At 38.9% G+C, this 576,716-nt stretch overlaps 2 protein-coding genes and 1 long non-coding RNA gene across 3 annotated transcripts; 2 read left to right on the forward strand and 1 right to left on the reverse strand.

The window, feature by feature from the left end:
- Positions 1 to 28,217: 28,217 nt before the first annotated feature.
- Positions 28,218 to 295,269, forward strand: LOC136877616 (myosin-VIIa). Its single transcript, XM_068228687.1, has 39 exons — positions 28,218 to 28,357; positions 28,578 to 28,691; positions 40,527 to 40,673; positions 40,779 to 40,963; positions 48,796 to 48,917; positions 59,567 to 59,823; positions 59,974 to 60,139; positions 76,927 to 77,057; positions 77,216 to 77,400; positions 77,793 to 78,003; positions 78,997 to 79,132; positions 93,849 to 94,093; positions 99,094 to 99,249; positions 101,474 to 101,664; positions 102,923 to 103,097; positions 103,231 to 103,281; positions 112,822 to 112,932; positions 123,676 to 123,828; positions 124,060 to 124,245; positions 149,002 to 149,172; positions 157,958 to 158,175; positions 165,856 to 166,102; positions 169,683 to 169,856; positions 180,334 to 180,561; positions 197,082 to 197,258; positions 213,491 to 213,608; positions 220,482 to 220,608; positions 226,339 to 226,508; positions 234,784 to 234,968; positions 239,026 to 239,138; positions 240,680 to 240,938; positions 249,164 to 249,301; positions 254,301 to 254,483; positions 269,362 to 269,563; positions 271,643 to 271,771; positions 281,757 to 281,853; positions 285,612 to 285,709; positions 288,389 to 288,558; positions 294,843 to 295,269. Exons 1-39 carry the CDS (start codon positions 28,343 to 28,345, stop codon positions 295,041 to 295,043), a joined length of 6,342 nt encoding a protein of 2,113 aa, XP_068084788.1. The 5' UTR covers positions 28,218 to 28,342; the 3' UTR covers positions 295,044 to 295,269.
- Positions 295,270 to 343,047: 47,778 nt separating this feature from the next.
- Positions 343,048 to 478,726, forward strand: LOC136877617 (ubiquitin-protein ligase E3C). Its single transcript, XM_067151792.2, has 16 exons — positions 343,048 to 343,182; positions 348,161 to 348,305; positions 356,779 to 356,988; positions 362,080 to 362,501; positions 375,364 to 375,587; positions 377,938 to 378,113; positions 379,602 to 379,759; positions 400,541 to 400,788; positions 423,636 to 423,844; positions 426,557 to 426,746; positions 426,835 to 427,068; positions 439,309 to 439,553; positions 448,963 to 449,175; positions 463,943 to 464,071; positions 464,156 to 464,413; positions 475,254 to 478,726. The coding sequence occupies exons 2-16, from the start codon at positions 348,186 to 348,188 to the stop codon at positions 475,419 to 475,421; spliced, it is 3,204 nt and encodes a 1,067-aa protein (XP_067007893.2). The 5' UTR covers positions 343,048 to 343,182; positions 348,161 to 348,185; the 3' UTR covers positions 475,422 to 478,726.
- Positions 478,727 to 508,906: 30,180 nt separating this feature from the next.
- Positions 508,907 to 511,051, reverse strand: LOC136877146 (uncharacterized). The gene is made up of 3 exons (XR_010860726.2): positions 510,964 to 511,051; positions 510,594 to 510,733; positions 508,907 to 510,502 (listed from the first exon to the last, which is right to left on the reverse strand). It is a non-coding gene; the product is annotated as an uncharacterized lncRNA (long non-coding RNA).
- Between the last annotated feature and the right edge of the window lie 65,665 nt (positions 511,052 to 576,716).

A 576,716-nucleotide genomic window follows, 5' to 3' on the forward strand; every position in this document is an offset into this window, starting at 1 on the left:
TTTCGTGTGGGTGAAGCTTTAGACGCAGTGTGCTTGCAAGATTGGAAGTTTCCCGTATGACAAAAGGCTACTATAGCAAAATGGGGTTGTTATGTGATATAGTGAAGTGCAGTGTTTTGTGTTTTTCTACTTGCCAGAGCAAGCATCAATTATTGAACTGACATTTTTCATTTATACTAGTGTGTTTTACATGAGTAAGCGAGTATTGACTGGGTGAAATGTCGTAGACACAGCCCATAAGCATCAGCAAGCAAGCAAGTTTTTTCGCTACATACATGGAAATGACACTCCTACATGGTTTTTCAAAGTGCTTAGCCTAGCATATTTTCTGGTGTTAATAGCAGTGAAGTGATTCCTAGTATGTAAACATTACCCACATGGTTATTCGTGTGCAAATAGTTTTTTTAATAATGATGCGTGTGCATAGCAAATTGTATAATACAGGCTACTTATGTGAAATAATACGTATGACTTGAGACTGGGAGAAAGGACGCCTCAATCCCAAACAAACTCCTCAAGAAAGAAAGAAATTGTGTGAGTTATCCAACATAACTTTTTGAAGCAGGTCCATCTTTTTTTTTTTTTTTTCAAAGTAAGCTTTTAGAGTATCACTATTTACTTCATTTTGTCAAATATTTTACTTTGTTCCATAAGTGAATGTAGACATTCCATTGCTTCACAATCAGTATGACATGACTAATAGGACAAGGAAGAATTATTATTCTAGGTTAGTTTTCTTCATGTATAATATTCAGTGTGTGTTATGGGGAGGTTTTATACACAACATTTGGGGAGCTTTGATACATGTATCATGTCTACCTAAATAAGTCAAATTATAGAGGAATAACAACCCACTTTATAATTTTATGATAGCTTACATGTTTTTGCACCATTCTTTGATTTTCAAGGATGCCGATGTTCTATAAGGTGAAGGAAGGTACCAAACAAAGGAAATGTGTGTCACCTACACGAATGAAGGCTGCAGTATCAGAAGTGGTGCAGGGTGGATGTGGACTTCGTGCTACCGCTGCAAAGTTCTAAGTTTAAAGATGTGATGAAGCCTACAATATTTGAACTAGGATATAATGTTAGTCAGGTATTCAGCAAAGCCAAAGAAACTATGCTTTCCACATATTTGAAGAAGGCCGCAAAGCTCCATTGTGGTCTAGTAACTGTTGGTTGTCGCCAGCTTGCATACCAGTTTGGCAAAGCAAGAGGTAAAAAATTTCCAGGTTCTTGGGATACTAATCTAATTGCAGGGTATGACTGGTTCTGCGGTTTTATGAAACGAAACTCTGACTTATCAATTAGGCTTCCAGAAGCGACTAGTATTGCTCGCTCATCTGCTTTTAATGCAACTGCTGTTCGAGAATTTCATGACAATTTAGAACAGGTATATGTAAAACATAAATTTGGTCCTGAAAACATTTGGAATATCGATGAGACAGGTGTGACAACTGTCCATAGGCCTAGCAAAGTTATAGCTCAAAAAGGTGATAAACAAGTAGGCCATGTAACCTCACAAGAACAAGGTACCTTGGTAACTATTTGCAATGCCATTAATGCTTTAGGGAACAAAATTCCACCATTTATGGTGTTTCCATGAGTTAACTTGAAGGATTACATGGTTAAAGGTGCACCTCCAGGGACAACTGCTGTAGGACATCCAAAACATAGTGGTTGGATGACTGCAGATAATTTTGTTCAGGTTCTGCATCATTTTATAAACTATGCTAGATACTCAAAGGAAAACAAAACTTTGATGATAATGGACAACCATAAGAGTCACATTTCTCCCCACTCCCTTCAAATCGCAAAAGATAATGGAATCATATTGTTAACAATACCTCCCCATACCAGCCACCGCCTTCAATTCCTTCCAACATGCTTACAATGTTGCTGGCCGGCAGTAGATGATAAACCATCCATCTCCCATGACAATTTATGAAATAGCCGAGTTGGTTGGAATTGCATTTCCAGAAGCTTTCATGCCAAAAAACATTACCTCTGGATTTGCTAAAGCTGGAATCTGGCCATTTAATCGAGATTGTTTCTCAGATCAAGATTTTTTGTGCTCCTCTTGGACTCACTCTTCAGATGGTTCCGAGCAACCATCCACATCTCAGGCTTCACAAATAAACCTAGATTTGAATGGAGCTGACTCATCCTCGAAAACTCGTAGGGGAAATTCACCAACTCGACCAAGTTCATCACAGCAAGTTGATATTATTACCAGTGATTGTACCGTGAACGTTCCCAGAATTTACCATCTCAACCAAGCTCATCAAAGCAAGTGGATTGCATTGCCAATAATAGCTTGTCTCCTGAACATGTCCGTCCTTTAGTGAAAGTCTGCCCCAAAAAGAAGGGAAAATCTTGAAGAAAGCCAATTAAGTCATAGATTTTAACTGACACACCAATTAAAAACCAAGTGGATCAAACATTTCATAAAAGAGCTTTAAAACAAAAGAGGAAATTAGTAACCTGCACTGCTCTGTTTACCAGTGATATAAAGAAAACCAAAAAGGAAGCATGAACAGAACCTGAAATTGAAACTTCAAGTGAGGATGAAGTTGATCTGTCTTTAGAATCAGACTCTGAATGGGTTGAGGAAATTTCTTCAGAAGAGGACATCAACCGTCCAGTTACTGTAAGAGACTGGGTGCTGGTTTCATTTTGCGAGGAAAAGTGTGTTCAGCATTATGTTGGACGTATTGAGGAAGATGTTCAACAAGATGAGGATGAGGGGTTGAAAGTTAAGTTTGTAAGGTGTGTGAGTGGAAGTAAATTCTGATGGCCTGATACAGAAGATGAATGTGTTATTGATAAAAATCAAGTGGAAAAGGTGTTAAGTGAGCCAAAGATTATTCAGAAACATAAGAGAACTGTAGCAATGATTTTTAAAGAAGGGTTCACTGGAATAAATAACCTGTAGTAATGCTGTATGATGTAACCTATGCATATATTTTAAATATTTTTGACTATTGCTTGCTTTAATTAACAATAATGTACAGTGTATCATACCTCCCTGAATGGTGTATCAAATCTCCCTAGCATAAGGAGGTTTGATACACTTTGCAGGTGTTAACATGTTTGTATTTTGTAAAGAACTTGTAAATGTTAATGTTCTGAAATTGTTAACATTTTGTGCCCTAAACATAAGGCGAAATTATAATGCAGAAAGTGAGCATCTGAAGCCAGTAAAGTAGCAGTTATACTAAATTTTCAAAAAAAGTGTATCAATCCTCCCCTACTTCCTTTACAAGTTGGTATGAGTGCAAAATGATGCAAAGTTTTTAAATGTAATGTGCACAAATAAAACAACTGCAGTTTTTATGACATTTTAACACAAAAACGTGAAATTCCCAGTCTTACATTAGGACCAAAACAGTAATAGGCAATCCCAAAACCTACCATGGTTTATGTAGACTTATGTAAGATGCAGCATCTGTTCTGGTCCTGATAACATAATTGTATATGAAAATATTAAAATACTAAATTTGTGTTACTTAAGAAGGAGCAGTTTCAATTCCTGCCTGGAAGCTCAGTGACTATACAGTGGCCTGAGGGAAATGCTGAAAACCTTTTCGGCAATACACTCGAAAAAAGTAATAAAATAAACATCTAGCCCTGGACATAACTTAGAATTTTTTTCAGGTACAAACATTTGACGAAACTCGTTCCATCTTCAAGTAGAGCTGTCGAAATGCGCTCTGTCTCCTTCCAAATGTTGTGGACACTCTCTGCTTTATGATTTTGATTCTCTAAACAATACCACCCGAATGCCATGCTAAGATAGTCCCTTAAGCGAGTTCACCTCCGATCGCTTTTCCGGTATAGTACTTACTTCCTCAAATTACCGCAATGATGAGATGTTAACACCAAATTCCGTAAGTATGCTGTAGCCGTCCCTTCGTGAGATACAGTTTCTTGAAAAATGCGTGATCGAGGATTTAGCATTGATGGGACTGAAATTTCTGTACGGTTGATACAGGAAATCATTTCTTCGAGGAATGGATAATGCAGGATTTTTACAACGTGATTTAATTAGTATGCTCGCGGGACCACATAATTCGAACGAACGGATAATACGGGAAAACTTAGTTTCTGGGAATGTATAATCGAGGTTCTACTGTAATAGCTTAGTGCACTCTTCAGTTATCCCTGATCTTAAATACCAAGTTTCAAGAAATTCTGTCTAAATATTTTCCCTTTATATCACACACAGGCAGACAGATGAGAATTGACCGAATCCACTTTAGACTTTTCTATAACCAATATCTATTAACTTGACCACAAATGACTTAATTCAAGAATTCAAATGAATTGCATTGACAAAGCGGAACCTGGATACAATTAACTGTAATTTTCTATAACTAATCGAAGATAAAAACAAACTATGAGGCAAAAATTTGAAGTGTAACTTGCAGACAAACTTGTAATTTTAAATATATATACACAGGGTGATTCAAAATGATTGTGATTACACTTAGTGTGTTATACGGGGAGGCCAACTAATAATTTTTCAAGAAGGGACCCATGTCTGAAAAGCACGGCTTGGGCACTGTGGGGAATCAAAGTTTGACATCCCTTCAGATATGGTAATTGGTGTGCATTCCACGTTTTGTCAAGAAATCTACACCAACCTAATGAGAGCATCACATCTTGCATTAAATTACAGGAGTTCAAATTATTGATCTCCAAGTTGATTACAGAGCTTCTATCGTCGTACAGAGAGTGATGAACATGGTCAAAGATGTGTGGCTGTGCACTTCGTATTTCAACCACTGCGTAGATTCTTGCAATAAGGTCGTCCTTTGATGATGCAGAAGATTTGTACACTTTGCTCATGATAATACCTCAAACAATAACATTTTTGACCATGTAAGAGCGAGAGAAGAACTATTATAATACTGAAAAAAAAAAAACATGGTGCAACAGCTTTGAAGGACCATGGCCTACTAAGCGACCACCTCTCAACCTGAAGACTTGCAGATTATTAGGCATTGTGTGATTGGCACGACAAACCTCTGCCATTATTCTTGGCTTTCTAGACCAGAGCCATTATCTCATTGTCATATAGCTTCTCAATTGCAGTCACATAGGCTGGGTGGACCTCAGACCAATTATAATACTCTTTTATTGGCATGTGGCCTCTGGAGAGGTGTGGTGCAGGTCTTTTGAGTTGACGCCTGGTAGGTGACCTGCTCATCTGTGAGAATGGAACCCTACCTATGATGAATTCTAATGCTGAAGGTGCCACACACGCCCAGCCTTCATACCAATGAAGATGAAAATCCCCAATCTGGCCAGGAATTGAACCTGGGACCCTTGGATTGAAGGCCAGCACACTAATCATTTAGCCATAGAGCTGGACATTATAATACTGAGCCTGCATCAAACATTTTGTCTCTTTATAATTTGATTCTTATAAAAATGAATAATACTGTATTATTGATTTACATTCTACTAAATGCTTCTACAGTTTTTGGAGGTGCAGAGGTGCTGTAATTGTGCTCCATAGAAGTTCTTTTATGTGGCAGTAAAACTATTGGCACAAGGCTGCCATATTTGAGGACATTCAAATTCCACTGAACTGAGTCAAGGTCAAACCCGCCAACTTGGAGTCAGAAGGCCAGTGCTCCAGTGTTTGAGCCACAAGTTTGCATGTTTAAACCCAGCAGAGTGTCAAAATTTTAAAAATGCAGAAAAGATTCCTTCTGCACTCTGTTATACAGTGTTGGTTTGTGAAGGATCTCTGGAGACCCATTTGGTGTTTACCCAGCAAAATTAATTAAAACTCCAGACCATCAGCAGACATTTGGTTTACCTATTCTGTCGTCTGGTAGAGGCAACCTAAATGACATCATATTAAAATGCTTGCACATGCTAGTTACTATAATATTAGCCTGGCCCTCTTGTTTGATATCTTGACTGGATTTATTACTTATCAAGTCATATATATATATATATATATATATATATATATAAGGAGCAGTCAAATGAAAATCGAACACCTGCTTCAACGTGACCATGGAATGGGGTTATTCAAAAGTAATTACCAAAAGTGTTAATACATTTATCCCACTGGGAGACCAGACGATGGTTTCCAGTTTTATAGAAAGAAGTAGGTTGCTGACGGATCCAAAACCGCACCCACTCTTGCACTTCCTCGTTCAAATGAAACCGAAGTTCATGAATGTCTTTCTTTAGGTCGCCAAAAGTATGAAAACCACAAGGTGCAAGATCCAGGCTGTACATAGGATGTTGAAGTGTTTCCCAACCAAAGTGCTTTGCCAGATTGGAAGTATGGGGGCAGTGGTGTGCACACTTCTCGTAATCTCCTCTGTCACTCGTCCACACTCCTCATGGACATGCAGCGTTCACCATACACAGCAGGCAAGTGACAATGAGTTTCGCGTATTGCATCATCCTCAGCCACCAGAAAACGAGCCACACTTCTCTGCTCTTCTTTGCTTGCCTCCATTTCTACAGCTGCATGACTAGACCAGTCCGCACACCAACAAATACATAACCCAACAAGTGCGTGTACCTGTGAGTTGTCACTGTGTAGTTCTCCTACCACAACAATGGCAGTACCATTACGTAACAGCAGTGTTGCCACCTTTTGCGCAGAGTGTGCGTTATGTCTCAAATATTATTACAATATTGCGTTATTGCGGGTGTTCGGTTTTCATTTGACTGTCCCTTATAGAGCCGGCCCCATGGTGTAGGGGTAGCATACCTGCTTCTTACCCGGACATCCCGGGTTTGATTCCCGGCCAGATAAGGGATTTTTACCTGCATCTGAAGTCTGATTCGAGCGTGATTAGAATTGAAGAGCTATCTAACGGTGAGATAGCAGCTCCGGTCTACAAAGCCAAGAATAACGGCCGAGAGGTTTCATCGTGCTGACTACACGACACCTCGTAATCTTCAGACCTTTGGGCTGAGCAGCGTTCGCTTGGTAGGCTAAAGCCCTTCAGGGCTGTAGTGCCATGGCGTTATGCGTTAGGCATCCCTTATAGAAAGAATATGAATAGGAGCATATAATATAATAAACACAATGACAAAGAGGGAGCAACAGAAGGAGGAGAAGAGGACAAACATCGAAACACAAAAAGACAACAGTAGTCTCCACATCTTCAGACAGTTACGTTCTCTCCTCGTCAATCCCAGTTTATCTACATTTATATCTTCTCAGTCACAGACAAGTCTCCATGGCTAAATGGCCTTAGGTCCAAGGGGTCCTGGGCTTGATTCTTGGCCGCATCGGTGATTTTAACCTTCATTGGTTAATTCCAATGGCTCGGAGGCTGGCTGTTTGTGTCGTCTTCATCATTAAAATTCATCATAGATAGGGCCCCATGCTCAGAGACATGCACGTCGCCTGTATGGCGTCATATCAAAAGACCTGCATCAGGCCTCTTTGGAGGCCACACACCATTATTATTATTTCTCATTTCTGCTTCCCAGCTTCTTCAGGAGTGTGGGCTTCAACACTCATGGACGGGCCATGTCTGGATGAAGAAAGTGTGAGATGAGCTTAGGAAAAGAGTAGATAAAAAGATAAATGCAGGAGATAAAAGGCTAAGAACATGGGTCCATTTTGTCTGTCTCTTTTTCTGTTGCTCTCTCTTCCAGTGCTGACCTATCAATTTGTTTATCGTATTACTGTATCTCTTATTCATGTTTCTGTCTTCCTATATTACTTAATTTGTCACTTGTTTGTCCCTTTCTATTTCTTATTTTGACCCATTGGGTTCCTTTTCTCCTTTTGTGTTTTCACAATTACTTATACATCAAATTAGTGTTTAGCTACTAGCTTTAGTCAAGTATACAGTACATGCCGAAGGGATGTTAACTACTGTGCAAAGATGATCAACTGGATACTGGGAGGAACCAAATCCACAACTTTTACCTATCACAACCAATGGTTTATTGACAGCTATAGAGTGTGCAGGGACTATTGTAATCAAATGTCTATACTTGGGGACAAAGCATGACGACCTCGCCTCACACCACTACTCTCCAGTGGCAGCCCGGTGTCTGTTAGTGGCTAATAGGATTTACTGCATCCACTGTAGCTGGGGTTGCCACGTTCTCCACCACATTCGACACGAAGAAAGGGTAAGACTGAAGAAAGTGTGGAAGAAAGTGGTTTGACAACCTCTCCATACCAAACAAGGATCACTTAGAACTCGTTAACTCAGCAGGGTGCAGGGTAAGAATGGCTACTGGTTTCCAGTTCGCTTCCTGGAACTGAGACCGTCATGTTCTATACAGATGTGTTGATGTAGGGTGACCAGATGCCCTGTTTTATCTAGACATGTCCTCCTTTTTAGACCTTTGTCCAGGGTCCAGGTGATTATTTAAAAAACCTGAAATGTCCTCCCCTTTTGGTGAATCTGCTTATTTTTGGATAGTCTGTTTTACTACTTTGTTTTTAGAAGTATTCTTCATTACGCAACAGCATCATCGATATCGTATCAATATATAGAAATGCGGTTATGGATATACAGAACATACAATTATTCTATGCATGCCTTGTATTGTGATAATAGACACTATTTTCCATTCTGTATATTAGATGCTTCTGTCTCAGCATTGCCATGTCGCAAACAATGTCGAGCTCTTATTGCAACAGTGGCATTGAGAGATGTTGGAACATCCTCCGTACTCACCAGGCATGAGACGTTGTGACTTAGACTTGTTTCCGAAGTTGAAGGAACCTGCCTGAGGCCAACGATTTCATGACAATGCATTTGTACTCCGCATAGAAGAGCGCTCCGTCACTGTCATCAACAGAGAATGCCTCGCAAACAGTTCCCAAAATCTTCCCGACTTTTGGTGAAAGGTAATAGACTTTGTGCATGACTACATTGAAGGAATGTACTTGTTAGTTCATTAAATATTGCTACTACTTTATTTACAGCCCTCGTATAACAAGTTACCTTTTAGTCAGAAATGGGCAGAGATAATCTAGTTCACAGTTATTAAAACTTGCAGAATACGTTTTTCACTACCAGGGCACAATGCAAATGTAGAAAGTGTATTTTCATTTATCTCAGCACAATGGAATGATAATAGGGACCATTTTAAAGTAGAATCTTCAAAAATTCTCTTAATGGTTCATAATAATCTAAAGGAATTTACATTTTATATGTCAAATCCACCAAATAACTGAATCTTCAGAAAAGTACCACGAGGTGTGTGAATTAGTTTCATTGTTTAAATGTTGTAAGAATTTACTGTATACGGCTGTTGCAGATTTTTTGTTGGCAGCTCACCTGCTGCATTTCATTTTGTCCTTTCACAGTTTCCAGTGCACTTCCGCATCTTTTATTATCTTTGCGAGACAGAACATGGCATTCGGCAGCAGTGGACGCATATTGCTGTACCTCTAAAGTTATTGTACATATGTATAAATATTTGGTATTTATTCATGTGTAATAAGTATTTTAAATCATCTTCTGAGTGATGTATTGTGTCTGCTCATGTAGGTCAGTCTGGTCCTCCATCTGACTTGTATCAAAATTGTATTTGTACGCCTATGGAAATAAACTTTGTTGTGTGCGTCTGATATGTTGATTCATCAGTTGCAACAACAGCCTAATGTGGAAATGATAAATTTTGTTTATGTATGTGAAAATTAGAATATATAAGTAAGACTAAATTCAGACTCTCAGTGGAGGACTTTTGTGTCCTCTTTTTTCAGCATTGTCCTCCTCTTTAAATAGTTTTGTCCTCGTTTTAATCTATTTGCATCTGGTCACCCAATGCTGATGATGGTGTTAGACCTGCTTCCCATATCGCAGTCATGCTGTTAATAATGTCATCTACTGCTCAAGAAGTAGTAAATAGAGTAGTAAAGATGGTATAAGTTCTATATAATTCTCTTTCATCTCCGAAGAAGCCAGTTTATTCAGCGTTGATTTTCAGAATGGTTTTCAAAGTTGCTACCAATTAAGGCATCAAACCACAGCTAAGCTTGTCCTATCAGGTACACTCATCATTAGGATCGGACCAGCCCTACATGTGACTTAATGTATTCTCCTCCAAGACCTGCTCTTCCTTGCCCTTTGGCATGTTCTAACATGGGGTCAGAATTAGGTTTATTATCAAATCTATGATATCATTAATTTGTTGGTTGTTTTTTTTTCTCGCCAGGCGACTTGGCTGTGCGGTTAGGGGTGCGGAGCTGTGGGCTTGCATCCAAGAGATAGTGGGTTCGAACTCCACTGTCGGCAGCCCTGAAGAGAGTTTTCTGTGATTTCCCATTTTCACACCAGGCAAATGGTGGGGCTGTACCTTAATTAAGGCCACGGCTGCTTCCTTCCCAGTCCTAGTCCTTTCCTATCCCATCGTCGCCATAAGACCTATCTGTGTCGGTGCGACGTAAAGCAAAATAGCAACAAAAAAAAGTTTTCTATTTCCATGCCATACCAATTTTTAAATTTTTGACCGAGCAAGTGGCTATGTGGGTCTCGTGTAGCTGTGAGCTTGCATTCGGGCAACCCTGAAGATGGTTTCCTATGTTCACACCAGACTGTACCTTAATTAAGGTCATGGCCTCTTCCTTCCCCCTCCTGGACCTTTCCTATTCTGTCATCATCATAAGACCTATCTATGTCTGTGTAATTTAAAGCAGATTGTAACCCCCCCCCCAAGGCACTTAACGCCCTTGAAAGGGCCTTGGCCTACTCAGTGACCACTGCTCAGCCCGAAGGCCTGCAGATTACGAGGAGTCGTGTGGTCAGCATGATGTATCCTCTCAGCCGTTATTCTGGGCTTTCGAGACCGGTGTAAAAAAAAAATTCTGACAATGCCTGTCAAAATAGCAGACAATAATTACCATATGTTACTCTATAGAGATATAAAATGAAATCTTCTTCATACTGAACCTAATTTCTTAGTCATCTCTCCCCTAGTTTATACTGATAATATCCTAAAAGTAACAGTAACATCCTGTGTTGCAGAACCTCCATAACTCTGGTGATGACTAACTTGAAACTTGTCATTATTAATTCTTCATTCAGTGATATGCTTTCAGTCAGTCTAGATTAACTTTTATCTCTGTTGATAAAGTAATATCAGCTTTAAGATCAGCTTTCTGATTGAGATAAAGCTGATTCAATTCAAGGAAATCCTCTCATTTCCCCCTCTCATCACAAGTTTAAAGTGGCTTGCCGCGAGCATTTGCTGAGTAGATTCCGCTGACTTGCTGGATAATTTTTGAGTGAATGAAGGAATGAATGGGTTGAATGAATGGATTACTGTTATTACATCATTTGAATATACTTCATTAGTGTATTTTAAAATTAAGGATCCTATTATTAATATTATTACTGTTGTTATTGCTATTAATATTATTGACTGAGCTTAATAGCTGCAGTCACTTAATTGCAGCCAGTATCCAGTATTCAGGAGATAGTAGGTTCCAACCCCACTGTCGACAACCCTGAAGATGGTTTTCTGTGGTTTCCAATTTTCACACCAGGCAAATGCTGGGGCTGTACCTTAAATAAGGCCACAGCCGCTTTTCCCATTCCCAGCCCCTTCCTGTCCCATAAGACCTATCTGTGTCGGTGTGACATAAAGCAACTTATTGGACATTATAAATTTTCCAGCTAACTCATTCCTGCCGGCTGCCAGCGTTTCACCCCGGTGTGCTAAGTTGGACTCATCAGTTGGTAAATAGTACACCCACCAACATGCATGGGTAATGCATACCGTGGAGGCCACTGCGTAGGCTACTTGGAGCCACCGGCAGTGCCAATGCCATTCAAACAAATATTTCAGGTTCCCTATGGGAATCGGAATCTATATCATCTGATGGCCAGGCAGGCATCAATTTTTGGTATTGGGACAAAGTCTCTCATAGTGCATTGGCACTGCTGGTGGCTCCAAGTAGCCTCCGCAGTGGCTTCCACAGTATGCACTAGACATGCGTCTTGGTAGGTGTGCTGTTTTCCAGCTGATGAGTCAACTTACCACACTGGGACGAAATGCTGGCAACCAAGAATGAGTTAAATGGAAAGTTTATAATGTCCAATAACGGACCAACTATATTGGTATTATAAATGTACTCATTCAGAACAAATATTTCAGGTTCCCTATGGGAATCAACATCTTTATCATAAAGCAACTAGTAAAAATTGCAAATATAAGTTATGTAGATGTATACTCTTCTAGTGGTTAAGTGTAAGAGAGGGCCTTGAGCCCTAACTTCACCACCAACAAAGGCATTATCTATCTATTATTGAAATTTTTACAATTAATTTTTTGAGAACCACCTATTGAATACTTTGAAGTCTTTATGACTATGATACAATCATTATATTAAGGTTTAAGTATATAATGACACATGTTTCACCTGTCATTGCGGGCATCATCAGCCATAAATTCTATAATGTAGGTCAGAGCTCTGAATTTATAGAATTTATGGCTGAAGATGCCTGCAATGACAGGTGAAACATGTACCATTATATGCTTAAACCTTAATATAATGATTGTATCATAGTCGTAAAGACTTAAAAGTATTGAATAGGTGGTTCTTAATAAATTAATGGTAACAATTGTAATATATTGAATTTCAATACAGTCAAAATGAAAATAGTCACTTGTATCTATCTGTTATCAGAGTCAGAAAGTAATTGAGTAATAAAATTACTTGCAATGATTACATTCTTACTAATTTTTACTTGTAATGATTACTTTTTGTGAAATATAATTTTTAATTGCAATTTACTTAGCCTGCCTGGTGGCCATGATCGTTAAGGCATTTATGCTTGCCATACTCTTATCCTTAGCTGATTTATTTCCTAAATTCAATTTCCTAGTAAGTTCCTTCAATTTCTCCTTACTGTATTTTCTGACAGAGGCATTTAAGTTCAATAGACACAGCAGCATAAATGCCACACTTAAAAAACAAAACAAAAAAAAACATAGAAGTCAAATGAATAAAGGTATAAATATGATTTCCTTTGCATTTCATTTATTATTTATTATTATTATTTTATTTACGTCGCACCGACACAATAGGTCTAATGGCGACAATGGGATGGGAAAGGGTTAGGAGTGGGAAGGAAGCGGCCATGGCCTTAATTAAGGTACAGCCCCAGCATTTGCCTGGTGTGAAAATTGGAAACCATCGAAAACCATCTCCATGGCTACTAACAGTGGGGTTCAAACCCACTATCTCCCGGATGCAAGCTCACAGCTGTGCTCCCCTAACCGCACGGCCTACTTGCCCAGTCACTTCATTTCTAAATGACAATGTGTATATATTTCTACTCACCTTACTTGCCCAAGTTTCCTATGTAGGAGTAGATATCCCTTTCAGACCTGAAAGAAAACTGGAGGTGTGAATTTTTGTTTGTACGTCAAGAACTGACTAAAATGATCCTCAATACACATATTAATAGTTTATTTTACAAAATAAAAACTAACATCCGAAAAACAGGACCCACACAATTGTGCGTATCAAAATTCAAAACCTCGTTGTATCACGTACGATGGTGTAGCTTCAAAATTTACGTTCACTAACCAATGTACACACTTCATTGAATATATTCCGGTATTCAGTAAAGCTTCTAGATTAATATAAACGCAGTAAATAAATACTTACTTTCGGCACTACTGCTTCCTGCCATCTCGCCGATCAACTGTGCTTTTTAAACTCTTCTTCCTTCGCCCTGGCGGTCAAGCACATACTAAAATCAATTGAAATACACGCCACGTGTCCTGCACAATCACTGCAGTGCGGTGTAGCGCCGAAAAAACATCAAATACGGTCAGGGATAACTAAAATACGAACCCGCACAATTGTGCGTACTCCGTCTGAAAGGGGTATACTATTAAGGCTTAAAAATTTTCTGTCTTTATTTATAGCTATTAGGCTATTAGTTTCATTAACTTAAAGCCTTAAAGCATGAAATAGATAACAGATCTAAAAGGTAGACCTAATGTTGAAATTCCAGTAAAGAATATGATGAAAGGAGTTAGTTAATTTTAATTCAGTCTAAGAGAAGAGGAATGTGAGAAATGTTAATCGGAGATAGTAGAACAATGTTACAAGGGTTATAATTACCATGATGATTACAATAAATTGATAATTTAAATCAGTTAAGGTTTTAATAATCAATCATTTAGGTAAGAATCTTAGAAAGGGAGGCAATCCACCAAGAGATAGTAAAAGAAGAAATAAACAAGATTTTGTAATTCGGTTATTGGTTATTGTTAGGAAGTTACTAACAAGCACACGCAAATGTCTCCTAGGAAGTAAACTTCAGTTTCTGGTTAAACAACCAAACCTATATAAATTTGAACACCTATATATGCCCAAAGTAGTATCAACAGTGCCAGTTTCTTTTTGTAATAAATATTCGGCATTAATATTGGTCTGCTTTGCTACAAGCTCATGAAATGAAATGGCGTATGGCTTTTAGTGCCGGGAGTGTCCAAGGAAAAGTTTGGCTCGCCAGGTGCAGGTCTTTTGGTTTGACGTCTGTAGGTGACTTGCGCATCTTAATGAGGATGAAATGATGAAGACAACACATACACCCAGTCACCATGCCAGTGGAATTAACCAATGATGGTTAAAATTCCCGACCCTGCCAGAAATCGAACCTAGGACCCCTGTGACCAAAGTCCAGCACACTAAATATTTAGCGATGGAGCCAGACTACAAGCTATAAAATTCCTATGACACTAATAACTCAAAAAATAAATTCTGAACTCTCAGAAGGTAAATCGTGATTTGGACCAGCATTGTTTTCCCATATTTCCAGTTCATCAAAACAATTATTGTGACTCCAGATATCGCTAGTAACATTCCTCTGTAGCCCTACCCTGTGGTCTTCATGCAATATTTGTTCACGATAGAAAGTTCATATACCCAGTAATTTCTAACATATCTCCAATTTGTCATTCTTTCAACCCTTTTGACGCTACTTCACGATAAGTAGACGACATGGTGTGAACTCTAACATCTCTACCTGGAAGATGATGTTTATAAACTAGGTCTGGTTGTGAAATACACACAGGAAGGTGTAACAGGTTGTAAGTCATGGGAATGCAGTGTGGTTTCAGAAGACCCTTTAATATTTTTGTCATACTTGTAACAACCAAGTGTGTGACAAGGGCTTTTGAATGTTCAGTATGGCAGGCAAGTCCTAAAATTCGAATGCTCTGTAGCGTTATTTTCATTGCATTTATTCAGGTTCGATCAGACCATCACTTTTCCCAACCTACTAACTTAATTGTATTACTGGTACTTGTATTATGGCACACAAGTTATTGTATGCTTGTGGAATGGTCATTTCATCTTGGGCAGAATTCGCACATAGTTGTTTTTCCTGTGCAAGATAGGTTCATTTAATGCTGACATGTAAGTAGCAAACAGCGTAATATTTACCGTGGGGACTAGCAGTGTTAAATGTGTTGCATATCTCTATTCTAGTTTGATGATGCCTTAGCTGAATCATTTATCAGTCAGCAGCACAAGATAGATTTTAATATATATATTATAACCTTTCAATGGTCTCGAGGTCAAGTACAAAGGAGCCATTGAAAGTTATAAATAAAATAGATCAACAGAAGCCGTGCATAAGTACACATCCAGCCGAAATACGTCCAATCTATACATCCAACTACGTACGTAAACCGGGACAACTCGCTCATTAAAAGGAAATTTAATGGAGTGAAATCAAGACATTCACAAGCTCAGAACCCCGTGGTATTTGGATGATTGAATTAAGAACATGAGTTGGGATACAAATAGAGACCAGCAGATAAAAGATCTCATCAACAGCTGTGAAGGAGAAATCTCATATGTAACATTCAGGTCCAGAAACGTCACACGGCGGAGGCCATGGAACAGTATGGAGTAGTGCAAGTTCAATCATCAAGAAGGTGTATGCGGAGTGACGGATCGTATGCATTGAGAAAATAAATGAATGGCAGAATATGTTCCTTTGTGCATTTCCGTGAATGAAGAGAGTGACTGTGTTAGGCAAAATGTTCCTCAAATGTCAAAAACATATGTAACGGAGATTACCGCATAGTAATTTTAGTATGAATCATAAAATGCGAACCAAAGTATTATTGTAATGTTATTAAAATGGGATTTTGTTTTATGACAATGTATGAAGAAAAATCATCGTAGAAGGTTGATATGAGAATAGCTCTGATGCATATTGGAAGGAATTGATGAGATTATAAGAGTTTTAAGATATCGCAAGATGTTAAAAAGCTCAATAACCAATTAAACAACGTCAATATACGAAGGCGAGTTTAGTAAACGAAACAGAGAATTTAAACTCTGTTTGGCACTACACTAATCTGATTTGTACAAGTTTCAGGGTGGAAGAACGATGAAACTGGTTATTATTATTATGATGAAGGATCCAACTAAGATGGAGATGTGTGCCTAAGTCAAGGCTGGGATCTTGATGTGTCCGAGTTCCGATGGAATGGCCACAGTGATATGAAAATAGATGTCCATAGCTACCACAACCTAAAGGATAGGATGAACAACAGAGTCGTCGGATGATAAGTACCCTAATGCAGGTGACTTTTAAGAATACGGCTTGAGTAACCTAACGTGTCTGTCATTATGTATCTATGTGAGATGTTGATCTGATCATTGGTAAGAGTGAAATTCGGTCTATCGTCAATGTCGAGTAGTAAAAGTATACAGGCGCGATCATATTTCATCTAATTTCCTGATACTGTCTGAATAATCATGAGAATCTATTTGCAATGAGATAATATTGAGTGCTGAGTATGTAAGTTCAGTGAGTGATTATATGTAATTAATGTCAGTGCCGAGATCTTCTTTAGAATAACTTGTGCCGCAGAATAATTTAATGAAGTGCGAGTATGCTGTAAATGATATGATGGTTTTATACGCGTATAGTTGAGGTTCTTTGATACTTGCACTTGTATATTTGAATGATGATGTAGACATGGTGCACATTTTTTTATGAGATATATGGTAAATATCAGGGTCGTCGAATATATTATGATATGATAATGTGATTATTATAATAATGTGGTTTGTTGAGATTGATACTATGGTAATGTGGTAAATCTTCGAGAATGTCAATGAACCTAGGGTAGTAATGTTAAGTGAGATGTTCATCATGTGATTTTAAAGATTTTGAATAGGCAAGCGGAATAATGTGATGCTAGTATTTTCAAAGGCATCCCGGAGGGATTAAATGTTAAGCGTGTGGAAATCGTCAAAATATGAAATTATGGCATGGCATAAAGGTAAAACAATTGTATTAGCAGATGAATTGTTAGGATCTTTGGTAAATGACATATCTAAACAGTAAAATAAGTTGTTTTAAGAGGTTGATGTCACCTGTTGAAGTGCGTTAGCGTTCAATGTAATTGCTTGCTGTAGTTATTTGGCAGTAGTGTTATTTTCAGGAAGTACTGGAGGAGAGCAGATGCAGTACAGACATTCCGATATTACCGTGTCATTGAACATGCCAGTAGTTAGATGTCGCTGATTTCAGGTACGGCGAAGTTGAATGTTCCTGATGAGTGTTGACATCACTATGATTGTTTGTTTATTGAATTTATTTGGGTTCTTCTGGATGTATGAGAGATGATTATATTTTCTCATGCAACGTTAAGGAGACTAACCGTCGGGATATTTAAGTTGTATGTTAAATAGTTAGACAGTTAAATGATCAAACAGATAGAACACGGGAAGGCAAACTATGGGTAGATATTGACTCAGATGAATGAACAAAGTGAATGACTTTATGATTGGCAGATTTTAGGAAAACTGTTAACAATTTCATTATTTGTGGAAAATATTTCAGATATTGTGATGAATTATTTAAGAGTTTAAAAGTTAACATCAGATAATGTTTATAATGTGTTTGTGGAACCAGCAAAGATTGATCAATGTGTTACTTGTAATTCTCCGTCATGTTGTCTAGTCAGATGGTTATTATATTCCTTTCATGAGTAATTAATTAAATGGAATATCCTTCCAAAATTTCATTGCGATCTTTCATTTTAAAATCAGAATTTGAGAGCCTTTACACAGTTAGGTAGACGTGGAAATTACTCTGAGCTGATGTTGGAAGAGATCTGACTGGTACTCGCCGAATGGCCATGCCCCTGAGTGGAGTTTCTTGCGAACTGTTGATACTAGCAGAGGTTTAATTGAAGAAAATCATGTCATTTCGAACCACGCACATCCATGAACGGTCAAAATATATATATATAGAGAGAGAGAGAGATAAAGAGAGAGAGGAAGAGTGTTTTTCTTTCAATTTGAATTAAGTTCCTCTGCATTTTAAGGAAGATAGTTATGGTCTGTGCATTTCTGTTGTAAAACAGTTCCATTTTTATGCATATTTCATTATCTTGGATGAAAGAATTATGATTTTGAAATCTTATAGCTTTTTCTGCTGTTTGCTCAAAGATTCTGTGAAATATTTAATAGGCTGATGATGCCTTAGTGAATTATACTGTAGTTCTGTTCCAAGCAATGATTCTCATTCTGATATTTAATTTTTATTAATTTTTATGTGAAGTATAATTTAACATAAAAAACAAAACTCATCACTTTTATTAGCTGCCTTGGTTGATCAGTAGTAGAGTGTCTAACTCATGATGCTAAGCTCATGCGTTTGATCCTGACTGAGGTATTGTAGTCTATTTTTGATGGGCAGTCAGAAATATTGGCACAACATGGTATTGTTCTTGGCATTGTTAAAGATATCAGTTACCAAACAAATTAACTCAGCCATAGGAGCTGTCCAGTAGATTTTTGCTTTCATTGACAGACAGCATAACCACTACAGTATCAAAATTGGTATGCAGGCCACCTAAATGGCACCACTTTATGGAGTCTTCTAACCATGACATTTAGTATTTAAAAGGTAAACAATAGATAGGGAACCTGCCACCTCCCACCTGGGCGACAGCCTTAAATGAAGATCAGTGATGAGGATAATATTATTATTATTGTTATTGTTGTTGTTGTTATTATTATTGTTACGGACTTTTCCGTGGTAGGTAGAGGTGAAAGAAGGTGCGGGTGTGAATGGGTTTCAAGCTACGAAATTATAGTGCAATGTAAAATTAATTTAAAAGTTAACAAGGTTATATTTTCTTTTCGAAAACAAAGAAATAACAAGCATGGCAGGTACAAGGTAGCAATTCAAAAGGGGTTAGTTACAATATTTACAGAATTTGGGCTTCGCGCCCTGACTTCACAATGCTTGAGCAATCAGATCAGTTTTACCTCAAACACAAGTTTTAACCGAGGGGGAGAAAACCCCATTTATACCTAGGAGCCCTTGCTCCAAATTACACTGAAAAACCTCCATGAGGCATACAACCCAGAATTTTCAAAAGAGCCACTCGCTCTTTAAAATTTAAGCCTCTCCCAGGCCACACCAAACTCCACCTTCAAGTTGTCCTCAACGGACATAAACACAGGGGTAAAATACCCAATCTACTGAGGTCTATTAAAAGAAAAGCAGGTTAATTAAATGACCTCTAAAATAACAATTTGAGAGGAGGCGAACTTGCACTCCTAATACACTTTGATTAAGACCTACTTGGCACTAGGCCGTTAATACCAGGGCTAATCCCATGCTAAAGAGGTGACTTAGGAAAAGAACAATTTGTTTTACATTAACGAAGAATAGGTTGAGAAAATAAGTTCACCTCAAGACAATGTGAGTGGGAGCTCGAGAGGGTTAGCACTCTCTATCCCAATATGTCGTTTTACAAGAGAATAGATGAAAATAGAAGTTACATTTTAGGAAAAGGTTACATGGTTGAACGCTTAGAACCCGCCCCGAAAGTTAAACTGCTGAGCTAGCAAAGAAAGAAGTTATTAATCGGCCATTACCTTGTGTTGAACGGCTGGAGAAGAAAGAGGCGCTTCCCGCCCCCTGCTATGTACTTAACACACTGAAAGATGGAACAGAAGTGGCCGAGAGACCCAAAAATCAGCAGTTTAAATACTCTCGCGGAAGTTTCTAGGCGTTAGGGGAAAGAAAACACCCTCCCACAAACTTTTTATTGGATAGGACCCCGCAACAGATTCAAGTTGGGGGAAGATACATCTAATTGGATAGAAATTAATTGAAGAAATTCGGGATTGGATACATTCATAACAAGGGGAAGAAAGGGGTAAATATTGCCAACTTAAACAATGATAGAAAGAAATTTAACAAAGAACAAACTCTTGAAATTAAATTTTCTCCAAAAAAAATAGTTCTTTGACTCCGCACTAGGTTGCACTATTGTAGCTCTTCAGTAGTGTCCTCTAGAAGAGAAAGTTCACACTTCTTACTTCAAGCGAAACAAAAACACATCAAAAATGACACAGTTCAAAAACTCAAAATTTTCCACGTGGTGACATCTTCTGAGAAGGTAGAAAATTAATACTGTCAATAAAGTTCAGACTTCCTCCAGCAGAGGAGTTTCAACAGGCGCACATTTTAAATTAGCGGAGTGGAGGTGTACCGCCTGGTACAGACCTCCCCCCCCAAAAGTTCCTCCAGGGATGACACATGAAATCAGTTTGAAACAAGGTCCAAGTTATGCTGTGAGTATGAAGATTGATTGCCAAAAAATTTATAAGATTTTCTTAATTTGGGGTTGATTTGGTTTCAAAATTTGTTGTTGCAGATGAAGTAAAGTCTTTATATTTGTAGAAGTTGAATTTCTGAAGATAACTTTTTATACTTGAAAGTGAAGAAAAAAAAATTTCAAAGTCCACCAAATATTGCAGTTGAATTCCCAAGTGTAGTCATTACTTATAGTATCTGTTCATGTAGTAGATGGAGATGAAGTGGGATGGCCAGACCGGCCGTTGCTGCTTGCGTCCAAAGGAGGCCGCTCGGACCCCTCAAGTACCCTGAAATACCGCTCGCCCGCACTATGAGGGGAGCAGAGGTGTTGAAGCACGCCGCGCCCGCGGTGAACATAAACAGGCTGCGGGCAAGTAGCAGGTTGTGCGCCGCACATCAGCCTTGGCCGGGAGGAGAGCTCCGGCTCGCCGTGCACACGTCTTCCTCGCTGGGGCCGAGGGGGCCCGTCCTCAGCTCCAGTTGCTGCACGGCGCCGCGCGGCTGCGGGGGCACTGAAACATTAAAGCTTGGCGGCAGAAATGTGTTGGACCATCATCTTTTTTGAGGGTACAGGCTTGTGGAGAGGTTGAGGGGCCAGCGGCGTGCAAATATCCATGGCATAAGTTATGCCACTGTGTGTATTGAAGCAGGAGACGGGAGCGTGGTAATGGCCGAGGTAAGGACAGGATGGCAGTTTAACAATCGGGGAGGTTTACAAGAAATGCTTACATATAAAATAAAATAGAAGGAGCAGAATGCCTTAAGAGTGGAACTCAAAAAAAAAAATATAACCTACATATTCCTATCAAATTATATGAAGCAAGTTGACACCAAATTTACACCGGTTTCACCTGGGACAGGTGAACCCTAAATATCCTCTCGGTGGCTGGATTGCTTACTAACAATGTAACCGGTGTGAGAAAATCGAGAATGATGCATGGCCCATGAAATCTGGGGGCAAGCTTGCCCACGGGAACAAAATTTTTGACCATAACCTGGTCACCTACCTTCAAAGGGGTGGGTCTCCGTCCACGATCATACCTTTCCCTAACCTTTTCATGAGACACTTTAAGATTGGCTTTAGCCTTCTTCCAAAGATCTTTAATGTTATCCGGATCTATTGTCTCGGGAAGAATGTCATTCAGAGACCAGAGGTTAGAGAGCGGCGAGTTGGGAACAAACTTGAACATCAAAGAAACTGGAGTAAACTTGTGAGATTCATGAACCGCCGAATTCAAAGCAAAAGCTATCCAATGCAGGGACGTGTCCCACCTGGAATGATCTTCATGATGATAGGCAATAAGTGCGGACCTGAGATTACGGTTAACCCGTTCAGCCAGAGATGGTTGAGGGTAATAAGCAGAAGTAGTTACATGAGAGATTGATAAGTCAAAACAGAATTTACGAAATAAATTAGATGTAAAAGCCTTAGCATTATCAGATACAATATATTGACACGGACCAAAAGAAGCAAAAATAGAATTTAAGCAGGTAATAGTAGACTGAGCGGTAGCCAGCTTAGTCGGAAATAACCAAGAAAATCTGGTAAAACCATCTACGCACACAAAGATGAACTTGTTAGCATTACCCTTTGACTGGGGGAAGGGTCCTACATAATCGATATACAGACGTTCCATGGGGCGCGACGCTTGATGCGAAGACAAAAGGCCTACCTTGGTGGACATGGTGGGTTTACTGAGCAAACAAGATTTACAAGCTTTTACAAGTTCACGAATTTCACCGTCCATACCTTTCCAGATGAACATTTCACGAATCTTCTCACGAGTTTTAAAGATTCCAAGATGCCCTCCTAATGGGGTCTCATGATAATACTTGAAGATCATAGGTACAAGAACAGCTGGAACGACAACTTTCATCATCCTATCATGCCTCGATGGGCAACATAGAACACCATTCCTCAGAACATAAGGGACAACATGTTCCCCAGAAGAAAGGGTTTCCATTATCGGAGCCAGCGTCGGATCTTCACGTTGGTATTTCTCAATATCCCTAAAAAGCATGGGAGCATCTGTTAAGTTAGCATTAACACCAGATAGTATGGACTCGGTAGGTGATGAACTGTCGACCGGTTCGTGGGTCTCGACGTCGTTATGAAACATACGGCTGAGTCCATCAGCAACAACATTTTCGGTACCTCTGATATGTCTAACATCAAACTGGAAGGCGGAAATACGAATAGCCCAGCGGGCTATACGACCAGTACGACGCGGCCTACCTAAGACCCAGCTTAATGCTTGATTATCTGTCTCCAGGTCGAATTTGACGTGTTCCAGATAGAGACGGAACTTTTCTAAGGCGAATAAGACTGCCAAACCTTCGAGCTCATAGATGGAATACTTGGCTTCTTGAGCCGACAATGTCCTAGACGCATAGGCGATGGGTCGCCTCCCTAGTTCAGTCTCTTGAAGAAGAACTGCAGCTACTGCTGACGACGATGCGTCGGTTTGGACAATGAATTTCTTCGAGAAATCAGGCATAGCAAGGACAGGGGCATTACAAAGCGCTAATTTAAGATCTTCAAAAGCAGCTTGTTGAGAAGGTCCCCACTCGAATTTGATACCTTTCCTACGAAGGAGGTTTAAGGGCGCCGCTCTATTAGCAAAGTTAGGAATGAACTTTCTGAAGAAATTCACCATACCAATAAACCTGGCGATGCCTTTAATGTCCTTGGGAGGTTTAAAATCACGGATGGCCTGTGTTCTAGAATGATCGACTGCTACACCATCCGGTGACACAATATGCCCTAGGAATGACATAGAGGGCTTAGCAAAGGCAACCTTGGACAACTTAACAGTTAACCCAGCCTTACGAAGGCGATCGAGAACTTCTCGCAAATGATCTAGATGTTCTTCAAAAGTCTCTGAAAATACGACGACATCATCTAAATAGTGATATAAGTACTCGAATTTGATGTCGGAGAAGACCCTATCTAGTAGCCTAGTGAGCACAGCTGCCCCCGTGGGGAGCCCGAAAGGCACGCGGTTGTATTCGTATAAATTCCAGTCCGTGGCAAACGCTGTAAGGTGTTTAGACTCTTCGGCAAGGGGAATTTGATTATAGGCCTGATTCAAGTCCAAGATAGTGAAGAACTTGGCCTTACGAAACCATGAAAAGCAAGAATGAAGGTCAGGAAGGGGCACAGATTGCAACACCACCTTCCGATTGAGAGCCCTGTAATCAATGACAGGCCTGAAGCCTCCTTGGGGTTTCGGGACTAGAAAAATAGGCGATGAATACGCCGACTTAGAGGGCCTAATAATACCATCCTTCAACATCTGATCGATAATTTCTTTCAGAGCCTTCATTTTAGGTGGAGATAGCCTATAAGGTGGAAAACGGACAGGAATCGAATCCGTGACCTCAATTTTGTATTCAATAAGGTCAGTAACACCAAGAGTATCAGAGAGCACCTCTGGAAATGACTGACATAATTTACGAATACTATCAGCCTGCTCCTCAGGTAGATGTCTAAGGTCTAACAACATCTCATCCTGGGTAGGCGAAATAGATGAACATGACACAGAATTACACTTTAACAAGGGAATTTTACAATTGGACACAAATTTGAATGTGCACGACTTACTCTGAAGATCGAGCACAAGACCAGTGTGAGAAATAAAGTCCGCTCCCAGTATAATGGGGCAAGACAGGTGCTTAGCCACAAACAATTTAATTTTCCAAGTAAACTTAAAAATACGAATTTTGACCAGTACGGAACCTAGAATTTCTAATGGAGATGAATTAGCCGAAACATATTGAATAGAAGATGAGACATAGTCAGGAAGTTTACAAACCGATTTCAATTTAGAATACCATTCAGCCGAAATAATCGAACAAACACTGCCTGAATCTAAGAGAGCTGTTATAGGCTCGTTATTTAACTCAATCTTAAGAAAAGGAACAGGTGCGGGGGTATCCGCCGCAATCCTAAGACACTCTTTGGGGCATTCAAAAGATGTATTCGAAGACTTATCGTTCCCTGAATTCTCGACCTTTTTGCCAGGGGCTGAGCCTTGGGAAGCAGAATTAGTTGACTCAGCCGCAGCCACTAGTCACTTTTGATTGTTGTTGGAAGTTACACCAGAAGTTGAGCAGGAGGGGGTGCTATTCGAATTTGGACAATTCTTTGCGATATGTGAGAAAGCCCCACATTTAAAACAGCCTTGTGATGAACCAGCTCCATTATTTGCCCTACTAGTTTTGATCAGAGGACACTTATTGCGCAGATGGTCAGGCGACCCGCAAGCATAACATTTACGGGGGGTGACTGATCGGCGAGGTGGAGGCCGAGTATTACTAAAAGAAGGCGGGGGTTCTTTCGCGACACGCAAAGAATCGGCGTATCTAACTCCTTCCGCTGAGACGGCCAATGCTTCAAGTTCCGAGAAAGTTTGCGGGCACGCCGCGAAACACAAATATGACCTATAGGGAGGTGAAATTCCCTCTACAATAGCCTGTACAATCTGATCTTCAGGAAAATGAAGGGCAAACACCCTAGTATAAAACTTAACGTCCTGTATGAAATCAGCCAAGTTTTCATCCAAGCGCTGTACACGATAATAGTACTTCTGAATAAGGGAGGACCTGGCCCTAGCAGGGATGAAGTTAGCTAGCAAATGGGCATGGAAATCCTCAATAGATGATTGCTCGGCAATGGCTCTTACGATTTTATCAGAGAGAATACCAATAGCATACGGATAGATAATTTGCAAGATTTGACATGGAGAAAGAGAAAAAACAAGGGCATGATCCTGAAATTCCACTAGAAATCTTAAAAATGAAATTACGTCACTGGTGGTATTAACGGAAAACTTAGATATACCTCTGAGCAACATTGCCAATGGATGAGGCAAGCTACTAAACCCGGGTGACATAGTAGGTAAAGGTTTCAATGGCAAGGAAGTTAATTCAGAACGGATGTTACTCAGCGATGCACGGCGTTCAGACTCGTTGTCCAATGGGGCAGGGATAGTTTGAGCAGCAACGGTTATTCTATTAACTTCTCCCTTGGGAGGCGCTTCCTCACTACCTGCATTTACTATGGTGGGTTGATCAGATTTGGGAGGAACTTCCCCAGTTAACAATTGAGTGACCTTATTAGATAATTCGGAAATATTTTCCAGGAGCGTACTAGCTTCCTTCCTCTGAACATCATTCAGTTTTAGAGACAACAGATCGTTAACCCTATTCGAAAAATGATATAGCCTGCCTTGCACACGCTTAATTTGATTAGGAGACGGATCATTTTCATCAAAAAAACTAACTACAGAAGCTAGCCCAGTAATATTCTCCGTGATCGTGGAAAGAGAGTCGTCAATTTCTTTCTCTCCCAAATTGGGGATGGAAATGGGCAAATCAAGGGACTCTCTAAGCTTGTTAGTGTCTATTGCAACCGTGCCTCCAGATTGCTCATTTCTGATAGTTAATTCATAGATCATCTCCTCCTTACGCAAATAGTTAAGAAGGAGAACATCGCGAGGGCCGGGCATGATGACAGACCAATTTTGAAAAACTCAAAAAATTCCAGCAACTGGGAAAATAGTTAGAGTTCGGAACAAACAATATTTAGCCGTCAAAAGGGGCTAAATTGAGACCCATTCAACCACGCTCTGCTACCAACTGTTACGGACTTTTCCGTGGTAGGTAGAGGTGAAAGAAGGTGCGGGTGTGAATGGGTTTCAAGCTACGAAATTATAGTGCAATGTAAAATTAATTTAAAAGTTAACAAGGTTATATTTTCTTTTCGAAAACAAAGAAATAACAAGCATGGCAGGTACAAGGTAGCAATTCAAAAGGGGTTAGTTACAATATTTACAGAATTTGGGCTTCGCGCCCTGACTTCACAATGCTTGAGCAATCAGATCAGTTTTACCTCAAACACAAGTTTTAACCGAGGGGGAGAAAACCCCATTTATACCTAGGAGCCCTTGCTCCAAATTACACTGAAAAACCTCCATGAGGCATACAACCCAGAATTTTCAAAAGAGCCACTCGCTCTTTAAAATTTAAGCCTCTCCCAGGCCACACCAAACTCCACCTTCAAGTTGTCCTCAACGGACATAAACACAGGGGTAAAATACCCAATCTACTGAGGTCTATTAAAAGAAAAGCAGGTTAATTAAATGACCTCTAAAATAACAATTTGAGAGGAGGCGAACTTGCACTCCTAATACACTTTGATTAAGACCTACTTGGCACTAGGCCGTTAATACCAGGGTTGATCCCATGCTAAAGAGGTGACTTAGGAAAAGAACAATTTGTTTTACATTAACGAAGAATAGGTTGAGAAAATAAGTTCACCTCAAGACAATGTGAGTGGGAGCTCGAGAGGGTTAGCACTCTCTATCCCAATATGTCGTTTTACAAGAGAATAGATGAAAATAGAAGTTACATTTTAGGAAAAGGTTACATGGTTGAACGCTTAGAACCCGCCCCGAAAGTTAAACTGCTGAGCTAGCAAAGAAAGAAGTTATTAATCGGCCATTACCTTGTGTTGAACGGCTGGAGAAGAAAGAGGCGCTTCCCGCCCCCTGCTATGTACTTAACACACTGAAAGATGGAACAGAAGTGGCCGAGAGACCCAAAAATCAGCAGTTTAAATACTCTCGCGGAAGTTTCTAGGCGTTAGGGGAAAGAAAACACCCTCCCACAAACTTTTTATTGGATAGGACCCCGCAACAGATTCAAGTTGGGGGAAGATACATCTAATTGGATAGAAATTAATTGAAGAAATTCGGGATTGGATACATTCATAACAAGGGGAAGAAAGGGGTAAATATTGCCAACTTAAACAATGATAGAAAGAAATTTAACAAAGAACAAACTCTTGAAATTAAATTTTCTCCAAAAAAAATAGTTCTTTGACTCCGCACTAGGTTGCACTATTGTAGCTCTTCAGTAGTGTCCTCTAGAAGAGAAAGTTCACACTTCTTACTTCAAGCGAAACAAAAACACATCAAAAATGACACAGTTCAAAAACTCAAAATTTTCCACGTGGTGACATCTTCTGAGAAGGTAGAAAATTAATACTGTCAATAAAGTTCAGACTTCCTCCAGCAGAGGAGTTTCAACAGGCGCACATTTTAAATTAGCGGAGTGGAGGTGTACTGCCTGGTACAATTATTATTATTATTATTATTATTATTATTATTATTATTATTATTATTATTATTATTATTATTATTATTATTATTATTATTATTATTATTATTATTATTATTATTATTATTTCCTCATGGTTATGAATGAGTTTTTCTGTAAAATATTAAAATTACACTTTTTGTACACATTTAAAATCACTGTGTAACAGACCTGATAGATTATAAAAAGAGATGTCCTCATTTCAGCAGATTATATTTTGAACAATTTACTGTATATCAGATTGATAAAGTTTTAACATGCAAAGCATCCTAGCAACTGTGTTTCTTTTTTGCAGGTGCAGCTCATATAAAGATAATGGATCTGAGTAGAGGTAGGTGACAGCACCTTCATCATATCAGGAAGCAGGCAAATCATTTATTTGCAGGAGATAAGCTGAGAACAAGGGCAGATAAGAAAGATAATTCAGTGTTTGAAGACCTGGGATATGAGATAATCTATAGTGAGGCAGGGCTGTCAATCTTAAGTTGTATTAGTTTTTAAGTCATCTGTTTTGTATCAGCTTTTTTTTTTTGACAGCACTTAAGACTGTCAAATTCTGGGACATGGCACATACTTCTGTAAGTGTGATCTATCAATCTTGTTTATTAAAAGGTAGATATCAACTTCTGATATCAGCAAATAACTTCTTGTCCTTGCCAGTTTGTCTTAGAAGTATGCAAGAAAACACATTAATCAAAAAAGAACAGGTGCTTAAGGGCAATATTTTGAATTTAGTAGTGCAAAACGTAGGTTAAGTGTTGTGAGTTATAGTGTTTCATTATAGTTGTGTGTTTTTAGAGCAGTCATGTCTGGATTAAACCATCCTCAAAAGATGAGTTTGACGTTCCTATTGGAGTTAAAATCGTGACATCAGATGGCAAGAAGACAATTGTCAAAGATGATGATGGAAAGGTAAGTAATGAAATTACGTTTATACTTTTGTTTTATGGCTTGTAAATTTTGGTTGTCTCACCAATTATTATGTCTTTGCTGGCAATATATAGTCTTCTGGTACGGGCTAGAATCAATTTTTACTTTCATTGACCTGTCTCAGTCTCATCCTTGGCTTTGACAATATGAAAGTGACTGAGGTATGAGCGATGCTAATAATACAATTCCTTATGCAGCGAGTCCCTGCTATGAATGGTGTGAAAATGTCTCTCATATGGTCAGTTGTTGCGTGCATTTCAGTGGGCTTGGCATACAGATTATATAATAGCAACTTCTGGCTTGGTGAGGAAAGCAATGGGAAACTACCTTGCTCCTCATTTCCCTAGTACACCTCTTCAGTGATGCCTAGGCCATCTGTGACAGCTGTTGGCAGAGCTGTGGAGGATCACATCAGCCTTCAGACTGAATACCCAACATACATACACCAATTATGCAATTATCTTCATATTGGTCTGTATTGATACAATTACAATAGGTAGGTATAAGGATTGAACCTAATCAATACATATTTATATGTAACTATTTATGTATATCACATTGTGGGACTGACTAGTTTCAATCATAAATGATAATCCTCAGCCACTTACACTATAACTAAAAATTGACAAAGCATTAGACTCTGTAGGGGCTGCCTGGCTGAGATGGGTAAAGGCGTGCTCGGTTCACCCGGAAGGACGTGGGTTCGAATCCCCGTCAGGAAGTCATAAAATTTAAGAAACGAGATTTCCACTTCCGGAGGTGCACATGGACCTAAGGTTCACTCAGCCTATGCCAAAAATGAGTACCAGGTTAATTCCTGGGGCAAAGGCGGCCGGGCGTAGACCTTACCACTCTACCCCACCAAGTGTCGTGGTTACGGATAAAGCCTTTACCTTCCACCCCTCCAAGGGCCTTCATGGCCTGTACGTAGATTACTTTGCTTTGCTTTTTATTAGACTCTGTATGTATACATAAGACAATGACAAAACTTATACATTAAAAATTTGTGATATGTAGAGTCCTGCACGGATGCAGATATCTGCGCATTTCAATTAAGTTAGTGTCTTGGCGGATGAAAACTGTATAAAAGTGCAGATAATTTTGTTGCTAATTTCTAAATAATGAAGTTTATTCATTTTCACTCAGGTATACTCTTATTTTTGCTTGTGGTTAGGTGACGCCTGACAGTGGCATGGGAGAATGGTGATATATAAAGAGCCTTGAGACCATAAAGCTGTATATCTGACCGTAACCTAACTGGCTCCTGCCCACAATTAATGGAGGTGCCAGGTATCATACATACATACATACATACATACATACATACATACATACATACATTATCATTATAGACTGTTATGCCTTTCAGCGTTCAGTCTGCAAGCCTCTGAGAATTTACTAAACGTCGCCACAATCCTCGATTTGCAACCAGTGTTGTGGCCTCATTTAGTTCTATATCTCTTATCTTTAAATCGTTAGAAACAGAGTCTAACCATCGTCGTCTTGGTCTCCCTCTACTTCTCTTACCCTCCATAACAGAGTCCATTATTCTCCTAGGTAACCTATCCTCCTCCATTCGCCTCACATGACCCCACCACCGAAGCCGGTTTATGCGTACAGCTTCATCCATCGAGTTCATTCCTAAATTAGCCTTTATCTCCTCATTCCGAGTTCCCTCCTGTCATTGTTCCCACCTGTTTGTACCAGCAATCATTCTTGCTACTTTCATGTCTGTTACTTCTATCTTATGAATAAGATATCCAGAGTCCACCCAGCTTTCGCTCCCATAAAGCAAAGTTGGTCTGAAAACAGACCGATGTAAAGATAGTTTCGTCTGGGAGCTGACTTCCTTCTTACAGAATACTGCTGATCGCAACTGTGAGCTCACTGCATTAGCTTTACTACACCTTGATTCAATCTCACTTACTATATTACCATCCTGGGAAAACACACAACCTAAATACTTGAAATTATCGACCTGTTCTAGCTTTGTATCACCAATCTCACATTCAATTCTATTGGATTTCTTACCTACTGACATCAATTTAGTCTTCGAGAGGCTAATTTTCATACCATACTCATTGCACCTATTTTCAAGTTCCAAGATGTTAGACTGCAGGCTTTCGGCACAGTCTGCCATTAAGACCAAGTCGTCAGCATAGGCCAGGCTGCTTACTACATTTTCACCTAACTGAATCCCTCCCTGCCATTTTATACCTTTCAGCATATGATCCATGTAAACTACAAACAGCAAAGGTGAAAGATTACAGCCTTGTCTAACTCCTGTAAGTACCCTGAACCAAGAACTCATTCTACCATCAATTCTCACTGAAGCCGAATTGTCAACATAAATGCCTTTGATTGATTTTTACAATCTACCTTTAATTCCGTAGTCCCCCAGTATAGCGAACATCTTTTCCCTCAGTACCCTGTCATATGCTTTCTCTAGATCTACGAAACATAAACACAACTGCCTATTCCTCTCGTAGCATTTTTCAATTACCTGGCGCATACTGAAAATCTGATCCTGACAGCCTCTCTGTGGTCTGAAACCACACTGGTTTTCATCCAAATTCCTCTCAACGACTGATCGCACCCTCCCTTCCAAGATGCCTGTGAATACTTTGCCTGGTATTCTAATCAATGAGATACCTCGATAGTTGTTGCAATCCTTCCTGTTCCCTTGCTTATAGATAGGTGCAATTACTGCTTTTGTCCAATCTGAAGGTACCTTACCAACACTCCACGCTAATTTGACTACTCTATGAAGCCATTTCATCTTTGCCTTCCCACTATACTTCACCATTTCAGGTCTAATTTCATCTATTCCTGCTGCCTTATGACAATGGAGTTTATTTACTATCCTTTCCACTTCCTCAAGCATAATTTCACCAACATCATTTTCCTCCTCCCCATGAGCTTGACTGTTTGCAACACCACCATGATTTCCTTTTACATTGAGAAGATGTTCAAAATATTCCCTCCACCTCTCCAGTGATTCCCTGGGATCTGTTATGAGTTCACCTGAATTACTCAAAACACTGTTCATTTCCTTTTTCCCTCCCTTCCTAAGATTCTTTATTACTGTCCAGAAAGGTTTCCCTGCTGCTTGACCTAGCCTTTCCAGGTTATTACCAAAATCTTCCCAAGACTTCTTTTTGGATTCAACAACTATTTGTTTCGCTCTGTTTCTTTCATCTACGTACCAATCCCTGTCTGCCTCGGCCCTTGTTTGGAGCCATTTCTGATAAGCCTTCTTTTTACGTTTACAGGCTGCTCTCATTTCATCATTCCACCAAGATGTTCACCTTTTCCCATCTTTACACACAGTTGTTCCTAGGCATTCCCTTGCTGTTTCTACTACAGCATCCCTGTATGCCACCCATTCACTTTCTATATTCTGAACCTGCTTACTGTCTACTGTTCGAAACTTCTCACTAATCATATCCATGTACTTCTGTCTAATTTCCTCGTCCTGGAGATTTTCTACCCTTATTCGTTTGCAGACAGATTTCACTTTCTCTACCCTAGGTCTAGAGATAATGGTCTGTATCATCGAAAAATCCCCGAAAAACTCGTACATTCCTAAAGGATTTCCTGAATTCAAAGTCTGTTAAGATATAGTCTATTATGGATCTGGTGCCCCTAGCCTCCCATGTGTAGCGGTGAATAGCCTTATGCTTGAAGAATGTATTCGTAACAGCTAAACCCATACTAGCACAGAAGTCCAGCAAATGCTTCCCATTCCCATTAGCTTCCATATCTTCCCCACATTTACCAATCACCCTTTCGTATCCTTTAGGTCTATTCCCAACTCTCGCATTGAAATCGCCCATTAGCACTATTCTATCCTTGCTGTTGACCCTGACCACGATGTCACTCAATGCTTCATAAAACTTGTCAACTTCATCCTCATCTGCACCCTCACATGGTGAATACACGGACACAATTCTTGTCCTAATTCCTCCCACTGACAAATCTACCCACATCATTCGCTCACTTACATGCCTAACAAAAACTATGTTGCGTGCAATGGTATTCCTGATAAAGAGCCCTACCCCAGACTCTGCCCTTCCCTTTCTAACACCCGTCAAGTACAATTTATAGTCTCCTATCTCTTCCTCCTTATCTCCCCTTACCCGAATATCACTTACTCCTAGCACATCCAGATGCATCCTCTTTGTTGACTCAGCAAGTTCTACCTTCTTTCTTCCATAAGCCCCATTAATATTGATAGCTCCCCATCGAATTCCATTTCATTCGCCAAGTTGTTTCCAAGGAGTCCCTCGCCTGTCAAATGGGAGTGGGACTCCATTACTCCCATAGATCCGAGGCTTGCTTAAAGTGTTCTGAGCTCGGTAAATTCATGAAGCAGGATGCTGCCCTACTTGCACATAGTCCAAGTGAGGATCTCTCCTCTAATGGGTTATGGACCACCGGTGAATTGTGTAGTCCTAGCCGCCTGAGCACAAGGAGGGCCACGACTCAGAATATGTCCGAGATGCCCACTCCCATTCCATAGCAACTGGTATCCCGACTCTCAGGACCACTTACTAGGCCACTCAGCCGTTGCCCATGGTTCACGAACTAGGACGTGACTACAGTAACCCACAAACATGAACCATGCCAGGTATCAGGCCGACTGTATTATGTTAACAGATCTACCCATTTCAATATCTTGGGTGTAATATACTGTAGTTAAATATATGCAGTATCGGCGGATAACCATTCGCGGATGAGGGTGCGGATGAAGGAAGTGCGGATGCGGATAATGTTTTGTATATCCATGCAGGGCTCTAGTGATATGCTCATGAGTTGTGTTAGTTGTGTTGTGTTGTTTGATGTATCTTAAAAAAGTAAAATTTGTGCACTTTCCAGAGACTCAACTAATTAAATGGGATGAATTTGACATTCATCAAAATACTTTTTTATCCAATGTGAATGTCAGTAGAAGTAATTTTAATTTAAAGTATTTATGCCTGTAGTGTCATCACCGATGCAAATTTTACTCTTTTTTTTTTTTTTTTTTTTTACTTTTTTTTTTTTAAGGCACAACACAACTCATGATCATAGCACCCAGTTTGTAATGTATAAATTCTGTCATTGTTTTATGTATACATAGAGAGTGTAATGCTTTGTTAATTTTTAGTTATAAGTGGCTGAGGATTATCATTATATGATTGAAACTAGTCCCACAATTATGATATATATATAAAACTAGTCTCATATAAATGAATATGTATTGATTAGGTGGAATCCTTATGTCTATCTGCTATAACTGTAATAACCTCCAAGTCAATTAATACAAATTCATCATATGACTTTATGTTTTTCTGAATGTAGATTTTGAATTTATGTGAGAAATCAAGTTCAGTAGAACTTGGTTAATTTAAAGATTTTAAATCTGAATTTGCAAATAATTCAAACTTTTCTCACAGTCCAGTACGGCACAGCATTAACAAATTATGTTTAATTTGAACATGTAATTCAAAGTAAAAATACCATTTTAGAAATCCTAGACTTTGAAAAACTGATGTTTAAGGATGAAGGAACGCTGCCTGAGTGGAGGTGTAGAATCCTGCTAGGGCTGGGAACAGAATTTCATTTGTTGCAATTGTAAGAACAGTTTCAAGCTCTTGGCCACCTGAGAGTATGTTTTTGAATAGTCTTCTCGGTAGTGAATTTTGAGTTTTGGTAACCAGGAAAATCTGTTCCACATGGAGTTGATTGATAGCTCTCAGCAGATGGAATGAGACATTCCACTGGCTACTAAAATTTTGGCAGGTGTACTACGGGGATACTTGTTAAAATACCCATTATTAATTATGAAAATTGGCTTTTTATGATAAAGTGCCATGTACACTTTTATGATCTGTTGTTGTTTTGCAATCTTCCACTTTAATTGCAACTCAAGGAACCACTGAAAAAGTAGGGACCATTTTGAAATCGGGATTTGGTCAGTGGCGGCTCATACAAAATTTTCAGGAGGTTCATAACATTTTTGTTCACGTTTTAAATGTATCAAAGCATGCAAATTAGTAAAAAAAATCATGCTTAAATAATTTCACTAAAAGTTCTTTGTACAGTTCCTTCTCCACCCATAATATGGTAGAACCCTTAAAACTGAGGATACATTTTAAATGAGACTAATCTGTGAGTGTGTAATAGAACTAAATTTACTACTACTGCTACTAAAATATTTTCATTCCATACGCTGGTGGGGAAAAGCGAGCCTCCCAGAGGGTAACATCTTCTGTCAGGCCAGGAGATGTGTTGTGGTGATGGTGAGAGGGGATCGGCTGTAGCCTATAAAAGGAAATGTCCCAACATTCGTCTTAGTGAAAAGAATGGATAGCCATGGGAAATCATTCATAGGACAGCCGACGGTGGAACCAGGCCACGGCCTCTCAAATGCAGGGCTGAAAAGCCGAGGCCACTGTTAACCAAAGCTACTCTGCTCGGTGAAAGTAAAATTCACAACAACTTTGCTACAATGCTGTATTGCAGTGAATATTAAAGAATGCAAGCACTATTCTTGTTTTTTACCTAGCACGAAATTCACTTAAGTGTACTGTTGTATACAAGAAGCACAATATACATAACACAACTTAAAAGTTTTATTTTCTTGCAATCTTTCGCACAATACACAAAATAAATGAACTTGAGGCTTGCTTCTTATTTGGAGCACACACTAAATAATACAGTGAGTAAGTTTGCTGTTTGAATAAGACGTATTTACATTTATACAATTTTGTCCCATTATGTACAATTATGACGATGTAGAATGTCACTAACATATGACTTGTCTCTGATAGCTGATAGCTATCTGATGTCTGGAAGTCTGGTTTCTCGATCAGAGTTCAGTCTGCCTATTCAGTCCACATTTTCAAGAGGGGTACCTCCATGTCTGGCTTACGGCGTAGAGCTGATCGTTGGACAGAGCTGACTGCCTGCAGCGGCAGAATCGGGGTTCCAATTTATACCGACTGGCTGACATCATAAGTCATGAGTCAGTGCGCTAGCTGGACACACACGCACATTCCGGGAGCTTCGATGCGAGAGCGGGTTGCATAGCTGCAAGGCGGAGGACACTACAACATATACCAACAAGCATAAAAAGTTATGCATTACTTACCACGTTTACCGATACTCAAATTAATTTAACTTGAAACTATTCCCTAACCACAACATAAAGCAAACTTCTATACATACATGAAAATGTTGTAGATCCACCTATTCAAACTTCATTTATTCAGTTAGTAGTACATGTTTCATCCAAATGTTGGACATCTTCAGCTACCATATATTGTAAAATACTAAAACATTTCCAATTAAAACATTACAGGGTTAAATTAGGGAAATCCTAACTTCCCCATTGGGCATTAGATACACTGTAGATTAACCAAACAAAACAAAATGAAAATGTCTAGTCATAATGCTCCATTATTATACTAGACGTAAAGCAGCTTCAAACGTTCCCCCTCCAGGGTCACGGTAGAATTGGAGTCTAACAACATTAAGAAATTAAGACGAAGCTCCCTTCTCAAAAAGTGACTGGCAATCAGCTTCAAAGTTCCGCATTAAACTCAATTTAGGGCACATTAAGCAAGTTCGAAATAAATAACAGCCTACCTGAAAGGAGTGAATGAAATGAGTATTCAGCAGTAATAAGAACAGTGTCAAGAAGCCATTTATTTTTCAAAAAACCTTTTAACTGGAAGACAAATAGATATTTTTAGTGTAACAGAGTTGAAATTTTTAACAGCTATTCTAATGAATAAATATATTTTTTAAGCAGGCTAACTATGTATCATCCTATCTCATTTCATTAACCCATTAACCCTCACATTGTTTTAACATCATTTTAATTTAATTTTATATTCAAATTAGTCTTTAATAGGAACAATGTACCTGAAAATAATGTATTCAGAAACTTAGCGATTCACCTAAGCTTAACAACAGCTGAAGATGTTCTCAAGTGAGAACGAAACATGTACTGTTTATAATTAATAATTTGCTAAAAAGCAAATAAAAAGTATTTAAAAGGTGGAAGATTTTCAATTATTATAACTCTCTGTGATTAGAATTTGATACAGAAAATGAAGCTGATTACTTGCAATCTGAGTGGCTCAGCCGGTTGAGGCGCTGGCCTTCTGACCCCAACTTGGCAGGTTCGATCCTGGCTCAGTCCGGTGGTATTTGAAGGTGCTCAAATACGTCAGCCTCATGTCGGTAGATTTCTTGACACGTAAAAGAACTCCTGTGGGACTAAATTCCAGCACCTCAGCGTCTCCAGAAACCATCAAAGAAGTTAGTGGGACGTAAAACAAATAACATTATTATTAACTTAACATTTAATAGCTTATACACATTTTGAATGCCCCTTTCCTCTAGTAAACCAACATCTGAACACCCAAACAACAGAAGCACACCATCAACATAGAATATTGTTCAACAGAAGGAGATAAACAATGACATTTCAGCAGTCCTCATTAAATTTTTAATTAACAATTCAACACAAGTTCTTGAGTAGAATTACGACATGAAGTTAATGTCTTTCTGTGCTAGGCACACTATCAACACGGAATATTGCTCAACAGATGAAGATGGTCTAATGACATTTCAATAGCCTCATTTAGTTGGTCTCTAATAAACTGTTCAACATAGGTGCTCAAGTAGAACTACGACATAAATACGTCTTTCTGGGCTAGTTAAAAAAAAAACTTTATTCACTACTTTTGAATAAGACTATGTCAAGTACACATACCGAGGTCCAACATTACGAAAATTGGCACAGTGTTGGAATGCATTTCCTGATTATTTTGTATATAATCATTTGCATGTTCTATACCCATTTTCATCATTTTGTAACAGTATCTTTAAACTTTCATTTCATATTCAACATTGGCTCTAGGTCATCAATATTGTTAATTCTCTCTTGTACCTAAATCAAGCTACTCATATAATGATGGCTTTTTTAAGTGAAGGTTTTTAATGTATTCAATTTTGTAGTAGATTTTATATCAATTTTAACCAGGAACCTGATATGGTTTGAGGTAATGATACGACTGATGATGCCCCATAGGAAAGGGCAAAACATGTTCCAGCTCTCATTTTAATGAGGATTTAACTCTAACATTAACCTTTTGAGTTGTATTGAATAGGTGAAAGAGAAATACATTTCTTACATTTATTATGTTAGCAATGCTCAGCATTAATATGGACTAAGTAACAAAAATCTCAATTCATGATCTCTGTTATCAAAGTCTGTTATCAAAGACATAAATGATCAGAAATTGTATTCTCTTTAACTTTTCTTATGTAGTACTTTTTGATAGGACCAATGACATAGGTATTTAAAAATTAAATTTAGGCCTCTTCCCCTAAACTACCATTTTGTGCAGCTTTTATAAAATTAATTATTGCCTAGACTGTAGCGCCTTATTCCCTGACTTAACATACCGATTTTTATTAAATTCTGTTCACCCATTTTCCCGTGATTCGGTGGTGATGTGGACTTAGCAACAAAAATCAAAATTCATGAATTGCTCAGTTATCATAGCCAGTACTGTAAAAATGCATAAAGCATAAATGATCAGAAATTTAATTCTATATAAATTTCGTTATGTAATATTTATCGACAGGACCATTAATAACACAGATATTTGAGAATTACATTTTAGGCCTTCCCCTAAACTACCACTTCACTCAGCGTGAATAAATTATTTATACCTTAGTTTGTAGTGGCTCATTCCCTGACTTTGCAGACCAATTTTCATTAAATTCTGTTGTGCCATTTTCTTGTGATGCCTTTACTTACATACAGACAAACAGACAGACAGAGATGATAGAAAATTAAAAAGTGCATTTCCTTGTTACTGTGGACACAGCCAATACAAAAATACAATTCCTTTTAAATTCTAAGCAATGTACAGAAAACTCTTATTTTATATATACAAGGGTTGGAACTTAAATAGTGGCAACACTGCTGTGAAGACGCTATGCAACGGAATCTAATATTGTCACTAATAGCACACGTTGGTTACATACCTACAGTACCTTACCTCAGAGCAAATGGACTCGCCCTTCCCACATCACCTGCATGTGCACAAGTGAGAGAAACACAGTCACATGTGAGCTAGCGATCTAACGTAACGTTGTCACTATGTTTTCCAAACAGGAACAACGGAGTTGGATCAAAATTGAATGTGCCAGAGGTCGTACAGCACAACAGTGTCATCAGGTCTTCAAGAGGCTTGCAAGGAATCTACATCACCTTACAGAGCAGTGGCATGTTGGGTAAAAGCCTCAACAATGGTCAGCAAACTGTGGCGGACATTCATCGCGCAGGTGGTTCTACCAGTGAAGAAGAAGTGCATGCTCTTGCCACGTTAATGGACAGTGATTGAAACCAGACAATTCGTGAGCATTCACTTCAGAACTGTTGCAGAGATTTGACAGGCAGTAGACTGCTCCATTTGTACCATCAAAAAAAAACAGGCTCTGCTAAAGGTATACTACGACTTCCACATCGCTGGCAATGGGTTATACACAATGTTGATGACTACATTGATGGACAGTAAAGGTTGCTAACATGTAACTCTTTTGTGTCTGTTGTAAATAAATAGTTGCCACTATTTAAGTTCCAACCTTCGTATATATGAGGAGGGATCAAGTATAAGCGGGATTTATTTTTTATTTAAATTAATTTATTGAAAAACACAAGGCAATTACAATTTATTTTTCCACATAGTTTTCTGCTTTGGAAATGCATTTGTCCCAGCGTATGGGCAGCTTTTTGATGCCGACATCATAAAAAGAACAGGCTCATGCCAGCCAGTTGCACACGAAGTCTTCCACACTCTCATCATCTTTAAATCATTGCCCTTCTATAGCTTCTTTAAGCAGTCCAAACAAATGGAAGTTGCAGGGCGATGTCGGGGCTGTTAGGAGGATGATCAAGTGTAGTACACTGCATTTCCTGTAGCTTGGAGACAGTTAGAGCTCCAATATGGGGCCACGCATTGTCGTGGAGGGGGATGACCTGTTGAATCGGTTGGTCTCGTCTTTTGCACCTTCTTCAAGAGCTCGCAGTAGTAAGCAGCATTGATTTTGCGTTGCTCATTCAAGTCGATCGTCGTTAATAATGTTTTTGTCTGTAATGCTGGTCCGAGGACCGCGATTGTGTTGCTGATTTTCCACATGTTCTTGTCCTTCCTTGAACTTTTTATGCCAGGCAAACACACGCATCCTTGACAATGTTTGATCACCGAACTGTGCAGTCAATCTATGGCAAATTTCCGCTTCTGCAACTCCTTCACAAGCAAGAAATTTTATAATTATGCATTGCGCAGTGGAGGGGTGCACCTGTTGCTCCGAATTATGAGCATTACTGATGAAATGGTGGGAAATATCTAACAGCACACACTCCCCAACCCTAACGGTCCCACCTAAGCATAGCAGAAGCGCGAGGCCAGTTCTACCAACTGTTGATGTTCAGGAACAAAACTCTCGATTATATTTGATTGACCTTCGTAGATGTTGCACCTCATGATATTTGCTTTAATTACTTCTTTAAAATATTTTATTGGAGCTCCAATAACACATTTACCCAGTAATAGGTCAGAATATTTTGTTTGGGAAGGCAGTTGTTATGTAATCTACATCTAAGTTCAAAAAATAGAGTAACTTAGTGGTAGTGCAATCTATTGATATCAGAACACAGATTCACATGTTAGCTGAGATTATTTCTGAGTTGTGGAAGATAAACTTGGCTGAACTTTGACAAATACTTGACATTGACACATTTTGTTTCAGGAATTTGTGGTCTCATCAGGCCAGATCATCCGGGCGATGCATGAATCCTCCATAACAGGAGTCGAGGATATGATAACCTTAGTTGACTTGGAAGAATACACTATTTTGAGGAACCTGCATATGCGCTTCAATAAGGACTTAGTTTATGTAAGGAAGAGAAAAGTTTTAGTCTAAGGAATAATTCTTACCTCAGCAATGAACTCGGATGTTTTTTGTTATAACACTTGTATATTTCTTCAATGAATTTTCCAGACATACACTGGTTCTATACTGGTTGCTGTAAATCCTTACCAAGTATTGCCTATATATACTGGTAAAGAGCTGGAAGCATATCGTAATCACAAGATGGGAGAACTTCCACCACACATCTTTGCTATTGGAGATAATAGTTTCACTGACATGAAACGTTTCAAGCATAACCAGTGTATTGTTATCAGGTATGAACTGAATAAATTCAATATTATATTTATTGAAAATAAGAGAATAATTGGAAAACTTTATTGATGGTATAAACATCCAGCAAGCACAATAATTAAACATATCTATTAAATAGAAGAATATGAATTTTCTTAAGAAAGAAAAGTATATTGTAAAATATAAGTGTATTCCACTTACTACTGTACAATTGGATTTTTTATGTATAGTATATCCCCAATTATCCATCACCCATGGGACTGGACAGCATCGGACCCTAGATAAGGTCAGATAATAAGAGAATGAAAGAAAACTTTATACAAACATCAAAACATGTACCGTAAATATATATAGATTGGTTTTCTAAACACTGGACACAGAAGCACATATACTCTTGTAATGATCTTTGCCTCTAAGGCAAGGGGTAACTCACTCCTTGATAAAATAAATGAAAATCGCAAACTGCCAGTCACCATGCCAATGGACTTGTATTCAAGATGCTGGCCCCTTATTTTACAGGTAGCAAGCCTGCCTCTCATGCAGAGGCCCTGGCTTTGATTCCCAGCCAGGTCAGGGATTTTTACCAGGCTCTGTCGAGGTCAGCTCAGCCTATGGCAGAAGAATTGTGAAGCTATTGGACAGCAAAATGGCAGCCCGGGTCTAGAAAGTCAAGAATAATAGCTGAGAGGATCTGTCACACTTAGCACATGTCTAAACTTCATAAAATACTTGAAATAATTAATTGAAATGTCCGTAGTATGGGCGCCAGAGTTCACCAAAATGGATCCTTCGAATTTAGATAGCGCATGATAAACTTTATATCCCAGGGAGTGTACATAATGCTGTGTACTGGTACATCTACTTCAGGCCTTACCTAACCTTCTGAAAATGGCTAAATAGGTAGGAAATGCACCTAGGTTCATCAATAACTCCACTGATTCTAAAATATCTAACTATATTCTTAATAAAATCCGTGCATGAGCACCTCGTCAACGCACCAAAATACACTTATAATACACAAGCAAAAGATTGCTAGAAGACTCCATATTTACAACAACAACAATGAAAACAGTGGGAAAACGAAAGCGAGAACTAAGCTACTATTTGTAGTTAGTTCGTTGAACAGTGTACATATATGTATATAAGAACCCTTCATTGTCTCTGTATCAACACGACTTGCCAATTCTCAAAATCGGCATTTATAACATCACACAGATACTGTACCTCGTACTACTGTGTTCACAGACTTTAACACTTGTTGTAAAGATATATACATTTGAGCAACACACGCTTGTCAAACCTGAACATAAATTATGGAAAGTCTGAGATAGCTTTTACCAACATATAATGCCAGGCCGCCATAAGTGCTACAATATTTAATTTGTCGATCAGCCACTTTCCACGAACATTTGAAGTCCAGTCCAGTCCAGTATAGTGCAGCAGTCTCACTCCAGTACCGTGTATCAGCACTACTTCATTCCCGTACAGTGTCAGTTGTCTTTTTCTTCCGCTGTGGTGTTGCCGTATATAAAGACCTCAGGTCTCACGTGATTCGCCGAGATTGATCCTTGCCAGCCAGTCGTGAGTGATCCTCTTGTCAAGACCATGCCCTGAACTACTTCTTGCTCCCAAGACATAAACAAACTCTCGGGTGTTTTACATGAGTCATAGAACTTTCCTAGTACAACAACAAGCTCAACTCATCAGACTGGGGTGTCCGCATGCGTCATACAAATTACCAGAGTCCAATATAGCAATGTTTTCCCAGTACAAAACAAATTACTCGTACTACATATGTAGATATCTCCCAGCTTACAAATATAAATGACAAAATATACAAATGAAATACTGATGATGATGATGATGATGATGATGATAATAATAATAATAATAATAATAATAATAATAATAATAATAATAATAATAATAATAATAATAATAAATCAAATACTGACAATAATATCTCTCACTTCTACATATAGTGCAAGGGTGTGATATATGTACTATCACACACTTCATAGTCTAAGGCCAATCAGGGCTTTAACACCTGAGTTCTTTGTTTTTTACATTTAAGCCATTATATTGTACTTATAATTTAACTAAGGTAGCACATAACAAACCACAGTGCAGTATGTATTTGATTGAAGAACATAGATTTATTTGAAATAAACTGTCAATGTATTACATCGTGTACATATTGAAGAGATGTTAAGTACAGAAAAAAAATGGCCAACCAGACACCAGTGGGATCCAAACCCACAACCTCCCAATTTTGTGCCAGTTGATCTATCCAATTGAGTTATGATGGCCTAGGTCATATTTGTTCTGTTGGAAAGGATCTAAGCTACATGTCTGGCACTACCGTCATCACACTGTAAAGTGTGTGCAAATCGCCCGTTGTAGCCAGTGGTGTGGAATGACATTAGTAGATGAATAAGCTTAAGTGGAGCTGTTAAAAGTAGAAAAGATGATAATATGAAGATAAAGTTAGAATTCAAGAGGACAAATTGAGGAAAATATTTATTTATAGGATGAGGAGTAAGAGATAGGAAGAAATTAGCAAGGAAAATTTTCAGCGTTTCCAAGTTCTTTGAAAATGTTTCAGGAAAGGCGAGGTAAACAAATTATCAGGAATCTGCAACCTGAATGATAACCCTAAATGCAAATCATTGATTGATTGAAGGATATGTAAAAAAAACCTACTACAAATCATTAGTGTCATAGGTAATTATGAAGTGTTACATTGAATGTGTTTTAGCTTGTGAACAGTACCAATATTTCTTCAAAACTTACTACAGCATTACAGACCTATGTATGACTACTCATACACTGTTTCCTCATTGATAAATTCAGTAGTTTCACCTTCAGTTATGTCATTTCCATTCTTAAGGTTCTTGTAAAATTCATGGTAAACAGGAGGAGTCGGTTGGAAAAGTTTCTGTAGGACATTGTACATAGTTGATACAGTGGCTGCTGGGGTACCTGGGATTGTATGCAATCACAGGGCTTGCTTATTGACCCCTTCATCTTTTATTACTTTTATCTGCTCACCTTGGTAACCATACTTTTCAATAATATCAGGTTCACTTTTACTTACAAAGATGGAAGTAGTACCCCTTGACAATTACCACAGTACCTATGACTGACTTTTTTGGTGCACAAGGCTTTTTTTGCAACAGGGATAGATCTTTCACATTCTCCTTTTCCCTACAAACCATCTGAAATGTCTTCTTCTTTCTCGCCTTTGCAATTAGGTCGCATCATTGGTCAGGAATATACAGATATTGGGTGTGACATTTTTCCTTTTCATTGACACCAAAGTCACAATTGAAAGCCATGTGCATGTGCCAATATAAAGAACCAATATTATTGGTAATACTATCAAGAATACCTGACTTCAGCAAGTAAACCCCGGAGACACAATAAGGAATTTCTTATTTGTCCTGCACAAAAATATGACCAGTCAATGAGATTATATCTTGTATCAATAAGCTCAGGAATGGCCTAAAGAAAATCAATTTCACTTGCACCTCTGGAGGTACAGTCTTCTGACCAGACACACAAAGCTGCTGTTAACAGAAGACAGTCTCTGGTTGACACCGAGGTGTCACATTTAATCGTCTTCTCCCCCCCCCCCCCCTAACGTTTTTGGACTTGGGGCTAATCCCTGTGGAAATTAGTGTCTTTCTACCTCAATTTTCTGTGTATTCAGTTCGCTGAATTTGTTATCTCCTTCTTGTTTTATGATTCACTACCACTTTATGGTAGGGCTCTGGTCTGAGTAACGACCTGATCTAAAGGACTCCTTGTACGTACTGACATCTGTGCAGAGAACTGGTACTACGATGCTCAGCTTCTTGACCAATGAGAGCTCGTCTCGGACAGCTTGTTGAAGCTCGCTCGAAGCGAGAGACTCATTCTTGTGCTGGCGTCTGGTTGGTAATGGACGTGTGTAGTAGGTGCCTCGTGAAGGTGAAGATTTTACTTGGAACAATGGAGAACGGCTGAATACTACATGTGCGAGGGCTCTCCTCCTAGCCCTCAACATGAGGTGATACCTCATTCATTGTGAAAACGTCCACAGACTGTATGTATTTTATTTAAGTCTATCCATCTGCGTTTGGGAACCAGAGTATTAAATGGCGACGCGGCGTGGCTTCAAGCTTCTGTTCTATTTTCGATATTGATAAAACCAAAAAAAAGTAAACTGTACGGACGTGTGAGACGTGTCTTAGACTCTAATGGTTAAAATTTGTTCACTCTCGGCTAAATTTTAATGATATGTTTTCAAAAAACTTGGGTAGTATGTCATTCAAGGGCATATTCATTTAATCACGTGCTATTATGGTCATGTAAACTTGTAACGTTGTTCTGGGCGTATGGTTAATTTCATTCTAAATTGTTCAAGAGGAAAAAGGAATACGATAGAATTCTAATTTTTACTCTACTGTTAAGCTCATCACAATTTGGTCTAACTTGAACTACTTAGCCCTAACCAAGAGCCGGTTTGTTTATTTAATTTTTGCGGTCCGGTTTTATATTTTCTTCCGTCTTGGTCCGTACTACCTAAATAGTTGCCGTTTTTTGCCTCGTTCCTGGTTTCCTTTCGGTGTGTATCTTTGATTTTGCGTTGTTTTGAGCGTGGGCCTGTTACCATGACAACGTATGTTGTACGGTGTTTGTTAATGAAAACATTTCCGTTGATGAAGGATTTTGGTTCCTTGTTTGCCTTCCTGGGCTTGATTACCTGCGTTTCCTTTCTATTTTATTGAATGTTTTGTGCTTCCCCTTTTTGGGTACCTTTGTTTTGTATTTTCCTAATTCAATTTATATTTTTAACTTCTCCCTGCGCGTAGTGTTTAAGCGTATTTTCTTTCTGGGCTCCTGGTAAGACCTGTCCTTGAGTAGGACTAGGTGGTTCATGTGATTTTTGGTAGTTTATAGACTGATTCTTTATTTTGAGCAGATACTATTTTCATTATTACATTACTTCTAGTATAGTGGGGCCCCCTAATATCTTTTAAATATGATTAATTTATTTTCTTGGTAATAATTCTATTTCATGTTAATTACTAGTCTTTCTATTTTACTACGTGGGCGTTTTCTTATTACTAATTGGAAGGTTTAACTTTTCTCTAATAAATTCTTCTTACCTTGCATGAAAACACTGGTGTTGTTCTTTCAAATGAATTACTCATCTGATACTGGATTTTTATTTTACTTGGTTTGATGTGTCACCCACTTCTTCTTGTGGTAAGTAATTTACTGATTTTATGGTTACGTTTTGTGGGTGCCTAGTTACGCTTCCTGACCTACTTTTGTGTACTCTGACTCTTGGTGTGTTCTATTTTATTTCTTGTTGTTTTATACCTTGCTGGCCTTACCGTAGTGTTCTGAGTTTGACTACGTTCGGGTCATGGTTTTTTTTTTTTTTTTTTTCAGCATCCTCATTGGAAAGATGTTCCGTCTTGACAGGATTACTTTCATAATTTTGTGCAGTAAATGCAACACAAACTTTACTGGAATTTTAAACTCAATGTTAAACTCAGAGTGAAAATATCTCAGTACACATTTACTGTCAAAGGCAGTCAGTTTCAACATACTTACATTTATACAGACGATAGATACATTTCCTTCATAGAATGCACACTTGGGATGTGCACGTGCTCTGCTGTAATGTGGAAATTATTGTAATGTAAGTGTTTCCTAATCTCTTCTTTTTTCCTCATTTCTGATTTTGTGTGGCTGGTTTGTATGCCTATCTCACCAATTTTGTAGTGGTGTGAAGGTTGCTGTGTTTGGAGAACTTGGCAAGATATTCATGTTCTTACTTGCACAGCGAAATAATAACCAATGTATAAATATCCCACAGGAAACAGTTGTAAGAAGCAAAGGAATACTACTAATGAGCCTGATTATAAACCAATAATAATTGTAACTGTAACATTATATGGCCATTTAAGGTACAGTACCAGCATTTGCCTGGTGTGAAATTGGAAAACCATGGAAAACAATCTTCAGGACTGCCGACAGTAGGGTTCGAACACACTATCTCTCGGATGCAAGCTCAGCTAAGCATCTCAAACTGCACGGTCAACTCACCTGGTCAATTATACAAAATTCAGCTTTTCTATGCTTTCAATATTTCTTCATCCTCTCAGATGCTGATATCCTTTCTTCAGTTGAGAACACTCTACCTTTTGCCCTTTCATTAATTTTGGTTTATAGTCTCACATGTGAGTCAGTGAGAATCTATTTGGTCTGTTTTGTTCTTGAGACCATTTAGTGTTATTTGTGGTTCATTAATATCATTCTTAATTTCTGTGATCCATTTAATCCTGGTATTGCTATTTATGAATAGTCTGGATGCACTTTGCTTTTTTTTTATAAGTCTTTGTACATTTTCAGGTTTACCCAAAAAGGTAAGTATTTTGTCTGTTGTAGTCCCCCATAGCATAGTACTCCATACATAGAGCGTGTCTTTCTGTTCATTAAGGTTGCTGTGTTTGGCATACTGACTTGGGCATCCCATTCACTCTATTCTTTTTTTAACATGTGCTTGTGTCATCCACTTCCATATTGCTGCCCTTTAGTTCTACAACTTGTTCATTATTCTTCACCAACTCTTGGAGCTTTCTTAATCATGATTATAGCAACTTAATTTTGTTCAACATCAACAGCATTTGACTCTCATTATGGACTTCATACTCAGGCTGGCTGGGATATGCCGCTCTTTCACTGGGGTGGAGCATGACAAGCAGTTGTGCAGAACAAAACAGGTTACTCAGTTTGTTACTAAATTGCAGCTAGTATATTTCTCGTAAAAAAAGAAGAGAAAGAAAAGAAGAAAAGATGCTGACAGAAATTGGGATCTGCCATTTTTCCACTCCTGTACTCATTAATCATTCTCCTCCAAATTCTTAAGCAATATTTGCAGGGTTTCTAGCTTTCTGAGCCCAATTTGGCAGGTTCAGTCCCAAATCAGTTCAGTGATGTACTCTTTCCGTATATTACCTTACCAGAATTTAATGGTCAAGAACAGTAAACAAGGGCATATCAACTTCAAATATGAACATATATTCATCTGAATTGTGGAACACTCATCCACTAGTGAAATTCTCATCAGTTTCAAAACAGGTTATAATAAGAAATATAAATAATATTGAAAATTAGCTTCTCATTTTGCTCCATCAGTGATACATGTGACATCTATAAGTTGAAAATATACACTTCTCTCACATTCTCCCCCTGTGGCTGGGGGTGGTAGAATAACACCCACAGTATCCCCTGCCTGCTGTAAGAATTGACTAAAAGGGGCCTCAGGGGCTCTCAAATTTGGAGCATGGTTTGGTGACCATGAGGCCCTTAGCTGAGTCCTGGCATTGCTTCCACTTACTTGTGTCAGGCTTCTCACTTTCATCTATCCTATCTGGCCTCCCTTGGTCAACTCTTGTTCTTTCCTGGCCCCGGCGGTATTAGAGCACTCAAGGTCTAGGGAGTCTTTCCTTTTCATGCCCTTTGTGGCCCTTGTCTTTCTTTGACTGATACCTTCATTTTTCAAAGTGTCGGATCCCTTCCATTTTTTTCCTGTGATTAGTGTTATGTAGAGAATGGTTGCCTAGTTGTACTTCCTCTTAAAACAATAATCACTACCACTCTCACACATTCTGGAAAAATGGCAATCACACCAATCTGAAACCAGGAGAACTAGGAGGCAAATCCAATATTTATGGCTCACTGTAATGTTTATTATTAATATAGGAAGATATGTATTTACTTTCAAGACAAATGACACAATGGTAACAATTAGATGTACTGAAATTTTAAATGTTCAAATTACTATTTTTTGTGGCAGTGGAGAGAGTGGAGCTGGAAAGACAGAAAGCACCAAGTTAATTCTTCAGTACCTAGCTGCCATTAGTGGGAAGCATTCATGGATTGAGCAACAGATTCTTGAAGCTAATCCTGTTTTGGAAGGTGAGTACAAATGTTGATTCCATAATAATATTTATTTCTGAAATATGAATCATATTGTCTTCAATAAACTGACTTCATTTGAGATTCTGCTTGATTTTATATGTTTATCCAACCCTTGTCCCATTTATTTATGGGGTCGGGTATGAGGTGAGATGAATCTCTCGTGGCGGGTTTTTATGACCAGATGCCCTTCCTGACATCAACCTCATCAGAGGAGTTAATGAGATGAAATGAATGACGTGATATATGATAGTAGGGAGAGGGTGAAACCTGGTGCCGGCACATAGCCTACTCCTGTCGAATACCACCAAGGGATCTGCTCAAGGCTTAACGTCGCCATCCGACGACGAATCACTATCAACAGCATCATATGCTCTCACTCCATATGAACACTATGGAAAGGTTTGGAATTTAATCCAGGCTTTTGGCATGCAATCTAGTGATTAGAAATTGTATACCACCACCTTCCCTACCCTGCCAGCCAACATTCTGATGGCGAAAATTTTTTCGACCAACAGGACTCAAACCGGCTAACCTCGGTGTCAGACCATTTGGACTTCAGCACGTTAACAATCACGGCTACCAGGTGGCCTTTGATTTTATATAAACCTACAAAATAAAGTAAAGAGATTCAGAAATTACAGATTGTCTAAACTGTCATGAAAAAGAAGATAGAGTTTTGCAGGGTTTCTAGCTTTCAGAACCCAGTTTGATAGGTTCAGTCCCAGGTCAGTTCAACATATTGTTGTCTGTTAGAATAATCAGCTAGGATTAACATATGTGCTTTTTGGATATGAAATGCATACTTTTCATACCCTTGTGGAAATTGTACTTTCCTACCCGTGTTAGGCAACAGCTAGCCATAAAATCCCCGGCTCTTGAAAATATCCGAGAACAGAAACTTTATCTACAGCAAACTCCCAATTATTCAGGTGTGAATTGTCCAGTTTGTGGATTATCCATATGTAGTTTGGCGATTTAAAAATATAAAAATCTGTAGCATGATGTATTGTATTCTGTTATAATTAGGATGAATGTTTTAGTTTAGAATTCACTGTTATGCATGTAACTCACATTTTAATGCCGAAAGACGATATGGGCATCATTCCTACCATCAGTTGTCCTTGACATATTTTCCGTTTTTTTTCCCATTTTAACTTCAGGCGAATGCCACGACTCTAACTTCGTAACATGTCTGTAGCCGATTTCCTTTCTGTATCTTTTCTGGTTGTGAAAATGATGAGAAATGATGAGAACATTTGCAAGTAGTTAAATAGCGATCCTAGGAAACAGGACTTGAGCAGCTATGTCGTGCAGATATAGTGAACAAAGTGTCTTTGGTAGAGGAGGGGAGCAAAGATGAGACGATTGAGTAACGTGTTATCACTCACACCAAAGCAGTGAAATGCGTTGATCTGTTACTAGAGTATGCAGGACAAAATTCATTTAACTATACTGATGTTTTGACTCCCCAGAAAATGAGGATGGTTGTCAGGAAAAATATGTATGAAAAACAAAAATGGAAAAATTGGACGATTATATCCCAAAAGTGAACTGAAAGCAAGTCACACAAAATTCAGGGTGCTTTTAAATTTAATTTTATAAAAATAAGTTGTCAGTTTCTGGTGAAAACATGGAAGTAATCCAGTGGACTTTCAAATGTGATACTTAGCATGTTCTGTAAATAAGTAAATTTGCAGCTTCCGATAAGAATACTGTATGTTTATTTTGGTTATCCATGTTTTTCTTTTATCCATACAGTCTTGGGTCCAAGAGTTTGCTGTATTCTGTTCTCCAGCATATACCTTCAAAACTTAAAGTATAACCTGGTGTTTTCACAATAAATACATATATGCAGGTGATTCATCCTTAGGAATGTTTCTGGATGTAACTTAACCAGTCAGATCGAACAACAATACTTCATCCAACAGCAAAGAGCCTTTAAAAAACCTCAATCTGAAATTCACTGTAAAATGGCACCATAAGTTAATTCCCAATTGTCTTCATATCTTGCTTTTAGGAATCCATTTTGGAATATGTCACAATTTCTTTTCCACATGTTATCAGTCAGAACACCTTAGTTTGTGAAAATGAGGAAAATTCAGTTCTATTAACATGTCATTATTATCACGATATCCACAAATACCCGCCTCTGCTAATATATTTTTTAAATTCACAGTTATGATACAGTCCAGTAACTTTGCCTACCTTTTACAACATGCTTCCTTCTAGAACATAAAATTTCTTATGCCCTCTTTATCCTTCCTTCCTTCCTTCCTTCCTTCCTTCCTTCCTTCCTTCCTTCCTTCCTTCCTTCCTTCCTTCCTTCTCACTATCCATACTTTGCACGAAAATTGGCTCACGAGATCTTCTGTTTAGGCCCATGTATGTTGTTGTTGTTGTTGTTGTTGTTATTATTATTATTATTATTATTATTATTATTATTATTATTATTATTATTATTATTATTGAATAAAGATGATTGAAAAACAAGAAAGAAAAATCCTCAGGAAAATCTTAGGACTAAAGTGCAAAAATGATTGAGCCATTGTCCTTTACGTAACATGAAGAACATCTCTGATTTTTTTTTTTCAGTATAATTAAGATACGGTAGGAAGTGACTGCACAATTTATGTCATCCAGGAGATAGTGGGTTCAACTCCACTGTGCAACCCTGAAGATGATTTTCCATAGTTTTGCATTTTCACACCAGCCATTGTCACCATAAGACCTGTCTGTTTCAGTGCGATGTAAAGCAAATAGTAATGCAAAAAAAAAAATAATAAAGGTATCTTTTGTAAAACCTCATTAGAACGTTCCTCATTAACATATTTTCCCACTTAGCATGTCATAAATTTGAAGGCCCGACTCTCATCTATTAAATCAATATAAAAATACCTCGCTTATCGCGTCACGAATTTTCGCTATTACCGCTTACTACGATCACATTTTTCCTAGCCGTGAAAATGTTGTTTGTCTTCCCTTGTGAAAGAAACATGATTTCCAACTTGGGTAAGAGCGGTCGTCACAGTTGTGTGATTATGGAAAAAGGCCTTAAATTTCCGAACTTCACAGGATAAGTTGCATTTTCGAGGAGCAAGCCATTAGCCTTAGGAATGTCCAGTTTTGCTTGCTGGTTAGTAGCGAGATTGCTCAATAACACAGTGAGCATATTTGTGCTTGTATATCACATTCCTTTCAGAAGTTAAAAATTTATTTTGTGTTGAGTGGCACAGTGAAGTATAGCGAATATTTGTTGCGTGATACGGTAGCCAATATCTGGAATAGAAACATATAAACATACCTATCCCATCATGAATTTTTTCTATTACTGCTTAGCATGAGTACAATCACGTTTTTCCTAATTGGCAATGTTATTTGTCATACCTTATGAAAGAAACTTTATATCCAACTCGGTAAGAACCATCGCCACAGTTGCATGACTACAGGAAAAGGCCTTGAATTCCCGAACTTCACAGGATAAGTTGCACCTTCATGGAGCAAGCTGTTAGCTTCAGTAATGTTCAGGTTTGCTTGCCGGTTAGCAGCAAAATTGTTGAATAACACAGTGAGCCCATTTGTGCTTGTATTTTGCATTCCTTTCTGAAGTGAGAAATTTATTTTGTGTTGAGTGGTACAGTGAAGTATAGTGAAAATTTATTGTGCGGTACGGTAGCCTGTAACATAATCATGTGAAATTGTCTAGCGTGGTGTATATTTGTCTTGTGATAGCCTAGTTATGGATACGGAAAAAATTGTGAAATTCCTTACTAATGAAGACAAAATTAAAATCTCTCAGAAATTGAGCTGGTGTCCGCAGATTAAAGCATACAGAGGTCACAAATGTTGAACCAAGACCACCACCGTCTCAATCCTATATACTGCCTGCTCTATGCTATGCGGTTAACATGCTTCTCAGCGTGAGCTCTTAGTGTCACGAACCTCCGCTAGGGGCGCCAGCTAACACACCCAACTTATCTCCGTACCCATGTTATTGTGTTCTAGTGCATTTGCATCGAGCATTTGTGTGTGTGTCTCTGGTTGTAAAATGATTAAGTGTTGTGTTCCTCTCTGTATATCAAAGCAGGAAATCCAAATTCTTCAAGTGTGAGGATTCCTGTTATCCCCCCAAGTAAAGAAATTTGGGAAAATTGGCTTAACGCTATATCAAGGCAAGGATCAACCAAGGGTAGACAATGGATTTCATCCAATTATTCTCGTGTTTGTAGCCTGAATTTTAGAGATGGAGATAAAATATAAGACTAAAAGAAAAATATATTGAAGCCAGAGAGCGTGTCTAGTCGGTCTTCGAATTATCCTCATTACCTTCAAACCAGAAAAAATAGCTCCACGAAAGACCAGACAGTGACAAGATATTTCTTCGGAAGAAATCTGCGATGAAACAAGCTTTTCAACTGCAGGAAATACACTGGATGACGAGTACGAAATTCATTCGAACAACGATGTATCAATCCAAGTCAATATTCCAACGAGTAAGAATGACAGCAGTGATCAGAAAATCAGATATTAGAAGCTCCGATCAAGAATTCTGAGTCTGCGATAACAGCTTATGACTAACCATAATGAAGTTAAAGACTACAGAGGCAGTTCAAAGACAACCCAGAAATTGATCGTCTGAATAAAGTAAAGGAAGCAGCCAGATATAAAGGAAAAACAACCGTTTAAAAAAAAATCAAATTCATAATATTCACAAGACAAAATCTGGTCAGTCAGAACAAAATAACGCGGTAATATGTGGGGTGAGGAATATTAACCCAAACGGTTATGTATATGGCAGGACTCCTGGTCTAGTGTCAGCTCCATCACAACGTACTCTGGACAGATAGCCTAAATAGAAAATGTTGATAGTGTTTGTCGGGATTTCTCAATTAGTGAAGGAAAGATCTAATGTAAAACACTCAGACCAACAGAGAGGAATGTAACATTGATTGCCGATTAAATGGCTAATTAGGTACAGCTCCTCTACGACCGAACCAGTGACAAGTTTGTTTGCGTGGTCAATGTTGAAGGTATATGCGACACAGATATTGTAAAATCTCCTGCTCTCGCGAATAAACTGTTGTGTTTTCTTGTAATCCGACTTTAAGTTCTCTAGTCCTGCTGCCCACTTCCTCGTTAAAGGCTAGAAGTCCCCGATGTATCCTTTTTAGTTCAGAAATTATTATTGTAATGCCTTTTGGCAGAACAATCCAGATTGTGTGCATTTCTATTCACCAGCAGATGATGATTGATGATTTCATCGAGTATGTTGAAATAATTCAGTTGGAATTAAAACGTGAAAAACTGAAGTGTCTGACTAATGAGACAGCAGATGCAGTCTCGCTAACTGTGAAATCTATAGTGGAATGTGTGTCTTACCTGTTACTAAATTGGTTATTTTATTATCTCACTGGATGATTTTCTGGAGACGCAATAGAAGCTCTATTTAGTCAGTGAGATTGGGTGGTGGATTTAATGACATCTCACGCATTGCATTATGTGCTATAAAACGTATCCTGAAAACTGATCATGAACAAAGAGTCAGCGAAATAGTGATATAATATTTTTTGCCTCCGCTACTTATAAATAACTGCAAGGAAAGGACTGAAAAGATGCTCTGTTACTCGTGTCGAGAAAATTCTGAAATTTGTATGTACCATGCTGCAGTGGGATGATCCAAATATATCTAGTGTAACTGGTAAGATTTTATATATTTTACGTTTCTGTATCTTAAGCCAATCTCAAATTAGATTCTGTATGGGCATTATCTTCTCAATTAGTAACATGGTAAGGATTATCTTTCATTTTATATTGGTGTTACGGACCAACTCTCATTTAACCAACATGTGCTCTGGGTGCAGTAAGTGCTGCCATCGGCAATGTCGCTGTAAACGCAATTCTCGCGGCACAGAGCAGGCAGTATATAGATATTGAGACGGCGTTGGCCAAGACCCAGTACAATTGAACTCGCACCTTCGAGTTTCAACTCAGTCACACGGGTTGGTCGAAGTTTATTCAAAATGGCGGCCAAAGTCATTCCTCCCGGTCGCACATGGCCAAGTGTAACCTCCAATTCATTATGTAAGAGTGTGACCAAAAAGTAATGTTTTATAACCCACTGCTCTGAAATAAAAGGCTTCTACTAACATTTGTTTTAGAAAGGTTGTGATCTGCAGTAATACTCTGATATTTTTAGTGGACCCCGTGCACATGTTTTCATATTTGTTGTTTGTTGTTTTTCACACCTTTCAGTGTACTTGTTATTTTATAAGCTCCAGCAGAAAAGGTTTTCATATTTGTTCTCTCATGTTTTTCACACCTTTTAATACTTTCCTCTCATCTTTAGAAATGGTAGATATAATTTTCGCTGTTCTCACAGATACATGACATAAAATGCTTTCATGATATCGATGTCAGTTCCCATAGGGAACCTGAAATATTTGTCCCGAAAGAGTAAATTTATATAATACCAATATAGTTGGTCCCTTTATTGGATGTTATAAATTATCCAGCTAACTCATTCCTGGTTGCCAGCATTTCACCCCAGTGTACTAAGTTGGGCTCATCATTTGGTAAATAGCACACCTACAAAGAGGCATGGCTACTGCATACCGTTGAGGCCACTGCATAGGTTACTTTGAGCCACCAATAGTGCCAATGCCTTTGAGAGACTTCATCTCATTTTCGAAAATTGATGCCATCAGATGAGGAATGAGTTAGCTGGAAAATTTTTAATGTCCAATAACGGACCAGCTATATTGGTATTATAAATGCCCTCATGTCGGAAAAAATTGTATCTAGTGTTTCCATATCCTTGGATAGTTTTTAATCACAAATTCAGTAGTACGTTTTCTTGCTTAACACGTTCCCTTTTTGTTGTCTCCTGCAGAACTGTCTTAACGACGTTTTACTGCATATATATTTGTATTTCTTGCAGTGAATTGTAATGCATAAGAAATGTATCTTGATGCAAATGGCTGTTTGTTCTGTCACGGATCTAAAGTCAAATAATGTTATTTATTTTTTAACTCAAGATCTTACGTTAAAAGACCTTCCTGTGTGATAAACAGTTGACGAACTCCAGCTCTAAGAGACAGATAAAGATTTTCTTTTGTACAAGTTGGTTTACGTTGAACCAGCACAGGTACAGTGAAACTTCGGAATGCGAGTAACTTGGTCTATGAGTGTTTTGCAAGATGAGCAAACATTTTAAATAAATTGTAACTTGATAAGCGAGTGAGGATCCGCAATACGAGCATTACGTGTGCGTACAATTTCCCCTCCCCTGTTCGCCTCATCCTCCAGGCCTTCAGGATGACACTGGAGGAATTCAAGTTCGTTAAGGTTAAGTTCCTTCCTCCCAACACTACTCCAGCCTATGGATCAGCAAGTCATTTCGAACTTCAAGAAGCTATGCTATACAGCAAAGCACTATTTTAGCGATGCTTCGAAGTGACCGAAGGAACAAACCTTACCCTCCGAGAGTTGGGAAGAAATCATTTCCCCATCGTGAACTGCCTGAAGATCATTAATAAAGGCTAGGATAGAGTCACCAAGAGAGCTCTCACTTCCGCTTGGGGAAAGCTGTGGCCTGACTGTGTTCTTGGGCGTGACTTTGAGGGGATTGTTGGTGACAATAAGCCGCCGATTGTCCATGAAATTGTGTCCTTAGGGAAGACTATGGGGCTGGAGGTAAATGACGTGCACATTCAAGAGCTGGTGGAAGAACATAGCCAAGAACTGACCACCAATTAACAGATGGACTTGCATCGCGAAAAATAGGAGGAGGTTATGGAGATCTCGTCTGGAGAAGAGAAGGAGGAAAAGTCAATGAAATCTCTCACTTCAACTGAGATTTGGGAGAAGTGCAAAATTTTGTAGAAAAACACCACCCGAATAAGGCTGTAGCAGTGCGAGCGATGAATCAGTTCAGTGACAATGCATTGTCACATTTTCGTGAAATCATCAAAAGAGACAAAACCAACAGTCATTGGACAGATTCCTAGTTAAAGTTGCATGAAAAGGAAACTATTCCAGTGAGCCAGCACAAAGCAGTGATTCCGTTAGTGAAATTCGTGCTACAGAGTAACTCTTCTCATGTCATCTCTAGTCTCCCTCACACCAACAATGATTCTTTTATAAGGAAAATTGCACTTTAATTTGTTTTACGTTATATTTTGTTTTAGAAATGGTATATGAATAAATATTTTTGAGTTGTGGACGAATCATCCGCGTTTCAATTGTTTCTTATGGGAAAACTTGCTTTGATGTACGAGCGCTTTGGATTACAAGCATGTAGCCGGAACGAATTATGCTCGCAATCCAAGGTTCCACTATAAGTCTTATGGTGATGATGGGACACGAGAGAGCTAGGAGTGGGAAGGAAGTGTCCGTGGCCGTAATTAAGGTACAGCCCAAGCATTTGCCTGGTGTGAAATGGCAAACCATGGAAAACCATCTTCAGAGCTGCTGACAGTGGGATTCGAACCCACTATCTCCTGAATACTGGATACTATTGCAAGTAATCAGCTTCATTTTCCGTAGCAAATTCTTATCGCAAAGAGTTACAATAATTGAAAATCTTCCACCTTTTTGATACTTTTTATTTGCTTTTTAGCAAATTATTAATTATTAACAGTACATGTTTCGTTATCACTTGAGAACATCTTCAGCTGTTGTTAAGCTTAGATGAATCGCTAAGTTTCTGAATACATTATTTTCAGGTACATTGTTCCTATTAAAGACTAATTTGAATATAAAATTAAATAAAAATGATGTTGAAACAATGTGAGGGTTAATGGGTTGATGAAATGAGATAGGATGATACATAGTTAGCCTGCTTAAAAACTATATCTATTCATCAACTCTGTTACACTAAAAATGTCTATTTGTCTTCCAATTAAAAGGCTTTTTGAAAAATGGCTTCTTGAAACTGTTCTTATTACTGCTGAATGCTCATTTCATTCACTCCTTCCAGGTAGGCTGTTATTTATTTTGAGCTTGCTTAATGTGCCCTAAATTGAGTCTAATGCGGAACTTTGAAGCTGATTGCTGGTCACTGTTTGAGAAGGGAGCTTCGTCTTAATTTCTGTAATGAAATGAGGAAAATAGGAATTTGTTTTCTTTGTAATGAAAGCATGTGTATTTACATAATAACTTAATGTATAAAATCATGTGTATTTACATAATAACTTAATGTATAAAATGGTTCCAATTCTACCGTGACCCTGGAGGGGGAACGTTTGAAGCTGCTTTACGTCTAGTATAACAATGGTGTGTGTATTCCGCTGTTTGCTCCTCCTTTCGAGGAGCCAAGGCTGCGGAGAGGGGAGGAGGCGTGTCGCTTACTGCCACGGCTTCGGCTTTGGAAGGGGTGGGGAGAGTGGATGTACAAAATGGCGGAGGCTCGTTCTTACTTATCATTTTATGGTCTGTGTTGTTTCTATTGTCAATCGTATCTTTCAGGATATTGTCCTGATTACATTTTTGTTCTAAATAAATATATAAATTTTCTAATGTATTTAGAAGAGCTCCTTTATTTATTTTTCGTAATATAGTTAAATCCTGCTCTATAGTTGTGAACTGATGACCGGTTGTACTCATGTGTTGGCCCATCGCGGAAATTTTTTTTATGTCTTTTAGCATTGACATGTTCTAGGTATCTTACAGTAAACCTGCGCCCTGTTTGCCCGACATAAGTTTTTTCACATTGATGACACTTCAATTTGTAAACTCCTGATTCTAAATGTTTGTTTTTTTCCTTTTTTTGTTTTAACTGGAAGACAAATAGACATTTTTAGTGTAACAGAGTTGATGAATAGATATAGTTTTTAAGCAGGCTAACTATGTATCATCCTATCTCATTTCATCAACCCATTAACCCTCACATTGTTTTAACATCATTTTAATTTAATTTTATATTCAAAATAGTCTTTAATAGGAACAATGTACCTGAAAATAATGTATTCAGAAACTTAGCGATTCACCTAAGCTTAACAACAGCTGAAGATGTTCTCAAGTGACAACGAAACATGTACTGTTTATAATTAATAATTTTCTAAAAAGCAAATAAAAAGTATCAAAAAGGTGGAAGATTTTCAATTATTGTAACTCTCTGTTACTGGATACTAGCCGCACTTAAGTGACTGCAGCTATTAAACTCGGTAGACAGACACAGCCCCAAGGCACTTCTGTTGCAGTTAGTGATTTATTTTGTGCTGATTTTAATGTTTAAATATTCTGAATATGTACAATATGATGTCTGGTACTGAAGAGAGTAGGCCTGATTTTAAAAATGTAACAGTACTCATTTGTAATTGGTTTATATGTATGCTGACTTGGCGAACATGTGAGGCAGACAAAATGACTGCAGTTGTTTCAAAATTACTAGGCTGAGTGAGTTGGATTGGATTTCTGAGCCCATTATGGCAGGTTCGAACCAGACTCAGTCTGGTGCTATTTGAAGGTGCTCACATTTACTAAATCCTGTAGAACAAAATTTCAGGCCCTCAGAGTCGTCAAACAATGTAAAATTAGTTAGTGCAACATAAAAATTATTATTATTATTATTATTATTATTATTATTATTATTATTATTATTATTATTATTATTATTATAAATTAAAAGTATATTATTCTTTTGTTTACAGCATTTGGAAACGCAAAAACCGTACGAAATGACAACTCCTCTAGATTTGGCAAATACATCAATATAAACTTTGATGAGGAAAATGTTATTGAAGGAGCACAAATAGAACAATATCTGTTAGAGAAGTCTCGTATTGTATATCAGAATGAGGGAGAGCGCAACTATCATATATTTTATTGCATGTTGTCTGGTCTTTCTGCTGATGAAAGGCATGCATTGCAGCTAGGACAGGCAGCGAATTATGTTTATCTCACAAAGGTAGTATAAATCAGGTAGTCTGTAACATAACATTTAAAAAGACTTAATTGAAGTAATGCTTTATTTCTAATATAGGACTTTATATAACTCGAACAATAACAGTACTATGTTTCCTCCTTTTTGAGACCTATTAATGTCATGTTTGATCAGGGAGGAACTCTGACATGCGATGGACGGAATGATGCCAAAGAGTTTGCAGTTGTCCGAGCTGCAATGAAAGTTCTCAACTTTTCTGAAGAAGAAATCTGGGAAATTTTTAAGTTACTTGCTGCTGTGTTACATCTTGGAAACATCAAATACAAATCAACAGTTATCTGTAAGTACAACAATATTTCTTAAAAATATACTTTGAATGATTAAATCTACAGAACAGTCCTCTCTGCTCCGAGTAATGACAAATTTAAGTATTTTGCCAGCAAAGTAAAAGTAGGTTCATGATATGAAGGATTATTACATACGGTACCAATATTTCCTACAGATTAGTGTTTAAATTTACTGAACTGTGTGGTGTGATATGATTTTGAAACTCAATCAGTCAATAAATCAAGCAATCAACCAATCAATCAGTGATCTGTTTACCCCATCTTTTCTTAAATTATTTCAAATAACTTGAAAATTATACCATTCCCTAATTCCACTAATTACATTTCTTCTTCTTTGTGACAAATTTCCCGGGATCCGTCGTTCTGCATCATGCCCTCCGTTTTGTCCTGTCTGCTGCACCATCTGCACCTGCACCAGCAACTTGCATGTCTTTCTGCAAGCAGTCCATCCCTATTTAGGTTTCCTGGAGGTCATTGTCCATCTGGGTTGAGCTCAATGATTGTTCTTGCAACTAACACTGCATCTCTTCTGATTACGTGCTCATATCACTACAGTCTAGCTCCTCTCATTAGTGTTGGAATGGGTGACACTCCAAAGGTGTTCCAGTTGTACGTGTTTCTGATTTGGTCTAACTGTGTGACTCCCAGAGACCAGCGTATCTCCATTTCTGGAAGTGCTTGCTCATGTTGCTTCATGACAGGTGTCAAGCAGTATTCACTTGAGTCTGGGCATCTAAGATGTGTCTCTGTCAGGTATTATGTGTGGTCCAAGGTATCAGAACTCATTGGTCTTAGTGAGTGGAGTACCATCTACAACAGACCTCGGCATTCAGCGATGTCTGGGTAGCCATTCGCTGTTCCGAGCTCAAGCTGGGCGGGCAGTATGTCATAGAGCAGTGGCTGCGAGTAGTGAGCATTGAAGTTACATATCATTGTAGCAGTGTAGCTAAGTCGTATAGTCAACCAGCTTCTCTAGAAGGAAAAGATATACTTATTACATTCATGTTCAGTCAAATTGTTTCCTTCAAAATGAAGCTAAAATTGTGGAGTTGTAATCTTCAGTCCTGAAATCTAACACATTTCAAAAACATGCAGGCTGTAGCTTTGGTTATCGAGGATGGAAATTTCACATAATATATTGAAAGTCTCTCCTGTCTCTACAGTGAATTTCATCAACAATTCACAGACCTAAATGGTTTAGAAACAGACTTTCTCTTATTCTTGACACCATTTTCCTTAAATATTGATGATGTCCATGGTGATGTACAACTAGAAGTCATTGATCTGATGTGTGATCCAACACTGAATGATATTTTTAGAACTTCAATTCTAAAATTAGAATTCTATAAACATTTACCGCAAAACCACTTCTCTCGTCTCCATCAAAGGGCTGCAATGATTATTTCTATGTTTGGAATGATGTATTCATGTGAAGAACTTTTTTTTTCAATAATGAAAATAACAAAGTCACTGATGCCATCCACACTCAGTGACGAACACTTGAAGTGCACACTGCATTTAAATGTAACCAGAAGTTTATCACTGGATATACGACGACTAGCAACATTGAAAAAATAGTACCGCATTTAGCACTGATAGTGATTCACTTGTGTAAAAATAAGAGCACACTTGTATTGTACCTTTCATGACAGAAAACATCTATTTTTACATGAAGTTGTTTTGAACTTGCTAGCATTATAGTACAAAAAAGGTATACAAGTTGTGTTGTGTGTGGTATATACCAGAAGTTAAACTTTATTTTTTTTAAACTGAAGCATTTGTTATGGTTTTCCATTGTACAATTATTATGTTTTGATTATGTTTATAAACTTAATTCATGTACCGGTAGTAAATATTTCAGTTCTTATCAATAAAAAATGCTTTCTCTAGTCTTTGCATTTATTCCACATTCTGCTTTATGTTCTGTAAACTCAGCATAAACCCATAGCATATTGATGCACGCGCCACAGGTTTAGCTGTTGAGTCACTCACCAGTTGTCGGAAAACAGAGCCCACTGCTGCTCAGCTGGATACACTTTTGTTTCCCGCGTGCCAACCGCTGATCTACAACAATTTGTGCCAAATTCTGCATTCCACACTCCATGCATTCAGTCTTCAACATGTTGAGCTGCAGTCCATATTCCTCAAGTTTGGTTTTCCACAAGTTCAACAGTTGTTCAAATTCATTTCATGTTGAAACCACGATTCTGAAAACAGTTGTTTGTAGTTTCCTCACTTTAACTGCTAGCTCCAAGCAAGTTGACTATATGGTTTGGGTCATGTAGCTTTGAGATGGAGTGTTCATATCCTACTGCCGCTGGGAGTCCTGAAGATGGTTTTCCATGGTTTCCCATTTTCACACCAGGCAAATGCTGGGGCTCTATCTGAATTAAGGCCATAGTCACTCCGTTCCCAATACTAGCCCTGTCCTATTCCATGATTGCCATAAGACCTGTCTGTGTCGGTGTAACGTAAAACAAATAGCAATACTAAGCAATCAACTGATAGCAAATTCTAAGATAGTAGACTTCTCATCGGTCAGTGGTTCCCAAACTATGTCTTGCAGATTCCCAGAGTTCTGTAGAGTTGGGTTTGGAGTTCTGTGAAATGTTTTCGCCAATGACGGGCAGCTTGGCCTGTCTATATTTGAGTAAGAGAAAATGTACACAGCATCCATAAAGTTCATCTTCGGAATACGGAAATTCATGTATAAAGAAAGTTGCATCAACAAGTTCTAAAATTATTTGTTTGGGATCATAGGTCTGAATAAGTTGGCTACTCTTCCTAATGTTCAGTGTGTTTTGTATTAAAAAATACTGAGTAATAGCTTGTCAGCTCCAGCAAAGTTACAAAGCTATTTGGAATCGCATCTTAGTGACGGTAAAAAGAACCTACTTGATATTTCTTAGGCATATATGTGAAGAATTAAATTAAAACTTTGCATCATTTCTCAAACCACTGCTAATAACAATGAAAATATGTGTGAGGCTTCTTATGACACTTTGACTCAATTATTATGGAATATTTAAAACTTAATTTCATTAAAAATCAGAACATCAACAATATCATTGCAAACCATGAGAAAACTTCTTACAGACAGAAGTGAATGTTCAGAATATCTCACTGTCATCCCTTTTCATGTTCTGTCTGTAGGCTCAAACCCTATAAACGATATTTCATGTCTCAAACTCATTTATGTCAAGAAGATGCATTAATGGGCATTTATGCCTGTGTACTTTCATATTCATAATGCCTTGTACATAAGCTTAATGAGATTTTAGGCAAAGGTACAAAGCCTTCCTGACCACACAATGCAGAAGCTCACTTTATTTATAAGGAAGTTAGGTGAAAAATATCTCCACCATCAGTAGAGTGTCTCTGTCAAAATTCTATGTTTTGAAGATACATTCAGGTCATAAGTTCGTATGTAGAACTAGAGACAGTTAAACTGGGGCTCTCACAAAAGTATTTCAAAAGTATTTCAAGTTCTTAATATTTATATTTTGCTTTTTAAAATGAATGAACACTTCACACCATTGGTCACTGACACCTTGACCTTTCACTTCACTCCACACTTCAACTTTGCTTTCCTTACATGAAAATTTGTCAAACAAGTGCTCTTCATTTACAGCAAAATTTGGTAACACAGTCTTCATGGATAAGTCACTTCCTTGTCTGTCCCTCCTTTCTCTTCAAAGTGGTCCAGAGTGCAGTCTGGAGAGGCCTGAATACATTCACTGCAAGTGAAATAGAAGTCTACTGCATAGTTTTGAAGCTTTTCACCTGTTATAAACCCTTCATTTTCCAGTGTTTGCAATGGAATAGATTTTTTTAAATCCACATGTCTTTTAGAAAAGACGCTTAAAAAGTGGTACATTTGGAGCAAAATGAGTACACTTGAGACTTTTTTTTTTTTTTTCAAAGAAATGGAACTGTCCTGGGAAAAACAAGATGAATGAGAACTCTATATTAGGGGAATAAAAGCTAGTGGTTCTTTCAGTTTACACACAGATGAGAGATCTGATGTAGCCCAGCTTGCAGTTCTTCTGGGTTATGTGTACTGTAATATACAGGGTGTCCCAGAAGGAATGGTCAGTATTCAGGGATATGACAAGAACGATCATTAGAAACAAAAAAACTTCATATGGGCATATGCTTTGTTTCAAATGGTTTCCGTGATAGAACACATTTAATGTACATTTGTTTCTGGGCTAGGGGTACGCACGTATGTCTTACCCACCCAACCTCTTTGATGTTTTATTCTAGCCCAACCTACCTCGTTGTTTTTAACCTCTTTGATCAGGATGTCTTTCTGCCATTAAACTAGTCCATTGATTGCGCAGTTGCCCATGGTGTATTGTGAGCGTATCAGAAAGAAGCATTGGTTAAATGTGTTTGTATACACGCTGGATAAAATGCCACACATCTACACTAATGAAAAATATGCAGATATGGTGTATGTTTACGACTTCTGCGATGGTAGTGCCCCTGCTGCTGAACGATGAATACCTTCGGTGCTTTCCGACACATCGAATTCCTGATTGACGTTTTTAGCACATTGCATGAAACGGGTATTCTTCCAAGTTCCCATTTTTCTTCTCAACATGTAGTTCAACAACCTGTGCAGAAACAGCAGCACATTGTTGAAATGGTGCAGTGTAGTCCTGCTACCAGTACACGCCAACTTTCTGCACGATCATCGTCCCACAAACATGTGTATGGCGAACACATGCAGAAAACTTGTACCCATTTGAAAACATCAAAGACATTGAGTGGGTAAGACACACACATGGGCACCTCTAGCCCAAAAACAAATGTACATTAAATGTGTTCTATCCGGAACCCATTCGAAATACGGCACATGTCCATATGAAGTTTTTTTACTTCAAATGTTCCTTCCTGTCATATCCCTGCATATTCACCATTCTTTCTGGGACACTCTGTATACCAATTACAGAAAATATAATGAAAAATATTGCTCTTATCCAAAAATCGATCTCCAGTGTTTTTTATTTCTTCCAAGCAAAAAATAATTGACGAAGAAATAGAAGTTCAATCCTGACAACTTCTGTGTCAGCCATTGTAGCATGTTGCTGGCCAAGCTGTCTTGATTGATAATCTTAAGCAATGTGCTACTATAGCATCACTCACTCACATGCAACTTTGCTAGCAATAACAGCGTCTGATCATCATTCCTGGATAATGTGTCTGTTCATGCACTGAAGAGTCATGAACCAACTGGCATGGAAAAATTACATCCTTGTAATAACATTCCTCCCAATTTTGGGTGAACACAATGCAGTTGTTTTATGAAGAAATGAAAATCCACAGCCTGTTTCCAGTCACTTGACTGGGTCAGGAATGGAATGAATGAACCCCTCATCTAGCGGTGAGGATGGGAATTGTGCCGACTGCCGAAGCCTGTCACACTCCTCTGGAGCAGTGATTAATGACTAACGGATGAAATTAAATTATATTGGAGAGTGTTGCTGGAATGAAAGATGACAGGGAAAACTGGAGTACCTGGAGAGAAGCCTATCCCATCTCTGCTTTATCCAGCACAAATCTCACATGGAGTGACCAGGATTTGAACCACAGAATCCAGCAGTGAGAGGCCGGTGCACTGCCAATTGAGCCATGGAGGCTTTCATTTTATGAAACATTTCAGTAAAATACAGTACATTTCATGCATGTCAAAGTTCATAACTTTGAAACATCTGCAAAAAGATGACTGAAATGACATACCCATGTAACATAACTCATGTAACAAAAGTTAACATTGGTATTGGCAAGCATTAAAGGCTGAGTTTAGTACAGAGTATTCTTGGATGTAGGCTAATAAAATGGTGTACAGCATAGATCCATATCTCTGCTCGAATAAATCCACTGTTATATTTGAAATCAGCCTTGTCAATGCTTAAAGTTACTTAATTAATTATTTATTATCACAGAATACACCGTACATATTTTTAGGACCTTAGTGTCCTCTTCCTCAGTGGTTTACTCAGACTACCAAATATCTCTTGGACCTATTTACTTTTTATTATTATTAAACACTAATCACATTCTTAACAGTTCCTCTTATAACCTTTACAACGTATTTAATTCTAAACATCTCTTAACTGATATATAATGCAAGTCGTCATTAAACTCAAAACCACGCTCTTCTGTTTATAATCTTCAAAACGTCTGCCTTGTTTGTTACCTACAAATAATAATCAATTTATTAAAATCAGCACCTCTTAAAAATGACTGAAATCTTCCAAACCAGAGTTTATATGTGCTAAATGATGTGACTACTTCGGTATATAAGCATCTGTCCTTGAACACTCCCTAGAATGGTAGCTTCTCATTCCACAATAAATGAATATTCTGTTGTACACACATAAACATAGTTGGCACACACGATAAAAATATAAGTCTACAAGTCTGTCATTCTCTGTTATATTGTGACTGAGGCCAACAGTATAGGGGGTTGGCAAGGCTACAGTGCTGGCAGGAAGTGACATTGCCAGTGCAGTGTGGAGCCAGCAAAACAATAACACCAGCGAAGTGTTGAGGTTCGCGACAAGAAAGCTTCTTAGAAGAAATTGGAAGCTGATTAACAATGGACAAGGCACCCAGAATGATATGGAAATGGAATCAGCAAGAATCTCCTGCTGGCCTACATAAAGAAGGGAGCCAGCAAACACCAGTCAGTCTTGAGTCTGTCACAAGTAAACACAAGAGTTATGAGTTGTTCATAAGCCCACAATGAGTATTGCAGTGAGGAGTGAGTCCATCAAATAGCTGCACGGAGTTCAGTGAGGCTGGTTAGTTGTGAATTGAACTGTTCTGGAATGACACTATGTTGTGAGAAACCATGATTGGAAAGCAGGAGTTCGTTGCACACAGAGCTGCATTTGATTATGTCTGTGAGTAAAAACTGTGCCGAATGGAAAGCTCATATGCGAGTGAACTTGAAAATAACTCTAAATAGTTGTTCAATGAATAGTGTGTAGTGAAATGAAATGGTGTATGGCTTTTAGTGCTGGAAGTGTCCGAGGACATGTTTGGCTCGCCAGGTGCAGGTCTTTTGATTTGACACCCGTAGGCGACCTGTGCATCGCGATGAGGATGAAATGATGATGAAGATGACACAAACACCCAGCCCCCGTGCCAGTGAAATTAACCAATGCTGGTTAAAATTCCCGACCCTGCCAGGAAGCAAACCCGGGTCCCCTGTGACCAAAAGCCAGAACGCTAACCATTTAGCCATGGAGCCAGACATAGTGTGTAGTAATTTCAGTTTTAAGGACCCTGATAACCCACCGCAACATTTTCATTTTGAATTTAATTCTGTATGTTATTTAAAATGATTATAGAGTAAGTAAGTAACCTTTATTTTTCTCCAGATCTTACAGTTTTCCAAACTAATCAATCTCAACAGAAAAAATAGAAAAAAACAATTTAAAAAAACAAGCAAAACTAGGAAAAATTACAAGCAAAAACAAGCAAACTAAGACAACATATCAGACAGTACATTATGAAGATAAAATAATACTCAACACTAGTGAACAAAACAAAACTGAAATGCAAAAGGAAAAGGAAAAACAATGGCAATACAGCAAAACAAAACAAAACTGCACACAAAACGAAAATACAAAATAATAGCAACATGGAAACACAAAGTTAACTACCTCCCTACTTCCTGGGTATGTGATGGCGTGTGTAACTCAATCTCTCCTGACCTAGCATAATACCTGTATGCTAGGATTGCCCCCTCTGGTGACACATGCCATCAACTTCCCCCTTTCCCCACTGTTAGCCAGTAGTGGGGAAGGCCGCCTTTCTACTGCACTGAGACTAGTGCAATTTAACGCTCTACCTGTGTCATGATAATCCACTGCCTGGATCATTCTCCTCTTTACCACAACTGAGATTTAGCTTTTAAGGCGGCTGTACTTCTGCTTCTAATTCTGATCAAAAACCTACATGAATTACCAGCACACTTCCACTCAGACACTAACTACCTTAAAAATTTATCTCCATTACACGGATGAGCAATAACTTAAACTGCTGCTCGTTCATAAACACCCGCCTCTCTTCAATCGTTTCTTTACATACTGGCAGTGAATGAAAGTCCTCTCTCTCATCACCATATAGTACACAACACATCCACTTATGACTTCATCCATCCTCTTTTCATATATACCAGGTGGCTCACGGACGCCGTACTTTCTACTTATAAATGTCCCGCATGCATAAGTGATGTGTGGGGTGTCTACCAACTGATTTTAACAGGGGAACCACTGCCAGCAGGCAGGTTACGTCAGAATATGAAGAGATAAGAAACAGAGTCACACTCGCAGCATGTTACTCAGCGCGGCCGGTCGAATGCATCCGTTGCATTCGTAAACATAGTTTTCAACCGCATAGTTCTAGGCTGGTGTATGGTACAGCCGCACTATATTTACTGTCTGCTTATCGCCAATGGCTAGTGTGTTCAGCAGCGACGAATACATAGACAGTATTTTAATCTGGACAACCCGGTCGGAATGCAACCGAAGCTCCAAACAGACGTACGTCTTCTACACAAGTATTTCACCAAACAGTATCGTTTTTGTTTCATACAAGCAACTCTTTTATCGAGTGGAATGTCTACCCATGTATAAATTAACAAGTGATTAAATTTCCTTTTCTGCATCTTTGGCGTGTTAACAAACAGTAGCGGCGATTAGGAGGTAGGGCGTGAAGGGAAAGTCGCCCCTGCCCCTCGCCACTTTGTGGAGTAAACATTACATATTCACTTTAGCCACCTGGAACTAGGAATTATTATTATTTGTTTTACTAATTGCTTTACGTTGCACCGACACAGATAGGTCTTATGGCGACGATGGGATAGGAAAGGCCTAGGAGTTGGAAGTAAGCGGACGTGGCCTTAATTAAGGTACAGCAACAGCATTTGTGTGGTGTGAAAATGGGAAACTATGGAAAACCATCTTCAGGGCTGCCCACAGTAGGATTCGAACCCACGATCTCCCGGATGCAAACTCACAGTGAATTATTTGTAAAAGAAACATTATCTGTACAAGCCTTTGTGTCTTATCTGCTAATTCTTTCCTTTATTTTCCTTAATTATTAACATAATTTTTGGCGGAAATAAGCACCAAATGCCGTTCGTCACGGCTAACCGATTTGTATAGCGCTACGACAAGTGGTGGAGACTTTGCATGTGCTGTAGGGAAGGGTAGGAGGGGTGTAATGTTTTTGCCAAGGTCATGGACACTGAGTTATAATTCACCGGTATGCCGCACGCATTCGTCAGTCTGGCAGCCTCTTCAGTGTCTGTTAGTCCCTTAGTGTGTATTAAAATACTAAATAACTTTTAATTGCATGATCAAGCCGTACTTCTATTTAATTGTACCGGCTGAGCTAGCCGTGGAGTTAGGGCCGCGCAGATGCGAGCTCGCACCCGGGAGATAGTGGTTTCGAATCCCACTGTCGGCAGCCCTGAAGACGATGCTGGGGCTGTACCTTAATTAAGGCCACGGCCGCTTCCATCTCATTCCTAGGCCTTTCCCGTCCCATCGTCACCATAAGACCTATCTATGTCGGTGCGACGTAAGGCAAAATAGTATAATATTTTTTTTACAATTGGTTTTACGTCACACCAACACAGATAGGAATTATGGCTACGATGAGACAGGGAAGGGCTATGCATGGAAAGGAAGCGGCCATGGCCTTAAATACGGTACAGCCCCAGCACTTGCCTGGTGTGAAAATGGGAAACCACGGATAACCATCTTCAGGGCTTCCAACAGTGGGATTCGAAACCACTATCTCCCGGGTGCGAGCTCGCATCTGCGCGGCCCTAACTCCACGGCTAGCTCAGCCGGTACAATTAAATAAAAGTACGGCTTGATCATGCAATTAAAAGTTATTTAGTATTTTATTACACACTAAGGGACTAACAGACACTGAAGAGGCTGCCAGACTGATGAATGCGTGCGGCATACCGGTGAATTATAACTCAGTGTCCATGACCTTGGCAAAAACATTACACCTCTACTACCCTTCCCCACAGCACATGCAAAGTCTCCACTACTTGTCGTAGCGCTATACAAATCGGTTAGCCGCGACGAACAGCATTTGGTGCTTATTTCTGCCAAAAATTATGTTAATAATTAAGGAAAATAAAGGAAAGAATTAGCAGATAAGACACAAAGGCTTGTACAGATAACGTTTCTTTTACAAATAATTCGCTGTGAGTTTGCATCCGGGAGATCGTGGGTTCGAATCCTACTGTGGGCAGCCCTGAAGATGGTTTTCCATAGTTTCCCATTTTCACACCACACAAATACTGTTGCTGTACCTTAATTAAGGCCACGTCCGCTTACTTCCAACTCCTAGGCCTTTCCTATCCCATCGTCGCCATAAGACCTATCTGTGTCGGTGCAACGTAAAGCAATTAGTAAAACAAATAATAATAATTCCTAGTTCCAGGTGGCTAAAGTGAATATGTAATGTTTACTCCACAAAGTGGTGAGGGGCGGGGGCGACTTTCCCTTCACGCCCCACCTCCTAATAGCCGCTACTGTTTGTTAACACGCCAAAGATGCAGAAAAGGAAATTTAATCACTTGTTAATTTATACATGGGTAGACATTCCACTCGATAAAAGAGTTGCTTGTATGAAACAAAAACGATACTGTTTGGTGAAATACTTGTGTAGAAGACGTACGTCTGTTTGGAGCTTCGGTTGCATTCCGACCGGGTTGTCCAGATTAAAATACTGTCTATGTATTCGTCGCTGCTGAACACACTAGCCATTGGCGATAAGCAGACAGTAAATATAGTGCGGCTGTACCATACACCAGCCTAGAACTATGCGGTCGAAAACGATGTTTACTAATGCAAGGGGTGCATTCGACCGCCAGTGCTGAGTAACATGCTGCGAGTGTGACTCTGTTTCTTATCTCTTCATATTCTGATGTAACCTGCCCGCTGGCAGTAGTTCCCCTGTTAAAATCAATTGTTAGACACCCCACACATCACTTATGCATGCGGGACATTTATAAGTAGAAAGTACGGTGTCCGTGAGCCACCTGGTATATATATATATATATACACCTAAAAACCAACAAATTAAACCTCTTCTCACCATCCTATTTACATTTACCACTCTCAAATTCACCAACTGATTAACCCTCAGAAACATCACTTATTCCTTGTCTGAATATCCTGCTACCTAGCCAATTTTATTTTATTTTTCTTATGCTGAAGAGCACACACGTACATGTGCCAAACTAACTTACTTACTTACTTACTTACTTACTTACTTACTTACTTACTTACTTACTTACTTACTTACTTACTTACTTACTTACTTACTTACTTACTTACTTACTTACTTACATAATTCCTGTTGTTCCTTGTGGAACATAGGGCATCAACAAACCATCTCCATCTGGTCCTGTTGACAGCCAACCTCTTTACCCCACTCCAGGTCTTGCCTTCTTCCATCGCTTCCATGTGAACAGATCTTCACTACATTTGCTTGGGTCTCCCTCTCTACCTTTTACCCTGCGGGTTCCAGTCCAGCACCTCTCTCTCAATTGCTTCGTTCCCCTTCCTCAGTATGTTCCCAATCCATCTCCATTACTGATGCTTTATCTGTATGGCCATCTCATTCTCTCCTGTCTTACTCCAGAGTTCATGGTTGGAGATTATTTCCGGCCAGTAGATGTTAAGAATCCTTTGCAAACAGTGGTTAACAAAGGTCTGCAACTTGAATGTAATTTCTCCAGTCACTTTCCAAGTCTTGGACCCATATAATAGAACAGACTTGACATTACTTTCGAAGATGCAGTGTTTTGTCCTGATAGATATTCTCTTGTTCTTCCACACCGGGTAGAGCCGAACAAAGGCAACATTTACTTTTTGAATGTGCTGAGAGACATCTTGTGCAGCTCCTCCGTCTTCGGCAACTACACTGCCCAAGTAAGTGAAGCTATCCACCCTCGATAGATTCACCATTGAAGACAAATGTGTCTGATTTGTTGGTGTTAATCCTTAGGGCCTTGGTCTTCTTTGAGTTGATCATTAGTCCGTCCTTTTTCCCTCCTTTTTCCCTTCCTCTACCAAATCTTTGAGTTTTGCTTGCCTTTCTCAATGTGCCTCAGACTGGAGACACAAATCATCAGCAAATTCCAGATCTTCAAGCCTATTGACTAATCCCCATTGGATACCATGTTTCACATTTTGAGTCACGTTCCGCATTACCGTGTCAATCACAACCAAGAACATAGTTAGCGATAGGATACAACCTTGATGAACTCCTAAACATACAGATATAGGCTCAGATATACAGCCCTCATGAATGACTCTACTTGTGTAATCACGGTACATTTCCTGAATGAGATCGACAATTTGTGCTGGCCCTCCATAACGCTTCACTTCCTTCCACATGGCTTCTCTGTTGATCGAATCGAAAGCTTTTTCAAAGTCAACAAACACTGCGTAGTTGCGAGATGACCATTCGGCACACTGCTCCAGAATTATCCTCAAGTTGTTTATGCATGAGCAATTCAGACAAAAGCCTGCCTGTTCTCTTCGGAGCCTTAAGTTGACATACTCTTTAATTCTGTTCAGCAGAATCCTGGTGAAGACTTTGCTAGGGATTGAGAGAAGCGTAATGCCCCTCTAGTTGTTACAATAAGACGTATCCCCCTTTTTTTGGTAACTTCACCAACAACCCACATTTCCAGTCTGCCGGCATTTCTCCAGTAACCCATACCTTCTCTAATAGAGGCTGCAATATATTGGCAGTGGTGTCCATATTAGTTTTCATAACTTCTGATGGAATGTTGTCAACTCCTGCTGCCTTACCAATATGCAACTCTCTAAATGCCTTTTTGATTTTTTCTGCTTTTGGAATGCAGGTTTTAATTCTTGGGTCAGACTGGATCTCTTCTTCTTCTGCTTTTTCTTCCCCACATCTGACTGATCTTCTATGGAGCGGTTTAGAACTGCAGTAAAATGTTCCTGCCATTGTTTCAATTGTTTCAGTTGATCCTCAGGGTTAGTTAAGAGGGTTCCATCTTTGTTCCCGACTGAACAGTTTTTCTGCATCTGCTTCCTTGCCAGAATTCTGGTGATGGTATAGAGTTCTTCGAGATTTCTCTTGTTGGCTGCCTTTTCTGCCTGTTGAGACAGGTCATCTGCCCAGTTCCTTTGATCCATCCTCACACTTCTTTTTACTTCCCTATCCTTTGCAGCATATTTTGATTGCAGTTCTGCCTTTTTTTTTTGCTCGTGTCTTACACGCTTTCATTGCCTCTTTTATCTCTCTCCTCTCTCTAATGATTTCCCATGTCTGTTCGGTCATCCAGTCTTTTTTTTCCTCCTATCCTTAAAACCCAGGATATTTTCACTTACTTCCATAAAGGCAGATTTAATCTTCACCCACTTTTCCTCAACAGTTTCATCCTCCACCTCAGTGAGTGCTTGACATTGATTCTTTAGTTATATCCTGAAGACCTTCACCTTACTGTCATCCTTTAGCTTTCCAACATCATACAACTTCTTTATCTGTTCTGTCCTTCTTTTCTGTGCTTGAATCTTCATCCTAAAGGTAGCCACAACAAGATGATGATCACGAATAATGTCTGCGCCTCTCTTATTCCTCACATTCAACAGTGAATGCCTCCACCTTCGTCCAATCGCCACATGATCTATCTGATTCTCTGTCCTATGATCCAGTGATACCCAGGTCACTTTATGGCATCCTTTATGTGGAAATACCATACCACCAATAACCAGACCATGGTGGCACAGAAGTCCACAAAGAGCTGTCCATTCTTATTTCCTTCTCCTAGGCCATGCCTTCCCATGATGTCCTCAAGTCCTTCATTATTCTGGCCCACTTTTGCATTCAAATCTCCTCCAACTACCATATAAAAATATCCTATCTCTTCTGTTTCTTGATTGTGCTATTTAGATGCATATAAAATGCCTCTTTGTCTTCCTCGTTTGCTGTCTCAGTGGGTGCATAGCACACTATCATCACAACATTTCTGATATTGGTCTTGAAATGTGCCACAATTATCCTTGCTGACACTGGATACCACTCCATAAGGCTCCTCTTAGCCTCCTTGTCCATAAATGTACCCACCTCACTCCATAGCCCTCAGGTCTTCCAGAATATATCACTGTAGCTCCATCATGGTTGGTCAATTCCCCAAACTCGCTCCATCTCACCTTACTTAATCCTAAGTTGTTCAGGCCATAACTCTTCATACACACCACTGCCTGTCATAGTCTTCCACTTTCCTGCAGAGTTCTCACATTCCATAATCCAATTTTATTACCTTTTTCAAGCCAAAATTCGTCATCTTTGGATCAGTGGAGTTTCTCTTTGTTGATGTTTCTGTAATGGTTTAATTTAAGGTTGTGCGAGTTTTTGGCCCACAGCACCCAAGCCTGGTGGTGGGGCTGCCACCTGAAGCCTCCAGGCATGCTGTTTTCTGTTGGGGTTGTCTCCCTTAGCCTTTGAAGATCCGTCTTCACCACAAGGCAGTGGTTTCCATCTTCTTTTAACCCGAAGAGGGAGGGTTGCCTCCTCCGCCAACTTTGCCGTACCAAAGGTCTCCTTCTTCGCCTCAGCTGCCTTTAAGGATTTCACCAGAGCCCCGTTAGCCGTTACTTTTCAGGGTTCCTGTAAGACCTTCACAGCTACCGTAGCGGTCCTGGGGCACACAAGGTCCCCCACTGTACTTCCCCCTCCCCCTTGGGTGGGGGATGCAGGTGAAGAATACCCCCATGGTAACCCCTGCCTGTCATAAGAGGCGACTAAAGGGGGCGACCAAAGGATGATCGTATTAGAACCATGAGACTACTTGTAATTAGTAGCACCACACGGGGAACACCATGGGTCACCTTACTTGCGCCTTGTACCACTATGTTAGGTACAAAATAGGTTTGTGATTTTTGCTATTTTGCTTTACATCGCACCGACACACATAGGTCTTACAGTGACGATGGGATGGGAAAGGCCTAGGAATGGGAAGGAAGCAGCTGTGGCCTTAATTACGGTACAGCCCCAGCATTTGCCTGGTGTGAAAATGGGAAACCACAGAAAACCATTTTCAGGGCAGGTTTGTGATTAGTAGCAATAGTGTGTGAATCAGGGTGAGTTTTACAGTACCTGTGATTAGTACCACTATATAAGCGACACCACGGGAAGTGACACCATGGGCCTGCCTAGCCTATGAATAGTACCCACTGTGTGAGGAACAACACGGGATAGTACAAGTCCATGTGATTACTACACCTATGTGAGGAACACCATAGGTATGCATTGCCTGTAAATGGTGCCACAATGTGAGAAACACCATAAGTCTGTGTTACATGTGCGCATTACATTACTTGTGAGTAGTACCATAATATGTGGAATATCGTGAGTCTACGCTACTTTTGATTAGTACCGCAACATGACAAACACCATGGTTCTACTTTCCTAGCGATATGTACCATTATGAGGGGCCGATGACCTGTATTTTGGACCCCTTTAGACTACAAGCATTATTGATTCAGGATTGTGCTTTGGAAGCAGTCCCCTGGTCAGTACTACTATTGTTTAATGCTAGTTTCTGGGAATGTTGGGCATTGCGGATCAGATCCACCGATTGTTTTAAATTCATTTCCGTACATCAATTCTTCATCATTACATTTTGAAGTCTGGTCAGTGGATGATTTTGGACTTTTAAATTGTCATTAAATTTTGTCTCATTTCGTACCATTAATGGCCGATGTTCGATGTTAGGCCTCTTTAAACAACAAACATCATCATCATCATCATCATCATCAGTTCTCTTCCCTTACAGGCTATCCCCTACTTCATACCGTTGCCCATCCCCCACAACGCAGACAGTTCATACTAAGGATCGACTTAATAATTTCCGCAGTAGGAAAAGTCCGTTGGCTCAGAATATTATTCATAATGAAACCTCCATTGAATTATGCAGGGGGGCCGATGAACTTCGATGTTAGGCCCCTTAAAACAACAAGCATCATCGAATTATGCAGGGAAGGATTATTAAATGAAATCTGTATGCATTGCTAAGCATGACATTTTACTGCGGAAATGGTTAAGTGGACATTTTAATTTGTGTTGCCACAATGGTTTGGTTTATTTTACACAACCTCACGTAAGTGACGAACCTAAGGGTATGATGCTGCACGATAATGATTTCATGAACCATATAAGGCTACTGCATTTCCTCATGGAGAATGTGTGGGAAGATATAATAGTACAATGTCCTCCGTAGCCACATTCCAGGATTAGGTCCTTACTGTTTTAAGATACATTTCGTATTTACTGCCTGCTGAAAATTGCCTAGCATTATGAGGCCAGCTTTATGCGATAGCCTTCGAACAGACTTTCTTATGAAAATTCTAGAAATTCGTCACTTAATCCAGACACTTAAGACTCTCCAACAGTTTGCTAAATAACCCATATGATACATCATAGCATAATGCTGGCAAAGCAGTGAGACAAGAAATACGTTTGCAGCTATTGCCACTAGTGTATAATACTTTGCAGATGTTATCTCTACTATGTAATGGATGTCAGCATTAGTGAATTTATTCTTAGGTCAAATTGCGGCAGCACTTCTATTCAGTTTCACGTATTATTTACAATTCTGTTGATAGTGTATTTCAATAAAAATTTATTGAATAATTTATTAGTTATTTGATAATGTAAGCATTGCTCCTACATCTGTGCTGTCTTTCTTCAGCCAACATGGATGCATCAGAGATTGCCGACCGAAGTCTGCTAGGAAAAATTGCTGAAATTCTGGGTGCATCCAAAGAATCTTTGGCATCTGCGCTTACTCATAAAACAATATTTGCTCATGGAGAATCTGTGGTAAGACATAAGAGATATCTCTCTTATTTTAAAACAGTATTATTTAATTAATCTTATTGTGTTAAATAAAAAATTACTGTAAATAGGTAGACTACATATTCTGTTAAAAGTTATTTTCTGGAAATATTTTACTAAAACCAACATTTGTTTTCTTGTAGATAACACCATTATCTAAACAACAAGCAGGTGATTCCAGAGATGCATTTGTGAAAGGTATCTATGGGCAAACCTTTATCTACATTGTGGACAAGATCAATCAAACAATCAACAAATCAAAGATTTCAACTAACACTTCAATAGGTGTATTGGATATATTTGGCTTTGAGAATTTCAAAAACAACAGGTAAGAATAAATTTCTTTTGTTATACACATCCTATAAATAAATTGTTTTAAACATATTATATTAGCATAATGATTTCAAATAACATCCATCTTAATAGAACGAAGTTGAAAATAATGGTTTTAGAAGGCCTACAATTCTTCTTTATAATAGCCTACATCTGATAGTCAATACTTTGTAAGTTTTATTTCAATATACTGTACAACATTCATGTTTCACCTTCTTTAAGCCTTCATCAAAGTAATTCTTTAGATCTTCACATCCACAATGAAAGAAAAAAATCTGTGTTTGAGATAGAAAAAATGAAGGAATAAAATGATATTAAAATTTTAATCTTTTACCATATTCATATGTAGTTTATTTAAAATATATTTCATAAACATTTGTTCTGTAGTTTTGAACAGTTATGCATCAACTATGCCAACGAGAACCTACAGCAGTTCTTTGTACAGCATATCTTTAAATTGGAGCAACAAGAATACTCACAAGAAGGCATCAGTTGGCAGCATATGCATTTTGTGGATAATCAAGACATTTTGGATCTCATTGGTGTCAGACAGCTTAATATCATGGCTCTTATTGATGAGGAATCAAAATTCCCAAAGGTAATTTCATACTGTATGTTCAGCTATATTGGTAAACTATCTTATTATTTTCAGATTTCTTCTATTTATCAATTTTTCTGATTTCTTAGCTTTCTTAATATATATCCTTTGCAAAATAAAAGCAGTTTTTTCTTTTCCTTAATTTTTGACTTTATTCATGAAACATATACTAAGTGAATGCCCATGTAATGAGTCCATTTTTTGCCTCATCCCTTAGATACCCTTTTGATAATATGTGCAGTATGGAAATAAAATTCTATGAAATTCTTCTCACATAAATTAGTCCAAAGCACTTTTTCTTATTTTTTTTTAAATTGAATATTTATTGAGATAGACTTCCAGCTTTTAGGTTGTATTGAGTACATCTAGTACATACCAGAGAGATATTAAATACTAAGTAAAAATGTGCAACAGGACACCACTGGGAACCAAACACACAACCCTCTGATTTTTTTGTCAGATGCCCTACTGATGTTTCTATGGCCGCATTGATTCTTATTGGTTCCAATGACAGGGATATGAGCTACAGGTTTGGCACTACTGAAAAGTACATACTTGTTGCTCACCAAGAGCCAGTTTGAAGTAAATATTCAGTTCTCACAACCACACAACCTTCCAGTTTCATATGAGATGCTCTACCAGTTGAACTACAATGGCCTCAATTCCCATCATTGTTTTTTATTTGCTGTATTTCTTCTGTACTTAACATCTCTTTAGCGTGTACTATGTGCACTCGAAATGAACCAAAAGCTTAAAGTTTATTTCAAGTAAGTCCTTTGTTACTGCCAACTTGTTGAATTCATCTCTTTGCAACATTATTTTCATCTTGAAGACTCCCACCAGTATGACAGAATTATTAATTCTTTGCTTCAACTGCATTTTTGTATTTCTCATGTACTGTCCTTCCATTTTTGTTTTGTTTTTAAAAATAGCATCAATCTTATTATCACTATTTGTAATAATAAGTTAACTGTACTTTTTATTTCTTTCCAGGGTACTGACAAAACTATGTTGACAAAAGTTCATCAAACACATTCTACATCCAAAAATTATCTGAAGCCCAAATCAGACACTACAGCAACTTTTGGACTCAATCATTTTGCTGGAGTGGTCTTCTATAATGTTGATGGTAATAGAGTTTATGTAATAAATGTATACATGACATTAGACAAAGAAAAACTTTAAAAATCTCAATCCTTGGCACTACAGCCCTGACAGACCTTGGCCTGCCAAGCGACTGTTTCTTAGCTCGGAGACCTGCTGTTTACGAGGAAATCAAATTGAGAGAGAGTTTTCACCTATTCAATACTTTACTTGCCCTGCATTTACATAGGGCTAACACATTATATTACAATTTAGAACATATTTTGTCTTATATATATGACATCTTCAGCTAATAATTCATCTAAAAATTGACATAGACATTAGATCCTATAAATAACACTCCTTAAAATTCATTTTAAAACATTTAAGTCACTGGTGTTTGCTCATTTGTAATTACTACTACTACTACTACTACTACTACTACTACTACTACTACTACTACTGAAAGTGCTGCCCTTCAGAACGCGGTATTATCTCTCTTTGATGAGCTAAAGAGGCATCCCTTTTCTGACAAGGTAAATAGACCATTTATATTGCTTTAAATGATTTAAGGTTATGTTTTCAAAGAGAAAAGAGAGTAGAGGTACTGAGAATAGACATGTCAAATCCAAAGTGGTTGAAATAGACGTAGAAAACCAAAGAGATACTATGTCGGATGAGGAGCTGGACGTAACCATGGAACTACAGAGTACGAAGACTATAAACCAAAGAGTAGGATTAGAAGAGATGCGACTAGAAATTGATAAGTTAGTCAAGCATAGTGAAGACTTATTAGCATTAGTTAAGATGACTCCCAATACGAAAGCGGAGATAAAGAAAGGTATTAAAGAAATGGGACAAATGGCAGAAATAATCCGTAGTCGTTCGTGGGAATGGGAACAATTTGATGTGAATGAAGATCCAAAGGCTAGGAGTGATTTGGAACAGGGCACTACCTCCAGTAAGAAAATAACCCGTGATGTTGGGACACAGGCGCAATTCAGTGACAGAGTGCTAGATATAGAGCAGACCCTTTTGGAAGCTACGTGCTTTGACGAGTTTGCGAAGCTATTGGATAAGGAATGGCCTGACTGTGTTTACAGTAACACGCACGTCATCTCCGGAAATATAGGGAAATTGACTGATTGGGATATATCAATGGTTGTAAATCCCAAACATCTTACAGAGGAGGATGGAATTATGAGAAGCATGAAGAATATGCATACAGAAATCTCTGACTTGCTGAACTCTAATCTGGAGGAAGGTAAGACGGAATTCCTGCGCACTGTTACGCAAACCTACACGAGTCGAGGAGGAGAGCGGGAGAAGCTGCGATATGTATATGTAATACCATATTCATTTAATCAAGATGGAGTAAATGACCTGCAGAGCCTGTATTCATGTCTCACCCACTGGAGAGAGATAATTGAGACTCATGCAAGAAAGAAGGTGCTGATAACTATCCCGGATACCCTTGATCGGAATTATATAAGGAAAATCTTGGAATGGATGTTTCGTAAGAGTGATATTGAAATAGGGTGCTTGGAATCGGGTAAAACGCAGGTAAAACAGGCTGTTTCTGTGGGATTAACATCGAAAAAGAAATCCTTAAATGACAATACTCAGGAAACAGTTACGTGCAAAGCTGCGGGAAAAACGTACGCCGAATTGCTTAAAACAGTAAAGGAAGGAGTAAACATCGAAAAAATTGGTGTTAAAATAAAACGAATAAGGAAAACAGCAAAGGATGACCTTATACTTACTGTAGAAGGCAAAGGAAAGGCTGACGTATTACAACGTGAGATAACTAAAAACGTCAAGGAAATAGAGGTTTCAACAAAAAGGAAGGAGACAACAATTCTAGTGTACGGTATGGATCCGGATTTAAATGAAAACTATCTCAGAGCAGCACTCTCCTTAGAAGCTGCTGTCGAAGAATCTCAGATCAATATTACGTCCGTAAGACCGGGGAGGTTCGGAAATCTGAATGCTACCGTAATATTGCCAACGGAACCATCGAAAATACTGTTAAAGAAAAAGAAAATAAATGTGGGATGGGCAACCTGTATGGTGAAGGAAAAAGTTACAGTTGCAAGGTGTTTTAAATGTCTTGGATTTGGACATAAAGCGCCACACTGCGACGTTAAGGATGACCGGTCACGGAGCTGTCTAAATTGTGGACAAGAAGGCCATTTGGCGAAGGATTGTGGGAACATTTCGTTTTGCACCATGTGCCAAGTGGAGGGCCACCGCTCAGATCAAATGAAATGCCCTACTTACAGGAAGCTAATATTAGAGGCAAGGAAGTTGAATTTAAACGACCAATAATGGACATACTGCAGGCGAATCTCATGAGGAAATCCGACAGTCATGACATCATGTATGCGACAGCCTTGGAAAAGAAAGTAGACTTAGTGCTTGTTAGCGAGCCAAACAGAAGGCGAGTAGCCGAAGGTGGTTGGTTCACGGACAAAAGATGTGATGTAGCTGCATATTTTTTAAATGATAAGTTGGAGGTGCTAAGCATAAGGGCAGAAGAAGGATATTTGTGTATTCAACTTCAGCAATATCAGATTTATTGTTGCTATATCTCTCCTAACATCCCTTTTGATATTTTCAAAGCTGAAGTAGATGCAATAGTTCAGGACTGCATGGCGTCAGGTATTGAATCTATCATTCTCGGAGACCTAAATGTCAAGTCGCCTCTGTGGGGGGCACCAACTTCAGATCGTAGGGGAGAATATTGGGCAGAATGGATAGCGACCCTAGACTTGGTGGTTCATAACACTGGAATCTTACCAACTTTTTCCAGAGGGAACTCAGAGTCTTTCATAGACGTCACCTGCTCAACGCAGGGTATAGCATCATTCATTGTTGACTGGGAAGTTATGGAAGATGAATCTCTCAGCGACCATCGTTTTATTTACTTTCAAGTTAAGGGATCGAAGAAGCTTAATGATATCACGAAAACGGTGTGGAACTATAATTGGGAAACCTTTAAAATTGCAATCGAGTGGATGTCACAAACTGTAGATACAGTGCAACATACTCTAAAAGATGTAACTACTGCTCTTAAAGATGCTTGTAGGACCAGCCGATTGAGGGGATCAACAAAATATAAAACACGAGTCCCTTACTGGTGGAACAATGAAATAGACATGCAAAGGAAAGACTGCAATCGCAAGAGACGAATTCTTACAAGATCTAGGAAAAAAATCAGCCAGGTCAACTTAATACCATTAGAAGCTGACTATAAGGCATCAAAGAGGCAACTAATGAAGCTAATAAAGGATTCTAAGAGAAATCTCTGGCAAAAGCTATGCGAAGATCTAGACAGTGATATCTGGGGAGCGGGATATAAGATAGTGACCGGTCGAATAATCAACAGGGTACCAGTTCAGCTCCCAGCTGATAGAAGGAAAGCCATAGCAATGGAGTTGTTCCCTTGTACTAATGACAGACTTGAAACGGAATCAGATTTTTGTGTTGCAGAACCGTTCACTGTGGTTGAGTTACAAGAGGTAGCACGCAATATGAAGACTGGTAAGGCACCAGGTGTAGATGGAATCCCACCAGAAGCCATCAAGTATGCAGTTGAGGTGGCACCTGGTTGGATCTTATCAGTCTTCAATGATTTATTAAAAAAGCGTGAATTCCCCGATGAGTGGAAAGTAGCCAAGCTAGTGCTGTTATTGAAGGCAGGGAAACTATCATTAGATCCATCAGCATACAGGCCACTGTGTTTATTAAACACCTTGAGCAAACTTTACGAAGGATTGATTAAAACTAGACTGGAGAAAGAACTTGAACAACAGGGAGGACTTTCTTCGAACCAGTTTGGATTTAGAAAGGGTAGAACCACAACCCAAGCTATTGAGAGAGTGATTCAAATACAGGCAGAAAGCAGTGAGAAATGGGCTGCCTTGATAACGCTAGATGTCAAAAATGCTTTTAACACTGCTTCTTGGAGCATTATTTTGAGAGAACTTCGTAGGATGAACATTTCTCAGTATCTACAACAAATAATCGTTAAGTACTTCAAAGGACGAAGAATACGATTTCATGATTTAGAAGATCTTGAAATGAGTGCTGGCGTTCCACAGGGATCTGTCCTAGGACCCACCTTGTGGAACATTCTATATGATGGTGTCTTACGCCTGCAGCTGACAAAAGGGACAACATCTATTGGTTATGCAGATGACCTTGCAATAGTGGTAATACCAGAGAATGTAGAAGAACTGACCTTCCGAGTAAATGAATCACTGAGACGAGTTAACCTTTGGATGGTAAATAATAAGTTGAGATTGGCTCCACATAAGACTGAGGCTGTAATTTTGAAAGGTTCCAGGAATTGGAAAAATGTCCGTTTCTTATTAAATGATACAGTGATTATCCCAGGAAAGTCTGTACGATACCTTGGGGTTCTTATTGACAGGAATTGCACATTTGGTGCACATGTGAAGGCAGTAACCCAAAAGGCAGAGAAGAAGGCATCGGCATTAGCCAGACTTATGCCTAACATTGGGGGACCAAGAACAGTTAAGAGACAGATTATGTGCTCTGCAGTATATTCCATTTTACTTTATGCTGCACCTATCTGGCACAATGCACTCAGGAGGAAGATTTACCGAAGAGCTATGGAAAGAGTACAGAGGAAAATGCTGCTCAGAGTTACCTGTGCATATCGAACTGTTTCGACAGCAGCTTTACAAGTTGTAGCTGCCAGTATTCCCATTGACCTCCTCGTTGCAGAGAGAAAACTTTGGCATGAAAGGGGTGCAACTATATCTGCTGAGGAAAAGAAAGCCTCGAGGAACCAACTCTTACTAGAGTGGCAAGACCGATGGGATGGCACAACCGATGTTGGCCAATGGACAAAAAAGCTAATACCCAACATAGGAGACTGGCTTAAATGTAGACATCGGCAGGTAGATTACTATCTGTCGCAGATCCTGACAGGACATGGAAGATTCGGCGTATACGCCATGAAGATGGGAAAGACGCAGGGAGATGGTTGTTGGTACTGTTCTGAAAGGGATACAGTAGAACACACCTTTTTCTACTGTGTTCGATGGGAAGAAGAACGAAGAAAAGCCTGCCAACAACTTGGCCGACAACTCACGCCAGGGAATCTGGTTCAGATTATGTTAGAGAGCCCGTTTGCCTGGAACACAGTAAAGGCAATAGCGACAAGCATTATGGGGATGAAGGAGAAAGAAGAGAAAGGAAGAACTTAATAACATACATCACTCCATTCTGATGTCATGCCGACAAGCAGTTCCAGAATGGTTTGAGTGAAGAGGGCAGGGGTTTTTAGTTGGTGGAAATCCAACTCCCACACAGAGTGGTGTCTTTAAAAGATTTTCCCCTGCCATAACAAAAAAAAAAAAACTACTACTACTACTACTACTACTACTACTACTACTACTACTACTACTACTACTACTACTACTACTGAAGCTAATAAAGGATTCTAAGAGAAATCTCTGGCAAAAGCTATGCGAAGATCTAGACAGTGATATCTGGGGAGCAGGATATAAGATAGTGACCGGTCGAATAATCAACAGGGTACCAGTTCAGCTCCCAGCTGATAGAAGGAAAGCCATAGCAATGGAGTTGTTCCCTTGTACTAATGACAGACTTGAAACGGAATCAGATTTTTGTGTTGCAGAACCGTTCACTGTGGTTGAGTTACAAGAGGTAGCACGCAATATGAAGACTGGCAAGGCACCAGGTGTAGATGGAATCCCACCAGAAGCCATCAAGTATGCAGTTGAGGTGGCACCTGGTTGGATCTTATCAGTCTTCAATGATTTATTAAAAAAGCGTGAATTCCCCGATGAGTGGAAAGTAGCCAAGCTAGTGCTGTTATTGAAGGCAGGGAAACTATCATTAGATCCATCAGCATACAGGCCACTGTGCTTATTAAACACCTTGAGCAAACTTTACGAAGGATTGATTAAAACTAGACTGGAGAAAGAACTTGAACAACAGGGAGGACTTTCTTCGAACCAGTTTGGATTTAGAAAGGGTAGAACCACAACCCAAGCTATTGAGAGGGTGATTCAAATACAGGCAGAAAGCAGTGAGAAATGGCTGCCTTGATAACGCTAGATGTCAAAAATGCTTTTAACACTGCTTCTTGGAGCATTATTTTGAGAGAACTTCGTAGGATGAACATTTCTCAGTATCTACAACAAATAATCGTTAAGTACTTCAAAGGACGAAGAATACGATTTCATGATTTAGAAGATCTTGAAATGAGTGCTGGCGTTCCACAGGGATCTGTCCTAGGACCCACCTTGTGGAACATTCTATATGATGGTGTCTTACGCCTGCAGCTGACAAAAGGGACAACATCTATTGGTTATGCAGATGACCTTGCAATAGTGGTAATACCAGAGAATGTAGAAGAACTGGCCTTCCGAGTAAATGAATCACTGAGACGAGTTAACCTTTGGATGGTAAATAATAAGTTGAGACTGGCTCCACATAAGACTGAGGCTGTAATTTTGAAAGGTTCCAGGAATTGGAAAAATGTCCGTTTCTTATTAAATGATACAGTGATTATCCCAGGAAAGTCTGTACGATACCTTGGGGTTCTTATTGACAGGAATTGCACATTTGGTGCACATGTGAAGGCAGTAACCCAAAAGGCAGAGAAGAAGGCATCGGCATTAGCCAGACTTATGCCTAACATCGGGGGACCAAGAACAGTTAAGAGACAGATTATGTGCTCTGCAGTATATTCCATTTTACTTTATGCTGCACCTATCTGGCACAATGCACTCAGGAGGAAGATTCACCGAAGAGCTATGGAAAGAGTACAGAGGAAAATGCTGCTCAGAGTTACCTGTGCATATCGAACTGTTTCGACAGCAGCTTTACAAGTTGTAGCTGCCAGTATTCCCATTGACCTCCTCGTTATAGAGAGAAAACTTTGGCATGAAAGGGGTGCAACTATATGTGCTGAGGAAAAGAAAGCCTCGAGGAACCAACTCTTACTAGACTGGCAAGACCGATGGGATGGCACAACCGATGTTGGCCAATGGACAAAAAAGCTAATACCCAACATAGGAGACTGGCTTAAATGTAGACATCGGCAGGTAGATTACTATCTGTCGCAGATCCTGACAGGACATGGAAGATTCGGCGTATACGCCATGAAGATGGGAAAGACGCAGGGAGATGGTTGTCAGTACTGTTCTGAAAGGGATACAGTAGAACACACCTTTTTCTACTGTGTTCGATGGGAAGAAGAACGAAGAAAAGCCTGCCAACAACTTGGCCGACAACTCACGCCAGGGAATCTGGTTCAGATTATGTTAGAGAGCCCGTTTGCCTGGAACACAGTAAAGGCAATGGCGACAAGCATTATGGGGACGAAGGAGAAAGAAGAGAAAGGAAGAACTTAATAACATACATCATTCCATTCTGATGTCATGCCGACAAGCAGTTCCAGAATGGTCTGAGTGAAGAGGGCAGGGGTTTTTAGTTGGTGGAAATCCAACTCCCACACAGAGTGGTGTCTTTAAAAGATTTTCCCCTGCCATAACAAAAAAAAAAAAACTACTACTACTACTACTACTACTACTACTACTACTACTACCATGCGGAGACTGCCACAAGGACAAAGTATGTCGACTACACAGTATTTTGTCTTCTAAGTTACTGTTGACTTTGCTAGTGTGCCAGGTAGAAGATTCACCAAAAGGCTCAGGAATAGATTTGCAATACGGTTCTTCAAATGGTATATAGATGATTGCAGAGTATGGTCACTGAACCTCGTATTGTGGCAATAGCGATGTCGTGAAGTCGTGTCCGGCTGAGACCGAGAGAATCCCATAGCTGTACAAGGAATTTACGGATTGGGCCTCGAGCTCCGATCATGAGTCCATGGACGGAAATTTTGTCTAGGTGATATTTATCTTTATAGTAGTTTACAGATGGCTGGTAAATTGACTTCTTTTCGGCGTCCACCTCTTCGGCCTGGCCAACGTGCGACTCGAAGCGTATTGTGGGATCTAAGATTAGTCCTTGCTTGCTAACTGGTTGAAAGGCTATCATGTCAATACGTCTGTTACTCCCGTCGGTAGCTAGGCCAGAGGTATATTATTATTATTATTATTATTATTATTATTGTTGTTGTTGTTGTTGTTGTTGCTTTAAAGTTCTTATAGTTATCACATCATCGTCATCATCATCATCAATGTCCCACTCCAGTCGCCCGGGTATGGTTAACAAGCCTCCTCCACTCCCTTCTGTCCTTCCACTTTTCCTGCTCCATTACTTCCGCCAGATTCAATCCAGCTTTTCTAATGTCCTTCCAAATCTGATCCATTTACCTTCTTCTCGGTCTTCCAACTGGTCTCTTTCCCTTAACTTCTCTTTCCAATTCCCTTCTTGCTACGTGTTCCTTTCCCATTCTTTTTACTTGTCCAAACCATCTCAGTCTTGCTTTCTGTATGTTCTGTACTAATGGTATATTTAGCTGTTCTCTGATTTTAATATTTTGGATTCTATCTCTTCCTGTATTTGTAACCAATGTTCTTAGAAATTTCATTTCTACTGCTTGGATCTTACTATCCTGTCTCTTATTTGTTACCGGTGTTTCTAGTCTGTATGTTACAACTGGTATGAAATACTGTTTGTATAATGATAATTTCATTCTCATGGGTACTTTGTCATCCCATAAAAGCACTCCTACTTGATGATAAAATGTTGTACCTTTACTTGGTCTGTTATTAATTTCAGGGTTGATTTCCTTACTTCCATTAATAATGCTACCCAGATATGTAAACTGTTCTACATTCTCTAACCGTTCTCCGTCTGTGATCACTTGGCTTCTAACAAGTAATTTTAATGTAAGGAAATCCATCTTTTCAATACGTACAAATACGTATAAAACATTTTTATTATTATGAAGGTACCAGTTTCAACATGTTTTCAATGTCATCAGCCTTTCGTAAAACCAAGCAAGAGAATAAATTCACATATAACAGCAATACACACACTAGATTAAAATTTGTATAACGACACTCATTAAAAATAGTTTATATAAAATATATGAGGACTACTATGCATTGGCAGCGTAATAGTCTTATGTTGTCTTGGTTCATAAGTTGAGGCACTTTCGTTAAAGTTAGGCTTTGTATGATAAAGCATAATGAACATGTTAAAATCTTGGTAAGTGTCTTATTCATAGTAAAATGTGGCACTGAGGGATAATCTAAGCACTGTTGGTGGCATAGTCTTCTTATCTTATCCTCAGCTCAAGTGGAATGTGAAACCAGAGAAAAAAGGGGAGCTGATTTGAATATGGGCGTTCTATAAAGGGCAAGTCATATGAAGCAAAGGTATAGAAAGTTATAGTGTGAGAATCACCTTGCTGCAGCGTGCCAAGAAGCTTACTCTATGGAGAGGAGTTGACAGCTGGAGCTGGTTTTAGTGGGTAGAGTAGAGGAAGATAGGAGAGGGGAGGAAAGGAAGGCAGGGGCTTGGAGAGGAACCGCTTATGGGGGACATGTTGGGGGCAGGTCTGGAGGGCAATGCGGTGGGGACACATGGCAAGGGAGGGTGCTATGTAACACGTGGATGATCAAATGCTTTCTCAAAAACTTAATATCTTTAAGAACTATAATAAGAAAGTCATAATTAACGTTGGGTTTCTCAGAAATTTCATTTAGATTTAAATTGGGGTTGAAAACTGATCGAGGTGTATGAATCAATTTTTGATGACGTCTAGAAGAGGGCCTTTCCTTAAGGTCCTGGGAATCCCTAAGTCTTGCTCTATAGTGGTAAAATTATGTTTCACATCATGCATATGTTGGCCCACTGCTGAAAACCTATTTATTGTGTTTAATAGCATTGACGTGTTCCATGAACCTAATTTTGAAGTTTCTTCCAGTCTGCTTCTAAGTGAGAATCATTTTTTTCCTATATTGTGTGGAAGTTATCTGTCTTTCAATTGTCTATATTCATTAGTAGATCTTTTATTTACCATTCTGCATCCACTCCTGAAATATCATCCCGTTCAGGGTCTTTTATTATAGAGTTATACAACTCAAGCTGGTTATATAAGTATGTAAGAAATAACAGTGAATGTTCAACTTCAAAGAACTTTTCAGAATTGTGGGGCATTTTTCTATTGAAAAGAAATACAATTTTAGACCTGTATGCCAGTTATTATCTTTACAGCAGTTAGTGTATCCCATTATGTTTCTGTATTTCACTTCAATGAAATTGCAAAACTCCTCAAGTATTTGAACACACATGGTGTAAATGTGCAAATGTTGAAAAATGTTGTCTGCAAAGCATTAAATGATGTACATTGCTAAACAGTCATTAGTTATCTGTATGATATTATATAGTATTTGCACTACACAATGCATACCCTTTTCATTTTTTAGTTTGTGGTATATATTTTTAGTCCCTTTCCTTTTTGCTCCCCCAAAGTTATTGTTTGCACTACCAGCCATAAACAACACAATTTTATGAGTTAGTTGTCCATCATCAAACACTTGCATTATGTGAATCATTAACACGTCTGATATTTCACCTGTCAGTTCTGAGAAAGTGATTATTTTAATTTAAATCCCCTTAAACAAACAAAAAAAAAAACCAACTGACCAATACAGGAATAACGTTTATATGCTTGTAATAAGATGAGTCCACCAATCCTGATATACAGGGTCTCTGTTATAAACCCCAGACCGCCCAGCAGCGCTTTTGCTTTCTGAGACCTAAGCACCCGTACAGGAGGCTCGTGCATTGTTCTTGACCTTGCAAGGAACGTGCACGTGTTCGACGTAGCATCAATAACCACTCTAAATCTCAGCTGTTAACTTGGTGAAACAGTTATCATTGGAACACTGTATTTTTGTATGTAAAAGCTACTTAAAGTACAAGTTGGCTCGACAAGTACACGATGCATTTGTTCAGCAATTTCCTGGTGAAGTGCCATCTTCATGAGCACAGATTCACATAATTGTAAATAAACTTGAAACCACTGGTTCAGTGCTCAATAAAAAACATGCACGCGAACAAACAGTCTTAACAGAGGAAAAGCTAGATGACACTGGTGTGAATCTTGAACGGTCACTCAATAAATCACTCACAAAATCAGCACAACAAGCAGGGGTTTTGGTTTCTTCTGCACACAGAGCTACAAAGCTGTTACACATCAAACTGTACAAGTGTATATGGGCCCAATATTTAACCCTTTCACTCCGGTCGAGTGGTAGCTGTGCTGCATACCCAATGGAATGCTGTAGCAGTCATGCTGGAGCCATGCTTCATAGCCGGATGACTGCTGTAGAAGTCGCGTGTCTTTCGGCTGTTTTCTGTTTCACTACGATAGACGGCTGGAGAAGTTCAGCCTTGGAGGTCTCTCATGACTGTCTTTGGAGTCTATAGTTAGGGCTATGATCACCAGATGACAGGAGTAACTAGTTCAAAGACGAAAGCAATGTGTCCGGTATGCTACTCACTTTGCACCTAGTTGCTTCCCAGTGCTGACGTGCCTGTGCTTCTTGACTTAGCTTTCTATCGCTTTGAAATTGCAAAAGTCCTGATGATGGAGGAAATATATACAGCAGAGGAAGCTCTTGCCCTCATATTGGATAGTGACTTTGAAGAAGATGATGATGAGTTATTTGTCATCTGATTCTGCTGATGGAACGACTTTAATCACACCTTCTATTTCAGGCACATTTTCTCCTCAAGTTACCTCTTCGTCATCTAAAAGCTTGGCCTACTTTGACATTTCAAATGAAGATGAAGATAGTGAGGATGAAGACCAGGTGACTAAACCATCGAGCAGAAAACCAAATTGGAAAAAAGGAGAACTTGAATCTGAAGAAACATAAGTTTGACGCAGCTAATTCCGGATTGAAAAGTTTAGTAGACAGTGCTAACAGAGGGAAAAGTTTTAAAAATATAATCATAAGAATTTCACCGAATGTGCATTTCAAATAAATAAAATACTTTTAAACTCTTCCTGTCCTCTCCTTACTTCACGGGACGATTGCGGAAGGGAGAGTGGAGCGAGACAAGTATTCTGTACAGCGGGCTCGGTGAGCCACTCGCTGCTCGCGTCCAGAGGGTCAAGCCACCATACTCGCTCTGTTGGAGTAAAGGGTTAAAATCTGCTGATCCAGCCACAACAGTGAGATATTGTGAGTGGTATCTTTCATTATTGAATGGTTGTTTATTCGACCCACAGCTTGTGTTCTTTTGAATGAGGCCTGGTTTCATCTTAATGGCCGTGTGAACAGTCATAACTCTCACTGTTTGGGTGCAGAAAATCCTAATCGAGGTTATGAAGTCCCTCATTATGAAGGATGACACTTCCAGCAACTTTTATAAGGTAAGATTTCATATAAGACTGTATACATGCCTAAAGCAGGGTGGCTGCTCTGATTGTGAACTACTGTGTGAAAAGTGAATGTCCCCTCTCTGGCTGCCAGAGCCATTTTGCTGTCACCAATTCACTTGTTGGAGAATACGAATTACCATAATTGTTTTGCTTGACATTCTCATAGAATGTGCTTCTTTGCATTTCTTGGTTTTAACACGTTTTTGAAAATCATTTCTACTGCCATGGTCGACAGGAAAAGAAATAGACTTGTAAATAACAAAATACTTTAACCATGTCATTTTCAGCACCAGTAACAGAAGAAATTTGCATTTCAAAACATCCAAAAAACACACACTTCTGCTAAGGGGGCCATTTCACATTCACTACCAACAAACAATGAACCTGAATTCCAACAGCATGCATTATTATGCCTTCCTTCAATCACATACTGCTGAACATTTACAAAGTGCAGGTGACTGTTGGTATGATGATCATTGTTGCTCATAACGCTAAACTAAACAGACACAGTATAATACAACAATAATAAAAATATGAAAATTATCTGAGTTTCAAGTCAGGTCATGAAATCTTAAAGTGGCAGTGCAGTTGGGAGATAGTGGGCTCGAACCCTACTGTCGACAGCCCTGAAGGTGGTTTTCTATGGTTTTCCATTTTCACATCAGTCAAATGCTGGGGCCATACCTTAATTAAGGCCACGGCCACTTCCCACTCCTAGGCCTTTCCTATTCCATTGTCACCGTAAGATCTATCTGTGTCGGTGTGACATAAAGCAACTTGTAAAAAAAAAATTTAAAAAAATCGTAAAGTAAAAGAAGATATAGAAAAGCTACATTAAAAAGTGGTATAAATATTGGTTCTGGAAGACTGCTAGGAGGACACAAGATAGAGGTTTCCAAATTAGTACACTGTCCTGCTAAAATCAGGACATCTGGGATCCCTGTTGTAGTGTGATGGTAAATAATGGGATGTATTAAAAGATGAGTATATAGAAATCAGATGTGACAGGAAGGAAGCACATCCAGTCAGAAATAAACCTTGTATAAATCATTATCAGTATTGAACAAGCCCATTCCTCTTCTGACTAACTATGCATGTTACCTGAGAGATGGTAATCTAAATGTTGTATGTTCCATCACTTTTGGTAGTGCAGTATAACCCATATCTTTTATTAAGTGAAGTTGCAAATGCAAAATGCAAACCTACAACCTGTTTTCCAGTCATTGACCGGGTCAGGGATGTAATGAATGAAGCATATATAGGCTGTTAGTACGATGGGGTCGCCACTCAAAGTTATTTATTAATGAATGATAGATGCAATGAAATGAGAATGGAGAGTGTTGCTGGAATGAAAGATGACAGGGAAAACCGGAGTACCCGCAGAAAAACCTGTCCCGCCTCCGCTTTGTCCAGCACAAATCTCACATGGAGGGACCGGGATTTGAACCACGGTATCCAGCGGTGAGAGGCCGACGCGCTGCCGTCTGAGCCACAGAGGCTCTAAGTGGAGTTAAACCATAAAAATAGAAAACTTTGGTTTTGTTGTTTTCATCCCAAAGAGAAATGTACAATTTTGTTATTAAACTGGTGTATCATTTATTCAGGCACTCATTTCAGAAACAAGTGTTTGATGCTTACCAAGGTATATAGTTAAAATTACACTTTTTTTCATATGTTTCTGTCAAAACCTCCTCATTTCCAAAACCATGACAGAGGGTTTTATTTTCAGCTATATTTTAGAAACAGCTTATTTATTTAAGGTGTTGTATTACTATAAAATATGACTGCCTAGAGTGAGTGTATGGTTTTTAATTTAGTGTTTCAATATGTAAGTATGCAGGATGTAGTACTTTGGTGGCAGTTGGCATTTGGCATTTTTAATATAATATGCACCTTTTTTTCTTCACGTTACTTTTGAAAAAGTCATGGAAGTTAATATTTATCCTTCAGTACATTTATCAAAATGTGCAGTGCCTCATTATTTCTTTTCCCTTGCACAACCAAGACTATAATGAGTATCATGGCAAGAAAGATAACTAATAGTCTAAAAATGTCTCAACGCCGAGGAGAGAAGTTCTTTAGATGGTTCATTCTCGCCATAAAGAAAATACAATTGAAGTTACTTGCTAATTGGTTGGAGCATGACTTTTAAAAATAAATTCCTTGGTTATGTTTCCAATTGGAAGTTGAATTAACAAATGACTTGTATTTCAAATTTTAAGAGTGGACCTGCAAATACCAATTAACTATATTTTTAAATCATTATTTCTCTTAATTTGGATGTACTGTATAAGGTAAAGCATTCAATGAATATATACTAGTTTTTCTGGCATATTATATTCTTCATCTTTATCCATATCATGGATAAACATTTATTTTGTTGCAGGTTTCTTGGAAAAGAATAGAGATTCTTTCAGTTGGGACTTGAAACAATTAATTCAGGTATCCCAAAACAATTTCTTACGTCGTCTGTTTGGAGCAGAGATCCTTGGTGGAAGTGACACTAAAAAACGGTATCTTACCCTCTCTTCCCAGTTTAGAAAGTCATTGGAAGCACTCATGAAAACTCTAAACAGTTGCCATCCTTTCTTTGTTCGTTGCATCAAGCCTAATGAAGTGAAGAAACCAAAAGTAAGTTAAATTGTTGATGTATTACCAGAAGTCATAAGTGATAGATACTAAAATGTCTTGTATAGTTGTGGTCAGACTGGAAAATGATATGCCCATATATGCTTGCTTTTATAATTTACAAGACCTGTTCAAGCAATAACAGAACTATAAAAATAACTCTTTAGCAGGCTTACCTCCAGCGTATTTAGCTTTGTCTTCTTTGAAGTAGGTACTCTCCTCCCTTATTAACCCACAAGGACTGGCGTATGGGTTATTTTGATTTGAACTGTTAAATTGACTTCATATCTCCTCAAAGAACAACACTTATTTACTGCAGCTTTCAGTACCTTGAACTACACACTACATATTACACACTATAGATTTCATATTTGATTCCATATTGACATCAACTATTCAAATTATTAAGAGATGTAATAGTCCACCTTTACAATACACACAGACAGTGAAAGTAAATCACTAAGAGATAAATGAGTAGTACATGTTTCATCCCATAATTTGGGACATCTTCAGCTAATTAATGAGGTATAATTTATACATATCAGCTGAAGAAGGGAGCGTTTTTTTAAACCGTCTAGTTTTGACATGTGGAAAACACATTGAATTAATATTATTAAGTGAAGTGTTATTACAACACAGCATTCCCTAAAGAAATTAACGTACCCAACTTTTAATACCTGAAGGTGGCAGCCCTGTCTCTGAGTTCAAGCTTGGAAAGCTGATAACATACTAGCTATAAATACTGTGATCAAAGAAAAAGGACCAGAGGAAATACTAGACTGATCAAATTGTTGATGACAAAAGGTTGATTAGGGGAGTTATTGGACTGTGGTTTGAACACACAAAATAAATCATGATCAGGAGAATGAAACAGATGGAAGAAGTTCTCAACAACTACAAGTGCCTCATGGCATCCATCCCAGAAACAAGATTCGCTTAGAAAATTATGAAGTTAGGTGATAAGTAGACTCTATTCAACAACAAAGAGTTGCATCCAGACTGGACTTAGGAAGTTAGATTCACCATCCATAACAAGGTCTTCCCAGCTGTTACCAAATGGATTCTGATAAATGATCACATTTTTGTGATGTTACTGGAAGCATTCCATATAAAATTCGTATCATCAACTGCCATGCACCATCAGAGAATGCAGACAAAGAGGTGAAAAATGCCTTCTATGCTGAATTTGGGGGTATTGTAGATAGATTACCACAACATTCAGTCTGCCTGGTGTTGGGTGATCTTAATGCATAAATTCATCAAGGAGACAAATATCATACTACCATCAGCCTATGTAGCTTGCATGAAGTAAGCGATGAGAATGGTGTGAGAATGATGAATTTTTGTTGCTGCTAGAAGGATGGTCATTAGCAGCACGTATCTCCCACATCAAGCAATACATCAAATCACATAGATATCACCATATGATGAGACACAGAATCAGACTGACTGGCTGAAGGAGTGAAAGTCACATGTGTTACGATAACAGTCTTCTTTAAGTAGTTGTGGGAGCCGGTTAAATAAGACCATAGGCAGCTGAACAGTCACTTAAGAAGATTCAAGGAAACACATTTCTGTTTCATTATAAAGATTGAGCTGTTTATTGCTCTACCCCCAACAGGTTTTTGGGCGCATTGACTCAACCCTCCGGAAAGTATAATCGTGTGAACTTATGACATGCAGCTTGATACTATCATTTTAACCAAGGACATTCTAATAATTTTTATGTTTAGACAAACACGTACATTGATATCCTCTTTTTATGATTTGTAAGAACAATCAGGGTCCTGATTTTTCACCATACAGGTTTGAGTTTGAGGCTGATGATGCCCTTAATATGGGCGAAACATGTCCCTTAACATTTTATAATAATATTTAATTTCTAAAAATGATCTCTTTGTATTGAATAGGTGGATATTTAAAAAAAAAAAGCACTTGTAACATACTTTGCATTTACATACCACTTAGTTGAGCAGCCCGTCTTCTTTCTCCCAGTTCTTCCCAGCCCAAACTTTGCAACATTTTTATAACGCTACTCTTTGTTCGGAAATCACCCAGAACAAATCGAGCTGCATTTCTTTGGATTTTTTCCAGTTCTTGAATCAGGTAATCCTGGTGAGGGTCCCATACACTGGAACCATTCTCTAGTTGGGGTCTTACCAGAGATTTACATGCCCTCTCCTTTACATCCTTACTATAACCCCTAAATCCCCTCATAACCATGTGCAGAGATCTGTACCCTGTATCTTTCTAATTCCTATATCAGTGTTCGAGGTGAACAAATTTCTTTTCTTAAGAAAGTCCTTGCTTGCTTGTGCTAGTCTGCATTTTACGTCCTCCTTACTTCTGCCATCATTAGTTATTTTACTACCCAAATAACACTATTCATCTACTTCCTTTAAGACTTCATTTCCTAATTTAATATTTCCTGCATCACCTGACTTCATTTGACTGCACTCCATTTTGCACCAATATTCATTGTATAAGGAATGTTGTAGTTGCGTGCAAACACAAGTTGGCAGGACAAGTTGGTTCAAAATAACTAGTGGGCTGAGACAGGGAAGTGTTCTATCACCAATCCTGTTTACAATAGTAATGGATGACATCATGAGAACAGCAAAAGCAGCATATGGAGGAAGAGAAATGAACATGATGTTATTTGCAGATGATAATGTGATTTGGGGAGAAGACGACAGGAAGGTTCAAGAACAGTTGAATGTGGTGAATGGGAAGATCGAAGAATGTGGATTGAAAATAAATGTAGAAAAGAGTAAAACTCTTGTTATGACTAGAGGGGAGAAAGAAGGGAAAGGTCAAATTAGACTTGCAGACAAGCCCCTGGAAGTTGTGGAAACGTTTAAATACCTGGGAAGTGAATTAATGGAGAATGTTCGACTGGATGCTGAGATTAGTAAAAGGATTCAAGCTGGAAGTTGTTTCTATCATAGAGTAAGAAACATGTTATGGGACAAAGATGTGCCAACGGAAGCAAATGATACTATGTACAAGATGTATTATGTACCTATAACAACTTACGGAGCAGAAACTTGGACAATGACAAAGAAGGATGAGAGTCGAATGCAGGCAGCCGAAATGAAGTTCTTGAGGAGTATGATACAGAAGAGTAGAAGAGACAAAATAAGGAATGAGAAAATCCGGGAAGAAATTGGAGTGGAAAAAATGAATGATAGAATAGAGAAGAGCCCGACTAAGATGGTTTGGGCACATAAAGCGAATGAGCGACGAAAGAATGCCAAAAAAGGTGATGGAAATGCAAATCCAAGGAAGGAGAGGTCGTGGACGACCACGATTGAGATGGAAGGATACCATCCAATGCAGCTTTATAGAAAGAAACCTGGACTGGGACACAGTGTTGGAGGAGGAGTGGTGGAAAGACCAAAGAAAGTGGAGAGGAACCATATTTGCCCCTACCCAGCTACAGCTGGATAAAGGGAAATGATGATGATGATGATGATGATGATTCATTTTTAGTAGTTTTAATTAAAATTTACAAGAATTAAAATGTTGTTTACAGTAACTAAATAATTGAATCTAAATACAAGGCATGTCTTTTAAGTAAGTATCGTTTTGATATTCCGCCGATGCAGCGCTGCGGTCGGCTTTCTGTGCATGCACACTGTGTACCTGCATCTATTGGCAAGGCTGAGATGCCATTACGGCAATAGTCGCCCTTGTGTACGTTTGTTGGCAAGCATTTGAAATGGCCTCGCCAATCGAGAGTCCTGCCGACTGTGAAGTCTGGTCTGTTATTCGTTTGCTGAGTGCAAAAGGTTCGAAAGCTACGATATTCATCATGAGATTTGTGCAGTTTACTGACCAAACATTATGAGCCATGGAATGGTTAGGAAATGGGTTTGAGCATTTAAAGGTGGCCGCAAATATGTGCATGATGAAGAACGGAATGGGCGACCTTCAGTCATTAGTGAAGATTGACCGAGCAGTGAGAGAAAACAGACACTTGATGATTACGTCATTATCTGACATGTTTCCTCAAGTTTCTCAAAGTGTTCTTTATGAAATTGTGTGTGAACGATTAAATTACCGAAAGGTGTGCTCACGCTGGGTACCGAAAATGTTGACGGAGGAGCACAAAAGCAAACGTTTGGGCAGTGCCTTAACTTTCCTGGGGTGTTACTGCGAGGAAGGTGATGATTTTTTGAGTCAAATTGTAACAGGGAATGAAATCTGGGTGGCCTACGTTACACCTGAATCAAACAGCAGTCTACGGAATGGCGACATTCAACTTAAGAAAGTGAAGTTTAAGCAAACCAATGTCAGCCCGGAAAATCACGTGTATCATGTTTTGGGACAGAAAGGGGGTGTTACTGGTGGACTTTTTTCCCCGTGGTGAGACAATCAATTCAGCAACGTATTGTGAGACCTTAAAGAAATTGCGCTGCTCAATTCAGAACAAAAGACGTGGCATGCTCATTAAGGGCATCCTTTAGCTTCATGACAATGCCTGCCCACATGCAGCTCATCGAACCCAAGACCCCATCACATCATTTCGCTGGGAATAACTCAATCACCCTCCATACAGTCCCAATCTTGTGCCCAGTGATTACCACTTGTTCCTGCATTTGAAGAAACATATGGCCGGCAAACGTCATGATGACGATGATGGTGTCAAGATGGCTGTGTTGCAGTGGCTGACAAATCAGGTGGTCAACTTCTATGAGGATGGTATGCAAAAGCTCATTGTACAATATGACAGGTGCCTCAATATTGGTGAGAATTATGTTGAAAAGTAGAGTAATGTACAGGCTTTCATATAAAAATAAAATTGTTAAAAAGCTCTGTTTGTTTTTCATTTATTTCAAAAGTTACTTACTTAAAAAACATGCCTCGTAAATTGAGGTGTATTAACTTAGTCATTTTTCTTGGAGCAAGGGTAAGTTTTTTTGATATCTGAAGCCATCTCTTTTGAGTTTCAACTCAATTTCATTGATTGATCTTAATAAAAGTGTTAATGTCTGATGTAGATTTTTGATCGGAACCTCTGCTGCCGACAACTCCGATATTCAGGCATGATGGAAACAGCTAAAATCAGAAAGGCAGGATATCCCATCAGACACACCTACATGGCCTTTGTTCTAAGATACAGGTTTCTTATACCTGGAATACCATCAATCAAAAAGGTAAGTATTTAAAAACTTTTATCAAAACTTCAACCTGCCTTAATAGTAACTATATGCCTGGCCATTAAAATTGCAACACCAAGAAGGATGCAAGTCATCACAACCAGGTTGAATGCTCATCATACACTAGTGACAGGATTACTCTTGCAGCTCAGTATGACATACAGAACTTGGGGAAATCAATATTATGTGGCCCTGCCATGAGCAGCATTAATCACTTCTACATGACATGTCATTGAGAGAAAGAGACTTTGGATGTCCCGTGCAGGTTCAGTGCATACCCAAAGTTCATGCATTGTGGCCACTGGTGTCCTATAGCAGGCCAGTTGTTGCCAGACTACGGACCACATGTTTCTGATGGGTGAGAGATCCTATGAACGCATAGGCTAAGGAATTAGTGTGACATGGTGATCATCCAGGAACCATCAGCAGTGTGTGCCACACACGGTCACACATTGTCCTGTTGATACAGGGCCCCAGACTGCCCTTAAAGGTAGGAGACAACAGGCTCCAGCACCTGGTCAGTATACCGAGCATGAGCAGGGTTGGAATTGAGTGCCACCCCATACCAGAGCTCCAGGTGCTACGCCAGTGTGATGGTAGATAATGCAGGACTTGGCCAGGCATGCACCACTGTGTTACCAGACATGGATGCAACCATTGCAACCGCAGGCACCTGTGATGAACAGTTAGTGGCAACCATAGTAATGGACACCTGGACAAGGTGCTGTGATGCTGCAGACAGCAACAAACCATGCATGCCACATGCCTAAAATCCTGGCCAAGGGTATTTGATGTAGCTGTACGGTCCATATTCACCCTGTGCTCCAGATGTCTGTTCTTATGCTCGTTGATGCACCAGTGGGGCATTGGCTTCCTGTATTATGATCAGTCCATCTCTCCTTGACCCACTGATTCCATATCCACTTCTCTGTGGTTGCATTTCTGCCAACACAATGTCATAACTATGAAGATGCACACAGGAGATGCTGTCAATTCTGTACACTGTTCTGTTTACAAATTATATACACATTATACACACACACTAATGAACTGCTGTCTTGAACAAAACACTGCTGCAAATAAGAAGACTGCCACATTAGAATGTCAACCAACCACCAACACAACAAAATCACAACATGAGTTCACACACTGAGTTTGACTAAGGAATCCTCACTAACATCTCTCACTAACAAACATTACACCATCTCTTTATATACCTTGCCTGGACAGGCTTCTAAAAACGTATGACACAACATGTTTTCTTGAATTTTCTCGAGTCTCTAATAACCTATTTACAAATGAATAGAATGTTCTATACAACTCTAGTGACAAAGATGTGTTGCTCTGGACTATTACCATATGTTGCACAACATTACATTAGATTTATACATCATATTTACAGGTAATAATAAATTATATACTACCGGTATTAATTATGTGATCTTAGATTAAATAAACTCTTATTAATATACATACAGCAGATGTATTGTGACATAACCTCACATATTTTGTTACACAAGGAACACACAAATAATAAATGATACAACCATGATTTATAGCAAATAAAGTCCGTACATAACTATGTAAATAATAATACTAATAGACGTAAACAACTTCTTAGCCACACCTCACAAGTAACAATAATAATAATAATAATAATAATAATAATAATAATAATAATAATAATAATAATAATAATAATAATAATAATAATAATAATAATACATACGAATCAAGCTCAATATTTCTATTTACCTATGGGTTTAGAGAATTGTTTCCAAATTATACTAGTCCATTACACTTGCATCAACAACAACACATTTTGCAGTTGGACAATCCACAATCCCGATTGACCAGCATTTCCCTGTGTGGTCGAAGGCAGAAACCTGTTTCTTTGGTTGTACTGTTCTTGGATGAGGCATGCTAACTCTGCCTGTGCTCATGAGTGGTGGGGAAACACAATGCCACTACCTCTCAGGAGCTCTCCAACTTCCACTATACACTACTTCTCCGTGTCACCATTGGTGCACGTTCTGCGCAACTAAAAATCTCTTTGTCCTGTCCTGCTCTATGCATTCCCCTAGTGTGGTATCCATCAGGCGCATTCTCCTTGGTGTTACAGTTTTAATGCTCAACAGTAAATATACCATCGACAGTAATCAGTTCATGAAGTAACCTAATGCACTATTTTATAAAAATTCATGGCAATCTTTGTCCCCAGACAGATCTGAAAGTAGCTTCAGAACAGATTTGTAAGCGAGTGCTCCCAGCAGGAGAGTACCAGTTAGGACTTACAAAAGTGTTTCTCAAGGATGCTCATGATGGGATATTAGAACAAGCACGAGAGAAGATTATTTATCGTAGTGTGCTGATGCTACAGAGTTTTGTACGTGGATGGGTTATTCGTCGCAGGTATGTTCATGTGATGGAAATTTTTATGGATAATATAAAATGCTTTTATTGATGTGAAACTGTGGTCAGAATAACATCAAAATTGAGACTACACTTCATATTTCAACACTAAATTACATCTATATATATAAAATAACAGTTTTATTTAGTTTATTTTATGGGTTGAATCGTGTTGTTGTTTTCTGTACATTACGTACAGTTTGCCGATGTTTTGCATACGTTGCGGTATTCTTTGTCAAGGCGACTGAAATACCCCTACTCAGTCTGAGCTAATCAGCCTCCCAGGCAGCAATCACACTACAGAGTGGTTCCTGACCTTGTCTTATATATCCTAGCCTTTCTGGCTGACGTAAGCCCCGTGGCTGTCTTGTCAGAATTCTGGAAACTCTGTGTCACAGCCAGGTAGTCGGGTTTGCCCATGCTGTTATGTAATTGGAGGTTTCGACCTGTGTGTTTATGTTGCGGTCTGTATATCTTAATCTATGTATGAGTTAGCTGGAAAATTATAATGTCCAATAACGGACCATTTATATTGGTAATATAAATTTACTCATTCGGGACAAATATTTCAGGTTCCCTATGGGAATCAACATCTATATCATCTGATGGTCAAGCAGGCATCAATTTTTGATAATGAGACAAAGCCTCTCATAGTGCATTGGCACTGCTGGTGGCTCCAAGTAGCCTATGCAGTGGCCTCCACAGTATGCACTAGCCATGCATCTTGGTGGGTGTGCTAAGTACCAACTGATGAGCCCAGCTTAGCACATGGGGGTGGAACGCTGGCAACCAGGAATGAGTTAGCTGGAAAATTTATAATGTCCAATAATGGACCATTAATATTGGTATCTCACTTCATACCTGACCCCACAGAGAAATGGGATGAGGGCTGGACATACCTTGTGAGCACTCTAGTATTATGAAAATATAATAAATCTTTAGAGAATGTATCAAATCTTTCAAAATGACAGGAGTCCATGAGAGGGGCATACCACTACCTGTTCATGGCAATATTGTTTGATGATGTTTTGTTTATTTTATATAGTTAAGTGCTTTGCTGCCCAACTTTCAGACTCCAAGTCTTGGAAGAATGGGTTTAAAATTTTTGTTCAGACCACTTTCTAATGAGACCCTAACTGTTTCTCTTATTCAAAAAACGTTGGTATGATAACAGGTTGTATCCAACTTAGGTCTACTCAGATATTGTGCATTATTTTTCATACATCCTTCACAACCAAGTACATTTTCATTTTTACAGGTTTTTGCAACTGCGTGCTGCTGCAATTGTTATACAAAAGCACTGGCGGGGTCGTGGTCCACGACTTGCATATGCACGCAGAAGGCATGGAATTCTGCGTCTTCAAGCTGTCATCCGCAGCAGAGTTCTTAAAGAACGCTACGCGTACATTCGAGGACACATCACTCATCTTCAGGTCAGCAGATAATTGGCAATATTGACAAGAAATATAAAATTAAATGATTGTAAATTATTTATTTTGAATCTATGTTCTTTAAACAAAATAATCAACAAAAATTCTGCTAATATGTTATATTTATATGTTGTAGGCACATTGCCGTGGCTATCTAGTTCGTAAGACAGCCAAGGAAAAGTTGCAGGTGGGTAAAAGAGGAAACATAATTATACAATTTTACTATGAATAAAGGTATTTCTTACTCTTTAAAAGTTCAATTTCAGTTTGATTTCAGATTTTATTCATATTATGCCTAGTGTAATATTTTTAGAAAGTACAAACATTTCAGTGAATCCTACATAAGCAAGCTTGTGTGTGGGTTTGTATGATAAAATAGTAATTCATATAGGATCTCTCTTATAAACCCAGACCGAACACACGGTGTTTTTTCTTTGTGCTATGGCAGCTGCCTCAGCCCAACATGCTTCGCACGCAGCCCCCCTGTTTTAAGCGTGTATACAATCTTGTATGAAATCTAACCTTATAAAAGATTCTGGAAGTGTCATCCTGCATAATATGGGACTTCATAAACACCATTAGGATTTTCTGCACACCAATAGCCACAGTTATGACTGTTCACATGAACATTAAGATGAATTCAGGCCTCATCTGAAAAGAATACAAGGTGTGGGTCGAATAAGTGATCATTCAATGATGCAAGATACCACTCATAATATCTCTAGTGGCTGGATCAGCATGTTTTAAACAATGGGCCTGTGTAAACCTGTGTGGTTTGATATGTAGCAGCTTTGTAGCTCTGTGTGCAGAAGAAACCAAAACTCCTACTTGTACTAATTTTGTGAGTGATTTATTTGGTGACCATTCAAGATTCGCACCAACGCCATCAACAAAATGGCTCACCGATCGATAAAAACAGTTGCAAGAACCTTGCCAGCAGACAGTCGAGTCTTGGCTTTCACTGGTGCTGCCTCCCCTTTCCTCCACCACTCCTTACACACACATGTCCTTGACAATATTTGATCAGATCATCAAAATGTGCAGTCAATCTCTGGCAAATTTCCGCTGCTGTAACTCCTTCATGAGCAATTTTATAATTATGTGTCACGCAGTAGATGGGTGCACCTGTTGCTCCGACAATATGAACGTTACTGACGAAACAGCGGAAAATATCTAACAGCACACTCTCCCCAGTTCTAACAGTTCCGCCTAAGCATAGCAGAAGCGTGGGGCCAGTCCTACCAACTGTTGATGTTCAGGAACAAGAATCCTGTTTATATTTGATTGATCATTGTAGTTGTTGATTTTAGCTATTGATTTACAAATTACTTAAGACTGTAGGACTATTATGAACACTTGATTTACAGATGACTGTTGTGCAACAAAATGGTGCACAACGAGAGTGATAGAGGCTATCTCTTGTCTTCATTGGCGGATCTGTACAGAATAATAAAAAGTTACAAGATTGTGAGCAACGGAAAAAATGCTTGTTGCTTGTTGTTTTAAGGGGCCTAACATTGAAGGTCATCGGCCCCCATAAAAAATGACCTTGATAACGTTGTGAGATGGGCAGTAGGCAATGGTATGATGATAAAGAGGGTTAAAAGTGAGGTTGTGAGTTTCATCAATAGGAAAGGTCCCCTCAGGTGTAATTACTGCATTGATGCAGTGCAAGTTCCTTATGGGGATATTTGTAATTTTGTTAACAAACATACTTAAAAAAATCAATAACATTATAAATAAAGTAATGGGTTTGTAACTTATTGATAGATGTTCGTTAGTTTAATACTGAAATTCTTATTGTTTAACAGGGAATGTCCCGTCAATTTTATAGAAATCCTTAAAAGTAGTTATTTCTTGATCCTATTATTATGTTGTCAAATCCAGTGTCACTTCTGAAATTTTAACTTTGCAAGTGTATTATTTTGATGTTGTCGAGTTATTAAGTTGCTTGTTGTTGTTTAGCTGTTGGGGTAGCGTAGCGCTTGTTGTTAACGAGGATCGAATAGGGGACTACTCAATTTGTTATGTTAAAGATGGAATTCTGCAGCTTTGATTTGAAGAATGAAGTTGATTGAGTGCCTGGAATGAGAAGAAATGTATTTCTTAACATTGAAGTGTGTATTATTAATTTAATGGGGAATCACGCTCGATCTATTACTTACCCCCTCGTCTCTCTTGCTGCTGGCTTGTCTGGTGACACTACGGGATTGACTGGTTGTAGCTGAACTTGTGCACCTAGTGTTGTATCTGTGTGCGGCCTGCAGACGGGGGTTGGTAGGGGAGGGGTGGGTGGACAATGTATTGGTTGGTATTGGAGGAGTTTTACTGAGGGTGGAGCTTTTATGAGGGGATATTTGTTGACGTTTTTAGTGAAACTCTCTTTTATTTTTAATATTTGTAATAATTGTGGGATTAGCTCATATAGAGGGTTTTTGGTGTCTATTGTTTAAATGGAGGTTTTATTGAATAGTTGATCTTAAAAAAAATGTAGATATTTTCGTGCTCATTCATTAGTTTGCCCTTTCTTAAATTCTTGAGAATTGTTAAATCTTGTTCTATTGTTGTGTAGGTATGTCCAGTTTCCCTCGTGTATGCTCATGGCTAAAATATTATGTTTATTGCATTAAAATGTTACAAATATCTTGTTGAAAAACTACATCCTGTCTGTCCAATGTATGTGGCGAAACATTGAGAACACACGAGCTTATAAATCCCTGAACCTGAATATTGATCGTTATTGAAATTGATGTGATAGATAAGAAAAATGTTCCACCGATCAATACATTTATTGTGGATGAATTATTACACTAGTACCGGTTTCGACCTATCTTGGCCATCATCAGCTAGCACACATTTACAGTCATGGGATAAATTACAAAGAAGTTACTTAAGAGCATCCTGATGTCTGATAAAAAATGGAAGTAAAATATATTGCAGTATGTTGCGTTAAAATAGCTCTGATTAAAAGTAGTGATGGTTAGAATAAACTAAAACCTATTGATTGGGCATGGACATGAGTACATAAACACATTAAAATATATATGCCACATCATAAGACACTAAAAATATATAGCACATTAAACACATTAAAATATGGTATATTTTAAAAACGTCTATTAAAATTTGAGTTCATGTTGCGTTGCATTCATTCTTCAATCCTCTTGTAGTTCTTGTGTTGATTAAGTTGAATATCGAGAATGTTCTATGGTTGATATACTTTGTATTGGTATAAGAACTCTTGTCAGTAAAATTTGAAAATTAAGTTGATGTAGCAAGATAGGTTTTAATATCAGAGTAGTTGGTGGTGACACTTCTCTCGTCTATGCACGTTATATGGTCGTTATTGTTGTTGCTGTGGAGGTTGTGTACCGATATGTTTGGATATTTGTTGTGCTCAATCAATAGGTTTTAGTTTATTCTAACCATCACTACTTTAGCTGCCTCTGTGGATCCGTGGTAGAGTGTCGGCCTCTGGATCCCAAGATAGTGGGTTCAAACCCGGCAGAGGTAGTCGGATTTTTGAAGGGCGGAAAAAAGTCCATTCGACACTCCATGTCGTACGATGTCGGCATGTAAAAGAACTCTGATGATACATTTGGTATTTACCCGACAAAATTAATTAAATCTCAGCCATAGACGCCCAAGAGAGATCCGGTTTACTCTAGGTCCGCTAGATGGCAGACGGAGTAAACCGGAACGTCGAAATTGACGAGCAGACAGCCAGATGGCGTCAAATCGAAATGTCTGCAAACGGTAGCTGAGGCCATACGATTATTATTATTTTATCACTACTTTTAATCAGAGCTATTTTAACGCAACATACTGCAATATATTTTACTTCCATTTTTTATCAGACATCCGGATGCTCTTAAGTAACTTCTTTGTAATTTATCCCATGACTGTAAATGTGTGCTAGCTGATGATGGCCAAGATAGGTCGAAACTGATACTAGTGTAATAATTCATCCACAATAAATGTATTGATCGGTGGAACATTTTTCTTATCTATTACATTGAATCCAATCAATACGGAATATGAAACTTATAAATAATAATTGAAATTGATAACGTTATGGTTTAGAAATATACTTTGGTTGGTGTTCTGTGTTTTAAATGCAATTTTGACATCTTGTTTTTTTTATTGGGTTTGAGACCTGATAAATGTTAGGATTATTATACAGTGTGTGAATGTAGCAAACGTAGACTTTTTTCTTTATCTGGAATAAGATTTGATGTTAGTTTATTCTTGACTTTTCTGATTATACGGTTAACCATTTCTATATTGAATCCATTAAACTCAGCTATGTTCTTTATATAATTTCTTTCTTTCTTGCTGTCCTTGGGTGTGAGGGGAATTTTGAAAGCTGTATAAACTAAGCTATAATATGCTGCTTGTTTTTGAGAATTGGGATGTAACAAACTGTTTTTAATTGTAATTGGGGGAAAAGTTGGATTTCTGTAGATTTGGTACTCAAATCCATTATTCTTACGCGTAGCAGTAATGTCCAAAAATTTAGAGGTTTATTGACTTCGTCTTCTTTAGTAAATTTTATATTCCGATCTAGGGTATTCAGGTATTCTAAAGTATTGTCACTGTTGTTGAGTTCTTGGCCTATTATGGTAAATGTGTCATCCATGTAGCATAGCCATAGGCTTAGTCCCTTTATTTTAGTTAATATTTTGGTGTGTTCTAAGTGACCCACATAAATATCTGTCAAGATACCTGAAACAGGATCTCCCATTGATGAACACTTTTGATGATATATTTTCCCATTGAAGGTGAAAAAGTTATTTTCTAATATGAAATTAGTTTACTTATAGTTTTATTAGTTTATTTATAATGTTATTAAAGTTTTTTGTTGACAAAATTTACTAGACGTTCAACTAGTATAATAACTTTGCTAGAGAATTTTCCAATGGTAACTAAAATTGTATTTTCAAGAGTACGTGTTCAAAACTGAATTAATACACCAGTAGACAATAAGACTGAGTGCTAAAACATTCCAAAGTTGATCAACAAATTTAAATTATAGTTTTTTAGTGTTATTCCAACACTTTTATATTAGGTTTGGTATTTACTCAATGTATATGCATAATCACACTGGCCATCGTTATCTAGTCAAATGTGGACACTTATATAATGCAAAAAGCATATTTTAACTAACATTCTTAATGTAGCATTTTAAAGAATACCGGTACTATAAGATTAATATAAACAGGATCCGGAATATATTTTTATGATTTTGAGTTAAGAAACATGGCTGATGATACCCGAAAAGTAAGGGTGAAACATGTCCCATTAATAGAATTAACAATAATGTACAGGTTTTCCAATTTCTTTGCAATCATTTTAAGAAAAGGCTAGAAAAGCAACAGATTGGGAGTCTGCCACCTGGGTGACTGTCCTAAATGCAGATCAGTAGTGATTGGTACTTGCTTTATGGTTCTTAAAGTAGGAGGTCCAGGTATATTTCTAACAAAGTTATATCTTCCTAAGTTGCACTGGCTGCAGATTAAGTCCCAACATACATGTCTCTCAGAAGAGACAGTCTTCACAGCTTTTAATCAAGAAGAATGTTTGTATGTATTCCGTTCATCTCATCAGACTAGATCTTTCAGTTTAAAAGACTCCACTTCTTCTTCAAACTTTACACTCCTATAAGAAAGACTCAAGGAAACTTTCCAGGGTTGGTTGGCATGGACTTGAGGAACAACTGCTCCGAGCAGAAAATACATTTTATGTGCAAGTTCTGTAAAATTATGTGGTAGTGGTGGTGGATGTTATTTAAGAAGAAAATGTGGTCATTAGCCTGTACTGTACATCCAGGAACTAAATGGAATGCACCCACCAGTTTTGTACTATTTGGTCTGAGAACAGATTGTTTGAAAAAAAGGGCAGTGTAAATCAAGTTTTAAGATTGTGGAAAATAATAAAAGCCAACACCTGTATAACTAACAGACGAATTCCATTTTATTGGGTAGATTTTCGGGTTCGACATAACATTAGTGGCGTCTGTGACTGGACGTGAACAAAGCAGTAATTTGAAACAGATAAGCTGACTAAATTGAGAAAACCAATAAGTGCTATGTTCATGAAAATGAAATGTCGTATGGCTTTTAGTGCCGGGATATCCCAGGACGGGTTCAGCTAGCCAGGTGCAGGTCTTTCTATTTGACGCCCGTGGGCGACCTGCATGTTGTGATGAGGATGAAATGATGATGAAGACAACACATACACCCAGTCCCGTGCCGTAGGAATTAATTAAGGTTAAAATCCCCAACCCGGCCGGGAATCGAACCCAGGGCCCTCTGAACCGAAGGCCAATACACTGACCGTTCAGCCAACGGACGCTATGTTCATGAAAACATATGATGTGGTGATGACGGAAACAGATTCCAACCAGGTAAGATTACATTTTACTAAACTAGAACAACTAAAAAATGAACTGAAGAATGCTGATGAGAAATATTAGAAGTGCTTCTTGATGACAGGGACGGAGGACGATACACAAATGAAAATGATAAAGTGAATGAATATCGTAATAAAGTAGTGTGATGTATTAACACACCGTACAGATGAAGGAAATCAAATATCAAGTAGTGTGATGTATTAACACACCGTACAGATGAAGGAAATCAAATATCAAGTGATGGCTTCATAGGTTACTCACAGAAAAAACTCAAACTACCAAAAATCGAACTACAAACATTTTCTGGAGAGGTTAGGGACTGGTTAGGGTTTTGGAGCCAGTTCAGTCGAATTCATGATGACTCAGACATAGAAGAGAAAAATAAATTTCAGTATTTGATCCAATGTACAGTTGAAGGAAGTGGAGTTAGGGAGGTGGTAACTAGTTTCCCTCCAACAGCTAAAAATTATGATAGTGCAGTTCAGTGTCTTAAAAGTAGATTCAGAAAAGAAGAATTACTCGTAGAATTTTATGTTCGTGAACTATACAACACAAAGACTGACTCTCCTACAGATCTACGATTGCTTAGAATCCCACCTTCGATCCCTTGAATCTCTATGCATGACTATTGACAAGTATGCAGCATTTTTGTTTCCATTAGTTGAGTCATCTCTACCTGAAGACTGGCTTAGAAATTCTGTCCATCACTCTCTTACTGACTCGACTGAGGATTTATTGTTTTTAGTGCTTGAGGCCTGGTCATGTTGCCAAGATCTGTAAGGATAACGTACTGTGACACTTCTGTGGAAAGAAACATGCTATTCTAATGTGCCCAACTTTGCCTTCAAAGATTTCCAAGAAAAATGTGGAAGAAACACAAGATGAAAAGGAAGGTTCCAGTGCTACCTTGGGTAAGCAAAACTGTAGCCAGGATGTTCTTCTGCAGACCTTGTTGGTGAAGATCACAGGAAGGAAAGGGGATCAGGTATTAAGAGCACTCATAGATAGTGGATCACAGGGAATCATATATATCAAAGAAACTGGTAGATACCATTGGACTGGAGCCGTCAGGATCTGAAAACATGATTCATGCTCTGTTTGGGGGAACTGAATCAAAAGGGCATAAGACAGAAGACAGAAGAGGAAACATTTTCAAGGATCCACTGGAAATTCATTCCACTCACGACTGCTTGGTGGGTGGATGGTGGGAGAGGATCATTCAAATGTTCAAGAAGTTGTTGAAGAGGACCTTGGGAAGAGCCTCTCACCTTTGAGGCTTTGACTGTCCTATGCAAGGTGGAGTCTGTGGTAAATTTTAGGCCTGTCTGACATTCCAAGTGACTTAGTGCCATTGACTCCAGCAATGTTCCTGCAGGACAACCGGTTTGGAGTCCCTGATCTCGATTGCCTTGGCAAGACCAACTTCATAAAACAGGCCGAGTACCTGCAGCATTTACGGAAAGAATTGAGGAAAAGATTCCGTGATGATTACCTGAGCCTTTTAGTACAGCCGCAAGTTAAAGAAAAGTGTCGAAGGATGCTAGATTGGTGACATTGTGTTAGAAGGCTCTGATCAGAAGAAAAGACTCGATTGGCCTTTGGGTAAAGTGATTGAGATGTTTCCTGGAGTGCAGACTGGTGGACAGGACATGATCAGGCCCATTCAACGTTTTTACCCACTAGAGATGACTTCATCACAGGTTACCTCACCAGTGGAAAATGCTGTAAAGAACAAAGTGAAAATGAAAAGTGGTCATTTGTTAAAACTCCCTGCACAATATAGGATTTAAGTTTTGTGATAAGTTCTTGTCTTGTTAAACTGTGTAGACAAAATGACTCAGACTTTTTTTAAATTGGTTCATCATGGTTTTCTGTTAACAGGGGAATAAAGAAAACCAAAGGGTGGGAGGTATGATACATACCTGTTGTGAAATGAGAGGAAGCTAAAGGGCCATGAAAGCCAGTAGACTCTCTTAGGCACAAAATTCTAATACCATCAGGATTAGAAGAATGTTTAGTCTAAAACTGTAGCAGAGTGTGGATATCTTGCTAGTGTAGTAACCTCTGAAACTCTTCTGCAGTTGTATTCCTAAAGCTTCCCTATGATAAGAACTGCTGGTCCTGTACTTTCAAATCCAATAATCTCTTATCTCCTGTGGCATTCTTCCATATTCCAATATCACACTTCCAAAATACTGAAATGTTCTTACTACATCAGTGGTTCTTGAACGTCCTCTTGATTTTCAATCAACACCACAGTGTCATCACAAAATAACTATACTTTTAATGTTCTTGTCTCTGTCCTCTTTTTGATTTTTTAAAAATATTTCATCCATGATAATGAATAGGAGAGGTGATAGCACACTGCTTTCTCTTACTCCCGTTCAGTCTTCAAATTCCTCTGTCTCTCCTACTTGGTCCAAAATTTGTAGTGCATTTGCTGTATATATATATATCTTATCATCTGGACCCATTTATGTTGGATCTTTTCTTCTCCAGGGCAAACCAAATCCTATCTCTGGAAATGCAAGCATGTGCTCTCTTCAAATCAGTGAGGGTCAGAATTTGATTTTTGTTGGATTCCCAGTATTTTTCCACAATCTGTTTGCATTGCAAATGTCAGGTCCGCTGTTGATCTTTCACTCTTAAACTCATGTTGTTCATCTTCCAGTTGGCCTTCCACCAGTGGTCTCAATCCTTTTGTCTTTCTTTCAAACACTTTAATTGCATGTGGAGTCAGGGTAATTCCTCTGTAGTTCCCACAGTCTCTCTGGTGTCCTTTCTTAAATATAGGGACTATCATTCCTTTTATCCAATCTTCTCTGATTTTCTTCCATCCCCAGGATACTTTTAACATCCTCCTTAACCATATTCCCAGCAGCTCTAATTATTTCTATAATTATTTCATCTACTCCTGGGGTTTTCCCATTTCTCATCTTATTTAGTGCTTTTTCTACTTCTGACAGGGTTATGTCATTTCCATCATGTGGATCATCCATCATTATCACAGATTCCTCATTTTCCATCTTCTCTTAATGGCAGAACCTTCAGTGATCACATTACCTTGTTCATCCATTACACTTGTATTTTCATAGGGCAGTGTTCATATCTGCTTCTGACTTCAAAGCAGATGTAGCCATGGGTACTGCTATTCATGTATAAAGTGTCTCATAATTAGTATGTTCAAATGAAATACTGTAGATATTTTCCTGAGCACTCATTTTCTAGTGATTAATGTTGATATCTCTAAAATGTTTTGACTATGCTGTTCACTAACAGTTGAAGAATAATTCCAATATTTATTTTGTGTTTTAGTTCAAGAAGAAACGCCTTGTAGAACTAGAAATCTTAAGGAAGAAGGAAGAACAAGATTTAAAGAAATCTGGTGAAAAGAACTATAAGCAGATTGCAGAAACCAATCATAAGGTATGCCATTGATGCTTTCACGGCCCATAGTTATAGACATGATGCTGTATAGGCTTTTGGGCTTATGCCATGTCAAGAAAAACTGTGCTCTGTGTTATCAGAAGAAAATCTTGACTGTCCACGAGAAAGGCTTCTTAAAGGCCTATACAGTATCAATCATAAGGTACTCGAACTATGTTGGTGCAACTGACTACTGTATAAATAAAAGATTCGATCTTCTTTGAGTTAATGAAGGGCATCCCGATGTTTTTAAAAGCAAGTCGTATCCGTCCATAAGGATATTAATGGGGGATATCTAAAAGAAAGAAAAAAATGTTAATATGAATCGATATGAGTTATGGGAATGCAAGCAGAAAAAGAAGAAGAAACTTACCCTTCGAGATTTCACCCGTATCAATACTGTAATAATTTTATTTCAAAAACGATTCAGTCTTTTAACATTTTTCTTTTATCTCTTGCGGAATTATTAGACAATGACATGTTATGTCACTTTCATTTGATTAACTGTTGATTTTGAATGCAGCTATATTGAATTATCTTTAAATTTCAAGTTACATGAATTCTGTGACCAACTATAGTATCATTTTGGAAATCAAATCCACAAGACTGTTACTCCAAGTATTAAATATTTGAACTTTTTAAATGTCTATATATGTGTTGTTGTTGTTGTTTTTTTTAATGTTTTAACTTTAATTTATGGGATTGAACCCCATTTGATTTTAACAATACTATGTCCTTCTAATTTATTTATTTATATCGTGTCAGAAGCATACATAAGTTTAAAATTAAAGATAAGGAAAAACATAAAACATAATATAAATACTCCAATGGCGAAGAGCCACATTAAACTATGTGAGCCCAAAACCTTGCAACATCAAGTGCATTTGGCTTTGCTTTAACCAGGTCTTCTGTTGTGCAGCTGAATGGGCATGAACTGCATTGCAGCAAATGGGCTGTGGTCTGCTCTTCTCCACATACACACAAGGTACTGTCCACTTCGAAACCCCATTTCTTCTGGTTTACCCTGCACTGCGTAACAATAATTTATGGTGAAGAGCAGAGGATGGCTGCAGTGAACATCCAAAACTAGTACTCATCATCATCGGTTTGCCCTTCCAGCGAGCCGGGTAGGGTGTTTGAAAACGAGCGTCTTCCAAAGTTGCCTATTCAGAAACATTTCGTTGTCCAAGACAGATTCCCAGTTCCATCCTCTTCTCTCCACGTCTTCCCTCAGTTGGTCCATCCATCTTCTTCTTGGTCTTCCAGCTGGTCTTCTACCTGTTATTCTCTTTTCCAAATAAGCACATGGTAACCTTGTGCTATTCATTCGTTTAACATGCCCAAACCATTTAAGTCTAGATGACCTAAGTCTTTCCTCCATTGATTCATTTAGACCTAGATTAGATCGGATCTCATCATTTTTCACATGATCAAGTCGGGTCTTTTGGAGGGCAGTTCTAAGAAATTTCATTTCACAGGCTTGAATCCTACTATAATCCTTTGATGTTAGTGTGCAGGTTTCCAGAGAATATGTAAGGATAGGAATGAAATATGACTTGTATAGGGTCATTTTTGTTCTTTGTGGGACTTTCTGATCCCATAGTAGGTGTCTAACGATGCTGTAAAAGTTAGAGCCTTTGGTTACTCTGTTTGTTATTTCTCTCTCAGCTCTGTTATTACTAGCGATTACGCTTCCTAAATAACTGAATTGGTGTACTACTTCAACTTGGTGGTCCTGTATTTTTATGTTGCATTCTGTATAATGTCTGCTGATTTTTAATGCTACTGTTTTTGATGGGTTCAATTTCATTCCATAGTCATCAAACTTCTTACACCATGCATTCAGATTATTTTGCACTCCCTCCTCTGTTTCATCCCATATTGCCACATCGTCTGCAAACACCAGAGCCTGAAGATCTTTATTACCTTTTCCTTTTAGTTCCTTTAAAATGGTATCCATAACTGCTATGAATAGAAGTGGTGACAAGGCACTTCCCTGTTGTACTCCTTTGGTTGTATTGAACCATTCAGAGTGACCATCTCCAATTCTGACACAGCTTTTACAATTACTATATAGCATTTGGATCTTCCTAATAAGGTACTCCGGTACACCAAGTTTTCTAAGACTTTTCCAAATAGTTGATCTAGGAACATTATCATACGCCTTTTCAAGGTCCATAAACACAATAATTAGGTCTTTTCCTCTTTCCCAGTGTTTCTCTGCCAACATCCTCAAAGCAAATATCAGATCTGTTGTGCTTCTTCCAGTCCTAAAACCATGTTGTTCCTCTTCTAAGATAGGCTCTAGTGTATCCCTTACTCTGGCTTCAATGATCTTCTCCATAATTTTAAGGCCGTGTGATAGGAGGGTAATGCCTCTGTAATTTTCACTTTTCCTTCTACTCCCTTTCTTAAAGATAGGAACTATCACCCCTTTTGTCCAATCTTCAGGTATTTCATTATCCTTCCATATTGCTCTGAGAACTCTATACAGCCACTGTATTCCGGGTGGACCAGCAGCTTTAATCATGTCAGCTGTAATTTCATCAGCTCCTGCTGACTTACCACTTCTCATCCTGTGGAGAGCTTGCTCTACTTCTGTCCAAAACTAGTACTATTCGATGATAACTAGGTATTGATTAGGTGGAAGCCTAAATTAAAATTTGTAAAAAAGTAAGTCATATCCATAGCCTAGCAATGAAATTTATTGCATACACAATGTAGTGAGAGTGGTTTGTGCACCTAGTAAACTTAGACTCTGGATGCTGAATATTGTTTACAAAAGTTATTTGAACGGTCGCCCATCACATTCAATGCAGGTATTGATTTCACTGATTTAGAAAGATAGGACATGAATAGGATAAACACTGTGACTGGCCAACTTCAGAAGAATATTAAAGCACAAAAGTACAAGGACATTCTCCCCATTTTCATATACTTCAAATAGATAGGCTTATCTATTAATACAAAAATCAAACATTACAATACAGTCATGAAGCCAGAAGCCACATGTGCCGCAGAAACATCATTCCATATAAACGAACAATCTAAAACTAACAGATTACAGAAGATTGAAACATGAACTGGAAGAACTTGTATCAATAAAAGCTATAAAAAAGATGGGCAATGGTGAATAGCACCTAACAATGTTGTATATCAGAAATTAGAACCCATTACTGATACCATGTGCAGGAAAAGACTAGGGTACTTTGGCCACATCCTGAGAATGCCAGATTTGCAACTTCTGAAACAGCTAGTGCAGTATCGTCGTCATAAAAGTTTTCATTTCCCACCCAGAAGGGGTGGGGCGGGCCACCTAGAGGGTAACGCCCTCTCTCTGGCCAGGAGAGGTGACAGGGTTGAGGAGAAGTGTTTAGAAGAAGGAGATGGGAATTGGCAGTGTGAAAAGGAGAGGAGATAGAGATTATGGGGCCTCTTAGCTAAGAGGGGTGTAATGCTAAGGTGATTTATTGAGTATAATAAATACAATGACGTGATTACAAGTATTGTAAAGATAGATGTGAGACAATAAATAAGTGAGTTAAGAGGTGAAATGCAAGCGGGGGAGTTGTTTAAAAGGAAGTACCGGGGTAGATGTTCAAGGTAAGGGGATGAAGAGAAGCAGTTACATGGTTAAGAGAAGCGATGAGAAGATGAAGGAGTTCAAATGTTGGAAGGGGAGAAGGGGTGAAACTGGTTGGAGGAAGGGTTGGACCAACTGGTGGAGGTGGAAAAACTGGAGGAGGAGCTGGCTGGGGGTGACGAGATGGACGATCGGAGGATTGGCGTCCAGGTGAAGGTGGGGAGCGAGAGGGCTCCATGCAATAATAATGTCCGTGGACCGCTTCAGAAGTTGTCAGCTGGAGTCGCACCATAAAAGTTGGGCCGTGGGTTCCGGATCCGAATGGCACGATGGACGGGAAAGCCCGCTGCACGAAGTTCTTGGAGAGTATCCCTGTCGGAGAAGTCAGGAGTGATTCCATGGAGCACACAGCTATACACGGCAGAAGGGGACGATGAAGGCGGCTGGGTCAATGATGACGGCTGGGCGATGTTAACTGGAGGAGATGGCAATGGCGAAACATCCACAGTCGAAGCCGGCAGGCTAGCAGGTAATTCCTGAATGGCAGGGGGTGTAGAAATTGGGAGAGAGGATGACATAACTGGGGATGGATGACAAGTAGTAATGGTGGTGACAGGAAGGGAAGAAGGGGTAAGAGCAGATGGCGTGGTGGTAGTAGTGGTGATGGTTGTTGGGAAGGTGGGTGTTAAGGGCAGGAACATCGTCCGGGATGGAGGTTCATGGACAGCTGGGACAAGGGCTGGGTTGGCAGAAAGCTGGGCTTGAATGTACGGAGGGGGAGGCACCACTGCGTAGTGCTTGCAGTGAATCGTCGCGCCCGAAGTGCAGAGACGCCGAAGGGCGTCCTCGTCGCTGAGATGTACCAAGATGTATGAAGAAGATGTAGAGGTGAGGCCATCAGTCATTCTATAGACATTACGGACCGGAAATTCAGTGGTGCGAAGGTCGTCGAAGACGTCATCTTCGGGGATGGCAGGATCCACTCCGGGTATGATGCAAAATGCCGTGGTAGTGGGGAAGTCGACGGCCAACGAGGTGTCAACCGATATGCTAATTGAGATTGGCTGAGTAGAAGATAGAGGTGAAGACCACCCGGCCGAGCCAAAATAATGCTGAAGTGTAGTGCAGTACAATCTTGTTTCAAAAAATGCTACAACTGGATGCAGATGGATAAAAGTAATTAGGGAGGATTTGAAAGAAATTGGCCTTAAACCAGATGACACTATGGATAAGAAAAAAGTAAACACGACACTTAAAAATATGACTCTCCACTTTACACACACAAAGAAGAAAATCCCAACTAGAATAGAGGGCAAGAATATCAACACGTATGAAGAAGTACTGGGAGGACTGCGAGGTTCGGACAATTCCTGCCAAGAAATTGACAAACCAAAGGCTTGATTAAAGTGATCCAATGTGGTCTCAAAAGAAGAAGAAGAAGAAGAAGAAGAAGAAGAAGAAGAAGAAGAAGAAGAAGAAGAAGAAGAAGAAGAAGAAGAAGAAGAAGAAGAAGAAGAAGAAGAAGAAGAAGAAGAAGAAGAAGAAGAAGAAGAAGAAGAAATGCTCTCTCTCCTCATCACTCCTAGTTCTTCTACATTCATTTCTTGTCAGCCCTCGACAAGTTCTTTTCTTACAATAAATAAACTTTCAATGTCCATCCATTTAATACAATAATAATGTTGTTTATAGATGTATACATATTTCATAGTGGTTATATCACGCACAATCAGCATCTATCATGAGTTTTTATATAATTTACCTATTTTCCAATTTATTTTTACAGCTGAAGATGATGCAAAAATGCGTCAAAACTAGTACTGTATATAATTAGAATATTGGAATTACATCTATAAACATTATTATTGTATTGAATAGGTGGACATTAAAAGGTTTATTTATTGTAATTCTCAGTTCAATACGGACAAAAAATGAAATTTCTTACGTTAACTGAGTTCTTTTTTGCTTCCCAGCTTCATCAGAAGGATGGGCATCGACACTATTGGGGGTTATCTTGACGGATCTTAAGTCTGGATGTAGGATAAGTCTAGGATAAGAAGAAAGCCAGATAGCCACAGGAATATGAAAGAAACCTACGACAAAGACGTGTTCCTTTGTTATTCCTCTCTCTTTTTCCCTGATTTGATTTGACACTTGTTTATTCCTTTCCTATACTTGTACTCTGTTGTCTGTAGACTTACTGATAGGTTCTCTACTACAATACAAGTAAATCATTTCTCTAAGAGCTTTTGCCAGAGTCTTGATCCTGAATATTGGTCTTCCATTACATTTACAGTAAGATATTATATTTGGAAACTTAACATAATAGCCTGTTTTTGATACATTCTCTGTAGAATTAAAAAAACTACAGGAAAACTTTACATTTCATGAAGACCATGTTCCACTACAAATGCTGTAATAATGTAGAAATACAGTAGGACTGTGTTAATCCAGCATGTTCAGGGATCTGCCAGTGCCAGATTATCAAATATGCCGGAATATCAAAGACATTTTTAAAAACATGATTTAAACAAGTGGATACAGATGAACACTATAGTTTTAACATACAAAAATGAATAATTGCTCTTTATTAAACACAATAGAAGATCTTCTTCTTCTCTTCTTCTCTTCTTCTCTTCTTCTTCATCCATTCCCTTTTCCAGATTCTGTCTGGATAGGGTAGTGTACCAAAGCCCTCCACCTTACTCGATCTTTCCACCATTCCTCTTCTAGTACTTTATTGCTATTGACTCCTGTATTTGCTATACAGTTCACAACAGAGCTCCTCCATCTCGTTCCCCTAGGCATCTATGCAGTCTCGGTGTTCATGAATGTTCTCTTTGGTATTCACACTCCTGGCATTCTCATCAGTGTCCAAATAATTTTAGCTTTGCTATATCAGTCCCTTCTTGAAGTTTACACACCCCCACGTTTCTCCCTATTTCCTCATTTCGTATTCTATCTCGTCTTGTCTTTCCCTGTATGTTCTTCAAGAACCTCATTTCAGATGCTCGCATCTTACTTTGGTTCTGCTTAGTCAACGTCTAGGCTGCTGAAGCATAGGTCAGTATAGGTTTATAATAGGATGAGTATAAAACCTTCTTGCACTTCATTGGCATATCTTTGTTCCATACAATGTCTCTCACACAGGTAGAAACTTGCAGTATTCTTAAATCAATTTCTCGATCCAAATTTCCATCTTGTGACATCATGCTGCCCAAATATTAAAAAATTTTCACTACATTAAGAGGTTCATTTCCTATTTTTATCACTCCCCTGGATTTTCTGTTACCTCTCGTCATGATCAAAGTCTTACTTTTCACAGTACTAATCTTCATTCCAAAATATCTTATCTCCTCATTCCATAAATCAACTTGTGTCTGTACTTCCTCTTTATTATCTTCCCAAACTACAATGTCATCAGCAAAGAGCATAGCCTTTACTTGCTCACCTATCATCTTTTTCTTGATATGTAGAATTCTATCTATGATGATAATGAAGAGTAAGGAAGACAATACACTTCCCTGTCTTAAGCCTGTCTCAACTCTGAACCATTCAGTTTGACCCACTTTGGTTCTAACACAGCTTTTGCAATTTTGACACAATGCTATCACCATCTGCATTGTTTTATTCCCAATCTGTGCCTCTGTCAGTGTTTTTCATACCAAATTTATTGAGACACTGTTATGCCTTTCCCATATCTAGAAACTTTACTACCATGTTCTTTCCATATTCCCAATACCTTTCCATCATTTGATGCAATGTAAATACTGGGTCAAATGTGGACCTGCCTCTTCTGAATCCATACTGGTGTTCTGCCAATTTTCCCTCTTACTCTATCTCTTATTTGTTTGTCCAAGATTCTTTCAAGAATCGTAGTTGTATGAGGTATCAGTGTCACTCCTCTGTAATTTTCACATTGCTTCCTGTCTTCTTTCTTGAAAGTTGGTATAATGACCCATTTCGTCCACTCTTTTGGAACAGTCTTTTCTCTCCATATCACTCTGAAGAGTCTATACGACCACTGTAGACCAACTGCTCCTGCTGCTATTATAATTTCTGTGTTGACCTAGTCAATTCCAGCTGCCTTGCCTCGTTTCATTCTTTTAGTGGCCCACTCAATCTCTGCCACAGACACCTCATTTTCCTTATCTTCCATCTGCACTAAATCTGGTTCTTCGATTTCTCCTTGTACCGAGGTATTTTGCACGTTGTAAAGTATTTTCCCCACCTCTGCAATACTGTATATCCTGCTTTTGTTCATCACTTCCTCCTGTTCATTTTTAATGAAGTTAGCATCTTCACCTGGGTTTTTTTTCTTTTCTACCCACTGGAATAAGATCTTTTTGCTTCCAGTTGTACCTTCTTGCAGAGATTCAGTGAATTTTTGCCAGCATTTCTTTATCTCTTCTTGAACCACCTTGGAGCACTCTTTCTTGCAGTGCCTGTATTCTGTTGTGCATTCTGTTGTTTTGTTTCTCAGCCATCTTTTCCAAGCTTGTTTCTTTTGTTTAACTATATCCTTTACCCTGTCATTCCACCAGGGCGTTTCTTGACCTTTCTTCCTTCCTGATACTTTTCCACAGGTCTTTTCTGAAGGCTCCACCATGACTGTTTTAAAGTACGCCCATTCTTCTTCAATCCTTCCGATGTCTTCCTTAGGTATACTTGTTTTAATGTGTATCTGGATCTTTTCATTTATTTCCTTCTCCTGCAATTTCCACACCCTTAGCTTTCTCTGCAAAATCTCAGTCACCTTTTGTATCTTCCCCACCTTTAACTTAGCTATCACAACTCTGTGATCTCCTTCAAAAGATTTACATCTACCAACATTTTCCTGTTACCTTTCTCAACCAAAATGTAATCTATCAGAGTTTTTATTTTGTTATCACAGCTATATCTTGTTATCTTCTGACTGTTTTTCTTTCAGAACCATGTGTTACCAATGATCAGCACATTTCTTCCACAAAAGACTACCAAAATATCTCCAGGCTTGTTTCTCTTCCCATATCCAAATGGTCCTATAATCTATTCATCTCCTTTTCTTTCCTGACCTAGTTGGGCATTCATATCTCCTATGATCACAACTTGTTTGTCCTGGATATGGCCTTCCAGATATTCAAGGTATTCCTGCAGATCCATATCTGTATTTCCTGTTTGTGCAGCATACCCTTGAATTATATCTGTAACACCAGTTTTAAGTCTCAAGTCTGACCTTAATCAACCTGTCATTTATGTTTTCCACCAATTCTAGTATTCCTTTAGGTCCTTTATAATTATGATACCTACACCATTTTTGGCTTCTCTTCCTCCACTATAATATAAGGTGTGTCCTTTCTTTAGTTTCACCTTTTCCTTTACATTTGATCTCACTGATTCCCAGCAATGCTATATCTTTGTCAACCATAAAATCTACAATTTCTTCCACTTTCCCTGCTAGTGTCACTACATTGATGGTCACTATCTTGATGTGTTTGGTGCTGGTCGCCCATTTCTCACATTTCTCCCAGCATCACAAGAACTGCGCGTTGCTTGTGGAGAAGCCCTAGCATTTTCCAAGGCTTCAGTACACTTGTCATCATATAGGCTTTTATTATGATGGGTTCACCACTCCCAAAGTTATTTTGGAGCTACTGCCAGCCAAAACTTGTAGGCCGCTCCTAACAGGGAGAAAAGACGCCTTTTGTAGCCGCTTCTCTGGAATACAGACGCTACAGTTGATATGGGGTTTCAGTGGCATTTCCTCCACTGAGAGCCCATTTCCCTTCTATAAGGACGCTTCCGCCCTTAGCCGTTGGTCCTTATAGTGGGTGAGGCTATTTACCACCGCCCAACACTTGGGGTGGAGACTCTGGCTGTATGGTTTACTCCATTACCTTAGCAGATTTAACTGGCCAACAGAGGATATTAGTATTAAACAATTAAAAGTGTATAGTACTGTACTATTAAAACCAAACAATTAAAAATCAAATACTCTACTGCACAGTTAAGTCATATTAAGACTCAAAGTTTTAGCAAAGTTAAATATAAATAATTTTTAGGCCTACTATAAAATAAAAAAGGACCATGGCTTTGAAAAACTAAGAACAAGTTAAATTTAATCAAATAAAAATTGTTAAATACCAAGAATGTGGTAAGTTCAATCTGAATCACTGTCTCTCCGTCTAGCATAGGCATCTGGTGATGTTGAGGGCATGGAACATGTCAGACTGATATCTACCACTGATGGGATAGCTTGAATTTTCTTCCAAGCCCTCTGAAACATTGTAGGGATGTATAATTGTTCCTTGAATTGAGCTTTTTGTTGAACAAAATATATTTTGTATAATGTGGAAATTTATAACTTCAGCAATGTCGTATTGTTGGCTCCTCTCTGCGAATTTCACAAAGATTTTTAAGGATTAAGGGACTCAGCCCATGAGATATTTGGTTTAGAAAACATATTCACTGTACATACAAACTCTTCACACTGCTGTAGTCTATTTGACAGTCATACAAATAGCTAAACTTTGATACAGCACAATGAATTTATTAAATAACTGTAAATGGAAATCGCACCGCACTGATGCAAATGCAAATACTATATCTGTAGTCCATGTGAATGAAGAAACATAGTGATATTAGCATGAAACCAAGATGGCGATTGATTCCAGCCAGAGTATAGTCAGGCAGACAATAGTGACTGACGAAATGCCAAGCAGTTTAGATATCTCCTGAAGGCTAAATCCCTCAAAATAGGGAAAAAATCTATTTCTGATCCATGCTGGACTATCGGGTCTGTCAGACTATCGAGTGCTGGATTATCGCGGTCCTGTTGTATTTGAATTAAATTTCAGTGTTGATCTATTGAATGAAATGATACCCTTCATAATCACCAGATGGCTGATCATATGCCATTATATACAAAGAACTACCGGTAGTACTTTTGTACAAAAGTTTGATGCTTCCTTAGCAGTAAGTTAGGTAAATAAAAAATAAGAAAGTGATGATCATGATGATTATGATTGTTGTTTAAAGGGGCCTTACATGTAGGTCATCAGCCCACTTAAATAACAAAGAAATCAGACTGATGAAAGAAAGGGAATATCTCATGAAAGATTAAAGTATTGATAAGCTTTACATAGTTTGACTGATAATTTAATATAAATTCCTTCTTTGAATAGAAACGACTGGGTGAACTGGGTGCAGAAGTGAATGAAATAGTGCATCATGAAGCTGATGAGAAACTCTTTGATGATGATCCTGCTGACTATGGAAGCTTTGTCGACCAGTTGTTCGATTTTGATGCCGATACTGGTATGGATACAAAAGTTAAGGTGAGAAGTTAGTCAGTCTTACAAATTTTGAGTAAATATTATAATTCACTTGTTGTTACTCAGAATTACAAAATATGTACTTGTATATGATGATGATTTTTAAAAGATTTCTTAGATTTTTGAAGTTCATATTGATTATCACTATGATTCATAAATTGTTATATTTCAAACACAAAATTTCTCAGAAATGACTGTGATTTTAGTTATCCTATTTTCTCTGCTTTCTTCTAGGAACCAGCAAAAGAAGCAGATGAAATCATTGACCTTCCAAAGAGTCCTGTTGAGAAGGAAGACCTCTCTCAGTATAATTTCCGTAAATATGCTGCTACTTACTTCCGTGGAAACATAAATGGCCAGTACTCCAAACGTCACATTAGACATTCATTACTTGAGCTTCCATTGCCTGTTGATCAGCTGGTAAGTCATTGATCTCACACTTCAAATCTCTTTTAGTTTTATATACCCAGCATTGCTGTATCATAGTACCATCTCTGCCTTTTAATCCAGGATCAATTGCTTTGGTGATTGCAGTAACCAGGATATTTGATGGAAAATGTAAATTCATGGCCTTGTCCTGAGGTGGTGCAGCTCTTTTCAGGCACATCCCCAGTGGAGGTCAGCTGTTTGTACATATTTAACCACATACCAGTACTCCTGCCATTCTTAAATTGCTGACAACCGGGCGTGTGGTTAGAGTCGCGCCGCTGTGAGCTTGCATCTGGGAAATAGTGGGTTCGAACTCCACTGTCGGCAGCCCTGAAGATGGTTTTCTGTGGTTTCCCATTTTCACACCAGGAAAATGCTGGGGCTGTACTTTGATTAAGGCCATGGCCGCTCCCTTCCCACTCCTAGGCCCTTCCTGTCCCATCGTCGCCATAAGACCTATCTGTGTCGAAGCGACGTAAAGCAAATAGCAAAAAAAAAAGTTGCTGACAGTACTGGGAATAAAACCCAGCCCCCCAAGGACAACAGCTAATAATGTTAACAGTTACTCTGTGGAGGATGGAGGTAGACAGGATATTTGACGAGCATCTTGGAGAGTGCATTGAGTTGTACAAGCAAGCATTGTCCTGTTGGAATAATACATTTCCCAGTGTTTGCACGGATTGCAGCAGAACAAGTTGGATGATGTTGTGTATAAAGTACGATTAGGGTTGTCGTATATCGTCATTTTTGCAAACGAATTTTGAGCAAAATATTATGGTCCACAAACTACAGTAGAAGTCCGTTATAGCGAGAATTCACAACAGCAGAAAATTTACTCACTATAGCGGATTGTTGCAATATCCAATTTTTGTATAAAAGTCGGAAAAACCTCATACACATTAAAATCGGTATGAAACGGCAATCAGTTTGTTCAAAACTTACGTTTCCATGGATGATATCCACACTACGGCTTACTTGTTTGTTATTTTTTGAAATCTGACATTACGTGAAAGTGTATGTTTAATTTCATTCTGAAAAATTACAGTACCGTATTTCTCCAAATCCAAAATGAACCCCACTTTTTCCTTCAAAAAATTTTAATAAGGCTCAAGAAGTACTTTGTAAAATCATATGAATGCCTTTGTTGTACAGTATTCATTTTTAGACTACTTTTAGACGCTGAACATTGGCTTTTGTTATGCTGCATTTTTTTGCGGCTGCACAATTATTCTTTATTTACGCAGGTTTAATGACTATTAACTTAAAATTGGCATCATAATACCGAAGAGAAACCGTTGAAAATTTGCCGGCAATACCTATTACATGCATTTCTACAATATGGCGTTCCATCAGGAAAATATTCTTGCTGTCTATAAAACTGTTACGGTACTTTTACTCAGCATCAGATATAATCAGCTACCGCTACATGCACGTCTCGCTTGCCGTGTTCGGCCAACTTGGTGACTAGTGATGTATAGGCCTAATCGCGGACGTTGAAGATAACCGAACTAGTTTATTGCGCCACGGTATAGCCCTTCCATCCTTGCGTTTTTTGTGCACATACCTCACAATTTCATCTTCGACTTCTTTAAAGCGTCCTTGTTGTGGATCACTGAATGCATTTTTTGTACAGTACACATTTTTTTAACCTATCTTTGTCTTCACGCTGACGCCAAATATTTGCTTTAGTTAGGCCTATGCCATATTTTCTTGTGGCTGCACAATTATTTTACATTTCCAAGTGTTTAATAACCATTAACTTAAAATTGGCATCATAATATCGACGAGAACCCATTGAAAATTTGCCGGCAATACCTGTTTCAGGTATCTTTACGACTATCCATCACGATAATATTCTTGCTGTCTATAAAACTAAATTTTATTAAGAGTCAGGTACAGTAGATGTGTTATAACTCTGCCACTGAATAGCCGTGGCCTTTCTAAGAATTCGAAGGCTCGCATGTTTTGCTGCCATTCTGCAGATTTGATAAACATTTTTGTAGAGGCTAACAGAATGTCATTCTGTCTTCGCTATTTCCCGAGATCCAGTGACATTACACACAGGCACTGTACAACCGTTTGTCACGGCTAGCGATGTATAATAAAGATGCGGTCATTTATTATCAACAAATTTTGTGTGTGCATGCGCGTGCGGGGGTGAAAAGAAGCAGCGTAATTACTGCGGTAGTAGCCAGTGGTATTCATTACTGTTAGGCCGCGAATGCACGACGACTCGTGATTTTTCGCATGAGATTCGGAGGAAAAAAAGTCTTGGATTTGGAAAAATACGCTCCAGAGTTTATGTATGTGTATATGTATATGTGTCATGAAAACATATTTGAAACGCACGTAGAGAAATGAGTTATCCTCGCTAAAAATTTACATGTGAATAGCGTTTCCGAAATTTAACTAGACACAAGAATATATGAACTATCGTCTGAAATCAATTATGTACTCTGCCATATCTTGAAGTGTATCACATTCTTACTTAATTTCAGTATATAATATTAAAATTAAGAGATCATTTACTTCAGCTGTTATTTTTAACAAGTTAACAACTGCTAGGCATAAAATCTCAAGGATAATTTAATAAAACCACCTATTCAATACTTTCCACGTTTAATGTGGTTTGAATCTACTTGCATTTATGTAGACTTACCAGGTACATGTTTCACCCATTATTTGGGCTTCATTAGCCTGTAGACAACATTTAGGTCAAGGTCCAGGACCTTATTTAACCATATATAGTGTAAAATATGAATGTTAATAATCTCTTAAGACTAACATGCCAGGTTAATAATTTAAAAAATGTGAACAATACATAAATGTGAGTAACATAAATTAACGGTGTTTTAGCACATTAAAAGTTACAAGTAACTAATCTCATTTTGTTCCGTATTGAAGATACAATAATAACTCTTTCAAGATTAAAATTATTGTGTCAACCTTTTCAATACAAATATATATATATATATATTTTTTTTTTTTTTGTGGTTAAATTCTACATGAATGAAACACACCAGTTAGGGACATGTTTTGCCCTAGTTATGGGCATCTTCAGCCTATATTAATCCTAAGGTCAAGAATTAAAAATATAAACATTGAAACTTATAGTAAACTAACTTAATACTAAATACAATTGTCTTATGCTATTTACACAGTTTATAATATGAACAGTATGTACAATAAGTGCATTAACCTTGCCAGAATTTATGAACAATGAATTACATTTTTTACAATGACCAGACCTCCAATTGCAGATTGGATTGATCACAACTTGAATGTTGTCTTCGTTTGAATGGATTTCATTTCCAACTACATGTGGACTATAAATTGAATATTAACGATTTTATCCAAGATTCCGGTGTTGTAAAAATTCTTACGACTCAGGCGACTATAACAGTTGAAAAAACCCCAACTCATGCAGTGATAAATTCTAGTCAATACTATTGAGAAGCCCCAATTCAAGTTGTGATCAATCCAATTTGCAATTGGAGGTCTGGACATTGTAAAAAATGTAATTCATTGTTCTTAAATTCTGGCAAGGTTAATGCACTTATTGTACATACTGTACATATTGTAAACTGTGTAAATAGCATAAGACAATTGTATTTAGTGTGGTTTGAGGTAGCAACTGATCCCACCTTCAGGGCGTCCTCTGCTTCCTTGTTTTGCGATGATATGGGTGCCGTAGAATCCCTGGATGTCAATTCCCTCTGTGGCGAGGGTCTCTGTAAGCATTACGATGTCATATGTGTCCCAATTCGTGATTGCATCTCTGGAGAGTAGCGTTCTGAGTCCTTCAACGAAATCCCCAAGCTCCAGAATCTATCAGTGAAAACGGCCGTGGCATTGTTCAATCTTAAAGTTGCCCCGGTAGCCACGTACGGTATACAATTAGTCTGGAACAAACTAACCACAGCGAATCTAAAAAGGATTGAAAATATCAAAGCCAGATACCTCAAGCGAATCCTCCAACTATCAAAATATACAAAGAACAGACTGGTGTACACCCTGGTGGATGAGCCGTTCTTCCTAGAGGACATAAAAACCTCCTTCAACCTTCCCGAGACCGAAGCATCCGCCGCAGTCCTGGAAGAAAGACGACGAAAAGCACAGCAAATCCCGGAAGAATTCTATGAAACTGAGGCAGTGAGGAACGACGAATGGAAAGGGCCAGGCTTCAACCTACGCCACACCTTCACCCGATTCGCCGTCCACGGGTTCCACGGAAAGGTATGCCAAACCGCTGGATACCACGAACCAGACGAAGAATGTACCTGCCGGCTCTGTGGTGGAAAATGCCCCAGGTACCACCTCATCAACTGCACCGCAAGAACAATATCCATTACCGCACTCGCTAAAGACTGGTAAAGAGGAACCATGTGCACCTACAAGCGGACGAGGCATGTTCAACAGAGTGTTGCAAATTAGACAAACAGAAGACTTTTCATCACTGTGCCCTGCAAAATGCAATCTCAATTCAGTGTCGCAAATTAGACAGGCAAACGGCGTCTCATTACTGTGCGCTATAATATGTGTGAGGCAGTTCAGCTCTAAATGTCCTCTCACAGATGGAACACATGGACACACGAACACCACTGTACGGACCTGCCTACAAGCAGAACGGAAGTCGATCCCCACTATGACTACTCGTAAAGACCTGACATTGTACCTTTTACTCTATAGATTACAGAGGTAATTAAATTCCAATCATTGTGAATTATTGTGTGTATGGCCATTGGCTGCAATAAATTATTATTAACAATTGTATTTAGTATTAAGTTAGTTTACTATAAGTTCCAATATTTATATTTTTAATTCTTGACCTTAGGATTAATATAGGCTGAAGATGCCCATAACTAGGGCAAAACATGTCCCTAACTGGTGTGTTTCATTCATGTAGAATTTAACCACTAAAATATATATATTTGTATTGAAAAGGTGGACACAATAATTTTAATCTTGAAAGAGTTTACATTAAAAGTTGTCAGTCCTATTCTATCTTTTAAAATGTGTCCAAAACTGAAATAGACCTCCTTCCGCTAACATAAGTCTTGGGTAAAGAGGATATTCATTTGACTCACATATATCATTTTCATATTCTTGATGTAACTAATATTGAAATGTGTTGTCAACCACAAATGGAGATTTAAAACCGATTGTTATATGTAGACTGGTCAAGATTGTTGTTTGAATGAAAATATAAGCGTCTTAGTTTCGGGTCTTATGTGATGACAAGGAATTGTGAAGAATACAATCTTAGACCGTTTCTTAGTTTTAGGCTGATGCTTAATTGGGTAGGAACATCCTAGACACTTAATACAGTCGTGTATGAATTTCATTCCCGTCGATGTGGAGGGATCTGAAGATTATATGTAATTAAGTAAAAAAGAAATTTTAATTGACAATTTAGAGCACGCGTTGTGACAGAACCTATTAAAATAACACCTCATAACTGCAAAGTGACTTACGTGTTCAGTTCATACTAGGTGGACCTGTCTGTTCCAGCAGTGCCTGCCTTATTAACATTTCTACTCCTGGTGTTATATCGGTGCGGTAATGGAGGGGCGGGGCATGGAGGGAGAGTGGGGGTAGGCTGGTCTTTGGGAGTATGTGCTATTGCTGGATGGGAGTTTCTAGAAGCGGGTGGACGGGCTTAACGTTTGGCATGGTGGATGAAGCATTTAAGTATGGAGATTTGAATAAATGAGGGATTTTGTTCTGATTCGAATTCATGATATTAATTAATTTAGGTGTCCACATATACGGTTAGGTTAGGTGGCACCATTTGAAGAAGAAAACTCTGGAGTGATACTGTATTTTTCCAAATCCAAGACGTTTTTCTCCTCAGAATCTCATGTCATCACATAAGCCCCGAAACTTTTTTTTTTTGCTAGGGGCTTTACGTCGCACTGACACAGATAGGTCTTATGGCGACGATGGGATAGGAAAGGCCTAGGAATTGGAAGGAAGCGGCCGTGGCCTTAATTAAGGTACAGCCCCAGCATTTGCCTGGTGTGAAAATGGGAAACCACGGAAAACCATCTTCAGGGCTGCCCCGAAACTAACACGCTTATGTTTTCATTCACAACAATCTTGACCAGTCTACATATAACAATCGGTTTTAAATCTCCACTTGTGGTTGACAACAGATTTCAACATTATTATGTCAAGAATATGAAAATTATATATGTGGGTCAAATGAATATCCTCTTTACCCAAGACTTATGTTAGAGGAAGAAGATCCATTTCAGTTTTGGACATATTTTAAACTTAGATAGAATAGAACTGACAACTTTTAATTGTGCTAAAACACCATTAATTTATGTTACTCACATTTATGTATTGTTCACATTCTTTAAATTATTAACCTGGCATGTTAGTCTTAAGAGATTATTTATGTTCATATTTTGCACTATATATGGTTAAATAAGGTCCCGGACCTTGACCTAAATATTGTCTACAGGCTGGAGATGCCCAAATAATGGGTGAAATATGTACAGTAGAATTCCATTAGTTCGGCATCCAACAGTCCGGAACGCCTGATGGTCCGGTACCATTCCAGGATTTTTAATGTTAAATTTTTTATGTTTGTGACAGTTAAAGCACACGGCGCAGTTTGAAACCACCTGGAAGTGTCCACTATGTGTCTGCTATTGTTAGACACAATCGGCATTGTTGGCTGTCACAACGCACAGGTTCAGTTCATTGTTTTGATTGCGAGCACTTTTAGCTGCAGTATTTTATCTTGCGATCTAGGATCTGTATTACAGTAGTGCAGTAGTGTAGTTCCCTGTGGAAGTTTTCTTGGTATTTAAGCAGTGACAATGTTCTCTCGAATCCCCGTCAGGAAGTCGTAAAAAATTTAAGAAACGAGATATCCACTTCCGGAGGTGCATATGGCCCTGAGGTTCACTCAGCCTACACCAAAAATAAGTACCAGGTTAATTCCTGGGGGCAAAGGCGGCCGGGCATAGAGCTAACCACTCTACTCCATCTTGTGCCGAGGTTAACAATGGTGGAAGCCTTTACCTTCCACTCTTCCACTCTTCCAAGGGCCTTCATGACCTGTACGGAGGTGACTTTGCTTTGCTTTGACAATGTTCTCGAAACCAAAACCTTCAAGTTCCAAATCAGGAGAGAAATGTAAGCACGTAACTCTGACCATCAACCAGAAACTCTAAATCATCAAATGCCTGGAGAAAGGTGAGAATAGAAATCTTTTGTTGAATGAATTTAATATTGGCTTGTCAAATATTTACGACATTTAAAAAAATAAAATTTAATGCTAAACGCTGTGTTACAGCTGTTTTTGCTGTACACCTTAACCTATATCGTAGTAAGAGGTCCCGCCCAATAGTCCGGCATTGGCGGTAATCCGGCACCGGGCCGGTCCCGAACGTGCCGGGCTATCAGACTTCTACTGTACCTGATAACTCTACATAAATTAATGTAGATTCTAACCACATTAAACGTGGAAAGACCAAGCTCAATAGCTGCAGTCACTTAAGTGTGGCCAGTATCCAGTATTAGGGAGATAGTGGGTTAGAGCCCCACTGTTGGCAGCCCTGAAGATGGTTTTCCGTGGCTTTCCATTTTCACACCAGGTAAATGCTGGGGCTGTACCTTAATCAAGGCCACGGCTGCTTCCTTCCCACTCCTAGGCCCTTCCTGTCCCATCATCGCCATAAGACCTATCTGTGTTGAAGCGACGTAAAGCAAATAGCAAAAAAAAAAAAAAAAAAAAAAAAGGTGGAAAGTATTGAATATGTGGTTTTATTAAATTATCCTTGAGATTTTATGCCTAACTTCATCTTCAATACGGAACAACAATGAGAGTTGTTACTTGTAATTAAAAACTCCTATCGGCCATGTTATTTACTCATTTATTACAAAAAAAATTATCCTCTTTCATTTTGAATTTTCTTTAGAGAACAGCAGTCGTTGGGTATTACTAATTGACTCCAACATCGCCTTCGAATGTTGACGAGAGAGCTTGCAAATGCACATAGTGAGAAAGCTATACCATACCACATAACTTCAAGAAAGGTGGCGCCAACTGCTTCTGTTGTGTGAAACGCCTCTCCAGTAAATCTCGTTAATTAGCAAGATTAACAGCCAACAAGTGCCATTTGTGACGTTCTCAGTGTAACTAAACTGTCATTGACCTGAAGCATCTTTCAGTATGTCCGCTAAAGAAGCTATTCGTTGTGTAGCGTCTATTGAAGGTGTTATGAAGGACTTCCAAGGCCGCTTGGAACACATCGCAAGCTGCACCTGCCGCGCGGATGAGCTGCAGCGGCTAAAGGCTGAGTTCTCTCAGTTCCAAGAAAAGGTGTCTAGTGAGCTGAAAGACATAACAAAAAAACTGGAATTTACTGAACAGCGCCTCGAACAACAGGCCGAGCTGCTTAATGAAGCTGAACAGTACAGCCAGCGGAACTGCTTAGTGCTGCATGGTATTCCAGAGGAGCCGGCAGAGAACGTTTACGATAAAGTTATCAACACGATGAAGGGCAAGTTAAATGTAGATATAACTATGTCTGACATAGATCGTTGCCATCGTTTAGGGGTGCTAAAACGAACCACAGCTCAGGTTGTTGCTTTGGGTAAGCGCCCTATAATTATAAAATTCGTGCGTTATCATGACCGGGACAGAGTTTGGAGGGCCAAGCGGCTGTTAAAAGGAACTGGCCTTCTACTGACTGAATCCCTGACAGGTATCAATTAATAAGCCTTATGTGAGCGACGAGATTGACTAGGAAAAACAATGAGTGATATAATAGCGTATAATGTTTGTGTATTTGAATGTGATTGTGTGTGCGAGAGTGATTGTGTAAATATTTCTGGAGGTGCTTATGAAACAACTAGGGTGAGTAGTTTGAATTTTTCTGTTGACAATGGCTAACATAAATGAGTCAATTGTTTATACCGAACAGCATGTCCGTGATGTCATTGACCCTATCCCTCTTCATTGTCGTTCGCCTTCTCCCTTACCTTCCCCTTCACCAGCCGTGGCAGGAGACATTCTTAAGGAAAGGTTAGCTCCCCACCAACAATATTTCCAGTGTTGTCATATCAATGCACAATCGCTTCTTTGTCACTTCGACGAAATACAGGCTCTATTTAGTAACAGTAACTTGCATTGTATTTGTGTAACAGAGACATGGTTACAGCAGTCACTCAAATCTGATCTCGTAAAGCTGAATAACATGATGTTACATCGCCTAGATCATTTCAATCGTGTAGGGGGCGGTTGCGCTATATATTGCCGTTGCGACTTAAAAAGTAAAATAATTATGACCTCAGATCCTAAAACTCCATTTCGACCTGAATTCATGTTTGTTGAACTCTTGATTAATAATCAAAAACTACTGATCGGAGTGGTATACAAGGCGCCGGACATACGACATATATCTGACCTAGAAGTGGCATTATCGAAGTTAACTCCGCTGTACGAAAACATAATCATTCTTGGTGACTTCAATACTAATCTCCTAGTTACAAGTAACGAATCAACATACTTACAAAACTTATTCCATGGCATGGATTACAATATACTGACACTAGATGCGACTAACCATGTTCACAGAATAAACCACACGTCTCACACGCTGATTGACCTTATTATAACAAACAATCCGCAGAAAGTGGTAAAACATGGACAGCTTGCTGTACCAGGTATTTCGACCCACGATCTCATATACTTATGTTACTCTCTCAAGGCACCAAAGTAGGCCTACAAAACCAGGTACATAACGCGAAGGGACTTCAAGCATTTTAATACTGAGATAATACGAAATGAAGCATATCAATTGCCGTGGAATGACATTCTACTGACTAATGACGTTGATGATAAGGTTGACAGACTGAACTCTTTAATATTAGGACTGTATGACAAACACGCTCCGAAGAAGCAAATTCGAGTTTCTCACCCTTCGTCTCCTTGGCTAACAAATGAAATTAAGTTGGTCATGGCAAATTGTGATGCTTGGTATAGGCGATTTAGGCAAACTGAAAGCACTAGTGATTTTGAAAATTACCGTATTGTTCGAAATCAAGTTAAGAAATTAATTCGTAACAGCAAGTATAAATATATTCAAGAGATAACAAACAGACGAAATTCAGCACTAATATGGAAACATTTGCATCAGCTGAGTATAGGTCGCAGCCAGTATACCACTTGATGATCTAAATTCTCATTTTATGAAAGCAGCATACACTAATAATGATATTACTGACAATAATGACTATGATGCTAACTATACTAATAATGATAATAATAATAATAGTAATCATCATCATCGACCAGTTGGTGACCTAACTGATGATGATATTAATGCCATAAATGTTCATTCCCGAGTAAATCAAGTAAAATTCACTTTCAAAAAAGTTGGTGCGAACGATGTGAAGCGTGTAATTTACTCCCTCAAGTCAGATGCTCCGGGTAATGACGACATACCATTATCTTTCATAAAAAAATATTATTGGTGCCATATTACCTATTCTGACGCATATATTTAATCATTGCCTCGTACAGGGAGTATTCCCAACTGTGTTGAAGCAGGGTATCGTCATTCCTACTCCTAAGAAGAATTCTCCTAGTTTACCATCAGATTATCGCCCTATATCCATTCTCCCACCCCTTTCCAAAGTACTAGAACGCTTGGTACACGAAGAAGTCCTCACTTACTTGACTAACTTCTCACTGCTTGATCCTTACCAATCTGGTTTCAACAAAGGACACAGCACAACGACTGCCCTACTGAAAGTAACTGATGATATCCGACAGGCAACGGACACTCGACAAGTGACTGTACTGGTTCTACTTGATTTTTCTAGTGCTTTTGATACTGTTGTTCCTCAACTGCTACTTTCAAAATTGGATTCATTAAATTTCAGCAAGACGGCAATAAACATTTTCAGTTCGTACCTCAAAAATCGCCGTCAGTGTGTCAAAGTAAATAATAGCAGATCTGAGTGGCTTAACAAACCCCTCGGTGTCCCCCAAGGGTCTGTACTTGGACCATTACTGTTTGCAATTTACTTACATGATGTTGCCAAATCGATTACACATTGCAAGTATCATCTTTATGCTGATGATCTGCAGATCTACTACCACTCAAGAACTGATAAAATTCAGAGTGCTGTAGAAAAAGTTAATGCTGATTTAAGTCTCATAAGTAATTTTGCATTGATTAACAATCTCAAAATTAATCCTCTTAAAACGCAAGCAATAATCATTGGTACTTTGAAAAACTTACACGTCTTAAAACAATACGAAATTCCTCCTGTAGCACTAAACAATACCATTATTCCATTTCGTGAAACAGTTATGAATCTTGGTGTGGCTATAAGCGAAACATTGAACTGGTCGCAACATGTGACGAAAGTGTGCCAAAAGGTATATCAAAGCCTGCATCCTCTGAAGCGGTTTAAAAATATATTTCCTTGGTCCTTGAAAATAAAGCTCATTCAGTCACTCTTGTTTCCAATTCTTGAATACTGTGATACAGTTTTTATTGATATCAATAACGAGCAAAGCATGAGACTGCAACGTGCCCAAAATGCATGCATCAGGTATGCATTCGACATACAACCATACGCCCATGTATCCCCATTCTATACACAGTTATCTTGGTTACGACTGAATTGCAGACGTAGACTCCTTGCAACTACTTTGGTGTATCAAGTGCTTTCTGAAAACACTCCTCCTTACCTATCCACCAGATTTTGCTACCTTAGTTCCCTACACCTGTTCAATACCCGGTCAGGCTGTACGCTAGAAATTCCTGTGCATCGAACCGCAACCTACAACAGATCGTTCACGATCACCGCCACGAGCTGGTGGAATGAACTCCCCAATGACATCAGAGAAGCTAAATCTAAGACAAAATTTAAAATCCTTTGCCAGCGTCATCTTTTAAGCACTTCCAGTCTTTCTTGAATGTGAATGGGATGCATGAATGAGAGTGAATATGGTTGTTTATTGCAATGTGTTCCTGTATATAATTTAGTTATACTTTACTCACTTAGATTAGTTAGTGATACTTTAGTTGCTTTAGTTATACTTTAGGTTGTAAAAATTTCATATGTTTAAATTTTATGTAAAAATATTACATTGTATGTACATGAAGTGGTTAAGTGTAAGAAAGGGCCGGGAGCCCTAACTTCGCCACAATAAAGACGCTTTAATAATAATAATAATAATAATAATAATAATAATAATAATAATAATAATAATAATAATAATAATAATAATAATAATAATAATAATAATAATAATAATAATAATAATAATCAATAGCATTTTGTGGCGAACGTTTCCGTTTCCTTATTCAAACTGCCTCATCTATCCTAACTTAACCATACTATACATATGATGAAAAGATCCTTCAAGCCCCAGTAGAGAAATGATAACCTTCTTGCTATAAATTTACATGATAATAACCTTTCCGTAATTTAATCAGATGCGAGAAAATGTAAATTATCCTATGAAATCATTTATGCACTCTGCTGTATCTCGGTGTATCCCATTTTTACTTAATTGCGGTATTTAGCATTGAAATTAAGCGATCGTTTAGTCAGTCTTTATTTTCAACGAGTTAAGAACTGTTATCGGACACGTTATTTACGCATTTATTACAAAAATATGTTCTCTTTCATGTATAATTTTCTTAATGGAACTGCAGTTGATGGGTATTGCTAATAGACTCCGACGTCGCATTCGAATGTCGACGAGAGAACTCACTAGTGGACATAGCGAGGAAAAAATACCAAAGATAATCGAATGCAACATAATCGCTGGGGTGCATAAATGTCGGTAACGGAAAGAATTGTGTGCGCTTAATCGCTCGTAATAACGGATGCATCAGTGATAGGGCTCTTGCTGTAACTGAAGGATAATACACAGTTTAATATAGGAATTTTGAAGGGACAGTACAACATTGTCAGTATAACGGGGTTCTCGTTATATGCCATTCTCGCTATATCGGACTTCTACTGTAGTTTTAAAAATCATTAGTATGTCTACAGTTTTTTTTTTTTAAAGCAAATTTACCACTTTCAAGCCTGGAGACATACAAGTTGCCTTCTTTTATGTGGACGTCAGCGAGCCAGCAGCATTTAAAATCTTTGTTCTTACAGTCATATTCTAATAACCAGGGAATGGATTTATATGTACTAATAATTATTGAAATGTGTACATATAATATATTATATTTAGTTATTTTTATTGAAATATGGAATTATATATGGACTTAAAATTACACATATAACATTAATTTCTATTTAATATCAAAGTTCAAAGAAACTAAACAAAGTAGATCTACATGCAACATAATGTTGCACTTCTCACTTTAATATATTTGAAGAACACACAATCTTTTATTCTCTGTTACCAAAACAATGGATTACAAAACGTTCTTTTAAGTGCTGGAAAGTGAATCTTCTCCTATTATCTCTAAGGACAGATTTATATTGACTGAAACTGCGTTCAACATTGGAAGAGGTAATGGGGACATAATTCAACTTCACAATATCTGCTGGGGTTAAATCCAATGTTAATTTTACACATAAATCTCCACACAGCATTGCATCAACCTTCGTCATTTCTTCATATCCAGGGTTCTTTGAAAGTACAGTGGCCGTCTTCATGTTTGCTACATCTGCAACTTTACCTGTACCACGATTTAGTTGTTCCACAGTTTTATTCACAATTTCACAACTTTCAGAAAGTGAGAGATGCGCGTTTTGAAGCCTTTTCAGTGTTTTTTTGATGCATGAAAAATTATGCTGAATGTAACATAAGTCATTTCTCACATTTGTATCGCAGACAACTGTTTTCGCGGCTTCAATTGAGGCTGCATCTTCAGAGTCCATGGCATGCAGAACGTTCTTAATACAGTCTATATATTCAACATAATATTCAACCGCTTGCAGCCTTGTACCCCACCTAGTTAGAATCGGCTTAGGCGGTAATGGAATCTCTCGGTACATTTCTTTCAAAAGGTGAACTCTTCTGTGGGCTTTGAGAAAAACTTTTTTCACTGAGGAAATCAATAAATCTACTTTGGGGTAACTGCCTCTTACCACTGCTGTCACACAATGAAAGGCATGTGCTACACATGTTAAATGAATTATCTTAGGATATACAACACACAATACTTCTCTGGCTTTTATCATATAAGGTGCGGCATCACTAATAAAAAGTAACACTTTATAATACTTAACACCCTGTGGCCAGAGGATACCCATAGCCTCACTGAATAGTTTTGCTATAGTTTTGTTATCACACTTTTCTAGAACATCACAGTGTAAGAGAATCAGTTTACAATAATCTTCGCTTAACAAACCAATGATTACATTGCCAATTAGCCTGCCTTCTTTGTCTCTTGTCTCATCAATGGAAACCCAAATTGGACCGTCTTTAATTTCTTGCCTTATCTTCCAAAAAGTTTCATCGTATATGGCTGAATAATATGTTTTTCTGAACGTTGACTCATCCGGGATGGATCGTTTAGTATATTTCTCGAGGAATTCCCTGAAGCACTGATTATTCATTTTGAAGAGAGGTATGTCAGCAGAGATGAGAGCACGGCAGAGATCGGTGCTGAACTCGGACATTACACTGGAAGTTGCTGGTTGTGTCAGAAATAACTATCTCTGCTTGGAATCTCGTTGTTTGTTACTGGTTGAAATGTGCTGTTGCACAAGGAACCTTTGAGTAGATGTCACTGTACAATGACACAAAGTACAAAATAATATCTTACTGTCAGCTGATAAACCATCTTTAAATTCTGATATATAACTTTTCAGTTTTAAACTGGTTGACTGAGCTTCTTTAGGCATATTGTAACAACGTTAATGTCTTCAATGAATATCAGCATACAACTGCACACACTGAACGTACAAGAACACTATGATCCGTCTCACTGCTAATTCAAACTGTGAATGACTGGTAGTGAACTAGATGGAGTTATGAAGCAATCAAAGGGAATGCCCGAATTACGAACTAATTCGGAAACCACTAGCACATCATCGATGAATGAGATTTCCCTAGTTACGAAATTATGGTACAGATACAGTTGACGTTATGTAATGCAGCTTATCAGTGCTGTAAGTGTGATTCAGATAGTCACGGTACTGACCGGCTGATCTCCACCACTTCCAGGCTCAACCTCTCTCTTTCTTCGCACTGCTTATCAGCTTATTTTATCAGCCTAGATGTGGACAGGCATGATAATGACCTGCACACCAGTTAAAATATTAATTTTGGGCCGATGACCTTCGCTGTTAGGCCCCTTTAAACAACAAGCATCATCATCAAAATATTAATTTTTTGAATATAGATTTTAAATTTATTTTTCCATTATTGAGAGGACTGCTAATTTAATATAATTTAATACTTTTTAGCCAAAATATGGACTATATTGATTTTAATGACGAAGTATATGGAACATATGTACTAAACTCAAAAACTGGAAAAATATGGAGAATGAATACTCCATTTTTCAACTCCACACATCATGATTCTTAAAGATAATGCAAAATATAATTAATTTTAGCTTCCTAAAGAGATATGTATTTACATATAAATCCGTTCCCTGCTAGTAACACACTCCTAAGGTACTTAGGTTATCTCACTACCTCTTTTGGTTCCCCCTGGACTTTTATGCTAACCATCTCTTTCATTCTGTGTTCCTCTTGTAAGAATGACAGTTTTGCTCTTTTCTTTATTAATTTTAGTTTCCTATTCCTCAGTCACTTCATTCCACATGTTTGCTTGTTCTTGAACTTCTCTTCACTTACACACAACAGCATAACGATATCACCAAGCAAGTAGTTGTGCGGTTTGGGTCACGCAGTTATCAGCTTGCATTCAGCAGACAATGGTTTTTCCATGGTTTGCCATTTTCATACCAGGTAAATGCTGGAACTGAACCTTAACTCTCTTGGTGCCAGGCAGTAGTGCGAGCATCCGCCCTTTAAATTGCCAGAGCCAATCTGGTCGGCCGTTAACAATCCAGTCGGAAGTTGCCAGAGCCGATTACATTGGCCGGCTTAAAATTCTGTGATATACATAATTTTGAGGCAACCTATAGTGACGTGCATACTTTTGTTACAACCTGTACTAAAGGGGCTACACGTTATTGTATGCCTGGCCTTGCTTTGGCAGTTCTAAGCGCATGTTATACCTTTCACAAGAGTCGTTTCCTGTGTTTACAAATACAGTACCGCTAACCGGTCAGTAAGAGATTGCTCCTTGCAGTGAGTGGATTTGTGACAGGAAAATGTCATGTTGTTCACGTGATAATTTTTCAGCAGGTATTGATGACAATAAATTAATGCAGTATTTGGAACAGTGCGAAGTTAATGCGGATGATTTATTGGATAGCGATAGGGAATTTAGTTCACAGAGTAGCGACGAATTTGTACCGGACACGTCCGCGCAATCACCGCAGCTAAAGAAGAGACGTTTAATTGTGTCTAACAGCACTAAAGCTACTCTGAATATGGTGGTAGATGAAACTAATGATAACGAATATGATGATGATGTCTCTGGAGAACACTTTGTAGAAATTTGTCCCAATGAACCCGACAACATTCCTCAACCTCCTGTCTCCTTCAAGGAAGTTCTTGGACCTAAACATGCCCTGCCGTCTGATTCTCCGCCCATATCACACTTCAATTTACTTTTTACTTACTCTCTTCTAAACCTTATAGTCACATATAGTCCTCTATCATTACCTAAATGCCAGTCTCCGCGGGCCAACTGTAGCGTGCCTGCCTCTCACCCGGAGGTCATGGGTTCGATTCCCGCCCAGGTCAAGAATTTTTGCCTGGTCCTGAGGGTTGGTTCGAGGTTCACTCAATCTAAGTGATTGCAATTGAGGAGATATCTGAGGGTGAGAGGGCGATCCCAGTCTGGAAAACCAAGAATAATTACTGAGAGGATCCGTCTCACTGACCATGATTCACCTCGTAAACTGCAGGTACCGAACTGAGCAGCGGTCGCTTAGTAGGTCAAAACAAATCATGGAGTTAGTGCCATACATTTCTTAATTTTGTAAATTCTGTTGTATTATAAAATTATTTTTCTAATATATACTACAACCAAAAACGAGAAACTATTTTTTCTGAAAACAAAAAACTATAATATCAACTACTATTTTTTACTTATTTAATAATTCAGAATTATTTTAATACTGTGTTGTCCGCACGTAGAAAATTTGTTGTCAGTATTTGCCAAACACCGATACATACACGCAAATTTTATCCGTGAGTAAAATTTTCTGTTTTTTATTAGTGACAAATGTTTGAATTTTTATTTTTTACGTTTTTATTTTTCTCGTTCAAATTAGTTATTCTATAGAATTGTACTTAGAAATACATTATACATAATTACTTATATTCTTTTGTATCGTAAATTATTTTTTCAAAGTTGATATTGAGAGAGAAAGTGCGAAAATATTTTTCTCTTCCTAAAAATAAACGTTATCGACAACTATAAATCAACAATAAAACGTCTTTGACTCTTTATATCATTCCAAACCAGTTTCTTATTCTACGTAGTCGATATGTAGAAACTTTCGTGCCCGTATAAGCTATACACCGGTAGATATACGCGAATTTTAAAATACATGTATTTCCACTGAAAACGGCTTGGCACTTTACAGTAGTAGAGTGGAGGCGGAGCTCTGGCCTCTTCCAGCTGATGGGGAGCGGCCGACCAGATTGGCTCTTGGCTCCAAGAGGGTTAATTAAGGTCATGGTCGCTTCCTTCCCACTTTTAGCTCTTTCCTATTCCATCATTACCATGAGACCCAGCTTTGTCAGTGAAGCAAATTATGAAAGCAAAACATTTTATTGAATTAAACAACACTGTCTGTAGAATCTTCTTCTGGTCTGTTCCGCTAGTGGCAAGTAATATGATACTTGCCTGCATTCGTGCATAATATTTGTTTTCTGTATAATATTTATATAAAGTATGAAATATAATTCATATCATCGCACTTTGAGAATTTACAAATCAGTTGAAAGATAATAATATAATTATGAATTAATATTTAAAACTATTCATACTGTGATAACTCATTCATAGAGTTTGTGGTTTTTAGCATTTGCGATAAATGCAAAATATGTTGAAACTTCGTCAGTGTATGTGCCTTCATCTTATATGACCCCTACAAGTGGTTTTTGGGGCTTTTGAATTAGCGATAAAATGTGAAATTGGTTCAAAATACGAACTTATACAATTTATGCAAAATAGATGTAAAATTCTTGATTTTTTGCAAATTCAACATACCTTTTTTTTAAACAATGCATTTTTCTTAAAGATAGCATATATGTTGTTACTGGTAGAATTATGTAGCTCTGTTGATGAGAATTCCCTAAATAGCAGTAGCCATTCAGTGTTGGATATGTTTAGAGATCAGGATATGCTTCCTTTGCTGAAAGTTCAGATAAAGTTTGTTTCAAAGGTATCTGTGAAAATTAATGCAACACTGACAGTACTGGAGGGATCATCCTACCCATATGCTCACAAGTTATGGGATGGTCTTTCCACTATTTATGGAGAATTGAAGCGGTGTGCTGATGAATGGTTTCCATGGGAAACAAGTGACCTGCTGGAGAGTTGCAGAAACAATATGAAGAAAGAGGAAATTAAGGTGGAATTTAAGCAGTGTATGTTTAAATGCATAACTAAGCTCTCAAAGCACACGAGTGTCAGTGATACCAACAGGGTTTTCAACTAAGTGTACAGTTTATTTTATCCTGCAGTTGTAGGCAAAACAGTGCTCTGGAACCCAAATCACTTGTGTCTTTGAAGCATAAGTTCCCATATTTTAGAAGTGTCACTATTGATCAGTCTGTCGAGGGCTGCGAGGCATATCACCAACAGATGCCGCAGAACATTAAAATGGAAAAGAACACTGACACTCTTCAAATATTGATGGCACTTAGATTAAAGTTTCCTTCCTTTGCCTCAGCAGCATTGCAGTGCATTTGGGCCCCTATGAACAGTGTCAATGTAGAGAGGTTTTTTAGCAAGTAAAACATGATTGTAACTGATAGGCGGTCTCGAATGAAGGAGGACACCATTCATACAATTGCCATGTTGTACTTCAACATAATTGAAATTCCTCTTCCTTGAAGGTCTGTTGTATTGTGATAGATGAATGCGTTCAGAATAGTATTATTCACTTTGAAATTGTGTTTGTAAATTTGTAAATATGCATGTGTGTGTGTGTATGTTAATACTTCTTGCAGTCTTATGTTGATGTTTTTCTTATTTTCCATAGTGTATTGAAAACTGCATGACGAGCAATGTGTGATTAAACAGTATGATTTCACTCCCAACTCTTGAGTGTGCAGTTTCACATATTGTGCATATTTTTAACCAATTTGCTATAAAGCGCTAAATTTGAGAAGTATACATGCTACAAAATGCTAAATTTGAAAATCAAAATGTCTGATTTTTAAATGCTATAAACCATGAACTCTACTCAATCATTGTCAGGAGATGTGTTCTCATTTCAGCACTTCAGAATATGGTGACCCTAAGAATTCACTGTTCAAGTTCAATGACATGAACCAGGTATGTGAATGTATGGTCATATTGAAAAATAATTTGAAAGAAATAATTTGATATCTCGCACTATTGTCATTTTATCTTCTGCTAAACTTAGCCAATCAGATAACTTTGTGGGCGAATTCAAATGGGTTTGTGCAGTAGTGTTTCTAGTGGCTTAAGACCGGCATGAGAGCACCAGTTGTAGAATAAAACTTTGCCAGGGGAGGGGTTTGAATACAGACCCCCTAGCTGGCAGGATCATGCCAAAGCAACAACGCATGCATATTTAGCAACACTGCCATGCAAAGCCCGTTGGAATTCTCGCGTGAAGTGATCTCATTGGGTAACTTCAACACCTGATAAAATGTCAATGGTGCAAGATATTGAATTATTTTTTACAAACTGTTTATCAGCATGACCAACACTCATATACCCGGTTCGTGTTCAATCAATTAATCATCAATCAATCATCAATGATCTGCATTTAGGGAGGTCACCCAGGTGGCAGATTCCCTGTCAATTGTTTACCCAGCTTTATCTTAAATATTTTCAACGAATTTGGAAATTCACCGAACATTTCCCCTGATAAGTTATTCCAATCCTTACTCCTTGTCCTATAAATGAATATTCAACCGAATCTGTCCTCTTGAATTCTAACTTTATCTTCATATTATGATCTTTCCTACTTTTAAAAGTTCCACTCAAGCTTATTCTCCTACTTATGTCATTCCATACCAACTCACCACTGACAGCTCGAAACATAGTCGAGCATCTCGTCTCCTTACTCCCAAGTCTTTCCAGCACAAAGTTTGCAACATTGTTTCCAATGTTGTTTCTGACCACAGAAAGGAACCATAATAGGAGAAACATAATGGCAGGTCAGTGTGCGGAGAGGGAGCACCAGAAAGATGAGACAGGGACGAACCTGAGAACACTATCTCCACATCTTCACACACTGCCATCTTTGAATAGATAGGCTGTCTCCTCATCAGTCCCAGTTTTTCTACATCCATCTTTTTGCAAGTTGCTTTATGTTGCACCGACACAGATAGGTCTTGCGGCGATGATGGACAGGAAAGGGCTAGGAGTGGATTAAGGTACAGCCCCAGCATTTGCCTGGTGTGAAAATGGGAAACCACAGAAAACCATCTTCAGGGCTGCTGACAGTAGGATTTGAACCCACTATCTCCCGATTACTGGATACTGGCTGCACTTAAGCGACTGCAGCTATCGAGCTCGGTCCATCTCTTTTCAGCCTCCGATGAACTTGTCTCGGCTTCCAAGCTTCATCAGGGAGGCGGGCATCAACACTTATTGAGGGGCCGTCTTGACAGATCTTCAGTCTTGATGAGGGTAGTGTAAGATAAGAAAGCTGGATAAATACAGGAAATGAGAAGAAACAAAGATAAATATAGATGGTTGCCCCAGTTAATACAGGACACAACTTTGAGTGCATCTGCTCCTCCTGGAAGCAGTTGCATGTCGGTTCTTTTGTTCTGTCTGGTCAGTGTGATTTGAAGAAGTGCCGCATACAGTCATATCATACCACTGTTGCCTCATGGCCTGCTGAATTCCAGATATATGGCAAGGCTACATTGTTGGCTTTTCCAATGCTAATTTCCCATTTTTGAGGATTGTACAACGGTGTAAAATGAAAGTTCTCAACACTAGTAAGTCCTCTGTAGGCAATGTGATAAAATTACATCAGAATGGTTTTCCCACCAGAAACAACTTTGGGAAAACTGCCGCAGAAGAGAATTTGACTCTCCAGGACTCCGGATATCATTAAGAAGGTAAAGGCTGCTGTCGTGAAGGAAAATCCACCAACTCAAAGACACCTTGCCACTCATACAAGCACACCTGAAGGTATAGTCTACTGTATATTTAAAGAAGATCTGAACCTGGTAAAGCACCGTAAGGCACACGGACATGCTTTGTAAACAAGGCACGTTAAAGAACGGTTCACTAATGCCAGAAATTATACTAAAACTACCTAGCTAGGGATGAATGGCAGTCGGTTGTTACCCTGGATGAACCTTTGGTTTATTTGGATAACACCAACAAGCCGCTGGAAATTTACTGTTGTCCAAAAGGGGCACTGAAACTTTGTCAAGGAAAACGAAGAAAAGTTTGCTAGGTGTTTGATGCTATTGTGCCCGGAGTAAACTCAGAATCCTCAGAGTGCCTTAAAATGTGAAGATCAATGCTACCTACTTCCAGAATAATGCCATGGACCCCTATTTCAACAAAGATATCCCTCGGCTGTACGGCAAGGATGTTTCAAATGTCTGGATCCACATGGATAAAACATCCAAGCATACTACCAGATCATCAGTCACCTACTACAAGAGAAAAGAAGCAGAGATGAGTGTCCATGTCAGACCATTTAATGACATCTCTGTCAAATTTCTGGATGTCTCGCCGATGGATTTCTTTACCTTTATTCTCCTGAAAAGAGGGCTTTCTTCTAGACATCTCACCTCTATTGAGTGTCTTTGGAAAGTGTGCAAGGAGGTGAATGAAAACCTACAACCTGTTTTCCAGTCAGTGACCACGTCAGGAATGTAATGAATGAAGCCCCCATCTTGTGGCAAGAATAGGAATTGTGCCACCTGCCGAGGCCTGTCGCACTCCTCTGGGGCAATGATTAATGACTGACAGATGAAATGAAATGAAATGAAATGAAATGAAATGAAATGAAATGAAATGAAATGATAGTGGAGAGTGTTGTTGGAATGAAAGATGACAGGGAAAACCGGAGTACCCAGAGAAAAACCTGTCCCACCTCTGCTTTGTCGAGCACAAATCTCACATGGAGTGACTGGGATTTGAACCACAGAACCCAGCGGTGAGAGGCCGACGCCGCCTGAGCCAGGGAGAAACTGTGCAAGGAGGTATGGAATGATATTCCTCTTCCTGTACTCCATTGAAGTCTTCTACAGTGGAAATTGAAATTTAGGGCAATAGTCCGTGCCTGTGGCTATCACATCGAGCACAACCGAATCTGAAGAAAAGGAATCACTTAGGACAAAAGGTACGTCAAAATCATCCAAACTTAACTGCGGCAACCCTCCATATAGGTGATAAAAGATTAGGAACACAGGACAAACACAGAAGGAGAAAAGGTTCCCAACAGGATGTTACAAGTTTTGGAAAGGAATGGAAAATGGTCAAATGAAGTGATATATAGAGAGATAGGAACAAGAAAAGGAACCATAATAGGATGAATATAATGGCATGTCACTGTAAGAAAATGAGACGACAACATGAGAACACAAAAGGGCAAGGACAGTACCAGCTGGCCTTCTGACCCCAACTTGGCAGGCTCGATCCTGACTCAGTCCGGTGGTATTTGAAGGTGCTTAAACACATCAGTCTCATGTCGGTAGATTTACTGGCATGTAAAAGAACTTGTGCAAGACTAAATTCTGGCACCTCAGCATTTCCGAAAACCGTAAAAGTAGTTAGTGGGATGTAAAGCCAATAGCATCGTAATTCATTGGCAAGGACAATCTCCACATCATCACACATTGTCGTCTTTGAATAGGTAGGCTCTTACCTCATCAACCCCAGTTCTTCATCCATCTCTTCTCAGCCTGCGATGAGCTCATTCCTGCTTTTCACCTTCATCAGGAGGATGGGCATCAATACTTGCTGACAGATCTTCAGTCGATCCAGGTAGTGTAGGATAAGAAGAACGCTGGATAAATAAATGTTTGTCCTGTTATGGTTCCTATTTCTTTATATCTTGATTTGACACTTGTTTGTTCCTTTCGAGTACTTATAATCCACTGTTCAGTGTACCCTATCAGAGGTGAACAGATGTAGTAGGCAATGACTCACCATACCATGGTTTGACATAATGGTCCTCTCTGATTTACGCCATCCTCCACCTGATCTCTCCATCTTGTTCGTGATCTTCCAGATTCTGTCCATTCCAGAGCTCTCCTTGATAATCTTTCTTGTCCCATTCTTTTGATATGGCTGAACCATTTCAGCCTATTTCTCTCCATAGTTTCTTTTAAAGAGTTGATCTGTAGTATGTTTCATATTGTTTCATTTCTTATCTTGTCCCTCCTCGTTTTACCCAAGATCCCTTGCAGAAAGCGCATCTCTGTCGTTTGTAATCTGCTCGGATATTTTTATGTCCAAGTCCAACATTCTGATCCATAGGTCAATACCGGCAAATAATATGATGTATATATCATGATTTTTGCTTTGGTAGGTAATTTCCAATTTCTAATTATGTCTGATACACAGTACTGTAATAAAATTTTGAGCAATTTCCTATCCTCTCCAAAATTTATTCCTTGATTTTCCTATCCCATTATCTTACTTCCTACGTATTCAAAAGCATCTACTTCTTTAAGAATTTTTCCATTACACCTAACATCCTTCATTTTTCTGTTTTCTCTACAGATTTTCATTACCTCACCTTTCGTTAAACTTTATTTCCATTGCTCTCTGCCAGGTATTTAGTTGTTCTTCTAATTTTTGTTCATTTTCTTCCCATATCATCACATTATCTGCATATGCTATGACTTTCATATCATTTGCTGTTGAAACTTGGCAAAATTTCCTCATAGTGTTGTCCAGCACTGGTAAAAGTACTTTCCTTGTCAAAGTCCTCTGTCTGTTCTAAACCATTCTGGTTTTTTGCCATCTATTATAACACAGTTCAGACATTTGTTATACATGTTTCTAATTCTGAATTGCATTTCTCTTGACAATTCTATTCTATACAAACCTTGCCATATCTCGTCTCTGCTATGAATCCAACTCCTATGTCTTTCCTGAATTCCCATTTCTTTTCTACTACTTGTCTAGCTGTAAATGCGTCATCAGTACTTGATCTTCCAGATCTAAATCCTTGTTGTTCTTCTCATAATTGTGAATCTATCTTGTTTTTGATTTTTTGTAAAATTATCTTTTCATAAACTAAATGACCAATTCAAAGCTTTAGGTATTTCTGTCTCAGGACTTGTGACTGGCTATGTTAGTCATATTCGTGAATATGCTGCACCAAATTACCACGTTTTCCTGAATAAGGGAAGTAGGTGTAAATAATTGCATTAAAAAATATTGTTTTGTGTTCAAGGAATATTTATCTCACATATTTCATATTGCTTTGTTGGAGAAGTCATATAAATTTGAATTGCATTTTACAGGCAGCACAGGCCTTATGGGTAACAATTCTGCGATTCATGGGTGATCTACCAGAACCTCGCTATGATAACCCGCCGAGTGATAATCTACCTGTTATGACAAGAATAAATAAGACACTGAGCCGTAACTTCGTCAACTCCAGAGAGTACAAGATGGCACAGGCAGACTATGAGGTAAGATGAAAAATAGCTAACACCGTATGTACTCGCATAATTCCCTTCCCCCCCCTTTTTACTTTTTTGCAACGTCAAAAACGTGGAGGGAAGTTGTCTGCAGTGAATCACTCCCATTCTCTTCCATCTCCCAGATGCAGTCATCTTCAGTTGCATCTGGTTCTTTGGAAATGCCAGTTTTCTTGAAACTTTTCACAATAATGTCTTGTGAAATCAGTCCCCATGTACAAACAATCCACTCACATATTAATTCTGTTGAAGGGCTCTTGATCTTCCAGGTAGGCATACACCATAATTCTTCTTTCTGCTTCTGCCAGCAATGGACGTGTGATGGTGCTGCGGAAAATTCAGAGATGGAGCATTATTGCCGTTATTTTTTGCAAATTCTATTACAGACAATTTAAATTGTGCATCGTAACTACTTTCTTTCCCATCGTGTCACTAACAAACGCTTCACACAACAATTCACATGCAAGAACACTGTTGAAAGCAATTGCTGTACGCGTACGAGTCACAGCTGTTAACAAAGGCGAGTTATGGCTAGCAGTCACAGGTGTGTTCAGGCCCCAGGCACTAGAATGTTGACTAATCAGCATGTTAAACATGAACTGGAATTTCCAAACTAGGTCCCAATTTCCGTACATCCGCATGAATCGCAAAGATGAGATATGTCTGTGGTTCACAACTGGTGGAAACTGTAGATAAAACAGGGGGCGGGGGGAAGAATATGTGAAGTTTTTTCCTCCAAATTTTTGTTCTAAAAATCAGGGAGGGAGAATTACACAAGTAAACACAGTAATCTCAAAAGGTTTTATTTGCAAAATAAATTTTCTCATTACCTTTATATCCAGAATGAAATTACTTATATAATGAAATCCAATGTGTTCTTTTAACATATTCCATTTGTTTAAATATTTGTGTTCTTTTGTCTCTTCCTTTCTGTTTGGTCAGCTTTCTCCCTATCCTACATCAAAACTGATGATCTCCCCAGAAATTTTTTTTTTCATTGAATATGGATGTCTACTTCCCTAATGAAACTAGAAAACAGAAGAAGAAAAAAAATCTTGTTAAAGGCTATGAAAAAAAAAGACCTAGGAGCATTGAGATTGATGTGAAGAATGCTTGTCTAAGAAGATGACAGTGAGAGATAATATGGAGTGGTGTTGAGCTTTTGTATTTTCATGTTTATCCTTCCCCCACAATTTTGTTATCTCCCTCTGTGGATCCCAAGATCATGGTTTTAAACCCATCACATGTAGTGAGATTTTTGAAAGATGGAATAAAAGTTTGTTCAGCACTTGAGGCATTAAGTGCCAGGTATGTAAATGATCTCTGGTAATAGATTCTGTGTCTACCCAACATAATTAAAAAGAAATTCAGCAATAGGGTGTCAATTTCTCTGCGATGTAGTAGAATAAAACAGAACATAACAAATAGAACATCAAAATTGACATGCAGCCAGCCTAAAATTTGTCACATCAAAATTCCCAAGCATGGTAGCTGAGACCATACACTAAGTTTTTACTTTTTGCTTTCTGTTGATCTGTAACCATCTGGGTGACAGCGCTAAATACAAATAAGTGATTATTGAGATGAGGCGCTTTAAAGGATTGTGGAAGGAGCACTTCAGGAATTTATTAAACCTGAATAGGCCTGCAGAGGAGGAAGAGGGAGAAGGAAGGATTGATAACAACTCAGCAAAGATAGAAAAGGATCTGAAATGGAGGAAGTGGAGACTGCGCTAAACAGTGTGAAAGGAGGAAAAGCACCAAGATTAGATAAGTTGACAGTGAATAACTTGAGAACAGCACAGGCAGTATGATTTAGGGTTTTTAAATCATAATTTGTTTTATAACTTTGAAAGTATAATTAAAAATTCAAGGAAAAATATCTCAGACATTTACCATAATAGCTTCAAGTAAAATGCTATATTTTATGACACTTCATGAGATCAAAAATTACTGCTGTAATTTTTTTAATTCTTAATTTTATGTGGCTATTCCAGCTGGGTGCAACCCTTGTAAGACCCTCCGACAAGGGTGGGTGGCATCTGCCGTATTTAGGTAACTGTGTATTATTGTGGTGAAGGATAATGTTGTGTGTGGTGTGTGAGTTTCAGGGATGTTTGGGAGCTAATCAAGTGCTGTAATAAATGACAGTCATGTAATGAAATGTATAAATATAGTTTTGTGAAATCTGTGGATAATATTTTTTCTTACAAACAATGAGAAATGCAGGACATATATATGTACTATTGTGGTTAGCATATTAAATAGTAAAATTGTTTGGTTGTTAAAAATTTAGAAAGTAAAAGTACATATAAAATGCTTTTTATGCTCGACAATGCCGAAATATAAATATTATATGCCAAAATACTGAATCTTAATGAGGCTCATTATAGTTCAAGTTTCATCATGATACAGGTTCTCCACCAATCAGAGTTCAGCTTTTCATTATGATACAGGTTCTCCACCAATCAGAGTTCAGATTTTCATTATGATACAACTGTTTGACCAATTAGGTAACCATAGCACCTGCACTCACGCACTAGCTTCGCACTTGTTTCCAAAATCAAACACGTCGGACACACATATTAACATCAATGCACCTTCTACTTCCAATATTCCTCAACCACACGGCACATTCCCGCAAATTCACTTCACCAACTGTACAATAAACAATTTGTATTGGAAATAAAGCTAGGTTATGATAACCGTCTATCAAAGCTTTGAAAACATATGACATTGTCAAGGTCTCTAATCCACTCACAGAAAATCAATAACTCAGCGCATGTGCTCTGTGCTCTGTTCAGTAAACTCAACTGTTGTTGCATAATGTACTATTAACACCTTCAGTTAATTTAAAATGAATACTTCATCACATAAGAAGGAGGTGTTTAAAACATGACCATAAATCATACTAAAAGGAATATACAACCATTTTTTCTTAATTCAGTGCATTAACACTCTTACATATTTTATGAATATTATATATTTAATTACATATTTCAATATTTACTACATGTTTATGTACATATTTTGCACTTACATAAAAATCTGGACCTGCAGTATGTCATACAATGTGAATTGTCAAAGAAAAACATCGGTTTGGCTATCACTTACTGCACCAGCTGGTACGAGCACAAGACAAAGTCAATTAATACACAAAGATGAAACTAATCACTGGTCACATACCCCACACCAAAATAATTACCAAAGTAAAGAAAACTTACCTTTAGAAAACAAGAAGTTCCTGTAGATACTTAGAATTAAACTGATACAGTATTAACCAGTATGACTAATTGAAAGAAAGACCAACCAGATATGGAGTTTTTAAAAAATTTAATTTTAAAATATTGAATAGTGTTTAACAACTGGGGAAAAACAATACAATTAAATTAGGCTCAATGAGCTGCAACGTAATGAAGTCAATTAATAAAGTAAGATTACTCGGAAAAATGAAACAAATTAACACTTAACTCAGAAATTCAGAAGACAGCCGTCATTTAAGTAAAATTAAAAGAAAACAATCTGGTATCTTAAGTAGACCTACGGCAGGAGTTAAATTACCGATTCAGGTTTAATGACATGAGTTTTCACAAGCATCAAAGTTTTAAAAGTTTTCAATCAAGAGCCAGAAGAAGGCAAAGAAAACCACTTCGGAAGAAGGACGAAAAATAAACCGAGATTACCGGAAAAGGTAATTAAAACATTAGTAAAGAAACTCAGTACAGCCAAATAATAGCGCAGAATACCGAATTCATGCTCCAAAAGAAAAATCCACCCACAACATCAAGTCAATCATCAACAATCATTAAATTTTTTAAACATTGCCATAGTAACAGTGCAGGCAAATATTACAAGGCACCAAAAGAACAAAAGAGAATCAAGAATAGTGAATTTCCAATAAATAGATAAAATAAAGAGAAATGATAACCAGCCCAAGGAAATAGAATCCATTGGGGAGCGAAAATTAAAATTAAACGCTTGTGGAAACTCATTCAGGCATTACACTAATCATAAAACTTTTCATTAACATCATAACCAAACACCACATTACTCCTGAGAACATTACATTACACATTAAGTAATAACACAAAACTGAAATATGGGAGTAAGCATTTTTAAATTACACAAGTAATTCAGTAGGAAAATTTTCAATAAAACGTTCTATTCTTTAAAAAAAAAAAAGTTTACACACTAATTTGAAGAATCGGATGATTTCCAAGGGACCACATATTTAAAAAACTTCTGGAGAAGGTTATTTACATGAAGTCGCAGAGTCTTTGATGATGAAAATTTGGTGAGGAAGATAACTTAGAGTTGCAATGTAGAATCCATGTTGTAGTGACGCGTTGTTACATACAATAATTTATCTGCCACAGTCTCAAACACAGGACATAAGTAAAAAAAGTATTAAAAAGAAATTGAGTTCTTGAGGATGAACAACATCGTCGCACAATATTGCTTTTAACCGTAATCCATGGTTATACAGATTGCTAGTCTAGAGCCACCAAGAAACATGATCCTGTTCACCATGATAGCTTCCAAGAGACAACGGCTACTATAAGTCAGACTGAGAGGTCTGTTACATAACAATCCTCGCTAGCACTGATTGGCCAGCGACAAAGGCGCGGCTAGCAGTCCCGCATGCCTGCGCAGAAGGCAGATACCAGTCCAGTGCTGTTTGGCACAGAATACCGGAAACACAACCAGTTCCTGAATTAAAATAAACAGAGTGTCTTAGGCAAGTAGAAATAATAAGCTAGGAGTATGGCCTCCAAAAACTTAGAAGTAGTGGTAGAAAACTAGTTTGAAAGATAAGCATGATGTGACACTAATTTCTACAGTGATAGCCAGTCCAAAACATAAATGGGGAAGGCTAAAAACGTTACCTCGGTAACAAAATGAAATGTTTAAAGCGTAATTTTATGTGCCCAATTGATAGAGTGACTTCATATTAGACTAGTGCAATATTATGTCCAGGAATATTATTGTTTATTGTTTTTTTGAGGCTTAGATTATAAGTGTCTTGTTTAGTCACTCATTAAATATCGTAAATGAGTTCAGGTAAAGGTACCTGATCCATTTTCTCCTAGGATTGTTTCCTTCGCCCATTCCTGTCTCACATTAACTGTCCAAAGCAAATATGTTAGTTATTATTGTGTTCCTATAATAATTATAATAATTTTGTGTGGCTATTTCTAGCCGGGAGCAGCCCTTGTAAGGCATACCCTCCGATGTGTGTGGGCAGCATCTGCCATGTGTAGGTAACTGCGTGTTATTGTGGTGGAGGATAGTGTTATGTGTGGTGTGTGAGTTGCAGGGATGTTGGGGACAGCACAAACACCCAGTCCCCGAGCCAAGGGAATTAACCATTTAAGGTTAAAATCTCCGAACCTACCGGGAATCGAACCCGAGACCCTCTGGACCAAAGGCCAGCACGCTAACCCTTTAGCCATGAAGTCGGACATTGTGTTACTGATAAGGCAACTGAAATATCGAGCCATTCTTGACTGCTATTCCATACTGAGCTGCATAAAGGGTTAGTCTATGAGGTTTCCTTGCAACCATTAGTGGATGCAGTCAAAAATGAATGATCCTTACCAACTTGCCTTCCCCCTCTCCCACAATTCCACACATCGGTATACTTCCTTGCTATGCCACCCTCGCACAGTGCAAAATTTCAGGAATCTAGCCGGTCAAAAATTGTATCTCGGAAACTAATGGACTGATTTACATAAAACTTAGTATGTAACTGCTATTATTGGAGATAATTAAGCGTGTGGTCAATCAAGTACAAAGAACAAATTACTACACCAGGAATAGAATTAGTAACCTTTCTTTCTTTCTTTCTTTCTTTCTTTCTTTCTTTCTTTCTTTCTTTCTTTCTTAATCTGTTTAGCCTCCAGGGTTGGTTTTCCCCTCAAAATCAGCGAGGCATCCCACCTCTTCCGCATCAAGGGTAGTGTCGTGGAGCTTCAGACTCTGGGTTGGGGATACAACTGGGGAGGATGACCAGTACCTCTCCCAGGCGTCCTCACCTGCTATGCTGAACAGAGGCCTTGCGGGGGTATGGGAAGATTGGAAGGGATAGACAAGGAAGAGGGAAGGAAGCATTAGTAATCTTTGTAATTTCAATCATTTTTCGTTATAGCTTTAAGAAATTAAATAGATGTTAATGGTGGGACAAGCTGTGTAGAATGTTTAAAAAGAGATACAGGAATACATGTAATTGCCAAACAATGTATTCATTAGATGCAGTTACATCAGAATCGCTATCGTCACTGTCATTATCTCCTTCGGTAGATCCAGATACAGGAGGCTCAGACAGTAAGTTGAGCACTTCTCGTGAAAGCAGAATCAACTTCCTCCTCCTTGATTTCGCTAAGCTGGTAATATAAGGGTCCGATGATATAAGCAGCGTATGGAAAAGCTCAGTATTTGTGTCTTTCTGGAAGGTTTCGTATTATCTTTATTCCTGGTCTTGTGGGCTTCCTCGTAGAGTTGTCCAATAGGTATAATACAGTTCAGATGTAAGGCTTTTCAGGCGTTTGCTGTTTTTTGACATGCTCTATTGGTGGAAAAATATCTAATTCCCTCCTTGGGAATTTAGAATTTCCATTCGGTATAATACAGTGCCTAATGACCTCCTCTCCATGAACCAGGAGTTTGTGCAAATTTACAGGCATGTAATACGATTTGTATTTTTGTAAGTATAATTGTATATTTTCCTTTGTGTACATGCCAAATGTCACTTTATCAATGGCATACCCACACGAAAAAGGTTCTACGATGGCAAGTAGATGGTTTATTAAATTTATATCTACTCCAGTAATATCTTCAGAAGTGGAAGCCTCTCTGAAGAATCTTCTAGCCTTTCCATCATTGGTATTGCCAGCACTTTGCTTCGGATATCAACCAATAGACGCGTTTCCTCCCTGAACTTCTGTAGTGAAGTCATCTACAGTATTTATTTATTGCGTGTTTATTTTAGGCTTTAAATCAGTGCGTACATGTATTGTGTTGAGTGAGAGTTGTGCGATAAGCCTACGTGTGTTATTTATTTCTTTGACATAAATATGTGAACTTTTGTAGTCATCTGCAGTATTTATTTATTGCATCTGTTTTCTAGCTTTTATTGTCTGGATAAATTTATTAAATGTAATTAAATACATCCCCCGCCCCTCGAGGCCATAACATTATTTGTCTATTTTCTCTCCCAATTTGCCTTATATTTCAGTGCTGAGGTTTCTTATGTGCCGTAGTTTACCTCTGATTCTGTACAAACCAAAAGTGGCCCCTGTAAACCCCATGTCCCCTTTAATTCATAAAAGTAATTTGTAGCTTAGTTTCTTCAGCCTTTTGTCTTGAACTTACATACTGAATTTCACAAATTTATGTGCCGCCGTTTTCCCATGATGGCGTTGAGCGGAGCCGTTCGATATTGCAACCCTGTTGTCATAAGAATAATACTGTTTTCTTAACATGGAATGAGCTATAGTACTGGCAGGTTCATTCTGACATTGTTGTGATGCACGTCCTTCTGCAAGGCTCATTCTCTGCTCGAACAAACTTTTATTGTACTTCAGCAATTTGTCCCTTTTCCTACTATATTTTGTCCAGCATGATTGAATTTTAGCATACAAACTACTGACAGATTTCCTTATTGACTTGTATATATCTTCAGAACAATCCTCAAAGCCTGAATGTTCAATTACAATATTCTCAATATCATCGTTCCGCTTATATTCCCTGCTGTTCCTCAACTGCTCGAAAACTGACCAGGTTACAGAGTACATGGCTTCTAAAAAAAATTAATTACTCTCATGGTCGCGCCTGGTCGCAGCAAAACATCACAGTTTTATATTCATTGAAGTATAGACAAAAGACTTTCATTGCGGAAATCAAAGGCAGTCCATTTTGAAAGTCAGCTCAAATTTGTATAATTATATAGCGCTTGGACACCGTGTACCTGAATTTTAAGTTCATATTGCAGACAACAATATAGTAATTTTCAGAAAATGCTACATACTATATAAAATACATACCTTCATTTAATATAATCGCATTGCAAGCTAAAGAAATATTTAGTTCTGACGTCTTTACTGAGCCCTCACATAATAATAACTGCGTGCTCGCCTCGCCAGAATATGATGCCCTAACGGAGGAGAGCCACTTTAGGCCTTTGGTGAGATTAGGTAATTAGACAGTGTGACTTTTCAATACTTAATTACTGTACCCAAGAGTCATATAAACACGACTCACAGAAAAGCGAACCAAAGACAAGGGTTGAAAATATTATTTTTGGCCGGCTGGATGCTAGAAATTACCCACTGTGCCTCGCCTGACTTGCCTGCTCATGCTGCCTCCATCCTACCATCACACAGCAGCTTCACTCAGCCCTTACTAAAAATTCTAACTATTTCTCTTGTTGTACTGTCAACATCAATAAATATCCTTGAACAGAATATTGCACAAGACTAATTTGAGATCACTGTATTGACTGGGCACATAAAATTACACTTTAGACATAATTTTTTTTTTTTAAGTGAGAACCAAAACTATGTTTTTCTTTGACACTGGATGTTGCATTACATACCTGATGAGCATTCCTTATTTTGGCTGACTCCACTTCCACATTACAAAAGTGAAATTGGAAATATCTTCTGAAATACTAGACAACTCGTAGGTGAGACGCCCAGTATATTAAACTTGTTTTTCTACTTCTCTCACTATAAAGTTTAATGTATTTTGTAACATAGATGTGAATCTAATATTTTCAGCAAGAAGAATTCGACAGTTTATCTGAGCCAGCCAGGAAGAAAATGATATCCATGACTTTGAAACACCAGCACAAATTGCATGAGCATGTTCGTCGTGGGTTGATGGAAGATGAGTTTACTAAGAGTACATATGATGACTGGCTTGAGTCACGACGCACTTCCAATCTGGAGAAATTACACTTCATCATCGGTCATGGTATTCTACGTCCAGAACTCAGGTGTGTTTTACATTATTTTTGCTATTTATGTTACGTTGCACCAACACAGAGCGGTCTTACAACAATGATGAAATAGGAAAGGGCTGCTGACAATGGGGTTTGAACCTGCTATCTCCCAAATGCAAGCATTAATACCGAGAGGTCCAGAAAAATGTAGACACTCTTTGATAATCAATATTAATGGAACAAAATGACATGCCGTTACAATTCTTGCATGAGGGAAAGGTTATTTTATGTGTTCAAAGTGACCCCCATTAGCAGCCAAACAACGTCGATGCCGCTGAACTTCTGACCGAACTACGGCTGTCAGTGCTGCCATGGTGATAGTCGCACAGGATGCCTTGATGGTTTCTTGTAGCTTGTTCAATGTAGCTGGCTTCTGTCCATAACATTTTTCAAGGTCCCCTTAGGTAGATGTCAAGAAGTGTAAGGTCTGAATACTGTGGTGGATACTTAACAGCTCCTCTTCGAACTATCCATTGTCCAGGTAGTTTTTCATCCAAGTAGACTCTGATATCTCTGTGGTAGTGAGGTAGAGCACCATATTGTTGTAGGTAAAATCTTCCATTTCTAAACACCTCCCGGATGGCAGCTAAAATCGATGTTTGCAGCATATGAATATACACCTCACCAATTATGGTACCTTCAAAGAAGAATGGGCCAATCAAACTGTGCGATGACAGATCACAGCACACATTAACACCGGGTAGATTAACATGTTTGTCCACATGAACATGAGGATTTTCAGGAGGCCAGTACATGCAGTTGTGGTGGTTTACAGTACCGTTCAGTTTGAATTGTGCCTCGTCACACCAGATACCATCTCTGCAAATCGTTCATCCTCGCAAAGCATGGCTTCAAACCACTCGCAGTACTCCATCCTTCGATCCGGGTCATCCTCGTTCATAATGTGCAGTGTTCTTGGGATGTACACTTCCCACTTTGCAGCCTTCAGAATTTGTTATACAGTTGATCGGCTTACCCCGCTTTCACGTGCACCCTGATCCACAGATTTTTTTAGGTGACCTAGTAAAATGGTGCAACACAGCAGCACTGGAAGCTGAACCTGTTGATGTTTTTGGTTGACCAGACCTTTTCTTATGCACATTCTGAACAGTACTGTCGGCTTCAAATTTATCTTGAATACGATAAATTGCTGTACATGTTGGTGGCTGAGTTCTGTACACATTACGCCATCACTTCAATACTAATTTTAACCATAATTGGTTAATTTCGCTGGCATGGGGACTGGGTGTATGTGTCGTCTTCATCATCATTTCATCCTCATCACGACATGCAGGTCGCCTACGGGAGTCAAATTGAAAGACCTGCATCTGGTGAGCCAAACTTGTCCTCAAACACTCCCGGCATTAAAAGTCATACGCCATTTTTTATTTACTTCAATACAGTCTTGCATTGCTCAAACAACAATCTTACTTCATTCATAGCTGCACTGTCGTCTGCTGGAAAATGCATGTCAAGATTGTCGCACCATTTATGAGACCTTCATCATCGGTTGAGAAAACAATGGACTACATTACCATGCAAGAAATGCAATGATATGTCATTTTGTTCCAAGGATATTAACTATCAAAGAATGTCTAAATTTTTCTGGACCCCTCTGTAGTTACATGCCTTGATCCATTGAACCAAGGGGCTGGACAAGCTGTTGTTTTTGTTATGACAAGGATTTTTTGTATATTTCACTCAATCAGTCATCAAACATTGCAAGACAGCTCTCACTAACTAGCTTGGTTCCAGCAGCCATACTCATGCATTGATTATTGTACCTTCCAGGGGTCACATGTAGAATACTTGAAGGTTTATAAACCTTCAAGTATCCACAAAGATGCACACAAAATGCTGTCACTTGCATACACAGATTTTATTTGCAATTATTTACAAGTTAAACGCACATAACCTAATCAACTACTGTTGCAAACAAAACACTACTACAAAAACAACACAAGACTATGACTGCCATCTTCAACAATTGACTGCTGACTGGCACATTAGCATATCAGCACAACACAACACAAGCTCACAAGAAACAACCCCAACTAACAATAACTCAACTCCACCATCGAGACTGTCTCTTTATGTAGGTTGCCTGACCAGGCTTCTAGAAGGATGTTACCGAACAACTTTTCTCGTAAATTCTAGAGTGCCTAATACATAGTTACAATTGTAAGGAAGGTTCTACATAGTTCTTGTCATACGTAGTGTTATTCTGGATATTACAGTGTGTTGCACAATGTTACTGTGGATTATGCATCATATATACGGGTAATGATAAATTATATACTATTAATTACAGGATCCCAAGATAGCGGGTTCAAACCCGGCAGAGGTAGTCAGATTTTTGGAGGGCAGAAAAAAGTCCATTCGACACTCCATATCGTATGATGTCGGCATGTAAAAAATCTCTGGTGACACATTTGGTGTTTACCTGACAAAATTCATTAAATCTCAGCCATAGACGCCCAAGAGAGTTTCGGTTTACTTGGTCTGCCATCTAGTGGGCCTAGAGTGAAACGGAACGTCGAAATTGACGAGCAGACAGCCAGATGGCGTCAAATTGAAATGTCTGCACACAGTAGCTGAGGCCATACGATTATTATTATTATTATTATTATTTAAACTCTGTAAATAAATAAATAAATTATTATATATATACAGCACATGTTTCATGACATAACCTCACAAGTGATTAATAATAATAATAATAATAATAATAATAATAATAATAATAATAATTCAAGCTCAGTACTTGCATTATTTACTCATAGGTTAAATAATATTGTTTCCAAGTTATATCAGTCTATTACACTTGTGTCAAGCTAAGGATGTGAGCAACTTCAACTGAATAGGATAGGCACAAGGATCCTGAAAAACATCCCAATGAAACAAGCTGATTTCAGACCTAACAGGAGCGGTACAGAGTCTTAACTACACACATCAAAGCAGGGTTTTAAGACAAGTAAAGACGTGTAGTTTTTGTCAACCTGACCTCTGCTTATGTCATGGTGGGGAAGAAGAACTTAAATAGTCCAGAGTTATCCTCTGCCGAGACTGATCAGTCACATGCTCTCAGACAGACGCTTTTGAGTACCCACCATAAGCAAACAAAGAAAACTAAATAATGTCCTAACCCTATAGTTTTCAACATTTATATTCCTGACTTACCTGAAACCAGCGCAAAGAAGTTCGGATAAGCTGTCGACTTGGTCCCAGCTCTTCAACGTAAGGAGTTCAAAATTGCTGAGAACACTCGAACTATTACACAACTCAGCATTTTCAAACTTTTTTTTTTTGCGGCAAGAGGTGTGATAGGTGATCTTAACTAATTTTGGGTCGCTGGACACGAATCCATTGTCCGTTTCTACGTATCACGTCACGTTTTCTCGCAATAGATATAACGAAATAAGAGATAGATCTGAATATTGCATATAAAAAGTACTTAAAATGTTGATAATTTTGGAAATATTTACAATTTTTTGTATTATTATAAATATTTTGAAATAGTTGAATATTGTCTTGAATTACTATATACAACGAATAATTACTGAGTATAAAATTACAAAGAAATATTTAGCATTTATTGTAATATAATACTGATTTACACGCACCCCAACTCTTTCATATCATCCAACATAGTTTTCACTATTGTTCATCCTTTACATTTCCTAGAAACTTCGTTATGACGTCTCTTATTGAATTCCATGCAGCAGTTTCCACAGCATTCATCGTCTGTTCAAAGTTTCTGTCTTTCAGAAGCTTTCTAATTTGTCGTCCATTAAAAGTGCCCTCATTGACTTTTGCATCATATAAATGTGGAAATTTGCTTGCAATGTACCTGAAACAGGGGCTACTTTTGTCCAAGGCCTCAGCTAACTTCTTCATGATTCCCAGTTTGATGTGTAGCGGTGGCAGAATAATTTTTTGTGTGTCAACTAAGGCAGCAGTTGTAACATTTTTCACACCAGGTCTCAAAACTTGTCTCTTGGAACAGGAAGGTGTAGACCAATGTTTATCCCTAGCCTGCTGTCCCATTCACATAAATAACAAGGGAATTTAGTGTAGCCTGCTTGTTGTCTTAATAGAATACCACACACCTTCAAGTCACTACACACATCCCACCGGTAATCATGATATTTGATTTTATCTAAAACAGTTTGCATTGTGATGTAATTTTCTTTTAGTGTAACAGAATGTGCCACAGGAATTGAAGCTAGAATGTTTCAGTTATGAAGTAGCCTTTAAGCAAACCACGGCCACTCTAACAACAGCTGATTCGCTGTTATCACAAAGCAGCACTGTGCCGCAATGACACATTTTCAGACAGTAAATGGCAAATAACACGAAAACTAGATGTGTTACAATAGAACCAATGACATTTCTGAAATCAGAAGACCTTATTTAGTTAAAATCACGTATCAGATGCTTTGCCGCAAAATCATGCTGGGTAGTGTTATTTATTGTATGGCTATACATTACAATTAGGTAAAATTAACAATACTTTCTTTATATTATAAATACAGAACACTCTAACTGATGACCTTAACAAATTACAAAAATATTTCACCGAGTGGAGACTCATACTTTTTTTCATAACGGAGGTCAGTAGCTTTCACTTCAACACTAGAGAAGCAGATTATGAACTGAAGGGACTTCCCCTCTTGGTGAAACAACCTGACTTCTCAAGCCATTTATCAGCATACTATTGCCTACTGTCCATCTCCAAACATTGTCAAGATCTTTTTACAGTTGCTCACAATCTTGTAACTTATTTATTACTATATACAGTGTAACATCATCCAAAAAAAAATCCTTATCTCTGATTCCAGTTCTTTACTGATAACATTTATATATATATATATAAGAAAACATAAAGATTCAATAATACTTCCTTGAGGAAATCCCCTCTTGATGATTACAGGATGATATAATGCTTCACCTACTCTAATCCTCTGAGTTCTATTTTTGAAATTTAGCCACCCATTTAGCCACTCTTTATCTATTCCAATAGCCCTCATTTTTTGTTAGTCTTCCATGATCTTGGATAAGTCAGAGGCGATATATATACATTTGGCCTCCTGAATCTAAAACACCTGCTGTCTTGCTGAAATTCTGTTAGTTGAACTTTACTGGAATAAGCTTTCCTAAATCTGAACTACTCCTATCAAACCAGCTAGTAATTTCACAAACATTTTTAATACCGTATACAGTAATGAGAGAGAATGCTTTCCCAGAACTTATATGCAACCATATGTCCATCTGACTGGCCTGTAACTACCTACCTTATGTTTATCAGCCTTTCCTTTGTACACTGGGGCTACTATAGCAACTCAAACAGTAAATTAAATAATACTTCAGATAAGGTACTATATTGCAATATATTGTCTTCAGTATATCCCTAGCAATCTTACCAATTCCAACTGCTTCTCTAGCTATCAGATTTTTGTATCTTCGGTAATGTTCAAAAGGAATTGAGGTCTTCTAAATTGTCAGCAAGTGTCACAGATTTATAATATTCTTATCAGTGTGGGTTCTTTAAGCCATGATGGTCAAATACTCTGCAGTTTCATGAGAAGAGCATGCACATTAAATGCTCTCTGTTGGACTGTGATCTGTGATCTATTTACAGCACTGCATAGTGGCCAGCAGATGTTATAAGAGATAAGATCTGGGAGTGCCTGAAGAACTTGTAAGGAAAATTCAGATGTTGTACAAAGACTGTTCTAGCTGTGTACAACTTGGGGAAGGTCGATCATCATGGTTTGAGACCAAGAGTGTAGTTCAGCAAGGAAATGTACTGTCTCCACTACTGTTCGTCACTGTTATGGACAATATAATGAAGAACGTCAAGAAAAAGTTAGGTGAACTGAATGCACTGGCCTTTGCTGATGATATCATGATTTGGGATGAAACAGAAGAGAAAGTATAGACCAGAATCAACGTATGGAAATTCCAGTTCCAGGAATATAACCTCAACATCAGTGAGACCAAGACAGTGGTGATGGCAGTCAACAGAGAAAGGCATCCAGCAAGTATAAAACTAGGAGACCACCAGCTCAGAGTGTGTGGATAGTTTTCCTTACCTTGGAAGTGTAATCTCCAGTGATAATTTGGTTAGAAAGGAAATTACAAACAGAGTGCAAAAGGGATCAGAATTCTACCAACAAGTAAGAACACTTTTATGTGATGACATGATTCCAAAACCAGCCAAATTGATGATGTTTAACAGCTATTTCATACCAATATGTATGGTATTGAAGCATACACCCTCACAAAAAAGAGATTCATCAAGGCTGAAAGCATCATAGATGAAATTTCTTAGATCCACCATCTAGAAGACCAAGATGGACAAGTTAAGAAATGAGGAGGTGCGGAAAGAAGCCAGAATAAAGACATCCCTATTAGACCTAATTGGCACATCCAGACTATGGTGGTATGGACATCTGATGAGGATGGAGCCTATAAGAACAGCCAGAATAAATTTGGAAAAATTTGAAAAGACAGATGGAGGGGAAAAGACCTACAGGAAGACCTAAAACCTGATGGATGGACATGATGAAGGTTGATCTAGTTACCAGAGGATGGACAGTGGGTGATGTTCTCCATGAAAAAATGAAATGGCGTACGGCTTTTAGTGCCGGGAGTGTCCAAGGACAAGTTCGGCTTGCCAGTTGCAGGACTTTTGATGTGACGCCCGTAGGTGACTTGCGTGTCGTGATGAAGATGAACTGATGATGAAGACGACACATACACCCAGCTCCCATGCCAGTGAAATTAACCAATTATGGTTAAAATTCCCAACCCTGCCGGGATTCGAACCTGGGACCCCTGTGACCAAAGGCCAGCACGCTAACCACTTAGCCATAGAACTGCACGATGTTCTCCATGACAAGGTGTATACGGACAGGAAGAAGTGGAAGAGGCTCATTAACAGTACCCGGGAAACTGGAACTGTACAATGATAATGATTGTGGCCAGCAGAGATACCACATGTACAGAAAGGTTGGCAGCATAAAATAATCCTGTTTTAATGCCAGAACAACATTGCATCACATTTTGCTATAATCCTTAATTTTTCTGGATGTGCTTATAATGTTAAAGTGTGTTACTGCTACTCAGATGGATAATAATAGTTTCTGTGAGTTAAAGGATCAATCACCGAGCTCGATAGCTGCAGTCGCTTAAGTGCGGGCAGTATCCAGTATTCGGGAGATAGTAGGTTCGAATCCCACTGTCCGCAGCCCTGAAAATGGTTTTCCGTGGTTTCCCATTTTCACACCAGGCAAATGCTGGAGCTGTACCTTAATTAAGGCCACGGCCGCTTCCTTCCCACTCCTAGCCCTTTCCTGCCCCATCGTCGCCATAAAACCTGTCTGTGTCGGTGCGACGTAAAGCAACTAGCAAAAAAAGGATCAATCGTAGGACATATGTTCATCAGGACTTTTTGTATATTTTGGGGTGTAAAATCCACCCCTGATTATTATTTTCCACATGTTTGGGAACACCCTGTATATTTTTTGTCTTCCAAAAGATGAGATATCATCTTTGATGAACTTCTCAGAACTCTTGTAAAATGCAGAAATTTAAGGTCTGTCTGCCTAGCCAGTAGTAGTAGTAGTAGTAGTAGTAGTAGTAGTACCATTAAAGCACTCTTCTTTACAGGGATGAGATCTACTGCCAGCTCTGTAAACAGCTGACCAACAATCCCAGTAAGGCATCTCATGCCCGTGGATGGGTTCTTCTTTCCCTCTGTGTTGGCTGCTTCCCACCATCAGAAAAATTTGTGCGCTACCTGAGGGCTTTCATTCGAGAAGGTCCACCAGGGTATGCCCCATATTGTGAAGGACGACTAAACCGAACTTTCAACAATGGATGCCGCCAGCAACCACCAAGCTGGCTTGAGTTACAGGTTAGTACCTTAAGGAGATGCATGATCAGTCTGAGTTAAAATAAATATTATCTTCTCTTACTTTCAGAAAAATAATTTGATAGCCCTTAAAGTTTTTTGTCATTTAGAAACTGTTGGAAACAAGAGAGGACCACCTCATGGTATTGAATAGGTGGACCTCTCTTGTTTCCATTAGATTCTTGGTTCAGTACGGAATAAACATGAAGTTTTTAAACGTGAATTTAGAAACTGAACTATTTAAGATCATTTCAATTTTATATACAGTGAAACCTTGTTGTTGCATTCTCATGAACACATTCGCCCACTTAGCACGTCATAAATTCAAAGTCCTGATTCTCATTGTATTAAATCTGTATAAAAATACTTCACTTATTGCATCATGAATTTTTGCTGTTACTGCTTAGTTTACAAGTAATTAACTTCATTCCGGTTCCGTATTGACTTTCATCTTAGTTACTGCTTAGTACGATCACATTTTTCCTAGCCCTGAAAATGTTGTGAAAGAAATATGATTTCCAACTTGGGTAAGAGCCGTTGCCATAGTTGTGTGATTATGGGAAAAGACCTTGAATTCCTGAACTTCACAGGATAAGTTGCACCTTCAGGGAACAAGCCGTTAGCCGCAGGAATGTTCGGTTTTGCTTTTGCTTTCCGCTTAGCAGCAAGATTGCTGAATAACACAGTGAGCCTATTTGTGCTTGTATTTCAGATTCCGTTCAGAAGGTAGAAATTTATTTTGTTTTGAGTGGTACAGTGAAGGACAGCAAATATTTGTTGCATGATACGGTAGCCTACATCTGGATTAGGAACATAATCATGTGAAATTGACTAGCACGATGCATATTTGTCTTGAGATAGCCTAGTTATGGATATGGAAAATGTCATTAAATTCCTTACTAATGAAGACAAAATTAAAATCTGTCAGAAAGTGTACTGGCATCCGCATCTTAAAATGCACAGAGGTCACGAATGTTGAACTTTCACCTTCAAGTTTTGACTCGATCACCCAAGTTTGTCGAAGTTTATTCAAAATGGCCACCAAAGGTATTCCTCCCGATCGCACATGGTCGAGTGTAACCTCCAGTTCATTGTCTAAGAGTGTGATCTGCAATAATAATTTGATATTTTTATTGGCCACTGTGCACATGTTTTTTTATATTTGTTGGTGTTTTTCACACTTTCCAGTGCTCTTGTTATTTTATAAAACCCAGTGGAAAAGGTTTCCTTATTTGTTCTTTCATGTTTTTCACACTTTTTAATAATTTTCTCTCATCTTTACAAATGGTAGATATAGTTTTCACACAATGTAAAATTCCCTCTTGTTGGAAAAAATCATATCTAGTGTTTCTATATCCCTGTTTGATAGTTTTTATTCATATTTTCAGTATTACATATTCTTGCTCAACACGCTCTGTTTTGATGTCCCCTGCAAAAACGTCTTGACGAGGTTTTACTGTATCTGAAAATAGCATCACTCAGTGTCCTCAGACTAAATATTTGGGAAAGTCTATTGCAGAGGACTGCCTGTTGCCATTTCTTGATGCATGCAGCAGTGGCGGCTCATGACATTTTACTCTGGCAGGGAAATCACTGATCCTATACACCAGGCAGTAACTCAAAAATTTTGGAAGACAAAACCAGGGAAACAGTTCATTGATAAGCAGACTTGGTGGTGGAACAAGAATGTTCATCTGGCCACCAAAACAAAGAAGGAAACTTGTAAGACTTGGCAACAAACAAACAAGACTTAGCAAGGGATCTTCAACAGTATAATACTCTCAGATCAGCTGCCAAATGTGCAGTTGCTACTGCATGGGACTATTATTACTAAGACATTTATGATCAGTTGGATACATCAGATGAAGCAAACAAGATTCTTTGCCTTGCCAAATTCTGTCATAGAGTGACCCAAGATGTTGGTCATGTCATGCAGATCAAAGACAACAATCATCAAACTCTACATGACCAAATCCCCATCTTCCACAGGTGGAGGGATTATTTCAAGGTTCTGAGTAACGAGGAATTTTCCCATCCACTGATAGTATGTGGACACCCAGTTTATGGACCTATCCCATCCATTACCATTCAAGAAGTCTTAGGAGGATGCAAAATAGAAAAAATAATGAATCACCAGGACAAGGCGATATACCAACCAAGGTCTGGAAGATCCTTGGACAGTGTGGAACTGAGTTTCTTATGAGGCTGTTTTACAGAATTCTCCATGATGGTAGCATACCTGCAATTTGGTTGCCCAGCACTAGAGTCCCTATCTGGAAAGGCAAAGGTGATATTGGTGAATGTGTCAATTACTGGCCAATCCATTTATTATGTCAGACACTGAAGATTTTTGAATGAATTCTTGACCATCGCCTATGCAACATCGTACAAATTTCTACAAACTAATGCGGCTTTGTCAAAGGAATCAGTGCTGACATTATTCGTACAGCCCGTCTACTTGTGGAGAAACATAGAGAAAACAAACCTGCATACCTAACTCTTCTGGACTTAGAGAAGGCTTTTGACCGGCTACCACATGAGCTTGTTGGGAAAGCCCTTCAATCCCATACTGTTCCAGAAGCTCATGTCCGATGGATCCAACTTCTCTACCATAACACCACCAGTATAGTTTGTTGTCCAACAGGGATCTCGCCCTCATTTCCTATCAATGTTGGGATTAATCAAGTTTCAGCACTGTCACCTATCTTTCTCATCCTATGTATGGATACAATTATAGCTGACACCCAGGTCCCATACCCACGGACCATCTTATATGCTGAGAATGTGTTCTTGGTGGATCAATCCCGAAGGAATCTGGAAAATCTCCTGAAAATTTGTAAAGACCATTTAGGAGAATATGGCTTGCACCTTAACATCACAAAAACGAAGTATTTTCAGCGTGGTTTGCAGGCTTCTGGAACTATTCTTATTGACAGGCAAGGCCTAGTTAAAGCTAATCGATTTAAATATCTTGGATCACTTATCATATCAAATGGGGAGGCATTACCAGACACCTGAACATAAGTAAATGCTACATAGCTGAAGTGGTGCTAAAGGTACTTGAAGTGACAAAAAAAGTCCCACCCGCCTGAAAGGAAAAGTCTACAATTCCATGGTCTGAACAGATACACTCCATGGGTCGGAATGCTGGCCTACAACAAAAAAGCACGAACAAGTTCTACATGCTATGGAGATGAAAATGTTACGTTGATCACTGGGTCATACAAGGCATCTCCAGAAGTCACACATATCAATAAAAAATGACAGGCTTGGAGACTTAACGCTGAAAGGCATAAAAATGTATGTATGTTTTATAATTAATTTAACAGTACACATACTTCATAGCTCTGTATAAGCAATACCATAAAATATGGCTAAAATCATGCCAGGTCATTTATCATTTCATGACATGCTAGAAGGTATGCTTGCATGTTACTTCTGATCACACAGTAAATATTGCACTGTTCCTTTCTTTTTACCATCCTGTCTGGCATACTTTTATGTGTATGGGATGTTATTTATCTCCAGCATTTTTGGTTGGAAATGAAAATATCTGAAGTATGATTTCATTTCTATCTTTTAGGCTACTCGCTCTAAGAACCCTATAATTTTGGCTGTGACATTGATGGATGGTACCACTCGTCGAGTTCAGGCTGACTCAGCCAGCACGGCAGAGGAGTTATGTGCACAACTGTGTGATAGTATGGGACTGAAAGATCGTTTTGGCTTTTCACTTTTCATTGCCCTGTTCGATAAGGTAAGTTTTACTAGTGGTCTTAGTACAAATGTAATTGAATGTTATAAACTTGAAGTTTTTATCACATTACATGAATAAGAAGTATATATCAGGAGAAGACTTACAAACTTGTTTTTAATTGATCTCTCTGCCTTCAATGTTGTTTTTCATTGGTAGACCTTGTTGTGTTTAGCCTCTAACAGGTAACACCAAATAGTACTTCATTTATGTTATCACTAATTTCTCAGAAAAATAGGTATTTCACAATTTAAATCTTTGACAATTTGAATTAACACTCCAATATGGAAAGTTGCAGTACTATGGTTTGATTTCCATATTAAACAGTATGTTTGCAGCTTATGATCTCTAAATTTTAAACCACTGAAAACTAAAATTCTCTCTCTCTCTCTCTTTTTTTTGCAATTATGCTGCAGTTTTGTAGTTTCCTGAATTCAGACTAAATTCCACCAAGGTGTCCTCTAAACTTATGTCTTTTGCAGTCCCAGTGAATACAACCTACATTATTTCTAGGCTATATCAAATGTAGTTAAGAATTATTTGAAAAAAATATGTCACCTTCCACACTCTTCTTCTCATTTTACGTCTTTTGACCACCCTTATGTTCTACAATGTATATGTTTCTGTAGTGGCTAGAGGTGTGATGTTTTGTGTGTAAATGAACAGATGTGTTCAAAGACACATGCTAGAGCTAGAGAAATTAATCAGACATGGCAAAATCCCTGTTCCAGCCAGGAATCTACAGCGACCAATCAGCCAAGGAACTTAACTACAGTAATCAAATGTGTACTTCAAATAACATACTATATTGCACCCATTACTTGTAGTATATCCCCAATAATATTACCAATTCCAGCTGCTTTTCTAGCTTTCAACATTTTTATCTTTTTTGTAAATCTCTTTATCATCATAGATACATTTCAGTTCTTTGTTAGTATTAGTCACCTGCTCTCCTTAAATACAACTACCTTTATATACTGCTGACTAAATACTTCTGCCTGTTGTACATCCTCCTCATGTATACACCCCTCTTGTTCACTAAAGATTCCTGGAATGTCCTTCCTGGAACCTGTTTCTGCCTTAAAGTGACTAGATTTGGAAGTGATAAACTGGGACAGGACACTCTTGTACATTTGCAAAAAAATAACCTTAAACCATCTATAAAATAGGACAAAATAACAATGGAAGAGCCAAAATGTATTTACTTACATTATAGCTTTCAATCAACTTCAATATTTTCTATTACTTGGAATCATGTATGTATACTATATCTGACAACAGATTAGATTATTTTTGAATCCAGTCATGAAAATCTACACAAGTAAGATCAAAGTGACTTTTAACAATTAAAACTGATTTAACTAAACTGCACCAAGCCCTGTGTTTCTCAACATTCCATTAAGCGTTCATACAACTAAGGACTCAATCCATACGTGCATTACTGTCTTGAAGACACAATATAAATTTAACAAAAACTAATAGTGTGTCCATTAATATAAATTTTCTTTACATTTCTCCACAACAAATATCCACCTGTCAGGTACACTTAATTTTTTACTGTTCCAGTTCTTTCCATACAAATTGATTAAACTCATCAAAAAGAATCTTCACACTTTCTTCAACTTCATTCCATAGAAGCTTCTTGTTCAGAGTAATCTAGTCAAAGACTTTGAACTTGTTGAGTCCATCTCTTAAGATACTTAGAACAGTCATTCAAGAATTAATCAGTGTCATATAAAAACTGAGACAGTGCAATGACACCCTCTTCCTTCAATGTTCTAAATAAGTCTTTTGCATCATTTGCATAAAATTTATAAGATCTTCAGTTTTCCAATTTAGTAGTGAGTTTCTTAATTTCAAACACAGACTCTACAATCAAAGTGTTTTCAGACTGAAGAGATTTTATGGATTTCTGATAAATCTCCAGTTGACTTCTTAAGAAGCTCAACCAAAGAAGAGAAGTAGGGTTCACAAAAAATGTTTTAAGAACATTTGGACAACAGTCTATAGTCAAGAAATAGTCAGAATTCTTTCAGTGTTTCTGTTCTGACAGCAAAAATATCCAAGTATTGGAAGATTTTATACACAATGCCTTCAAAATCAACTGGAAGTAAATCTGGTGATGTCTGAATGTTGTTGTGAAGTGATCCTACATGTGCACTGCACCCTACTCCAGTTAATTGTTCATCAATTTTATTTCCTAATTTGTAGTAAATATTGTTCCTTCCCTTCCTTTCTGCATCACCAAAGTTTGTGTTATTGTTATCAGCTCATATGGAAACAACTTTGACCAATAAACCATATTTGGTCAAAATTTCAGTCAGGTTTCATCAGCTTCATTAACAAAATTGCTAAATTCAGTAATCTTGACTTTGATTCCCAAAGTAGGAATTCAATATTTCACAAGAACAGGCACAACTTTTAAATGTTTATGATTGGAGGAATTAATCAACACGGAAAAAATCCTCAGCTCTTTTACAACTGCTTTGAAAGCAAAAAGGGCCAACACATTCACTAAAATCTTTTTGCACTAGGTATGTTTGTAAGTACTGGTAAAATACCTTCAGTTAAAAACCTTTCTTGCAATTGAAGTGCAGAAGCTATGGTTATGTCCGACAGTGTGATAACTCACTGTACTTTCCTCTTCTGCAGCTTGTAGTTTTTCTTTCCCTGAAACAATGGGCTTGCAAAAATCTGTCATATTTTCAACAATGATGGTAACTTAGCAACTTTATGTTTCTTCATGGTGATGTGGTCATTGATGTCCGCTCTCCTACTGTGGAGTTACACCATGTACACTCAAATACATCTTCAAATTTTGACTTTCAGAAATATGGAAAGCCTTGTCTGAGTTTATCACTGATACATTTTATTTTAGGCATGTCGAAAATACTTTACTTTCCTGAATATTTCACAGCTGTTTATTTAATTTTCAGGTGAAAAATATAGAGCACGGGTTACACCACTTTTTAACAAATCATAAACTCAGTCTATGTATGCTCTACGCTTTGCATTTAATACTTTTTTCTATGAACACTGGAACCAGAAATGCCAACATCAAAAATCCAACATGTCAACGCTTGAGATATTACCTTCATGATGATAATTCTAGGCGGACGATAATCGCGATGGTCGAGATGGTGCTAGTGACTTTCTAATTTGATTAGAACATTGCGACTGAAACTGAATTTGCATTGATATTTTAAAAATAAAAAACATTTATATGTGCCAAGAAACTTTTTCTAGATGCCAGGACAATTTGTGAAGAAAAAAAAAAAAAGACTGACTGTCCTGGTAAAACCAGGACGTCTGGTCACCCTGATCTGTACGTAGCCAACAATTTTTCACTAATGACTGCCAGTTATGTTTGCAGCCACGTTATCTTTCGCTGACTTTTTTTTTTTTTAAATTCAATTTTCTAGTAAGTTCCTTCAATCCCGCCTTGCTTCCACAACCATTCCTAGTTCTTTCTAACATGTACCCTCTTCTTAAACCCTTTCTTTCACTGTTATAATATAGGGGATTTTTAACATTCCTTATCATCCTTAAAGGTACATATCTATTTTCTCACTCTTCAACAACTGCTTTAAACCCATCCCATTGGCTGTTTAGTGTTTTACCTATTTATCATTTTCCACCAGTCATAATTACTTTTCAAAAACTCCCTCATGTCTGTCTTATCAAACATTTGGCACTGCTTAATAGTCCTACTTTTACAACCTTCCTTTCTATCACATTTATTTTTAACTATGACTAATCACTGATCATTTTTACCATCCATCCCTTCAGTTTCTAAAGGGAACTAATGTGATTCTATCAGCACCACATCTAGAATATTGTCCTCTTTAGTTGATTTTATCACTTTCTGATTCAGCTGTCCCTCCCAGATTAATATATTTACCTTTTGTTGCTTTCTGTCATTTACATTACATTCCCAGTTAACATTTGGTAAATTGAGATCACTTGCTAAGATCACTTTCCTTTCTGCGTCATTCCTCATGTAACTGATTATCTTTTCAAGTAATTCCATATCAGCATCACCCCTTCTAGGTCTGTACACCTGAAAAACATCAAGTTGCCTATTGTCTTTAGAGATAGTCAGCCTTACATGCTATGGGATAGAGTATACCATACAATCCAGTTCCAAGAGAACATTTTTCCATCCATAATATTACTTTCCAGTTATGTTTCAGTCCCTGTTATAATGTCTGGTAAATATATATCTGTCAAATTACTTAATTTTATTCCTTACAATACTTCTACATTTAACACTAACAATTTGATGTCATCCTTATGTGACTTCCAGCTCCCTGCATCACAAATCCCTAGTCCAATCCATTTCACTGAGTACATTACCTTACCTTACCTATGGCGCGACGGCCCGTTTTCGGGTCATGGCCTCCCCAGTTGCTCTCCGCCAAACTTGTCGATGATGTAGATGTTGATTCCCATAGGGAACCTAAAATATTTGTCCTGAATGAGTAAATTTATAATACCAATAATACCATTAACTACATCATTCGATGGCCAGGCAGGCATCAATTTTCGGAAATGAGACATAGCTCTCATAGTGCATTGGCACTGCTGGTGGCTTCAAGTAGTTTATGCAGTGGCCTCCACGGTATGCACTAGCCTTGCATCTTGGGTGGTGTGCTAAGTCCCAACTGACGAGCCTAACTTAGCACACAAGGGCGAAACGCAGGCAACCAAGAATGAGTTAGCTGGAAAAATTTATAATGTCCAATAACGGACCATTAAATTGGTATTATAAACTTGTCGATCTCGTGCAGCTACTCTTCAATTCCGGATCTTGAGGATATGTGCTGCGTCCTGATGTACACCATCTTCCCATCTGTTACGTGGCCTTCCCACAGGCCTTCCTCCTCCAAAGTCTCCTAAGAATATCTTCTTTGGGATTCGGTGTTCTTCCATCCTAATTAGATGACCTGTCCATTTAAGTCTCTTCATTCGAATGGCATGTGACAGGGGTGCCTCCCCATACAGGGAATATAGTTCATTGTTATATCTAATTCTCCACTCCCCTTGTATGCATATGGGTCCATAAATTCTCCTCAGGATTTTCCTTTCGAAGGAATCTATCTTCTCCACGGCTTTCTTTGGGAGGGTCCACGTATCACTTCCATACATCACTATACTGCGAATGAGGGTTTTGTATAGCATAACTTTTAAGCTCTGATTTATATCTCTACTTCTGAAAAGTGGTAATACTGCAAAGTATGCTCTGTTGGCAGCTTGAATTCTTGCCTGTATTTCCACCATTTCCTCATTCTTGTTGCTCAGATGTACACCAAGATATTTAAATTCATCCACCACCTCCACTTTGAATCCTTCAGGGACAAGTTGGTCATTTGTATACTTCCTTCTCCGAGCCTGCACCATTACCTTCGTCTTCTGTTCATTGATCTTAAGTCCAATCTCTTTGCCTTCTCTACTCAAGTCTTCAAATGCTTCTTTAACTGTCCTTGTTGTTCTTCCCATCAAATTTATGTCATCAGCATATCCAACTAGTTGAGCTGCTTTGTACAGAAGTGTTCCACTGGTGTCCATCCTTAACTTTCTAATCACTGACTCTAGTGCCAGGTTAAATAGAATTGGTGCTAAGCCATCTCCTTGCTTCAATCCCTGATTCACTTCGAAGAAGCTGCCTACTTCAGTCTGAATTTTCACTCCCACCATCGTATTTCTCATAGTCAATTCCACCAGTCGCACCAGCTTTTCTGGTATCTTGAACTCTCTTAATATCTCCATTATCCCTGTCAATAGAGTCATATGCTTGTTGAAAGTCGATAAACATCTGTACCACATCTATGCCCCGTTCCCAACACTTCTCCAACACTTGTTTCACAGTAAATATCTGATCAATAGTGGATCTTCCCTTCCGGAACCCTGCCTGGTATTCTCCTAGAATTTCTTCCACCAGGGGTTCTAGTCTCTTCTTCAGAATGGAAGTGAACAGCTTATATACTGTACACAGCAGTGTGATCCCTCTAGAATTGCTACATACCAACTTATCCCCTTTCTTGTATATTAGGCATATGATGCCTTTGCGCCAGTCTTCAAGCATTTCTTCTGTATTCCACACACTCACAATTAGATCATATATAGCTTCTTGTAGTGTGGTTCCTCCGTATTTCCACAACTCTGTAGGGATTCCATCGATACCTGGTGCTTTATTGTTTTTCAGTTGCTGTATGGCTTCTATCACTTCTTGCATAGATGGTGCTGTGACTTCTGATTCATTTGTCTCAGTATTATTCCTTGAGGTAGTTGGTGTTTTCCCTTTCATTTCTACTGGGTTCAGGAGGTGTTGGAAATATTCCTTCCATCTATCTTGGATCCCTTTTTTATCTCCCAAAAGCTGTCCATTTCTGTCCTTACACATGTTTGTTCTTGCCTTGAATCCTTCTTTCACTTCCTTAACTTCTCTGTAAGCCATGTAGCTATTATCTTTAAATTCCTCCACTATTCTAGCCATTTTCTCATTTAATTTTCTTCTCTTCTTTCTTCGACATACATTCCTTACTTCTTTATTCTGGTTTTCAACCTCTTGTTTCTTCACCCTTGTTGGTCTCTCTAGGTATGCTTTATATGCTTTATCTCTTTCTTCTATGGCTTTTTGGCATTCCTCATCAAACCATTCCTTTATGTTCCTTTTGGGTACAATGTCTAGTGTGTCCTTTGCCACGGCCTTAACGCTTTCCTTCAGAGCAGTCTATTTGGTCTCGACCATTGCTGTTTGGTCCTTATTATATTTCTCTACCAGCACTTCTGCCATTCTTTTCCCGTATCTTTCTGATACTTCCTTATTCTTCAGTTCACAAGTATTGTACTTTTCTATCCTACTCATTCCTTCCTTTCTTGTTTTCATAATGCGGCACCTTAAGATTGCCTTAACTAGAAAGTGGTCGGAGCCACAACTTGTTCCTCTGAATGATCTGACATCCATGATATTGGATGCCCATCTTTTCTCCATTATTACATGGTCTATTTGATTACAGATCTTTCCATCCAGCGATATCCATGTTTGCTTGTGTACCTCTTTATGAGGGAAACAAGTTGACATCACTTTCATGTTTCTGCTGGTAGCAAGGTCAAGCAATCTCTGTCCATTATCATTAGTAGTGTTGTATAAACTATGGATCCCTATTATTCCTTGATATATCTCCTCCTTCCCAATATGTGCATTTAGGTCTCCTATTATCATCTTAGCATCGTTCGATGGGATTGAATCTAGCACTCGTTCCAGTTCAGCATAGAACTGATCCTTGACTATCTGTTCCTTGTCTTCCGTTGGTGCATATACATTTACGATTGTTAAGTTGTAGAATCGCATTTTAACACGCAATGTTGCCAATCTTTCATTTACTGCCAAAAACTGTAGTACATCATCTTTAGCTTGTTTTCGTACTATAAATGCTACTCCTCCTTCTTGTGCATTCCTTGACTTCCCACTACTGAATATTGTGTGGGTTTTGGTGTCCCATATCTCATCCCTTCCTGACCATCTAGTTTCTTGTATGGCTGCTATGTCCACTTTGTTGACTTCTAGTTTCTGCATCAGTACTTTCAGTGCTCCGGCTCGTAGAAGTGTGCGTACATTCCATGTACCAATTGCGTAGTCCATTGCCTTTAGCTTAGCTCGTCGTCTATTAAATCTACCATTCCAAGGCATATTCTGGGGCTTCGCAACAGTTGGTTTTCCGGAGCGAGGTTGTTAGCCTTGCTCCAACCCCCAGCAATCCTGGAGGACCAATGTTTTCTGTTAGGGTTGTCTCCCTTAGCTGATTGGTCCCCATTTAAGCGTCGGGAACTCGCTTTCTGCCCTTACATGACTTAGCCGTGTACCTTAAAGAATGTACCCGTTGCCCAGAGGCCACGGCATGGACGTGCATGTATCAGACTTGGTAGGAATAGATGGCATTTCCTGTGTTTTGCTAGTACACTCCCATCAGCAAGAAGTGCACCCACAGGACCACATACTACCCCTTTGACCCCCCACTGAGTACATCCCCACTCTAAATCTTCTTAACCAACCCCTAACTTATGCATATCCCTTCAGTTCAAATGAAGGCCACCTCAGCATCCCTATCCACTACCCACCTGTTAGGATCTGCAAATCTCACTCCCAGTTTCCCGTTTACCTCTCCACAGTCGCATTTGAGTCAAATCCCCTATCACCCTCCAGTCAGTATCCCTCCTACACACTATCTGACTGACAATAATCTCCACTCGTTTAAACTTTTCTCGTGCTGCCATGATCAGATCCCACACATCCCAAACTATGTTCACACCCATCTCTGTTGCCTTACATTGTTGGTACCATTATAAAAAACACCTACCTTCTTCTTAACCTCTTCCTTCCTCTCTATATTCCTCAAGACCTGCCTTAACCTAATTCCTGGATAACATTGTACCCTGATTCCCTTTTCTCCACACACTTTCTCCACATCCCTAACTACCTAACTACTGGGTCCCCCATGACCAGAGCCTCAAGTGCTTCAAACTCATTAGATCCCCTCCCCTCGTGGTCTCCCTTATCTTCTCTGATGCTTGCAGAATCTACATCCTCCTCCTTCTTCTCCCTCTCATGACCCTGTTCAACCTCCCTCTTCCTATCCTCTGCCCTACATTTCCCTTTCTTAACTTTCCTCTTTGTGTAGGTGCGACGTAAAGCCCCTAGCAAAAAAGAAAATTTCCTCTTATCTTCCCCTCCTCTAACATTTTCTTGTTCTCCATCATAATAATAGCTGTTCTTCCACCAGTGACTCATATTGATCATCACTGGTACCTCTCCTGAACTGTATGCCTGACTAGACCCCCTAGTCCCCAATTTCTTTCACTTAGAACATTATCCCACCTGTCTTCCACAACTTCTCCCTTCTTCCCCTCTCTCTTATCTACCTATTGTACCCTGTACATTGTTTGAGGGGAAGTTACCTTATTTCCTGCCCTCCGTTAGAAACCTAATTATCTCCCTCAAACTCACTCACATGCACAGTCTCTAGACCTGCATTCTTCACTCATTCTTTAACCCTAGAATACTCACGTTACCTAGGAGTAACATCAATACTAATCACTCGTAAAAATTACGATTGTTTTTATTTAAACTTTATGATGCTACAAATTAAAAGCTTTTATAACTTGAAGTAATGTAAGAAATCTGAAGAAGTTGGGAGATAAAATTTAACAACAATAGGTCTGATTTATTGGTCATTTGTCACACAAAACACAGAACACTGCACAACGTTGGGCACACACAGTGCGGTGGACATAGTTGGGAAGCACTTGGTTATGATTTAGCACTGTTTTCAAGAAAATTCTATTCTATTCATGACGCTACACAGAGAAGTGAAGGAAACTTCATTTAAATAACAAACACAAAAACTTGCAGTAATTTTATTACTATGCTGATAAAATACTACTTTCAAAACAACCACGATCATGAATAAACACATCCAACAATGCAGCTTGCTTCCACCTGAAGGTAGCAAGGCATTCAGTACACAGGAAGTTCCGGTTTTGAAGCAGCAGGCTATGTTGCCAAACTTCCTCATTAAAATTACGTGTCAGTATTCTAGGGTTATTTTTCTTCATGGAAATATGAAATATTATGAAAATATCAACAAAAATAATGTATTCTGTGAATAAAAAAACAATCAACAGAAAGAAATACTGTATACTCCATGAAAATTACATGACAGTAAAGCAAGCAAGATATTAACTTCTTTTCCTACTACGTACTAACAGAAATTAAAACTTCAAATGCTGAAATATCAAAAGTACAAAGGAAGATGTCTAAATAACTCAGCAACTTCTCTTGAAACTATGCAGGAAACTTGAACTACAAGTATCAAAATATAGGAATATTTTACTCAACCATTAACTAACAGCAGAATGTTTGAATATGAAGAGCACCAATAATCACCAACAATGCAAACACTGCTATCTTGCTGCTGAAATAGAAGTAAAATATAAAGTAACAATAATTACATTTTAGTTCTATGTTATTTCATGAGCATTTGTTTCTTAAAATAACAGAATTATGTTGATTTATATAAATATTCTAAGGATACTTCATTTCTGCTTGTTCTTAAATCATGTAATTGATCATCTGTTGATTAATTGTCTCTTACAAACTTATATTAGTTAATGTGATACCTTTGATGAAATCTAATGTGAAATTTTTTGTGCCTTTGTTCTCATACAGTTAAAGACAAACTGGTTACTTCATAAAGCAGTATACTTCAAGGGTTACCTACATTTTGAGATTGGAGAAAACTTGTATATCATGGAATGATTCAATAATTATTGTGATTGTAAACTTATAACTGACAGCAAAACCAGAATAATTCCTCTCTACAATAAAGAGAATAAAATCCTGTTTATGCCTTTCTGTATGTCATTAAGCAAAGGAGCAATAGTCCATTGAGAAATTAATAAACTGGTCTTAATATTGCAGGTATCATCATTGGGTAGTGGAAGTGACCATGTTATGGATGCAGTATCCCAATGCGAGCAGTATGCCAAGGAACAAGGTGGACAGGAGAGAAGTGCCCCTTGGAGAATGTTTTTCCGGAAGGAGATGTTTGCACCATGGCATGATCCTGTACTTGATCCTGTTGCTACTAATCTTATCTACCAACAAGTTGTGAGAGGAATCAAGTTTGGTGAATTCCGTTGTGACCGGGTAAGCCCTCACTGAACTTTATCAAATGTAATAGTGTCATCATAAAGAAATCTTAATTTAACCCAAGAACTGCGGACCGCCTATCTGACAGACAGTGTGACTGTTCCTCAACTGCGATCATCTGTCTGACAGTCGGAAAAATTGTCATAGTTCGTAAGAATCTCAAGAGATAGCAGGAGTAGTATATTTACCTGCTAGTTGGAAGGTTTATCTTTCTTTTGAAACTATTTGTGAGTCGCAAATATCATTTGTTTGGAAGGCAGACACTATTTTATCTTTACACTTGAAGTTATCGTTTAGGCAACATGGTGTCTGTTTATGTTGACGATAATGAAATTGAAAGACTTATTTATGATGATACGGATAGTGATGATGATTATTGTGTGGAGGATAATGTGGAGAGTTCATCAGATGATGAAATTAAAAATGAAATTGTGAGTGCAGCGGGTAGATCTTCACAGTGTGTCGCAAAATCTAGTAACATGTATACAATGTAGTTCAGTGTTTATTCACCTGTCAAGTCTGGAGGTTCTGCACCAAGTGGTAAAGGATTGGGGTATGATGAGTTTTCAGTTTACTGAACAGTATTGGAAATGTATTTGGGAAGGTGTACCGTATTGTTGTAGACAACTGGTATACTTCTGTTGACCTGGCATTAGCTCTTTGGAAAAGAACACTCTTTTTACTGGTACTGTTCGCAGTAATAGAAAAAAATCTTCCTCCAGGAATAAACTCTTTAAAATTAGAGCCTGAATAAACTGTATACAAAAGAAGTGGCCCTTTACTGTTCACTGCATGAAGAGAGAGAAAATCTCAGAAAAAATTGTTATCAGTTCTCTCTACTGCATGCCCAGCTATCAACCACAAGGTGAAACGTAGATCTTCGTAGGGGAGGGAAATTGTTATGCCAGTTGTAGTGACGGAATATATGAAGGGAATGAGGAGCATTGATGTGTCTGATCAGAAAATTGATCATGTGTCAGCTGAACGAGCTAGCCATAGGAATTGGTACAAACTTTATTTTCGTGTTGTTGACATGACCATCTTCAATGCCTATATTCTATACACACAGAATACAGATGAAGATAAACTAATATCAAGGTATGAATTTATTGTGAACATTGTGGAATCTCTCTGTGGGGCTGAAGAAGTTGAAAACATGCCAGCTTCCGGCAGCACCTCTCACACTATAGGAAACTTCCCAACGCAGGTGTGTTGTATGCAATTCTCCTGGAAATAAAAAAGTGAAAAGGTCCAACTATGGCTGCTTTGGATGTGATGTTGGTGTATGTGTGAACTGTTACAAGGACTTGGATCACAACACCAAAAAGAAGAGGGTGTGAAGACTTTAGTCCACCATGTTGGTATTTCTGAAAAATGTTGAGGTAAATCTTTTAATTTTTCAAAAGGGAACTAATGGCTTAAAATTAATGTTATGGATCTCCATCATAAGCTTATAGTGGACAAATTACATAAATGATATTTTCATTCACATCAACCAATAATTTCAGCCACTTCTAGGCCAGGATTTTTAAACATTGTTTAATTGTTAAAACTTTGTTATATATTTTCCACAGTATTACCCATTATTATTAATTTAATCTTTTTGTCTCTTGCATCAATATTTAGTGCTACTTCTAAGCTTTAAAATGGTATATATACCGAGCTCGATAGCTGCAGTCGCTTAAGTGCGGCCAATATCCAGTATTCGGGAGACAGTAGGTTTGAACCCCACTGTCGGCAGCCCTGAAGATGGTTTTCCGTGGTTTCCCATTTTCACACCAGGCAAATGCTGGGGCTGTACCTTAATTAAGGCCATGGCCGCTTCCTTCCCACTCCTAGCCCTTTCCTGTCCCATCGTCGCCATAAGACCAATCTGTGTCGGTGCGACGTAAAGCAACTATCAAAAAAAAAAAAAAAAAAAAAAAAAAGAGTATACAATACATGTATGTTATGACTTATTTGTGGCTTCGAATATTTTTTTTTTTTAATGTCTGTAATGCAGTAACTTTACCCTTGGCATTTGAGGTAAAATCCTGCAGCAGTACTAGGGTTAAGCAATTGTACCTAATTCCAAAATGTCCCTCTTCTCACAGAAATCTGAATTTCATTCCCATAACTGGAAATTGGTTTTAATGATTATTATAAAGAAAAAAAGTTTTGAAGATCATTGTTTCATTTTGAACTTATGCATGTGTGTTTGTTAAATAAAACTAAACAGTATCTTATTTCAGAAACACATTATATTGCAGACATGATACTGTACAGGCTTTTGGGCTTATGCCGTGTCAAGAAAATAAGGTGAAATTCTTTATGTTTCGCAGAGAACTGTGCTCTGCATCATCAGAAGAAAATCTTGACTGTCCATGAGAAAGGCTTCTTAAACAATGACTTTTTGAAATTTAGACATTATAATAGAAGTGGAAATGGTACGTTCATTCACCACCAGATGGCTCCCCGGACGTGGCACAGTGCTAGCGTTCGAAGCGAAAGCTGACCGAACCATCAGAATTAGTCTAAGAGGGTCACATAACATGTGTACATAACATATGACATTGACAGGTGTATGACATTGACACAGGTTTGGAATGAAACCCCTGTCGATGAGGAACGTACGAATTTGGAAAAACACCGAGACAAAATAACAATAGTGAAGGGACAAATCCTTAATGGCTGGCAACCAGGTATTAGTTAATTGATAGCCAGTGTCCCTGTTGAAATTGTTAGGATTTCTACGTATTTTTACAGCTTCCCGTATAATCATGGACCTGTAGTGTCTAGTGTGGGTAAGAGCTCGAGCATCTAGGAACATGACATCATGACCCGACGATAGTGTGTGCTCAGCTATTGCCGATTTGTCTGGCTGGTTGAGACGAATATTACGTTCATGTTCCTTGATACGGGTACCAATGGACCAGCATATTTGGCCGATGTATACCTATCATATCATACCTATAAATATTATTATGGATCCGTATTGAAGATACTATATGTAGGATGCTACGATGTATACCTTACTGCAAGTACAGGGAATTTTGTATACCCCAGGGTGTAAAAGTGGGGACAATTTGTCCTGGGTTTTACTCAGACTGTGAGCAATTTTAGTGGCGGTGCCAAAGACAAAGATCGAATTGCCAAGCTCCTCCACAAACACAATATAAAATCCATGTAAAGTAATGTGTATTGATTGGGTGGACCAAAACGTAACATTGTTTCTTTGTTTTAACTCGTTCAATATGGATTACACGATGAAGTTCGTAAATTGTACTAAGTTCAGCGATACCATACGCAGGAGATGAATGAATTTCAATGGCCATATCTGTAGAATGTTCGACACTAGATATGCAAAAAAAAAAAAAACTACTTGGTATAATTAATTCAAAGAAAGTCAAAATCAGCTGGTTAGAGGAAATATAGCAGGACTTAATAGAAATGAACATCACAGAAGATACCATCAGGGATTGCAGGGATTTTGGAGCTCTGGTTGCAAAGCACACATTCACGGAAAAGGCTAAAAGAACCACAGGGAAACAATGGATGGAAGAATGCAAGAAACAGGATAGAGAGTTCATGAAGATATTTGGAAGGAGAAGAAGAAAGGAAAACCATCATCAAGCTAACAAGTTCCAACGTGCTCTGTAAACGGGCATAACGAAGAAATAATAATAATAATAATAATAATAATAATAATAATAATAATAATAATATTGGGTGAGTTGGCCATGCGGTTAGGGGCGTGCAGCTGTGAGCTTGCATCCAGGAGATAGTGGGTTCGAATCCCACTGTCGCCAGCTCTAAAGATGGTTTTCCGTGGTTTCCCATTTTCACACCAGCCAAATGCTGGGGCTGTACCTTAATTAAGGTCACAGCCACTTCCTTCCAACTCCTAGGCCTACCCCATTGTCACCATAAGACCTATCTGTGTCGGCGTGACATAAACCCACTAGCAAAATAATAATAATAATAATAATAATAATAATAATAATAATAATAATAATAATAATAATACCTGGACAGTGACAAGTAGGGACGAGAATAGAATTCAAGCCAGTGAAATGAAATACCTAAGAAGTATGATAGAAAAGATGAGGAAAGACAGGTTGAGAAAGGAGGTCAGAATGGAAGACCTAAATGAGAGAATTGATAGGAGTAAACTAAGATGGTGTGGACATGTAAAGAGGATAGGGGGAGGAAATAATACCAAAACGGATGATGGAGATGAGGTTCGAGAGAAAGAGAGCAAGAGGTAGATATACGTAGTAAAGGGGAGTGCAAGAAGAACTGGGACAGAATGATGGAAGAGGATTGGTGGAAGGAGAGAGGAGGGTGGAGAAGTGCCGTAAATGCTCCAACCTGGCAGAAAATGGATAAGGGGAAAGGACTATAAAAATAAAGCAAACAATTTTAAATCTGTATACGTCATTTTTGTTCTACAGTCCAAATCTTGCTTAACACTGACGTGCACTGGAAGATAAAACTAGTAGAACTTAGGGTATCTAAGAGGGAGCATTGTATGAAGTTACATCAATTGGTCAACCAAAAAATGCTTAGTACCTGTTGTCAGTTGATCATATCCAGAACCTTTGTCTTATTCCACATTTGAAAACATTAGTCTTTTTGACTGTAGTAAGTTTTCATAAACTGATATTATTTCTTTATTATATACATATAGATCCATCGTGGATCGGCTGATAAGAACGAGCAGAGAGTATGGCCTTGGGATCAACAAGAGCAAGACAAACGTCATAATTATGGACCTGCCATGTGAGATCGTGGGGAGATTCATCTACCTGGGAACTCTAGTCTCAAGCAAGGGAGGCTGCCCTGGCCTGCACGACGACTGCCGAAGTCGGTAAGATATGGAGGGACAGGTCCATCATCAAGAATACGAAACTGAAGCTGACAAATGCACTGACATTTCAAATCGCCATGTACGCCGCTGAGAGAGGGACGTTCAGACAGCTGATAGGAAGAAATTAGAAGCACTGGAAATGTGGGTGTACCGCAAAGTCCTGCGCATATCTCGGATGGAACACTGAACCAGTGCTTCAGATCTTGAGGAGATCAGAGCCAAGGCGAGGCTCAAGAAAAAAATCAACCGAGTGTTCTTGAGATACTTTGGCCATATTTCATGAGGGAAGGAAGGTGGTGGTAGAAGGGTAGCTACCAGAAGGGAGACCTTAGGGGCGGGCACCTACGAGATGGGTCAATTGGATAAGGACTCTTGTTGGAAAGTCTTTATTTGAGGCTTTGCCGCTAGCCAAAGAATGCTATTTGCTTTACGTTGCACCAACACAGATAGGTCTTATGGCGACGATGGGATAGGAAAGGCCTAGGAAGTGGAAGGAAGTGGCAGTTGCCTTAATTAAGGTACAGCCTCGGCATTTGCCTGGTGTGAAAATGGGAAACCACGGAAAACCATCTTCAGGGCTGCCGACAGTGGGGCTCGAACCCACTATCTCCTGATTACTGGATACTGACCGCACTTAAGCGACTGCAGCTATCGAGCTCGGTAGCCAAAGAATGATCAGCAATGGCAAAAACTCTCCAACTGCCAGTGACATGTCACAACGTCTTGTTAAGGGTAAAAAGGGAAAGAGAGAGAGCCATCAAAGAAAATCTGGGATCTTACAGATAATTGAATTTAATGTACATCAATTCAGCAATAAACTACTAAAGAATCACCTATCAAATAATTCATAACAGATGGTTAGTACAATTTACGAACTTCATCATATAGATACAGTTGAAATTAAGAAACAATGTTAAGTTTGTGGTCCACCTAATCAATACACATCACTTCAGAAGTGAAAACTGTTGAACTGTTGAGAAAACACTGAAGACAAAATATACACATTTAATAAAGTATTTTAACACTTTTTGCAAACAATCTTTCTTCAATGTTAAATTGGAACAACCTTACTTGAAAATGTTACAGGCAGTGTTGGTATCTGGTAGTTTCAGTGTGATGACTGGGGAGATTAAAAATCTGGCCTGGGAATAGGATTGTGACCAAATCCACATCAGAACATGTATGGAAATTTCCTTCAAAATTAAGCTATTCTGGTAGAAGAAATCAGAAGTCTTTTGAGATAGCCAGTTGTATGACAAAGATCAGTGCTGCATGACCACCATATTCATGGCTTAAATCTTATGATTGTTCCTTAAAAAAATAAAAAAGATAAGATCTGGACAGAAAGAGATATAAAAATTAATGGGTTTAAAACCCTTGGAAATGTAAGAAAAGAGTTTCAGTCATGAATGCGTGATGTAAAAGGTTACCATCGGATTTGGTGAAACTCCCTATAGCTGTTTCACGACTGAGCCTCGCTCCAACTTGCCTCTCACCACGCTACTGCACGTGTTACGATTATGTTTTCTTTCACCCAGCAGAACTTGGCTAGGGGCGGTAGTGGGGGGGAACAGTACTGTTAGTGGGGGAAGGGGAAATAGCTCAGCCTGTAGTTGGAGCGGGAGGGTGGGATGTTTGTTTTAGAGGAGGAGACTTCAAATTATTAAATTTTTGTGATGATAAAAGTGATGGCATCTGTTCATATAACAGATTTTTGTTCTCTTGTGCGTTATTCAAATTTTTATTTGCGTTAATACTCTGGTCTAAACCTATATAAATATTTTCATAATTGCTCATCAGGTTCCCTTTGCTCACTTTTTTTCAAATGGTCAAGTCTTTATTTATTGTCAGTATATTGGTGACCCGTATCTCCCAAATGGACATTCATTGCAGAATACTTCTTGTGTCTGTTGGCATTGACGTGTTCAAGATATCTAGTTTGAAAACTCCTACCTGTTTGTCCCACGTATGTGACAAAGCATTGATCACACTTAAGTTTATAGATTCCTGAATCTAAGAAATCCTCTTTATTGTAATTTACACTATTATGGTTATAAAATATATGAACATTATTGTTATTAGTAGAAAATGAGACTTGACAGTCATGTTTCTTAAATAATTTTGTGATCTGAAAAATCCCTGGCTTTGTAAAAGTAAAATTTGCGTATTTTGAACTCTTGCGATTCTCTGGCATTAATCTTATGTTGTTCTTTCTTTTTACTTTACTTATAATACCATTAATAGAGTTATCCAGTGTGTATGACAGATTGTCAGTGGACTGTTTCTTTGGAAATAAAATGTATGGATTGTGTATTGATATATTCAAGAAAAGCAGAATCAGTTTTATATACCACTTTTGTTATCTTTTCCTTTCCACGGGATATGGCTGTGCCATTTGGTCCTTTTTGTCTACTCATCCCATACAGGAAATGTATTCAAAAAAGCGTATAGGTTTCTCAATTTCCTTTCCCCTGATTGTTTTGCGAACCATTTCATTGCTATGACATGTTCAAATGAAGAAGACATCCCTCTTATTTTTCCATATCAATACCATTACTCCATTGCTTTTCACCCTTCCTTAGTTTTTACGTCTGACTGAATCCGAAACATCCTTTCTATTCAGTCTGAGGGTGCCAGTTACATTTATGCCCTTTTCTTACAGAAGAATAGAAAGTGATGGAGAATTATAATAATTGTCCACCCACAGTGTGTACCCCTTTTGCATTAGTGGCTCACATGGCGTGACCACAATTTTAGAGCTCTTCAAATTATCAGGTACCTCAGTTGAAGGTGTGATATCTGTGTCAGCCCCACTGTAAACAATAAATGACCACAGATATCCTGAAGACGGTTTGCCGGTCTCATAAGGTTTGATTCCAAACTTTGCAGCCTTTAGGGGAATATAAATTTTTATTTCAAGTCTGCCTTTCGAGAGTGTAAGGGAGTCCTCCACAGAAATATTTTTGTCTGAAAATATCCGTTTATAATTTCCAGGAAAGGCTGAATTTTTAAAAGCATTTTAGGTCCTGTGTATGTATCCCATGTAGAATTATCAATAAAATGGAAATATCACAAGATGAGTTCGAACCTGTCCCTTGCCATTGTTTGAAGGAATATAGGGGTTTCTAAAAATCCATGCCTGTGGGTGGGTTTCTGTCCCCATGAACGTTACTGGCCCAAGAATACATAAATTTCCTCCCCCTGTCACTGGCTTCCACTTCCGGGCGCGCGAACTTGGTTTCAAGGGCGCGCCAAGTAAACCCTCTGCTGCGTACCTATTTGTTTCTTGAACAAGTAGATCAATCACTTTGTCATCGAAAAATAGCAAAAAAGCATCTAAAACAGACACAAAATGCTTTCTTGTACCTGGCACACCCATGAAGGGCACCTTTTGTGTGCTTGTGACGACATGTACCTCTCACCAAAACCACCAAACAGCAGACAAAGTTATTACGGTTGAAGCTATTTCTTCTTCATCTGCGCTGTCTGCCACTTCTCCAGCAACCTCTTGCTGTTCATAGTCACTCTCTGTATCACAACCAAAGATATCACTTCACGATACATCATTTCCACTACTGTCAACTATCAAACCAGTACTCTCTGCGCCCGTAAGAGAATGAGACGGCCCAGCCATTCCTCTGTGACTGAGTAGCCGCTAGCCTGCGAAGCAAAAACATACTTGCGCAGTATTTGCTTTCGGTGCTTGCCCTTCATGAGTGGCAAGAATTTTCAAGTTAGATATAGTTCACCAAATATTCTTGAGATGGCAGGAAAGGACGTGATACCTTTTAAAGCAAATACCTTGAAACTAAATAGAGCTTGTCTCATGTTCTATCCCTTATTGATATGATTCAAAAGCAACAGATATCAATCCATTTTGTATTAGTTCTAATTATGAAACAGAGATGGCGTGAAAGTATGTAACTTCTCGATTCATAAGGTGAACACAAATCCCGCGAAGCAGCAGTGTTGCATGAGTATGTTACTGCTTATAACTCTTGGTCACTAATCAATATTTAATGCATTTATTTACACTGCTGTATGTACAACAATAAGATTTTACAAGCAAGAAAAAACATCATCTTAATGAATTCGCGATATCGGGTTCCTACTTTCTTTTTTTCTGTTATTTCTTTTGTCTCTTGTCTTTCACTGCCTTCTAAAATCTGCTACATCACTCTCCTGCCAGTAACTAAGTTACGTTAACAGAAGATGAAAACTTTTATGAACTGTACATGACAAAAGGCTAACCTAACCTAAGAAGTCATTAATGTCCCGATATCTGGTAGGAAATCTTATCACTGTACCACTACGTGTAGTCTTGACTCGTTCACTGTCCTGGAAGGTATTTTCCTGTTTCTGGTTGGCACGGTATTTTTCGGAAACAGGGGGTGTTATAGGAGGTAGATTAGGATTCCTCACTGTATCTCGTTCTGTTTCTTCATCTGCTAGTATATAAGCAGGTTTGAGTCTATCAATGGAAACGTTTACATCTTTGCCCTTGATACTGATGGTGAAATATTTGTCCTGCCTCTTTACCACTCGGAACAGTCCTTTGTAAGGTGGCTCGAGGGATTTTTTAACTTTGTCTGTCCTCAAGAACACATGTGAACTACAAGAGAGGTCTTTGTGAATAAATGTAGATCTGGGTGTCACTGTTCTAGGTTTAGCAGGCTTAAGATGCTTTATGTGATCCCGGAGTTGGGTCACAAAGGTATCTGGATTGCACTGTAACTGCACTGAATGTTCGAAAAACACCCCAGGAAGTCTGATGGTGGTTCCATACATCATTTCTGCAAGTGAGTAGTTGGAGTCTTCTCGAATGGCTGCTCGTAGACCAAGTAGAACTGTCGGTAGGCTCTGAGTCCATCTGGGGTCCTTGTGTGCTCTAATTGCTGCTTTAAGAGTACGATGTAGCCATTCTATTTTTCCATTTGCCTGGGGATGGTACGAAGTTGTATGTTGCACCTTCGCTCCGCAGAGCTTTGTTAAGTCTCTAAATAATTCTGATTCAAATTGTTTCCCTTGGTCCGTAACAATTACTTCTGGAACTCCAAATCTACCTATCCAATTGTTGTAGAATGAACTTGCTACTGACTGGGAGTTGATATTGGCCATTGGAATGCTTTCCATCCAACTGCTGAATCGATCAATGCAAGTAAGGCAGTAAATGTTTCCCTCTGATGGTGGCAAGGGTCCAATTATATCTATATGAACCACTTTGAATCTATCATCTGGTTGCTCGAAATTTCCAACTGGAGACTTAGTGTGCCTTGTCACTTTGTTTTGTTGACAACTAATGCAAGATTGAGCCCATTTACGCACATCATTTCTTATTCCTGGCCATATAAACTTGGCAACAACGTTTTTGACTGTTGCTTTCACGCCAGGATGTGCCATATCGTGAATCTGTCTGAAAATTTTTGTGCGAAATGACTTTGGAACAAAAGGGTGAATGTTATTAGTAGTGACATCACACCACAACATGTACTGAGAACCTAACTGACACTGTTTGAATTTCAGTGATGTATTGTCTTGTCGTAACTGCTTCAGCTCTTCATCATTTTCTTGATGCTTTGCTATGACTTCATAATCAATTACTGAAATTTCATGAAGTCTTGACAGAGTATCGGCTACCACATTATCTCTGCCACTGACATGTCGTATGTCAGTCGTGAACTGCGAGATGTACTGCAGATGCCGTAGTTGCCGAGGGGATGCCTTCTCATTCTTTTGTTGGAATGCGTAGGTGATTGGTTTGTGATCCGTAAAAATGGTAAGTTCTCTACCTTCAATGAGGTGCCTGAATTGTTTCACGGCTAGGTATATCGCAAGCAATTCTTTATCATATGCACTGTAATTCTTCTGCGCACTGCTAAGCTTTTTGGAGTAGAAAGCTATAGGTTTCCAACCAGCATCTTCATATTGCTGTAATGCTGCTCCAACAGCCTGATCAGAAGCATCTGTGAAAAGGGCTATAGGCAGATCTGGAACTGGAAATGTCAGGAATGTAGCATTAATCAGGTCTTCTTTACATTTCTCAAACTGTTTCTTGGCTTCGTCGGTCCAGTCAATTTTTCTGCTGTCGTTCTTCTTAGCTCCTTTCAAATATTCGTGTAGAATAGCTTGAGTTTCTGCTGCATTTGGCAGATAACGACGATAAAAGTTGATCAAACCTAGGAATGTGCATAAGTCACGCACGGTCTCAGGTAACTTATAGTCCTTGATTGCTTGTACCTTCTCAGGAAGTGGTCTCGAACCATCTAGTGTAATCAGGTACCCTAGAAATTCAAGTTCTTTTGCAGCTATTACAGATTTAGTCATCTTGATACGGAGGCCATACTTCGACAACCGTTCTAAAACTAGCTGTAGGTGATGCTTGTGTTCTGCAACTGATTTGGAGGCAATCAATATATCATCCAGGTATGGAAATACGAAATTTAACCCATTCAAAACACCATGGATGAACCGCATGAATGTCGATGGGGCATTCCTAAGTCCAAAACTCATGACATTAAATTCAAAAAGTCCGAATGGTGTGATAATGGCAGTTTTGTGCTTGTCTTCTTCTGCTATTGGGATCTGAAAATAAGCCCTGAATAAATCAATTTTGGAAAAAATCGTTGCACCATCCAAGATGTGATGAAAGTCTTCAAGTCTCGGAATAGGATACCTGTCTGGAACTGTTCGTTCATTCAGTCTCCTATAGTCTCCACATGGACGAAGAGATACATCCTTCTTGTTTACCAAGTGACGAGGACTAGCCCATTCTGACTTTGATGGCCTGATGATTCCATGATCCAGCATAAATTGAAATTCTTGTTTCGCTTGCTGTAACCAATGAGGTGCTAATGGTCTTGCTCTAGAATAAACTGGAGTTCCTTGGGTATTGATATAATGTTTAATATTATGTGGAATCTTTTCTGGTACCAAATTTAGAGATGTTATTTCAGGATAGGACCTGAACAAGTCGGCAAATTGCATACTTTTGTTCACTGTACTTATAGTTTCATTTTCCGAAATGGACATAACCTCACCCTTGCTTTTAAGTTTGGTTACACCATCTGTTAATTGTTTGTTACGAATATCGACACATAAATGAAATTCGTTTAAAAAATCTGCTCCTAATATACCCTTGTTGACCTTAGCAATTACAAATGGCCACTGAAATTGTCTGCGTAAACCTAAATCCAAAGTTAGGGTTTTGATACCATACGTTGGAATTACAGTACCATTGGCAGCATAAAGTTTAAACGAATCATCGATTCGATCACAGTTCCTTGGTGGAATTATTGACACATCTGCCCCACTGTCAACTAGAAACCGCAGGCCTGTTTTATTATCTGTTACGAATAACCGGTGTTTGCGGCTTCTATCATGGTTCTCGGCAGGTGAACTAGACGCTAATTCTACTGCCAGTTGGAGTTTTCCGACGACTTCCATGAGCAAGGCTGTTTACATTTCTCTGGAATGCATTGTTGACCAAATCGGAAGTGATAATAGCAGTACTTGCCTTTTGGGTCGTATCTTCTTCTACTTCGGCTTCGGTCACGACTAGAGCTTCACCGGCGATGACTACGATTTCGACTGCTGGGTTGTCCTACAGACATCGTAGCGATTTGGTGTTCCAAATGAGCAATCCTAGTAATTAACTCATTAATAATAGTACCTTTTGGGTCTTGGGTATCAACCTTGAATACGTCATTGCGGGGGTTCATCTCCAACATCTTATCAGCCATCACTGCAACACGCTCCAGGCACTCTTCGCTCACGACTAGGATATTTTTTATCGAATCTGGAAGCTTATCTAGCCAAAGGGTTCTAATAACCTTATCAGTCACATCCTTTCCAGCTAACGACTGCATTTTTCTAAGAAGCTGACTAGGTTTGTAATCTCCTAACTCTACACCAGTAAACAATCTTTTGATTTTCACATCTTCACTCTCTTTGAAAATATCCAGGAGCCGTGATTTGGCGGCCGTATATTTAGCAGTTCCTGGTCCTGTTATTATATCCCAAATATTCTCGATATATTTTGGTTCGAGTTGGGCAATTATGTAATTAAATTTGGTTTCTTCGGATGTGATTCTATTAATGTTGAACTGGGCTTCTACTTGGAAAAACCAAATTTCGGGCTTCTCAGACCAAAACGGAGGAATTTTTATGCTAACCTTGTTAGCTTCGCAGCCTACGGTTGGAATATCTTTGTTTTCCTGGGTTGCCATTTCGGAGTTAGTTCCTATTGTATATGTTTCTGAATACACAATTTACAACACAGTCTACGGCCTAAGATTGATATTCATCACAGGATGATGAAATGAATGCGACTGAGAACTTCTACTCACGTAACAGTGTGCTGTTGTTTAATTGGTGGCTTCTTTATGTTTCACTTCACTACACTTCGAAAACTTGCCGTTATTTGTATCACGTCGGGGTCACCAATGTTACTGCTTATAACTCTTGGTCACTAATCAATATTTAATGCATTTATTTACACTGCTGTATGTACAACAATAAGATTTTACAAGCCAAAAAAAACATCATCTTAATGAATTCGCGATATCGGGTTCCTACTTTCTTTCTTTCTGTTATTTCTTTTGTCTCTTGTCTTTCACTGCCTTTTAAAATCTGCTACAAGTAATAAACATTCTAACTTCCATTGGCACCTCCCATTTATGGTATGTTGAACTGGGTTGAGTGGTTAATAGGCTACAAGGAAAGATCTTCATTGGTGTAATCACATAAAAGAGATTGTAAATAAAGGGTACAAATCTCTGCACATGCTTATGAGCGTGTTCAGGGGTTGTAGTAAGGATGTAAAAGAGAGGGCATGTCAGTCCCTGGTAAGACCTCAAATAGAGTACAGTTCCAGTGTATGGGACCCCCACCAGGATTACTTGATTCAAGAAGTGGAAAAAATAGAAAGAAAAGAAGCTCAGTTTGTTCTGGGTGATTTCCAACAAAAGAGTAGTATTACAAAAATGTTGCGAAGTTTGGGCTGGGAAGAACTGGGAGAAGGAATATGAGCTGCTCGACTAAGTGGTACGTAATACCATTATAAATGGTCCGTTATTGGACATTATAAATTTTCCAGCTAACTCATTCCTGGTTGCCAGCATTTCACCCCAGTGTGCTAAGTTGGGCTCATCAGTTGGTAAACAGCACACCCATATCATACGTGGCATGTTCCGAGCATAAGTTTGAGTGGTGTCTTTAAAAGTAGGAAAGATCACAATATGAAGATAAAGTTGGAATTCAAGAGGACAAATTGGGCCAAACATTCATTTGTAGGAAGAGAAGTTAGGGATTGGAATAACTTACCAAGGGAGATGTTCAGTAAATTTCCAGTTTCTTTGCAATCATTTAAGAAAAGGCTAGAAAAACAACAGATAGGGAATCTGCCACCTGGGTGATCAGTAGTGATTGATTGATGGATTGATTGAAGTTGAGGTCCTCCACTGTAGAACAGCCTGTATCCATTTCTAAGTACCATGTCTTCTTTACCTTTTTTTTTTCACTTATTCTCACATATGGTAACAGAAGTAAAATAAAATACCAAAGCATGTGAAGCAAAAGCGAGGAAACAACAAGGTAACCTGAACAGAACAGACTTATATAATAACCTCAAAAGGAAATAATTCTGGTTCCACTTTATTCGATACTAATCAAATTCTTAAAAGCTACAGAACTGCAGAATAAAATCAAATGCAGAAGCAGAAAATTAAGCATAATTTTTGAGTTAACATACAAATCAACAATACATCCCTATTTTGAAACTAAATTTGGCTGAAGAAAAAGTGTGCAATAGAGTGAATATGCATTGCTATCACGTTCCAGGAAATCGGTTTATAGATAAATGCCAACAAATGTGCTGGCAAATGTATTGAGAAGGGGAATCTCGTAGATGGAGTCCTTGATATTCACGAAAATTTTAATATTAGTACTATTAAAGAAAGAGAAGAAATTCAATATCTTGGTGTCACTTTTAACAAAACACTCACCTTTGATGCAAACTCTTCTTTAAAAATCTTGCACAAGAAGTTAGATGCACTTACAGCCTCAACTTTGTTAAAGGCAGATCAAAAGTACATTCTTTTGAAGAAAGCAGTCAGCCCTACTCTTGTGTATGCTTTTCAGCACACTTTTCAGACTGCTGAAATAAGACAGTTACTGGTTAGCTTACTGAAAACCGCTGACAAAATGTTAAAGAGCTCCCTAAAGGAAGTTTTGCACTTACCCACGGATACATCCAATAGTGCTCTGTATTCTGATTTAAGATTCAAAGGCCTTGAACTTAAAGCAACCTGGGAAGTACATCTGCAACAAATAAGCGCATGCAACCCTCTTCGCCAAGCCAGCAATAGCTATGTTTTAAGGATGTGTGATCTGTCATCCGAAACAACGCATTGTTTACAGGATCTCAACATCACAGATGTTAACGGATTCTCCAATAAAGGCAGCGACCTTCCAAATCCAAGATAAATCCACCAAGAACTAAGAAGTCGTGAAATGGCAATTTGGTGCCCTTTGCCTCAGAAGGGGATCGGTGTAGAACTGTATAAAGAGTACACTCCGGCCAACAATTGGATTAGGCACCGCATCCGGGAGATAGTGGGTTCAAATCCCATGGTCGGCAACCCTGAAGATGGTTTTCCGTGGTTTCCCATTTTCACACCAGGCAAATGATGGGGCTGTACCTTAATTAAAGCACGGCCACTTCCTTCCAACTCCTAGGCCTTTCCTATCCCATCATCGCCATAAGACCTACAGTATCTGTGTCGGAGCGACGTAAAGCCACTAGGATTAGGCATCCCCAGGGACTTCCTTGCAGCGAATGGTGAGAGACAATCAAGACGGCATCAAATGTTTCTGCAGTACAAACAATTCTGAGCAGGACTCAGGATGGAAACTTCTGTCACAGATGCGTCTGAGAGAAAGAAACACTGTCTTACGTTCTGGGTTCTTGCCCCTACGGCGAGCTACTGAGAAACTCACATCACCACAAGATAAAATCACTGACTGCAGAAGAATTCTGCAGTAAAAACTTCCATGTATGTGAAGACGACCATTGTTTTTCTATGAGGCGAGTACAAGACGAATTGACATAATTGCCTTTAAAGATAACGACAAAAAAATGCTTCATTATTGATCCCACCATCCGATTTGAGCACCATGTCGGCCAGCCTGCTGAAGTCCACCTTGAAAAGCAGAACATATAAATAAATAAATAAATAAATAAATAAATAAATACCAGCTTAATGGTGGGTGCTCATGGCATAATACCTGCCTTGTTAATAGAATCCTGGAAGAAGTTCGAGCTGCCTATGAACAGCTTTGAAAAATAGGTACCACCACCATATATGGATCTGTAAACATCCTGAGATCTCATTTGTTCGGACCTCCATAATTTTAAAAATCCATATTACTGCCAACTTATATTTCTGTATGATAAAACATTCTATATCCTGAAACGCTTTACTTCATCCATTATGGCAACCCGTAATTGTGGGAAGTAATTTATTCGTTCAATAAATATATAGCTACTACTTTCATTTACATTTCTGTAAGAACTTACTGAGTCTTAATACTTTTCTCTATATAGTTACTTACCCAAATCTACTAATATCCATGTATGTATGTACATGTTAACTCATTTATCTGTTTCCAGGAAGGAGATCTGGCTATGCTGGCAGCTCAGCAATATTACATAGAATGTGGAAATCGACTTGATTCTGTTCTCATGTCGAAGCTTCTTCCTGGTTACATTCCTACCCATCTGCTCCAGAGAGGCACAGATCAGGTTCTGGCACATTGGCAAACCTTAGTTGTAGATGCCTTCCAGAGGGTAAGTCTTGATCTTCTTGTAATAAGATTCATACTTTTCTGTTTCACTTAATATTAACTTTCAGTACATATCCAGAGACGTGAGAGGGCACAAGTCCCTTCAGTTTTTTATAATCTCATTGAGTTTGGTCGCTTGTATTACCATATTCACTTGCGTAATCCCCCCCCCCCTTTCCGTTTTAAACTTTCTTCAACCTCAAAAGAGTGAGGGAAAATTATGCAAATCTAAATTAAAAATGGAAATGAAAAACTCGAACATAATTACCTTACTCAAGTTACGAAATTTATTTAGGCCTAAAATGGTACAAAAAAAGTTGAAAATATGTCCAACCCAATTAATTTTAATAAAAGATCAAAGGCAATAATACATTTCCTAGCAATAATTGTACGGAAAATGTTGTCTTTAAATGTCATGCTGAATATAGGAGCCAGATACCTAAAATAAATTAGAATACTATATTAGGGTAAAATCTGTCAAATTGCTTGCGCTAATACATATTTCACTTCAAAGAAATAGACTTACCATGCCATTCATCGTCGCTTTCTTCCGAAGTTGCCTGTGATGAATCACTCCCATTCTCTTACATCTCCCAGATGCAAGCATCTTCAGGTCCATCTAGTTCATTGGAAATGCCAGTTTTCTTGAAATTTTTTAGAATAATGTAAAATAATTCTAGTGAAGGCCTCTTGATCTTCCCGGTAGGTGTCAGAGTACGAGAACCTCCTGCCATCCTTTCAGAATATTCCTGCCACACGTTGTTTTTGAATGGCTTGTTGATGCTTACATCAAGAAGCTGCAAGGCTGACGTCAAGCCCCCAGAAATTATTGCAGCATCAGTTTTCTGGCTGACCATTTCTTCGTGAACATCATCAGCAAGATGGCCACAGGAACTTTCCAAAACCAGGAGAGACCTGTGATTTAAGAGATGGCCAGGCCATCTTCCCCACACAACACACAACCAATCCTTCATTAGATCTGCCACCATCCATCCTTTCTCTTGGACACGAATGTGCAAACCGGAAGAAAATTTTCCTTTAGGGATTGTTTTTCACTTGAAAATTACATAGGGAGGAAGTTTTCACCCATCTGCAGTAACAGCCAGCATAACTGTGCAGCGAAGTTTCTCTGCCCCAGTAATCCTCATGACTATGCTGGATGATCCTTTTTCGGTAATTGTAGTGTTTCTCAGCATATCAAAGAAGATTGGAGTTTGATCTGCATTTCCAATTTGCGATAGCAGGTAATTGTACTTGCATCACTTCCTTATTACAAATCTATGAAATTTAATGATTATTTCACTGTGGTCCTTTGGAAGTCACTGGCATAGAGATGTTCTTCTTTGAAGAGAAAGATTGTTCCTTTTCATGAACCGACAAAGCCACCCTCTGTTTGTTTTGAAATCAGGAATTTTCATGGTTTTTCCTAATTCTACAGCCTTTAATTGGAGCATCTTGTGGGAAACTGAAAAGCCATCATTTCTCTATTGATTTCCGTAAGAAACTGCTTCCTTTTCAATTTCTGGATGCTTCCCGGTTTTTGGTCCCCAAAATGATAATGTTGTTTCCTTGGTACACTGTAATTCTTCTTTCTGCTTCTGTCGAACCCAGGGCCCTCTAGACAGTATGCTAACCATTCAGCTATGAAACAGGATTTAATGTGCCATTACTGAATGTAATAGATTACAAGGAACATTTCTGGCAAATTAGTGCCAACTTGAAAGCCATTATTATTTTTTTTTTTTTTTTTTTTTACCTTTTTAACGATTTGCTTAACGCCGCACCGACACAAATAGGTTTTGTGGTGACAATGAGATAGGAAAAGGCTAGGAGTGGGAAGGAAGTCGCCATGGCCTTAATTAAGGTGCAGCCTCAGCATTTGCCTGGCGTGAAAATGGGAAACCATGGAAAACCATCTTCAGGGTTGCCGAAAGTGGGGTTCGAACCCACTGTCTCCTGGATGCAAGCTCACAGTTGCGTACCGTTAATCGCACGGCCAACTCACCTGGTCCTGAAAGCAATGGCTGTAATTGATATGCAGAGGGAGCAAATTCATAAAGATATCACTACAATGGAGCAGTGATATCAAGGAAGATGTATCCACTGATGATAGGATGATAACCACTGGTTTTTGAACAGTATGATTTCAGTTCTGTAAGGGAAAATATAAATATATTCTTAATTTTTCTTTTTGTTATATATCAGGAATTCTTGCATCTATCTAACACTTAATCTGAATGTTCATAATATTTTATATTTTGCTTAATAATAATTTAAGAATCTTTTTATCTTAGGATAGCTGCCTTTGATGATTTATGTTCTGCAAATGTTGAACCCAACTGTTGGCAGGCCTGAAGATGGTTTTCCGTAATTAACGCCACAGCCACTTCCTTCTCACTCCTAGTCCTTTCCCGTCCTATTGTCGCCATAAGACCTACCTGTGTTGGTGCAATGTAAAGCAAATTGTAAAAAAAAAAAAAGAAGTCAAGGGCTTTGGTTCATTGGATCCTGGGTTTGTTCTGGGTTCTATTCCTAGCATGATCGGGAATTTTAGTTGCATATCATTAATTTCCCTGACTCGTGGACTAGATGTTTGTCCCACCAGTCTCCTTGTCACATACATACAACACATTAAGCTTCCAACCACCACAGAAACACACAATAGTGGATACATTCCTCCACATAGGGTTGATGTTAGGAAGGGCCTTCAGTAATAAAAACAGGGCCAAGTTCACATGTGCTACACAGTGCACATAAGCAACCCCACGAGGGTATGAGAAAAATATTAGAAGAAAACAGAAAAGAGCATTAGGGTAGTAACTAGTATAATGAAAGTCCTATTAAGAAATCAATTTACAGGATAGACTTGATATAAGCTTTTGGGTTCATGCCGTGTCAAGGAAATAAGGTAAAGTTCTTTACGTTTTGCAGAGAACTTTGCTCCGCGTCTTCAGAAGAACATATCGACTGTTCACGTGGAAGACTTCTCCAAGAATGGAGTTTGAATTTAGACGTTACTAATAGGAGTGGAAATGGTATGTTCATTCATCACCAGATGGCTCACCGGAGGTGGTACAGTGCTAGTATTCAAAGCAGAAGCTGACTAAACCATCAGAATCAGTCCGAGATGAAATCACATAACAGGTGTATACACATATGAAAGTATGACATTGACACAAGCCTGGAATGAAACATTGGTGATGACGAATGTACGAATTTAGAAAACACCAAAATGGAATAATAATGATAGTGAAGGTACAGGGAAGGGTACTACCTACATAAATCCATGAACGGTCAAAATTTTCTTCTGAAGATGCAGGGCAAAGTTCTCTGCAAAACATAAAGAATTTCACCTTATTTTCTTGATACGGCATAAGACAGGCCATGAAAGCATCAGTGGTAACTGTATATAGGATATCTACGTATGGATAAGCTTTGATTTGAATGGATCTCTGTGGCCTCATAGATCATCAATGATCTGCATTTAGGGCGGTTGCCCAGGTGGCAGATTCACTATCAATTGCTTACCTCTTATTTACATTTATTTATAACTAGCAAATGTACCTGTGCTTCACCACAGTATTCTACATTTTATACGGATATCGAAGTAAATACTGTACATGCAGTAAATAAGATTGTTTTAAAATTGCATGTCTGTTAGCGTTATCCAAGAAATAGCATGGAGAGGTCCCCATACGTTGTTTCCAATGTAAAGTGTGGGTTGCGGAGTTGTAATGATAGGCTCACTTGCCTACTGCCATTCACAATCGAGTTGGGAAGATTACATTTTAATTGCAGGCCCCGTTGCCTACTGCGCGTCACAATCGATTTGGGGAGTTTTCATTACAATTGCAAGCCCCCTTTCCTACTTTCAGGCAGAAAACAGTTTAGAAGCTTTTATTATAATGGTAGGCAACTTCCCTACTACCAGTCAAAATTGGGTTGTGCAGTTATCATTATAATGACAGGCCCTTTTTTCTTCTGCCAGCCAGCTTACTGCCGGTCACACAGAGTTGGTGAGTTTCCATTACAATAGCAGGCCTCTATGCCTAATGCTAGTCACATTTTAGATGGGTACATTTGTTTATAATGGCAGGCACACTGACCTACCGCCAAACACAATCAGGTAGGGGAGTATTGAACAAAATTGCATGCTCCCTTGCCTTCTGCAAGTCAAATTCAGAAGTGAATTATTCATTACAATGGTAGGTCCTCCTTACTAATGCCAGTTACACAGGAGTTGGAGAAGGACCCCATTCCTACTGCCAGTCAAAGTCGGTGTGGGGAGCACTGATTACAATAGCAGACACAACCTTTCTCTATCGCTACAAATCGACATCAATGAATATATATAGATCGACATACCAGTACAAAAGTATAAGCATGTTTACAATATTGCAGACCTTCATTTACAGATTAACTTCTACTAAACGGTACATCATATCGACAAAGGATTGTACCATTTACCATAAGACGCAGTATTTAGCGGCCTAAATGGCTGGTCCTATGATATTTTCTCGCATCTCATCTATTCATGGGTCAGATTGAGTTAGAAACTTTGAATAGGGTGAAATTTGTGTAAGATTATCTTACATTGTATTACTTTGCGGATAATTATGTGACATAGCATTTGGCTCACGTATGGGCCAATGTTCGTGTATAGTTTGATGATTCTAACTTTCCTGTAAGTGATTGACAGTATAAATTATGCATGTAAAAAGTTCAAATTTACTTAAAATCGAGAAATAGAGATGAATCTAACATATAAGAGATACAGATACGACAAAATGTCATAAGAGCAAGGTTGAAGATCACTCCAAACTGAACGGAGATTGTGCCATCTGTTATGTGAAAGGGCTTCCCATTTATCCCACGAAATACCTCGAAATGAAAGTCTGCACCATGACGAAAATTGCCTCTATATTTCAATATTCTTCAGGGATAAAAAGTGAAAAATTTAAAGATCTTGGAATTTTTCCGTCCATACAGGCTAAAACGTATAATTTTGACAAATTTCAATTTTCTTGCTTGTCTGGCAGGTTATGTTGCAATCTGGATTTTGGGTCAGGGGGGTAAAAATTAGGACTTTCAGGAAACTACACCAAAAATATGCAGATGGTCATTATTACCCCTCAAACGGGTAGCTGTATGAAAATTTCACCAAAATAGTCAATGTACAGGCACACACAGTCGTTACGATTTTATTTATATAGATAAGGAAAATGCTCCACGTACAACACCGTTTGGGCTATGTCTGCTGGACCTAACCTGCAAAACCGACTGTTCATGATATCTCGCTTATTAATCCTCCTGTCGAAAAATGCATATGAGAAAAAAAGTTTTAGAAATGGATTTCCATTAAGGATTGTAGATTTCCATTAATTTCGGATGTGCATATTTTGAGGGAGTGCAAAATCATGGTTTCGGTTTTGGATAAACCCCCACTAAATTTAGATATTCAGAAATAATATTGGCCCTAAAACCTACTCAAGGACAGGTGGATTCTAAATATCAACTTTGTAGAAATATATTCAGTAGTTTTCAAGTAATAAGCACTCATACAATCAGACAAACAGACAGACACCAAGTAATAAGCACTCATACAATCAAACAGACAAACAGACACCAAAGCTAAGAAATATGCAGGTGGTCATTATTACATCTGAAATGGATAACTGTACGGAAATTCCACCAAAATAGTCAATGTACAGACACATGGTCGTTACGATTAGATTTATATAGTTGACAGATAAGCATGGGCACGTTTGTAAGTTCAGACCTTCATTTTGAGATTTACTGCACCTAAACAGTAGATCATGCCATCAAACGGTTTGCATCCACAGACGTCCCTTTTATAGCTCTTCAAGTTTGATCGTAACATTTACTCATATCTCCCATATTTATGGGTTTGATTGAGTTACAATATTTGAATGGGATGAAATTTTGGTACATTTTTAACATTTTACGTTATTTTCCACATACTTCTGTGGAAGATAGAATCATGAAATTTGGTTTGCATATAGCCATTGATCGTGTCAATGTGCATGCCAAATTCGATGACTCTATCTTTCCTATAAGTGTGTCAAACTAAGTAACACACGTGTAAAAGCACAAAATTTACGAACAATCGAAATATACAGCCAAATCTACCCTATACGGGGGGGGGAGAGAGAGAGAGACAACAAAATGTCACAGGACCAAAGTTATAGATCACTCCAAATTGAACGGAGATTGTGCCATCCGTTTTGTGATAGGACTTACCGTTTTGGCCGCGAAATACCTCGAAACGAAGGTCTGCACCATCATTAAATTGCCTCCATATTTCAGTATTCTTCGGCATAAAAAGTGAAAAATTTAAAGATCTCGGATGTTTTCCGTAGGTTACCGGCTAAAATGTATAATTTTGTTTAATTTAAATTTTCCAGCTCGTATGGCAGATTGTGAGGCAATCCTGATTTTGGGCGAGGGAGGTAAGTTTTAGGACTTTCAGGAAACTACAGCTAAAATATATGCAGATGGTCATTATTACCCCTTAAATGGAAAGCTGTACGAAAATTTCGCCAAAATAGTCAATGCACAGACACACGGTCTTTAAAATTTGATTTATATAGATGGATAAGGCATCTGCTCCACGTATAACACCTTTTGGTCTATGTCCGCTGGACTTAGCCTGAGAAACCGACCTTTCATGATATCTCCCTTATTAATCCTCCTGTTGAAAAAATGTACATGAGAAAATATTTAGAATTGGATTTCCATCAAGTTTGATCGATTTCCAGTCAGGTTGGTCCTGTAGTTTATATATTGTGGGAGAGTAAATTCACCATTTCAGTTCCCTATACAACCCCAGTCCATTCAAGGAATTTAAAATGGTATTGATCTTAAAACCTATCCTTGGATAGGTAGATGCTAAATATACAGTTTGGTTCAAATATCTTCAGTAGTTTTCAAGTTATAAGAAATAAGCTTTACACGCACCCGCTCTTGCGTTAAGTCAGGTGGAACTTGTACCGAAAAAAGGTCCTTTAATGATATCTCCCTTATTAATTCTGGTATAGAAATGATGCACATGAGAAGAAAGGTTTAGAAATTAATTTCCATTATGGCAGGTAGATTTCCGATAAGTTTGGTTGTGTACATTTTGAGTGAGTGCAAAATCACGGTTTCTGTTTCATATAAATCCCCAGTCATTTCAGGGATTTAGAAACAATATTTGCCCTTAAACCTACCCGAGGACAGGTGTATTCTAAATATGAAGTTTGGTGGAAATATATCCAGTAGTTTTCAAGTTATAAAGACAGACAAACAGACCATCAGACAAACAAATGAACAGACACCAGAAAAACCTACCCTTGGACAGGTGGATGCTAAATATAAAGTTTGGTTCAAATATCTTCAGTAGTTTTCAAGATGTAACAAATACGCTTTACACGCACCCGCTCTTGCATTAAGTCAGGTGGGACTTGAACCGAAAAACGGTCCGTTAATGATATCTCCCTTATTAATTCTGGTATAGAAATGATGCACATGAGAAGAAAGGTTTAGAAATTAATTTCCATTAAGGCAGGTAGATTTCCATTAATCACAGCAATAGAACCAGCTTTTGGGTGGTTAGGCCGTGTGCAAAATGCAGAGTTTCGTCCAGACGTGCCATTTGGACTCATCAGCTGGAATGGCACGCCCCTCCAGGACTCTGCATAGCAGAGGCAGGCCATTCCAGCTGATGAGTCCAAATGGCACGTCTGGACGAAACTCTGCATTTTGCACACGGCCTAACCACCCAAAAGCTGGTTCTATTGCTGTGATTATAAGATCTGCGGCCGTGAAAGCCTTTTTTGAGATTTCCATTAAGTTTGGTTGTGTATATTTTGAGGGAGTGCAAAATCACAGTTTCAGTTTCGTATAAACCCCCAGTCAGTTCAGGGATTTGGAAACAATATTTGCCCTAACACCTACCCAAGGACAGGTGGATTCTAAATATGAAGTTTGGTGGAAATATATCCAGTAGTTTCTAAGTTATAGAAAGACAGACCAACAGACAAACAGACACCAAAAAACCTACCCTTGGACAGGTGGATACTAAATATAACGTTTGGTTCAAATATCTTCAGTAGTTTTCAAGTTGTAAGAAATACACTTTATATGCACCCGCTCTTGCATTAAGTCCGGTGGACTTGTACCGAAAGACGGTCCGTTAATGATATCTCCCTTGTTAATCCTGTTATCAAAATGATGCACATGAGAAAAAAAGTTTATAAATTAATTTTCATTAAGGCAGGTAGATTTCCATTAAGTTTGGTTGTGTATATTTTGAGGGAGTGAAAAATCATGGTTTTGTATAAATCCCCAGTCAGTTCAGGGATTTAGAAAGAATATTTGCCCTAAAACCTACCCAAGGACAGGTGGATTCTAAATATGAAGTTTGGTGGAAATATATCCAGTAGTTTTCAAGTTATAGAAGGAGAGACAAACAAACAGACACCAAAGCTAAAAATTATGCAGGTGGTCTTTACTACACCTGAAACGGATAACTGTACGGAAATTTCGCCAAAATAGTCAATGTACAGACACATAGTCATTACGATTATATTTATATAGATTGTTTACCTAACTTTTTCTTAAATATTTTCAACAAACTTCGAAATTTATCGAACATTTCCCTTGATAATTTATTCCAGTCCCTTACTCCTCATCCTATAAATGAATATTTGTCCCAGTCTGTCCTTTTGAATTCCAACTTCATCTTTATATTATGATCTTTCTTACTTTTAAAAGCTCCACCCAAGCTTATTCTTCTACTTATGTCATTCCATGCCAACTCACCACTGACAGCTCGAAACATACCATATAATACCAGTATAGTTGGTCCGTTATTGGACATTATAAATTTTCCAGCTAACGCATTCCTGGTTGCCAGCGTTTCGCCCCAGTGTGCTAAGTGGGCTCATCAATTGGTAAATAGCACACCTACCAAGGCGTATGGCTAGTGCATACCGTGGAGGCCACTGCGTAGGGTACATGGAGCCACCGGCAGTGCCAATGCTTTATGAGAGACTTTGTCTCATTTTCAAAAATTGATGCCTGCCTGACCATCAGATGATACAGATGTTGATTCCCATAGAGAACCTGAAATATTTGTTAGAATGAGTGAAATTTACTCGTGTCCAAGGAATGTCCAGTAATTGACCAACTATATTGGTATTATAAATTTACTCATTCGGAACAAATATTTCAGGTTCCCTATGGGAATCAACATCTGTATCACATACCACATAGTCAAGGATTTCATTTCCTTACTCTCAAGTCTTCTCAGCCCAAAGTTTGCAACATTTTAGTAACATTACTCCTTTGTCGGAAATCACGCACAACAATTCGGGCTGCTTCCCTTGATTTTTTTCCAGTTCTCGTACTAAGTAGTCCTGGTGAGGGTCCCATACACTGGAGCTATACTTTAACTGTGGTCTTACCAGAGACTTATATGCCCTCTCCTTTACATCCTTACTACAACCCCTAAGTACTCTCATAACCATGTGAAGAGATCTGTAACCTTTCTTAACTACTTGGTTAATATAATTACCCCATTGAAGATCATTCGTTATATTAACACTTAAGCACTTACATTGTTCCCCATCAACACAGTAATTAAAACTGAGAACTTACAACTTGACTTTTCTTCCCATTTACATTCACACCATCGTTTACTGTCCATCTCACTACAATGTTTAAGTCCCCCTGCAGTCGCTCACAATCCTGTAACTCGTTTACTACTCTATGCAGTATAACATCATCCACAAATATCCTTATCTGTGATTCCAGATTTTTACTCATATCATTTATATTATTTATCTATTTTAATTTTTTTCTCCAGCATAGGACTACTGTACTTTAGTCAGGTTTATGGATGTTTTTCTTCTTTTTGCCAACCCAGTACTGTTTCATCCTCTCTGAACTTAGTTTTCTTTCTGCTTCTGGAATCACTCTTCCTATTCTCTGCTTGTTGATTTTCATCTGTAGTCTAGTGTGCTTATCTTTCAATATCTTGAGTGTATTTGTTTTGTATTTTAAATCTTCTATTGTAATATGTAACTCTCTCATGCCTTCTTTAAGTTCTGTGATCCATCTCATATTATTCTTACTCTTCCATAATTTTTCTATAATTTTTCCATAATTTTCTACTGATGGTATTTTCTGGTGACCATATTAGATGCCCTAAGAATGATATTCATTTCTTTTTCATTGTGCTAGTCACAGGTTCTATTTCTTTATAAACTGTTTCATTGGAAGCTAGTCTCCAGACTCCATTTACTTGATTATTTTTATTTAAACAGGTTCTCACTATTCTCCTTTCTAACTTGAGTACTCTGTCTATTGCAATTGTGTTTGTTGTTTTGAATAATGTTTCACATGCATATGTAATTTGTGGCTAGGTGACTGTTTTGTAGTGTTTCAATTTGGTTGCTGTTGAGAGACACTTTTTATTATGTGTATTCTTGGTAACATGCTGCACTGTAACCAGTTTATATATTCTATTCTGCCATGCCAGTTACTTGTTCAGATTATATGTGATTATTTCACCAAAATATTTACATTTTTCTACAATTTTTTTATATCTTGGTCTCCCAGCTTAATTTCTTTTGCAAATGGAGGTTGAGTTAGCATAATTTTTTTTTTTTTAATGAAATTTTTAAACCAATATTTTGAGCTATTTCCTGTAAATATTTTATTTGTTGTTTTGTTTCCTGAATATCATTGGCCAGAAGAGCTAGATCATCAGCAAATCCAAAACAGTTCAAATGTATATTATCCTTCTGGGTTCTAGTCAATACAATTCTGAATTGTGATTATATGTGAATTGTGAATTCTGAATTGTATTGACTAGGCAGAACCTGGACACAATTAACTGTTTTAATTAAGTCAATAGAGACCATTAGTGGCCATCATGGTCAAGTTAATAGATATCCATTCCCTCATAACTTACTCTAACGTACAGTTTAAAAGGAAGAGGTGACAATCCGTTACACTGTCTTAAACCAGTTGTTACCAAGAATGATTCAGAGTGTTCTCCTCTAAACTTAATTTTTTTACCAAGCTCGATAGCTGCAGTCGCTTAAGTGCGGCCAGTATCCAGTATTCGGGAGATAGTAGGTTCGAACCCCACTGTCGGCAGCCCTGAAAATGGTTTTCCGTGGTTTCCCATTTTCACACCAGGCAAATCCTGGGGCTGTACCTTAATTAAGGCCACGGCCCCTTTCTTCCCACTCCCAGTCCTTCCCTGTCCCATCGTCGCCATAAGACCTATCTGTGTCAGCGCGACGTAAAGCAACTAGCAAACTTAATTTTAGAAATTGTATTAGTTAGAGTAAGTTCAATCAGTTTGATTAGCTTTGGGTGAAGTCTGAAATGTCTTAAAATTTTTGATAATGATGGTCTGCGAATGGAGTCTTAAGCTTTCTTGAAATCTATAAACATTATTGAAAGGGGCTTGTTTCGTTTTCTGTAATATACCATGACTAGCTTCAAAGTTATTATTTGTTCAGAGCAGCTCCTCTATCAAAACATTATACCCAACTACGATGGTTACCAGTATTTATTTAGGGATACATTCAGTATGTTAACACTTTTATTTTATTTACTAACATACTACATGTTACAAGAGAACATCTCTTAACCAGGTGAGTTGGCCGTACGGTTAGGGGCGCGCAGCTGTGAGCTTGCATTCGGGAGATAGTGAGTTCAAACCCCACTGTCGGCATCCCTGAAGATGTTTCCCATTATCACACCTTAATTAAGGCCATGGCTGCTTTCTTCCCACTCCTAGGCATTTCCTATCCCATCATCACCATAAGACCTATCTGTGTCATTGGAATGTAAAGTCAATTCTAAAATAAAAATAAAAATAACCTCTTTAAACCGGCCCTGTGATATAGGGGTAGCTTGCCTGCCTCTTACCCAGAGGCCCCAGGTTCAATTCCTGGCCAGGGATTTTTACCTTGACCTGAAGGCTGGTTTGAGGTCCACTCAGCCTACGGGATTACAATTGATCTATCTAATGGTGAGATAGCGGCCCCAGTCTAGGAAGCCAAGAATAATGACCGAGGGGATTTGTCATGCTGAATGTGTGACACCTCATAATCTGCAAGACTTCGGGCTCAGCAGCTATCGCTTAGTAGGCCATGGCCTTTTAGGACTGTTGTGCCATGAGAACCTCTTTGTTGACAATAATTTATGTAAAGAATCCTTCTTGACTTTCTAATTCTCTTTGTGAAATAATTATGACTTTCACATCTTCTGATGAAGGGGCACGACTGAATGCAGCATGAACACATGATGCCAAGTTTTTAAAATGTCTGTCCTTGTGAACAAATGTCAACCTAATCGAACTGCTTTCTTAATATGAATGGAAAGATAACACCTTTTGAAACCACTTCAGTTCTGAAGAGGAGTATGTTTTGTCATCAAGAACTTGCAGCTTTAGTGAATTTTTGATGCATTTGTTCCTCTGCTGCAAAATTGTATGCTGGGCAACACTTTTAAAACATCCATTAAACATGAGTAATTATTAATTACAGTGTCTTCCACCACACCAATAGATCTGTAAGGGTAATCGCTCAAAGCTACGCTCGCTGTTTGTAATCTTGCTATGAGACTTTCAGGGCTCTATTTCTTACAAGCGGGGCTGAGTAGCTCAGACGGTTGTGCTGGCCTTCTGGCCCCTGCTTGACAGGTTCGATCCTGGCTCAGTCCAGTGGTCTTTGAAGGTGCTCAAATATGTCAGCCCCATGTCGATAGGTTTACTGGCATGTAAAATAACTCCTGCAGGACTAAATTCTGGCACCTTGGAGTCTCCAAAAACCGTTAGAAAGTAGTTAGTGTGATGTAAAGCCAATGGATGTGAGAGCTGGGTGCTGAAACAGGCAGACAAAAAGGAAGATCAACGCTTTTGAGCTCTGGTGTTGGTGAAGAATCTTACGAATACCATGGACTGCAAAAATCACCAATAAGGCAGTTTTAGAGCGCATCAAGCCCCGTATGTCATTGGCTGGTAAGATTATGAAGCTGAGACTAGCTTATTTTGGCCACATTATGGGTTCAGATGCATTGGAAAAAGCAATCATGCTAGGAATGATCAGCGGTACAAGAAGGCCAGGTCACCAGAGGACTCGTTGGTTAGACACCATTGAAACAGACACAACCCTCACCCTGGAACAACTAAAGAAGGCAGTGAGGAACAGGACAACTTCGAGCGAGCTAATTCATAGAATCGCCGATGGTCAGATTCGACTAAATGGATGACATCATCATCAAAGCCAATAACATTATTTATTATTATTTCTTACAAATGTGTATCTATAGGATGAAATGTAGGGACAACCCATAGCAGACATGGTAATATATTATTTTTAAATAGCAAAGATACAGTAATAACTTTGTAATAAACAAAGCTTGTCTCCATACTATTGCACACTTACCCCATACTATAACATATCTGTACCTAGGGGAGGAGCTTACAAGTACAATGAGCCATGTGACCAAGCAGAGGACCCTCAAACTGCATAGTCCGTTGACCTTACTTCAGTATCCACATGATACCTAGTGCCGGATCTTAAAACTATGCTGAACCCTCTGTTCTGGCAGAAGACCTTAGAAGTATGAAAGCCACCATTTTTCCGAGACTCTGTGTTTTAATGTGATTGGTTTTTCTTAGAAATTTGACCATTTTCTCACAGTATTCATGACCATGTAATAGTGTAAAGAGTGCAAAAAATAAGGTATTACAGGTTTTTTTTTTTTTACTGTCATTCTTATACTCAGCAACTGGGCTGAGGTACTTGGATAACAGAGTGCTGTTCTTCTGAGTTGAAGTAGGCAGATTCATTCCCAGCTCAATCTTGCAGTATTTGAAGGTGTTCAGATACATCAACCTCATGTTAGTAGATATACTGGCATGTAAAAGAACTCCTATGGAACAAAATTCTGGCACCTTAGCATCTCCAGAAACCAGTAGTAGTTAGTGGGTCATAAAAAGAATAACATTATTATTATCACACTGAAAAACATCCAAACCCTGTGGCACAACACCCCAAATGGGTCATGGCCTACCAAGTGAGCACTGTTCACCCCTAAGGCCTGTGGATTACAAGGTACCGTGTGTTCAGCATGATGAATTTTCTCGGCCGTAATTCCTGGCTTTCTAGACTCAGGCCACTATCTTACCGTCAGATAGCTCCTCAATTGCAATCACGTGGGCTGAGTGGACCTCAAACCAGCACTCAGATCCAAATAAAAATCCCTGACCTAGCCAGGAATTAAACCCATGGCCTATGGGCAGGCATGTTATCCATACAGCATGTGGCCATCTTATCATACTCAGCACATGCAAATTATGGGAGTTTGATTAACACAGGAATTAAACAGTGCCGAGCAAGTTGGCCATGTGTTTGGGGGCGCACAACTGTGAGCTTCATTTGGGAGATAGTGGGTTCGAACCTCACAGTTGGCAGCCCTGGAGATGGTTTCCCATTTTCACACCTGGAAAACGCTAGGGCTTTACCTTAATTAAGGCCACAGATGCTTCCTTACCACTCCTAGCCCTTTCCTATCCCATCATCACCATAAGACCTGTATGTGTCAGTGCAACGTAAAGCCAGTTGTAAAAAAAATTATTAAACAGTGTCAAAAATTCAGTATATATTTTGGGTATGGTATATCATCATTTGATAGGTAAATACAGAAAATAAAACTGCATTACATTAAATTAATATGTAATTTCTATTAGAACTGAATTTTTTACTTTTCTTTTTCAAAAATTATGCAAGTGATTCAAAGAGAGTGTAAAACAAAGATAATAATATATGATTTTTTTTTAATTTTCGGTTAGTCAGATAGTCAAATAAATATGAAAGAGTATTTGTTCCACCTTTTCAATACATAAAAAGGATTTGAAAAAAGAATTAAAACTGTAGGGACATGTTTCGCTCTTCAATCAAGAGCATCATCAGCCTATATCTCGAACTGTAAGTAATCAGGTACCTGATTGTAATTAAATTAAATATAAATGTAAAGGTGATGTTACAAACGGTGAGAGAAATGGTTGACAATAGTTTAAAGATTAAAATATGGATAGTCATAAAATTTATACACCCTCCTGAAAGTCCTTGTTTAAATATAGCTAATAGGTGTCCAGTGGAGGTTGAGGGCGTAATAGAAAACTAATAGATCCTAAACATATTGAATAACACATTAATGAATAAAATGTAGCTGACAATTCCAAATGGTGCATTAATACATTGCTCACTTCAAGTGAGGTCTAGAGTAAATTGCTATGTTGAAACAAGAAGAGTAGTAGAGAAAATTTATCAGTGTTAAATATTTCGAACGTCGGGAATAACCGTAAGGAACTTTATCTTTTGAACTGAGATCACAATTAAATTAGAATCTAGCGGGTTCCACCTTTTCAATACAAAATACAATGTTGTTGGATGGTATTTAATAATGTTGTAAATTGCGTCGGGAAGAAATCAGAGTGGAGTTTAGATCCAATTCTTAAAATTTTTTTAGTGTAGAGTCGCTTCTGTGGTCCATTTTAAGTGAGGTTTATAATATTATGTGAAGAAATAAAATTGTAGTCCTCCAGAAGTCTGAGAGAAGAAGGGTGCTTGAAGGTAAGTGGCTTGTTAAATACTGTAGACCTCACTTGAAGTGAGCAATGTATTAATGCACCATTTGGAATTGTCAGCTACATTTTATTCATTAATGTGTTAATCAACATGTTTAGGATCTATTAGTTTTCTATTATGCCCTCAACCTCCACTGGATACCTATTTGCTATATTTAAAGAAGGACTTTCAGGAGGGTGTATAAATTTTACTACTATCCATATTTTAATCTTTAAACTATTGTCAACCATTTTGCTCACCATTTGTAACATCATCTTCACATTTATATTTAATTTAATTACAATCAGGTACCTGATTATTTACAGTTTGAGATATAGGCTGATGATGCTCTTGATTGAAGAGCGAAACATGTCCCTACAGTTTTAATTCTTTTTTCAAATTCTTTTTATGTATTGAAAAGGTGGAACAAATAAACTTTCATATTTATTTGACTTTATTGTACATTCCAATATGGACCAAAATATGAGAATCATAACATGTAGTCAGATAGTGGTTACATAATATTGAGTGTCACATCCTGAAACAATAAAACTTAGAACATACAATTGTTACATTGCAGAGTTACTATGTTAGGGAGCAGGTGCCACCTCTAAAAGCCAAAGAAGACATAGTCACTTTTGCAAGAATCAAGTGGCCACTGCTGTTCTCAAAGTTCTTCGAAGCAATGAGGATATCAGGTAAGTCTTAGAACTAGAGCCATATATAATAATTATATTAATCCTTTTGTGAATTCACAAGTTCCCACAGTTAACTGATGAGTGTTACCTAAATGAGCCCTAAAAGTAATGGAAGGGAATATGCAAGTGCAAATAAAGTCATATATAGATAGGAACATCAAAAGGAGCTCTTTCTTTCTACACTGACTCACTGTGTTGAATCAATCAATTAATGATTACTGATCTGCATTTAGGGCAGTCGCCCAGGTGGCAGATTCCCTATCTGTTATTTTCCTAGCCTTTCCTTAAGTGATTTCAAAGAAATTGGAAATTTATTGAACATCTCCATTGGTAAGTTATTCCAAACCCTAACTCCCCTACCTATAAATGAATATTTTCCCCAATTTGTCCTCTTAAATTCCAACTTTATCTTCATATTGTGATCTTTCCTACTTTTATAAATACCGCTCAAACATATCCGTCTACTAATGTCATTCCAGGCCATCTCTCCACTGACAGCTCGGAACATAGGCTTAGTCGAGCAGCTCGTCTCTTTTCTCCCAAGTCTTCCCAGCCAAACTTTACAACATTTTTGTAACACTACTCTTTTGTCGGAAATCCCCCAGAACAAATCGAGCTGCTTTTCTTTGGATTTTTTCCAGTTCTTGAATCAACTGGTGAGGCTCCCATACACTGGAACCATACACTATTTGGGGTCTTACCAGAGACTTATATGCCCTCTCCTTTTTATCCTTACCACAACCCCTAAATACCCTCAGTAGCGGCGATTGGGAATTAAAACATAAAATAGTACCTGGGCTTGTGGGATATAGTGGGCGAGGTGGGGGGGTATAGACATCAAAACTGTAGCGGGGTGAGTGTCTCAGACGATTGAGGCACTGGCCTTCTGACCCCAACTTGACAGGTTTGATCCTGGCTCAGTCCGGTGGTATTTCAAGGTGCTTAAGTACGTCAGCCTATTGTCGGTAGATTTATTGGCACATAAAAGAACTCCTGTGGGACTAAAATTATGGCACCTTGGCATCTCCAAAAACTGTAAGAGTAGTTAGTGGGACGTAAAGCCAATAAGATTATTATAATTGGAAACTGAAGAAAAAAGCTTCAAAATGGTAAATTTCTTATGCTCTCTGTACGAATTTTGACAGAGAGGAAAAGGTTGACAGTTTACTAATTTAAGTGCAGTAATAATAGTATTTTGAGATTTTGATTCAGTACTATACAATAAAACTTTCCCGAAAGGAACAATATTACGCATTTATTACTTTAAAAAGAAGTACGGCGAGATTATACATTTAAAAATAATTTAGTATTTGACTACACACTAAGAAACTAACAGAAACTACAGAGACTGCCAGACTGACGAATGCGCATGGTAAGCGGGTGAACTAGACCTCAATGTCCATGACCGTAGCAAAAAAAGTGTACCCCTGCTGCCCTTCCTCACAGCACATGCAAAGTCTCCACTACTTGCTGTGGCGCTATACAAATGGGTTAGGCACATCAAACAATATTTTGTGCGTATTTCCTCTAGTAATTTTGTTAATAATTAAAGAAAATAAAGGAAAGAAATAGCTGATAAGACATATAGGGCTTGCTGGGTGAGTTGGCTGTATCGTTAGGAGCATGCAGCTGTGAACTTGCATCCGGGAGATAGTGGGTTTGAATCCCGCTCTCGACAGCCCTGAAGATGCTGGTCCGTGGTTTCCCATTTTCACACCAGGCAAATGCTGGGGCTGTACCTTAATTAAGGCCATGGCCGCTTCCTACCAACTCCTAGGCCTTTCTTATCCTATCGTTGCCATAAAACCTATCTATGCCGGTGCGACGTAAAGCCACTAGCAAAAAAAAAAAAAAAAAAAGGCTTGCACAAATTGCTTTGTTTAATAATTCCTATAATTCCTAGTTTCAGTCGGTTAAAATGGACTAAGAATGTAACATTTTCTCCAAACGGGGGGGGGGGGGGGGGGGGGGGCGGCGTCTGTCTGCTACTGAATACCCTCATAACCATGTGCAGGGATCTTTACCCTTTATTTACAATCCCATTTATATGATTACCCCAATGAAGATCTTTCCTTATATTATTTATATTCATCCTAGTATGTGTTCCTTTTCATGTTCCTATCTTTATACAACTTTATTTGATGCATGTTTGCTCCTTCCCAATACTTATATTATTGAATTGAGATACTTATCTCCTTTTGTGTCTGTCCTATGTACCTAATCTTTTACTCCCTGTATTCATTGTTTCTTATGTTTCTTCCCATTTTCTGTATTTATCCAGCTTGTTTCTTATCCTACACTTCCTGTGACTGAAGATCCATCAAGTGATGAAGTTGGGAAGCAGAAGTGATGGATGTAGAAGCACAGTAAAGCCTTGGATTGCAAGCATAATTCATTATGTAATCATGCTTGTAATCCAAAGTATTCACTTATCAAAATACATTTTTCTATAACAAATAATTGCAGCACAGATGATTCATTCCACAGCCAAAAAATATGTATTGATATAAAATGATCCAAAGAGACTCTGTGGCTAAGGCGGCAGTGTTCTGGCCTCTCACAGCTGGGTACCGCAATCAAATCCCAATGGAAAATTCTAAATTCCCATGGAGGGAATTAGATATTTTCCACCAATTTCTTCCTTGGGAATTTAGAATTTTCCATTCGGAATTGCTAGGCGGGCAGTAATTCCATTGTGGAGAATTATCTCCCGTATGCAGTTATCAGACTGTGCCTCTTCTAAAGGCTTCTGATAAGTTCACCTGCATACACCCCAGCATCAGTGGGTAGGGTCTGACACATCCCACTCTGATGAGTCTAGTGTCAGACCTAAGATGAAACGTTGCTCGCAGTCCAAGGTTTTTACTGTACAGAGATTGATAAGGAGAGAGCCTGTCTATTCGAAGATGGCAACGTTTGAAGGTGTGGAGATTGTACTCCTCCTTTTGTGTTTTCATATTTGTCCTCGTCTTCATTTTTTATTGCTCCCTCTTCCTACAATGATCTATCAAGTGTTTATCCTATTGTTTCTTTTCATATTCCTTCTTATATGCCTTCATAATAGCAAGCCAGTATGGGAAGCAGGAAGAATAGAAACACAACACAAAAGGGTTTGTGTTCTTCATACACTACCATCTTCAACTACCCCATCAATTCCAGTTCTCCTACATGTATTTCTTCTCAGCCCTCAAAGATGAATAATTATTACTTTAACACAACTGAAATTTACCCTACTAAATAAAATGCAATGAATGCTTAAACATAATGAAAATCAGCAACAAATAGGTAAAAATAATAATTAAAAGAGGAACTAAAGTACAGCAATCCAGTAGAAGTCCGCTATACCGAGTACGGCATATAACGAGAACCCCGTTATAACAACAGTCTTTGTCTGTCCCTTCAAAAATCCTATATTAATGTATTATCCTTCAGTTACAGCGAGAGCCCTATCACTGACACATCCGTTATTACAAGCGATTAACCCGTTCGGTGGGAGATGTGGCGAGATCCGCGGCTGCAAGTCGCTTGCTCGGCGGGGAACGCGGATATATCCGCCTATTCAAATTACACTTTTTTTCTCAGTTGCCTGCGTGCAGAGGTTTATTTCCTTTTCAGCAGCGTATTCTGGATGAGTCTGTCCTCTGATGGGAATCTTTTCAGCTATGTTCTCCCAATACCAATGTGTCATCCACGAGTTGCAACATAAAGAATGCAGCTTACGTCCGAGCAAGAACGACTTAAGGCCTAATAGCTGTGTGCTGAAGCTTTAGCTCATCGCCAAATCATCCCTTGGATGTAATAATATTGCTGTAGAAGGGATTTCTAGAGATTATGATACTGAGCAGATCTCTGATGACATTTTAGAACTGTGACCTGATTTATTATCCCCAGTCTTGAGTCCTTCCTTCACGACTGGAGTGTGTGTTTACCACGAGGTACACAATATTTATTATCGTACGCATCCATAATACAGGCTCATTTCATGATTTCCGTCCAAATTCCAGAGACCAGGCTTCTGTTCGATCCTTTTTCTTACAATTGTCCACTAAAATGTCTAAAAGGAATTACCGGCCCCCACCGTTAGAGGAAGACGATTTACGGGTCATGATAAACTAAATGTTGGAATTTAGTGGGGAGAATAGTGATATTAGTGAAGTAAGTTCTGCTGAAGGGGAATTTGTAAGTGACAGGAGCATACCTGGAATGAGTACTGCAGGCTCGAATGTACAGGGTTCGGGCCCTGCTGATGCGAATGTTCAGCAGTCGCAAAAGAGACAGCACATGTTCAATTTCAGTTCAGGTAGCGATTATGACAGTGACAATGGTGACGCTAATACTGATTACAATTCAATTCAACCAGTGCAAGTTCTTCGTCAACTTATACTGAAAATATACAAATAAGGTCCCGCTTTGATCCAAAATTCCATCATGATGTAAAGGGAGAGTTTTTACAGAGAACAAAACTGAGCAAAGTATTGTAATTACTTTTTTATGATGATATATGCCAGAACAAAGCTGAACAGACAAAAGATTCCCAGCAGAAAATCACACATAAAACCCAGTTTGGTAAGATGAAACGAAGGAGTCGAGATCAAGACCGGGTCTGAACAAATAAAGACAAAAAAATTGTCTTCTTAAATTAGGACACTATATTTCTCACATTTGCTTATTCACTACACCTATTTTCTGTGAGCTGAAGACACAGAAGATATTTTTTCTTGCTGGACTGAGTGACCTAGACGGTTGAGGTGCTGGCCGGCCTTCTGACCCCAACTTGGCAGGTTCGATTCTGGCTCAGACTGGTGGTATTTGAAGGTGCTCAAATACATCGGCCTCTTGTCAGTAGATTTACTGGTATGCAAAAGAACTCCTGTGGGACTAAATTCTGGCACCTCAGCATCTTCGAAAACTCTAAAAGTAGTTAGTGGGACATAAAGCCAAAGGCTTATACCCCTGATGGCAAAGTCAATTGATGAGAACCTGTTTGTATGGAAAGGGTGGCTGGGGTGGAAGTTTACATACCAAGAAAATGATCGCGTTTTGTAATGGAACCATATAAATTATGCGACGCCGAGACAGGTTATATAACATGATCTGCTTCCGTGTGTATCATAATGAACAGCTGTAAAAGACAAAACACTGTGAAGACTGTAAATACTGTAAATATTACCTGTAATATAGTCCGTGTGAGTCACTTATGAATTGTAGGTAGGCTATATAAACTTGATCCCTCGAAAGTGCTAACCAACATAACAGAAAATTTCGTGAGTATTATAATTTATTCCATTGTAAATCTTTTAAGTACGGTACATGTGAACTTTGGAAATCTGCAATATACATATACAGAGACATTTATTTCCAGGCAGGGATTGTTCGTAAACTGCCTAAAATATTCAGGTAAAAGTTACTGTATAAACAAAAACCAGAGCTTTGCTATTAGGAAGAAGTAACCTCGATATCACAGTGTGAAAGCACTTAGTACGTTCTTGCACAAAGTATTGAAATATTAAAATAATATAATTTTCCAACAATTAAATACTTTATATTCAAGTAAATATTTCTCTTAGGGCCCTTCAATAGTTTATTATAGTCTATGATTGTTTTTAATCAAGTAATTAAATATTTTCTTCAATCAGGGAAATCATTCCCCACCTGGGAGTGAGCCAGTATGTAGCGAGGCGATGTGGAACGTATGAATTTGGAAAACTCCAAAACGAAATAACAATAGTGAAGGGACAGGGAAGGGATCTAGCTACATAAATCCTTAATGGCTGGCAACCAGGTATTACTTAATTGATAGCCATCGCCAGATGTTTCTTTCCAGGTTTGTGTCAATGTCATACCTTCATATGTGCGTACACTTGTTATGTTATGTGACCCTCTCAGACTGTACTGTATCCAGGGAGCCATCTGGTGACGAATGTGCCATTTTCACTTCTATTATAATGTATAAATTCAAACCTCATTGTTTTAGAAGCCTTTCTCGTGGACAGTCAAGATTTTCTTCTTATGACGCAAAATTTCACCTTATTTTCTTGACACGGCATGAGCACAAAAGCTTATATCATGTCTAAAAGTTTATGAGTGTTGAAGTTATGCGACAAGTAGAAAAGGACACCTAATGATATTTTAGATGTAGTTTTTAAGTTACATTTGATGAATGCCATGTTGGTTCTGTATTGACTTTGAATAATAAAATAATTATTCTCTGGCAGACTGTAGTGTACGACTCAAATATGGCTACACCAGCTGGGTTACACATAAACTCACATTCTTTGGACTTTCCTTTTTGCTGTTGTATGTTCTTTGTTTCATCTTTGTTAAATAATAATCATCTTCTTAGCATTTTTGAAAAGCTACTCACACAAACACTTCTCTGTATTTATGGGTTATAACATTTAACATTACCCATAATTCCTTTAAATGGAATTTTACATATTTTCCACTTTTAAATTCATTAAGTGAAGGAGCTCACATAGACCGAATATGTGTATTTATATCTTCTGTAAGTATTAAATGGTGGAAAATATCGCCTTTGCGCCAGTACTAATCAGCAGCACATATGTTATGAAGAGCAAGAATTCCTTGACAATATTCGTACAATATTAAATCTTAGATGACAGAACTTTAAAGACCTAAGTTCTAAGCTAAAACAGTTCACATAGTGGATTTTGCAGGCATAATGACTATATTGTGTAACATTCCATTTAAAGAAATAATTATTTCATTAATTTTTAAGTGTCTGAGATTTCATAGTGTACAGTACTGTAGTTCATTACTCCAGAGTAGGGATATCTGACCAGTCATCATAAAGTGATAAAATTTAGCTGTTTTTCAGTATTCAAAACTTTCAATTTCATATTACTTCAACAGGAACTACATTACCTAAAGATAATGTGATAATTGCTGTGAACTGGACTGGACTCTACTTAGTGGATGACCAAGAGCAGGTCCTTCTCGAACTCTCTTTCCCAGAAGTATCATCAATCACCATCAACAAGTAAGTATTTTCTATTAGCTATTTTCTAACCCACTTTTACAGCCGGATGCCCTTTCTAACACCAACCCTTTGTGGAGGGATGTATTCACTATTGTGTGTTTCTGTGGTGGTTGGTAGTGTGGTACATTATGTGTCGATGAAGACAAGTGTAATAAGACAAGCATAAATGCCTAGTCCCCAAGTCAGAGGAATTAACCATAACAACCCTCTAAGCAGAAGACTAGTATGCTGTCCATTCAGCCAAGAAACCAGATAATGATAATTATTATTATTATTATTATTATTATTATTATTATTATTATTATTATTATTATTATTATTATTATTATTATTTTATATATATATATATATTGCGAATGAGCCCATTAGGACTACGCAAAGTACTTAGAGACAGGCATTTGCCTTTCTTTGTGCCCACACTTCCTTCATTCGTTTGCTGTGTGCTTCTTTTCTCTCTTGAGACCATGTTGTTCCGGTCTTCTTCTTTGGTTTTTCCTCTTGGTCAACTTGCCACTTATGAACTTTGGTTCTGAAGATAACCCGGCTTTGGATGTCTTCAGGTGTAATTCCTGCCAGTTTGAGATCTGTTTTAATTTCGCCAATCCATTTTATTGTGTCCGTTTTAGCTTTACTTCGGTTTTCATAAAATTCAACTATTTGCTTGGTAAGTCTATCTGGGTTCATCCTTTTTATATGCCCAAAGAATCTTAATCTGCGTTTTCTGATGTCGCTGTGAATGTTAGAAAATTGTTTGATTTCCTGTTTCCCTCTAAGGCGGTACTGTTCATCTACGAGTTTTGGGCCTAAAATTTTTCTAATGATCTTGCGTTCCTTTTTCTGAATATTTTCTAGATCAGTTTTCCTGTTCAAAATTAGTGTCTCTGATCCATAGAGGCATTCTGGTTTAATAACTGTATTATAGTGTCTTAGTTTAGCATGCTTGGAGAGACACTTTTTGTTATAGATATTTTGGGTGAGTCTATACGCAGTTTCCATTTTTTGGCATCTAACTTCATTGGCTTTTGTTTCCATTCCATTCTCCTGAATTATTTCACCGAGATATTTGAATTGCTGGACCCGTTTTATTTTGCCATATTTTGTCTCCATGAATTTAGGGGCTTCTTTGCTGCAGGTCATGTATTATTATTATTATTATTATTCCTGGTCTAGAAAACCAAAAATAATGGCCGAGAGGATTCATCGCAGTGACTATGCGTCACCTCATAATCTGCAGGCTTTTGGGCTGAACAATGGTCGCTTGGAAGGCCAAGGCCCACCAGAGCTATAGTACCATGGGATTGGTTGGTTGGTTGGTCTGTCGGTCGGTCGATTGGTCGGTCGGTCATTTCAGAAAAGACCTCTGTTAAAGGCGTCTTCTCGTTTGATCTGTAACACTTGAAGGTCTTCCGTGATATTTCTAAACCAAGGCATCATGGTTTTAGGTTTGGAACGAAATAAGTGAATGATCTGGTTGGTCAACCTATTTCCATCCATTCATTTGAGGTGACCATCTTTTGCGGCTCATGTCTATAATTGTCTCTATTTTGTTATAGACTTCCTTATTGCAATTTTTTTTTTTTTTTTTTTTTGGTAGATGCCATTCTTGTAATTGGATCCCATGATTCCCCTCATTATTCTGCACTCCTTTTTCTCCAGTTCTTCGAGGAGTCCTTTATTATTATTGTTGTTGTTGTTATTGTTGTTGTTTTTATTATTATTATTATTATTATTATTATTATTATTATTATTATTATTATTATTATTATTATTATTATTATTATTATTATTGAGTTTATCGTGGATCGCAGAGGTGAAAGAAGGTGCCAGGGTGAATGGGTCTAACTACAATGTCAAGAATGAATTTAAAACTAAACTGAAGGTTTTATTTTCAGACATCAAAATTGGACAATTTTTATTTACAAGTAGCAAACGTTAAACAAGATGGGTAAAAAATCCAAGATTCAAAACCTTAACACCTTGGGCTACAAGTCCCTAGCTTTACATTTCCTGAGCTACACGCTCAAATTTACAAAGATCACAAATTTACTCGAGGGCAGAAATCCCCTAATACATGGAGCACTTGCTCCCTAAATTACAATATCAGGCTTCCCACAGGCCCTTTTACAACACTTAAGAAAGAGCTAACGTGCTCTCAGATTTCCAAGCCTACTCAAGGCAACATAGCATGAAACTCTAATAATCTCTGGCCTTACAAGGCACTATTTACATATAGAAATCTTATTACCCAAGTATCTAGTACCCAACCTACAGGGCCTTAGTAAAAAAAAAAAGAGTCAAAGACTGAGCTCCAAAAATGTAAAAACCTATAGGGCACTTGGTTGATGAAACAGGGGCTATTCCCAAACTACTGAGGTTGCACGGATGGTAATAACTTTAACACATTGCAGAAAAGAAAGGTTACAAAAACGTGGCACCTCAAACCAAGATGAAGGGGAGCTCGAGAGGGTACATCACTCTCTGTCCCCAATTTACAGTTAAAGATTTTACGAAGTTATTACATCAGCCGGCAGAAAGTTACATTTTTAGAAAAGAAGGTTAGATAGTTAATGTTTCGGACCTTTCCCTTGGATTAAACTGCGGAGTTAGCAAGAAAGACAGATGTTATGTGGCCATTACCTTTTAGAAGTTCTAACAGCTGACGAAGAGGCTGCCGACCTCCTGCTTTGACACACACACTCAGTAAGATGATAATCAATTGGCCAAGAGACATGAAAATCCGCAGTTTATAAACCCTCGGGGAAGGTTCGAGACCATTCAAGATTAAACTAGCCACACCCTCTCATTTTTATTGGGTAATTTAAAAGTTACACTCAAAATCGAAGAAGAAGAAGAAGAAGAAGACTGTGATTGGTAGAAAATTAATTACAGAAATTATTGATTGGTTGGATTCAAAACTGGTAGAAAGAAAAGATAAATATTGCCAACCCAAAAATAAATGAACATCAATTAGTAAAAAAAACTTATGAATACAAAACTTATTTAAATCAAAAGTTCTTTCACTTCGCACCAGGGTGCATGATCATAGTTTTTAGTAGTGACATCTGTGGAAGAATGTCCAAACTTCGTGATGAATGGCAAACAAAACTAGTAGAAATACAGTCAGTTCAGGAAACTTCACAATAACAAAATTATATCATATTTTAGTGGTAACATCTTCTGAGTAAATTTCTAAGTTGGTGTAGTTTCAATTTCACGGTTTCACCAATAGAGGAGTTCATTTAGGTACTAGATTTAAATGCGCGGCATTGGGGTGTACCTCCCGGTATTGTTGTTGTTGTTATTATTATTATTATTATTATTATTATTATTATTATTATTATTATTATTATCATTATTATTATTATTATTATTATTATTATTATTATTATTATTATTATTATTATTATCATTTATTATTATTATTACTACTACTTTTGATTGTGAAAAAGTATCAAAAACAGTTTCTCGAAAATGTATCAGTAATGATTCGTACTACCACCTATGAATTGAACAAGAAAGGTTCAATATTTTTCTCCTACAGGTACTTAAACATGTACTACTTTCAAAAGTTAACCATTGAGTAAATAATGTGACTTTGTTGCTGGACACACTTGTGAATGGTGAGCTGTTGAAGATGCTCTGTCTTTTCATAATGATGATGATCATCATCATCATCATCCTTTCAGGTATTAGTTCTATGGAAGAACTGTTACGGTCTATATAAAAGATTGCATTTTCACGCCATCTCTTCCTGGGGCGTCCCAGAGATCTCTTCCCACCGGGGCAGTAGCTTATGATTACTTTGGGGATCCTGCTTCTGTCCATCCTGTTTAGGTGTTCTAGCCAATTTCTCTGGTGTTTGTAGATGTATTCCAATAGAGGTCTGCTTTTAAGGTCATTCAGCACATCTGTATTTGTTTTGTGTTCCCACTTAGTGACTCCTGCTGTTTGCCGCATGTATTTCATTTCAGCTGTTGTTATTCTTCTCTCATTGCATTTCTTCAGGGTCCACGCTTCACTTCCATAGCAAAGTACGTTTTGCCAAAGTTTTGTAGATTTTTGTATGGGTGTGTTTTTGAACTAATGATGGTCTCAAAACTTTATTGATGTTTCCCAGACATCTGTTGAATTTGGAAATTGTCTTGAGTATGTCCAGTTCTTCAAAGAAAGACAGTTTGTAGCTGAGGTATTTAAAACCATTTACTCTTTCCAAAATGTTGTTACTGGTATTTAAGCAGATCTTGCTTCTTACTGGTTCCTTGCCACGGAAAGCCATTATGTTAGTTTTCTCAGGGAATATTTCCATTGAGTACTTTTCTGAGACTAGGTTTAGGTTATACATTGAATGTGTAAGTATATCTTCTGAGGTGGCGACCAGCACTAAGTCATCTGCAAATAATATTGTGTCCAGCTGTAGATTTCTGTTAATGTGGATGGAACCATGTCTTGTTTCTCTAAATTCTCGTATGAGAGCATTCATATAGATTATGAACAGGAGAGGGGAAAGACTGTGACCCTGTCTTACTGCTGCATTTATTGTTTTCCATTTTGATAATTTATCGTTGACCTTTATGGAAATCAGGTTATGTTTGTAAAGGTTGCTTATATTCTGAACCATCTGTTGTGGGGTGTGGTCAGATATTAAAATATTAAGTAAGGTATTGTGGTTTACTTTGTCAAAAGCTTTTTTGAAGTTCACAAATAAAGTTGTTATTACATAGTAAAACAAATTAATTCTGTGTGTGATCCAGATAGTGCAATAAATATTGTATGTTTGTTACTGTAGAAGTTACAAAGATTATTGGCATTCAGTTTTAAATTTTACATTGAGTCATTCTGTTGATGTTGGTAGGTTTACTTTGTTTCAGTTTTGGATTGAGTGAAGTAGGAAATAATATTCCCCTTTTATTTAATATCTGTAGTTTTGTTGGTAGAATACTTAAAAGACAGGTTTCTGTACAGAGTTGTACCTTCCAAAGTTTTTATATTCATATAGACCAAGGTACTAGACACAGTATTTTGTATAGCACTCGAACTCAAATGCCAAGTTTTTTAGAAATTCTCTCCAGCCATTTTACCGCAATTTTGAGACAGACAGACAAAACCTGAACTGAAACCTTTTTCAACTTTTGTATCCCTAATCTTAAATAAATATGAAGTATGAGGCCAAAATTTGAAGTACACGTACAAAATTATACTTTTATTTGTATAGATATTGCAATAATGAAAATGTGGTACTGGTAGTGCAAGTGATTTAAGTAGAATTTCCTCTAGTTTGAAAGGGAAAGCAAATTGATATTTACCAAGTCAGTGCAGCATTCCATATATTTTTATACATACTGTTATAGTGTGGCCAGTCCAGGACAGATGTTAGTCAAATATTAAACCAAGATTTTTTATGTTATGGGTATACTGTATGAGAATGACATTTATAGACATTAGTGGTAATGCTATACAATTAAGTTTGCAAAGTAATTTAGGGTAACTGATAATACACCTCATCTGAGATAAAAACATTGTATTTGCAAATGATTCAAAATATACAAACAGTATGTCAACTTCATATAGAAAAATGTATTTTCCTAATTACTATATATTTTATAAATGTTTTTCTATTTGTCTACTCATTCTTTTGAAGCATTTTTAATTGTACTAGATGATATCAATTTCTTACTCTGTCATGTTACTGGTTTTATCATTCCTCTTTCACAAGTATCTTTTTTCTTTCAGAAATAGCTATGGTGTTGCCCATAGTTTTACTCTAGTGACTATTCAAGGTCAAGAGTTTGTATTCAGAAGCTTGAATTCAGAAGAGTTGTGCTCATTGGTCAACTTCCTTCTTGATGGACTACGAAGCAAATCGCACTATGTTGTGGCAACACAGGACTATCAACCATTAGGTAATAATATTCTTCACTGCTGACATCAATTACATAGTGCTAATAATATACTGTGGCTATTGCTAGCCTGGTTGCAACCTTTGTAAGGCAGACCCTCCGATGAGAGTGGGTAGCACATGGCATGTACAAGAACTGTGTGTTCATGTGGTGGAGGATAGTGTTCTGTGTGGTGTGTGAGTTGCAGGAATGTTGGGGATAGCACAGACATCCAGTCCACAGACAAACAGAATTAAAGTGAAAATATATTGACTACACTGGGACAAATCCGATGCCTTATAAATCTAAGGCCAAAATGCTGACCAGTCAGTCATGGAGCTGGACTACATAGTGATGATAAGAATTAACCTTTAGAATGCCAGACAACAATATATCATTGTTTGGTACTTGTGCATAAACTGCCAGCAACAATATATCATCATTTGAACAGCGTGCCTTACTATCTGCATTTAGCACAATTATGAATGACAGATGGCAATATCTTTCATTTTACTTCCACAGAGTAAAGAACTTAGTTTCTAATTTTATCACTACATGGCTCATTTTTTCATTTATTTATGCACATTGGATTTCTGAATTTCATGTGTTTTTCTGGTCATGTGACAATTGGCAGTACAGAGTAACAGTAATTACCTCCTGAACTACCAAACAGATACTTGTCAACTTTTCTGTTATTATTCACTTAGATGGCTGTATTGCATAGGGATTACCACATTTTATCTGTAATTTTAATTTCAAATTATTTTTGTGCTATTTTTGAATTTTTTTTCTTTTCAAAGTGCTCAAATAATATTTTTTTAAAATATATTTTGAAATTTAACGGTATTGTAATCATTGTTGGTAGTAATTACATACCATCCTCAACATTTCTTGCAAGTGTAAAGTCAAAATATTCAACATTGTAGTTTATGTGGTGCTTTAAACAGCGACTTTAAAAAAATTGGCCTGGTGTTCTTGACACATTCTCAGCCTGAGAGCATGGCACAAAGAGGGTTAATAATGAATGATAGCTTCAGTACTGATTCTTATGATAAACCATTTAACTCATTGACAACCTCCTGCACAAAATAAAAAACAAAAAAAGAACAACACATCCACAAATCAGAATAAAGAGATATATGTCACACTAACAATTTTCAACATATGCAGTTTATATGTCAAAGAAGATTTGCATAGTGTAGTGCCAATACACCTGGGTATGGCCAAGTCAGTAGAAAGATGGTATGGTCTCTTATCATCCTTTGATTTTTTAAATGCACTGTTTATTAGTTGAAGCATTTGTTGATTTCACAGAAAATAGTTTTCAAGGTCATATCCTGAACAGAGAGTGTTTGTCATGTCATTTACAGAACAGCAATGACGAGACACTGTCTCAGAAGCTTATTGTATCAGAATATCACTTTTGTACATAAAATGACCAGAAATTCTGGGAGCCAAAGTAGGGCACCCAATCCATGAAGCTATCATTACAATTTAACTTCTTTGAATATTGTGTATAGTTTATTTATAACATTTAAAATGGTTGGAAAGAAATGGAAAATTTATTAGTAACTACAGCATAACATACAATATATGCACTAGTTAACAGAATTAATTTGCATTCATTAAGGTATTTTACAAGGCTTTTTTGTAAAATTTCATGTGTCTGTTGCTGGTCTGATCCAGCCCTTGAAAGGCAGACCCTCTGACGAGGGTGGGCAGCATCTACTGTGAATGGGAAATTGCATGTTATTGCGGTAGAGGATAGTGTTGCATGTGGTGTAGGAGTTACAGGAATGTTGGAGACAGCACAATCCATCCAATCCACAAGCCACGCGAATTAATTGTTCAAGATTAAAATACCTCGACTTGGGCAGGAATCAAACCCAGTGTCCGAAGACCAAGATGCTGACCACTCAGCCATGGAACAGGACATTTTACATGTTCTACTTATCTAATGATGATATTTGTTTGAGTGAGTGGGTATGTCATTTCAGGAATTCATGAAATTCAACACAGGTCTGTATGAAATTTAATTTGGTCATCAGTACAGCCTATGAGGTAGGCAGCGAGATTTTATTCTTTTCGAAGGTCCTTACTATGTTAATGATCAAGATGATGCTGACCATGTTTTGTCTCACATTCTTCAATTTCAGCCGCAGAAATAGCTCAGTTCATTCTTTGTCAACAGGGACCTTGTAATTACTCGACACAGTACATAGAACTGTGGAAAGAAACAGGAAGACAGAAATATTGTAAAAATTGGAGCACTTTTGATTGTCTAATTAGCGTTGCCAACATCTACTGATCACACCTAAATATTTTTCTTTGGAAAGTGGGAAATGGAAACTGAATTTTACAAAAGCAGAACACTTAAGCTGTTTTATGGGACATCTGTAAAAAAAAAAAAAAAAGGGTGGGGGGGAGGGGTGTTGTGCTATAAGAAGCAGTATATGACACAAATTAAGACAGCATGCATTCTACTTTGCAACAAAGCAACATTTCCAGAATGTGGCATAGTTCCAGCAGACGTGTTCTATAGCAGACAAACCTCAAACTGATCATCGACCACTCAGAATTACTGCTTGTCCTTCTGTATGACAACACCCTACAGCCAGCACAACAATCATACACAGGAATCGCTGAGATGCCTAGATGTCCTTGTGTCCACTCAAACATTTTGTAATCATCTCCAGAACTTGGGGCTATATTATAGAAGATAATGGAAGGCACTTACTCTCTATCCACATCACAGAATGGGAAGTGAAAGATGGGTGACATAGCATGAAAACCTCACAACAGTGGTCTCAGAAACAGATGAAACGTGGATTGCCCTGATTGTCCTGATGACAATTCTATTCTAGTCTGGAAATTCAACAGTCAAGATTTCAGTGAATTGTTTTTCCTTTTGCTTAACATCGCACCGACACAGATATGTCTTATGGCGACAATGGGACAGGAAAGGTCTAGGAAGTGGAAGGAAGCGGCCGTGGCCTTAATTAAGGAACAGCCCCAGCATTTGCCTGGTGTGAAAATGGGAAACCACGGAAAATCATCTTCAGGGCTGTCGACAGTGGGGCTCGAACCCACTATCTCCCGATTACTGGATACTGGTCGCACTTAAGTGACTGCAGTATTGAACTCGGTCAGCGAATTCTTTGCAAATGAATGCATCTAGCAACATGGTAGTTCAGCTGCAGTCTGAGCAGGAGTAATGGTGGGCAGAGATGGGAAAAGTACAAAATAAAAGTAATTGAGCTGAATTACAGTTAATCCCATGGTGCAACAGCCCCAAGGGCCATGGCCTTCCAAATGACCCTTGCTAGCCTGGAGGCCTGTAGATTATAAAGTGTTGTGTGGTCAGCACAACAAATTCTCCTGGCCGTTATTCTTGGCTTCGTAGACTGCGGCTGCTATCTCACCATCAGATAGCTCCTCAATTGTAATTACATAGTCAGAGTGGACCTCGAACCAGCCCTCAGATCCAGGTAAAAATCCCTGACTTGGCCGGAATCGAACCACCTAGGACCTCCGGGTAAGAAGCAGGTGCGCTACCCCTATACCATGGGGCCGGCCTGAATTACAGTTCACTAAGAAATATTTTATTCAATTACAATCAGTAAACTTAAAATTATATTTATTTTACAGAACGCAAGTCTTTAGGACATCACTGACTTTTTTTCACATGGGGATAGAATGATACCAAAGTTGGTAATGGAAAAGGCATTGCTCCATTTTCTGTGATTTAGCATACAGACATCAAGTGGCTGTCATCACTAAGTGAGTGAGACTAAACAAAGCGAGCAAAGTTTTTGTGTTTTCATTATTTACAGGATAACTTATTAAAAATATTTATTCAAATAGGGGAATGGAAATTCCATAATCCTTCCGCTGTCACATGTTTACTCCAGCTCCGTTCTCGACCACATAGTACACGATTATCTAAATCACAACCAGTAATCACGACACACTGCGAGTAAGAGAGAGAGAGAGAGAGAGAGAGAGAAACACCCCCCCCCCCCTTAGTTGAGGCTGCAAACTTGTCAGACTTTCAGTGTGATGTACATCATTTACTAGAATGTAACAATCAGAATTTTATTTCAGGAAGTAAATTCATCATCATTTTACAGTTCCAGTTTCCTGGGTACTGTTGGTGAGCCTCTTCCACTCTGTCTCATTGAGATACGTTCTGTTGTTAATGACGTCCTCCAGTGTCCTTCCCTGATCTCCAATGTCCATCTTTGCATCTTTGCAATGTCCTTCCTGTGGGTTCTTGGTCTTCCCACCAACCGTTTTCCTGCCACATTTCTCTCCAAGTTAACATAAGCTGTCCTTGTTGGATCCATCCTCATTACATGCCCAAACCACCTCAGTCTAGACGTGTTGACCCGATCTAACAATGATGTAACAATCCCAACTTCCTTTCTAACCTACTGAGCAAGTGGCTGTGCGGTTTGGGTCACATAGCTATCAGCTTGCATTTGGGAGATAGTGGGTTCAAACCTCACTGTTGGCAGCCCATTTATACATGACTCAAATGCTGGAGCTGTACCTTAGTTAAGGCCACGGCTGCTTCCTTCCCACTCCTAGCCATTTCCTATCCCAACATCACCATAAGACCTATCAGTGCCGGTGCTTTCTAACCACTTCATACCCTAACTTGATCAGTTTGGTTTTCTGAATAATGGACCTCACAAACTTCATCTTAGATACCTGCAACCTTGATATGTCCTTAGTGAGGGTGCAGGTTTCGATACATACTTTAAGATTGGTATGAAGTACTCATTGAATATCATCAGCTTTGATTTTGTTAGTACTTTGGGATCCCAGAGGAGTGTTCGTACTTGCTGGTAAAAGTGAGAGCTCTTCTGCACTCTATTTGCCACCTCCTTGTGGCTAGTGTGTCTCGGGATATTACACTGCCGAGGTATGTTAATTTTCCCACACACTCTAGTGGATGGTTTCCTAGCATGATGTTCGCTGGTCATCCCTCTCTGTTTATGTCCATCACTACTGTTTTAGGTTCACTAATCTTGAGATTACATTCCTCGAACTTAAACTTCCATTCATTGAGTCTCAACTGTACATGTTCCTCAGTTTCTCCCCAGATCATAACATCATCAGCTAAGGCCATTGCATTTAGTTCACCAGAGGTTTTCTTGATGCTTTTCATTGTCATTCATGATGGTGATAAACAGTAATGGGGATAGTGCACTGCCTTGCTGGACCCCACTTTTAGTCTGGAACTAGGATGAATGTCCGTCACCTAATCACACACAGCTGGTAGAGTTCTCGTACAGCATCTGAACTTTCCTCACCAATCCCTCTGGTACATTTCTTTTTCTCAGGCATTCCCATGTCTTCTCTCTTGCAATGCTGCCATATGCCTTCTCAGCATCAAGGAAAACCATGAAAATATCCTTGCCCTTTTTGCAATATATCTCCATTAACATATGGACACTGAAGATTACGTCTGTTGTGGACCTATTAGGCCTGACGTCATACTGTTCCTCTTCTTAGTGAGGGTGCAGGTTTCGATACATACGTTAAGATGACTTGCAATCTGCTTCCTAATATTTTCTCAAAAATCTCAAGCCCATGACAAAGAAGTGTTATTCTCCGATAGTTGAAGCATTTTCAGTGATTTTCTTTCTTAAACAGGGGGATAATGACACCCTTGCTGCAATCAGCCCATATCTTTTCATCCTTCCAAACTGCATTGAGCACCCTGTGTAGCTACTGTAAACGCTGGACTCCTGCTGTTTTAATCTCATCCGTGCTGACTTGATCAATTCCTGGAGATTTTCCTTGGAGCATCTTCTTAAAGGCTGCTTCTGTTTCTGCCCATACCAAGCTCGATAGCTGCAGTCGCTTAAGTGCGGCCAGTATCAAGTAATCGGGAAGTAGTGGGTTCGAGCCCCACTGTCGGCAGCCCTGAAGATGGTTTTCCGTGGTTTCCCATTTTTATATCAGGCAAATGCCGGGGCTGTACCTTAATTAAGGCCACGACCGCTTCCTTCCAATTCCTAGGCCTTTCGTATCCCATCGTCGCCATAAGACCTATCTGTGTCGGTGCGACATAAAGCAAAAAAAAAAAAAAGAAGTTTCTGCCCATGTAATGGGAGGTTCCTCTGTATAGGTTCAACAGCTAGTTCTTGTGTTCTTGTTCGTAAAAATTACATTTTGTGAAAATTAAAATTACTTTAGAGAGTAATTGTTACAATTCAATTAATTACTTTTACTCAATTACTTCTCAACTCATATGATGGACTCCCATACACAAGTAATTCACATTCAGGGGAACATATCAGTACAGACTTTTTTAAACAGCATCCTTCAGTTGAATTTACAGCAGGACTCCCTTTAGTGGGTAATAATGCCCACCCTCATAGTGCAGGCACTGTGAATCGCTTCCTGGAAAGACATGGAACATGCCTGGACATTGCTGAAAGGAAAGTCACTAACCATTCAAATCCATCATGAACTATGAGAGAGCCCATACCCTCTACCTTACAAGAATGTATTAACCTTGATAACCTGGTTGCGAACATTCTCCACATTCTCTTGGAAAGTTGCAGATTACATGGTAACTCTACACATTACTGAATGAAGTGGAAGGTGACTTCATGTGGAACGGACAAATCGGTGTGGTTTGGTGGATTTGTTACAATGGGCATAAAACATGTCGGGGGTTTCTTGTTTTTTTTTATCTGTATGAAATGTAAATATTTATCTGCATGTGCTACACATTAGCATTTAGTACGGTATAGTCCTCTGTGACCTGTCACGTCCAGAAATGCACAATATTGTAATGTACAAAAACACAAACTCACACACCCACACTCTCTCTCTCTCTCTCTCTCATGCACAGAGCAACAGTTTGCTCTTTTCAAGGGTCCCCACTTTGTTAATAAGCAAAAACACACTTTCTGCTTAAACATTATGACCAGGAAGACTGCACAATGCTCTCTCTCTCTCTCTCTCTCTCTCTCTCTCTCTCTCTCTCTCTCCAATGTATAACTTACCTAGAGTTTACAAACTCAGATGCAGTGAAAAACCTAAATTAAACAAAAAAATGCACACAACATAGCATTCAGAAAGCCAAAATTTGTCAACACTTATGCCTGTGCTCACGGTAAAAATTTTCTTCACATTTATTGTACAATATTTAATTCTAAAAAATTTCTGTTGCTCACAGTCAATTTAAGTTTTATGAAACCTTTGATAAAACTTTTCATAAAATAGGACATGTTCTATTCCTTAAAATTAATTTTGCGAAATGAACCAATTAGCGAAGCTGACACGACTATGATGCTGGTGCTACGACTTGAGAAGATTGTGAAACTCGATTGTAAACATAAACAAACACTTCTAAAATGGCAGGATCCAGGTGGACTAAGGAAGCTGCTAGTCTTTGTATGAGGTTAAAATGCCAAGGTATCAGAACAGAAATGCAAGAAGCGAAGCAGAAAACTCAATTGCCGAATTTGTGTCAAAAGTTCGGCCGAACACAAACCAGGCTGATGTGAAGGCGAAGATAAATTGGCTTTGAACTGTATCCTTGGCAGCACATACACATCTTAGTTCAGAATTTAGTTCATAGATGGCCATTTTGATGCTTCCACAGATTTTATAAAATAATTTTATTGTGAACAATACAACTTTTTGCTTCTGGAAGAGGGGGCCACTGGAGCTACTGTTCTGAACTCCAGCTGGAGTTCTGGGAAGAATGAACACACTGGTCAGACAGGGTCTTTTCCTATGGAGGCTGTATACATCCTACCAATACTTGGTCCACCACCTGCTTCCATTCTTGCAAGTTGAATTTGGAGCTATAAATATTGAATGCAAATATTCCAGTCCATAATTTAGTTGTACAACAAATTTTACAAAACATTTTACTGTGAGCAATGGGCATTACTAGACATAGGACATGAATACACAAGCATGGAGGTTTTCTCCATCAGGCCTAATACTCTGGAACAATATGAAATAGACACATACACATTATATCTAAAAACACCAACATTCTCACTGAACTTACACGATTTAAATCATATGCATTATGGACCATATCATATAAAACAAAACTATCTCTGTGATAATGAGCCAATGCTATCAAGCATTGTTGAAGACGACTGAAAAAATCAGTGGAAAATGCTCCAATGAGATAACTTGTTTACTGTCAGTCATAAACACGTATTGTTAACTTGAGTTAATGATAATATTCTTCCTACTGACTGTAATTTTACAGCATTATATTTGATTTTGAAGGAATTTTTTTAACACATCATTTCAGACTCTTCATCACTGGTTCTTGAGAAAGGAGATTTGTTGCTTCTGGAAGAGGGGGCCACTGGAGCTACTGTTCTGAACTCCAGCTGGAGTTCTGGGAAGAATGAACGCACTGGTCAGACAGGGTCCTTTCCTATGGAGGCTGTATACATTCTACCAGTACTTGGTCCACCTCCTGCCTCCATTCTTGTAAGTTGAATTTGGAGCTATAAATATTGAATGCAAATATTCCAGTCCAAACTTTGGCCTGAAGAAATATTCCAAAACAAAACTACTTTCTGAAATGGGCTCATAAATTACTATTTAATTAATAAAAAGGAACACCCAAGTCACAAATCTAGACATACCATATTTACTCGCATGTATCACACACCTTAATTTTTTATATGGGACTGAGGGTGAAAAATAATCCCCTGCTTTTACCTTGCATCAGTTTTTCTTTATGTGTCTATAAATACGACAACGTACTCACTGCGACTTTCACTTCAAGGTCCCGTAATCCTCTCCTTATCCTGTTCACAGCAAGTCTCTCCCGTTATTTGGTAAAAGGCAGGTAAGTAATTCTGGATCCTAGGGTATCTGTTGAACTGACTGCAATTTAAGTACACCAGTATATCATATGTACGAGAGACATAACGTATAAGAAGGGGCCAGTGTAATATGATACCGTAACTTCTAGTGATTCAGTTTGTGGAGAAACATGGTAATTGTGCCACAGGCTGAGAATTTAATGTTACAACATTAATATTCAGTAAACAATTGCAGGTATACCCATAACTACTACTACTACTACTACTACTACTACTACTACTACTACTACTACTACTACTACTACTACTACTACTACTACTACTACTACTACTACTACTACTACTACTACTACTACTACTACTACTACTACTACTACTACTACTACTACTACTACTACTACTACTACTACTACTACTACTACTACTACTACTACTACTACTACTACTACTACTACTACTACTACTACTACTACTACTACTACTACTACTACTACTACTACTACTACTACTACTACTACTACTACTACTACTACTACTACTACTACTACTACTACTACTACTACTACTACTACTACTACTACTACTACTACTACTACTACTACTACTAAAATGTTTTCATTCTTCCCCTGAAGGGGGAGGTGGGCCTCTTAGATGGTAATGCCGTCTTTCAGGCCGGGAGATTTGTTACAGTGAAGGTGATGCTCGGAGAAGGTGAGGGTCTTGGCGGCCATGACCAATACTGGGAAACTATCCCGGCATTCGCCTTAATGCAGCAGAATGGAAAAATCATTCTCAGGACAACTGTATGGTCTAGCCCTGTCCCGTCTCCCAAATATAGAGGCGTAGAGCCATGGTAGAGCCGCGGCCACCCCTCCTCTGCTCAGTTGGCTGGTCGGAGTGCAAAGCTGTCAGATAATGCACCAACCATGGCCACTCTGCATCTACCGTCATATACCCGTTAAATAAAATATATGCATATAAAATGGTGACTGCTGGCAGTAGACCTAATATTTTTCTACCTTTTCTGTGCAATGAAATTGGAAGCAGAAATAGCAGGGGAGCATACTTGGCTTTGGCTTCTTTAATACTTCTGTTAATATTCAATCTAAGTTAAAATCTTTCCAGTCTATTGAATACACAAGTTAAGGAATAAAAATACACACTATTAAGCAAAGAAGACACGTTTCGTTCTTGAAAGGACATCATCAGATTTTACCAAGTCACACTCAAATATTTGAATATCTATGTTTATTTCTGTTTAATACTTTGGAACTTGAAATCTGGAACTTATCTTAATGAGTCCTCCTTTGTTTCAACCCCAGCATTTACTGCAAGGTTTTTTATACTCCAGCATTTCCTTCTTAACGAAATATTCAAAAACATGTTATCAAACATAATAAAATAAATGTGTTATGCAAAAACTTGAGACTTTATTACTTTTTAAAAGCATTTTAATTTTAATCAAGTTCAATTTACTAAATTTCCATATAAACCTCGTACACCTATTTTTAAGTTCAAATTTTCAGGGAAAGGGTGCGAGATAAATGTGACTAAAGACAGTATATTGAAAGGTGGGAATATGAAGAGAAACACACAGTAAGATAAACACAGTGACTGGTAAGGGTGGAAAGAAAGAGACAAGGAAAAATATGAGAAATCAAAACTTCAAGGGCAAAAACACTAATTATAACACATATAACACTATAACAAACACCGGTTATTAGTCAATCAATCAATCAATCAATCAATACTGATCTGCATTTAGGGCAGTCGCCCAGGTGGCAGATTCCCTATCTGTTGCTTTCCTAGCCTTTTCCTAAATGATTTCAAAGAAATTGGAAAAGTATTAAGAGTATTATTCAGTTACTGAAAAAGAATTTAGGAGGGTTATTTCTTAAACAGATTGCATAACTGTATGGAAAATGGAGGTTGGAAGTTCCATAGCATCCTTGGATGACATAAATAATTACAGGAGGACTTAATAAGCGTAAGTAAATACTGTCGTACTGTTCTGAACAGTTATTCTAAAGTCACTAGTTTAGCTCTTGTTGCTGGTTGGCTTGGAGCATACAATCCACAGCCTGTGAACCCCCTCTTATGCTGATATTTTACACATATAATCCACTCACCCTGGCCTCACTCTACTACACTCTGTCAATCTTAAAAATAAACATTGTTATGCTATCTTGAAAATGATTCCTCATTTACTTCAGATAATCTGATGGAACTTGGTGCTTTTGTAAGGTCTGTGGTTCAAATTCTAAGATCAGCTAATGCTTGGATGGTACCACTGGATAATGAGTTTCAAGAATACTTCCCATCTGCTGCTCTTGAAATAAATGGCTACACTAACCCAGACAACTCCTTGTTTATTTTGTTTATGACATGTGAGATCACATTTCTCTGTAAGTGTGCCTAAAAAGAAGAATACAAATAGGAGAACAAATAGGGAATTGGTATGTAAGCATGATATTTACGAGGGTTGTAAGTAAAATAATGGTAACGCTGTAAGGACAAAACCACACATTCACTAGCAGGCAGTGAAGGGGTCAGTTGGAGCTTGTAAAGTTGCATAGAACTCCTGAAGCAGTCGGTACTTTGAGTGTTCTTTGTGTGAGCAGTTGAAGCGGGCAGTGTATTCTATACTGTCCTACCACATGTTTACAAAAGTAGAACAGCAATTACGGACCTAAATACAGGTGGCCCATGGCAAAAATGCACAGGAACGTCCCCAAGGTTTATGGCGAAGCATGTGGTAATGATACATTGTAGTATTGGACTCTTGCACAGTGGTTAAGTGGAGGTTGAGATATGTCCATGGATTAATCCCTCATAGGGCAGTCGTCTATTTCTGATGACCAGGTAGAGTTAGTGCAGTGCCCCATTTCCACAGACCACTGATGACTGACTGAGGATTATCCTTAGAAGTTGAAATTAGTCGTCAGTGGGTGTGGTGCATGCCGAAGGACATTCTCAACCTGAGGAAAATTGTATCCCATTGGGTTTCCCACCACCTCACAGACACACAGAAATGGCACTGATACGCAGCAGCTGGTGCCCATCTCAACAGATACCACAATGAAGGAGACCTGTCTCTGAACTAAAGTAGCAGACGTTGAAGGAATGAATGGCTCATCCAAGATCTCTGCACCCAAAGCAAAGTCAACAGGCATCCAGTAGGGAGGGTCATGTTTATACTGGAGCACCATCTGCATCCGGCTGTGTGGCAGAAATGTTCACATTTCTGGCAGGATCATCCACCTTGCCTCTTGCAGGTAGAACATCCTCCATATAACTATGACGTGAGTCCTTGTGACTTTAATTTATTCTTTTGGTGGAAAGAACATCTCCAAGGCATCAGGTTTCCTCATATTCCATCAGTGCTATGATCAGTAGAATGCTCCATCACTCTGATCAACCAAGACCACCTCACTGACAGCATCTTCCAGCTGTCACACATTTGACAGAATATCCAGAACATCACCAGAGATGAATTTGATGGAATGAAATGGAATTTTACTGATGCCTACTATAAAATCTTGGAAATATCTGTGTTGCCACAATTTTATTTACAACACTTGTAAATTCCTCACAGATGCTACTCTGTTAATAAAATTTTAATTTAGTGTAATATAATTTGTAAATTGATGTACATCATCATGTCCTACTGTGGTGTCATTTCAAAGTGAAAGTGATCTAATGAATGCTTGTTGCAGAACTTATTCAAGAATGATGTGGTTTTGGAAAAGCAAGACCTGCAGAATAAGATAAGCACAGCAGCCCGCCGCAAATTGTATACTTTGGCCAAATTTGCTGAAGAACATTTCAGGTAAAAATAAAGTTATATACTATATACTATGAGTCTTTATTTTTTTTCCTACTAAAAGAGTTTAAATGACATAGTGAGTAATTATATATAATTTGGAAATTCTTCCTCCCAGTATCAACCTCCAGATGCTCAGAAATAGCTTTCTTCCCACTTAATTACGGAAACATAACATGTACTTTCTCTTATAAAGTCTACATCTCAGTTATCAAATTTCTCTCTGTAGTTTTAAGAATACTATAAGTAGATTTCATTAAAACAGTTTAATAAGTAAAAAGCAAAAGAGGAAGGCTTTCCCAAATAAGGCTGCAGAAAACATGTGCTTAAAAGACAAGGAACAGAAGTCTCCCACAACTTCTTTCCAAAATATCTAGGTTTCACACTGAATCGATCCTTGTCATTCAAACAGCATTGCTTGAATCTGTCAAACAAGCTGAGTACAAGAGTAAATCTGCTGCATAAACTAGCGGGCAGCAACTGGGGTGCAGATGCAAACACTCTTCGCTCTGCTTCATTTTCTCTAGCATACTCGGCTGGTGAGTACTGCGCTCCTGTGTGGTAAAACAGTGTACATTCGAGCAAGATTGACGTACAGCTCAATGAAACCATGAGAGTTGTTACTGGTTCAGTGAGGTCCACTCCTACTCAGTGGCTGCCTGTTTTAGCAAACATTGCTCCTCCAGATCTGAGGAGAAAAGCAGCGAAAGTACAGTTGCTCAAGAAGACCTTTGCACACAGGAACTCACTCTTGTTCAATGCCTTACGAGATCCACCTGTGATGAGGTTAAAATCCCACTGGACTGATCTACACTCCCATGAAAAATTCAGTGTAACAGCAGAATGGAGACAGCGATGGGAACGATGTCCACCAACCAATGCCTTTCTGATTAAAGTCCCAACAGAGAAAATGCCAGGTTTTGATCTTCCTCGACATGAGTGGTCAAAACTCAGCCGTTTCAGAATAGGCCACGGCAGGTGCCGATATATGATGAAAAAGTGGGGATATTGTGAAGGTGCTGCGTGTGAGTGTGGTGCTGAGAAGCAGACATTGCTTCATGTTGTTGAGAGCTGTCCACTGTCAGCATTTAAGGATGGTTCACGGGCTCTGCATGAATTGACACCAAGTGCAGTGGACTGGTTGTCGAATCTGGACATTCTAGTTTAATTACTTCTATATTTTAATTTATATGTTCGTTGTATATTTTTACACATTATGCTTGTAAATGCCATATGATGATAATAATTGTACTAGTCCTTTAGTGTCTTCATGTTTATCCTCATCTCTTCTTTCTACAATTTCAGTAACCTGTCCCCAACATTCGTAGAAGTCCCTTATTTCGTTATATCAGATTTACTCTCAGATTTTGTATTTGTGCTAAACCCATTTTATATCTTCCAATTTTTATCCTTATTATCCATCTAGGCAGATGTACTTCAGTACTTCATATTAATTATATTAATGTAAACTTAGGTTGATTTATGTAAGTATAACTCAGTTTCATGTTGTCTGTGACAAACAAAATAATGAACTTTTCCATTTTCAGAGTGAACATCAATGTGACAGTGTCAAGAGGACACACTTTGAGCTCTGCTCGGGGTCATGTACAGGAAGAACTATGGAAACATTCCCGAGAACCATTAAAGAAACCACTTTTGAAGAAACTAGCTACCAACAATGATCTAGCCACAGAAGCCTGTCAAGCTTTTACTGCCATTCTGAAGTACATGGGTGATCTCCCTGCAAAACGTATTATGGGTGGCAGTGAATTCACTGACAGAATATTCGGAATAGGTCTTTCACATGTAAGTTACTTTGCTATGGGCAAACTTAATGTCCATTAAAAAATAGCTACAAAGTTTTGAAATTTTGCAAATTATCATTATTATCATGAATTATCTTTCTGACTGTGTGTCTCTTATTGTTCTTGTTGTTCCCAACCATTGCAGTAAGATGATCTAGAATCTTTCATGTATTGATTTACAAAGGTATTTAATGACTGTCACTGTTGGAATGTTCTTGGGCTTTTCCATTTGAATGCATTGCAGATGAGGTCTTAGTGTTGAAGTTTGTTCTGAATCAGTGATGTGATGCAGTAACATAACTAAATTTCAATATTACAATTTCATCTCCATACTTTCTTACATTCAACTTCTATAATCCCCAAAACAAAACACCTGCAATTTATATAGATAAAATTCTTTCAGACAACCACTTCAACTTCACTCCCCTGCAAGTAATTTTGCCAGCTTCCATATTGGAATGGGAATGGAGATAGCAAATAACCAGACCTATTTCTTATAATTGGACAGTATTTATTTAAAGTCATTCACTTATTAGATAACTTATTCACTTTAGGAATATCTCATATGCTGGACACCATGCTATAGAGTCCTAAGGGGTCTAGGACTATTCAGTTAGTATTTGAAGTCAATTCTTCAATGTATTAATGCTCTTAAAATACTCCTTAATTCCAGAGATTGTTACATACTAAATGTGAGGGAACTAAAAGAAGAAAGTCTCAACAGTTTGTTAGAAAAGGTTTCATCTAACTCAAGTTGACAGCTTGTTGAGTATTAAGGATGACTTTTTAGACCCCAGAAAATAAGAACCAAGATGAGACAAGTTGAATTTAATAAATGGTTTGACCTCCTCATGAAAGGGAAAGGAGTTTCCATTTTCATCAACACCGCCCAGCCAATCAGTGGGTTAGTCGCCTTTAAGGATTTTCTTGTAGTGAATAGCATGATGCCTTGAAAATCATAAGTAACATAGCAACCATTCATGGTATTCTGGGCAGGACGATGGACAATAACTGTTGTCAACACTGCCATAATGAGGTAGAAATGCTTGCTCACATCATCAGTTACTGCTTTCATGGTGAACCTCTACAAAATACAAGGCATCATAAAATACGATCTGCCATTGCTGAAGTGTTAAGGAACTTGGGCTTTACAGTCTCCGAGGAAGTTCATGGTCTCTCTGTTACAGGAAGCACCCAAATTGACAGCACAGCCTCCAAAGACCATCAAAAGGGCTTTATAATAGATGTGACAATTAGATCTGAAATGTCTGAAACATAACCCAAGGAAAAAAATGAAATGAAATGAAATGGCGTATGGCTTTTAGTGCTGGGAGTGTCCGAGGACAAGTTTGGCTTGCCAGGTGCAGGTCTTTTGATTTGATGCCGATAGGTGTCCTGTGTGTCGTGATGAGGATGAAATGATGATGAAGACGACACATACACCTAGCCCTCGTGCCAGCAAAATTAACCAATGATGGTTAAAATACACGACCCTGCTGGGAATCAAACCCGGGACCCCTGTGACCAAAGGCCAGCATGCTAACCATTTAGCCATGGAGCAGGACAACCCAATGAAATTCACAAGGAAAAGAAAGCAACATATAAACCAACCATCCCATTCCATCAACAAGAGTTCTGCAAATCATTTAACCTCGGTCAGGAATGAATAAGAGAAGTTGCAGTGTCTGCCATGAAATATTCACTCCAAATCCTGAAGAACCTTTTAATGAAACTGCATATGTCGGATATACTAACTAACCGTTATTTAATCAACTCTGCAGAATTGCTTTTAAAATTTCTTTTGTTTTATTGTACACTTTGTCCTCAGGGGCAATCTCCAGTTGGGGAAAGTCAAAATAACTAAAACATGTATTAATACTGTGTGATGATTAGCATTAAATGGACACTGTGGTAGTGTGATTAACTGTATTTTGGATGTAAGGTTTGGCTGAGTAAACCTAGCCATCATCATTATCATTGTAACATAATTTGGCTGATTACACAAGTAAAAATAATAATAATGATAATAGTGATAATAAAGAATGAAATTTAAAGCTTAGTAAAAAAAACTTAGATCAAATCAAATCAAAAAATCAAAATCTTTTTATTTGCAAATGAGGTGTCTACCTCGGTGGCAAATGGTACACTAAAATACATTATTGTCAAGCACTAAATTTTAAATTAACAGGAGACGAAGAATATTTTCCTAGAATACAATATTATACAATTTACGCTAATAATTTTTTTTTCTATTAAACACACACATCATCCTTAATAAATTTATATTGTTTACAAAATTCTACTTATAATATCTTACAAACATAGTCAACTCATATACAGTACGGTATGTGAAATTACTTCTAATAATACTATACAACTGGTATAAGATTAAAATTAACATTGAATTTATTTATATATTTATATTTTACCCATTTTTGAACCTAAGTAGCATAACGACCTGCTGCGTCTTAACCAGAGCCCCTTTTGCCACCTCTTTTCAGAGTTCCTGAAGGGCCTTCACAGCTACCATAGCGGTCCCAGGGCCCTCGAAGTCCTCACTGTACTTCACCCCTACAGGTAGTCCCCTACTTGGGCTGTCCAAACTCCTTAGACCAGGGGATGGAATTAATTTAATCACACACATTTTTTATTTACAATATCCTGCACTGGTCGAATGCCCTCTAACATTTAATTTATTATCTCTGTTGTTGTTTATTCTCTTCTTGAATATCTGTACTGATTTTGGAAAAGGATCAAACACTACCCCTGGTAAACTGTTCCACTCCTTCACGCCCTTCCCAATGAAAGAAAATTTACCCCAATCGCTTCTGCTAAAATTCCTTCTAATTTTGTACTTGTGGTCAGATCTACCAATATAATTATTTTCCAACTAAAGCCTCACACGGATATCTCTCCATGCTTCTTCTCCTGTATAGGCTCTATATAATCCTATAAGTCTAGTTTTCTTCCTTCTCTTACTTAAAGTTTCCCACCCAAGTTCCTTTAACATTTCTGATACACTACTCTTTCTCCTGAAATTCCCTGTTACAAACCTTGCTGCTTTCCTCTGCACACCATCTAGTTCTTTTATTAGGTATTCTTGGTGAGGATCCCAAACACTGTTTGCATATTCCAATAATGGACGAACCATACTTAAGTAACTTTTTTCTTTTAATTCTTTGTTGCATCCTTTAAGTAGCCTCATTATGACATGTAACAATCTGTATGCTTTCCCAACAATGTCATCAACATGACCCTTCCAGTGTAAATTACTTTCAAATCTCACACCTAAGTATTTGCACTTGCCATCTTTTGGGATAACTACCTCATCCAAAGTATATTCAAATTCAGTTTTAAAGCACCTGTTTGTAAAAGTTGTAACAGTTGATTTGCCTCCATTAATCTTCATATTATTTTCTTCAACCCATTCTTGGACACTCTCAAGGTCCCTTTGTAATTCTGAACAATCCTCAATGTTATTTATTTCCCTATAAACAATTATGTCATCTGCATACAATCTTATTTTCGATGTTAAATTGTTCCCTAAATCATTTGCGTATATTAAGAAAAGTAACGGACCGATTATACTAACCTGTGCAATTCCCTTCCAAACTTTCTCTTCCTGTGATATATTATTTCCTACTTTGACTTTCTGAACCCTTGAATTTAGAAATGTTCTTATCCAACGTATAACCCTTACGTCCAATCCTATTCCCTCCAGTTTCTTTAATAATATTCCATGTTCCACTCTATCAAAGGCTTTGGAAAGATCTATGGCTATGCAATCTAACTGGCCTCCTGAATCTAACTGATCTGATATATCCTGCTGAAATCCCACCAGTTGTGCCTCACAAGAAAATTTCTTTCTAAATCCATACTGGCTTCTCATGAACCAATTTTTATCATCACATATCCCTCTGATGTACTTTGATATTAAACTCTCCAGTATTTTACAAACTATACTGGTCAGGCTGATTGGTCTGTAGTTCTCTGGTTTCCTTTTATCACCCTTTCCTTTATAAATTGGTATTATTATAGATTCCTTCCATTCCTTTGGTATTACACTATTATTTATGACATAGTCAAAGAGAAATTTTAAATAAGGCACTATATACCACCCCATTGTCTTTAATACCTCCCCAGTAATTTGATCACTTCCTGCTGCTTTTCCTAGCTGAAGCAGTTGGATATCTCTGAAAATATCTTCATTTGTCTTACATCCATTCCAAGTCAGGAGCTTTCTAATATTTGTGTTGGTTAGAGTGCAGGTTCAAGTTTATACTTGATGACAGATATATGTTGTTGTAAATTATCGCTTGGTTCTTCATGGGGTTTGGGAATCCCATAGAAATCTTCTACTGAATCTCTGAATTCCCTACTAAATAGGTTTGCTTTCTCAGTATCTGTTAAATAGTGTTCACCCCCTTCTCCCACCATTGTAGGAATTTGGATTCCTTTTCCTTTTTGATTCCTAATATATGAATACAGCTTTTTCCATTTCCCTTTGTGGTCATTACCCTCTTGAAAAATGCCATTCATATAATTCTCTTTTGCTTCCTTTTTTCACTCTATTCAGTTCCCTCATTAGCTGTTTTCTAGTTTCTCTATTCTCCCTACCTTCTTTGATTTTCCTGTTTACTATTCTACATTTTCTTTTTAATATTCTTATTTCCCTTGTGTAATAAACAGGGTCTGAGGTCATTTTACCCTTCTTAACAGGTACAAATCTCTTCTCTCCTTCCCAAATGATTCCTTTAAATTTAGCCCAAAGTGTATCCACATTATTCCCTTCACTTATCCAACAACTGAATTGTGATTTAAGGTAAGTCCCAAATTCATCAACTTTAGTTTTTCTGTATAATTTCTTGTCTTTTGTGACCCTCTTACTAAGCTTTTTTAGTACGAGTCCTACATCCATTATTACAGCCTTATGGTCACCTATTCCTTCAGTTACCTCAGTTTTATCAACAATTTCCCATGGTTTAACCAAGAATACATCTAGCAATTTATTGAGACGAGTTGGTTCTTGTACTACTTGTGTAAATCCTCCCTCCCAAATTAACTTATTTGCCAGTTTCTGTTCATGGGCTTCACTTGCAGCTCCATTCCATTCAACTTCAGGCAAGTTTAGATCTCCCCCAATTATTACCATTGTGAGCTTGCATCCGGGAGATAGTAGGTTCGAATCCCACTATCGGCAGCCCTGAAGATGGTTTTCCGTGGTTTCCCATTTTCACACCAGGCAAATGCTGGGGCTGTACCTTAATTAAGGCCACGGCCACTTCCTTCCAACTCCTAGGCCTTTCCTATCCCATCGTCGCCATAAGACCTATCTGTGTCGGTGCGACGTAAAGCCCCTAACAAAAAAAAAAAATTATTACCATATCATTATTGTTTTTATGATCCAACACATAGCAGCACAAAAAGTAAACAAACAGGTTAGGAAACATGACAACTATAGAATGGATGTGGATAGTGGCATGGAACCCTGAGAGGTACTGGAACATAGCCTTTTGCTATGAAAGAAAGCAGAGAGGGCAATTGCCCTTGGATTACAATTTTTTTTTTTAAAGAAACCAATCAAAAGCTTGAAATGGAAAGACCTTTACAAAAAAAAATTAAAGAGTTATTAAGTTTTCAACACACATACACAGTACAATAAAAGGAATTTAGCACTGACTTTTAATCTATAGAAACACTAATCCGATGACACATGTCGACAAATATAGAAATAAAACCAAACATCCGTGGTTTCTCATTTTCACACCAGGCAAATGCCGGGGCTGTACCTTAATTAAGGCCACGGCCGCTTCCTTCCACTTCCTAGGCCTTTCCTATCTCATCGTCGCCAAAGACCTATCTGTGTCGGTGCGACGTAAAACAAATAGCAAAAAAAAAAAAAAAAAAAACATAGAAGTACAGTAAACTTGCATTGCTAACCAAAACTCTTCAGGTAATGTGCACAGATTTTCCGTACTTACTGCAAGGTGACACAGAAATACCAGGAGGCAAACCTGAGGGAATATTACAACATTGTACAAAGTTAAGAAAAGGGGTATTGCCTCTGAACAAATAGTATATGATTTTAGCTGAAAAGCTAAGTCATTTCAATAAATTTAGTGGTGAACGTAAAACTCGAGAGTAAACTTCTGCATGAGAAAAGGATAAATTGTCGCATTAGAATGAAGTTAAAAACCAAAGTTTAGGTAGAAACAGTGCTTACTCAGAGGCCGGGTTTCCCATGAGGGGACCAAAGGATGAACACGTCTGCTCACTAATATGGTCAGATCATCAAAGGCACAGATCCTTACTTCTTATCCTCTCTCTCGCTCTTTTTTTTTTTTTTTTCATCGGCTAATCCACCTAATTTTACCTTAGATGAAGTTTCATTTACTGTATGTTTAACTTAGATCTGCTGACTTATTATTTGATTGGATCATTTTCTTTCGACCATTGTTCTTAGAAATTTAATTTCCATTTTCAGGAGCTTTCTAATATTTGTGTTGGTTAGAGTGCAGGTTCAAGTTTATACTTGATGACAGATATATATTGTTGTAAATTATCGCTTGGTTCTTCATGGGGTTTGGGAATCCCATAGAAATTTTTGCACTTGGTAGTATAAATGTACTTTCTTTTCAACTTACCTAGTTATGTCTGCACAGCATCAATCATTTTTTATGACCAAACTGAAATGATCCACTTCATCAAGCTTTTCTCCATCCAAGGTGATGGTTTGTTCACAGCACCACTGTTTTTGAGTGATTTTATTTTGAGATTTAATTGTTTAAACACATCATTCCGGTCAATCAGTTTCTGCTGTACTTCTTCTTCTGGGTTACTACTTTATCTGGAAAGGCAGGAGATTCATTGTTGGTCCTCTCTTTGCCCCTTTTCATTATTTCATCCAACGTTTTAGGGGAACTGTCTCATTGCTGTAATAATTTTTGAATAATTTGATGCAGATCTCTTGTAAGGAGCGTGTCGTAGTGTTGTGAGAGATGGCTATGCTGTGTTATGTTCAACATAGTTGCAATAATTTCTGCTAGATGCAACGAAATGTTAATTCCTCAATATACAAATTGTAAACTCAAATTATTTCTTCGTGATCTGATCTTCTGACCATATCTATGCAGAGTGATGTTAGGCTAGACATATATTATTTTTATTTCTTTGCAAAGAGTTTACACTGCCGGCCCTAATGCTACGCCGCTGACCATCACCATCTCCTTTCAGCATTAGTTAACTTCTTATCACATTAGTGGATAGTCCATTAAAGATTTTAATTCATGTTTCATCCTAATTTCTTCAGTGATGTAATAAATAATTCCAATATAATTGGTGTGTTATTGGAAATTATAAATTTTCCTGCTAACTCATTCTTGGTTACCAGCATTTCACCCCAGTGTGTCCAATTTGGGCTAATCAGTTGGTAACTAGCACACCTACCAAGACGCATGGCTAGTGCATGTAATGGAGGCCACTGCACGGACTACTTAGAATCCCGGGCAGTTCCACTGCACTATGAGAGACTTGGTCTCTCTTACAAAAATTGATGTGAAATACTGACAACCAACAATGAGTTAGCTGGAAAATTTGTAATTTGTAATTCCTAATAATGGACCAATTATATTGGAATTATGAATTTACTCCTTTGGGAATTGAAATCTACATGAAGTTGTAACGTTACTTGTTCTGTCCAGCTCCATGGCTAAATGGTTAGCGTGCTGGCCTTTGGTCCAGGGGGTTCCGGATTTGATTCCTGGCTGGGTCAGGGATTTTAACCTTCATTGGTTGATTCCGATGGCTAAGAGACTGGGTGTGTGTGCCTTCTTCATCAATAGAATTCCTCATGGTGTCAGCTTGAAAGACCTGCACCAGGCCTCTTCAGAGGCCACATATTATTATTATTATTGTTATTATTATTATTATTATTATTATTATTATTATTATTATTATTATTATTATTATTATTGTTATTGTTATTGTTATTGTTATTATTATTATTATTATCATCATCATCATCACTATTATTGCTTGTTCTTTGTAAACGTTCACAGATGAACACTGAACTACAGTATGGTGGATTGTTGGTACAACTTAAGTATTAACCGATTAATTGTCAATTTTAATTAGTTTTCTAATTAATTTATAATGGTACTATGTGTTCCTTTCAGTAGAAAACTAATTAGGATCTCAAAAGACTACTAATATAATATCTTCCAACAGGACTTGCTACGAGATGAGATATACTGCCAGTTGATGAAACAACTGACAGATAACAAAAATCGACTTAGTGAAGAGCGGGGCTGGGAGTTAATGTGGCTAGCCACCGGTACCTTCTCGTGCAGTCAGGTGCTCCTCAAGGTGAGTAAATGTTTATCAGTCACTAGGGCTGTTGCTCACGTGACAGATTCCCTAGTCTCTTCTTAAGTGATTTCAAAGAACTTGGAAATTTATTGAACATCTCCCTCGGTAAATTATTCTCCATCTCTAATTCCTATTCCTAGAAATGTCCACTTCTGAAGTGTAACAGTTCGCTCTATTAACTGCCATCCTTGGGGTTTGATTCCCAGTACTACCAGACATTTAAGAATGGCAGGAGGGCTGGTATATGGTTAAAATGACACATACAGCTCACCAGCTTGGGATGAGGATACAAGTTTACGTTGCCCGGCTCCATGGCTAAATGGTTAGCATGCTACCCTTTGGTCCAAGGGGTTCTGGGTTTGATTCCCAGCTGGGTCAGGGACTTTAACCTTCATTGTTTGATTTCTATGGCTCGGGGACTGTGTGTGTGTGTGCCATTTTCAGGATTAGAATTCATCACCTTCACAGGCACACAGATCACCTATCAGGCATCAACTCAAAAGACTTGCACCAGGCCTATCCAGAGGCTACACACCATTTTAGAAAATTCCTATAAATTAATATTTGACCCAATTTGTCATTATAATCTTTCCTAGCTGTAAAAGCTCCACTGAAATGTATTCATCTACTAATGTCTTTCCATGCCATCACACACTGCTTAGTTGAGTAGCTTGTCTCCTTACTCCCAAGTCTTCACAGCGCAAAGTTTACAACAATTTCATAACACTATTCTTTTGTTGGAAACCACCCAGAACAAATCGTACTTTCCTTTGGATCTTTTACAGTTCTCGAATCAAGTAATCCTGGTAAGGCTCCCATACACTGGAACTGTACTCTAATTTCAGTCTTACCAGCAATTTATACACCCTCTTTTTACATCCATATTGCAACATCTAAATTCCCTCATGACCTCACTTCTCAAGGATTGTGATTTTTTTCAGTTGCTAATACTATTTTTGCAAAAATGCAATGATAACTGACAATACATGGAATATTACTATCAAGCTCAATAGAGGAACTTTCACGAGTAGATTTGTCAAAGTTCCAGCAATGGAATGGAGATGATCCAACAATGCATATCTAAGTACCAACTTTGAAAAAAACTGGGGAATGCTGAACTTTCCAGAATACAAGGAGATTGTATCCCAGATGATCCGAAGAGACAAAACACAAATCCGGTTTGGTTTCCGAGTCCCATCTTCCAGGCTTGAATGTGTACCTTTCTTTGGGATTGAAGATAAGGCGCATGCTGTTTAGATCAAGTCATTCACTAAGCTTTCCTCCACAATGATCACTAATTTGTTAGCTCCTTTGGCATTGATGACTACTAAACTCATGTGCATGTATCATGAGATAAGCAATACTTTTCAGAATCATTGCAGGCCATAGGTTTGCTGGAGGTTTGTACACATTTACAATCCTCACACTATTAACCACTACAATCAATCAATCAATCAATCAATCAATCAATCAATCAATCAATCAATCAATCAATCAATCAATCACTACTGATCTGCATTTAGGGTAGTCGCCCAGATGGCAGATTCCCTATCTGTTGTTTTCCTAGCCTTTTCTTAAATGATTTCAAAGAAATTGGAAATTTATTGAACATCTCCGTTGGTAAGTTATTCCAATCCCTAACTCCCCTTCCTATAAACAAATATTTGCCCCAATTTGTCCTCTTGAATTCCAACTTATTCTTCATATTGTGATCTTTCCTACTTTTAAAGACGCCACTCAAACTTATTCGTCTTCTAATGTCATTCCATGCCATTTCTCCACTGACAGCTCAGAACATACCACTTAGTTGAGCAGCTCATCTCCTTTCTCCCAAGTCTTCCCAGCAGAGACTTTGCAATATTTTTGTAACGCAACTCCTTTGTTGGAAATCACCCAGAACAAATCGAGCTAATTTTCTTTGGATTTTTTTCAGTTCTTGAATCAAGTAATCCTGGTGAGGGTCCCTATGATAGTACAATGATAGTAAAAATATATATTTATCATGACTGGTTGAAATAAGACAGGCATCTGTGATAAAGTTACAAAAATATACCACAGTCCCATATGATTGATGAATTATAGCCAGGGATGCTACCTTTTGTATGAACTTGTGTATTGTGTATTATGTGTACTATGTAAATATGTAATATATAGGATTTTACAGTATTTTACAGTTTTTATTGTGTATATTTGTATCCTTTGTAAATATGTTAGATTAATAGATTAATAACTATTATACTTATCTTGGACCTTTGTAATTTGGCATTATGCTGTTGTTGATCAAGAATGAATGAATAAATAAATAAATTAATTAATTAAATAAATTAAATAAATAAATAAATCAGTCAGTCAATCAATCAATCAATCAATCAATCAATCAGAAGTATATATTTCTTGGACACAGACTATATCAGTGGTATTCTGTAATAAAAGTCTAGACAGATATTCGCTCTTAGACTTGCTTATGCCTTCTATATTAAACCAAAAAATTCTAGAAGATGTAGAAAAAGTCAAAACTCACTTCCTGAAAAGAGCTCTAAATCTGCCAAAGTACACACCCTCATGCCTCACCTATGTGCTAACAAAGGAACAGTTCTTCATAGAAGAACTTCGTCCAGATCTGCTCCTGCCTGCCACTGAAGCCTACAAAGATCTAATAAGAGAACTCTCCAACAAAAAACAAGAGATATGGCCGGAGTTCTTCACCATGGATGCCATAATAATAATAATAATAATAATAATAATAATAATAATAATAATAATAATAATAATAATAATAATAATAATAATAATCGTATGGCCTCAGCTACCGTGTGCAGACATTTCAATTTGACGCCATCTGGCTGTCTGCTCGTCAATTTCGACGTTCCGTTTTACTCTAGGCCGACTAGATAGCAGACCAAGCAAACCGAAACTCTCTTGAGCGTCTATGGCTGAGATTTAATGAATTTTGTCGGGTAAACACCAAATGTGCCACCAGAGATCTTTAACATGCCGACATCGTACGACATGGAGTGTCGAATGGACTTTTTTCCGCCCTTCAAAAATCCGACTACCTCTGCCGGGTTTGAACCCGCTATCTTGGGATCTGGAGGCCGACACTCTACCACTGATCCACAGATGCCATGATCTACAGGGACTGAACTGAAGCCCGATATGACCTACGACACATCATAACGAGAGTATTAGTCCATGGGTTTCACCACCGAATATGCAAAACAGAGAAATATCATAACCCAGAAGACAAGTGAAAGTGCAAGCTATGTGGGTCAAATTGTGACCGATACCATGTAATGTGGTGCAAAAACATACGAACCTCACTATCAGACTTCTATAAGACATAAAACGGGCTAAATATACTTTCAACCCTCTCGTGCATGTATTTTCAGTTTGAAGTGAAGAAAAATATTGTCTAGCTTTTTTATTCATTGGAAGGTTACAAAATATAATCATGTTAAAGAAAAAGAAATAATAGTTCATTTACTTTGAAAATTTCATGGACCTTATATGAGGCCTATGTGCATGAAGGGAGTCCACACACACACCACAACACAAGTGAACTGAGGAATAATTTTCTTGGAAGATACTGTGCGCTGGATGTCAGTTTTACACGCACGTTTTACCAAACTAAATTTTGCATTAAGGAGTGGCTGTCATTTCCTGCTATGGAATTCCTCAGAACACTGTGGACAACGGGCATATTGGCAGTGAAGGCAGACATACCTGGTTTTCCTTGAACAACCATGAAGGTGGCACTTCTATCCTTTCTCAGCTTATCGGCAGCCTTCACTTTCAACCATTTTTTGGTTGCTGGTGGCGTCTGTGAAGCGGGTCTTCCTTTCTTGGGTTGATGATTGCTTTCCATGTAAATGAGAGAAGTAGGTACTGAGGACTTGAATTCTAACAGATCCAGCTTCTCACAATCTGGGTTCATTCTCCAGAGGATCCAACAGTTTACAATGGTCGCATTCAGTAGATAATGGAATACTCTGAAGTACTCCCTTTTGTGCCTTATAGTGTGCCGATAAAGACCTACGAGGGAGTCCATTAGATGTACGCCACACATGTGGAAATTGTAAATGCGGATGGAATATGGCCGTGGAATTTCAATGATTTCGCACAGTTTTCGCCACCATCTCTTAGCAACACCTACTGGTTCTGCTCCAGCAAATGTAGATGCTACATGTAAAAATGAATTATCATGCCAGCAGGTTATTGTGATGTTTGACTGCGACGTAACAGAGTACAACCCTCTCGGTTCCTTCTTCATGGTTTTCACAGACAGCAGCTTGAGATCGGCACCACTAAGCCTATTAGCTCTGATAGTCCTGGCAGCATAAATGCCACCTTCAAGACGTTTCTAGAGAAGATTAATCAACGTCTTCACGCAGCCTAAGAACATCATCACCAACTGCTCCAAGTTCAGAATAACCTTCACCATTTTGCACTTTTCCTTGATAGATCTCAAAGCTATGGATGTATCCTGAGGAACTGGTTAAGACCCAAATTTTGAAGCCCCATTTTTAGGGTTTACTTTTCATACATTGTTTCAGCTTTGATGGGCCTTTGAAAGGGACCAATTTTCATCAACCAATGAAAACTCTTCTGGCTGGGAAGAACATCTAAAGATGTGCTTGAAATGGTCAATCATAGGACTTAAACGTATAAGCCAATCATTGATGTCTGCTGGAATGTTCTGATTGTCAATGAAGTGCAAATACTTCCGTATCTCGCAAAAGCGATTGTATGTCATATTGTCAGCTATTACTTACAGGGCACAGAGTTTATTGTGACATTCGTTGTAAAGACTACATTTTCTACATACGGCGCTGGTTCTTCATCCATTTTGTTCTAAATGCATAGAAATGAGAATATATGACAAATGTGCCATGAATCATCAACAGTCTGTCTTGGCTTCAAACAAGAAGTTCTGTAGATAGGAAACATTACGTAGAGTAACTAATAGTTGCTTGGTTTTTTTTTCTTTTGATTTCAGGAACTTACACTCTTCCTCCGTTCCCGACTTAATCCAATAGCTCAAGACTCAGTAAATCGACTACAGCGTACACTGAGGAATGGAAACCGCAGATATCAGCCTCATCAAGTTGAAGTGGAAGCAATTCAACATAAAACCACTCAGATCTTCCATAAAGTGTACTTCCCCGATGACACAGATGAGGTAAGTGAGTATAATAACCATGAGACAGAATTGCATGAGATCATCTCTAAAACTAAAAATACAAGTACAGACTAAGGTGAAAGGATTTTTTCCACCATCCAATAATTGTTTATAGCTAGTTTTTTATGTGTTTACAAACATGTGTCAGCTTAAATTGTAGCTAAACATCACAGGAACGTGTTTCATTCCATTTCAGAACATCTTCAGCTTAAAAAGCATATTAAGTACAAATATCGGCATATATAAAGTAATGAGAACACTAAAGGTGATGATGAAGTTAAAATGCTCTTACGTAGAGAACTAAAACACTAACCACATCATTGCTTGTGTTGATAAATTAGTTTATTATGGCATTGGTCTTTAAAGGGAAGAGGTTCTTCTTTCTTCTAAATATAAACATTTTGTTGATATTATACAATGTACATTCCATTAATTTATAATATGTACTCGGTCTTGAATTATAAACTCTAACAACCGGGAAAAGTCAGAAACTTAGTTACGGGTTAAAAAATATAGGGATGTTAGTGGGAGTCTGTAATGAAAGGAAATAAAATATATTAGAATGGAGTAAAAACGCCTCATGAATAAGTGGCAGTGCTGCGTGAAAAACAATCAAATGCTTACCTCCCAGCCGGCCTCGTTATATTCCTCCTTCCCTGATGTCGTCAGCTGACTGACTGTCCGTGTTGTTAGGTTTATCTGTGAGTGAAGGATGAAGCACAGGAGGGGAGATGGAATGGGGAGTGCCTGGTATATTATTGGGAGTGGAAATAGGGGGGGAGTCACGGGATGTTTTGCCGGATTCTTTTTGGTGACCTTCCTATGTGAATCCAAATTAGTAACTTCTTCTAGTAAAATGTTGATCCTAACAGTTATCTCATTATTTTATATTCTGGCTAGTTTCTGTTTTTGATAGATCTCAATGTAAATATTTTCCAAAATATTCAACAATTTACCTTTATTCAAAATTCACAAAATAATAGTCTCTTTCTTTTGTGGTAAAGCTGTGATTATATTCAATCATGTTTTGACTTATGGCCGAGTATCTGTTATATCTGTCTGCACTTACATATTCCTGATACCTTATTAAGTAGTTCCTTCCTGTCTGTCCAACATAGGATATGTCACATTCTGCGCATTTAAGTCTGTAAATCCGTGAGTTCAAAATTCTGTTGCTGCTAGCAACACTATGATGATTAAAAATTAGTTGTTAGTTACTATTATTGGTACATAAAGCTATATCAGGTGAGTTGGCTGTGTGGTTGGAGTCGCGCAGCTGTGAGCTTGCATCCAGGAGATAGTGGGTTCGAATCCCACTGTCGGCAGCCCTGAAGATGGTTTTCTGTGGTTTCCCATTTTCACACCAGGCATGCTGGGGCTGTACCTTAATTAAGGCCATGGCCACTTCCTTCCCACTCCTGGGCCTTCCCTATCCCATCGTCACCATAAGACCTACCTGTCTTGGTGTGACATAAAACAAATAGCCAAAAAAGAAAAAAACAGCTATATTAAAATTGAGTCTCTTAAATATATTTGTTACTTGGTATATATTTTCATCATTGTAGGTGAAGGTACCAAAGTTTTTCTTTTTGTTGGGCTCCTTTATTAATTGTGTTTTGGGCTTGATTTTTATTTTATTTATCAGCCTACCTATGTAGTTAATTGTGTAACCATTTTCTGCAGACTACAAAAGAAAAATAAAGTTTTCTAAAGACTAATCCTACCTCCTTTCTTCCAAATTGAAGTACCTTCTCTGCATTACCAATGAATTTCCCTATTAATTATTGTTACAATTCCTCAGTAATGGCTGATAAAGAAACTTATAAACTAATAAACAGCTTTGAGCTTCCTCCTTGATAGTTTCATTACCAGTACTGTGATAATAATGTTCATAATGAACACTAAGCTGGCATCTACAGGGGCAAAAGATCTTTCAAGGTTGGCACCCCGAACAAATAGCATTAAAAAAAGAGAAAAAAGCTAGTATCCGAAAGCTAGTCAAATCAAATCAAAATCTCTTTATTTGCAAATGAGGTGTCTACCTCGGTGGCAAATGGTACACTAAAATACATTATTGTCAAGCACTAAATTTTAAATTAACAAGAGAAGAAAATTTTCCTATAATACAATATTATACAATTTTTAAACACACAGCTCATCCTTAATAAATTTATATTGTATACAAAATTCTACTTATAATATCTCCTGTAGTACTTACAAGTATAGTCAACTGATATACGGTATGTGGAATTACTTCAAATGATACTATACAACTGGTATAAGATTAAAATTTACATTGCATTTATTTACTTCTTTATTTTTTACCCATTCTGGAACCTAAGTAGCATAACGACCTGCTGCGTCTTAACCAGAGCCCCTTTTGCCACCACTTTTCAGAGTTCCTGAAGGGCCTTCACAGCTACCGTAGCAGTCCCAGGGCCCTCGAAGTTCCCACTGTACTTCACCCCTACAGGCAGTCCCCTACTTTGACTGTCCGAACTCCTTAGATCAGGGGATGGAATTAATTTATTCACACACATTTTTTATTTACAATAACCTGCACTGGTCGAATGCCCTCTAACATTTCATTTATTTTCTCTGTTGCTGTTTATTCTCTTCTTGAATATCTGTACAGATTTTGGAAAAGGATCAAACACTACCCCTGGTAAACTGTTCCACTCCTTCACAACCTTCCCAATGAATGAAAATTTACCCCAATCGCTTCTGCTAAAATTCCTTCTAATTTTATATTTGTGGTCTGTCCTGCTGACATGGACATGTCATTATGTTCTTTCTCCTCCTCTCCAAGTTTTCGACGTGGCCTGAATGACGTAGAAAATGTGTCAAATAAACTCTGCCTTTGAGGTATCATTTTCAAACTCTGTTTCTTGGTACTTCAAGTTTCACTTTTCCACTACTACTCTGTGTTGGCGCTCTAGTGAGCGAGGAACTTAACTAATGAAGGCACCTTGTACATGCTGATATCTACTCAGAAACTTTGTACTACGATGCTCCGCCCCTTGACCAATGAGAGCTCGCCCTGAGAAACAAGTTTGATTGCCGATTCTTGTGATGGGTCAGAGCATTATTACTGCGAGGGAAGTGAAGCGAGATGCATCCGCGCTCATCGTCTCTCTGGTGTGAGCGAGTTTCCCAAGCCGATATGGACGTGACTTGAAGAAAAGTGTAAGAGGGCTTCTCCCTTCACCCACATTATGTTTTGGATATTTCTATCAACGCATGAACTGCTCTAATTTGTATACTTAATATGATTGTTTGCTTGGCTTCTTCAGTGGTGGTGGTGGTGATTATTGTTTTAAGAGGAAGTACAACTAGGCAAACATCCTCTATATAACACTAATCAGAGGGAAAAATGGAAGGGATCCGATACTTCGAAAAATGAAGATATCGGCCAAAGGAAGACAAGGGCCACGAAGGGCGTGAAAATGAAAGACTCCCTAGCCCTCGCAAACCTAATAGCGTCGGGGTCGGAATAGAACAAGAGTTGACCAAGGGAGGTCGGATAGGATAGATAAAAGTGAGGAGCCTGGCACAAGTAAGTGGAAGCAATGCCAGGACTCAGCTAAGGGCCCCGTGGTCGCCAACCCACGCTCCAAAATTTCAGAGCCCCTGAGGCCCCTTTTAGTCGCCTCTTACGACAGGCAGGGGATACCATGGGTGTTATTCTACCGCCCCCACCCACAGGGGGAATTGGCTTCTTCATCCAGTAAGTAAGTTTTTAAAAATGGCGTCTCCGCGTCTTCTCAATTCAGTGAAGATTTTCGGCATTGGTTAGAATCTAATTCTCTTCAGCTTCGATCTATTTAAGTATCGGTTATGCAGTAATTGTGGACTCTACATTTCTAAGAAAGGAAGTTCTCGGCTCTTTAAAATAAAAATCAAATATTATTATTATCATGATGTTATAATGTAACTTTTCGTGTGGTTGATAAAAGGAGAATAATTTAAGATGTATCGGGGTGAAGTTTGAATACCTTATGCTTATGTGGAAAATCTTTGATACACCTTGTAAAATCTAAATTTTACTACCTTATCAAGACACCCCTAGTGAGTCAGTTTTAACCATTTGAGTTCTAACCAACGGGACAGTAATTTATTTAATCTTTCTCTGTCTTGTTTAATTTTTTGCTTGTGTTCTTGGTTCCTTGGAATTACTTTTCTTTCCCTTGTTTGTGCGGACTTCGGTTTCCATGGTTACTTGTTTCCTTGCTTTATTCAATGCGTTTGTTGGTTGCTATGCCAACGTGTTGTATTTGATGATTGTTAACTTTGAATGTAGTTTTTCTTGGATCGTGGATGCTGTGGGTTAATTTGCCAATTATTTCCGTCTTGAGGTGTTGATATTTAATTCTGTTTGATTTTTCTTATCTTTGGTGACCTTGTGGTCGCATTGGGGCAATTTTAACTGTTAATTCTGGTTATTTTTCCCTTTTCTTCCGGGTATAATGTGTTGTGGTTATTTAATCTCCACTTCTTTTATTTAATCCCTTGGTGAGAACTCTGTGGTTCAAACGGGTTTTAAAAATTTGGTATATTGTGAACTGATACTAGTTTCAAAACTATCATTTTCTCTGGTATGTTGAGGCCTCACTTATTTATTTTAAAAAAACCCTATTATTTTCTGGTGGTCGATCACCATAGATTTTAGTTCATGTTTCACTTGATATCTTAATATAAGTTTATCTTTTCCTTATTAATTTTCCTGCATTGTTAATTTCCTTTTCCCTAACATTTTAAAAATTTTAATTTAATCAATAAATCCATTGCTTTAAATTCCCTTAGAATGTGTTGTTCTTTCTTTAATTAATTGATACCAGGTATGAACTTCTTTATACGGGTTCTAGGTAACATTTCTTTGCCTTTTATGGTAAGTTTCCTGTTCTTGTATAGTTATTTGGGTTGATTTGGTGACTCTGGTTACGCTTCCTGTTTGTACTTTTTGAACTAGCTTATTTGTGTACCAGCTAGTTGAACCCTTTTACTGCCCTTATCGTAGTGTTCTGGGTTTGATCTACGTTACGGGACACTGCCGATATAATTATTTTCCAACTGAAGCCTCTCACGGATATCTCCCCATGCTTCTTCTCTTGTATAGGCTCTATATAATCCTATAAGTCTAGTTTTCTCCCTTCTCTTACTTAAAGTTTCCCACCCAAGTTCATTTAATATTTCTGATACATTACTCTTTCTCCTGAAATCCCCTGTTAAAAATCTTGCTGCTTTCCTCTGCACACTATCTATTTCTTTTATTAGGTATTCTTGGTGAGGATCCCAAACACTATTTGCATATTCCAATAATGGACGAACCATACTTAAGTAACTTTTTTCTTTTAATTCTTTATTGCATCCTTTAAGTAGCCTCATTATGACATGTAACAATCTGTATGCTTTCCCAATAATATAATCAACATAACCCTTCCAGTGCAAATTACTTTCAAATCTCACACCGAAGTATGTGCACTTGCCATCTTTTGGGATAACTACCTCATCCAAAGTATATTCAAATTCAGTTTTAAAGCTCCTGTTTGTAAAAGTTGTAACAGTTGATTTGCCTCCATTAACCTTCATATTATTTTCTTCAACCCATTGTTGGATACTCTCAAGGTCCCTTTGTAATTCTGAACAATCCTCAATGTTATTTATTTCCCTACAAACAATTATGTCATCTGCATACAATCTGATTTTTGATGTTATATTATTCCCTGAATCATTTACGTATCTTAAGAAAAGTAATGGACCGATTATACTACCCTGTGCAATTCCCTTCCAAACTTTCTCTTCCTGTGATACATTATTTCCTACTTTGACTTTCTGAACCCTTGAATTTAGAAATGTTTTTATTGAACGTGTAACCCTTACGTCCAATCCTATTCCCTCCAATTTCTTTAATAATATTCCATGTTCCACTCTATCAAAGGCTTTGGAAAGATCTATGGCTATGCAATCTAACTGACCTCCTGAATCCAATTGATCTGATATGTCCTGCTGAAATCCCACCAGTTGTGCCTCACAAGAAAATTTCTTTCTAAATCCATACTGGCTCCTCATGAACCAATTTTTATCATCACATATCCCTCTGATGTACTTTGATATTAAACTCTCCAGTATTTTACAAACTATCCTGGTCAGGCTGATTGGTCTGTAGTTCTCTGGTTTCCTTTTATCACCCTTTCCTTTATAAATTGGTATTATTATAGATTCCTTCCATTCCTTTGGTATTACACTATTATTTATGACATAGTCAAAGAGAAATTTTAAATAAGGCACTATGTACCACCCCGTTGTCTTTAACACCTCCCCAGTAATGTGATCACTTCCTGCTGCTTTTCCTTGCTGAAGCAGTTGGATTTTTCTGAAAATATCTTCATTTTTGAATGAGAATCTTCTTGTTTCCCTCTGTGTCTCTCCCTCTCTATCTTCTGTTTTGGTTTCCAGCTCCTGACAATCGTCTACTGAATCTCTGAATTCTCTACTAAATAGGTTTGCTTTCTCAGTATCTGTTAAATAGTGTTCACCCCCTTCTCCCACCATTGTAGGAATTTGGATTCCTTTTCCTTTTTAATTCCTGATATATGAATACAGCTTTTTCCATTTCCCTTTGTGGTCATTACCCTCTTGCAGTATGCCATTCATATAATTCTCTTTTGCTTCCTTTTTCACTCTATTCAGTTCCCTCATTAGCTGTTTTCTAGTTTCTCTACTCTCCCTACCCTCTTTGATATTCCTGTTTACTATTATACATTTTCTTTTCAATTTTCTTATTTCCCTTGTATAATAAACACTGGAGCACTGAGGAATAAAGAAGACAGAGAAGTTCAAATACATAGACGAGTGGATAGGACCTAACATGTCTGAAAAAAGAAGCCTTCCAACTAATCATAGACTTCTATAATAAACAGTCAGTGTCCTTCAAGGCCAAGCTCAGACATTACCTTAGAGTCATTTGGCCTGAGGCCCTGTATCCAGCAGAATGCCTTGCAATGAATAAGAAAGGTTTGATAGAGAATCTAGAAGCCAAGAAAAGGAATATTCTGAGGAAAGTCTTTGGTGAGTACAGAAAAGGGCACAACTATGAGTTATATTCACACATGGAAAAGATAACATACAGGATTACTTCTTAAGATCAACTGACACACATAAGTTCAGACTGACTGTCTAATTGGATCTTTGCCAACTTTCGGGATTAGAGGAACAAAGGGCCCTGGTTCACCAAGGTGGAAAAGGACTTACAAGAAGTGGGGATCACACGTGATTATATCTTCAAATGTGATCCTCTTTTAAAGAAATTTGGAGGACAATGTGATATTTTAAGTGTGGTAATTAAAACTTACAAAACAGCACTTTACAGGCTTTCATGGCCATTATCCCAACAACAGAATTTCATAGAGAGCAGATCCTTGAAAATGCTGTGTATAATATCCAATAAAAAACTGGGGTCTTCAAGCCTGGTTGGACTATGGCTTACAAAACCTAGATAAATTTATTTAGGATTTAGGCATTTAGAAACTTAATATTACAGAGAAGGAAGCCAATAAATTTAATGAAAAATTCAATCTGTACAAAATTTTGAAGAGAGTGGATGGTTTAAACAATTTAATTTTATACATGTATACATGCTAGTGCCAGCCCCGTGGTGTAGGGGTAATGTGCTTGCCTCTTACCCGGAGGGATTTTGACCTGGATCAGAGGGCTGATTCAAGGTCCACTCAGCCTATGTATTATTATACCTTTATGTTTTCTTATATATATAAATGATATGAGTAAAGGAGTGGAATCAGAGGAAAGGCTTTTTGCAGATGATGTTATTCTGTATAGAGTAATACTGTAAATAAGTTACAAGATTGTAAGCAACTCCAACATGACCTTGATAATGTTGTGAGATGGACAGCAGGCAATGGTATGTTGATAAACGGGGTTAAAAGTCAGGTTGTGAGTTTCACAAATAGGAAAAGTCCTCTCAGTTTTAATTACTGCATTGATGGGGTGAAAGTTCCTTTTGGGGATCATTGTAAGTATATAGGCGTTAATATAAGGAAAGATCTTCATGGGGTAATCACATAAATGAGATTGTAAATAAAAGGGTACAGATCTCTGCACATGGTTATGAGGGTGTTTAGGGGTTGTAGTAAGGATGTAAAGGAGAGGGCATATAAGTCTCTGGTAAGACCCCAACTAGAGTATGGTTCCAGTGTATGGGACTCTCACCAGGATTACTTGATTCAAGATTTGGAAAAATTCCAAAGAAAAGCAGTTCGATTTGTTCTGGGTGATTTCCGACAAAAGAGTAGCGTTACAAAAATGTTGCAAAGTTTGGGCTGGAAAGAACTGAGAGAAAGAAGACGAGCTGCTCGACTAAGTGAAATGTGATACAGATGTTGATTCCCATAGGGAATCTGAAATATTTGTTCCCAATGAGTAAATTTTTAGTGAAATGTTCCGAGCTGTCAGCGGAGAGATGGCGTGGAATGACATTAGTAGACGAATAAGTTTGAGTGGCGTCTTTAAAGGTAGGAAAGATCACAATATGAAGATAAAGTTGGAATTCAAGAGGACAAATTGGGGCAAATATTCCTTTATAAGAAGGGGAGTTAGGGAGATGTTCAATAAATTTCCAATTTCTTTGAAATCATTTAAGAATAGGCTAGGAAAACAACAGATAGGGAATCTGCCACCTGGGCGACTGCCCTAAATGCAGATCAGTATTGATTGATTGATACATGTGAGAAACAGTCTTCTCTCAAGTTGAAAAAAAAAAAGTTTCTTTTTTAAAGGAGATTCCAAATACCTATTTCCATGTCTGTAACATCTTCAGTTTTTTAGATATAATTATCCCCATAAAAATAATTCAACCATTTTATCCATTTTTCCAAAAGCAAAAAAACAAAAAAAACAAAAAATTGTGTTTCTTTATTTTCAAAGGAAAGTCCAAATACCAATTTTCATGTCTGTAACATTTAGATTTTGAGATATGAATCACCTCATAAAAAATAATTCAGCTCTTTTTTCACCCCGTTAAGTGTCTATTCCGAAAACAAAAATACATGTTCTGTATTTTTAAGGACTTTTCAAATACCAAGTTTCTTGTCTGTAACATCTTGTAAGTTTTTGACATATACTGTAGATATTCTGGTAATCATTTCAAAAATTCACTCGCTTGTTAAATTCTTTTCAGCAACTTAAGTGGAGTTTCCAAAAACAAAAAAGTATGTGTTGCTATATTTTTGTGGTTCATGGTTGTGGGTTACTGTAGTCACGTCCTAGTTCGGGAACCATGGGCAACGGCTGAGTGGCCTAGTAAGTGGTCCTGAGAGTCGGGATACCGGTTGCTATGGAATGGGAGTGGGCATCTCGGACATATTCTGAGTCCTGGCCCTCCTTGTGCTCAGGCGGCTAGGACTATACAATCCACCGGTGGTCCATAACCCGTTAGAGAAGAGATCCTCACTTGGACTATGTGCAAGTAGGGTAGCATCCTGCTTCATGAATCGACCGAGCTCAGAACATTTTAAGCAAGCCTCGGACCTATGGGAGTAATGGAGTCCCACTCCCATTTGACAGGCGAGGGACTCCTTGGAAACAACTTGGCGAACGAAGTGGAATTCGATGGGGAGCTATCAATATTAATGGGGCTTATGGAAGAAAGAAAGTAGAACTGGCTGAGTCAGCAAAGAGGATGCATCTGGATGTGCTCGGAGTAAGTGATATTCAGGTAAGGGGAGATAATGAGGAAGAGATAGGAGATTATAAAGTGTACTTGACGGGTGTTAGAAAGGGAAGGGCAGAGTAGGGCTCTTTATCAGGAATACCATTGCACGGAACATAGTTTCTGTTAGGCACATAAATGAGCGAATGATGTGGGTAGATTTGTGAGTTGGAGGAATTAGGACGAGAATTGTGTCCGTGGATTCACCATGTGAGGGTGCAGATGAGGATGAAGTTGACAAGTTTTATGAAGCATTGAGTGACATCGTGGTCAGGGTCAACAGCAAGGATAGAATAGTGCTAATGGGCGATTTCAATGCGAGAGTTGGGAATAGAACTGAAGGATACGAAAGGGTGATTGGTAAATGTGGGGAAGATATGGAAGCTAATGGGAATGGGAAGCGTTTGCTGGACTTCTGTGCTAGTATGGGTTTAGCTGTTACGAATACATTCTTCAAGCATAAGGCTGTTCACCGCTACACATGGGAGGCTAGGGGTACCAGATCCCTAATAGACTATATCTTAAGAGACTTCGAATTCAGGATATCTGTTAGGAATGTACGAGTTTTCCGGGGATTTTTCGATGATACAGACCACTATCTGATCTGTAGTGAACTAAGTATCTCTAGGCCTAAGGTAGAGAAAGTGAAATGTCTGCAAACGAATAAGGGTAGAAAATCTCCAGGACGAGGAAATTAGACGGAAGTACATGGATATGACCAGTGAGAAGTTTTGAACAGTAGACAGTAAGCAGGATCAGGATATAGAAAGTGAATGGGTGGCATACAGGGATGCTGTAGTAGAAACAGCAAGGAAATGCCTAGGAACAACTGTGTGTAAAGATGGGAAAAGGTGAACATCCTGGTGGAATGATGAAGTGAGAGCAGCTTGTAAACGTAAAAAGAAGGCTTATCAGAAATGGCTCCAAACAAGGGCCGAGGCAGACAGGGAGTTGTATGTAGATGAAAGAAACAGAGCGAAACAAATAGTTGTTGAATCCAAAAAGAAATCATGGGAAGATTTTGGTAACAACCTGGAAAGGCTAGGTCAAGCAGCAGGGAAACCTTTCTGGACAGTAATAAAGAATCTTAGGAAGGGAGGGAAAAAGGAAATGAACAGTGTTTTGAGTAATTCAGGTGAACTCATAATAGATCCCAGGGAATCACTGGAGAGGTGGAGGGAATATTTTGAACATCTTCTCAATGTAAAAGGAAATCATCCTGGTGGTGGTGTGAACAGCCAAGCTCATGGGGAGGAGGAAAATGATGTTGGTGAAATTATGCTTGAGGAAGTGGAAAGGATGGTAAATAAACTCCATTGTCATAAGGCAGCAGGAATAGATGAAATTAGACCTGAAATGGTGAAGTATAGTGGGAAGGCAGGGATGAAATGGCTTCATAGAGTAGTAAAATTAGCATGGAGTGTTGGTAAGGTACCTTCAGATTGGGCAAAAGCAGTAATTGCACCTATCTATAAGCAAGGGAACAGGAAGGATTGCAACAACTATCGAGGTATCTCACTGATTAGTATACCAGGCAAAGTATTCACTGGCATCTTGGAAGGGAGGGTGCGATCAGTCGTTGAGAGGAAGCTGGATGAAAACCAGTGTGGTTTCAGACCACAGAGAGGCTGTCAGGATCAGATTTTCAGTATGTGCCAGGTAATTGAAAAGTGCTACGAGAGGAATAGGCAGTTGTGTTTATGTTTCGTAGATCTAGAGAAAGCATATGACAGGGTACCGAGGGAAAAGATGTTCGCCATACTGGGGGACTATGGAATTAAAGGCAGATTATTAAAAGCAATCAAAGGCATTTATGTTGACAATTGGGCTTCAGTGAGAATTGATGGTAGAATGAGTTCTTGGTTCAGGGTACTTACAGGGGTTAGACAAGGTTGTAATCTTTCACCTTTGCTGTTCGTAGTTTACATGGATCATCTGCTGAAGGGTATAAAATGGCAGGGAGGGATTCAGTTAGGTGAAAATGTAGTAAGCAGTCTGGCCTATGCTGATGACTTGGTCTTAATGCCAGATTGTGCCAAAAGCCTACAGTCTAATATCGTGGAACTTGAAAATAGGTGCAATGAGTATGGTATGAAAATTAGCCTCTTGAAGACTAAATTGATGTCAGTAGGTAAGAAATTCAACAGAATTGAATGTCAGATTGGTGATACAAAGCTAGAACAGGTCGATAATTTCAAGTATTTAGGTTGTGTGTTTTCCCAGGATGGTAATATAGTAAGTGAGATTGAATCAAGGTGTAGTAAAGCTAATGCAGTGAGCTCGCAGTTGCGATCAGCAGTATTCTGTAAGAAGGAAGTCAGCTCCCAGACGAAACTATCTTTACATCGGTCTGTTTTCAGACCAACTTTGCTTTATGGGAGTGAAAGCTGGGTGGACTCAGGATATCTTATTCATAAGTTAGAAGTAACAGACATGAAAGTAGCAAGAATGATTGCTGGTACAAACAGGTGGGAACAATGGCAGGAGGGAACTCGGAATGAGGAGATAAAGGCTAATTTAAGAATGAACTCGATGGATGAAGCTGTTCGCATAAACCGACTTTGGTGGTGGGGTCATGTGAGGCGAATGGAGGAGGATAGGTTACCTAGGAGAATAATGGAGTCTGCTATAGAGGGTAAGAGAAGTAGAGGTAGACCAAGACGACGATGGTTAGACTCGGTTTCTAACGATTTAAAGATAAGAGGTACAGAACTAAATGAGGCCACAACACTAGTTGCAAATCGAGGATTGTGGCGACGTTTAGTAATTTCACAGAGGCTTGCAGACTGAACGCTGAAAGGCATAACAGTCTATAATGATAATGTATGTATGTATGTATGTATGTATGTATGTATGTATGTATGTATGTATGTATGTATGTATGTATATTCTATATTTTTAAAGGAGATTCTAAATACCAATTTTCACGTCTGTAACATCTTCAGTTTTAAAAATATAAGTACTGTCATAAAAATAATTCAACTTTTTCTTCACTTCTTTTCACCCCCACCCCTCTTAAGTGGATTTTTCGAAAAGAAAAGACATGTTTCTTCGTTTTGAAAGGAGATTCCAATTACCAATTTTCATGTTGGTAATATCTTTAGTTTTTGAGATATAGGTATCCTCATACAAAGAATTCAACTAATTTTTCAATTCATTCAACCCCTCTCCCCCAGGTGGATTTTCCAAAAACGAAAGAATACGCATTTCTCTTGCTTTGAAAAAAATATTCCAAATAAAAATATTCATGTCTATAACATCTTCAGTTCTTGAGATATAAGTATCCTCATAAAAAGGATTCAACTCCTTTTTTTTAACCACCTCCCCCAAATCACATGTATTCCCCCCCACCCAAAAAGTGCGTGTTTCTTTATTTTTAAAGGAGATTCCAAAAACCAATTTTCTTGTCTGTTACATCTTTAGTTTTTGAGATTTATGTATCCTCACAAAAAGAATTCAACTCCTTTTTCACTCCTCACACCCCCAACTTTGAATTTTCCCCATAAATACAATTTTCTTTATTCCTAAAAGATTGAAAATACCTATTTTCACGTCTGTAACATCTTTAGTTTTTTAAGATATGACTATCCTCATACAAATAAATAAACTTATCTTTCAGTTCTTTCAACCCCCTTAAGTGGATTTTCCAAAAACAAAAAAATATGTATTTCTTTATTTTTAAGGGAGACTCCAAATGCCAATTTTCACATCTGTAACATCTTCAGTTTTTGAGATATCAGTACCCTAATAAAAATACTTCAACCTTATTTTCAGTCCTTTTTACCCCACCTCCCCCCAGTGTTTTTTTCCAAAAACAAAAATATACATGTTTCTTTATTTTTAACCCCCCTCCACACGTGTTTTTCCGAAAACAAAATTATACATGTTTCTTTATTTTTAAACGTTTAAAAATACCAATTTTCATGTCTGTAACATGGTAAGTTTTTGAAGTATACTGTAGATATACTCATTTTAAAAATTCATCCCCCTTTTCAGTTCCCATTAATTGGATTTTCTGAAAACAAAATATCTATATTTCTGAACTTTCATTTAGGAGATTTCAAATATCAATTTTCACATGTGTAACATGTTATGTTTATGAGCTATACTGTACATATAGTCCTGTTTTAAATTCATCCCCTGTGTACCCCTGTTCACTCCCAATTAACTGGATTTTCAGAAAACAAAAAAAATGCATCTCTTTATTTTTAAAGAAGATTCCAAGTACCAATTTTCATGTCTGTAACATCTTCAGTTTTTTATATATAGGTATCCTCATAAAAGGTATTCAACCCATTTTTCACCTTTTCTTCACCCCCCTACCCCTTTCATAGGATTTTCTGAAAACAAAGAAATACGTGTTTCTTTATTTTTAAAGTAGATTCCAAATACCAATTTTTACGTCTGTAATTTTAAGTTTGTAAGATATCGATATACTCATATAATATAAACAATTTCCACCTACACTTTAAATATAAATGTTCCCCAAAATTTCATTTCTTTATGTCCAGTAGTTTTGGCTCAGCGATGATGAATCAGTCAGTCAGTCAATCAGAACATGTTATTTTATATATGGGGCGTTCATAGCACAAAGGAATCAAGTCACAATAAGAATGTTGTGAGAGAAATAGATATAAAGGTTTTGCTGAATTATTAATTACAGGAAGATGTTTACACCGTTTTAAAATGTTTCAATAATAGAAGTAATTTTGTATAATGTATTCTCATATTACAAAAGGGTAAATGTAAGTGATGTTACACGCTAACTTGAATAGAAAAGTAAAGTTTTGGACTTGATTCTTTTGTGCTCTGAATGTATCGTACTTGTATCTTCCTCTTTATTATAGGCTTCTGGTTTTATTAAGGAAACAGTAAAGGAAATACCTTTCTTAATATATAGTTATAATTTTCTTCTCTATGTCTGCTTACAACAAATATTTCAAAACAGGAAGTTATACAATTCAGATAAAGATTCCTTTTTCTTCGCTTTTGTTATTGGTCGACATTGGGTATAAAAAGAGCCTTGCTGAATGTTACAAAGGTGTGTTATGTGATGATTATTAAACAGATGTAATTTAACTCTCTATAATAATTATTATCTGTAATTTGTTCAACTGTCAGTCCATCTAAGTATTTTTATTCACATCTCTTCAGGCATTCCAAGTTGATTCCAGTACCCGTGCCAGCGACTTTTGCGATAGCATTGCTGAGAGACTTTGCCTGCGGTCTAGTGAAGGATTCAGCTTGTTTGTGAAAATATGGGACAAGGTGTTTTCAGTACCAGATAGTGATTTCTTCTTTGATTATGTTCGGGAACTGACCGAGTGGATGAAGAAAGCTAGACCATCAAGGGGAGGTAAGATCTTCAGTTCTTATGCCTAGCAACATTCTCTGGTCATGGCTGTTCTGGTCCTGATATATAAGAAAATTTCTGACATAAAAACACCTTAAAAATTAAATAATTGAAAAAGAGGTTCAACCTATTCAATACATAAAAGAAAGGAATGTAGTGATTACATTCTTATTTAATAGTGATTAGAAATGGGACCGGTTTCGACCCTAGTCCAGGTCATCGTCAGCCGTTCAAAACATAAAAAACAAGAAAAACAATGCATATGAAAAAGAATAAGTGAACTCTGGATCGGTATAAGATGAAATATAAATTGATGATGGGGATAGAAATTGTGAGTCACTTAAAATAAAACAGTACGTAATATTATGAAAGGTAGTACGGGACACGCAATGATAAGTAAAGTCACTCAATGTTTATGAATAGTGGAGAACGGTCAAATGGGTCAGTTTTTACACTCTGTCAGGTACAAAGTCACAACACTATCGAACAACATATGAAGATCCATAAATATTTTGAAGTCGCATACGAATAGATTTACAGAAGCAAATGTATGTATTGAATAGGTTGAACCTCTTTTTCAATTATTTAATTTTTAACGTTAATACTTTCAATACGGAAATATACAACGCAATTCAGTATAATTGAATGAGTAATTGTGCTCCTGCTGAGTTCTTGGAAAACTATTTCTATATATACGTACTTAACTTCCTGCAACCGAGGCAAATACTGGACCTTCAGGATATTCTCCAGTATTTGCCAACCTTGGATGTGCCGCGCTGATCACCGAGAGCTGGCAGTTTGCTTCTGTAAATCTATTCGTCTGCGACTTCAAAATATTTATGGATCTTCATATGTTGTTCGATAGTGTTGTGACTTTGTACCTGACAGAGTGTAAAAACTGACCCATTTGACCGTTCTCCACTATTCATAAACATTGAGTGACTTTACTTATCATTGCGTGTCCCGTACTACCTTTCATAATATTACGTACTGTTTTATTTTAAGTGGCTCACAATTTCTACCCCCATCATCAATTTATATTTCATCTTATACCGATCCAGAGTTCACTTATTCTTTTTCATATGCATTGTTTTTCTTGTTTTTTATGTTTTGAACGGCTGACGATGACCTGGACTAGGGTCAAAACCGGTCCCATTTCTAATCACTATTAAATAAGAATGTAATCACTACATTCCTTTCTTTTATGTATTGAATAGGTTGAACCTCTTTTTCAATTATTTAATTTTTAACGTTAATACTTTCAATACGGAACAATGAAATTTTTATCTTTAAATAAAAGCACCTAGCGCTTGAAAGTGCAAGTGTACATGCCACAGCTGATGTGTTTCTCATGTGTTAACAACATTCATTCCTTATGGTTGCTCCTTTAGCCTTTTAAGGCGGATGAGAATTTCCATTTTTACTGAGTGGCTCCATGGTTTGCACCATGAAGCTGTTAGCATACATTCGGTATATGGTGGGTTGAATGGCAGATGTGAAGATAATTTTCCATGGTTTCCCATTTTCACACCATGTAAACACTAACGGCTGTATCTTAATTAAGGCCATGGTCACTTCATTCACAGTCCTAGCCTTTTCCTATCCCATTGTTGCTAAAAGAACATGTTTGAGTTGGTGGGATTTACAAGAGAATTCCCTTGTTTGCGTCATCTGTGTATCCACGGCCTGTGTCTGTTAAGCATTCGGCAAAGGCAGAGTCTGTATTATGTTTGAGTGCTCTGATGTGTTCTCTGTACCTTGTTTTTAAGATTTGACTGTTTTTTTCCAATATAGAATTTGGTGCATTCATTGTATTTTATTTGAAACACCAGTAAGTTATAATGTCTGTATGCTGAATATTGTTTTTGCAAGTGCAGACCTAGAAATTTTTAATGGGGGTGATGAGAGAAAAGGATGTTCTTAAGTTGAATGAAAATAAAAAATATAATTACTGTATAATCAGATATTTTCTTTTTCTTAAATGCATCACCATACATTATAAATTACATGCTGTTATTTATAAATTAATATGTTCTTGAAAATCAGAAGTTACAGCGAGAAAAATCCCTCTGTGTTTTTCAGGAGGTCAGGTGCAATACCAGTACCAAATATTCTTCATGAAGAAGCTATGGACCAATACAGTACCTGGCAGGGATAGAAATGCTGATCTCATTTTCCACTTCCCCCAGGAGTTGCCAAAATATTTACGAGGTGAGAAACCAAACGTTTTTATAAATATAAAGATGCATCACAGTCAAGGGAAAATCATAAATCCTGAAGAAAAAAAAAGAGAGAGAAGGGAATTTTGAGTGTAGACCACATTGAAATCATAACCAGAAAATAGGTAGCAGTATCCTAAGTGGGCATACTTACCCAATAAAATAGGAGCTAATCTCATACTAAATTGTGGTAGAAAAAAATAACAAATTAAATTTCAAATGTAGAATAGAGAAGAAAATTTTGCAAATCCTATTGCAGCAATTTAGAATGAAGGAGATTCTGAAAGATACTGTCATAATATCCCATGAAGCAACATAGTAATTAGAAGTATTCACTGTAGATCTGCCTCACAGGACATCCCTTCCCTAATGGTTGCATGTGAAATACAAAAAATCCCTAGCTCATTCAAACACAATTTTGTTACATGGTATGCTGAAAATATTTAAACAAATAATCCAAAATATTACATACTAAATACTAGCCTCAAAAATTAACATCTTCCTCACCAGTTTATACATTGTTCAGAAGGTGGTGGTTGACTTATACCGCAAGTTCAACATCCTTCCTTCACTTTACCCAGCATCGCCATATGTCATATGACCTTCCCGCACCATTGCTCGTATTCAAGTCATACGCAGAGTCATTTCCTAATCATAACCCATTCATTATAATCCCAAATCTCCTGTCCAAAAAGAGGGTGTTCCCCTTCAGGTGGCCTGCTTAACATCCTCAGTGTGGGGAATTAAAACATTTTGTTTGTTCATTCATTTACAGTGTTCTTCTGCCCATGTACCTTGCTGTTGTATTCAGGTGTTTTTCCACTCCTTATAATCTGCAGTCACCATCATTCACTGTTTAGGTATCACAAGCATTATTATGGTTTAACTGCTGCAAGGTACTTTATATCCATAAACTCAAACATATTTGCTTGCAGTCCCACCTGTCATTAGTCAATATTAAAAGCATATTCCCAGCTAACTTGTGGTCAGGTCAGGATCATCCTGCTACCATATGTGATAGTAGATGGTACTACCTGTGACTGTATGTCCGAGGGTCAAGCGGCCATTACCAAACTTGACACCCAAAGGGGGGGCCACTGGCTACAGGTCGAAGAGTACTCCCTTTGGAGGCCAGGTGAAGCCTTTGTGTAGGAAATGACACATAAATTCACCAGAGAGAACATGGTCAACAGTTTAGATGGCAGAAGAGGACTCCAGTCCCATCGGCAGATAAAACCGTAGAAATTTCTCATGTCAGCAACATCTGTACTGCTGTAAAGCAGTTGCAAAAGGCATCTGTATTCCTGACGAGCAACCTAAAGTTACACCTGGCAGTAGGTATAAAATGCCTCTGGGAATTACGACCCCACCATAATAATAGCTTAATTATGATACTTTTAAAGTTGCCTCAAAAAGGTTAGAGTGTACCCTGCAAATGACATGCAGTTCCTTGGGTGCTGAGAGAACTGTGAAAAATGGGCGACCAGTAGCCAACTTCATGAAGGTGGGAAAGGCAGAAGCGGTGGATTTTATGAAGAAAGAGGGTATAGAAATGATGAGGTTGAGTGAAGTTATATGGAAGGGGAAAGGATATACACTATACTGGAGTGGTGGCCGGGAGGCAAAAAATGATAATTTCAAAACAGCTGGAGGTGTATGTGGATATGAAAAAGTACATCAGTGACAGGATAATGAAAAATAGACTGAGAATGAGGAATGAAGTGAAGGAACGAAGAGGAGGCTATTGAAGAATTCCTGGAGAAACTAGAAAGGGAAACAATTGATGTGGAGATGATTATAATGGGATACATAAATGCACAGGTGGGAAAAGAGACGAGAAAAGGAAGAAGTAATTGGACCATATGGAAATGGGAAAGGGAATGAAGAAGGAGAGAAATTAGTTGAGTTTTATGAGTGGAATTGAATGATTGTGGGCAACACATGGTTTTGGAAGAAAAACAATGGGAAAGATAATGGCTGGGATGATAGACAATAGAACTGATTACTTTCTGTTGGAAAGGACAAATCACAATTCTAATTACTGAAGTAGGAAATTTAGAAGATGAATGGTCCAACTTCAAAAGGGCACTTGTATGTGCGGCAGAGAGTGCCTGTGGTAAAACATCAACGAGAGTGAAAGAAGAAGAGACACCATGGTGGAATGAAAAGGTGAGAGAAGCGCTGAAAGAAAAAAATAAAGCATGGCAAGAATGGAATGGAATTAGAAGAAATCAAAAGGAAGCATCTTTATGATAAAGGGAGATGTAAGAAATTGGTAAGAGAAGAAAAGTTGGGAAATGAAATGAAATGGCATATGGCTTTTTTATAGTGCCAGGAGTGTTCGAGAACAAGTTCAGCTCACTAGATGCAGGTCTTTTGATATGACGCCCATAGGCGATGCACGCAGCATGATGAGGATGAAATGATGATGAATACAACTCACACTCCCAGCCCCCATGCCAGTGGAATTAACCAATTATGGTTAAAATTCCCATCCCTGCTAGGAATCAAACCTGGCACCCCTGTGACCAAACACTGGCATGCTAACCATTTAGCCATGGAGCTGGATGAAGTTGGAAAGATGGAAATGGATGGAGCTGGAAGTAAACAAATGTTGTATGGAATTATAGAAAGTGAAAGGAAGGAAAGATTTTATATCAAGCTGATGAAAGAGGAAGGTGTAGAGTTCATAACACATCAAGAAGAAATAAAGAGAAGATGGAAGGAGTCTTTTGAACTGCTGAATGTAAAAATTGCGCAGAGGATATGGTAGTAATGCTGTGTGATGGCTCAACAGTAGAAGATGATATAACGATGTCAGAGGTGGAATTAGCATCCATAAAATTAAAATGGGAAAGGCAGCAGGGATGGATGAAATTAGTGCGGAAATGATAAAAGCTGCTGGACCTGTTGGATTACAATGGGTGTACAGTTTGTTAAAGTGCATATGGAAACATGTGTCAGAAGACTGGGGAAATGGAATAATAATAATACCAGTCTTTAAGAAACGGGACAAAAAAAGTGTGTGATAAGTAGTGTATAGAGGAATCACACTCTTTTCACAAGTGGCAAAAATACTGGAAAGAATATTAGAGAGGAGAATGAGAAGAAAGGTAAAAGGAGAGTTGCAAGATGAACAGCATGACTTTAGAAATAGAAGTGGAAGATCTATAGTGGACCCAATCTTTAGCATGAGGTAATTAATGGAAAAGAGTTGGGAATATGGAAAGGATCTGGTCATGACATTCATAGTTCTAACGTTAGCATATGATAGTGTTCCAAAGGAGAAGGTTTGATAAAACATGGTCAGAAACAGACTGGGTACACAAGCTGAATAAATGATGCAAGCAATGTACAACAACTTCATCAGCCACTTACAGACTCTAGTTGGAAAGGCAGAATAGTTAAAAATGAAATTGGACTAAGAAAGGGGAGTTTGCTGTTGCCTCGTTTGTTTTATAATTATTATGGATGAAATTGTAAAGGTTACAAAGGAAGTATATAGGAATAGGGAGAAGAAGTTATTACTACTATTTGCAGATGATATTGTGGTCTGGGGAACAAACATCAAAGAAGTACAAAAAAACTTGGTGCACTGAACAAGAAAATTGAAACATAGGGTATGAAAATCAGCGCAGAGAAAAGCAAGATCATGGTGAAGAACTTGCTAAACAAATGCTACCCCATGGTAATCATCACTATTCACATGGCATGAGCTTTCACATGACTAAAAAAATCATCTAAAGGAGTGATGAGTGTGTTATCGGAATTATTATTACATCTCTAATAAATTGTTGCATTCCATATCGCAGCGTGTGCTCTAAAAATTTCTAACTAATAGTCACACAATCACAGCCTGTGCTTTAATTATTCATAAAAATCATAGGCTTGCTACCCTATTGTTTCACCAGCAGTCCAACCATAAACTGTGCACAACTTCCCATCTTTCAACAGTATCATCAAAATATTCTTAATTAAATACCCAGTGCCATTTAAATGCCTTATTTATTCTGGTAACTTAATCATAAAGTTTGCGCTAATTACTATCATTTTCGTTCAGCCCAGCTGCATTTAAAATCATAAATGAGAAAGTGATGACTAGAAATTTTGTCTTGACATAAGAAGAAAGTGAAATGATGTTCTTTTCTACTTATAATTCAATAAAATATAATTCACATGAAGAAAAGATTCTTTTACTTTACATGTTATTGAATATTAGTGAATTGATTTTTAAGCACCAACATTGTATGAAATATCACTGAAAAGAAAATTACGATTATTACACAATCAAATATGAAATAGAATCTACTCCTAATTCATACTCAAATCTACCATCAGCAAGATGAAAATTGGAGATGGAAAGAAACTGCTAAATGAAATGACATATGGCTTTTAGTGCCAGGAGTGTCTGGGGACATGTTTGGTTCGCCAGGTGCAGGTCTTTCGATTTGACTCCTGTAGGCGACCTGCGCATCATGATGAGCATGAAATGATGATAAAGACGACACATACACTCAGCCCCAATGCCAGAGAAGTTAACCAATGATGGTTAAAATTCCTGACCCTGCCGGGAATCGAACCTGGGACCCCTGTGACCAAAGGCCAGCAAGCTAACCATTTAGCCATGGAGCCGGACAACTGCTAAATATGACTAACTAATAGAAAGTATTATTACTGAGAGAAAGATCGTACTATATTCCACAAAAGATTGATAGGTAAAGTTAAAAAGTGTGTACTCAATTTTGTTGATGAACGTCATTTTCCTGGAATTAAAGTTTAGTCATCCGAATGTTCCACCGCTAGAACCATGGCTGCATTATCTTTTAACAGGTTATTGTATTGGAAATGTCCCATGTTGAAATCCTTTTCATGTCCAGAGTGAATCCTCTTGAATAACACATGGTAAATTTTCACAGACGCTGAAGAATCTTGTACAGTTCTTGGTCTTTGAAGGTGAACTTCTCAGTGAGCTGAAACTGATATGCAATCTAAAATATCCTCTGACCAGTCGTAAAGTATTTTGTCGAGCCATGTGAAGAATATTAATCTTGGCTCGATCATAAACAGAAATGGGGCAGAATGAGGTTAATCGCTGTTCACTTACAAGCAATTATATCCAAAGAGGTGTGACGGAAAAGAAATATCCAATTGGTTGTCTCAAATAATTTTCTGTTGATTTATTGGTTCATATCCCACATGGTAGAAATTTCTAGACTGACATGCTCTCAAGCGTGCTAACCTTGGGATTGTCCCATCCTTGTCACATGGTATGCTGCTTCCTCTCGCAGAAAGCTGACAAGATGCAAAAAAAATAGTTGCCTCGGCCAAGAAAATAGTCCACCTGGCTTAACAGCATGGTCAAAGCCATTCCAAAAAAATCAATACCATATGATATCTTGCCTGACCAGAATTAATGTAGCTCTGTTAGTCAAACACTTACAATCACAATTATGCAGTCATTTTGATTGAGACAATAAATAAATAAATAAATAAATAAATACATACATACATACATACATACATACATACATACATACATACATACACACACACATCTGTCTTCATTATACACCAGGAGTCACCAGTTACATTTCATGCTGGTCCATTTTCGAAGTACTAATTGAAGCGGAAGTCCAAATCAGTCATTGAAGCGATAAAATCTTATAAACTAAATTTATACAAATTATTGTCGATTACAACTGATGGTGCTCCTGCAATGGTAAGTTCTAATAAAGGATTAGTTCAGCTTATAAACACCAATCCACAATTGTTATCATATCACTGAATCATCCATCTATATGTTTTGTGTTGTAAATCACATTCTGAACTCCAGACAGTGATGTATCATATTGTAAACATAATTAACTTTATTTGAGTTAAGTCATCACTCAGCTATTTTTTGTTCAGATCATTTCTTGGTAAATCAAGTGTTGATATGATGATTTATTATATAACAAAGTACAATAGTTAAGTAAAGGTGGTGTGCTGCAGATGTTTATTTAACATTGCACTTTGTTATGCAACAATAAATTCATGTCTTATTAACAGACCTCTTTGCACACATTAATGTACTTAACAAGCAATTTTTAAAAAAATGGAAGGATCATGGCTGAATTAATATAAGATGTAAGGATTTTCACGAATAAACTAATGCTCTCGCTGGACTGAGTGGCCTAGACGGTTGAGGCGCTGGCCAGCCTTCTCACCCCAACTTGGCAGGTTCAATTCTGGCTCAGACTGGTGGTATTTGAAGGTCCTCAGATACGTCGGTCTCTTGTCAGTGGATTTAATGGCATCCAAAAGAACTCCTGCGGGACTAAATTCTGGCACCTCGGTGTCTCGGAAAACCCTGAAAGTAGTTAGTGGGACATAAAGCCAATAACATTATTATTATTATTATTATTATTATTATTATTATTATTATTATTATTATTATTATTATTATTATTATTTTCCTCCACAGCTTTTTACATCTCTTTGACAATGAGGTGAATGGTGGACAAATTCCTCCCAAAATATACAAGATAAATCCAGTATTTGATGACCTGTTAGCAAAATTTTTGGAAGCTTATACCCCTGATGGCAAAGTGTCAGTTGATGAGAACCTGTTGCTATGGAAAGGGTGGCTAGGGTGGAAGTTTACATACCAAGAAAACGATCGCGTTTCGGAATGGAATCATATAAATAATGCGACGCCGAGACAGGTCATAACCACGTGTATCATAATGAACAGCTGTAAAAGACATAACACTGTGAAGACTGTAAATATTGTAAATATTACCTGTATTGTAGTGTAATATAGTCCGTGTGTGTCACTTATAAATTGTAGGTAGGCTATATAAACTTGATCCCTCGAAAGCGCTAACCAACATTACAGAAAATTTTGTGAGTATTATAATTTATACCAAGACTCCGTGGCTCAGACGGCAGCGCGTCGGCCTCTCACCGCTGGATACCGTGGTTCAAATCCCGGTCATTCCATGTGAGATTTGTGCTGGACAAAGTGGAGGCGGGACAGGTTTTTCTCCAGGTACTCCGGTTTTCCCTGTCATCTTTCATTTCAGCAACACTCTCCATTCTCATTTCATAGCATCTATCATTCATTAATATATCACTTTGGGAGTGGCGACCCCATCGTAATAACAGCCTATATATGATTCATTCATTACATCCCTGACCCGGTCACTGACTGGAAAACAGGTTGTAGGTAGGTTTTCATTATAATTTATACCATTGTAAATCTTTTAAGTACATGTGAACTTTGTAAATCTGCAATTTACTTATACAGAAACATTTATTTCAGGTAAAAGTTGCTATGTAAACGAAAACCAAAGCTTTGCTATTAGGAAGAAGTAAACTCGATATCACAGTGTGAAAGCACTTAGTATGTTCTTGTACAAAGTATTGAAAAATTAAAATAATAGAATTTTCCAACAATGAAATACATTATATTCCAGTAAATATTTCTCTTAGGGCCCTTCAGTAGTTCATTATAGTCTAAGATTATTTTTAATCAATTAATTCGATATTTTTTTCAATCGGGGAAATTGCTCCCCACCTGGGAGTGAGCCGATATGTACCGAACTCCCCGCTTAAGGGGTTGAAACACACACAAAATAAATTAACTAAGAGTCTGCAAAGACAGGTATTAAAAGACTACAGAAATGCAATCACATAGAACTGTTCTTGTAACTATTGCATGTGAAATAAAAATAAAATGAAGTACCTGGGAGCAGCACATGCGGAATCTCAAAAATATTTACGTCAATCGGAATAATGACTCCCAGCAGAGAGCCGAGCATTGAAATAAGTAAATCCAAAATAGGAGCAATTCATAGATCAAGAAACACATTTTAAATCATTTTCGATCCCTCTATTGTTGGTTTCACAAGCAGACCAACATAACACTCGGGGAGCGAGAGACAGACTCAATCATAACACAAATGGCTAGAGCGCCATCTTCAAGGAGAAACTATTAAGTTTCACATCACATTTTGGTAATGTTATCGCTAATGGCAACGACAGTCAAGGAGAAGTAAAAATAAAGGAAGTGCATCACCAAGGCAGGCTTGGTACGGCACAGATGTTAATAATGAGTTGCTCCTTCGTGAGCCCTCAGAACAAGAGCAATATGGCAAGGCATCGACTCTACAAGGTGTTGGAATCGCTCCGGGGGATCTGGACCCATGAATCTTTCACTGCTACCCACAATTGGTCTTGTGTAGTTGGTGCAGGGTTCATGGAGCGAACACCAGCATCGACAGCATCCGATAAATGGTTGATTGGATTAAGATTGGGGCATCTGGAGGGCCAATCCATGATCATAACTTTACTGCAGTGCTCCTCCAACCACCTGCGTGCCACCACAGAGCAGTGATATGGCTCACTGTCCTGTTGAAACAAGGTATCTCCATCAGGGTACTCTAGGGTCATAAAGGGAAGCAGATGGTCTGATAGAATGTCCCAATAATGTGCAACTGTCAGCACTCCCTGTAACCAGGCAATTGGGCCTGATTGTGACCATGAGACACCACACAGACCAGAACTGAGCCACCTCCCGCCTGGACACAACCTTGTTGACACGCAGGATCCATAGCTTCACAGGGCATCCGCCACACTCTCACATGCCCATCATCTCGATACAACTGGAATCGGGATTCATTGGACCATACCACACGCCGCCAATGTTCCATGGTCCATTGCCGATGTTTGTGGGCCCATGTGCGTCATTGAGCCCTGTGTTGAGGTATCAGCAAAGGGAGACAAGTTGTTCGTCGGCTGGTGAAGCCTATGTGGTGCAGTAGCCTACTTACAGTCCTGGTAGAAATGGGTTCCTGACTCCCAACATTCAACTGGGTGGTGATCTCACCCACAGTAGCTCGTTGAGCGCCCAGTATGGTTCTGCGGAGATGACTTGATGTCCATTTGTTAAACACCTGCGGTGTTCCCGTATGGCAGTTTACACGGGTGGTAACATTCTCTCTGTAATATTGAAGATCCACCCTTGACACTGTTGACCTCGGAAATCCGAATTTGTGTGTAATCTCCACAGTGCTATGACCCATGTGCCATGCGCTGATGATCATCCCACCTTCATAGTCGATTCGCGATGTGTTGCCACCTTCACAACACTGGTGTCTGTGACAGACTGCTCAGCTACACTGCAGTTAGCTGCAATGCTCAGGGGTCATACACGGCATATTTTCTAATGGGACACCCCTTCCCCATGACTTTTGGCCACTAATTGTACTATTTCCATCTTCGTTTGATCGCTTTACTATCACTAATCATTTTTCCATTAGCATCCTTGACCATTCCAATTTTTGATGCAAGTACGTATCTGCAAATAAATATCTAGAGCTTCAGTAGTTATGTACACTTTATGATCAAACCTACACTTGTGGCCACGCAGATGGAATTATACAATCTGCCAGTGGTCCATAAACCGTCAGAGAGGAGGCACTCACTTGGACTACCCAAAAGTAGGGTAGATCCTACATACCAAAAATTTGCTAAGCAAGTTCAAAATGTCCTGAGCAAGCCTCAGATATTCATTCATGCATATTCCTTTTTTCTCCTTCCAATACAATAATTCATATTATCTGTGTCGGTTCCTCAGTTCAAAGACTGGTTGGATTGCCTACACCTCCACCATCAGCTATTGTAAAAAGCCTAGGCATCACTAAAGAAGCATACAAGGGAAATGAGGAGTTGCTTTCCTTGCCAACCATAAGTTTCTGTTACAGTCTTTCAAGACTACTCATTAGACTATTTCCACTGTCTTGCAAACGTCTTTCTGCTTGAAACATTATTGCCTCTGAAATCTTGTCATCTAGGGCAATCAACCATTTACCTGAATCCATTATTGCAAAGACAAACTGATTTTATTCTCTGTATTTGAAGTATTATTCTCATAATTATGTTGAAGAGCAATGTTACTGTGTATTCTGTATATTCCCTTCTTTCCTAATTTCCAGGCTACCACAAGTGTTCTCGAAATGATGCTGTTCGCTTAGCGGCATTATTATACCGAGCAAAATTTGGAGAAAGCAAAACACAACTGACAGCTATTCCGTAAGTAATAGAGTTTAATAAGTAACAGTATATTATGATACAAATATTTGTATGAGAAGCTAATATAAGGCATTACTTTAATTAGGAGTAACTCGAAGAGAAGGACAGAATACACAACAGATCTTAGAGGTATTATCTATGTCTCAATATTTGTTGTTATTATTATTATTGTTGTTGTTGTTGTTGTTGTTGTTGTTGTTGTTGCGGGATATCGTGGTAGACAGAGGTGTAATAAGGTGTGGGCATGAATGGGTGGATAGAGAAAAGATCAAATTGTAATTTAAAACTCGAAAACCCAATTTTATTTCTTTCCCAAGTTTTCTTTCTTTTCTGATTTTAAACTTTAAAAAATTAACAATGGACAAGATTAGGTTAGCTCATGAGCTTAAAAAACAATTTTAGAAAAATAATCAGACAACAACAGTTTAACAACTGAGCTTGAAGCTCCCAAGTTACAATTTTACAAAAGCACCAATGCTCCCTTCAATAAATCCTCAAGGAGACTGAGCTCTCAAAATTTGTTACATTCACACGGAGTGTCTTTGCTTCACATAACTAAGTAGGAGACTATTCTTCAAAATTTACAAGTTTCAAGACTCCCCAAGGTACAAACTAACTTTTACAAAACAAACAGTATTCACTGTCTTATCTGCTCAACGGTGAAATTTATATAGAATAATAGTAGTTAACTTTAACAGGGGTAATAAGTACCCATTCTACATGACCTTAGTAAAAAAAAAAAAAAAAAAAAAAGTTAAAGTTATTGGCCGAAAATCAAAATGTTAGGAGGCAAACTCTTGCACTCCTTTGTAATTCACCGGAACATCATTAAATTACAAGTAATTACAGTAATTACATTAAAATGACAGTAATTGTAAATTGTATTTTATTTTGCCAACATTTGTATATACTACGTAGAACTACCTTCGAACTCAAGATCATATAGACTTTGATTATTTTCATTGTTATAGTGTACATATGATGGCCTCATTTTAATATTAAGAAACCACTAACGTATTTTACTATGTGTAACTAGTCTATTGTTATTTAGTCTAAGATAGGACCTTGTACATGTCTTTTAATATACTCTTTCTTACATATTATGTTCATAATTTCCAACCAGACGTCTGGTTTAATTTTGAGGTGCTTTGATATGACTGATGATGCCCCACATGGGGGGCGAAACATGTCTCCATTTTAACGACGTTTAACTAAAATATTAACATCCTGTAATGTATTGAATAGGTTGGAGTCCAATAAATTTCTCTTATATTATTATTGACATCATTAAATCCCTATGTGTGCCTTTGACCCGAAGCTACAGAGGCTAAGCCTATGCTACAGAGGTGACTAGATGGAAAGAAGGTTTTAAGTTACAAAATCAAATTTTAAAGATTACAAAATCATAGTCACCTCAATACTAAGTTGAAGGGGAATAAATGAGGGTACACACTCTTCATTCCCTAAGTTTGACTAAGACTTGGTTTAAAGATATACAGAGTTACATTGAAAAGATTTTGAAACCTTCCCCTTGAGTTAGCTTTCAGAGACTATTACTTGATTACAAGATGTCTGTTATTACCTTGAGCTGGAAGGCCTTCTGGAGATGGGCAAGGCGCGTCCTCTGCCTCCTCTATGAACACACTCTACTGCTGGACCGGAGCGATCGAAAGACAACGTGGCCCAAAAGGTCCCAGCTTTTGAAGCGGAGAAGACAGTTCCAGAAATCTCTATGCCGAAGCCCTAGACACGCCCACATTTTTGATTGGTTGATTAAATAAATTTCAAAAATTCCTTATTGGCTAACATATTAAGTCAGCGGGAAGAGATAGAAGTGTTGATAACCTTAGAACACCAAAAACAATCTACAAACAATTCAGTTTTATCAACTAGTGACTACAAAATTTCTCTTGAAAATTAATTGTCCATCCTCTCACCTGAGGGAGCACCTAGGTTGACAGTAGAGACATCTGTTGATAAACATCCAAACTTCTTTTGAAATAAGTTTCACTGATCATTTTATGAATGGCCTTCTAAAAGGCACTTAGTTTGAATGTACGGAGTTGGTGTAACTCCAGTACAATTATTATTATTATTATTATTATTATTATTATTATTATTATTATTATTATCATCAGGTGTATGCATGAGTTTTTGCCAGTTTTGTGGTAAATAAAACACGTAATTTTGAAGGGAAAGTCATTTTTTGTTTATTCCAAATGTTGGCCATCAGCTTCTACACACTTCGCCCATCTTTCAAGTAAGTTATGAATACCGTGCCAGAAAAACTGCTTGACTTTTGCAGCAAACCATTCGTCGAGCCATTTTTGAACTTCCTCTAAATTGTTGAAGTGCTGCTCTGCGAGCACGTGCCCTATTGATGCGAAGAGGTGGTAGTCAGATGACATCAGTTTGGGGGGAGTACGGTGTGTGTGGAAGGATGTCCCCTCCAAGCGAATTCAAGGTGTCTTTCACTGGTTTTGCTGTGTGAGATGGCACACTGGCTTGAAACAAAATCACTTTGCCATGTCTTCTGGCCCATTCCAGTCATCTTTTGATCAATACATGAGTTAGATTAATCATTTGTTGGCGAGTGAAATAAAAAGTAGGCCTACATCCAGTGTCTGATGTAGAACAAACACTGACATGCTAGAGGAAGCAGGCAATTGAAACAAAGGAGTCGATAGGGAGAGCAGGGGTGGGATGGAAAGGAGAAGGGAAGGGAGTAGGAGAGAAGGTGTGTCTTAGGTGGGGCTGAACGATGTGGAAAGAAAGACTGCTGCTGAGAGGGGAATATAAAGAGATTATAAAAGAAAGAATTATTTTTATCTGAGATATGAAATTTCAGAGAAATCAAATATTTTATTTGACCTTTTAACTCCTATCTTTAGTAATCATATGGTAAAATGCCCCATTACTTTGATTTTGAATTGTGGATCTACTGCTTCCAAAACTGAAATTATTTAGCTAGTCTGTGAACGCAAATTACTGTCACAACGTCTATAATCAATCGAATCATGCAAAACAGTTTATTGAGAAAGTTGAGCGTGCAGTTAGGGTCACACAGCTGCAAGCTTGTATTTGGGAGATGGTGGGTTTGAGTCCCATTGTTGGCAAATGCTGGGTCTATATCTTAATTAAGGCCATGGCTGCTACCTTCTCAATCGTATCATTTTCCCATCCTTGCGTCACCAAAAATGTACAATGTGTTAGTACAGCATTAAACTAATAGCGAGGAAAGAAAAGCAAAATGGTTAATTTAGCATTAACACCAGTGTTAATTCATCCATTTTACTCTAAATGAGGTAAATTTGCATAAACTATTACAGAGACTTGAAAGTGTTACATCATATAGCATAGATGTGCTTGCTATCTGCTATCTGCTTCTTTATTCTTATTCCTGTTATCAACAAGGCATAGCATATTCACAGAAGAACTTTACTACTTAAATATCAATTCCTACTATTAAGCAAATATTTAATACACCCTCTTCAAGAACTAAAGTTGCCATCTACCACTGGCACAGTTACATATTATCATGTTATCAAATTCCTATCTATAAAGGTCTTCTGTTCTATTTTGCCTCCATGCTTTCAATGCTGTCTTAATTTAAATATATATTTTACATTTTTTAACAGGATGACATGAGGACTTCAATATTACTTTTTATTTCTAAATTAATATATTCATAATTCTCTTTTTTGAGATAAAGTAAATTGTGATCCAAATTACTAATGAATCTTGTTGAATTCCCACAGACAATTGTTACGCGAGTTAATTCCAACTGACCTTATTAAGTCTGTCAGTGCTAATGACTGGAAGAAGAGCATAACAGCTGCATTTTCTCAAGATTCAGGTTTGTATGGCTTCAGTGAACTCTGTCTGTCTGTCCGTCCGTCTGTTACAAGTCGAGAACATACCAAAAAATAACATGATGTACCTGCGTCATGTAAATTGTAGATCAGAAAAAGCAATTTATAACCAAATGCAATTACACAAGAAATTTAAAATTAAAAGTGTCACATATGTAAAAGTCCTCATTGGAAACAGGTTTCAAATGAAACTGTGATAGATGCATAAAATCCAGTCCCTGTTGTTGTTGTTACTATCCCAAGGAAATCACCTTGTTGTTTACATATTGTGAATTATGAACTGATAAGTATTCCTTCAAAGTAACAAGAAATCCAAACATGAACTATAGAGAGGACACATACATTTCTCCCAGTTCAAAAATAACAAGTCTCATGTTTGCCTTGCTTTATATGATTAGGTACAATATTACTGCAGGTAATAACCACGACATGATTCCTAAGACCACAATGTTTCTTATTGCATCTCAGTTTTTGCAGCATCGTCTTATACTCATTAATACATAAACACGGTGGTTTTCAAAATGACCCCATTTTCATCTGGTAGCAGATAGGAAGATGCGAATGCTTGGGAGATTCACTTATCAGCATTTGCCAACAATACGCAAGTTATTATTTGTTAGGCATCAGTTGTTTGCTTGTTGTTTTGCCATACATTCATTGAAGATGCAGTACACATTGGTTCAGTGCATATTTTTGATGAAAAATTATTGAATTATCAAGTTCATTGTAGTCACAAAAAGGGCATTAATGAGAAAGTATGGTGTGTGTGATCCTCCTAATGGATACACAATACTGGCTATAGTGAAAAAGTTGGGAATAACTGAGTTTTTGTGGAGCAAATCTGGCAAGCATTGCACATCTGGTTTGGCAGACATGGCAGATGTTAATGCTGTTTGCTTTGGTCTCCTAGGAAATTGTTACATCATTTGTCTCGGGAGGAGGGGTTTTGTATTCCATATGTCAAAGAGTGACCAAGGTAAAGAGACTCCAGCATACAAGATGACTGCCATTCATGAGTTGCAGAAGCCAGATAAGGAAAAATGAGTCTGTTACTGCACTTGGCTCTTGGATTTTACTGTAGGGCTACCGGGATTACTGAACATCACATGGTTTACAAATGTGCCTTGTTTCATCTGGCTCATTATATGAATTCTCAAAATACTTGCATTTGGACCACACACAACCCATACATTGTTTTGTTTTTTTTTAACTGCATTCACAGAAGGTCAAAGTTTGGTGTGCAGTCTTAGCAAACCAAACAATGGGTCATTTCTTCTTGAATATGATGAACACAGACTGGTTCAAGGACGTTTACCTGCAATTTGAGCCAACTCAGGGTTATTTTCAGCTAGCCTTGCCACACACTAGCTGAGTTTCTTGCTCTGATCAGCAGCTTTCTTGAGAACAGAGTAATCTGTAATTTGTGGCTGCCAAGATCACCGGACTTAATGACACCCGATTATTTCCTGTGGGTTATCTCATGGATAAAGTGTATCAGAATTGACTACAAACAGTTGATAATTTGAAGATCAACCTCATGACTGAAATAAATTTAATAGACGAGAAAATGTTGCAGTGAACTACCAGAAGCATGGAGCAGTGGGTACTGCTGTGTCTACAGGAAGATGGAGGTAATTTCCAACATCTGTTGTGATGGTAAGCGAATCTCCCACTATTTCTTCCTATTTAAAATATAGTTGCATGTTCCTATCTGCTACCAGACATAAATCGGGTTGTTTTGAAAACCACCCAGTTTATGTAAATCACCCTGTATTACGTCCGTTTAGCAGGCAATTTGGCCGTATGTTTAGGGGCACGCAGCTGTGAGCTTGCGTCTGGGAGATAGTGGGTACTACCCCCTCTGTTGGCAGACCTGAAGATGGTTTTCCATGGTTTCCCATTTTCACACCACCGAGCTCGATAGCTGCAGTCGCTTAAGTGCGGCCAGTATCCAGTATTCGGGAGATAGTAGGTTCGAACCCCACTGTTGGCAGCCCTGAAAATGGTTTTCCGTGGTTTCCCATTTTCACACCAGGCAAATGCTGGGGCTGTACCTTAATTAAGGCCATGGCTGCTTCCTTCCCACTCCCAGCCCTTTCCTGTCCCATCGTCGCCGTAAGACCTATCTGTGTCAGTGTGACGTAAAACAACTAACAAAAAAAAAAAAACATTTCACACCAGGCAAATGCTGGGGCTGTACCTTTTAAAGCCACAACCACTTCCTTCACACTGATAGGCCTTTCCCATCCCGTTGCACTGTAAGACCTAAAGTGTTGGTGCGACATAAAGCAAATTGTAAAAAAAAAAAAAAAAAAAAAAGTATCCATTATAGGTAATGGTTCATCTGTGAAATATGAAGTTCAGCTATATCTCACCAGTCAAGCCTCTTAAAATCAAATGTCATCACCCCTCAGACAGAGAATGTTACTAACTTCTTTCTCCTTGGTAAATAATTATTCTTTCATTACGTAGGTTGTTTACTTACAACTTGACAAATTGTTTCCTATTTTTCAGCTTCAGTTTAATTTAGAAACTGCATTATTCCAATAAACCCAAATATGTCTTTATGTGTTGTGCTCTGTAATTGTATCAGTGTTTTAGGGTGCCATTTACCACAAACTTTCCTATATTTTATTCCATCCAGTTTATACCTTATTTTACAGGAATGAGTTCTGAGGATGCAAAGGAAGCTTTCCTCCAATATATATATAACTGGCCCACTTTTGGATCAGCCTTCTTTGAAGTTAAACAAACCACAGAAACTTCATTCCCTGAGATGGTGATTTTGGCAATAAATAGGCATGGAATCAGTGTTATTCATCCAACTACCAAGGTAAGTTCAAACTGTCATAATAAAAATGCTCTTGGTATTATATTAACCAGTATTTAATTTATCACACATGAAACAATTTTCCCAATGCATAGTATCAACTGATAAAACATTCCCTTATTACCATTTTTAGAGTACAGTTCAACAGTAGGGGTGAAAATCTATCACCCTGTCATAGTTCTGTTTTGATCTCGAATGGTGTCAATAATTCACCGTGAACTTCACTTTAGATTTGCTGTTTTATGAGGGCAATTTTATTGCATTTATTAATTTGGGATGTAGTCTGAGGGGTCGTAGAATCGCTAGTAGAGATTCCCTGTGGATGCAATCGTATGCTTTTTTGAAGTCTATAAATGTTATCACCAAATCTCCTTTTCTCTCCTATTGTAATCCAATATTACATTGAGACTCTTGATCTGGTCAGGACAGCTACTCCAGGGTTTGAAACCTCCTGGTATTTTTCTAGTTCCTTCTTGAGTTGTGACCTGATTCTGTTAAGGACAATTCTTGAAATGATTTTGTATGTAATATCCAGGAGTGAGATTCCCTTAGTTGTTTTGTCAGGTTTTTTATGTAATGGCTGGATGATGGCTGTCGTCTAATATTCTTGTAGTTTTTCTTTAACCCTTAGCACTCGAATTTGTTTACCTGGTCTCATACATTTGCTTGTATTTGTTTTTCTGGAAATGTATGGCTATACTGCTATCTGTTCTTAAAGCGAAAACAATTTATTTTCAAACAATTAACATGCTTATGCAGTCACTGAATATGCATAATTTGCAAAATGCCCTGTATGTATTCATTCGTCAAATTATGCAAGAACTTCTACATTACCCAGTCAGAGCAATCATCTTCAAATATCCTGGAGCCTTCTTTAACTTCTGATTCACTGAATATTTCTGAAGCACCCTGGTACTCGCTTCCTGAATCAAATTCTGAAAGACAGTCATCTTCACTCGAGTTCAAATTATTCTCAATCGTGCTTATATCAGTACTGCTCAGTCCATTGATTTGCTTCAAGCCATTTTGTGCCATCCAACTGCAAACACAGTGGTCGATATATGTTCTGTGGATTGTCTGCCCAAATCACGCTAAGAATTATACTCAGAAAGCCACAGATTCTGTAAAGGGAAGGTTTTGTCTGAAAATCGGTAACTACTTAAATTCTTCCATTAAAACACATTTTTCTTGGAGTAAATGTGTCGATACATTTCCATCATACGAACACAACAAAAAATCACAATGTCGGAACACTTCCAACAACTTATAAATCTCATTCTTTGTCCCGTATTGGCTTCAACTCAACAAAGGTTAGATTGAATGTTGAATCCCCCCTTCCAATACTTGTTTGTTTTTTACTGCTAGTCTGTGTAATTATGAAATAGAATCCAGCTTAAAATCTAATTACATTTTTTTAGTACATGTTTCATTCCTAATGTCGAGTAAAATTGGCATATATGAATTTTTGTATCCTTTTTAGCTGAAGATGTTCCACATTAGGAATGAAACATGTACTTTTTAAAAATAATGTAATTAATTTTTAAGCTGGATTATGTTTCGTAATTATATAGACTAACAGTAAAAAACAAACAGGTATTGGAAGGTGGAATTCAACCTAACCTTAGTTGACACTTCCAACATGAAGCTAAAGGGGTAATCGATATGTGTACAAGCTGTTGACGAAGGATGATTTTTGCTGATCTCCCTCCATATTTCCAGATCTCTTCAAAGGTCTGATCACCTGGCACTTTGTAATTTTTTATCTCATCCAGTGCTTGGTAAACTTCTTTTACTGTGGGTGGGGGGGGTTGATGCTTTTTAGTGGTTGTATTATTTGAGTGTTGGTATCCAAGTTAAGGAGCTGTGTCGGTTCCTTGCAATTTAGGAGTGAAGTGAAATATTTAGCCAGGATTTCCACATTGTCTTTATTGTTACGGGCCAACTTACCATTTTGATCCTTCATTAGTAAGGCTGGGTAATCAAATTTTATAGTTACTTTTTGAAGCTTTTGTAGTAATCTCTCGATTGTGTTTTGTTGAATTCTTCTTCAATTAATGTCAATGCATCCTTATTCTACGTACTTATCATATGGCTTTTAGTGGCAGGAGTGTTCGAGGACATGTTCGGCTCACCTGGTGCAGGTCTTTCTATCTGACTCCCTTGGGCGACCTGTGCATCTGGATATGGGATGATGATGATGAAAGTGATGAGGCAGGGAGAGGGTGAAACCTGGTGTCGACACATAGTCTTCTCTTGTTGAATAACATCAAGGGATCTACTCAAAGCTTTACATCCCCATCACCATCAACAGTGTCATGTGCCCTCACTCCACAGGAACACTGCGGAGAGGCTTTTGGCACGTAATCTAGTGATTAGAAATTGTATACCACCACCTCCCCTACCCTACCCTACTAGCCAACACTCTGATGGTAACATTTTTTGAACCAGTGGGACTTGAACTGGCTGACCTCAGTGTTAGACCATATAGACTTGATGCCTTAACAATCATCGCCACCAAGCGGGCTTATCCTTATGGTGTTGTCTTTTAATTCTCCTCAAGATGCAGGTGGTTTCCTTTCTTTGCTGCACTAGATTTTTGAAGGATATTTTTGATTTTTGGGATTGGTGTAATAGCCATGCTTGATGTCTTTTCTCCACCGTTTTGTCAATTTTTCTGCAATTTGTTTAAGGTTATTGAATAGGACTTCAAGATTACCTGTGATTTTTATTTTTTCAGTTGCTTTATGGTAATTTTCATTCTTGATTACCTGGGTAGGGTCCATTTTTCTTTTGGGTTCAGGGGCTTGGTTTTGTAGTTTCTTTTGGGGAGTTAATTTAATCTTAATTTTGACTACGTAGTGATCCAAACATGTGTCTATTCCTCAGATGATTTTGACGTGCTGTTTGTCAATGAAAACATGATCTAATTGCCATTCTCTTTTAGTGTGGTCAGGGTGTTTCCATGTTTTAAGCTTTCGAGGTTTTCTCTTGAAATATGTGGTTTCTGCAGAGATCGATGAGTCTTTGTCCATTTTTGTTTGTTATCTTGTGGGTGGGCAATTTTCCCATGATGTTGCAGATTCATCTTTCTCTGCCTAGTTCAGCATTGAAGTCTGTAAGTAATAGTTTTACATGGGTTTTGGGGATGTTATTTATGGTCTGGTCGAGTAGGTCCCAAAATTTTTTGATTCCTTACGGTCTTTTGAAGAGTTTTTATCATTAGTTGGAGCATGGGCATTTATTATGGTGTAGATTTTATCAGATGCCTTTGGAGTTAGTGTTGAAATTCTTGAGGATTGAGACTTGAAATCTTGTATAGAGTTTATTATTTGAAGGTTCACCAAAAAGCTTGTTCCAAACTGTGGAACATTTTTTATCACTCTCTTTGCTGGTATACCTTTGTAAAGCCTGTATCTTTGAGATTCCATGGCGTCCTCATCTGTGCTTTTCATTCATTGCAGTCCCGGTGTGAGAATTTTGTGTTGCTCCATTATGTTGGTTATCAGATTTAGTTTACCAGTCGATAGCAATAAAGTACTAGAAGAGGAATGGTGGAGAGACTGAGTAAGGTGGAGGGCTTAGTACATTACTCTACCAAGAGAGAATCTGGAAAAGGGAATGGATGAAGAAGAGAAGAGTGTGCATAAGTGAGTTAATAACGTGTGGAAAAGTAGGTATTTGTTTCAATCTGAGTTTTAGTTTCATGTTTGTGTGTTAGGGTATTTCATTGCATCTAATGGGATTTTATTTTGTAAGTGGCAGCTCACTGTATCCAAGTGTTGCCATAGTTCAGCCGGTGAAGACTTTTCATGGTTGACTGTCAAGTGGTCACCTGTGGTGGGACTAGGTCCCGAGTTACAACTCTGGGTGTGATCCAGTAAGGTTTCCATTAATGTTGGGGTGGGTCTCCTAGCCTTTGTTCCCTCTGTGGGTAGGGGCAGTAGAATAACACACATGGTATCCCCTGCCTGTCGTAAGAGGCAGCTAAAAGGGGTTCCAGGGGCTCCTAACTTGGAAGCGTGGGTTGGCAAACCTGGGGCCCTTAGCTGAGTCCTGGCGTTGCTTCCATTTAATTGTGTCAGGCTCCTTATTTTCATCTATTCTTTCTGGCCTCCCTTGGTCAATTCTTGTTCTTTTCCGACACCAACAGTATTAGAGCACTCGAGGCCTAGGGAGTCTTTCATTTTCACACCCTTCATGGCCCTTGTTTTTCATTTTTTTTCTGACTAGTGTTAATAGAGGATGGTTGCCCAGTTGAACTTCCTCTTAAAACAATAATCACCACCTAGCCTTTGTAGGTCCCCCTACAAACTGCAAGGCAGCAGCTGGTGACCGATGGTTCCTCTGCCGTTGGGATGTTGCCAACACCCTCTTCCACCCTCCTAGCCATTGCCCATTCAGTCCAAAGTTGTGTTTGGTCCATGAGAGCTATTTTATTTCACTCTAGTGCCCCGGCCAGCCAGGGAGGATCTTCCTCTCCACCACCTGGGACGTGCCACGTAGAAGTATGACCTCTCCCCATACTACAACAGCGTAACATGTTCGTCATGTTAATGAAGCATCATGTGTTTTTATGGACTCAAACCGACTTGATTAGTTGTATAGAGTAAAGGAATTACAGTGGAACCTCGATATCTTGAATCACCTCGGGAGCTAAATTTCATTCAAGTTATTGAAATTTTGAGATATAGAGAATACCACTTTTGAGCATATATAGTCCATAATTTAATCATATGTATCTACGAGCTTATACTAAATACAGTATTTTTTACAGTATTACAGTATCGCTTTAATTATAACCCTTATTAAAGTAACTTTCTAGAAGACAGGATACAGTACATACAGTAGTGAAACAAGAAACATATCTCTGTTAACACCTTTGGAAAAAATTTGTTGGTCTTTTTTTAATCTTCTTTTCTTCCACATACTTTTCAAGAACATTTATTGCTGAGAGAAACACTGTTATTTATATTTGACTGACTCTGTATACAGGTTCAAAAAAAATCAGCCAAGATTCGTAAATGGAGCTTTTCACCCACGATTTCCTGGGTTGATTTCATACATTACTGGTAATGAATTCACTTGATATAGATGTTGATTCCCATAGGGAACCTGAAATATTTTTGGCCCGAATGAGTAAATTTATATTACCAATATAGTTGGTCCATTATTGGACATTAAAAATTTTCCAGCTTTGGCATTGGCACTGCCGGTGGCTCCAAGTAGCCTACGCAATGGCCTCCACGGTACGCACTAGCCATGCATCTTGGTAGGTGTGCTATTTACCAACTGATGTGCCCAACTTAGCACACTGGGGCAAAATGCTGGCAACCAGGAATGAGTTAGCTGGAAAATTTATAATGTCCAGTAATTAATTTACATCTGAAAAACAGCAAGGCTTCGCCGATTTTCTGATCACTAGAAGTTTGTTTTTCGGTTCCCATCATATTAACTCCTAGCATAACTGTAACCTTTTCCTTACTTATTAACTGTTCCTAACAAACTACAAATGCTGTATTGCACAGTCAATGTTGTACAAAATTCAAGTTACAGAGTATTTTTTGCTTCAAGAGAGGAAACATTTGCTTTGAGAAATCGAGAAATTCGTATGACCGAATTTTGAGTAATAGAGAAATAAATACGCATGAAGAACAGGAGAAACGGCCAGGAAATAAAAGTTACTTTGAGATACTGAAAATTTGAGTAATGGAAATTTGAGATATCGAGGTTTGACTGTACCTCACTGCAGCATTTCCAATCCCTTTCTCTACAGACATTCTCATCAACAGACTTCTGGGACAGGAACACTTCATTTTTTATGTCTGATATGAATATTATAATTAGAAAGGTAGAAAAAAGAAGTGCATATACAACTAGAACAGAACAGAGCTAGAGAGATGTACACAATTGGGGTAGTGGTGGTTGTAAGTATTGTTTTAAAAGGAACTACAACTGGGCAACCATCCTCTCAGCACTAATTAAAAGGGGAAAAACGGAAGGAAGAGGTCTGTTCCTTTGAAGAAAATAAGAATTGCCCAGGGGAGGTCAGCTCAGAAAGTTAAAAGTGAGGTGAAATCTGATACAAGTAATTGGAAGTACTGCCAGGCTTAGAGGAACCTAGGATAATTAGAGTACTTGACAGTAAAATTAACTACTGTTTCATATATCTTTCATTGTTAATAGTAATCATCTCTCTGTCTTTAAAATCTAGTTGTAGTAGGAGTAGTAACAGTCAGACCTGATACATAATGGTTCTTTATTTAAATATAATCATGATTTTCTTTCAGGATATCCTGGTACTCCATCCATTCACTCACATATCTAATTGGTCTTCTGGAAACACATTCTTCCATGTGGCTGTGGGGAACTTGGTGAGAGGGTCCAAACTACTTTGTGAAACTTCTCAAGGATACAAGATGGATGACTTGTTAACATCTTATACATCACTCCTCCGTGATTCTCTAACCAAACAAAAAACAAGATTGTAATTTTTGTATTAATTGCTGTTGCCAAATGAAATTAGATTAGGAATCTGATGAGAGCAGTGCATTACCGGGTAAGAACGCATAGACTACACATAAAAGAGACATGGGACAAATATTTTCAGCTGCAGTTCTCATCAGTGAAGGGTAGAATAATAACTGTGGTAGTCATTGTTGACAAGTAGACATTGTGTGAAGAAAGGGAGTAGACAGACAGACAGACAGACAGACAGACAGACAGACAGACAGACAGACAGACAGACAGACAAGAGAATGAAAAAAAAAAAAAAGCAGTTATCTAATGTTAAGTCTGGTTGCTACCCTAGACCTGACCACCAGTTAATGTTCAACTTTGGAATCTCTAAGGTTGGAGGTAAACTTTTGAGAAATTTAACTGTGAAACATTCATCAGATGTAGTTTGATGGTATGAATAGGGATGTTAGGGATTTTGCAGGTACTTTGGTGACCACATATTCATTTGGCTGGTGTGTTGGTAGTTAAGCCAATGTAGGAAGCTGGGTAGAGTCTGCATTGAAGGTGTTGGATGAAATTCAGTCATGCCAACCTTGTATGGAGGTAAGACTAGTTGTTAATGATGCTACTCTTCTCTTATCACCACCCTACACCTGTGATCTGCTTCCCGCCTAACGTCAAAAATATTCTCATTCACTATAAACCATACAAACCATCACTTTTGCATCACCAATAAGTCCTATCCCATACAAGATTGTCGTCTGTGAGCTTGCGTGCGGGAGATAGTGGGTTCGAACGCCACTGTCGGCAGCCCTAAAGATGTTTTTCCATGGTTTCCCATTTTCACACCAGGCAAATGCTGGGGCTGTGCCTTAGTTAAGGCCATGGCCACTTCCTTCCTACTCCGAGCCCTTTCCTATTCCGTTGTCTCCATAAGACCTATCCGTGTCGGTGCGACGTAAAGCAAATTGTAAAATTGACTACCAGCTTGAATGCACACTCTACCCAGCTTTCTACATTGGCTTCAACACACTAGCTAAACAAATATGCGGTCACCATTGTATCTGCAAAACCCCTAACATCAATCTTTCTGTCCTCATTCACACCATCAAACTACATCTGATTATTGTTTCACAGTTTAAGTCCTCAAACATTTACCCCCAACTTCCCACCGCCTCGCCCTTAGAGATTCATAGTTGGACATCAACTGGTGCTCAGGTTAGGGAAGCACCTTGCCTTAACATTAGATAACCACACTTTTTTTTTCCATTCTCTTGTCTGTCTATCTCCCTACTTCCTTTCTTCACACAGCATCTACTCGTTGACAGTGACTACCACCATTACTTTTCTATCATCACTGACAAAGCTGATAATGTTGAAAACATGTCTTTCTATCCATGCGCTCTTACATAGTAAGATGCTGCTGCTCTCCACCTGTTTCCTAGACTTATATGAAATAGATCAGATATGTAGGCAGTACAACCAAAGCAAACAGAAATTGAAAAACAAAATATTTTAAAACACTGTATTTATTTGTACCATTATTTAAACATAGACATAATTTCATTAAATTTTATTGCTGTCAACATTTAAAATAAGGATTTGTTCACATTTTGCTGATATTTTATATTCAGTAAGATACATTTTTGATAAATTGTTTTTCATTAGATATTTCATGCTAATCATACCAAAGAATTAAAAATATATTGAAGATACATATTATGAATTGCCTAAATAATTATTTTATTGATCTTAGAATTCAAGTAAAGCTCATTTTAAAGCTATTTTTTATAAGTTATAAATGCAACCTATCACCACACCACCAGTCAGCTTGACATGTGTTGCATGTAACCTTTGGGAAAGCATTCTTTCTGATTATACTAGAAATGTTTGGAAAATTTCTAACTGGTTCAGTTTATTCCATTGAAGCTCAACTTGTAGAATTCCAGCAAGATATAGCAGATATTTATTTTAGATTCAGGAGGACAAGTGGACTGTCTGACTGTAGACATATACTGTACAAGGCTTTTGATAGGCTACATCATGGGAGACTACTAACAAATGGAAGTGCAATTGGACTAGACAAAACAGTGACTAAATGCTGGGGCTGTACCTTAATTAAGGCCACGGCCGCTTCCTTCCAACTCCTAGGCCTTTCCTATCCCATCGTCGCCATAAGACCTATCTGTGCCGGTGCGACGTAAAGCCCATAGCAAAAAAAAAAAAAAACAGTGACTAAATGGGTGGCTAAATTTCTAGAAAAGAGAACTCAGAGAATTAGAGTAGGTGAATCATTACCTGATCCAGTAATCATTAAGAGGGAAATTCGTCAAGGCAGTATTATTCTACCTTTATGCTTTCTTATTTTATATATTGTAACAGGAACACCCATACTTTAGCTTTATTGGAGAGCATGGGTTGACGCCAGGAAGTGTACGGTCCATGCTAGAACCACAGAGAGAAGGGTATTTGAATAAGTTCTTTTGAAATTTAAGTCTTTGTTTATTCAAGTTAAACAAGAAATATACCACCTTTTACAGGTATGAAGGATGGATTTGAGAAAGTTCACACAGTGGTTGGAAGTGACGCTGTCTCTCGGCATCGGCGATATCCCGCGTTGCCGGACTCCTTCCCCCTCTCGGCACCATGACACCACATTATCCCATGGTAGTTGACAGGTCTTGAAGGTCTGATGAGGATTGGGAACGAACCCGAGAGTCTGACACCTGATGATCGATTACATGTGATGTGGATATATTGATTTAGAATTTAATTCCTCTTCGGTCCCATGGAGGGAGTAAAGAAGTGTATAGGCATCACACAGAATGTCAATGAGATCTGGTACAACGCTTCTTTACTGTACTGCACATTTTGCGAATTAGTACCTTCACTGAATATTACTACCCAACACAGTTCGTAGAATTTACAAGTTTCACAGTTCATAATTAAAGAAGAAGATTAACACAGTTCAACATAAATGAAACAACTGTCGTTCAGTGCACTTGTCAACGTTACTCAAGTTAGTAGAATATCACTGTTCATAATGAAAGAAGAAGATTAACACAGTTCAACATAAATGAAATGATCCACTGCTCTAGTGCACCAATCCTACTTAGCAAACACAGTTCAAAGACCTCGAGTCTTTTCTGTCACTAAGGCACAGTTTCATGAAAATAAATTCTGTTATTTTTTTTTTTTTTGCTATGGGCTTTACGTCGCACCGACACAGATAGGTCTTATGGCGACGATGGAATAGGAAAGGCCTAGGAGTTGGAAGGAAGCGGCCGTGGCCTTAATTAAGGTACAGCCCCAGCATTTGCCTGGTGTGAAAATGGGAAACCACAGAAAACCATTTTCAGGGCTGCCGATAGTGGGATTCGAACCTACTATCTCCCGGATGCAAGCTCACAGCCGCGCGCCTCTACGCGCACGGCCAACTCGCCCGGTAATTCTGTTATTAAAGCACAGTTTTTACAAAATAAATTCTGTCACTAAGGAGCAGTCTCATGAAAAGAAATTATGTTATTAAAGCACAGCTTTTATGAAATAAATTCTGTCACTAAGGCACAGTCTTATGAACCTAAAAGGCATGATTATAATGTGATCAGCATAGTTTGAAGGAAAGAAATTAATAACGTCCAACAAATAAACGACACGGTTTAGAAATTATTATGATACAGTTCGTTGCGAAAGACTGACATGAGTCAAATGGTCTCATTTGTAACTGAACTATCACTTCCCTGAATATGTACAATAACACGAGTCCGCCCAGTTTATGCAAGTTGATAATAATTTATGATTATTTGCTCAGAGAATTTAGTCCCGTTCTCAAGAATGTTAATTACTCAAACTGTTTGAGTTTTAATACACAAGTCTATCAGCTGTTGATGACTCAAAATATTATATCACCTCCTATCTCGCACAAAAATAGAGTTCAAAGTTTCCACCTTCAACACTTAGAAATTTGTACGTCCACAGACGCAAACACTTGTACTTTCCAGAAACACAACTACTGTCGGCAGTCTGCCGAACAGAGTAACGATCTCTGACCGATATCTTCCACAGCTGCCCCGCACACCGTGGCAGCTGGGAATACACACAGATACTGATTTAAGCTAACTCAACTAGCTCCTTTTATAGCCGTAGTTCGGGGATCGTGGCTTCTGATTTGTCAATCTTCTATCTTCAATTTATCAGTTATCCCACTGCCGATTTTAATGAAATTTGGTATTCTACCCTCCGTTGTTATGGGCTACACAATGATGTAATTGAAATTTTTGTATCACATTCGGTTCTGGAAATCATGAGATGGAAGGAATCGAATATTCGATGGCTACGTCATATGTCCTTGGCAAGTTGCGTGCATAGCTTCTACATCAGTCACCTGCACGCACAGCGGTCTTTTCAAACCTCTCGTACAGCTGTTGTTACGAGTTGCCCTCGTATGCACCAGAAATACTTTGATGATGAATGTCGCTATGACATTCCTGTTTAAATATATATCTATGATATGATAACAGAATTCCTGTTAAAAACCAAGAAACCAAGATGCGTATTTCATAAGGCATTAGATATATTTGTAGTATTTGTTACAAAAACACATTCTGATAAATTTACTGTCCTCATTGCATATGGAAAGAAATTATAAACCCAAGTAATTCATGAAAATCTTCAGCTACTCAAGGTATGAAAAAATAGAAAGATAGTACTATTTTTCCCTAACATATAGCCTTTAAGTTTTCCACTTTGTTGAAATGAATGTGTTATACGTGAACTAAATTGACACTGAAAAGAAAATGGTTTCCACTTTAATACACTTTTGCCTAAGCAAAGAGGTAACAGACACACATCACAGAGTAGAACTTCTAGGAAACAAGGTAAGCATATGGTAGATAAACATTACAGTGTAGTGATAATAAAAGAATTAATCTTCCTCTTCTTCTTCTTTGGCGGGCTGAGTGGCTCAGACGGTTGAGGCGCTGGTCTTATGACCCCAACTTGGCAGGTTTGATTCTGGCTCAGTCCGGTGGTATTTGAAGGTGCTCAAATACATCAGCCTCATGTTGGTAGATTTACTGGCACGTAAAAGAACTCCTGTGGGACTAAATTCCGGCACCTCAGTGTCTCCAAAAACCGTCAAAGTAGTTAGTGGGACGTAAAGCAAATAACATTAATTAATTAATTAATTAAGTTCTTCTTCTCTACAACCTGTCTCTCTTGAATCCTTGTCTAGGTAAGTTACTTTCCGTAATTGTTTCTTTTCCTCGTTGGCTGCTTGTAGTATACTTTTTGGTTGAAACTCCTTAAGCTGCCTCTGTGAATCAGTAGTAATGTGTCTGATTCATGATCTAAACTTCATGGGTTCGATCCTGGCAGAGGTTGTTGATTTTCAAAGGATGGTCTAAAATCTTGCCATTCCATGACAGTAATCGGTATTCTGACAGCGTAGCCCGAGTTTGTGCAGGGCCAGCGGTTGATGACAATACTGGTGGAGCAGTGACAATAGGGGTAGGCCAACAGTGAGGAAAACAATAGCATTGAGAAACCTTGTGGAGAACTGGAGTTTGACATGCTGGTGAGTAGTGGAGAACTCATTTGCGAGTGAACTTGTAATTCACTTCACTCTTTTACACCGACCTCCATACGTCATATAGACCTCCACTTCTTCACGTGCTGCTGACCTCCATACATGAAGTAGACCCCTGGAGACTTAACTTCATTTTGTTCTAGCTTGTAAAGTTTAAAGGTTGTTGAGATGGAAATGGTATATCTTTGAAGCTGAAGATGCGTGCTTTCTTTGTGTGTATGAATCAACCCAAATCATGGGTTTTAATCTTTCTATAGAGTTTGAAATAGTCTGATCTCTTTCCACATGAGAGCATATAGACTTATATTTTTTTCTAAATTCTAGCAGATATATGTATCACTACACAATGTTTCCTTGTGTAGATTGATAAATCACTGTCTTTCCCCTGATATGCATATTGACATGATCTGGTGAGAATTCATTCTAATTCTTTCAACACCTTGAAACCTCTTTCTGTTTATAATTACTTGGCTCACTGTCACTCTGAGATATGATACTGCATGGTGGGGAAGCATGGCATGGTACAGTTTGAATGAAAGTGAAGTAATCTAAGTTTCAATAAATCAGATGATAACAGCACTACACCAGACTAAACTGAGCGAAGTCAGAGTGAACATGTAACATTAGGATGAGAGTAGACGGTGCACAAGACCAAGTAATGGACGATGAAACATGTTGAATTACATGCCCACTTTCTCATGAACTAATCATCCCATTAACCTGGGATTTGTGCTAAATGATTCTTTGAACTATTATTTCCAGTCCTTCTTTCAAAGTTTCCGAGCCAACGATTACCCCAGTTTTCACTGCTTTTGAAACAACCAATGAATATAGAAGGACAAGGACATTACTTTCATTTCATATAGAATATGGAAGGTCTCTTCTCCATTGGTAGACTATAAGGTAAATACAGTGTATATATATATATATATATATGAACATAAACTAGTTTCTTCTGAGTCTCTACTGCAAACATTTGAAAAAAATCTGAGCTAAACTGTTGTAACAGTGAATTTTTAAAGAAATTGCTGTATTTTCTGTGCTCACACCTGAATAAACCTCCATATGCTGAGAAAAGCAGCACGCAAATGTTCCATGTCACTAAGGGGTTAACTGTATACATTAGTATAATAAATTCAATGGTCAGTAAAATACAGTACCTCTTTGTGTAGTGATTTAAATTTTAAGTATTTGATAATCCTGCACAACCGGTGTCAAAAGCAAGATTTAATCAGCAGCACGTAGTTGGATATGTTTATAATAAAAGGTAAGATGGAGTCTGGCTTCCAGGTGCCCATATATAAGCTCAGTACAATAGAGCAAGGCTTAAAATAGATTTTAAAGCTAGTCAGGACAAACAGTTTTTAAAACTAGCTATGATGAACTTAAGATAGAACTGAAGGCCAGCCAGGATGTGATTAAGGTTGAACTGAGTGAACTTGAGAGAGGACAATACAAGTTAGAGGAGGAGGTGCATGCTCTTGAAGTAAAATAAAAAAAGTGACATTATTCAGGATGTAAGCAAAAACAGTTCAAGGCAATCAGATAATGGAGTCCAGTGTTTGAGATTTGAAGTGAACGATGAATGAAATGGTTGATAAAGAATTCCAGGCAATACCTCAGATTAAATCTTGTGTTCAAGGCTGCAAGCAAGAGGTGAGTTATCTGCAGGGGAGGATGACAACCCTAGAAATGAAATGGAGGCATCCTAGAGATGACTGAGCCAATGACCTTCGATGTTAGGCCCCTTAAAACAACAAGCAGCAAGCAAGAGATGACAGTAGTTTCAGTGAGAAGAAAGTGAAATTCACATACTTCGACAGGAGCACATCATGAACAACCTGCCAGACACAGTTCAAGACCATGGCCAACCATAGTGGGTGGATTCCAGAGGAGAGGGCTGGTACAAATTGTGAGTATGAAGTCTTGGAACGAACAGAAGCACTGTGACGCAGACGCCCTGTCCAGGAGACTATGCCCAGAGAACTGCATGCACTGTCAGAAGGTTGAGAGGCAGACCAGTACACCGGACATCTGAGCTTTAGGCTGGAATTGCACTGCTCTAAGGAAGGAGCAGCTTATGAATGATGATGTTGGACAGATCCTGCAAAAAGTTGAATCGGCCAGCATGGAATGATATTTCTGAGCATAGTATAAAGTGCAAGGTACCCAGGTTAAATGGAAGTGCCTCGAGGTCCATTATGGTCTTTTGACTAGTATATGGGAGTCAGGCAAAGGGAAGAAGGAGGTTGCCCAGCTAGTAATTCTCAACAAGAAAAGGATGAAAGTGGTGACTGAGCTGCACAGAGGCACCACAGCAGGCCCTCCTGAGGTCAGTAAGACCTATGGGATCAAGTACAGCAACTGGATGCACCTGAGGACAGATGTCGAAGGATGATGTGAAATATGTGACAACTTCACAGCAAGCCAAGGCCTTCATACCTGGAGTAGGGGCCAGTTGGAGCATTGTAACATCAGATCACCCTTCAAGAGGATAGCCATTGACATCTCAGGACCAATTTCTGAGTTGGACACTGGAAAACACTACCTGCTTTTAGCCTTGGATGATTTTGCCAAGTTGCCTGAGGTCAATACCATCCCCAACCAAGAAGCATCAACAGTGGCGGGTACCAAGGTGAAGAACTTACTCTGTTGATTTGGAGCCCTACGAGATTTGCTCAGTGACCAGATTGGGAACTTCAAATCAATAATGAAGGATGGGTGTTCCGTAATAATAAATTTGGAGCTTAATCTATAAGGAAAATAATTTATTGTACAGGAATATTTCCTAACACCATTATTGACAAAAGCACTTCCACTGGAACATAAAAGCACACGCACATGCGCACTTCACGACAGTCATCTGTTTTGAAACAAAACTTAAGGGAGGGCTGTCATGATACCAACCACTACAAACACATAACAGGATAGAAATCAAAATTCTCTTAACATCCTCCCCACCTTACAATTTTGTTTACACTAATCCACAGATAAAATTGCAACACAATGAAAATAGACAGCAGCATTCTACAATAAAACATTACAATCTTTTATTTGACACTGATTTTCATACAATGCTTGTCTCTTCTGGAGTATTTATAAGTCCAAACGTTTTGGTGTTTTCACTATTCTACCACTTCTTGTAGACTTCACTTGTGGATTTGCCACTGCATCCGATGATCCGTGCAAAGCCTTCTCTGGATGTATCTAAGGTATAAAGCCTTTGAACTGGCCGCACCCTCTCGCCCACAGCCATTCTCAGTTTGACAACCCTGACGATGCCATCCTTACCAGGGTACACCTCCTGGACGACACCTAGTGGCCAATCGGCTCGTTTGATGTCATCAGCTCCGATCAGCACAACGTCTCCAACGTTCACTTTGTTGGATGTCCTACCTCCCTGTTGAATAAGAAGAGCCAGGTATTCTTTGCGGAACCTCTGCCGAAGATCGTCCCGCAGTTTCTGTAGATAACGCCATCTTAATTCTATTCCTTTTCTGTCGATGGCATCCAAATCTGGCACATCAGTGCTGGGTATCTCATGAAGAAAATCAGCTGGTTTCAGTGGTCTCAGAGCGTGTAACTCATCGGATACATATGTCAATGGCCGTGAATTTATAATAGCTTCACAGTCACACAGTATCGTGCTTAACTCTTTGCAAGTAACCGAAGCCTTGCCCAAATTACGACGAAGTAGCTCTTTCACCATTCCAATAAGCCTTTCCCACCACCCTCCCCACCATGCAGCAGTGGGAGGGTTGAATTTCCAAGTTATTCTTTCTACAACACAACTGGAAACTATTTCTTCCCAGTTTAACCCTTGAAAAGCATGGTTAGCCCCTGTGAAGTTTGTGCCATTGTCGGAGTAGATAACCGACACCCTGCCCCTGCGAGCAACGAATCTTCGTAGGGCTTGTAGGAATGCGTTTGTTGACAGAGACCTGACAAGCTCAATATGAATTGCTCGATAGACAGCGCAGGTGAATAACACGAGCCACGCCTTTTCTCCAGTCTTCAGATACAATCGTCCAGCAAGATCTACCCCGGTGACTTGAAATACTGCGGTGCAGTTAACTCGCTCCTTGGGAAGTGGGGCAGATTGTGTCTCCATTGACTTGGACCGATACCTCTTACATCTGACACAGCTCATTATGATTTGCCTAACCAACTTTCTTCCTCCTATGATCCAGAAGTCTTCTCTAAGCATTGTTAATAAAGTTTGAAGTCCAACGTGCTTAGACAGGCAATGTTTTTCCATCACCATTCTCTCAACGACAACGTTATCTGAAGGCAGCACAATGGGGCACTTGAAGTTTTCTGTATAATCACCGTAGGCTAACTTTGTTCGCAGCATTAGAATTCCCTGACTATCTTCAAAAATCTGAGTTTTCTTTTTCATCTTTTGCTCTATGATCTCTCTGTTCTCTGTTTGAACACATCTTATCAGACACTTTTCTGCCTCAACTACTTCTTCTACAGATAGTTCTCCATTCCTTTTGGCATCTCGGTTTCGTAGGTTGTAGACAAATCTCAGTGCCCAGCCAATCAGGCATAACGTTCTATGGTAACTAGAAAAATAGCAGAGTCTCGATGTAAACTCTTCCTTCTCAAATACTGCATTCGTTACGAGAATCTTTCTCTTCTCCTTGTTGACTTCATCCTCGGGAGCCGCAATGTCCAATTTAGGCCATCGTTCAGTGTCATCCTTGAGCCATGTGGGACCTTCCCACCATTTACTTTCTACCAGAAACTTTGTGCTCATGCCTCTGGATAGTAGGTCAGCAGGGTTTAAAAACCCTGGAACATGATGCCAATCCTTCGGGTTACTGAACTTGCATATTTCCTCACAACGATTTCCTACGAATACACTCCAGTTTCCTTTCGTCTTGATCCAGGTGAGCACCACTGTAGAGTCACTCCAAAAGTGTGTTTTACAGTCTTGGAGGTTTAATGCCCTTTTCACTTGTGTGCATAACTGAGTGGCTATGATCGCAGCTAACAATTCTAGGCGGGGTATAGTTACTGGTCCTAAAGGTGCAACCCTAGCTTTAGCTTGGACCAACTGTAATGACACAATAGAGTCCTTTTCTGCCCTTAGGAATATACACGTAGCATATGACAACTTCCTGGCATCAGCAAACACATGAATAGTTAATCCCCTGCTATCAAATTCCCATAGTACAAGTCTTCTTGGAATCCTGCATTGTTTCAACAAAGGTAAGTGTTTCACCCAAGAATGGAATTTGTTTGTTATTTGTTCTGGTAATTCCTCGTCCCATCCACATTTTTCTCTCCAGGCTTCCTGCATCAATAATTTAGGGATTAATGTTACTGGACACAGAAAACCAAGTGGATCAAAAATATGTTGTACAATTGACAGTAAGCTTCTCTGAGAAGTTGAAAGTGTGGTTAGCTCAACTGTATTAATGATACAGAACATCTCATCTGACCGAGCATCCCACATAAGACCAAGTATTGAAACAATGTTCTCTGACTCTGATTTTTCTGGTGAATTGCTTATCCACCCTCTTAATTCAAAATGTGCTGAACTCATCATTTTAGTAGATTTTTCAATGAACTCGCTCATCTCTTCTTTGGTTTCACAGCTAGTGACACAATTGTCCACGTAGAAAGAATTCTGCAGCTTCTTGGCCGTTTTCAGATCTTCGGCTGAAACTTTACTCAGGTGATGCGCTATCGTTGCTCCTAATAGGAATGGGCTGCACGTAACCCCAAACGCTACTCTGCAATGCCGCAATGTGATGACCTCGCCTTTGGAGTAATCTTTTCACCAGAGAAATCTTAGAAAATCCCTGTCATCCTCATAGAGGCTTATCTGTAGGAATGCCTTTTTAATATCAGCCGTGACCCCTATGGCATGCTTTCAAAACTGCAACAAAAGTTTGGGAATAATCTCGATTAGATTTGGTCCCTTCTCCAAGCATTTATTCAGTGAATTGTCATGTCTGTCCTTTGCCGAGGCATCAAACACGGGCCTAATGTTGGTAGTTAAACTTGATTCCTTAATTACTGCTCTGTGCGGTAAATAGTGGCCTGACGCATCGTCATTCTCATTTACAGTCTCCATGATTCCACATTCTATCCACTCCTGAATCACATCATCATAATCTTTAAGCTTGTCCAAGTTTACCAATCTTCTAGTGACTGCTTCCAACCTCTTCTCAGCCAACTTCCTGTTATCCAACAATTCTGAATGGCCATCCTTCCAGGGGAGACGAACATCGTATCTCCCTTCTTCATTCATCCTTACAGTTTCATTGAAGTGTTTCATGACTTCCTCTTCCATCTCTTTCTTTGACTGAGACTCTGCAGGGTCCTTTATGCCAATAGTTTCTAACTTCCACAAGTCTGATACATCCATTGCTTTATCACAAGTGAGACTGACTAGTGACTGATTGCCCTTAGCCAGATCTCGCTGACCCATCACTGTCCAACCTAACCTGGTTTCCAGTGCATACATATTTTCATCCAGCTTAATCAGAACTCCTGTAAGCAGCTTCCCCAAAACATCTGCTCCAAGCAACAAATGCACCTCTGGAACATTGATCCCAACATCTGTTAACTGAATGTTTCTAGTTGCAAGAACAGGGTAAACATGTTGAGTTTCTAACCTTGGAAGATAACCACATATTTTCTTCTTATCAAGCACCGAGACTGTGCATTTGAAATCCCATTTTAGTGCTTGTAGTGTTACATCATAAACATTATGGGTCTCTTTGCTAGTTTCTACACCTCCAAACAAACAATGAGACATCACTTCCTTTCCCAGTTTTTGTAGTCCTAACTTCCTAGCGCTTTCTTTGGTTATGTAAGACATTTGTGACCCAGAATCTAATAAAATTCGTGCAAGCTTGACCGGTCCTTCACTACCAGAAACCTTCACAACAAGAGTCTGTAATGGCGTCTCTGCATTTTGATAGGCAGTGAAAGTCTCAGTGTTTTGATTATTTTGATTATCCTTTCCCTTTGAACTTTCCCTCTCCTCTTTCTTAGTAACTAAATCAGGACATAAGATAGCACAATGATCCCTTTTTAAGCAAATCATACACTTCACAAATGCTTTACATTTGCTCGAGTTATGCCCCTTCCTTAAACAACGAAAGCAAGCACCCCTTTTCTTCAAAATATCCTTCTTCTCTCCATTCTGAAGATTCCTCACTTTAAAACAATCAGCAGATATATGGGAACTCTTGTCACACCAGATACAACCTGTTTCAGTTTTCTGACCCTCACCTGAGTACAAAGCAGCAGCAGTGGGAAGTCTCTCTTGTTTACCTGGCTTGCATAACATGTCATCCCTCTTCACAATAAAACTAGAGCGAGCAAGTGACAAACATTCTTCGCTCTCCACTTCTTGTTTTATAAACAGTAACAACTTGTTTAGGTGATGATCGTGATCATTTTCTGATATATGAGATACACGAACTCTCTCCCATGCCTTCATAACCTCTTCTGGTAATGCAGACTCCACCAAAGGATACAGCATTGCTGCATACTTATCACTAGTGACTCCTAAAGATTCCAAAGCTCTCAGTTGTGTTTCTAATTTATCATAGAGGCTTCCAATACTAAGGGTACTACCTTCGGTAGCTTGAAGCAGAACAAGATTTAGAAGTTCTCGGACATATACTTCTATAAGTAATTCTTCCCTGGCATACCTGGATTTCAGATGATCTATTGCTTTTTGATAGTTCGCTCCGGACGGAGGGAAACTCTCAACTAGCTCCCTGGCCACGGAACCTGGAACAGTAGCCTGTAGAAGATACTGAAATTTATCTTCCGGGTCGATATCACTATCGTCGTTTATTTTCTTAAACTGTCCCCAAAAACCAATCCAGTTTTTTATATCTCCGTCGAACTGTTTAAGCTGCAGCTTGGGTAAACTGAAATTCCTTTTCTTCGTCGTCTCGATCTCACTCGCTAAGGCTTCATTTCCTCCAACAGATAAATTCACTTGAAAATTACTTTCGAACCTAACCTTAGCTTGTAGCCACTACTCCCGGTACGTTTCTGCCGTGTCGAATTCCTTGGCGTCATCTTCTTCTGCCGTTTCTTTGACACCCCTAAGTGCTTGAATCTTTTCATCCAAAGATAACATCTGCATTGCCTTATCTTCTAAAATACGGAAGTATGTCAACATTTCTTCCGCATCTACGACTGCTTCAGATATTTTTGTTTGAAACTCGCTATGTGCTCTCATAAACAGTCTACGTATTTGTGATCTTTCCTTATTATACTGTTTAAGCTCCTCCATCGTAACTATGTCCTGTCATGGTCGCCAGAAAATGTTCCGTAATAATAAATTTGGAGCTTAATCTATAAGGAAAATAATTTATTGTACAGGAATATTTCCTAACACCATTATTGACAAAAGCACTTCCACTGGAACATAAAAACACACGCACATGCGCACTTCACGACAGTCATCTGTTTTGAAACAAAACTTAAGGGAGGGCTGTCATGATACCAACCACTACAAACACATAACAGGATAGAAATCAAAATTCTCTTAACAGACGGTGTACGCAAGACCCGAACAACACCTCTCCACCCACTGTCAAACCGTGTGGTAGAGCGGTTCTTGAAGACCATTGAAGAACGCATGAGGAAGGTGGTGTTGGCACACCAGAGGGACTTGGATGAGTTGATGCCCTTCTTTCTATTGACCTACCATGCATCTACTCCAGACAACAGGCATGACACCTGCCAAGAAGAGAGCTTTGTCTGTCATGTGATTTAAGGTTTAGAACGGCCCTGGAACAAGAACAACTGGTGACAGACTACATGTGGGACGTGGTGGACCAGCTCAGTGACATACACAAGTATGGCCAACAACACCTGAAGGTAGCTAACAACTGGATGAAGTTCCATTAAAATCTTCAGGTGAACTCGACAGGATTCTATGAAGGTGGCTATGCTATACCAACCCATACAGAAAGGGAAGTTTCCGAAGGTCCAGTCGCCATGTGAGGGTCCCCACACCATTACTAACAGGATTAATGAGATAGTATGCAGGATCCAGAGGCCTGCCTGAATGAAAATGATGGTTGTCAACCTAGACCAGCTGGTGCCTTATTATGTGGAGCTACTGGGATAAGCAGCTATAAGGAGGGAGCACTGTGACAATGAAGGCCAAGGGTATGCAGAGCCAGCAGATGACAACTATAGTGGTGGAGTAGAAACAATGTGGGTGACCAGCAGCAAGGTAAACAATGGTACCAGCAAACTGCAAATGCATACAATAAGGAAGCTGACTAACAATGAAAAATGTGGCTTGAATGATCTGGAAGTGCAAACTAGAGATTCTTCTGAGAGCCTACAGTATATAAAGAAAGAACCTGGCAAGTACAAGTCTGAATCCAAATGAGTCAATGTTACATCAATCGCAAGTGAGTTAACATAAGTAGATGGTTACAAGTCCGTGATGAGTTATTCTTCGGGAGTGAGTCTGTCGGATAGCTACGCTGAGTTCAACGAGGCTTTGTTTGTAGGATGAGTAGTAAGGTATTGGAAAAATTTGTCAACAAGGAAAATGTTCTGTTAATTTCCAACTCCTTTGAAAAAATTTAAGAACAGACAAGAGAAACTGTGATAGGGATTCTATCAGCTGGGCAACAGCCCTAAATGCAGATTGGTGGTGACTGTTTGCTAATTATGACTTGTTCTTGAGTGACACTGTGCTGTGAGAAGCCATGCAGAAAAGAAAAGATTGATACACCACTGTGCAGTATGCTCAACTATGACCATGAGTAAAAACTGTCTCTTGTGGACTACTCAAACACAAGTAACCTTATAATTAACTGTAAATAGCAGTTCTATAAATTTATTGAACAGTAAAACATGCTACCTCTTTGAGTAGTGATTTAAATTTTATAGACCCCGATAACCCACATCAGTATGTGGTGCACGCAGTGAAAGGTTGTGGGTTAGCGACGACGGGCCCCTCTGCTGAATCCTGACATTGCTTCCACTTACTTGTGCGAGGCTCCACACTTTCATCTATCATATCCGAGCTCTCTTGGTCAACTGTTGTTCTTTTCCTTCCCTGACGGTATTACAGTACTCAAGGCCTAGGGAGTCTTTCATTTTCACGTCCTTCATGGCCCTTGTCTTTCTTTGCCCAATACCTTAATTTTTTAAAATGTCGGATCCCTTCCATTTTTTCTCTCTGACTAGTGTTATATAGAGGATGGTTGCCTAGTTGTACTTCCTCTTAAAACAATAATCACTATCACCACCTAACTTGTTCATACGAACTGTCCAAATCACTACAAAAGTAACCCAGCACAGTCAGCCGAGTACCTGCTGGACTCTTTCCTTGGAGTGGTGGTGATTATTGTTTTGAGAAGTACAGCCAGAAAACCATCCTCTAATCAGAGAAAGAAATGGAAGATGATGTCCAACCGTTCAAAGAAGGAATATACCCTCAAATGGTCTATTTATACGACTGTTTCGGTCACACGATTTTCAGGATTTTTGTATACTTTCAGTAAAAAAGTTCTTAAAAATAGGTCTTAAAAGAAAACCATGGAGTGTAATACATTTTATTGAATCATAATATCATAGGCTATTGAAATAAAAATATTTTTGTTTTGTACCTTTCATTATATCTTTACAGCCATCCTGAGTTTCCAAAAAAAGTGTTCCAAAATGTTATTGTCCAAATGTTTGCATCCATACCAGCCACTAAAATACTCGAATTACCTGCGAAAGTCAAATTACATTGTTGTTCACAATTTTATGCACTTCAAAAAGATATAAACACTTTAGATGATATATACACAAATAAAGATATATATACATATATACACAAGCATGCCTCTGCAAAGTCACTCAGAGGAGCTACCAGAACTAGACTGCTCTCTCCTTTTTTCTTCCTCTCCTTTCAGGCCTCCAAAAGTGCTGTAAATTGTGGTAACACTCCCTGTGAACTGCACAGTTACAACCCGGGCACCAATGCCGGGTCCTTCCACTTTTGTTTTGTTGGTCCACAGATTATGCATAAACGTTCCACTTTCCAGGAAGTTTGTCAGTGTCACTGTCATTATCACTCATATCACTCGCATCACTCATTGTTTCATCCAACATCTTCTGAATGGGACTTGAACCTAAATTACTCGCCATTTCAGCAAAATAACTGATAAACACAACGCATACAACAGAACTACACCGTCACGCAGCAAGGCGCCATACTGTACTGCGCAGTTAAGGTAGCGAACCTAACAACTGAATTTTAAGACTGCGCAGTTCATTTAAACAGCAGTCAACCATCTAGCAACTAGAGCCAAAAGAGATAATTTAATCTGCTGTTTAAAATGATACTACATAGAGCACATTTGTGTGTTACTACGCATAATGAGAGCGTGTCTAATGAACAGGTGCAGAACAGTCGATGTATCGTCGTTGACCACGACGACGTGTACAAAACGGGCGATACATCGATGTTTAACCATTTAAGGGATATTGCCAAAAGAAAGAGAAGGACCACATAGTATGTGAAAATGGAAGATTTCTTTGGGCTCACAAACTTAATACCTGCACTTTCTCTTTAAACATCAATGATTACCACCACCAAACCTCAGAAGAGAACAAGTGTTGACCAAGGGAAGTTGGCAAGCAAGGAGCCTGGCACAAGTAAGTGGGAGCAATGCCAGGCTGAACAAGGGGCCCCATGCTCTGTGGTCACATCTTACAACAGGCAGGGAATGTCATAGTTGTTCTACCACAGCAACCCCAAGGGAGATTCTCTCCATATCATATTCCTTATTCTTGTGGGAACGATTATGTAGGAATACTGAGCAACAAAAATAAAGGAACCTGAGCAAGACTGTCATCTGCACCAGCTAGATATACAGTATGTGGGCAGCAATGAGCAAACCAATAGCCCCGATGAATTGTTGAGGCACCCAACAAGGAAGTTTGCCATGCTCCTTTCGAAAGTGCTGGGAAGGGCCAGCAAAAGGCACCCAGAATTATCTGGAAGTGGAAAATGTGAGAATCTACCACTGGCCTATAAAAAGGAGCAAAGGCAGAAAGTGTGAAGGCAATGAGGAAAGAGACAGCTTTTATTGTACAAAGTGTGGCAAGTGACTCGATTTGTGCAATGAACTGATCTGCACTGTGTAATGTCATGTTCAGTCAATCAATCAGTCACTACTGATCTGCATTTAGGGCAGTCGCCCAGGTGGCAGATTCCCTATGTGTTGTTTTCCTGGCCTTTTCTTAATTGATTGCAAAGAAATTGGAAATTTATAGAACATCTCCCTTGGTAAGTTTTCCAATCCCTAACTCCCCTTCCTATAAATGAATATTTGCCCCAATTTTTCCTTTTGAATTCCAGCTTTATCTTCATATTGTGATCTTTCCTACTTTTAAAGACACCACTCAGATTTATTTGTCAACTAATGTCATTCCACACCATCTATTCACTGACAGCTTGGAATATACCACTTTCAAGTCATCACTCTCATTTTTGGTCGGTATTAAAAACAGCGATCTCACTTAGTTTACAAAAGGAGTACATTTATTGTTCAACCTATTCAATACAATCAGTACCACGTTATGTGGTTGATTAGACATAGAAAATCTGAATATTATGGGGACATGTTTCGCCCTTCTTATTGGGCATCATCAGCCATATTAATTTAATCTTAAAACAAACATTGTTAAAAGGACAATGACATTTATAATTTGTAAAAATTGAACTGTGATTTGTTATGATATTAACTTTATAAAATAGTGGTTATAAAATATGATATTGGGACATACAACACGTGCTAAAATTATTGTAAACTAATTTAAAATCTTGTCTAAAAGAGAATGTGTGTCGGTATAAAGTTCTAAAAACAGCACATGTCTGGTACTGAAGTGGATCCACCACTTAGTCGAGCAGCTCGTCTCCTTTCTGCCAAGTCTTCCCAGCCCAAACTTTGCAGCATTTTTGTAATACTACTCTTTTTTGTCAGAAATCACCCAGAACAAATCAAGCTGCTTTTCTTTGGAGTTTTTCCAGATCTGGAATCAAGTAATCTTGGTGAGGGTCCCATACACTGGAACCATACTCTAGTAGGGGTCTTACCAGAGACTTATATGCCATCTCCTTTACATTGTTACTAAAACCCCTAAATACCCTCATCATAACCATGTGCAGATATCTTTACCTTTTATTTACAATACCAGTTATGTAATTACCACAATGAAGATCTTTCTTTATATTAACACCTAGGTATTTTCAATGCTCCCCAAAAGGAACTTTCACACCATCAATGCAGAAATTAAAACTGAGAGGACTTTTCCTATGTTGGAGAGCAGGAGTTCAATGCACTGGAGGGTTATGTAGTCTGCCAAGTTTGTGAGTACAGACTGTGTGAAGTGGAAAATTTGAACATGCATGCACATGTCAGTCACTGTAAATCGCAGTTCAGAAGTTTTGTCGATAGTAAAACATGGTACCTCTCTTATTAGACATTTTAATTTAAGGACCCTAACAACCCGTCATAATATACAGTTTGGGAGAACTGAAGACATACATATGTATAAAGAGAGGAACAAGAAAGGTATGTTTAATGGCACGTCAGTGTGGTAAGAGGGAGCACCAGGAAGAGAAAACAAGGACAATCTCCACATCTTCATACACTGTTGCAGACGATCCAACTCCACCGATTTAAGCGGGAGACTCCATATTTTTGGTTCTTCCTCCTTCTCTCCTGATTGCAGACACTTATCTCCTGATTTTGAGAACAGATTTAGTATTCCTGTATTTTTTTGAAAATCCCAAGTTTTTCCTCATTCTTTAAGTAGCTGGAGAGAAGTGGTATTCAGTGGTCACTGGCAAGACAGATGTCATCACCTGGTGATGTTCTTAAATAAGACAGAATCTCTAACATAATGCTTTTTATTTTATCATTTCTACAAGCAATGCTGACTGTGAGACTATTTTCTAGCATATTTACAAGGGCAGAAACTCAATTCAGATCAAAGTTTCCCAAAGAAGAATTCTGGAAAAAATGTAAACTTTAAAACACATTCAATAAGGCCTAATAAATCTACTTCAGAAATTTATGAAGAGGTCTAAGGAAGTTACAGTGAAGAGTCATGTATTTTAAAGCTCAGATGCATGCAGTATTTATCTATACTAATATACAGTATAAAGAGGTAAAGTTTATTTGTTTGTAATGGCTAATCTCAGGAACTACTGGAGCAGATATCGGCACCACACTACCCCTGCTCTAGTCCGGCCCTGCAGTGTAGGGGGCAACGCATCCACCTGTCACCCGGTGACCCCGGGTTTGATACCTGGCCAGGTCAGGGTTTTTTAATTGTAATGATTAATATCCCTGACCTGGGGACTGGGTGTTTGTGACGTTCTTAATCTTCCTTTCCTCACACACAACATTCCACACTACCGCCATTCCAATTACACTCAGGTTCGTACAATATGGTGCCAGTAGGGGCAAAAGATCCACATGGGTCGACGCCCCGAACAAATAGCATTTTAAAAAAAAACCTGCTATAGCAATCAGATAAAGAAATGAACTACTGTAACCATGGCAACGTCAGCTCCAGTATTCTTACAGCAGCGAGATTATCTACATTATATCACAAAAACCTAACATGTTACAGACATGAAAATTTGTATTTAGAATCTTCTTTAAAAATAAAAGAACATAAATTTTTATTTTCAGAAAATCCATTTAAATGTGATGGGAAGGGGAGGGGATAAAAAGAAGTGAGGAAGGGTTTGAATTATTTATTCTGAGGATACATATATCTCAGAAACTGAAGATCTTACACATGTTAAAATTGGTACTTGGAATCTCCTTTAAGAATAAATGAACACACTTTTTTGGAAAATCCACTTAAGGGGGTAAAATAATATTTTTAAAAAGCGGACGAATTTTTAAAATGAGTATCTTCTTCTTCTACTGCTTTTCCCCACACCTGTGGGGTAGCTGGTGCGAACTGTTGAAAATGTGGATTTGCCCTGTTTTACGGCTGGATGCCATTTCTGATGCCAACCCTATGCGTAGGGATGTAATTACTGTTGCGTGTTCCTGTTGTGGTTGGTAATGTGGTGTGTTGAGTGAATATAAAGAGGAGAGTGTTGGGACAAACACAAATAACCTGTCCCTGAGCGAGAAGAATTAATCACACGCAATTTAATTCCCCGACTCAGCTTGGAATCAAACTCGGAACCCTGTGAACTGAAGGCCTCAATGCTGACCACTCAACCAAGGAGTGGGGCTGTTTTTAAAATGGGTATATCTACAGTATATCTCATAAACTTAACATGTTACAGGTGTGAAAATTGGTATTTGGAATCTCCTTTAGAAATAAACTTTTTTTTTTTTTTTTTTTCAACTTAAAAGAGGACTGTTTCTCACATGTAGAGTTCCATGTCGCATGTTCCAGATTTAACTCTTCCAGTAGCCTGGTCATCTTAGCCGCAAAAGGCAATGCCACAAACATCACAATCACACTCAATCACTACTGATCTGCATTTAGGGCAGTCGTCCAGGTGGCAGATTCCCTATCTGTTGTTTTCCTAGCCTTTTCTTAAAAGATCACAAAGAAATTGGAAAATTATTGAACATCTCCCTTGGTAAGTTATTCCAATCCCTAACTCCCCTTCCTATAAACAAATATTTGCCCCAATTTGTCCTCTTGAATTCCAACTTTATCTTCATATTGTGATCTTTCCTACTTTTAAAGACACCACTCAAACTTATTCGTTTACTGATGTCTTCCCACGCCATATCTCCACTGACAAGTATTGTATTGAACAGGTGGATCTATAAATATTATAATAATATTTGTGATATACATACCACTTAATCGAGCAACTCGTCTCCTTTCTCCCAAATCTTCCCAGCCCAAATTTTGCAATATTTTTGTAACGCTACTCTTTTGTCGGAAATCACCCAGAACAAATCGAGCTGCTTTTCTTTGGATTTTTTCCAGTTCTTGAATCAAGTAACCCTGGCGAGGGTCCCATACACTGAAACCATACAATTAAGTAGTATAATGTGTTAAATTAGTAAGAGGATTCAATTAGTAAGAGAATTCAAGCTGGAAGCTGTTTCTACCATAGTGTAAGAAACATGTTATGGGACAAAGATGTGTCAGTGGAAGCAAAGGAAACTATATACAAGATGTATTACGTACTCATAACAACTTACAGAACAGAAATTTGGACAGTGACAAAGAAGGATGAGAGACAAATACCGGCAGACGAAATGAAGTTTTTGAGGAGTATGATACAGAAGTGTAGAAGAGAAAAAATAAGGAATGAGAAAATCCGAGAAGAAATTGGGAGTGGAAAAAATGAATGATAGAATGCAAAAGAGCTGACTGAGATGGTTTGGGCACATGAAGCGAATGAGTGATGAAGGAATGCCAAAAAAGGTGATGGGAATGCAAATGCAAGGAAGGAGAGACCACAGATGCCCACAGTTGAGATGGAAGAACACAGTCCAATGCAGTATTAGAGAAAGAAACCTGGACTGGGACACAGTGTTGGAGGAGGAGTGGTGGAAAGACTGAAGAAAGTAGAGTGGAACCATATTTGCCCCTACCCGGCTACAGCTGGATAATGGGAAATGATGATGATGATGATGATGATGATGATGATGATGATGATGATGATGAATGTGTTAAATATTCTTCAAAGTTATGTCATCAATGATGCATCATAACATGTTGGCATATGCCACCAAAAATATCTGCTGATTTTTTTACTTTTGAAAGTTGGCACATCTGCTGTTGTCTCTCTCATCAGCAATCCCAGTTCTTTTACATCCATCTCTTCTCAGTGCATGACGAGCTCATTTCTGCTTGCCAGCTTCATCAGGAGGGTGAACATCAACTCTCATGTATGGAACATCGGACAGATCTTCCATTTCGATGCAATAAGTGTAGGATAACAAGAAAGCTGGATAAGTACAGAAAAAGGGAGGAAACATAAGATAAAGCAAAATAAAGGTGGCAAAACGTAAGAATAGGAAAGGAACAATCAAGTGTCAAATCAAGTCAGAGAGAGAGAGTGAAATAACAAAGGAACATGCTTAATAGGACGAACACAATTGCAGCTCAGTATGGAAAAGGGAGCAACAGAAGTAGGAGACTAGGAGAAACATGGAAACACAAAAGGTCAAGGACAATCTCCACATCTTCACACACTGCCATCTTCAAATATAGGGATATTTTTTAAATCTATGATGGAGACTGTCATTCACCCGGTTGTCTGCACTGCGACCCTGTCTCCTACCAAGCACTTTGACGCAATGCAGCCAGCACTCGCCTTGCTCTGAGTCATAGAGTGTTTTCGCACAAGATTCCCTGTACTTTGTGAAGGTATTATGTATATCAGGTAGTGAATATTTAAGAATAAACTTAAATACTGGTATTTAAGCAGTCTGCCTATTCAACACATATATATTTATTTTGATCTAGAACATGTTTCTTCCCTCTAAGGGACATCATCAACTAGAATATTTCACAAAATACATCAGATTTAAAATCACATTAATAGATTGGTAAGATATGAGTTAAAATACACTCTCATATACATCATCATCACCCTAAACCATATCAAGTTTCCCGGGTGTGGTATATGAGCCTCCTCCATCTCATCCTGTCCTTGTACCGTTCCTCCCCCACCAACTTGTCCCAATCATGACCTCTCAGCAGTACATCGTTCTTAACTAAATGTATCCATTTCCTTCATGACCTTTGCATGGGTCGTCTTCCTTCTACTTTTCTGTCAAATTCCTTCCTTGCAGTTCTGTTAACTGGCATCCTCTTCATGTGACCAAACCACTTCAGTCTTGATATCTGAATCTTATTGAGGAGAGAACCATCTATTCCTACTTCTTCTCTAATTTTCTCATTCCTAATCTTGTCTTTCCTGGTTTTCTGGATCATAGTGCATAGGAATTTCATTTCAGCTGCCTGAAGTTTGGAATTTTCTCTATTAGTCAGTGTTGTAGTTTTGAGACTATATGTAAGAATTGGTGTATAATAGGACTTGTACTATGTCATTTTTGTTTTCATAGGTACTTGCTCATCCCACAGCAGGTGTCTTACCTGGTGGTAAAATTGTGTTGTCTTATTGATTCCATTGTTCACCTCATGTTTTGCTAGGTTGTCATTTGATATAACGCTACCCAAGTATTTGAAAACTGGAACGCTGTCCAGTTGGGCTTCATTTAACATGACTATTGGTTCTGCTCCTTCCCCATACACTTTCATCACCACCATCCTTGGTCTTACTGAGATTTAAACCATATTTCTTAAACTCCTCATTCCAGCTTTGCATTCTCTCCCCCAATTCCTCTTCTGAGTCACTCCAGATCACAACATCATTTGCAAATGTGAAGGCTTTGATATCTCAATGTTCTTTCCTTTTAATAGATTTCATTACTACATCCATCACAATAATAAATAGAAGTGGTGACAATAAGCTGCCCTGCTGCACTCCTCTCTTTGTTTCAAACCAGTCCGACAAACTACGTCCTACTTGAATACAGCTTCTGTTCCCACTATACAACATTTTCACTTTGTCTATGAGGCTGTCTCACACTTGAAGTTCTTTCATGCATTGCCAAATTCTTTCCCTTGGTACACTGTCATAGGCTTTCTCAATGTCCAAAAATATTAGAAATAAAGACTTGTTTTTCTCCCAGTATTCTTTTTTTTCCATTAGCATCCTAATTGCAAATATAAGGTCTGTAGTTGACCTTCCTGGTCTGAAACTATACTGCTCTTCTTCCAAAATTGGTTCAACAATATCTCTGATTCTGGCCTCTATTATTTTTTCCAATATTTTCAGGACATGAGTCAGTAGTGTAATACCACAATAATTAGAACATTTTCATTGGTTTCCTTTCTTCAACAGAGGTACAATGATGCCCATCTTCCAGTCCTCAGGAATAGTATTTTCCTCCCATATCTTGTTAAGCAGTCTGTAGAACCACTGGATTCCTGGAATTCCCGCCGCTTTCAGCATATTTTCACTTAGTTCATTTATGCCCACTGTCTTTCTTTTCTTCATGCTCTTGAGCGCATTTTCAACCTCAAGCCATGTAATTGGTGGTTCAGTTGTGGTTCCTCGACTTGGCTTTCCTCTAACCATTGTTATGTTTTCTGTATCTCCATTCAGCAACTTTTTGAAATAGATCTTGAGTTCCTGTTTGATTTCTCCCTCTTCTTGTGACAGAGTTCCATCATCACGTTCTCATATACAGGGACATTAAAAAAATAACTGTGATTTCAAACTTGACTTCAATCACATGTTTACAAATATAGACAATGATCTTAATATCTCCAAAATTTTAAATAAGGCCATTTATTGAACACATACCAGAAAATTTACATTTACCTGGACCAGAGGAACAATCCGATGTAATATTAGTGATCCTTCTGAGAAGATTAACATCTTATATCAGGAATTGATTAAAGTGAAAGTTAGAAATAAACATCAAACTTTAACGTGTCACACGCTCGATGACACTCAGGTCATTCCTCTGCCTAGAACACTCCATCCCACTTCCCCTTCACACTCCCCGCTCAACATAGCTACTACTTGTTTGGATTCAACCTCAGCAGAGGTGAGTCCTCTTCGTCATATTGAGACCAATAACAAAGAAGTAAGTAACACTTTTTGGATCATATATATTATTCCATCTTCCATCTCTCATCACTTACACTTAATTTTCTATTAATTTCAGACTAAACCTATTCAATTCTACAACCAACTTTACCAGTTTGGGCTTGTTTTGACTTGGAATCCAGAAGCAACTCATTCTTCAATATAATTTGAAGGAACTACTTCCAAATTCCAAAAGGATCCTTTATGTCATGAAATATTGTAATTCAAGGATTTTACTCAACATCAGTGGCCATTCTACGATGTGTTTATGATTGCACCTGTTAGTTTTTACAGACTTCTTTATCAAGAATTTTATGAACAATTCTTTTCGATATTATTGACAACATGATTCGGAACCTTAGTCAAGTTTGCAATTATACTATTTTTAATGTCCCTGTATATGAGAGTGTATTTTAACTCATGTCTTTCCAATCTATTAATATGATTTTATATCTGACGTATTTTGTAAAATATTCTAGCTGATGATGTCCCTTATGGGAAGAAACATGTTCTACCTTTAATAAATTATATATGTATTGAATAGGCAGACCGCTTAAATACAATATTTAAGTTTATTCTCAAATATACACTACTTGATTTTAAAGTCAATACGGGTTTTTAACAAAATGAAGCTATTAAAGCTTGTTACTTGTCAAGTATTATTTATATATACATGCTCATGTAATAAAAATGGTATGGAAGAACACGCTGAGCACTAAACACGTGAACACTTGACTAAACTGAACCTTACGCTGATAAAGCTCTCAGCAGACTGCAGAGGAGGGGAATTTGTGACACTGAGAAGCAAGTTACGGCAAAGTGCTTGGCGAGAGACAGGCTCGCAATGCTGGCGACTGGGTGAGTGACAATCCCCATTATAGATAAAAAATGTCCCTGTAGATAGGCGCTCTCCTCATTAATCCTAGATCTTCCACATCCAGATGGTAAAAGATTAGGAACACAGGACAAACACAAAAGGAGAAAAGGATTCCAGCAGGATAATATAAGTATTGGAATGAAACAGCGAAATGTCAAATCAAGACAAATACAGAGAGAAGAACAAGAAAAGGAACACATAACAGTGTTCTGCCCAGAAATTTTTGTCAGTTGGGTGGCAGGAATGAGTAGCTGGGCGAGAAATACTACGTAACAAAACGTTATGATAAAATTTCAACTTAATTCCCCTCTGGCCATTAACAGTAATATTAAGACAGATAAAGTCCGGTCCTGGCCATTAACAGTAATATTAAGACAGATAAAGTCCGGTCCCGTGGCGTAGGGGCAATGTGCGCACCCGTCATCCGGCAGCCCCAGGTTCGATTCCTGGCCGGGTCAGGGATTTTTAATTGTAAATGATTAATATCCCTAACCTGGAGACTGGGTGTTTATGTCATCCTTAACGTTCCTTTCCTCACATTCAACACTTTACACTTCCACCATTTACAAAAATACATGCAGGTTCCTCACATATGGTGCAAGTAGGCACAAAAAATCTTTCTAGGTCAACGCCCCGAACAAATAGCATTTTTTAAAAAACAGATAAACATTAACTGCGAAAACTGACTATTTTAGTGTTACCATGAAGGAGACATAACAGAGTATTTTGAATTTCTAGTGTTCTACTGCGCATTCATAATCGCTCAGCTGCTGTGGAAAGCCAGGCAGGTTTGTTACGTCCTGCGGAATCGAGTGCCCGCATGCGATTCGATGCTAATCCAGACACCGCTCATGCATGACTGCATGATAAGCTGAACATTTAAACTCTGATATAACTCGTGCAATTATGCTGACAATGAAGATTTTTCATTTAAATAAACAGTTTTACAGTATTTACATTTTAATTTGGAACACACATTAACTCAAATATCTATTAATATTACGTAACCGAAGCGAGTTGGCCATGTGGTTACGAGCACGTAGCTGTGAGCTTGCGTTCGGAAGGTAGTGGGTTCGAACCCCATTTTTGGCAGCCCTGATTGTGATTTTCCATGGTTTCCCATTTTCACACCAGGTAAATGCTGGAGCTGTACCTTAATTAAGGCTACAGCCGTTTCATTCCCACTCCTAGCCCTTTTTTATCCCATTGTCACCATAAGACCTATCTGTGTCAGTGTGACGTAAAGCAACTCAAAATATTATGTAACTAGCACATATCTAGGTTATGATAGCTGGGCAGTGCACCCATTAGAAACGTCCTAGGGAGAACAGTGCATAAATGGATGGGCATAATGTCAGGTCAATATGAGAAGAAAGAACAACAGAAAGAGGAGACAAGAATAAACATGAAAATACAAAAGGACTCCAGAGATTTTGTTATGACCTTGTATACCGATACCACTGTTGCTCTTCTCTTCCTTCCCTATCTCTTTTATTATCAGCTTCTTGCAAAACAGTTCTACCCCATCCTTTCCTATGGCAAGGCGAGAATGAAGTTCAGTGCAGATAATGCCATGCCTTGTTTGTGCACAGATCAGTGATCAATCTAATATTGCGGAAGTCCTCACTGTATAGAACTCTGCAGGTAAGGTAACGATGACATTGTATAATCAGTTAGCATGGTCATATCATGATCGTTTCATATCTGAACCTGAAACGTCTTGAATTTAAGATTTGAAACTTGATGGTGAATTGAGAAGTGTTATGTGTTACTGGTGCTACATTAAGATGTCAAGGAATGGACACTAAAATATTTAAAATTATCAAATGAGAAAGTCCACCCAATTCAACACAATTTGTATTACACTTTTCAATTAAACATTATTTGACAATAGGAATGAGTGTTTCATCCTGTCTTGGGGACATCTTCAGTTCCTTAATGCGAGACTCAATATTACAAAAATACAACAGGCATGTTTGAATACTTAAAATAATTTTTTATTGTGTTATATTGCACATGTAAATCCAGTGAAAAGTTTTTTTTTTTTAATTTCTGTGCTGTTACTGTCCTGCAGGTGTTAAATAAGGTAAGTAGGATCAAAAAGCACCTGTTTTTGAAGTCTGTGTAACACTTTGACACATAATTTGTTTGAGGAATTTAACTAATTTATTATTAATTAAAATGAACTGAAATTGTTCTTAAAATCCTTAAAATAGTGGTTGTCCATTAATTGTGGTATTATGTTCCATAGGAATTCTAGTTAATGGTCTATATAGAAGTGGGGAAATCTCATATAATTATAATCTTCAGAAACACATTGAAAGTGCCATGTCAGTGATTTATTTCAGTGTATAGAGAGTTTCTGCACTGCTTCCTTTGGAAAGGTGATATGTGTCCACTGTTATATGGCACTTGTGATACTAATCCAGTAATCAGTGACAACAATTCCCTCTTCAGTTCCTTGAATGAGGTGTTAAAGTGTACATTGGACAGGGCATAGTCGACAGTTATTGTGTGGGGTAGTTTGCTTTTCCTCACAGTCACAAAGTTCTGTGTTATCTCCTAAATACCCCCACTTCTTGAGGTTGTTCCTAGATCTTCCACTACCACTGTATAAATCATACTACACCCCTATCCTCACATAAAGCCTGGAAACTGCTACATTAACAAGAAAGGACAACTCAAAACTACAAGCAAGAGAATTGAAGTTTCTACACACAATGAGCCAGAAGACCAGGAGGGATAAAATCAGGAATGAAAAAGTCAGAGAAGACATAGGACTAGAAGACTCCTTACTCCAGAAGATCCAAAAGGCAAGACTGAAGTGGTTTGGTCATGTGAAAAGAATGAGTGCAAGAAAGGAGTATGAAAGAGAAATAGAGGGATAGAGACCAGTGGGCAGACCTAGAGAAAAATGGACAGGCTTAGTGAAGAAGGATGTAGAGGAGAGAGGTCAGGATTGGGAGCAGATTGTGAACGAAGAATGATTCATGGACCGAACAAAATGGAAGAGGCTCGTATACCTCACCTGGGAAACTGGAGTTGGTCAACGATGATGATGATGATGAGGCGCTCAAGTCCAAATACAGGATGATTCCTCTTGTCCTCTCATATTTTTCTACTGCTTCCCTCCGAATATCAGGGGAAGTGATACCAGCCAGGCAGTAAAGTTTCTCAGTAGGCGAAGCAACAGCTGGGAGGCTTCTCCCACCGAGCAAGTTGGCTGTGTGGTTAGGGGTGTGTGGCTCTGAGCTTACGTCCGGGAGATAGTGGGTTCAAGCTCCACTGCCGGCAGCCCTGAAGATAGTTTTCCGTGGTTTCCCATTTTCACATCAGCCAAACGCTGTGGCTGTACCTTAATTAAGGCCATGGCTGCTTCCTTCCCACTCCTAGGCCTTTCCTATCCCATCATCACCATAAACAAACTACCCACAAGAAATGTGAGGCAAGTGTGACACTTCCATTATTAGGATTGAGCTGCAAACCACCAACCGCCTAACAAACACAGTCAAATGCAGGACATCTTTTCTCCAATGAAGTGTCAAATTTCACTGCAAACATCATCAGTTTTCTTCATATGTACATTGCTCAGAATCTTGTAAACAAGACATGTCACTACAAGAGGACGGGAGTAATTTTATTTTTGTCTGAGTATAATAGATCTGAAATTGCATGTTAACACAAAGACTATATTTTTAAAAATATTTGGATATGTTATCAAAAGTGTTTTAGACAAATTTTTAATCTAAGACTAGCCATAGTTAATTTTGTTTACCCCCACCTCCCTCCCTCTGCCCTTCCTCCCCCCAATCCCCCTCAAGGCTTAACTATGTCAAAGTTTTTATGGTGTTATGAATGTTTTAAGACTAAATGAGAAGAATATGTTTTTATAAATGTTTATTTTAAATAGGCTAATAGGTTGTTTTATGTAAGTAATACATTACAAAAAAAAATTCTGTTATTAATTTGCGTTTACATGATTTACATAACTATGTACAACTACAGCTTTATTGGGAACTGTTTCAGAGACTTCAAAGAAGTTCCATGCAGCCGATCTCTTCCTACTTAATATTGTTGATGTTTACAGTACTGCTTAAATCCCGCAACTATTCTTCGACCTTCACTCAGTTTCTAAAGACTGCAACACACTCAGTTTTGTTCCTTTGCGTAGTCATGTGTTGCAATGATAAACGTCAAAACGGAGCGTGTATTTTGTTCATTGCATTTCATCAGCTGTTTAGCTAGAACAGAATGACGTTCTGTCTGATGATCTGCTGTGTGTACATACATCACATTCTGGACGCCTAATTTTAAAATCTTACATTATATCTGCCAAAAGTATGATGTAGATATAAACTATTCACCTGTTCCCCTAGTCGAATGAAGGCTTTGGTGTGGTTAGCAATAGGCTAAGGTTACAATCAGTCTGTCATACTACCGATCATGTTAGCATATCTATGGCGTAATGGCTACCTGAAATCTAACTTTCCAGTAGTGAAGCAATGTCACCTAAACACATTGTAGCTGATGATGTTTAGTTACTAAACAAAACATGTACTATTGTACCGTTTAGGTCAATTCATTGGTTTACTTCACTTAGTTGTATCTTATATTATGATCTGAAACTATGTCTCCCGCTTGGGTATGATGTAATTGCTTACGCTGATCATGCTCTTCTTCTAATTAACGCTGACAACTTGTCAAAACTCAGAACATGTTCAAACTCAACCCTGGATATTTTGTATAATTGGGGGTATAATAAATATTTTAAAAAGGCAGTTTAATGTGACTAAAACCAAAGCTACATTTGTTACAAGAGGAAAGGAAGTGGAAAAATGCAAAAGTAATAATGAATGGTCATAGAGTATTTGGGAATTATCTGACTTAGAGAGCCCATTTTAACAGGCTAAAAACCAAAGTGAGCAAATTTTTACAAGGCATAACTGTTACATGCAGTTCAGAGGTTCTTCGAATAATCTGTCACACAGCCTTTATACCATTGATTTTATTCTGTGCCTCTTCACTGTTCTACACTGGAAAAGAAATGGACTCAAGATAAACTAATGCAACTTCAAAGAGGATTTGCTCTTTGAATTTCTCATGCCTACCACACTACTTCCACTGACACTGCTCTTGCTATTACAGAAATTGAGCCATTAATTTTAACTACAAGTGGTAAAGCAGAGCAATACTCAGGAAAATAGAACATCGCCAGTACCAATTTTCAAAGACATTTTGGAGGAAAAGTGCAGTTCTCTTCAATTCTCTTATCAGCAATAAGCCCTCACGACTCCATCATATATACAGACGTACCTGATAATGATAAAAATGTAGAATTCTCTTATCAGCGATAAGCCCTCATGACTCCATCATGTATACAGACGTACCTGGTAATGATAAAAATGTACAAGTTGGATGATCCTTCATTACATACGAGAATGACACTGAAATATTTTTAACACAATTCAAACTCTCCCCATACTGTTCAGTTTTCCAATGAGCCATAATGTCAGCACTAGAGGAATAGTGTAAAGATAACAGCAAAAATTTAAAGTTATACAGTGATTCACAGGTAGCACAGAACTCAATAAGTTGTAAATAACACATGAACCCAATAGTTGCTGACTTAAGATCAGTAACTCGGCAAGGCATCCACATGTGTCTCTCCTGGGTTCATAGCCACATAGGGATAATCAGAAACAAAAAAGCAGCCCTACTAGCGAAAGAAGCTGAACAATCTACAATAGAAGTTTCATATAACAGTGATCCAAAATGTTACTCGAAGAATAAGCTTAACACGTGAGAGGTCGCACCCGCGGCACTTTGCCACACTTTTTAAATATTTGCTAATAATTTCATTGCTAGCCGCTGTAGGGCTTAGGGCGCTCGTTATATCCCTCCCCTCCCTCTCTCCCGCCTGACGTTGATTATCGTCACTGTATTGCCTGCTTTGTTCCGGAATAGTTTAAGTTTTCTTTCACTCTCGCATCTGCCATATGCCACAGAAGCCACTGGAGTAATACTACTCCAATTTTTTAGAATGAAGTTGGAACATATGCGTTCATATTGTCTCGTATTTAGAAAAGTAACTAACGAGGAAGCCGTAGTATGGAAATCTGCGAAAACGCAAGTTTTGAGCAATCTGATTGCAGTTTCATAACGATTTTAATGTTTATCAAATTTGTCCCAGCTTTTTTACAAAATATCAGTTGTAACGACAATCCGCTATAGCGAGTAAATTTTTCGCTGTTATGAATTCTCGTTATTACAGGCTTCTACTGTATATACACTGGCTGACAAAGGAAGTTAAGCACCCATAGGGGGTGTTCCAACATTCTTCCATTTCAGTATACATGCATACCATTGATGTGTGAGTAAATGATTAGATTTACAACGATCTGTAATGTGCAGAACGCCCACCCGAATGCATTCATGATGGCACCGCCCTGTTGTTGATAAGTTGTTTCCAGTCCAATTCTGTGAGATGGACAGTTAAACAGGACGTGCAGAGAGGACTACATACAGTACAAAGCACCCGCGATGCCTCGCAGACACGTTAGACAGCCTACCCACCAACTGGCAGCATTTGACAGAGGCCACATTGTGGGATTGCATGAGGATGGTTGGTCGTATCATGCAATTCCCAGGCATGTGGGCCATTCAGATATCACAGTGGCTTGATGTTGAACTCAATGAGTACATGAGGGCACCCAATCACATCGTGCAGGGTCAACCAAGAAACACCACCCCGAGGGAGGACCGTCGTATGGTGCGCCAAGCATTGCGGGATCCCATAACTTTGGCACCCACCATCTGCGAATATATACTGGAGACTTTACAACATCCTGTGAGTTCCCGCAGGGTATCTCAATGACTCGCCCATAGCCACACCCACCGTAACATCGCTCCCTCCAATAGCCTTACACCGTTACAATACGCGCAGTAATACACTCTCTTCCTTCCCTCCCACCAATAGCAGCCCCCCTCCAATAGTTACGTCAACGCAAACAGATCCCCCTCCAGCACAAACCTTCAGTTATAACACACGTAGCAAGAAGTCTACTGATGCAAATACTTCTAACTCATAATGTTACAAGCTATCTTTGTCACCGTCAAATGGTAAGTGCACACGATTCTACTTCAATATTTTCAAATATCTTTTCACACAATTAACTCTACGTTTCTTGCTTCCTTTTACAGATTCCACTTTTATATGCTTTTTCAACTAGAATATCTACAAACTCACAATTTACAACATTTTAACATCACTTCAAATTTTGAGATGGTCCATAGTGATCCTATTTGAAACTGTTCTTCAACTTCTATTCACCAACTTCATATCCTCAACGTGTTCTACAACTTCACCATATGCATCTGACTTTCGTCTTTTATCTTCAAGATCATGATTAACTCCGGATCTCTCGACTAACTTTGACTTTTATTCTCTCTTCTTTACTTTGATTATATACGATTTTTCGCCATCGTCTAATTATAACCGCCAGACTATCAACTTTACTTTTATGCAATCTTACTATTTGTTGTATAACAATCTGTTGTTTTATCCATTGTACTTATTTTAGCAGCCTTCTAATGTTAATTTTGTCAATACTTCCACTATTATATCTCATCACATTGTATTTTCAAACCATCATTGTTATTTTTAATGTTATTTTACTCCAAATCTCTTCAAGATTTTAAAATTCATTTCATTACTACATGTTATTTAGATGCTTATTTTTAATTTAAGGTTAAGACTATGGCTGATGATGCCTTCAGGGAAGGCGAAACATGTACCACTATTAGCTAACAAATCTATGTAAATCATCCAAGACGATTTTGTATTGATTAGGTGGTCTAATAAATAACTTAATGTTATTATTTCAATCAGATATCATCGATACGGACCAAAAATGATATTTATTACATGTAATAAGGGGACATATCCGAAGGAAATGGATTTTACTGCCACAAAGTTTGTGAGCATTGCTATTGTTGTAATTATTGAACTTTGATTGATTGATTGATTGAGCAGTGAATGTGCTGGGGATAGTAAAGTGGAAACTTTGGTCATCAACCGATGTAACTTAATCGTGTTTAGCCTTCAGCCTAGAAACTTGGATGGTCAGGGGGTCATCAATCTCAGTGGCTTAGATTAGGGCCATATGCCATTGTAGCATCATTTTCCTTGCGGTCATCATCCACAATGACTTTAAAGTAACTTAGAAGTTTAGATGTCGGTCCATGACATAGACGCAGGTCCCATCGATTCAATTAAGGGTCCATGCCGTAGAACCACTGTGTGGCACACACCGATTGGACGGCCTTAATTATACCCAGAGTCCAGAGTTCGTGTTACGAGGGCTGGACCATAACGAATCACTATGATGGTACATGTGGTCTCACATGGAAGCCGAATTTAAGGATTTCCAGACTTTCCTTTCTTAAATGATTAATAATTGGGACAATGGTTTCTAGTAAGAATGCCCATCAGGCAGTTACGTTAAAGTCTCACACCAGTGTTCTGACCATTATGTTAAAATGATTGTGGTGTCCAGTGGACACAGTTGACTTCTATGATACCGTTGACATATCAGATTGCTTCATAATTTTCCTGAATAAATAGGAATCTTTTAAATAGACCTTTCATTCCAGTAGATAGATTAGAATTACTGAACCCTACCTTTACCTCAGCAAGTGACGAAGGACCCGATACGACCCAAGAGACAGATCTCATGAACTTTGCTGATAGGTAAGGAAGGTAGGTATCCCTCAATATGGACCTAAAGGGTTCAGTATCAATGATATGTGTAAAGAAGTGGAATCAGAGATAAGGCTGTTTGCAGATGATGTTATTCTGTACAGAGTAATAATTAAGTTACAAGATTGTGAGAGGCTGCAGGGTAACCTCGATAGTGTTGTGAAATGGACGGTGGTCAATGGTATGATGATGAACGGGGTTAAAAGTCAGGTTGTGAGTTTCACAAATAGGAAAAGTCCTCTCAGTTTTAATTAATACATTGATGGGGTGATAGTTACTTTTGGGGATCATTGTAAGTACCTAGCTGTTAACATAAGGAAAGACCTTCATGGGGTAATCTCATAAATATGATTGTTAATAAAGGATACATATCTCTGCACATGGTTATGAGGGTATTTAGTGGTTGTAATAAGTATGTAAAGGAGTGGGCATATAAGTCTCTGGTAAGACCCCAAGTAGAGTATGGTTCCATTGTATGGGACCCTCACCAGGATTACTTGATTCAAGAACTCGAAAAAATCCAAAGAAAAGCAGCTCGATTTTTTCTTGGTGATTTACGACAAAAGAGTAGCGTTACAAAAATGTTGCAATGTTTGGGCTGGGAAGATTTGGGAGAAAGGAAACGACCTGCTGGATTAAGTGGTATGTTCCGAGCTGTCAGTGGTGAGATTGCGTGGGAGGACATCAGTAGACGAATAAGTTTGAGTGGTGTCTTTAGAAGTAGGAAAGGTCACAATATGAAGATAAATTTGGAAATCAAGAGGACAAATTGCATCAAATATTTGTTTATAGGAAGGGGAGTTAGGGATTGGAATAACTTACCAAAGGAAATGTTCAATAATTTTCCAATTTCTTTGCGATCATTGAAGAAAAGGCTAGGAAAACAACAGATACGGATTCTGCCACATGGGCAACTGCCCTAAATGCAGATCAGTATTGATTGATTGATTGATTGATTGATTGATTGATTGATTGATTGATTGATTGATTGATTGATTGATTGATTGATTGATCGATTGATTGACACATTCCTTTCCTTGTCGTTTCCCACATAGCTGATTATCTTATAAAATAATTCTGAATCCATGTCAGTACTAGCCTTTAAAAATTAAATAATTGAAGTTCAACCAATTCAATACATAAAAGAAAGAAATGTAGTAATTACATTCTTATTTAAATGGGACCGGTTTCAACCCTAGTCCAGGTCATCGTCAGCCATAAAAACAAGTAGGCGAAATCACACAATGTTTATGAATATTGGAGAAATGGGTCAGTTTCACACTCTGTCAGGCACAAAGTGACAACACTATCAAATAATATATGAAGATTATAAATAAACTTGAAGTCGCAGACGAATAGATTTGTAGAAGCAAACCGCCAGTTCCCGGTGATCAGCACGGCACATTCAAGGTCATGCGCTGCGGTCTCGAACGCCAAAGTAGAGTGGAGAATGTCTTGAAGGTCCAATATTTGTCTCGGTTGCGGGAAGTTAAGTACGTATATAAAAAATATACGACGCAAATCAGTATAATTGAACGAGAACTTGTGCTCCTGCTAAGTTCTTGGAAAACACGCAAATCAGTATAATTGAATGAGAACTTGTGCTCCTGCTAAGTTCTTGGAAAACAGGAACTTGTGCTCCTGCTAAGTTCTCATTCAATTATACTGATTTGCGTCATATATTTTTTATATACGTACTTAACTTCCCGCAACCGAGACAAATATTGGACCTTCAAGACATTCTCCACTCTACTTTGGCATTCGAGACCGCAGCGCATGACCTTGAATGTGCCGCGCTGATCACCGGGAACTGGCGGTTTGCTTCTACAAATCTATTCGTCTGCGACTTCAAGTTTATTTATAATCTTCATATATTATTTGATAGTGTTGTGACTTTGTGCCTGACAGAGTGTGAAACTGACCCATTTCTCCAATATTCATAAACATTGTGTGATTTCGCCTACTTGTTTTTACGGCTGACGATGACCTGGACTAGGGTCGAAACCGGTCCCATTTAAATAAGAATGTAATTACTACATTTCTTTCTTTTATGTATTGAATTGGTTGAACTTCAATTATTTAATTGTTAGTTAATAATTTCAATACGGAACAATGAAATTTTTATCTTTAAAAGTACTAGCCTTTCTCGGTCTGTACACTCCAAAGATATCAAGTTAACTATTATCTTTAGAAATGAGCCTTACACCTAAACTTCATGTTTTTAAGTCTATTGTTCTGCTGACTACGCGTTTACTTCTTAAGACTTGGAGTTGCTCACCTGTCAATGATTACAGCTTTGTGGTTCCACAGCTAATTAAAATAGCATTCACGTGTTCGATTTCCAGTCAGAACAGAGATTGTCTTGCAACAATATTCATTTGAAAATGGTCAGTATAGGCTGTGGTGTTATATTGAGATGTTTTTTAATTCTAATATGGATATCGACAGAAGATACAGTCGCAGCATTTGCTTGGTATATACTATGACGTCAGCAGAAGATCGTATTTTTATTTATTGTTTTGCGTTAGAAGATAGTATCATCATCAAGAAGGCCAGCGTCACATTCAACCCATTCAGCGAAAGTATATATCATTCTATGTAGGAGTAAAAAATCCTCTACGCAGCGAGAGGACGTTTTTCATAGTTATTTGTGTTGCATGGGGACATAAAGCCTTATGCTAACATCACAATGCTATTTGATACAAGTAGGGTATCTCAGGTAATCGAAATGTGCGTGTTTGCGCGTAGTGGTGTGTGTACGCTACTACCTCACAGCGTTTGCTTGTCCTACCATTAATTTCATATTTTTTGTGTGTTCAGTTTTACGATAGAAAGTGTTGTGTGCGTATATCATTAATGAAGTAGTGTGTTTGTTATCACTTATGGACTGTTGTTATCTTACACATCAGACAGTTTGAGTATTCTATTATATGTACGGTATGTAATTCTTTTTACGGTAACTGTGTAGACAGCATACAAAATAAGGAGTGACGTATTTTTATTCTTTCATTATTCCAATGATATTCCATGTATTAGAGATGGTTTATTCTGACGATAAATTGAGTGAACAGGGTTTGAAATCCTTGTGATGCATGTATTACTCTAATGCTAATCAGAGGAAGATCAGAGTTCGAATGATAATTTTTATTCTGTTTGCATCATAAAAAAGTTGATTTTCTATTCGTGAAAATAAGAAGAGAGAAGTAGTTTTATTCCATGCAATCATCATCTGCCCACGTGTTAATTTCTCTTCGCACGCCCTCCTCCTATCAGGTAAGTGTTTACTGTTTAGAACACGATAGGAATATATGCTATTCCAATCTTTACTGTAAAATAACAACAGACTATGTTCTAAACACACACAAAAATTGATGCTCTTAGTAGTGGGTCACATCATTTCCGGTCCTCTGTAACAACATGTTTTATCTTGCTCTGGGGGAGGTCACTCGTCGGATGGAGATATAAAGCCTTAACGATCGTGTAGTTTTGCGCTTTCTCCGATTAACAACATATTTTATCTTGTTTAGGAAGGGAAGTTACGCGTCGGATAGAGACGTAAAGCCTTAGGAACGGTGTAGTTAGGCTTCCTGCGAGGGGATGGGGCATCTGTTCGTAAAACTGTAAGGAGGAGGGAGAGGGACTGAGCTAACCTCTGTACCTGTAAGGAGGAGGAGGAAGAGGAGGTGGATGGATTAAGCTGATCTTCGTAGCGTTATGCTGTCGAGAAGAGGAGGAGGAGGGAAAATTGTATAGAGAAAGACATCTTACTGTAAATCTATAGCCCAGTAACGTTAGATCCCTCCAAGGTAGTGTCAGGGAAGGGGTATGTCGAGAAGTGCAGCTAGCCTTAATCCTCTGGATAGGAGTGAGGTTATAGGGACCGTTCACTTCCCCCCCCCCCCAAGATGGTGTTGGGAAGGGTCACGTCGAGAAGGGCAGCTTGATTTAAAACTATAATCCTCTCTCCAAAATGGTGTCAGGAAAGGCCATGTAGAGAAGGGCAGCTTGCTTTAAACTATAATCCTCTCTCCAAAATGGTGTCAGGAGGGATCATGTCGAGAAGGGCAGCTTGCCTTGAAACTCTAAATTAGGCCCCCTGGCTATGTCCCGTTAGCGATCGTTCAGTTTCTCAAAAATTCCGCAGCGTGGCTGAGTCCCGTCAAGATAAATTAAAATTCCGCTCTCCTACGTGGTTAAGGTAGCAGCAGTGAGGATAAGACCTGTCAAGATGGCAGCAGTGAGGTTAGCCACGTTTCACTCGTTCAACAAGTGTACGTGGTTAGGACCCTGTCAGCTGCCACTTTTTCAAATATCGTGCTCCCCACATGGTTAAGATGGTAGCAGTGAGGTTAGACGCTGTAAAGATGATGGCAGTAAGGATAGCCACGTTCAGTTGTTTAAAATTCCGCGCCCACTTGGTGAGGACCTGTTACCTTGACAGCTGCCAAAAACACGTGGATTTTAAATTGTGCGCCACCATGTGCTTAAGGTGGCAGCAGTGATGTTTGGCCTGTCAAGATGCTAGCAGTGAGGTTATCGACGTTCACTTGATTAAATTCCGCACCCACGAGGTTAGACCTGTAATCTTGACAGCTGTCAAAAGCACGTGGATTTTAAATTGCTCGCCACCATGTGCGTAAGTTTGCAACAATAAAGTTAAGCCCTGTCATGATGGCAGCAGTGAGGTTAGCGATGTTCTCTTGTCCCTTATAAAGTGAGGTTATAGTCCGTCAAGATAACAGCTGTCATCTTGACAGCTTTCGGAAAGCACGTGGCCAAGCTCGTGGCTTTGCTTACAAACAATGCGATGTCACAGTCACGTGGTAATGACGTCATGGGGTCAATGACATTGGCCGTGGTCAATGACCTCGGGTGCTGACTCAGCAGAAAAATTCTGACGCCATAGCTCTGAACCCGCCTAACCCATGCTACTTATTAACAAAGTTGCCATTGATGCTCTCACAGCCCGTACTTATAGACATAATACTGTATAGGCTTTTGGGCTTATGCCGTGTCAAGTAAATAAGCTGAAATTCTTTACGTTTCGCATTCCCTGCATTCTCTGTGAAACGTAAAGAATTTCACCTTATTTTCTTGACGCGGCATAAGCCCAAATGCCTATACAGTATCATACTTATTTGCAATATCAAGTGCCGGTACGATGTTCATTCAGTATCACCCGATACTATCGGGCTGTCACATGGCTGATGTCTGATAAACGTCGGCAGCTACACATTTTAATGATGGTGTTTAGAGTGGTAGCTGAAAGTCAGCCTCTGTATATTTATTCTAAATTCATCTTTTTATCATCATTTCACAACTTAAATACACGTTCTAGATTCATTCTTTGTCTTCCACTGCACCGCGCAAATAAAATTAATAGATCATTTGTGGTGACTGTCGCCAGAATATGGAATTCCCTGCCAGCTCAGGTCAGAGTGTCCAGCTTTTTTAAATCACGATTTAAGGCACCTGCCGAGACTACATGCTGAGGACAGCTGACTGAATAGTTGAAGTATGAATGTGTGCGTGCCTTAGGATTAGTCATTTTTACGCGTTTTTAATATTAATTATTTTTAATATCAATTTAGTTAGTAATTATTTACAATTCTATTAATTTATTTAATTATAACTATTTTAAGTATCTCAGTATTTTATTTAAGATTCTGATTAGTATGTGGTTAAGTATACGAGAGGTCCTGGAACCCTAACTTCGCCACTGTACCGAAGGCACTAATAAATAAATAAATAAATAAATAAATAAATAAATAAATAAATAAATAAATAAATAAATAAATAATTATAGAATGCAAAGCGTATGGTTATAGCTATTTTGTTAGTTGGTAAAGAAAAATACATGTCAGAACATCTGCTTGGTAGGGTTTACATTGTCCTATTCATTTCCCTCATGCTTAGGACCGCGCAGCTGTGAACTTACATCCGGGAGATAGTGGATTCGAACCCCACTGTCAGCAGCACTGAAAATGTTTTCCCATTTTCACACCAAGCAAATGCTGGGCCTGTACCTTAATTAAGGCGACGGCCGCTTCCCTCACACTCCTAGGCCTTTCCTATCCTACCGTCGCCGTAAGTCCTATCTGTGTCGGTGTGACGTAAAGCAAATTGTTAATTAGTTTCCCTCGCAAGCCTGGGATACAGAATATAGTAGTATAAAGTTACAGTTTTGTGACACTAATATTCGTATGTATAATTTTTATTAACGTGCCAATAACCAATGACCAAGGACCTGTTGCCATTTCAACACCGTTTTAAGGGCCACCGACCCAAGCCGGTATTTGAACCTGCGACTCGGACTCAGAAGGACAGCGACTCAACCAACTGAGAGGCATAAAAATGAGGCATTTGTGATTATTGTTATAAATAGATGCAGTTAGTATTTTTACAAAGTTTTATGAGGAGCATTTATTACGGTGTACGTTTTCCAACTGTCCTAAATGCACGAGGCCAGACAGAAGAACTAGCTGGAAGCTAAAGAGCCTTCCAGGGGTGTCGCTTCCTTCTCTGTTCACTTTTCCAAACCAAACTCCATGGCGTAACAGCCCCGAAGGGCCATCGCCTACCAAGCGATCGCTGTTCAGCCTGGATACCTGCCGAATTCGAGGTGTCATGTGGTCAGCATGACGAATCCTTTCCGCCGTTATTCTTGGCTTTCTAGACCGGGGCCGCCATCTCACACTCAGATAGCTCATCAATCATAAACACATGGGCTGAGTGTACCTCGAACCAGCCCTCAAATCCAGGTAAATATCCCTGACCTGGTCGGGAATCGAACCCGGGGCCTCCGGTAAGTGGCAGGCATGCTACCCCTACACCGCGGGGCCGGCTGGTTACTTTTAGGTCACCTTATTTTAGAATTTGACTTAAGGCATCCTGCATTCGATTGCCGGCACTGACAGAGTTAAGAAATGCATGGGATGGGAAAGACACAGCCTTGTTTGCGGGTGCAGTAGAATTGGCCGAGTCTCCCGTAATCGAAATATCTACAACCTGGAAGGTAGTCATCTTCATGGGGTGTAGTACCAAAGTGGTTCCTTTTTTTTAAGAAGACAAATTAAATGAACCTATTTCCTCACAAACGAAGAACGATATTATCAATTTTACCAACAGTTTCAATAATGCAGCCGGTTTATGTTAAGAGTACAGAAGCCATGATTGAACATGGTAACAATCGAAACCATCAATATCTACTGAAGATCCATCACCGCACTCGGTAGGACCGGCTTTCTTTTCATATCCACCGGGCGAGTTTTCCGTGCGGTTAGGGGCGCACAGCTGTGTGCCTGCATCCAGGAGATAGTGGGTTCAAACCCCACTTGCGGCAGCCCAAAAATGGTTTTCCATGGTTTCCCATTTTCATACCAGGCAAATGCTGGGGGCTATACCTTGATTAAGGCCACGGCCGCTTCGTACCCATTCTTAGCCCTTTCCTTTCCCATCGTCGCCATAAAACCTACGGTGTGATGTAAAACAAATCCTAAATAAAAATAAAATATTTTCACAACCCCTTCCAAGGAAAAGGTGTATCCATGCTACTGGCCTGGACCAGTGACGTATGCTGGTATCAAGACGTGGGCTACCACTAGACTTAGGTTACCCCTTTTCGATGGTTGGTTTAGGGAACGTCAAGCCTTAAGCGTTTTGAGCTGCAGCCAAATAGCCAACGGAGAAGCCTGCTGTGTTGTCAAGGCTGCTTCACAAGCTACTGCCCTGACCTCTGCCACTGCCAATACTCAACACCTTGGTAAACTGTCAACCTTTAACTCTCAGTCGAAAATCGCTCAGAGAGCATAATAAAACCTTACCTTCTGATGTATCCCCCCCGCCCCCCTACGCTATATCTCACAAACCCGGGTACTGTTTGCGTGTAAGGAGGGCATGGGGAGAGCGACGAGAGTCTGGACAGCAATATCAGTCTCCAATGCCTTGCTCTCAGAAATACGTGCGATTTTTTTTTTTTTTCTCACTGCTTTCAAGTTTTGTAAATGGAACATTGTGTCAGATGCTTACATTATAATGTGCTTTAGACCCCCGCATTTTTAATTTCCAACCGACCGGGCGAGTTGGCCGTGCGCGTAGAGGCGCGTGGCTGTGAGCTTGCATCCGGGAGATAGTAGGTTCGAATCCCACTATCGGCAGCCCTGAAGATGGTTTTCCGTGGTTTCCCATTTTCACACCAGGCAAATGCTGGGGCTGTGCCTTAATTAAGGCCACGGCCACTTCCTTCCAACTCCTAGGCCTTTCCTATCCCATCGTCGCCATAAGACCTATCTGTGTCGGTGCGACGTAAAGCCCCTAGCAAAAAAAAAATTCCAACCGCCGCTATTGCTTGGGAGCCCTGAAGATGGTGTCATTCCACTGACAGCTCGTCTCCTTTCAGTATACGCCACTGTGCTTTAACGTCGCACTAACACATCAACGATTTTCGGCGATATACTTCACTCTTCATCTTGCCTAGTACGCCTCATTTGGTGGTGCTAATTGGGGATCCAACCAGCCTCTGGGCTGATGACCTAACAGACAGACAAGTATGGGGCTAGGAATGGGAAGGTAGCGGCCGTGCCCTTATTTACGGCACAGTCCTAGAATTTGCCGGTGTGAAAATGGGAAAGTATGGGAAACCAAGGGCAGTGTCCTGGAGATCCAGACTTTGGGTCGGGGATACAACTGGGGAGAATGACCAGTACCTCGCCCAGGCGGCCTCACCTGCTATGCTGAACAGGGGCCTTGTGGAGGGATGGGAAGATTGGATGGGACAGGCAAGGAAGAGGGAAGGAAGCGGCCGTGGCATTTGCCTGGAGGAGAAGTGGGAAACCAGTGGGATGGCCGAGGTGGGAATCGAACCCACGTCTACTCCCGAGGCTGAGTAGACCCCGTTCCAACCCTCGTACCACTTTTCAAATTTCGTGGCAGAGCCGGGAATCGAACCCGGACCTCCGGGGTGGCAGCTAATCACGCTAACCACTACACCACAGTAAGTGCGGTAATAATAGCTTTCTTTGAGATTTTAATTCAATACTATAAAATAAAACTTTCATCAAAGGAGCAATATTACACATTTACTACAATTAAAATCATTCAGTATTTGACTACACACTAAAGAAACTAACATACACTAAAGAAACTGCCAGACTGACGAATGCGCGCGGCAAGCGGGTGAACCATACCTCCAATATTCCTGACCTTGGCGAAAAGTATACCCCCCCCCCCCCCCTTCCCTTCCACCTCTGCTTGCTGTGGCGTTATACTAATCGGTTAGTCGGTACTGCTCCCCTTCGCCACTCTTAATCGCCGCTACTGCTCCGGACGGTGGGATTCGAAACCACCATCTCCCAAATGCAAGCTCACAGCTACGTAACCCTAACTGCACGCCCAACTCGCTCGACGCTCGGTGTATTTCAATTAAATATTTTGTGCCTTCGGCGACCTTCGATGCATTTTAAATTCCGATAACTAATACGATTTTCATTGGTTTGTAGGAGCGGCGATCTGTCACCATTGTGTAAGACTACACTGTTAAAATATCCTCGGTAATGATCTCATTTTAATGATTTATAACGAATTTCCGATAGAGACTATTTGCCTATTGCAATTGCGGGACGTTCCTCGCACGCCCTTCCTTGGCTCACGAGCAACATCAATTATTCTGTGGTGTTATAGTCCTGTATACCTGCTCAGAGTCGTTGGCTGAACGGTCAGCGTACTGGCCTTCGGTTCAGAGGGTCCCGGGTACGATTCCCGGCCGGGTCGGGGATTTGAACCTTAATTGGTTAATTCATACGGCACGGGGGCTGGGTGTATGTGTTGTCACGCATACGGGCGTCAAATAGAAAGACTTGCACCTGGCGAACCTGAACCTCGCAGTGCGACTGCTGCCGCTTGAAGTGCGACAGCTGTGGTTGTATTGGAATTACCGACCGATTGGGTCCTTACATTCCATTTTAATATTGGGCTCGTAGAGCGTGCAACTCATGGTAATGTTTGGTAATAAATTAGTTTAGTTTAACTTGCTACAGTAAGTTCTTTCCTGGAGTCCAGGAGTGTTCTATAGTGTATGTACATTATTTAACCTAATATTGATCTAAGCCTATTACTAACTATATTTAGCTTAATACATAATATTAATTGTTAAAGTGTACGTGAGACATGGTAAGTATGTACATATGTACAGGTATATTTTTTCAGGTGGTACGTATTTGGCCCTTTTCGAATTTGATCGTCTCCATTTACTGGCGAGCAAACAGATGACGATAGACTACTGCCTCCAGGGTCATCCCTGCAGGCGGGTAAAGTATGTCTAACAGCATGTTCGTTATCCTGTCTGCGATACCGCTGGAGTGTATGTGGCTCATGAGGATTGAGTATCTTTCCTCCGGTGGTACTTCAGACAGCATTTCTATCGCCTCCTGTCGGGTTGGGGGCATTGTTCTCTTCTGGTAGACGTAGTCTGCCTGCTTCTTCTTGCTTGGTATTTGCTTCTCTGACTGTGACTTTTCCTCCTGTCCTGGATGCTGTGGTAGCGGTGGGAAGTCGGTCGGTCTCAGCTGGAACGTTTGTGAGGTGGCTATACTGGGAGCCTCTCTCTCCTTCTTCCTGAGGGTCTGCCCTTCCTTGGTCTTGATTATAACGGGACAACCACCGTAATTAGCGGTGTGGTTGCCCTTGCAATTTACGCAGGTAAACTTTTTGCTATCTGTGAGGGTACACTCTGCTGTGCTGTGCGCCCCCGGGCATTTGACACAGCGCGGCGAAAGGTTGCAACTTTTGTGCGTGTGCCCTGTGCGCTGGCAGCGTTTGCACTGTGGCGGTCCTACGGGTTTCTTGGGTCTTTCTACCTTAATAACCAGGTCCATCAGAGTATTCTCATTGAATACTTGTCTCGATTTGTCTGAATATTGTAGTGTTACGGCGAACAGTGGGATGAGCTTCCTCTCTCTGATTATCTCCTCCTCTGTGCCGTTCTCTGCAGGTCTTCTTATATTGTATGATTTACTCAGTTGCACTGTCTGACAGACTGGGTAGCCTTTATCAGACAGCGCGCTGGTAATATCTTCTGGTTTGGTGTCAAGCGGAAGGTTCCTAATGATCGCTTGTAGTTTACCGCTTGGTTCTACTGGCTGCGTGTAGAATGCTACCCTTTGTTCCTTTAGGGCCTTCACTAACGCATGGTAGTCTTCCATTGTAGTCAATTGGTACCTGACCACGTTATTTCGGACTACGCGCGCAGTGAATTGCCCGTTTATACATGATTTAATGAAGCCTCTTCGTTCGGAGTACGGCATGGCGTCCTCTTTGATAGTGATGGGGGGAGGTTTTCGCCGTGCTGTTCTACCTTCGGTCTCCATGTTCATTTCTTCTGGCGCTTTCTGCAGCTCTTCATATCTGTTGTTCACCGGTACTGGTTTCGGAGCAGATTTCTCTCTCGGCTAAACAGTTTTTCTGCTCGGTGGCGTTACATATCCGTCAGCGTCCTTTGTAGTGTGGACTCTCTTCGTTTGTAGCTGCGGTTCCTCAGTGATGGCCGGCGACGTGTCAGCTAGGGTCCGTTTCTTTATGCTACCAGGCGTACCTGTTTCCCCCTGAGTGGAGGTGGTAGGGCCCTGCGTCTCTATTCTCGGTTCTGGTACCGCGTCTGTTACTAGGTTCCTCTGTTGCCTTACGGCCTTAGGTGCTTGTGTATTAGACTTCTTCTTCTTCTTCTTCTTCTCATGGTTGATGAGATTGACTAGCTTGTGCGAAGGTTCGTCTCCTAGATATACTTCGCATCCTTCGTCTACGGACTCGTAGTCATCCTCTTCTTCCCACTGGGAGGAGTCAGTGGTCAGCGGTGCAGGTTTTAGCCTGGGGTCCCTCGGCGGCAGATTGTAGTACTGACTCATAACCTCGAGTTTATAGGCTAGGTGTGAGCCTGGTGCTGGTGGATTTCCGACAGAGCTTGTACGGCCCGAGACTACTCGATCCACCCCAGACCGGCCAGGCTTGCCGGAAGTGTTGTTTTGGTGAGTGCGGCCTGTCATGGCTTAGCAGTGTTAGTGAGTGGTGTGCACCAGGTTGTGTAATCCTACCTAGATTGCACGCTCTACGAGCTATCAATATGACCAAGGGCACGGGGCCGGTCTGATAGCAGGGGAGGGCAGGTCAAACGCCCGTAGGCGGACCTCGGACAAGGCAAGAGAGTGTGCCTGCTCAGAGCCGTTGCTTCAGGGAACAGTTTTTTAAGGGGTGTCTCCCCGGCAAGAAGCAAGCGGACACTGCGACAGAACACCGCGAGAGACCGACAATTTGCTCCGTAGTCTCGACGTGCTGCTGTGACAGCGGGGAAGGCACTAGTGCGGCCTCGTCCTCGCTGCGTGCTCGCTGCTGGCTGCTGCTGGCTGCGCTCCAATGGAGAGCGTGCTTCTTCTCCTCAGGTATCCTTCCTCTTCACTCGCTCGGTCGGGTGTGTCTGTTGCACCTGGCGAGCCGAACCCTTTCTGGGATATCCCGGCACTAAAAGCCATACGACATTTCATTTACCGGTGGTTAGGAAATTAATTGGAACCTCCGTGGCTTAGACGGCAGCGCGTCGGCCTCTCACCGCTGGATATCGTGGTTCAAATCCCGGTCACTCCATGTGAGATTTGTGCTGGACAAAGCGGAGGCGGGACAGGTTTTTCTCCGGGTACTCCGGTTTTCCCTGTCATCTTTCATTCCAGCAACACTCTCCATTCTCATTTCATAGCATCCATCATTCATTAATAAATCACTTTGGGAGTGGTGACCTCATCGTACTAACAGCCTATAACTATCCCTGACCCGGTCAATGACTGGTAAACAGGTTGTACGTTTTCATTTTCAGGAAATTAATTGAAGTAGGGCAATGCAATTGTGTAGTGAATTGTATCTGTAATATAACGTAATCATTCGTTGGTGGTTAGTCATATTTTCCATTTTTGTGGTCATTTTAAGAACATGATTGACTGCATATTTGGGTTCTAAAGATCGGAACCCGAACGCAACTATATAACGAGTATTGATTTTTATAATCGAAAATTCTATCGACTTATGAATATCGACTTTAGAACAGATTACCATACGATAACTGGTCTCGATGAGTCGATTCAATAGTGTCATAAACATACGGAGTTCGGCAATGTGTGTGAGGTGCGTAAAGAGATGTCTTCCTGGTGCTCAATGACTTTTGGATTTGTGTCGACTGTTGCAAGTGAATATCATTTGAATACGCCAGATTGTGCTTCTACGAAAGTAACGCGTTTGTCCTTGTAAGTATTTTTATTTGGTTGTAATATGCACACCACTATTTTTTTTTTTTTTTTTTTTTAAGTTGTCCTTTGTATCTGATAAACTTGTAGAGCATTTAATATAAAGACTGTGTGTGTGTTAAATTTTGAACACAGAATTAATTAATAGTTTGTTGATGATTTTCGAAATTTGATCTAAGTATTTAATCAACTGAGATCATGCTTATAAGTAAGTGTATTTGTCTTGAGTAACAATGTTTAAAAGTTACATGAGGAACTCTTGCTGAGAAGAGGCATCCTATCAGGAGTGAAAATTATGTTTATATTTTTCATTATCTGTGTCTGAAGACCAAGTGGGGTATAATTTATGTTTGGAAACTAGCTCTTTAACTTCATACTGCCTGTGTTAACAGTAGCATAACTCTCCAGCATGACAATACTTTGCCACACTAGTAGGGATTTGAATAGGTTTAGAGTCATTTTAGTTGTATGTAATAATAGAAACCCAGGATAACTGAGCTGTCATTTTTGTTTAGCTGATTTATTCTATTTTTATTTAATGTTTTAATTTTCCATTAACCTCATTCTTCCTTCTTTGATATCACTAATAACTTTGATTGTAGCCTAAGCTTCTTAAATCATGACATTCAGCTGATTCATTTTAAGCCAGTTATTTAAACAAGGGAACCTTGTGATGAAACTCATTATGATATTTTTCAATCTATTGGCCCATGTGATGAGACAGGTTGTAATGTTAACTTTTCATGTATATTCCATCTTTACTTGGCATTTCATTGATAGAACTCCGATCCTGTATCTGCTTTCTTTATAGGCATATTAATGTTAAGAGACATGTTTATTTTTGTGCAGTTTGGCAATAAAATTAATGATCGAAACTGACAAGAATAGGCCCTAGTGTAAGAAATGAATGGAGGTATCAGTTATACTGAACAAGTCCTTTATAGTGCTCCATCCATTGTTTTAGATCTCTGTTAACTGTGCAAGAAGACAATATTTTCACACCTTAACCTTTTCTTTGTACCCCAGTGAATGTATCTGATGGCACTTAAGAGTTCACATAATTATATTGGCAAGGATCAAGCTCTTGCACCAATAGGCTGTGGAACACTCTTCCAAATGCCGAGCAAGTTGGCCGTGCAGTTAAGGTCGTGAAGCTGTGAGCTTGCATTAGAGAGATGGTGGGTTCGAATCCCACCGTCGGCAGCCCTGAAGATGATTTTCTATGGTTTCTCATTTATACACCAGGAAAATGCTGGGGCTGTACCTTAATTATGGCCACAGCTGCTACCTTCCAAATACCAGGCCTTTACGATCCTTCCATTGCCAGAAACCTTTGTTGTTGTTGTACCGGGCGAGTTGGCCGTGCGCGTAGAGGCGCGCGGCTGTGAGCTTGCATCCGGGAGATAGTAGGTTCGAATCCCACTATCGGCAGCCCTGAAAATGGTTTTCCGTGGTTTCCCATTTTCACACCAGGCAAATGCTGGGGCTGTACCTTAATTAAGGCCACGGCCGCTTCCTTCCAACTCCTAGGCCTTTCCCATCCCATCGTCGCCATAAGACCTATCTGTGTCGGTGCGACGTAAAGCCCCTAGCAAAAAAAAAAAAAAAAAAAAAGAAACCTTTGTGTTAGTGCAGTATTAAAAAACGTAGCGAAAAAAAAATTTTTTTCCAAAGCTCTTCAACATAAGTTGTAAATGTTAAAGTGCAGTAGTTTATTCCTGGTGACACCTAACCCTATAGATATTTCATATTCTCTCTCTTACCGAGCTTGATAGCTGCAGTCGCTTAAGTGCAGCCAGAATTCGGGAGATAAAGGGTTCGAACCCCACTGTCGGCAGCCCTGAAGATGGTTTTCCATGGTTTCCCATTTCCACACCATGAAAATGCTGGGGCTGTACCTTAATTAAGGCCATGGCCGCTTCCTTCCCACTTCTAGCCCTTTTCTGTCCCATCGTCGCCAAAGACCTATCTCTGTTGGTGTGACGTAAAACAAAATTGGTCCAGGCCCAGACGTGTCCTAATTACAGTTCCCATTAAGGAATGTTGTGCTCCAGCTGATTTCCTTATCTTCTCTTTTTCTCACACTCTCTTTCTCCCTGCTCCTCCACTCCAATTTTTTTTCTTTAGTGGCTAGCAGCTTTACGTCGTATTGATACAGATAGGTCTTATGGCGATGATGGGATAGGAAAGGCCCAGGAGTTGGAAGGAAGCGGCCATGGCCTTAATTAAGGTACAGGCCCCAGCATTTGCCTAGTGTGAAAATGGGAAACCACGGAAAATCATCTTCAGGGCTGCCGACAGTGGGATGTTTCTCTAGTGGTTTAAGATGGGATGGACAGGCAAGGAAGCATTTGTGGCCTTAGCTAAAGTATAGCCCCGGCATTTGCCTGGTGTGAATACGAACCATAGAAAATTTTCAGGTCTGCTGCTGATCGCGGGTTTCAAACTCACCATCTCTAGAATGCAAGCTTACAGCTACTTGACCTGTCCTCCATAGCTAACTCCCTTGATACAAAACTCATTTTCAAGTTTGGTGTAACTACTTCATAGTTGTGCAAGTTTCTGACCCATAAATTATTATAGGAATAAAATTCCTGTATGCTCGAAACAGAGTTTGCTCTGATCTTGAAGGCACTTGTTTGTCCCAGCAAAGATATCAAAGTTAATGATAGAACTCAGCTGATTCTTGAATATGGATGTTGAAATTCTTGATTCGTTATGCCCGAATAAGGAGTGTGTTTGAATTTATTAGCACTTTTCTTGTTTTTCTTCTTCTCTTCTCTTCTCTTTGCAATATCTCTTCATCCTCTCACTGTGTTCCTTTTTATGTTGCATAGTCCATCCTGTATTTAGTCGGGTGGGCTTTACAGAAAATTTGCACCTGTAAGTCAAATTTGTCAGAAGATACAGACTATCAGACAGTGAGTACAATTTTTGGACCCCTCTGTAGTTATGAGGGTGTTTAAGGGTTGTAGTAATGATGTAAAGCAGAGATTCAAATTTCTTTGAAATCAAAAATGCTAGGAAAACAACAGATAGGGTATCTGCCACCTGGGCAACTGTCTTCAATGCAAATCAGTAGTGATTGATTGAATTATTGAGTGTATATATTTCTGTTAAGACCCCAGTTTGAGTATGATTCTACAGGATTACTTGATATGTAAAGTGGAAAACATCCAGAGGAAAGCATCTTGATTTGTTCTGGGTGATTTCCGAAAACAGAGTAGTGCTACGAAAATGTTTCAGATTTCGGCTGGGAATATTTGAGAGTAAGGAGATGGGGTGCTCGACTAAACAGCATGTTCAACAATGATAAAGGTGTTTTAATTTATTCCACCTATTCAATACTTATATTATCACGTATAGTTGTTACATAATTAAATTCTTAGTTACATGGGACATGTTTCGCCCTCAATTAAAGGCATCTTCAGCCTAAATACAATAATCAAAAATACAACTAAATTAAAAGTGGACGTTAAATACAATCATCAAAAATACAACTAAAATAAAAAGTGGAAGTTAAAAGTTTAGTCTGTTCTTAAAATTCAGAACAATAAAATTGTAAAAAATGATAAAATAAAAAGATGCTAATGGAAAACTGTCTTATGATTAAACTATAATCTTGTCAGAGACTAAAACTTCTATTAGTCTCTGACAAGATTATAGTTTAATCATAAGACAGTTTTCCATTAGCATCTTTTTATTTTATCATTTTTTACAATTTTATTGTTCTGAATTTTAAGAACAGACTAAACTTTTAACTTCCACTTTTTATTTTAGTTGTATTTTTGATGATTGTATTTAACGTCCACTTTTAATTTAGTTGTATTTTTGATTATTGTATTTAGGCTGAAGATGCCCTTAATTGAGGGCGAAACATGTCCCATGTAACTAAGAATTTAATTATGTAACAACTATACGTGATAATATAAGTATTGAATAGGTGGAATAAATTAAAACACCTTTATCATTGTTGAACTGTTAAATTTTCAATACGGACCTAAAATGAGGTTTATAACATGTAATAAACAGCATGTTCCAAGCTGTCAGTGGTGAGATGGCGTAGAATGACATTGGTAAAGGAATAAGCTTGTGTGGAGCTTTTAAAAATAGGAAAGTTCATAACGTAGGCTAAAATTGGAATTCTGGAGGACACATTGTGCCAGATATTCCAGTATGAAAAGAGGAATTAGGGAAAAGAATAATTTATCAAGCAGAATGTTCATTGAGTTTCCAAGTTTTAAAAATATTTTGTGAAAAGACTAGGTAAACAATTGATAGGGAATCTACCACTTCAGCAACAGCCCTAAATTCAGATCAGTGGTTGGTTGGTCGGTCGGTCGCTTGGTTGGTTCTTATCGCAGCATGTATTAGTAACTGGCTCTTGGATTCATATTCCATATATCCTTTATTCTGTCTTCATTAAAAAAATTAATTTGAACTGTAAAAGAACTCCTGTGAAACTAAATTCCAGCCCCTCGGCATCTCCAAAAACCATAAAAATATTAGTTAGTGGGACGTAAAGCCACTAACAATATTAGTAAATTGAACAAAAAAGTTGAAATTATATTTTATTAAAATTAGTTATGCATATTTTTCCTCTTGAACCAGAACTAGCCATGAAAAGGATAAAATAATTGCTTTATTCATTTTCTATTGCACCCATCTCCACTTCCAGTGCACTTGTAATGATGTTATTATTTAAATATTTTCCTACAGTAAAAACAAACACTAAATTTAGGAACCTGTCATGTCAGTTATTTCTCCTGTAAAATATAAAATCTCGAAATATTGCTAAGGAAATTTGGGATCACTTACAAAGTCATGTTGTTGTTGTTTGAGTCATCAGTCCATAGACTGGTTTGATGCAGCTCTACATGCCACCCTATCCTGTGCTAACCTTTTCATTTTTATGCATTTGATTTTTGCATATTAATTACCTATAACTCCCCTTTGACTGTTTTTTTCTTTATTTCAGAGTTCTTTGAAATATAGACAGTAAAATGTATAGTTTTGAAGGACAGTTTCGGCGTAAACCTGAGCAAAATTTAGCTGGTGCAAGTAAAAAGCAAGAACGAGAAGAATTGCTTCAGAAAGTGCAGCATGAACGTCACAAAAGAGAAGTTAGTATGAAATTATTTATAAACTTTTGTGTTGTAGTGCAAAAATTGAATAGCAGCATGTAGTTTTTTTTACTTTTATTAAAAAGGAATAATTCGATTGATCTTGTTCCTTTTTTTATTTACCCTTGTTTTGCTATGAAATTCAACATTGTATTTAAAATTCTATTTATAAGCTATAAATCTCATTTTTGTTCTGTATTGAAGTGCAAAATTGAATACAATGTATCAGATAAATGGTATTACATCAGTCGCCGCACTAATTTCAGCCACTTAGTGGCCATTTTCAGCCAAATAAATTTAACAGATCATGTGATAACTAAAACATATGTGTAACAAAGACAATGTTGCAGGAATAATTATAACATTAAATTACATATAATAACAAAATTTATGGTTATGATCTTCTTGTCATGATATGATGTCTTAAAGTTCACCTAGGACCTCAGGCAAAGAAGTAAATCTGGAAATGATGGCCAGAATTAGGAATGAAAAGAAATTAAAAGCAGAAAAATTATTTATGAGACTCTCCTCTAAATTCTAGGTAAAGTAGTGTACACCTATGCACAGAAATGGTGTCCCGATATAAACAAAGCACGGCTTCCCTCACCACCTTGCTTAACGCAGTGTTGCAGGTAGAGAGCCAGCCACAAGACTGTTGTGATTGAAATGAACACAGTGATGAATGTATAGCAATACACACACTGTGCCTTTAGCACTGCCTGTTCACTCCCCCTTTCCCTCCTTTTTGGTACTGGAGTGGCTTTCAATACTACCCCTTCACTCCTTTCCTCTCTTTCAGTTCTGGAGTGGGTCAGTGTTGATTGTTTGTTTGTTTGTTTGTCTGTCTGCCTGTCGGGGCATCATTTCTGTGCATGCATGTACACGTTGAGAGTAATATTTTATTAAATTGCACGGTTCTCAGCGAGAAATGCGATGGGATGGTTGCCATATGTTGCTTATGTGAAGACCGGGCTGTGGAGTTTTCGATGTAATGGCAGGCCCCCTTGCATACTGCCAGTCACAATGGAGTTGCTAGAAGTGAATTTCATTAATTTTCCATATTGACTTACAAGTTATATAATTTTGATGTTTTGGTCCACCTTTTCAATACATTTATTGAGTAGCACTTAAATCATTTTAAAAAAATGTTTAGTCATGTTCTCTTTGGGATATTCAGGTACATGTTTCGACCTTATTGCGGTCTATATGATTATTAAAATTATTAAAACATTGTAAAAACATATTAAAAACTATAATGAATGGACAGTTAGATAATGAATGAAATGATAAGTGAGCTAATATTTAAAAACATTCTATGGAGAGTCTGTCATAAAACTTTTCTTCTCTCTTCTTCATTAAAATTCAATGTGTTTGTTCTTTTTGATGTATTAAAAAAATTGTTGTGTTGTTCCTGGACCTCCCAGTGTTGTTTGAATTTTACATTAAAATTGTGTGGACAACTTATTTTAAGTGTCAATACGGAAACATTGATCATGTTGTGAAACCATTTCATTGAATAGAGAAGTCTGGGAAAAGATAATTTAAAAGATTGAGATATAAAAGGAAATGGAAAGACAAAAGAAAATATATTGGTTGAAGAGAAATCTAAAATTACTTACAGTACTTACTCCCTTTCTCATTTTCTTGTCTTGTTTCAGAGTCACATCCCGTTTGTGTTTGAACTAACACTAGCAGGCCGTGGCTGTGAACTGATGTTTCTGAGGGGGGTGGTAAAGCAAGGAAGGGAAGGGGTAGTGTTGATGCAGGAAAGGAAGGAGAGTGGCAGGTGGTAGGCCCTGTGTTATGATTGCATTATTGGTTTCAGATTTTGAATTGTTGTTTATTAAAACATCGAAAGGGATGTTTCTTTCCCCCAGATATTTTATTCAGATTAAGGATTGGATTGTTTCCCGATCCATGTGTATGTAAATATTCTCCAGTATGGTTAACAGAATGCCCTTGTTAGCTAAATAACACAGTACAACAGTGAATTACTCTCAGGCACAAAATATATCAGTGACCATGTTTTCAGACACGCTGGTATTTGCATCACCTAACATTGTTGAGGTATTTGTATCGCGCCCTATAGCGGGACTGTTACTTTCTTTTGAGCAGAAGGTTCTATTGCCTCCCTTTCTGGGCAACTTTCTTATTATACCTCTTGGTTTTATTACTCTGAAGGAATGTTAAACCTCTCAGTTGCTTATTCCGTTAATACGAAAGAAACATGATAGTACGGAAACAATTCTTGAGGCTTTGAACTATACAGAGCACAGGTGGCAGATTTGTGCAGATCTTAAAGTGATAGGTATGCCAACAGGAATGCAGCCAGGATTCACAAAATTTTGTTCTTTTTTTCTGTAATTTTTATTAGATAATGGAATGTTGATGGCTCTGTGGATCATGTTCTAAAATGTTGCCCTTCTTTGTGCACCAGGATGGGTGGAGTTATGTTTGATGATGTTGATTGTTTGAGTATTTTTCCTGCAAATGTCAAGGGTTATTTCTCGTAACTTTGTCTAGAGGAGGAGGTTAAGAGAAGTAAGGTGAGACAAAGGCAACGATGGTTAGACTCTATATTTAAAGATAAGAGGTGTTGAACCAAACGGGTCCACAGAGCTAGTTTAAAACAGAGGATTATAGAGGTACTTTGTTCATTCACGGAGACTTACAGGCTGAATGTTGAAAGGTAGGATAGTCTATAATGATGTATGTATGATGTATGTTGCTATTTTTAAAACTTTCCATTACTATTACTGAAATGACATTGACTGTTTAAATTTAAATAGTTTACCCCTCAGCGTTGCAGCCATTTAAAAAGCTTCCTATTGCGTGCCCGGAGGAGATTTCAACTTTGCGCGAATGAAATACTTAAAACATTACTACAAGCCTGATATTCACAAAATTTGTAATTTCTTATGGTAAAACTATGCACATGCAGATAATTACATAATTGTTTCACATGACCTTAGTCATTTAGTTTGGTGTGGTAGAGTTCGATGCACTCCTCCAGACAGAGACCTGTAATACCAATATAAATGGTCCGTTGTTGGACATTATAAATTTTCCAGCTAACTCATTCCTGGTTGCCAGCGTTTCGCCCCCGTGTGCTAGGTTGGGCTCATCAGTTCGTACCTAGCACACCTACCAAGATGCATGGCTAGTGCATACCGTGGAGGCCACTGCGTAGGCTACTTGAAGCCACCGGCAGTGCCAATGGACTATGAGAGACTTTGTCTCACTACCAAAAATTGATGCCTGCTTGGCCATCAGATGATATAGATGTTGATTCCCATAGGGAATCTGAAATATTTGTCCCGAATGAGTAAATTTATAATACCAGTATAAATGGTCCGTTATTGGACATTCTCCGATTATATATATTATTATAAATTTACTCATTCGGGACAAATATTTCAGATTCCCTATGGGAATCAACATCTGTATCATCTGATGGCCAAGCACGCATCAATTTTTGATAGTGAGACAAAGCCTCTCATAGTGCATTGGCACTGCTGGTGGCTTCAAGTAGCCTTCACAGTGGCCTCCATGATATGCACTAGCCATGCGTCTTGGTAGGTGTGCTAGGTACCAACTGATGAGCCCAACCTAGCACACGGGGGCGAAACGCTGGCAACCAGGAATGAGTTAGCTGGAAAATTTATAATGTCGAACAACAGACCATTATAAATTTACTCATTCAAGACAAATATTTCAGATTCCCTATGGGAATCAACATCTATATCAACAGAGACCCAAGTCGCATTCCTAGCAATCCAATATCTTTTTGTCATGCTTTGAACACATGATACAACATCTCTGAGGTTTAGATTTCTCAAGTTTGAGTGCTAATTTCCTGATAAAATGTCTTTCCTGCAACCTTGGAACTGAATTATCTGATGTGCGCCAGCCTTAAATATTTCATTCTCTGCCGAGTGAACGTATTTTTTAAACAAACCTTCCACAAGCAGAACCCGGTAAGATTACTATTAATTGTTTATCCTTGTTAACCTGTCTAAATATTATTAGAGAATTTAGGATGGTTGCATTCAAGAGTCTTTTGAACAGATTTTTATATACTGTACATGTTCTTCCTCATCGGCACTCTCATCATTTATCACTGCATCCATTATAGCCACATCATCTGTTCCATTATTACTGCTGCTAATACTATCACTATTGCTTCTGACTAAACTTTCATCTGAATTATACAATATTTCAAGCACGTTACTGTCAGTCAAACCATGGCTGGAACTTGTCATTGTGCGTGGCGTGTCACAACAGGACCCAAAGTAACAGGATGAAACTCATTGAGGGGAATAACATTTATGATGAAACAAACCAGGTCTATACATATTTAAAATAAAAGTTCGAGACATTGTTTTTCAAACGAGATATATACCATGCACAACTACTGCTCGTGTCGTATGACAGAAAGCAGCACTAACTGATACCTACAGAGAGCACTGGTGGAGAATTATGAAAATATTTCAAGTCAAGCAAAAAAGACAAATACAATAATGAACCGTACTCTGAATGCACAAATAGAGCAAAGAACATCATGCAAAAAGACAAACTTCTCTGGTCATGATTTCTTTATTTTATTGTATAAGAAAGAATGAAGCAAACAGACTTAAAAAATGAGAGATTATTCCTCAGGCTTGCTTGACAAAAAAAAAAAAAAAAAAAAAAGTAATTGTCCTTGCACAGGCAGTTATACAGAGTGATTAATTTGAAAGTTCAGAGCGGAGTGCTGAGGATTAGGCGCGCTGGGAAGTGGAGACAGCAAGCGCAGTGCCCACCATGACAAGCAGGCATAGTCGGCTCAAAGAAGCGGCATGATTACGCCTATAGAAACTAAACAAAACTGAACTCGCCGGCTACATAGATGCTCGTATTAAATAACACTTGAATGTTTTATTATTCATCCACCTATTCAATACAATACAATTTTAAAAATTAGGACATTGTCCTTATCAAAGTTGTTAACATGAAATGAATATATTATATGGTACATGTTTCGCCTATCAATAATAGGCATCATCAGCCACATTTTTCACCTTAGGATAGATCAGGTACCTGATTGGAAATAATTTATGAATGCTGTTAAAAACTATGTTGTTTAAAATGTATTGGAGATTGTTAAAACACTATTACAATATAAAATGTAGTATGCTGTTATTTGACAATGTTTGTGATAATATTGGAGTCTAAAAACATAATTATTTGACGATTATGAGATATATTACAATAGAGATAAAAATCAGAAAACACATCCAATTTAGTTGTCAGATGGCGTATTGTTGAAAACTTATGGAAAGTTGAGCAATAGTAATGGTCGTTGGTTCTTGAAGTTATAAAATATTGATTTTCATTTATTTGCTTATAAATATTGGAGAATTTTCATATGTTCTGTTTCCTTTTGAGATAATAGTAGTTGGAAATGTTGGTGCAGTAGGCTATATTGAAGTCTTTGTAGGTGTCATTAGACCATCTTCTTTGATGTGGTAAGAGTTTGTAATGGGTATGGCTCTTTGCTGTTGGGCGTGTTGAGGTGAGCTTATTAGTTGAAGGGAACGTTGTTTTCATTTGGTGGTTAGCCAAAGATATGATGAGTTCCCTTTGATCGCTGAGATGTTAGCTTACATTGAGAGTTTTAGAGTCAACGTTGAGAGTTTTAGAGTCAACAACAACGTTCCCTTCAACTCCCTTCAATTACAAACTCTTACCACATCAAAGAAGATGGTCTAATGACGCCTACAAAGACTTCAATATAGCCTACGGCACCAACATTTCCAACTGCTATTATCTCAAAAGGAAACAGAACATATGAAAATTCTCCAATATTTATAAGCAAATATTTGAAAATCAATATTTTATAACTTCAAGAACCAACGGCCAGACTCCAATATTATCACAAATATTGTCAAATAACAGCATACTACATTTTATATTGTAATAGTGTTTAACAATCTCCAATACATTTTAAACGACATAGTTTTTAACAGCATTCATAAATTATTTCCAATCAGGTACCTGATCTATACTAAAATGAAAAATATGGCTGATGATGCCTACTATTGATAGGCGAAACATGTACCATACAATATATTAATTTCATGTTAACAACTTTGATAAGGACAATGTCCTAATTTTAAAAATTGTATTGTAATGAATAAGTGGATGAATAATAAAAGGTGTTATTTAATACAAATATTTTCAATACAGACCCAAAAATGAATTTTATCACATGTAATACATAGATGCTCTGGACAAATAAGTAAATGAATAAACAAATAACTAAATCAACTAGGAAATTAAACTGATCTCACCAGTATTTACAGACAATGCTGAAAGTGATCTCCTTCAGCAATGCAAGCTTCACATCTTGTAATGAGAATTCGAAACACATTTTGTAGTTCATGGACACCGTTAGAACGCACAATGTTCCTAATTCCAGTTTTTAATTCTTCTGCAGTTCAAGGATTAATCCTGTAAACTTTTCTTTTAAGATTCCCCATAGATAAAGATCACATGTGCTTAAATCAGGCGAATGAGGGGGCCATAAGCCTATACTGATGATCTGATCATCATCGAACATTTCCCATAACCGTCGCATAGAGCCATGCGCCGTATGGGCTGTTGCATTATCCTTCTGGAAATAGCCGTACCTTTTCTCTTCTTCAGTCTGCTCAGAAAAGAATGGTTCCAGAATGTTGTGAATATAACTGTCAGAAGTAATCGCGTCCTGAAAAAATATCGGACCGATAATTCGTCGGGCACTGATAGTGCACCACACACCCACCTTCACATCGTGCAGAGGTCTCGGATGTAAAATGTGCGGGTTGTCTGTAACCGAGATTCTATTGTTCTGTGAATTGACATATCCACTCAAATGAAACCAGGCTTCGTCGCTTAAAAAGAAAGTTCAGATCCACAATGCCGTCGTGGACACAATTCATTAGCCAATTGCAAAATCGTATTCTTGTATTGAAATCTGTAGGCAGTATGTTATGGGCTGAATGAGTCCGATAAGATCGTAAATGTAACAATTTTGTTGCATTACGTGCTGAAGAAGGTAAAATACCACTTTCCTGAGCTACTCACTGAAGCGACTTCTGTGGACTGACCTGGAGTCTTGCCTGTGTATCTTCTAACCTCTCCCGTGTGAGAGCTGTTATCCTTTCCTTCTTTTTCTTATTGCTTACGGAACCAGTACTACGCCACTTGTAAACGAGCTGATGCACGTAACGTTCTAATGGTACTGTCGCACCGGGAAATTGTCTATGGAATTTTCGAAGGCACCTTTTAACTGGTTTCTTTTTCTTGTGCAAATAACACTCGACCAGAAAAATTCTTTGCTCTATAGTGTATTTAACCATCATGATAATAACCTCACAACACACCTTAAAAGTCCAATATTTTCTAGCAAACTGAGGGACAGAGTGATAAACAGCTGCGCGCTGGCAGTGAACACTTCTTATCGCGCCAGTGTTGACAGAAGCCATATGGCGCTCGCTCGGGACTTCCCACGGCATGCAAGGAGAAGTCTGAACACTTAAATTATTCTCCCTGTATTTTAACACTCTACAATTTCTTACGGTATTTTACAACACTGATAAACCCCTACATTTCGTCTTGGATTAATATCATTTGTATTTCTATAACTCCAAAACTCTTTGTGTTACAACTATAAATGCAAAGCCACGTATGGATCTATATCATGTATAGTGGTCGGCAGCTACGGAAGAAAAGCGGGTCTATAACCCGTATGAAGGTATGGATCTGGAAAAAAAAATACTTGCATTGATGTTTCATTCTGTTGTAATGTACCACTTTTGGGATGCACTGGTTTCAAAGTGCTCACTTGTCAGAATTTCAATTCTGTTTGTTCGGTATTATCACTACAGAAATACAATTTTAGTGAAAGGAAGCCGTCTTCTACAAATTATGTAGGAAAAGAAAAGGAGTTATGATGCTGTACCAACACTTCAGGGGCTTCCTCTTATCATAAGTCATTTGAGAGATTTGAAGTACCACTACAAGAAAATAGCCTTTCAGTTGCTTTAAGAAGCTCCTGTACCTAACCTGACATGAGAGTGAAAATTATTTGAAATACCAGTACCGATAACATCCAAATCTGAATGTTTTATAGATTATTTCTAAGAGTAAATATAGTTACAGGTCTATATTTCTTGGAAAGCTATTGAGAGTATACCATAAACAGTTTCCACAACAAACTTTCTGCTATATTTTTTTTTTTGAATTGTGTAGCAGAAAATCGATCCTTCATCATTGATCCATATTTAGGGCTGTCACCCAGGTGGCACATTCTCTGTCAATTGTTTTCCTTGCTTTTTCTTAAACATTTTCAAAGAACTTGGAAATTTATCAAACATTTCCATTGTTTCTGTAACTGGCAAAATATCCCAAGTTTATTACAAAAATAATGTAAAATTCTCTTTCCTTTCAGGTATTTAGAAAGCAGCACCATAGTACAATTTTGATTCAGTCATATGTCCGGAGTTTCTTAACAAGACAGCATCATAAAAGGTTGCAGCGGGCATTATTTGATGAAACTGTGCAGCAAGCAGCTAGCCAAATACTGGATGAAGATGCCCTTGCAGTTCTTATCAGGAGATTGTTATTTTTTTATGATGAACAAATAGACTCAAGTAGACTTGTGAGTATGTTTAATTCTCTTTACATGTTTTAGTCTTGGGCTTCATATTCATCAATCATGATCATCATCTTCCTTCTAAGTATTGGTCCATGTGTCCCGTTAAGATGTTGCATTTTCCCTCCATATCTTCATCGGTCGTCCTACAGATCTGGGTTGGTATCAAAGAATCTCTTTTGGCAATCTACCAGGTTGTATCGTTTTCAGCTTTTCTGATAACTGTAGATATAGTCAGTTATCGGTTGTACTTTCAGTTCTTTTAGCACCTCTTCATTCCTTTTAGGGTCCCATTTTGTATACCCTGCTGTACGGCGCATGAACGTCATTTCTCTTGCTGTAATTCGAGACAAGTCTTGAGATCTTAATGTCCATGCCTCACATCCATAGCAAAACGTTGGTTTAGCTAGGGTATTATAAAGGTGCAATCGAGTATGTTTCTGAATAAGTGATGGTTTCATGATGTTATCTATTATTCCTGTAGTTTTGTGAATTTATTAATTTTTGCTGGTATATCTGATTCTGATTGGTATGATTAGTTGTACCTGTGATAATTGAACACATTTACTCTTTCCATATTCATCAGTAATGTGTGCGTTCCATTTGATAGCTGTCATAGTACAAAGCGTGTTTTTTAAGTAAGGTCCGTTTTGTTGTAGACACTAGTAGTTCCCGCTCATATCGCAACGAGCGTGTGCGTCGTGTACCGGCATGCCTCGGGAACAACTGCTCAGTTTCAGCTCTGTAGCTAACCTGTACGGTTCTGTTCTGTGCTTTCAAAATGTTTAAGACTATCAACTTGCCTGCTGCATGTGAGGTTCGGTCAGTGATACGGTTCTGGACAGCAAGGAACCTATCTGCTGCAGAAATTCATCGACAGATTTGCGAAGTGTACAGTGATACTGTTATGAATGAAAGCAAAGTGCATAAGTGGGTGCGACAATTCAAAGATGACCGTGACAACGTCCATGATGAGGACCGCTCCTGTCGCCCTTCTTTGATTACAGACGATTTGGTGGCTTCAGTTGAAGCAAAGATTCGTGAGAACAGACGCTTCACAATAACAGATCTCTCAAACGAATTTCCTGACTTGTCGAGATCAGTGCTTTACAACATTGTTTCTGAACACCTCAAGTTTAGGAAACTGTGTTCCCGTTGGGTCCTGAAACTCCTAACATAGGTCCACAAAAACCAAAGATTTGAGTGTGCGATGAAGTTCTTGACTCATTATGATGAAGAAGGTGACGGCTTCTTGAGTTAGATCGTCATTGGAGACGAAACATGAGTTTCGCATATCACGCTCGAATCGAAGCAACAGAGCATGGAATGGAGAGACACACACTCGCCTGTAAAGGTGAAGGCCAAACAGACTCTGTCCCAGCGCAAAATCATGGAGTCGGTGTTTTGGGATAGGCATGGTGTTTTGTTGGTTGACTTCATGCAACGAGGAACCACTATCAATGCAGAAGCATATTGCCAAACCTTGAGAAAGCTATGCAGAGCGATTCAAAACAAAAGACGCGGCATGCTGACAAAGGAAATTGTCCTTCTCCATGACAATGCAAGACCTCACACTGCAGGTCAGACCCGCGATTTATTGGACAGTTTTGGCTGGGAATAGACCACCCACCCTACAGTCCTGATCTTGCGCCGAGCGATTACCATCTGTTCCTCTACCTCAAACATCACCTCAGTGGCAAACATTACAATGATGACAACGACGTGAAAACGGCAGTGAACTCTTGGTTATTGGAGCAGGCGGCAAATTTCTATGAAGAGGGTATTTTAAAATTGGTTACAAGGTATGATAAGTGTTTGAACAAACTTGGCAACAAATGTCGAAAAATAGAGTGAAGTATGTACTTTCTGAAAATAAATTTACTTTTTTGTTTTAAATAACCTTTCGTTGTGTACTTATTTTCAAATGGACCTTACTTAAAAAACTTGCCTCGTAAATAATTTTCTTGTGTAATTCTGCTGTTTGTTTCATCCTTGCACTCCCCCAATTTTGTAAAAGAATTGTATGAGTGCACACATAGTTGGCTGTTTAAGAAATAATCAGTCAGAGTTATATATTTGGGTAGAGAAATTTTTGAGTTTTGTAATTATGTGAAGAGAGAAGTTCCTGGATACCGTTCTGCGTCTGTGCCTTTGCTTGAAATATTGAAATATTACCAATCGTGTGTTTAGTGAAAGATTGTCTGGCTTTTAAAAATTTCACAACCCAGATATCTGAAATGTTGAAACCAAGGCCAAGTAACAAGATTTCTCCTTTATATCTGTTCAACGAGGCAGATAGAATTTTAGTAGCAATAGTTAATATCTCATCAAATAACTTGTTTCAAAAGTTTAATGAAGTCCTTTTACTGGATTCAAGACATTTTTCTTTGCTATTTCGTATAGTATCTTGAGCAATAAGATTACTTTGATGCTGATTGTGGCATTTTAAACCTTGAAAGCTAGGGTTTTGATGACACTCTAGTAATCTAGGAAACACGTATTTATACTGTGTGAAAGATCAGGCAGTTTTGATTTTTGGATTTGCTTTTTAACTTGGACCGCTAGTAAATGAACAAGTATTTACAACCTCTCAACCTTAGTGCATTCATGCATGCGACTCCACTTTGTAAAAGAAGTCTGGAAAAAAATCACAAATAAATTTTGTTTTATCTAAAAATCACATTTTCACTGCATTTTAAAGAAAATATTGCTATTAGCAACTTTGTTGTGGATTACATTCCTACAAGTTTCAGTTATTACATTTTTCCATACCTCAAAGAGGTACTGAGAAATGGAGCTGCCAATTTCAGGTGAAATGTGTAAACAGCAAAAATTCATGTGTAAATTTTGTTTTCCCTGAATATCTCATTTTCAGTGGGTTTTAGAAGAAAAGAACGACTGTTTTCAATTTTGTGAGGGATGAAATTTCCTACAAGTTTCATGCATTATAATTTTCTTTATTCTGACCAGGTTGGAGGCATAGCCATCAAGTTTGTGTAAAAAATGGAAAATTACAAATTTCACAAGTAGCTGTGAAATGACTGCATTACATTAATAATTATTGAAAATAACAGCTATGAACTTTACAATACTACTACAAATCAGGACATTAATAATTAAATAAAGAGCAAATAATTATGAGCAAAGTGAATATTCATGTATGCTAAACTTAAATTTCAGAGTTCAATCCTCAGCTGTAGTTTATTTTCTTTTTGGAGACCAGCTTATAAAAATATACTAAAATCAAAACTATTGACCTTTAGCATGGCAGGGTCAGTTTTTGCTTTCTAGCTACTGGCTTATAGCAAAAATTCACAGCTTGTTTCCAGTCATTCGACTGGGTCAGGAATGGAATGAACGAAGCCCCCATCTAACGGCGAGGATAGGTTTTGTGCCAGCTGCCAAAGCCTGTTGCACTCCTCTGGGGCAATCATTAATGAATGACAGATGAAATGATATTGGAGGGTGTTGCTGGAATGAAATATGACAGGGAACACCAGAGTACCTGGAGAAAAACCTGTCCTGCCTCCGCTTTGTCCAGCACAAATCTCACATGGAGTGACAGGGATTTGAACCACGGAACCCAGTGGTGAGAGGCCGGTACTCTGCCGCCTAAGCCACGGAGGCTCACTGGCTTATAGTGTGTTACTAAAATCACAGCCTCATTGCACATGTTCTCAAGGAGAAGTCGTTTTATTTGGGCATAACTTCAACCTTAAGGTATTTTTGTTGTGAAATGTGCTTAAGAATCATTAATCAGAGATTCAGCTCTATAAAAATAGGTAACAACCCAGCTAGGACGGAATGTTAAAAATATTAGTTAATGCAGGAAACACTAAATAGATCAAACTAGGAGAAATCAATAATCAGAGAGCATGTTAAGTAATAATAATATTAAAATACAGCAACTATGTTACTGACCCATATGAGAACAACGTGAATACACATTAAAATAAATTTAATTAACTGGATTAAGCTACTTGTTTATTACTAAAACTAAGCCAAGCTTTCCACCACATTACATTAATCAGGGCATGTGAAGGTCTACTTCTGACAGTGATCATAAAAATTCTTCAAAGAACTTGGAAGTCACGACCATACTATCCGCGGACCCTCCCTCTAACTGGACTCGGGTATCATCACACTGGACTGTGGTTGTTGGGAGTGAAGTTATTGATTCACCGCCCTCTGTCGACAGTTTCTGGAGTGTGTCGCACTAAGCCATGGTGGTTTTATGTATGTATTTATGTAGTACAGTTCTCCATGTATTTGGTAACTTGAAGCCGTCTTTCCTGTTGGAAGTTATTTGGGCGCAGGTCTATCTCTATGGGTTCCCTGACAAGTCGAGCATAGAAGTCTTTTACAGGCACAATGACCCTTGCCTGGTCAAAGGGGATTTGATGGTCTGTGCTGTAGAAGTGTTCTGCTATGGCAGACTGGCGTATAGACCACGGCGTCAACCAGGAGGACCTGCACCAGGGCTTTCCAGAGACCGCACATCACATCATACTACACTACACTACACTACACTACACTACACAACACATAACTTGCAATAATCCCACTGAACATGCATAATGATCTTTGCCTCTGAGGTAAGGAGTTACTATCTCCACGACTAAAGCGGTGTGCGCAAATAAAATTAAGATCGCAGCCTGCCCATCATCAAGGTCAGTTGATTGTATCCAATTGCCTGGGCATTGGAATACAAACAGAATAAAACACAGATTCTTTTCTAGATTTTTGACAAAAATTGGAAGGTACATTTTTTTTAGCTTTCTTAGAGTGTTTTCCTGTGTTCTTACGGGTTTATATTTTTCTTTTTAAGTTCTGCGGTGATGTGATTGAAAACATATTTTTTTGAAGGAACAACAAAGAAACAAGAAAAGATTGTTTAATTTCATAGTAAATATCTGTGGTCTGACAGACACCATGATACCAGTTGAAGGTTGAATAATTAGCAAGATCTTTTGATAAATTCTTTGGCATCCAGACTCTTCAAATTTAAGTGTAATATGTTATTTTAATGTACAGTATTTGTTCTTAATCACTGGTTGCTCTTTATCAAGATATTTTAATATATTTCTTTCACTTCAGGTGTGGTTGTCTCAATTACTTCTCCGACAGCATGAAAAAATTCTTCATGCTACTGTTCATTCTATGTGGTCATGGCGACTGAGGTGTATGTTACACCTAAATGTTGAACATGTGGTGGCGATCATTAGATCTTCTAGTCGAGATGCATTAGCAGTTTCTCTGCGTACGATAGAAGTGTTCACTTCGTGGGAAATGAGCAAAAACGTTCTGGGGGAAGCTAAAGCTCTAATGCATCTCACAGGAGTGTTCACATACCTCATCCGCAGGCACTACTTTCAACATATCCGCTACATACTAGATCAGAAAACGCCTCCTATGTTGGAGGCATCTTCAAATCCGCCTACTCCATTAACTGGCTATGTATTTGAAATGATCACAAGACCTTTGCATCTTGTTTCCAATACATCCAATAATGAATTTAGGTATGTACTTAGGTGGCTTATCAATCAGTATTGTTAGTTTTGAGTGCATGAAAAGTTTGCTGTGTTCCATGTAAGAGAGGAAAGGATTGTGTAAATGAAGTAATGTGTGTGTTCCAGGACTAGTGTCCTGGCTTCATCACTAGGACAAAGAATTTTTTGTAATTTCAAAACTATCCTGGTCATTTTTTAGATTAAGAAGTTTCACTTTATCATCATTACTTTCTTTTGCTCTATGCTATCTTAATTTTACTTGGATTTAGTTGTTTTTGACGTTAATTGATCACAGTTTCATGGAACTGGTAAATTCCCATTAGTTTATATGTACAATTTGTTCTGTAATTTGACCACCTGTCTAACTTGAATCTCGACCTCTACCTGGCTATATTTCAAGCATTTTTCACCTGCATAAGTTGACCACTCTAGTTCAAACTTAGTGTAGTTGTGTACACAAATATCGTCGCCATAAGACCTATCTGTGTTGGTGTGATGTAAAACAAATAGCGAGCGTACACATATTCCTCTTCATGTAAAAAAAAACACATTCCAAACATCTTGTCATCTTCCTTATTTGTCTCTTAATGATGACGTGCAAGTAAGTTGACACTGATAGGTTTCCCAACCTAAAAGTGGTGTGGACTAGGGAGAATCCGAATTGTTGTAAACCACAATACACGAATTGCTGTACAACTTGCAAGAGGACACTCAGGGAAATGAGCTGTGTGTATAGAGTAGCTGCATTCATAAAATGAGTACTGGTAAGTGCATACTTCGAATGAAAATTACAGCCATAATATGAAAATAAAACTTAGGAAGATTGAAAGTGAAGCAGTCATCAATGCTACCTAGGATTTCTTTGTAAAATGCAATACTGCAGACTTTCCAGTTACAGGACCCATGCTTCAAACTAAAGCAAAGGAAATTGTCCAGCATTCTCATATTGACGTTTTCCAGGCAAGTAATTGACAGTTGTAAGCTTTTTGCTCGCGACCTAACACCAAATTTATTTGCCTTAGTGGAGAAGCAACGGGGACTATCTAGCAGTCACGAACTTTCCAAACAAAAGACTAAGCATTCTGTTGCGTTGCAGTATGACCAGTCAAAAATTAGAGCCCTTGTATATGTAGTGTGTTCAAAAATGCTGACCTGAAGCATTTGCTTGAGGAGTGGAAATCAAATAGGAAAGCACAGATTACTTGTATTTTATTTGAGGAGTGTGTGATTAATGTGAATATGTCCATGAAGAAACAAAATGTTTTATTGTTTATAGACAGTGTAGCAAGTCGCCAAAGGTAAAAAAAAAAAAAAAAGCAATGAGGAAATCAGATTTATTCCCCAGAATATAACCAGTGAAATTCAGCCTCTTGATTAGGGAATAATTTGTGCAGTGAAATCCTGTAATCACAATGTTATTTACTGAAGAAAGTGGCACCTCCCTGCACAATTTCTTGAAATATGTGACTGTGCTTCATGTCATTCAGTGACTTAGTAATGAATGGGACCAGGTGTCAAAAGAAACCATCATAAAATGTTTTCAGCATGCACGATTTGAATGATATGACAATTCTTCCTGAGAGAATGATGCTTAAACTGACGATGCCTCCCCCAGTGAAATTGTTGCTGATCTTCCTGAGAATCTTAAGACAGGCTTACCATCTATGACAGGAATGATCACATTCGATGTTGAAATTACAGCTCAGTTCTCTGATCCGGACCAAGTGCTGCAGATAGTTCATGGTGAGAGTGAAGAGCAAGAGGAATCCACTGATGATGACGTTGAAGTAAGAAACAGCAGAGAATTTGATTGTGATGGACAGTGAACCCCTTGTATGTGAGGACCAGTTAATTAAACATTATAATGTAAGTAAGCCAAATGTTGTGAAAGACCTGTTTCAAATACTGTAATAATAATAATAATAATAATAATAATTATTATTATCATCATCATCATATGGTTTCAGTTGTCGTGTGAAAGCATTTTCATTTTATGCCATATGGCGTTCCATTTTACTCTTAGACTACTAGATGGTGGACTAAACCAAATCTGTCTTGGATGGCGTCCACGGCTGACTTCTAATTAATTTTATCGGGTAAACACCAAATGTGTTGCCAGAGATGTTTTACATCCCGACATCGTACGACATTGAGTGTCGAATGGTCTTTTTTTCTGCCGTTCAAAAATCCAACTACCTCTGCCGGGTTTGACCCGCTATCTTGGGATGCGGTGGCCGATGCTGTGCCACTGATCCACAGAGGGAGCTGTGTTGACCAGGTTTGACTGCGACCGAAAGTGATCAACTTACTGAAGTTTTACTGTAATGGTATTTCACTTGGTGTAAGGATACATTTACTATAAAAATATTTCTAGAATATAATTAGGCAACATTTACAAATTAGCATCTACTAGTTTCTGGAACACACTTGATCATAATATCAAAGCCTGATGTTCAGAGCAGCCAGCCAGATTAATCAGTATGCCTCAGATAGTTCTTCGGAACTTCCTTCATGGACATTCTTGTTTGGGGCACATTGTCACAGTCACATTATGGGCTCTGGCTTTTCCCACTTTTATAGTTCTTATCAGGTTCACTGACAAACAAGATTGAAACCAGGGGTTGTACAGAAGGATCACATTAGCTCAAGCTGGTGAACATTTGATGCAACCCATTCTTCACACTAAGTTTAATTTATTTTAAACTGAGTACAGCATAAGAACAAAGAATTGTTCATTACATGGAGATGAGAACATAAAAAAAGAAAACATAATAGGATGAACACAATGAGAGCCAGTCCAGGAAGAAGGAGCAATCAAAAGAGGAGACAAGGATAATCATGAAAATACAAAAGGACTAGGACAGTCTCCACATCTTCAAATAAATGGGTGCTCTCCTTATCAATTCCAGTTCTTCTACATCTGTTGAACTTACCTGAATGAAATGTGTCATATTGTTCCTGGTTCCCTCAGACCTAATGTCTGAAAGGTATAGTACCACCCCCTGTATGACAGCAAGTAGCTGCTGAAAATGAGAAACTGAAACAAGAGGTGAGCACTCGCCATCCTCTGCACGTCGCCCAGCAGTAAGGCAATGTCTCAGATCACGGAAGAGTTTCTTGAACAGCATCAAGCCTCCAATAACTAAATCAGGTGCTCTCTGGAACCAGTACTGGCAGCTACAGTTGACATTTCCGGTCTGAAATAAGCCAACAGGGGACTTAAGCTCATGCTTCATAACCATGGCCTGTATGGAGCACAGTAGGATAAGAACAGGTATGGCAAGTTCTAGAACTACCCTAAAAAATATTGGGCTACACACAAAATGATGCCTGTGACTACAGTGCTTTTCAAGATCTGGAGGATCTCTTCTTCTTCTTCTTCTTCTTCTTCTTCGTTTTGCCTCATGACTGAGGCGTCGTGACTATCATAATATTCAGCCCTCTAGCCGATGAACCATACTTCGCCATTCTTCCCTATCTAAAGCTTTCAATGTGGTTACTCTGAGAGAACACTGTAGGGGGCCGTTCACCATGTCAATCCATCGCGTTGGTATTCGTCCTCGTTGTCTGGTTCCCTGGACTTTGCCCTCAACAATCAGCTTTTGTAGACTACCATCTCTTGATTAATAAATTTCATGATGTTCCGTATTGATATCTATAGTATGTCATAGAAAGAAAGAGATCCACCTTATCAATACAAAATTTAATATTGTTATTTAAAACAGGACCGGTTTCGACTTATTACAAGTCATCTTCAGCTGTCATTTACATTCACATTAGAATACATGTTCAAACAGGTGTATCTTACAAATAAACATGTCGTGTTTGATAGACATTAGATAGTATGTCTAGAAGTGAAATTCTGCTTCTTATATCTAAGTTTAAAGGATCAAAAATATTAAAAAGATATCTATCTTTAACACATTAAAAAATTACAACACATGATAAAATTTGTTGTTTACACCTGACCTTGAATATAGCATTATCGTTCAAGTTTAACTAATAATAGTTCTTAAAAGGACTTTTATATTGCATTGTTTTTAGTCGACTAAATATGCTTAAATGTAGCTGCATGTGCTTATACAGATACTTCTTATTAGGCTTAGACTTCGTCAAAATGAGTAATGTGAATTCAAAGTTGAAATTACAATAACAAAGTGAAGTGCGTTTGAATTAATATTGAATGACCTCTTCAAATATATACTGTGTAAAATACATTAAAATCAACATAAAACAATGGTATATTTCAATATAAGTTAAAAAGTAAGAGGCAGTCCTGCAAATTTGTAAAACTTCATATGAAGTACTGTTCTTCATGTGTACATGCCAAGTTCAAATGGGGCACTATTGGCCACTATTTGCTTAAAGTCCAATCACTATAAATTTATATTGTCTGGTTGAATATACAGATTGAAGATGAATGTGCTGCTGGGGTTATGAAAGCTGTTGTTGTAGGTGGTTCTTTTTCGGTCTATGATACTTGCTAACTATCTGTAAAAAGTAAATGAAATCAATTAGAAGCGCATTAGAATGTTAAAGTGTTAAACTTGTGTGTGTCTGTGTGTGTATTGTAGAGATTACTTACTGTCGTGAGATGATTGGGAAGTGTATCGCTTGGCAGCTTGGCGTGTACTATATCGTGAACTTGTGGTATTAGTATCTGTTCGCGTGAGGGGAATGGAGGGGTGGGGAAGGGGAGTTGCTAATTGTGTAGAGGTGGAGTTAGTTGTGTCTTTCTCCTGCGCTGTGGATTGCGCGTGGTGTTTATTGACTGTTCTCAAATAATAGTTTTTTATAAAAGGGATAATTTTATTAAATAAAATATTGGTTTTTTCTGTGATTTCATTAATATTATAATTAGGGTTGGCATATTGGTCTATTGTTATATATAGTTCTTCAGTAATATTGAGTAAGGGTCCTTTGGGGTTTGTGCTTAATATTATCATATCATTATCTATATTAGTAAAGTTATGTTTGTAATCAACCATGTGTTGTCCTATTGCCGAAAAATGGTTGTGTTTTATGGCATTGACATGTTCGTTGTATCTGATAGTAAAGTTTCTGCCTGTACGTCCTATGTAGCTTGTTAGGCAGTTATTGCAGCGGATACGGTAAACTCCAGAACGAAGGTATTTGTTGTTATTGTTGATAGTTTTTGTGTTATGTATGATGATGTTGCTGTTATGTGTAGTCCTGTAGGCTATTTCAAGGGTATGTTTTTTGAAAATGTTGGTTAACGAATATATGTGCGTGTTATTAAATGTAAAGGTTGCGTAGTTTTTCTTAGGTTTGTCTATTTTTGATAATTTAGTTTTGGGTTTTGATTTGAATTTATGAATGATTGAATTGACTGTATCTTTCTTGTATCCATTTTTTCTTGCTATTTCTTGGATTAAATGTATCTCTTCATTAAAATCTATTTTTGAAAGCGGTATGTTAAAGGCTCTATACACCATACTGTAATATGCTGCTTTTTTATGGGAGCTAGGATGAATGGAATCTGTTGCTATTGTGTTTATTGTATGGGTAGGCTTGCGATAAATTTTGAAGGATAAATGATTGTCTTGTCTAGTAATGGTCAAATCGAGATAGTTCAGTTTGCAGTTGTTTTCTGATTCTTTTGTAAACTGTATATGTGGGTCTATGGTGTTTAATGTGTCTAACAAAGTGTTGTCATTGGTTAGTCTATTATCGATGATAGCAAATACGTCATCAACAAAACGGCACCAAAAGAATATTCCGTTTATTGTACTGATTGAGTTGTATTCGAGGTGGTCTAAATATATTTCAGCAATTACACCGGAGGCGGGAGAACCCATTGGTAAGCCTAGTTGTTGATAAATTGTGTCATGGAACTTAAAAAAGTTGTTATTGACGGCAAATTCTAAAATTATTATGAATTCCTCGATTTCTAAATTACTTAGTTTACTGTAAGTTTTCAGGTTGGATGAAATTATATCTATAGTTTTTTTAGTGGGGATATTGGGGTACATATTGGTAATGTCATAAGACGCTAAGGAATGGTATCGTTCTAGTTGTAGCTCTTTAGTTTTGTTGCAGAAGTCTACTGAATTGTGTATAGTTTTATTGGCTTGAAATGAATAATGTTTTTTGAGGAATTTTTGGATGAATTGCGATAATTTATATGTAGGACTTGCTCTGTAATTTACTATGGGTCTCATTGGTATGTTGTCCTTATGTATTTTTGGAAGAGCTCTTGCATTCGGTAGTTGGGGGTTCATAACTATGAGATTTTGTGCTTCAGTTTCGGTAAGTAGTAGGTGCGTGTTTTTAAGTAGAGTCTTGAGATTTCTTTGTATTATATGTGTAGGGTCCTTGCGTATGATCCGAAATGTGTCGTTATTGAAAACTTCTTTTGTTTTTTGAATGTATACATTTTTGTCAATGACTACTGTGGTGTTGCCTTCGTTCTGGAGTTTACCGTATCCGCTGCAATAACTGCCTAACAAGCTACATAGGACGTACAGGCAGAAACTTTACTATCAGATACAACGAACATGTCAATGCCATAAAACACAACCATTTTTCGGCAATAGGACAACACATGGTTGATTACAAACATAACTTTACTAATATAGATAATGATATGATAATATTAAGCACAAACCCCAAAGGACCCTTACTCAATATTACTGAAGAACTATATATAACAATAGACCAATATGCCAACCCTAATTATAATATTAATGAAATCACAGAAAAAACCAATATTTTATTTAATAAAATTATCCCTTTTATAAAAAACTATTATTTGAGAACAGTCAATAAACACCACGCGCAATCCACAGCGCAGGAGAAAGACACAACTAACTCCACCTCTACACAATTAGCAACTCCCCTTCCCCACCCCTCCATTCCCCTCACGCGAACAGATACTAATACCACAAGTTCACGATATAGTACACGCCAAGCTGCCAAGCGATACACTTCCCAATCATCTCACGACAGTAAGTAATCTCTACAATACACACACAGACACACACAAGTTTAACACTTTAACATTCTAATGCGCTTCTAATTGATTTCATTTACTTTTTACAGATAGTTAGCAAGTATCATAGACCGAAAAAGAACCACCTACAACAACAGCTTTCATAACCCCAGCAGCACATTCATCTTCAATCTGTATATTCAACCAGACAATATAAATTTATAGTGATTGGACTTTAAGCAAATAGTGGCCAATAGTGCCCCATTTGAACTTGGCATGTACACATGAAGAACAGTACTTCATATGAAGTTTTACAAATTTGCAGGACTGCCTCTTACTTTTTAACTTATATTGAAATATACCATTGTTTTATGTTGATTTTAATGTATTTTACACAGTATATATTTGAAGAGGTCATTCAATATTAATTCAAACGCACTTCACTTTGTTATTGTAATTTCAACTTTGAATTCACATTACTCATTTTGACGAAGTCTAAGCCTAATAAGAAGTATCTGTATAAGCACATGCAGCTACATTTAAGCATATTTAGTCGACTAAAAACAATGCAATATAAAAGTCCTTTTAAGAACTATTATTAGTTAAACTTGAACGATAATGCTATATTCAAGGTCAGGTGTAAACAACAAATTTTATCATGTGTTGTAATTTTTTAATGTGTTAAAGATAGATATCTTTTTAATATTTTTGATCCTTTAAACTTAGATATAAGAAGCAGAATTTCACTTCTAGACATACTATCTAATGTCTATCAAACACGACATGTTTATTTGTAAGATACACCTGTTTGAACATGTATTCTAATGTGAATGTAAATGACAGCTGAAGATGACTTGTAATAAGTCGAAACCGGTCCTGTTTTAAATAACAATATTAAATTTTGTATTGATAAGGTGGATCTCTTTCTTTCTATGACAGACTACCATCTCGGCGCATTATATGTCCAAAGTAGCGTACAATCCGTTGAGAGACCTTACACGATAGACAAACTTTTATCTGAAGTTGGTTCAGAATTGATGTGTTCGTGCGATGAGCTGTCCAAGGAATCCTTAACATTTTCCTCCAGCACCACATTTCAAAGCTTTCTATCCGTTCACGATCACGTTTGAGGATGGTCCACGTCTCTGCGCCATACAAGAAGACTGAGAAGACTAGAGATTCAACGAGCTTCTTTTTTGTCTTAATAGTGATGTTGTTATCTTTCCAGATCTTCCGCAGACGGATCATTGCTACCTTTGCTATTTCAATTCTGCGCTTTATTTCATCTTTGGAACCACCAGAATTGGATAGTAAGGAGCCTAGGTATACATACTGAAGTACAACTTCACACCCTCCAATCTGTTTGATATGTGGACTGTTGTTGTTCTTACGATCAACAATCATGACTTTGGTTTTCTGTCGATTTAGGTGTAATCCAATTTCTAGGCTTGCTTCCTCTACTCTCTTGATCAGCTCTGCCAACTCCTCTTCAGATGATGCTATCAAGGTGGTGTCATCAGCAAATCTCAAATTGTTGATCTTGCATCCCCCAATGGAAAACCCTTTGTCCCAGCCATCTAATGCAGTTCTCATTGCATATTCACCATAGATATTGAAAAGTAACGGTGACAGGATACATCCCTGGCAAACTCCAGCCCTTGTACGAAACTGCTGAGACTGTTTGTTTTGAATCTTCACAGTGGCTGTATTTTCCTTATACAAGGACTTGAGGAGATCAATCAAATGGAGTGGCAAACCCATGTCATCCAAAATTTTCCAAAGATGGTTCCATTTGACAGTATCGAAGGCCTTTTGGTAGTCAATAAAGCACAGATATACCAGAACATTGAATTCTCTAGCATTTTCTATGATTTGTCTTAGGCTTAAGATCTGTTCTCGAGTACCTTTTCCTTTCATAAATCCAGTCTGGACTTCAGGAATTTGATACTCTAGAAATGCCCGGAGTCTCTTGTGCAGGATATGAAGCATAACTTTACTGGCATGTGAAATCAAAGCAATTAAGTGATAATTTTCACATTTTTTCCTCGATCCTTTCTTGTGGATTGGGACAAAGATTGACTGTACCCATTCCTCGGGCCATCTTCTAGAATTCCATATTGCTTGGCAGATTTTCAATAGCATTTCAATTCCAGCACCGTCTGTAGCTTTCAAGACTTCTGCACTTATTCCATGAGGTCCACACGCTTTTCCAGTTCTCAGCATTTTCAGAGCCATTTCTACTTCATCTCGGAGGATGTCAGGTTCAGGATCTGACTGCTTGTCTATCATCACTTGGTCTTGTGCATTACATTGTTCACTGTACAGATCCTGGCAGTACAATCTCCATGTTTCCAGAACATTCTCTATATCCACAACATCATCCCCCTTTGAGTTCTGTATATTCCAGGAATATGGCTTGAATTGTCGAGTGATTATTCTAATTTTGTCAAAAAGATCCTTGCTGTGGTTTTGATTTGCATGGTCTTCAATCTCAAAACAAATGTTATTAAGGAAATTATTCTTATCTCTTCTGCAAGAAGACTGAATCCTTCTATCAAGATCAGACATTTGCTCTCTTTTTTCTTTAGTGTTAATGCCAGATTTTTTAAGGCACCTTCTTTCTTCTACAAGCTGAAGGCTCAAGTCAGAGATCCACTGTTGCCTTCTAGTATTTGGTACTCGAGATTCATTCAAAGAGGACTCTATCCAGTTTTTTGTCACATTCCACAGCCCTTCTGCAGTTGTTATTGGATCCTGTAATATGGAGGCTCTGCGCGCCAATGATTCCTTGAAAGACGACATATTAACTACTTGTGGTATCCTGTGTGATCTTTTAACTGGTGTTTGAAGTTTTATTCTTATTTCTGTTCTAAGAAGCTGATGATCACTGCCACATACTGCACCTGGACAAGTTTTGGTGTCCATTACAGAAGACCTCCATCTTGAACTGATCAAGATGTAGTCAATCTGATTTTTATATTGACCATCAGGCGACGTCCATGTGTACATGTGCCGTATGTGATGCTTGAAGACTGTATTAGTTATAGTGAACCTGTTTTGAATTGCAAACTCAAGAAGCCTGTTCCCCCGTTCATTTCTTTCTCCAATTCCATATCTTCCTATCGATGTTCTGACATGCTCATCATGTTGTGTTGAACCAATTTTGGCATTGAAGTCTCCCATAACAATAGTTATTTCTCTGCTTGGAAAAGCTGAAACAGTAGCATCAAGATCTTGATAGAAGCGGTCGATTATTTCATCAGATGCATCCGCTGTTGGGGCATAAACCTGAATGATGTTGATTGAAAGTGGCTTGCATTTGAGACTTAGTGTTATAATGCGATCATTAACAGGTTTATATCCTTTCACTAGGCTATTCAGTTTGTCACTGATCACAATTGCGACCCCGTTACTGCTTTTTTCTTCATTTCCAGAAAAGTAGACCCAATGATTACCACTCCTAAAATGGCCATTGTTTTTCCAGTGAGTTTCACTTAGCCCAGCCACTCCTATATTATACCTGTCCAGCTCTTGTATTATCAGGAGAAGTTTTCCTGAAGCTAAAGTCCTCTCACATTCCAAGTACCCACATTCTGCTTTGTTCTTCCAGTCGCAAATTTCGCATATGCAGCCTGGTTGCCTACATGCACATGCCCAGTAGCACATTTCACACTTTGCAGCCTGGAACCGCAAAAGCGCATGTTGTCAGCTGGGTCGCATGACGAATTAGATCCATTTAAAGCAGCTATCATGATAGTGTTCATGGGAATAATAGTGTAGTGAGGTCCCTCTCTCTTCCACACCGCAGTACCACAACCGAAAAACCAGTCATTCTGGTGATGCTTGAGGCTCCCCGCTCTTGACCCATCTCGAGCATGAATTGCTCTGTGCATTAAGTCGATACTGATGGCGCTGCTGCCCGACATCAGGTTTTCAGTGGATTCCAGTGGCATTTCCTCCACTGAGGGACCACCGCCCTTCCTCAAGGAGCTCATCCGCCCGAAGCCGTTGGCTCCCTGAGGGTGTCAGGTTATTTTTCGCCACCTAACACTCGGCGTGGAGTCACTGGCTGTTCATTCTACTCTATACCGTCAAAAATACGTCCATTGTAATGGTGTCAACAGGTGTAGACTCTAGTTCCTTGGCAACGTCGATAAGAGCATGCATAGTTCCCGTCTTTGTCATTGTTTCCATGGCATTGATGGCAGATAGAACAAAATGGCCGACACGTAGGGCAATGCAAATATAGTAAATAATTATATCGAGTGTCTCTCTTAGTAATGCTATCTATGGATTGAGGGCAAAACAAGATGACTATCGCCTATGGCATAAAAACACAATAGACTTACGTTAAAAATCAATATCAAATGATCACTAATTCACTAGACAACACTCACACACAATAAATATATGCCACAGTGTCATAAATACTGCCAAGAAGCTGCTAACAAAGCACAGTTCCCTATATATATATAGATATTTTATGCTCTTCTCCCTTAGTAACTCAACATGAAGATTGTGGACCCAGTCAGTGCCGAGGCTACTGTAGCTGCTTAATACTGGAGCGACTTCAGTACTATAGGAAACTGGGATACGATAATCATCAGCTTCCCCAACTTCACCAGGACGAAGGACATCACCACTCGTTGAGAGACCATCTTGACAGATCTTTATGCGAGAAATGTAGGATAAGAGGAAAGATGGATAAATGCAGGACAAGTGAAGGGAGACGAGATAAAGATGAATACACCTGGTAAGAGACCAGAAACACAGGACAGACACAAGAAGAGGAAGGAGTTTCATCGGGATAATATTGACTGAGTCAACACCATTGTTACCTCGTTTTGTTTTGTTTTGTTAGGCTTGAAGATCACTTAATTTCAGTCCTGTAACATGCTTATTGTGTATTTTTCATAAGAGTTACATTTTATCTTATTGTATGCTGTAGCAAATACACTATAGACAATACTGGACACATCAATATTCTCCCATACTAAACTGAGGGACACGTTGACAGTGGTGCACCTGGCGGTCCGACCTTAAACATCAAGTGGCAAGACAGAAACTACAAAAGTTTCATGTAAAAAGTGATAGAAATAATGAAACTAAATAATGAGTTTTGCTTTGTTCTACTGTGTAAGTTGAATGTTAATACTGATAGAAATAATAACTCAATAATGATTTCGTTTTATCCGCATCATTGGTTGAATGGTCAGCATTGAGTCCTTCATTTCAGAAGGTCATAAATTCGATTCCCGGCTGGATTGGGGATTTTAATAGCGTCTAATTAATACTTCTGGCTAGGAGACTGGGCGTTTGTCCCAACATGTTTCTCTTCATATTCAGACAACAATACACTTCTAACCACCACAGAAACATGCAATAGTGATTACTGGACCTCGGATTTTTAGGTGCTAAAATTATATTTTAGCTCGCTAAAACAATCTCAAATAAGTTCTAAAATATTTTTAGGCAGCTTCAATTTTACATATTTTAATAGGCATGAATTAAAAAGCATGTTTTTTTGCTAAACTGTTAATAACTCGTTAGGGAAAAATATAAAACAAGTTTCACTCATCTCTTTGCTGAAGACGTCACAGAATATAATTTTACCATCTGATGTGAAATGGGGAAACTCCTGTAATCACTTTTTAATTAAAGATGACTTGGAACCTGACACTTTCGGCATAATTCATAGTGTATAGTGCACTACTACACTCAGTTTCAAGGCCGTCCTTCTAGGTGCGCTGGCAGTCAATGTCTTGCAATATCTCACAAAGTGACACGTATTCTCTATAGTGTATTTGGTTGTAGTCACTTTTTCAGACACCTGTTTGATAACCTAGATATTTATTTAATGCGTTTTAACATTATATTGTTAATTTTTATTTAACAAGATTGTTTTTAATCTTCTTACAGTAATCTGGTTTTACAAGGACTGTGCGAGCACATCTTAGCTCCTCCGCTAACGGAACCAGTACAGTTATTTATCATACCGGCATTAGTTGAATTTCCTCACTTCCCATTCCATCGACTAATACAAGCTCTGCGTGACTGCAAAGGATTTGCAGAGAGGACTAGTACCATTGTACCATCAATTTGGCTTTTATTTTCAGTGCTGGCACTTGAAAAGAAACATTTTGGTAATATTAATGCATTTTCTTGCAATTTATTTTTTTTTCTCTTAGATTGTATTTAATAAGAGTATCAATCATTTATTACAGTGAAGGAAAGCTTAGGGATTCAGAATTCTTCACCTTGATGGAGTAATAGAAATGTTATGTTTTGAAAACTTAGATATGTAGGCTGATGTGGAATAAATATTTGAATAAAGGTGTGTTGATGGGATTCAAACTCTCCATCAGATAAACAACTAGATCTAATCCATGGACCTAAGGTGAACATGGATGCCTCTGTTCATAGGAGGTAGTTCCAGGACTTCAGTTGTTCACCAGTAAACAGATGCGTGCCTTGTTTTATCAGATGGCTCTAAGATAGTAGAGAATGTTGTATGTTCGTTTGTGTCTGATGATGTTAGCACCAAGATCTTGCTTCCTAGCGTCTGTAGCCTGTATACTGCAGAGTTCTTTGCCATCTTAGAAGCTCTGCAGTTTGCGCTGAATCACGAACGAGACCACTTTCTCATGTGTACCGATTTGTTTGTTAAGTTCTCTGCACTCTGCTGATACCTGTTTCCTCCAGGACCCACTGGTGCAACAGATTCATAGCCTTTTAGCCAAGTTATGCAGTACTGGCACCATAATCACCTTCACATAGCTCCCTAGTCACATAGGGATTGCAGAGAACGGACTTGTGAATCAAGCTGCAAAAGAAGCGATGCTTTTACCATCTAGACCTATGAATGTATCTGTTAGAGATATTTCTTCTCAGCTATGTTGAACCATCTTGTTGTCCTGGGAATCAGAGTGGCTAGCTATCTGAACTCCTAAGAAACTGAAAGCAGTTAGGAAGACAACTGCCTTGTGGTGGTAGTCTTTCCATTCTTCATGGAGAGAGGCCGCAGTTTTGTGTAGGCTGAGGATAGGTCATGGGAGACCTACGCACTCTTATCTCCTGAAGAGTGAAGATCACCCCAGTGTATTCCTGTGGTGCTAAATTCACTGTGGTCCACATGCTCACAGAATGTGCAGATCTCTCTGGCCTAAGATTGGAACATTGACCTGCTGGTGACCCTCGACTTATACTAGCCGATGACGAGAATACTGCTGATCTTGTCACTTCCTTTGTGTGAGAGTGGATTAATGAAGCGCATATAAATTTCAAGTGATCTGTTACTCAGGGAAGTTACATTCCATTTTGATGTGTTTTTGTCCATTTTGGCTTAATGAAATAGTTTTTGTTTTATTTTAAATTCATTTTCAAATTTCTCTCATTTAATAAATGATTTTAATTTTTGTCTCCATATAATTTGTTCAGAGAAGATTGTTGCCTAGTTATAGTTCTCCTTAAAACCACCACCACCACCACCACCACCACCACCACTACTGACTGCTCTATGCCTTTGGTTGACATTAAGTGTGCTCAAATGTGTGCTCACCAGTAGGTTTACTAGTATGTTAAAGAACCCCTTTCAGGGCAAAATTCACGATTTATACATAGAAATTAATTATACTTATTTGGCCTCTTCCTTCTCACTGCTAGCCCTTTCCTGTCCCACGTCGCCATAAGACCTATCTGCGTCGGTACGACATAAAGCAAATTATTATTATTTTTTAAGTTTTGAATAATAATCGACATGTTTCTGAGTCCAAGACTTCTGGATACTGTAACATAGTGATACCCCTAATTCAAAATGAATTACTAAATGCATATATAAGTAGGTAATTTTTTTGTTGTGTATCATTGGAAGTCCAATATTTTTGTGTAATTACCCTGCTAAATATATTACAAAATAAATATAACATAATAAAACTAATTAGAAAGAAAGAATGTGAGTGAGGACACTTGTTGAAAGTGCAAAAGGTCGAGTTGTGGGCATTCTTTCTAATTCATATCATTAAATATTTTAGGAAATGCTCATGAAAGCCATGAGAAAGTAATGAAAAGTGGTTTACTCAAATCTGTTCACACCCTGCTTCTGGAAGGTATAAATAAAGATCAAGTACTAAAACGTAGTTCCTGAGAGATAGCAGAACTTGCCAGAGATCGACTTGGCCCAGGAGACTCAACAGGAAAAAAGAAGGGGACAAAAAAGAATATTCTTGTGCACTGTCAGTAGGCGTGTATAGCATTCGTGAACTGACCATGTCAGCCCTGGCACTCAATGGGTTATTGCCTATTATGGATATTATAACATAAAATAATAAAACATGCACTATTGATATTTATATTCATATACTCCTTCAAGTTGAGGATTGAGCTTTCCTTGTTATTTTTCTTCCAATATTACCATATGTCAATTATATAAATTTACTTGCATGTCTTTTTTAGCTTGTGCTGATAATTCTGTATTATTTACTCTGTTATGTGCAGCATTGGTACAACCAAATGACACCATATTACTCTTAAACTACCTTCAGATTCTGGCCATTCTAAGTGTTAATATTGCACATGTATACGGAACATTAAATAATCTGAAAGATTCGGGATCTGACGATGACAATGACTCCGAAATGGGAGAAGGAGCAAAAGAGTCGGAGGACACAAGGGTTAGTATTTTTACCTTTTTATTTTATTTTTTTCAAATTTAACCCTCAACTTGTGAGGTGGGGTCACACAGACCGCGGGAAACTTTTCAAGTTTTATTTTATTCCTTTCTGTCCTTAGCTCCCATCTTTTCTTTCGTCTACCTTCATAGCGTGTGAACTTGAGTCACTACACAGCTCATTGTTGCTGTAGCTGTTGACATGTGGTTGGTTGCATAGTAAAATGTTTGAGCAGTATCAATGCTAAGTCCCAACTGACGAGCCTAACTTAGCACACGAGGGCGAAACGCAGGCAACCAAGAATGAGTTAGCTGGAAAATTTATAATGTCCAATAACGGACCATTTAAATTGGTATTACATTACATATTGTTCATGCATGCGGGTGGGGGACCATCTCGATTAACTCGAGTAGGAGAGTGTGGATTTGAAAGCTCTGTGCAATCGTTGCTTGAGGAGGAATAAGTGATATTGAAATTGATTCTGATGGAGATTTCTTTATTACAAAGAGTGAAAATATTTCTGCAAGTCGTATCAGTGATCATGTGGAAGGGGAAGAAGAAGAAGAAGAAAATGAGGCCGTGAATGCCGAGGATAACACTTCTTTTAGTGCATACCACAGAAGAAACATATATAAATGGTCATGTGAGAATTCGTGAAAAGGAGCAGGACACAAAAGTATAAGAAGTTTGCGTAAAATGTTATATGTGCTTTACTTGCTGTGATTTTTGACAAAATGATGTAAGTTACCTTGTTTAACTGTCTCACTCTGTCAGTCATATGCAGTTGTTCCTAAATATTAGTTGTATAATGAAATTCTATAAGGGATCCTTATTGTAAAATTAATTAAAACTGACACGATCAGATTCTGTCATTCTCTATTAGGAGTGAAAGTAAGGATAATAGATTTACGCTTTGATTTGATGAAATATTTGCATTTTTAACCCATATTAGATGAATGTAAGCATCAATACAAGCAATTATAAGTTAGTCGTTTGATTACGTGTGGCTATGTGTAACCAAGATACATCGGTGGTCTCCGAGACCTCACCTCGCAACGTACATCTCAGAAATACCCCCTCACAAGTTGAGGGTTAATTTTCTGAAACTTTTGTTTGGTTTCTCAAAATGCAGGAAAAAACCCATCTTAGCCCAGCATGGTACAGTGTTCGTTTTGAAATTAAATGGGCATTTTTCAGTGAAAGAACATGATGGTAATATTGAAATATTTTCTGAATTCCTTGTGATGTTTTTTCTATGATTTTATTTTCTTCACAGTTTGTAAAAAAAACCTAATATTTACCAGTTTGTAAATATTCATCTCTTCTATACATCATATCTGTTTTACATGTAGGCTAGTTGTATATCTGAAATTCTTCCTCTGTAAGTCAAAGGCCTTCATTTCCTTTGTTATGGGCATCATGAGCTTAAATTCAGCTTCCATTCATACTGTTCACTGTTAATGCTGTAAAATTGTTTTATGCACATGGCAGGTGTTGGAGCAGTGTATAGAAATGCTCAATGACACATCTCGAGTGCAAAATTTACTCTCGGCTGTGGACCAGTCAGAGGATCCTCTAGTTCTTCAAGCTCTCTGCCAAGTGTGTCATAATCTTCTCATTTCACATAAATCTGCTATTCACAAATATAGGTAAGTTATCTTTTAGATAATTCATTTCTTATAATATGATGTTTATTACACCCAATGGCTATGCATAAATTCTAAAATTTTAACGTGAAACTATAAACAGAAATATATTTTTAAAATGTTCATTCACCACAAAATTTTGTAAGTAATTCTCATCTGCATGACAATGCATGGCACCTACATCCTATATCCACACAGCTCACACACACTGAGAACTAGGTTCATGGTATCCTTTAGTCCTACAAATCAGTTAGTCACCACTGATCTGCATTTAAGGTTGTTACCCCTTGTGGCAGATTCCTTTTCTTTATCTAGGTTTTCTTAAATGTTATTGAAGAAGGTGGAAATTTATTAAACATCTCCCTTGGTAAATTATTCAAATCCCTAATTCCTCTTCCCATAAACTAGTATTTTCCCCAGTTTTTCCTCTTGAATTCCAACTTTATCTTCATGTTACAATCTTTTATGCTTTTGAAAAACTCCACTCAAGCTTATCCATCTACTAATGTCATTCGAAGCCTTCTCTCCAGTGATAAATTAGAATATCCCACTTAGGTGAGATGTTCATCTCCATAACTCCCAGGTCTTCCCATTCCAAAGTTTCCATCATTTTCATAACACTACTTGTTTGTCAGAACTCATCCAGAACAAATTGTGCTACTTTCCTTCGGATCTCCTCCTCCCATGCACTAAAACTGTACGAGTATTATCAGTGATTGCTCTAACGCTTTTCGCTCTTTATCTAGCTGCCATGCCATATGGAATATCTACAGACAGCCAAGGTGTAAAAGTCAGATATTGCTTTGGTGGGGAACTGTTCAAACTGGATAGACTTAGCTCCCAAACACTTACTAAGATTTCCTCCGTTACGGAATTACAGTATGCAGATGACGTTGCTGCACCTGCTTTCACACCTGAGGAGCTACAACAGTCAGTTGTTTCAAGATTGCTTGCCATCAATTTGGTCTGTCCATTAATGTTCAGAAAACTAAAGTATTCTCACAGCCTGCACCTGGGTCGAACCTCCCAGCTTTCAATATCTCCATTACGGATACTCCACCAGAGCAGGTTGATCACTTTTTATATCTAGGAAGTATCCTCTCAACTAATGCCAACTGCTCACAAGATATACATAAGAGAATTGGTGCTGCCCACTCAGCATCTGGACGTTTATTCAGTCATGTCTTCATGAATAAGGACCTTATAATTCATACCAAGATATGGTTTACCATGCTGTTGTCATATCACACTGCTTTATGATTGTTAAACTTGGACCCTCTGCCATCAGGCTGTAAAAAAGCTAGATCGCTTCCATCTGCAAAAACTTAGATCCATCTTGAACATCAAATGGGAGGACTGGGTCACAACCTTGCAGTTCTTAAGAAAGCGCATGCTATAAGCATTGAGGCTACCACCATTGGCTACCGTCTCAGATGAATAGGGCACGTCTGTCGCTTGAGTGAAACAGGCTTCCTCGTCAGCTTTGACTTTGATCCCCCGTTTAATAATTACGGTACTGTATCCGTCATTTTCGCCTTTGCTAGCAGGACCTAGTGTTTACAGTGCACTATGTCTTCTGGTATAGACTAGAGCAATTTTGTTACTTTCATAGATCTGTCTCTGTCTTATCCTTGGCTTTGACAATATGAAAGTGACTGAGGTATGAGCGATCCTAGTAATGCCAATCCTTATGCAGCCAGTCCCTGCTACGAACGGTGTGAAAATGTTGCTCATAGCGTCGGTTGGTGTATGCATTTCAGTGGGCTTGGCAGACTGATATGTAGTAGCAACTCTGGCTCGGTGAGGAAAGCAACGGGAAACTATCTCGCTCCTCATTTCCCTAGTACGCCTCTTCAGTGATGCCTAGGCCATCTATGACAGCTGATGGCAGAGCTGTTGAGGATCCCACCAGCGACATCGCTGATGGACTGAACATACATCCGTCATTTGACCGGGTCAGGAATCCTCTAGCAGCGAGAATAGGAATTGTGCTGGCTGCCGAAGCCTGTCGCACTCCTCTGGGGCAATGATTAGTGACTGACAGATAAAATGAATGATAGTGGAGAGTGTCGCTGGAATGAAAGATGGCTGAGAAAACCGGAGTACCCGGTGAAAAACCTGTCCTGCCTCTGCTTTGTCCAGCACAAATATCACATGGAGTTACCAGGATTTGAACAATGGAACCCAGTAGTGAGCCGCCGGTGTGCTGCCGCCTGAGCCACAGAGGCTTCTGTATCAGATAATGCTTCACGTAATTCATGGTTAACTCTGCTCTGGCACAAGACTTCATGGAGGCCGTTTGAGTCGTTTTACGGATCAGCTAAAGCATACTATGAAAACAGCTGGTATTAACTCAATCCTGCGATGTGCTTGCTGACAATCGTACAGTTTGGCGCCACACTGTTTCTACATCAGTTACACTGTTTGGAGAGGAATGACAAGTACGTGAAGAGGATAAATGACAAATACGGAAGCTATTGCAAGAAATCAGCTTCATTTTCCGTATCAAATCTTATTTACATTGAATCAATATCAGTAAATTTCCACCTTTTTGATTACTTATATTTGCTTTAAGCAAATCAAGTAATCATTTACAATGATTTGTGATTTACATGTTTTGTTTAGGTCTTATAAATAAATAAATAAATATATAAATAAATACATACATAAATAAATAAATCCATTACCAGTCACAATTTTTAATGAATCTTATTCAAAACATGTTTCTTATTTATTTATCCATACAGTATAACGTTATCCAATTCTGTATTCATATTATATACGGTATATAAGAAAACAAGAGGTCCAGTAATGCTGCCTTACAGGACCCTTGTCTTAATCATTACTGTGTCAGATAATGTTTCTGTAATTTAATTCTTCTGAGTTCTTTTTCTAGAAATTTAGCCACCCATTTAGTCACTCTTTTGTCTTGTCCAATAGCCCTTATTTTTGTCAATAATCTTCCATGGCATACCCTGTCAAAGACATTAGATAGGTCAATTGCTGTACATTCCATTTGACATCCCTGTGAGTGTCCCATACACTAGAACCATACTGTAATTGGGGTCTTATCAGTTACTTAAATGCCCTCTCCTGTACATCGTTTCTACAATCACGTAGTGAAACCTGTATACTGCAGGGTGCATTATCGTGTAACTGAGGTCATAACATAACTTTCTTCCATTCTTGTGATGTCGTAACCATCATGGTATAGAAATAACTCCCTATCGGTATCCTGACAATTTGTACCGCAGCAATTCGTCCCTAGAATATAATTTTTCCTGCAGCATGTTTCCATGTTATTTCATCACAATTTGTACTCGTAAATTTGAACCGCTATGGTTCATTCCCCGCTTTGCTGGCAGGATCTAGTGTTTACAGTGCACTGTGTCTTCTGGTATAGGCTAGAGCAATTTTGTTACTTTCATAGATCTGTCTCTGTCTTATCCTTGGCTTTGACAATAGGAAAGTGACTGAGGTATGAGCAATGCTATGCAGCCAGTCCCTGCTATGAATGGTGTGAAAATGTTCCTCATAGGGTCGGTTGGTGTATGCATTTCAGTGGGCTTGGCAGACTGATATGTAATAGCAACTCTGGCTCAGTGAGGAAAGCAACGGGAAACTACCTCACTCCTCATTTCCCTAGTACGCCTCTTCAGTGATGCCTAGGCCATCTATGACAGCTGATGGCAGAGCTGTTGAGGATCCCACCAGCGGCATCGCTGACGGACTAAACATACATACAGGGTTCATTCCACTTGTAATTTGGAGGAAATATCTTTTAATTTTTTTGAAAATGATTGATAGCCATTGCTTAATGATGGCTGCTAATTTCAAATAAGATCAATGTTTTTTGTGAAAATTTGGCTTACGTTATGAAATGACAGTGTCTCACAACATTTGATACAGCCAGGCCCAAATTAATTTGGAAAGGATTCTTGTATAACAAGCATAAATAAGGAAAGAGAGAAGAAAATAAAATTGAAATGTGAAAGGAAGAGGAGAACGTTCTGCTAGAGTTCATGTACAAGTACGACATATCAGGTTCTTAAAGAAATGTGATCATACACATGCTTCTGATTAGAGAAAGTGCAGAGCTACAGATGTTTTAACAGAGATTAAATTACGTTTCTGGCCGAAGAGCTTAGGGGATGAGACGTGCAATACTCGCTCACTATCCAGTTATCATCTAGAACCAATGTGACTTGATGATGCATAATGAACAACATATACACTGACTGACAGAGCAAATGCAACACCAAGAAGGAGTGGTCAGAACTTTATGCCAATTGCAGGGTAGACTGACGTCACTGAGGTATGCTCATGATGTGAAATGCGCCGCTGTGCTGCGCACGTAGCGAACGATAAATGGGACACGACGTTGGCGAATGGCCCACTTCGTACCGTGATTTCTCAGCCGACAGTCATTGTAGAACGTGTTGTCGTGTGCCACAGGACACGTGTATAGCTAAGAATGCCAGGCCGCCGTCAACGGAGGCATTTCCAGCAGACAGACGACTTTACGAGGGGTTTGGTGATCGGGCTGAGAAGGGCAGGTTGGTCGCTTCGTCAAATCGCAGCCGATACCCATAGGGATGTGTCCACGGTGCAGCGCCTGTGGCGAAGATGGTTGGCGCAGGGACATGTGGCACGTGCGAGGGGTCCAGGCGCAGCCCGAGTGACGTCAGCACGCGAGGATCGGCGCATCCGCCGCCAAGCGGTGGCAGCCCCGCACGCCACGTCAACCGCCATTCTTCAGCATGTGCAAGACACCCTGGCTGTTCCAATATCGACCAGAACAATTTCCCGTCGATTGGTTGAAGGAGGCCTGCACTCCTGGCTTCCGCTCAGAAGACTACCATTGACTCCACAGCATAGACGTGCATGCCTGGCATGGTGCCGGGCTAGAGCGACTTGGATGAGGGAATGGCGGAACGTCGTGTTCTCCGATGAGTCACGCTTCTGTTCTGTCAGTGATAGTCACCGCAGACGAGTGTGGCGTCGGCGTGGAGAAAGGTCAAATCCGGCAGTAACTGTGGAGCGCCCTACCGCTAGACAACGCGGCATCATGGTTTGGGGCGCTATTGCGTATGATTCCACGTCACCTCTAGTGCGTATTCAAGGCACGTTAAATGCCCACCACTACGTGCAGCATGTGCTGCGGCCGGTGGCACTCCCGTACCTTCAGGGGCTGCCCAATGCTCTGTTTCAGCAGGATAATGCTCGCCCACACACTGCTCGCATCTCCCAACAGGCTCTACGAGGTGTACAGATGCTTCCGTGGCCAGCGTACTCTCCGGATCTCTCACCAATCGAACACGTGTGGGATCTCATTGGACGCCGTTTGCAAACTCTGCCCCAGCCTCGTACGGACGACCAACTGTGGCAAATGGTTGACAGAGAATGGAGAACCATCCCTCAGGACACCATCCGCACTCTTATTGACTCTGTACCTCGACGTGTTTCTGCGTGCATCGCCGCTCGCGGTGGTCCTACATCCTACTGAGTCGATGCCGTGCGCATTGTGTAACCTGCATATCGGTTTGAAATAAACATCAATTATTCGTCCGTGCCGTCTCTGTTTTTTCCCCAACTTTCATCCCTTTCGAACCACTCCTTCTTGGTGTTGCATTTGCTCTGTCAGTCAGTGTAAATAACCTGAGTGAAGGATTTCATAATCGCTTCCAGCCTGAATTTGGTAGACACCAAGTTCCGTTTTATTCAGCTTTAACTGAGGAATAGAGTAACTCCACTACCTTGGACATCATTTTAATGTTTAGAGCCTCACTAAACATGATACATCATTATAAAGATTAGCCACGTACATATCATTTTTATTAGCATTTAAAATTGTCATTTGGAATTAATAAGTTTTGGATGAAAGCCTTTTGAAATCTGTTTTCAGAACTTTAGAAGTGTAAAAGGAGCCTTTTGAAAAATTCATCTTGTTTTGCAAATGATTTCTTGTTTGTTCAGTTTGTATCTTGTAAAAATAAATCTGAACACTACCAATGTGCTGAACTCTATGATATAACAGTATTTTATATTGTGAATTAGAATCGAAAGAATTGCACCACTGATGAGATGCAGTACATGAATGTTCTTTAAAGGTTGTGTAAACTGCATTCTTGGCCATTGTACTTATAACAGGCTGAGACTGGAGAAGTGAAATAAGAAGTTAGTTATGAGAAGAGATGGAACTTTAGCAGTATACCTTAAACAATGCCTATTTGAAGAACTTAGTATCTTTTAATACCTACTTTACTTCTTCATTAAGATGTCTAGATTACCGGGCGAGTTTGCCTTGCGGTTAGGGGCGCGCAACTGTGAGCTTGCATCCAGGAGATAGTGGATTCGAACCCCACTGTCGGCAGCCCTGAAGATGGTTTCCATGGTTTTCCATTTTCACACCAAGCAAATGTTGGGGCTGTACCTTAATTAAGGCCACGGCCACTTCCCACTCCTAGGTCTTTTCTAACCCATCGTCGCCATAAGACCTATCTGTTTTTGTCAGTGTAACGTAAAGCAAATTGTATAATAAAAAAGTCTAGATTTGCATTTTTAGTTTTTATTTTTACTTCAGTATCTTCTTGTGCTGGTGACTGCAATGTCCAGAACCCAGAAAACAGCACAACAGCTGGACTGTATTTCTTGTGAAAGTCAATCGGATAAGCTTAGTTGTGCACATTGTTTGTTGATTGTAATGTGTTAGAATGTGAGTTCGCGATACGACACTAGCCACGTACCACCATTGTTGAAGCTCCCTCCACCCTTTGTACTGGGATGGGAAGGCTTGTGCAGGAACTAAATCCTTGTGTTCTCTTTTCAATGAGTTCGGATTAAACCAGGAGTACTCATTTAGTTTCAAATTCAACGATGAGAAAAGAATACAAAAGTTTCAGTTCCTGGTTGTAGAACTTGCTTTTGCAGTTAGTTTCCGTTGTCTCAGTTGCTAGCACGTAAAAACTTTCCACGTTGTATGCCCTGACGAGCAGGTCTTTGGAGACCACATGCCATTAATATATATTTACATTATTGAAGCGATTAGAGAAATATAGATGAGCTCTATTACAAATATACTTTTCAAAAGTTGTCAAATTGTTGATTGTTAAGTGGGGTCTAATGTGATAAGGGTTGAACAGCCATTTATTTTAAATTGAGTATTTCATATATAAATGCAATGTTTGAGGAAGTATTTTTGTACTGAATGTAATATAAGAGTAAAGAATCTTATTCTGTTGTACTAAAAAGAATACTATATTAGTTATTACTGTTTAACCATATCTTTGAGATTATTCCTTATCATTTCAGATCTGTTGAATTCATTTCAGGAGTATTGCTGATGAAGCATTAATCACAAAGTTTGCTGAGAATGTTGCTATATGAGTAGGGGCCAAATCTTCAAGAAATAATTTTTCAACACAGTGATTAATTGAACAAATCTACATGGCATCAGAGTCAAAATGAATTTAAGATGAAAAATTTTAATGACTTTCTTTGTGTAAGAATTCTTAATTTTGTTAAGGTTCCTTCTCTTTAGACATTGTATTTTCTTAAGTTTTATTAAGTCTTAAAACCAAGAATTTAGTCTAAAATTTGGATTGTATGGTTATAAAATACATGTGTGCATAACTTATGAACAAATATGGTTACAGTCCATTGCATTTTGTGGGAGTTACATAGATATTGAAATGTCATCCAATAGGAACCTTTTAATCTGTGGAAATGGTGAAGGAAACAATACTGGACAAGAACAGATACTGAGAGGTAGAATCATTGGCTACTTCATATTGGCTACTGTACCATAGTTGGCACAAATAGAAGCTGTGGTCCTCAGCACAGAATGTGATCACCCCTAACAGCTATACATATGTTGCATCATCTGTCCATTACTTTGTTTAGAGGTTCATGCGATAATAGAGCCCATTCTCCTTTCAGGGCTATTCTGCAAGTGAACATGTTTTGGTGGATATTGATATGCCACTAGGAATTTTCTCTGAGCAACCCATGAATGTTGATAGGATTTGGATGGAAAGAACAACTCCCATCAGCTCGTCAAGAACCCTAGCTTGATGGGCCATACACATACTTGAGGTAATGGCACCTTTGATCAGATCTTTATCTCGTTACTGTAGCTCTCCCTGGTTACAGTATTAGAGGCTTGATTCATCATTCTAATATAATCAGGTCATTTATAGAAAGAAACAGGAACAGATAATAGGATGAACACAATGACAGGTCAGTATACGAAGGAGGAAAGAAGGAGGAAATTAGAACAAACATGAAAACATAAAAGGACAAGGGCAATCTCCACACTGCTGTTTTCAAGTACAGTGAACTTGGTTGTAACAACATCATTTCGTCATAACTGAGTGTCGTCGTAACAGAAATTTTTGCTGTTAGTCGACTGAGGCGGAAAATGATCTAGAACTAAACTTAATTCATTTTAGATTGTACAGATAAACAATAAAATATTGTTGCATCGCTAGAGACGCAAAATATAAGAAAGTCCGCTTCAGCTATGTTCAGCTTTGTGCAGTGAGCTGAATGCGTTTTGCAACAGGGTCCGTAGTTCTCACTCATTGTATCAGTCACTCTCACTGTACCCTTTCCCCTCTCCCTTCTACCTTCTCTCTCCTGCTCATGACATGCACTTGCATAGAGCATTATGGAATTATAAGCACATAGCACACTCCCATGTAGCACAGTGGATCAGCTGTAGGCTATAAAATTAATTCCTACCATAACAGTTAAGGTTCAAATCCCAGCGTGAACGTGTTTTTTTGTTCCTGAATGAATATACCATAGTGATGTCAGGCAGTGAACACACCAAGTTTGACCATGCTAACTTTCGTGCGAACTGCTTCATTCCATTCTGACATAGCACATTATTCAAATGCACCAAGAGAGCAAGTTCTGGCTCTATCCAACACAGCAATTTTAGCATTTGTGATGCAGTGATTCAGTGGTGTTTCGCCTAAGGCTGCTCAGAGATGGATACAGCAGTGACGGGTGTCAGGGGACATTGGATGTCTAACAGGCACTGGTTTAAAGCAGTTTTCTACTAACTAAGAAAATAACAGGTTAGTTGAAACTTCAAGGAGAAACTGTTCTTAAACTCGGAGCTCATGCAGGCGACAAATTTTCCTGGATGTCCATACACCGTTCGTCAACGATTATGAGAGGCCGGACATCATTGCAGAAAAAGCTGCTCCCAAAGAGTGTCTCTCCAATGAACAGATAGTCGATCGATGCGCCTTTACAGAGATGGAGTTAAATTGTAATTGGGGCCATGTGATCTTCTCTGACAAGACTTCTTTCAGTTGAGCAGAGGTCGGGCCGATTCATTTTTACAGGCCACAGGGAGCCCAATATGACAAAAGATAGCCGAGTGTTCACACAGTGGCCACATATCTGTGTTGTGTTCGGGGTAGATATGGTGTGAAGTGAAAACCATCAATACGGAATGATTCCAATATCTTGTAATGAATATTGTTGTTACGAGCGTGAGAGAGTGCTATCTGCATGGGGTAATACAGTTTGTGCAAGACAACTTTCCAATCCAAACTAGCGGTTTGAACATGCGTGGGCAAGGTGGAAATGCCATATAAAGAAACTGGCTTCATTCTCCGCCATGTTCGCATGATGCTTTGTGGGGTGTTATGTTGGGTGCGTGGGAGGTGATCACCCTTGATGAGGAATACTTGAGGAAGCTTATTGAGTCGCTGCCATATCGGCTCGAACAAGTTGTTCAAGCCAATGGATACTGGACGAGGTATTAAGTCACGTCTAAAATAATCCTTTTCAGGACTAACATAATTAAAAGCACAATGTCAGATTTCATAGTATATAGAAATATACACATTCTTGTTTATTGCAACTCTAAAAAAAATAATTAAAAAGTAATGCATAGAGTGGACTCTGAACCGGGTTCTCACTTTGACAGGCATGTAGGCTTCCTTGAGGCTAACCCGCACTCGTATGAACTCGCTTAAAATTGCATAATATTGTAAGGCTATTCCCTGCTGTTCATGGCACGTAGCATATTTACAGCTCTATAACAGTCCTTTGAGGGGCCAGTAATGACAAACTACGTGCTCATTGCAAACATTCAGAGTGGAAATGCAAAGTCTGTTAGTATGGTGCAGTTACACAGCAGAGTAACGGAGTCCATTAAAAACAAATCGATATCAGTATTTGAACCCCAGATCTCCTGGTTGGTAATCCAGGACCTTTCATTTACACTAACACTGACATGCCACGAAGAGCTTCATGTCGAGCTTCACTTGGCAGGCGTGTTCCTTATTTCACGTATTTATTTAACCATTATGGCAGTTTCTCATCCATTTCATTATATTCTTTTATGTTATTCTGATACATGGACAGTTGCGTTGTGTTCTGACAGTATCATTTCATCAGGAACGTGTTGTTTAACAATAAGCACCAACAATTTTAGTTTGTTTTTTCAAATCTTTTGAACTGGAGAATTATCCCATTTCTCTACGGAGTCGGGTATGAGATGGATCTGTCGTGAGTTTATATAACTAGATGTCCTTCCTGATGTCAACCTCATCAGAGGATTTAATGAGATGAAATGAATGACGTGATATATGATAGTAGGAACAGAGTGGGTGAAACCTGATGCCGGCATGTACCCCACTCCTGTCGAATAGCAGGAAGGGGTCTGCTGAAGGCTTAACGTCTCCATCCGACGGACGAATCACCATCAACAGCGTCATTTGCCCTCACTCCATAGGAGCACTGCGGAGAGGTTTGGAATTTAATTCAGGCTTTTGGCATGTAATCTAGTGATTAGAAATTGTGTACCACCACCATCTACCTTGCCAGCCAACATTCCGACGGTGAAATATTTTTCGACCAATGGGACTCTAATCGGCTAACTACAATGTCTGACCCTTTAGACTTCAGCGCCTTAACGATCATGGCCATCAAGTGGGTTATTCTGAACCTTTCATTAAGGCATTAAAATGTTTACTGTGATGTTAGAACATGTGGATGGTGAGGTTGACAGTGTGGTGCAGAATTTGTCTGCAGTAATTTCTGAAGGTCAATGATAGAAAGGGAGAGTGAGGACTCTGTCTGGATTCCAGCCCCCAATTCTGACTTATGAATGTTCAAGTGATAATGAAGATCTTCAAGTACTTAGAAGATCCTAATCCAAAAGTGAGATTTGAAGTTGCATTATCCAGGGTGAGCAACATAAAGCGAAACCAGTCCTGCAGCCTGGCAATGCAGCATGCACACAGTAGGTGCATGTATTACAGGAAGTCCGCAGAAAATACATTGTTGCGTAAGCTATTTCTAACAAACAAACAACACAGAACAATACAAAAAATAAAAGTACTCACAATATATCACACCTGGAGATGTTGAAACTGCCTCCCTTTCTGGCACCTGCTTAGGAAATTATTCATTACCGTTCAGTAACTTTCTTCACGTTCGAACAGAACCATAGGAAATTTCCATTTCCTGAGCATTTCTTGTGTGAGTACTGTACGAGGTTTATTACGTTTCTTATCTAGAAGACTTCCCATCTTACATAATTTATTTTCTAATCTATGAATGGAAGTCCGACCTGGAACTTAAACATCACGAAACTTCTCTTGAATTAATATCCTTACGGCTCTCACACTTTCTGTACGGACGTATGAATAATAAATGAATACTCTTTGGGGAACAGAATACTGATGCCCGACTTGAGCCACCTGAGCCATTTCACTGAATTCACACACTACTAATGTCACCAAAGAAACACATGCCAAGTTTGCAAATGTTCAACAAAGGTTGAAACCTGGCACTGTAGTGTGGCTTTCAGTGCATCCAGCACTGTATTTCATCACCGGCTGTCTCACTCACTCAGGAATTTCCGTGCACAGGATGGAGCGGTTCCACTTTATTCTGCTCACCCGTTATATGAAGTAGGGCAGGCTTTAACATTCGTTGATAGATCTTCAGTCTTGAACAGGAAGTGTAGGTAGGATAAGAAGAAAGCCAAATAAACACAGGAAAAGAACAAGAGATTAACAAGGAGCAGATAGTAAAAGATTAGCAACACAGGAAAACTCAAAAGGACAAAAGGAACCCAACAGGATAAAAGTGAGATCTGTCAAGATTGCCCTTCAGTGTGTGTTGAAGCCCACCTGTTTGACGGAGGTGGGAAGCAGAAATAAGCTGCTTGGATGTGGAAGAACTGGGATTGATGAGGAGAGAGCCCATCTATTTGAAGACAGCAAGATGTGGAGATTGTCCTTTTATGTTTTCATGTTTGTCGTTGTTTCCTCGTTCTGTTGCTTGCTCTTCCCACACTATTCTGTAAGTATGTTAATCCATAATGTGTTCTTTTTTCATGTTTCTATCAACATTTGTTTATTCCTTGCTGATACTTCCATCTGACATAATGTTTCATCTGTATCTCAATATGCATCGTTCACACTGAGCTTTTCGATCCTCTTGTCATGTTATCTGACATCCTAAATCATTGGCAAGACTTAACCTGTCCTCATCGGTAAAGAGTTTGTTAGTTCATATGTTCTCTACATGACTGTAGATAGCATTTCCAGTAGGCTGGTGTTAAAGGGACGCATCCTGTTGGGTATCCAGCTAATATTCCATTATTTTGTAATCATATTGCTATAGTAAACTGTGATATTGAGTCTTCTGAACTTGTGCAGTGATACACTTCAACATTTCTTTGTTCCTTACTGATACCAGGGTTGGAACTTTAAAAGGGACGACTTTATTTAATTACAACTGAATCAAAAGACATATATTTTGCCAGGTTTTACTGTCCTTCAAAGTAGTCGCCAACATTGTGTACAACCTGTTACCAGCGATGTGGAAATCATAGGATACCTTTAGCAGAGCCTGTTTCATTGATAGTTCAAATGGAGCGATCTGCAGCTTGACGAATCTCTGGAGCAGGTTAGAAGCGAATGCCACGAGGTGGTTTCTTCATCTTAGGAATCAAGTCAAAGTGAGAATGTGAAGCACAGTTGTATGCGCTAATCCGGTATCTCTGGCCAGCTCACGAATTGTATGGCATCGATCAGTGTCCAGTAATGCAGCAAGAGCATGCACTTCTTCACGTTGCGTTGCGATGGACTTATCCAAGGCATTTGACAGGGTTGATCATGGGTGATTACTGGCAAAAATGAGCAGAATGTACTAGGCAAAAGACTAACTGAATGGGTGGCTATATTTCTTGATAATAGAACTCGGAGAATTAGAATAGATGAAGCATTATCGGATCCTGTAACCATTAAGAGGGGAATTCCTCAAGGCAGTATTATTGGACCTTTATATGTTTTCTTATATATATATATATATATATATTATGAGTAAAGAACTTTAATCAGAGGTAACTGTTGTATACAAGAATCACGATATACCAAGTACAACATAAAAGTTTATTAGTTTGTAAATATTCACACAGTATGTATAAAATGAACGAAATTAGACTTGCTGCGTGAAGTGCTGTACATGTTAAATAACAACATAAGCTAGTTGACTGATGGTCAGAGAGAGATATACATCTATACACTTGGATTTTTATATGTACAATGATATCTATCTTGATGCGATAGGATGTTCGAAGGAATGAATGTTCGTGATAGCTGATGACTATCTGTAGTTTGGAGAATTATAAAGGGAACTTGGAGTAAAGTTCATGGTAGCAGAATGCTAGGCAGAAGTTTGAGAACGTGAAGGGAACTCGGAGCAAAATTCATGAGTAGCAGAATGCTAGGCAGGACATATGTCTGTGATACGGGAGGCAGGATAACTTGAGGCGAAGATGTCCTGAGGTGAGACCTCCCGATCAGAATTAGTCCACCTGTTCAGTACACGTTTTTAAGAGGGTACCTTCATGTCTGACATACGGTGTAGTCTGATCGTTGGACACTGCAGAGTGCCTGGAGTGGAGAAGATGTCGCCCATTTTATACACGCTGGCTGACGTCTCACAATTACGTCAACGCGCTGCTGTCCACACTTCGTGGTCTCCAGAAACGTCGATGTGGGTGCGGGTTGCGGAACTCTCAGGCGGTGGAGGACACACACAACAGTAACACTTTTTGCAAATGATGTTATTCTGTACAGAGTAATACATGTTACAAGATTGTGAGCAACTGCAAAAAGACCTCAACAGTGTTTTGAGATGAACAGTAGGCAATGGTATGATGATAAATGGCGTTAAGTCAGGTTGTGAGTTTCACAAATAGGAAAAGTCCTTTCAGGTTTAATTACTGTGTTGATGGGGTGAAAGTTCTCTATGGGGATCATTGTAAGAACCTAGGTTTTAATATAAGGAAAGATCTTCATTGGGGTAATCACATAAAGAGTATTGGAAATATAGGGTAAAGATCTCTGCACGTGATTATGAGGGTATTTAGGGGTTGTAATAAGGATGTAAAGGAGAGGGCATACAAGTCTCTGGTTAGACCCCAACTAGAGTATGGTTTCAGTGTATGGGACCCACACCAGGATTACTTGATTCGAGAACTGGAGAAAATCCAAAGAAAAGCAGCTCGATTTGTTCTTGGTGATTTCCAACAAAAGAGTAGAGTTATGAAATTGTTGCAAAGTTTGGGCTGAGAAGACTTGGGGAAAAAGGAGACTAGCTGCTCGACTAATCGGTATGTTCTGAGCTGTCAGTGAAGAGATGGTGTAGACAAATAAGTTTGAGGTATGCAGATAAAGTTGGATTTCAAGAGGACAAATTGGGGCAAATATTTGTTTATAGGAAGAGGAGCTAGGTATTGGAATATTATATCAAGGAAAATGTTCAGTAAATATCCAAATTCTTTGCAGTTATTTAAGAAAAGACTAGGTAAAAAATAGGTAGGGAATCTGCCACCTGGGTGACTGCCCTAAATGCAGATTGATTGATTGATTGATTGATTGATTGATTGATTGATTGATTGATTGATTGATTGAACAAAATCTTGAAACATGTGAGCACAAGATGTTTATCTCTCACCGATTCATTAAGCAGGGTATTAGAACAGTGGGAGCCATTGCGATTGACATTTGATATAGGTGAAGACGCCTTCATCATACTCATCGGCTTAGATCGGTTGGTCACATTCAGCGTATGAATGGTGGCAGACTGCGTAAACAACTTCTCTATGATGAGATTGGTCAAGGCTAAAGGCCTCAAGATGCTCCTTTGAAACATTATAAAGACCAACTTAAGAAGACTATGAATAGCACCGATATAAATGCTAACACCTGGGCAACAACTGCATAAAACTGTGTTCTTTGGCGCGATGCTACTGCAGAAGGTGTGTTACTGTTTGTGCGGGCACGTTGCAGACAAGAAATTGAAACCCATGGAAAGCGGAAACTATGTTGGATCGAACCGTGTCCTCCACCCACCTTTAGAAGTGACCTGTGTGGCGAAGATTGGCTTGATCAGTCATCAGTGACATCTCCGCAGAAGCAACACACTTAAAGAATTGCAGGGAAAGGTGCATTCTCAGAAATGAATAGCGGCCGACGTCGATAGGTGAAGATGTCAAGTCAGAAGAATCCAGCAATAGCAAATTTCTTGCAGTGAAATCAGCAATGGAAAATGATACCACTAAACTTAACTTATTTCTGAAGAACACCATCCTCATGAAGTACATCATGATGTTGCAAGTAGAAGCTCCTTCCATACTTCAAGTGACCAGATACATGAATGGATTGTTGATGGATTTAATGGTGAAGATTGTGACAGCTGAAGAGATTAGAAAGCAGTTATAGAAGTAAGTTTGGAATGCATTACCAATATAAAGTTCAGTAACAGGAGTTGTCAGAAAAATGATGACACTCTTGCTGGAGGTGAGGCTTACAGTTTATCTGGAGATGACATGAGACAGTTCTTCAAATTGGTGAGAAATTTCTTCGCTACAACATGCAACTCTGTTTTGGACAAATTCCCTTTTCAGGACTGCACTGAAACATGTAGAAGTAGTTAATGTTCCATTGAGAGCAACTCAGCAGTGCTTTTATTTAATTGTTCTTGAATTGTTTCAAGAAATAATTGAAAACATGGACCAAGACAAACTGGAAGTGGAATTTACGTCCTGTCAAGCAGACCCATTAAATTAATACATTTCAAACTGTGAAACAATAGATGTTGCATGGGCTAAAATTTCAAAGCTGAAAGATGCTTCTGGAAACATTAAATATTCAGTTTTTCTTCAAGTGATGCTTGGTGTGATAGTGATACCTCACAGCAATGCCTCAGATGAGTGAATATTCAGTATTATTTGCAAGAATCACACTTACTTTTGACCAAATATGAGTACAAAGACTGCGGGCCGATGACCTAGATGTTAGGCCCCTTTAAACAGCAAGCATCATCATCATCATCATTAGTACAAAGACTTTTAGTGCTTTCCTGATGGAAAAATAAAAAATAAAAAGTTATGCTATGAGATCTGCTATCTAAAGCATTTTCCTAAGAAGGATCTCTGTGAGGCAAAAGAAGCAACTGTGTAGATGCTGCAAGAAAAGTAACTTTGTTATGTTTGTGTGTGTAATTCTTTTGTTTTTTTAACTTACAAGGAAAAAGCATGTTGATATTGTTTGAACTTGTATATTATAATTTGCCCAAGATGTCATGTTCCCCACCGTCTCTTCGGAGATTCACACTACTGATGACCATCTTTGAAAGTTGGCATCTCTGCACATTTCATGCCTTTAGAGCAAGAAGGTTTCAGGCTAAACCATTACAACCACGTTCTTGCGTTTATATCATACATTGAGTATGGCTTCCAACTCCAGATGAAAACTTTTTGTGTATTTCCTTAAAAGGGGCTAATATAGAGACTAATTCAAGTAATGTCCTTTAGAACTATACTTTCGCTCATCTACCGCCCTCTTGTTGTTGTCGGTAATGGATGAGGCTGGGCTCCCAGAAGACCGGCATTCTCCGATGGATGTCCACCGATGTTTGTCCTTCGGCAGCCAAGAACAGAATAACAGCACGTCGGTCCCGTTTGGACGCATTTGGAAATAACGTCACCATAGTTCATGTGGCCACATTTAACGCACGCATCTCAGCCGACTGCCACACGAATTCTTTGCCTACATGTCCATGCTTATATACCCACATGTGAGTCGCGCTATGTTGCATGTCCGCTGTAGCAATGCCCTTAAACAGAAATTTTTGATCACGCCTCATACTTCATCCTTGAAGTGGAAGGCCAATGACCAAGGGATACGTTGGATAGACAATGAAATTGAAGGTAGAGGAAAAGGGATTTGCGTGGGACGATGTCAAGAACAAAAAATGTATGAAGATACAAGAAGTGGTGGGTGCTTGTTTACCACACCTGGGAAACTTAAGGAGGAAGAGGAGCATAATGATGTTGATGATGATGATGATTGATGGCAATAGTGATACTTTGGGCCATATTTGGCACAAGTCTCTGAATTTTTTTAAATAGTTTGCTTTATGTTGCACACAGATAGGTCTTATGGCAATGATGAGATCGGAAATGCCTAGGAGTGGGAACAAAGCAGCCATGGCCTTAATTAAGGTACAGCCCCAGCCTTTGCCTGGTGTGAAAATGGGAAACCACAGAAAACCATATTGAGGGCTGCCAACAGTGAGGTTCGAACCCACTATCTCCCGGATGCAAACTCACAGCTGAGCGCCTCTAACCGCACAGCCAACTTGCCCGGTTGAATTATTATTATTATTCATGTAAAATGTTTCTGCAGTCCATTTATTTGTACATCTGAACCAATGTGTTCACTTCCATTTAACGGTTGTCCTTGGATGAGTTATGTTGTAAGATATCCCATGTTCTTGTCCTTATTTTGATACACTACAGCTGGGCTGAATAGCTAGGACAGTAGAGCACTGGCCTTCTGAGCCCAACTTGGCAGGTTTGTCCGGTGGTATTTTAAGGTGTTCAAATATGTCAGCCTCGTGTCGGTAGATTTACTGGCACGTAAAAGAACTCCTGCGGGCAAAGTCCTGTCACCTCAGCATCTCTGAAAACTCTAAAAGTAGTTCCTAGGATGTAAAAAATAAATAACATTGATACACTGTTCTAAATGGGTTTGTTTTGGTGATGACTGTACTTTTTCAGAGTATTTACTTTTACACCTTGTACCGAAATTTTGGACACTAGTGTATAATAATAACTGGGATTAATGTGCTAGCAGCTGCTATTGATCTTTACATACATCAGGGTGTTAGGTATGTGTCTCATTAGAAATCTTCATTGTTTCATTAAAATAGAATGTTACATCATATTACTACCTTCAACTGAGAATGCATTAACATAATAGTGTAGGCTTTCATTGCTGGCATCTCAATGAATATAGAAGAAATTTTCTGAGCTTATAGGCCATGGATAAGTGGCCATACCTCTCACATGGCAGGCCATTTGATCATTATCTTAGTGAATTTCACTGCACACTACAAATCAACAACACAGGACCAATGTGGCAACAAATGTATGTTTGTGCATCAGATGTGCCTGGAATCAGCATGCATGCACCAAAGAACAAACATGCAGGATTTTAGAAGATATGGGCAAACTGGTCCTAATTTAAAAAATAGCCTTGGTAAATCTTTCCTTGTCAGTAAAGAGTTTGTTGCACCATTGTTCGTAGAATTAATTTAGATTGTTTATTGTCACTGTTACCTTAGTAATTGTTTGCTGAGTGAATTTAACCCTATAACTGGCAGTATTAAATATTGTGGTGTCAGCTATATTTGGCAGCCTTTACTTGTCTAAATAAAGTACATAATATCCACAAAGTATGAAATAAATTGAAGTTTTATATATCTACATAAAGTTAATACACTGAGGATTGTCATGTTGACACAAAATTGCATAAGTATTTTGACTAGAAAAATGTACAGTCTGTTCAAAAAGAGGAATTGCCAAATTCAAGGTAATAATACAACTTTTGATCATATGTACACAAAACTGAAACATGTCACAAACAAACTATAATAATAATAATAATAATAATAATAATAATAATAATAATAATAATTCTGTGTTGCTATTTCTAGCCGAGTGCAGCCCTTGTAAGGCAGACCCTCCGATGAGGGTGGGCAGCATCTGCCATGTGTAGGTAACTGCATGTTACTGTGGTGGAGGGTAGTGTTATGTGTGGTGTGTGAGTTGCAGGGATGTTGGGTACAGCACAAACACCCAGTCCCCGAGCCAAGGGAATTAACCATTATAAGGTTAAAATCTCCGATCCGTCCAGGAATCAAACCCAGGACCCTCTGGACCAAAGGCCAGCATGCTAATCATTCAGCCATGGAGCTGGACTCAAACAAACTGAGATATGCAGATTGTCAATGTACCTGTAATGCATTAACAAATGTTTTATCTCTCTCAGGGGTATATTCTTGAAAATATTGGGGAAAATGTATTGGCATGCCTTGCTCAGGAGGCGTGTTGCAATAGGTTGCTGTATTGCAGGCTCGCCATCGCTTTCACTTTCTGTTTTTTTATGGGAAGAAATAGCTGATATAAATTCCCCAATTCAGAATCTGTTGGTTCATTCTCATCCAGAAAGTCAGATCCATCACTTTCAACTTAGAACAAATTTTGCCATACTTCTTCACTAATTTTCCGTATTGAAAATGCTGCATTTAGACGCACACTGCACTAAAAATGTATATCATCAAATTATATATACACAGAAGTAAATAACTCACACTGAACGGAAAACTGTGAAATGAAATAGAATAGCAAAGCAGAACTCAATGGTTTGTTTACAAACTCTACAGCAATGGCACTTAAACAGATGGTCAGAAAACTGCATTCATGTATTTCCATGCATTTGCACCCAAAGAGGTTGTAACTATGAATGAAACTGAACTAAGGGCTGGTGTGGACATCGAGAACTAAAAAAAGTAGACTATGTGACATCTGTTGAAGAATTGAGGAAATCACGTGATAAAATATGAACATGTCGAATATTCAACAGTGCTATTACAGCGAGGACCAAAGTATCGAATTTTCGACAGTTGCCAGTTCTAGGGTTGATAATGGTTTATTAAATGAAGAACTATGGGGGTGAGTCAATAAATAAGTTGCAAAACTGAATTGAGGCAAAGATAATCAAAGTAACTTTCTGACATATATTTCACTCTTCCACATATTCACCCTGTACATTTAGGCACTTATCCCATCTCTTTACAAGTCCTTGAAAGCCAGCAACAAAGAAGTCCTTTGGTTGCTGTTGCAGCCAACGTGTAACCTCATAGATTACGGCATCATCTGTATCAAAATGACGGCCACCCAAATGATTTTTTTTAGGGGCCAAACAGATTAAAATCACTGGGGGCCAAGTCAGGACTGTACGGTGGATGTTCCAAGCGCTCCCCATCTCTGATGCTTTTCCTTCCTTGGTTAAACTTCTGGATCCAATTGAACACAGCTTTCCATGAGAAACAGTTTTCACCATAGACGGGATGCATTTCGCGATGCACTTCTTCTGTGACAGTCCTTTGGCTCACAAAAACCGCACAACTGCACGCTGTTCTTCTTGTGTACAGTCATGCAACACATGTGCCATTGTGCACTAACAGTCTCTGACTGACTGAGTGCCTGCGAGATGTCGTACGACAAGCAAACATATGCTGCCATCTGCTGGCAAAACTTGTGCGCGTAATTTCAAATGGTATAAGGCACACACGTGTTTGCGACTTATTTATTGACTCACCCTCGTAGCTTAAATACCTAGTTTATGTATACAGCTTTCAAATGAGAATGACAATATTTTTTAATTCCTTTAGGTTGTTATATATGCTGGCATTCAAACCAACCTTTCTCAGACACCTGTGGACTGCAATTTTGTCTGTAAGTCAGACATCCTTGTTTGGATCTGCAACCCCACTTCTTCAAGTTATTGCTCGTGGTATTCCAATGATTCCTGCTGACAGTGAAAGAATTGTGCCTCTCTTGGCTGTATTCTGTTCACTTTTTAGCCTGCTCATTGTTACTCTTCATGATGCAGAATTTTATGCTGACGAGACTTTACCAGGTAAAAAAGCCTTTCTTGAATATTATATTCTTTTTTGGATTAATTTTTAATGAATTTTCCTTCTCTGTTCTTACTTGCTTTAATAATAATCTCAACATGGAAAAAACAAGTGATGTTATGTGTCTGCTTTGTCAATACTAATAAAAAACCTATTTAGTACATATCATTTAATCTCTCATACATGTTTCGAGAACACCATCACATTCTCTTCATCAGCGACAAAATGTTCCCAGAAATATTCTGCAGACTTGATCAAATTACATACTACCACATAATGTTAAATATATTACCAAAACAAACAAACAAACAAACAAACAAACAAACAAACAAAAACATGCTGAGATGTAATAATTCAACACCAGGCCCCTGGAGTATATCACATTGAATGTAGCTGCAGAGCTTGTTATGTAGGTGAGACAAAACGTCTTATCTCCACCCGCCTAAAAGAATATATCCGTCACACCAAGAACCAAAACACAGATATTTCAGCAGTAGCCAAGCATTCCTACGAAACTAGGCACGGAATATCATTTGACAAGACCAAGATCCTATCCCTTGGAATCTGGAAAGGAAAATCTGCGAGGCTATCGAAATCAAGAAACATCCGAACAACATAAATTTAGAAGAAGGATATAAAATCAGTAATTCTTGGATGCCTGTCATTCATAGTTTAAGACATACAGACCACAACATAAACACACGGGCCGCAACCCCATTACATAACAGCGCGGGCAAGCCCCCACTACCTGGCTGTGACACATACTTTCTAGAATACTCACGAGACAGCCACGGCTTATGTCAGCCAGAAAGGCTAGGATATAAAAGGCCAAGGTCTGGGCCACTCTAGTAGTGTAATTTCTGCCTGGGAGACTGATTACCTCGGATCGAGTAGGGGTATTTCAGTCGCCTTGACAAAGAATACTGCAATGTATTCGAAACGTCGCCAAACTGTACGTGATGTGCAGACAAGTACAACACGGTTCAACCCGGAAATTAAGTTAAATAAATATTAGAAATGTTTTTATTTTTGGTTTGTTGAGCTGGAATTATTGCGAATGTATTATGCTTTGAGGTGTTTATTAATAAGAAATATGTATGTTTAATATTCCTAATGCTGAATATTGATATCACCATTTTATGGTGAAGTCAAAAGTTTGCCCCACTCATCATCATCATCATCATCATCATCATCATTATCGTACAGTTCCACTTTCCCGGGTACTGTTAATGAGCCTCTTCTACTTCTTCCTGTCCATATACATCTTGTCATGGAGAACATCATCCACTGTCCATCGTCTGGTAACTAGATCAACCCACTAATTCACTGAAATTATAGTTTGGTTGGTGTTTATCTGTCTTTAAAAAAAAAAAAAAACTTTTAATGCACATTCAGTGGAATTATCAGAGAGAGTATGGCTTGTTGTTTGGGCCAATGTGTGTTCAGTGTTACATCTTCATGAGTCATGACTCATCGGTTGTAAATTTTCGATGACTTACAACAAAATCTGTTAAGTTTCCAAGGGACATCTTTTAAAAAAATGTAAAAATCATCTTAAGTAGGAAACTTCTGAAAAGGTAATGCCTGAAATCTTATATCCTGAAATATACATGAAACACACAGCTGACTTGTTTCCTTACCTGTGAATGATATCAAAATTTGCCAATGTGTAAATAAGGGCTGGTAAAAGAGACACCACAGTATTAAATTTAGAGACATGTATTTTTAGAAACTAAGTAAAATAATTGGACGTGCTGTATTATTAAAAAGATTTGCTAAGAGAATTGAACGTGCAGTCGAACCTTGTTATCTCATAACTCCATTACTCGAATTTTCAGTATCTCAAAGTAACTTCAATTTCCTGGCTGGCTGTCTGTCCTACTTCAGGTGTATTTATTTCTCTATCACCCCGAAATTCAGTTATATGAATGTCTCAATATCTCAAAGCAAAAATCCCCCTGTGGGTGGGGGTGGTAGAATAACCCCCACGGTATCCCCTGCCCATCGTAAGAGGCAACTAAAAGGGGCCCAAGGGCTCTGAACTTTGGAGCGTGGGTTGGCAACCACAGGGCCCTTAGCTGAGTCCTGGCATTGCTTAAACTTACTTGTGCCAGGCTCCTCACTGTCATCTATCCTATCTGGCCTCTGTTGGTCAAGGCTTGTTCTTTTCCAACTCCAACGCTATTAGGTCTCCGAGGGCTAGGGAGTCTTTCATTTTCACGCCCTTCGTGGCCCTTCTCTTTCTTTGGCTGATACCTTCATTTTTCGAAGTGTCGGACCCCTTCAATTTTTCTCTCTGATTAGTGTTACATAGAGGATGGTTGCCTAGTTGTACTTCCTCTTAAAACAATAATCACCACCACCACCACACTCAAAGCAAAAGTTTCTTCCTCCGTAGAAGCAGAAAATATTCTCTAAGTCATATTTTGTACAACATGATATGTGCTATACACTGAGTGGCCAAAAGTCACGGGAAAAGGTGTCCCATTAGAAATTGTGCAGTGTATGACCCCTGAGCATTGCGGCTAGCTGCGGTGTAGCTGAGCAGTCTGTCGCAGACACTATTGTCCTGAAGATGGCAACATGTTGTGAGTTAATCGATTTTGAACTTGGGATCATCATCAGCGCATGGGTCATAGCATTGCAGAGATTACGCTTGAATTCACGTTTTCGAGGTCAACAGTGTTGAGGGTGGATCTTCAGTATTGCAGAGGGAATGTTACCACCGCATGGGAAGACCACAGGTGTTTAACGAACGGACATCACGTTGCCTCCGCAGAACAATACTGGGTGCTCGACGGGCTACTATGAATGTTGGGAGTCAGGAACCAATTTCTACCAAAACTGTAAGGAGGCAACTGCACAGCATAGGCTTCACCAACAGACGACCAACTCGTGTCCCTTTGCTGACATCTCGACACAGAGCTCAATGACGTACATGCGCCCACAAACATCGGCAGTGGACCATGGAACAGTGGCGGCGTGTGGTATGGTCCGATGAATTCTGGTTCCAATTGTATGGAACTGATGGGTGTGTGAGAGTGTGGTGTATGCCCCCATGAAGCTATGGATCCTGCGTATCAACAAGGTTGTGTCCAGGCAGGAGGTGGCTCAGTTCTGATCTGGGTGATGCGGTTAGCCCCATTGTTTTGCTGCATCTAGCCCTGACAGGTGTACATTATGTGGACATTCTTTCAGACCATCTGCATCCCTTTCAGGCTCTAGAGTCCCCTGATGGAGCTGCCATGTTTCAGCAGGACAATGCACAATGTCACTGCTTTGTGGTGGCACGAAGGTGGTTGGAAGAGTTACGACCATGGATTGGTCCTCCAGGTCCCCCACTCTTAATCCAATCAAGCATTTATGGGATGCTGTCTATGCTGATATATGCTCCATGAACCCCGCACCAACTGCACAAGACCAATTATGGGTAGCAGTGCAAAATGCGTGGCTCCAGATCCCTCCAGAACAATTCCAACACCTTGTAGAGTTGATGCCTCACCGTATTGCTGCCGTTTTGAGGGCTCGTGGAGGAGCAACTCGTTATTAACATCACAATCAGCATCTTCCCACGACTTTTGGCTACTCATTGTATAACACCTGTAGAAGAAGGCACACTCATTCATATACATTTCTTGGTTTGTATGGTATGTTATTGTTCCTAAAAGTACTATGAGGTACTACCGTACGTCTTCCTTACTGACTTTGTTATATGCTGTAGTACAGTGGATTAAGTTATTTTGTCGGGCTAATTTCTGGTGAATAATTTTTGCAATTTGGTCATGCCTGTATTTGTAGTCTGTATTTGCCATTAATCAACAACCTGAAGTTATGTTCTGGATGGTTTCTGGAGATTTATCGCATCGTCGGCACTGATCTGAATACATAGATGGATCATGCAGTATATGCTTTCTGTAGTTCCTTGTGGCAATGACTTTATATTGTATGGCAAATATGAAGCCCTCTGTTTCTGGGTATATATCTGAGTGTGTCAGCCACTCATGCACGCTTGTTTATCAATATACGGCTGATCTAACTCATTTGGATACCGTCCATGAAGAGGTTTCTTTTCCTCATTTGTAGAGACTGTAATTGTAAGTGTAGCCAGGGTGCTTAGATGGAGGGGTGTAAAACCGTTATTTGCTACAATTGCACTTTTTAGGGCAGAAGTTTCTGATTTATGTTTGAAGTAGCACTTTAGTGATGCAATTTTCTTAAGGTCTATGAGTCCACAACCTCCATCAGAACATGACAGAATGAGTCTTTCTGAGGCTGATTTTGGATGATGCATGTGATGTTTTGTCAGTAACACATTCACTTTCATTTGGAGATCCTTCATGATTCTAAATGAGTGTGTGAGAACAGGTATAGCAAACGTGTTGATGGTCTTAACTGTGCTGTTTCTCATGAGCTTAGAATGCACAGTTTGTCTTATGCGTTCAATATATGTCAGTCTCAATGCCTGTTTTGTGTCTTTGTGTTGAATCCTTGCTGATTGGTTATATCCAAGATATCGATATGTTTCATTTGTTGTTGGTGGCGAGAGATCTGTTGCTTCAGAGTGGATGTCTTGTGCTGAGAAACAGCCCCTCTTATTGTCTGAGTACCACATTTATCAAGTCTAAATTTCATGCATATATCTGTGGAGAAATTATGGGTAATTGAAACAAGGTATGCAAGTTGTCTTTGTGATGCAGCATAATCATCCATATACAATAGATGTTAGATTTTGTAGGTTGTTCTTTGCTTATTTTTGATAGGTTGTTGAACTCAGTAAGCCTGAAAGTGGGTTCAGAGCAAGATAAAACCATGGCGGACTGAGAGAATCCCCTTGGAAAATGCCTCTTTTAATTGGTATGAGGTCAGTTATCGCACTTTCTTCTCCCTTGTGGAGGTTAAAAGTAGTTTTCCAAGTCTCCATGGTAGTTGCCAGGAATGTGGTACCGAGTCAAATGTCTTTCTGTAATCTATGAAACAAGTGTGTAAATGGTATGCTTGTTCCATGATTATACTCATCATCATCATCATCATCATCATCATCATCATCATCATTTCCCTTTATCCATCTGTAGCCGGGTAGGGGCAAGTATGGTTCTTCTCCACTTTCTTCGGCCTTTCCACCACTCCTCCTCCAACACTGTGTCCCAGAGCAGGTTTCTTTCTATAATACTGCATTGGATTGTGTCCTTCCATCTCAATCATGGTTGTCCATGGCCTCTCCTTCCTTGCATTTGCATTTCCATAATCTGTTTTGGCATTCTTTCATCACTCATTCGCTTAATGTGCCCTAACCATCTTACTAAGCTCTTCTCTGTTTTATCAATTATTAATTATTCTTTATAGCCTTTTGTGAACCGTTTGCAGCCCTTTTTTTCCTCAGCGATGATGTCGTCTCTGCAATGCTTCTGGATTCTATTTGCTGCATGTGATGTTATAATTCTGTATAGAGTTGGTAGGCATGTGATTGGCTGATAGCTGGATTTGCTGTGTTATTTATAGATTTTAGGTATGTGATTCCTGTAGTGAGAAAGTGGGGGAGGGCATCTGGTTTACTGATGAAAATTTATATGTGGTAGGTAAGTAATCTGTGCACACGGGTGAATTTCTTATAGTAGTAATTTTGTATGCGGTCTGTTCCTTGGGTCTTTCAGTTGTGTAAATTGTTAGTCACTGTTACTACCTCCTCGAATGCGAAATCTGCTTGGGTCATGCTTTCAGTATTCTCATCTTTTTTCTTGATAATTTTAAGCCAGTGTACCTCTACATTATGTTCTATTGGTGCATCCCATATAGTTGACCAGTATTCTCTCATGCTCTTCGCAGTTGGTATCCCATTGCTATTTTGTATGTTAGGTGTCTTAAGTGTCATAAGTTTGTTGTAAAATAGTTTCTCATTCCCATTAAAAAGAGAGTTTTGTGCCTTTCTGTCTGTTGCTGTAGTATAGTGCTTGAGATGTTTAGCAAGGGCAGTTAGTTTTTGCTTCATTGTGTCTAGATGTTTGGTAATGAGAGATTCTGCATCTTTAGAGGAGTGGCTTTTGGTATTCCTCAATATTTTCCTTACGCGATTGCAAAACCGAGGACTTCGATGACCATTGGTGTATTGAGTAAGTCGATTGATTTCTGACATAGGCCTTCAATTCATGATATGAGTCGGCGCTGCCATGGTGGTTCTGTAGGTATTCAATTCATTGATCTATTTGCAAATCTTACTTTTCCTCCCATTTGCCCTGATTGCTGCCATTGCAACACAGTAGATTGCAGTATGTGCTTGGAGGAATGTCTGTTGTGTTTCTAAATATGTTGGTAGAATGTTTGTATTCAACTTTTCAATTAGTTATGTGAATTTCTTGGTTTGCTTCTGTCTGGTAGTATAGGTCATAGTGTGGGATCTGTACCTTTAAACTCTTAAGTGCTCTTTGGAATTCATCTTGTATTTCAGTTTGCCATTCATTTTCTGCATTCTGTTAGTATGTGTAGACTTCAGTTTCTTGGACATTTTGTGTTGGTGTAGGGTGTGCCTCTGTTCATTTCATATGCAATTTTTTCGTGTTCACTTGGAAGATTCCAAGGGACACATTAGCTCAGTTTCAATTTCCTGTTGAAACTTATTGAGAACTGTTTACTGTGTGTAGCTTCTGTCGATAATCTGTCATGTCCTTTTCCAGCCTGGTAACTCTATAGTAAGCTCTCATTATAAACTCATAGACAGAATTTTCCTACTTCATTCGAGTACAGACTTTTCGTACTTTGGTGGTTGCATCTTTTGCAAAACCACCTTCAGCGGTTGTTATGAGGTGTTAAGCAATGTTGTGTTCCTTGGCTTCAGCAACTGTAGTTTCTTTGGGATTCCTCCCAGTAGGAGGCCGTCTGCTCGCCATCGTACCACCACTGGCTTGCATGCTGTCACTCCTTGCCCTGATTCCAAGAGTGCCCTGGCAATCCCCAGGCAGCGGCTGTTTTCCAAGGTTATCTTTATCATAATCTCCATAAAACTGGGTCACATTTTATACCTACCGCTGGGTTTAAGTAAAATATATATCATGCATCCTATGCAATACCATGCGAAGAGTGCAGGTTGCCCTTTTTAAAGATGGCTCTCTTAGTTACGTCAAAATATGATTTCCGAGAGAGTGATGGCAAATTGAAACAAGATGTCTGACACTTAGGACAAGATTGTAAACAAATAAATCTAGTATTCCCCATCTTAGTATTATGTATGGACAATTATAGTCAAAACAAGATAGTTCTCACTTAGGGAGTAAAATTTATAACAAATATGATCCTTAAATTGATAAAAAAATTATAGATTCACCAGACAACACAAACACATAATTATCATACAAACCAATATCACAGTAATTACTTCCTTGAAACCATAAATGAAGCGTAATTCTTCCAAACAGATCTATGTTTTACGCACCAAATCTACACATTAACTCATTGCATGGAATCTACATTATTATTATTATTATTATTATTATTATTATTATTATTATTATTATTATTATTATTAATATTATTATTATGAGTGATGAGAATGAAATGATGATGAAGACAACACATACACTCCGTCCCCGTCCCAGGGGAATTAACCAATTATGGTTAAAATTCCCAACCCTGCCAGAAATCGAACCCAGGACCCCTGTGACCAAAGGCCACCACGCTAACCATTTAGCCATGGAGCCGGACTGAGAGTATGATGAGGCTCTATGCATAGGCATAATTCAGGGGTGGCAGTTGCCACCTCAGTATTTTGAAGGAAACAAAATTTTTGTAATATTACAGACTTAGAAATACACATTTTACAAGTAAGTTTTCAGTTACTTACTTACTTACTCCTCGGCGCTACAGCCCTTGTAGGGCCTTGGCCTCTCTGACGATTGTAGCCCAATCTTCACGATCTTCTGCACGCCTCCTCCATCTTCTTATTCCCATCTTCCTTAAATCCTCCTCCACATCATCCAGCCATCTTTTCCGGGGTCTTTCTTTCCATCTTCTATCACCTGGATTTCCCTTATAGATCTTCTTGACAGCCCTATTATCTGGCATTCTCTCCACGTGTCCCAACCACCTTAATCTGTTGCTTTTTATTTCGGTTACGATACTTGGATGTCCATAGAGTTCTTCCAATTCCTTGTTTTTCCTTATTCTCCACAATTCCCCTTCCTTCACTGGGCCAAAAATCTTTCTCAGTATTTTTCTCTCCCATCTGTTCAACAGTTCTTCATCTATTATACGCACAATTTATCTTGGCGCATTTGTGTACGGGGTGAGGAGTACGGAGGGAGCTGTCCCGGTATCGATAGTGCTGCCTGGTGTTGCCAACTGAATGAAAATGAAATCTGATTGAATCGAGAATATGATCGATCGATATGAAATTTATAAACCGTTATCATCTTCAGTGAGAATTGATGATAGAATGAGTTCTTGGTTCAGGGTACTTACAGGAGTTAGACAAGGCTGTAATCTTTCACCTTTGCTGTTCGTAGTTTACATGGATCATCTGCTGAAAGGTATAAAATGGCAGGGAGGGATTCAGTTAGGTGGAAATGTAGTAAGCAGTTTGGCCTATGCTGATGACTTGGTCTTAATGGCAGACTGTGCCGAAAGCCTGCAGTCTAATATCTTGGAACTTGAAAATAGGTGCAATGAGTATGGTATGAAAATTAGCCTCTCGAAGACTAAATTGATGTCAGTAGGTAAGAAATTCAACAGAATCGAATGTCAGATTGGTGATACAAAGCTAGAACTGGTCGATAATTTCAAGTACTTAGGTTGTGTGTTCTCCCAGGATGGTAATATAGTAAGTGATATTGAATCAAGGTGTAGTAAAGCTAATGCAATGAGCTCGCAGTTGCGATCAGCAGTATTCTGTAAGAAGGAAGTCAGCTCCCAGACGAAACTATCTTTACATCGGTCTGTTTTCAGACTAACTTTGCTTTACGGGAGCGAAAGCTGGGTGGACTCAGGATATCTTATTCATAAGTTAGAAGTAACAGACATGTAAGTAGCGAGAATGATTGCTGGTACAAACAGGTGGGAACAATGGCAGGAGGGTACTCGGAATGAGGAGATAAAGACTAATTTAGGACTGAACTCGATGGATGAAGCTGTACGCATAAACCGGCTTCGGTGGTGGGGTCATGTGAGGCGAATGGAGGAGGATAGGTTACCTAGGAGAATAATGGACTCTGTTATGGAGGATAAGAGAAGTAGAGGGAGACCAAGACGACGATGGTTAGACTCGGTTTCTAACGATGTAAAGATAAGAGGTATAGAACTAAATGAGGCCACAACACTAGTTGCAAATCGAGGATTGCGGCGACGTTTAGTAAATTCTCAGAGGCTTGCAGACTGAACGCTGAAAGGCATAACAGTCTATAATGATAATGTATGTATGTATCATCTTAAGCCAACAACTATGTCGCATACACATTATAAAATATTTCTCGATGCGAATCTTGTTCCTAGCATGAATTCTATACTTTGGCTTTGTTGTGTAAACAACAACAGTACTAGTACGTAAAGTGTACGCCAGATGTCGCACAACGATGCTTGAGCGATTCATAGTTTGTGTTTCAAAGGTTGCCAGTACGAATCTCGAAGATCGCCGAGGTCGACCGATCCAGCACTAGGGTGTAAATGCACCAAGATAAAGTGTGCGGATAATACTTTGGTCATTGTCCATGTTTCAGAGCCATAAGTTACCACTGGTCGTAATACTGTTCGATAGATTGTCAACTTTAATCTTCTACCAAGGCTGTGTGATCTAAACACTTTCAATAAAGCTAAGTAAACCCTATTGCCCGCAGCAATCCTCGCTTTTATTTCCTCTTTCATGTCATTATCTTTTGTCACCAGCACTCCTAAATACTTAAACTTTTCACATCTCTCGTAGTTAATCCCATTTAATTTTATGCACTTGTCTTCCCTTACTACGGTCCTCCTAGATGCAAACAAGTAACGAGTTTTGGCATTATTCACTCTTAGGCCCATTTCACCTCCTTCCTTTTTTAATCTATCCAGTCCTTCCTCTAGGTCTTTCAATCTTCTAGACAGCATATCAACATCATCAGCATAAGCCAGATTCTGTGTTACACGGTTGAATAGCGTACCGCCTGGATTACTGACCTCCACCTTTCTCATCACACGCTCCAAAACCACATTGAAGAGCAGGGTAGATAACACATCCCCTTGCCGCAAACCTTGGTTTACTTCAAACTCTTTAGTAAGATTTTCTTCTATTTTAACCATGCATTTAGTACCTGTTAGGGTCATTTGTACCAGTCTTATCAATTTAGTTGGGAACTCCATGTCCATCATTGTTTGATACAGTTTCCTTCTCTTCACACTATCATAAGCCTGCCGAAAGTCCACAAACAGCTGATGCACATCCACATTATATTCATAGCATTTCTCCATTATTTGCCTGACAGTGAAAATGTGATCTGTTGTTGATCTACCCTGTCGAAAGCCACTTTGGTAGTCTCCTAGTATCTGCTCAACCAGTGGAGTGAGTCTCATAGACAAAACCTTGGCTAAGACTTTATAAACCACACTAAGCAAAGATATACCTCTATAATTTTCACAAATTGCTTTATCTTTCTTCTTATGAATTGGGCAAATAATTGCTAAGCTCCAATGCTCTGGCATTTGTTCTGTTTCCCAAACTTCCACAATTAGTTGGTGAACAAGTTGCGTCAACTGCTCACCCCCGTATTTAATCATCTCAGCTGAAATGTTATCACTTCCTGGAGCCTTATTATTCTTCAAGTACTTAATGCCGTCCTCACTTCTTCTATAGATGGTACAGGCACTGGTTTTAAATCTAGGCTAGGATCCTGCCAAGGCTGCCCATCCACTTCTTCCAATCTCACCGTCTCTGCAGCCACATTCAACAGTTCACTAAAGTATTCCGCCCATCGGTCAAGAATCCGGTCGCTTCCCCCAATCATGTTTCCTTCTTTATCTCTACAGAATACAGCATGTGGTTGAAAACCTTTCTGTACGTCCTTTATTTTCCCATAGAACTTCCGTACTTTTTGCATATCATATTGTTCCTCCAAATCTGTAATCCATTTCCTCTCTGCCTCTCTCTTCTTTCTCCTACAAATTCTGTCTGCCTCTTTCCTCTTCTTCCTAAATTCTTCTACATATGTTCTTGTTTTCCTGCTGAACATTTTCTTCCTTGCTTCATTTCTTTCCTCAACTGCTCTTCTGCAATCATCATCAAACCATCCTTGCCTTTTGGTCTTTACCTAGTACTTCATCCGCAGTTTCCTGCAATGCATCCCTCAATAAAATCCACTTTCCTTCGATGTTTTCCACTGCCCAGCTTTGTTGTTTAGCCTCCAATTTCTTCTCCATCCTGCATTCATATAGTTGTGCAGTTTCTTTATCTTTCAATTTTGAGACCATATATCTCCTTGGAGCTTTCCCTTTCTTAGCAGATCTGTAAGTTGCAATACGTTGCCTGTATTTTACCCATACCAAGTAATGGTCCGAATCACAATCAGCTCCCCTACAACTGTCAACTTGTAGTACGTCAGATGCATGTCTCCTATCAATTACTACATGGTCTATTTGATTAAAGGTAACACAATCTGGTGAACACCAAGTGGCTTTCTGTATATTCTTTCTCTGAAACCATGTACTCTTTACCACCATTGAGTTTCCCACGGCAAAATCAATTAGCCTCTGTCCATTATCATTTGACTCATCATGCAAACTTTCCTTCCCAACTGTCTCCCTATAGGCTTCTTCTTTACCCACTTTAGCGTTGAAATCTTCAAGTATGATTTTTACATCTTGTCTTGGGATGCATTCTATTTCTTGTTCCAATTGTCCATAGAACATATCTTTCTCTTCATCCTCAGCCTCTTCTGTAGGTGCATACACACACACAAGGGTGATATTGAAAAAATGGGCCTTCATCCTTAGAGTGCATATTCTTTCATTTACAGGTTTAAAATTCAAAACTGCTGACTTATATCTGTCATCCACTAGGAAGCCTGTGCCACCTATTGTACCTTTGGCTCCTCCACTATGCAGAATTGTATATCTACCACTTCTAAAAACACCATTTCCTTTCCATCTGACTTCCTGAATTGCTGCTATTCCAATATTATATTTCTCCATTTCTTGTTTTAGATTGTTTAGGGCTCCTGGATTATTCAGGGTTCGTACATTCCAGGTTGCTACATACATATCATATTTCCGTTTGCATCTTCCATTTCCTCGCGTGGGTCGTTTACCATTATCATCAGTCCGGCTATTCTTGTCTGTGAGTTTCGTATCCCTCTTAGTCTGGCCTATCACCTTTGACCTGTCCGGCTTGGGTGGCCCTACCAGGAGCTTATGCTCCTGCCGGCATAGCTCTCAGGATCACTTAGGCACGCAAGCTCCCACATCGCGACAAGATGAAGATACCAGCGTGGGAGAAGTTTTCAGTTACTCTGTTTAATTTACCACAGTGAAACAAAAGGATTGTTGCAAAATTGTGTAGGCTACCTATATAATGTTGATAGAAATAATTTATATTATTGTTCAATTTTACCTTCCCCCATCATTCTAATTAAAATGTTGGTAATAAGTTCCAAAAACTGCTGATGGTGGGTGCCAAATGCCATGGAGTGCGGGCTGTGACTACATGACTGTCTCAATGATCAGAGGTTCTGATCTGTTCTCTTTTGCTGCATTCTTTAATATTTTTTTATAGCTAAATGGTAAGCAAACTCTCTACTCTGCTCATTTTCTTAGGTTGAATATGGCCTCTGTGATGTAGTGGTTACTGTGATTAGCTGCCACAAAATTTGGAAAGTGGTACAAGGACTGGAACATGGTCTACTCAGCCTCGGGAGCTCAGTTCAGTAGGGGTTTGAGTCCCACCTCAGCCCTCCTTGAAGTGGTTTTCCGTGGTTTCCCACTTCTTTTCCATGTAAATGCTGGGATCATACTTATCGCCATGGCCATTTCCTACCTCTTCCTTGCCCATCCCTTCCAATCTTCCCATCCTCCACAAGGCCCCTGTTCAGAATAGTAAGCAAGGCTGTCCTGACGAGGTACTGGTCCTCCTTCCCTGTTGTATCTTTGACCAAATGTCTCGCGCTCCAGGCAGTAGATGTGGGAATCCTCGCTGAGTCTGGGGAGAAAACCAATCATGGAGAGAAAACCAACCATGGAAAGAAAACCGATTTTTTTTTTTTTTTTTTTTTTTTTTTTTTTTTTTTTTTTTTGCCAGTTTGCATTATTAAGTGAAAATTTTATCTTTATGTAGAAACTTTTTCAGACTTGACTAACACTATTAATTTTACTTGTAAATAAATAGGTATTTAATATTTGTTAGATAACTTAGAAGCCACTCTGTCGACTCTACAAGAAATTTCACGGACTAATTTTGCCAGCGGTAGACAAGCCAGTGGTCTCTTAAAAAGCATGGAGGATATGAACTTTTTATTTGATTTGCTTTTACTAAAAAGAGTTCTAACACAGTGGGACTCATAATGAACGACCCTACAGTCCAGCAGTGTGCCTTATGAAGATGTAAAATCAGTGAAGAACAGGACACTTGAAGTTTTGTGATCTTTTAGAACTTAATAATTTTTTATTCAGTATCATTCAGTCACTGCACGGAGGTAGCCAAGAAAAGGCAACAATCCAGCAAAAATTGAGGGTGGGAGGAAAGCTCAATTGGAGACAGTGCAACAATCCTGTTTCCTGTTATTGACATACTTAAGGAAGAGAGGCTTCAAGAAAATAACTTGGTTGTTCGCAACCATTTAAGTCAGGTTATAAATGGAAGCAAAGTAGATGCGATCAGTATAAATTATGTTAGTAAGTTTTACACTTTCGACAAAAAACTTCCTCTGTATGACATGCAAAGTTTCTCTAAATGTACAAAGTGGAAGAATAAAAAAACAAATATACCCGAGAAAGAGCTGCCATTTATGTAGAGAAGTATTTGAAAAGTGTATTCAGTCCAATTTTAAAAAAATCCATACGTTTTTTACAGTTCCAGTGAATTCAGCAACCTGCTTGCCAGCGTTTTAAAATCGTACTGCAGGAACATAATCACCTAGAAGAGGTTATCCTATTTGGCTTTTCGGTTATTAATGTAGTACTGATGTTGCCATTTCTAAAATAATTAATGACTTTAATTCAAATCAAAAGAGAAGACTTCAGTTTGTGTAAAACTTAATAGAGGATCTGAGATGCGAGCTCATACTTCAAGCTAGTACCAGCTTCAAACAGCTTATACAAGATCTGCATGAGAAGAAAAACAACATACCAGAGGACTTCTATGCAACATCTGCTATGCAAGACAGGACCTGGATGGAAGCTAATCATGATATGCGACACGTGACGACGAGATTGGCGATCCATGGTTTCCACGAACCAAGTGACGAATGTGTGTGTGAGTTGTGCTTGAAATTCTGTGATCGATACCATATTGTAAAATGCAGGAATAGACAGAAATCCATCGTAGCTTATAGCAAAGAAAAGTAATGTGTATGTAATGTAAATGTAATGTAATGGTATTCTGCACGGCATGTGCGCATTTTTCAATAATAATAAAACAATGTGATCAGATTATGTAAATTAATAAAAGGTTTGTTTTTTGTCCATGTTGTCTGCATGATTTTTATTTTTACAGATAAGAACAGGCCAAGTAGCAAATACATTTGAATTAGGTCTACTTTTTAATTCTGTGTGAATGTTTTTTTACTTTACAGAGGTTTGATTATCAAATTGAAGTGATTAACATAGAATATTGTATGAAAGATAGAAAATATTAGCAGTAATTTGTGATCGCAAATTGCCCTCAAAGGGGAGGAGCCCTGGTGATCCCTGCCCACCCCCCCTCTCACTCCTCAAACATAATGGTTAAATTATGCCTATGGCTCTATGGGCCATCCTCCTGCATTACATCGGTACCAGGGAAATATGTAGGATCTTCTTGACCAGCCATTGAGTGTCTGCTTACAGTCCTGCGTGTTTAAGACTCATCGTAAGTTACGATCTTCATTTCCGTGTTGACGTTTAACAAATAATATAGAGTTTGAGGGATATTGCACCATTCAACACATTGCAAAAATATATTAATTTATAAGAAGACCGGTTTCGACTCCCTTGGAGTCATTATCAGTTCTTGGTGAAAATTAAATCAAGGGGAATCTGATAACAATCATCATAACGAAAAACCATTTACCTATAGGTGATTGCATGGAAACACATAAATGAGTTGCTAGACATTACCTTGAAATGCAACGTACACTTGGCAAGCAGAACGTGGAGCTTAGAAAGTTCCCAGTTCTGGCTCTAACAGTCTTGTGTTCATGGAACATGGAACACTGGAATTACATGTACTGGTTGAAAATATATACAAACACAATACGGACACTTAAAATGGTATGGATCCTTGGCTCTCTAAGAGCATTCTTGGATTTGACAGTCCTGTTTCTATCTGAAAAAGATTGAATGAAATACACACTCATAGAAGCAAAATGTACAAAGACATAGTTCTAGCTTAAACTGCCGTGCATTCATGTACACGGAACACTGGGAACACTTGTATTGTTTGAAAACGCACATATACGAATGAAACACTTATAACCATATGAGATATTGGCGTTACAAGAACGTTTATGAGTTTGACTGTCCTGTCTCCGTCTGACTAAACTAGTGAAACATATATACATTTAATGTGCATAGACAAATCACTTGGCTTTTAAAAGTTCTGGTTATTGGTTTCAAAAATTGTCATGTGTTCGTGGAACACTGAATATAACTGCTGGTCCTGCTTCTATCTACTGGAAACTAATGCATTATCGCAATAGGAATTAATTGATTGAAAGTTTATTCATCAATGCGAAACACTTGGCACTTTAATGTTCTTGAATCGGAGTAAAAATGTCGTCGTATGTTTACACAACTCGGCATAGACTTGTCAAGCGGTCTTGTCACAATCAACCGGAATATGTGAACCTTTTTTAAAAAAACCAAGACTTGTTGACCATTACAACCACACATCACATGAAACGTTTGGTAATCAGCTGAAATTATACACTGGCCTGAGATGCTTAGTAGTTAAGAGAGAGCTTGGGTCTTACACACGGGAATAATTCTAATGGTAATGTCAGGTGAGAGTGCTGCTGTCAGTGAAACTGACAGCAAACATTACCAAGAAAAACGTTTTACCGGCCTGTTAGAGGAATACAATCTTAACCCATTAGCGCCTAGCGTTGCCATATGGCAACGATTTTCGCACCTTTTTCTTTTAATGCTGTAGGCAACAAGAAATAATATGGAAGATTGTAGTGTCATCTGACAGTTAGAGAAGAGTTTGTAGAATCTAGTAATCATGTTTATTTCGTTTTCAAATCTAATGTTGTGACACAAAGACTGGTGGACTCTTGGTTATTTTAAGATTCCTGCGAAATGGCTGCCGGCTTCACGTACGAAGGATATAAAATCTATAAGTGAAGTTCTTTCATTGGATTATGTTTACAGTAGTGTTGTGCACACTTCATTATATAAGTTGTAAGCATTTGAAACAGTACGGGCGCACAATGCCGTAGTAGTGCTTGTTGAATCATTAGCGTTGCCATATGGCAACGCTAGGCGTTTATACTCAGTAAAATAGCTGCAGCTGTCAGATCATGATACTTTATGCTGATTCATACATCTTCATTGCAGGAAGGGATTTTCCCTTTTAGAAGCACTAGATATGCTACTGACTGAAGAACTCGATGGTGATTTTTTTGTGGAACCGCCCTATGTAAATGTACTTACAGATGAGGGCTGCTGGTGATGAAGATGATGGTGGGCTTGTTGATAATCTCTCTTTCGAAAGTTATGTGTCAGTGCTGAAATGAAGCTTGTAAATAATGAAAGAATCGGGATTAGTTACGATGGTGAAGGTGTGTTACCAGAGGACGGAGTGCCTTTTCTGTCTACTGATGCAAGATCTGTTTCAATACCCGAAGCTGCGATAGAGGAAATAATAAATCAAATAAAAAACCAAGATAGACCTATGGGGCTGATTTCAATATTGGGTGACTGTTGACATTTCCGGAGCCTAGTTATAGCAAGTGAAAATCCATAACTGTTGTTGACATTTTTGAATTTTTTACAGATAACCAGCTGATCGAACATTTAGTTTGAGAGTCTAAAATGTATGGGGTGTTTTTAAATTGTACCGACCCACAAATAACTTCTGATGAAATTCGTTGCTTTGTCGCCATACTTTTCATTTCTGGATATAATAGGTTGCCCTCCAAGCGTTCTTATTGGGACACGCAGGATGATATGAAGACAGTGAAAGATTGTCATTCTCTATCTCTGTGGCTAACGCGCAAGTATTGAGGGTGGGCTTTTATATGCCTCCAAAAGTATAGACTAATAGTTTGTTACTACATCTGAAGTTCTTTGATTCTTCTTTTTCGTATTTTTGATTTTATTCTATTGTTCCAGTGAGTGTTTTATTTTGACAGGCAATGAACTGTACATTTGTGTCTATATACTGTAAACAAATATTTTCTCCTTTGTTCAATAATTCTATTTTTTTTTACCGTGATGTGAATAAAAACTGATATTCCTTATTCTTACTATAAATAATGCTAAGATATTTCAACATTGTTATTGCACGAAAATGAAAAAAAAACCACTTTGCAACCTAAATTCGACTTTCAAAACTCATTGTTTAAAAATAGGTAGTGCAAGCGCCTAGCGTTACCATATGGTAACGTCAAATATCTTATGACCTAGCGATTCCAAAATTCTGAAACTTGTTTTATTAGTTTATTTTGGTCTCAAACATTCGGTAAAACACAATAAGTAAGCAAATCTCAGAAAAAAATTAATTCAGGCACTAATGGGTTAATGACGCATTTAATGTACCGGATATGATGCTGCCTTCTTCTACAGATGCTTGCCTAGAAAGACTCTAACTTCTGAAGGAGAGAAGTGTGTCAGGGGAGAAAAGTAAGGAAAGTGTTACAGTGATGCTGGGAGCAAATATGCAAATCACAAAACTAAAACCTGTAGTGATTGCAAAATTGACAAAGACTCACTGTTTTTCAGGTGTGATGTCATTACCGGTCATGTACAAAAGCAACAGGAAGTCATCAATGAAGAGCTTCATTTATGAATCTTGGCTGCATGGTGTTGTCAGTAAGTTTTAGCATGAAGGGAGGAAAATCCTCACCTCGCAAAGCCGATTTGAATTTGCCCGCGAAGCGTTCTGATTGGCTAACTTCAGAAGCTAACGAAATATCGACACTGTGAGATATAAAATTAATTTTTTATTAATTTTTTCGAGTAATTACCAGTATGACTGATCCACTAACGTGCACATACTCGGTTCACGTTGCTTCCGACCACTCTGTATACAGTTACACTCCAGTAAAAAGCTTTTCAAGGGATTGCATGTGAAACACGTATTAACTGGGACTGCGTATTAAGCAAAACACAACAAATCAAATTCTTTTAGAATTTTCATTGAAATATTGTATACACGATATTGTAAATGTTTTATGATGTTACACAATGGACAGTCAGATACCAGCTGAATTAGAGAGGTTTTTCTAATTGAGAACAGTGTTCTCATCATAGTTCATTAATACTTCTAATCTATCCACTAAAGAAAATGTTTGTCATTTAACACTCATTTTACTGCCTCTGCTGGTGAGACCTAGTGTGTGCAGTGTGCTAGTATACAAGTCGGTAGATTTACTGGCATGTAAAAGTACTCCTGCGGGACTAAATTCCGGCATCTCGACATTTCCAAAAACCGTAAAAGTAGTTAGTGGGACGTAAAGCAAATGATGTTGTTGTTGTTGTTTGAGTCATTAGTCCATAGATTGGTTTGATGCAGCCCTCCCTGCCACCCTATCCTGTGCTATTCTTTTCATTTCTACCTAACTATTGCATCCTACGTCTGCTCTAATCTGCTTGTCATATTCATACCTTGGTTTACTCCTACCATTCCTACCACCTACACTTCCTTCAAAAACCAACTGAAGAAGTCCTGGGTGTCTTAAGATGTGTCCTATCATTCTATCTCTTCTTCTCGTCAAGTTTAGCCAAATCGATCTCCTCTCACCAATTCAATTCAGTATCTCTTCATTCGTGATTCAATCTATCCATCTCACCTTCAGCATTCTTCTGTAACACCACATTTCAAAAGCTTTTATTTTCTTTCTTTCTTTGCTAGTCCATGTTTCACTTCCATACAATGCCACACCCCACACAAAAGTCTTCAAAAACATCTTTCTGATTCCTATATCAATGTTTGAAGTGAGCAAATTTCTTTTCTTAAGAAAGCCCTTCCTTGCTTGGGCTAGTCTGCATTTTATGTCCTCCTTACTTCTGCCATCGTTTTTTATTTTACTACCCAAGTAACAATATTCATCTACTTCCTTTAAGACTTCATTTCCTAATCTAATATTTCCTGCATCACCTGCCTTTGTTCGACTGCACTCCATTACTTTTGTTTTGGACTTATTTATTTTCATCTTGTACTCCTTATCCAAGACTTCGTCCATACCATTCAGCAGCTTCTCGAGATCTTCTGCAGTCTCAGATAAAATAATATCATCGACAAATCTCAAGGTTTTGATTTCCTCTCCTTGGATTGTGATTCCCTTTTCAAATTTCTCTTTGATTTCCTTTACTGCCTGTTCGATGTAAACATTGAAAAGGAGGGGTGGACAAACTGCAGCCTTGCCTCACTCCTTTCTGGATTGCTGCTTCTTTTTCGAAACCCTCGATTCTTATCACTGCAGACTGATTTTTATACAGATTGTAGATAATTCTTCGTTCTCCGTATCTGATCCCAATCATCTTCAGAATCTTAAAATAGCTTGGTCCAGTCAACATTATCGAATGCCTTTTCTAGATCTACGAATGCCATGTACGTGGGCTTGTCCTTCTTGATTCGATCCTCTAAGATCAGACATAAAGTCAGGATTGCTTCACGTGTTTCCCACATTTTTTCTGAAGCCAAAGTGATCTTCTCCCAACTCAGCTTCAACTTGTTTTTTCCATTCTTCTCTAAATAATACGTGTTAAAATTTTGCAGGCATGAGATACTAAACTAATGGTGCGGTATTTTTCACACCTGTCAACGCCTGCTTTCTTAGGAATAGGTATAACAACATTCCTTGAAACAATCCCTCACACTCTTTTCTTTCAACTTGTCTAGATCTCATCTCCTTGCATTCCTTCCTTTCTTCAATTTCTTCAGCTTCAGGTACTTTAGAACAATATATAAATATATGTATTGATTAGGTGGAAGCTTCAAAACTTCATATTTGTGAATATAATCAATACGGAAATGAAACTTATAGACATGACAACATTCTGCTGAAAATCGGATGGCACTTCTCCTGTCTCATACATCTTACACACTAAATGGAATAACCTTGCCATGCTGGTTTCTCCTAAGGCAGTTAGTAATTCAGAGGGAATGTCATCAATTCCAGGTGCCTTGTTCCTATTTAGGTCACTCACAGCTCTGTCAAACTCTGACCTCAAAATTGGGTCTCCCATTTCATCAGCATCAACAACCTCTTCATGTTCCAGAACCGAATTATCTACATCTTTACCTTGATACACCTATTGGATATGCTCCTGCCATCTTTCTGCTTTGTCTTTTTTCCCTAGAAGTGGTTTTCCTGTATGCAGCATATACCTTTCCCAGGACCATACAACCTTTGACATCCTTGCACTTCTCCTTCAGCCATTCTTCCTTAGCTACCTTGCACTTTCTATCCACTTGATTCTTTAATCGCCTGTATTCTTTTCTGCCCTCTTCATTTCTAGCATTCTTGTATTTTTATCGTTCATCAATCAGGTCTAGTATCTCCTGAGTTATCCATTGATTCTTAGTCGATCTTTTCTTGCATCCTAGCATTTCTTCAGCAGCCCTACTGACTTCATTTTTCATGACTGTCCACTCTTCCTCTATTGTGTTTCCTTCAGCCTTTTCATTTAGTCCTTGTGCAACATATTCCTTGAAACAATCCCTCACACTCTTTTCTTTCAACTTGTCTAGATCTCATCTCCTTGCATTCCTTCCTTTCTTCAATTTCTTCAACTTCAGATGGCATTTCATGACTAACAAATTGTGGTCATTCTTTGCTAGTTGCTTTACGTCGCACCGACACAGATAGGTCTTATGGCGACGATGGGACAGGAAGGGGCTAGGAGTGGGAAGGAAGTGGCCATGGCCTTAATTAAGGTACAGCCCCAGCATTTGACTGGTGTGAAAATGGGAAACCACGGAAAACCATTTTCAGGGCTGCCGACAGTGGGGTTCGAACCTACTATATCCCGATTACTGGATACTGCTCGCACTTAAGCGACTGCAGCTATCGAGCTCAGTAAGTTGTGGTCAGAGTCCATGTCTGCTCCTGGGAAAGTTTTACAATCCAACACCTGGTTTCTGAATGTCTGCCTAATCATAATGAAGTCTATTTGATACCTTCCAGTGTCTCCAGGTCTCGTCCACGTATACAGCCATCGTGTGTGGTGTTTGGACCAAGTATTGGCAAGGACTAAATTATGATCAGTGCAGAATTCAATCAGCCGACTTCTTCTTTCGTTCCTTTGTCCCGATCCAAATTCTCCTACTGTATTACCTTTTCTTCCGTGGCCTACCACTGAATTCCAGTCTTCCATCACAATTAGATTCTCGTCACCTTTTACATATTGTATTAAATCTTCTATCTCTTCATATATTATTTCAATTTCCTCATCATCCGCTGAACTAGTAGGCATATAGACCTGCACTATTGTGGTGGGCATTAGTTTGGTGTCTTATCTTGACGACAATAATTCTTTCACAATGCTGGTCGTAGTAGATTACCCGTTGCCCTATTTTCTTCTTTATTATTAAACCCACTCCTGTATTTCCCCTGTTTGAGTTTGTGTTGATAATTCAGTAGTCACCTGACCAAAATCCTGTTCTTTCTGCCAACGTACTTCACTTATACCAGCTACATCTAACTTTAGTCTATCCATCTCCCTTTTCAGTTCTCTGACCTACCACAACGATTCAGACTTCTAACATTCCACGCTCCGACTTGCAGAATGTCAGTATCCATCTTCCTGATGATCGCCCCCTCTCGTGCAGTCCCCACCCGGAGATCCGAATAGGGGACTAGTTTACCTCCGGAATATTTACCTGGGAGGAAGCCATCATCATTACATCATTCATACAGAGAGAGTTGCATGTCCTCGGGAGTTAGTTACGGCTGTAGTTTCCAGTTGCTTTCAGCCGTGTAGCAGTATCAACACTGCTAAGCCATGTTGAGTATTATTACAGAACCGTATCAGTCAATGTAAAGCAAATAACATTATTATTATTATTATTATTATTATTATTATTATTATTATTATTATTATTATCCTTTTGCAGCCGGTCCCTGTTTTAGAATGGTGTAAAAATGTCACTCATAGGGTCGGTTGGTACATGCATTTCCGTGACTTGGCAGACTGATATATGATAGCAATTTCCGAATCTGTGAGTAAAGCTTCGAGGAAACTACCTCACTCCTCATGTCCTTTTGTATACTGTAACACATTAAATGAGAAAAATATTCATGTATCGTAATGCAGTTAAACACAGGACCGAAAATAGGTGGGGAAAACTTCTCCTATGGGAACATGAGTTTTACTGTATCTAATCATTCATTAATCGTATATTTTGTTTTACAGTTGTGTTATGCATGTGTGTTCCTTATTTTATCTATATCACTCATTCTGTTATAGTGTACTGTACTTTTGCTACATATTTTCTTTCTTGTTCTATAGTATAAACCTGTGTAATCTATTTTAAATATAGGTGCAACCATGCAGACAATGCCATTTGCTCTCTCGGATCTCGTACCTCTGAGCCTAACACTGAAGGAAGTATGTTTGGGTCTGGTCGAACTTGCCTTCCCAGACTCGAGGCCGAGTGTTAGAGATGACTATCGTGCAGCTGTCCATGGCAGAGATCTCCCGCCAGCTGTCAATCCTCAGGAAACTCAGATGTGGGCTCATCTTTTCAAGGTATGATAGAATAAGCTTCAAAAAGAAAACTTTGTTCAGCTTATACCAGATATTTCTGGAGTCACTGGAGTCTCCCGGGTTCATTTTGTTTTTGGCCAGCGGTTTAAGACTGGGTGCTCTTCCTAATGCCACGTACCTTGAGATGAAAATCTCGACCCAGGATCATCCGGGATTCGAATCTTAGCCTTCCAGGTGAGAAGCCAGCAACTATGACACTGAGCTAATTATGCCCCCTCATGATAGAATGATATTTGTTAAATTTATGGTGATGTTAGTAAAATGCATGTAGAACGTTCTGTGCTGAACAGAAATATCCAAAGACCATGAGGTTGTTGTGACAACTGTCTGAATTTTACAGAAAATGTGTATTTGTACAAGGGGTATAGATAAAGTAGTGGCAATATTAATAGAATGTGATATTTAGTGAACGAGTACAATTGAGGTACATTCCTTCAGTGTAGTTACACGCAAAGTCTATTACCTTTTGCCAAATATCAGGAAGCCATTGGAGACTGTTGGCAAGGTGTTCTCTGTTGGTGGCAGTTACGGTGCACCGTACTGCGTGGAGTACAGATGCCATGTCAGGAAATTGGCAGCCTCGGAGGTGTTCCTTCAACTTCTGAAACAGGTCGAAGTCGCAAGGACTCATGTCTGGTGTATATGGAGGGTGTTCCAAGACCTCCCAATACCACTGTTGCAATAAGAGCTTGAGATTGTTTACGATGTGTGTTGTTGTGCATCGCGATAGGGCGATAGTCTCTCAATAAATGTGGACGTTTGCGCCACATAGCCAGGTGCAGATGTCGCTCCACTGTTGAAATTCGTCCCTAGCCACAGCATGTGTAAGAATAACACCCTCGCAGTCTATATTGGAGGAATTTTATATCAGTATGGATCAGTATGCCAACCCAAATTTTAATCTGAACGAAATAACAGAAAAAGCAAACATCCTTTTCAATGACATAAATGCTGCCATTCCTCCCTTAAAATGCATTTATTTAAAGAGTAAACAAAAACAAAAACACACAACCGAGTCTCCGAAGGACACGCCTCTTCCTACCCCAACTCTTGCCCCACCACCTCTCTCCTCCACTGCTGCAATAGCTAGCCCCCATCATACTCGAAGCAGTGTACGGTGCACCCCCGACAAGCACACAGATGACAGGCCAAGACAGCATGTAAGTAAGTAACGCATATTCAGCATTTTATAACACTTTCATAGACATTCTCTTTTCTTTCTTCTGCCTAGATAACCTGGCACAGTCCAACAGATCGTAGTTATGAAGTTATCGTAGTTATGAGCAAATCATAAGATTTTAAATTTATTGTTCAAAATACGTGACTCGCGCCTGTCTCCTTGTACAAGCTCAGCAAGATATATGATAATTTATTACCAAACTTCCTATTGATGCAGATTTTATAAAACATAGTATCTTTTAACTTAGTATTAAGACATTTTTAAAATTAAAATAAGTGTATTAACATTGTAACACTACAATCAAATGAATGAGTATATGAATGAACATCAAGATCAGAGCCATTACAACGAACTGGTGAACATTTTAGACTTTTAAACTACTCTTCCAAGCATATTTTAATACTACAGCACATCATTGTAATTTAACATTAGTCCTTCGTAATTTGTAAGTGTTTTAAATTATATGTTTTTAATAAGACTAAGGTTCTTCAGCAGCTGAAGATTACCAATACAAAGGGTCAAAACCGGTAATAAAACCAAACCCCATGGCACTACAGCCCTTGAAGGGCCTTGGCTTACCATGCGACCGCTGCTCAGCCAGAAGGCCTGCAGATTGCGAGGGCTCGTGTGGTCAGCACGACGAATCCTCTTGGCCGTTATTCTTGGCTTTCTAGACCGGGGCCGTTGTCTCACCGTCAGATAGCTCCTCAATTCCAAACACTTAGGCTGAGTGGACCTCGAACCAGCCCTCAGGTCCAGGTAAAAATCCCTGACCTGGCCGGGAATTGAACCCGGGGCCCCCGGGTAAGAGGCAGGCATGCTACCCCTACACCCTATGCAATGTAAAAAATATTTTAAGTACCTTATAATAAATAAATTGTATTGATTAGGCAGAAAGTTCCTATCTTTATATTTGTGATCATGAGATACCCTTAGCGAATTTCAATCGTGTTGTATAATAATTTGGCTTGCTGAAAATCTATGTATAACTTGACTGCTCTTCTTCTCCCAACCTTCCTGATTTTTCAGTTAGCCGGTTGAGTGGCTCAGACGGTTAAAGCGCTGGCCTTCTAACCCCAACTTGGCAGGTTCGATCCTGGCTCAGTCTGGTGGTATTTGAAGGTGCTCAAATTCGACAGCCTCGTGTCGGTAGATTTACTGGCACGTAAAAGAACTCCTGCGGGACTAAATTCCGGCACCTCGGCGTCTCCGAAGACCGTAAAAGTAGTTAGTGGGACATAAAGCAAATAACATTATTATTATTATGATTTTTCAGTTAAAGAATCATAAATTATTGCATTTGTGAACACGTCATGGACTGAATGATTTATGAATTCTCTACATCATAGCTTCATTTGGGGTTATTCAACACCATCCACAGAGGCAGCTTATTATTATTTATTAATGCTGAACCAATTAATTTGAAATTCTTAACTGTTGAAGTAATGTATTTTTGATCAATATGAGGGAAATTTTGTTTGTTGAATTTTTACTATATATTTTTCATTTTACAGGTAACTGTGGGCTTAGTTAGGCAGTTGCATTCTCGAGATATTCGCCGACCATTTTGCCCAGAAGGTCATTGGATATCAAAGCAAGTGGTGATACCTCTGGACAAACCATCTGACTTCTCTTTAAGAAGACATCGTTTGCGTATATATAGACCCTTTCAGGGCTTAAGAGTTTTTACAAAGGAGGAACTGGGTAAGTTCTGTCCATTTTGAAAATTATTAGCAGTATAAATGTCAACGAATTTGTTAAACGAGAGAAGTTATCTCTCTTTTGATTTCAGAAGAAGGGCCCCCTTTATCTACGAAAGAAGTGCGAACAATTACTATTCTTCGTGAATTGCCATTTGTAGTCCCATTTCAGAAACGTGTGTTAGTTTTTCAAAGTTTGGTGATCAAGGACAAAATGGAACACCAAGGAGAACACAGTCACTTTTTACAGGGCCCAAGCATCCAGATAATAGTGAGGAGAAATTATCTTTACGAAGATGCATTTGACAAATTATCTCTGGACAACGGTAAGTTAAATGTATTATGCTTGCTTGTAGATCAAATTACCTTTTAACCATACATACATACATACATACATACATACATACATACATACATACATACATACATACATACATACGACAGCTGCTCCTTTATTAGTAGCAACTATTAATTACAACTGATACAAGAGTGGCGGTACCTGTATGAATCATCTACAGTCCCCAATGTATTCCCCAACATTGTGTAGAACCTGTTGTCAGCTATGTGGAAGCTGTGATATACCTGTAGCGGTCCTTGTTCTTTGGATGGTACGAATGGAGCAGTCTGTCGCTTTATGAACTTTGGAAGCACTTTGGAAGTGGATGCCCCAAAGTGGTTTCTTCATCTTCGATATCAGATCAAAATCAGAGGGGCTGTGTGGGAAACGAAAGAGAACTTCCCAGCCCTGGGAGGCATTTGCAGAAAGTGTTCTCAATTCTTATGCAATGCTTGTCAGAGTTGATATTCCAAAAAGGAACAGTAATATTCTGCATTCATGGTCTGTCCTTGGAGTACAGTATTGCACCATTCCCACGTCCAGGTGAGGATACATGAGATCCAGACTAGCTCTTGATAAATGATTCTATCTGATTGATGTTGCCGGGTTGTGGGTTCCGCTTGAGAAAGTACGCCGATGGCCTATGGTAAATCTCAACCTACGCAGAAGGACGTCTCCAACACGCTATCAGTTGGATACCATACTTGCATGTCGCCAAAATTAATCGCAAATATCAGGTCAATACAATATTTCAACTGATTGCATGTGTCGCCAACGAAATCGCAATCAAAGAATGAGTTATTACAGTCTTACATCTAGTTTTTATACCAAGTAGGCATTAAAAAAATTATGGAGTTTCACTATTCAACTTTTATTGACTATTCAGTCCAAATATTAAGGAAATGTTACCTAACATATCGTTGAAAATGCCTCACACAACGTAGATAGCTTCGTAATGTTATAAATATCTCAATCAGTTACAGTTAAGTTGAGATAAAAAAAATAAGTTTGGAAAACTTGTAATAAGTAGCTGAAATCTAGGTCACAATTATCGATTCATTAATACCTTGGCCTGTTGAAAATCTAAGTCATATATAAATAATGTTTGAAGAATCAATTGAAAAATTAAAAAGATATTAATCAAGTAAAACATACTAAATAGAGTTGTAAGAATTAGACGCATCCAATTGGTTAAAAATGAAAAGAAAATTACACTCATTACTATATACATCATTTCAGATTATAGTTTTAAAACAGAATGTAGAACGCAGTGAAAATAGCCAAATAAATAATTCATTAAGATATGGAATCTCTTCTCTCTGAGCTGAATTGCTCCTCAAAGTCACTTAAAGTTCTGTCATTTAAACTTTAACTCAAATATGACTGGTGAAACGAATGTCACTTTGTGCTAAACCAAATATCTGTGTCCATACACAGTAGAAAATCATATGGGAAAGCAATATCTGTTTTCTAAGGACTTCAGTTGAATAATATGCTTGAAAGTTCCCTTCGTTTTCATGTTTCATAGGATCCGATCTATATATAAGCAAACTCAGGTCCGCTCTAAGTCGTGATTGATTTCAAATTAATACTATCATATGGCTTATGAGGTTAATTCACATAATTATTACCTTAATCCATGGTTAAAATTTAATTTAAGTGCATATCTGGCTGAATGTAGCATTGCCAGGTGTATTTTATTAAATTTCTAACAAATTATACCACAAGTGGAAAAACTGGCATGTTAGAAGACTCTACCTTCATCTAAAAATCCGTATATGAATGACTAAGTCACCAGTGATGTGTCAACATGCTCACATAAAATCAGGAATTAGGTTATCATGTGTGAGAGTACTAGAAAACGGTCATAAATAACTCAGTGAAGGCCTAAATATTATCATCAGCCTCTTGGCTCATTTGATGATCCTACATACTAAAACAACACTGTATTGATGGCATTTAGATTGTATCCTAACCTACTTGTGTATCTGGGAATAAAAACAGCAATTGAAAGCAGTACGTTTCAATATATATCTTAGAATGCATAATTTGCACGTAGTATCATCTCACAGAAGACTACTATGACCAACCTCTCAAATAAAAATAAATATCACCATCACAACTTAACATCCCCTTATATTATTACTTCATTCACCATTTACCATTCCAAATATCACGTAATATCCATTTCAATGCATTACAAGCACCCAATCTCATTAAATACGATGCATATGTGCCATAACCTTCACATATAAAAACATTATTCTTACCGTCATAGTGTCAAAGAAAATTGTATCATAATAAGCTGTACTACTATATTTCGTCGTAAACATTCCCTAAATACGATCTCTTAGCTTGTTATTCCGATAAAGCCATCACACATGTATATTGACACTCATATTACACTTCAAACACTTCACTGATAATGATTAAAAATATGTATTACGTTCTCTCACACCACATTGATAAAGTTGCGAACGGCTTTCACTGGTATATTACGCCTACATATGGGATTGACAGTAACATCAGATGAATACCTACATCCATGTAATTACACTTCGATATATTATACGCACGCACAATGTCACAAAACATATCAACACATAGCCAAAAATAAAGGTTTCTACTTACGAAAAACGACTCATAGGGGACTTTGCTTATTGGACCCTGTTTGCCATCTCGCTGTTGGTCATCGGGAATGGTAGGCCTCGCTCCATGGTTCTGCTTTAGGTAATCGGGTCCATCTCGTCTTCTCAGCTGACTTTCAATCCTCCTGGGTCATCAACCTCGTAAAGCACCACCATAGTCAGAGTAGTCTTTGCCTTGGTCTTTTACAACATCATAGTGGTCTCTGGCACGTTTGGAACAGAATAATACAATGCATTAGTTAGTGTTGTCATCTTGCAATTAATCTTAGTTTTGTAATGCCTATGATATCAGAACAAAATGTGCTCTGGGACAATTAGTCTCAATATAGTAGCTCTAATTGTGCTATTATTGGTAAAAACTCTCTCGCTTGCCGAGGGAATGTGATTTCTCCGTGCTTATTAAAAATGCACTTGACAGTTGGTTGGACTCTGCTGTCTACGATATGCAGTATCAGACAAATATAAAACTTCTAAGTCCAGCCGTGACGTATTTGTTGTACCAGACTTGCTAACTCCTTTTGCTGGTCTTTAAATTTCGCGCAGTTATTCAATCTCTAAAGTTGACGTTGAGCGGGCTGCCGCGGATTTTATCCTCCGTCAATATGTGATCTTAAAGTCTGATAAGCTGGCTTCTTTCTTTGCTCGACTCGGTCTTGCTTGCCGTAGTGCTGAATTGTAAAGAATGTTCTAATGGAAGTCTCTTTTTTCCTTAATAATTGGTTTAAATAATCTGCTTCTGTCATTCTTTTTTCTCAGCCTTCTAAGTATGGTTCTTTCGGTGACTACCGGTTGAAAGGATTATCATTTCGGTTCATATCGGTGTTAATTGCTTTCACATTGACATTTTAATGGCTTGAACTCCATTTTTGTTCCTACTGATGCAAATATAGAACGGTGAAATGGCACAGTATGGTTAAGGTAACACCATCACTTTCACATTGCTGGGGTTGTGATGCACGTTTGACTTTCATGGCATCGCATAAGGATGCCATTAGTTTAATAGCATACTATCGGACCCATATCTCATCTATTGTTATGTTACGGCAAAAGAAAACTTTATAATACCAATATAGCTGGTCCGTTATTGGACATTATAAATTTTCCAGCTAACTCATTCCTGGTTGCCAGCGTTTCACCCCAGTATGCTAAATTGGGCTCATCAGTTACTAAATAGAACACAGTCTCAATCGAGTAAGCAGTGAGGACGGATGTGCTGAGTGTGTGCTGAAGTATGGGGATAGAGAGAGCTCTATCGAGTGAGGATTGGGAGTTGGCAATGCAGGAGGAAGAAGAAAACGAACTTGAGCAAGAGGATGAAGGGTGAGGAAGTAATGGTGTTGGCAGGGCTGCTGGTGGCGGTGGTGCTATTAGCGCTGCTCATAATAGGTGGAGTGGAGTTAAACCCAGGGCCAGGCCCAATTAGTGCCCTAGGGTGGAAAGAGATAGAGGTGCTAAAAGAAGTGATGGAGGCGTGTCAGATAGACCAACTGAAGGAGAGAATACGTGACCATTCCAAGGAGCTAAAGAACTTGCGACAGTGCGTTAAAAGCGAGGTGGACGTGTTGAAGGAGAAGGTGGGGAGAAATGAGGTGGAAATGGAGAAAATGCGATTGAAAGTCCAGGTGCTGGAGGGGGAGGTGGTGAAACTAAAGAGAGAAATGGTCGATGGGATCCAGGTACGGATGAGGAAAAACATTTTTATATGCAGAGTTGAAGAAACAGCGATAGGAGATAAGGTGGCAGCAGTTTATAAGATAGTGAACTTGATATGGGACAGAATGAAGATAAATTCTAGTGAAGTAGATATAGACGAGGCACAGAGTGTGGGAAGAGTGAAAGGCAGAGGTGGGAGACCTATTAAGCTCACACTGATGTCTACCCTGATGGCGGACATTATCCTAAAGAAGGCAGGGAATTTAAAGGAAGAGAAGGTATGGTTGAGACAGGACATAGGTAGTGAAGCCAGCAGAGAGTTGAAAGTGCTAAGAAGACACATGTGGCGTGCGAGGAAACAAGGATTGAAAGCGTTCGTTAGGGGAAACAAGTTGGTGGTGGGAAATGGCCGCTGGGTAAGAGAATGGTCAATGGAAAGGTTGCAACATATGGACCAAAATGATTTACAGACGATTACAGAAAAGAGAGCGATAGGCATGACAAGAGAAGAGGAGAGCTCGGCGGTGGATGAGGTCGAAACGGCGGTTGGCGAGAGGGGGAGCAAGGACCAGCGTGAAGAAAGGAGGCAAGAGTGAAGATGGCCGGGAAGAAGAAGAAGAGGACGATCAGGGAATGGAGCATGATGTAAACAGTTGTGCACCACCGGAAAGTGCTGGAATGGAAGAGGCGGCAAGTACTCGGAGAGAAGTAACGACCAGGACTAGAAGTGTAAGTCTGAAAGATCTATGGGGGAAGAGAAATAAAGGGCAGGAGGAGAGGGGGAACAAAGAGTCTGTACGGGTGATTAAGAAAGGAGAGAGCAGAGAGGAAACAGAAGGACTTCGTAGAACTAGAAGTAAGTTAAATAATGCTGCTGAGCTAAATAAAAATAAGGGCGATAAGGAGGGGTTAGAGCAGGGTAGTAGGTAGCTAGGGTGTAAGATAGGCGTGATAAATATTGAAGGGGTGGGAAGTAAGTTGGGGAATGAAGAGGTTTTCAAGATGGTGGAGAGTTTTGATATAGTGGCCCTCCTAGAGACATGGCTAAAGAAGGGACATATCTAACCTGGAAGGGGTTCGTGATATGGAATAAAACAAAGAAAAAGCAGGTAAAGAAGGGGAGAACTTTGGGCGGAATTTCATTATTAGTTAAAGAAGAACTAAGTGATCAAGTTATAGATATAGAAAATGAGCTAGAAGAGGTTTTATGGGTTAGGTTTAAAATTTGGTGGGGGGAAAGAAAAAAATGTGTGTTTGGGTTTTATATACAACCCTCCAAGGGGATCAGTATATGCGAATGATTACTTCTTTGATGACCTGATAGAGGAAATAAATATTATTAGTGGAAAGTACGAAGAGGATGGACTGATTTTTGTTAGGGGACTTAAATGCAAGAATAGGATGCTCTTGTCCAGAGTATGGTAAAGAGGAAAGGAGAGTAAAGATGGGAGAGAGGAAAAGTGAAGATAAAGTGAGAAATGTTTACGGTCAGAAGTTGTTAGAAGTATGTAGGGCGTGTGACTTGTATATTCTAAATGGGTGGTGGCAGGGCGATGGGGAAGGAAAAATGACTTATATTACATACGAAAGAGGTAGTGTTATTGATCTGATAATGAGTTAGGAGGATATGTTGGACAGAATTAACAGGATAGAAGTGGTTTATTGGGTGAATCCCACCACTCCCCGGTATATATAATCGTAAATAGGGATGGAGGTGCAGGAGAGAAGAGTTCAGGAAGAGAGTGGAGTGTGAGAGGTCGCAGAGCTCCTAATTATATCTGGTCAGAGGAGGGGAGAGCGACGTTAAGCAAATACGTGGAGGAGGAAGAATTCCAGATCATCAGGGTGGGGATTGAGGCAGCAGTAAAAGGTAATAATATTGATAGAGCTGTAAAGCTTCTGGAGTATCTGGGGAGGAAAATAGCGGAGGAGAAATCGTGCAGGAATAAGGATAGAGAGGTGGGAGAGGGTTGGTTCGATAATGAATGTAAGGCAAAAAGGAAGGCAGTGCTGAGAGCATTGGCTGAGTTCTGGAAACATGGTGAGAGGGAGTTAAGGGAAAAAATTTTCAGGATGAGAAAAGAATTAAAGAAAATGATAGGAAAGAAGGAAAAGGTTTGGCAGGAGGCTCAAACGGAAGTGTTAAATAGGGCGTGCAAGAACAGGGAAGGAGATAAGGTGTGGGCGAGGGTGATGAAACCGAAAATCGGATTTGGAACATGGGTAGAGTATTTCCAGGAACTATTGGGAGAACAGGAAGGGTGGGTAAGGGTAGACGGAGGTGATAAAGTAGATAGGGGGCTAGAGAGGGGCTGCCAAGAGCTGGAAAAGAGAATAACAGGTGAGGAGGTGATGGGAGTGATAAAGAAATTGAAGACCAGGACTGCAGGTGGGGAAAGTGGGATAACTAATGTGTTCTGGAAGGAAGCAGCAGAAAATAAGCAGATGATAGAGTGTCTGGTAGCATTCTTAAACAAGATATTTGAAGGGGCAAAATTCCCTAAAGAATGGCAGAAGGGGATTATATGTCCTATTTATAAAAATAAAGGGGAAAGAACTAATCCCAGTAATTATAGAGGTATAACCCTGCTGGACTCCCTGAGCAAGGTGTACACGGGTATTCTAGCAAATAGATTGAGGAAGTGGGCAGAGGATTACTCAATTCTATCGTGCTTTCAAAATGGATTTAGAAAGGGGAGGATGACGGCTGATAATTTAATTATCGTAAGAACCATAATTGATAAATATGTGAGAATAGCAGGTGCCAAAGTATTTATTGCCACAATTGACTTCCAGAAGGCGTTCGATACAGTGAGCAGGGAGGTCCTGTTTGAAAGATTGGGGAGGGTCGGGGTGGGAGAGAAGATGAGAAGAGCGATCAGAAGTATATACGAGAAAGTCTATTGTAGCATCAGGGTGGAAGAAGGGGTGGTGAGTGGAGTGATTGAGTAGAAAGTTGGGTTGAAACAGGGATGTAAGTTGTCGCCAATCCTTTCCCTATTGTTTATAAACGACCTACTAGGTGGCCATGTAGAGAGAAAATGGGTTTACCCAGTACTAGGTAAACAAGAAATTCCAGGATTAATCTTTGCGGATGATGTGTTGTTGCTGTCGTTGACAGCTGGGGGTTTGCAAAAAAGTTTGAATAAAGTAGAAAGTTTTGCGGAGAAATGGTCATTGAAGATCAACAGTAAGAAGTCTAGGTGATGGTATGCAGGAAAGGGAATAAAAAGAAACCGGGAGTAAAGTGGGTGATAAACGGGGAAGAGATTGGGGTGGTGGTAAAGATGGAGTACCTGGGGGTGATGCTGAGTAGAAATGGTAGTTGGATGGAGCGGATTAGGTGTGTCCAATCGAAAGGCCAAGCAGCACTCTCAGTAAATAGGATATTCGAAAATAAATTTAGGGGAGCAAGCTATGTTGTACAAAGCATGGTATTTAACACGGTGGTGGAGGGTCAAATGCTATATGCTTCGGAGGTTTGGGGCGTAGAAAATGCATGTGTGATATTAGAGCAGGTAGAGAGTAGGTTCTGCAAGATTGTTACAGGCCTACCCTTGTGCACCGCGAGTGCAGGGGTGAAGATGTGTAAAGAGTATATTAAGATCGATATTTTAAAAAGAGTGCTTGGTTACTGGTGTAGATTAAGAGAAGGGATAGGGGGCCTGATCCTACAGTCGGCCTATCAAAGTCAAATGGAGGACAATTATGGTGACTACTGGGTGGACAAACACTTTAGATAGATTGGGGTTAGGCGAGTTTTATAACATTAAATGGGGTGGGAGTAACAGCATGCATTGGAAACACATGATTAAGAGGGCGAGAGATATTGCTGACATTAAAAATTAAATAATTGAAGTTCAACCAATTCAATACATAAAAGAAAGAAATGTAGTAATTACATTCTTATTTAAATGGGACCGGTTTCGACCCTAGTCCAGGTCATCGTCAGCCGTAAAAACAAGTAGGCGAAATCACACAATGTTTATGAATATTGGAGAAATGGGTCAGTTTCACACTCTGTCAGGCACAAAGTCACAACACTATCAAATAATATATGAAGATTATAAATAACTTGAAGTCGCAGACGAATAGATTTGTAGAAGCAAAACGCCAGTTCCCGGTGATTAGCGCGGCACATTCATGGTCATGCGCTGCGGTCTCGAACGCCAAAATAGAGTGGAGAATGTCTTGAAGGTCCAATATTTGTCTCGGTTGCGGGAAGTTAAGTACGTATATAAAAAATATACGACGCAAATCAGTATAATTGAATGAGTACTTGTGCTCCTGCTAAGTTCTTGGAAAACAGTTGACTTGAAAAAACAATTGTAAAGAGAAAAAATGTAGTAAAAAGTGCAATATCGGAAAACAAATGAAAACTTATTTGCACAGTGCGCTATTTTTTAAATTGAAAATTTTTTTAGGACATGACTGAAGTAGTCGAAGTTGGCGCAAGACAAGAGTTAAAAATTTGAAAGAGGAAAACCGAAATGAAGGTCGATTGGTTTTTTTTTTTTTATTAAATAGAGAAGGTAGAATAAATTAACAGAGGAAGAGTGATAGTGAAAAAAGAGAAAAAATAAAAGAGATTGAAGTTAGATGGTATTGAGGAAGGATAAGATAGGGAAATGAAGGAACAAGAATTGGAGGCCGAATGCCGGAAGAGGGCTACCCTAAAAATGTTTCTGAGGGTTAATCAGATGCTAAATCTGAGAGTGGCAAATGTAAATAGGGGGGTGAGAAGAGGGCTAATCCGGTGGTTGTTAAGTGTATATGTTAATAAGGCTGGACGAAGTTAAAAGTAAATACGTTGTGTGTATTATGTGGTGAAGAAAGGAAAGACTTTCATTTGCTAACAGAGTATAAAGAAACGCTGGCAGAGAGGCGGATGTTTAATAAACAACAGTTGGAGTGGATTTCTCATCCGTGCAATGAAGATAAGCTTTTGAGGTAGTTAGTGGCGGAATGGAAAAGTGCTGGTAATTTGTGTAGGTTTTTAACAAAAATCAGAAACAGATGTTCAGTAGCCTTAAAGGCAAAGTCTCAATTATGCCAAGAGGAGGAAGATAGTGTAGTGGTTTGCCTGACACAAGCAATGTACTGAATCACCACAGTGGAGTTGTCGACCTTCCTAGCTGCTGACGAGTAGCTGGGAAGGGGGGAGGGGAGGTGCTGGCGTGTGCCACCATAGAGAGACTTAATAGCATATTGTAATAGATGCTAGTTCAGGAGGTATCGGGTGACACATGCCATCACGTATCCAGGAAGTGAGATGGTTTAAAACTGGGGTTGCCGTACTTTGCCCTTTAAATTTTACTTTTAATTCAGCTGGCCAACAGGCCAGTTTAACTGACACTAGGAATACGACGAAGACCCAGTGCGGTGGATTTGGTCAAAACTAGCAAAAAACTGCTAGGAACTGGACCCGGGCCTCTTACTGACAACAAACATATAAGAGACGCAAAGAAATAAAAATATAACAGTAATAAGGGCAAGAACATAAATTTATTATGGAAAGGAAATAAATAAAAAGTTTGCATAGGTAAAACAAGGGGGCCAAAAATCAAATAGCCAATATTAATAATATGTGGCCCATAATCAAAATACACCATGCTCATAGATTACAGCACCTTCACACACGCTTACCTTCATAAAAGACGTGACGAAAAGTTTGGAATAAGGACATGGCATCTATATTAATTAATTGAAGAATATGAATTCAGGTGGGTACAAAACATTTCTTTGTAGCACATCGGGTCTAAACAGTCATAAGTTTAGGGAGTAACAGCCCCTAATCATAACATTCTCTGTTTCAATTCCCCAGATAAGACAAAACTCTCAACAATAAAAAATCACGTCCCCCGAGAATACAATATCATTAAGTAAAAGAGCTTAAAACAGGAGAAGAGGGAAGGGTGCACCGAGCTCATTTATACTCATAAAATAAATGCAAAGAGAAAAGGGGAAGTTACCATGGTTTCACGCCAAACAACAAAAATATGGAAAGGCAACCTGCAAAGAATATAACATATTAAACAAGAAAATAGGTAAAGAAAGCCAATGACGGGAATGTGAAACGAACAGTAAATAAATTAGACACAAAAGGTTTCACGGACTCAAACGTCAGAACCACCTACGCTCACACATAGACCAAGAGGTTAGGTTGCCAAATAAAGGGACATATAAGAACGTCAACACACAGCACATAACAAAATAAACAACCGCTCTCGAGCTCAGACAGTATGAACCAGAAAGTGGTCCATCTTAAAGAGACAGTGTGTCTCCAACACCAAAACACACAGAAGCAAATCGCGTAGTTAGCTTGTATTCATACAACACCTATATTTGGTGGACATGAAATATACAGAACACGCGATAAAATAATACAACATGAGCTCAAGCGGTATGTTAATGAAGCGACATGAGTGAAGGGTATCGGCTGGCACACAGCAAACAATCTCATACACACACACATGAATCCGTGTCACCTTCAGTTCTCAAAACAAACATAGTGAATCGGTAAAGGAAAATCAAAGTTAACACACGAATAAATTAGGAAAAACACGTAATGAGGGAAACCTTTCTAACCCAACCATGGTGAGCACAAAACGAAGCAATAATAAAACCAAGAGAAGATTAAAGAAAACTAAATACCTCAATTATATAAGCAATTCACATTCTCGAAAAGCCAAGATATGTACAAAGACATCTTGAATCTATTAAAATATCTTTTATATGCCACAAAGGCGATTTGGAAATCCAATCCTTCCATCTTCTCAAGTCAAAAATGTCCACATTCCCCACCAGAAAGATAACCCAACAAGACGGGACAGGAAAGAAATGCTTTGACCTATGCTAATGTATGAGATGCCATCTACCGGAATAAGGAAAGATTACATAGTGGTAACAACACATGATGGGAAAGAGTAATAGTTCATAGATACAAAAGTTTGCTAGGAACGTGAAGACTTCAGAAAAGGCAAACGTACCATAAAATGATATGGTGCGGTTGGCAGTGGACTAACTTTTCCCTTGTTTTCTTTATTTTGTGCTGTTTCCGCTAAGATCGATTAGGTTGTGTAACTGTAAAATTGGGAGAAAACTAAAGGTTACTTACTTACTCACTCACGCACTCACTGTGATATGCAAGATATGAAACACAGTCTTATGCACTATGCCTGTTTCTCAAGCTAACTCACCCACCAACAAGCTGCACATTCTCATCACTGACACTAGGGCAACCCGACTGAGGCATGTCAGTGACATGCTGTCGTCTGCCATTGAAGGCTTAGACCCACCATGCCACAGTTCTCTATATTACCCAGTTTATCAATATGCCATCAAGTACTGAATTGACAACATAATCTAATACAATGCCACAGAAGACTTGTCAAGATTCTTAAGGTATATGCTTCCAGTAATATCACAACCAGCATTCATCATAACAACATGCCAGAACTTTATTAGAGTGACATCTTTACATTATGTCATTTGATTTGCAAGGAGGATTTTACTAGAACATTCGCTGTCTCACAAATCGGTAAAGCAATGTCCGTAAAAAAAAAAAAAAAAGTGGACAGTCATTTCATTATATAATCAATGTGTAGTTTTAATATGTTTTTTTTAATATGTATCTTTGTAATGGCATTTAAAGTTTTCAGATCAATTTTGAATACAGCTGAAGATCACCAAATATTATAGGCCGAAACATGTCCTAACTTTATAAAGAACTTTTATGATCAACACACTAAGTATTTTATAAGAACTGAATCTCCTCTTTCAAAGCAATACTTAACATTTATACCAAATTTAGAGATAGTGCCATCTTATGAAACAACTTGCTGTTCTCAACCTGATTATTTCATACACAGTACCATTTAGTTCCGAGCTTTGTATTTATTTGATAATTTCTTTCTTTTTTTTTACAGAACCAGAGCTTCGGTTAAAAATGAGAGTTCAACTTGTAAATGTCGCGGGTGTTGATGAAGCTGGAGTAGATGGAGGAGGAGTCTTCCGTGAATTTCTTTCTGAATTGCTCAAGACAGCCTTTGATCCAAACAGAGGATTTTTCCGCATCACCAAGGACAATTTATTATACCCCAATCCGAACGTTCACTTATTGGTAGAAGATTTCCCTCGTCACTATTTTTTTATCGGGAGAATTCTTGGCAAAGTAAGTGTAATTTAAAGTTATATGTACTTTCATAGTTGCTGGGTTTTTTTTTCACTGGAAATCCATGGTATCAAAGCCTTTCTACACTGTATTTTGTTTCATTGGCTGCCTATGGTTGGTCACTAATCATACGATCAGGTACAGTAGTAAAATTTAGCAGTTTCTAGTCACTTCATTATTTTCATGGTATAAGACTTAAATAAAACTTAATGAGCAAATGTAAGTTAAGAGGCAACGTTGTACCTAGGTAGATTTAATAACAGGTGGGTGATACTACACCGTTTTCCATATAAAACCTAACCACTGAGACACAGCTGAGTCAATGCTCGCTGGCAGCTGGCTTTCCTTACACCCGTGTCTCACAGCCGGTCTTCGCTTCTTCTGCGTATACAGTATGAGAAAATAAACTAAACTCATACCTCATAGCAAATGCTGGAAATGTCGTCCTCTGCTGCTAAACAGCCATTGAACCCAGCAAAACATTTCAATTAACATGGTTTAGTTTCGCCAGTGTGATGTTTCTTATTGCACGTGCTGCAGGATCACCTGATTTTAAATTATGCGCACATGTGCATTTGTAAGTTTTGAGTTAATAATTTTGTTGCTGTATGTGCAAAAGTCACTGAAACCTCAACTTGCTGTGCTAATTTCAGTACCCTAGTGACTTTCGTGCTGAATGTTGATGTCTTGCTCCAGTTTCATCGTAATTTTCCTTCTGTTAATACTGTAGGTCTTCACATGTGTTTCTGGTTTAGCACTGAAACAGTAGTCTCAATTTTATTTGCAAGTTCTGATGAGTAAATTGCCCTGGGAACCTCCTGATAAACTCTGAATGAACGCAATGACCCGATTCATATTTATAAGAAAGTTTACATTAAAAAATACAGTGCTCGAAAGGTAACTGTCCTTCCATCTTCGCAAACTATCATGGACTGCTGACTGACTGCAGCGTGGGAAGTGAAGGACAGGAAGTGAGTCAGACAGACAGCCAGCCACATGTGTGCGGTCAGGTTTTATGTGGAAAACCCTGTTCATGTGTTGTCTTTTTGTTTCTCTAATGTTGAATCATGCTTACGATAGTATTGTTAGCGGTAACTGTGAAGAATAGATTTTCATTTCAGCATCTAGGCTGTGGAGGTCAGATTGTTGTAGTAAAGGTACTTGCGTGCTTAATAAAAATACACGTACAAGAAAATGGAGAAATTCAAATCTGTATCATATTAGTGCAGTTTATAATCCTAATCGTCAATTCCAATGGCATATAAAACAGCAGAAAATCCTCCTGTCAGCAACGTTTCTATTTCAGTGAAGCAGTTGCAAAAGGTACTTGTACTCCTGAGAAGTGGCCTATAGTTACACCTGGCAGTAGGTATAAAATGCCTCTGGTACTTCTAAACTTGTCTTGGAAAAGTTTAGGGCAAACACTGCAATTGATGCACAGTTCTTTGGGTATTGGAGGGAACTGTGAAAAATGGGTGACCAGGAACAAACATCAAGAAGGTGGGCATAATCACCCTTATGACCCTGACAAGAACGGCAGAAGAAGTGGTAGATTGTATGGAAAAGAGGGTATAGAAATAATGGGCTTGAGAAAAGTTAAATGGAAGGGGATAGGAAAGAAGAGAATGATGAAAGGATATACACTATACTGGAGTGGTGGCCGAGAGGTGAAAAATGGAGTGGTCGTGATAATTTCAAAGCAGCTGGAGGAGTATGTGGATATGGTAGAATACATCGGCGACAGGATAATGAAAATTAGACTGAGAATAAGGAACAAAGTGAAGGGCTTCATACAAGTGTATGAACCACAGAACAGGGACTAAAGGGGAGGATGTTCAGGAATTCGACACGCAGTGCTGATCCCTAAAATTATACAGTGCCTCATGAACTGCAACTGAAAAATACATATTTGATTCTAGACTTCTTCATAACATTGAAATTTCAACACACAGTGCTCCCTAAAGTGTTATAGTGCTTCATAAACAGCATCTGACAGAATTATTTAAACTTCAAATTTTGTGTACCTGTTCATTATCTTTTATACTTACTTGTGATTGGCTGAAATTTCAACACACAGTGCTCTCTAAAGTGTTTTAGTGCTTCACAAACAGCAATTGACGAAATTATTTAAACTTCACATTTTATTTACCCGTGCATTGTCTTTTATACTTATTTGAGATCGGCTGATGATGACCAGGAATAGTGGTCGAAACCAGTACCAATTATAATTAAGTAGGAATGTAAAACTTACATTTCTTATTTTAATAGCATTGAAAGGTTGAACCATCATACCGTATTTCACGGCATAATCGTCGCCACTGCGTAATCGTCGCATCCTTTATTTTCAATACAAAAATCGGACTTTAAACCTTTAATTACATAATCGTCGCACGTCCAAATTTTGTTCACTAATCTGGTTAAAAGGTAAATGGAACTGCAACGTAAGTTGCACATGAATGCGCAATTTAAATACGTGTATGGTTTATGGGCAATTTGGCAACACAGTCACGTTTGCGACATGTTGCACAACGCATAAATAAATAATACCGGTATATGTACGACGCATGGCTTACCGGTAGACTATCGGCAGTTTGACAACGTGGTCGCGAGACAGTGTACTATTTATTCACCACCTACATATTATGAGTTCCCATTTGAAATACGTAAGGCTGTAAGTGATCACTTATCGGCAACGTCGCCAGGAAATACCGGCTAGGTAGGTTGAATGGACCTCGAACCAGCCCTCAGATACAGGTAAAATTCCCTGACCCGGCCGTGAATTGAACCCGAGGCCTCCGTGTAAGAGGCAAGCACGCTACCCCTACACCATGGGGCCGGCTCCTGTGTTATTGCGCACGAAGTGAAATCCAAGACGATAACACAGATTTCCACGGAATTATTCAGCCGAATTATTTACGATGTCTCAGTTGTCATCGCTAGACTCTTATCTTACTACTACGTCATAAGTGTCCGGGCATGGGATGAAAACTTTTATCCAAGCAGTCAAGATAATTATTATCCAATGCTATTAAAGTTTTATTTTATAAACTCGTCAGTAATGTAATGTAAAATCATCAATAACTGGGAAGAAATATTAACCTAATTACCGTATGTTTAAAAGAAATTGAAAAAAATGAATGTTTGTTACTGACGTCTCGGAATACAGTCAACTATACAGTAGATCTACACCGCGCTAGCTAGAGCTCCGGTTTGCGAGCTTTGCGCAAGCGCAGTAGTGCGTCGCAACCAACGAGCTAAACTGATAAATTGTTGCATGCTTCCTTGCTGCCTAACAGTATTGGCTGCTCTGGAATGGACAGATCACAGATGCATTTATTTGTTTCAGATTTACGTGATTACTGTAGACATGTGTGCATGAGAATTTAAGTTTTTAATTTGTGTTTTGGGTGTTTGCAGAAATAATTTGTTTTAATAGTGAACAATTATGGAAAGTCATTTATATCGCAAAACATTAACGTGTGAAGCATTTATAAGCGATTATGGGTAAATATAGAAACTATTCTGCGGGCTTCAAGCTAAGCATAATTGCCTTCGCTGAACAGCACGGGAACAGAGCTGCAGAAAGAAAATTTTCTGTGAGTGAAAAGTTGGTACGTGACTGGCGGAAAGTAAAAAACAAGCTAAAAAGCACAAACCCTTCTAGACGCGCGTTTAGAGGTCCTAAAACAGGGAAGTTTCCTATAATTGACGAAGAAGTGTTTAGGTACGTCAGTGAAATACGTAACAGTGGCTGCAGTGTATCATATGAAATGTTACAAATTAAGGGACAGGAGGTAGCACGCAAACACAACATACCGGTAACTCAGTTTAAGGCGACTCGTGGGTGGATTAAGGGGTTCATGCGACGACACAATCTGTCAGTGCGAAGGAGAACAACACTAAGCCAAAAGTTGCCTGCTGATTACACGGACAAGATTGTAAATTTTCACCGATTTGTCATACGTTTGCGCAAGGAAACTTCGTACTTGCTTTCTCAAATCGGTAATGCCGATCAGACTCCAATCTTTTTTTGATATGCCTCGCAACAGCACTATTGCGCTAAAAGGATCACGGAGTGTATTAATGAAAACCAGCGGTAGTGAGAAGTTGCGATGCACGGCAATGCTAGCCATTACAGCTGACGGGAGAAAGTTGCCGCCTTACATCATTTTCAAGAGGAAAACGATGCCTAAGAATATACAGTTTCCCCGTGGAATTCATGTACGAGTGCAACCAAAGGGTTGGATGGACGTAGAACTCATGCTGGACTGGGTTAAAACTGTGTGGAATAGAAGACCTGGTGCACTACTAAAACATCCAGCTCTGCTTGTTTTAGATAGTTTCCGAGGTCACCTCGTGAATGGAGTGAAGCAAATTCTCACTACAAATAAGACACGACAGATAGTCATTCCTGGTGGCCTAACATCTGCTTTGCAGCCACTAGACGTATGTGTTAATAAACCCTTTAAAGACCACTTACGTCGATTTTACAACGAGTGGATGATGAGCGGCGATCAGCAATTGACGCCCGCCGGAAATATCAGGCGTCCACCCTTGGACTTATGCTCGTGGCTGAAGAAGAGTTGGGATCTTATACCACCTGAACTAGTCTCCAAGAGCTTCAAAAGGACTGGGATTTCGAATGCACTAGACGGTTCCGAAGATGACGCAGTGTGGCAGGGAGACGAAGAATCTGATACTGGTATTAACAGAGGCGTGGATGGCGCATCAGATAGCGAAACCTGCGATAGCGACACCGAAGATTTGGAATAAATTGCGTACCGGTAAGTCCGCATTTCACAACAATGCGATAATTTTTTGCAAGTGTAATATTTTAACTTTAATACTCAAATTAATGACAAATTAACTTAATACGTTCGTTTTTATTTTCAGGTTGGAAAAACGTTCGCCGATTTGTTGCGAAAAATTATGAATTTTGTTTTAGACTATTTTAATTATTTTGATGTATAAACGCGAGTATTACGTGCATCTTAAATTTGTATCAAATACAATTTAGTTATAAATACATTTTTTGAGTAATACAAATACTGGTATTAAATATTCATCGTATAATGGTCGCACCCTACAATTTTTTTAGAAAATTTCGGTATAAAAAGTGCGACGATTATGCCGTGAAATACGGTATATCTTCTTTCGACTTAATAGACAGGTGATGTTGAAGTGATTATAATAGGAGACTTAAATGGAATGGCGTACGGCTTTTAGTGCCGGGATGTGTCCAAAGACTCCTGCTCGGCAAGTGCAGGTCTTTTGATTTGACACCCATAGGCGACCTGTGCATCGTGATGAGGATGAAATGGTGATGAAGACTACACATACACCCAGTCCTTGTGTCAGGGGAATTAACCAATTACTGTTAAAACTCCCGACCCTGCCGGGAATCGAACCCGGGGCTCCTGTGGCCAACGGCCAGCACGCTAACCATTTAGCCATGGATTCAGACAGGAGACTTAAATGCACAGGTGGGAAATGAAAGACAAGGAAAGGAAGAAGTAATAAGACCACATGGATATGGGAAAACGACTGAAGGAGAGATGAATGGAATGATGATGTTGGCAACACATGGTTTTGGAAGATAAAGAACAGGAAAATAACAAGGTATGGCTGGGGTGACAGAAGAATAAAATCAGTAATTGTTTCTGTTCTGGTGGAAAGAACAAATCATAGGCAGTTGATAGATACATGAAATGGCATATGGCTTTTAGTGCTGGGAGTGTCCGAGGACAAGTTTGGCTCGCCAGATACAGGTGTTTTGATTAGACACCCGTAGGCAACCTGCGTGTCGTGATAAGGAGGAAATGATGATGAAGACGGCACATACATCCAGCCCCAGTGTCGGCGGAATTAACCAATTATGGCTAAAATTCCCAACCCTGCCGGGAAGCAAACCCAGGACCCCTGTGGCCGAAGGCCAGCATTCTAACCATTTAGTCATAGAGCCAGACAGTTGATAGATGTAACAGCTTTACTGGGGAGAGGGGAGGGGGGGGGGGGGGCAGGCATTCAGTGGAGATCGCAGAGTTGTGATAGCAAAAATGAGAGTGGAAAAAATGGAAAAAATTAAAGGAGATAAGAGATAGTAAAATAAAAGTGTGGAAATTGAAAGATGTACAAGAAAGATCTGGTAGCACATAGGTTTAAATTCACAGGCGAAATCTCAAGAACCTTCCAGATCAAAACAGGGGTGGAGTGGAGTGGAGACAAAAGCAGGACTTGATTAAATCCCAAATTTCATATTCCTAGATGTTTGGACAGAAATAAATATTTCCAAATATTGAGTGCATTTTGGTACAATTTGATATCCTTTTAAGAGCAAAACATGTCATTCTTTGTTTAATAGTGTTTTTTATTCCTTGTTTAATATACATACATATATACATACATACATACATACATACATAATCATTATAGATCGTTATGCCTTTCAGCATTCAGTCTGCACGCCTGTGTGAATTTACTAAACGTCGCCACAATCCTCTATTTACAACTAGTGCTATGACCTCATTTGATTCTATACCTCTTATCTTTAAATCATTAGACACTTGAGTCTAACGATCGTCGTCTTGGTCTCCTTCTACTTCTCTTACCCTCCATAGCAGAGTCCAGTATTCTCCTAGGTAACCTATCCTCCTCCATTTGCCTCACAAGACTCCACCACCGAAGCCGGTTTATGCGTACAGCTTCATCCATCGAGTTCACTCCTAACTTAGCCTTTATCTCCTCATTCAGAGTACCCTACTGCCATTGTTTCCACCTGTTTGTACCAGCAATCATTCTCGCTACTTTCATGTCTATTACTTCTACCTTATGAATAAGATATCCTGAGCCCACCCAGTTTTCTCTCCCGTAATACAAAGTTGGTCTGAAAGCAGATCAATGTAAAGATAGTTTTGTCCAGGAGCTGATTTCCTTCTTACAGAACACTGTTGATCGCAACTGCGAGCTCACTGCATTAGCTTTACTACACCTTGATTCAATCTCAATCACTATATTACCATCCTGGGAGAACACACAACCTAAATACTTAAAATGATCTACCTGTTCCAGCTTTGTATCACCAATCTGACATTCAATTCTGTTGAATTTCTTACCTGCTGACATCAGTTTAGTCTTCAAAAGGCTAATTTTAATACCATACTCATTGTTAATAGTGTGTTTTTTTTACAGGTATGTTATAGTGTAATATTTATGTTGAACTTGTGTATTTGACAGACTGAAAAAGCATTTAAGTTACATTTAACTGAGTTTGACTCAATTTTGTAATCACTCAAATAACATCACATACCCTCTCAACACATGAAGTTTTATTTTGTTCACTCTTCACCTTCTGGGTGCTTTAAAAAAAAAAAAAAAATTGTCAGGCAGTGTATGTTAACAAATAACTTGGACAGAGAAGTGAAAGGGGACAGGCCAGTTGGGAGACCAAGGAATAGATGGATGGACACTGTGAAATCGGAATTCAGGAAGAGGAATGCCAAGTGGGAGGACATACAGAAACATAAACTGTACTTTGACAGGAAGAAGAGGCGAGCGCTTGTACACCACACCTGGGAAACTGGAGCTGGAAATGATGAAGATGTCATGTATTTTCGCTTACTTGTCATTATTACATCTCCTACGCCTACCTTTTCATGGAAACAGTTAGGACTAAGGAAGTTAAGGATTCAGCGCCTTCTTTCACAGGTACAGGCTATATTGCAAACCGAAGCTGATATTCTGCTAGATAAAGTTGCCATGTTAGCTGATACATTATTGGAAGTTTCTCCACTGCCTCTCCACACCAGTGTTTATGCTGTCAACACACCGCCAAATAGTGAAGTGAAGGAAACCAACTCTCACCGCGCATAGATGAACTCTAGTAATAGTTGGCAGAACTGTAAACATCTATTCACGCATGTCCTCGTTCTTGGGGCCTTTTGAGCCACACTCTTTCTCGCTCTTGGAGCCATTTGAGTCACCCCCACAATAGCCGTGAGTCGTCACAGAGAAGTGCCACTGCAGGTGTCTGCTGGTACCACCATCGGTTCCACGACCAAGGTCGGAAATGCAAAACACCATGCAACTACCAGTCAAACTTCGACAACCAGTGACGATGGAAAATGGTTGCCCAACATGTGGTAGCTGCTTCTTTATTATTGGTGTATTGGTAGGAACAGTAAGCATAAATTCCTTATCGACACCAGCTCCTATTTATGCTCTTTCCCATAAAATTTCCTGAAGCTTCATCTTTATACCGAGTGCAAATAATTCCACTGTTCACACGTACAGAACTTGGTCTTTAAAGCTGAACTTCGGTCTTCAACAATATTTCTCCTTGAGGTTCCTTGTAGCCAACATTGCAGTTCCGACCATAGGACCAGATTTTCTTGCCTACTACCACCTGCTCGCAGACTATTGTAATAAACATATAATCGATGACATCACCGGATTAATTGTGCCTGTGCAGCCTGGAAGCTTTGGAATAGCTTAGCATGAAATGATTCAAAGCTGTCACTACCTTCCGCTGATCTTACGCGCCCATCTGGAACTCCAAAAAGAAATAGAGCATTCCACAATACTTTTCATCCAAATTACACCAGGAGTATTGGTCTCCAGCCTTGCTCATCGCCTCACTCCGGACTGTTTCCGGATTGCCAAGAAGGAATTCGAAGCGATGCTCATGGAAGGCACAGTGCAGCGCTCGGAAGTATCATGGGCTTCATCTATCTGCTGGTACCAAAGAAAGATAGTGGTTGGCATGCATGCAGAGACTATTGAGCCCTCAGTTCATGGACAATCCTGTCATGACTTCAGTCTCCAAATATGCGGATGTAATATACAACAGCACTAGCTCGTCTTACCTGCATTCCACACAGTCCATGGGATGAGTTTTTTTGGAATTCATGAAGACAAATTGAGGCGAATATTCGTTTATAGGAAGAGGAGTTAGGGCTTGGAATGATTTACCAATGAAAATGTGATAAATTTCCCACTTCTATGTTCCCTGTAAACCATAAAAGTAGTCAGTGGGACGTAAAAAAAACAACTTCTATGATGTCGTTTAATAAAAGATCAGATAAACAGCTGATAAGGGAATCTGCCACCTGGACAACAACACTAAGGGCACATCAGTGTTGATTGATTGAGAACGTAGTTGTTATAGTGTGCTTCAGTGAGTAGTCGGTAAGTAGGGGGATTTTATTCTTTTCTTTTTTACCTGATTACTACAAATATGTAATTAGGTGTAGTGTATTGATACACTGGTCACTAAATTACTCAATGTTGATATTCGAGCTATCAGTCAAGTACAAATGTTAAAATTTCTCCTTCATGGTATTATAGGCAGCTGGACTATTGTATTCTAGTTCATTCAACCTTCTCTTTGCTAATGAAGAACCTTCTTTTACAGGCACTTTATGAAAACTTGCTTGTGGAGCTGAGATTTGCAGAATTTTTTCTTTCAAAATTAGTCCACCATCACTCGGATGTTGATGTTCATCATTTGGATTCACTGGATCCTGTCATGTATCGCAATCTTCTTTACCTCAAGAGTTATGAAGGAGATGTAGCGGAACTGGGGCTCGATTTCACAGTTGTAAACGATGAATTAGGAGAGACTCGTGTAAGTAGTATGATTGTGTTTTTCTTTTTTTCTATCTGCCGATGATGATGATGATAATCAATCAATATTCTAAGGGCTAATGCCTTGTCGATGCAACCACTCTCTTTCAGTGGCTCTTAGTTGATTTTGTATAATTGTCACAACCTAACCTCTTCTTGATGTTGTCCAAATACTTCATCCTAGGTCTTCCTCTTCCTTTCTTTCCCAGCACTTTCCCTTCAAGAATGTTAGCGATGAAAGTCTTGTCTGATGACATGTCCAATAAATTTTAATTTTCTGTTTTCCATTTCCTTTAATAATCTTCTCACTTCTTTAACTTCCCTTAAGACTTCCAGGTTGGGTTTTCTTTCCATCCACCTTGTTCTGATAATTTTCCACCATATCCACATAATAATAATAATAATAATAATAATAATAATAATAATAATAATAATAATATGGCCTCACCTACCATGTGCATGCATTTTGGTTTGATACTGTCTAGGCTGTCTGCATGGCCGTCTCAGTTTTCCATTTTATTCGACCCGATGGCATAAAAACGGATCTCTGTTGAGGAGTCATTGCCAAGTCTTAATTAATTTTGTCAGATAAACATAAAATGTCACCAGAGTTCTTTTACATGCCACCATCTTATGACGTAGAGTGCTAAATGGACCCCTCCCCGCCAATCAAAAATCCTGCTACCTCTGCTGGGATTGAACCTGTGAGCTTTTAAATAGTTATAGGGAGTTGACTGTAGTGGGATCACAGAGTTCTCTGTTGCCCGAAAACTGAATTTATGGTACTGCAGAGGATTGAGTAGGAAGCATTTTACTTGCTGTAGCAGCTGCCTATACCGGTCACAATTGCGAAGATTCTTTGCCTGGAACAGAGAGTTGCTTTTCTTCATGTGTAGGAACGTCAGCACTACCTTCAAGATTCCCAATTGTTTCATCCTCATATGAACTTTCCAACTATATTTTTGACTCGGAGAACTCTATCTCATCATTCGATTCATCTCCAAGATCATCAAGTAACGTCACAATGTCTTTATCATCGCAAAACTGCCGAGGCGGTATTTCTTCTGTCATAGCACAACTTTTATTGGATGGGCGTGGTGATGTTGAAGGAATTGAACAAAATATAAATAAAATGATAACTTAAGCATCATGACACAGTCAGAAATGATTACTACAAGTTCTTCCGTGTTACTCATAAATATGATACATGAATAAACGACAATTACAAGTCCAGTCCTTTCACTGAACTTATTGCAGTAGTGTAATGTATTTATTTCAAAAGCGGAATCCCTTGTAATTCTCTTGAAGTAATAATAAACAGAAAATGCAGTGTCTTACCTTTTATTGAAGCTGTCTTGCTGCTCAGAGATCCCAAAAAGAATTGCAAAAACTGTGGAGAGGAAATAAACGGGAAACAGAATATGCATGCGCAAATCTGGTTATGGATGAACCTTCTAGTAGATTGGACTTGTGTGATGTGTGGGATGACAAGGAGAGTATTTCTTACCATGCAGGAAACTTGTGATTCACATTTTCTAGCACCCATCCCACGACATGCTAGGTGCATGCTATACACATTATTATAACCTAGCACACTGAACATGTTAGTAGACTATATCATAACAGACTTTGAATTTAGGAAATCTGTTTGGAATGTGCATGTATTCCAGGGATTTTTATTTTTTTTGATTTAGACAACTATCTAATCTGTAGTGAGCTATCAGAAGGCGTAGGATAAAGAAAGCTGTCTGCAGACAAACAAGGGTAGAGTATCTCCAGGGTGGGAATATTAGACGGAAGTACATGGATATGATTAGGGAAAAGTTCCAAAGAATACACAGTAAGCAAGTTCAGGATATAGAAAGAGAATGGGTAGCATACAGGGATGCTGCAATAGAAACATACCTAGGAATGACTGTGTCAAAAATGGGAAAAAGCAAACTCTTGGTGGAATGATGAACGTAGGAAGATGGCACATCAGAAATGGCTCCAAACAAAGACTGATGCAGACAGGAAATTGTAAGTTCATTAAAGAAAGAAATGGCTCCAAACAAGGACTGTTGTGAACAGGGAATTGTATGTAGATTAAAGAAATAGAGCAAAATAAATAATTGTTGAATTCAAGAAGAAGTCATGGGAACCTGGAAAGTGTTGGTCATGAAGAAGAGAAAATTTTCTGGACATTAATAAAGAATCATAGAAAGGGAGGAAAAAGGGAAATTAATTGTGTTTTGGTTAAATTAGGTGAATTCATAATAGATCCCAGGGAATCACTGGACAGGTGGAAGGAATATTTTGAAAATTTTCTCAGCGTAAAAGGAAATTTTTCAATTGATGTCGCTAACAACCGAGCTCATAGGGACTAGGAAAACAATGATTGTGAAATTGTGTTTGAAATGGAAAAGATGATAAATAAAACTCCATTGTCATAAAGCAGTAGGAATAGATGAAATTAGACCTGACATAGTGAAATAGTGAAAAGGCAGGGTTGAAATGGCTTCACAAAGTAAGACAAACAAGATTAATTTAGAATGTTAGCAAGGTACCTTCTGATTGGATGAAAGCAGTATCTACAAGCAAGGAAATAGGAAGGATTGTAACAGCTGTTGAAGTACACTATTTCATTGTTCAGTATACCAGCCAAGGTGCTCACTGACATTTTGAAAGGGAGGGTGTGATCAACGGTTGAAAGTAAGTTGTATGAAAATCAACGGATGGACTGTCAGGGTCAGATTTAAAGTATGCGCCAGGTAATTGAAAAATGGTATGAGAGGAATTGACAGTTATGTTTGAGTTTTGTAGATCTAGAGAAGGCAAATGACAGAGTACCAAGGATAACGAGGTTAGCTGTACTGTGGGATTATGGTAGTAAGGGTAGATCATTAAACACAACGAAAGACATTTATATTACAGACTGTAAATCTCATGTTAGATCCGTATTGACGTTCGAGAACTGGACTCGACAGTCAGAAAAGCCGACAAGTACAAGCGGGTCATGTAACACTAGAAAACAGACGGTTCAGCTTCAGTAACAACTTACATAATGTCGCCTGTGACTGAACATAATAATAATAATAATAATAATAATAATTAAGTCAACAGTGTACAGGTACATTTGATTGAAGTACATCAGGGGACAATGAAAATATTACAACAAAAAGACCTCCGGCTCATAAACTGTTTTAACGACCTTCACCAAATATATTTTAATCATGTTTTTTTAAGGAAAAACTTTTTAACAGGCACTTCATATTGTGTGCCTAATGTCTGAGGATGACCCTATGTTGGGTCGAAACATGTCTATCTGAAATGTCATCTTTACTGGATGTAATATTAAGTAAGGGGGATAATTATCATAATCTGTACAATAAGACATTTATGTTAACAATTGGACTACAGTGAGAACTCATGGTAGAAGGAGTTCTTTTTCAAGGTACTCGCAGGGTTTAGGCAAGGTTGTAGTCTTTCACCTTTGTTTATAGTTTGCATGGATCATCTAGTGAGAGCTATAAGGTGTCAGAGAGGGATTCAGTTAGGAGGAAATTTAGAAAGCAATTTGGCCTATGCCAATGACTTTGTCTTAATGGCAGACTGTGCTGAAAGTGGAACTTGAAAATAGGTGCAGTATTTCCAAGACTAAAGTGATGTCAGTAGGGAAGAAACCTAAGAGAATTGAATGTCTGGCTGGTAATACAAAACTGGAACAGGTAGATTCCTAGTATTTAGGATTTGTATTCTCTCAGGATGGTCATATAATAAGTAAAACTGCAAAGTAAATGCAGTGAACTCGCGATTGCAATCAACAGTATTCTGTTAAAAATAAGTCTGCTCCCGGGTGCATCAGTCTTAACACCAATCTCTTCTTAGACCAACTTTACTGTATGGGAGTGACAGCTGGGTGAACTCAGGATATCTTATTCATAAGTTAGAAGTAACCCACATCGAAGAAGTCAGAATGATCGCTAATACAAACAGGTGGGAACAATGACAGAAGGGTAGGCCTACTTGGAATGAGGCAATAAAGACTTTTAGGAATGAACTCGGTCCCACTGTCAGCAGCCGTGAAGATGGTTTTCCATGGTTTCCCATTTTCACACCAGGCAAATGCTGGGTCTGACCTTAATTAAGGCCACGGTCGCTTCCTTCCTATTCCTATCCCTTCATTGCCATAAGACCTACCAGTTTCAGCAACGTTAAGCAAATTGAAAAAGAAAAAGAAAAAACTATGGATGAAGCAGTACGCTTCAGTGGTGGCATCATGTGAGGCAAATGGGAGGTGGGAGGATATGTTACCTAGGAGAATAATGGACTTGGTCATGGAGTACAGGAAGACCAAGACGTTGATGGTTAGACTTGGTTTCTAATGATTTAAAGATAAAAAAGTATGGAACTAAATGAGGCCACAGAGCTAGTTACAAATAGAGGATTGTGAAAGTGTTCAGTAAATTCACAGAGACTTGTGGACTGAATGCTGAAAGGCATAACAGTCTATTACAAAAATGAAGGTATTTATTTATATGTACAAGGCACATTTTTTAATTAACACAATTTTTCAAAGAAATAAAACTTTATTTTGAAAACATCTACACACCTTAAACTACTTCTCCACATAGTCACTACCATTGTGAGGCACTTACCATAACAGGGCACCAGAACAATGCTGCCTGTGATAGACTTCTTTGAGATCATAATTATCATCAAAACTCTTGCCACTGAGGAACTTCTTGGCACCAAATCGGAGTGGAGAGAGAGAGAGCACTCACGTTGTAACTTTTTGATGATTATAATAAATAAAATCATGAATAAAAATATATAAATAAAATTACTCAAAACTTAATAAAATTAATAAGCATAATTAACCGAAATGTCCGTAGTATGGGCGCCAGAGTTCACCAGAATGGATCCCTCGAATTTAGATAAGAGCATGATAAACTTTATATCCCAGAGCGTGTACATAATGCTGCGTACTGGTACATCTGCTGCAGGCCTTACCTAACCTCCTGAAAACGACTAATTAGGTAGGAACTGCACCTAGGTTCATCAATAACACTGATTCTAAATAGCTAACTATATTCTTAACAAATTCCGTGCATGAGCACCTCATCAACATACAACATTATACATATAATACTGGAACCTTTCCCACCGTCCCCCATGACTCATGGGACCATGTGACAACAAACCAACCCATTCGGGTCACGAACACATGGGACCATGCTCCACGGAAGTCGATAGTCAAGGGATCTTTTTGGTCTGTGCCGATTTCTCCTCATTGGGATTGTATACTTAATCCACTCACATGAAAAGTTATCGACCATTCGACTCAGCTAGATCAAAGCTACTCTCCCGTTCCTGAGGTCTGAACACGGACTCCTCAGGGCCGAAGAACGTTCGCGGCATATAGAGGCTATCAAACATAAACTATCTTAAAGGCCTACAATGAACGGAAGAGGATTCTGGATGCATGTTTTTCGGTATAGATAGGCATGAAATCGTTTAGAACAATTTACTATTCACTCGGTGAAATATACAAAATTTACATACACTCTTGATACTTCTTACACAATTGATATAAGCAATCACTTATTTTAGCAGCGGAAAAATCCGGGCTGCCATTGACATCAGATGTTACCTCCACATTCCACAGACCAAAATCTATGTGGACGGCAACGTTAACTGGTACTTTCTCTAATCCAATTAATTTTCCTTTTTGACACAGACGTAAATATCCATATCCTTCTCTACCAAAACAGAGAATTACCGAGAGGTTATCAATATGATCTCACTTTTTCACATACTATCACTTTGAATTGCCTGTGTCCTATATTGCTTACATAACTATTACATTAGTTTGGATGTATGCTACACAAATTGTTTTGTGTATTATCGCGATTGTTTTGTGCGTTCTATCCCCCGGTTACCATAAACCATTGAGTACGACATACACAATAAAATGACCCTACCATATTCACAAAAACAAAACAAGCCATGTTCCCCCCAATGCGAGTATTCCATGGGACTGAATCCCGTATTACACGTTTGACTCTATTTACACAAAAGAAAACTGTCCGCTCTTTTGAATGGTCGGCTAACTTAAGAAATCATTAAAGTAAATATAAAACACAATTAATCCGAACATTCTGACCATATCAGAAATCCGTCACTAAAACACGGAGAAGAAAAATAAAATAAAAAAAAACAATGGACTCAAGTCTTCCATATAAAATTAAACAGACTTGAACAACGAATTATCATTTGCAATCACTACCAGTGGACTTTCACAAAGTCTAGATTCAAATCGACATCGATTATAAGTAAACAAAACACTTCCTGGAAAAGAAATATATCACACACATGTATCAATAAAGACAATAGCTGTAATTAACCCGTTGTAACCCGCTGTCTTAGCGAGCTGTTGATCCCTGCTGTGCCCACACGAGGTTTGAACCTGAGACTCTGGTCGTCTCCATCCAGGGAGCTGTAATGCAAAACCCTAACTAAGCTAATCATGTCTCGTGCAGTAGTTACTCTCTACATTGTTTTACGGATCAAGGCTAATGGACAGTGTGTAGTATTTACATAAATTTTGTGTCTTCTTTCACACAGTAGAACGCAACATTCTACCAAAGACGTTTTCTTAACAAGGCGAGTTCTTTTTCTCTCTGGTCATAAATCAGGACCCCAGTCCATTCCCCCTCTCGCACCCCGGCGAGACTAATTCACCGCATTCCCAGGCGGCCTTCAAGGAGCCAATAACATCATTCAATTTTGCTAATGCAGGGTCACCTGCTCAAATTAGCTCATTACGATCCATATGACCAATAATTATCTATTTATTTTTATTATTCAACCAGATTATATCAAAAACTCCCTCATTATACTAGCCATTGGAATTTAACCCTTACATTCCAATCGTATCCTCATTCACACTTCCAACCGCCTTTCCTCGAAGAACAACGTCTCCTAATTTCACCCGTGTGGGTATAGATTGTGTACCTGGCATAACATTAACTTGCCATTTAAACGGATCGGCATGAAATCATCGATCAAAATATAAAATTAATAATAATAATAATAATAATAATCAAAATTAATTAAAATTATTAAATCCTGCCAAAAACACTAACAGGCCTCATTAGTGTAGTGGGGGACAGGGGTTCAAACCTCGGCACTCCAATCCTTGAACATCTTCCAGTACAGCCACAACTTATATTATCATGCAACAAACTATATCTTTACGAACATAGTGCTGATTCTAGCCCAAGCCTTTCCTTTTTATACTGGCACTTGTTGATGACTCTGTCACCTCGCTAATCCCTGCGTAACTTAGGCAATTGCTCAGATGAGATCTACATTATTAATCTACATAGCATTCTACTCCTTTTCCCCCTCAATTCCTTCTCAGCACTAAATAAACAAAATATGATAACATGCAAATGTAGCCACTAAAAGGGGTCCCAAATTCTATACATAAACAAAGGATCACTCCCTTCCCATATCTAATTAATTAAAACCAAAATGAATAAAAGGATTTCCGACCATTCTCAGGCGGATTAAGCTTATTTATAATGTTATTTTTAACCCTATACTTCATGACTGTTATTTACAAAGGGAAATACTAGCATTGGAGAAGAAACAAAACTTTGTACTCAACAGTTGCTGTCTTCGGCCTGGTCCGGAGGTTCCGGAGGCCTACCCATGTTGGATTACTCCATGGCGTTGGATCCTGGAGTCCTGGAGTTCAGAAGTTCCATATCTTGTCTCACGTAATCCATTTTAATAGCACACGGATCACTGAAATTAGATTGTAATTTACACAATTTATCAATTTCTTGCACACGTGTTACCATTCACTCCTATTACTTCTTTGGCTACCCACTGCCAGTTACATGGAGATGAATATACCGGCTACTTTCAGCTAGTCTACCCGAATTGCACTGTTAAGCCGGACATTCCCAGCATCCGTATGATGCAGAACTCTCTACCCCTATCTTCTGTATGGTTTAATAGTTCAGGAACACTCCTCACTAGATGTTAATCAGTTAAGAATCTGACCTGCGCTTTGTTCAGAAACAGCGTGGATTTATACAGTTATTTTGTTCTCCTACAGAAATTCTGCGTACTATCCAGTAGTTGTTATACAAAATCCTACTTCATATTTCACGCAGTCTTAGTCTGTTTTGCAACCGATATCTTAAGTACATCTCATTACCGTAATCGTCTGTTGCCTATCACAAATTATAAGCGAAAAAACTGAAAAATTTCACACCCGCTTTGTTCACACAGTATACAATGGAGCGGTAATTCGATAGCGAACCGACCGTCGTTTCCCGTCGAAAGCTCCTCAACGAATGCTGAAGCTCCCTGGAAGTGTAGAAAACTTATACTAGCCCCGGTGGTAGGGGCGGTTTAGTGAGCTCATCCCCACTCTTATTTCGACTACTCCTGGATAAAGCAGCCTGTCGAAATTAGCAATACGCTAGACTGTGTGACTTGGTTATGCACAAGTACGCTATGATATGCGGAGTTGAATATGTTCGGCGGATCTGCAGTAATTAATTTATCATCTTGGAGGGGAAGTAGGGAATCCCCGAAGGCATCTGGTTTTTCACTAGGCGTCCGTACGCTAACGGAGTTATATAAGTTGTTTACCAACGCCTTTCGCTTGGAGAGTATTTTCTATCAGAACTCCTGACTTTATAATTCCACCAAAATTCAGCACACTGCTCTGACGGGTGCAGTTTTGCTAATCAAGCCTTATTTACGCCGAAAATGCATTAAATTTAGCCCGATCGCTTTGGCATCGCTGTATGCTGGCATTTGTTTTCCAATATGGAGTCGCTAAATAGTGTTCTTCTCCTGCTTCTTCTATGACGTGTGCCTAGTTCGGGGATTCTTTAAGCCACCCAGTGGGCGGGTGAAGGCGCCTCTCTGGCGGGCGTCTTATTGCACAACCTGATGATACTCCCAACATCCACACAAAGAGAGCTTGCAGCCTGCTTCCTTACCAAGCATATCACTTGAAATAAATATTAATTGTGCCGATACGGTCACAATACACACATAAAATATTGCTGGAAGACTCCATATTTACAACAACAACAAAAATAATGAAAATCGTGGGAAAACGAAAGCGAGAACATTTGTAAATAGTCCGATGAACAATGTACATGTATGAAGATAAATACCCTGCACTGTCTCTGTATCAATTCGACTTATCGATTCTCATAATCGGCAGTTATCACATCACACAGATACTGTACCTTGTACTACTGTGTTCACATATTTTAACACTTGTTGTAAAGATATATACACACGTCTGTCGATCCTCAACATATAAATTTATGGAAAGTCTGAGATAGCTTTCACCAACATATAATGCTAGGCCGCCACAAGTGCTACAATACTTAATGCGCAAGCACTCTCCACAATCAGCCACTTTCCACAAACATAACAAGACTACGCTCCACGAACGTTTGAAGTCCAGTCCATTGCAGCCGTGTCACTCCAGTACCGTGTATCAGCACCACTTACTTCCCGTACAGTGCGTCAGTTGTCGTTCCTTCATACAGTGTTACTGCTTGTAGTTGTAGTAGTTCCTTCTCGTTCCTTTACAATCACTCTCACAATGTTTTTGGTTGCCGCCGTATGATCAACCTTTATAGACATCAACATCCCCCTCCTCTCAGATGATACGTCTGGATTGGTGCTTGCCAGCCAATCATGGGTGGTCCTCTTCTCAAGCCCAAGCCCTGAACTACTTCTTCCTCCCAAGACAATAACAAACTCTGGGGTATATTCCATGAGTCACCAAATTTTCCTAATACAACAACAAGCTCATCTCATCAGGCTGGGATATATACATGACTCATGAATTTCCCGACACAAGTACATCACAACAGACACTGGGGTAGCCATATGACTCATTCGAATTACCAGAGTTATTAAAGCAATGTTTTCCCACTCGTGCAAAACAAATTACTCATACCTACATATGTGGATATCTTCCAGCTTACCAATATAAATGAAATACTAATACTAATAATAATAATAATAATAATAATAATAATAATAATAATAATAATAATAATAATAATAATAAATCGAATACTGACAATAATATCTCTAACTTCTACATATAATTCGGGGGTGTGATATATGTACTATCACAACGTTGCCATTATTTTCTAGCAAATGATGTGCTGAGGTTCTGGGTTGGACTGGCTGTGTGCATTCTTGCATTGTCGTGAATCATTTCTCGCCTTTCATTCTGAATCGCACAATACAGATTACGAAGCATCGATCAGCAGCTTTGTTGACTGTTGCATTCTGATACGAAAATTCATTGAGAAAATCTCTTTGTCCATCCCAGAAAGCCATGCACATGATCTTTCAGTTGGAAATTGTCTGAATTTCTTCTTCATTGGTGACTTTGAATGCCTCCACTCCAAGGATTACTGCTTTGATTCAAGAGTGTTGTGGTATACCCATGTCTCATCTCCTGCACAATTTGATTTCCTCAGTGAGGAAGATCAGTGCACTGCCCATTCATTTGGTCTTGTGTTCTTCTGAGGTGTTTGGCACTCATTATGCACACAGTGTCCAAAACCCTATGCATTTTGTCACAATATGGTAGAGAAAGGATCTAAAATATTATGGGAAAAGCATAGAGAAAATGACGAAATTGTGTACAGTCTGTCCTCGCGGATATTTACTTCAACCGCACACATCAAATCATCTGTGACGACAGAGGGTCAGCCATTGTGACAAGTTGATGATCTTTATTGAACATTCAGATCCATTTTTTCTTCATTTGATCCATCATTGCACTTTCACCATATACTTTGTACACTTCATAAGTTAAGAATTTCATTATGGTCCGTTGTTGTTGAGTCATCAGTCCATAGACTGGTTTGATGCAGCTCTCCATGCCACCCTATACTGTGCTAACCTTTTCATTTCTACGTAACTATTGCATCCTACATCTGCTCTAATCTGTTTGTCATATTCGTACCTTGGTCTACCCCTACCGTTCTTGCCACCTACACTTCCTTCAAAAACCAACTGAACAAGTCCTGGGTGTCTTAAGATGTGTCCTATCATTCTATCTCTTCTTCTCGTCAAATTTAGCCAAATCGATCTCCTCTCACCAATTCGATTCAGTATCTCTTCATTCGTGATTCGATCTATCCATCTCACCTTCAGCATTCTTCTGTAACACCACATTTCAAAAGCTTCTATTCTCTTTCTTTCTGAGCTAGTTATCGTCCATGTTTCACTTCCATACAATGCCACGCTCCACACAAAAGTCTTCAAAAACATCTTTCTAATTCCGATATCAATGTTTGAAGTGAGCAAATTTCTTTTCTTAAGAAAGCTCTTCCTTGCTTGTGCTAGTCTGCATTTTATGTCCTCCTTACTTCTGCCATCGTTGGTTATTTTACTACCCAAGTAACAATATTCATCTACTTCCTTTAAGACTTCGTTTCCTAATCTAATATTTCCTACATCACCTCCCTTCGTTCGACTGCACTCCATTACTTTTGTTTTGGACTTATTTATTTTCATCTTGTACTCCTTACCTAAGACTTTATCCATACCATTCAGCAACTTCTCGAGATCTTCTGCAGTCTCAGATAAAATAACAATATCATCGGCAAATCTCAAGGTTTTGATTTCCTCTCCTTGGACTGTGATTCCCTTTCCAAATTTCTCTTTGATTTCCTTTACTGCCTGTTCTATGTAAACATTGAAAAGGAGAGGGGACAAACTGCAGCCTTGCCTCACTCCTTTCTGGATTGCTGCTTCTTTTTCAAAGCCCTCGATTCTTATCACAGCAGACTGATTTTTATACAGGTTGTAGATAATTCTTCGTTCTCGGTATCTGATCCCTATCATCTTCAGAATCATAAATAGCCTGGTCCAATCAACATTATCGAATGCCTTTTCTAGATCTACGAATGCCATGTACGTGGGCTTGTCCTTCTTGATTCGATCCTCTAAGATCAGACGTAAAGTCAGGATTGCTTCACGTGTTCCTACATTTCTTCTGAAGCCAAACTGATCTTCCCCCAACTCAGCTTCAACTTGTTTTTCCATTCTTCTGTAAATAATACGTGTTAAAATTTTGCAGGCATGAGATACTAAACTAATAGTGCGGTAGTTTTCACACCTGTCAGCACCGGCTTTCTTGGGAATAGGTATAACAACATTCTGCCGAAAATCGGATGGGACTTCTCCTGTCTCATACATCTTGCACACTAAATGAAATAACCTTACCATGCTGGTTTCTCCTAAGGCAGTCAGTAATTCAGAGGGAATATCATCAATTCCAGGTGCCTTGTTCCTATTTAGGTCACTCACAGCTCTGTCAAACTCTGACCTCAAAATTGGGTCTCCCATTTCATCAGCATCAACAGCCTCTTCATGTTCCAGAACGAAATTATCTACATCGTTACCTTGATACAACTGTTGGATATGCTCCTGCCATCTTTCTGCTTTGTCTTCTTTCCCTAGAAGTGGCTTTCCATCTGAGCTCTTAATATTCATGCACCTAGATTTCCTTTCTCCAAAGGTTTCCTTGATTTTCCTGTATGCAGCATCTACCTTTCCCAGGACCATACAGCCTTCGACATCCTTGCACTTCTCCTTCAGCCATTCTTCCTTAGCTACCTTTACTTTCTATCCACTTGATTCTTTAATCGCCTGTATTCTTTTCTGCCCTCTTCATTTCTAGCATTCTTGTATTTTCGTCGTTCATCAATCAGGTCTAGTATCTCCTGAGTTATCCACTGATTCTTAGTTGATCTTTTCTTCCTTCCTAACATTTCTTCAGCAGCCCTACTGACTTCATTTTTCATGACTCTCCACTCTTCCTCTACTGTGTTTCCTTCGGCTTTTTCATTTAGTCCTTGTGCAACATGTTCCTTGAAACGATCCATCACACTCTTTTCTTTCAACTTGTCTAGATCCCATCTTTTTGCATTATTTCCTTTCTTCAATTTCTTCAACTTTAGATGGCATTTCATGACCAACAAGTTGTGGTCAGAGTCCACGTCTGCTCCTGGGAAAGTTTTGCAATCCAACACCTGGTTTCTGAATCTCTGCCTAATCATAATGAAGTCTATTTGATACCTTCCAGTGTCTCCAGGTCTCGTCCACGTATACAGCCGTCGTTTGTGGTGTTTGAACCAAGTATTGGCGAGGACTAAATTATGGTCAGTGCAGAATTCAACCAGCCGACTTCCTCTTTCGTTCCTTTGTCCCAATCCAAATTCTCCTACTGTGCTACCTTCTCTTACGTGGCCTACCACTGCGTTCCAGTCTCCCATCACAATTAGATTCTCGTCACCTTTGACATATTGTATTAAATCTTCTATCTCCTCATATATTCTTTCAATTTCTTCATCATCCGCTGAACTAGTAGGCATATAGACCTGCACTATTGTGGTGGGCATTTGTTTGGTGTCTATCTTGGCGACAATAATTCTTTCACTATGCTGGTCGTAGTAGCTTACCCGCTGCCCTATTTTCTTATTCATTATTAAACCAACTCCTGCATTACCCCTGTTTGATTTCGTGTTGATAATTCGGTAGTCGCCTGACCAAAAATCCTGTTCTTCCTGCCAACGTACTTCACTTATACCAACTACATCTAACTTTAGCCTATCCATCTCCCTTTTCAGATTCTCTAACCTACCACAACGATTCAAACTTCTAACATTCCACGCTCCGACTCGCAGAATGTCAGTATCCATCTTCCTGATGATCGCCCCCTCTCGTGTAGTCCCCACCCGGAGATCCGAATGGGGGACTAGTTTACCTCCGGAATATTTTACCCGGGAGGAAGCCATCATCAGTACATCTTTCATACAGAGAGAGCTGCATGTCCTCGGGAGGTGGTTACGGCTGTAGTTTCCCGTTGCTTTCAGCCGTGTAGCAGTATCAACACAGTTAAGCCATGTTGAGTATTATTACAAGGCCGTGTCAGTCAATCATCTAGACTGCCGCCCTTGCAACTACCGAAAGGCTGCTACCCCCCTTTCGATGAACCATTCGTTAGATTCACAATGAAGTATTTATTTATTTTCCACCTAGTCGATACAATGATTGCCTAAGGCAATTTTTATTGGTCAAAAGTGGTACATGTTTTGTATATTATCAACATCTTCAGCCACATAACACAGTTTAGATGAAAAATATAAAATTGACAAAGTAATGCTTTAGAGGAAGTGTCCTTGAAATTAACATAAGATTGACAAGATTAAAACAAACCATTCGTTAGTCTGGTCTCTCAACAGATACCCATCCGATATGGTTGCACCTGCGGCTCGGCTATCTGCATCATTGGGACACGCAAGCCTCCCCACCGCGGCAAGGTCACATGGTTCGCAGAGGAGGTATGGTCCGTATTGACAGTTTATCACTATCAGTATCATTATGGCATTGAATAGGCGGACCCTACTCTACCCTTCGATAGCTTTATACACTTGGCAAAGTATGTCACTTGGATTAATGTTTCGGCATTCAAGAAACTAATCACGGAGCATATATCACATTCGGTGGGTAGATCTATTGTCTTTGAACATTTGAAACACACTCTACATAATGGCCACACTATGTGCGCGCGCGCGTGTGTGTGAATAAACTTTCTTCCTCGAAAGGGTTTGTTGCTGTGTACAACTGTAATTATGATGTTGATCATCTTACTAACTTCTTTTCACTTTCAATGTATTCTGACATTTCTATTGTCTTTTTTGTCAATATAGGTTGATGAACTTAAGCCTGGAGGTGCAAACATCCCTGTTACGGCACACAATAGAATAGAATATATTCATTTAATGGCGGACTACAAGCTCAATCGTCAGATCCGAGCACAGTGCAATGCTTTCAAGCAGGTTAGAAATCTTATTTTTCCTTTCACTGTGTTTATAGGTACTTGTCTGAGATAATGATACTTATGTGTTTAATTTTTTCTAAAGGGTCTAGCTAATGTAGTTCCATTGGAGTGGCTACAGATGTTCAATAACAAGGAACTCCAAGTTTTAATATCTGGAGCAGAGATTCCTGTTGATGTAGAGGACCTTAAACAACATACCAGCTATACTGGTGGCTACGCACCAGATCATCCCACTGTGAAAGTGTTCTGGAAGGTGGTAGAAAATTTCACAGACATACAAAGGCGACAACTTCTCAAGTTTGTAACAAGCTGCTCCCGGCCACCACTCCTTGGATTTAAAGTAAGTGGGCTAAAGTTGAAAGAATTCTGTATTGTATAATATAAAAGTACAGATTCTATAAGCACATAACGAAATAACTTGTCCAAAGGTTAAGTCACATATAGAATACATCCAAAGGAACACATAAATTCGATGTGAAGATTGTCCTTCTTCCTTCATGTTTCCTTTCTACTACTTCTCCCCTTCCTTCCTACTGTACACGGACCTGTCATTGTATTTATTTTGTTACTTATATTGTCCTTCCGATGTTCCCATCTTTCTAATTTACACTTCTTTGTTCTTTCTGTTACGTATATTGACCCTTTGTGTTTCTTTTCCCCTTTCGTGTTTGTCCTGTGTTCCTAGACATTTGCATATCTTTATCTTTTTGTCTCTTTGCTGTTCCTGTCTTTATCTGACTTTCTCCTTGTCACTCCTTCCATATCAAGACAGAAGATCCAATGAATATTAAGCCCTGCCCTCCTGACGAGGCTGAGAGGCAGAAGTGAGCTTGTTGCGGATTGAGAAGAGATGGATGTAGAGAATCTAGGATTGATGGGGAGATGGTCTGCCTATTTGAGGACAGTAGTGTTTAAAGGTGTGCAGCCTAATATTTTGTAAAAATGGAAGCCCTTTTTTTATATATATATATATATATATATATATATTTTTTTTTTTTTTTTTTTTTTTCCCCCCCCAGTTAGTCTGTTTTCCACATTACCCATTGGAAAATTATGCTGTTGGATGTATTCAGCTCTATAGACACCACAATCATTCATAAGGTCTATTCAAGTGTGTTACCTCATATGGACATATGCCCTATTCCAAATGGTTTCCGGATAGAACACATTTAATGTACATTTCGAAATGGGCACAAGTTTTCAGCACGTAATATTCTCCATACACGTGTTCATGGGACATTGATATGTGCAGAAAGTCACCGTGTGCTGGTAGTAGGGCTACGCTACACCATTTCAACAATGTGTTGCTGTTCCTGTACAAGTTGTTGAACTACACGTTCAGAAGAAAAATGGGAACATGGAAGAATACCTGTTTCATGCAATGTGCTGAAAACTCTGGTAAACACCCTATGATCAGGAATTCGACGTGTCGAAAAGCGCCAACACGCCAACAATATTCCTTGACGGCAGCAGGGGCACTATCATCACAGAAGCCGTAAAGATACACCATACCTGTATATTATTCATTAGTGTAGATGTGTGTTGGCATTTTAGCGGGATATGAAGAACAAAATTTGATTCTTATCTTAGCACAGCAGACTGATTTTTGTACAGATTGTGTAATTCTTCTTTAAGAAGAAGTAAGTATAAATAACCACCTAATCGATACTTTATTAATGCCTCAGGCAAAATTGAATAAAATTAAAACTTACAGGACATGTTTCGACCACTTAGTGGTCCTCTTCAGCTGTATAAATAAAGAACTGAAAAGAAAAACATTGACAATAAGCACAAATAAAAGTTCTTTGGAGACTCCTTTGATAAAAATGGAGGTCGTCAGAATAGGTCATCTTGCCTTTCGTTCTTGTTCGGAAAAGATGTTTATTCTGTGCTGTCTAGAGGGTCTGTCTTTGAGCGCGACCTGGTGAAGTAACGATGTGATACAGTTTGACAGTTCATGGAAAGCTCTGGAGAGAAGGGAAGTAGAGTTTCATCGTCATCTAAAATAACATGTGAGGGAGGAGGGAGATTGGGCTGTGCTTCTGCGATGTCGTGTTTGATTATATCTCTTGTTCGTCTAGTCTGTTTCATGTCTACCCATTCTAAGTATTTGCTAATATTCTCATATAAGATGTTTTTATGCTCGTTGTTTTCGTTGAGATTCTCTTCACCGTTTTCCAATTTATCAAGAACGATATGGATGTTTTCCAGGTTGTTCTTGATAAATTGGAAAACGGTGAAGAGAATCTCAACGAAAACAACGAGCATAAAAACATCTTATATGAGAATATTAGCAAATACTTAGAATGGGTAGACATGAAACAGACTAGACGAACAAGAGATATAATCAAACACGACATCGCAGAAGCACAGCCCAATCTCCCTCCTCCCTCACATGTTATTTTAGATGACGATGAAACTCTACTTCCCTTCTCTCCAGAGCTTTCCATGAACTGTCAAACTGTATCACATCGTTACTTCACCAGGTCGCGCTCAAAGACAGACCCTCTAGACAGCACAGAATAAACATCTTTTCCAAACAAGAACGAAAGGCAAGATGACCTATTCTGACGACCTCCATTTTTATCAAAGGAGTCTCCAAAGAACTTTTATTTGTGCTTATTGTCAATGTTTTTCTTTTCAGTTCTTTATTTATACAGCTGAAGAGGACCACTAAGTGGTCGAAACATGTCCTGTAAGTTTTAATTTTATTCAATTTTGCCTGAGGCATTAATAAAGTATCGATTAGGTGGTTATTTATACTTACTTCTTTATTAAACATCGATACGGTCATGAAATGGACAACTTGTAATAATTCTTCTTTCTCAATATCTGATCCCGTTCACCTTCAGAATCTCAAATAGCTTTGTCCAATCAGCATTATCAAATGCCTTTTGTATTTCTATGAATGCCATGTACGTGGGCTTGTCTTTCTTAATTCGATGCTCTAAGATAAGATGTAAAGTCAGGATTGCTTCACGTGTTCCTACATTTCTTCTGAAGCCTAACTGATCTTCTCCCAATTCAGCTTCAAATTATCTTTACATTCTTTTGTAAATAATACGGGTTAAAATTTTTCAGACATGTGGTACTAAACTAATGGTCCGGTGGTTTTCACACTTGTCGGCACCTACTCTCTGGGGAATAGGTATAACAATATTCTGTTTAAAATCTTATGGCACTTCTCCTGTATCATACATTTTACACGCTAAATGGAATAACCTCGCCATGCCGGTTTTTCCTGAGGCAGTCGGTAATTTGTGAGGGAGGTGTCTTGTTCCTATTTAGGTTTCTCAAAGCTCTGTCGAATTCTGACCTCAAAATTGGGCCTCCCATTTCATCATTTTGAACAGCCTCTTCTTGTTCCAGAACCTTATCATCTACTTATTTTACTTAATACAGCTGTTGGATATGTTCCTACCATCTTTCTGCCTTGTCTTTCCCTAGAAGTTGTTTTCCATCTGAGTTCTTAATACTCATACACCTAGTTTTCATTTCTCCATAGGTTTCTTTGATTTGCATTTCGTAGAACCATACAGCCTTCCAAATCCTTGCACTTCTCTTTCATCTATTCTTCCTTAGCTGTCATGCACGTTCTGTCTACTTCAATCTTTAATCACCTGTATTCTTTCCTGTCGTCCTCATTTTTTGCATTCTTATACCTTTGCTGTCGTCAATCAGGTCTAGTAGCTCCTGAGTTATCCATTGATTCTTAGCTGATCTTTCCTTTCTGTCTAACATTTCTTCAGCAGTCTTAGAGACCTCAATCTTCACGACTGTCCATTCTTTTTTTGTGTTTCCTTCAGCCTTTTAATTTAGTTTTCATGCAACATGTTCCTTGAAACAGTCTCTCACACTCTTTTCTTTCAACTTGTTTAGATCCCCCATGCATTCCTTTCTTTGATTTCTTCAACTTCAGATGGCATTTCATGACCACCACATTGTGGTCGGAGTCCACGTCTGCTCTTGGGAAAGTCTTGCAATGCAACACTTGCTTTCTGAATCTCTGCTAATCATAATGAAGTCTACTTGATACCTTCCAGTGTCTCCAGGTATCATCCATATATACAGCCGTCGCCTGTGGTGTTTGAACTAAGTATTAGCGAGGACTAAATTATGATCGGTGCAGAATTCAACCAGCCAAATTACCTTCTATTCCTTTGGCCAGGCTGAGTGGTTCTGGTTGAGGCGCTGGCCTTCTGACCCTAAATTGGCAGTTTTGATCCTGGCTCAGTCCAGTGGTGTTTGAAGGTGCTCAAATATGTCAGCCTCATGTCAATAGCTTTACTGGCACCTAAAAGAACTCCTGTATATATACTGTATATATCCACAGCTTGTTTCCAGTCATTCGACTGGGTCAGGATAAAAGAACTCCTGCAGGACAAAATTATGGCACCTCGGCATCTCCAAAAAATGTCAAAGTAGTTGGCAGGACGTAAAAAAGCAATAACATTATTATCCTATCTTCCTTGGTTTACCAGTGCATTCCAGTCTCCCATCACAATTAGATTCTCGTCACCTTTTACATATGGTATTAAATCTTCAATGTCTTCACATATTCTTTCTATTTCTTCGTCATCCGCTGAAGTAGTTGCCATATAGACATGCATTATTGTGGTGGGCATTGATTTGATGTCTATCTTCACAACAAGAATTCGTTCACTATGCTTGTCATAGTAGTTCACCCGCAGTCCAATTTTCTTGTTCATTATTAAACCAACTCCTGCATTTCCCACGTTTGATTTTGTGTTAACCCTTTCCACTCGAATTATTTGTAAGTCCTGATTTCTCCCAACTCGTATTTTATTTCTGTCAGCATTCTTCATATTTTAAAACCTGGTATTAAGTACTGGTTGTAACAGTATATACAGGAATGAACTACAGAATTAATGAATGTATGGTATTTACATGACACAAAATCATGTTTTTCAGTTTCTTAACGGTATGTCTTGAGTGCGTGGAAGCGTTCAAAGCAAATGCTTGGATGGAGTCCTGCTTGCTCATCCAACCAGTCTTCACTAAAATAATCCTGCATTTCTGCCTTACTGTTTACCCCCATGTTGATAATTACAGCAATAAATGCCTTCAGCTCTTATAAAGTCACAGCTTTCCAAGAAAACCAGATAGAGCTCTCCTGAAGTGGAGTATTTTGCTGTATTTTCATTTAGGCAAATTTGTTTGTCTCATGGACAATCGTCGTTTCAACTGATCAGTGAAAAACAGCTACCAGTACTCTAGTTCTATTTTAGGCCCGTTGCCACAATTCATGAATCACTGACTAATCTGTAAGGAAATTTGGCTAATCCTGCATCACCCGTTCTTCACGATCTTCAAGGTATGCTTAAAGTCAACACGGTATGACTGGGACCGGGACGAGTCACAATACTATCACATCCTCCATGATATCTTGCGATGCTGATATCAATATCGCCATTTGAATCACTAATGGATATATCACTTTCATGGCCAGATTCAAAAATTTTATCACTTTCATGGTCACTATCATCAAAATCAGCCAAAAGAGATTCAAGAATCTCTGCTTCGGTCAGACTGTGCGCCACCATGTTGCTTCACGCGACTGCTTTCAATTGTCAAGGAATCGAAGCAGTTTTGCCAAGCAAAGAGAAGCTAAAACACACCTATTTGGTTTCTTTCGGATTCCGGAAGGGACCAGCACTTACGAAACGAAGTACAAAAGCCCTGGCATCCTAGGTAACCTAGCAACGAACGGCGAAACATTGTGTCGACTCAGGGTTGACACACAAGCTATAACGCTAAATGACGGCTGTCGACCTCAGGTCAACACACGAGCGGAAAGGGTTAATAATTCTTTAGTCGTCTGACCAAAAATCCTGTTCTTCCTGCCAACGTACTTCACTTATTCAAACTACGTCTAACTTTAGCCCATCCATTTCCCTTTTCAGGTTCTCTAATAACAATTCAAACTTCTTTTTTTGCTTTACGCCGCATCGACACAGATACGTCTTATGGCGACGATGGGATGGAAAAGGCCTAAGAATGGGAAGGAAGCGGCCGTGGCCTTAATTAAGATACAGCCCCAGCATGTGCCTGGTGTGAAAATGGGAAACCACGGAAAACCATCTTCAGGGCTGCCGACAGTGGGGTTTGAACCCACTATCTCCCAATTACCAGATACTGGCCGCACTTAAGCGGCTGCAGCTATCGAGCTCGGTATTCAAACTTCTAACATTCCATGCTCCGACTCACAGAATGTCTATTAAAATAGTTTATCTTGGGTCCACCTTGTTGATACAATTTTAATTATTGAAAAACCAGGTGAGTTGGCCTTGCAGTTCGGATCGCGCAGCTGTGAGCTTGCATCCGGGAGACTTAATTAAGTCCGCGGCCGCTTCCTTCTGCCTTTTCTATCACATTGTCGCCATAAGACCTATGTGTGTTGGTGCGGCGTAAAGCAAAGTAGCAAAAAATAATAATATGATTGATGATTTATCATACATGTTTCAGGAACAAAATTCATTCCCTTCATCAGTGATGTCAAATCAGGGAATAAAAAACAATATAACACTGTCTTTTGTTTTTCTAACAATTTAAAGAAGTATTGCATCCTAATTCACCATATCAGTGAAAAAAAAAACTAGTGAAATATTATGAAAAATTATCATTACATAAAATTTAACATTTTGATGGATTGAATGAGAATACCTACATAAATTTAAGATCTTCAAGTTTTCTTCTTTTTCTTCCTTAAATGATCAAACGCTAGTTTATACAGTGGGTTCTCTTCTGTACTTCTTTCATTTAAACTTGATTCAGTCATTCTTTTGAGCAATATAATTTTTTTAACTTTCTAAAACATTCATGAATTTTCCCTTTTTTTTTTTTTTTGGCAGAATGTATTAACTCTCTGTCATTAGAAATGTCAGTAAATGTATGATTCTTTCCAACCATATGCTCTCCCATTGCCGAATATATTTTATGTTTGACTGCATTAACATGTTCTTTGTACCTTATAGCCAAACTTCTTCCAGACTCTCCTATACTTACGCATACAAAACTCATAATAATACTAATAAGATAATTTTCCATTCAGATAAAATAGAGAATAAATGTATATTTAATAAGTCAGAAATTTACAAATTAACATGCCAAACATATAGGCAACGATCATATGACAGTCTGAAAGAAGTTTGGCTATAAGGTACAAAGAAGATGTTAATGCAGTCAGACATAAAAGATATTCGGCAATGGGAGAGCATATGGTTGAAAAGAATCATAAATTTATAGACATTTCTAATGACATGGAATTTATACATTCGGCCAAAAAGGTAAAATCAATGCATGTTTTAGAAAGTTTAGAAATGTATATTGCTGAAAAGAATGACTTTGAATCAAGTTTAAATGAAAGAAGTACAGAAGAGAACCCATTGTATAAACTAGCGTTTGATCATTTAAGGAAGAAAAAAGAACAGCTTGAAGGTCTTAAATTTATTTAGGTACTCTCATAAGTTAATCAAAATATTAAACTTCATGAAATGATAATTTTTAATAATATTTCACTAGTTTGTTTATCCATTGATATGGTGAATTAGGATATAATACTTCTTTAAATTGTAAGAAAAACAAAAGATAGTGTTATATTGTTTTCAATTCCTTGATTAACATCACTGATGAAGGGAATGAATATTCTTCCTGAAACATGTATGATAAAATAAATAATTTTCATACATTAAAAGTGTATTGAAAAGGTGGACCTAACAAACTATTTTAAATCGTTTCTTTAAATAGATTTAGACAAGTCAATACAGGACCAATAAATGACCTATTATGGTTAAGTTTATCACAGAATGTCAGTATCCATTTTCCAGTTGATTGCCTCATCGTGTGTAGTCTCCACCCGCAGCTCCGAATGGGGGGGGGGGGCTATTTTCCCTCCAGAATATTTTACCCGGGAGAAAGTCATCATCAGTACATCGTTCATACAGAGAAACTTGCAGGTCCCTGGGAATCAGTTACAGCTGTAGACTGCTGTTGCTTTCAGCAGTGTACCAGTATCAACATAGCCAAGCCATGTTAAATATTATCACAAGGCTATTATCAGTCAATCATCCAGACTGCTGCGCTTGCAACTTCCGAAAGACTGCTTTTGGTGAACCATTCGTTAGTCTGGTCTCTCGACAGATATGGTTGCACATAAAGCTCAGCTATCTGCTTCACTGGGACGCACAAGCCACCCCATTGCAGCAAGGTCACATGGTTTACAGGGAGGATATTTCAGATATGCAATTATATTTTTGTTTGCCTTTGCCAGGCACTAGGAAGGGCTGCTGTCTTGCATCTATCATGGAGAAATTGCGGGTATCAACAGGGTTTGTATCTAGATGGGAGATGAATTATATTTTGATCATAATAAAAATAAAGTTTGACAAAATATGATATTCAAGAAATATACAATATCATTTGTTTTCTCTCTTTTTTTGTAGTGAATGATCATCTTAAATCATCCAATTACAGGTGTACCGTAAAACTTGCATATACAGTAGAGTCTCGTAAATCAAGACTTTGTTAAATCCAAACGTTATTTGAATTTTTCTTTTCGCAAATTTAAAAGGTGTTTTCTACAGCAATTCATTCCCTCCTTATTCTCGCCGTGTCATCGTACTGTGTCTCCCCTCTACTGACAATACGCGTGTGTTCGTTGTCAGCCTGAAACAAAAGTTTTTGAGAAAGAAGAGTCTTCTTTTTTATTGCTGGACAACACAGGGTCATGTTCAGATGAACAGGAACTAGTATGTGATGGAATTCGTGTGTTATTTTTGCTCCCTAACATAGTAAGTTTGATACAACCTATGGATCAGGGCATTTTGGAATGTCCAAAAAGAAAAACGCATTGGCACCGCCTGCTATATTGACTCCTGGGGGCAACAGAATGTGAGGAAAATATCACAAATTTCCTCAAACAGATAACCATGAGGAACGTAGTGTATTGGTCAGCACAATCATGAGACGAAGTGAAGCCAGAGACAGAAGAAGATTTTAGGAAGTGCTGTGGCTGCTGAAAGAATGAGGAAATCCTGCAAGGAAAGATACATGGAAAGAGAGGTGTTGGCAGGAGACAAATCTCCTGGCTAAAAAATCTCAGAGACTGGACTCTCAAGACATCGGCAGAGTTACTCCAAGCAGTTTACAACAGAGAAGACACAGCCAAGATGGTTGCCGACATCCGGAATGGATTGGGACTAGAAGAAGAAGTGTCTGCTGACAGCAACTCCGATGACAGCAACGATGATGACATACCAAACTTGTCAGAATAATCTCACAGATACCCGGATGTAAGGATGCTAGTGAAATTGAAGTTATGGAATGGATAAAGAGTGATGAACAGTATGAACTTACAAACACATCAATCATTGAAATGTTGAATGAACCAACAGAAGAGGAAGAAGTATTAGTAGAGGTGGCGCCAAATATGTCTTGTAGCAAGGGTCTCACTGCGTTGGAGGCGGCCTTACGCTATGTAGAATAGCAACCAGAGGCAACTCCCACCGACACCCTGCTTGCAAGTGATGGCGTGACATTGCTGCACAGAAATGATGCAACATTCAGAAACGGTAGTCAGTTAAGGACTTGTTTTAAAAAAAAAAACCTTAAGCCGTTGCCGTTCTGTATTTAAAGGCGGATGCCCGGCCGTAATTACTGTTCTTTTCTGACAGAGTCCTTTAAATCCCAATAGGCTCAGCAGCATAAATACCACCCTTTAAAAGAAAATAACTAGAAGTCAAACAGATAAAGATATAAATGTAATTTCTTTTGCATTTCATTCCTAAATGATTATTGCATATAAATGTGAACTCACCCTAATTTTGAATATCCACATTTTGCTCCTGATGGTATTCCAAAAAGCACCCCGTCCTGCACAGTGGTAGATCACACTGCTTACATTTGAATGTTGTTTGTTTGCCTCTCCCAGAAGCTGCCCTGTTTTTCATTTGAAAATACAAAACACACACTTCGGCATGACCAGGTATCTTCATAAGAGAATGAAATAATTTAGGGGATGTACAGCCGATGGGTAAACTACTTTTCCTGCATGTACATTTGCAAGACATCCCCATCAGCTGTTGCACTAAGTTGCACCGGAAGTTCAGCTGTCTGTTTCCTTGAGCTGTGAGAGCTGGTCTGTTACACATATAATAAAGAATGAAACTGTTGACAACGCACACATTGATCACAAAATGAAAAATAAATTTTTAGCATTTTTTTTAGACAGTTGCCCAACTTTGTAGTATTCTCTTTTCTGATCACTTATGTCCACGCCACCCATATGTTTTGTGTAATTTATGACAGCACGAGGACATGCACTTTCTATTTCTTCATTGCCTTTACCAGTTTTTTGTTTCACTGTACCATCATTCACAGAATCCGAATTTGTTTTGACAGCATAAGAACCTTTTGACACAACTCCGTGATTAGACGACATGGTGTGAACTTGAACAAGAATAATCTATAACTAAAGACAATGTTTATAAAGTAGGTCTGCTTGGGAAATATACACTGGAAATGCCATTAGCAAGGTCCTGAGAGCTTGCTGAGTCAAGGGAATACAGTATAGTTTCACAAGAACCTTTAATATTTTTCTCTCAACACACTTCTAATGAACGTGAGTGTGACGAGCGCTGTGGTGCGTTCAGCACGGCAGGTGATGATAATTTTCATGTGCTCTGGAGCGTTAGGGTCGGCAAAGAGTTAACCCATGCATAACATTGTAAAAAATGACGGTATAGGACCTTAACTTCAGTCGTTGCCGATTTTTTTCATGTTTCACGAATTTCCCTGTGTTTCTCCATGTAGTCCGAGTTATTCAGTATCTGAGGTACCTTCTACCCCAGTTACCTCTGATTATCAAGACTCCTGCATTGTCTTCTTCGACTTTTTGATGTTTGAAGGAAAGATGGAATCTAGATCTAATGTTGTAATTAATAGTTTTGTTATAATGTTTATCTGTTAATTAATGTTTAATTCTGGCTTAACAAAACATTTGACTGTTTGGGTCTCTCTGTTTCTTATTACAGTTGTTGATCATTTTGCTCAGTGTAAAACTGATACATACTGTATCCGAGCATGTGAGAACTTAATAAATATGAAATGACATTCCCAGTCCCCTTCCTATACGTTTTCATAATTTTTATCTTATCTTTTAGGAACTCGATCCTCCATTTTGCATCCAGCATGCTGGTACAATAAACCGCCTCCCCACAGCTAGTACGTGCATGAATCTTCTTAAACTGCCAGAATTTCCTGATGAAGTCACGCTCAGAGATAAGCTGTTGTATGCCATACAGGCAGGTGCAGGTTTTGAACTTAGCTAGATTGCAATGCCAAGGACTCTTCTTTTACGGAGTAGATGTGGTTCAAGTTGCCATGATGATTGTTTATATATATATCATAGACAGTGAAAAAATAAAATTATTTAAATAAAACACAATGTTTTTTCTGACTGTGTAACAGATGTGCCCCTTCGTTCAGTGTGATGTGTATAAATTCAGTTTTGTGGATGTATGAATAATTTTGTATGTAATGATAAATACAGGTCTTCTTAATTGAGAGTCTGGTTAAGGAAGACTAAAGGATTGCAAAAATGAGTGTGATATATTGTAATTACACTTTATCTTAATTATACTATACTTGTACATATCTCTGAGGTTTCAGGAATGAGATCTATAAGATTGCCTCTCTTTAATGGAAGTGTATATGACCTTTAAAGTACTGAATTTCAGTTTGTCTTCATATATGTTGTAGGGTTTCTTTTGAAGTTATATTATTATACTGCATTTGAGAGAATTCAAAGAAGCTGAATTCATTTTTGTTCATGCATGTGAAAGTATATCAGTTGGTGTTAGTAGTTTTTGCTGTTCTTGTGCTTGAGTGATAACTTCTGAGGAATATTTCTCATGCCTAACAGTTGGAGTAGGGGTAGCTAGTCTTTTCTGTTTCTTTCAAGCAATAGCTAGAAAGTGACCTTGAAAAGTTTACTGGTTCATAGATTAAGCAATAAATCCAGGTTAGATTCCCGTCACTTGTTGCACTCTGTTTAGCATGAGGGTTCAAAGAATTTGCATGGGTAAAAACTTAATCAGGAGTTGTTCATCTCAGTTACATATGGAAACCAAACTACAGGAATATCTTAATTACTACAAAAGTCCATGACAGGTTTGATAACCAAATTTAACTTTTGCTTTGGAGGGATTGGTACTCTAAAAACGATTAATTAAATCTACGGATTGTTGGGAGCAAGTTATATGCTTCTGTGGAAAAGAAGTCATTTCTCAACAACAACAAAAAAAAAAAAACAAAAAAAAACCGAAGATAAAATGTTTTGTTTACTCTGAGCTTTTATCTAATTGGACATCTTGCAGAGAAATAAGTTTTATGTAATATTATTTGAAGTGTTGTGTGCCAGAAATATCAGTGTTTGTGGTCTTCTGTTTATCTACAAACTAGAGAGATGAAAAATAGACCATATTACTGGTATATATTCAGGCAGTCGGGGAGCTGTCGAGAAGGTCAGAGATCCAGCTGAATGTTCAAACTTCTGTAGAGAAGAATAGAATATCACCTGGTGCACAAACATTCCTCTCTTCTAAAACTGAGCATCACTAGGAGCAAATTCACATTTTAATTTTCAAAGTAGGTTATTGTATGTATTATACGGAATGAGTATTGAAATATACTGACACATTTTGTTATATTTCATATTTTCTTTTATTTCGTATCTGAACTTGCAGATTTGCTTTAATCAAAGGGAACATTCTGTGGGTGATTAAGTGTACAGTCTGCATGACACAAACGTAGTGCTTGCTGCCTGCAGCACACAGCATTCCATAGAGGATCACAATTCAAGCTTTTTTCAGCCGGTTGGTACAGGTCTCTAGTAGGAACAATAACGGGTCAAATATCTAATAATTCATTTTACTTTAACTATGCCTTGCCGAGTTTTGTTTAATTTTGTCAGAATGATAATTCCTTAGCTCTTAATACATTGACGACGGGCCCCGAATGGAGTCTGTTACCCCATGTAGACTGGATAGTTCAAGCCTCCAGGAAAGAAATTACACTGCTGCACTCAAACTACTGTATCAATCTCAAACTTGGAGCAGTACAAACTAGGTTGCTCAGTAGTCTGTACATTGTGATACCTTTCAAACCAGTACAGTTTGTGGCTCCATTTAATAGTCTTTCTTAGCACTGTGTAGTATGAATGCCCTGTTAGTGCCTTTCGTGTACTTACTGAATTCAAGTATACAAGGATTTCTCTTTACAGCACTTCCCTGTTTAGTGTTAGCCGTTAATCAAGAGAAATATCTAATTCACTGTCACTCGGTACCTATTATAACCGATCTGTACATAATTAATCACAATTATCGGTAGCCGTTGGCAACTGAATACGCCACGCCATGTTGACATCCACACTGGAGTTCCAGGGAATAGCTCTACATATTGATGTATCCACAATGATGCACACAAAATGCTGTCAACTTGTGTACATGGATTTATTTACAATTATTTACAAATTGAATGCACACAACCTTAATCACTGTATCACAAACAAAACACTTCACTCCAAGAACATCAACAAAGCTGCCATTTTAACAACTGCCTATCACTTCAACATGTAGACTGCAACCACTGCATGTCAACTACCAACTTTACTAGGCCAATTCACATACTTCAAACACTCATTAGCATGATGCACATCTGGTCAGAACAACTCCTGTTAACCCATGACTCTTACTAAACAATAACTCATCTCTACCACCAAGACCACCTCTTTATATACACTATGTGATCAAAAGTATCTGGACACCTGGCTGAACATGACGTACAAGTCGTGGCGCCCTCCATCGGTAATGCTGGAAATCGTATGGTGTTGGGCCACCCTTAGTCTTGATGACAGCTTTCACTCTCGTAAGAATACGTTCAGTCAGGTGCTGGAAGGTTGCTTGAGGAATGGCAGCCCATTCCTCTCCGAGCGCTGCACTGAGGAGAGGTAGCGATGTCTGTCGGTGAGGCCTGGTACGAAGTCGGCGTTCCAAAACATTCCAAAGGTGTTCTATAGGATTCAGGTCGGGACTCTGTGCAGGCCAGTCCATTACAAGGATGTTATTGTCATGTAACCACTCCCCCACAGGCCGTACATTATGAACAGGTGCTAGATCGTCTTAAAAGATGCAATCGCCATATCCAAAGTGCTCTTCAACAGTGGGAAGCACTAAACATTAATGTAGGCCTGTGCTATGATAGTGCCACGCAAAACAACAAGGGGTGAAAGCCCCCTCCATGAAAAGCACGACCACACCATAACACCACCGCCTCTGAATTTTACTGTTGGCACTACACACGCTGGCAGATGACTTTCACCGGGCATTCGTCATACCCACACCCTGCCATCGGATCGCCACATTGTGTACCGTGATTCATCACTCCACACAACGTTTTTCCACTGTTCAATCATCCAATGTTTATGCTCCTTACACCAAGCGCGGCGTCGTTTTGCATTGACCTGCGTGATGTGTGGCTTATGGGCAGCCGCTCGACCATGAAATCCAAGTTTTCTCACCTCCCGCCGAACTGTCATAGTACTTAGAGTGGATCCTGATGCAGTTTGGAATTCCTGTGTGATGGTCTGGATAGATGTCTGCCTATTACACTTGACGACCCTCTTCAACTGTTGGCGGTCTCTGCCAGTCAACAGACGAGGTCGGCCTGTACGCTTTCATACTGTACATGTCCCTTCATGTTTCCACTTCACTGTCACATCAGAAACAGTGGACCTAGGGATGATTAGGAGTGTGGAAATCTTGTGTACAGACTTCTGACACAAGTGACACCCAACCACCTGACCACGTTCGAAGTCCGTGAGTTCCACGGAGTGCCCCACTCTGCTCTCTTACGATGTCGAATGACTACTGAGGTCACTACTATGGAGTACCTGGCAGTAGGTAGCAGCAAAATGCACCTAAGATGAAAAACGTATGTTTTTGGGGGTGTCCAGATACTTTTGATCACATACTTTTGTGCTTTGGCCAGGCTTCTAGAAAGATACATTTTCTCGTAAATTCCAGAGTGTTTAGGGCCCAGATATAATGTATAGAATATTCTACCGAGTTCGCATCTACCCAGTACCATTCTGGATGTTACAGTGTGTTTCACAATTCTGTAGTGGATCACAAATCATTAATACAGGTAATAATAAATTATATACAGGTTCTTACATTAACTAAATTCATATAAATACCTATATACAACAAATGTTTCATGACATAACCTCACAAATAATGCGATCGTAAAGTAATAATGATACTGATAAGTGGATGTACATCACAAGGCATAATAATCGTAAAAAATAATAATGTGAGCTCGATACTTGCATTATTTACCCATGGGTGAGAAAATATTTTTTTCAAGTTATATCAGTTTATCATATTTGCATCAATATCCAACATTATTTTGTTAAATACATGAAGGTTTAAAGAAATAAAGATGCAGTGATAATTTGTATTCCATGACTACCCCGTTTGGAACTCCTAATTAGTGTTGGCTACTGAATGCATGATTTGAAGCAGTGTATCGATTCATTAAAGTGTCCGAGTGAATTGATTCACAGGAACGGTGAGCTCACGGCACACGATTCAGCTTACTCCCAGCGGACAGTGCTGAGTGGCGCACTCACTGGACGTTGACGGGGAGCCGAGCTTCCGTTGCAGCGAGACATTGAATCATGGCACATCGAAAGAATCGTGAACGAGCGCGGCTCAGTGAGACACATGATACACACAGCTCCTTATCGGCTCACTGGACACGCGGAGAGCCGAGCTTCCGCTGCAGCAAGACATACAGTGAGCCATGGCACACGGAAAGAATCGTGAACGAGCCGGCTCAGTGAGACACAAGATACGCACGGCTCCTTATCGGCTCACTGCAGCGAGACATACAGTGAGCCATGCTACACTGAAAGAATCGTATGCTATAATGGACTCTCGAGCTCAGCTCATTTGAAAATAATACCCATTTTCATTCACTGTCCTCTTCTTACAGGGAGGTTTAAATAATAGATGGATTTATTTGCAGTGTTAAAAGGTAGTCACAACATAATTCTGAAGTAGCTAGTCTATTAGTTATACTATTTATTAGTTTAATGAATCTTAGTATTATAACTTAGTTGACATTTGACAATTAAACTCGACTATAGCCTGCCCTATGACTATGAGTCATGCTCATGGCCACTCAAAAGTACCTGTTTTCGTCGCCATAAGACCTATCTGTGTCGGTGCGACGTAAAGCCCCTAGCAAAAAAAAAACAAGTACCTGTTTTATATTGGGGAGAACGGCTCAGTATTTTCTCAGTTCATATGTTACATCGTTGCACAAGACTTCAATCATATGTGGACAGATGCAATAACAGTATGTTGAATCAGAAAACCAGCGGGCTACTGGACATCTCGGGTAGCCAGCTGATAGAAACATATTTTCAAAAATGACTGAGCGAGTTGTCGTGTGGTTAATATCGCGTGGCTATGCGCTTGCATTCGGGGATGGTGGGTTCGAATCCCACCGTCGGCAGCCGTTAAGATGGTTTTCCATAGTTTCCCCATTTTCACACCAGGAAATGCTGGGACTGTACATTAATTCAGGCCATGGCTGCTACCTTCCTAATCCTAACCTTTCCCACCCTGCGTCGCCGGAAACCTTCGATGTATTAGAGTACCTAGCATTTTTTCTAAGAAAGGAGTTCATAGTATGAAGACCAGATGGCAGCTGCGAGCACTGAATGCTGTTGCTGCTGTCTTACCAGCACATACTACACAGATGCAGTAGGAGCGGTGACCAATGAGCCGTGAATCGGATCACTGTATCGATTCATAACGTGAACGGAATCAAATGAATCGATTCAGTAAAATGAATCGAATGTCCCATCACTACTCCTAATCTCGCCCACATTTTCATCAATAATCAAAGAAATACAAGGTGCATAAAAGCGAGAATTCTCGTAGCCCATCGCCTACTGTCAGCTGTCACCCATCGTCAGCTGAGAAACTACAAGAATTCTCAGGGCTTATCATCCATGTGGCAATCAGACAATGAATCTGCATATAATTGTTGAAATAGTTAGTCTTCACATATGGCACTGCCATGGGCGCACCATCTTGTACAATGATTCTCGGCGCGTAAGAACACCCATGTATATATGAAGTTTCCATGGCTACAAAGACCCTACAATTAAAAAAATACGTTGGCACTAAAATCTACGATCCCTCTACTCCATGATATGATTGAAAGTAGTTAAAATTATAGCCAACAGATGCCCGTGTGTAAAAACGAAGATATCCGGGGCCAGTTGTCAATGTGTTAACCCTGACAGAAAATTTGTGCAAGGTATCTGAAGATGTATATTTGCTGTATTTTCATATAGAAGAAAAGAATAAAAATAATGTGAAAACTTTAAAACATTTTTATAACAAGGGAAATAAATGGGCTGTTACATTCATCTTCTCTACCCTATGATACTCATTAAAGCATGTGGGTTTTTTTTTTAATGAAAAGTTATGCTCCTGTGGTTCAGATTGCACATAAAATTTGGGAGTCTGAAGCTACGATCAAATTATCAATAGTCGTGTCAAACTTTAAGCTTGGTTTCTTTTCTATACTCTGTGAAGCAATACTTGAAGTGTGCAAGCTTCTAAAGGTGTTGCTTATGCAGCATGGTTCCTTTTCCTTGTCTAAATTGTCTTAATACAAAAGTTGTTTTTTTAACTTTCAACACCAAAGTAAGGCCTCAAATCGAAACTCCTAACGTTTCAGCCTAAATCTGGCATTGCCTTGGCTTATGCTTGATTATTTTGTTTTCTCCAACTTTCCTTGGTCATTGCTACTCATTCATTAACATAAAATACAGTGAAGATAATTGTAGTCCGCAATGAAGTAAAGATTTCATAAACTAAGAAAGTAATAATTCTGTCTTTATGAAATCGAGTGAGAGAATGAGATAAGGTTTTGTATGGCCCATGATCAAATTCTTGTCAGAATACTGCAAGAGTTTTTTTTTGCTTTACGTCGCACCGACACAGATAGGTCTTATGACGACGATGGGACAGGAAAGGCTTAGGAATGGGAAGGCAGCGGGTGTGGCCTTAATTAAGGTACAGCCCCGGCATTTGCCTGGTGTGAAAACGGGAAACCACAGAAAACCATCTTCAGGGCTGCCGAGAGTGGGATTCGAACCCACTATCTCCTGATGCGAGCTCACAGCTGTGCGCGCCTAACCGCACGGCCAACTCGCCTGGTAAGAGTTCAACTCGGGTTTCTGATCCAATTCTGACTTCATAAAAATATATATATAATTACAGTGAAACCTCTCCTTACAGAGACTCCTCGAATATGGAGAGACTTTTATGTCCCAACTGAAACAATGTAGTAGGACAGATTGGAAAGTAATGCACTAATTTTTTATACATATATTTTTATAAAAATTTTAATGAGATGAAAAAGCAAATACCTACTTTTCAACTTATGAACTCTCTCGAGACCTGTATACCAGTACATTGCTCAGAATTTAAAAAGAATGGTATTTCTGTATTGGTCGTGCCCACAGTAACAAGGAAATGCATTTTTAATTTTCATATATGAGATATAATATGCAAATGCTTAATATTGAAATGTCAGCCTACATTTATTATGACTAAAAATCTCACTATATTTTGAAAGAATAGTTCTGCTATTTAGAAACAAATGAATCCCACTCTTTAGCTGAATGGTCAGCTTAGTGACCTCAGTTCAGAGTGTACCGGCTTTGATTCTCGGCTGGGTCGAGGACTTTAAGAGGGTATGGTTAATTCCACTGATTGGGGGTTTGGGTGTTTGTGTTCATCTCACTACACTTCTCTTCTCATGGACTTCATTTTAGAACTATTTTAAAATGTTGTTTGGCTTGAAGAGGAACACAGTGCGAATGAGGCACTACAATCGATGCTGTAAGTAATTGTAATCATGCTGAATGAAATGGAAGTTTAGGAAAAGGCCTAAAATTTAATTCTCATTGCATCTTCAAACATACTATTAAAAGGTAAATAATGAAGTAAATTAATACATTAAAATTAAATGTTTAATGTATTTATTTTTTATACATTTTTACCATATTGTCTATGATAACAGAGATATTCATGAATTTCTATTTTTGTTGCCATGTCCATATCAGTGCCAAGCCATGAGAAAATGGGTGAACAGAATTTAATGAAAATTGTTCTGTGAAGTTGGGGAAGAAAGCGCTACAGTCTAGGCTATAAAAAAAAACTTTATTCTCACTTGATGAAATGTTAGTTACTATGCAATGTAATAAAATCAAGATAGTGCAAGTCAGGACTTTATGGTGGATGATTTACCTCCCAGCTATGAATTCTCAATTTGTACACAAACTGGAACCCTAATGTGAGGGTGAGCATTCTGGATCATGGAAATTTGACAAAAAATGTAGGCTATTAGACTAGACAAAAGAGTGACTGAATAGGTGGCTAAATTTGTAGGAAATAGAACACAGAGAATTAGATTAGGTGAAGAATTATCTGATCCTGTAAAGATTGAGAAGGGGTGAGGGTTGAAGGATCTCCACAATGCAGTATTATTGGACCTTATTTTTCCTTATATAATATGTATAAATAATGATTAATAATAATAATTAATGTTGATAAATGGGGTGAAAAGTTAGGTTGTTTCTCCATTTTATTGTGTTGAAGGGATATCTCTCCATATGGTTATGAGGGTATGTAGGGGTAGTAATATGGATGTGAAGGAGAGGGCAAATAAGTCACTGGTATGACCCCAATTAGAGTATGGGACCCTTACCAAAATTGCTTGATTTGAAAGAACCAAAGGAAAGCAACACAATTTGTTCTGGGTGATTTCCGACAAAAGAGTAGTGTCATGAAAATATGCAACTTTGGATTGGGAAGAGTGAGAGAAACGTAATAATAACAATGAAAAATCACTGGTAAAGATCTATGTATGCCTTGCCAATACTACTAAAAAGCTGTAAAATCTGTATGAATTAAAATGTCGTAGATGTTTTTGAGAATCTCGGTCATTCTCTTCATCAGCAACTGAACCTTGCACCAAATAATTTGCAGACTTTATTCATAACCTACTGAGAGTATACCCTAAATAAATTATAACTAAAACACAAGAATAATTGGCATCTAAATAAAAAAACTCCCGTGCTGTAGGGGTTGCATGCCTGCCTCTTACCTGGAGACCCCAGGTTTGATTCCCGGCCAGGTCAGGGATTTTTACGTAGACCTGAGGTCCACTCAGCCTACGTGATTAGAATTGAGGAGCTATCTGATGGTGAGATAGCGTCCCTGGTCTAGAAAGCCACGAATAACGGCCGAGAGGATTCATCGTGCTGACCACATGACACCTCGTAATCGGCAGGGCTTTTGGGCTGAGCAGCGGTCGCTTGGTAGGCCAAGGGCTGTAGTGCCATGGGGTTTGGTTTTTAAACAAAAAATATTAAAATTACATAAAATAAGCATCTGTTCTTCTTACAGTATTCTGATAATGTCTCTAAAAACAAAGTGTGAATCGACAGATTAAAATTTTTTGCATTGCAGCTCCTTCTGTTCGTCTGTTGAGAATGGCTCAAAAATGGCTAACAATTTCTAATCGGCTGTGGTTGAGCTTTCTGTTACAAGATGTGGCTGCTTGTTTACTGCACATATCAAATCATAAATACACAAAGCCGACCTTGACTCGTAAATAAATAATTTACCAAGGGAGATGTTTGATAAATTCTCAACTTCTTTCAAATCGTTTAAGATAAGGCTGGGTAAACGACTGATAGGGAATCTGGCACATGGGTGACAGCCTTAAATGCAGATCAGTGGTGGATGACCTTGAATTTTCTTGCATCGCTCTGGCCTGCTTTGTTTCTGGTATAAAGTAGAACGCCAGCCATGTAGAATATGTATTTATGAGCACATCTGTGCTGTTGCTAATTAATTATCAGATTCAAGGAAGTACAGTTGTCTAATTTTATTTTTTAACTAGCTGTAGTACCCGTCGTTGGCGGGCAATTGTATAGAATGTGCAAAGTTACCTAACTCCCCAGCTACTTTCTGCCAATATTCAAGCATGCTGTTTTACTCGGGATGCAGCAGTAATCCCATCTATCGGAGATGAGTGGCAGCAGAAGAGACAAATCACATCATAACAATGGTCAATATAATGTTATTGTAGATCAGTTTTATGAGCTTTCAAGATTGTAGGCCTTCACATTTAGTTTTCTTCCAGCTCCGGCATGTTAAACCATCTAATGTAAAGGCAGCCCTTGCTTCTTTCACGACTCCCTCTTGTTTTATTCTTCAAGTGTCCGCTCCTTTCTAATTTTTCTAATTTTTTATAATCTTTACATTTTTACTTGTTATTGCAGATTGTAGACCACCCGGTTTTACACCCTAAGACAATCGTGACTAAAAGCATTGCCAGTTAACATTATTAAACAATATTTCAATGTTAACAATGCTTGGTGATGAAATGGACCAAGCAACAGAAGTCTAAATTCATTATTCTATTATCACAGTCGGTACAGAAATGATTAGAACTTGTATTCTCAACACCTTTTGTTGCGGTATGTAAAATTTTTGTATAGGATCAATAACATAGGTATTTAAAAAAAAAAAAAATTAGGTGCCTTCCCTTAAACTACCATTTCATGTAGTGTGAATAAAAATTATTTATAACCTAGACTGTAGCACCTTATTTTCAGACTTTACGTACTGATTTTCATTAAATTCTGTTTACCCATTTTCTCGTGATTTGGCGCTGATATGGACTTAGCAATAAAAATCAAAATTCACAAATATCTCTGTTATCACAGCTGGTACGGTAAACATATATAAACCGAGCTCGATAGCTGCAGTCGCTTAAGTGCGGCCAGTATCCAGTATTCGGGAGATAGTAGGTTCGAACCCCACTGTCGGCAGCCCTGAAAATGGTTTTCCGTGGTTTCCCATTTTCACACCAGGCAAATGCTGGGGCTGTACCTTAATTAAGGCCATGGCCGCTTCCTTCCCACTCCTAGCCCTTTCCTGTCCCATCGTCGCCGTAAGACCTATCTGTGTCGGTGCGACGTAAAAAAAAACAACTAGCAAAAAAAAAAAAACATATGTAAGACATAAATTATTGGAAATGTAATTCTATATAACTATAGTTATGTTATATTTATCGATAGGACCATTACTAACATAAATATTTGAGAATTACAGTAAATTTTAGGCCTTCCCCTAAACTATTATTTCACTCAGATTGTAGTGCATCATTCCCCGACTTTACATACCGATTTTCATTAAATTCTCTTCAGCCATTTTCTCATGATGCCCGTACATACATACAGACAGAAATGACGGAAAATTTAAAAAATGCATTTCCTTGTTAATATAGATGTGACTGATACAGAAATGCCATTCTTTTTAAATTCTGCAGACAATACTCTTATTTTATATATATAGATGGATTTTTTTCTCACATTACTGTAATTGATTGTTCTTGGCAGGAATGGGAAATAATATCAGTACCAGAAAGGTTATGACTGTAGCACCTGTATTTTCCTGGTGGGAAAATGCTAAACAACAGAAAACAATAAATTAATTAAATTACCTTATTAATTTCTATTTTTATAAATTTATTTATTTATTGTATAAAATGAATAAAAGAACCTTGGGCACCCAGAGAGGAGTCAATGTACACTCAGCCAGACCTCAGCAGACAAACTTCTCATGCACACTGACTGAAAAGACTGGCAGTAATATTTCTCCACAACTTTGTCTCTGAAAGTTTTATTTCAGTTTATAAAGCAAACATTGGCTATCGACAACATTTTCTTTAGCACAAATAAAAAATATCCTCTCACTATTTTTTTTTAACAGGATACACACTAAGCATCACCATTACCTGCAACAATAAGGAATACTGACTCTTTTATTCAGGACAATTCCTTCAATATTTCATAAAATTCCCTACAAAACCATGTATTCTAATTTTGTTTAGTTAAATTTGAAAACTGACAGATTTGGCAACAGCGTGCATAATTCTCCCATTGATCACAAAATCTCATTGTGCGTTCATGATGTGAAAAAACAACAATAGTTACCACTCACTTCATCAGGGCAGCACTGATTGAACCATTTCTCTCTGAAACATATGATTCAAACTTAACTGCCAGCTTTGGACATCCAGAGTCAAATCGTTTTTCAATTAATTAACCAGCAATACTCTTACTGTAATCAGCACAGATGTTTCAGCATCTCATCAAGCCTTTTCTGTCTGTAACCAACACCGGATTCAAACTTACTCTTTGCCAGTTTTAGACATCCAGAATCAAATAGTTATTCACAAAACTAAAAATTGAAGTCTTGCAATACTTTTCAATCTGCCCTCATAGAAATAATTGTAAAATCAACTCTTTCATAAACATGGACAGCTGATTGAAAGTCCTAAGGCTTCCTTTATATCTTGACTACAATCAGAACTGGATTTTTGAGATCTAATAAACCATACTGTGTGTTACAGAAATGAGGAAAGTAGTTTTGAGGACTCTATAAAACTGTATTTTGTTGACAAGAAACCAGTAAGAGTTCCATTTTTAGTACTGTTCTTGCTAGCCCTGTAGTACTTGTCTTTTTTGCTAGTTGCTTTACGTCGCACTGACACAGATAGGTCTTATGGCGACGATGGGACAGGAAGGGGCTAGGAGTGGGGAAGAAGCAGCCACCTTAATTAAGGTACAGCCCCAGTGTTTGCCTGGTGTGAAAATGGGAAACCACAGAAAACCATCTTCAGGGCTGTCGACAGTGGGGTTCGAACCTACTATCTTCCGAATACCGGATACTGGTCACACTTAAGTGACCGCAGCTATCGAGCTCGATCCCGGTACATTTAGCTAGAAGCGAATGAATAAAGAAAGTCACAAAATGTCACCTGACTAATGGATCAGAAGTCCAGTGACCGCAATCAGTTTGTCCCATACAGTAGGTTTATTTTCTTCCTCACTTACTTGTCAGTAGATATGTCACGAGTACCATGGGATCTAAGTGTGCAGGATTTAACAGTCCAGGGAAAAGGTTGAAGTTTGTTATGGTAGTGATTCTGAAGATCTTTAATTGATACAGCAGTTGCAGGTTACTTTTGAACATAAAATAGTTAGTGCAAAGTGTAGTTTGTAAGGGTATTTCATAAAGCTGTACTGTAGATTATTCATGAGTTAATATTTCAACTTTGAACATTGCATATCTTATTTTAGGCCCAGAATAAAATTGCATTCTATTTTTCTTTATTTTGGCCCTTTCTAATCCTAAGTTTGAAAGGATTTATACTGTATTCAGAATTGAAGTAACTGGTTTCATTTAAAGAGTGAAGATATACTTAATGCATGTTATAAATTTACAGGCAGATTGGTCTGTCTTCTTCCCAGCAAAAAACATCTCTCAGATGCAGACAAATTATGTCATTTCAACGTCCATAAAAGAAAGGTTTCATTGTGCAGCATGCTTCATATATATATATATATATATATATATATATATATATATATACAGCTCATTAAGTTGGGTTGCAAGAGACAATTTTCATGGTTGGTCCGTATTGAAGCTTGTATTGAATAGGTGGTACAATAGAATAAATTATTTTGTGATAATTTGCTTAAGTTGGGTTGCTGAAAGTAACAGGTGCGTAAGAGAAGTACCGAAGTGTATGTATCGGAAGCATGCTATACATAAGTGTGTTTGTTCCTCTGTTCTACAGTGATGTCTTACTATTTCAGAAGTGCAATGATGATAACATTTTAAAATTTCCTCTATCCCTCTTACCTGTTTTATTTTTATGGTGTTTAATAATTTGATGTCATGCAAAACAGACTTCAGTGTCTTAGGAGGAATGTGTTATAAAATATTATGATGTTTTATTTTATTTACATTTGTTCTTCTTTAGTACTTCATTCACCAGAACCAAGTTTGAGGCACCTGCTGTTCATGTGTGATTAGGTTTAGGGTAGGCAAATATGGCTTTTAATGAAAGCAAAACTGAGAGAAAGACCAACCTTTTTTGTCTTATTTTTCTATTTAAAGAAATCCATTTTTTAATTTCACTTTACTTAGTGTAAAGCCACTGGGCACTGGAGTTTTATATGTGGTAGTTGTGCCTCTTTCATTTTTAAATATGGACAAGATGTATATACAGTACTTGTTCACTTTTTCAAGAATTAATGTTACATTTTTAGCTCTCGAAGATGTCAGTTGTACCTGTTCTTCACATATGAAAGAATAGACTGTATATGTTAAGATTTTTTGTGAAACAGTTATGTTTTACAATAATATAAAATTGTGTGTAAATATGTGTTTAGTGTACTCTTATATATTTAATATATTATTTTAATTCTTGTTTTTATATTCTACATATATTTATTTTAAAATTAAAAGTGTAGTTCAAAGTAATCCCTTACAATGTTAGTTTTAATAACTGTTTTACCTACCTTTCTAAAATATATATAATATTGAAATGTAAGTAGGTATGAGTAATAGGATAAGAGAGATTCACTGAATTTGCCTGGACAGTGCATTAAGTTCTATTGCAAGACAGCACATGTACATATCCCTAAAATATTCAGCAGATCCTGTTCCTTTCATCATTGAAACAGAATTGATGTGATACTTGTTGGTAAATCTTGGGGTAGTATAATTTGTCCTTTTTAGTCCTACTTTCTGTTCCATATATCAGTTACATTCAGCTATATTACCTGACAGAGAAAACATCCTATTTGAGACCAAGAAACTTTGTTAAATCCATTTCTGCTTAACAGATATACAGGGTATTTCAAAAAGAATATATATATTTCGAATGCATATATTTATTAAACTGTTACACACACATTTATGAACTTCTCAAGTTCAGATTACAGATGTTCAATATGTCCTTCATCAGCGACACGAACAATATCACATCGATACTCAAATTCCTCCCATACTCGGGCAGGCGTGTCCTTCGTCACTGATGTTATGGCAGTACGGATCTGGTTCTTCAACTCTTCCAGGTTCTGTGGGAGTGGTGCTCATAAACATTGTCTTTAACGAAACCCCACAGGAAGAAGTCGTAGGGTGTCAAATTCGGTGACCATGGAACCCAGCTGAGACATGCTAAGTCGCCAGCGCCTTGACGACCAATCCAATGGTTCGGCAGAGTTTCATTCAGATATTCACGCACTTGGCGAATCCAATGTTAAAAAATGAATTTGTCTTTGTGCAACCTCGGAAACAACCAGTTTTGTAATATAGCGAGATACTGCTGGCTGTTAACCGTGTTTCCATCAAAGAAGAATGGGTCGTAAACAGATGATCGGGATATCACACAAAACACATTGACTTTGGGCGAATCTCATACATGTTCAATGACTGCATGTGGGTTCTGTAGGCCCCAAATTTGATCATTGTTTTATTCACCTGACCACTAACGTGGAAAGTCGCTTCATCACTGAACACGATGCGTTGTACGAACGTGTTATCATTGTCAATAGCATAAAGAATCTCGTTACAAAATGCCACACATTTGTGTTTGTCATCAGGACGCAGAGCTTGTAACAGCTGTAACTTGTACGGCTTCATAACCAACCGACGTCTCAAAACACGCCAAATTGTTGTTTTAGGCAGTTGTAACTCCCGACTGGCACGACTAGTTGATTTTGAAGGACTATGTTGGAAAGCAGTTTCATTTCGTGCAACATTTTCTTCAGGAACACGAGGGCGGCCAGGACTCTTTCCTTTACATACACATCCTGTATCTACAAACTGTCGATACCATCTGCGAATGTTCCACCCATTCGGTGGATCAATTTGGTACTTCAACCTGAAACGTCTTTGCACTGTAATCACGGAATCGCACTTCTCAAACTCGAGAACACAAAATGATTTCTGCTGCGGAGTAGCCATTTTAAACATATGACGGTTACCAAGCAAAACAGAAGACAACTGACATCTAGCAGCTATTAATATAAACTAGACTGTGTATTCGTTTCTCCAATAGCCGAGCCGAGGCGCAGCGATCAATAGTTTGGACAAAGTGATACTTTGTAATACGTATGTTCTTTTTGAAACACCCCGTATTGCAAATAACTATTGAACTACTAATCATTCACCAACACAAGTGGTGTGGCCTCTTTTAGCACAATACCATACTGGTGTTGTATATCAAACGGAGCCAAATTCCTCCTCCAGTTGCGCACAAGCGTTCAGCAAAGGTTGTTGCAGGTCTTATTACCAGAACAGATAACATTCCAGTTGTTCCTATAGGTACTCTTTTGTGGTGAACTCACAGACCAAGGTAGGATGTTGATAGTTTGTTGAACCTGTTAAACCAAGTCTGCAAGTGTTGTTTTGCTGGAGAAATGATTGAAAATGAGGCTAGAGTATCTTGAGTTTTAAGTGAAATCTGCACTAACAGGTTCTGGAGTTGTAACTAATGGCAAATCACATCATAAATGTATGGGGGCAAGTCAATAAGTATCTGCAATCAATTTTTATAATTTATTACAAAAAGAGTACACACATTTTATTGATATCATTTTTCAACATAGTCACTCTGCTTTTCAATGCACATGGTCCACCGTTTAACAAGCTTTGTGATTGCGCAGCTACAAATGTAGCGCGTCCTTCACCTGTTGATCGAAGTTGAATCAACGGCCTCTTAGAGCATTTCTGAGTAGACCAAACAGATGGTAATCCGACAGGGTGAGATTGGGACTGTATGCAGGATGCTCCAACACCTCGATATACAGCATCTGACGAGTGTGAGCGGTGGTATGTGGACACGCATTCCCATGCAACAAAATAACTCCTTCCAACAATCGACCTCCGCGTTTGTTGCGAATTGCAGCTTTCAGCCTGTTTACTAGCATATCACTGTTACGTTCACTGTTTCTGACTTCGTGCAGAAGATTGACTCTTGAATTTCTTTTTGACTGAGGATCCAGGACGCTTCCATTCCATGCTCTGATGTTTGCTCTCTGATTCGAAGTGATGAACCCATGTTTCACCTCCAGTGATGATCTGTTTCAGAAACGTTTCACTTTCTTTATCATGACGGTCCAGTAGTTGCTAATACGAGGATTGGGGCAAAAGTCATGGCAACTATTTTTTTTCCTGTAGATATGTGAACGGATCACAAACGTATGTGTCATGTGGAAGTTCTGCAGGCATAGTGTGTATGCAGAACAACAGATGGCTCTGTGATAGCTGGTAGTAGCGCAGCGAGGGTTGTGAAATCAGTCAGTTGGTGAGTGTTGTGCGAGATGGAAGTAACCCATGTTGAGCAGTGCGCTTACATCAAAATATGATATAGATGTTGATTCCCATAGGGAACATGAAATATTTGCCCTGAATGAGTAAATTTATAATACCAATATAATGGTCCATTATTGGACATTATAAATTTTCCAGCTAATTCATTCTTGGTTGCCTGCGTTTCGCCCTCGTGTGCTAAGTTGGGCTCATCAGTTGGTACTTAGCACACCTACCAAGACGCAAGGCTAGTGCATACCGTGGAGGCCACTGCATAGGCTACTTGAAGCCACCAGCAGTGCCAATGCACTATGCGAGACTATTTCTCACTTCCAAAAATTGATGCCTGCCTGGCCATCAGATGATATAGATGTTGATTCCCACAGGGAACATGAAATATTTGCCCTGAATGAGTAAATTTATAATACCAATATAATGGTCCATTATTGGACATTATAAATTTTCCAGCTAACTCATTCTTGGTTGCCTGCGTTGCTAAGTACCAACTGATGAGCCCAACTTAGCACACGAGGGCGAAACGCAGGCAACCAAGAATGAGTTAGCTGGAAAATTTATAATGTCCAATAATGGACCATTATATTGGTATTATAAATTTACTCATTCAGGGCAAATATTTCATGTTCCCTATGGGAATCAACATCTATATCATCTGATGGCCAGGCAGGCATCAATTTTTGGAAGTGAGAAATAGTCTCGCATAGTGCATTGGCACTGCTGGTGGCTTCAAGTAGCCTATGCAGTGGCCTCCACGGTATGCACTAGCCTTGCATCTTGGTATAGGTGTGCTAAGTACCAACTGATGAGCCCAACTTAGCACACGAGGGCGAAACGCAGGCAACCAAGAATGAGTTAGCTGGAAAATTTATAATGTCCAATAATGGACCATTATATTGGTATTATACATCAAAATAGACGTTCTCTGAGGGAGAAATGTGATGGAATGTCATAGTGAATTAGTGGAAGCCCTTGGAAATAATGCCCTACCATAACATACAGTAGCAAGGTGGGTAGGAAAGTTTCAGCAAGAACGTGTCGACCAGTGATGAGCAACGTTCGAGACAACCTGTCAGTGTGTGGACCGACGTGGCACGTGCCGTCATTGAGCAGCTCTTGGATGAAGACAGATGATGGACGCTACTGGAGTTAGAGGGGCCAAGTGGCATCGAGAAATGCACCGTCCACAGGATATTGCGTAATGAGCTGCAACTGCGCAAAATCGCATCGTGGTGGGTACCGCATGCACTGACGGAAGTTCAAAGGTGGGTGTGCTATGCAATATGCTCCGACCAGCTTGCACGCTGGCAACAGGACGGCGATCAATTCTTGTCACGAATAATCGCCATCGATGAATTTTGGGCCAGGGCATACGAACCGGAACTGAAACGTCAGTTCGCTGAGTGGCGACATGGTGGATCACCAAGGAGGCAGAAGGTCTGTCAGAATCCATCCCCAGTCAGATTGATGGTGATCGTCGCGTATGACGTCAGGGATGTCATTGTTTGCCACTTTGTTCCACATGGCAGAACAGTGACCGCACAGTTCTACAGGGACTTCCTGGTGTGACAGGTACGACGTGGTGTTTGGGAGAAACGTCTGGATTTTGTGGACAGTGCAATAATCCTGCACGACAATGGGAAAACCACATAAAGCAGAGTGTGTAGGGCAGCTACTGCGACGTTGGGGATGGGAAGAATTGGAGCACCCACCGTACTCTCCCGACATTTCGCCCTGTGACTTTGATCTCACTCGAATGATTAAGGAACCACTACGTGGTAGGCGGTTTGCAACACGAGAGAACATTGCTAATGCTGTGCACCAACAGGTGACCCGATTCGCACGTGGTGTGGCAAATGCTGAGGCAGATGTTATTCAGGGCCTCCCACATCATTGGCAGTGTGTGGTGTCAGTAGCAGGGGACTACTTTTAGGGTCTTTAGGCCCAGGTTTCTCATGTCAACTTTATGTGTACTGTGTTCTCATTCTTTTGCACCGGGAAAGCCATATTGCCCTGTATACTACCGTAATAAATGAGTGTGTTACGATATTTCCGTGCTATTCATTGTCCATACATGTAGTTAACACCTTTCATCTGTATATGTCACATTTTCCAACCGGACTGGTATCTTCAAGAAAAAAATAGTTGCCATGACTTTTGCCCCAACCCTCGTAGATTATCACACAATTGCGCTTCTGCTCTTCATTGATTTGTTTTGGAACACATCTTGAACAGACTTCGTGAAAGTTAAGCCAGTTGTGTATGATTTCATATGCAGAACCATGGCTAATGTGCATATGGTTTGCCACGTCATCAACAGTCACTCTTCTGTTATTCAGGTTCATATCACACACTTATTCAATATTGGCATCGGTTACGGCTGCAGATGGATGCCCAGATATTTTCTCATTCTTCATGCTCGTGCGACGCCTTTTGAACTGTTCAATCCACTGTCAAACGCCTCGCTGTGGCAAAACATTGTCCCCATATTGTGCTGGAAGTCTTCTGTGAATTTCCGCTCCTGATACAAGCTCAGATCACAAAAAACGGATTATGGAATGCTGTTCTTCCTTGGTGCAAACAGAGTGGCGCGGACGTCTTTACGTCACAACAGCGCAAGCTGTACTGATCTGATAATGCTGAAACCTACCACAGACGTAGACAACGGTGCAATCTAGCGGCTGGTGAGCACACAACGCCATAGAGTCAACCTAAAATCAATTAGAGCAAAATTGCAGATACTTATTGACTTGCCTCTGTAGTTGTTGAGCTTCTGTATCATTCTACAAAATGTACCAAACGATGTAGCATCCTCATACATCCCTCAATTCAACAAAGAAAACAGTGCGACTCATCAGAAGATACTATATGATGCCATTCTCCCCTGCTGTGTTTGCACCATCAGCACCACAGAAGATGTTCTTGACGATGGGTCAGGGTTGATGCTAGTAAAGATCTAGCGGATCTAGGTCGAGGCTACACTCAGATACATTGCCCTATATCGCCTGATGGGATTGTCTTCACTGTCTGTAGTGTGATGTTAGGCTGTGTCACGTATGACCCTTCAGTGGTTCATGTGGTAATACAGTGTTTAATGATTAGGGAAAGGATTAAGCTGGATACTGTGGTCAGAAAGTTGGGGGGGGGGGGGGGGGGGGAAGGTTCCAAAAAGATGTTGATGAAATCACGTTATTAAGGTTAAACCAATTACTTGATCTTTCCTTATCCCATTTATTGGGTTCTGATAATTAATAAACTTGTTATATTGGATTGCACACAACATATCAATGTTTTTGACAGTCTATAGAGCTTTGAACTCAGTAGAATCTTATATACAGAGAAACTCCGCTCGACATCTACTGAAACCAATGAAGCATATCTTCTCAGCACTCGTAAAGGGAATTCAGTCAAAGTAGCAAAGGTTTCCACATTGGATTGTTCCTCACATTTAATTTGAATTTGTCTTTAGCAAATCCATCAAGGTTCTCTCTAACACTCATCAACTTCTTCCAAACTCTGAATCACATCAGGTAAATACTTGTAGCTATGCACTGCAAGATGTTCCAACTCTAGGTCTTCGTCGTTGAGTAATTGTTGAGGCTGCTTGATGGCTTCTGCGTAAGTTAAGTCTAGGGCACATACGAAGCATTTGATTTTATCAAAATTTTCATCCAAGAAAATCTGTTGAAGCAGAGAATAAAAGATTCTCTCTAATTTTTCAAAAACACAGACGAAAGGAGAGGAAAGTGTGCTGAGCATGAAGTATGGAGGGTTGCCCCAGTTAATACAGGACGCAAACTTGAGCGCACGTGCCGCACCTGGAAGTAGCTGCATGTCATTTTTTTGGTTTTGTCTGGTCAGTGTGATTTAGAGAAGTGCCGCGTAGAGTCGTATCATACCATTGTTAACTCGTGGCCTGCCATATTGCAGATATATGGCAAGGCTACATTTTTTGCCTTTCCGATGCTAATTTCCCACTATCAAGGATTGTACAACAGTGTAAAATGAAAGGTCTCAATACTAGTAAGTCCTCTGTAGGCAGTGTGATAAAATTTCATCAGAATGGTTTCCCGCCAGAAACAACTTCAAAAAAACTGCAGCGGAAGAGAGTTCGACCCTGCAGGACTCCGGACGTCATTAAGAATGTAAAGGCTGCTGTCCTGAAGGAAAATACATCAACTCAGTCGCCTTGCCAGCCACATAATCACATCTAAAGGTACAGTCTACCATACAATTAAAGAAGGTTTGAACCTGGTAAAGCGGAATAAGGCATGTGGACTTGCTTTGAAAGCAAGGCACGTTAAAGAACAATTCACTAATGCCAAAAAATGATATGAAAACTACCTAGCAGGAGAGAAATGGCAGTCGGTTTTTACCTTTGATGAAGCTTTGGTTTATTTGGATGACGCCAACAAGCCTCAGGCAATTTACTATCGCCCAAAAGGCCAAAAGGGGCACTCAAACTTCGTCAAGGAAAACAAAGAAAAGTTTGCTAGGAGGTTCATGGTAATGGCAGAATATTCTTTCTGAGGTAAACTCAGAGTCCCGAGAATTGTGAAGATCAATGGTACCTACTTCCAGAAGAATGTCGTGGATCCCTACTGTGATGAATAGAGCCCAGATTTCCATGCAAATGCATGTTTTTAAATAAGCTAGCTACACTTCTCAAACTTTGCAAATATTCGTTTTACGGCTAAACAATTCCAAATAACTGTTCTTTTTCCGTGCATGTTTGCATGTTTTGGCATTTTTCGGAGAAAATTCATGCATAATGCATATTTGGAAGATTTTGGATTTAATAGCGCATATTTGGACGTTTAATATTGCATAATATGATTTTTATTCTGACTTTGACGCATATATATTGTTAACTTGCATCATAGTGCATTTTCTGAATGTTAGTTTGCAGAATTTGGGACAATTTTTCATGTTGTAGGCTACAGTATGTCTATTACTGAGAGACGGAGAGAATGTATTCCTGACATCCTATGTGACAACCATAGTTAGTAGCCTACTTACGGTACAGGTCCTACAGTATAATGCAATTAACCAAACACTTTCTTATCTGTTGCTTGAGTAAACAATGACGTAAGTCGGAAGGCCCCACGTCGAAATCTAATTCTTAGGAATAAGGTGTCCCAGTTTTACACTTGTACATTGCTATAAATTGAACCGTAAATTGTGCATTAATCATTGACGGCTCATTTTTCGTCTGTTAGGCGAACAAAAGGAACCTTGTATCGCACTTCTGTGGCGCCGCGTTACTGGGATAGCAGCTTACAAATTCTGGTTTTTCATTGAACCCTCTACCGTTGTTATCCTGGAATGTCCTACCCGGAACTCTCAATCGTCATACATCTGTGTTATCGCAGCAATCAATCGTTACCACTTATTGAGGACATTCAAATGTGTCTGCAATCATCGCATGGAGAAGCAGCTGCCGCAGATAGAGATAAGTTGAACAAACTAATTCGTTCAAATCCTGATTTTGAATTCGTCAAGCTTATAAAAGACGTATTGTGGTGAAAATGCAAAAGACGTACAATTTGACCTCACTTTGTCCAAATGTCTTCATTGAATTATGCATCTATCACTTCTCGTGACGTAAAAAGATAATTTTCTGTGCTTAAGTATGTGCTGAATGATAAACGGATGAGCTTAAATCAAGACAATTTGGAGAAATTAGGGTAGTTTTTGTTCATGTTTCAAAAGGAATTGAATTTTGATAGTGCACATTTTCCAGTTTATTGTGCATGTTTTGCCATATGATAGTGCATGAATGCATGCATATTTTGAGATTTGATAGTGCATGGAAATCCGGGCTCTAGACGATATCCCTCGGTTGTATGGTGAGGATGCTTCAAATGTCTGGATCCACATGGATAAAGCATCCAGTCATACTACCAGATCATCAGTCACCTACTATGAGAGAAAAGAAGCACAGACGGGTATCCGTGTCATACCATTTAATGACATGCCTGTGAAATCCCCGGATGCCTAGCTGATGGATTTCTGTGTCTTTGGTTTTCTGTAAAGGGGGCTTTCTTTTAGATGTCCCGCCACTATTGAGGGTTTTTGGAAAGTGTGGAAGGAGGTATGGGACAATATTCCTCGAAGTCTTCTACAGTGGAAATTGAGAGATAGGGCAATAGTCCATGCCCATGGCTATCACACTGAGCACAACTGGGTCTGGAGACAAGGAATCGCCTAGGAGAAAAGGTATGTCGAATTAGTCCAAACTTAACTGGGGCAACTCTTTGTAGAATGGAAAAGGTGGTAACATGTAGTACTGTAATTTAAAAAGAAAAAAAAGTGCAAAAGGTGCATCTAATTGTATATTTTACTTCATTTTATATCTCCAAATACATATATTGAGCTATCGGTATGAAAATAGCTATATTTTTGAAAAGTTGCTGCACCTTAAAATCCTTTCACGAGTAATGATTGGAGTATAATTGCCTATTTGATGCCTTTTGAATCTATTTTAAAGAAGCCAATGTTCTTCCAGTGCATTATATTGTAACTGGTGTGGTCGACAGAATTATCATCTCATTTCTCAAGATCTGTTTACCCCACAAACAAACATGGGAATTATCGGAAGTCACCAGAAATAGTTCTTGGGAAATTTCCGTCAGGAGAAACAAGGAACAATTTGACCTCGAAGCCCTCAATCCCTCCAAACTTCTAAGACATATGCGAGAACCAATCAACGTCAAACTACGTTGCACAACCCATATCCCTTATACCTCCTTCTTGATGTGAACTGTTGTACGCGTACACTTTACTTTCAGAACGTGTTGTGATTTATTGTGAAGAAGTGTGTCTGTGGCAATGCCCAAAGAAAAATCACCGGGCATGCAGCTGTGCACTTGCGTCCGGGAGATAGTGGGTTCGAGCCCCACCGTCAACAGCCCTGAAGATGGTTTTCCATGGTTTCACATTTTCACACCAGGCAAATGCTGGGGCTGTACCTTAATTAAGGCCACGATCGCTTCCTTCCCACTCCTAGGCCTTTCCAATCCCATCGTCACCATAAGACCTCTCTGTGTCAGTGTGACGTAAAAAAATTGCAATTGCAAAGAAAAATCGTCGTCCTACTGGCTGAAACGGTGGATCACAGGGGGTCCCCATTTCACTACGGATGGAAGGGTAGTCTTCTGCCAAGCTTGCTGTAAGGAGGTAAGTTTGTTTGTTCCTTTTATCTTTTTTTGTGACTGAACTACAATCGCATTTCATTGTAGCATTTATAGTCCTATTAATTTACGTACTGTGGAAAGTTGGTTTTGTTGCGATGCTGTATAGTCGTGAACTGTCAATAATTTATATTGCTAAAATGTAAATAATCATTTAATTACTGAAGGAGGAGCTCTTGTCACAGAGTGGATGAAAATTACAAATCGGTATTCTGAACTCTGATTCATTTCCTATGAAAATAGAGATTTACAACTGAAATATTTTCTTTCTTTCTTAATCTGTTTACCCTCCAGGGTAGGTTTTTCCCTCAGACTCAGCGAAGGATCCCACCTCTACCGTCTCAAGGGCAGTGTCCTGGAGCGCGAGACATTGGGTCGGGGGATAAAACTAGGGAGGAGGAATAGTACCTCGCCCAGACAGTCTCACCTTCTATGCTGAACACGGGCCTTGTGAAGGCTTGGGAAGATTGGAGGTGACAGGCAAAGAAGAGGGAAGGAAGTGGCCGCGTCCTTAAGTTAGGTACCATCCCGGCATTTTCCTGGAGGAGAAGTGTGAAACAACAGACTACCACTTCAAGGATGGCTGAGGTGGCAATCAAACCCAACCCTACTCAGATGACCTCCCAAGGCTGAGTGGACGCCGTTCCAGCCCTCGTGTCACTTTTCAAATTTCATGGCACAGCTGGGAATCGAGCCCAGGCCTCTGTGGGTGGCAGCTAATCACGCTCACCACAGAAGCGGACTGCAACTGAAATCGTGAGTAACTTTCACCAGCACTATGTGTAGGCTCTAGTGAACTCTTTTACGCTTCCGCTAAGCCTTCGCGAAACATAGGTTGATGATCGAATGTGGTGTAGCTAGGACAATGTCACAGAGGCTAGACATACAAGATGGCATGGCTTGGACGATGTCACAGCGTGTTTTACAAGGCTGCAAAGACTATCTTTACAAGACCAGGCCAGTGAAAAGACCGTTGGTCTGGATTGGTGAGGTCCGGTTAGTAATTGTGCTGGAAGGGCAAGCAAAGAGAGTCTGGGGTATGCAAACTCTAGCATCCCATCTAGTCTTGCTAAACTGTGACAAAAAATAACGTTATGGGTGCATACTATGACAATTTCAAATCACGCGGTTTTCTCATTTTCAATGAGCGTGACAACCTTGTGAGCACATATGATGCAGGATCTATTGCAGGCAACAGAAAACAGTCTTCATGACTGCTGACCCGGCTGACCAAAGCCGGTGAATAGCAAGATATAAAATGTTCACAAATCTGAGATTTATAGTGCCTCCATTTTAATTTTTCTATGTAAGTAAGAATACTGTTGTGGGCAGCTTGTTGAGTCCCTGGCAAGCATATAGAAAGGATCTCTCCTCTACGCTACCCAATTATCGTTTCAAGTCATTTTAATTATTTTTTCATCCAGTGAACTCGACAGGAAACTGACTGATTATAACTGAACATTTTTGAGAACATATTTCCATGTAAATTACGAATTCTCTTGTTCCTACTTTAAAGTTTTGTACTTCTAGAAACATCACCTCTAATAGTTTTCTCTTTATGAAACAAATGCTTGTGTATACTATGCATTATTGCCAATTAGCCCAGCTGTAGAAATTTAAGATATAGGAACATTGTAATTTAAGGCAATTTTATTTATTATTTTTCAGATCAAATGTGAAAAGATACCATATAGATCAACATAGAAATACTGTGATGCATTTGACATGAGTACAGAAAGCCTTCACAATTAGAAATAGGAAAGGATTTCCACCTATCAATACTTATGGACGTCACAGGACAACATGATTTGATTTTAACATAAGGCAACACACACAGCAGAGCTGAACATATTTTAGCCTAATTTTATCCATACGTCTGGCACCTTTTTAAAATTGGAAAGTGTTTTATTCTATGTACATACATGAAGACAAAATCTTTTACTTATACAATTTTACAAGCAAACCATATCATTTAAACTCCAGGAACAGCAGCTGAGTGTACAACTGTGTAAATAAGACTTGAACACGGGAGTCAGCCAACAAGCAAGACACGAACGTTCATGTGCATGAAGTGCTCCCATATATTGTATTCATCTTAAAGACCTTAAACATACTATTTTAGACATACAATGCATTGTTGTACATAGTGACATATATGCCCGTTCACGTTACGACATGCCCCATGCTGAAGTATTCAGTCAGCAGTATGTAAAGATTGTTGGTTACAAGGATAATGTCAAGATAGAGGAGGAGACTAAGGCCAAAAAAGTAATAAAATTTACATATGATAACAATGACATTTACAATAAGATACAAAAGTTGAAAACTAGAAAAGCGGCTGGAATTGATCAGATTTCTGGGGATATACTAAAGACAATGGGTTGGGATATAGTACCATATCTGAAGTACTTATTTGATTATTGTTTGGTCGGAGGAGCTATACCAGATGAATGGAGAGTTGCTATAGTAGCCCCTGTGTACAAAGGAAAGGGTGATAGACATAAAGCTGAAAATTACAGGCCAGTAAGTTTGACATGCATTGTATGTAAGCTTTGGGAAGGCATTCTTTCTGATTATATTAGACATGTTTGTGAAATTAATAACTGGTTCGATAGAAGGCAATTCGGTTTTAGGAAAGGTTATTCCACTGAAGCTCAACTTGTTGATAATGATGATGATGCTTGTTGTTTAAAGGGGCCTAACATCGAAGGTCATCGGCCCGAAGCTCAACTTGTAGGATTCCAGCAAGATATAGCAAATATCTTGGATTCTGGAGGTCAAATGGACTGTATCGCGATTGACCTGTCTAAAGCATTTGATAGGGTGGATCATGGGAGACTACTGGCAAAAATGAGTGCAATTGGACTAGACAAAAGAGTGACTGAATGGGTTGCTATTTTTCTAGAAAATAGATCTCAGAGAATTAGAGTAGGTGAAGCTTTATCTGACCCTGTAATAATTAAGAGGGGAATTCCTCAAGGCAGTATTATCGGACCTTTATGTTTTCTTATATATATAAATGATGAAATGAAATGTCGTATGGCTTTTAGTGCCGGGATATCCCAGGACGGGTTTGGCTCGCCAGGTGCAGGTTTTTCTATTTGACTCCTTTAGGCGACCTGCGCGTCGTGATGAGGATGAAAGGATGATGAAGACAACACATACATCCAGCCCGCGGGCCATTGGAATCAACCAATTAAGGTTAAAATCCCTGACCCGGCCGGGAATCGAACCCGGAACCCTCTGAACCGAAGGCCAGTACGCTGACCGTTCAGCCAACGAGGCGGACTATATAAATGATATGAGTAAAGGAGTGGAATCGGAGGTAAGGCTTTTTGCGGATGATGTTATTCTCTATAGAGTGATAAATAAGTTACAAGATTGTGAGCAACTGTAACGTGACCTCGAAAATGTTGTGAGATGGACAGCAGGCAATGGTATGTTGATAAACGGGGTTAAAAGTCAGGTTGTGAGTTCCACAAATAGGAAAAGTCCTCTCAGTTTTAAATACTGCGTTGATGGGGTGAAAATTCCTTTTGGGGATCATTGTAAGTATCTAGGTGTTAATATAAGGAAAGATCTTCATTGGGGCAATCACATAAATGGGATTTTAAATAAAGGGTACAGATCTCTGCACATGGTTATGAGGGTGTTTAGGGGTTGCAGTGTTCTCCCTACGACATTTTTAATGGGCGCACCACCCTGCTGTTTTTACAGACCGCCCGGCTAACATAACCTAGAGCTAGTCACACAATATTAATACATATTTCAGTCATTCGGTGTTCCAAATTAAAATGCAAATAGCTTTTTTTTTTTTTTTGCTATTTGCTTTATGTCGCACCGACACAGATAGGTCTTATGGCGACGATGGGACAGGAAAGGGATAGCAGTGAGAAAGAAGCGGCCGTGGCTTTAATTAAGGTACAGCCTGGCATTTGCCTGGTGTGAAAATTGGAAACCACGGAAAACCATCTTCAGGGCTGCCGACAGTGGGGTTCGAACCCACTATCTCCCAAATACTGGAAATGCAAATAGTATAAAATTGTTTATTCAAATTATAAACCTACGTTCTTGTCCGCATAATTATATCAGAATTCAAATGTTCATCTTGGATGAATGTTCAGCTTGATTATGACAGAGTGTTGTGTGCGAACGGGGTCTGTATTAGCATCGAATCGCATGCGGGTACTCGATTCCCGCCGAGGGCACAAACCGAGTAGTAAGCCCCGGTGGTATACGATTGTGAATGAACAGTAGAACACTAGTCGTTCAAAATACTCCGTTATGATTTAATTTGAGATAACACTAAATTGCGTAGTTTAATTTTGGCATTGATATTAATAATCCCTTGAGGGAATTAAATCGAAATGTTATCATATTCACTTTGTACGTAGTATTCCCCGCCCGGCTACTTATTCCTGCAACCCAGCTGACGAAATTTTCTGGGGAGAACACTGGGTTATAGTAAGGATGTAAAGGAGAGTGCATATAAGTCTCTGGTAAGACCCCAACTAGAGTATGGTTCCAGTGTATGGGACCCTCACCAGGATTACCTGATTCAAGAACTGGAAAAGATCCAAAGAAAAGCAGCTCGATTTGTTCTGGGTGATTTCCGACAAAAGAGTAGCGTTACAAAAATGTTGCAATGTTTGGGTTGGGAAGAACTGAGAGAAAGAAGAGCTGCTCGACTAAGTGGTATGTTACAAGTAATAAATCTCATTGTAGACCGTATTGGACATCAGATATGAACATTAAAACAAGAATAATGTCAGGACTCTGAACCTAGTGTCCTTAACATATATGGCACCCTAAGAATCAACATTTATATTTATAAAATGAAAATAGGCTAAAACTAGTGTGAAAAAACATGGAATGTTACAACATGGCTAAGAGAAAAAACACAATCGAGTTGAGACAGAGGATAAGAACAGAAAGTAGGCTATAATACAGAGCTGGTAGTGAAATAATTAAAATCATTAGGATATCATTGTTACCAGTCAGTCAATCAGAATGTTCAAACATAAAAACAAGCGTGAAAATATATAAGAGTGTTCATCATGGCTGAGTTAGAAAAAACACGTAATCGTGTTGCCAGAGGTAAAAACATAAAGTACAACATAGAGTTGGCAGTGTAGTATCAAACTCATGGCTGCCAGTCAGTTAATAAGAATGTTCATATATAACAAAACATAATGGTTATATTCTTTTAAGTGAAGAAATAATTAAATCCCACTCTTGTATAGATACGTGGGAACGGGCGAGAGAAATCATATGTTGTAGCAGACATGGAGTAGTAACACTTCAAACAGGATTGATCACGCCTGAAGCCGCTTCATTTTTGCTGGGAGTTCAAGACCAAAACGGAAAAAAATAAGATGCCAAGTGCATGAACTGAAATCTGAAAATGGAAAAAGGAAAAAGATGTACTGGGGCCTTGAAAATAGGGTGTTCAGAATGGGAGACTAAGATCGCTTACCTCTTATGTTGGATGAGCGTTGAGCGGAGACACTAGCCGTTCAAGGGGGTCTGTTAAATTTATGCCCGTTGTTGCGTGTGTTGTATCTGTGTGCTTGCCTAGGCAAAGAGTAAGTTGGGACGGGAGGGGTAGGCGCAACAATGAGAGTGCTGGAAGCTGGCGGCGGAGCTGTATTATGGGGAGGGGGTAAGGTTGTAACCGTCCAGGCTTCTCCAGCCCTACTAATTTAATATAATATCATTTTACGCGATATCATTTGATATCAAGTTTATCCGCTATCGGCAATTATTTGTAATAACATATTTATTCAACATCAATCATTTGTAATCAAGGCATTTTGGAATCATATTGTATATATGATAACATCATTTTATTATTTAAATTATTATATTATGTAGGATAAGAATTCATTATGTTGTAAATACGGTCAATATGTGGAGACATAGTTGTTTTCATTTTATCTCATGTTTGTGTATACAGAGGGTTATTCTTGAAGCTTGGGATTTTGCGTGCGTCATGGGTTTATTTTATGACCAAGGCTAGTAAACAGCGACCCGTGTGCGAGGCTTGCAAAGCTGGTCAGCTATATCATCGCCACGCCTTCTGGACTTGTCGAGGAGGAAGGGAAGGGGAGTTGATGCTTCGATCTATCGAATCGGATACTTCGTTGTATATGAGTTTTGAGATTGAACTGTTACCAAGAGTGGGGGTGAGCCCGGATATATACTGATTCTCAACACGAGAACGGAGCCTTAGGACCTTACGACCTTACAAGCTTACAACCTAACGAGATACTCCATCATTAGTACTTCTACTGTGAACATTTACTTTGAACGACGTGATTTGATATTTGATACAGTGTGTGGTCGCTCCGCGACATAGTTATTTTTGTACAATGTGTTGTCGCTTTGGTTATGTTATCGGATCTACGTGAAACGAAACAAGCTTATGGCTTGTGTGATATTCAGTAAATATTGTGGACGAAGAACTATGTTTAGTTCAAGTCTACGGAATATTGGTACAAATCTGTACCGTATAAATAGTATAGCTCAGTTGGTTTGAGATTTCTACTAATATGGAAAAATTCATATCTCTGGATTTTCTCCTCATACGATCAACGCTGATCAGTTATTACAAGTATAGGGCCAATGTCTAATTTAAAGACTAGGCAAGTAGGGAGTGTTAGTCAAGATAGCCCATACCATATCAGAGAAGGAAGGAAGGATGTCCATGGAGCAAAGTCTACATCAAGAAGAAGAGAACGAGTAACCACGGAAACCAGATGACGTCAACGAAAGCTGCAATTGGTGAGCTTCAATTAGATAAAGCAAGCAATAGTAAATTCAGTAAATTCTAAATCCCTCCACGCTTTAAGGAAACTTTTCCGATTCATCTCATTGTTTTGTATAATAAATTCATTTGTATTTTATATTGCGTTAATTTTCTTTCTTAAGCGATACTTAATGGTTAATTATTTAAAATCCTACCCCTGTGATTTAAGTGTAAGTCTCTATGCTAGTAACTATAAATTTTGGTTTACAGTTTTATTTAAAACTGTAACCATGGCGCCCAAACATTACATAGAGAAATGGGGAACCATGGAATGTTAGTTGTTTCTATTTGCGTGGCAATTTGCGGGCAAGCCACAAATAGTTTATTTAATATTCATGTGTCCCAAGATAATAACTTTCATCTCCTCAAGTGTTTTGACGAGAGGGAACAATTACATTTGTCGCACCAACGTGGAGCTCGAAAACCATTAAGTATTCGTGGAAGGAAAGCAGTAAAAGTAGAGTCTGTGTTTGTGGGGGGTAAGTGAGTGTCCATATAATTTTTATGTGTGATCTGGGGGGAATCATGGCTGCACAAGGTGAAAAGGATATGAAATTACGTAGCGGAAACTTAGTAAAGGGAGGCGAGACACTGAATTCTAGGAATGTTGTAGATGAAAGTATTGAAGTAGATAAATCGGTAGATATAATAAATTATATATTGTATTGAATAGGCGGACCACTTAATTATAATATTTAAGTTTATCTTGAATATTCATTGATTAACATGCAAAGTCAATTGGAAGACGCAATCACAATATACATGCCAATTGTAACATGTTAAATATAACATGTTGGTGTTAAATGTTAAATCAGTGGAGACCGACCTTAATACTACAAAGACTCTTTCACTGGCACTCAGTACCTGTGAAGTAATGTCGTCCCTAACAATATGATATGGTTGCACAGTTTTCAAAATTTGACTTACAGTATATTTACACATTGAACATCTTCAACTTCAGGAAAAATGTAAACATTATCAACCTTGGTGGATTTTCTCAAAAATTTTGCAGTTACTAATCCTCCACCTACTTCCACCACCTCTCCAATGAAGACTTAGTCTTCTCATTATACACAAATTCTGCAACAATGAAATTGCCTCTTAGTACCACTCCATTGAAAGGTTGGGAAGATGCTACCTCACCTTCATCCTCACTAATCCTAAGCTCGGAAGCATCAGACTCATTATGCACCGAAAAATTTGCATTTTCATCTCTCTCTTCAATGATTTTTCTCTTCTTGACCTTAGCTTTTTCTGCCTTCTTATCCTCTCTGTCCTGCTTTCTCCTCAGTTTTTCTCTTTCTTTTCCCATGTTCTTTCTTTTCAAGTTAATCCACGAAAGAATCTAATGTAACAACAGAAGGTAGACTTACAGTAGTTTCCTTCTAACTATTTTGTCCTCACGCTTGGGGCAGAAGCAGCATTGTTTGAAAGGAGATTGAGTTGTATAGTCTTTGAACTTTTCCAGCACTTCTGGTTCGCTCATAGTTTGATCAATAGCTTCAACACTACAATCATTGTTGGAAGAAGAAGCGGAGGTTGCCTCTTGTTCATTAAGCTTGGAGATCCCCTCGCCTTCAGATGCAGCATCATTTGGTTGTTCTCTTTTTTTTATCTCCAGAGGTTGTACAGCAACAATGCTTGTTCCTTTCCTTGCCGTTCATTTGGAAAGCACTCACTAAAAGTCCTCAGTAGTTCATCGTTGATGTTCTTCTCTAATTCCATCAAGAATAAATCACCTGATGGTTCTTCCTCTAGTTGCTTTTCCTCATTATCTCCACGACATTGAACTTAAATGCATTTTGTGTAGTCTACTTCATTTGCAACAAATGGGTAAAGTCCATATTTTCTAAAGCCATTAATACTGCTCTCTTTTATAGTATTTTGGAAAACAGTGGACAGAAGTTGAGGAAAGCTGTGTCTGGTGACTTCTTGAGGGAAATGTTCATACTTTCGACCAACCTGTCTTAAGAGGTTTGAACACACTCACATCAGCAGGTTGTAGAATGTGAGTGCTGATAAGGTGGAGACTTACGATAATTACTCCCAGACTTTGACACAGTTCACTAGTGTGTAAAGTTAGATGTACATCAGTGAACAGAAGAATGGGGAAAGTGACACCTTCCTTCTTTAGAGAGGGGACAAAGCGATTCCCAATGTACTGAAAGAATATATCTCGTGTCATCCAAGCCGATGAAGTACCACAGATTCCCCAATCTGGAGAATTATTTCGGGCAATGGCGCAGGGGATCCGCACATACGGATATAATACCGTAAAGTGGAGTAACTTCGGCCACTGATGAATAGCAACACTTATTTTCTCCTGCCTCCTATACTGAAAAGATGAACCACTTGCAACAACTAAAATACACGTACAACGGATTGCTCTATCAACAATCGGTAGTCCAAAGAACATTGGCGGGCTCATTTTTGAGTCAATCCATTTTCTTCGCAGCCCTGGCTATTGTCTTGTCTGGTAACAGTGGAAAACAAACTGTTCTCTAGCCCCAGCACTCGATTCTCCATTTCAGTGGTTTATGGGGTCAAAATGTAAGTACGTCTGGTAACTAATCAACCTAATTTGATGCATTTTATTCAAATAGGATTTTCAGGGTATATTTTTGAGATAAAAGTTGTCCTCTTCCGGGGTAACTTCGGCCATGCCAAGAACATACAGGAAACATTACGTGGCCGCGGGTACTGTAATTACAAGCCTGTTTACTTCAAGAATGCTTTAGAAGAGATTAATAAAGCCACAATAACAATAAACGGGGAAGTTTATTCCGACAGGGAGGGGAAAGACGGTTCCTCTTTTCGATGATAAATAGACGGTTATCAGTTGACATGGACGATGTCCAATTAAGAACTTGATTGACGGCCCATATATTTTCTAATTTAGAAGACAGTGTATTATGAGAACAGCCTACAACATTGCTTCTTTTCCGATCTCCTTTTCTCTCCATACTATTGGTCTTTATATGATTTTTGTACTTTTTATTTATTATCTTTTGTACCATTACGAATAATTACGCAATGCAACACGTAATTTGTAATATCATACAATGCTTGTTCGCTTAGGCTAAATAAAATAGTTTCTTCTTTGTGAAAAATGTGAATTTGATCACTATACTTTTGTTTCACCACAAACAGTTTTCATTTGTTTGCGACTGTTGATACTGGGCGTTCTGCAGGTTTTAGAAAACATTCACAGTGGCCGAAGTAACACTACATCGAAGAAAACTTTGTTTCAAGAGATATTTTTATAGTGGCCGAAGTTACCCCAAAACAAGGGGTAACTCCGGCCACCGTTTCGATAATCATAATTCATTACTGAATAACAATTAGAATTATGTTCATATTTATAAATGAAGAACAAACATGGCAGAACTTATATTATATTTTTCAGGAAATTAGAGGGAATATTTCACATTTTAATTTTAAAAACATACGAGAAAGTGGCCAAAGTTACCCCGTTTTATGGTACCATAGGTGGTACAATCCAACCGGCAGCTGAAAGTGCAGTCATTACTGTCAACTGTTCCTTGCTGTTGTTTTGTTCCACACTGTAAAAATCATTCTTCCCCTTTAGCCCAATAACCTTTCCATTCTTTGGGCAAAGAAGAAAGCCCATCTCATCCGCGTTAAAAATACGAGTGAGATCTTTTAACATATGAAAATAGCCTTCTTCGAAGTAAACTGCAAGGTCGCTGAACCAACTTCTTATTCCTGCCTGTGTGACCTCAGCTCGTGAGCGTGTTAAGACTTCGGCAGTTTTTTCCTTTACCTCAGTATGCCGAGACAAGATCAACTGCCACCACTTCTCACCAGGAATGTTATCCTTCAACAATTGTTTTGAAGGACGATTAAGGAGTTCTTTTTCCTTGTCGTCCAGAAATGTTTTCACTGTCATAAACACCCTGTGCCGCATTAAGGGAAACCCTTGTTTGGCTAGGTCGACCATCCATTTCTTTATCTTCGACTCCAACTCTACACCAAAAACTGGATCTGGCCGCAGTATCCTCTTCTCTTGGCTTTCTCCAGATAATTTTCTTATTAAAGTGGACCTAAAGTAAACAAAAAGAACTAGTTTAGTATGTAACTTAAGTGTTCAGTTGTTAGGTATCAATATTTATATATTTATTTTCGTATACATACCTGGGAATTTTGAATGCCCGTCTGGCCTCTTTTGACATGTCATTTCTCACTGCTTCAGTGGCACTTTCTCTAGGTTATCCTCTGTGTAGTTAAAGAAAACCTTTCGAGGATGATGCATGTCCATTTTTGTTATGTAAAAACTGTGGAAATGAAATGAAGTTTAACAAGGGTCCCGTGTCCATTACTGGAATTTTCACTAAATTAACCTACCAAGTGTGGACACCCCCATTAAAGTGCTTCAAAATCAACACTTTGAAATTATTACATGAAAACATGAATATTTATATTATTTTTCATGTGGATGCCATGTTCTAAAACATAAGAAAACAAAAATCTAAATGGATGTGATTAGATTTGAGTAACTACTCACCTTTACCTGGAAGACATGAAACACATATTATACTCTGTTACTATCACAAGCTGTCAGCCATATTTATTCTTGCCCCTTCCTGTTGCAGGTGGGCCAACTTACTTTATCTTCTTCTTCTTTTTCTTGGTTAGTCGTTAGACGCTACGTCCAGTCACTGGTTTGCGGTTTAATTATTGTCTGGGAGAGGCGCCAACTTAGAAGAAATTAGTACACTACAAGAGAGTAGGGTTAGCTATTTAATGAAGCTAGTTATAGCAGGTAATGATGAAACTTAGGAAAATACAAATTTATTTAGGCTAACCTATCAGGGCATAACACAAAAACACTGGGACACAAGGTTCTAATTCTTCACGTCTGTGTCGTCTATTACGACGTCCTACTACAAACGAACGAGACCGGACCACAAATAAGTGTTGGGATGTGAAGTACGTACCTAGAGGAAAGGAAAAGGTTACAACTGGATGTTACAGGTAACTAAAATATTGAGTATTAAGTCTACAACGCGAAAAGTCAGTTGGTACACTAAACACGGAACATTTAACGGCAGTTGGTAACCCGCGTTAAGAAGCTTAGCTATGAACTCGCGACATTGATGTCCATATGTCTGACACTGAAAAAAGATGTGATTTACAGTACCGAGTGCTTGTCCACATGGACATAAGTTACTTTCGATAAGATTAAGGCGATAGAGATGTGCGGGCGTACATACATGATTTAACCCTTTCTGTACTAGTGGTTTCGCAGTGAAACCATGTTTAGAAGCTCACTTGCCCGGCTTCCTGCTGGTTTTCATAAGAAACCGGGTTGCCTCTCTGTTAACTGGAGCCATCTGCTGGCTATTTCATGTATCTAAGGGAGCTGAAGTTGTTTGCAGTTGGCGCACAGTGTTTAGTTCATGGAGGTATTCATGTAATGGCGTCTTGCCTACTTGCTCTTCATTACGATTATAAATAACAACTTATGTGCTAGTGAACCGTAAGTATTTGTTCATTTTCTTATTACTAAAATCCTAATTAACAAGTTTGTGGGTATTTCAGTTTATAATTATAGAAATATTTTCTATTTCTATGTGAAATATACGTGGTTTCAACCTGAAACCAGTGGGTCACTGCCAAGCTCGAGGGACGTAACTACCAGGTCTACTTTGACAATTATTTCTGCTCTGTAGCACTAATGCAAACTCTGCAAGGAGAAAAGTTTATGTTTGTGGTACGGTGAGGAAAGGGAGAGTGCAAATGCCAAAAGATTTAGTAAACAAAAAATAACTGGAACGTGGTGCTTCTGATTTTAGATATACTAGTAGTGGCATTGTGGCAATTATTTGGAAGGACAAGAAAGGAATCCTTTTTCTTTCAAACTTCCATGATCCGTCGCAGCAAACTATCGTTTCACGAAAAATGAAAGATGGAACAACAGTTACTGTCAATTGTCCGGTGATGGTTTCAGATTATAACTCGAACATGGGGTTTGTGGACAAGGCTGACATGCTGAAGTCGGTGTATGAAGTAATCCGTAAAGGTAAGAGATGGTGGTTGGGCATATTCTGGCACTTCGTTGATGTATGTATTGTGAATGCTTACATCCTGTTCATGGAGAGAAGTGAAGGTGGTGCCACACTAACTCTGAAAAATTTCCGAATGTCAGTGGTTGCGGGAATGATTGGGGCCGAATCAACTCCAACTAGAGGCAAGAAAACCCCACGCGTGGAGAACAAATTCAAGAAGTACGTGGCACCAGAAATGCGATTTGACAAAGCTAACCACATGCCAACTAAATGTAAATCACGACGCTGTGCTCATTGCAGTACTATATCAAATCCACACCGAACCAAATGGGCATGTCTTGTATGTGACGTAGGTTTGTGCCTGAACAATGAAAGAAACTGTTTTGGCGAGTATCACAAGAAGTGCAAAAGTGCACTATCTTCCCAGTGGTTTCCTGATGAAACCACACCTGGTATGGACACCCTATATTTGTGACGAACAAACTGAGCGTGCTTTATGATTCTGTGTACCTATTGTATAGTCATCTTGTGAATAAAATCAATTTTCAACTTTAACTTCTTTTCATGGGGCTCAAAGGGTTAAACGGAGCCGTATGATTGTTGTAATATGACGCCGAGTGTAGTTACCAAAAGCGAACCACGGTTTATTAGGAATAACTTACTTGTTCTAAATACCATCATTTCATTTGTAACCATAGCCGACTACTGTTACAAGCCGGAGTTATGTAAGATTGGCAACGTCCAGTGGAGGCTAAGGTATAATGGCGTGTGGCCTCCGAAGAGGCTGAGTGCAGGTCTTTCGAGTTGACGCCGTATAGGCTACCTGCGTGTCTATGAGAATGGGGCCCTACCTGTGATGAATTCTAATGCTGAAGACGGCACACACCCCTAGCCCCGAGGCATTGGAATTAACCAATGAAGGGTAAAATCCCCGACCCGGCCGGGAATCGAACCCAGGACCCTCTGAACCAAAGGCCAGCACGCTAACCATTTAGCCATGGAGCCGGACGGAGGCCAAGGTGAAGGCGCGGGATCTATCCGTGTGAACTTCGTCTCGTGTTTCGTTTAATTTTTCACGGAGATAGGTTCGAGTATATATAACAAGATAAGTGATAGAATAAGCATACGTAAAGCCTTTTATCGAAATAATGTGATGGCTAAGCAGGGCTCAGTAGCTTGGACTGTAGAGCTGGCTTTCTAAGCCCAGCTGAGTCCGGTAGTATTTGAAGGTGATCAACTACGTCGGCCTCGTGTCGGTAGATTTACTGGCACGTTAAAGAACTCCTCCGAGACAAAATTCTGGTATCTCGGCGTCTCCCGAAAACTGTAAAAGTAGTTAGTGGGACGTTAAATCAATAACGTTATTATTTGTGAAGAAGCGGACTGAATTTGGCTTATTAATAAAATGTTTCGTGTATTTGTAGATGCCCAGAAAATGCTGTGTTTCCATGTATCGCAACAACTATAACATTAAAAGAAGTTTTGTTACCTCGTTTAGTTTTCCTTCAGACGAGGAATTAAAACAAAAATGGATTTGTCATTTTAAACGGGATAATTGGGAACCAGGGAAGGATTCAGTCGTATGCATAAAACATGCCACACACGAAAGTTTTTCAACAGGGGATAAAATTTGTGATAGTAAAGTCAACGTAACTATACTACGGTACCATCTAAACCTAATGAGCTTCTCCCTAATACATGTCCAATTATTTTCCCAAATTTGCCAAAAATATTTGTCATCGAAAAGTGTTAAAAGAAAAGATCCTGAAGGCAGGATCCTGGAATTGTAGAGTAGGGTAAACAAGAAGATGGATGATATGCCAAATGTAACACATTTACTCAAAATTCACCAAGATATGAATGTCTCTGTATATGTTAAGTTATCAGGTGTTGGTAAAAGAAATGACATGTTTAGCAGATAATAAAATATCAAAGTGGTCTCAGCTAAATGCACTTCTTGTAGTGTTAGTGTTAAATGTGTACAAATGAATCTATTAAAATGCTTCACAATCTCATAGAGTATCGTGAGGTAAGCAGTGAAAGAACATTCTTTGTCTTGCCACACATTTTTAAGGGAACAATTCGAAATTTGCACTAAAAGGGCCGAGCTGAGTGGCTCATTGCTGGCCTTCTGAACCCAACTTGACAAGTTCGATCCTGGCTCAGTTCAGTAGTATTCGAAAGGTGCTTCAATACGTCAGCCTCATATCAGTAGATTTACTGGCACGTAAAATAACTCCTCAGGGACTAAATTCTGGCACCTCAGCGTCTCGAAAAACCATAAGAAAGCAGTTAGTGGGGCGTTAAGCTATTAAAATTATTATTATTATTATTATTATTATTATTATTATTTGCAATAAAAGGAAAATGATTTACGCCCTACTCAAAAAGTTTCGTTTGGAACTGTGAAAGCAAATTATTTACTGCCAAGAAAGTTTCAAAGTGATGTTAGAAAGAAGGTATAGTCAGTACTTATAGCTTATTGGTTGTAACTGTAATGTTACTTCTCTTCAAGTTCTAGAAAGTGAGATGAAAATTAGGATTAAGGGTGTTCTAGGGTTGCGGTGGTGATGATCGTATGGAAAAGTGAGGTTTGACTGTAGCCAATTAGAAATGTCTGATTCCATCAAGACAGATGTTATTGGGCTCAATATAGACGTAATAAACAAGCTAAACTCATTTCTATCATGTGAATTTCTTTTGGTGGGCTTTTTGAGATGTATATTTCTGGGTATACACTAAGGACAATATTCAGAAGGGATTTGTGATACTTGTTTAGGTCTGCTGCAGAGTAATGAAACAGGTGATTCCTATTTTGAAGAACTTCAGATGTGGGTTAGTTGTGCCATCACATTGTGTTGTGTGTGTCTGCAGAACAGTTCTCTCTATTCTGAGCTGCTTTAGGAAGAGATGACAATCAACAGTTCTGATTTGAACGCTGTCATTGTGGGCGTGACAATAATGGTGCGATAGATTGTTTATTGTCTACATTTTCCAATGTCGTGTTAAATAAGTGCTAAAAGCAGATGAAGAACACGAGTTATGTCAGCAGTGAGGATAAAAACACCAAGCGGAGGAAGCTGCCATCGCTCCACAAAAAGTGAGTACTGTTCTTAGAGTGTTTTGTATTTATTCATGTAAAATGTGTATTTCTAACTTCACGGTATGCATTTACTGATGTGTGAGTTTCTTAGTACCATTTTACGAAGAGTCTGCATTTTATCATAATCATCGCGTTGGTCTAAATGTAGTGAATATGGGTGAAGTCATTCAAAATCGTACACGCCCCCTTTTCTCTCGGCCTCCGCTTGACAGATAGATACAGCGTTGCCAAGCGTACCCTCCGGCTTTAACTGTAGATGGCTCTGTTTGTAACACGAATAGCAACATACTGACGCACACTTCAAATTAAAAGTAGTGATAATAATGATTTTGTAGGCCTTTCTTGCTGGCTTGTGTCCAATACTGGCTGGGTGTCCATTACTGGGCAGGTTACTCTATGTATGTATGTATGTATGTATGTATGTATGTATGTATGTATGTACAGGCATCACAGGAAAATGGCTAGAGAGAATTTAATAAAAATCGGTATCTGAAGTCGGGAATTGATGCATTACAATGTAGGCCACAAATAATTTTATTCACACTGAGTGAAATGGTAGTTAGGCGGAAGGCCTAAAATTTAATTCTCAAATATTTGTGTTATTAATGGTCCTATCGGTAAATACTACATAACTAAAGTTATAAATAATTACAATTACAATTACAATCATTTATGTCTTATACATTTCAACCGTGCCAGCTTTGATAACAGAGATATTTGTGAATTTCGAATTTGTTGCTAAGACCATATCAACGCCGAGCCACGAGAAAATAGGTGAAGAGAACTTAATGAAAATCGGTAAGTAAAGTCTGGGAATAAGGTGCTACAGTCTAGGTTATAAATAATTGTATTCATGCTGGATAAAATGGTAGTTTAGGGGAAGGTACCTACAATTCTTTTAAATGCCGGCACCTACTTTATTGGTCCTTTCGAAAAGTGTTACATACCGTAACAAAAGTTATAGAGAATGCAACTTCCAATCATTTATGTCTTATACAGTTTTACCGTATCGACTATGATAATAGAATAATGAATTGTTGTTGCTTGGTCCGTGTCAATGCTAGGCATTGTTAACATGGAACTATTGTTTAATAGTGTTAACTGGCGATGATTTTGCCATGATTGTCTTAAAGTGTAAAACCACGTGGCCATCGGTCCGTATCGACAAGGAAAATCTGAAGATGTTTACAAAATATGAGAAAAAATCGTAGAGACACAATAGCTGAAGAATAAGACAAGAAGGGATTACGAAAAGAAGGAAGGACTACCTTTACATTAGATGCTCTAATATTCTAGAGTCGGAAGAAAATTAATAGTGTGTGTGTGTGTGCGTGCCGTGTAAGACATGTTTGACACAGTGCGTGTTTAGTGCGTTGGTTCTGAACTGCGAACAGGGACATGAACGACCAAAATATCTATGTACAGTTTTGTTTCAAGCTTGGTAAGACACCGAAAGAAACGCATGCGATGCTGGTACGTGTTAGATCAAGCACTGTCCTTGAAGTTGTGTATGAGTAGTTCGCCCGCTTTCGAGGAGGCCGGGAAAGTGTTTCTGACAACCCCCGTCGCGGAAGACCGGCGACCGCCGTCAGTGACGAAAACATTGAGATGGTGCAGGCGGCGGAGAACATGTAGCCTACACCGTGTCTGTTACATGCGGTTCAGAGGGAGACATCACACTTCATTTTTATTTGTCATAATTAAATAATAAGCATTTTCTTCAATAGTGTAATTGGGAGTAGTGTTTCCCTTTGGAGAGCATAGGTGTATATATATACATGCATCTAACACTAATCACAAACGTCGCGTTGTAGTCGATTATTCTTAATAAGTTCACTCCTTTGGATGTCTGCCCACTGCCATAAATCATCATATAGAGTAAGTAAAATATCCACAAGAGGTAGCACTGGCGCTGCAGTCACGTGTGATGTTGAGCAAGCGAGCTGTTTGGCAACAGCTGGAATTTTTGGCACTGTCACTTCTGAAGCGCCCCGATAAATTGAAGTATGCACTTCTCTTAATTAAATTACCAGTCTCTATGGCTGCACAGAGAGGTACACAAAGGGCAATGGCGTATCATTTCACAGGTATGTTTATTTGAAATTCATGTTCGTGCGTATAAAATTATATTTTTTCGTGACATCGTCACGTGGTTTGGCTCACTTGCGCTGACTTCGGGGTTTCTTTTCCTGTTGGCATGAATGAAATTTTTTGGACTCTATCTTCAAGCCTGTTCCGTGGTTTCCCATTTTCACACCAGGCAAATGCTGGGGGTGTACCTTAATTAAGGCCACGGCGCTTCCTTCCCAATCCTAGCCCTTTCCTGTCCCATTGTCGCCATAAGACCTATATGTGTCGGCGCGACGTAAAGCAACTTGCAAAAAAATCTTCAAGCCAGAAGTTTTAGGAAATTTAAGCGAAGACATTTGTATTTCACTAAACCCATCAACCTGGGCCCAATGTTTGGGAAGCCAGGCTCTGCCTGTCACAAGTCAGGACAAAGGGCGAGTGATAGAGGAGTAACACCTCTTTAAAAAACCTTGGTCCAACTGACCCGTCTGGTAGTCCCATGTAAGGGTCCCTTGACAGGGTTACGGTGAAGACCTCAACGGCAGTGAAGGCGGAGAAGACGGACTTCGGAACGGTGGAACTGACGGACGAGGCAACCCTCCTATGCGGGGAAAATATAATAGGAACTGCTGCCTTGTAGTCAGAAGTGGGAACTTCAAAGGCTAAGGGAAGAAACCCCGACAGAAAATCAGTAGGCCTGGCTACTTAGAAGGCAGCCCCTTCACCAGGCTTTGGGTGCTGAAGGCCAATAACCTACACGCCCGAGATTAACCTATTACAGAAACATCAACGAATAGAAGCCGGATGGATAAAATAGATTTGACTTTTAGCATGAAATCGGGCACGAGAATTGGAATGTGGAATGTACAGACAATGTGGCAGGCAGGAAGATTGGCTGAAGGATCTAGGGAGATGAGGCGATACAGGTTGGACATATTAGGCTTGAGTGAGACGAGATGGACTGGGTTCGGTGAGATAAAGACCCAGGAAGGGGACACGCTGCTGTACCTCAGGAAGAGAAGAAGAACATAGAGAGGGTGTTGGATTACTGATCACTCAAAAGACAAGGAAGAGTTTGATAGAATGGTACACAGTCTCAGAAAGGATTCTAGTAGCTCGATTTGCATCAAGAGGAAGACCAATTACAGTGGTGCAGTGTTATGCACCAACAGAGGCAGGAGAAGAAGAAGAAAAAGAGCTATTTTATGGTCAGCTACATCGAACCCTGTTAAAGGCAAAGAAAAGGGAGATAATGGTCGTGATGGGAGACCTGAATGCGAAAGTTGCCAATGATAACCAAGGAATAGAGAATATAATGGGAAAACATGGTATAGGTAATAGAAGTGAGAATGGTGAAAGACTTATTGAATTTTGTAGTAACCACAGGTTGGTGATAGGAGGCACTATCTTCCCTCATAAGAATTGCCATAAAGTGACGTGGGTTTCCCCTGACCATAGAACGGAGAATCAGATCGACCATTTCACTATCAGCAAGACATGGCGAACCTCCCTTTTGGACGTGAGGAACAAGAGGGGGGCAGATGTGGGAAGTGACCATCACTTAGTAGTAGCTACGCTCCGACTTAAGATTGCAAGTACTTGGCACATTCATCAGAAGAGGAGGATAAAGTATAACTGGGATAAACTGAAGGACAAGGAGGTGCAACAAAATTTTTCACTAGAATTGAATAACCGATTCCAACAGCTAAGAGAGGAAGGAGGACATGACATTGAACATAATTGGAAGAGCATAGAGAGTACCTACATTAATACCTGTGAAAAGGTCTTAGGCAAAAGCGAGAGAGGAAGAGAAGAATGGATTACTTCTGAGACATGGGAAGCCGTGAATCAAAGGAAGGAATGTAAGATAAGACTCAATACCGCAAGAACACAAGAAGAGAAGGCATAAGCTAGAACTGGCTTTAATGAACTTAACAAAATAGTGAAGAAGAGATTTCGACGTGACAAACGAGCATTTATCAATAATCTTGCAACACAAGCTGAGACGGCAGCACAAAACAATGATAGTAAGACCCTCTACCACATTACCAAGAGACTAACAGGAAAGTTTTCTAGATCTGACAAGCCAGTGAAAGCCAAAGATGGGAGATTATTGTCCACACAAAAAGAACAGCTAGAAAGATGGAGAGAACACTTTCTGGAGATCTTGAATCGTGAAACAATCGAGGAAGAAGAGACAGAGGTGATGACCGTAGAAGAGCAGGAAGATGTTGCTATCAGTATAGAACTGCCATCAAGAACAGAGATCCAAAGGGCCATTACACAACTAAAGAATGGCAAAGCGGCAGGTATGGACAATATCATACCGGAGGCCTTGAAAGTGGACGTGGGTACTTCAGTCGAGATTCTGTTCCCACTTTTCAAGAAGATTTGGGAAGAAGAGAAGATCCCCACAGATTGGAAGAAAGGATTGTTGATTAAGCTTCCGAAGAAAGGAGATTTATTGGAATGTGATAACTGGAGAGGGATAACCCTCCTTTCGATACCAAGTAAGGTACTCTCACGAATAATTTTAGAAAGGATCAAAAAGCGAGTTAACTCAAGGCTGAGGAAAGAACAAGCAGGATTTAGAGAAGGTTACTCCTGTACAGACCAGATCAACACACCGCGCATAATTATAGAACAATCCACGGAGCTGCAGTCGTCACTGTATCTGCTATTTGTAGACTTTGAAAAGGCATTTGATAATGTAATGAGGAAGATGATGTGGAAAGCCATGAAAGAATTTGGGATTCTAAAGAAAATTATAAAGATAATCGAAGAAATGTATGAGAACTACACATGCCAAGTTTTACATCAGGGGATGTTGTCTGAGCCCATCCCAGTAAACACAGGGGTTAAGCAAGGATGTTTGCTGTCACCAATACCATTTCTGATGGTGCTGGATCTTATGATGAAGAAGGCAATGAATCGCCGAAGAGGAATTCAATGGGGACTAACAGGAAGGTTGGAGGACTTGGACTTTGCGGATGACTTGTGTTTGCTAGCCAACAGTTTTAAGGATATGGAAGCAAAGCTGAATGATTTAAAAACCGAAGCATCAGAGGTGGGATTGAAGATAAATGGAAAGAAAACCAAGGAGATGCGTTATAATAACCGAAACAAGGCACTATTATTTTTAGGAAACCAAGAGATCGAACAAGTCAACCAGTTTTGCTACCTGGAAAGTATAGTTACCCCTGAGGGAGGAACTATAGAGGATATAGGACATATAATAAATAAGGCTAAAGGAGCATTTGCAATGCTGAGACCAATCTGGAAATCTAAGGAACTTAACACCTATACCAAACTACGCATCTTCAATACAAATGTCAAGTCAGTACTCCTCTATGGGTGTGAAACATGGAAGACTAACAAACAACTGATTAGCAGACTTCGACCATTTGTGAACAGAAGTTTGAGGAATATCCTGAGGATATGGTGGCCACAAGTAATCTTCTATGAAGAACTGTGGAAAAAAACCCATCAAACACCCATTGATATTGAGATGCGTCGTAGGAAATGGAAGTGGATCGGGCATACATTACGGCGAGATAAAGACAACATAGCAAGACAAGCCCTGGAATGGAACCCACAAGGTAGCAGGAGAAGAGGCAGACCAAGGGACACATGGAGGAGGAGTGTAATAGCAGAAGGGTGGAGAAAGGAGGGAAGACCTGGACAGAGATCAGGACGATGGCGCAGAACAGAGTCCGGTGGCGGAAGTTCATTGATGCCCTATGCTCCACTTAGGAGATACAGGAAATAAGTAAGTTGAAGTTTGTATTTCACTGAATGGCAATTGCTTTGAAAACAAATATCCAGAAAGTCCAGTGTGTAGTTCTACGTATACATCGTACTGATAGGTCACACGCGAATTTTTCCAATGGTAGAAGTAGGTTAGCAAAGAGAAACATTTTGTTTCGTAACCAGTAGGTTGATACACTGTTACTCATCACTTTAATCAGAAGGTAATGTTAATTTCTCGGCACATTTCTTACAGTACTGATTATTGTGACGGATATTATCGGCTCCTCATGGCCATGATTACCGTACTTAGTGTTTAGAGATTAACCTGGTGTATTTCTTTTCCTTTCTTGCAATGCCATTGATGTGCATGATACCGAGCAATTGGCTGCGGGTGTTCGGTAGCACAGTTGTGAGCTTGCATTCGGGAGAAAGTGGGTTCGAACACAACTGTCCGTAGCCCTGAAGATGGTTTTCCGTGGTTTCAAATTTTTAAACCAGACAAATTTGTGTCGGTACGACGTAAAAAATTGAAAATTACCGGAAAATATTTATATTTTCAGTTCTCCTCAATCTTACAATATCCGTCTCTCACTTTCCAATAACGGAGGTCATTTTACAACTTAAAATCTTAAAGCAAATTTAACATTTCAGGAAAAGTTACATTTTTATTATTGCAGTTTGCTTTACGTCGCACCGACACAGAGGGGTCTTACGGCGACGATGGAATAGGGAAGGCCTAGGAGTGGGAAGGAAGCGGCCGTGGCCTTAACTTAAGTAGAACCCCAGAATTTGCCTAGTGTGAAAATTGGAAAACACGGAAAGCCATCTTCAGGGCTGCCGACAGTGATGTTTGAACCCACTATCCCCCGGATACAAGCTCCCAACTGCGCGCCCAGAACCGCACCTCCAACTCGCGCGGTGGAAAGCTAAATAAAAACTCCATAATACCTCGTAGACTGGAACCACAACCGAGTGCCATATTTCCCCTTGTAATAATGTTCAGAAAACATTGATGATGATGATGATGATGATGATGTAAATGGCCTTACGTCCCACTAATTAATTTTACGGTTTTCGGGGATTCCGGGGTGCCGAAAGTTTGTCCCACGGGGTTCTATTACGTGCCGGCAAATCTACCGAAACGAGGCTGACATTTGAGCACCTTCAAATATCACGGGACCGAGCTAGGAAACGAAACTGTCAACTTCCCAACATGCCTTAGCCGGCGATGATTATATTTTTTCTACTTTGCCCTAAAATCTCGCCAACGTCCGTAGACTTAAAAACTCGCTAAATCACTTCGTACGAAAGAGAAAGTTTTCGGTCTTTAAACAGAATTATGTCAAAGTTCTGGTCATTCTAAAAGTATGTGGTTAGAAGACTTAACGTGAACAGTAAATTGATTTTATTTACTTAAATGCAATTGAACACAGTCCATTTTTGTCAAGCATTTTTCTGTATTTATGCTTTCTTTCTTTGGACAAAATCATCACAAGTATACGGTAGTCTGTGATAATGTTTACATGTAAGAATAGTTGAATGGAAAGTAGTGAGTGTATAGAATTTAATGACGGGAAGAAGAAGGTATCAAATACCACAGGAAATTTGGGTCAGAGTAACAGTAGTGACATAGGCCAAAGGGAAAATAATTCGCGAAGTGTTTGAGTATGTGACGCACACATTGTGCATGCGGAAGCGGGAAAGTGTGTTGAGTGTGTTAATTTATTATTCGAACTGATCTCAAGGGATGATATTATTGGAATGTTAAGGGAGGACATTGAAAATTTTAAACGTAATATACTTAGTTTAAATGGTGTGACTGATGTGCAGACTGAGATATGGTCCGAGGTAATTACGAGGAGTCGCAACTAATCATGATTGGGGCGTACGGCTAGGCATTGAACTAAGAAATAAGTTACAGGTCCTTGAATCAATTACCTCTGGTGAAGAAGAACGTTGCAGCCGATACAAGGAAGCCTGCACTGGTGTTGAGGGAGAAATAATGTAAAGTAGTTGTGTACGGGGATAGCCACGGTCGGGATATTGCTGTCGAACTTGGTGATATGCTACTACCGGTGACTGAAGTTGTAGGTTTTGTCAAGCCAGGTGTTCTGTTCGAAGAGGTTCTTAAATCTGACATAGAAGAGTTGGGAACACTTAATGGGAATGACTACGTGGTTATTATGGCAGGGACGAATTAAATTGATAGAGATGAATCATCAAATGTGATTTTTGGGGTGAAGAAAACAATTTATAAATTCAAGGTTATAAATTTCATTATTGGTTCCGTATTGAATTAAGATTACAAATAAGTTTATTCCACCTACTCAATACTGTACAATAATTGCAAGGGACTAGTTTCGATCCTATGTGGTCTAACTAAGATACACTTATGGATTTGCCGAAGTCCTAAGACAAAATTACATTGTTGATAACCACGGAAAACCATATTCGTATTTATAGACATTGCAATTATTGTACAGTATTGAGTAAGTGGAATAAACGTTGTAAATTATATGTAACACTTTGTCATTTAAAAGCCACCAATGTAATATTATGAAATATTCCACATCGACATGATCTAATTGAATGGTCTTGTGTAAATAAGTTAGTTAATGATACAAGCAGGCGGTTACAGAAGATTGCCAAATGCTTTCAAAATATATAAATAATTGATATGGGCAGTATGGATCGAGGATATTTCACAAACAATGGCATGCATCTTAACAGAAGAGGGGAAAAAGCAGCTATGTAATACGATGAGGAAAAATAAGAGAGACCTCAGGAACAACTATCATGAATAATGCCATACCATTGCTGTACGATAAAGATGAGAAAGATGCAGAGAATTTGCAGGCAATAAAAGTAAGAAGAGTTGAGGAAGAAGTTGAGGTGAGTGTCACCACTAAAGAATTATGCCCAGGAGAAGAAAATAGGCGGAAAAGGATTAATGTGATTCTACCTCAATCATCAGAGACAACAATACCAGAAAGCACCGAGTATTCAGTTAAAACTTGCGAGGAAACCATTGAGCTCGTCAGTACGTGTCACTTGGATGAACGAGGAGAGGAGCAACTGGTGAAGCTGAATGTTGGAGCAGCATCAGAACGAATTGAAGGAGGGCAAGCTAAACAACCAGACATAAGAACGTCAAGTAGGACAAGGAAACGACCATTATTACTAGACCAGGATTTTTTAAGGTAGAAGGTAACAACAGTAATAATCTAAAGGGAGGGCTGAATTTGTTCCATCAGAATGTTCAGTCTTTAAGAAATATGATTCTAAGGATGGAGGTTCTGTTGTCAGATAACCTACAATGGTATGATGTTTTATGTTTAACTGAGCATTGGTTGGTGTAGGATGAGATTTCAAACTTTGTTTTAGAAGGTTATGCTTTTGCTAGTAAGTTTTGTAGAATGAAAATGAAGTGTGGAGGTTCATGTATACATCGTGATTCAGCAACCTCTTCCAATAGGTTTGCTGCAGCCGAACTAACGTGCACGTAGTTATAGGTGTGCTATTCCCCTGCAGGCATACTGTACGGCATTAATGTTCAGTGAGCACATTTTTCACGTGATTCTGAAACGTAGCGAATTTTTTATCACCCGTTCGCAAAACATAACGCCTTGAAAACATGTAGCAACCTTATTTTACCATTAACTATATTAATGAGTCGTGCCTCGTGAACGGGTGTAACGAAGAAGGGAATTAATGCATAAAACTGAGTAACAGTGCAGTAATTAATATCTTAAACCTCGAATTGGATGGCGTATGTAGACTGCTCTCGTCGTACTATCAGCGTGCTTCCAGCAGTGTAGCGTAGTGGATGAGGTTAGGCGTTTGCGAAGCAATCGACGGAATGTGCCAGCGGCGGTTCGGATCCTGCATCGTTCAAATATTTTTTCATCGGTATGCTGTTTGAATACGTAAACACAGGACCGCGTTTGCCACATTCAAACAGTAGAAGGACGCTGTTATTCATCCTGTGCCTTGCAGATACTCCACTGGTTAGGGCCTGAATGTATTGTAATCCCTGCTGTCATTCGGCATGTTTTCCACAATGGAAAACGTTGACATGCTCCTCATTTATGGGGAAGCAAGACAAAACGCGTGTGCGGGGCACTACGTTTGTAACAAGAACGGTATCCTAACAGGCGACAACCGGCTGTCACGATATTCCGCCGCGTTGAACGAGGATTACGGACAACAGGCGTGATTTCCAACGAGACACCAGTCCGCGATAGGCCCGTTACATCGGGTAAAACAGAAGAGTCCGTTCTGGAGGCAGCTTCTAAAAATCCACACATCAGTACAAGGGCGATTGCACGTCAGGTGAATACCAGCCAACCGTCCGTAGGGCGAATAGTGAATGAACATAAATTTCAGCCATACCATCTTGAGCTACACCAAGAGCACTACGTGCGGGGTTTCGAAGCTCGAATGGAGTTCTGTCGGTGGTTAATAGGCAGGCTGGAACCGATGCAGCATTGGTATCGCATATCTTGTTCTCGGAAGAATCGCGCTTCCACAAAAATGTGAACGACAATCGCCACAATATGCACTATTGGAGTCTGGACAATCCTCACTGGGTGCGGCAGGTGGCCCATCAAGTAGGATGGGGAGTAAATGTTTGGTGTGGAACCTTGGGTGATCGCCTGATTGGATCTTATTTCGTTGAGTGTCATTGGACGGGCCCACGCTACCTGTACTTTCTGCGTCAGCAAATCCCACTGCTGCTGGGGGATGTACCCTTGCACGATCGTTTGTCGATATGGTTGCAACAGGATAGAGCTCCACCACATTCGACTTTCGAGTAACTGCCATGGAAATGGATAGTATAGGACTAGGAGGCCCTCTTTCTTGGCCCACTATATCACTTAATTTAACGCTGTTAGACTTCTTCTTGTGTGGACAATTTAAGGACGTCATTTACACTCAAGTGCCGAAAAACCTCAACCAGCTCCGGCAACTCATCGTGGACGCCTGCCATCAATTACACTTGGAATGCTTCAGCGCGCAAACCGATCTATTGGACACCGGGCCCGAATGTGCATAAACCAAAACGGTCATCACATCGAATCTTTGCTGCGATAAATCATTGTCAGGGCAATTGTGTTCCTAATATTTTCGGTCTGTATGTGTCCAGCCACAAGCACATTCATTCTCACACAATTTGCATGAAAGCGGATATTGAACTTACATTACGTGCGGTCCGACATAAACAAATAATTCAAAAAATTGTAATCTCCGCCCCGGACATTATGGTTCGGTACGGCACACTGGACAGCTTGTAGCAAGTATTAGGTTTACTGCAGTCACAAAATCAATGTACCGTGCGCGCACCTTTTAGCGATACATGGATACCCTAGTGCTGTATAGGTCGACCTCGGGTATCTTCGAGATTCGTATTGGCAACCTTTGAAACACAAACTATGAATCGCTTATGCATCGCTGTGTGACATCTGGCGTACACTTTACGTACTAGTACTCTTGTTGTTTACACAGCAAAGCCAAACTATAGAATTCATGCTGGGAACAAGATTCGCATAGAGAAATGTTATATAAAGTGTGTATGACACAGTTGTTGGCTTAAGATAATAAAGGTTTAGAAAATTCATATCGATCGATCATATTATCGATTCAATTCAGGTTTAATTTTCATTCAGTTGGCAGTATAACCGGAACCGTGAGAGCTCCCTCCTTCCTCCACCCTCCGTACAAATAAATATCGATAAAAGGTGTGCGGACTATAGTGTTTCGCTGGCGTGTCAGGTTCATTATGATCTAGAAGCCACGCGCATGTCTTCCAGTGTTTAAGACGAATATAACATTACGGCGTCCTATCATGGTGAGGAAGTGAATACCAAGATATCCGGTTTTGTTGTCTGAGCATACCGGCTGGGCAGCTGTTTTCAGGAAGGAAGGAATATTGTGGGTTGCATAAAACTACATTGGAAGGGGCGGCTGAATCACGCTGTATATGTGAATAATGATATCGAAGGAAAGCAGTTGGATACATTTGAATATCTGAAGGCACAGGAGCATTCCCAGGCTAGCTTTGTTGAAACAGTGGATTATAAGGCAATACTTATATGCATTTATAGAAATCGTTCTAGTAATGTTGACACTTTTCATAATAATACTGAACTTATTTTAGATGACCTACAGAATAAGAACAAGAATGTAATAATCTCGGGCGACTTTAAAGTAGAGTTTTTAGAGAATAATGCTGGGCAAGATTAGTAAAGGCTAGAAATGTTGCTTTTCTTGTATGGCATAAAGGCAGTTGTAAATCAACCAACTAATACATCTTTGGATACTAAGTCAGCAGTAGATCAAGTTGTATTGAATGAGGAAGTGCGGAATTATGAAACAAAGGTTTATGATACTGGTTTTTCAGATCATTTTGGGTCAAATTGTGTTTCCAAATTTTAGGGTAATAGGAAACCGTAATGTAAAAAATAACAATGCAATTTACAGGGAAACTAAAATGAGTAACAAGGGAAATATTTCAAATTTTAACCAGTTATTGGCCAAGGAATCTTGGAAAAGTGTGTAGAGAAATAACTCAACTAATGAGGCTATCAGTGATTTTTTGGGTATGTTCAGCTATTATTATCAAGTGGCAATACCAGTCAAAAGGGTACTTGTAAAGAAGTATGGGAATGGATAGATTACAACAGGAATTAGAAATTCAAGTAGACAATTAAAATGTTTAAGCAAATGTGTGAAAGGGAGTAACACTTCATCAGAATTGAAAGAATATTAGAGGAAATGTAAGAAGATATATTGATAAGTTTTGAAGGCTGCCAAGAGATTGCATAACGAAAATGAGCTAAAAAATTCTAAAAACAGGTCTAAATGTATGTGGAATACTATAAAAGGAGAAAAGGTACCCTAGTTCCAACAAAAAATATTAACTCTTACAAATGCGGGGAAGGACGTTAGTGATCCAGAAGAATTTGCAGAAATCTTTAGTAACTATTTTCTAGTAGCAGTTTTGAGTTTAACGGAAAATTTTCAAACATCACTGATAATAACAAACTTGAATACAGTTCATAGGAATGTATCATACGTGTTTCTTACACCTGCGACTGATATAGAGAAGATAACAAAACAGATGGGTAAAAAGAAGTCTTCTACTTTAGATGGTTATTCAAACTACCTTATTAAATGCTATTACCAATACATAATCAAGCCTCTCTGTTATTTGGTAAATTTGTCACTAACCACTGGTAAATTTCCAGACAAATTCAAGATAACCATTGTTGTTCCAATACTTAAAAAGTGTAGTGAAGAAGATGCTGGTAACTATAGGTCTGTCCGCCTCCCATCTGTATTCTCCAAAATACTGGAAATAATTATGTACGATAGACTATTATCATTCTTAGAGAAGCATAATATATTAGGTGGTTGCCAAAATGACTTTCGTAAAAATAGATCAACTACCTCAACATGCATTAAGTTTATTGAACGGATGTATGACACACTACGGTAGATGGGAAGGGTGCATGTTTAGATATTTTCTTAGGCTTAACAAACGTTTTTGATATAATTGACTCCAGCTTGCTTTTAGAAAAGTTATACATTAATGTAGTTCGGGGAATGGCCTGTAACTGGTTCTACTCATTTTAGGGGATAGAAAACAGATTATTGAAGTATCATATACCGGTATTAATTTGAGCAAAAATGAAATTGAGAACGTATATTCATGTGCCAGAAACATAGATCATGGTGTTCCAGAGGGGTCAGTTTTAGGACTTATCAATGATATAGTCCAAATTGTCGATGATGGGAAAGTAATGCAATTAACTTTGGTTGCAGATGATATTACTGTTTTTGTAGCCGATGAAAGTTCTGAAGGGTTAGAATTAAAGGCAGGCAATATAGTGAGTAATATCCTGAGCTGGCTTGAACATAATAAATTGATCTTAATAAACAGAAAATTACGTGATTAGATTTCACCATATGGTTAATCTAAATATATAAATTTGTCCAATATCATTTGGTGAGTCCATAGTTGAGTACTGATCATCAGGAAAAATTTTTGGCTAGTGGATGGATGAATCATTAACCTGTGAAAACATACAGAATTTATAGGGGAAACTTAGTAGAATTTATTTCATTTTTAATTTAATCTCGTGTGGCTATTTATAGCAGAGTGCAGCCCTTGAAAGGCAGACACTCCGATGAGTGTGGGCGGCATCTGCCATGTGTAGGTGACTGCGTGTTATTGTGGTGGAGAAGAGTTTTACCGGTATGGGTGGTGTGTGAGTTGCAGGGATGTTAAGGACAGCAAAAACCCAGCCCCCGAGACACTGGAATTAACCAATTAAGGTTAAAATCCCTTTACCGACCGGGAATCCAACCCTGGACCCTCTGAGCCGAAAGCCAGTACGCTGACCATTCAGCCAACGAGTTGGACAGAATTTATTTCATGATAATATCTTTAAAAATTCTTTTAATTTAGAGGCTTGTCGAATAATGTATTTTGCATATATCCGTCCCATACTAACCTATGGAATCATTTAGCGGGGGAATTCACGATATAGAGAGGTCATCTTTAAGTTACAAAGGAAAATAATTGTCCGCTCTGTGGTGTAGTGGTTAGTGTGATTAGCTGCCACCGCCGGAGACCTGGGTTCGATTCCCGGCTCCGCCACGCAACTTGAAAAGAGGTACGAGGGCTGAAACGGGGTCCACTCAGCCTCGGGAGGTCAAGTGAATAGAGGTAAGTTTGATTCCCATCTCAGCCATCCTGGTTTTCCGTGGTTTCCCACTTCTCCTCCAGGCCAATGCTGTGATGGTACCTAACTTAAGGCCACGGCCACTTCCTTCCATATTCCTTGCCTATCCCTTCCCATCACTTCACAAGGCCCCTGTTCAGCATAGCAGGTGAGGCCGCCTGGGCGAGGTACTGGTCGTTCTCTCCTGTTGTATTCCCCAACCAAAAGTCTGATGCTTCAGGACACTGCCATTGAGGCGGTAGAGGTGGGATTCCTCGCTGAGTCCGAGGGAAAACCGACCCTGGAGGGTAAACAGATTAAGAACAAGAAGAAAATAATTAGGGGAATGGCTAGTGTTAACAGGAGGACAAGTTGCAAGAAATATTTTAAACTTTATTCTATTTTACCATTGGCTAGCCTTTATATCTTCCAAACACTTGTATATATGAAGGACAATGTAATTAGTTTCACCATAAACTCAGATGTACATAGGTATAATATTAGAAATAGACACAGTCTGCACATAGAACCACACAAAACTAAGCTTTATGAATCAAGTTTGAGTTATGCAGGAGTCGCCATAAGACCTATCTGTGTCGGTGCGACGTAAAGCCCCTAGCAAAAAAAAGTACATTTGTTTAATAAACTGCCAGACTTCATTAAGCATATAAAACCATTTTAAAAACTTAAGAAAGTGTTACGGAGTTTTTCCGTGGTAGGTAGAGGTGAAAGAAGGTGCGGGTGTGAATAGGTCTCCAGCTACGAAAGCAAAATTAATTTAAAATTTAACAAGGTTATATTTTCTTTTTTAAAACAAAGAAATAACAAGCATGGCAGGTACAAAGTAGCAAATCAAAAAGGGTAGTTACAATATTTACAGGATTTGGGCTTCGCGCCCTGATTTTACACTGCTTGGGCAATCAGCTCAATTTTACCCCAAACACGAGTTTTAACAGAGGGGCAGAAAACCCCATTCATACCTAGGAGCCCTTGCTCCAAATTACACAGAAAAGCCTCCACGAGGCATACAACACCTTTTTTTTCAAAAGAGCCACTCGCTCTCAAAATTTAAGCCTCTCCCAGGCCACACCAAACTCCACCTTCAAGTTGTCCTCAACGGACATAAACACAGGGGTAAAATACCCAATCTACTGAGGTCTATTAAATGAAAAGCAGGTTAATTAAATGACCTCTAAAATAACAATTTGAGAGGAGGCGAACTTGCACTCCTAATACACTTTGATTAAGACCTACTTGGCACTAGGCCGTTAATACAAGGGCTAATCCCATGCTAAAGAGGTGACTTAAGAAAAGAACAATTTGTTTTACATTAACGAAGAATAGGTTGAGAAAATAAGTTCACCTCAAGACAATGTGAGTGGGTGCTCGAGAGGGTTAGCACTCTCTATCCCAATATGCAGCTTAAAAGAGAATAGAAGAACAGATCGTTACATTTTAGGAAAAGGTTACATGGAGGAACGCTTCGCACCCGCCCCGAGAGTTAAACTGCTGAGCTAGCAAAGAAAGAATTTATTAATCGGCCATTACCTTATTGATGACCGCTGCCGAGGAAAGAGGCGCTTCCCGCCTCCTGCTATGTACTTATACACTGAAAGATGGAACAGAAGTGGCCCGGAGACCCTAAAATCAGCAGTTTATATCCTCTCGCGGAAGGTTCTAGGCGTTAGGGGAATGAAAACACCCTCCCACAAACTTTTTATTGGCTCGGGTACAGAAACATATCCAAGTTGGGGGAAGATACATCGGATTGGTCGGAAAGTACTAAAAGAAATTCGGGATTGGATAAATCTAAGACAAGGGGGAAAAGAGGGGTATACAGCCAACTTAAGCAATAACGGAAAGAAATTTAGCAAAGACAAAGATTTGAAATAAAAATTTCTCCAACAAAATAGTTCTTTGACTTCGCACTAGGTTGCACTATTGTTGATCTTCAGTAGTGTCCTCTAGAAGAGAAAGTTCACACTTCTTACTTCAAGCGAAACAAAAACACATCAAAAATGACACAGTTCAAAAACTCAAAGTTTTCCATGTGGTGACATCTTCAGAGAAAGTAGAGAATTAATAGCGTAGATAAAGTTCAGACTTCCTCCAGCAGAGGAGTTTCAACTGGCGCACATTTTAAATTAGCGGAGTGGAGGTGTACCGCCCGGTACAGACCTCCCCCCCCCAAAAGTTCCTCCCGGGGTGACACATGAAATTGTTTGAAAACAAGGTCCAAGTTTTGATGTAGATATGGAGATTAATTGCCAAAAAAAATTTTTCTCAATTTGGTTTGATTTAGTTTCAAAATTTATTGTTGCAGGTGAAGTAAAGTTTTTAAGTTTGTAGAAGTAGAATTCCGAAGATGGACTTTTAATACTTAAAAGTGATGAAAAATTTTGCAATGTCCACCAAATATTGCTGTTGAATTCCCGAGTGTAGTCATTGCTTATCGTAACTGTCCATGTAGTTGAGGTTGATGAAGTTGGATGGCCAGACCGGCCATTGCAGCTTGCGTCCAAAGGAGGCCGCTCGGACCCCTCAAGTACCCTGAGATACCGCTCGCCCGCACTATGAGGGGAGCAGAGGTGTTGAAACACGCCGCGCCCGCGGTGAACATATACAGGCTGCGGGCAAGTAGCAGGTCGTGCGCCGCACATCAGCCTTGGCCGGGAGGAGAGCTCCGGCTCGCCGTGCACATGTCGTCCTCGCTGGGGCCGAGGGGGCCCGTCCTCGAAACCAGCCGCGGCACAGCGCCGCGCGGCTGCGGGGGCACTGAAACATATAAGCTAGGCGGCAGAATTGTGTTGGACCATCATGTTTCTTTTGAGGGCACAGGCATGTAGAGAGATTGAGGGGCCAGCGGCGTGCAGAAATCCATGGCATTACATGTAAGCCAGCCACTGTGTGTAGTGGAGCAGGAGACGGGAGCGTGGTAATGGCCGTGGCAAGGACAGGATGGCAGTTTAACAAATCGGGGGAGGTTTACAAGAAATGCTTAAATATAAAATAAAATAGAAGGAGCAGAATGCCTTAAGAGTGGAACTCAAAAAAAAATATAACCTTCATATTCCTATCAAATTATATGAAGCAAGTTGACACAAAATTTACACCGGTTTCACCTGGGACATGTGAACCCTAAATATCCTCTCGGTGGCTGGATTGCTTACTAACAATGTAACCGGCGTAAGAAAATCGAGAATGATGCATGGCCCAAGAAATCTGGGGGCAAGCTTGCCCGCGGGAACAAAATTCTTGACCATCACCTGGTCACCTACCTTCAAAGTGGTGGGTCTCCGTCCACGATCATACTTTTCCCTAACCTTTTCATGAGATACCTTAAGATTGGCTTTAGCCTTCTTCCAAAGATCTTTAATATTATCCGGATCTATTGTCTCGGGTAGAATGTCACTCAGAGACCAAAGGTTAGAGAGCGGCGTGTTGGGAACAAACTTGAACATCAAGGAAGCTGGAGTGAACTTATGAGATTCATGAACCGCCGAATTCAAGGCAAAAGCTAACCAATGCAGGGACGTGTCCCACCTGGAATGATCTTCATGATGATAGGCAATAAGTGCGGACCTGAGATTACGATTAACCCGTTCAGCCAGAGATGGTTGAGGGTAATAAGCAGAAGTAGTTACATGAGAGATAGATAAGTCAAAACAGAATTTACGAAATAAGTTAGATGTAAAAGCCTTAGCATTATCAGATACAATATATTGGCACGGACCAAAAGAAGCAAAAATAGAATTTAAGCAAGTAATGGTAGACTGAGCGGTAGCCAGCTTAGTCGGAAATAACCAGGAAAATCTGGTAAAACCATCTACACACACAAGGATGAACTTGTTGGCATTACCCTTTGACTGGGGGAATGGTCCTACATAATCAATATACAGGCGTTCCATGGGGCGCGACGCTTGCTGAGAAGACAAGAGGCCTACCTTGGTGGACATGGTCGGTTTACTAAGCAAACAGGATTTACAAGCCTTTACTAGTTCACGGATTTCACCGTCCATACCTTTCCAGATGAACATTTCACGAATCTTTTCACGAGTTTTTAAGATTCCAAGATGCCCTCCTAATGGGGTCTCATGATAATACTTGAAGATCATAGGTACAAGAACCGCTGGAACAACAACTTTCATCATCTTATCATGCCTTGAGGGGCAACATAGAACACCATTCCTCAGAACATAAGGGACAACATGTTCCCCAGAAGAAAGGGTTTCCATTATCGGAGCCAGCGTCGGATCTTCACGTTGGTATTTCTCGATATCCCTAAAGAGCATGGGAGCATCTGTTAGGATGGCATTAACCTCAGATAGTATGGACTCGGAAGGTGATGAACTGTCGACCGGTTCGTGGGTCTCGACGTCGTTAGAAAACATACGGCTGAGTCCATCAGCAACAACATTTTCGGTACCTCTGATATGTCTAACATCAAACTGGAAGGCAGAAATACGGATGGCCCAGCGGGCTATACGACCAGTTCGACGCGGCCTACCTAAGACCCAGCTTAAGGCTTGATTATCTGTCTCCAGGTCGAATTTGACATGTTCCAGATAGAGACGGAACTTCTCTAAGGCGAATAAGACTGCCAAACCTTCGAGCTCATAGATGGAGTACTTGGCTTCTTGAGCCGACAAGGTCCTAGATGCATAGGCGATGGGTCGCCTCCCTAGTTCAGTCTCTTGAAGAAGGACTGCAGCCACCGCCGACGACGACGCGTCGGTTTGTACGATGAATTTCTTCGAGAAATCAGGCATAGCAAGAACAGGGGCATTACAGAGAGCTAATTTAAGGTCTTCAAAAGCGGCTTGTTGAGAAGGTCCCCACTCGAATTTGATGCCTTTCCTACGAAGAAGGTTTAAGGGCGCCGCTCTATTAGCGAAGTTAGGAATAAACTTCCTGAAGAAATTCACCATACCAATGAACCTGGCGATACCTTTAATGTCCTTGGGAGGTTTAAAATCACGGATGGCCTGTGTTCTAGAATGATCGACTGCTACACCATCAGGTGACACAATATGCCCTAGGAAAGACATAGAGGGCTTAGCAAAGGCAACCTTGGACAACTTAACAGTTAACCCAGCCTTACGAAGGCGATCGAGAACTTCTCGCAGATGATCTAGATGTTCTTCAAAAGTCTCTGAAAATACGACGACATCATCCAAGTAGTGATATAAGTACTCAAATTTGATGTCGGAGAAGACCCTATCTAGTAGCCTAGTGAGTACAGCTGCTCCGGTGGGGAGCCCGAAAGGCACGCGGTTGTTTTCGTATAAATTCCAGTCCGTGGCAAACGCTGTAAGATGTTTAGACTCTTCGGCAAGGGGAATTTGATTATAGGCCTGATTCAAGTCCAAGATAGTAAAGAACTTGGCCTTACGAAACCATGAAAAACAAGAATGAAGGTCGGGAAGGGGCACAGATTGTAACACCACCTTCCGATTGAGAGCCCTGTAATCAATGACAGGCCTGAAGCCTCCTTGGGGTTTCGGGACTAAAAAAATAGGCGAAGAATACGCTGACTTAGAGGGCCTAATAATACCGTCCTTCAACATCTGATCGATGATTTCTTTTAGAGCCTTCATTTTAGGTGGAGATAGCCTATAAGGTGGAAAACGGACTGGAATCGAATCCGTGACCTCAATTTTGTATTCAATAAGGTCAGTAACACCAAGAGTATCAGAGAACACCTCGGGAAACGACTGACACAATTTGCGAATACTATCAGCCTGCTCCTCAGGTAGATGTCTAAGGTCTAACAACATCTCATCCTGGGTAGGCGAAATAGAAGAACATGATGCAGAATTACACTTTAATAGGGGGATATTACAATTAGAGGCAAATTTGAAAGTGCAAGACCTACTCTGAAGATCGAGCACAAGACCAGTGTGAGAAATAAAGTCCGCTCCCAATATAATGGGGCAAGACAAATGCTTGGCCACAAACAATTTAACTTTCCATGTGAATTGAAAAATACGAATTTTGACATATAAGGAACCGAGTATTTCTAATGGGGATGAATTAGCCGAAACATATTGAACAGGAGATGAGACATAGTCAGGTAGTTTACAAACAGATTTCAATTTAGAATACCAATCAGCCGAAATAATAGAACAAACACTACCTGAATCTAAGAGAGCTGTTATAGGCTCGTTATTTAACTCAGTTTTGAGAAAGGGGACCGGTGCGGGGGAATCCGCCGCAATCCTAAGACACTCTTTGGGACCTTCAAAAGATGAATTTGAAAATTGCTCGTTCCCTGAATTTACAACCTGTTTACCCGGGGCTGAGTCTCGGGAAGGTGGATTAGACTACTCAGCCGAAGCCACTAGTCACTTTTTATTATTGGCATAGTTGGAATTTGCACCAGAAGTTGAGCAGGAGGGGGTGCTATTCGAATTGGGACAATTCTTGGCGATATGTGAGAAAGCCCCACATTTAAAACAGCCTTGTGATGACCCGGCTCCATTCCTTGTCCCACTTGACATGATCAGAGGACACTTGTTGCGCAGATGGTCAGGCGACCCGCAAGCATAACATTTACGGGGATTGACTGGTCGGCGAGGTGGAGGCCGAGTATTACTAAAGGAAGGCGGGGGTTCTTTCGCGACACGCAAAGAATCGGCGTATCTAACTCCTTCCGCTGAGACGGCCAATGCTTCAAGTTCAGAGAAAGTTTGCGGGCACGCCGCGAAACACAAATATGACCTGTAGGGTGGTGAAATCCCTTCCACAATAGCTTGTACAATCTGATCCTCAGGGAAATGAAGAGCAAACACCCTAGTATAAAACTTAATGTCCTGTATGAAATCAGCCAAGTTTTCATCCAAGCGTTGTACACGGTAATAGTACTTCTGAATAAGGGAGGACCTGGCCCTAGCCGGGATGAAGTTAGCTAGCAAATGGGCATGGAAATCCTCAATAGATGATTGCTCGGCAATGGCTCTTACGATTTTATCTGAGAGAATACCAATAGCATACGGATAGATAATTTGCAAAATTTGACATGGAGAAAGAGAAAACACAAGTGCATGATCCTGAAATTCAACCAGAAATCTTAAAAAAGAAATTACATCACTGGTGGTATTAACGGAAAACTTAGAGATACCTCTGAGCAACATTGCCAATGGATGAGGCAAGCTGCCAAACCCGGGTGACATAGTAGGTAAAGGTTTCAATGGCAAGGAAGTTAATTCAGAACGGATGTTACTCAATGATGCACGACGTTCAGATTCGTTGTCCAATGGGGCAGGGATAGTTTGAGCAGCAACGGTTATCCTATTAACTTCTCCCTTGGGAGGCGCTTCCTCACTACCTGCATTCGCTGTGGTGGGTAGATCGCTTTTGGGAGGAACTTCCCCTGTTAACAATTGAGTGACCTTGCTAGATAATTCAGACATATTTTCAAGCAGGGTACTAGCTTCCTTCTTCTGAACGTCATTCAACTTTAGAGACAACAGATCGTTAACCCTATTCGAAAAATGATATAGCCTAGCTTGCACACGCTTAATTTGATTAGGAGAAGGATCATTTTCATCAAAAAAAGCTAACTACAGAAGCTAGCCCAGTAATATTCTCCGTGATCGTGGAAAGAGAGTCGTCAATTTCTTTCTCTCCCAAATTGGGGATGGAAATGGGCAAATCTAGGGACTCTCTAAGCTTGTTTGTGTCTACTGCAACCGTGCCTCCAGATTGTACGTTTCTAATAGTCAATTCATAGATCAACTCCTCCTTGCGCAAATAGTTAAGATGGAGAACATCGCGAGGGCCGGGCATGGTGACAGAACAATTTTGAAAAACTCAAAAAATTCCAGCAACTGGGAAAATAGTTAGAGTTCGGAACAAACAATGTTTAGCCGTCAAAAGGGGCTAAATTGAGACCCATTCAACCACGCTCTGCTACCACTTGTTACGGAGTTTTTCCGTGGTAGGTAGAGGTGAAAGAAGGTGCGGGTGTGAATAGGTCTCCAGCTACGAAAGCAAAATTAATTTAAAATTTAACAAGGTTATATTTTCTTTTTTAAAACAAAGAAATAACAAGCATGGCAGGTACAAAGTAGCAAATCAAAAAGGGTAGTTACAATATTTACAGGATTTGGGCTTCGCGCCCTGATTTTACACTGCTTGGGCAATCAGCTCAATTTTACCCCAAACACGAGTTTTAACAGAGGGGCAGAAAACCCCATTCATACCTAGGAGCCCTTGCTCCAAATTACACAGAAAAGCCTCCACGAGGCATACAACACCTTTTTTTTCAAAAGAGCCACTCGCTCTCAAAATTTAAGCCTCTCCCAGGCCACACCAAACTCCACCTTCAAGTTGTCCTCAACGGACATAAACACAGGGGTAAAATACCCAATCGACTGAGGTCTATTAAATGAAAAGCAGGTTAATTAAATGACCTCTAAAATAACAATTTGAGAGGAGGCGAACTTGCACTCCTAATACACTTTGATTAAGACCTACTTGGCACTAGGCCGTTAATACAAGGGCTAATCCCATGCTAAAGAGGTGACTTAAGAAAAGAACAATTTGTTTTACATTAACGAAGAATAGGTTGAGAAAATAAGTTCACCTCAAGACAATGTGAGTGGATGCTCGAGAGGGTTAGCACTCTCTATCCCAATATGCAGCTTAAAAGAGAATAGAAGAACAGATCGTTACATTTTAGGAAAAGGTTACATGGAGGAACGCTTCGCACCCGCCCCGAGAGTTAAACTGCTGAGCTAGCAAAGAAAGAATTTATTAATCGGCCATTACCTTATTGATGACCGCTGCCGAGGAAAGAGGCGCTTCCCGCCTCCTGCTATGTACTTATACACTGAAAGATGGAACAGAAGTGGCCCGGAGACCCTAAAATCAGCAGTTTATATCCTCTCGCGGAAGGTTCTAGGCGTTAGGGGAATGAAAACACCCTCCCACAAACTTTTTATTGGCTCGGGTACAGAAACATATCCAAGTTGGGGGAAGATACATCGGATTGGTCGGAAAGTACTAAAAGAAATTCGGGATTGGATAAATCTAAGACAAGGGGAAAAAGAGGGGTATACAGCCAACTTAAGCAATAACAGAAAGAAATTTAGCAAAGACAAAGATTTGAAATAAAAATTTCTCCAACAAAATAGTTCTTTGACTTCGCACTAGGTTGCACTATTGTTGATCTTCAGTAGTGTCCTCTAGAAGAGACAGTTCACACTTCTTACTTCAAGCGAAACAAAAACACATCAAAAATGACACAGTTCAAAAACTCAAAGTTTTCCATGTGGTGACATCTTCAGAGAAAGTAGAGAATTAATAGCGTAGATAAAGTTCAGACTTCCTCCAGCAGAGGAGTTTCAACTGGCGCACATTTTAAATTAGCGGAGTGGAGGTGTACCGCCCGGTACAGAAAGAATTATTCAAATATGTTTCTAACATCTATTGATGAATACATATCTCTTGAAAATTAATGTATCGTCTTTTTAATTTTTTAATCTGTGCCTCTTTACTAAATTGTATATATCTCATGGTATGTACATTACTGTTTTATAATTTTTTACTGTAAATATGATTATTGACGTGTCCCATATCACTGTATGAACAGTTGGATTAAATACAATACAATACAATACAAGTATTTATAACAACATCCATACAGGTTTAATAATGTACCCTGCTTACTTTGATGAGAACGATGGAGCGAGCGTTTTTGGCAAACAGATGAATTTCAACATGCTCCGCTCGTTAAAGTGATTCTCTCACAGACGTTGGGCGCGCTGCTACCGCTAGTGTATTATTTACTAACTCTGTGTATAATTACACAGGTGGCAAGGTATGAAGTCTTTAGTACCATTGATTTACATACCGGTATAGTGCTTACAATCAGGTACCCGTCCGTGAGAACGATCGCCCAATTACTGCTTTCGAGGCTTGTGGAAAATTGTTCTTATTTCACCAGAATACCCATCGGATCCACAAAGAGACTAGAAGCACTTCAGAGAATGATAATGAATGTTAAGATCATTCAAGCTGAAGATTTTAAGGTTACCTACGCTTACCTAGGTGATGTCGCAGTATGTGAAGTAAACTAAGATGAACGACATGTCAGTCTTAACAAGTTCATTAAGGCAGCCACCAAATATAATCTAACAATCAACTCTGAGGAAAAGCAACTTCTCACAAAAATGCATTAGGCTGTTGGGCTATACAATCTATATATATAAAATAAGAGTTTTGTCTGTACATTGCTCAGAATTTGAAAATAATGGTATTTCTGTATCGGTCATGTCCATAGTAACAAGAAAATGCACTTTTTACTTTTCCGTAATTTCTGTCTGTCTGTCTGTCTGTCTGTCTGTCTGTCTGTCTGTCTGTCTGTCTGTCTGTCTGTCTGTCTGTCTATCTGTCTGTCTGTCTGTCTGTCTGTCTGTCTGTCTGTCTGTCTGTCTGTCTGTCTGTCTGGAGAATTTAATGAAAATCTACAATCTAGGCTATAAATCATTTTACTCACGCTGACTGAAATGGTAGTTTAGGGCCTAAAATTGAATTCGCATCTATTTATGTTATTAGTGGTCTAATGAAAATCGGTATGTGAAGTCGGGGGATGAGCCTCTACAATCTACGCTATAAATCATTTTACTCAAGTATTTATGTCATTAGTGGTCTTATTTTAAAGAAAATGGATGTGCAGAGTTGTGGAATAAATTGCTACAATCTAGGCTATCAATAATTGTATTCACGCTGAGAAAAATGGTAGTTTAGGGGAAGGCCTAAAATTTAATTCTCAAATATTGTTATTAGTAGTCCTATCTTGATGAAAATCGGTATGCAAAGTCAGGAAATAAGTCGCTATAGTCTAGGCTGTAAATTATTTTAGTCACGCTGAATGAAATAGTAGTTTAGGGGAAGGCCTAAAATGTAATTCTCAAATATTTCTTATTGGAGGTGTAATCGATGAATGCTACATAACTAAGGTTATATAGTCTTAAATTTCCTATTATTTATGTCTTATACATTGTTACCGTACTGGCTATGATCACAAAGATATTCATGAATTTGGATTTTTGTTACTAAGTCCATATCAGCGCGAGTAATGAGAAAATGGGTAAACAGTATTTAATGAAAATCGGTATGTAAAGTCGGAGAATAACAAACTACAGTTTACGGTATAAAATATTTTACAAATCACAGAGTCGAAAGAAAACTAAATGTGTAGGCCTACAATATAGAAAGCTCATAACATTGATCAACAATAACATTACACTGACCATTGTTTGTCGTGATGTGTTTTTTGCACCGCCTTCTGAATCTCTATATACTGCCTGCTCTGTGCCGCGAGAATTGCGTTTACAGCGACATTGCAGATGGCAGCACTTACCGCACCCAGAGCACATATTGGTTAAATGAGTGTTGGTCCGTAACATCAATATAAAAAGAAAACTAATCCTTACCATGTTACTAATTGAGAAGATAATGCCCATACAGAATCAAATATTTCACATTTGAGATTGGCTTAAGATACAGAAACGTAAAATATATAAAATCTTACTAGTTACAGTAGATATATTAGGATCATCCCACTGCAGCATGGTACATACAAATTTCAGAATTTTCTCGACACGAGTAACAGAGCATCTTTTCAGTCCTTTCTTTACTGTTATTTACCAGCAGCGGAGGCAAAAAAATATTATATCACTATTTCGCTGACCCGTGGTTCATGACCAGTCTTCAGGATGGTTTTATAGCACATAATGCAGTGCGTGATTTCGTCATGTCATTAAATCCACCACCTAATCTCACTGAACTAAATAGGGCTTCTATTGCGTCTCCAGAAAATCATCCAGTGAGTTAATAAAATAACCGATTTAGTAACAGATAAGACACACATTCCACTATAGATGTCACAGTTAGCGAGACTGCATCTGCCGTCTCATTAGTCAGACACTTCAGTTTTTCACGTTTTGATTCCAACTGAATTATTTTAACATACTCGATGAAATCATCATTCAACCATTGTAAGTAGTTTATCTGCTGGTGAATAGAAATGCACACAATCTGGATTGTTCTGCCGAAAGGCATTACAATAATAATTTCTGAACTAAAAAGGATACATCGGATACTTCTAAGCGTTTAACGAGGAAGTAGGCGGCAGGACTCGAGAACTTAAAAGTCGGATTACAAGAAAACACAACAGTTTATTCGGTGGAGCAGGAATTTTACATTATCTGTGTCGCATATACCTTCAACATTGACCACGCAAACGAACTTGTCACTGGTTCGGTCGTAGAGGAACCGTACCAAATTAGCCATTTAATCGGCGATCACTGTTACACTCCTCTATGTTGGTCTGAGTGTTTTACATTAGATCTTTCCTTCACTAATTGGGAAATCCCGACAAATACTATCAACATTTTCCATTTAGGCTACCTGTCCAGAGTACTTTGTGACAGAGCTGACACTAGACCAGGAGTGCTGCCATATACATAACCGTTTGGGTTAATATTCCCCACCCCACACATTACCGCGTTATTTTGTTCTGACTGGCCGGATTTTGTCTTGCGAATATTATGGATTTGATTTTTTTTAAACGATCGTTTTTCCTTTATATCTGGCTGATCCCTTTACTTTATTCAGGCGATCAATTTCTGGGTTGTCTTCGAATTGCCTCTGTAGTCTTTAACCTCATTATGGTTAGTCATCAGCTGTTATCACAGTCTCAGAATTCTTGATCGGAGCCCGTAATGTCAGATTTTCTGATCACTGCTGTCATTCTTACTCGCTGGAATATTGACTTGTATTGACACATCGTTGTTCAAATGAATTTCGTACTCGTCATCCAATGTATTTCCTGCTGTTGAAGAGCTTGTTTCATCGCAGATTTCTTCCGAAGAAACATCTTGTCGCTGTCTGATCTTTCGTGGAGCAATTTTTCTGGTTTGAAGGTAATGGGTATAATTCGAAGACTGACTAGGCACGCTCTATGGCTTCAATATATTTTATTTTAGTTTTATCTTTTATCTCCATCTCTAAAATTTAGGCTACAAACACAAGAATAATAGGATGGAATCCATTGATACCCTTGGTTGATCCTTGCATTGATATAGCGTTAAGCCATTCCCAAATTTATTTATTAGGGGGATAACAGGAATCCTCACACCTGAAGAATTTGGATTTCCTGCTTTGATATACAGAGAGGAACACAACAATTAATCATTTTACAACCAGAGACACACACACAAATGCTCGATGTAAACGCGTTGGAACACAATAACTTGGGTACGGAGATAAGTTGGGTGCGTTAGCTGGCGCCCCTAGCGGAGGTTCGTGACACTAAGAGCTCACGCTGAGAAGCATGTTAACCACATAGCATAGAGCAGGCAGTATATAGGATTGAGACGGCGGTGGTTTTTTTGTCTTCTGTTGCTCCTCATCTCCGGTAGATAGGCTTACTACTGCGTACAGAGTATTTTTTATTTGATTTACGTCACACCGACATAGATAGGTTTTATGGCGACGATGGGATAGGAAAGGGCTAGGAGTGCCTTAGGCCCTAATTAAGGTACAGGCCCAGCATTTGCCTGGTGTGAAAGTGGGGAAACAGCGCTGCCGACAATGGGGTTCGAGTCCACTATCTCTCGGATGCAAGCTCACAGCTGCGCACCGCTAACCACACGGTCAACTCGCCCAGTCGTACATAATGTAACAGCCTGCCTGAATATAGATGGGAAGTAGCTGGGGAGTTAGATAACTTTCTTCTTTAGCATGCCATTCCCCTGGTTTATAAATTTTCTGATACTACTGGTACGTAACACACTGGATCATCATAGCATTCGGGCTATTCAATCCCTACTCTGAGGCACTGATTGGAATGAACAGTGTGCATATTTAGCGGAATAATGGCAGATGAGTGTTTATGGCAATCTGCTACCTGGTCATCCCAGCTCTGGAACTTTGGACTATTAGATTGGCACCGCAATCTAACCGCAGCACTGTTCGTTAAATGTGATAAAAAGTGCGGCTTTCCATTTGATCGAGTATTTTATATGATAGCATTGCTTTTAATCGCTACATTCATACTTACGTTTTTGTAATGACCTACGTTGATTTCAGTTAGGAAAACCACAAAGTCCGTCTTTCTGAGAATCCCGTATCGAAGCACGGGTACATCAGCTAGTCAGTAATAAGAATATCAGGGCTGATCCTGATCGATTGAAACCGCTCATAAACTATCCTAATCTCATGAGGCCGCAAATATCTTAGGAGAGCTCTTGGCATTATTCTCCCTTCGTGTCAATAGGAACTCAACCTCTGTGCCGTGCCTCACTGCCTCTATCAGCCACTGCTGTTAATGCTTTTGGAGATATCAAGGCCCGGTTTATTCAACCTCAGTTAACATTTATCTAAATGTTAAAATAATTTAACAGTGAACCTAACCAAATTAGCATTTAATAACAATTGGTTAACACTACCAATCAGTTAAACCCTCAATTAACGTAATTCCCCAGGCTCAAGCAGTTAAATTATATGCTAGTTCAAATATGGCCAGTGTATATGTGCGTCCACACCATGTTTTCGTAAACTTCGATTATAAACAATTTTAACCAACAATGTTCGTAAATATATTTGTTAATAAACAAAATAGCGTATGCGATAACTTTTCGAGCATATTGATAAACAAAATATTTCAACGTTTTTCCCCTACGGGTGGGGGTGGCAGAATAACACCCACTGTATTCCTTGCCTGTCGTAAGAGGCAACTAAAATGGGCTCCAGGAGCTATGAAATTTGGAGCATAGTGTGGCGACCACGGGGCCCTTAACTGAGTCTTGGCATTGTTTCCACGTACTTGTGCCAGTCTCTAGAATTTTATCTATCCTATCCGACCTCCCTTGATCAACTCATGTTCTTTTCCGACCCCGACGGTGTTAGGTTGGGAAGCCTAGGGAGTTTTTCATTTTCACGCCCTTCGTGGCCCTTGTCTATCTTTGGCCGATACCCTCATTTTTCGAGGAGTCGGATCCCTTCTATTTTTCTCTCTAGTTAGTGTTATACAGAGTATGGTTGCCTAGTTGTACGTTCTCTTAAAACACTAATCACCACCACTGTTGACTTTTGTGAATGAATATTTTCATTAACTTTTCGCTTCGCATATGCGCAAGGACGCAATTAGAGCACGCAAATTCGTAGCGAGGAATGCGCTGATGTTTATTTCTTCTAAATTGACTATCAAATCGCAAGCGAAAGTTCTAAAATGCATTATGTTTAGTTCTGTAGCTATTTCATTGTTTTAGCTGTATTCTAATGCAGATTCATTTCCAGCTTCGCTCCTCACTGAATAGCCTTGATATGTTTTACGGGTGCTAAGTGAAACGCGTGCTTGTTACAAAACTAACAGGTCGTGGTTTATTAATTCTCGCCAGCATATAATAATCTTAATAATCTAGAAACAACTGTTTCGTCAATATCAACATACAAATCTAATACTCTCTATTTGGTTCATGATCACAATCTTCAATATCCTCCCCGCCCTGGTCGGTCGATTTCTTGAGGACAATCAAACGCACCGGCCTTGTGAATCCATGGAGCGATGTGGGAGCTGAAGAATGAATGGAATCGACTTCAATAACTTTAAGGAATAGTTAACATGAGCTACTTATCATCATTGTGATAGAATACCCGTGCACACAGCGTGTGTATCCGGTTGTTGGTTGAAGTGTACACTAGTGTCCAAAAGTTAAGCATAAGTTACGAGTAAGCAGGGCAACAGGAAATAGACAGCAAATCGCACCACATATGCACCTACCAAACTTACGTGTTCGCTCTGCATAGGAAAGGTGTGTTCCCTGCTTTGACTAGCGGTGTAACTGCAAGGTAAACACATTCCTCAATAGTGTTTGCCCTGTTATAAAGTGCGGTGTGTAGTCTCGTGGTGAACGTGACAACATAATGGCACAACGACGCCATTTGGATCCCGCTTTGCAGGGTAGAATACTCGACCGCCTGGAAGCAGGCTAGACAAAGTCCGAAGACGCCATATCCTTGAATGTGGTACAAAGTGTCATTTCCAGGCTTTGGAGTTGATTTCGAGACACAGGAGATGTTAGTCATAGGCCAGTATCAGGTCGACCAAGGGTAATCACCCCACAGCAAGACCGATATCTGGCCTTAACCGCCCGACGAAATCGGAGTGCAACTGCAAGACAATTGACGGCGGAGCTTGTAGCCGTCTCAGGGGTTGCCGTTTCACGGTAAATTTGTACCGGAGACTCAGAACTGCAGGGCTGTTTGCCCGACGTCCAGCAGAGTGCGTCCCGCTCACTCCTGCACAGAGACGGGCCCGTTTACTGTGGAGCCATCAACATCGGAACTGGACCGTAAATGAATGGAGGCGTATGCTCTTCACAGACGAATGTCGCTTCATTTTGCAGAACGATTTCCGTCGCACATTAATCTGGAGAGAACCGAGTAGCCGATACAACCACAGGAACATCGTGGAACGGGACCAGTATGGTGTGGGGCGGCATCATGTTGAATGGCCATACGGACTTGCACACCTTCATGCGTGGCCCGAGGAACACTGTTAACGCTCGGAGATACAGAGATGAGGTACTGAGACCACGTGTTCAATTCTTAAGAGGTGCGGTTGGTCCAGACTTCCTCTTAATGGACAATGATGCCCGACCGCACCGCGCTTTTCTGGTGGATGAATTTCTGGCTGAGGAAGACATTCATCGCATGGACTGGTCAGCGAGATCTGCGGATCGGAATCCTATAGAACATACCTTGGATGCATTGGGGAGGCAAATTGCATCACGTCATCCTCCACCAAGGATGTTCCAAGACCTTCGCATTGCCCTTTCGGATGATTTGGATCGGCTGCCACAAGAGCTCTTGGACCACCTGATAGAGAGCATGTCACGTCTCTGTGACGCATGCGTGGCTCTTAGGGGTAACCATACACCCTGTTAACAGAATATTTTGTTGTGGAAGACATTGCCAAATTTTTGTTAGTTGTTTTCAAAGGTGTACCATAGCTATCAGAACTTTTCTCACTCTGCTTTTGGACAAGTTGTGTGATATATGATGTGATATTCAGCTTCCGTTTGTTCAGCAATACGTCTGACCTTCCTGTCAGGCAGTATGGCCTCGTTTAGTGATTATGCTTAACGTTTGGACACTGGTGTATTTCCTCAGCATGTAGTCCGGGAACAGCAGAGGACTATAATTGCCCGGAAAGATCTTGATACGTAGACTTACATAGCTCATGTGAACAGGGAAGTTATCCTTTCCATCAGTTATAGCTCGCACATAGCATTTGAGAGCCTTGTTACAATCTTGAGTGAACTCGTAGAAGAGACCTGCATAGTGATTGACCGGCGAGTTATCAAGTGCTGTACTGAGAGCGTGTATGATGGCTTTCTGTGCAGCCTCTTTGTCCCTATACAGGTAGGACATGATCCAAAGGACAATGGCTCAGCGAGCGTTGCTGTAAGGACCGTCTGGCTTCTGAGCAAGGGCAGTCATGTACAGCTGTTCAGCACGGTCCAAGTAATAGTCTGAAGCAGCGCAACGCACGGTTTAGCGTGGCATCATGTTAGAGCGTCAGTAGTCTTTATGACTTCGGTAGTGTTTTCGTCGAGATGTCGGTCAGCCAACTGCTGAACCACCTTGACCGTTTGCTTCGCAATAAATAGCGTTTCCGAGATTGCGGTACACATTCGCTCAATGCGCCATTGTGGCAAGCTCTTGAATTATAAGTGCCACTGCCTACTCTAGTAGCTTTAACTCTTCAACTGGGCGTTTACTCCGTTGTAGATCCTACAAAGACGTCCCAATACTTTTCCAAGATTCAAGTTCCACTGCCAGTATTCAGGGTTCATCTCTACAGTTTTCTTCAAAATCGTGGCCCCAGAGCATTGCTCCCTTTGCCGTACTCACACGAAACAACTCCATGCTGAGCCAGCACTACAGCATGGCTAATAAACTCGAGTTCGCCGTGTGTGATAATGCAGCTTTGTGCTAATTCCAAGGAACGATTTACATCCCCGGAGAGCGCCGTGACGTGTGCGAAACTGTTGATGACGACATACCGGTAGCAGTTGTAATCGTGCAAGCGAAGAGGAAGGTTGTTGAGTGAGTGATTGCTGACATGGGGATTTCAATAGAATTGTACCGGGCGACGATAGGTCGTTGGCACGGTAGAGGGAGGAATATGAGACGCAATATGAGTGGCAGAACCGGACAGCAGGTGAGTTTGATCTCAATTTTCATGGCTGCATCAGTGATGACAGTGTTGTTGGTTATTGGAGGGGTCGAGATGAACCCTGGACCTGATCATTAGAATGTGGTTGGTTGGGAAGACATGGAGAAGATAAGGGAATTTAGTAAGGTCCAAACTGAACAAATGAGGGAGTTATTACGAGAGTAATCTAGTGATCTACGAGAAATGGTGAAAGAGGAGATAGGAAAAGTGACAGAAAGGATGGTCCAAAATAATAAAGAAATATCAAGTTTGAGGGATAAAGTGAGGAGAATGGAGGAAGAGATAAAAGAGTTGAGATGGCAGGAGAAAAAAAGACAAGAGGAAACCCGAAAGAAAAATATTTTTATATATGGGCTACCAAAGAACACTAAAGAAGACCTGGTATTCAAAGTGCTGGAGCTAATTAACGAGAAGATGAAGATTAGCTGCAGAGAGGCCGATATTGAAGAACTACAGAGAATGGGGAAAACAAAAGGCAAGAGACCAGTGAGAGTGAGATTTGTATCAAACCTACTAGTGAGAAAGATTCTTCATAGTACAAGCTGGTTGAAAGGTGAGAACATATGGGTCAAACAGGAGATGGAGAAAGAAGCCCTCAGGAACCAGAAAATGCTACAGTTTCACCTAGGGAAAGCTAGACGTGAAGGATTAGGGGCCTACATAAGGCACAACAAATTAGTGGTGGTGGACAACAACTGGACGAGGACTTGCTGGGTAGAGCAGCTAAAGAATATGTACAATACAGCGAGTACATTGGCCGAGGAGGAAGGTGAACGTACGAGGCAGCTGAGACCAGCAGAATGCGGAGCAGTGAGGGACAACCAGCTAGCAAAGCAACAACGACAGAGAGAGGAAGTAAGAGATGCTGAGACAACAAATAGCGAAGGCAGTCCAGGCGACCTTCAGCGGCAGCTGAATGCGGACTCTGTGAAAGAAGCAACACCGAAACGCAGACGTGTGAGTATCAAGGACTTCTTGCTCAGAAAAGGTAATGTAAATGAGGATGGCCTTGATAGAGAAGGTGTTAACACTCTAGATGAGAACTCTGAAGATCTAGGTGTAACAAGGATTACGAGGTCCAAGAAGATCAGCCAGAGTGAGGGACAGGGGAGAAAGACATAACTAGAGATAAGAGTAGGGTGTATCAATATTGAAGGCCTTAGGAGTAAGTTACAGAATGAAGCTTTTAAAGAGTTATTACATAGCTTGCATATTCTCGCATGTGTGGAAACCTGGATTCCGCCGAAAACTATTATGGAAATAGGAGAGTTCACAGTCTACTATAAGTCAAAAGAGAGACGTACCGAAAGGGGCAGATACCCGGGTGGGATAATGGTGATGGTTAGGGAGGATTTGCAAGCTAGAATAATTCAGATAGAATCAGAAATGGAGGAAATGATGTGGGTCAGAATAAAGATGTATGATGAGAATGAGTCAGACTTATGTATTGGTTTTGTCTACAACCCTCCTGAAACCTCGCCATTTGCGAAAAGTGTTTTCTTTGATGAGTTGGCATTAGAAATCAATAGAGTACAAAATATTTTTGAGGATACAGGCATTCTAATAATGGTAGATTTCAATGCGAGGGTTGCAGACCAAAAGCCGGTGTACGACAAGGAGACAGAAGCTGTTTATGTAAAAAAGAGAGTGAGCCAGGATAAGGGTTGTAATAAAAATGGAGAAAAGTTGCTAGAGCTATGTGGTACGATAGAACTATATATTTTGAATGGATGGTGGCATGGCGACGAATTAGGGAACCTGACATACATAATGGAAACAGGGGGTAGTAGCATAGACTTGGCGTTATGCTCCAGGAATGCGTTGCCTGTGATTAAAAGTATGGATGTTAAGGAATGGGGTGAGTCACATCATCTCCCAATTATTGTCAGAATAAAAGTTAGAGAGGGTAAGACACCAGCAAGCAATATGATAAAATACAAAGAAACGATAGTCACTAAATATAGGTGGAGAGAGGAGCTAAAAACGAATTTATGAATTATTATGATGGAGAAATAGGACAGATAGTGAAAGCTGGAATAGATCCAATGATCGAGATTAACCAAACGAGTACAGCAGTTAAAATAATTGAAAATTCTGTAAAGATGGTAGGGGAGAAGATGAGGATAAAGGAGGGGCAGAATATAATAGGAAAAGGCTGGTACAATGACGAATGCAGGCATAAAAAGTATGAAGTGATGAAAGCATTGAAGGAGTTTCGAAAGCATGGGGGAGAAAACCATAGGATGGGATTCTGTAACTTGAGAAGAGAATATAGGGAATTACTGTATGCAACTAAGTCCGAATGGCAGGAGCAGAGAGTTGTCGAATTAAATAGCAATGCAATAGTAGAAAAGTATGGAGTACAATTAAGGGTATTTATGGAATGAGGAAGCTGCCGCGGCAGACGGTAATAAGTCAGGCTATCTGGGTGGAACACTATAAGAAACTATTAGAGGCTGAAAATATGTGGAGACCGAGATTAAACGATACCGGTATATCGGTAGGGCTAGCGTGTACTGTGCCGGCATTAGACAAGGAAATATCGAAAGAAGAAATAAGGGAGGTACTAGGGAAAGCCAGGAAAGGCAAATCAGGAGCGATTTCGGGTATCACTAACGAATTTTGGAAGCAGCTGGCGCAGAATAAGGATATCCTAGAAAGTATGGCGAAACTATTTAACAAAATATTTGAAGGAGGTGAGTTCCCAAAATCTTGGCAAGAGGGAGTGATCTGCCCAATCTATGAGAAGAAGGGAGATAAAAATAACCCTAACAACTACAGGGGTATAACGTTGCTAGATACATTAATAAAACATATACAGGTGTGTTAGCAAAAAGGATAATGAAGTGGGCAGAGGGGAATTGATTCTGGAGAGGCTGCAAGCAGGTTTTAGAGTAACTATGAGGAGAACAGATAATATTTTTGTAGTGAAAACAATAATAGATAAGTGTGTAAAAAAGAAAGGAGGAAAAGTATACATTACTACTATTGATTTGGAGAAAGCATTTGATTCTGTGAGCAGAGGGGCGGTCGTGGCCAAGATGAGAGGGATAGGGGTGTCCCAGAAGACGATAACAGCGGTTGAAAATATATATTCAGAAGTAAGGTGCTCAATAAAAACTAAGGAGGGCGTAGTATTTGGAGAAATATTCTCTAATGTAGGATTAAAACAGGGTTGTAAGTTGTCACCAGTACTGTTTCTACTCTTTATAAATGATAGCTTTCAATCGAAAGGCTTCGAGGCAGGGGTTTACCCAAGTCTTGAGAACCGGGATAATCCGGGCCTCATTTTTGCTGACGACATCCTTCTGCTCACTTTGACACCCAATAGTATGCAGGGTAGTATAAATGTGGTGGTAAATTACTGTCAAGAATGGAATTTAAAAATCAATGTACAGAAAACCAAGGTAATGGTGTGCAAAAAAGGACATAAATTAGCAAAGAATGCAAAATGGTGGATGGGCGAGACGAGGTTAGAAGTTGTCAAGAAAGTAGAATACTTGGGTATGATTTTAAGTGGAAATGGAAAATGGTCAGAGCAAATAAAAAGATCAAAGCTAAAAGGCATGAGTGCACTGTCAACCATTAGCATACTGGAGAAGAAGATGCACAACACAGACTACGGAGTGTATAAAAATGTTTTTAATGCAGTAGTTAAATCTAGAGTGTTGTACGGAGCGGAAATTTGGGGAGTTGAAGAAAGCGTTGATTCACTTGATACAATTACGAGTAGATTTGGGAAAATAATTATGGGTCTACCCAGCTGTACAGCTAATTGTGGAGTGAGAATGATGTGCAAAGATGTAAGTCTGCGAGTGGATATTATTAAAAGGATAATAAATTATTGGTTGAGAATGAAGTTGCGAGAAGGGGGCGAAATTTTACAGATAGCATATCAACACCAAATGAAACATCAGAACCAAGGATACTGGGTGGATGGGGTACGGAATATTTTAGGAACGATTGGAATGGGATGTTACTGGGGAAAAGAATGTATAGAGAAGTGGAAAATATGTAAAAAATAGTTCTAAGAATTAAGGATATTGAAAAACAAGACATTGATGCACAATGTAGAAGTAAGAGGTCATTAGAAGAATTTTGTAATATAAATGGGAGAATGAGAATAAATCTAGAGTTTATAACAAAAAAAGAAAATGAGGGGTATAATATGGTGGTTAATGGGGATTCATAAAAAATAAAGCATATAGAAGGAACAGGGATGAAAATAAATGTTTAATATGCTCTGAAGAGATGGGATGGGTACACCTTATCAAAGTTTGCCCTATGACAAAGGAAATACGAGAAAAGTTCATAGACGATGAGGATGTAAAGAAATTTGAGAACGAAAATCAGTTGTATACAATTGTAAAGTTATTGAACAGAGAATGGATGCATCCGGATAGAATTGCAAAATTATTTAACATTATTAGGGGAAGGTGGAGCAGGAAACTGAAGGAAGGGAAGGATGTGATACATGTCAGCCAGGAACCGAATTGTGCCTAAGATAACCTAGACAATATAACTCCGTTGAAGTCTAGAGCCATTAGGTACATAGGCTTAAGGGATAGCATGGAACTACCTCGTTACCGTAGTTCTACTAGTTTCATGCATTGCCAAGTAATAATTTCCGTTTTCTCTCTTTTCTTAACAGCCTGCAAAAGCAATATTATCTTTGATAATCTGAAAAGATATCACTATAAATAGATGTTTTGGTTTTTTCTGCCATAATGCTATATATGAATGGAACTCCAACATTCAGTTTATATTATTCTTTCTCTGTTCAATCTCTAAGCACCTGCTTTATATGAACATTCATCGCATGTATCAATTATTAACACAATTCACAATAGTTATTTAAGTTACTCCTTCTAATTTTGTATACGGCATGTATCACAAATTATGAAATTATGATTTTCGAGATTAAGGGAGATGGGTACCTTGAATCTTGAATCTTGACATACTGGTAGCCTGTAAACTTTTCTTCTTCAGCCGAATCCATAACCTCAACTTCCGTGTTCCCTGCACCCTCCTCTTTCTCTTTCTGGCTCTCCTTTCGCATGTTCACACTCTTTAAAACAGTATTCCTTCTTAGAAGTTCTCATTCTCCCCTCTTCCAATACTGTCATAAATAAACTATGCTTTTCCATCTGATGTCCACTGTCTGCTTTTGCGAACCATTCAGTGTATTCTTTCAGCGTCTGAAGGCACTGCTCCAGCTCTTTTATGTCTCACTGGTAGCGACATGATTTCACCTTCTCGTAGCTCAACACCCAACGACACTGGCGTAGCCAAGGGGGGGCCCAGGGGGGCCGGGCTCCCCCCAAAAGTTTCCTGAAACTAGAGCGAGGATCAGCCGTTGTTTTACGTACGGTACGAACAACTTAAAAACTTACGCCGAAATGTTAAATTAACGTAGCGACAAAGAATCTACTAGCAAGGCTCAGTGGGGCCGTACATAATTCTCCATATTTGTACTGCTTGAATGAAAGAAAAACATTTGGGATTGTGATGCGCGGGAATATTTCCCTGTAGAGGCCTCAGCATTGGGAATGTAACGGTGTGTTCACAAATGTCAAGACAGGAGTAAAGGGGCAATTAGCAAGGGATTACTCAGTAGGGGGCCAGAACGTGATAACCAACGAGCTAGAATAACATAGAGAGGCGGAAGCGCTGCCTGGGTGAACCTAATAGAACGAACGTCCGCCATGTTTCCTGTGGTCACACAAGCAAGGGGGCATGGCCTTTAAATGACGAAAAGTGTAGAAAATGCGCATTTTAGAATCGCTGGGGGAGAATTAAAGACCGTTGCCGAAAGCTTGAAGCATGAAAGCGAATACCGCCACTTCACTATATTGCGGCACGAGGTCAACATCACGATCAGTTGATTGTAGGGTAGTTCGAAATCATCGCACAGTGACGTACGAATAGGCCTCGAAATCGGAACAAGAGCGTTACCCTGCTTGGCTGTTGTGGTTAAGCGTAAGTTAGAATAAAAACGATGGACATAAATATTTATGACAGGAAACCTTAACATCTTTTTTTTTTACTAGCTGTTTTTACGTCGCACCGACACACACACAGGACTTATAGCGACGATAGGAAAGGAAAGGGCTAGGAGTGGGAAGGAAGCGGCCGTGGCCTTAATTAAGGTACAGCCCCAGCATTTGTCTGGTGTGAAAATGGGAAACCACGGAAAAACATTTTCAGGGCTGCCGATAGTGGGGTTCGAACGCACTATCTCCCGAATACTGGATACTGGCCGCACTTAAGCGACTGCAGCTATCGAGCTCGGTCCTTAAAATCATAGGGACTTACAATAGGTTACAACCTCATTCTGTTCATATTTTTAAAATTATTGCATCCTCATGAGTACCTACTGTGTTCCTTTCTTAATCTGTTTACCCTCCCGGGTTGGTTTTTCCCACGGACTCAGCGACGGATCCCACCTCTACCACCTCAAGGACAGTGTTCTGGAGCGTGAGACATTGGGTCGGGGGATACAACTGTGAGGGAGGGATGCACCTGCTATGCTGATCAGGGGCCTTGTGGGAGGGAGAATGAAGCGGCCGTGGCCTTAAGTGAGGTACCATCCCGGCATTTTCCTGGAGGAGAAGTGGGAAACCACGGAAAATCACTTCGAGGATGGCTGAGGTGGGAGTCGAACCCACTTCTACTCAGTTGACCTCCCCAGGCTGATAGAATCCCGTTACAGCGCTCGTGCCCCCTTTTCAAATTTCGTGGCGGAGCTGGGAATCGAACCCGGGCTTCCAGGGGTGGCAGCTGCTCACGCTAACCAGTGCACCACAGAGGCGGTCCATGAATACTTTACCACAATAATCGTTTAGTGTATAATTATTTATTATAATATAGGGGGATATCATGTTTCTCCCATTACTATATCATACTGGGATTACTAGCTGAAAGGTAAGCTTGAAAGTTGTCCATTATGAAGTGTGGCATAGTTCTAAAAACCAAGGCAACAGACATCTACAATAAAGGCTGCATACATTTCAAAAATAGCAGTAAAATACTGTATTTACCATACTTGGTGTACGTTTGAACAAAATACGTGATTTTTTGTGGTTTCGTTTTTTTTTTTTTTTTGGTGGTGGGCGCTCCATTTCCTTTATTTGTAAATGTGAATAAAAATTAAATAGGGCTGGAAATGTACAGAGCATAAGCAACTGAATTGAGTGGGATACCATTTATCTCTTTTCGCCCTCACAACGCATTGTTCGGTTAATTCCTTGTTCTTTAAACGAAATCTAAAACAAAATTCGACAAATAATAACCGTGGCTATCCGTACTTTCGCTAAGTAAACAATAAAATGGATTTAATTACAAACAGAAATTACAAAAAGGAATCTCGGCTATAATTCAGTAATACTTACATAAAGTACGTTATATCCTTGGTTTTATTACTCCGATTAGTACAACCATACGCTGAGCTTACGGCTGGCATACTTGAAAGCGAGAATCTGTTTTCACTTCGTAAAACTTAGGGAATTAAATTGGTATGCACGATCTCCCTTTCACCTCAACATATGCTCTCGCGCCAATTCGCTTTATTTTGACAACCGTTAACATGGCTGCCCCTTATCAACTTGCTTCAAGCAGGGAGCGCTGATGTCAGGTATACAGCCCCTCTATGTTATTCTAGCTCGTTGGTGATCACCGAGGAAACGGGGGCCACGGCCTTAAACAGCTGCAAGCTTACAACTTTGTGTCAGCTTTTGCACATCATTTCCCTGAAACAACAATGTCCTAGGGATCCTCGGGTTGTGCCGTGGTTGAGAGATGTGCTGTGTTTAAGTTGCAGCGTTGGGAAGACTGTGAAAGGATTGTGAGCTGCACTTAGTTCCTCATTTTTTGAAGAGGAACCGTTTTGTCGCTGAGAAGCCAGAACTATGCGCATCCTTGGTAAGTTATGAATTTTTTTTAAAAATTTTAACAGTAGCAACACAATCGCGGATTCGTGCCTAAGTTCGATAGGCCGGCCTATATATTTTGTCAAATGCCCGGGAACGGATTGGAACCTCAAATGGCGCCATCAAAAGTGCGGGTAACTATTTTGTAATTGGCGGGCGTGATAACTCAGTTCAAATGATTTTATCTTCTCATCAGGACGGCCCAGGCTTGAATCGCAGTCGGTGCATGACACGTTTTAAAAATGGGAAGTCACGTTCTATTGATACGGATTCTACTTAAAACACTAGATCCCGTCCCTTACCTTTCTTTATACTTTTGAGCCATAATCCCATCATTTACGGTGGTGTATCTTGAGTATCCAACCATTCTTCTGGCTTACCTTGTACCTTAAATGGTGAATGGATGCAGTGGCGTCCCCACAACATAATTTCAGTTGGTGGGGTGTAAGTCCAGGCCAGTAGCGTTGATACAACTTTTCCTTGGAAGGGGTTGTGAAAAGATTTTTTAAATTTTTATTTAGAATTTGCTTTACGTCGCACCGTAGGTCTTATGGCGACGATGGGAAAGGAAAGGGCTAAGAGTGGGAAAGAAGCGACAGTGGCCTTAATTAAGTTACAGCCCCAGCGTTTGCCTGGTGTGAAAATGGGAAATCACGGTAAACCATCGTTAGGGCTGCCGACAGTGGGATTTGAACCCACTATCTTCCGGATGCAAGCACACAGCTGTGCACCCCTAACCGCACGGCCAACTCGCCTGGTGGATATGAAAAGAAAGCTGGTCCTACTGAGTGCGGTAAAAATGAAATGGTGTATGGTTTTTAGTGCCGGGAGTCCGAAAATATGTTCGGCTCACCAGGTGCAGGTCTTTTGATTTGACTCCCGTAGGCAACCTGCGCGCCATGATGAGGATGAAATGATGATGAAGACAACACACACCCCCAGCCCCTTTGTCAGCGAAATTAACCACTGATGGTTAAAATTCCCGACCCTGCCGGGAATCGAACCAAGGACCCCTGTGACCAAAGGCCAGCACGCTAATCATTTAGCCATGGAGCCGGACACCGAGTGCGGTGACGGATCTTCAGTAGATACTGATGGTTTTGATTGTTACCATGTACAATCATAGCTTCTGTACTCTTAACATAAACCGGCTGCATTATTGAAACTGTTCGTAAAATTGATAATGTCGTTCTTCGTTTGTGAGGAAGTAGAATCTTCATTTAATTTGCTTCTTATAAAAAGGAGCCACTTTGGTACTACGCCCCGTGAAGGTGACTACCTTCCAGGTCGTAGATATTTCGATTACGGGAGACTCAAGGCCAACTCTAATGCACCCAAAAACAAGGCTGTATCTTCCCCATCCCATGCCTTTCTTAACTCCATCAGTGCCGGGAATCGAATGCAGGATGCCTTAAGTCAAATTTTAAAATAAGAAGACCTGAAAGTATCCAGCCGGCCCCGCGGTGTATGGGTAGCGTGCTTGCCTCATACCAGAGGACCCGGGTTCGATTCCCGGCCAGGTCAGGGATTTTTACCTGGATCTGAGGGCTGGTTCGAGGTACACTCAGCCCACGTGTTTATAATTGAGGAGCTATCTGACGGTGAGATGGCGACCCCGGTCTAGAAAGCCTAGAATAACGGCGGAGAGGATTCGTCGTGCTGACCACACGACATCTCGTAATCTACAGGCCTCCGGGCTGAACAGCAGTCGCTTGGTAGGCGATGGCCCTTCGGGGCTGTTACGCCATGGAGTTTGGTTTGGAAAAGTGAACAGAGAAGGAAGCGACAACCCTGCAGGCCTCTTTAGCTTCCAGCTAGTTCTTCTGTCCGGCCTCGTGCATTTAGGACAGTTGAAAAACGTACGCCTTAATAAATGCTCCTCATAAAACCATTGTAAAAATACTAACTGCATCTATTTACAACAATAATCACAAACGCTTCCTTTTCATGTGGCTCAGTTGGGTGAGTCGCTGTCATTCTGAGTCCAAGTTTGCAGGTTCAAATCCCGGCTTGGGTCGGTGGCCCTTAAAACGGTGTTGAAATTGCAACAGCTCCATTTCGTTGGTTTCTGGCACGTTAATAGAAATTATAGATACGAATATTAGCGTGACAAAACTGTAACTTTATACTACGGTGCTTTTGCTTTACGTCGCACCTACGCAGATAGGTCTTATGGCGACGGTGGGATTGGAAAGGCCTAGGAGTGGGAAGGAACCGGCCGTGGCCTTAATAATTAAGATACAGCCCCAGAATTTGCTTGGTGTGAAAATGGGAAACCACGGAAACCATTTTCAGGGCTGTCGTCAGTGGGGTTCGAATTCACTATCTCCCGGATGCAAGCTCACAACTGTGTGGCCCTAACCGCGAGGGGAAACTAATAGGACAAGGTAAACTCTACCTAGCATATGTTGTGACGTGTATTTTTATTTACCAACTAACAAAATACGTATCTATATGCATACGCTTCATTTATGTATATATTTATGTATTTATTTATTTGTTTCTTTGTTTTTGTTTGTTTATTTATTTATTGGTACCTTCTGTACAGTGGCGAAGTTAGGGCTCCAGGCCCCCTCGTACACTTAACCACATTCTAATCGGAAAAATAAAATACTGAGATACTTAAAATAGTTAAAACTACATAAATTAATATAATTGAAATTAAATTTAAATAAATTTCTAAATTAATATTAAAACTAATTAATACTAAAAACTCTTAAAATGACTAATCCTCAGGCACGCACACATTCATACTTCCACCATTCAGTCAGCTGTGCTCAGCAGGTAGTCTCGGCAGGTGACCTTAAATCGTGATTAAAAAGAAATTAATTTCTCTGACCTGAGCTGGTAGGGTATTCCATAATCTGGCGACAGTCACCACAAATGATCTATTAATTTTGTTTGTGCGGTGCAGTGGAATGAAAGAATGATTCTAGAATGTGTATTTACGTTGTGAAATGATGATAAAAAGATGAATTTAGAAGAAATATACAGTGGCTGACTTTCAGCTACCACTCTGATCACCATCGTTAAAGTGTGTAGCTGCCGACGTTTATCAGACATAAGCCATGAGACAGCCTGATAGTATGGGGTGATGTGAACATCGTACCCGATATTGTAAATAAATCGCAGGAATTCAGTGCTCGTTGAAGTTTTTAAGTGTTTATTCTCTCGTCATGTCAACGAAAACAACGTCACAATAATCAAGAATAGGGAGAATGAGTGTGTCTATTAGTTTGGCCTGTAGCTCAAATGGAAATACCGTACATCCCTCTGCCGTTTAAGAGGGTGAAGAACTCCAAAAATCTTTTACGTATTTCTTTCGTGTGATCAGACCAATCAACTGTTCCATTCATCATTACGCCGAGATTTGTAACCGTTTATTGTAGGGAATAATATTACCATTCAGTAGGATAGGCGGGATTGCGATATTGTTTGAGCAGCACAGTGATTTTCGTGATCCAATTATGATTGCCTGATATTTTGTGCAGTTTAGTATAAAAGAGTTTCGTTGTGCATATACACTGAATCGTCGGAGGTGATTGCTAATATCTTGTTTTGCAGTGTCGATATATTTGAAGATACTCAGCATAGGGGTGGTGTGTGTTATTTCGTGTCACAGATGGTGTGTCATTGATATAAATCCAGAAAATTAGGGGCCCTGGAATACTACCCTGTGGGGTAACACTAAGTTTCATTTTCCATTTAGAGGCTTTGTCGTTTACTGTTACACACTGTTGATGGTTACTCAAATAAGAACTAAAAACCTTAAGCGCGGCCAGGTCGAAATTTAGCAGTTCCATTTTCTTTATCATAGTCGAAATTACTATGGTGTCAAAGACACTACTGAAGTCAAGAAGGATAAGTACAGTGAGCAGTCGTTTGTACATAGCGTTTCTAATATCTAAGGACTGCCTGGCCGAGGTGGTAAAGGCGTGCTCGGCTCGCCCGGAAGTACGTGGGTTCGAATCCCCGTCAGGAAGTCGTAAAATTTAAGAAATGAGACTTCCACTTCCGGAGGTGCATATGGTCCTGAAGTTCACTCAGCCTACACCAAAAATGAGTAACAGGTTAATTTCTGGGGGCAAAGGCGGCCGGGCATAGAGCTAACCACTCTACCCCATCAAGTGCCGAGGTTAACAATAGTGGAAGCCTTTACCTTCCACCCCTCCAAGGGCCTTCATGGCCTGTACGGAGATGACTTTGCTTTGCTTTGCTTTGTTTTGCTTTGTTTCTAATGCCTTCAGTAACCTTCAAAAGTGCTGTCGCGGTACTGTGACCCTTCTTAAATCCAGATTGCAAAGGGTCCAAAAGAGCATTTTTATTTAGGTATTCCAGAACTTGCTCGTATACTAAACGTTCCAAAGCTTTAGAAAGCGCAGGGAGTATGGACATAGGACGATAGTCAGAGGGTGATTGTGGGTCTAAACTCTTAGGTACCAGTATAATATTGGATGTTTTCCAGACAGGAGGGAAAGTTCCCTTTAATAAACAGTAGTTCAGTATGTGCGTCAGTATAGGCAGGACAGCACCCATAATGTTATGTATAAAAGTAATAGGAATATCACCTACATCTGTAGTCTTCGATTCAATCGAGTACAAAGCCTTTTTAACCTGATTTTCTCTGACACTGTGAAATGTGAATGGCGGATTGGCTGGAGGGGAGGGCGGAGAGTCGGTGCAGTTAATCGGGGTAGGTAGTGTAATCGTTCAGTTCGTTAAGTGGAATGTCAGGAGTTGTCTGTCTCTGTTGAGGTTTTCCTATTCCCAGAGCTCTCTAAGTTGGTCCCATGAGCGATAAAAATGTAAGTTGTTAGCTAAATTCCGGAGATATATACTTTTTTTATTTCTGATTAACTGCTTTGTGCGATTTCTTAAGATGCGGTAAGATTCGAAGTCTGTGTCATCTAGGGTTTGTTTATAATGTTGAAATAACGAGTCATGGTGGGCCATCATTCTCTTGGCTTCATCATCTAGCCATGGACAAGAAGGGCGAGAAACCTGTATTCGACGCGCGCGCGCGCGCGCGTGTGTGTTTTATTTCTTTGCCGCATTATTTGTATAAAATGTCAATTCTTTATTGCTTATCACATGACCATTATTATAATAACATTACCGTATTTATTCTAAACCAGAATATTGCATCTTTATTCAAACTGTTTATTCTTGCATTCATTTCACTTGTACTCGGAATATATGAAATACTGCTGTTATGTTAGGATGGGTGTAACAGAGGTACCCGGGGGAGGGGGCGTTGTCGTCCAAGGAGTCCAGACACTCCAGGAGTTTTAACGAACGTACTTTTGTTAAGCATCTTATATATAATGTATATTAATATTAGCTTCCGGAGTCCAACTCATTGGCTGAATGATCAGTGTTGAGGCCTTCGGTTCAGAGGGTCCCGGGTTCGATTCCCGGCCGGGTCGGGAATTTTAATCGCGTTTGATTAATTCTTCTGGCTCGGGGACTGGGTGTTTGTCCCAACACTTTCCTCTTCATATTCAGACAACATACTACACTGCCAACCACCAAAGAAAGACACAACAGTGATTACATCCCTCCATATATGGTTGGCGTCGGGAAGGACATCCGGCCGTAAAGCAGGGCCAAATCCACATGTGCGACACAGATCCTACCCGCGACACCACAGGTGTGGGAAAATCGGGGAAGAAGAAGAAGAACATTACTATTAGCTTCCGGAATCTGCCACTCTTACTGGATCCAAGGACACTCATTTCCTTTTTAGTTATTCTACACCACCTAAATTCTGGAAGTTTGGACACCTATCAAAAAGAAATTCTGGATGAATGGGCCCCCCCAAACTGAAATCCTGGCTACGCTACTGCCCAACGACACACGACCATACGGAAAACGTTGGGCTTAGCACTTCGGAACTTCCGTTCTTTATATGTCACATTGTTTTGAATTTCTGTTACACGGTTGGATACGAATGTTGGTTTGGATCACTCCCTATCCATCCGACGGCCACCAAAGAGTCGGTCCATAGTGTAGCTCGCGTGCTGTCAAATCCTGTCGACTGGCAGAAATATTCAAAGAGGCGGGAACGTATCAAAATGGCCAGAAGCTCCACCACATCATTATTAAGCAAACCAGTAATTTCCTACAATGAATACAATATCTTTTTGGGTTAGACCAGCCTCATGTTATTCTTCTCGCATGCCCACGGTATATCTGGGCACGATGATCACCGGGAATAAATAGCCGGAAAAACACAATACACATACAGACAGAAAGATAACCAAAATGAAAACAATAAGAAAATCAATGGAAGCTCAAATCAACCAGATGTAACAGGGCGATACATAAATACTTACCGGTAAAAATGATGGTCAACTCTCCTATTCCAACAATAATAACGTCCATTAAAAAAACAAAGGGGTTTAATAGATAATAATTAAATAAAAATAATAGATGGCCACACGAAAATCAAAAGATAAAATAACAAGAAAAATAGAAAACAGGCCCAAATGTGATCAATAGATGAGCTTGATACATATTTCACTATCCACACAGCATCGCGCCTCCTCAAAACGTGAATCAACCAACAAGTTCAAACACACAGAGAAAATAATAAAGTAAATTGTTACCTGTGAAAAAATACAAAGTTTGTGTGATGCATAGCTCAGCCCAAAGTAATTAATTATTAATTACCTCCATATCAACAGGGCGAGTCTTTAATGGTCACGATACACGGCCATTCAATGGGATGCCACTCAACCATGGTTTCCAACGAACACAGAAAGAAGAAAGATCAAATATGGCCGTATGGAAGTTCAAGAAAAGGAGGCACGCGCAGGCATAGCGCCCGGTAACAGTGGGCACCTAAGGGAATATATTATATACATCCCAAAAATGCCAAGGGCCCCCAAAGCAAACATAAGGATATACGACACAACTAGGCAATATGATATGCGTCATACATAACTCGCATTTGAACACTCGCACAATAGGATAACGGTGTCCAAGAAACAGGGAACGCATAAGGACAATAATGGTTAGTAGGACCCAAATGTAAAAATACGGTTCATAAATAACGTCTCACGTGGATATTCTAGGGCAAAACTACACAAGATCGGATGGCCAATTCACATCATCAATTCACCTCTCATATACAATTCAAATGCTAAAACATCGCTAACCATCCATGTACAGGCTCTTCCGATACACAACAACATAGTGGGGACATCGGAGAGCAATTTGGTACATGGATAATAATAAAACAGAGACTTCCACACATGTACAGTAGAATAAAATCGACGTAAAACATATCCAAGAAACAACAGAGTTTATTCACGCAATGCAGACATCCAATTATCTCTCTCTCTAGTCGTTCCACTCATGACTGAGTATCGTGACCCAAGGACTTTGTTGTAAGAGGCAAACCAATGTACCGAACTGTGACACAAAGAAAAGCATTGTTGAGATAATTAACATAATATGGGCAACAACAAGAATCAAAATGGGCCACCAAATAAATAAATACCCACGGAGAGCAAGAAATAGTGGCCGACCATTACACCACGAGGCAATATAAATTGACATGATACACGGAGCCAACTCCATAAAAACAGAATGAAAATTTAAAATAAAAGGTGGTTAAATTGCCTTAATCAGGCCGTACATATATGTACAAAGCACGGTGAAAACTTCCAAGACAATATGTACATTCTTAAAGCGTTTTAAATAACGCTTGTAAGAACAAGCGTTTGCGAACATTGTGTCACACGCCATAACCCTTCACCAAGAATGAAGACTTTGAAGAAGAGCCATGGAGAAACAAATTAGATAGACAAGATCGGGAACAAACGTCGTAAAGTCACAGGACGACAAAGGCGACATCTGTGATTTCCTTGGGCTAAGTTTGCGTGTAAAATGAATTTCAAAGGATCGGCCACAACGACATTAAAAATATAGACTGCTAATCTGATGGCCATCTTTGAATCTTCTTGAATCACTGGAAACCATGACACTTGTAGGCAAAACATATGCTTATTTCCTCTGAATCTGCCAACCGGCAGGAAAAATGCGGCTATTAGTTGGAGTTTGAAAAACGTAACGGATAATAAGTCTTTGAGTGTTGGAAAGTATGGAAGTATGAACTTGCCCTTTTCTTGCGTGTTTGTTTAACTTCCCGTGCTACGGGAATCCGGCTGCTTTCAACCTTGTATTCTAACTATGTGCTGTAGTTCGTGAGTTAGCCTTTTTAGCATTTTTCCTGCCGGCTACAGGTCGTGATACAGACGATCCAACTTTTTTCAATTCAAACTACAAATAGCAAACTTCATATTCGAAACAAACCACACATCTCCACCCAACAGGAGATAAGAGACGTGAAAACACCGGATGCCTTCTTAAGGAAACTTTTTACCAATAGCTCAACAGAAATACTTCACATTGTGGATACAAGTTCTTCAGTAATCAACGAACTTATGGAAAATTCACAAGACTTATAGTGAACTATATTTTAGTCCATCAGTGTTTTTATCATTAAGATTTTTAATAATAAGTCATAGTTTAACCTAAAATCGCCTTCAATGCATCCCCCTCTACCCCCCCCCCCCACATCCATTCACACAAGCACTACTAACACTTGTTTTTAAGGTTTTAAGAAAATTGTGAGACTGTTCTTAGCTAATTTTACTTTTGCCAAATGTAAGCAGCTGATGATGAATGCAATGCATTCGAAACATGTTCTGAACTTTTAATCCAATGTCTATTGAAATAGCCTAAGGCTAAATAAAAGTGAAAGTATCGATCAGGTGGATTCTTGTTCCTTCAATTAATTGAACCCAGCAGTTTTGTGACCTTTATCAATATCATTTTGAAGCTCAATTATAATGTCTATTAATGCAGGATTCACCCCAGCCTTTTCTCTGAAAACATATTGAAATCTGGAAAAAAAATTGCATTTTTCGAGGTAACTAATAAGCCTAACTTTGACAACAGTTTCTAAGATTTTAGATAATTCAGGTGGTACTGAGATGGGTCGGTAGTTGCCAGGGTCGGGTCTATCATTCTGTTTGTTCTAGAGATCTTTAATGAATCAGGGACAATGCCTTTTGCCAAAGAGCAGTTGATAAATTCAGATATTGGACCTGAGAGTGCTCGATTACAGATTTTGAGAAGTTTACTGGAAATACCATCACTAGCAACTGAGCGAGCATGTTTGAGAGAATTGATTATTGCAGACACTTCTTCTGGAGAACATTGCTCTAGGAAAAGGGAATTAGGATGATTATTGATTGTAGCAGTATGTTCAGGATGTGGAACAATATTTGCAGATAGTGTGGCAGGGACTGAGATAAAATGATTATTCAGGGCATTGCAAATGTCACTTTTATGTTCAAAACATTCATTCCGTAGCTTGATACGAGCAATATTGATTGTTGATTTTGAAGGTTTACCATGAACTTCATTTATGAGTTGCTAGGTGTGTTTAGTGCTGTGTAGATTGTTTTTTAAATTGATTATCATAGTACGACTTCTTGAGAGTCCTTTTCAGCGTTATAACTCTATTGCAGTAACTTTTATATTCTTCTTTAATTATACTGTTGTGTGGGTGTTTTCTCAATTTACTGTAGAGAAGTGCTTTATGCCTGCAGAGTGATGCAAGTTCCGGTGTGCACCATGCATTCAGAATAGTATTTGCATTTTGATGATGAAATTTTCTAACTGTTGATGCATAGTCAAGACCACTTTGAATGTATCTGGTTAAAGCAGCATATGAAGCATTTATGTATCCACCATCTACCCACTGGAATTGGTGTTGCTCAAAATATGATCTAGCCCTTTCATAATCTATATATTTATGTGAGTGTAGTTTTGGCTCACTGGGAGTATAAATAGATGTTTTTGAAATATCTAAACTATAGAGCAAGAGATTATGGTCACTCATATCATCAATTACGTTATCTACAGACCAGTTATTAAGTTTAATGCTGCATAGAAAGTGGTCGATTAGTGAATTGTATGAACTCAGTCTGGTAGGGTATATTGTGTTCTGCATGAGCGATTTATATTCATTAGTTAATACTTCATTTGAGAGTAAATTTTTGTTAAAGTCACCAACAACTATTATATTTCTATGTTTTATTTTGTTGAGTATTGTGACCTTATTGGTCATGTACATATTTATTTATTAATTAAATGGCAGTGAAAACCTTTGTAAAACTCCCTCGTACTTGTTACAAAAAGTTGCATTCGGTTGCACCTGCTTACACAACCTTTGTAGCTTGCTGAACACCACTCCGTCTTAACTAAAAGAATACACAGATAGAGAGAGAGATAAGAAAATGTCAAGCCAGAAAAATCGATAATGATACCTTCACCCGTTGAAAAAATGGCCGAAACACGATGTTGCCAGCTCGCGAGTTGCATTTGTATGATGAGATTTCGAGACATGCATAATATTTAATATGGGAAACCTCGGGATGTTATATGATTTCATTATAGACATCTGCCAAAATTCCAATTCTTTATAATATATTAACGTGTGGAAGAATACGCAATCGTTGCGTTATATAACACGCTAAGCGTCAGGACGCTTCCTTTGTACGCAGCACTCTCATGGAGGACAATGTAGGGGCATTATTTTGATAATTAATTTTAAATAAATGGCCGAACAATTCAGGTTCCGCACATAACCAGACTACTTAAGAATCTGAGTCACACGTTTGAGTGTATTACCGATGTCATACGACACGTGGAACTATTAATTAAAAAAGTAGTGGGGATTAGCCACTGTCTCTTGCATGAGAGGGGGAAAGTTTATAACAGGAATAGCGGCGATGACAACAGTATCCATTTGATGCGAAGGATCCAAAGCAGAACCACGGTTTGATAGTGTTCTGATCTATTTAGTGTTTCAGACTGCAAATATACAGTTTACATCTTCGAGAATATATAATTGTCTACAAACAATAGTATTTAAAAAAGGTTGAAGTTATGTGACCACAAGAACGGTATAATTGTATTTTTTAAAAGTGCTGCAACAAGTGTTAATGTCGTTAAAGTGTAATAATTGTATTTTTGTGTTAACGTGACGCAACAAGTGTTAATCTCATAAAAGCTGTTATAATTGTAGAAGATAACCATTGGATTATGAACGCGCTCAGCGGGAGTAGCAACGGACATGAACCCGTGACCAACGTCAACACCATGGAAGCTTAAAAAGGAAAAATGAGGGTCTTCCTCAGGACCCGAACCTTGGATTGTTACGACATGATGATAAGTACTAAAATGAAATATTTTTTTAAATAAATGCGCGGTTATTCATTATGCAGATCGCATAAATTAGGTTAGACATGTAAATTGCATGTATTTTTTAATTAGAGAGAGAACTTGTGAGTGGTCTTCATATTCATTTATGTTCATTTCATGGAATTAATAGTCTACTCCATGGGCTTAAATATGTATATAATTTACGTAATGCATGTATTTGACGTGATGATAAAATATTAGTTTGTCTGAGAGTGCTTAGATTAGGTAAATGTAATTGAATGTAGATTTGTTTTGGCACTGAGCCAAGCCGTAATTTTGTATAATTTATTTACGTGATATCCAAGCTTATTATGATAATGCATGGTGATTATGCTTGTAAAAATGGACTATCGGCTGTTAACATCAGGATAGGAAGGCACTCTTATTTTCACGTAATTTGCATGATAATATTTGTAGATGGCTGTATTAATTATATGCGTAACTTGTGACGTGCCTAGACATCGAACAGACGCCCTCCTATTGAGCTTAGCGTTTTCCTTTAATGTCGAATATTTTCCCTTTCTATATATGAGAATAACATTATGGATATGTTTAAAATCCATATTTGATTTTATTGGTTTGAGTTTAAAATTTAGGAAAAACCTAGGCTGCATTCTGTAATCGGATGGAAGCGAACCTGGTCATTCTAATTCTAATTCTGAGGATGTGAATTTGATAGGATAAAAGGTGGCCTGATATTGAGTTAAAGAATTGTGATAAGGCAGTGAACTAATAAGCCAGTGGAGCTATGGAAATCTGATATGAGAATACGTAATGAAATGAGATTATTTTAACAAATGTGTTCCAAGGGAAACGATTTGGTTTCGCCTTGAGATATTGAAAAGATATTTCTGCCACAACAGGTCATTATTTGCTAGGGCTTTGACGTCCAGAGATTTACGATGAAGGGAATGGGAAGAAGGCTTGCCCCTTGTAGAGGATTACTGTATACTGTTTTGTTCGTGCTATTCCACTTGGAATGAAGGCAGCGCGACACCGATTATAGTTTAAAGGATTCTTTTACTTTTCCATGTAAGATCTTATAATAATATTTAACTAACTGGAACGCCAGTATTATTATTTATTTGTTGACCCTATGATTAATTAAGAAAGGGAGTTTTTATAGACCCGTTTGTCGATGCCATCCTGGATATAATCGGTTCGAGTTCTGAGGCAACCATGGATTTTTGTTGTCACATATTTTTTTATTACAGCCAATTGCATGTGTATATTGTTTATTGTTTCTTTTCATATGACAAATCGAGTTTTATTTTCGTAATTTTTGTCAGTGGATTCATTGGGATGTGGGTTCGATTTCTGGACCCGACATCAGTCATTTTATTTTGGTTAGGATTTTATCGACTAGCATTCACTTATTATTAGTTTACTTTTTGTAATATAATTAATTTAGCTGGGTGACCACTTCAAGTTATCTTCAATTTTTTGGTTGTATAAATAATTGCTTCTTCTGATAGTGAAGAAAGTTCTTAATGATAACCGTCGAATTTATAAGGATATTTCTGATTTTTTAAAAAAAGGTATGTTATACAAGTTATAATGTAATATTCATCGTGTCGGGAAGAAGAAAGAGGTAAAGAAGAAATAAAATTTTGACATTTTACAATTGGTATTTAGTCCAATGGACATTGCATATTCAACATTGATATACTATAAATATTCAGGGTCAAATTTTAATTAATTTGATTTATCAAGGCTCAATAAATAGGTATTTAAACTTTTGTCTGCCTGTCATTTTGCCGAATAACATTGTATCCCAGGTTTCCTTCCGTTCATTTATGCCTTTAAGCTAGTTATGTGTTATTTTCTTTGATCTTCTGCCGCGAACGCACCATGGCCTTGGGAGGTCGGTGGTTTGATTCTATGGAACGTAAGGGTGCAGTAGATCCTTCCACGGTCGGAAGAGCTTTTGCTCACCCATCATTCTGAAAAATTTTCTTTTTCGTTCCTTCCTGATGAGGTGGCATTTGACTCTAGACTAAAAAGGTCCCTTTCCATCAGGCGCCTTGGCGTATGGTGCTAAATGGCGGTATCCCGACTTTTTAGGGATTATCATGCAGTCAATTGGTTCTATGCGGCAAATGGCGTGGGGTGGAAAGGTTGCATTTGGCGCCCAGCGTTTTGGCATTTTCGGCATTTTAGGCATTTACAATGTTAGGTATTTTCGGCATTTTCGGATTTTTTAAATTTTTGGACAATTTCAGAATTTTTCGATGTTTTCGATAGAGATAATTTCAAATGATAACTTTTGCGAAAATGGGCGTTAGGCATGGTAATGCCATATTTAGGAATATAGGACTGACCAATTATTATATGAAAGAACACGATGGTTGTTCAATTTATGGGATGCTGATAATTGGAACAGTATGCGAAGTGAATGACAGATTAAAATTAATGTGATATTTATGGCAAAATGAAAACATAGTCGTGGTTATAGTCTAAGTGACGATAACCAGGACAGTCATTCATAGTAATTGAGGTACCCAAAATCATGTAGGGATTTAATTAAATCCCGGGAAACAATAAAATGGTTTTCCCAAATCTGAGGAAAAATGAATATCGATACCCTTCAGGTAATCGTAATCATGGGTACTTGTCAGGAGGTACTGGTTGTAACAGGCCTCATTACTCATAGTGAATCATTTATTAAATTTGTATTAGTGTTTCGCGGTAGGTAAAGGTGACCTCAGACCTTTAGTGTTTGTTGTTAAGTGGCAGTAAGTTAGGATTCATGTGGAAAGTTTTGGGACGGTATTACCCATTGTATTAGGTTATCTGCCTCAATACTGGAAGGATGGTCTAATTTATTGCCATATACCACCTGTGTTGGTATTTAACTTGCGATATTTTTATTATACGAACTTATTCAAAATTAATAATAATAATATGAAGAAGAAGAAGAAATATAATAATGATAGGCTACATATTTGAAATATTGTGATGAAAGGTACCCTTGATAAATTATGCTGTTGAATAATTTTGAGATAGCTGTATTCAGGCTATAATTAATTCAAGTCACATTGTTGTGAACATTTTGTGATTTTGGATTGAGGTAACCCTGAATTGATTTCATTTTCAAGTTGATTTCTCCTAATCCGAGGTTCGAGTTAAGGGGGGCCCACTTTATTGAAATATTGTGTAGAATGGATATGGAAGCCATGAGGGCTCTGATAGAGGACATTAATGAAAATATGAAAGTGATTGATCAGAAGATGGATCAGAGTAGTGAAACAGTTAAGGACATGATTGATCAGAAGATAGATCAGAGTAATGAAACAGTTAAGGACATGATTGATCAGAAATTAGATCAGGTTAATGAACATATGGAGAGAATACAGAAGGAGTGTAAGGAAGGGAGAGATGAAATTAATAAACAGATGGGGAACTTTAACATACCGTTGGAGGAAACAATTGAACGTTATGATGAACTGGTAGGGCAGATAACGGGGTACCAGACACAATGTGAAAGGAACACAGCACAGTTAGAAAAAAGACTGGATAATACGCACGAAAAGCAGGAACGGCTAGAAAACTCGTTAGGCACGGTAATTGAGCGCGTCGTACGTGTTGAGGCTCAGACATTAAGTATCGCGGAACAAATCGATATTCATATTCAGACGGTGACATATCACCAGGAAAGTACCGATGGGATAATAGAAAATGTTAAGAAGGAGGTCCATCAAACTCAAGTCGATATGCATGACATTCGGAACCAAAGCAATGCGTTGAAACAGGAAGTTGTTACCAACGTGGATAAGCGAATATCTGAGGTCAGAAAACAGGCATTCGATGGAATAGTCACGATCCAAGAGGAGGTACGGAGGAATGAGGATAGGACGTCAGATAGGATCGAGGAATGGTTGCATAAGATGCAAAAGACGAAGATAAAAGTAGATATACATGACGACCTTATACATGAGCTGAGAGAAAAGATTGTGAAACTGGAATTACAGGATGACTTTCAGGAACTAGGAATAAAAACAGATCCCATAAAAAGGAGCTACGTTAATCCTTATGATCTTAAGATAGAAGGAGAAGGAATGGGTTTATCCGAGGGTTAAATAATAGTGCAGATCAGATATCGGCGGCACAGATGCATAGTTCCACAACATTGCCGATTGAATCCATACCGTTTTATAATGTGATTCGGATGTATGAAGATAAACCGAAGCGATTCAAACCAGGAGGTACTGTAACACCAAAAATTTTTTTGGCTGAGGTGGACGGTTACAGTATTATTTCTATGTCATCACATAGCTGTGTCCAGTTTGATGTGAATTGATTGTAAACAGCTAGGCCTATAATAATATAACTGCACCCTGACTTAGAAACCTCCAGAACCAGAATATTATGATGCCTTTGGACATTATAGATGATATTACATTGCCACGACTTGTTTTTAGCGTAAATTGATTCTCCCCCACCCTTAAGTGATTTTTCAGAAGGAATTCTAAAGGAATGAAATGCTGCATAACCTGTGATATTGTAAAAGTTAGACTCATCACCGTTTACAGACAACCATGTATCGACAACAACGATAAAATCGATATTCTGAATTAATTCTATGCGATCAGTAATCATCTCTAACTTACCATTTCGTATGCTACGAGAATTGAGATACATTATTCCCAAGGTTGGAGCAATTGTTCCAAGTGTGGTAACCAAGTCACTATATTGAAAGTATGAGTTCCATTGTGTAGTTTAAAAGAAGAGGAAGAAAAAACATACATAAATATAAAACATAAGAAGGAAACTGTGAAGACGACAGGTCATTTAGGCCTAGATGCTGCGAGCCTAATCAATTTTTCAATATCGTCTTCACATTTTATTGTAAATACTTTGAGGGAGGTGGCAGAGATTTTTGCCAGAATCCTCCCTTTCTCACATATGCACGTTCAATTCCCTTTGTCTTAGAATCACGAGCCTTCATGAAGAGAGATTCATTGTAGTGCGTAAGGTGTTCGTTTAAGTATATATTCACTTTTGGACCACCAAGGCCTATGAGAGAAGAGGTTAGGATCTTCTGGCGTCTTGCTGATTTCAAAAGAGCATCCTTTTTCGAGCGTTGGACAAATCTGACGATTTCGGGCTTCACACTTTCTTTGTTGAAAGAACAAACCCTGTGAACAGTGTCGATGCTGTCCGGGTGTATTGGTACATTAAGGATGTCTCCAATTTTCTGGAATATTTCAATTAAGTTCTCTTCTGAGTAGTACGGAATCCCAGATATTTTCATGTTATTAGCTCTTGAATATGTTTTATTTCTTCAACGTCGAGTTTCAGCTGTGTCACTTCTCCGGAAAGGGTGCATTATTTGATTTTATGTCTTGTACTTTGTTGTTCAGCACTATCAGTTCTGATTGCATTTTGCCCCCTTCAACACTGAAATCGTCAAATTTCTCACTGACAAATTGGACAGAAGTCTTCAGTTCTTTATACTCTGACTCTAGTTCACCAAGTTTGCTTAATATTACGTTGAATTTTGTGGAAAGGGAGTCTTGTAAATTTGAGTCTATTGGAACGCCAAGCTCAGATTCGAGTGACGCCGAGTTGCAGATCAAACGTATCCAAAGCCTATCCTTTTTTGGAAGACTAAGCAGGCGATCTATTTCGTGTTTGGTTGACCTCATGCATTCTTCCTGCATGAAAAACCACTTAAGGCACTTTTTACACTTTACCTTCATATTATTATCTTTAAATTTCTAGAAGCACTTCACACATCTATCCGCCATGTTGTCTTCTTTATCATCGTGTTGTGAACCAGGTTTCAGTCTAACTATGACAATGCCTCTTACACGACTATTCTTAAGTTTCCTACGGAATAAAACATTAACAGAGAATTGAATTAGGAATATACATCGTGATTATTTTGAAGTCGATGACAAAACTGTATTGTGCATACATCATTTTGAGAATAAGTATGAGGTTAGGGAAGAATTTTCTCTAATTACAAGCAGAGAACCGAATCGTGTTCCTCGAAAATTATTAATGTAGACAGAATATAATTGATATTGTTATATTCCGTCAGTGTCTCTGTGCTTGAAAGTGTCGAGTGATTTAGATGCATGTGTATTTTACAATGATCTATGCTTTGCCTGCGGAAATGTTTGGCTGGATCTTGGAGTATAACAAAACTTATAAATGCGACAGATGGAGCAATCTGTCTAGTAACATAGAAAAAACAGTGACTTGGAGGGATTAGCTGGGTTTCCATCGCAGGGTTTTACACTACCAACTCCTTCCTATTCATGCTGTGGTTATCTGTTATCAAGCTGTTAACACCGAACTGATGCTCGCCCATGCACTTAAATATCAAAGTTTGGAGTCAATAGAGTTTTTGCACTCATGTTCTTTAATGGATTCGACATATGGCATGGCAGCACTTCACACAATGATGGAAACCTTAGCAATGAAACGTGTTTGAGCCCCACTGTCGGCAGCCATGAGGATGGTTTTCCCAGGTTTCCCATTTTCACACCAAGCAAATGCTGGAACTGTACCTTAATTAAGGCCACGGACGCTTCCCATTCCTATCCCATCGTCGCCATAAGACATATCTGTGTCGGTACGACTTTAAGCAAATAGCAAAATATCTGCTGTACCGGTACTTGGGCTGAGTGGCTCAGACAATTAAGGCGCTGGCCTTGTGACCCTAAGTCGCCCGGTTCTATCGTGGCTCAGTCCGGTGGAATTTGAAGGTGCTCAAATACGTCAGCCTCCTGTCGGTACATTTACTGGCACGTAAAAGAACTACTGCGGGACTAAATTCCGGCACGTCAACGTCTCCGAAAACCGTAAAAAGTTAGTCAGTGGGACGTAAAGCCAATAACATTATTATTTCGGGTGTACTTCCCTTTCATTGGGTGCTGAATAATTGTCCACCACTTCAAAACTATGGCAGCAAATTATGTTTCACAGTTCTCATGAGAGCGAATCAATTGAGGAATGTCGCTCCTTAATTTATTTTGAAACAGTCAAAATGATGTTATGAATATCATTTTAACAGTTTTATCATGGATTTTCATCTATCCATTGAAGTGAAATCTAAGAGAAAACTTCATTTGAATAACTGAAATTTCTAAATAATCAGCTTGTTACTCTCTTTTCTAGTAGAAAATATGTACTTCTAATTGATTATATGTGGTGCGTACTTGTTGGCGAAGCGTTTTCTTAGGAGAAAAAGTGATTTCGCCTATGATGTTACGTTTGTTATGTTAAATTACCGCAGTTTATATGCACGTGATATTTTCGTGTTAGCCAATACCAGCAATCCGGCTACTTCGGCCGCCATGTTTTTTTAATATTACGGTCTGAGGATTGGAGTCGGTCTTGCTCGAGACGTCTCTTATGTAGTTACACCAATGCACAAGAAATAGCGGTAGTTGTCACCCTGTCGTCTTTACAGGCTCCTAGATATTATGTCCTCTTTACAGGTTATATGACGACAACAACATGCCGTCTTAAATTTTGAAGTAACTTGAGACGATTGAAAACCAAGGAGCACTCAACCATGAATAAAAGGCAAATGTTTAGTGCTCTAAAGAAATTCAGAATAGTGACATCTAGGTACATACCTGTTGCGTGTCGTGGTGAAACGTGAGTTGACGGATGGGCCAATAACTTCAGTTTCAAGAGTCATTCACCAACACCTTTCACAAGATTAATAATTCTTGTATGTTTTCTTCTCCTGTATCCCCGTATTTTCGGCTCCATGATATGATTTACGGATGTTAAGTGAAACGCGTGCTTGTTACAAAACGAACAGTTCATGGTTTATTACTTTCCCTCAACATACAGTAATCTAGAGTCAACTGTTTCGTCACTATCAAATCAACCATCTACACACAAAACTTAAATACTGTATCTGGTACACGATCAAATTATTCGAAAAAAAAGAACCTTTAATAATCACTTGTATATAATCAAGAAAATACAATCTTATCTAGGTTAAATAAAGATTTTATTTATGTCGTACGGTACCTTTACAAATTTCTTGATATTCCCTTGTATAAATCTTCAAACACCTCTGGCACAATAACAGAAATTCCTCGCATTGATACTCTAGACAGATATGAAATATCCGAGATAACAATTGCTAGGGATACTAAAGTTATACCTATAAAATTTGGGGCCGAGTTTCCGATACTCTCTTCCATTCATTCAATTCAGGTTCATTTACTGTCAACAAGATCTGAAAGTAATGTTGAGGCATTCTCAAGAGAATTTTGAAAGCTTGCTGCATCGTGAACTAGACTTTCTTACATAATATTCTCTCCAAACTTAATTCTAATCTCCTTTCCAATATTTTTCTTTGCCACACTTTGCGTCTGTTCTTCTTCATGACCACATGCATTGTAACCTCACAAACATCTTTTCTGGTGTGGACATAATGTTGAAGAAGTTTAACAACAGTTCATTAACTATGTTGTAAAATGTCTTCATTAACATTTGCGTGGAGAACCCATTAGATGTAGATTATTATTTATTTATCGTATGGCATATATACAGAAACAAAAAAGCAACTACATTATATTTTAATGTCCAAAGAGGTTACCCATTCTAGAGCCTCTGTATTGGCCTCTAGAAAATCAAACAAATCTCCAGGGTAGGCTCTTCTGCTACACTCCTTTACAATGTGTTCGATGGTTTGAAAAGGAGCACCACAGTCACACTCGAGGGATTATATCTTTCCCCATGTATACAGGGACGCATCACAGACACCATGACCACATCGAATCCTATTAAGGATGGTCCAAGTTCTTCTTGGGAGATCAGACCTTGATTTAGGTGGGAAGAAAGGCCAGAGATGTTCACCTGTTTTTGAGATCCAATCTTCCTTCCATTGGGCATAGGGGTTGAAATTGTCTTCTGTGAGCTTCTGAGCGAAATTAACTGGCGGATGTCTAGATTTCAACCGGTTCCCCTGAAGGTCAGAAATATTGGAGTGGATGTGCAAGTCAGGGTTCACATTAATCTTGGAGTATTCTCTCAACAGTGCTTGTGCTGTACGGAATGAAGGAGGCATGATGTTGCTCAAGACAGGAAGCCAGTGGGTAGGAGTTAATCTTATTACACCTGAAATAATCCTCATTGTGTTGTTGAGTTGAGTGTCCACAAGTTT

Source organism: Anabrus simplex, chromosome 7, assembly GCF_040414725.1.
Source record: "Anabrus simplex isolate iqAnaSimp1 chromosome 7, ASM4041472v1, whole genome shotgun sequence".
Taxonomy (NCBI): Eukaryota; Metazoa; Arthropoda; class Insecta; order Orthoptera; family Tettigoniidae; genus Anabrus; species Anabrus simplex.

Excerpts from the sequence above, each read along its gene's own strand:
- LOC136877616 (XM_068228687.1), top strand. Across the intron at positions 28,692-40,526 it reads TCAAAGATGATGATGGAAAG|GAATTTGTGGTCTCATCAGG; the intron begins GTAAGTAATGAA and ends ATTTTGTTTCAG. Across the intron at positions 166,103-169,682 it reads CAAGCTGGCTTGAGTTACAG|GCTACTCGCTCTAAGAACCC; the intron begins GTTAGTACCTTA and ends TCTATCTTTTAG.
- LOC136877617 (XM_067151792.2), top strand. The coding sequence starts at position 348,186 with ATGTATAGTTTTGAAGGACAGTTTCGGCGTAAACCTGAGCAAAATTTA. Across the intron at positions 378,114-379,601 it reads AAGAGTCGGAGGACACAAGG|GTGTTGGAGCAGTGTATAGA; the intron begins GTTAGTATTTTT and ends TGCACATGGCAG. Across the intron at positions 464,414-475,253 it reads CACCACTCCTTGGATTTAAA|GAACTCGATCCTCCATTTTG; the intron begins GTAAGTGGGCTA and ends CTTATCTTTTAG.